The sequence below is a fragment of the Synchiropus splendidus genome, chromosome 13, assembly GCF_027744825.2.
Source record: "Synchiropus splendidus isolate RoL2022-P1 chromosome 13, RoL_Sspl_1.0, whole genome shotgun sequence".
NCBI classification, from domain to species: Eukaryota; Metazoa; Chordata; class Actinopteri; order Syngnathiformes; family Callionymidae; genus Synchiropus; species Synchiropus splendidus.
This window is the reverse complement of record NC_071346.1, coordinates 4,354,716-4,910,108: the sequence shown is the minus strand read 5'-3', so window position 1 is coordinate 4,910,108 and position 555,393 is coordinate 4,354,716. Positions and strand designations below refer to the sequence as shown.

At 45.7% G+C, this 555,393-nt stretch overlaps 34 protein-coding genes, 1 long non-coding RNA gene and 1 other non-coding gene across 72 annotated transcripts; 18 read left to right on the top strand and 18 right to left on the bottom strand.

The window, feature by feature from the left end:
• The first annotated feature begins 1,513 nt into the window (after positions 1-1,513).
• Positions 1,514-4,925, top strand: pex19 (peroxisomal biogenesis factor 19). Of its 2 annotated transcripts, none has more exons than XM_053883435.1 (7): positions 1,514-1,671; positions 2,411-2,499; positions 2,730-2,981; positions 3,042-3,215; positions 3,280-3,447; positions 3,628-3,672; positions 4,411-4,925. In XM_053883435.1, exons 1-7 carry the CDS (start codon positions 1,608-1,610, stop codon positions 4,423-4,425), a joined length of 807 nt encoding a protein of 268 aa, XP_053739410.1. In that variant the 5' UTR covers positions 1,514-1,607; the 3' UTR covers positions 4,426-4,925. The 2 variants fall into 2 exon arrangements, with proteins under 2 accessions (XP_053739410.1, XP_053739409.1); XM_053883434.1 differs by having other exon boundaries at positions 1,515-1,671; positions 3,911-4,924.
• A 618-nt stretch (positions 4,926-5,543) lies between these two features.
• On the top strand, positions 5,544-14,610 carry copa (COPI coat complex subunit alpha). Its single transcript, XM_053883582.1, has 30 exons — positions 5,544-5,746; positions 6,086-6,199; positions 6,276-6,349; positions 6,502-6,582; positions 6,660-6,736; positions 6,833-6,942; positions 8,506-8,615; positions 9,076-9,175; positions 9,258-9,476; positions 9,550-9,700; positions 9,844-9,910; positions 9,990-10,065; positions 10,141-10,223; positions 10,344-10,569; positions 10,815-10,953; positions 11,122-11,284; positions 11,357-11,503; positions 11,580-11,769; positions 11,841-11,936; positions 12,142-12,230; positions 12,332-12,455; positions 12,528-12,617; positions 12,689-12,792; positions 12,859-13,005; positions 13,075-13,215; positions 13,289-13,471; positions 13,598-13,708; positions 13,791-13,952; positions 14,021-14,215; positions 14,328-14,610. The coding sequence occupies exons 1-30, from the start codon at positions 5,707-5,709 to the stop codon at positions 14,385-14,387; spliced, it is 3,669 nt and encodes a 1,222-aa protein (XP_053739557.1). The 5' UTR covers positions 5,544-5,706; the 3' UTR covers positions 14,388-14,610.
• An 821-nt stretch (positions 14,611-15,431) lies between these two features.
• ncstn (nicastrin) lies at positions 15,432-22,100 on the top strand. The gene is made up of 17 exons (XM_053883583.1): positions 15,432-15,567; positions 16,582-16,683; positions 16,776-16,899; positions 17,169-17,290; positions 17,492-17,637; positions 17,752-17,896; positions 17,980-18,092; positions 18,153-18,305; positions 18,368-18,472; positions 18,661-18,738; positions 18,821-18,990; positions 19,050-19,152; positions 19,244-19,342; positions 19,507-19,594; positions 19,882-20,048; positions 20,116-20,331; positions 20,489-22,100. Exons 1-17 carry the CDS (start codon positions 15,510-15,512, stop codon positions 20,609-20,611), a joined length of 2,112 nt encoding a protein of 703 aa, XP_053739558.1. The 5' UTR covers positions 15,432-15,509; the 3' UTR covers positions 20,612-22,100.
• A 1,232-nt stretch (positions 22,101-23,332) lies between these two features.
• Positions 23,333-33,511, top strand: LOC128769992 (vang-like protein 2). Its single transcript, XM_053884182.1, has 8 exons — positions 23,333-23,441; positions 29,072-29,419; positions 30,260-30,383; positions 30,522-31,129; positions 31,247-31,380; positions 31,801-31,936; positions 32,013-32,256; positions 32,396-33,511. The coding sequence occupies exons 2-8, from the start codon at positions 29,349-29,351 to the stop codon at positions 32,654-32,656; spliced, it is 1,578 nt and encodes a 525-aa protein (XP_053740157.1). The 5' UTR covers positions 23,333-23,441; positions 29,072-29,348; the 3' UTR covers positions 32,657-33,511.
• Positions 33,512-37,658: 4,147 nt separating this feature from the next.
• On the top strand, positions 37,659-49,038 carry nectin4b (nectin cell adhesion molecule 4b). Of its 3 annotated transcripts, none has more exons than XM_053884010.1 (11): positions 37,659-37,875; positions 40,700-40,900; positions 40,988-41,155; positions 43,416-43,694; positions 43,756-43,873; positions 46,231-46,382; positions 47,013-47,175; positions 47,415-47,490; positions 47,615-47,674; positions 47,914-48,105; positions 48,227-49,038. In XM_053884010.1, exons 1-11 carry the CDS (start codon positions 37,833-37,835, stop codon positions 48,506-48,508), a joined length of 1,734 nt encoding a protein of 577 aa, XP_053739985.1. In that variant the 5' UTR covers positions 37,659-37,832; the 3' UTR covers positions 48,509-49,038. The 3 variants fall into 3 exon arrangements, with proteins under 3 accessions (XP_053739985.1, XP_053739986.1, XP_053739984.1); XM_053884011.1 differs by having other exon boundaries at positions 47,911-48,105; positions 48,263-49,038; XM_053884009.1 differs by having other exon boundaries at positions 47,911-48,105.
• A 118-nt stretch (positions 49,039-49,156) lies between these two features.
• LOC128769924 (putative zinc finger and SCAN domain-containing protein 5D) lies at positions 49,157-50,662 on the bottom strand. Its single transcript, XM_053884012.1, has 2 exons — positions 50,272-50,662; positions 49,157-49,958 (listed from the first exon to the last, which is right to left on the bottom strand). Exons 1-2 carry the CDS (start codon positions 50,516-50,518, stop codon positions 49,225-49,227), a joined length of 981 nt encoding a protein of 326 aa, XP_053739987.1. The 5' UTR covers positions 50,519-50,662; the 3' UTR covers positions 49,157-49,224.
• An 813-nt stretch (positions 50,663-51,475) lies between these two features.
• Positions 51,476-70,358, top strand: tesk2 (testis associated actin remodelling kinase 2). The gene is made up of 13 exons (XM_053883506.1): positions 51,476-51,819; positions 56,073-56,387; positions 56,468-56,587; positions 59,430-59,551; positions 62,020-62,068; positions 65,424-65,570; positions 66,390-66,472; positions 67,204-67,288; positions 67,362-67,445; positions 67,734-67,820; positions 68,049-68,178; positions 68,267-68,794; positions 68,863-70,358. The coding sequence occupies exons 2-13, from the start codon at positions 56,265-56,267 to the stop codon at positions 69,114-69,116; spliced, it is 1,812 nt and encodes a 603-aa protein (XP_053739481.1). The 5' UTR covers positions 51,476-51,819; positions 56,073-56,264; the 3' UTR covers positions 69,117-70,358.
• A 64-nt stretch (positions 70,359-70,422) lies between these two features.
• Positions 70,423-72,783, bottom strand: si:ch211-155e24.3 (uncharacterized protein LOC100150696 homolog). Its single transcript, XM_053883507.1, has 4 exons — positions 72,413-72,783; positions 72,141-72,211; positions 71,982-72,060; positions 70,423-71,917 (listed from the first exon to the last, which is right to left on the bottom strand). The coding sequence occupies exons 1-4, from the start codon at positions 72,624-72,626 to the stop codon at positions 71,271-71,273; spliced, it is 1,011 nt and encodes a 336-aa protein (XP_053739482.1). The 5' UTR covers positions 72,627-72,783; the 3' UTR covers positions 70,423-71,270.
• A 993-nt stretch (positions 72,784-73,776) lies between these two features.
• si:dkeyp-68b7.12 (rho GTPase-activating protein 30) lies at positions 73,777-83,513 on the top strand. 4 transcript variants are annotated; one of them, XM_053883330.1, is made up of 14 exons: positions 73,777-73,963; positions 76,583-76,795; positions 77,784-77,886; positions 77,960-78,104; positions 78,206-78,288; positions 78,364-78,471; positions 78,572-78,690; positions 78,990-79,164; positions 79,346-79,443; positions 79,507-79,578; positions 80,302-80,874; positions 80,951-81,141; positions 81,209-81,738; positions 82,424-83,513. In XM_053883330.1, the coding sequence occupies exons 2-14, from the start codon at positions 76,708-76,710 to the stop codon at positions 83,247-83,249; spliced, it is 3,111 nt and encodes a 1,036-aa protein (XP_053739305.1). In that variant the 5' UTR covers positions 73,777-73,963; positions 76,583-76,707; the 3' UTR covers positions 83,250-83,513. The 4 variants fall into 4 exon arrangements, with proteins under 4 accessions (XP_053739305.1, XP_053739304.1, XP_053739303.1 ...); XM_053883329.1 differs by lacking the exon at positions 73,777-73,963 and adding an exon at positions 76,091-76,190; XM_053883328.1 differs by lacking the exon at positions 73,777-73,963 and adding an exon at positions 76,121-76,294.
• A 690-nt stretch (positions 83,514-84,203) lies between these two features.
• On the top strand, positions 84,204-90,224 carry LOC128769434 (zinc finger protein ZFP2-like). Its single transcript, XM_053883146.1, has 4 exons — positions 84,204-84,572; positions 85,853-86,389; positions 86,452-87,171; positions 87,227-90,224. Exons 1-4 carry the CDS (start codon positions 84,332-84,334, stop codon positions 87,871-87,873), a joined length of 2,145 nt encoding a protein of 714 aa, XP_053739121.1. The 5' UTR covers positions 84,204-84,331; the 3' UTR covers positions 87,874-90,224.
• A 1,325-nt stretch (positions 90,225-91,549) lies between these two features.
• LOC128769879 (zinc finger and SCAN domain-containing protein 5A-like) lies at positions 91,550-93,444 on the top strand. The gene is made up of 4 exons (XM_053883931.1): positions 91,550-91,845; positions 91,984-92,045; positions 92,122-92,215; positions 92,346-93,444. Exons 1-4 carry the CDS (start codon positions 91,641-91,643, stop codon positions 93,245-93,247), a joined length of 1,263 nt encoding a protein of 420 aa, XP_053739906.1. The 5' UTR covers positions 91,550-91,640; the 3' UTR covers positions 93,248-93,444.
• Positions 93,445-94,747: 1,303 nt separating this feature from the next.
• pnp5b (purine nucleoside phosphorylase 5b) lies at positions 94,748-98,615 on the bottom strand. Its single transcript, XM_053883230.1, has 6 exons — positions 98,475-98,615; positions 96,878-97,047; positions 96,709-96,812; positions 95,458-95,633; positions 95,213-95,403; positions 94,748-95,150 (listed from the first exon to the last, which is right to left on the bottom strand). Exons 1-6 carry the CDS (start codon positions 98,492-98,494, stop codon positions 94,939-94,941), a joined length of 873 nt encoding a protein of 290 aa, XP_053739205.1. The 5' UTR covers positions 98,495-98,615; the 3' UTR covers positions 94,748-94,938.
• A 5,174-nt stretch (positions 98,616-103,789) lies between these two features.
• On the top strand, positions 103,790-115,321 carry LOC128769800 (ATP-sensitive inward rectifier potassium channel 10). Its single transcript, XM_053883783.1, has 6 exons — positions 103,790-104,189; positions 108,799-109,141; positions 109,203-109,414; positions 111,107-111,238; positions 111,295-111,472; positions 111,738-115,321. The coding sequence occupies exons 2-6, from the start codon at positions 108,799-108,801 to the stop codon at positions 112,124-112,126; spliced, it is 1,254 nt and encodes a 417-aa protein (XP_053739758.1). The 5' UTR covers positions 103,790-104,189; the 3' UTR covers positions 112,127-115,321.
• Positions 112,384-120,513, top strand: LOC128769801 (uncharacterized). Of its 2 annotated transcripts, none has more exons than XM_053883784.1 (6): positions 112,384-112,527; positions 115,331-115,636; positions 115,909-116,178; positions 116,541-116,639; positions 116,874-116,926; positions 118,717-120,513. In XM_053883784.1, exons 1-6 carry the CDS (start codon positions 112,482-112,484, stop codon positions 118,900-118,902), a joined length of 960 nt encoding a protein of 319 aa, XP_053739759.1. In that variant the 5' UTR covers positions 112,384-112,481; the 3' UTR covers positions 118,903-120,513. The 2 variants fall into 2 exon arrangements, with proteins under 2 accessions (XP_053739759.1, XP_053739760.1); XM_053883785.1 differs by lacking the exon at positions 118,717-120,513 and adding an exon at positions 117,429-118,664.
• Positions 120,514-120,869: 356 nt separating this feature from the next.
• Positions 120,870-124,152, bottom strand: LOC128769855 (uncharacterized). Its single transcript, XM_053883890.1, has 5 exons — positions 124,020-124,152; positions 123,097-123,402; positions 122,224-122,493; positions 121,639-121,737; positions 120,870-121,313 (listed from the first exon to the last, which is right to left on the bottom strand). Exons 1-5 carry the CDS (start codon positions 124,072-124,074, stop codon positions 121,219-121,221), a joined length of 825 nt encoding a protein of 274 aa, XP_053739865.1. The 5' UTR covers positions 124,075-124,152; the 3' UTR covers positions 120,870-121,218.
• A 2,671-nt stretch (positions 124,153-126,823) lies between these two features.
• kirrel1b (kirre like nephrin family adhesion molecule 1b) lies at positions 126,824-191,049 on the bottom strand. Of its 4 annotated transcripts, none has more exons than XM_053884310.1 (15): positions 190,815-191,049; positions 148,709-148,858; positions 145,015-145,167; positions 143,810-143,967; positions 142,645-142,795; positions 142,369-142,474; positions 140,960-141,108; positions 140,625-140,752; positions 139,904-140,030; positions 138,894-138,994; positions 135,503-135,719; positions 133,890-133,997; positions 132,917-133,044; positions 132,003-132,113; positions 126,824-131,630 (listed from the first exon to the last, which is right to left on the bottom strand). In XM_053884310.1, the coding sequence occupies exons 1-15, from the start codon at positions 190,861-190,863 to the stop codon at positions 131,019-131,021; spliced, it is 2,448 nt and encodes an 815-aa protein (XP_053740285.1). In that variant the 5' UTR covers positions 190,864-191,049; the 3' UTR covers positions 126,824-131,018. The 4 variants fall into 4 exon arrangements, with proteins under 4 accessions (XP_053740285.1, XP_053740288.1, XP_053740286.1 ...); XM_053884313.1 differs by having other exon boundaries at positions 132,003-132,077; XM_053884311.1 differs by having other exon boundaries at positions 145,015-145,164.
• Positions 128,371-146,168, top strand: LOC128770076 (uncharacterized). Its single transcript, XR_008416457.1, has 4 exons — positions 128,371-128,751; positions 130,951-131,024; positions 135,516-135,675; positions 140,962-146,168. It is a non-coding gene; the product is annotated as an uncharacterized LOC128770076 (long non-coding RNA).
• Positions 191,050-193,052: 2,003 nt separating the features above from the next.
• Positions 193,053-304,597, bottom strand: cadm3 (cell adhesion molecule 3). 5 transcript variants are annotated; one of them, XM_053882955.1, is made up of 13 exons: positions 304,512-304,597; positions 301,989-302,045; positions 295,963-296,108; positions 243,199-243,348; positions 221,025-221,177; positions 216,683-216,820; positions 209,906-210,076; positions 208,690-208,780; positions 202,107-202,279; positions 201,517-201,855; positions 200,756-200,776; positions 199,253-199,378; positions 193,053-197,905 (listed from the first exon to the last, which is right to left on the bottom strand). In XM_053882955.1, exons 3-13 carry the CDS (start codon positions 296,051-296,053, stop codon positions 197,787-197,789), a joined length of 1,572 nt encoding a protein of 523 aa, XP_053738930.1. In that variant the 5' UTR covers positions 296,054-296,108; positions 301,989-302,045; positions 304,512-304,597; the 3' UTR covers positions 193,053-197,786. The 5 variants fall into 5 exon arrangements, with proteins under 5 accessions (XP_053738930.1, XP_053738931.1, XP_053738929.1 ...); XM_053882956.1 differs by lacking the exons at positions 200,756-200,776; positions 304,512-304,597 and adding an exon at positions 298,890-299,078 and having other exon boundaries at positions 301,989-302,006; XM_053882954.1 differs by lacking the exons at positions 301,989-302,045; positions 304,512-304,597 and adding an exon at positions 298,890-299,078.
• A 2,007-nt stretch (positions 304,598-306,604) lies between these two features.
• Positions 306,605-306,678, bottom strand: trnar-ucu (transfer RNA arginine (anticodon UCU)). The gene has a single exon. It is a non-coding gene; the product is annotated as a tRNA-Arg (tRNA).
• Positions 306,679-309,414: 2,736 nt separating this feature from the next.
• sdhc (succinate dehydrogenase complex, subunit C, integral membrane protein) lies at positions 309,415-313,189 on the bottom strand. The gene is made up of 6 exons (XM_053882961.1): positions 313,146-313,189; positions 311,800-311,859; positions 311,096-311,197; positions 310,573-310,634; positions 309,679-309,842; positions 309,415-309,609 (listed from the first exon to the last, which is right to left on the bottom strand). The coding sequence occupies exons 1-6, from the start codon at positions 313,160-313,162 to the stop codon at positions 309,505-309,507; spliced, it is 510 nt and encodes a 169-aa protein (XP_053738936.1). The 5' UTR covers positions 313,163-313,189; the 3' UTR covers positions 309,415-309,504.
• Positions 313,190-313,573: 384 nt separating this feature from the next.
• On the bottom strand, positions 313,574-337,307 carry atp1a2a (ATPase Na+/K+ transporting subunit alpha 2a). Its single transcript, XM_053884266.1, has 25 exons — positions 336,497-337,307; positions 336,114-336,399; positions 335,485-335,559; positions 334,207-334,266; positions 332,833-333,036; positions 331,648-331,761; positions 330,903-331,037; positions 330,432-330,549; positions 329,266-329,534; positions 327,411-327,609; positions 326,599-326,708; positions 325,088-325,222; positions 324,449-324,528; positions 322,219-322,328; positions 321,562-321,737; positions 321,339-321,475; positions 321,118-321,268; positions 320,176-320,344; positions 319,669-319,823; positions 318,317-318,440; positions 316,948-317,093; positions 316,736-316,866; positions 316,562-316,663; positions 316,271-316,362; positions 313,574-314,378 (listed from the first exon to the last, which is right to left on the bottom strand). Exons 2-25 carry the CDS (start codon positions 336,123-336,125, stop codon positions 314,350-314,352), a joined length of 3,033 nt encoding a protein of 1,010 aa, XP_053740241.1. The 5' UTR covers positions 336,126-336,399; positions 336,497-337,307; the 3' UTR covers positions 313,574-314,349.
• Positions 337,308-337,400: 93 nt separating this feature from the next.
• Positions 337,401-351,842, bottom strand: mpz (myelin protein zero). 3 transcript variants are annotated; one of them, XM_053884267.1, is made up of 6 exons: positions 351,649-351,842; positions 350,900-351,066; positions 349,384-349,597; positions 347,951-348,080; positions 347,539-347,581; positions 337,401-341,315 (listed from the first exon to the last, which is right to left on the bottom strand). In XM_053884267.1, exons 1-6 carry the CDS (start codon positions 351,692-351,694, stop codon positions 341,229-341,231), a joined length of 687 nt encoding a protein of 228 aa, XP_053740242.1. In that variant the 5' UTR covers positions 351,695-351,842; the 3' UTR covers positions 337,401-341,228. The 3 variants fall into 3 exon arrangements, with proteins under 3 accessions (XP_053740242.1, XP_053740244.1, XP_053740243.1); XM_053884269.1 differs by having other exon boundaries at positions 337,401-340,458; positions 351,649-351,833; XM_053884268.1 differs by lacking the exon at positions 337,401-341,315 and adding an exon at positions 341,334-341,578 and having other exon boundaries at positions 351,649-351,841.
• Positions 351,843-358,079: 6,237 nt separating this feature from the next.
• Positions 358,080-401,993, bottom strand: lig1 (ligase I, DNA, ATP-dependent). The gene is made up of 27 exons (XM_053883819.1): positions 401,845-401,993; positions 401,366-401,434; positions 399,278-399,458; positions 398,484-398,646; positions 394,922-395,059; positions 391,578-391,853; positions 391,403-391,499; positions 390,950-391,036; positions 388,705-388,761; positions 387,245-387,303; positions 386,756-386,869; positions 385,271-385,437; positions 384,951-385,027; positions 384,735-384,826; positions 382,390-382,489; positions 382,138-382,223; positions 380,454-380,569; positions 378,828-378,923; positions 374,314-374,424; positions 373,003-373,074; positions 371,124-371,268; positions 370,809-370,891; positions 369,640-369,792; positions 365,460-365,513; positions 361,762-361,905; positions 360,703-360,795; positions 358,080-359,102 (listed from the first exon to the last, which is right to left on the bottom strand). Exons 1-27 carry the CDS (start codon positions 401,859-401,861, stop codon positions 359,028-359,030), a joined length of 2,922 nt encoding a protein of 973 aa, XP_053739794.1. The 5' UTR covers positions 401,862-401,993; the 3' UTR covers positions 358,080-359,027.
• A 576-nt stretch (positions 401,994-402,569) lies between these two features.
• On the bottom strand, positions 402,570-406,234 carry LOC128769727 (ETS domain-containing transcription factor ERF-like). Its single transcript, XM_053883682.1, has 6 exons — positions 406,226-406,234; positions 406,127-406,184; positions 405,611-405,842; positions 404,041-404,155; positions 403,623-403,704; positions 402,570-402,912 (listed from the first exon to the last, which is right to left on the bottom strand). The coding sequence occupies exons 1-6, from the start codon at positions 406,232-406,234 to the stop codon at positions 402,674-402,676; spliced, it is 735 nt and encodes a 244-aa protein (XP_053739657.1). The 3' UTR covers positions 402,570-402,673.
• Positions 406,235-413,157: 6,923 nt separating this feature from the next.
• pip4p1a (phosphatidylinositol-4,5-bisphosphate 4-phosphatase 1a) lies at positions 413,158-434,599 on the bottom strand. The gene is made up of 7 exons (XM_053883883.1): positions 434,379-434,599; positions 432,737-432,930; positions 429,764-429,870; positions 426,458-426,563; positions 423,276-423,328; positions 421,891-421,981; positions 413,158-415,828 (listed from the first exon to the last, which is right to left on the bottom strand). Exons 1-7 carry the CDS (start codon positions 434,494-434,496, stop codon positions 415,685-415,687), a joined length of 813 nt encoding a protein of 270 aa, XP_053739858.1. The 5' UTR covers positions 434,497-434,599; the 3' UTR covers positions 413,158-415,684.
• Positions 434,600-434,845: 246 nt separating this feature from the next.
• On the bottom strand, positions 434,846-437,110 carry dnaaf6 (dynein axonemal assembly factor 6). Its single transcript, XM_053883937.1, has 6 exons — positions 436,772-437,110; positions 436,337-436,397; positions 436,186-436,276; positions 436,015-436,111; positions 435,608-435,693; positions 434,846-435,546 (listed from the first exon to the last, which is right to left on the bottom strand). Exons 1-6 carry the CDS (start codon positions 436,865-436,867, stop codon positions 435,417-435,419), a joined length of 561 nt encoding a protein of 186 aa, XP_053739912.1. The 5' UTR covers positions 436,868-437,110; the 3' UTR covers positions 434,846-435,416.
• Positions 437,111-437,290: 180 nt separating this feature from the next.
• Positions 437,291-438,218, top strand: LOC128769866 (MICOS complex subunit MIC26-like). The gene has a single exon (XM_053883910.1). It carries the CDS (start codon positions 437,480-437,482, stop codon positions 438,050-438,052), a length of 573 nt encoding a protein of 190 aa, XP_053739885.1. The 5' UTR covers positions 437,291-437,479; the 3' UTR covers positions 438,053-438,218.
• A 221-nt stretch (positions 438,219-438,439) lies between these two features.
• eif3f (eukaryotic translation initiation factor 3, subunit F) lies at positions 438,440-440,671 on the bottom strand. The gene is made up of 8 exons (XM_053883033.1): positions 440,503-440,671; positions 440,114-440,184; positions 439,692-439,771; positions 439,494-439,631; positions 439,298-439,389; positions 439,001-439,137; positions 438,715-438,828; positions 438,440-438,581 (listed from the first exon to the last, which is right to left on the bottom strand). Exons 1-8 carry the CDS (start codon positions 440,612-440,614, stop codon positions 438,504-438,506), a joined length of 822 nt encoding a protein of 273 aa, XP_053739008.1. The 5' UTR covers positions 440,615-440,671; the 3' UTR covers positions 438,440-438,503.
• A 684-nt stretch (positions 440,672-441,355) lies between these two features.
• Positions 441,356-452,712, top strand: kcnj9 (potassium inwardly rectifying channel subfamily J member 9). Its single transcript, XM_053883032.1, has 8 exons — positions 441,356-441,745; positions 442,255-442,648; positions 443,452-443,665; positions 444,184-444,385; positions 445,814-446,006; positions 447,553-447,750; positions 449,293-449,423; positions 450,465-452,712. The coding sequence occupies exons 2-8, from the start codon at positions 442,357-442,359 to the stop codon at positions 450,726-450,728; spliced, it is 1,494 nt and encodes a 497-aa protein (XP_053739007.1). The 5' UTR covers positions 441,356-441,745; positions 442,255-442,356; the 3' UTR covers positions 450,729-452,712.
• A 4,754-nt stretch (positions 452,713-457,466) lies between these two features.
• LOC128770142 (junctional cadherin 5-associated protein) lies at positions 457,467-473,175 on the top strand. Its single transcript, XM_053884442.1, has 5 exons — positions 457,467-457,568; positions 464,609-465,031; positions 465,639-465,698; positions 467,408-471,246; positions 471,674-473,175. Exons 2-5 carry the CDS (start codon positions 464,709-464,711, stop codon positions 471,706-471,708), a joined length of 4,257 nt encoding a protein of 1,418 aa, XP_053740417.1. The 5' UTR covers positions 457,467-457,568; positions 464,609-464,708; the 3' UTR covers positions 471,709-473,175.
• A 5,040-nt stretch (positions 473,176-478,215) lies between these two features.
• LOC128769333 (supervillin-like) lies at positions 478,216-508,383 on the top strand. 9 transcript variants are annotated; one of them, XM_053882972.1, is made up of 40 exons: positions 482,933-483,158; positions 484,621-484,684; positions 485,475-485,566; positions 485,625-485,682; positions 485,745-485,893; positions 485,954-486,728; positions 488,908-490,095; positions 490,351-490,521; positions 490,595-490,632; positions 491,739-491,803; positions 491,881-492,017; positions 492,101-492,196; positions 492,355-492,643; positions 492,755-492,793; positions 493,660-494,233; positions 496,029-496,545; positions 497,872-498,010; positions 499,822-499,872; positions 500,640-500,717; positions 500,886-501,033; positions 501,096-501,188; positions 501,490-501,570; positions 501,633-501,810; positions 501,873-502,045; positions 502,110-502,265; positions 502,332-502,468; positions 502,768-502,915; positions 502,979-503,124; positions 503,190-503,365; positions 503,864-504,014; positions 504,074-504,535; positions 504,601-504,706; positions 504,775-504,982; positions 505,043-505,176; positions 505,238-505,393; positions 505,453-505,596; positions 505,661-505,782; positions 506,428-506,583; positions 506,685-506,706; positions 507,874-508,383. In XM_053882972.1, exons 1-39 carry the CDS (start codon positions 483,104-483,106, stop codon positions 506,694-506,696), a joined length of 7,662 nt encoding a protein of 2,553 aa, XP_053738947.1. In that variant the 5' UTR covers positions 482,933-483,103; the 3' UTR covers positions 506,697-506,706; positions 507,874-508,383. The 9 variants fall into 9 exon arrangements, with proteins under 9 accessions (XP_053738951.1, XP_053738949.1, XP_053738947.1 ...); XM_053882974.1 differs by lacking the exons at positions 482,933-483,158; positions 506,685-506,706 and adding an exon at positions 478,244-478,362; XM_053882969.1 differs by lacking the exon at positions 506,685-506,706.
• Positions 508,384-509,090: 707 nt separating this feature from the next.
• Positions 509,091-513,113, top strand: LOC128769737 (eukaryotic translation initiation factor 4 gamma 3-like). Of its 5 annotated transcripts, XM_053883710.1 has the most exons (16): positions 509,091-509,212; positions 509,432-509,737; positions 509,852-509,971; positions 510,040-510,273; positions 510,392-510,499; positions 510,564-510,845; positions 510,929-511,036; positions 511,142-511,279; positions 511,342-511,440; positions 511,644-511,760; positions 511,829-511,924; positions 512,071-512,139; positions 512,225-512,356; positions 512,420-512,501; positions 512,565-512,705; positions 512,764-513,092. In XM_053883710.1, the coding sequence occupies exons 2-16, from the start codon at positions 509,450-509,452 to the stop codon at positions 512,943-512,945; spliced, it is 2,196 nt and encodes a 731-aa protein (XP_053739685.1). In that variant the 5' UTR covers positions 509,091-509,212; positions 509,432-509,449; the 3' UTR covers positions 512,946-513,092. The 5 variants fall into 5 exon arrangements, with proteins under 5 accessions (XP_053739685.1, XP_053739686.1, XP_053739687.1 ...); XM_053883711.1 differs by lacking the exon at positions 509,091-509,212 and having other exon boundaries at positions 509,219-509,737; positions 512,565-512,683; positions 512,831-513,113; XM_053883712.1 differs by lacking the exon at positions 509,091-509,212 and having other exon boundaries at positions 509,219-509,737; positions 512,071-512,085; positions 512,231-512,356.
• Positions 513,114-513,350: 237 nt separating this feature from the next.
• LOC128769689 (heterogeneous nuclear ribonucleoprotein C) lies at positions 513,351-518,487 on the top strand. 2 transcript variants are annotated; one of them, XM_053883618.1, is made up of 9 exons: positions 513,351-513,479; positions 515,567-515,673; positions 516,326-516,591; positions 516,671-516,743; positions 516,817-516,870; positions 516,932-517,101; positions 517,175-517,288; positions 517,487-517,656; positions 518,061-518,487. In XM_053883618.1, exons 2-9 carry the CDS (start codon positions 515,669-515,671, stop codon positions 518,145-518,147), a joined length of 939 nt encoding a protein of 312 aa, XP_053739593.1. In that variant the 5' UTR covers positions 513,351-513,479; positions 515,567-515,668; the 3' UTR covers positions 518,148-518,487. The 2 variants fall into 2 exon arrangements, with proteins under 2 accessions (XP_053739593.1, XP_053739592.1); XM_053883617.1 differs by having other exon boundaries at positions 513,355-513,996.
• A 4,252-nt stretch (positions 518,488-522,739) lies between these two features.
• On the bottom strand, positions 522,740-538,316 carry LOC128770016 (titin-like). Of its 6 annotated transcripts, none has more exons than XM_053884220.1 (55): positions 538,280-538,312; positions 537,660-537,772; positions 536,794-536,843; positions 536,692-536,718; positions 536,553-536,591; positions 536,415-536,468; positions 535,615-535,695; positions 535,436-535,495; positions 535,305-535,361; positions 535,172-535,237; positions 534,687-534,761; positions 534,566-534,613; positions 533,109-533,207; positions 532,898-532,960; positions 532,762-532,827; positions 532,637-532,705; positions 532,517-532,573; positions 532,385-532,444; positions 532,236-532,298; positions 532,103-532,168; positions 531,985-532,035; positions 531,870-531,923; positions 531,597-531,653; positions 531,435-531,485; positions 531,230-531,286; positions 530,617-530,667; positions 530,481-530,543; positions 530,351-530,410; positions 530,210-530,281; positions 529,929-529,994; positions 529,787-529,855; positions 529,660-529,725; positions 529,530-529,589; positions 529,402-529,470; positions 529,275-529,343; positions 528,922-528,984; positions 528,791-528,859; positions 528,653-528,709; positions 528,524-528,589; positions 528,382-528,453; positions 528,253-528,312; positions 528,044-528,109; positions 527,911-527,979; positions 527,776-527,847; positions 527,495-527,557; positions 527,334-527,396; positions 527,200-527,259; positions 526,881-526,952; positions 526,686-526,742; positions 526,557-526,619; positions 526,050-526,124; positions 525,677-525,716; positions 524,997-525,048; positions 524,507-524,921; positions 522,740-524,431 (listed from the first exon to the last, which is right to left on the bottom strand). In XM_053884220.1, the coding sequence occupies exons 3-55, from the start codon at positions 536,839-536,841 to the stop codon at positions 523,136-523,138; spliced, it is 4,863 nt and encodes a 1,620-aa protein (XP_053740195.1). In that variant the 5' UTR covers positions 536,842-536,843; positions 537,660-537,772; positions 538,280-538,312; the 3' UTR covers positions 522,740-523,135. The 6 variants fall into 6 exon arrangements, with proteins under 6 accessions (XP_053740195.1, XP_053740198.1, XP_053740199.1 ...); XM_053884223.1 differs by having other exon boundaries at positions 532,103-532,165; XM_053884226.1 differs by having other exon boundaries at positions 524,205-524,427; positions 538,280-538,316.
• A 351-nt stretch (positions 538,317-538,667) lies between these two features.
• On the bottom strand, positions 538,668-551,944 carry LOC128770043 (titin homolog). Of its 3 annotated transcripts, none has more exons than XM_053884263.1 (38): positions 551,800-551,944; positions 551,657-551,710; positions 551,092-551,157; positions 550,931-550,993; positions 550,537-550,602; positions 549,916-549,978; positions 549,723-549,782; positions 549,518-549,568; positions 549,396-549,455; positions 549,268-549,318; positions 549,129-549,200; positions 548,992-549,060; positions 548,813-548,884; positions 548,676-548,738; positions 548,559-548,618; positions 548,429-548,494; positions 548,164-548,226; positions 548,010-548,075; positions 547,900-547,944; positions 547,747-547,821; positions 547,571-547,618; positions 546,720-546,788; positions 546,590-546,640; positions 546,476-546,526; positions 546,006-546,056; positions 545,579-545,656; positions 545,456-545,515; positions 545,325-545,390; positions 545,218-545,256; positions 545,060-545,116; positions 543,574-543,627; positions 543,370-543,480; positions 543,254-543,304; positions 542,706-542,759; positions 540,977-541,051; positions 540,866-540,905; positions 540,633-540,684; positions 538,668-540,517 (listed from the first exon to the last, which is right to left on the bottom strand). In XM_053884263.1, the coding sequence occupies exons 1-38, from the start codon at positions 551,800-551,802 to the stop codon at positions 539,575-539,577; spliced, it is 3,138 nt and encodes a 1,045-aa protein (XP_053740238.1). In that variant the 5' UTR covers positions 551,803-551,944; the 3' UTR covers positions 538,668-539,574. The 3 variants fall into 3 exon arrangements, with proteins under 3 accessions (XP_053740238.1, XP_053740239.1, XP_053740240.1); XM_053884264.1 differs by having other exon boundaries at positions 545,456-545,512; XM_053884265.1 differs by having other exon boundaries at positions 550,931-550,990.
• A 334-nt stretch (positions 551,945-552,278) lies between these two features.
• LOC128769724 (acyl-coenzyme A thioesterase 5-like) lies at positions 552,279-553,716 on the bottom strand. The gene is made up of 3 exons (XM_053883672.1): positions 553,260-553,716; positions 552,993-553,186; positions 552,279-552,887 (listed from the first exon to the last, which is right to left on the bottom strand). Exons 1-3 carry the CDS (start codon positions 553,714-553,716, stop codon positions 552,279-552,281), a joined length of 1,260 nt encoding a protein of 419 aa, XP_053739647.1.
• Between the last annotated feature and the right edge of the window lie 1,677 nt (positions 553,717-555,393).

Sequence of the window (555,393 nt, the reverse complement as noted above, 5' to 3'; positions counted from 1 at the left end):
CACTGGGAGTAACATTTTTGCCATGAATAGTGCTGTTCACTGGTATGGAAAAGATAGAAATCAAGTCACAAAAACAGAATAAAATAAAATGATTATTCACAAATTAAAAACACAAAGTTTTTTTTTTACTTTTACAAGTATTATTGCAGTTGTTTTTTCATGCCTTAAGTCTCCATCCTTCCAACTATTTTCATCTAATGTCGGTCAGATGTCCCTTTCCCAGAACCTCCTTCAGTTCTTGAAGAATACTGTGGCGTTCTAGTGCCACCTGAACCTGTCATGGGTCTGACCTCCTACCAGCATCTCTTCTACCGGCACTGGTTCTATTCTAAGTCTCCAGATGGTGACTGAACTTCTATCTCTAAAACTGAGAACTTGTTCTCACAGGTGAGAGTAAAGATCCACGGCTCAATCCCTCATTCGTGAAGAGCCCAAGATATTGAACTCTTCCACCTAGGGAGGACCTCATCTCCGACCTGAGACTCCGTGTAACCGAGTACAGTGACTTCACCATCTGCTGCATGCTGATCAGTTAAGTAACTTAAAATTTCAATAATATCTATTAGATATATTAAAGTAATACATGAATTACCAAAGGTGGCATTCTTTCCTTGTAGTTCAGATTAGTATTTATGGTAGTATTTGGTAATCCCCTCCAGGTGAGGTCACTTAAAAGTGATGTAATTGTCGTTGGAACTTCCCTTCATCGGTCGAGTATCTCTGTTTCCTGACTCACGTCTCTCTCCGCTTGTGTTGCTCTGTGTTGCCCAGCAACCAAGTAGCTCTTTCCCCTAGGCAACTGTTCTTGTTTAGCTGCGGACAGTCGAAGGTTTCCTGATCATGTGAGAGTGAGAATAAACTAACTCCAGCATTCTCCCTAGATTCAGTTAGCTGCTTTAAATGACCCTAACGTGATTCTGTTGTTCTACAGGCGGAGAATGTTGAACCAGATTGTGTGTTTTGTCCACCCTGCTCTCTTATTCAGGAGCATGGTGGATGGGGTGGCATGTTTTTTGCGATGGTTGTATGTTTTTTGAAGAAGTGATGGTTGCATATGGAAGGAATCCCGAGGGACTCAGTCCAGTTGTGGTCACTGACTTTATTATCTCTGGAGGGTCAGATGACAGGAGGGTAAGATAAGTGGGATGATGCACATGAAGATTCTGAGATAGACGGAAGGGTGGGTCGATGGATGAGTAATCGGTTGTGTAAATGGATAGAATGTAAATGGATAGAAGAATGGCTTAATGGGTGTGTGGATCGATGGCGAAATAAATTCATGGTTGATTAATTTGAAATGGCTAGATGAAGGGTTGTTTTGAATGAAAATGGTGACTCGAGGGAAATGCAAAAATAAACAGATGCTAGAGATTGATGAATAGATGAGGATAAATAGGACTGATTTTGATAAGTGGAGGTGAGCAGTTGCTTTTGTCTGATATTTATATTAAAGGTGGATTGAGAGTTCACCTCAGGATCTCACCATTTCCGAGTTTTGTCACTAGATGGCGCCGCGCAAGCTGTGTCGCCGCGTGACGCAAACATTGCGCGACTTTACTGGACGTCCACGTTAGTCACGTGACGCTGCTGTTTGGAAGAGAAGCAACATGGCGTCAGAGTCCGGAGAGTCTCCCGCCGGGCATGATGCCGAACTGGACGAGTTGTTGAACGGTAAGCGCGAATGAAAGCTTCATTCTTAACGTTTTTTGCAGCCCGTTCAGATTCAGGTGCGTGGCTTGACAGTGCGACACGTTCCCTCGTCTTGTGTCGCTGTTGTCGTCACGGAGTCGATGCATGTCCAAGTTACTTGACTGAGCCTGGGACTTCACTTCGGAGAAGTCATCTGAAGTTGAACTCCAGTGACTTATTTACTTCTGTCGACTTACTAATGTGGTCACTGTTGCACGTCGTTTGTTGTCATTCAGCTATGTGGGTCAGTAACCACACATTTGCCCTTGAACGAACCGACTAATCTCTATACAATTGCATCAATTGAGCGACGATGCAGTGTGTCACTCTGTATTGGTAATTGTTCTAAAGCGACACGTCATCATACCACGTCGATTCCTTCTTCCAGGTTACCAATTATTTACATCTTTGTATGACTGCATTATTGTGTTTACCAGTATGTCTAACAGTCATCCCAGTCTTTGGACCGTTGAGACTTGTTTACCTGAAATGCAAATGTGTGTTGACTTTATTTAATGACTATTGTACTAACTGCAATTCAACCACTGGATTAAAACTATAACCGATAATGAGAATATAATATAAATGTTCGTCAATTTAACCAAATATTGAAATAAAAAAAAATATGGCCCAATGTTTTGTCACTAACTTGCCAGTTAATTCAAACGTTCCTTGGTCTGCCTGCACAGATGTATCTTATCTCCTTGTTCTTAAACTTCAGATGCACTGGATGACTTTGACAAACAGCCCATACCTCCGGTCCCTGACCAGGCTGCGGCCCCGTCCTCCACCAGCAAGGGACCAGAGAAGGTTTGTGTTCAAGTAGCTGCTAGCTTTTTGTCCAAATCATCACGTTTCCCGGTGTTGAAGCTGTGATTTGGTTCAAAACCTGTCAAATCGTTTCAGATTGGCCCTTGCTAGTTCTTGCATGTTGGTTTATTAGCTAGCGATCAGATTAATTTTCCACACTGTGCTCAATAAACACATTCACTGCTCAGATCCAAAAGTTACTAAACTTGTGCTTGCTTTTGTGTGTATAGCCGCCGCCGCTGCTGGAGGACTGTAAGCTGTTTGAGACCCTGTTTGAGGGCGAGATGGCCGCCCAGGCCAGAGAGGAGTGGGAGAAAGCCATGAACGAGCTCGCCCAGGAGGAACCAGACCTGCTGCAGCATTTTAATAAACTGTCCGAAGCGGCGGGGAAAGTTGGCACAGACACTGCCTCTCAACAAGAATTCACCTCTTGTCTCAAAGACACGCTTAAAGGACTGGCCAAGAATGCTGACAACCTGCAGGTGAGCCACTTGGACAGCAGCGTGAGACAAGAGTGGAGCGTGTCTGACCGCTAACTTCAGTCCTCAGGTCTGGCCGGGGATGATCTTGTTAAAGCTCTGGAAGGTTTAGGACTGGAAGGTGATGGAGAAGGCGAAGGTGACGAAGCAAACATCCTTCCCATCATGCAGTCCATCATGCAGAACATCCTCTCAAAGGACGTGCTCTACCCATCCCTCAAAGAGATTACTACCAAGGTTTGTGTTCGATCTCTCTTTGTCCAGACGCCAGTATGCTAAATATCTTCCTCCACTTGAGCAGTACCCTGAGTGGCTGGAGGCCAACAAGTCCAGCCTCAGCCCAGAGGACTACCAACGCTACGAGCAGCAGGCCAAAGTCATGGGGGAAATCTGTGAGCATTTTGAGAAGGAAGAAGGAGAAGAAGACAAGGACATTATGTTTGAGCAAACCATGGACCTGATGCAAAAGGTTTGTCTCATTTAGCCTTAGACTTACCTTAAACTTTTGAGGTTATATTGCTAAATTCTGGCCTCCATTATTGAGTTGTGGACATGAACGTTGAGGCTTCCTTTTGAAGCTTTGTAAAGAAAATCCTGGAAAGGTCGTGTTGTTTTGTCATGTTACAGAACTGTTTCTTTTTTATGGCAGTTACAAGAACTTGGCCAGCCACCTAAGGAGCTTGCAGGATCTGCAGTAAGTTCCTCAATTTGAATGTTAAATTTGTTGCCTCAGTTTACGGTTTTAGGGGTGTCACAGTTCAGAAACTATGAGGGAGATTTAAGAGTGGTTATGAAAAAGTAAACCGGTAGATAGACATGGAAGGACACAAGCTGTGCAAGGTAACTTGCCTAAAACGGGAACATGAACTCCCGCTATGAACCAGAGCAAAAATGTGAGTAACCAAAAACGTATCTGGACTTCTCCCCTGCAGCCTCCAGGCTTCAACTTTGATATGGACTCCCTGAATCTTCCGGGTGGTGCTGAGGGGGGGGCGGCAGATCAGTGTTCCATCATGTGACGGGCCTGCCTTTCGGAGCGTCACGGTCCACCGAGCCTTCACCTGTTCGTGTCAGCAATGAGGAGGCGGCGATGTGAACGAACCCCCAGACTGTCAGGAGACTTTGTGGTGGCAGGAAACCACCAACCAGCAGGGAACACACACTTATTGCCAACTTTTAACTCAGTAGTCTCTGGTCTGATTTTTAACCAGTCCCTGTCAATGCGCCCGACCACTGCCGTCGATTTTATAAACCTAAAGGAAACTTGTAACTGCTGCTGCTGCTGCACCGTGTGAGCTGGCCCGACCGGGTCGCGGTGATGTGCAGGTTTAGGGCATCTATAGTTTCTGTTCATTTCATTAACTATTAACGTATTTAATTGAATTAATTAATTAATGGTTGAATATTTGTCATCCTTTTTAATATTTTCCAGCCAAACCTACAATGATCCTCCTGTTGTGACTGAGAGGATGATTTCCTGATGCCTTCTGCTCCAGTGAATTTAGTGTGAACTCCCTGTGCAGAGTGCTTCCCATAGATCTGGGTTGTTTTAAAGTGCTGAAGCGTTGAGTGGCGTGTAATGGATTGTTTACATCACAGCATGTGTCTTCAGTTATCAGTTTAAAATCACATTAAGTGTCATTCCAATAGATTCTATTGCACAGAGGGTGGAGCCTGGAAAGTGCACTCGATCGCCTGAGAGGATGGATTGTTTGCATTATTCCTCAGCTGATGATGCAGCAGAGATGAGTCGAGAAATTGCTGTGTGTATGGGGTGACAAAAGAACTGGCTGGAGATCAGATTCACTTCCGTCATGACGCCTTCATCAATCAACTGTCAGTGGCACAAAGAAGTTCAGCATCCAGTGCAGAATTTTCTTTGTACTTGTAAATAAAAAACAAGTTAAGGAAATTGTACTCATTTGTTGTGCTTATGTTCCCATGTGATCTGTTTCATCATAATGTCAGGTATTCGGTCCTTTTGAATAGTTAAAAATTGAATCTATTATTTGAGTGTAATCTCATACTGAATGTAAAATATAACAACCATGAGTCGTACTTAATAATGATAAAAAATATTGTTTTCATTAAGATACACAGAATATTGGCTGTATTTTTATTATAGTATATGTAATTTCCCCATCGTGTTATGCTATCTTTCAATCTTTCTAAATGTACCTTCTTTAATTGCATATTTTTAACATAAGTATATGTTAAAGATAAATCTGTTATCGCATTTTTACACGTAAAACACACCCCTCAATGGTCAATGTGATTTAATTTGAAATATTGTAACAGATTTTGTGAGCAAAATATATTCTCAAATATATTATTTCTGCACAGTCTCCCAAACCATAATATCATCATTCGACCGACTGCAACTCTTATTTAAAAAATCTCAACACAAACAAGACTGATGTGGCAAAGTAAATCAGACTGTATAGAACTAGATCGCATAGATCCGCTCTATTGAAGTGGTGCCTGTTGCAGTTCATTGCGTTGCAGCTCTGTATGGTATATGTCTATAGTCCGCCGCCGTGGAGCTTTCTGCGTCATTGAAAAACTTTATTGTTCAAAACCGGAAGACAAAACTGGATACGTGTCAGGAAGCGGAGCTCGAGCCGAAGGCCACTGGACTCTGCTTCCTTGCAGCCTTTAACATTTTTATATCTCTGCGTCTGCTGGGATATAACTTGCAAAAGGGGTAGACAAGTCCTCGCTGGTGATCATGTTGACCAAATTTGAGACCAAGTCGGCGCGCGTTAAAGGTAACGTATCGTGTAGCACGGAAGCTAAATCCGGGGGCTAACGCTAGCTGGACCTGCCTGTCATACAAAACGGTGTCATTCTACCGCCGTCTTCATATGATATGATATGATATGATATGATATGATATGATATGATTCTTAAATGCATGTTGACGTAAATGTTATAGTTATATATTTTTGTTTCTGTATTTCTACAATGTGCTTCGCTGTATCACCCGGCTAGCAGCATTAGTTAGCAGCGCTGTCTCCCCGTTATCATTCATTCAGCTCTGAAGCAGTGTATCACTAGTTGTTGTAAAGTTCAAATGTGACAGTTGCTCTTCATTGTCTCTGTTCCAGGCCTGAGTTTCCATCCTAAAAGGCCATGGGTTCTTGCCAGTTTGCACAACGGAGTGATCCAGCTGTGGGATTATCGAATGTGCACATTGATAGACAAGTTTGATGAGCATGACGGTGAGTCAGGAAAATAGTTTTGCTTGCTTTTAAATCTGATCGGTCTCCATAACATTTTTTTTTTTTTTATCGGCAGGCCCTGTCAGAGGCATTGATTTTCATAAACAGCAGCCGCTCTTTGTGTCTGGAGGAGATGACTACAAAATAAAGGTTTCTTTTGAGTCATGAAACTTTTTCTGTAAAAGTGATGCTGTTTCTTTTGCAATAAGAACCTTGTTTAATGTGATAATCGAGTTTCCTATCAGAAAAAAAATTTTGAAATTGAGCACTTTTCATTTTTTTTTTTTCACTTTTTCATTCAGGTGTGGAACTACAAACTGAGGCGTTGCCTCTTCACACTCCTTGGTCACCTGGATTATATCAGAACCACCTTCTTTCATCATGTGAGATATTTTACTTCTATTTTATTTCGTGTTTTCAACTACTGTTGTATAATGTTTTATTTGTTTTATCTATGCAGGAGTACCCATGGATCCTGAGTGCCTCAGATGACCAGACTATTCGTATTTGGAACTGGCAATCCAGGACTTGTGTCTGGTAAGATCTCTATTTGTCCTCATTAATATCCACTGTGCTTAATGTGAATTGCTCTAACAGCTAATCTGGTTATAAAATCTCTCTGTTCTTCCGCAGCGTTCTGACCGGCCACAATCACTACGTCATGTGTGCTCAGTTCCACCCCTCGGAGGATCTAGTGGTGTCTGCCAGTCTGGATCAAACTGTGCGGGTGTGGGATATCTCTGGTGAGAGCTCGGAGAAGGCAGTGTAGAGGGTTCCCGGTCCTATGATGGGGAGAACGGGGGTAGTGGTATTTACAGTGAGGAAGAAGAGGGTGAGATGTGTGTCTTAACCCTCTCCTTCCTCCCCAAAATGTACTATGGGCTGCTTGATGGAACACCTCTTCTCTCAAAAACAACCTGAATTATTCATTTACATTTCAGTATTCTGACAAACTGAGTGTGAATAATTCAGATTTCAACCGAAAGTGTGTTCTCACTGAGATGAAGGTGTTTGTGTCTGAGCATGCTCTGAGTGTTTGCCTGGTGTTTTTCTTGCTCTCTTCTAACCCTGATACTCACTGAACCACCTATTACTTCCAGTCTTTCACTTTTATCTTCTAATAGCCACATTCATATCTCTGTGGTTCGTCCTCATGTTGTAACCTCATTGTTTTATCCTCTCTACACATTAGTTATTAATGCACATTATTTTCCTGCTCGTATTAACACATCTGAAACTGAACATGCATCTACATTCAACATCTTTTTCTGAAATATTTCATAACAATGGGGAAACAAACTTTGTGTTTTCATAATGTTTGTTTCTCATAATACAATTGTGCAAAATGCATCTGACGCATCTCTATAGACACATTTTACTGACTTTGCATTCTACTCTCAGTCATTTTTTTTCATTCAAATATTTTCACAACACAAACCCTTGCTGCCCCTCAGTCAAGATCCTCCCACTCATTCCGAAATGTACCGTCGCTTCACACTGTTTAGCACAGCTGTTGTAATCCCATACATCTAACTTGCTTAACCGTAAAGTATTGTAGTTAAATGCTTTGTCACAGACTCAGCATGACTCTTGCATGTTCTTAACTGAAGTTTGACATGAAGACACATCTTCATGTGTGTGAGCTGGTTCTGTTTGTCGCCTACCAGCCAGTCTTACAATATTGCATGCAACTGACTTGTATGCATGAACAGCTGTAACATTAACCTGAGTCCCTCTTATGCCTCAGTTCCAAAGCCCATCTTCACAGTGCCAACCACCCACCCACCTTCCCGCCCACATTAGCCCGGTCCACTCACTCCACCAGTCCTCATCCATCGCTCCTCCCAGAAACATCTGCCCCTGCACTCAGTGCCCTGTGTCCCTTCCCTCCATGTTGCTGCTGCTGGACTGACTGTTCACCTAGTCTGTTCAGCAGGCTGATGTCAAGAACGCAAAATTTGTTTTCTCACCTTCTTTTACCATCCCAGCCTTTGAGTCTGAGAATCATCTGATCATGCTGTACTTTTGATTCATTAACCTGAACAATCAACCTGCTCCTGCTACCTTTTGATTATTCCCAGACTTAATATGGAGGGGACTGAGTCAACAAATGTTGCGTTTGGGTTTCACTCCTGTGTGTGTGTGTGTTCAGCAGTCCAACAGCACCACAGCTGTAGCAGAAATGTCTCCCTTTATTATTACCAACAGTGTTGTTAACTAATTTCTTCTGGTGTTTCTGTTCCCTTTGTGTCGTGTGACTCCAAATGCCTCCTCCTCCCGCACGGTGCTTTTACTGTCGGTTCCAGGTCTGAGGAAGAAGAACTTGTCTCCTGGTGCCGTCGAGACAGAGGTTCGAGGAATCTCTGGTGTCGACTTGTTTGGGGCCTCAGATGCTGTGGTCAAACACGTGCTGGAGGTATATCTTGTTTCTTATCCAACATTGGTTCTAAATCATATGGTGCCCGAATTTTCTGGAGCAGTGAGTCTTGTTCCAGAAAGAACCTCTTATAGAAATGTGAAATGCTTAGTCCAGTGACTCACCTTGACAAGTCGAACCCTGCAGCCTGTGACTGACTAATTGAGGGATTAATAAGTCAAGAGATTTAGTATGCTAATAGATTAACAGGAACGATGAAACCAAGGACGTTGACACCAAAACGCAGAGCGAGGAAAACACACAGGGACATGGAAAAACCTGAAACAGAAAACAGCCGAATCAAAACTCATGCCTGACTAAGAGGGACTACGAAACTGGAAACAGAAACACACAAAAAAACAGAAATGGCAAAATAAAAGCACGAAAACCCAACAGAAGACCTAGTTTTCTCTTCTGAAATATGCTACAGTTTTAACCACAGGATGCGTTTCTGTGTCAGGGTCATGACCGTGGGGTCAACTGGGCATCATTCCATCCCAGCATGCCCCTCATAGTGTCTGGCGCTGACGACAGGCAGGTCAAGATCTGGAGGATGAACGGTAGGAAGACTCGGGTTGTTTTGTCCATGTCGGTGTCTATGTAATCGAAATGTAATCCTCTTGTGGGTTCCTCTCCCTATAGAGTCCAAGGCATGGGAGCTGGACACGTGCCGTGGCCACTACAACAACGTGTCCTGCGCTGTTTTCCACCCGCGCCAGGAGCTCATCCTGTCCAACTCCGAGGACAAGAGCATTCGGGTTTGGGACATGTCCAAGAGGACCGGAGTGCAGACCTTCCGTCGAGATCACGACCGGTTCTGGGTCCTCGGGGCTCACCCCAACCTTAACCTGTTTGCTGCTGGTATGATTCGCTCAGCTTATGGTGTCTCAGCACTGACTTCCAAGATTAACTGTAACTTGGATCATCTCTTCAGGTCATGACAGTGGCATGATCGTATTCAAGCTGGAGCGTGAGCGGCCAGCGTATGCTGTTCATGGCAACATGCTCTACTACGTAAAGGACCGCTTCCTCCGTCAACTGGACTTCAACAGCAGCAAGGACACAGCTGTCATGCAGCTCCGCAGGTACTGCTCAAGACAATGATTCTATGTAACATTAGTCATTCTTTGTCTGCCTAAATATGTAGTTGATCATTGAGGGGCTTACGCAGCATTTTGTCAAAAAAAAAAGTCACACTAATGAATTCATGTTTATATTTCTTCTCCAGTGGCTCCAAATTTCCAGTGTTCAGTATGTCGTACAACCCAGCTGAAAACTCTGTACTGCTCTGCACGGTGAGTGACAGAAGACAACCAACCTGTTTGTCTCCACATTCCTAGTTGTTTATCTAGTTGTTCCCCCTATCTCCTACAGAGGGCGACCAACCTGGAGAACAGCACCTATGACCTCTATTCCATCCCCAAAGAGAGTGACTCCCAGAACCCTGATGGTACCGACTGTTGCCACATTTAGGAATGATCTTGTTTCGCTGTCGGCACAGTTGCTGATGTTTCTCTCCTAACAGCACCAGAAGGGAAACGTTCCTCTGGTCTGACTGCAGTCTGGGTGGCCAGGAACAGATTTGCTGTCTTGGATCGAATGCACTCGGTACGTCCACTGTCATGTCCTGCTACGAGAGTGTCATCAAAATGTTATCATTACTAGAAGAGTCAAATTAAATGTGATTTTTCTTCGTGCTCAGAAACCAAGACTGTTTTCATTTCACAGCTGTTGATCAAGAATCTGAAGAACGAAATCGTCAAGAAGGTTCAGGTGCCGAGCTGTGAGGAGATCTTCTACGCCGGCACTGGCTCACTGCTGCTCCGAGACGCAGACGGGGTCACGCTGTTCGATGTGCAGCAGAAGCGCTCGCTGGCCACTGTCAAGATCGCCAAGGTCAAGTACGTGGTGTGGAGCGCAGACACCAGCCACGTGGCACTACTGGCCAAGCACGGTGAGTAGAAGAACTCCTGCCCTCTTAAGTGAGTCGCATGCTGTAAAAATGTTTTTCCTGTTGGGATGATTAGATTTAGCCCTCACTGACAGTGTTAGGAGGAAGTAAGATGATATTCTAGGGAAAAGCTTGCTGTGGGTTCTAAATTCCCTTTATGTAATTATACGTTGACATTTGTGGATGAGTCAAGGCAGAAGTCTTGCAGTGATCCAGGTGTCCTGACTCGATCTGGTGTTGTCCTGCAGCCATCATGATTTGCAACCGTAAGCTGGAGAGTCTGTGCAACATCCACGAGAACATCCGGGTGAAGAGCGGAGCGTGGGACGAGAGTGGCGTCTTCATCTACACCACGTCCAACCACATCAAATACGCCCTCACCTCTGGGTATGAGCTCAAACACAAACTCACCAGCTGAAGTTGATCTATAGATGATGTTATTTTTTAGTGAAATTATATTTTTCAGTCGTTGTGCAACTTATGTCCAGCAGGTGGCAGAGACGTACCGTGATTGAGATTGTGTGAACTGAGCATTCTTCTGTCCTCTGTGTGCAGGGATCATGGCATCATCCGGACCCTGGATCTGCCCATCTATGTGACCCGTGTCAGAGGGAACAGCGTCTACTGCCTGGACCGGGAGTGCAGACCACGTGTCCTCACTATCGACCCGACAGAGTACCGCTTCAAACTTGCCCTGGTCAACCGCAAATACGATGAGGTCAGTCCCAGATCAGGTCAACGAGAGTCCTGTTGGTTTCTCCTGCTTGATCTGAGCTTCTCTCGCTGCAAGGTGCTCCACATGGTGCGTAACGCCAAGCTTGTGGGTCAGTCCATCATCGCCTACCTGCAGAAAAAGGGTTACCCAGAGGTGGCGCTGCACTTTGTTAAAGATGAGAAAACCCGCTTCAGTCTGGCTCTGGAGTGCGGCAACATTGAGGTACACTTCAGGTTCAGCTTGCCAAAATGGCTGCTGGTGATCCGTGTTGTATTGAAGTCTCCAATCAAACCACCAGGTGGCGCTGGAGGCAGCCAAGGCTCTGGACGAGCGTAGCTGCTGGGAGCGTCTGGGCGAGGCAGCGCTGCTGCAGGGTCATCACCAGGTGGTGGAGATGTGCTACCAGAGGACAAAGAACTTTGACAAGCTCACCTTCCTCTACCTCATCACCGGAAACCTGGCAAAGCTGCGCAAGATGATGAAGATCGGTACGTGGTGTCAGGATGTCATGTGTGTCGTGCTCAGGCCAGAAGCTGAAGCCTGTTCTCTCCTCCGGCAGCTGAGATCAGGAAGGACATGAGCGGGCACTACCAGGCCGCCCTGTACCTGGGAGATGTCAGCGAGAGGGTTCGCATCCTGAAGAACTGTGGCCAGAGTGAGTTCTGTTTATTGTTTCATTTAGTTCTTCCAATCATCTTTCTTTTGAATATTAATATGGTGTTCGGTAATGGAATACAAAACTACACTTTTAATCACTGCAGAATTCTCTATTAACATAGTATATGTAAATATAAAAACAAATGAGTCATGTGTATATTGTGCCAGGCATTGTTGCTCAGCGTAACATTTCGGTCTCCTAGAGTCCCTGGCGTACCTCACTGCTGCCACTCATGGACTGGATGAGGAAGCTGAGGCTCTGAAGGAGACCTTTGATCCTGAAAAGGAAACGGTACGTTTAAAAAGTGCTGTTTTCCTAGAGTCGTTCAAGGTTGGATCAGTACAAGTTAAGTGGAATAGCCTGAATAAAATTGTCAATCGTTCCCGTAACAGCTCCCAGAGATTGATCCAAATGCACAGCTGCTGCAGCCGCCGCCTCCCATCAACCCCCTGGACACCAACTGGCCTCTCCTCACAGTGTCCAAGGGCTTCTTCGAGGGTGCCATCGCTGCCAAGGGTGAGTTTACTGAAGTAAACAGCTGGTGTATCTTGGTCAGGCATCAGCTCATCTAATAACTCAAACCTCTAGGTAAAGCCGGTCAGATGGCTGCTGACCTGGACATGGATGCTTCTGGAGGAGAAGGATGGGGTGATGATGCCGAGCTAGTGCTTGATGAAGGTAGGTTCAGGACACGGCCGGTTGAGTGGTTGGACAAAGTCAATCCTTTTAAATTGTCTTTTGCCTCTCAGACGGCTTCATGGATGCTCAGGAAGGTTTGGGAGATGATGGACTCGGCAAAGAGGAAGGTGGTGGTTGGGAGGTGGAGGAGGACCTGGACCTTCCTCCTGAGCTGGTGAGGGAACATAGAACTGGAGCATCTTTGAGAGGAACGTCGTGTGAAAATGCTTTTCCCCTCCAGGACTTGCCATCTGGTGCAGGAGCAGGTGGGGACGAGGGCTTCTTTGTCCCACCCACCAAGGGCATCAGTCCCACCCAGATGTGGTGCAACAACTCTCAGCTGCCGGTGGATCACATGCTGGCTGGCTCCTTTGAAACTGCTATGAGAGTGAGTTGGCTATGAGTGGTTCAACACTGTTGTCAGTTGGTAACCTAAAATATCTGCCCCCCCTCACAGCTGCTCCACGACCAAGTCGGAGTGGTCAACTTTGGACCCTACAAGTCTCTGTTCATGCAGACTCTGTCCAGAGGCCGGACCTGCTACCTGGGCCTGCCCTCGCTGCCGTGCCTGAGGGGGAACCCCCAGAGGAACTGGAAGGTGAGACCAAGTTCGCAGCTCCTGATTTTGATCCAGCCGAGTCAAAACTGAGTCGCCTTTTGACTTTGCTCAGGACTGCGGGGCAAAGCAGGGTCTGCCCGCTGTAGGACTTCGCCTGGCCGACCTTATTGCCCGCCTTCAGCAGTGCTACCAGCTGACCACTGCAGGGCGCTTTGAGGAGGCTGTGGAGCGCTTCAGAGCCATCCTGCTGTCAGTGCCACTGCTGGTGGTTGATAACAAGCAGGAGATTGCTGAGGTGAGAATCTGCCTTCTTCACCGTCAGCCTGGGCTCCCTAACCGTCTCCATACATGAGCTCTTGTCCTCCTGAATGATGACTTACTAGTTGTTACTGACATAATTTGTTTCTTTTTTGTTCTTTAGGCTCAGCAGCTGATAACAATCTGCAAAGAGTACATCGTAGGTCTGACCATGGAGACTGAGAGGAAGAAGCTTCCTAAAGACACTCTGGATCAGCAGAAGAGGCTGTGTGAGGCAAGTTTAAGTCAAGTTTATAGCCTTTGTTTAAATCACAGCCTCCTCCTCAAACATCAACTTTCTCCGTCCGCATCCACAGATGGCCGCCTACTTCACCCACTGTAACCTGCAGCCGGTCCACATGGTGCTGGTTCTGCGAACGGCTCTCAACCTCTTCTTCAAACTGCGCAACTTCAAGACAGCGGCAGGGTTTGCTCGCCGCCTGCTGGAGCTGGGGCCCAAACCTGACGTTGCTCAGCAGGTGAGTCGACCGTGGCGACGGCTTACGTCTGTGATCTTTTGGGGTCACACTTCTGTTTGTCTCCTCAGACCCGCAAGATCCTGGCAGCATGTGAGAAGACTTTGACCGATGGACACCAGCTGAACTACGACCCTCACAATCCATTTGACCTGTGCGCCGCCTCCTTCATCCCCCTGTACCGCGGACGTCCTGTCGAGAAGTGTCCTCTGTCTGGAGCCTGTTACTGTCCCACGTACAAAGGCCAGATCTGCAGGGTGACTCAGGTGAGTACCTTTAAATCACCAGTTTTTTCAGGCCAATACTATTGTTCATTTTTAGTTGTTGCTGAAACAGGTATGAGTAACTTCCTCGTGCCCATCTTTTATTGTTTTTCAGGTGACAGAGATCGGCAAGGACGTGATCGGCCTGCGCGTGAGTCCACTTCAGTTCCGCTGAGCGTGAAGACGGAAAGAAGAATCTGTTCAACAAGTCCACAATATAGATTTAACTATGTGAGAATGTATGCCTTCACAGTGATAAGAGTTTTAATTCCTTCTGCTCCTCTGTGCTCTTCTCTGCATTGGCTTTATCTTAACAACTGCTGCACAATTCTGCTTCTGTCTTGAGATAAAACAATCCCAACTTCTATGTATGAAAGAAATAAAACAATGCCACAAGATGGACTGTTTCTGTGCGCAGTGATTCAGATTCTGCATTCAGCTTCCTGTTAATGGTAACCATGTGTTGCGACACTCAGTCTGCACATTTGTTCCTTTTCTGCCCTCTGATGAAGGAGCTAACCTCTGCAATCGGGACCCAAATGTCATATACATACCCATATGTGTATATGTCTAGTTGCAAGGAGACTTCAAAGATTGTTTGGTTTGCTGAAGCAGGTACATCGCTGTGTGTGAAGAGTCAGGATTGACTTGAAAAATTTTATTAGCAAAGAGTCTTAATGTAAGTTATGTTTCTGTAGTGTAGTGCACCTGTTACGCCTTTGGGTGGTGGCAACCTCATGAGAATGTTTATTTCGTGTTCGTTTGAGTTGCTTCTCATGTTTGTTCAATGTGACTTGCCGTAGAGGTGGGCAAGACGAGTCACTGAAAGTAGGACACGTTTAGAAACTGAGATCATATTGAGTGTTTTGTGGTCTGTTTAGAGTTGGTTAATTGGAAAATGTAATATATTTCGTATTCACTTAATATCTGTGTGTTTGGCAGCATGTGAAGTATGCTATTTTGTTAAATTTATTGGGAATGTGAGTGTTCGCTGTCTGCTCTGCAGACAGAAATAAAAGACACCGAATCTTCTCAACACTATCTACGACCGCCTCCCTGACCCGCTCACCCCATCCACTACAGAAAGAACACAACGCAGAGTCAAGGAGGGCTACATTTCCATTCGAAAGTACACTTTCCACGTATCAACTGTGTCTTAAGAATGCAGACATGTTATTTTCAGAAGTGGAGCGGATCTATTTTAGGGGCGTGACCAGAAGCGGAACTGAAGAGGCGAAACCCGGACGATTTCCATGTCAACACTTCCTGTTGTGTTGTTCCTGTGTGAACCAGGAAGATGGACTTTCTCACAATCAAGTGCATCGTTAACTTATTATTATGTGGGTTTTTAATTGGTAAGTGACCAGCCTGACCCTTCGGCGATATATTCTCTCTTTGCTATATGAACGTGGAGTGTTTCCCGTGTCCGGAACTGTATCCGTTTCGCTTCTTTTGTGTTCGGAGTTAGCCGGATGCTAAGCTAACGACATAGCTGTCTCTTTAGCCAAATGATAGTTTGAACTACTGCCGTCAAATGGATTAGTGTTGTTTCACATTCGACTTCTTTACAGTGCCCCAAATTATTGAAGCGCCAGGTTTCACTACTTGAAGAGCCGGGTCTGAGCTCCTGACTAGAGCGTGACTGCTCGTGATTCCGCGCAGAGCTCCGGGATTACAACCCACGACGTCATTCGTAGTTTTACGATTCATTCCAACCCAATGTCGAGAATATCAACGGTTATTTCAGTAAACTGGTATGTTGCCACAAGGAGCCACAATGTATTCGCTTCAACTCCATGAAGTTGGACGAATTTAAACCTTGAAAGCGTCATTTATACCACTTAAACATCCTTATTGTGCCAGCACGCCTTCTCAAAATTGAGAAAAGGGTGTCGGAAAACGAACATACGGCCCAAACTTTAATATGGTTAGTCAGATTACAGAAACTTAATAAATAAATAAAGTAAAAAGAGAAGTCAGAAGTCCATTCCAATAGCCATCTTAGTTCACCACAGTAATACCATGAACATGTCGAGTTGACAAAAGTACAATCAGATATATATCAGAGTTTGAAGAAACTAAAACATTCAGTTTTAAAAGTAGTGTAAAAGAAACTTGATGAAAGTCAATTGACCAAGTTCATGTTCAAAACTTAAGATGCAATCAGAAAACGCAAACATTTCCTGAAGATGTTTGAAGCAGGGTAGATTAGAAGTGTTAAATTGAATATGAAGACTCCAACTGATGTGAGGCCACGTTAAACCTACTGACGCCTGGAGTATGAAAGCTTTGATTCAAATTCAGAAGTATTTAGCAATGACTGACGGCGATATCCGTCCACGGTTCAACGGATGTTTGTTCTCTCTCAGGCGTCAGCAGCACCGCAGTGGAGGACAAGATTTACGTGGCGCTCAATACGTCCGTCTCATGTGTACGATTGCTGAATGCAACTCATCAGATCGGCTGCCAGTGTGAGTATAGAGCCACTGCAGACTCCCAACTTCCCCCATCCTGCAGCTGCATGGTTTTGGAGAGATTGACTTTGTTTCTCTCCCATATTCAGCATCATTGTCGGGGAATGTCGGCATTCTTCACGTGCTGGAGTCGGAGGAGAACCTGGAGTTTGTCCTGAGTACTGGACGCACCCCTCCCTACTTGGTCATCATTGAGTCACACCTCTTCACCAGGTACTAGTTGCTGCAAATGGGAACCTGTGGGGGTGCCACTGGGACTCTGGAATCGGTGACTCATGCACACGCACAGGAAGAGGAAATGCTCCCGCACGCTCTGACACTATATTAATGGAAGCTCTGGCAAATGCACAGTCTGCAGACGCAGACAGAAAACCAAGCATAACAAAGGGCACGTTCATGTATTATGACAGACACGCAACTGAAGTAAGAAACACGTTATACACTCATGGTGGAACTGATCTCCTTGTGTTTGTGTCCGACAGGTCCGTCATGCTGAAACTCAAGAACAGTACAGACAGGGTGGCGGGTGTCGCGTTGGTAGCCCCCAGTGAGAATCCAGCCACTAACTTCTCCCCACATGTGACCTGCCCCAATGAGAACACGGGTGGGTTCCGTGTGAGGCTTAGTTACTCATATATTACGTCCCTTATTGACGGCTACATTCTTTTGTACTTGTGTGCTTTCATACATTAATGTTTGAAGTGCTGAAACTGTTTTTATCTTCTAAAAGTTCACCTTTGTGATTGAAACTGATGCACCAGTAACTTGAGGTGATGTGTGGGTTGACCTTTGCCCCCTCCCTCAGGTGTGTATTCAGAGACCTACGGCCCAGAATTGGCTCACTGCAACGTGACGGTGTGGAACCCTGAAGGAAACGGACTTTCCTACGAGGATTTCAGATTCCCCATCTTCTTGCTGAAAGACGACAATGACACCACCAGGATTCGACAGGTAAAGTCTGCTAGTTTAAAAGATGTGATGAGTTTGTGTATTTGTTCCGTCAGTTTGCTCTCAAGCCCGGCAAACTATTATTCATTTGAGGTAAAAGGTGTCTGTACTCCTCAGTGCTACATGGACCACAACATGCCGGTGAACGGCAGTGAGCCGCAGTACCCGCTGTGTGCCATGGAGCTCCGCTCCCACATGTCCGCTGTCATCGACACGCCCACCTGCATGAGGAGGAGCGCCGACACCTTCAGCCTCAGTTCTGGTATTTCCCCATCAGACTCACTTCAGAACTGTCGTCGATAGAGAAGAGAATGTTGAAGATGGTGGTGTCTTTGGCCTCCACAGATAAGGTCTGCGATCCGCTGGGCAACTACAACGTCTGGGCCTCCACCAGACCCATCAACAACACGGCCAAAGGTCACAAGATTGGCGAGAGTGTGGTCATCGCAGCTGCCAGAGTGAGTGTGTGAGACTCGGAGCTCTTGTAGCAAAACCTTCTGACTCCATTTCCTCTGAAGATCGACAGCCACTCCTTCTTCTTCGGCATCGCGCCCGGAGCTCAGAGCGCAGCCTCTGGCTTCATCACCCTGTTGGCCGCCGCTCACGCGCTACGTAATGCCACGCAGACGTCTCAGCCCAACCGCACCATCCTCTACACCTTCTTCAATGGGGTCAGTTCTTCACGGAGCACCTCCGCTGACCTCACCACGCTCACTGGCTTCTCTTCCTCCAGGAAACATTCGACTACATCGGCAGCTCCAGGATGGTGTACGACATGGAGAACCAGCAGTTCCCGGTGGACCTGGACAACATTCACTCGGTGCTGGAGGTGGGACAGGTGAGTGTCGGGGGGGCTGGCGTCTGAAAGCAGCTTCCAGTTTGTCTCATCTTAACTCGGTCCTCGTGTGACTTCAGTTATTTCTTTTTCTTTTTTATAATCTTCATGTCTTTAAAATATTTCTTGAATTGACATCATCTGAGGAGTCATGTGACATGGGGGTGATTCAAGAGGTGATCTTCCTGCAGGTGGGTCTCCAGACTGAGCCCAGACTATGGCTCCACTCAGATCCAGTTTCCAGGAGGAACAGCACCGTCAACGATGAGGTTTGTTCTCTGCCGTGTCCAAGCTCACTCATTTCCTTTCCATTTCTTCTGAACCTCTTCTTTCCTCTGCTCATGCTTCCAGGTGACAAATCTGATGGCCAACCTTCGCTCCTCGGCCGCAGCCCTGGGCGTCACGGTGGGTGAGCCGCCCGTCTCCCAGCCTCTCCCGCCCGCCTCCCTGCAGCGCTTCCTTCTGGCCCGGCCAATCCCGGGGGTCGTGATCGAGGACCACCAGTCAACCTACGCCAATCGGTGAGAAGCCCGTGACGCTCCCCGCAGACGTGCAAGACGCCTCACTGTCGTGTCCGCAGGTTCTACCAGAGCATGTACGACAATGCCCAGTATGTGAACGTCTCTTATCCGGCCAACCTGACGGCCGAGCAGCAGCTGCAGTTCGTCACTGACACGGCCAAGGTGCTTCCCGACAGTCACTCATGAGATTTTTGGAATTATTAAATTAATCTTGTGACATTAACACACTTGTGTGTGCGTCCTCTCCTTGCAGTCTCTCGCTGACGTCGCCACCATGATCGCCCGGTCTTTATACAAGCAGGCCGGAGGCTCAGACACAGTGGCCAGTGGCATCAACGCTGACCCTCAGATGGTCAGTATTACAGGCGAAGAACTTCAGCAGTCGTTGTGTGACTCCTTCAATTCAAGTGACCTCTCAGCACCTGGCTGTGTTAGAGCCTTGTCTGGCTGTTTCACTGCTGTGTCACAGTGGTGTGTGGCTGACTGACAGCATGAACTTCTGTGTTTGTTGCTCAGGTGACCCGGATCTTGTTCAGCTTCCTGGTGAGCTCCAACAACAGCTGGCTGCAGGAGATCATCCCGGCCGACTTCAGTGGCCACCTGAGTGAGTTTCGACTAACTCTGGCTTCAGCTGTGGCTCGTAAACCAAGTCATCCAGTCCCTTCATGTCTCATTGTTGGAATTAAACTGTAATTTTGATGTAAAAGAAAATATTGACGTTACAGACGAGTCTGCAAAGAATACACAGATTTACTTAATCTGTCTATCAAGTAGCTATTACTGGTCGGTTACTACTCACGTTGTTTGACCTCCTATCATGTGGTAGCAGTTTAATGGCGAACCCTTGAGAGTGAAGTTGTTAGCTTGACCTTGCGCTCTCCCTCCTCTCAGAAAACGAACCCGCCGACCTCTACGTGGGAGCGTTCCAGCAGTCCATCCACGACAGCGTCGTCATGCTGCAGCACATGCTCGCCAACCTTACGGGCAGCACCGTCAACGTCACGCAGGAGGACTGTCAGAACCAGCGGGAAGCTAAAGAGGATAAAGACAACAAACATGTATGTGTTGATACGCCCCCTGCTGGTGGAACGAGAGTCTAAGAGTCTGTAACTATTCCGTTTCCAGCTTTACTACTACATGTGGGTTCAAGGGGCCGCCCCCACAAACAGCACCACCAGAGAGGGGTTCTGTGTTCGGTCCACTGCCCGGACCTCCAAAGCTGTGTCTCCCGCCATGGAGCTGCTGGGACAGTACAACTCCAGAAACTACTCTACGTGGACTGAGTCCCGGTGGAAGGAAATCAAAGGGCGCATCTTCCTGGTGGCCAGTCACGACCTGGAGGTGAGTGGCACTCGTGGGGGAGGAGAGGTGGGTGACCCTGCGGAGCTTCACCATGAAGAGCCAGCAGACCCATGGATCATCCGACTTGCTGGGGGGAGACCTATGGGCAGACCCAGGATGCTGCTCAGCCTGACCGTCTGTCTGCTCTCTCCCTCAGATGCTGACTCTCGGCGTAGGTGTGGGCGTCCTACTCACCTCCCTGCTGCTGACATACTTCCTCAGCTCCAAGGCTGAGGTCCTCTTCAGCGCGGGACGAGAACCCACCAACGCCACCTACTGACGGAGGACTTCTACAACCACTGCTCCTTCATGACTACTGGATCAAGTGTTTGGCTTCACGACACATGCCGGCACACGGAGCTGCCGCCTGTTTTTGGACTCACTCGGGAGGTGGACCAGGATTTGAACCCATAAGGGTCAGAAGACTGTAGTCGGTCATTGGTGTAAAGTTGTTCATAGCTCTCTGTGTGGAAGAATGTTGGGGTGTATTACTGGATTGTGTGTGTGTGTGTGTGTGTGTGTGTGTGTGTGTGTGTGTGTGTGTGTGTGTGTGTGTGTGTGTGTGTGTGTGTGTGTGTGTGTGTGTGTGTGTGTGTGTGTGTGTGTGTGTGTGTGTGTGTGTGTGTGTGTGTGTGTGTGTGTGTGTGTGTGTGTGTGTGTGTAAGAGATTTTTTTTTTTTCCCCTTTGTGTGTTGCAAGGTGCAATACTGTGGCTATTTTCTTCTGTGTCTAACTTATCGAACCACTCTTTAATGAACAAGCATCACATGACTCACTACCGCGAGACGTCTCCTTGTCTCAAGAACTAATTTACAGTGGAACCTCGGTTTTTGAACGTCCCCGACTTTGAACAAATTGGAGTTCGAACGAAAATTTCAAGTTTTTTTTTTTTTTTGGGGGGGGGGGATTTCAAACAAAAATCCAGAATTCAAGCGACCCTGAAAAAAGCAGGAAAAAACATTACGTGCACGGACCTGGAGCACGCATTACAGGGTTTGATGTCCTGTTGTGGGCTGGAGCTGGGACAGGGATGAGGCGAGTCTGGGACAGAGCCTGACTTGGTTTATGACTTTGTCACAGCCAAACTGCACAGAAGCGCACATTCAGAGCTGGACACGCACCGGGCACCTCTTCACTTCTGGAGAGACGTCACTCACTCGGCAACCCCTCCCACATGCAGCGGCCACACACATAGAGGACTTGGAACGCATTGTTTCTTTTTCCATTCATTGTAATGGGAAGAATCGATTCAGATTTCAAACAATTCGCTTCTGGAACGGCCTTCTGGAACGGATTGCGGTCGAGAACCAAGGTTCCACTGTATTTCAGTCCAAGCTCTCTGCTAGTCAGGAACAAGTGAATGAACGTTGACCTCATAGCTTCCTGGCTCTTGACTTGGGTATGGTGAGCATGCTCCAGATGAAGCTGCTCTTTTTGGCTTGTAATTGTAAATTAAGTGACTTTTTACTGAGATTTGTAGCCGACATGATTACGAGTCTAGGATACAATGGACACAAATAGCCTTGAGGAAGAAATTAAACTTTTTTTTCTAAAGTTTCTTTTTTTATTTACATTTGTGTGGGATGCAGCGACGCCTAGTGGAGCTGTGAAGGAGCTTGTAGAACAACCAATAACAGGGAAACAAAATAAAAGTATTAAATACAAAACCTTTAAAATAATTCATAAAAACGGATGTTATTAACAATTAAAATAGAGGGTTTATACTTAACATTAATTATGAAATTGAAATTTCAGTTTTAAGATGTAATTTAAAAGGTCAAACCACAAACACACAAGTTAATAAAATAAATAAATATAAAAAAGTGGTAAATTAATAGATTTAATAGTTGATTAATTCATGAGATGTACACAATAATTGTGTCTTTAAATGATAATATTTTAATCCTGATTTTTTTTTTTTTACTTTATCAAAATATTTCAAATGTTCCTTTGGTAAGACGAAAAAAATGTATACTGTATATTTAACAGTATGGTAAAAGAAAGGAGTAAATTTAGGAAAATGTCTCGCTGATGGCATTAATTTGAATTGCATTTGAAATGTACTTAAAACAAAGACGCCCCTCTCATGTCTGTGGAGTGTGACGACCCCCGCTGTGAGGAGATCTTCATCACCAGTTGTGACCTCACACTTTTGTTGTGTTTATTTGTCTGTGGAATTGAGGTCAAGGGGGGAGGGTGGATGAGTTGGGGGAGGTTAAAGTGGGAGACGGTTTGTGAACAAAATGGGGGTCAATGTGTTGCATATTCATCCCTTTCTGGATTGAAATGACCTCTAATCAACATCCGGACCATGAATGCCTCAAGAGCTGACCCAGTCCTGGGTTCTGGTGCAAGGGTTAGGGGGCTTGGTTCTGGTGGTCTGAAGGGTCTCTGGGGAGGATCGGGATCCAACATGGAGGCAGTAAGTGGTCGCCATTTATCTTGTTCTTCAGTCATTCTGGTTGCAGCAGAGTGCCAGGCGGGGATTAACCAAATGGTGGCGCCTGTCGGGAGCTTGACTTTTGAGCACTGAAAATATTTCAACCACCGAAGAAGAAAGCAGCAATAAATCGACCTTAAAGTTTAGACGTCAATGTCAAGGTGGAAGAGCGGAATTGAGTGAAAATAATAATTTGTGGAATTCACCTGGTATTCAAGGTGAGGTTTTATTGGATTTTATTTATTGTTTACGTCAAGTTTGAACATCACATTCAAACTTCAAAAGCCGAAATGGGGGGAGGAGTTGAACCTGAAAAAGTAACATGAAAAAAATGGACATTTTCTGTACTGACTGAAAACTGTCACTCAAAAAGTAGCTCTTAAAATAAAAAGAAAATGACCTTAGATTAGAATAAATCCGAGCAGTCAATCAAATATCATTTTTAGTTTATTTATCAGCTACAATACAACAAAATTGTAATATTTAACAGACGACATTTTGCATTTTGTCCCTCCCATGCTCCCGTACATTCACACCCCAGCCCAGACCCCCCGGGGCGGGGAAGCAGAGGCGGGGTCAGCGCGGAGCAGAGGCGGGGCGCACGGACCAGAGGCTGGGTGGAAAGAAAGTGGAAAGTGAGAGAAATACCTCAATGGACCTTCAGAACTAAGTAAGTGCTCTTTTATCCGACTTAAATGTGCTCTAAAGCTGCGCTGGTTGTGTGTTGGACGCCGGGGGGAAGCGGCGCGGCTGCGGCTTCTGCGGTTCGCTGGAACAATGGAGGGAGGACGGTGGTGGTGGTGGTCGTCCTTTCTCCGAGCGAACTTGCAGAGCCGCTATTGTCGCCGAGCCACGTCGCTCTCGGGTCCGCCGTGGCCGCCGAAGCGCCGTGTTCGTCCGCAAACAAAGACCAGACGGAGGAGTAGTGGAGCCGCTCTGAGCATCCGCGGCTCCGCGACCCTCCTCCGGGCTTCTCCATTCATTTTCTGGTTCGGAGGGGGTCGGAGTCATCCTGGTTCCGGACCACCAGCAGCGGCCGGGGAGTCTCCATTGTCCCCGGAGAGCTCGTCCTTGTTTACCTTCCAGAAGTGGATCTTGAATTTCTTCCTCCAGATCCAGTGTGGACGCTGAAACCGAGCCAGACTGAAGCGAAACCTTCTTTAAATCGTTAAAAATCTGTCCAAAAACGTTTAAATTCGACTGAAAAAATACTTTAAAACTCGTAACATTAGCATACAGAAGTCATTTACATTCACAGGAAAAGTGTGTGTCTGTGGTTTAACTCGTTATTTGAATTTCAAAGTGCTTTCTATTTCCTCCAATTTTAAGTCGAAAAGTAAATACATCAACAAGTAACATTGCTGTCGTAGAATTCTGTAAAAATACCGACAATAATGTTTCCAGAAAATGGCCGCCTTTCCACACTGAAGCAACGTAGACATTAGCAAATGTAATAAGTAGACTTGTTTAACACTACAGTGTTTTTATTTTGTACATGAGTCTCTTAAAATGTATATGTTCAAAATTAAAATTACAGCACACGTTAGCTTTTTGTGCCAACAGGTAGCGTCGAACTACAATGCGTTTTCTCTAAATGATCAACTGAAAAAAAGCCAACTGAAAATGTTTTTCTGAAAATATGAGCCTATATACACGAGCACGTCCAGCTTCTTCAGTGCATTACAAGTTAAATTTGTGTGTCCAAATAATTGTATCCCATTTTCAACCAGGAAAATTCCCATTAATATATGACATTTTAAATAAAATGGTCTCTGAATATCATCTAATTGAGCTCATTTAGCAAAAGACGAAAACTAGTTTTGTTGCTATAGCAACACCAGGCTTGTATAATAATTGAAAAATACATTTGAAATAAACATTGTGAGTTTTAAGCACCTAATGTTTGTGAGACGTATAGATGCCGTTAGTGTAAAACAAACAGGAGGGAAACAAAGACGCTCATAAAAAGCCACCAGGTCTATAAAAGCTCCGCAGCAGAAGGACCCAGGTCTCCTCGGGCTGCTCCTTTTAAAAACCACAGCCATCTACTCCTCACTTTGAAATACAAGAACCTGAAAAGGCCTGAAAGCACGGGAGGCTTTTACTTTGCTAATATTTTGGCAACATATAAATCACCTGACGCTTCGGTCGTTTGTTGTGGAAGTCGCGCAGACGGTTAAGGAGTTTAAACCGCGAGCTTCTCGCCGCGGTTATCACATGACGTGTCTTAAATGGCGGTGGATAATAACTCAGTTTTTTTGCCTTGAAAAGTGACTTAGAGATGTTACCCTGGTTAGAGATGTTTCCATCCATTATGAGAGCTGAGCCAAAAGACAGTTCTGTGGTTACCAGCTTTATAGTGAGACGTACATGCGAAACTCATTCATGCAGAAGAGACTGGGACTAGAACCGCTGCTCCACCAGGAGAAGACAGTTGAGGTAGCGTCTCATTGTTAATCTATGACTTCCTGAGACTTTTCAGAAGATCTGAGACGTAGAATAAATCTTTGTCTGGGTTCCCTGGACCCTGCCAGAAACCCCAGTTGTCCTCCCCCTCCACCGCTCCTCTCAACTCCAGCGGACGTGTTTAAAAGGTTCTGATTTAGCTCCACTGGACGTAAACAAAGACCCGGTCCAGTGCAGTTAGATTCAGAGGTGGAGATGAGCTTTTGATGTGGGCTTTTAAGGTCCTCCTGAACCAAGTCGGCATAGATCAGCTGGAGCGCTTAAGAGTGACGGGTCGGAACCACCTGCTCATGTGGGTCCAGTTGTTGCCTCTGCTGTCACAGTGTGTGTGTGGCCTGATGAGTGTGTGCGGACTTATTTTCACAGTTGGTCCTCAAATGGCTTCCGAGGGCTCAGAGATGTTCCAGATTGCTCTTCCGGGCGACAGCTGCTGTCATGCTGCCGGCAGCGGAGAAATGTTTGACAGGTCCACCCGCCGCTGAGACAACAGTTTAAGGTCACATGACTTTAATTTAGTTTGTGGAGCTCCACTTCCTGTCAGTGGATTTGTCTGAGACTGACACTGCTCTGGTTCGGAGCTGATGGTTCAGGATGGCTTCAGTTAGCAACAGTCAAAACAAACACACAAGTGGACCGACACAGCAGTGCGTTAGTACCTCTGTTAAATTCAGTTTCCTCTGAAGTTAGCATAATGCTAGTGACAACAACTTGTATCACAATGTTTCTTAAAATATTCAGCTGGAAAATGGAAAAATAAACAATTAATATAAAGAAAACAAAAAAGTATTAAAAAAATAAATCATCAGGGCTAAAAATAAATCTTGTGAGGAACAGTAAAGAATTCTTGGAAACATTATGGCGACCTAAACCCCGCGTGATGTGACATTTAAACAATGACTTGAATGTAGCCATGAGTGAGGTGATGCTACCTAGCTAAATGTGAGTTGCAGCACTCAACTAGACTGCAGCCTATTGGAGGGAGGTGGTTACTTCACACATCACTTCATGGACTTGTGCTGTTGGAGCATTTTTTGCTAGTTCTGTTTTGGAATTTCAAGTTCAGAGTTGCGTGAATCCAAGTGGCAGCTGTCGTTTTTCAGGTTCTACTTTTTGATCCTGATTCTTCAAACCGAGGCTGCACTTTTCACCACTTTCTGATCTGTCGCTGCACAACTAAGTCGCCGGCTGCTGCAGGACTTGTGAGCTCAGTCTGTCTTCTGAAGAACCCAAATTAAAATGTCTTTAACGACGCCCAGCCGTAGCTGGCTTCGCCCCGGGGCCGCGAGTTTGACACATAAAAACCAACCATTAGTGAGTGAGCAGGTTCAAAAGCACTGCAGGAATATTTGGCTTGGGTCTGTGATGGAGACAACCTCACCATTAATGGAGTCAGTCCAAGGGTTTCATCTGAGACCACACACACACACACACACACACACACACGGATGATTCACCCTCCGTCACACACAAGAATGTGCAGTGCAGAGTGAGTCGTCTTCTGACTCCACTTATGAGCTCACCTCATGAGTGTTTGGCTCTTAAGTGACCACTCGGGAACATTTGCTTGTCAGCAGCTTTGTTTTCAAGTCAGCCCAAGTGTTGGCACGACCAAGAAGGCTGTCACTGAAAACTTGATCCCCGAAGTGTCAGAATGACCTCACGCAACTCAGTTGTAGGTAAAAAAAATAAATAAACAAAAAATGAAAAATTAAAGATAGAGTCAGAAAAAATACATAACTCACCAAGAAAAAGAAGAAAAATTATCTTAGTGCATAGTAAATGAAGACTTGAAGACATTTCTAATAGAATGTAAAAATGTGAAAGGAAAAGAAGAAAATGGAAAAAAGATTTGAATGAAGCTTTTAGGAAATAATTGATGGGCAAAAATGAAAAAATGGTGGCCGTTTTGGGTGTCTAACAAGGTCTTCGGACACATTCCTGAACATTGCATGGACTTCCTGAAAATGTTGTCATGCGACTAGAAAACAGTGGAGCGCAGTGTCGTCCTCATTCTCTTTTTAATAACAGTCTCCGGCAGCGGAGCGTGAATCAGTTGACATGAATTTAACATAAGTGGTTGTTGTGAGGCGGCTGGTGAAGCGGGACGCGGGTGAATAGAAACTAGATCCCTGCTGGACCACACCTTCAGTAGATCCTCTGTTTCTCCATCTCCTCGCCGTCATGCTGTCACTCACACTCGTGTGTCGTCGTCCTGTCTCACGACAGACGTCCATGGCTGCTACCTTTTTTTTGGGAGAAGGGTCTAAAATCCCTGATATTCTCTATGTGATTGACGGCGTCATCCTGCACCTCGTTCCGGTCCCCACCCTTGTCTTTGACACCGTTCATCCCTTCATTGTGTTCAAACCTGAAGTTCAACTCCAGCAGTCCCTCAAGTGCGGATACGTTTACACATTGTCCAAGTGGTCATAATGATACAGCTGACTGGAGGAGTTTGAAAGGTGAAGAAGGATTCAGTGAATTTAACTAGAACGGCTTTTGGGCTGTGCAAGTTTGAGTCCTGAATGTGCCGCCGTTCACGAGTTAGACGGGATTAGTTGGGAATAATGGATGAATTAGCGTCATGTTTTCAAGCTACAGGGCTGTCAACAATGCTCTTTGACTTTAAAGTCCGGATCAAAATGTAGCCTGGCTTCTTCTGCCTTACAAAATGACTGTTTTTCTGGCCTGGAAATTCAGTCCTCAGAAATAAAATTGTTATACAAAAACGAATTTTCTTAGTTTCAAGTAGCTATTAGCATTTTTAGCTGTATGCTAACAGTGATATAGCACCTGTGCTCTTTTTTTTGTAATTTTAACTTGTTAACTGGTGTAAGACACCAGTTTTGTTAAGGAACAAGACAGAAACAAGTCCAATGCCATGGTGTTTTTACGCTATTTTTTCTTTGTTGATGACTTACTGATCTATTTAGTGGAAGAAAAATGAGTCCATCTCTCTGTGGCGCTGTTTCCCCTCCTCAACACCACATCAGTTAATCTCAGAAAGTCAAATATAGAATCAGATTTAAGATGAAATTCCCGCCACTCCAGTTGAGGCAGCGATGGCAGCGGCCATCCCTCTTCATTTTGCTCTTGTCCCGCCGAGCCCCGCCCCCTTTTATCAATTAACCAGCGTGTGACAGGCCGACATCCGTCATGTCGCCACCTCTCTTCGGCCGATTCTCCAGCATGGAGATCTCTGTCAGCGAGGGCAGCGCAGGGTCGTGTTTCCACGACGACTGTCAACCTCTTACCCCCCCTCTGACTGAACGCCCTCTTTCATCGCCATGGCAGCGGCGAGGTTCAGTTACCAAGGTGACGGGGAGAGTGCAGCGGGGAATGTGAGACGGTGAGAGAGGAGGAGGAGGCCAAACAAGTTTAGTGAAAACACTGTAATCCAATATGGCTGCCTTTGTGCGCAAGCTATCGGCGGCTAAAGATCACTTCTGGTGCGGCGTGATGATTAACCTCGGCCGAGATGTAAACACACACACTCACACACACCTTCAGATCAGAGTTAATGTGTGTCAGTGGGTGGAGTCTGATCTTTGTGTCATTCACTTTCTGGGAGGGAGGAACACAAATGAACGAAAAGCATTTTTCAGCTGGGAAATGACTATAATAATATAATAGCATTTATGATGAGTCAGCAAGAAGTGGAGTCTCTCAGGCTCCTCACCACGTTTAACTTCTTAACTTCCTCCACCACTATTAAAGTCTTCGTAATATAAATGCTGCTTGCTCCATTTGTGAAACAGAAAGTGATGTCATCTTGACGTCGCTTGATGCGTTCTTCGGTGCCACATGACTTATTGTGACGTGTTTCTCTTCCAGATCCTGGCGTCCTGGTCACTCTCCTGTCTCCCTCTCCTCTTCCTGCTCCTCTCTTCGGCCTCCCCCGCTCTCCCCCTTCTCTCCCTCCCCCTCCGCGTCGGCCTCCAAGATAGATTCCCTCAGGAGCAAAGTTGACCTGCTCAAGCTGCCGCTGCCGCTCTCGGGGAAGTCCATCTCCGAGCGCAAGAGTCAGCTGGGAGGCGTCGGGCGGCAGTGCGGCCCGGGCGGAGGAGGCGGAGGCGGGGCTCGTAAAGCCCGCTCACCCCCGACCCGAGACATGGACAACGAGTCGCAGTACTCGGGCTACTCCTACAAGTCGTCCCACTCCAGGAGTTCGCGCAAACACAGGTAAACCCCGCGACCTGTCTGTCTCCGCTTGAACTTCTGACTGGCTAGGATGTTAACTAGCAGACCACCCAAAGCTGCGAAACTCCTGTAGACTCCAGTGTCAACTTGTCGACGTGACGTGTTGCTGCCTGTCGCTGTGTTTGATGGAGCTTCCTCTCAGACTGGATTATCTTATGTCAGCGCCTCATCTCTTGTCGGGAAAAGGTTTCAAACAGACTGTAACGTTTTCTACGGCAGAACCAGGAGGTTCTGCAGCAGATGCCTGCATGATATTTGTGTTGAACGTTGGCAAGGCAGACTGACTCTCTGACACACTCACACACACACACAATTATCTGCTCGCAGACACACACATAATTATCTGCTCTCACACACACACACACACACACACACACACACACACACACACACACACTCTCTCTCTCTCTCTCTCTCTCATGGTGGAGGTGCAGAGCTCGCTCAGACAAACACACAGACGTCTGGAAGTAATCATTGTGCTCTCAGTGGAGCAGTGACACAAACACACACTACCAGACTGATACACATGTATGACTACACATCAATGCAAAGCACCACTTCCCTTTGCCCCGGTTCGACGTTCACACACACACACACACACACACACACACACAACACGCACGGAGGCACGTAAACTGGAAGTAATTACAAACATACAGAGCGTTGCTGCAACACACACATGATCTCACACACCCTTCCCCTCTCCGCCTGCATACAAATTAAAATGAGACAACAAGGGTCCCGACTCCGGCAGACATGAAAGGTTTTTGATCCGAGAGACACAACGCTGTGGCGTGACGACGGTGCCTGTGTGTCTTACAGGGAGCGGCGGGATCGGCATCGCTCGAAAAGCCGAGATGGAAGCAGCCGCGGAGACAAGTCGGTGACCATCCAGACCCCAGGAGAGCCGCTGCTGGACGCCGAGTCCACCCGAGGAGAGGAACGGGTCAGTTAACTGCATCTGTCCTGCAGGGGGCGCTCTAATGGATCGCTTTTGTTAATAGAAAAGCTATTGAACCATTTTAGTTTGGCTTGAGAATGTCTTGGCTGGAGCTTTGTACGGTAACTCGTCCGTCTGCAACAGGATGACAACTGGGGCGAGACCACCACCGTGGTCACGGGCACCTCGGAACACAGCATCTCCAACGAAGACCTGACCCGCCTCACCAAAGACCTGGAGGAGTCCACGCCGCTGGAGTGCAAGCGCTTCATCGGGCCGGCGTTGGGAGGCATCCTGAGCTTCTTTGCTCTGGTGACGCCGCTGGCCTTCCTCATCCTGCCGCAGGTCCTGTGGCGAGACTCCCTGGAGGCCTGTGGGACCCCCTGCGAGGGTCTGTACGTCTCTCTGGCCTTCAAGCTGCTGGTACTGCTCATCTCCTCTTGGGCTCTGTTCCTGCGGCCACCACGGGCCACCCTGCCCCGCTTCTTCGTCTTCCGCTGCCTGCTGATGGTTCTGGTCTTCCTCTTCGTGGCCTCGTACTGGCTCTTCTACGGGGTCCGGGTGCTAGAGCCCCGCGAGCGAGACTACAGGGGCATCGTAGAGTATGCTGCGTCGCTGGTGGACGCACTGCTGTTCATCCAGTACCTGGCCCTGGTGCTGCTGGAGGTCCGACACCTGCAGCCCGCCTTCTGCCTCAAAGTGGTCCGGAGTACAGACGGAGCCAGCCGGTTCTACAACGTGGGTCATCTCAGGTGAGTTCCCCACATCTGTCAGTGCTGTTGAGGTCACAGGCTGACCTCTATACATGGGTCATCGCTTTCTCTCCAGATATGAGGGTCATAACGCAAAGCTTTTTATTTGTATTCCAGTGTCCAGCGAGCTGCCGTCTGGGTTTTGGACCGATACTATAATGACTTTCCTGTGTACAACCCAGCGCTGGTCAACCTGCCCAAGTCCATCCTGTCCAAGAAGATGACGGGGTTCAAAGTTTACTCTCTGGATGGTAAGAAAACTGGTGATCATAATGACATAACTGTGAAAGTGTGATGTCAGAAAGCGTCATGGCGGACCGACTCTGAGAAGTAGAACATCGACCCAAACTGATTTAAATATTGTTTAAAAAAATCATGAAATGGGAACTTTTAAAATGAGTGCAGGAGCAAATAAACTGAAACTGAAACTAATTTAGGTCGTGGCAACTTTTGAAAACAAACCGTCCGTCTTCCCCTTTGCCAACAGCGCCTCTTTGTGGTTTAGAAATATATTACAGCATCATCTACGAGTCCTTTCGAGTATACAGGTATATATTTATTCCCTTCAGTTAGTTCAACAACAAAGGCTTGCTGTGATTATCTTCGTTTTTAAAGATCAAGCTTTAAATCTAACTGGAGTCCTCACAAACCCTTCTGTTCTCTTTGCGCAGAAAACACCACCAACAACTCCACGGGTCAGTCTCGGGCCATGATCGCCGCTGCTGCTCGCCGGAGAGACAACTCCCACAACGAGTTCTACTACGAGGAGGCTGAGATGGACCGCAGAGTCCGCAAGCGCAAGGCTAGGTACGCTTGGCTAACACGTTAGCGTCTTGGTGCCGCTCGGCTGCCCGATGACGGTGTGCCTGCTGTTGCTCTCCAGGCTGGTGGTGGCGGTGGAAGAAGCCTTCACGCACATCAAGCGTCTGCAGGAAGAAGAGATGACGTCGTCCCCCAAACACCCCAGAGAGGTGATGGATCCCCGAGAGGCAGCTCAGGCCATCTTCGCCCCGATGGCACGGGCCATGCAGAAGTACCTGAGGACCACCCGGCAGCAGGCCTTCCACAGCATGGAGAGCATCCTGACGCACCTCCAGTTCTGCATCACCCACAACATGACGCCCAAGGTACGTTTGGCCTCCTGAAGGAACTGATGTCATCGTTTAGAAAAGTGAGAAATGTCTGTTATTCAGGGTTAATGGTCACAGATAGAGTAGCGTTGGAGGAAATGGAACAAGGTTGCTGTAACAGTTCTGGTGTTCGCAGGCCTTCCTGGAGCGCTACCTCACGCCGGGTCCTACCATGCAGTACCAGCAGCAGAACGGCAGGGGGCGCCAGTGGACGCTGGTGAGCGAGGAGCCGGTGACGTCAGCGCTGCGCCAGGGCCTTGTCTTCTCTATGCGGCGCCTGGACTTCTCCCTGGTCGTCACGGTGACGCCGCTGCCCTTCCTGCGTCTGAGCGAGGAGTTCGTGGACCCCAAGAGCCACAAGTTCGTGATGCGGCTTCAGTCCGAGACGTCAGTCTGATGCGCCGGGAGCCCACCCGCCACGAGGCTTCCTCAAACGTCTCAAGACTTTTTTTTCAGCCATGTGACCACTGGACTATTTTAAAGCGCTGACTCAACATCAGCGCGACGTCATCACTTCCTGTGAAGCAGAACGCAGACTTCCTGTTTATAAACTCGTCTTCTAACTGAGAATGTAGCGCTGGATTGACACCTTCTTCTTTGAATCTCTTTTGGAGGGACATTCCGGAGTGGGCGTGGCCGATGCTCCACTGACTCTTGTGTCCAAATATGCAGCTTTTGTTAATCCACCAGTCGTGTGTTGACATTTTATAACTCAAGTAACCGACTAAAACTTTCACCAGACTCACGCACCGCTCATCCATCAACCCTTGTTCTGCTGCCTTAAAGTCATTTTCCCATTTCAGTTCACGCCTCTGCCTTCAGGGAAAAGCAAGATTTATTAGGAAACGGTTCCACTTTTAACGGTTGTTCACACCGGTCGGCCTTAAAACGCTGTGGAACGCTCAACAGAAAAGAAGAAGAAATGTTGCTTTTTTACTATTTTTTTACATCATTGTCGCCATTCTTTGCTCACCCAACCTGGGCCGCGTCCACACGACTACATTTTAAAGACACTTGAACACTAAACGCTCATCATCTGCCTTAAAACATAAAAACGGCCATCATTTTTTTTTAATTTCTTAATATCACCAGTCATCACCCAAAAATATATGGAAGAATAATCCATTGATTTACTGACTGCTGCTAAACATGGACGCGTCCACACCATTGCATTTTTCACTTTTGTACTAAACATTTTTGACGCCTTACTTTGACACAAACGTGAATGGAATGTAAAGTGGTCAATGATCAATGACTGATTTTTTTATTTCTCATTTTATATATTTGGAAACAGATCAGTCGCTCCCTGAGAACCAAGTAGTTACACACAAAATGGTGAAATAAGGTACTTCTGCTGCGTCAGCCTTGTTTTTTCAGGTGTCATAAACTAATTCCAGTCCTGCTCTCGCTTGGACGTGTCCACACGACAGGGGTTTTAGTCACTGAATGTGAAAGTTAACTGCCTCGCTTGAGTCACACATTTCTGATCTTCTCTAAGAAGAAACAAAGACCCTCAGTTGCTTTGGGCCTTGTGTGGTCACTGCGACCACATGTCAATTGTCACATGACAGGACATTTTAACTCCCGAGAGATGTTCTTTTATCGTTGGTCAGATTTTTGAAGAGATCTGTTTTAAAGGAACTGTCATTAAAAGCAATCAAAAATGTTTCAGTTTGACACTAAAGCCGACACAAATTCCACGAGAAAAGAGACTCTGAAAAATAAGAAAGTAAACTGAACATGTCAGAAACGCACAACTGTGTCCACACTGCTAGTTTTAAAGCCTCAAAAAAAAGCTGTAAATATCACTGTCACATATTTCACGTGAGTTATGAGCCATTTACGTTGTTTCTGTCCACCTATTTGACAGAAAATACTGTCAAAAACAGCCTTTATTTACGTCTATAACTCTCGGCTACGTTCACATGACGATATTTTTTATGCTTTTGAGAGGGTTTGTTCCCGGCCTTCTCATGTCTCCATTGTAAAACACTCCACACACAGACTGAGCAGATGTCGCCGAGCCTTAAAGAACAAGCAGAATGATTGTAATTGTTCATCTCCTCATGTCAAGAAGCTGAAAGATCTGAACGTTAACAACATATTTGTCAACTCCACTCATGGAATCAGAAGACAGACGTGCAGTCGGTGATGTTAGTTTTGGGTCCAGATGTACCTCCTCCTGGACCATGCATGTTATCAACTGTGTTCACATGTTTAACTCAGGAGTTGAAAAATGTGTCGACACATTTCAATTTATCCCGCTTCACTCGTGTGTCTGTGGTGCAGCTGAAGCTTCTGAACTGCCAGCAGAAAGGCTGAGATGTGACTGTACCGTGTGGCGACGGCCTTAATCCCCACTCGCTCGAACACATCACAGAAAGGACCGGACTGGCTCCTGGAGTTTGCGGTGCCTCAGTTGCGACTGAGGTCGAAGCTGTTTTGATAACTGTAGCTGTGAAGAGCTTTTTTTCTTTTTTCATGATTAAACTGTTTTTACTTTCTACCAGTTTGACGTCTTCATTTCCTGCCGAGAAGCGGCGGTGGGAGGTGGTGCGAGGGGGGGTGCAGTGGTTTGACGCTCGTCAGATGGACAGAGAGTTGTGGACTTCCTGATCTTGTCACGCAGAGCTTCAGTGGAGCTCAGGTCTCGGAGGTGAAACTTGACTGCCTGTGATTCCATTTTGCCACAGCGTGTGATCAGGTCTGGGCTCGGACATGATCTGCCTGATAATGGACGGGCTGCTGCTGCTGTACGGCATCTTTCTGACCGTGCTGTACTGCAGGCTGAGGGTGAGTGTCCTGTGCTCGTGGCTTCTGACTCACTGGTGTTATTGAGCTTGTTACAGGCGAAGGAAAATGACTTGACCTTCAAGAGGTTCCGAAAATGTGATGCTAGTTTGAAAAAGAACAATAACAACATAAGAAAAAGGACCAATAATGAGAATCAAAATACAAAAATACGCGTTTTCAAATGATTTTTAAACATAAATGAGGAATTCAAAAGAGTTATCGGTATCGGTGCTCAGTTGGAAAGGGGCGGAGGCCTGGAGAGAGTCGGACAAGAATCACAGTTCAGCAGAAAAGTCAGAGGTGTCGGGACAACTCGGACAACTAGTGAGGTGTTTCATTGGGAGGAGGTCCCAGGGCAGACCTGGGATACGCTAGAGAAACCTGTGTTCGCTCAGCTGTGAAAAAAACCTAGAGTGAATACCAATAAAAAAGTGCACACACAAGTGTAAACACACCGTCTCATTCTTCCTCTCTTGTTTCAGAGGTCTTGTCAGAGGACCCACCTGAAGCATCTGGAGGTAACTTGAATTTAGTGTCATCCTTCTCACCAAGAAGTTCTTCGGCAGCTCCGTTTGGCTTCCTGCTCGCCGACCACAGTCCTCTTTTTTAATAGTTTCCACCACCGCAGCTCAGCACACTCACTTCCTGTTGAGTTTGCCGCACGGCAGAGAAACACCAAATATTTCTCAAAACCCGATGGCAGAGATGAAGAACATGATCAATAGTGAAACAGTTTTGTCAGATTCTGGAGTAATATCCAAAATATATATATATAGTAAAATGTCTTTTTCTTTTATTAATATGTATTTTGTTGCATTCATTTTGTAATTATTTAGGATTAGATTAGATTAAATTGCCTTTAATCTTGCCACAAGTGGGACATTCTTGCTTGTTATGGCAACATAAAAGGCATCTTACTAACATTAAAGGCATTAAAGACAAAGCCAACTCTGTAGATAAGACACCAAAAATAACGAAAATAAAATAAACTGTCCACAATAATGTGCAGAAGGGTCCAAAATGTAGACTTGAATGATGAAAAAGTAGTCTGATTTCATCCTTGTGCTCAGACATGCTAATGTGGCCGATATGCTAATGTAAGAGTTTCGTTCTGGTCAACAAAGTTTCCTCATGAAAGTCGAAATTATGACTCATATTTTAATGATTTCCTCTATTGACGCATGCCTTTGTTGCTTTATTGAAGACATTTCATGAGTGTTTTAGTGTGTTGATTCATGAGTTGTAGTGTCATTGTGTGTGTCATGTTGGTTTTATAAAATATTTTAAAGGGAATATGTTTTTGGTCCCAACAAAATATAAAGTTTTTGAAATGAACCGTAACAGGGTATGGCATGCGATAAGTGGTGGTGATGTGACCTGCGACCGCTTGCTAGTAGTGCTAGTCAGTTATCAGTCAGTTAAATCTAGGGACGTAAAATACTAGTTAGTTTTTGTCCATCGCAGTTTCAGTACTTACTTGTTTATATATATATATATATATATATATATATATATATATATATATATATATATATATATATATATATATAAAGTGAAACATGCTTACAAGACTGAAAATGAAATTTACTATTTTTTTTATTATTGAATAATAATTACATATTAAACGAACAGATGTTTTTTAATAACATTTTTTCCCCATAGAAACGTCCCCCAGAACCAGCCATCTACACGGTGAGACTTCAATATTCCATATTTTATCTTCCACACTGTGATTCCGTTTATTGAACTGTAACCTAAACTGATCCATGTGTTTTCAGGGGTTGTCCTTCCAGACCAGCGACACCTACGAGACGATCCACGACAAGAAGAGACCCATCGCCTGAGCAAACTAAAAACGTGCGGTGTTGGCTCTGAATTAAACATATAATAAAGTAATATATCGACCTCATTTTGACCTTGAGACAGTTGTGAGGTGGGTTGATCACAGTGGTCACAGTAACTTACCCACCTGCGACACCACAGGAAGGAGCGACTCTTTAAAGAAAGACCACAAACGAGCCGATGTGACGTCACAAGCTACAACACGTCCCAAACACAAACTACTGTCATCACCTCGGCACAAAAAAAACAAACAAAAAAAAAACATCTACCGCCCCCAGGTGGCCGAAATAAAACGTGTCACTTGAATTACTGTGGCTCTTGCTTTTGTCATGTCATCGATATTACGGTTTAAAACCACCGATTTGAAGACATTTTAATACTACCGGAAACACAGTTTGCCAGAATGAGGTTTATTGCCAAGGTCGGTGAGGAAAGTGCTGTGGTAGAACGCGCAATAATGAACAAAACATCATCATAATCATAATCATAATCAATAAACCCAAAATAAAAGGAAAGATAAAATAAAAATAATTGAAATTTAAGAACATTTAAGACGATCATAACAAGTAAAGAACGTTCAAAGCGGCTGAATGACCAAGCAAAAATACAAAGGAAATAATGATCAATGTCATAGAATTTAGTGTGACAGCAACTCATCAAAGGACGTTCGAAGAAAGGAAGAGCAAAGGTTCGATTTCAGATGATGACACAAAGAGCTGGTGCTATAAAGGCGAGCGACCTGCGGGACCGCCGCAGTCCAGCAGGTAGCGGTGAAGTTACCGGTTCACTCCTCCGGCGCGAGCTCGTTCCTGCTGCTCCGACACCAGTGACATTTGTGGAAACACCTGTCTCACCTGTCGCCTCTGTCCGCGCCGCGACTCACAAGCGGAAATAAGGTCGAATCCTGATTCACGTCTGGGCCACTTTGGACTTGGAAGATGTTGAACGGACGCTGGGACGTGGTGCGCCTGGTCGTGTTCGGTGAGTTGTGCACTGTGCAGTTCCACGAGTTCAGACTTTTAGTTTATGAGCGTTCAAATACAATGTAGCGTGAAAACCGGCGTCGGTCAGATGTTGTCATATCTCAGTCCTCCGCAAATACATACTGCTTATGATTGACGTATGTTGTATGTATGTATAAACGTTCATAAAATATTAAATCCTCTCGTCCTGAATATTTATTAATCCAGCCAAAACGGAGCTAAAACCTTTGCAAACTTTGTATTTTGTCAGCTAAATGTACGCACTAGGGTTTGCATTCTAATAATATTGACACTTTATTATTCATCATTACTCAGTCAATATATGTTAAAATATTTCAGTTCTGTTTAAGCACCCCGCGTGTAGCTTCTTTCCTCGTGTTGTGTCTTGTTGTTCCGCCTTGCCGGGTTCAGACTGTAAACAATATTCCCTGCTGAAAATAGTGTTTAAAATAATCACCGCTGTAACTCCACGAGTCTTTCCAGTCCCTTAATGCCCCCAATTCTTATTTCTATTCTTTGGAGCCTTCATTTTTAAACCGCCTTTATTCTCTTTTTCTCTTTGCTCTTTCTGGAATTTTAATTTTGGTTTAGAGACGTGAGAAAGTACTGCTTTGTCTGGGTGGAAGATGAGTAAAATGTCTATTTTTTTCTTTTAGTAATATGTAGTTCGTTGCATTCGTTTTGTAATTATTTAGATGAGATTTGATTAAATTGCCTTTAATCTTGCCACAAGTGGGACATTCTTGCTTGTCATGGCAACATAAAAGGCACCTTACTAACATAAAAGGCATTAAAGAACAACGCCAACATTGTAGATAAGACACCAAAAATAACGAAAATAAAACAAACTGTCCACAATAATGTGCAGAAGGGTCCAAAATGTAGACTTGAATGATGAAAAAGTAGTGAGTTTTCATCCTTGTGCTCAGACATGCTAATGTGGCCGATATGCTAATGTGAGAGTTTCGTTCTGGTCAACAAAGTTTCCTCATGAAAGTCGAAATTATGACTCATATTTGAATGATTTCCTCTATTGACGCATGCCTTTGCTGAAGACATTGCATGGGTGTTTTAGTGTGTTGATGCATGGGTTGTAGTGTCAGTGTGTGTGTGTGTGTCACTGAAGGCTGATGCAGGATTCTTCAGGAGACTTTCGTGTCCTCGTGCAAGTTTGTATTGTGTTGAGGACTGTGTGTCTTGGTGGTGTTGTCGGTCATGTTGTTTCTATGAAATATTTTAAAGGGAATATGTTTTTGGTCCCAACAAAATATAAAGTTTTAATCTTGAAATGAACCATAACATGACATGCGATGTGGTGTGGTCATGTGACCTGCATCAAGCTCTAGTGGTGCTAGGACGTAAAACATTTTCGGTACTTGCTTGTTAATAACCACGAAAGCTGTGGTTGTGATGTGTATTGAAATAAGGAAATCCCATCTGAAAACAGCTCTTTGTCACAGATGGATAATTTTGGGGTGAGTTGCGCGACACGTGGGCGTGAGCGTCAGGATGTCAACATACTTCTGCGACATGTTTGTCCCTGCAGGAGTGGAGGCCGACACGGCGCGGACAGAATGTGGCTCCGGCACATTCTTCCTCTCCACAGATCAGAACGTTCTCAGTGATTTCCTTCTGATGAGTCCCACAGACGTGAACGGCAGACTCCAGTTTCACGCCATGCTTTAGCTGTGGTTCTACTTCCTGTGTGTCTCTGAGTGAAAGGAAAAGGAGGAGCTGAACCTCATCCCTGTAGAAGTCAGTGTTTTGGCCATTTGGACCACACTTGACTCGACGGATGACCCAGTGTTGGCCCACTCACTTTCCCGCTGCGATTAATAACTCGGCTGTAAAACAAGTCGCCCCGTCTCCTGGACAGAATCGGGTCGCAGGGGATTCACTTTGTCTCCCAGATGAAGGTGAAGTGTGACAGCTGGGGTCGGGGACTCGTCCCCTCTGTGAGGCTCTTTTGTCCTGCTCTATCAGCCGGAGTCCCACGTGAGCCTGTGACTTGGACTTGGTGGATCAGTAACCACCAATTGATTTAGTCCACAAACCAAAGTGCAAGTGTGGGAAAGTGTTTGTCTGAATTTCTTTCCCTCTTTTGGGGACACTTTTTCCTTCTTGTCTTTCTTCCCTTTATACATCATCTTTTTCTACTTGACTGTTTCTCTCCTTATTTCTGCTCCTTTCTCTTTCTTCTTTCATCTAAAGTCTTTTCTTTTTCTCCTCAATCCTTTGTCTTTATTACTTCCCGTCTTTCTTACCTTATTTCTTGTTTCACTTCTGCCTCTTTTGTGCTTTTGAAGCTTTATTCTGACATTGTCCACCTCCTTGTTGCTTCACCTTCTTTGTGTCTTTCTATTTCAGCATTCTTTTCTTCATCCCTTCTAAATGTGATTCTTTTTTCTGACTCATTTCCTCTATTGATGTTCATCATCCTGTCTTTCCTCATCCTCCAGTCTATGTATTGTCTTCATTTCATCCTCTTTTCTCCATTTGTTTTTCTTGACAACCTTCTTTCCTTTCATCTTTTTTCTCCATCCTTTGTTACCTATGATTCTTCAAACCTTATCGAGCTTTATTACCTAATTTGCTCGCTTTTCTCTCCACTTTTTCATTGACACTTTCTTGTTTTGCTCTGCGTCATTCTTCTTTCTCCTCCTTCCTCCTTCTGCTGTCTTTCCTGGTTTAGATCTGTCCTTTTCCCCCCTCCTGCTTCTTCCTTTTCCTCTCCTCTCCATTCCTCGTCTTCTTTTCCTCACTTTCTTCTCGCTCCCTCTGTCTTAACACCAAACGTAATACATTTTATGTCTCCCGCGCAGCCGTAAGCGTGACGGCCAAGTTCATCGAACCTTCCGGACCCCGCTCGTCGCTGCTCTCCATGGCCGACGCTCCCACCCGACTGCCCTGCTACTACCAGGCGGAGAGCCATGAGAAGGTGGTGCAGGTCACCTGGTCAAAACTGCTCAAGAACGGAACCAAAGATCATATCATTACGGTGCACTTCGTAGATGGCCACACAGGTGAGACTCTTCGACAGGACTCATGATGGACTCAGAAGACCTGTTCAGTGACGCATCTTTGTGACACCCGACTGCTTGTGTCTACAGCGTTTGGGCAGTACTCCAACCGAGTGAAGATGGAGTCCAAGGACCCCATGGACAACTCAGCCCTGCTCATTCCCATCACCAGGCAGTCCGACGAGGGCGTCTACACCTGCCACATTGCCACCTACCCCTTGGGAAACTTCGAGAGGAAAATCACTCTGACCGTCTGGAGTAAGTCTCCTTGCTTCCTGCTTGGGTCGCCGGGTGAAGTGACGGCGCCTCATGAAGAACATCGGGTGGTGCTGAGTTGTGTTGAAAGAAGCCAAGAGTTATGGCCATTCACCTGTTTTAATAGCCACTTAAGCTGGGAAATGAGCCAACAGAGATAAGAAGGGTGGAGCACACGCTTGCTTCACTTTCACATATACTTCAGCCGGCTCAAACGCAGACTCAAAAGTTATGTATAGCAGTTTTATGTCAGAAAAATATATTTAGCTGAGAAGTCGACTGTAGTCCAAAAACAATGTGCGGGGGAAAAAAAGGTGTTGTTGAAAATAATTACCATAATTTCCGGACTATAAGCGGCTACTTTCTCTCGAGGCCTGAACCCCGTGGCTACGATGACGCAGCTAATATATGGATTTTTACAGACTGGAGAGCGTCATGCTGGCAAAATATGAAATCACAGGCGTTTTATTGACCTTAAAGTGCTCAAAATGTACTGTTTTAGCCCGCGTGTCCGCAACTCCGCCCACAGAGCCGATCTCCTGGAGGAGCGAAGAGGAGAAGCAGCAGCTGAGACCTGCTGTGGTGTCTGAACTCGGGACACAGGCAAAAACAGCGCATTTTGAGCGCTATAATGTCAATAAAAGATGTGAGGAGTTGGTGGTTCAAGTTCAGAACGTTGCCTAGTTTGCTTCATGAGTCTCTATGCTGGAGCCCGTTTTCAAAACTCGTTCAGCAGTGATCCTCATGCATTTTTACTGACCTTTCTACAGGGCAGACAGCACCCGCGGCTTATAGACTAGCGCGGCTTATGGATGAATAATATACAATTTTCCTTCTTAAATTTAGTGGGTGGGGCTTATATTTCAGTGCGCTGTACAGTATAATATATGCAATATGTACATATGAATATAAGCAATTCTCCAATCCTAAAATGCGAAATATTCACAGACATCATGACAAAATAAAAAAAAATGGCAGAAAACGTTAATGTAAGCAGTTGAATGAAGCTTGAATAAATTGAAATATTACTTATAAGTCCTCTATTAGTAATAAAAAATCGACTAAGACTTTTTTTAAGCAAAGCTTATTGACAATCAAAAAGTCCCTCCGCCCCAGGATTTGAATTTTGGTTGCCTCTTGGCTCAGCTCTGGAGACGAGAGAGCAGCACAGATGACTCACTGAAGCTTCAGATGCTTCCAGACCTAAACACACTTCTCCGGCTGTCACTCTCTCTCGTCAGCTGACAGTGTTTCGTGTCCCGACACGCTGGCGAAGCCGAGCCGGCCTGAACATCAGAGCCAGTAACAGAACCCCTCCGGGGCAGAAACTATTGCCCATCAATTCACCTGAGCTCGTGTGAAAATGGTTTTCTGCCCATATTTCTTTTGATTCAGACATGTTTGCAGGGTTGTTGTTTTTTCCTGCTGAACTTTAGTTCCTGCTGCTTCTGCTCTGCTCTTTGTCCCTTAATCCAGCCGGGGTTATCCCCGCTAATGCTAACTACCTGTTTACGCCACCGTCATTAATACTAGAAACACTGGCAGGGAGTCTCGACGCCGCCTGTGTGTTTATATGTGTGTGAGTGCCGGCTGGTCGTGACCCGTGACTCAGGATCAAGTCCAACCAGTCGCCGAAGAAAAACCATACACAAATGTATTTATGTAGAAATACAGCGCGTGACGTTTCCGCTGCTCTCACCTTGACACGGCTAGCACTTTAGCCCGTCTTGAACGACTCACGTTCAGCATGGTCTATCGTAGCTTCGATCGCCATTCCACTTCTGACACCACTGGGAATATGAGTGTAGGTGTGGTGCTTGCGCCTCCTCATGGTGGCATGTGTAACGCCCAAGACAAGCTAGTGGTTTAATGTGGGCCGGAGTTGAAGGCTTAATGGACCTAAATGGCCCTCGGGCCATTAGTGTTTCCTGCCTGCTTATTATGTAGTTCAAAGGAGCCAATTGAATATTCCATCACGTCAACACTGCTCTAAAAACAGACTCCTCCTGACTGGATGTTCTGGTTCTGAGCTCCACAGTCATTGGAGTTCAAATTTGGCAGATGAACTCTCACTTGTTTTGTATTATGAAATGTGGTTTTACCCGGACGTCTGAAGATGCTCTCAGTCATGATGGAAGTGAGCGTGAGTCACGTCATGGCAGGCACCTCTCTGACATGACGGGTGACTTGTCGCGCCTCAGTGATCGATTCCTTCTGAGGAGGCGTGTTCAGGTGCAGGAAGATAAGTTTCCTCTCCCCGCAGAGCTGCCGCTCTCCTCCGTGTATCCCGAAGTTATGGTGGAGGGGCAGTCGTTCCGGCTGGCCGCAGCCTGTCGGGCCGCCGGCCACCCTCGGCCCCGCCTTACCTGGGACACGGACCTCACGGGTCGGGTGGATGAGCGCGAGGGCGACGAGGGCTCGGCGTCCACCTACTTCCTGCTGCACCCGCTGAGGAGCATGAACGGGAAGCGGCTGGACTGTCTGGTGTGGCACCCCGGCCTGGAGCAGCCCATGCGGCTCAAGAACACTCTGGAGGTTCACTGTGAGTTGAGCTGAGGGTTTCTGGGGTGACGCCCCGTGACTCACCTGTGTTCCCCGCTCAGACCCTCCTGACGCCAGCATCACCTCTAAGTTCGACGACCTCTACGTGGGGCTGCAGGACCTGGAGCTGACCTGCGTCGGCGGAGGAAACCCTGCTGCTGACAACATCACCTGGACCTGGTACGTTCCCCTGTGGCTCCTCCGTCAGAGTGTGAAGATGAAAACAGTAACAGTATCAGACTTATTCATATACTACTCGCTCACCCTGTAATACTACAATAACTACTGTGCTAGTACTAAAAGTACACAAAAGTAATATTTCTGCAAGTATTACGGCCAGTACTACTGCTACTACACTGGTTGCTTTCTGCAAAAGTAATATTTCTACAAATACTACGTCCAGTACTACTGCGACTACTAGACTTGTTTTAAATAACAACTATAACTTGTAAAAGTACACTGTATTTTGTCTTCTACTGCAGATACTACTAATCTTCTTTAGTCCTGTCCGTACTATTTGTACTACTACTAGTCCCAGTACTACTGCTATACTCGATTCTCTAACTAGCAACGACTCCTGTACTTCTTTTGCCTCCAACTACTCTTACTCCTTTAGCACTACTAGTTCTACTGTTTGTTCTGCAACTACTGCAAATTCTACAATTTAGCCACACAAACTACTGTGGAAAATACTGCTTCTCTTACTGTGGCTACTGCTTCCAACTTAGTGTAGTTAATTTTACCTACTAGATGCACTACAGAGACTACTACTTTAGCTTTCTTGACTCCTCACTGTACATTCTTCTAGTTCAAGCACTGCTTTAACTATACTTCTCCTCCCGACTTGCTACTGCTACTGTTTTTTGCTACAACTATTGCCTCCTACAGGAGGAGCATATTGTCACAAACACAAGTACTACTACTACTTCACTCCCAGCCAGTGATGCAGAATGCATATGCTGCGTCGATGGTTAGGTCAGAGAAGCGTGGGAGGGAGGGAGGGAGGGTGAGGAGGAAGAGCGGGAGACCAGCGCTGATCTCTTAATGACAGCGGGCGACTCTAAGTATCAGTGTGAAGCTGTGAAATCACCGAGTCTGAACTCTAATGAGAGACGAGACTCCGTGCTGAACGTCGACTGCTGAGAGAGAAATATTTGATTTGGAGTCGATCTGGATTCAATCTCGGCAGTGTAAACACAATCAGGAGAGGAAACCAGCTCAGTGAGTCACAAGTGCGTTATGTATTATGGCAGAAAAAAGGTGACTCTTCTCCATGTTTTTAAATACCTGGATACAAGGGAAGAATACAAATTCAAAGAATATAAAACTGAATAATGAATAGCACGAACATATTTCATAATAACCAAACCACAAAATTACAGATCATTTTCCATTGTTTTGTGTCACAGTGGAAAGAAATGGAATGAAATATAAATAAAAGAAAATATAAATACAAGAATTTTAAATTAGTAAGATGCACTTACCTGACTGAATTTAATTTTAATATATAAAAAAATTTAATTAGATTTAATATAAAATAATTTGGGTTAGTTAACTCTATTTATTAAAATAAATAATAAAAACAAAAAATAAAATACTAAAAATAAAACAAACTACACACTGAAAATACTGAATACTCTTTAAAAAAGATATATTGCATTTTTTATGGAAAAACTCAACCTAAAGAAAAAGAAATAGATGAGAAAAACATCTTTTCAATCAGTACTTTGTGAATCCTTTCAGTTTAATTGAATAATCTGTATTTGCATGCAACACCTTGTTTCTGATGCAAATGTTGATAGACCAGGTGAGATGCTAATCTGGGCCACTGGGTTTCTCGTCTGCGTGGAGCTCCTCCTCATGTCAGATTGCGATCTGTGATACTAAAGAGCCGGCGAGCGGAGCTAGGTGGGGTCCTGGGACGGGGAACCTGACCCAGCCTCACTTTTTTGGGGGGGAGAAGCAGTCTGGAGCAACATGACTCCTCTCTGAGGACGCAGCAGAAACTCTGGTGAGCTCTGGTGAGGAACTGGAGGTTTGTGTTGAGGCCGGACTGAGGCCCGACTGGTTCTGTTCAGGTGCTAATGAACGCTTGAGTTCCTCTATTGAGTCTGAGGGCGTCGCAATGAGTTTCAGCGGTGAGTGTCGGTTTTCACAAAACGATGTTGTGTGTCCGGCTCACACATGCAAACGCACAAACCTCCTGCCAGTGCAGACGTTTAGGTTTCACTGTTACTGTAAATGAGGTAATGACTGGGTCAATACATTTTAAGTGAAGATTTTAACAATAATTACAAGTAAACAACTTCATAAACAGGAAATAAAAAGAGAAATGGAACACAGTTTCTTTCACTCTTTAAAAGAAAACAAAGTCAAATGTGTTAAATAGATTCCAACCGAAGTCTCCTGCACAAGACAAACTTCCAGGCGTCTGTTGATGTTTGACGTTTATGTTTGGTGTGAGATGAGTCAACAGCCAGTCGCACGCCAGCTCCTCTGTGATGTCACTGGTGATGTGGTCACGTGATCCCATGCAGGAGCGGGGGAGACCTGCCTGAGGGGGTGACGGCATCTGGGGGGAGGCTGAAGTTTGGGCGAGGCCTGTACCTCAACGACAGCGGCGTCTACCAGTGTGTGGCCGTGAACGCAGTGGGAGTCAGCAAGACGGAGTTCCTCCTGACCGTGGCGGGTGAGTCCAGGGTTTCAGCTTCTCTCGAAACTATCGCTGACGTAAAAGACATCATCAGCCGCTGAATGATGAGATTATATTCATGATGAGATTATCTGCTTCACACGTCCAGAATAATCGAGTTTTATTGTGAATTGCTAGATGCTGGTTTGTCATTCGTAATCTATGCAACAAACTAGAATTAATCTGTCATTTTCACTGTTGGAAATAAAAAAAATCGGAGTTGTAAACAAGCCTTAATCTCCCAAACAAACACGGAATCTAATCCCAAAAACGTCATAAACATATGTGTCACTGGTAAGATAATGTTTATCTGTGTTGCAATAATTCATGTGAAGTTTTAATCCAGCCTTTTTAGGCGAACATTAACCCACAATTTATAGTGCCAAAATTAACATCTGATTTTGGTGCCCTTCATTCGTGAACCCATCGCAAGCAATCTGTGTCAGACTTTAATGCATATTGCAAGGGTTGCTCTGTCATGAAAGAGTCAGTCGGCTCCAAAAATGCTACTGGAATTAATGTATAATCAGTTATTACAGTTGTTATGATCAGACTGAGAGTTAGACTCGGCTGCCCCCTCGTGGCGAAACAAACACCGACTGAAGTTGCATCTCCTCTTGTCTCCAGCTAAGTCTCGGGGGATTTTGATCTCAGCGGAGAATCTGTACCTGATCGTCTTCGGATCGCTGGCCGGAGCCGCGGTCATGGTCCTGATCATGATCCTGCTGCTGGTCAACCGACACCACCGACGCAAGAACAAGCGGCTGGAGCAGGAGCTCAACGAGAAGACGTGAGCAGAGAACCTTCTCCGGAGGATTGTTGTCAATAATATACTGTAGTTGGTCACCGTCATGCTGCAGTAGTTGGTGTTTTGTTGGCTTTTATATAAGAGACTTATAATCCAAGTAAAGAATGAAATTATTTAGTGAGTTTGTTGTTCATATATATTTTTAAAATGTACTTTAAAATGTGGAAACAACAACAAAGATCCTCCAGCGATGCGTCACTCTGCTCTTTCTTCCCTCCCAGGATTGAAATTAACAGTTTCTCCCGACAAGCTTCGCTGCGGAGACTCAACTCTGTGAGCTCCGATCCCAGATCAGAGGTACACACACACACACACACACACACACACACAGTCTTGTCTGCGGACAATGGTCAGCTGCTGCTGAGTGCCAGTCACACAGCTGGTTTGCTCCAACTTTCCCTCACTGCTGACTCTCCTGCAGGCGGAGGACTATGGCATGCTGCGGGTCGACAGCCGGATCAAGAATAGCCAGATATCTATGGTCAGTTAATATTTATACTTTAAACTGCTCTGACTGAGTTAGGAGATTTTACCAGGAAGAAGAAAAGCTACATTAAATTTATGAGTGACTGAGTGATACTTTATGATCATAAAAGTATTTAAAAATGCCCAAACTGTATGCAGCATTTCCACCCTCTGTTCAATAAGAGTGTTGCGTTCACATTCGTAGGAATATTTGAAGTCTGTGCGAGGCTGTTCTCATTCCCGTTGTCGCAGCAGGAGCGGCCCATCTACAAGGGCAGCCAGTCCACCCTGGGCGGGAGGTGGGGCCACGCAGACGTGGTGGATGTGGACGAGCTGGGCCGCCCGGTGGTCTGGGGCAACGGCAGGGAGTCGCTGAGGGTCGCCGACTTGGACGCGGAACGCAGGAGAAGGGTGGAGTCGTACGTGAAGAGCAGCAACATGTCGCTGGTGAGCAGCACGCGGTGCAAATGTGTGTCAGCGACTCGGACTGAGAGGATGTTTCTCTGGTGGATGGAGAGAGTCTGACTGGTGGAGAGCTGAGTGAAACGTGTCTCTTGTTGTCCACCAGGACTCAGGTCTCCCTTCATCCCTGGTTCCCCTCAAGGTCCAGCCTGACAACAGCATCGGTGCCCGAAACCCGAAGCAGGAGCTAGTCGGAGGCGGAGACTCCCCATCTGAAGGGGACTGGGTCCTCCCGGCGCCCCCTCCTCCCGAGGGACCGGACGACAGCAACAGCGTCTACCAGCTCTCCGAGGCGCTGACCAACCACTTCTACTACAGCAACGGCCTCCTGCGGCCGCTGCCTCACTCCAAAGCCATCCTGCTGCAGCCCCAGAGCCAGGTCATCTGACCTGGAGCGCGTCCACTGGCGGGCAGCACCCTCTTTGTTTCTGTGTTGTCACGTCTGTTCGGCTGATCCACTCGCCGGTGAAAGCTGAAGACCCAGTTAGTCCACCACCAGGACTGGACACCAAAGAGCTGGCTCGTTGGTATGGCAACCGAGACTGGGATGGTGACCCGACCAAACTTGTTTGCACAGGACAGGGTGGTGAGCGCCACCTGCTGCTGAGGAGCGGGCCCCTGCCAGGTCAGAACCATGAAGTCCATGAAGCTGGTTCCTTTTGTTGATGCTCTGATGGAACCTGCAGGAAGCTATTACAAATTTTATATTTCATTGATCATAAGCAACTTGATTTTTGTACAGCAAAAGTAATACCTAATAACTCTTATGAAACATACTTTTTGTCCAAAGAAGCTTGAGTCATGAAATGTTTTTGTGTTGTTGTATGATAAGCGATTCACTTTTCTGTTACAAATATTATCACTTTTCTAAGTGTTTCTGTTAATAAAATGTTTTTCACCAGAGACCTTAAATCTCAACCTTGACTGAGCCATGGTTCCATTTCGAGTCTCAGAAAATGAAATTGAGGAAACGCTTTGGTTTGAATCTCAGGGAGGAACCAAACATTCCACTTTTGAGGAAACGTTTCAGGAGTAGTTTTCATTGATAAAGGCTTTATTCTAGAAGGACGAGCTAGCGACAGGTGTACAGGGGTTGCTCAGCCATCAGGTGGTCTGGGAGTTGTGCACGTAGAGCGCCTTGTGAATCCGCTGGTGCGTGCGCAGGTTGCTCCTCTGAGAGAAGCACTTCCCGCACACGTTGCAGGAGTAGGGCTTCTCGCCGGTGTGGATGCGGTGGTGGATCTCCAGGTGGCTGAAGCGGTCGAAGCTCTTGCCACAGATGGGACAGATGAACCACTTCTCCCTGACCCGGGCGCTGGCCACACTCGGGTCAAACTCTGGGCAGTTCCGGAGCAGCACGACTCCCAGTGGGTCGTGGAGCTGGTTTGGTGGACTGTTGATGCGTTGTCGTGGCGACGGCGGGGAGCATCCGTGTTTGCCTTCCTTATTGAGCCGGTCCGGCGACGACCTCTCTACCGAGCCGCTAACAAGATTCAAGGCATTTTGGATGAGACTGATTTGCGAGTCAATATTTTGAGACATCTGCTTCGGTTCGAACAAGTCGTCATTGTCTGTCGCTGATCGGGGCCACACGCGTCGCTGCGGCTCCTCTGTCGTTCCAACGGGCTGCACGATCTCCACCGTCTCCATGATCTGGACGTCGTCGTCGTCGTCGTCATCCTCCAGCTTCAAGATCAACTCTTCCTCATCCGTTTCACACTGATCTGCTAGGAGATGCTCCTTCTCTGCTGTAGGGGGCGCTGGTGGCGAAGATGGCTGCTGCCGCTGCAGATCTACCGCACACTGGGCTGGACCCAGGACTTCCTCCCTATCGATTCCTGATTGACAGAAGCAGGTTTTTTTAATCGGCAATGCATCATATAAAGGCCATCTAATCGAATCACGATGACGTCACACGTCATACCAGCCAATCGAGTTATTAGTTCAGTCATTCAAAACAAAAAGTTTTTAAAAGTTTTTGTCTGATCCCACACAAGTGAAATCGTCCATCATAAGCCAGAGTTTTGAAGTGGTTTCTTTCACTAAATTCGTTTTAAGTTCAGGTTTGGCAAACCACTATTGCGATATTTCATCCGCTCCACGTGTAAAAAAAAAACAGAAGTTGAAACCAGCAGCCCGATCGCTCCTCACCTGGGCGCAGAACTGATGCGGAGCTCGGTCGAGTCCTCCTCGGCGGACTCGCTCTCGAGGTCCTCTCGATCTCCAGCAGCCGGAGCTTCACATGCAGGGCTTCGACCTCCCCGTCCCTCCGCCTCAGCTCAGCCTGCAGGACGGCGAGCTCGTCCTGCCACAGCTTACTGACTTCCATCACGGCTGTCTTCGCCAGCATCTCCATGATGGAGGTTAACTGGCTGTGGAAGGCCACGCAGCTGGACATGGTGGGCACCAGACAACACCCAAGAGCCAGGTCCACCAGGTCTTACGTGAAGTTCCGACGCGCCGATTATGATTTACTTGTCGTTATTTGTGTTTGAAAACAACAACATAGCAGCGGACAACAACCGGATACACTACAAGTCACGTGACGGAGCGACTACAGCAGGCGAGAAGGGACAAAATAAAAGTGAACACAAACTATACGTGCGAATGAACTCACCTTGCGTTAACATAGCAACTCCAACACAATTCAAACATTAATCGATCATGAGATTTTATTTATTCCTGTAACATGAGTGGGCACCTCCATTTTGCATATATATTTTTTAGAATTTTGTTTTTGTTTAACCGACCTTGATGCTATTAACTAGCCCAGTGGCAATAAGGATACAATTATTTGGATCAGCTTTATATATCTTGGAAAGTTGTGGTAGATTCCGATTTCTGAAACTAAAATGGTGACCGTGTTCTGAGTTCCATCATCCACATTTGTGGTCCTGTGACGTGTCCATAACAGTAAAGACATTAAAGACGCCAATGACATTAAAGACACGCACTAAACAACAAAGATGTAAACAGATCAACAGTATAAAAAACCCACAAAGCTGTACCACACTGCATATTTAAACAAATTAAAGGAATGAGTAAATACATGTTTCACTATGAGCAATGAGTCCCATCAGAGTTTAGATAAATGAAGATAAATGATTATTCAAAAGTATTTAGCGAATACACATAGAGCCGATTTCATCGGTGCACGTTGTAAGAACGTTTTGAGGCTCCGTGAGTGCAGTAGTTGATTCAAACGTTAGGGTAAATTAAAATGTGTATTTTTTTCGCTGGAGTCTGGTGTGATCACTGCGCAGCGGTCAACGACCTTTGACTCGCGGCTCATACCTCCGTCCTTTGATACGTCACAGTGACTGTCAGTCACAGATGGGCGGGGCTAGCGCGAGCCTGGTCAGCGCAGTAGGCGAGCTGTCAAACACAACAACCGTCGGAGATGTGAAGAGACGCGGAGTATCGCTCGGCTGCGGGACCTCACGCACACTTGGGCTGTACATGCGTGCAGAGTGGACACATTCAGCGGAAGGTTGTTGTTCGAGGGAGTTTCTGCACCGGAATCTAATGCCTCACAGCTCTGCGGGAGTTTTGTTGACAAAGTAGCAAGTCGGCTAGCAGCTCGGCTAGCGCTCTACGAACTTTTCAGTTCCTGGTTTTGCTAAAAATTAAAGTTCCTCCTGAAGGGAATGGAATCCTCCTCTACGGTTCTTGTCAACTGTCACAACAGGATGCCGAAAGGTAACTTTAAACTACTTACTGACTGAGGTGGTGAGTCATCTAATCCGCTGTTATTAATATTTCCACTTCCGACTACACCTCGAAGTAATTATTTTATTTTTTCTCAGTTGGTTTCGAGCAACCCAAAGGCAACAATGCACGTACATTTTTTTCCACATTTGACGGAGCGTACTATACTGAAACGGGATGATGTCATTTCTATATAAAGTATTGCATTAGCGATGACCTTCTGACCATATGAGTGTTCCTGGTCTGCAGTGGTCAGTACTAGTTCTGAGGGGGGTCACACCATCGTAATAGTGTTGGCCTTCACAGCATGTGCTTTGTTTTATGAAGGTTGTAAGGTTTTTATTTGAATGTCCGCAAACGGTTTATTTTATTGTTTGGATGATGTTTATTTTGGTGTGTTCTTTCCAAGTTATGGAACTGAGTACTGAACCCTAAAATCTAATGCTATCATTTAAAATTCATTTGAAGCAAAGTCTAGTACTTTTCTAGTTTTTATTTCATACCACTGTCTTCATAAACTGCTTCTAACATTCCTACATTTTAAGTACAGTGAAAAAACATGTCTATTTCACATCTAGTTTGGAGTTCTAGTGTTCAACTGCAAAGTGTGTTGGACAAAAGTTCATAGTTGGAGTCTTCTGTTGGAGTGTGAATCGATGTGCTACTATGATATTCATAAGACCAGACTTTATGGCATCAGAGCGGCAAAAGTGGGTTGATGCAAATCGTGTTTGTTGGTGGTATTTTTCCTCAGCCTTGAAAATCTGGCTAGTCATTCTCTATTAATTATCCCAAACCCTACTGGAATGACAGGTATGCAACGGCTCACATAACACAGCAGTCTACCTCCATAGATCGTCGCCAGATAAGAGGCTCCGACTCACCTGTAGAACGTGATCTTTGTCTAATACTGACTGATTTATCACTGCTTGGATCCTATTTGGAAGCAGAACAAAAACATTCACAACCGAGCAGGAATTTGTTTGGTGAGCAACAGGTCTGAGCATGTTATTTTTACATTTCCAAGATTGGTTTTGAGGGCACAGTTGATGAACGTAACCACACTCATAAGACACCACGGTATTCCCTCTCACTTCTCATTATAGGATCCCTCCTGATTTACTGTGGACTTTTTCTATCAGTCTGTAATTCACTGGGGCACCAGTGTCGTGCTCTGGCCCCCTAAACTACCGTTTAGACATGTGGCCCCGGGCTTTTCAGAGATGTTCCATCTGTTTCAGCGTAACAACAAACCACACTTTACAGGCCGAAAATAAAGTCAGCCGTTTTAAATCCACCCTTCACGTGGTGGAGTCTTTGCTGTGGTGCGTTGAAAGGAGTGATCGGCCAATATGTGCACAGGGTGTAGTTGTGGTCCAAATGTAGGAAAGGCATGTTTGCTGAGAAGGATTTGTCAATGATTGGCAGTTTGTGTGTTATAGTAGTTTGTCCGTATTCGTACCCTGAATGTACGTCTGTTATTATTCTTGAACTAGTACCTATAAACCCATTCCTTCAGTGTATAGTGTTTAATTATTTTTTATTGAAATGTTTTTAAACTAGTATGATGGAAGTAATGTTCACATTAAAAAAGCAGCTTGGGACCAAAGACTTACATGTGACATACTTATTTGTTTACAAACCAATTCCTAACCAGATTTATCTACTTGAGTGAATCTCTGTGACAGTTCTGAGGATTTCTCTTGTACTCCAATCTCACATACTCAGAATAGATTCACATTAAAATTAAGATGTAGATGTTTTTACTTTCCAAATTCACCGTCTGACTCAAAACAATGGTCATGGTCATGGTAGCATGGTAAAGGACTACAAAAATAGCTGACAACATTGGTCCATAATCCATCACTGCACCTAGTACTGTTGATGCAATGAATATCTGTAAATGAAACCTGCTGAATCTAAGGTACCACATGAGCTTATTTTAACAACTTCAGCACTTAAAAATGGATCAAAACCTTTGATCCTCTTAACGTTGTTGTTTAGTCTCAGGGATATCCGTTAATTTCTCCCTTGTTTTGACATTTTATCATATTGCCAGTGCGGTTGTGGCTCATGATCCGTTCCTGGAAAGGCCAGATCCTATTGAAGGTCGCTAGGTCTATCGACTTCATGGCCTTTGGTATAAAGCTGCCTAGCATCCATTCGCCTGTGCTCTAGTTCCTCATGGTGCGGTTCCTGTACACCTTGTCTCCCACTGTACATCCTCTTATTGATAGTTGTGCAGTTGCCTATCGCCCATGGACCAGTAGCAAGTCAGGCAGTCATCGCTCCATCTATCCAGCCTGTATGGAGAAGAGGAGTGCCACAGTAAAAGAGCAAGAGTTAAAAACAAGAGACAAAGAGATGACTGGGATGGTGCTTCTGCAAGGGTCAGATTGTCTTATAGGGTGGCTCCAGGTTTGGATAGAAATTGTGGCGGAATTGTCTAAATAACTGGCAAGATTTATCCTTCTGGAGTGATGGATGTGAGCAGTAAAAGCCTGGAAACTGGTCACCTTAAATGTGGGGTGGATGAGGGCCACTGCAAATAGAAATTATGCTCACTGTTATGTTTGTCCACCAAGTTGTGCATTTGCTGCGGCAACTCTGTCCTCCACAGATGCACAGCAGTGTTTACCCAAATATCTGCGGCTGTTAATCATCCTCACGCTGACCTTTTTAAATATTTAATATGAGCAACAGAACCGCTCACCCACACACAAGTGTGTGTGTTTGGTCAGCGATGCCTCACATGTGGGCGTGCGGACCCAGACGGCCACAGAGAGGAGCGAGTAGATGACTGCCAGCTGTCTCCAATCCAGAGTTCAAGATCTCAGCTTCTCCTCTTGATCTATTCACGATGCCACCACGTTGATTAACCGTGTTGCTCTTGGATTCGAACCTCCCTCCAGAAATACAGCGCTCTGCCTGCGGTGGCCATATTTTTCGACACAGATGCTTGTTATTTCAGCGTTGCTGCTCAAGCGCAGGCACAAAATGAGGCGTCCCCCGAGAGAGGAGAGAGAGGAGGATGGAAAAGCCTTTTAAGGACGCGACTGGGGCAGAAAATGATCTCAGAAGTTGTTCAGTAGGTCAGCAGAACTTTCACGGAGTCTGATATGGTGATGTAATGCAGCCGAGGAGGGATCTTTTTAAGAGCCTGTCAGGACCTCAGTGAGAGTCACCATTGTTGTTGCCCTCTGTTCTGCACTTCTTCTCTGACTTTTTAACATCCTGTTGCGGAAACGTTTTACTATGTGTGTGAGGAGATGGGTATCCTCCTCTTTTGGGGGTGTACCGCCAGAGTATGTGTTGAGATATTGCTATTACTGTACAGCTTTTTTCCCTCAGGCAACCTCAGGCCCAACAAAGGTAAAACAGTAGAAGAGATGGGGCACAGCATTGAGTAAGCAACTTGGCTGCCTTACCATTGAGCTTAGAGTGTCTTCAGGCAGGTGAGGGTTCTAAACCAGGCCGTGTTTGTCCACTCTGCATGTCAGGCATTGAGTTAGTAACAGTTACGTTGCCACGCTGTATTCTCATTTCCGTCTTTGTTGTGTAGCTGTCATGGCCACGTTCTGAAGCTGCCCAGTTTAAAGCTTCTTGTTCAAGTGAAGTTTGATCCTGAGCTGCTGCCAAGTTAGTGTTTGGCTGATGGGTTCCTTCAGAGGTCCAGTCCAGCCTTGGTCAGTTTGTTTTTCAACTCCTGCTCATCTGTGAGTTGGAAGAGGCTGGTTTCGAAGACAGATGGAAACCTTGAAGCTCGACCCAAAATGCAACCGGAGTCAACCGGGGACTCTTGGTATTTCTTTTCCGAGCCTATGAGCTCATTGAACTTCACCTGGGAATTGTAAGTTTTACTTCCTGACATCATCTGGAAGAGTTTAGTCCCGGTTCTGGCTGATCAACAAGCAGCTCCCGAAGTGAAACATATGCATCTGTGAAGTCTCCTTGAGTGTCAGCTCTTGTTAGCTGCGAGAAATAAAAATGAGCCTGATCATTTAAAGACCTATCAGACGAGGTGTCTGTAATGCTGCTGCTCCTGGACGCCGGCTGTGAAAGCTGTGTTAAGTCAGTGTTGACTGGTCGGAACTCAATCTTTTCTGAGTCAATCTCTTATTATGGAACAAACTTTTTATTGTCGGCATTCGATTCTTCATCCTTTAAAGCTCCTCTTCATTTTTACACTGACAAAAGGAATAAAAATGTGAATAACATAATGAATCATGATTCATTATTCTCAGGTTGCCAGAGGCTCCAGTCATCGGTCAACCATGTGATGTCCCCTTCAGCCTCCTGGACACTTTTATGAGCGACAGGCCGAATCGTCTGGTCGCCGTGGAAGTGCCCTCACATCAATCCAGCTTTCTTGTCATGTGGGTGCACAGCGGAAAAACGTCCCCTACACTGGCATCATCATCATCTACAACGTCGCCATGGAACGGAACAAACGCAACTCCATCGCTGGATTTCCAACACGACCCGAGCGCTTCACAGAGGACAAGGACGGCGTTAGTGGCGTAGGGGTGTTTGAGATGGGCATGGGCCCGCCCTCGCAGGTCGGCCTCACCTCGCTCTTTATCTGTGTTCGCCCCTGCTGGAGCTGAGATTGAGATGGCTCCGCCCTTGATGTTTCCAGGTGGGCCGGGTGTGGCCGTCGTCCTATAGAGCTCTCATCAGTGCCTTCACCTGCCTGACACGCCTGGATGACTTCAGCTGCGAGTGGATCGGCTCTGGATTCTTCTCTGACGTCTATAAGGTGTGTGTGCAAAATGGATCTGCTGGTGTTCCCACTGACATGGACGAGCAGCAGAATGTATTTCAAGTAGAATTAGTCACTCAGTCTGATCTGTACAGAGGTTGCTGTCACACTTTCATTCTGACATTAACAGGTGGAATTAGACATCTGTTAATATGGCGTCATCCTCCTACTCAGTTGCACTTGTAATTTGAAGGTCGAATGACATGATCAGCCTTTGAAACCGAAAGTAGGAGGTGCTTTCTTTGGTCACACCATGTTTCTTTTAGGGGAAGCCCACATTTGTCAGTCATATTTGAAGCGACATGTGGGTTGTGGTCAGTCTGGTTTTCACATTCAGCTGAAGTTAGCGAGAATTTCAGCACTCATTTCATTGATAGCGAGAACAAGATAAGATAAGATAAGATAAGATAGACTTTATTGATCACACAAAGAAGAAATTCACAGTTACAGGAGCTCTTAGGTTGTTAGTGCAAAGACAGAAACAAGTGAAAATGATAAGGGCAAGCAGGTATTCATCATAACATATTTACAAACATACAAATGTGCAATATCGTGTTGCATCATGGGGTGGGGTGTTATGTACATTGTACAACATCAGGCGGGGTGTATATAGGCTGATGGTTGACTGGAAACTACACAGTGTTAACTACACAGCCATAATACAAATACAGCCATTTGATCGTCTTAACAAATAAGAATGTTGTAGTGGAATGAACTGCTTGTTCAAGTTCAGCAGTATGGTCAAGGATTGAGCAGGAAGCAATGTGACTCCAAATATAGAGACCCTTAACAAGGGGGTCTGGTTCACCAGTAATAACACAACTGCCTGGTTTGTGTGTGACAGTGCTGCTCGGCCATGAGCTGCGTATAGCTGGTCCTAAGCTTCAACGTGTTTTTGGTTATTTGAACTGGGCTTTATTCAGCTCTGTTGTCTTGTGGCTGTCGTCTGAAAAACACCCCATCGCTGTAGGCCATGTGAACACTGCAGAGCGTTGTTTTGTTGCGGCTGTGTGAACTGCAGTGCGGCGTGGGTAAACAGTAACACCAGTGTTGGGGTCAGAGAGGAAAACCAGAGTGACTGTCATCAATTTTTAAATGCTGAGATGTTTTTTTTTGATGATTGCCATCTCTAAACTATGCTTGCATGAGTGAACACACTTTGGTTCAGAAAATTATACTGTTATAATTGTAGCAATAGCTGGTATACTGTTCTATCATGTGGTCGACGTACTGCTAGTAATACTACTACACCATAGTGCTACAGAGACTTCCATCCTGAGAAACTTCCTCCATCCTGGAGCAGTCATGAGGTCGACTGAGAGGCATGATCTCTCCTGCATGTATGAGGTCTGACCTCTGAGTTGGTCACATCCTGACAAGATATCTGAGCAGTTGTTCTACTGCCCTGGATATCTCAGCGCAGTGAGGACTCTTGTGTTTAGGATCTTGTTGTAGTGAGCAAATGGAGGAGCTTCTGCTGGTTAGAAAGGTGACGACGGACCTGAGCTTGGGTTCGGTTGAAGTTAAAAAAAGAAATCCACCAGTCTGAACCTGGAGATGATTGGAAGAGTGATTGAGATGTTTTGTCAGTAGAGAGTGAAGGAGGAGGAAAACAAGGACGCATACTTGGACGCGAGGGAGTTTCTGCTGCGTGTCGAGACACGAGCATCAAGCTGAAGGAATCTAGAAGAAAAAGATGTCTTCGAAAGACGAGGGTTTGCTTTGCAGTTTGGAGGCGAGTGAGGGGGATGAGGACAAATGCAGGTGGGGGTATGTGAGGAGTGAGAGATGGGGGGCTCGGAGGAAGGGTAGACCAAGGTGGGGGAGGAGTGGCCATCTGTTGTTTCTGCTCTCCTGTGGTGGAGACGGTGTGCTTCCAATGTCTCGCCTCCTTTTGAACTTGATCTGAGGAGCAGAGGGAAACAGGAAGTTGATAACAGGGGGAAAATGGAAAAAAATGAACTTGGATGGCTTGAAATATCTATTTTTAATTAAATATTTTTGCTTTTTGCCTGTGAAACGAAATCCTGGCAAAAACATTTGTCAATGCAAGGATGTATTTTAACCTCACATTATCTTCATGTTTTTCTATGAAAATATTGTTAAAGCTTTAACTTTTTCTTTCCATAATTTCATAATCTTGCTTGTGCTTCTTTTGATTTATACCTACAACATTTGTGTATTGTGTATTTTCATCCTGTCCATTTGTAATTCAACTTTCAATTTGTAGTTTTTTGAGTGTATTATTTTGTATCATTGTTAGATGTTATTACTGCAGGCTTGTCTATTGTGTAAAGAGACTTTTCGATTTCTAACATTTTGGAAAAACTGCCAAAGTGTTGTCGTTGATCTCCCTGCGCCCGTTTGCTTTGTGTTTGTGTTAAGAGGAACTCAGAAACCTCAGCCTCGATTTAACAATCATCAGGAAGCGTGCACACAATTCAAGTCGGTCCATTAGAGGTCATGTGCACACAAACATCTCTCAGGAGTGATAAACGATCTCAGCTGTCCTGGACTGGATCTCACAAAGTCTGTTCCAGGACAACCACCAAATATAACAACTCACACGCACTCACGCCAGTACACAATTGATTTTGCCTCTCTGACTCGAAGTATTTATTGGTCATGGCTGGTCAGCAGCGGGAGCTGACCTCTTTTCACTTTTCTGCTTCCTCTATTTTTCTTCAGCCTCAGCATGAATTGAGAGAAACAACAATGGCTGAGTCATAAACTTGCGCTTTTGTTAAAGTCAACATCAGGTGTTTGTTTGTGGCTAGTTCGTGGTTTACTCAGTCGGCAGGCCGAAATAAAATGGGGCCACTTCATGTTTGTTTTGCAGGTGTGTCATCGAGCTTCGGACCAAGTCATGGCTCTGAAGATGAACAAGCTCAGCAGCAACCGTGCCAACATGCTGAGGGAGGTCCAGCTCATGAACCGACTCTCCCACCCGCACATCCTCAGGTCAGTGTGCTGCTAACACAATAGAACTGCAAGATGTTACACCGGTGTCCCAATTGGGTTATCTCACTGAGGTCACTGGACAAGGAACTCAAGCTTCCAAGTCACCCTCAAGAAAATGTCAGGGGGAAAAGACAGTGCTTGTTTTGGACTCCATCAGGCAGATGCCAAAAAGGTTGACCGGTGTGAGCATCATGTTCCATCAGTGCGGCTGGACTGAATGGTTGCCATTGAGAAGGGGCACAGTTGTTGGCACAGTCTGCAACCAGACCCTCCTCCATTGAGGAGAGACCACAGCCATCTTGAGTGAATATTACTGTGCCTTCGTTTTTATTCTGAAGAGTCTGCTCTAGTAATAAAGAACTTGACAGTCGAAACAAAGTTGTCCATTGGAAAAAAATAACTTACCTGACTATGAAAAAGCCGTCAAAAACTGAGAAAAAAAGTCAGGCGTTTTAACATCGAAAGAAAGAAAAATGTCGGCGATTGACCGGTTGCTAATAGAAAAAATAAAATATCCCAAAATATTAACAAAAATCCTTGCCATTATTGTACAAAGGTAAAATAATTATCAATAAAAATATTTATGAAAAAAAAAAACAATAAAAACTGACTGCCAAAGACAAAGTTGGTGAACTCAACTGTCTCAAAGACAGTAATACATAATGAATCATAGAGTCGTGGTGAGTTTGTCCTTATAACAACAACATAACTACAGTCTTTGTCATGCTGGCTGATCATTGTGAAATCACAAAATAGAGCCTTGGTAAACAGGATTAATCTGCTACAACCAACCCATTAGAGGTAATTACTCACTCCCAGAACCAGTGAGTCACTAATCCTGAGGGCTTATTAAAGACTTGTTACAGCTCTCATTCATGCACTCGCGGGCTTTAGAGAGTTTATTTAGAAACCTCCTGGGGAAACAAAGGTTGATTTGTTTTTTATAGCTCCCCGAATAGAATGACAACATTGTCTTTGCCGGCTTGGGCTCTTCTGTCAGGGGGTTTGGTGAGTCTGCGGTGGGTCGGAACCGGCGTCGGTGGGTTTAGAACCAGGTTCATAATCTGGCCGTCCGAGTGGAGCATCAGATATTAACATGTCACCTGAACAAGGAGCCCAGTTGTGGCCTTTCTGTTGAACAATAGAAGTGGAGTGCAGAGTCACATTGGTTGATATGTGTCATTCACTTACTTTCAGTGCGTATTTATGAAGAGTGTCTTGTAAAAGCCACCGATGCTAAATTCAGTCTAACACGACAACTTTCCTCTGAAAGTGCTACTGATTGGTCAAGATAAAATTCTTAACATCATGACTTCTCCAGGAAACTGTGGCTGAGCTATGAGTCATCAGTCATGACTTCTAAACACGGTGTGTTTAATGTTCCTTTTCTTGTTTATGATAGAAATCCGATACCGAAATATGAATATGATTTCAGCTACACGGACAGAGCTGCCTTCGTGTTCATCCCAGCCCATCTGAGTTCTGAACACGCGTGTGTAAATGTGTGTTCCTGCATGCACAAACACGCACAGTGTCTTCCACAATGCAGTCTCTGTTGGGAGCAACATGTGGGCCGCGTTATGTATTTCTGCATGTTAACACACCGACACTGAAGGGCCGCATTGTTAGCTGCAGTCCATGTGTGGGGTTATTCGGGTTTGAGGCGGACTGGGAGTGTTTGGTTGTGTTATTGAACACACACGTGCTGATAGTGGAGGGAGTGTAGCCGCATGATATCAGGAGAATGTGAGATAAGACGGGATTTAGTGACAAGAATTGAGAAATGAGGGTTATTTGTCAATTTCACCACTTTGAATTCATTTTTGTTACCACTTATCTGCTGCCAGTTACCTGCCCGGCAGTTATGTAAGGGATTTCCACACATCCTCTCAACTTTAAGCCTGAGGTCTGCTATTCTTGTGGCCCTTTTCAGAGTTTAAAGTCTTTGTCATGAATGGTTCTGGAGCTTTATAAGTTTTAATCTGGACCGAGTCCTTGAATTTAGCCCCAAAAGCAGAGATGGAGTTCATCAAGTTACCATAAACATCTTGACTCACATTCTTCTTCTCAGTGTGACAGCTTACATCTTCACCCACAAAGGTCAAGTAGCTAAAACACCTGGACCTTGAACCCTTGACTGTTAAACATGACTTTGTCTGACACCTGCAGTAGTGATCCTGGATCCCATCTCCGACCCAGACTGAACAATGTTGACTTCTCCATTTGTGTAGTTTGAAGGAGAATGGGGCGAATAATGTCAGGAATGCCATGGAAACACTTATTATGCTGTTTTAACACCAGTCACTTGTCTGGTCATGTCCGCTGAGATGTTAAGTTCTGCTGCTTTCTGCTGCTGTCATGCCATACGTTATCGGCAGCACAACCACAAATCATGACACGCGCTTCCAAAAACAGTGTTCTATGACATATTGGCTTTTTTTTAACAACTTTCCTCTTATCTTTCGTAGGTTCAAAGGTGTTTGCGTTCATGAGGGTCAACTTCATGCTCTGACAGAGGTAAGAGGTCACTCACTCTCTGTTTGTTTTTGACTCAGTCTTGACTGTTAAAAAATCTCGAGTCTTAGTTTTGATGCCCTATAGATCTCCACTGTTAAGTTAAAACTTAAGTTTTACTATTACTATTACAGTTTTGTATTTCCTCCAGATTTTATCTTTAAGTATACATTTTGTCTATAGATTTAATGTTGGAATATAATGTGGTGGAGAATATTTGTTACATAAGCTGCATGTTGGTGTATGTGTATGTTTATGCCAGAGAGGCAGAGGAGGAGGCAGAACCTGATCCGAACAGCTAATGAAATCCTCCCAAGATGCTAAATGTTGGTGCGTTAGGGTTTCAGAGAGCAGCATTTAGGCTGCCCTAAACCTATATTTAACTTGTGTGTGTGGGGGAGTGTGTTTGTGAAAGGAAAAACGTTAGGGCGCAAAGAATATATGAGTCACGGAGGATGCTTTCCAGTGGCTGCTAAATTTAGCAGCATACTTCGTAATTGTCAGTGATACTGAAGTGGAGGAGGTCACATGTAGGAGGTCCACAATGAGAGAGAAAACTCCCTGAAAATCCCTGAATTGTGTTTTTGTAGCTACCATTTTTCCTTTCAGTTTTATTTGCTATCTTTGTCTCTTTCCAAAATGTTTAAATTCCCTTTTTAAGACGCCACTTGTGGATGCCCTCCGCAGCAGCTCTCAGTTCCTTGTCGATCGGCCCTGTCCTCTCCCGTCATCGTGACTGTAACGTACAAACAGGTCGTCTGTTGAACCAGTTGTTTGTGTGGTTTCATACAGATCTTGAATGCAGCTCTGTACACGACATGCAACTTTAGATAAACACACATTCAACTGTTATTAGAGGACATCGTCTGTTTACGACGCTTTCAGGCGCACTTTAAATATCCGTGTTTTCCCTGTGAGAAAGACTGAGTGTCAGCAGGGGTCATAATAATCCTGGTATTGTAACGTTACAGAGGGGAGCAGACGCACTGCGGCGGGTCTTGTTTTCTTGTGGCAGTGTAAACATATCCTGTTGTGTCCAGACCAAACTGAGTGTTCAGATTCAGGTGGCAGGTTCACGCTGTTTGGTTATCTGACTCCCACGACGAGGCCCTGCTCCCGGAGAGTGGAGAGTGAAGTCTCACTGCTGACGACTTCACTCTCCACTTGACTGAACCGTTGAGGTCAATGACGGGAAAACAGTCCGGTAACAAACTGGCGGGAGCCAGTTGGAGGGGTCACTGAAGGTGTCATGTGAGCGTCAGAGGTGCAGCGTGTTCAGAGGCATGATGTGAGTTGTGGAAGGAAAACACTGGCTCCGGGAAGCTGAACATGCGCGTCCATCAGCGTTACATTGGGATTGATAGGCACAAGATGAACGTATGCAGATGGAACTTGAGCTGATGTACAGGAGGTGCAATGTGAGTGCTCTGTGGCGTAACAACATAACTTGGTGCAATATGAAGCCGAATCTAATCTAATCTAAATGTTCCGTGCTCACAGTTCAAGTTTTCACTGCCTTCGGTTTGTCCAGTGGCATCAAGTGAGCATTCAGAGATGTGAAGTGAGCGTTATGTGGCGTTAAGTGGGATTTTGGAGGGGTAAAGTGGGATTTCGGAGGCATGCAGTTAGTGCTCAGGAGCTTAAAGTCAGGTTTAAAGTCACAGTTAGGAGCATCCCAGGGTAGAGCGTGAGCACTTGAGTTGTGACTTGAGCGCCCGGTGGCATAACTTGAGTGCTTGAAGATACGACTTGACTCCTCTGAATCCTGATCTGACGGGAAATCTGAGGTGTAACGTGAACGACATATCACGAGCTCTCTAGGTATAACATTGATAGGTAATGTGAGATAACATGAGGTTCCACAAAGTTCCATCCATGCTTGGAAACGTTGATGACCTGTTAGTACAGTGAACTTCTTATGTGTTGGAGCAATTTCTAATGGCCGAACTGTGCACTCGCAGTTTTCTGACAAACCTTTCCATTTCCTTTTCAAAAGAAAGCACTGTCTCCGGCACCATTCATAGGTTTCTTCTGAAGATTGGGGAGATTATCCCCTGTCATGTGATATCCTCGTCCCTATCCCCTTGTTGAAACAGCCGTTGTAATTACAGTCTGGGCTTGAAAGAAAGTCGTGACCCGTGGCGGGATTGTACGGTGGTTAGCGCTGCTTCCACTCGTCAACAAGGATCCTTTGTTCGAGTCTAGCCCAAATCAGAGACACTGTCCGCACACATGTTTCCCATTTCCATGTTACTCATTTCCTAAACACAGATGTACGCTTGTATGCTGATGATATGCCATGCTATCTAAACGTCTGCTGTGATCCGATGGGTATGGTTGAGGCCTAGTAGATCCAGCAGAGCCGAGCACATTTGTACAGAGGCTTTGCTGAATGCTAACTAACAGTTTCCAGGTATCAAAAGTTGACCTAGCAGGTTTGACCTTTCAAGAAACTCTCATTTGCACCATGGAAATATTCTCCTTCTTAATCTCCAAGGATGATAGGGTGGATGGCTATGGACAGATATCTTCAGAACCACGTGGTGGGAACGAACATTTTATCGGAGTCTTGACCAGATTTGCTGTGAGAAACGACTCATTTCCAAATTTCATTTCTGCGCATCTCCATTTCCAGCCTTGTTTATGTTGAGTGCTTAGACTTCCTGTGAATTCTATATTTAAATGGGAGTCCAGTTAAAGATGTTTAATAAAATCTATTTAGAGCCGGTGGTCGTGAAAGACGATCTCCGTGTGGAAGATACTGGACTGAGGGTTCTGGGGTAGTGAAGATGATTCATGACTCCTCCCCACTCTCCCTCCAACATCAGCCCAACATGGCCTAGTTTCCTTGCTCCTCTCAAACTCCTCATCTCCTCACAGCTCAGGCTAGTTCGTCACTCATGATTCGTGACATGGGATTAGCGCGTCTGTGTCTTTGCATGCATGCAACAAGGTCAGACGAGTTCCTCTGGATCAGAGCTGACAGCCGAGCCGGAGACCACGGACACTTTAACCCCACTCGGCTAATTTGTCCTCTTGGCTGCCCCCTCGTCTGACTGCATGTTTGGTTGTCAGACAGAGAACTGGCGCTTCTGCCGCTCATTCCAGCCAGATTTCTACCCAGCCAGCGCATCAATACACCAGCGGGCAGACTGTCTGTAACCCAGAAACGGCAGCGGCAGTCTAGAGCTGGGCTGTGGGACATGGACTGGAGTGTGTCCTTGTGCTTTGGTGTCTAATGTGAAGTACGGTTTTCAGTCTATCTGAACGCCACACAGTCCTCTTAAGTGAAAACATGTAGCATTTTGGCATCTATAGATGGAGATTGTATTTACGCACAGCGCTCTGTTTCCTCCAGTACATCAATGGTGGCAACCTGGAGCAGCTCCTGGACAGCGACAAACACCTCAGCTGGCCAGTGCGGGTCAAACTGGGCCAGGATATCGCCAGCGGGTTGGCCTACTTGCACTCCAAAGGCATTTTCCACCGGGACCTCACTTCCAAGGTGAGTGACAGTGGAAATGGACTGGTGGATATATATGTTTGCACCAGACACGATGTCAAGTCTCTGTAGAGCTGTGATCAGGTGTGTCTGGGGTGGTACATGTCAGGATGCAGCTTCAGTGTTTCTAGCTTAAAGTCAAAAATCTTAACACCGATAGCAAGTCTCAGCATGTTAACCAACCAATCCCAGATTTTATGATGCTGATGGGTCCTCTGAAAGACCCAGAGATGGCGGTGCCTAAATATTTTTATGTTTAATATACTTCCATATTCGATAAAGAACTGCAATTCTGCCCCCCCCCATCCACCATATTGATGCTCACCTAACTTCAGACCTGCCACCAGCAGACCAGCCTATTTTTTGAGAGGTGGGGTGAAGTTGAACAGAAAACCTGTGACAACTCAGGTGCAAGGAGTGTTAGGTTTGGTGTGAAGGTGCAGCTATGCAGTATTCTCCTAATACTCCAAACACTTGGTCAAAATTCATCCATTTGTTTTAATAAATGTTCATCATGGTTGTGTTATATACATGTTAATACAGTAATGTTCACTTTCCGCTGGTGTTTTCCTGCTTTAATTGTCAAATGAAATCACATTTTCTCAAACATTCCTCCTCTTCTGCGTCCGTTCGACCTTCAAGGTCTGGTGGACTTGTGAATGTATTCAGAGCCTGCCTTCTAGTAACTTGTCAGAGGGGCTGAAGCGCGGTCAGGAAGGGGACGTTGATGAAGATGTTTCTCAACGACAAAATATATATTTTTGAATTTCCTGAGTGCTGCAACTTCCTGAAACTGCCACCGTTTTTCCTCTGCCCGCACAGAACTGCCTGATCAAGTGTGATGACACCAGCTACACGGCCGTGGTGGGAGACTTCGGCCTGGCTGAGAAGATCCCCACCAATCCGTAAGAACATTTTCATCTGGAAATGTGTTTAAAGTTGCAGGGAATTGAGCCAATAAACGTCCAGGATGCTGAGCAGTGTGTCGGCCAGTGGTGTGCCACAACTTAAAAATGAAAACTCCTAGTCCTGTCACGGTAGATTTGTTCTGCAGCACTAGTGAGAGTTTACTCATCACTGCAGACTTGACCTTCTTGTTAATTCCAGATTATCAGATGACGCCGTTTCATCTCTGGAATTCAGGGAATGCACGTTTTCCCGCAGGAGAGAAGTCTAATCTTGTGTTTTTGTCCTTTAATTCCATATTTACACACAACATGAGCCAGGTCAGGTCAGACTGCACCGCTGGGATTATTTCACTCCCATGTCACCAGTGATTTCTTCTTCTTCTTCTGCTGCTCTCCTGGATTATCCAGCAGCGTTTTAGTAATTCAAGCTTGTTTTCTTGGATTTAAACAAGCTGCTGCAATATTTCCCTTCATTCCAAACCACCACTGTTCCTGCACATAAAAATGTTTAATGAACGAAACAGAGCCACCCGGCTAATCCAAGATAATCCATGGGATGTTTTACTGTCCCGCAGCACATGACGGCGCCAGCAAGTTTTAAAAGGTTGTTTTGGATCAGACTTTTAACCTTCACAAGCTTTGCCTCTCAAGATTGGTCAGATACAAGATTATGACCATGGTTTTCTGTTGGATGAAGTGTCTTAAATTCTCAATGTTGCGATTTGAAGTGCGGAAGCGGAGAAGTTGTCTGTGGTTGGCTCCCCCTTCTGGATGGCTCCGGAAGTTCTGAGAGACGAGCCGTACAGCGAGAAGGTAGAGACGTCATTGTTACATATGTTTCAGGGAAGGACAGTAGTGTTGAGACGGGCTCGTGTTTTGTCTTCAGGCCGACGTGTTCTCCTACGGAATCATCCTGTGTGAGATCATCGCCCGCGTCCAGGCCGACCCTGACTTCCTCCCGCGCACAGAGGTCAGTGACACCGTGTGTGGTATCAGTGGGATTAAAAATCTGGCTCAATATCATTCTTTATGAATAACTGGGAGGCCGTTCAAGCTTCTTTGGTCACTTGTTTTTGTAGTTAGACCTTATGTGTGTATTTATTATTTGTTCAGATAACCAGACAACTCGATTAACTATTGAATTATTAATGTTTTACTGTCTGATGTAATGAGTCTTATCAGGCGCGATGTCGTCATGACTCGTTTTAATGTGGTTTTTATTAGATCATTTATTGTCTTCTGGCCGTCTCACCTGCAGAACTTTGGTCTGGACTATCACATGTTCCAGCACATGGTGGGGGACTGTCCGGCTGACTTCCTCCAGCTGGCTTTCAACTGCTGCAACGTGAGTCCGTGTCAGGAACCTGGATCACTCGCTCGCGTCTCTTTCGTTTGTCCATCTCACAGTCTGGTTTCCTTAACGTTGCTCTGGTTTGTCACTGAATTCATGTCTCAACACCGCCCCCTGCTGGTTAGTTTAAGGGCTTCCAAACGGAGGATCTGCTGGAGCGTGGGACTTCCTTATGTGAAATTACTGGGGATTCTGGGCATTTAAAACCATCTCCTCCCTCAGATGGACCCGTCACTCCGACCGTCCTTCACAGACATTGTGCGTCACCTGGAGGAAATCCTCGCTCGCCTCAAAATCCAGGAGATGCAGTGTGAGAGCGAGCGGGACATCGACAAGAAGATCACGTCCAAAGGTGACGCAGTATATTCACACACCGCTCAAATGAGTGTGGTCGATTCAGGACTAACCGAACCGATGATCGGGCGGTGTGTGTTCTCCAGGTGAGAAGATCCAGGGCGTCAAGCGTCTGAACCCGCTGGGCTTCCAGGACGACAAGATCCCTCCCAAGTCTCCTCGACCGCGACGCAACATCTGGCTCAGCCGCAGCCAGTCGGACTTTTTCGTCTGCAAGTCTGGAAGAAAGATCAACGTCCAGGACCCCTACTACAACCCCTCCGTGGCCCTGAGGGCACCCAGGCCTCGCAAAATCAACCCCTTCACGGCCCGGGAGGACCTGTGCGGCGGCAAGATCAAGTTCTTCGACGTACCCAGCAAGTCGGTGTTCTCGCTGGTGTTCGACCTCCACTCGCCGCCGGGCAGCGTCTTCAGTGACATGCAGTCGAGCCAGGGGCCCGTGGGGCCGCAGCAGGAGGGCTCCTACTACTGGCAGCAGCTGCCGGGCCGACAGTGTCACTCCCTGCCCGTGTCCCCACAGCTGCCCCGCTCCCAGTTCTTCCACCTGGCCTCCGCTGCCGGCTCCAACGCTCCTGCTCCTGCTAACTGCAGCCAGAGCAGCGCGGCAGCACCAGGTGAGTCACAAGCAGCCGCTCGTGTGTCCTCAAGCCTTGAGTTGAGAACCGTCTCTGGTATCCTCCAGGGACCAACTCCTGGTCCGAGTCCGGCCCCATGGGGAACGACGTCCGGCAAAGGGCGGCACCGGGAAGCTGGGCGAAGAAGTACGTGGTCGTGGAGATCCCACCTTACTGCAGGCAGAGAGGAGGGGCTGAGGACGTGCGGAGCGGCAGCGAGGACGACGTGTTCGAGGAGAGCTGGTCTCCCACCGTCCCGGGCAGCGAGTCCATGGACTGCTGCAGCAGCCTGGAGGAGGACGATGCCACACCCAGGATGTAACACACACACACACACCGACACACACACAAACAAAAGCACTTGTCTTTGGAGTATTTTCGTGACTGGTCAAGCGCCATCTTCGACACCGGCGGCAGCAGAGAGATTATTTTTTTGAGAACGATTGTTTATATTAATGTTTGAGACGATGTACATTTTTGCTCTTAAATATTTTATTACTGTAAACGTCTTTAAAGGGGGCGGGGCTTAGGGATTCATAATCACATGGGTTCTGTCGCGAGATGTTGTTGCGGTCGCCGACATTTCAACGTGACCTGAAACTACGCGTCCTAACTACTTGTGAGGACAGCAGGTGTGTGTTAGGGACTCGGAAGTGGGTCCCCTACATACCACCCATCTGGACCTGGTGACAGCAGAGCCCGAGTCCTCGGACACCTCTCCAGACTAGCACCTTATTTTTCATACTCTGAAAGATGAACGCAAAATTTCCGGTGATGATGTTTTGGCACCATCTTTCCCCATAAGATTTCATCGACTCTTACTACTTAACCTTGTGTTTTATTTACCTGACTGTCAGGTCTGATGCTAACAGGGACGCTAGCTCTGTTTGCTTGCACCAGCTGCGACGTGTGGATCGAGTGCACACAAACAAACGTCCTCATTATATAATACAAAATATATACAAACACAGGAATGCAGGATTAGCATTCAGTTGCTAACCTTTAATGGAGATGCTAGTGGTTAGCATCACACGCTACAGGCTAGAGGTGAACAAATCTACAGAAGACTGAAGAGTGAATGTGTCGAAAATACGTAAGATTGTGACCAAAGTTCGTACAAGTTACAAATCTGAGCTGCTGTCATGGTGGAGACATAAGGTGGCTGCTTGTTGACTTCCTTATATGGTCGTGTCCACCTTCACCAGCAGCTCAAGTCCACTCACCTGACGTAGACCATCACAACATTCTCTATTGCCCCCAACATTTGACCAAACCAGGTCCATTCATGGCTGGCTTGTCCAGTTCCAGTGGGCTCAGATGCTGACCCCAAATCTGCAACGTTTTTCACTCACATTTCAACATTTCTCCGCCTTGTTTCGACCACTAGGGTCGTCCACGAACCCGTCCTCTTGATCACAGCCTTTTCTATGCAAACAGGTTTTAAGGTTGAAATGGTTTGATTCCTGATGTCTTACATTTGTATATTTGTGTAAAGAGTTCTCTGCTTTCCTGGATGTATTTGCTGATGAAATAACAAAACCCGTTCTCTTCTACTGTTTGCCTCTTTTCTTGACTGTGTCATTCTAGAAACTTATTTTGGTTTAAATAAACCTCTTTGTAGTAGTATATTAATAGTTTATTGTATAACAGCTGCAGACGCAGTTCCATATCAGACTTTGCTCAGGTTTAATCCTTTGTCCAGAAAGAAAAATTCACAGTGAGATCAAGTCCGCACCCAAAATCCCACTCACTTGTGTTCACGTCGGACTTATTGAGCCGAACGCACTTTGTCTGCAGACCGAGTGCGCAGCATGAAACCCCACAAAGAGTTAGACTGAAGTAGATTTCACTTTAGTTCTGCTCCAGATCAAATTATCCACTGTAGTTTTATTTAAGTGACACATCTGTGCAGTGCGAATGACTTTCCCCACGTTTCCCACCAGACATTTTTAACATCTGAACCAGTCGCTTGATAAATGTTTTTGTAAATAACTTGATAACAACACTGGTACTTTTCAAAGGGTCGACACACAAATATATTCACGCTAAACTCCATGTTTTTTATTTTAACATTGAAAATGCTAGATCTATTTTATATCTCAGGGAAACTCTCAGCTGCATTCCTGCAGTCGACTGTTGACATCCGGCTTTCTATACATTTATTGCAAGAGCTTATTACTTGTGAAACTGAGTGATAAATTATAGCGAAAAAGAAAAATAGCTGTGGTCTTCTCACTCACTTGGTGTGAAGCACATCTCCTTTTTATATCAGCCACAAGAGAAGTATTTAAATTCAAACTTTACTCATGTCAACAAATAAGTCAGAACAGGTGTTTTAAATCAAACTCTACAGACCTTAGTTCTAAGAACATTTCTCCATCGTCTCCAGCTTGAGACCCTGTGGGTTGGTCTCACCTTCCGCAGCCTCCCTGCTTGAATCAGACTCCAGCTCCAAGTCTCCCACTCCCCACTACAGTCAGTGAGCGTTCTTCTGATGCGACTTGAGGCCGGAGCGCTGCGTGAAGCACTTGCCGCACAGCGAGCACTGGAAGGGCTTCTCTCCGCTGTGCACCACGGCGTGTCGCATCAGGTTGAACTGTTTGGTGAACCTGCGCCCGCACTGCTGGCAGCTGTACGGCTTCTCGCCCGTGTGACTTCGCACGTGCTCCTTCAGGTGGTTGAACCACAGGAAGCTTTTGTCGCAGTAGGTGCAGCCGTACCGTCTCTCGCCGGGGCAGGATCTCCACGGGGTCCTCGTCCTCCTGCTGCGACAGTAGCCACCAAACGCTGGCAGGTTGGCGGACGGATTCCGACTCATGTGTCCGGAGTGGCTGAGCTGCCGCTGATCCCTCGATGAAGCCGCGCCTCCTTGGTCCTGCTGAGTCCAAGTTTGTGTCACCAGTGGTCTCTCGTCTCTGTGAGGGACCTGCTGCGAGACGTCCGGCTCAACATTCTGCTCCGACAACCACAGTGGGGCGAGCACCTCGGCGTCGTCGGGAGCTTCCACCAACTCCCTTTTCACCAATGGCTCCTGTTCACTCTGCAACTCTGCGGGGGAAACCATGGAGCTGGGCTCAAAGGGGACTTCATGAGAGGCATCCTCGGGCGCTGAAGATCCAAAATCTGAGGGGGAAACAGCAGCGTGGTCTGTGACGTGGCCAGTCACCAAACATTCCCATGTTCTCACCCAACTTCTCTGGAGGGTTTTCAAACTGCCACTCCACTTCCTCCTTGACCTGGACCCCAGCAGGGAGCTGGACTCCACACTGAGACAGAACCACGTCTTTACTTCAGGTGCCTCATCGCAACAGACGAGGATGAAACTCATTTATCTTTCTGTACAAACCGGCTCTGGTTCGTGGACGCAGGGCTGGTCTTGGGTCTCCAGGCTCAGGGTGACGGCAGGAGGAGAAAACCCTACAATAAGAACAATATATTCAGCAAACCCTTGATGGAGTGCACGTCACGGACATCATTTCTAACATTGTGACCAGTACATTGATCATTTAAGACATGTGCCGAACCTGATATCAACCACGCATATTGACCGCCTTCATGGTCACGACAGAAGTTTGCTTGTTCAGCGTCGCCATCTTCTCCTCACCGTCCGTCACTCACCTTTCCTCCGGACGCGCAGGCGTCTCCGCCTCAGCTCGGCCTCCATCAGCTCGCACTTCCTCTTCAGGGAGTCGATGTCCCGGCGGCTCTGGCTCACCTCCAGCCGCAGAACCGCGCAGCAGTCGTCCACCCGCCGGTTGATCTCCGCCACCGCCGCCTGCGCGAAAACCTCCATGATGGACAACATCTGAGTCTGGAAGCTGCTGCCTTCCATCGCGCTCTGAGGACGGACTACAGCCCCAAATGGAAATGGCAAAAACTCTTGAGCGTTAAGAGTTGAAATAAATCGTGGGCCAGAAATGAAATGATCGTCCGTGTTTGTTTTGCTCGACCAGCTAGCAGTGTGCGTCGCGAAAATGCTTCCGCCACTGTTTCCCATCGGACCTTATTAACAGACGGACCGGCTCGTCCTTTTAAAGAGCTGTGGCTTTAATTTTTTTTTTAATTATATTTTTGCATTTATTTTTGACAAAAATTTGGACGATCACTACATCCACAAAAATAAATTATATATAATTTATTTTTTAAGTGAAAACGAACACATAAACGAATAAAAATATATTTTTCACGGATACAATCGGTCTTTAAACGCAAATGCGCCCCCTCTCATTGTCATTTAATCTTTTTTTTCAAAATACATATTTTATTACTTATATTTAAAAATCACTCGAAACCTGGCTACGTCACGTACATTGATCGTCTCCGTTTTATAAACGAGTTTTAACACCGGATTTGAATTGAAAACATACTGTTTCAATTAAAAACAAAGAGAATATATTGGTTTACAAAGCCAAAATTATTAATCCTTTTTTTTGTCTTGTCTATCTAATGTGTGTCAAAAATGTAGTTTTAACCATATGAAACACAATACATACATTACAACAATGCACATACAATTTCACGTGTCGCATGACACAAAGCTTTATATAAACTTCTGTCAGGACATTTGGGCTGCATCTCCTGGAGTTTGTGCTGCACTAGACACAAGAAGAACTTAAAGAGAGTTGACTGACTGATCTGGGGAGCAGGTCAGGGGACCATGACTTGGGTCACAATAATCCTGGGGTCACCAGCAAACCACAACCTTCTCACTGCAGAGGAGCACCGCCAGTGGCAGAGCAGAGTACTGTGTACTATATTGTGACATAGTAAACCTAGTGTGGATGGGAAATTTACCTTCTTCAACGTTTCCTTCAATCCACAAAATCTTTTTCAACTAGGTTTTAGTTGTGAAGCCCCTTGCTGTTGTTGTGGAATTCCTTGACTTCAATAAAGAGAGCAGTGTCTTTTAAGAATATTTATTGAAGAATCTTTGCAAAGAGAGTGAGAAGACAAGTTGACAGTATGAAGTTGAAACTCTCACTGAGGAATTCTCAGCGAGCGTACACTTTATTCGCTGGACAGGAGGGATTCACAATAACATTGGAGATAACAAGCAAGAATGCAGCAACAACCCTGCGCATCTGTGAGAAGCTCAGTCTGCACTCGGAGTTCTGATAACAAGGAGGAATGGAAAAACAACAACAATGAGGCAGCCTTCACCAGTCACCAGTAAGTGTGGAGAATGAAGAGTGGTGTGTACTGGGTCAGACAAAACAGTTAAGGACGGACCTACACGTACCAGTGACCTGATGCCACTCCGTCTGTGGGGAAGAACCTGATATAAGCTCCTCCCACAGATCCAAAGAGCATCATGGGCCGACCCGAATCCAGCATCACTTGACCATAGCAGATAGTCACTTTTGTCGTACACTGAGGAGTTGGCCGAAAACAAACATGTAGCAGCGACCCATTCAACATAAGCTTCCATGAGGCAGGCAGAAGAGGTGTTTGGAAATTTACCACAAGTGTTATCGACAAGTTTGTTGCATTTGGCATTCTGACCTCAAAAGAGTCGGTTACATTGCTGTGTATTGTACTTGTATTTGGAGTGATTTGGTTCTTAAAAGTCAGTCTGGTACTGTCAGGTACAGAAGTCACGTGTGCAGCACAGTGCAGTCTGTCAGGAGTCATCACATCTGAGTCGAGTCAGTCTGTCAGGAGTCATCACATCTGAGTCACTCTGTCAGGAGTCCTCACATCTGAGTCAAGTCAGTCTGTCAGGAGTCATCACATCTGAGTCAGTCTGTCAGGAGTCCTCACATCTGAGTCGAGTCAGTCTGTCAGGAGTCCTCACATCTGAGTCAGTCTGTCAGGAGTCATCACATCTTAGTCACTCTGTCAGGAGTCCTCACATCTGAGTCGAGTCAGTCTGTCAGGAGTCCTCACATCTGAGTCGAGTCAGTCTGTCAGGAGTCCTCACATCTGAGTCGAGTCAGTCTGTCAGGAGTCATCACATCTGAGTCAGTCTGTCAGGAGTCCTCACATCTGAGTCAGTCTGTCAGGAGTCATCACATCTTAGTCACTCTGTCAGGAGTCCTCACATCTGAGTCGAGTCAGTCTGTCAGGAGTCATCACATCTGAGTCAGTCTGTCAGGAGTCCTCACATCTAGTCGAGTCAGTCTGTCAGGAGTCATCACATCTGAGTCAGTCTGTCAGGAGTCCTCACATCTGAGTCGAGTCAGTCTGTCAGGAGTCCTCACATCTGAGTCACTCTGTCAGGAGTCCTCACATCTGAGTCAGTCTGTCAGGAGTCATCACATCTGAGTCAGTCTGTCAGGAGTCCTCACATCTGAGTCACTCTGTCAGGAGTCCTCACATCTGAGTCAGTCTGTCAGGAGTCCTCACATCTTAGTCACTCTGTCAGGAGTCCTCACATCTGAGTCACTCTGTCAGGAATCATCACATCTGAGTCCAGTCAGTCTGTCAGGAGTCATCACATCTGAGTCAGTCTGTCAGGAGTCATCACATCTGAGTCAGTCTGTCAGGAGTCATCACATCTGAGTCAGTCTGTCAGATATGGTTGTGCTGTTTTCAAAATGTGGGCGGCCAGTTGTACCCACCAGTTGTACACATACACCAGAGGTCTACATTGAAATTGAAGACAATTTAAATTCCCATCTGAATTTTGATGGGTTACTGACAACCCAGTTGGTGTTGATGTTATAAAGAGGAAGCATGTCTTTGTAATCCTGGGCGGTCTACCCACGTCTGCCACTGGTCCAACGATCGTCCTGGGATCCCACTTCTGACACCAAGTTTGTTGTGGAATTTGGAAGTTCACAGTATGAAGTTGAAACTCTCACTGAGGAATTCTCAGCGAGCGTACACTTTGATCACTGGACAGGAGGGGTACACAGTAACATTGGAGATAACAAGCAAGAATGCAGCAACAACCTTGAGCATCCGTGAGACGCTCAGTCTGCACTCGGAGTTCAGACTCAGAATCCGATTTATTGCCATTGTCAGTGGGGATCGCACCAACTAGGAAAGTGCTTTGGAATAAAATAAAATAAAATAAAATAAAATAAAATAAAATAAAATAAAAAGGCTGATCTCGAATTCAACAGTCAGGAGGAATGGTTTAACAAAAAACAACGAGGCAGCCTTCACCAGTAACTTTCCATCAGTCTGAGCAATGTCAAAACTTCCCATTAATCTGAACAGTAATAATAATGTTTCCATCACGCAGTGCTGCAACCCACCCAGATGAGGTCAGTCTGATTGACAGCAGCACTGACAGATGCAACATGCGGGTGCAGCGAAGTGATTTCTCTGTTAAGCGCGGAACAGAGAAAGCGCAAGAGAAGCAGACACACGCAGGAAGTCAACAGGGGAAGTTTGGTGGTTTCTTGCATCATCATTTATGCTGCTGTTTGTTCGCCATTACAGAGAGAAGGTAGAAACCTTTTGACTAACTTGTCAGTTTGTTAGCTCAGAAATCTAGAAGTAGGGAGGAGAGCAACGCTGGCTGGAGCAGGTGGCGTGGGAAAAGTGCGGAAGGTATGATTTCTGGTCTTAGCACTTCCGCTTTAGTGTCAGCGACTGCCGCACAAGCTGAGAGAGTGGACCTCACATGCGCTGGTCTGGATCCAGTTCGAGGTGGGTCCAAGAGTGTAGGGGAGATGATCAGGATTTGTAAGGGCACCGCTCTCAGGGGCCATTAAAGAGAAGGAGCAGAGGACTAGGGTGTGGCCTCTCATTCGAAAACTGCCTCACGAGGAAGTGGACTGCCACATCTGCCTGTGAGAAGCGGCTGGACTCTCACCTGCCATTTTCTCTCTGCTGCAGGGTGGAAGATGACCCGCGGGTTTCATTTAGAGAGGGAAGACTTTCTGGCTAAATGAAGCAGCTTCGGCTCTGAAGCGACCGTGTGACGACAGGCCTGAATGTGAGCGAAGCAGCAACAGGAAGCCATGAGGAGAGTCCGGAGAAAAGTGGCGAACAAAGACAAGGTGTTCGGATGTGACCTGCTGGAGCATCTGAGCGCCTCTGCACAAGAAGGTGAGTTTGAAGGACAGATGGCATAAGCACATCGTCCCAACACAACTTGGCTTGTCTTTGGTAGTCTGTGGGTCGGGTCTCTTATTTAAGCCACCCCGACAGGAAACACTTGGATGACACTGATTGACCTGCTCCCCTCTCTCATGTATGTCTCGCCTCGGGACACTCTACTAGGAGTTTGGAGGTACACCCCAGGCAACCATGCTCTTTAACCTTGTGTTGATCCTTGGGCTCAGGGTCATCTTTTGGGTGCCACCCGAAGACTTCCCTACTGGTGCCTCTTTAACCGCAGCTCATAGTTTTCTTCCTTCTTTCCTTGAGGTCTCATACCAGGTAGAACCTTGCTTTTTCACCCTTTTCCTCCCAATCCAAGTACCTTTTCAGTGACCCATCAATGTTCCCTGGGTCAACCTGTTGGACCAACTTAACTGACCTTGCCCCAGACGGTAGCTTCCCTAGGATCAGCAGGAAACAAACCATTACCACTCTTGTGCTTCATCCAAGGGCTATACAAATCCATGGCGTCACCCCAAGTACTAAACACATATCATCCAATGCCCTTCGATCCAGGGAACCTTTAACCCCTGAAACTCAGATTCCAGATTCCAGCACCTTCATCAGGGCATCAAAAGCTTGCGCTGGAATTGTGGCATTCCCACACACACCAGGTCATCCATATGCCTGTTTTCCGGTCAATCCCTTCTTCCAGTCAAAAGGTGTTCCTCACCAAGACAGGGGACAACTCTCCTCCCTCAAACCCCAAGGGTAGCTAGCAAGAAGTCAAAGATGAAGCTGTCTTGCTTGAAGGAACCCTACAAACCTCCCCCAGTGGCCAGCCCCATACCAAGGCAGATGTTCCCCTACCTCCCCTACTCTTCTGCTGACACAGAAGTAGCTGGGGAAATCGAAGCAGCCCCTTCCACCATGGTTTTTTTTAATCGTCCAGAAAGTTTATATACTCAGTAACCCAGCCTTTGGTTGTTCTTAGTTCCTCTGGTGCTTCGCTGCTGCAGTGAGTTCGTTGAGCAACATGGGATTGTCGACGGAATTTACCGTTTGTCTGGAGTCTCGTCCAACATCCAGAAGCTCAGGTATGTCCCGAGGAACTAAGAGGTGTTCACTGCAGCTCTATCATGTCTGTGATGTCTTTTTGTGTTTGGGCAGGAGCGAGTTTGAGAGCGACGGCACTCTGGATCTCAACAAGGATCTGTACTTGCAGGACATCCACTGCGTCAGCTCGCTGTGTAAGGCCTACTTCAGAGAGCTCCCCAACCCTCTGCTCACCTACGAGCTCTACGACAAGTTTGCGGTAAGTGATGTCCAGAGGAGCAAGGATGGGATCAGACATGCGAGAGGGTGTCTCTTTATCTAGACTTTGTCGTGTCCTTCTGAGACGAGCCTTTGTTGCAGGAGGCCGTGGCCATCCATCTGGAGGAGGAGCGCCTGGTGAAGATCAGGGACGTCTTGAAAGAACTCCCCCTGCCACATTACAGGTCCAAATCTGAAACACATCTGTCCGACCATACTGTCGTTTCCACTGGCGTCAAATCTCGGTATTTTCCCTGCAGGACTTTGGAGTTCCTGATGCGTCATCTGGTCAAAATGGCATCGTACTCCTCTGAGACCAACATGCATGCCAGGAACCTCGCCATTGTCTGGGCACCAAACTTGCTCAGGTCAGACTACAAGATGTGGGATCATTTCTGGGCCATACCACTTTTCTAGCTTGGTGAGGAGCACAGTTAGGCACTGTATGAATTGACCTTGTTTTTCCAGGTCCAAGGACATCGAGACGTCAGGATTCAACGGCACAGCAGCATTCATGGAAGTCCGAGTTCAGTCCATCGTGGTGGAGTTCATCCTCTCACATGTTGCTCAGCTGTTCCCTGATGCAGGTACGTCACACACACACAGACATGGTTACATTTCTATCTTTGTGGGGAGGTTTCTCATTGACATAACCCTTTCCCCAGCCTCTCACCCTAAACCTAACCAGCCAAAGCAAATGGCTAACCTTAACCATGACGCTGAACCGAACTGAAACCCAATTGTAATGACCCTAGCTTAACCTCGTGGGTCCAGCCAAAGTTACCCATAGTTTAGAATAGTGTTTTGTCAAGAACTGGTCCCCACATAGTAGGATAAACAAGCACATGCACATACCACACACACTTACACATCTGTCTCTTCCCAGGGGAATCAGCTGAGTGGAGCAAGTCCCTCCCCTCGCCGTCAGCGACGACGAATCAGGAGGAGGGATTCTTCAAACCCTTCTCCTCACACATGCTGAGGAACATCGGAAACATTGGTCCAGGTGACGGACCTTTGCCCATGCAGCCGTACCACGCCATCATCGAAGGCACCGACAAGTGAGTTGCTGGTTCAATTCCAGGATCGACCGAATACAGGTCATTGAGAGCCTGAGACACCGGTGGTGAACTGCCGTCACTGTCCCTGTCAGATGTTTCAGGAACTTGGTCTTGTGGTCTCACAGGAGGAGCAGAGCCATGATCTGCAGGTCTGAAATATGTTTTGTTGTTGTCCTTCTAGGAGGAAAGGATCTCTTAAAGGACGTAAGTGGATGTCCATCTTCAACATCGGAGGACGGTTCCAGGACCAGAAGAAACGACACAAACACTCGGCCAAAGGTGCAGCAGGAGACAACAACACTGCCGTGAGATGCTGACACTGACCGAACGTCTCTCCTGCAGAGAAGGACCGATCGACTCTGAGGCCGGCCAGGAGCATGGACTCACTCAGCTCGCAGCTGCACTCTACAGACGGTGAGGAGAACCATGTGGATTCATGGCAAAAACAATATAAATGATGAAGATTTTTAAGTATACATTAAAAAATAGTTTCAGACATTGATTGAGGAAAAAAATGTTTTCAGTAAGTACTCTTTAATGTTAAAAGGGAAATGTGAAGTTTTAAAACCGAAATATTGCTGCTTCTTTTTAAATTTTAAATCTGATCTGTCAAAACACAAATTGAGAAATTATATTCAAAATTATTGAAAATGATTTAAGCTTTTATACAGAAAGACGGAATGTAAAATTATAATGACATATATGTTTTTCTTAACAAAAACCTTTCAAGATGAAATGACAAACTGCAAATAGATTTATTAGGTCCAAAACACATGAATAAGAATGATGAAATTATTAATATTTGGAAGTACTATGACATTTTGTGATTAGTTAGTTTTGTTATTAAACTTATACTCAAAAATTTGGGTCAGATTTTTTCTTCTTTTCTTCTTTTTCTTCTTTTACCAAATTTCTGTGTAAAACAATATTTTAATATTCTATATTTTCTATATATATGATATAATGCTATATCAAAATGGCTACATTCGTTGTGTAACACGAGCAGTTTAAAACACCAAATTTGTGTTTGAGATTTACACTATAAAAGCCACTTTACAAGTTTTAATTGTATTTTTCAATCAAACCTCAGTCAGGATTGTTTAAGGTTTTGGACTCACAACAGTTCTGGTCTCTCAGGGCCCAGAGGTTCCGCCTCGGCGACTCCCTCCAACAACAACTTTGTCGTTCCGGCTCAATCTTCTCCGGCAGGAGGCGGCAGTGAGTACGCCATCACCTTCCGGCGGGGAACCGGACTGGTGGTCGGGGGTACTCAGGGCACCTACACCGCTCTGGACCCTGATGCTCCCGGGGCTCAGGATTCAGACGGGATCCAGTCCAGGTCCCCGGGACTCACCACGAAAGCTGGACGGAGGGCGGCGATGCACATCACGGGACCCACCCTGGTCACCGTGCCGCTCCACATCACCTCCAACCTGGCCCAGGGTCTGCTGCAGGGCGGCGGGGCGGACCGGGTCGTCCACCGCAGCAGGCAGAAGGGGCGAGGAGAGGAGGAGGTAGGAGACAAGGAGAGGAAGAAGGACAGCAGCGTGGCTGAGGAGAAGGTGGCAGTGAAGGAGGATGGAGAAGGTGTGGAGGAGAAGATGGGAGGACAGGAGGAGGAGGAGCAAGGAGAGCAGACTCCTGCCAGAGGCAGTGTCAGGTCCAGCTCTCATCAGGACCAGGAGACTCCAGATGCCGGAGAATACGTCGGTGAGTTCCCGACTTCTCCCACAGATTCTCGTGGATGAAGTTTTTCATTCTTTGTTTCTCATGACTTGTGTGTCAGATATGAATCCTGTCTTTCCTGAGGACACCCAGCAGGGGGCAGCAGAGGAGGACAGCGCGTGTGACGACGTTCTAAACTCCACTGAAATAGTTGAGGAGGAACTTTCCGGCTACGTCCAAGACAACTTTGAGTTCCTGGACCAAATGGACTGCAGCGTTCTGGACCACATGGATCACGGCGCCCCCTATCAGGTGAACATACCTCTCCTATTGCGAGAAATAATTACGACCCCATGTGACCTCGCTGTTCCCTCCCCAGGTCCGGGAGTTCTCCGTGGAGCCTCCAGGTCACACTGACAATGAGTATGAGCTCATGGAGCAGACCTCCCATGATGCACCAGTGCTGCGCTCCCACCTGGACCCGGGTCACGACCCGCACCGGCGCCTCAGCGTCAGCACACACCGACACACTAAGTCTCTCAGTCTCCCGTACATGACGTCACCGGTGTGTCCGCCTGAGCAGTCCAGCTCCGACGAAGACGACAATGAAGATGATGATGATGATGACGATGAAGATGAATACAGCAGTGGTGACGACAACCTGCTGATGAAAAGTCTCCCCCCGGATTTTTTATTCAACCTGTGCGACCGTCAGGATGGAGAACTCCAGCAGAGACGGGTCTCTGGAGGAGGTGGGGAGGGAGGAGAGGATGATGATGGAGAGGAGGAAGGTGAGGAGGAGGAGATGGAGGAGAAGGCGGGAGGGGAGCATGATCTGACACACCTGGGTGAGGAAGAGCAGGTCGGTGAAGGCGAGGAAGAGGAGCAGAGAAGAAAGCAAAGCCACAGGTGAGAAGATTTCTCAAGACGAAAAGGTTTATTTGAAATACACTTCCACGTCACTTCAAATACTTGATTTTTGAATCTCTTATTCAAACATTTTGAATAATAATCTGAGCTCATACAATACAATACAATACAATACAATAGAAATGATATTAGAAAATATTTTTGCAAAGTTTATCAGTGTGAAATAATAAAACAAAAAATGTGCATATTATTACAGACAACAAAATATAAGATTTATATAACAAAATGTCATTTTCCACAGCAAAGGAAGATAGTATTTCAGCGAGATGAGTGCAAAACTATTATAAATGAATGAGAATTTGTGATGAAGATGACAAATCAGCAACATTATTTGCAACACTAGAAGTACATTTTTGTATGAAATTTTAGCATGGAAGCTAATTCATCCATCAGTTCAAAGGAAGAATGATTGAAAAATAACATTTAAAAAAAACATAAAAAATTTTTGTATACGTCAGATAACAAGAGACTTGTCAGGGGGAATGTAATACATTTGTAATGATTTAAAAAAAAAAAACATCATCACAAATATATTATTTAAATGATCAAATAAATACATCAGTTGAAAATCTGAAATGTTGAACATGCCGACAAGCATAGTGAACTCTGGTTTCCTCCCTCCCAGTGTCACCACAGATGAATCAAAAGTGTTTCTTCTCTGCAGGGTGATGGATCTCCACCAGGTTCTGGGCGACAGTGACGATGATGAAAACGATTTTCCTCCTCCACCGCCCGACTGTTTGGACTTTCCCATCCTGACGGCTGAAGACGAGGAGAACTTTCTGGCGGCTGCAGGGAGTGAAGAAGAGCCGAGGGACGCAGAGGACATTCCGCCACATTATGAGGAAGCGGATGGGTTTAGCGGTGAGATGTTAGCTGATGGTCCTCCTCAGGAGGAGTCAGGTTCCTGTGAAGGAGAGGAGACGGTTGGAGGAAGGAGTCTGGTGACAGATGAGGAGGAACCGATGGAGGAACCAGAGGAACTCTGTAGTGGCAACATTTGGGAGGAACTGGAGGATGTGATCTGTGAAGTGATAGAGGATGAGGAGAGAAGTCGGACAAAGGAGGAGACTCTGGATCATGTGACCGACATGAAGGGGTCAAAGCAGGTCACTGAAAAAGTGAGAGATGAGGAACGCTCAGGAAGCGACGTCCAACTTCCCGCACCGACTCCAGAAGTCCTCACTGATGGACGAGAAGGTTGGGCGCCTGAAGCAGTCGCTCGGACGCTGGTCGTCTCCAAAACCCCTTGGGTGAAGGTCTACCAGGCCAAGGCCGTCCCAGTGGTGCCGCCCAAACCTCAGCACTGCAAGATTGCCGCCATGACGCTGCGACAGCGGCTGAGCGAGCAGGTGGACGAGGAGAGGGAGAGCAAGGCCGCCGACCGCAACAGTCCCGTCAGCATGTGTTTCGATGAAGCTGTCGCCATAGCAACCATGAGGCGGGAGAAGAAGGAGCGTCAGTGGGAGTGGGGCGGCGACTCGCAGTAGACAGGGAGGACAGTGGACTCCTCCTGTGCGTGAGGAGTCCACATGAAAACATGGAAGACGAATACGACACAATTTTTTAACAAAGTACTTTTGAATAATATAGAGATATAAATAAATTTTGACACATAACTTTCTGTATTTTTATTCTTAACTTGGACTTAACTTCTTAAAATTATTTTCTGTTTTTCTTTTTGTTTTAGCGAAGAATTTTACTACAGTATTTAATTTTTATTAGCATTGATTTAATAATGTGTATACAGTAAACAAGGCCTGAAAATTACACAATGGTATTGAATTCTCTTATAAAATATGTTGATATATAATATAAAAAAATGTTTTTGAGTAATTTGTATTTATTTGAATGTTGTGTTTTTCAAGAATTTTCAGAATAATTTCTTTTTTGTTTATGATGTGTGAGACAGGAGCTGCAAGTTGGAGGTTCTTGTGGGAGTTTGAAGTATCGGCTTAATTCAGGAGAAATATATACTGAAAAACTGGACGAAAAAATAGACAAAAAACAAATGTCCAAAGAAAAAGAAAGAAAAAGAAAAAATACACTAATAAATAAACAAAATTCCTTAGATTTAAACTGTAAGAAATAGCAATAATAAACATATTACTCAGAAAAACAAAACGCATTCTTTCGGATAAATCATCTCACATTATTTAAAATAATGGCGAGGCATTGCTGGACCATGAATAATGATCACAAAAAGAAAAATAAAGTGTCTCCAGACGCTTCAATTTTTTGCGTTTTTTTTCAAACCAAAAATAGTGGTGCACTTAATAGTGGACAAAATATACAGTCAAAACACTGCTGCACGTTTTAGATCACGAATGAATTTCATGGACTATAGTTGTTTGCAGGGATGCGCGTGCTGCCCTCTCCAGGTTCCGGTGCGCCGCTCCTCCAGTGTTTACGGGAGCTGCGCTTTAACATCCGCCGTGCTGTTAGCTAGTCAACACAGCTAACCAGCTCTAGCCGGGCAGGAGAGCAGCGGCTGCGGGCTTCGGAACCTCGCCATCTCCAATCCTCGGCCGCGTGTTTTCGGCTCGGTTCGCAGTCGAGGCTCGCCGGAATCATGTCGAGCAGCGGCGTGACTCTGCGGACTCAGATCGCCTCCATCATCGACGTCCTCTCCAAAGCGGCCGTGTCTCAGATCGCCAAAGTTGTGGAGGATGGCATGGTGGTGCTGCGGCTGGAGATGTGTCAGCGAGAGAACGAGATCAAGATCCTCAAGAGCAACATCGAGGTGCTGCACCGGGAGCTGAAGGTGGCGCGGCAGAGGGGGGCGCCGAGAGCCGAGCTGCGGGGGAAGGACGGTGAGCGCCGCGGAGCCAAACACGCCCTTTCACAGCCCCGCGTCCACCGAGCCACCCTCGTCCTCCCTGGAGCCGAGCCCTCCACGGGCACCTTTGTTACGAGCGGGGGATCAAACGCACTTCCCGGATCCCCTCTGGACGAGTATCATGTTTCCAGAAAACACCTCCTTCACCCATCATGAGGTGGACGCGAGCTTCCATTGCTGCTCTCTGTCTGCGACTACATGTAATCTTGAACCTCTCCGGCCACTGGATGAGGATCAAAGCAGCCAAAATACATTCCCAGCCCTCTGACTTGAGGTTTCCACAGTGATCCCGACGAGCTTCCCACCCGAGCTATGGAGCCTAGCTGCATTCTACTCCCCCTTTTTCCTACTGTACTGGCTGCTGCCCTGTAATTTGGCTGCTCCCAAGTGAAATCCATTGTTTTGATGGCTTCATTTTTGTTTGACTCATTGACTCAGACTCAGCTTAGGGAGTGATTTCTCAACACTTCCTCCCTCCAGAAAGCTTTGTGACTGCGCTCTGGCTGGAGAACGACTCGTGTGCCCTCGGTCAGAGCTGAAGTGGCTGGATCGGTCACAGGAGCTTTTCAGGAACTGTTTTTCAGTCTTGAAGAATCTCAGTATAAAATAACATTTAGGAACCTGTGAAATTATATATTCTAATTCGTACAAGTTGCACCCGAGTGTAAGTCGCAGGACTGGTGAAGAAAAACTGTGACTAATCAGTCTGGGAAATACGGTAGATCCAGACATAGCTCCTGCTCTGTAGGAAGATCTGCTCTCCAGACATAGCTCCTGCTCTGTAGGAAGATCTGCTCTCCAGACATAGCTCCTGCTCTGTAGGAAGATCTGGTCTCCACACATAGCTCCTGCTCCGTAGGAAGATCTGGTCTCCAGACATAGCTCCTGCTCCGTAGGAAGATCTGCTCTCCAGACATAGCTCCTGCTCTGTAGGAAGATCTGCTCTCCAGACATAGCTCCTGCTCTGTAGGAAGATCTGGTCTCCAGACATAGCTCCTGCTCTGTAGGAAGATCTGGTCTCCAGACATGGCTCCTGCTCTGTAGGAAGATCTGGTCTCCAGACATGGCTCCTGCTCTGTAGGAAGATCTGGTCTCAGCGCCATGAAGCTTGATGGTCCACACTGAAACTCTGTTGGGGGTGAGGGAAAGATGTAGGAGTTTCTCAGCTGTTCTGCTCCAGGTCTCCAGTAGATGACGGTGCTGCTAAGTCTCTCACCATCTCACCTGTTCTTACACCAGAACTGTCCTCCACAGATGCACCAGGTGGCAGCCAGAATCTCCGGGCCGCACCTGACTCCACGCCCATCCATCCAGACCAAATGATTCCGCCCAAATGTGACGTCCAGGTGAAAACCGAACCAGCAGAAGAGGCAGTGGGTGAGAAGTCTGGACCGTCCAGAGAAGACCAGAAGACACAGGAGCTTCCTCAGTGGAGGCCCACGACACAAGAAGATCCCGCATCCAAACACTTCCTTCATTTAGGACCCGGCGCCCTGCAAAGTCTTCCCGTCCAGGAGTCCCGGCTGATCTGCGGCTCCCCCTTCCAGGGCGGTCTGTCCATGGGTCAGCACCGGAACCTGTACAACGCGGTGCGGCGGAGGACGGTGAAGAGGCTGATGTTCAAGAAGGGCTTCCTGTGTCCGTACTGTAACAAGTACTTTGAGCGCTCCGGGCACCTGGAGCGGCACAAGAGGATCCACACCGGAGAGAAACCGTACCGCTGCGACATCTGCGGGAAGCGCTTCAACCAGAACTGCAGCCTGAAGGAGCATCTGAAGATTCACCGCAGATGTAAGTGGCCATCCTCTCACAGAAGACGTCTCCTTCCGTGAAGCTAAACTGTCATGTTTCAGCTCTTCAGACCCAACCAGTCGAAATGGAGACGACTCAGGAGGAGAAGTCCAGTACCAATCCCGCTCCTCCAGAGGTCCAAGTCTCCGCCATGGCTGAACCCACTCACCCGAACCAAGAGGAAACGCCGGTGAAGGTGAAGTCAGAACCAGTGGAAGAGAAGATTCCGACACCAAAGCCAACGGAGGAGGCAAAAGAAGCCGAGCCAGAAAACGCTGATGAGAAACTGAAAAAAGAGGACCAGAAGTCCAGTTCTCAAAGACCGAACGGGACGGAGGCCAGGACCACAGATGGGTCTGGAGGTCCGGGCCAGAGCTCCGACGGTTCTGCCGGTCAGAGCTCCATGTCTCTCCCGGGAACGTTGCAGTTGATGCCGCCACATGTGGAAGCTTCTGCCAGCACCTTCAGCTTCTCAGGGAAGCAGTTCAGAGAACTCAACAACAACAGCATGACCCAGACCTTCTACGGACCCGTGGAGCCGCACGACGTGTGGATGGACCCGCTGTCGCACCACCAGCACCAGAGATTCAACTCCTTCCAAATGGTCAAACCCAAAAAGTGCTTCAACTGCACGTACTGCGGGAAGATCTTCGAGCGCTCGGGTCACCTGGAGCGCCACCTCCGGATCCACACGGGAGAGAAACCGTACGGCTGCCACATCTGCGGCCGGTGCTTCAACCAGAAGTGCAGCCTGAAGGGCCACATGAAGACGCACCGTAACGGTAAGGGATCACAAACTCTGCTTTGGTCCCATCTAACCGCTTGTTTGGATCGCAGGTGAGAACTCAGAGCTGCAGGGGGCCATGTTCGGCATGCTTGCCGATCGACCCGTGGAGAACCACGGTGATTCCAAGAGGGCTCTGTTGGACGGGCCGTTCATCAGCTCGTCGTACAGCGAGTCGACCTCGGACCACATCGTGATGGTGAAGCTGGACGGGGACGGCGGCGAGTATTCCACTCCGACCAGGACCCAGGACGGCGCCGCGCCTCCCGAGCACGCTTTCCTCCTCAACGCCAAGAAGGCCGACGGCCCGGCCGACCGCTCCGTCCGGGTCTTTCTGAACGACATGAACTTCCAACTGGTTCCGTCCTCGGCCTCCGGCGACTGGAGGGATTACTCGGCACAAATCAGGGATCTGCCTTTTCTAAACGACAAAATGAAGATGGAGATGCTTCCCGGCGAGCGCTACTCGCTGATGGCGGTGCCGTCCGGGGGTTCGGAGCCCGGCGACCCGCACGTGGCGCACGAGCTCGACTCGCGGCACCAAGACGTCTTTGACTTCAACGTGAGCGGCGCGGGGAGCTACGACGACAACAGCGGCGGCGAGTCCAGCCGCCAGAACTGCTTCATCTGCTCCACCTGCGGTCAGAGTTTTGATACCTTCGATCTGTTCGAGCGACACAGCTGTAAAGACTTCCTCTGAGCTTCCCGCCCGGCTGCATGCGCCACCTTCTGTCATCCTGTCCCTCCATAGTTAAACTCGAGCTCTCTTCCACGTTCAAGCCACAAAACCGCACCACGTTCTCCCTTCATTTATCTTAGTTATGAGTGCTATAACACACAAATCAATGTTCACCGTGACGACCAAACAGCCACGTCGGTTATCATTGTTCAACCTAAATATGATAATGTCACCCACCGGAGCTCTTTTTGTCTGTTCAACAGCTTTTATTTTGAAAGGCTGGATTCGTTTTAATTTATGCCATTTTCATTTTTTGGTGCCTTATTTATGATGCTGTGTCAGTGATTTTTTTTTTGTTGTCGTTTGTTTTCAATCCGTGGGGTCTTCATATAGCGCCCCCTTGGGTTGAACTTCAGGCACTGCGGGTGGCTGAAGCCATCACTCTATACGTGTTCAGGTTAGTTTCATCATTGAGATGCCGTTGAGCTGTTGGCAACCAATTTACACTGAAGCTTAAAGCTGGACTTCACCAAAATTTCAAGTGGCTTTCCCTGAAAAGTGTGTTGTGGAGAAAAGCTAACAGCCCCTGTAGTAGTAATATTTGATTGTCGCCAAAATGTGTGTCATTTCAACCTCATATCGGGCAGATACTCACTTTAATTCTCACACAAAAGCGTTTATTTTGGCAGACACGACAGGAAGAACAATCAAGATGCTGCTAATGCTAACTTTTCTTTGACAAACTTCAGCAGTATTGTGAACAAATGTGAATAATATCAAGATAAAAAAAATCTGAATTAGTAATATCCTGATTTATTTTCCAATTGCAAATATAAAAAATATATATATTGACACAAAAGCTCCTAAGCTCATAACTCAGATGTGCGTACACAGAGTGGGCAGCGTTTTTCAATCCCTTTTCTTTATTTGAAAATCGCTAAATAATAAGTACAAGTACGGTATAATTTCCCGGCTACGTGAGAAGGTGCTGTTGGGTTTGTTGAGACTGAAACCTCACTGTAACTGGGAAGCAGTGTTGTTGTTATTATTGCCTTGTAGTTTCATCTAAACCACGAGTTTTAAAATGAAATTAAGGATCAATGAAGCAGAAATTGATGGAAGCCAACGGACGTTAACTTGCTGATGTCTTGTTTCATGGTACGCAGCTGTGAAGTGTGTAGCTGGCGTTTGATCCCACGTCCTATAATCTCCATTCACTGTTCACGTCACTTGGGCATTTACTTTTGCTTTCTTCACACTCTTTAATTCAATCCTTACAATCAGATTTGTGTGAAACAAGCCCTTGAATGTTCAGCTTTTCTTTGCCTTTTTTAATCATCTTGTCATGACTGAATGAATGTGAATCTGGATATTATATATACAATAAAAAAAACTTGAGTTCCTGGGGCCGACTCAGTATACAGTAGTAACATGTATGTATGTCCACAAGGGGGCAGCATTTCGAGAGGCGCGGCCATTGTCTTGTGTTGCAGTATGTTGGAATCGGTTTTAAAGTTCAAGTCAGAAGCTGGAAACCTGCCGTTCACCGTTTTTATTGCCAAATGGAAGATTAAGAAAAAAAAAACTTGTCTTGTTAGCTGATAGCGATAGAGGCTGTTTCCGCCGTCTGTTTTGATTTGTTGGTACTGTTTTTTTCGCGACGTCTTGTGACCAATGGGAGCAGTTCCTGGCTGAAAGTGTAACTGTTTATCACGTTGCTGCTGCTGATTCATCACTTCAGTCAATTCCAGAAATCACTGAGGAATGTTTAGCGACTATTCTGCAAGGAATATTTCAAAATCCCCAAATAGAATCGGGAATTTTCCCATGTGTCACGTCAACTGAATGTCATCATTTTGCCTTTGTTTTTGTTTGAAGTTTGTTGAGCTGTGACTTTTCATGTGGAGAGGTTTGTGATGTCCTTTGATGAACGGGTGAACGCATGAAGGAGGAACCCGAAAATATCACAGAACCAACAAGAGCCCGACTCTTGTGTCTGGCAGCGGAACAAAAGTCGGCACGTGCTGATCACTCCATCTCCACTAGGGGCGCAACAGAATCAACAAACAGAATCCCCAGAGGGCTTTATTTTTTACAAACCTGATGGTCATTTGGAAAACAGTTTGATATACTTCCGTGTTTCGTAGCCGTGTGTGTTTGAATTATTTGGCGACTAAACGAGTGGGGGCTGTTTCCTCTGGGTCCTAGTGCCTGTCTCTCTTCTTCTCGGTTTCATTGTTAAAAAAAAAAAAGTGGATCTGGTCCAACTGCCTTCCATAAATTATGATCCTGACACCGGCTGGAAAAGTGGTGTCGTCGTGGCCAACAGTTGACTGAAGTGTTTGTCTACAGAGGAAATTTCTGTGTTGAAATTAAACGGTTTATTCTCATCAAGAACTTTGCTTCATCATTTCAAAACAATAGAAAGAGGAACTTTCACTTACAACCCTTTTACAGTGCTTTTTTTTATTGCGGAGAGGGAAACTTCCACACATCGACCACTAGGAGGAGCTGTGACGGAGACTCTCAGCTCGTGCTGTGCTTGATCCCACTGACATTTATGTGTGACATGGACCATGTGCTGTGGATGTTCTTCCTCAAACGCCTGACAATGTGCTGCGCTGGTTTGTGGAACTGTGACCTCGTTTGTCAGACTTTATTTACTGAGTCTATTTCCGACATACGAGTTTACCCAAGTCTATTTTTGACCGGGTGGTGTTCTGACTCTTTCAAACACAGAGTTTATATCCTGAAGCTCCAGTGAAGTCTATTTTTTTTTACTGCGTAAAATACTTTCAAAAGTTTGTCTTTGTGATTGAGGAACTTGAGGTGGTCATTTTAGCCCTTCACCAAGTTCAACATTTCTCACTTGTTTCTAGAACAATCTGACAGATTTTTGACTTTAAACATTTTGAAATGTTTGGAATGAGTCGCCTTTTATCTCCACTCAGTCTTGGGGCCTCCAAGTCTTGGTCTAAGGCTTGGACCTCTGCACACTCTGGTCTTGGACAGGTCTTGGGTAAAGTGGTCTCGATTACAAGGAGAATGCAGGCAGTGAAGTCTGGACCTCTATACCTAAGCTGCTGCCCCCGCGACCTGACCTCCGATCAAGACTGTGGGTGGATGGGTTATTTTCAGACTCTTCTAGAGAAAAACAGACTGTTTGGCCCTTATCTTCTCTCCACTAACATATGGTGAATTCCTAGGGGCCACATCATGAAAGGGCCTCAATAAGAGGGGCTGTCAAACCTGAAGACAGAAAGAATTAGTGTGACTTGAAAACGTTATAACATTTAAACAAGAATAAAAAAGCTGGAATTAGAAATCATTTGTAGTGCTTCTTAGTTGTAAATGGCTGTAGAAAATTATGATAAAGAGATATTTTTAAATGTAATTATTTTTTTGTTAGGGCAATACATTACTTATAATTCAATTCTAATATGAAAAAAAAAGTTTCTAGATGATCAGTTTCGCTCTGACTCCATCAAGGCCACATCAAGGCAGGCGAAGGGCCGAGTGTGGCCCCTTGTCTGATTTATGGTCCGCGTTTTCCGTCCGTGGAGTTCACTTAATTGCGTTTTCATAATTTGAGTTGTTTTTTAAATGGGTTCAATCCCGCTGCGCCTCTGGACTAGTATTTACGGTAGATGTCACCTTCACACGGAAGCGCTTCCTGCTCGCCAGCGGTGGTAAAATGTCCTAGTGCTTCGCCGAGCGCTGTTTTTTAAAGCCACTCCTGCGTTTAACCCCCGTCGTTATTGGCTCGGCGTCCCCCTGGATGGGTCAGCATGGCGTGCATCCCGTTCCAGACCCAGCTCTCGTCCATCATGGAGGTCCTGGTGAAGGCGGCGGTGGCGGAGATCTCCAAACTGGTCGATGACAAATGTGCCTTCCTGCATCTGGAGATCTCCAGGAAGCAGAGTGAGAACGAGCAGCTCAAGAGGAAACTGCAGATGATGGAGGAGAGAAACGCGCAACAGCAGCGGAGCTTCGGTGAGTCACGCGGTATTTTCTCCACGGTGTATCGCACGAGCTAGCCGAGCTTCCAGTTATACCGTTTGTGTGCAATAGATGATGCAGAAATCCGCTTCTGTTTCGGTTTGTTTTCAAAATAAAAGCTTCTGCTTCTAGAAAACTATGCTGAAGGAGGAAGTGATGGTGGGACCTGCCTGGACCCCACTGGAGAGGTCAAGGTGAGGTTCTGAGGAAGGTCTTCAAAACTGTTGTTTTTTTTTTGAGGTTGTGGTGTTTCACCATAGTCTTTGCCAGTTCCCAGAGCTGGAGGACGCCACAGTTTCCTTCACCATCAAAGAGGAGAGTCCAGACGAGGCGCTGTGGATCAGTGACTCAGCAGAACCTGGAGGTCAGTACATGGTCCGCTACATCCTCTCAGTGAAACCTGTGGCCTCCTAGTGGTGGGAAGTGATATGAGCATGAGTCCTTCATAAGCGGTGGAAACAAGGCGTCAGCGAGTGTTGCTCTCTCACCTGCAGCGCTGCAGCTCCGCCCTCCAGCGGGCGCAGAGGGGAGCGGACCGTACCAGCCGGAGCACCGGCTCAGCGTTCCTGAGCTGCCGCAGCAGAAGGCACCCGGCTTCAGCGACCCGTTCCACGCCACTGTGGAGGCCGGCAGCCTGCGACTGACCGTCAAGACCGAGAAGGACGTGGAGCGGTCGGGACTCAGTCAGGAGGGCTGCCCGCATTCCACCACGAAAGCCTCCAGCGCTCTCCCCGATTTCTCCCTGGACGATCGCGAGAACCAGCTGTGGTCGTCCATCATCGAAGGCAGCGAGCTGGATGCGGGTTACCCGGACTTCTCCAGTGTGGTGGACGAGTACTCTGCGACCTTCCCCGACCAAGCTGGTGTGGCCTCCGACACGGTGAAGAGTAACGGAGGGTACAGCAGCGAGTACCTGAAGGACATGCAGCCGTCCAGCTTCCCACCCAGACCTCCGGCGGAGCCTTGTGAGCCTGACAGGGGGAGGACGGCGTACGCGGAGCAGCGTGTGGACGGTGAGGCGACCGCTCGAGAGCAGGTGTTCAAGCCACCGCCGCCCCGCGGCTACATGTGCTCACACTGTGGGAAGGCCTTCGCCCGGGTGACCCAGTTCAAGATGCACCAGCAAACCCACAAGAGGAAGCGGGCCTTCTGGTGCACCGTGTGCGGCAAGAACTTCCAGTGCCTGTCCCACCTGAGCATCCACCACCGGACACACACAGGCGAGAAGCCGTACGTCTGCGGCGAGTGTGGCAAGCGCTTCACGCAGCAGAGCAGCCTGCGGGTCCACCAGCGCACGCACAGCGGCGAGCGGCCCTACAGCTGCGGCCAGTGCGGCAAGACCTTCATCCTCATGCACCACCTGAAGAGACACCGCATCATCCACAGCTACAGCTGAGCGCTGCCCCTACAGTGGCTAAACGTTGAGACCTCCGCCGACTCTTCATCCAAGTATTTATTTGCTCTTGATTCGTTTTTCACTCAGACAGCAACCTTAGGTGACCCGCTCCTCTTCAGGTGGTCGTAATGTTTATTTAACAAGGGACTTTATGCAGCGACGCCCAGCTGACAACTTCTGCGTCTTCAAGCTGAACTGTGAAAAAGCTTTTCTATGAAGTTGTGATGACTTTATTTGTAATAAAATCCAAATCCAAACTGTTTTTTTTCACCGATGTTCTGAAACAACAGTCCGACATAAACAGGGCTCACTTTAGTTCAGGTTTGTCATGTCAGAATTGTTTTACATCCAATTGCATTTTTTGGAAGTCCTTCATTTGTTTTTCCATAATTGGAATTTATTTATTGTTATAGTATTTTAATTATTTTTTTAAAATAATTCTACTTTTTAAATTCATAACAGTGGTATTCATTTATTATTCTTACAAGCAAAACGCCTAGTCAGCTCCAAACTCTAAATTTGACCTTCATAAAATTAAAAAAACATTTTTCCTCTTTTTTTACGTTTTTTTTCCCCGTTAATTTATTATTAAAAATGCTACTTCTAAATGCTTCTTTTCTAATGTGTCACAATGGCGAACGTTTATCGCTCATCCACGACTGGAGATGGCTACAAAGGCTGCCACACGATGGCGCCAGAGGAGACTTGTTACTGACGTCACGAAATGTTTCCCAGCTGACTCACGAACTTCACAATGTTGTTGTTCATATATAGAATTTCCAAATATGGACGTTACTGTCAGAGAAGCGATCAAAGCGTAAATATTTTCAGTAGATACTAAGGAATAATTTTATCTCTGGATGTGACGTCAGAGCTGTCCAGTGTGCCATGTTTGTGGAAGCTTTGTAAGTGATGTAGCAGGTCGTGTGGAGTCACGTGACGGTGAGTGAAACCAGGGCAGAGTCCCGCCACTTCCTCTTCTGAGGAGGATCGAGCCGCCGCCGCAGGCAAACAATAAAATCCTCACCTCTGTGTGAGGCGTTCGAACGTCATGGAAACTTTTTATGAGAAGAGCGAGACGGTTGCGGCGGAGGAGGGAGTCCAGGGACAAGCAAGGAAAGTTTGGGTGAGAGAGAGCAGCGCGAGCCGTGAAGACTGTGGCGTGGCGGCTGCGAGAAAGAGTTCTGATTCACAGACAACACCTGAACGCACCACGGAGGGCGCTCGCGAGTCGATGAGCGGACATTTATTTTGTTATTATTTAGTTTTGACACGTTTATTTTATATTCATAAACTTATAAATTTAAATTTATAAAATTTAATTTTGTGTTCTACTATCTGAATAAGTGAGATTTTACAAAACATGTCGCTTCAATATTTGAAAAAAACCCAACGTTTTTTATATGTAATATTTGTTGCTAGTTATTTGAATGAAAACTGCAGAGAACATGATGGTGCATAGGTGCATAAATGACAAACACATGTGAAGTGAACTGCAGATTCTTTATTTGAGGCCAAGCTTCTCAGTGTGACACGATCGTATAAATAAATCCAGACTTGGTGACGACGGCCCGATGCGCTGGTCGTCTGAGGATCTTGGAATGTAGACGAGCAATAAATAATCTATAAGTTAGCAATTAAAATTTCTTAAAAGTAGAAACCAGGTGGCCCTGAAGGGGGCGCTGTTTGACTCAGGAGCTGTTGTGTTCCAGTCGCCCGATCATGGTGGACACCAGCCGCTCCAGCTGCTCGGCCCTGAGCCGGCCGGTCTCCAGAACCTCCTCGTGGTTCGCCTTCTCGCGGCTGTCGTAGTCCATCACGGCTCGGTTGGAGATGAGCGACATGGCGAAGCAGCGCATCCCGGCGTGGCGGGCGACGATGACCTCGTGAGACGTGCTCATGCCTGAGGGGACGACACACACAGGTCAGACGAGCTGGTGAGCTCTGTCTGGACGGCGAACCCACCAACAGCGTCGGCGCCGAGGATGTGCATCATGCGACACTCGGCGATGGTCTCGAAGGACGGCCCCCCCAGGACACAGTACACGCCCTCCTTCAGGAACGGACCAAAGCCCAGCTCCGCGCCGACGTCTAGAGCCAGCTGCCGCAGCTCGCGGTCGTACGCGTCCGACATGCACGGGAATCGAACCCCGAACCTGAGGGTGACAGTGCGTTACGGACACGGTTCACACAGTGACCTCCTCACCCACCGGTCATCGTTGGGTCCGGCCAGCGGGTTGACGCCGGCGAAGCCTGGCATGTTGATGTGGTCCTTGATGATCATCACGTCTCCGACCTTGTAGTCCTGGTTGAGGCCTCCGGCAGCGTTGGTGAGGAAGACCGTCTTGACCCCCATCAGCTTGAAGACCCTCATGGGCAGCGTGATCTGGACACACAGCTGAGGTCAGGAATCGCACCAGCAACTCAAACACATCCTCCAGATTCTAGATTACAGTTGAAATATTAATGTTTCCACAACAATCTGCTGTGAATGACCACAAGATTATGACCACCTTCATGTCGCGCCTCGGTAGATTTGACACATGCAACTGTCTAGGATCTAATGATGGAAAAAGAAATCATTTGACAAATAACATACTTGAATAAGTGTTAATAAATTTAATTCAATATATGTTTATGAAGGATAACACCATATTAATAAATCAGAAATTTATTATGGATATAATAATATATTAAAATCACAATACTCCAACATAGTTCATACTTTATCTGTTAATATTGAAAATGTATGCATATATTTTAAAAATATTGAAAAACTTTTTTACTTGATAACATGAAAATAACGGTCTATGTAGGAGAAAAATTAATAATTTTGGAAATATATATTTCTTTAATTTGATAATAAAATGAAATTAAAATGGGAAATGAGTGCTTCATATATATAAAAATAGTATTTCACAGGAAACCAAAAATTGAAAGGTGTAGAAAAAATGTATCATTAAAGTTGCCACAAAACTTTGATGATATTTTGAAAAATGAACAATATAATGAAATAATAAAGGATGTCCAGGATTCATTTGATTCAAGTATCAGCTAAAGTCATTGGAAGCTAGTAAAACAGAGGCCGCCATCTTTGTTATGCTGCAGTTGCACAATATGTGTCAGAAACAGAGAGCAATGGAAGAAATCAGTGAGTGAATCTCAGTCTTTACTGGTCATAATGTTTCGGCTGTGTTGGACCAGATGAGGTCTCTCTCACACACACACACAAACACGCACACACACACACACCCACACGTTTGTATTGCTATCCCTGTGGGGATATTGGGAGGTTTCCCATTGACACAGTTATATTGACAGCTATTTTGAAGTTTTCGTCCTCAAATTGGGGTTTGGACCCGTGGGGACCGGCAAAAGGTCCTCACGAGGATAGTGTGTTGTCAGGAATTGGTCCCCACGAGGCAGTATAAACAAGCCCGTGTTCATAGGGCTGCACTCACCTTCTGCACCGGGTAGCCTTCATACAGGTGGAACCTGCCCTGCATGCACACGCAGGGTTTCCCCTGCAGCGTCCCGAACACCAGGCGGCCGGCGTGGCCGTGCACTGCAACACACACACACGCAAGTGTCAGGGGTCAGAGCGGCGCTCAAGCCGGTCCTCGCTCTCACCTGTGCTCTGAGGGAAGTTGGGAATGTCGGAGTATTCAAAGACCTGCGGGTCCTCGAGCATCTGAGCCAGACCCCCGAGGCCCGAGCCACAGACGATCCCCACCTGGGGGCGCACTTGCGTGTTGTCCAGCAGCCAGTCCGCCGTGGCGCGGCACTCCTCGTAGCTGTCGCTGTCGGGAGAAAGACGGAGTCAACGCCAGCGCTTCTCACTTCTCCTGGGAAGAGGCTCATTTCATCAGACAGGAAGTGACTCGTGTCACATCAGACGTGGCGACACTGTCATGTGCAAATGTTTGATAAGAGATGCGTGACACGAATTGGAAGACACGTTATCCTGTCGACCCTCAAGGGCCAGCGATCGAGGCTCGTATGACTGGCGTTTAGAGCGAGAAGAGACTTGTCAGGATTCCCTCCCAGGAGGAACTGGAGAGCCGGTTCAGAGGCGTGAGCCGGACTCAAATGGCTGATCCAAGAACACGGTGTCGTAAAGCCTTATATTGAAGTCAGAGTGCGTTTATTGTGCACTAAAATGGCACGAGGGTGACCTGAAATTTAAGACTCAGCAACAAAACCATTTTCAAACCTGCTGATGTGTTGTGAAGTGAGAACTGAAAATGAAGCAGCGGCTACAAGACTTTGAGACTCGTACCGAAGCCAACACCCTCACACATTGCAGACAGTCTTTACAGCACAAAATGACTAGCGCCGTGTTTTGGTATCTCACGATACGATACGTATCCTGATCCAGACGTGGTGATACGAAGCATATCCAGGTATTTATCTACTAAATATCAACACTATATATTTGACAGTATACAGATATTTTCTTGCACCCCTCAACATGACACAGTACCAGGGACGTACGACGTGCATCTTAATGTCAAACAGGTCGTCTACGAACTCAATTTCTTTCAGGGAAAATGTTCTATAGATGTTTCCCTCATGAAACTAAGTTTTTGCCAGCACTTGAAGCAGGCCACTCTCACGCAGGCTGTAGCGCTGTTTTTGCTTATAAGTAAATAGATAATACAAAGATAATAATAAATTAAATAAACTTGAATAAATTACATTATGTAGATTACGACCAATACCTTTTTGTTGAAAGAATGGGCATTGGAAGAAGTATTTTGTGTCTTTAACACAATTATTTATGCATAAAAACCTTCCTTCCTTTTTGATGCTGACTTTCTAAACATTATCAAACAACCTCGTTTCTTCATTCAATGTCAGTAAAGGAAGATAAGTCGCTGAATATATTCTGTTTGTCGTTTAAAGATCGACGTTTCTGTTGATGAATAGTCCACCTGTGTGATTTACAGCAAATGACGTCACGGAGGATGTGCGTGCGTGCGTGTGAGTACAGAATACGTCGCAAGTGTAAACTGTCGCCACTAAACTTCCATTGCGTCTAAAGGCGTAATAACGGGTTATGAGCGCTCAGGAAAGTTGTAGCCATGGTAATAATAATAATAACAATAATAATGTGACGCGCGAAGCCGGACCTCCATCTCTCCCACGTGTGATGCTGCTTCAGGAGAACAACCAGCGAGGAGGAAGTGGAGATACGTGGACAGAGGACAAGATATGAGGCGCTCACCTTGACTCGGACTCGGACATGATGCAACCGGGATGGAGCCGCAGGGAAGTGTCGGCGTGTGAAGCGGGTTTCCGGATGGCAGGACCTGCTTTTCACTCGACCTCCCCTCCTCCACAGCCCCCGTTTTCCCCTCCTCCCGGGCCACATCCACCAAGCGACGCGTCTGCTAGCGCGCATGCGTGGTGCGGCACTCGCGCTGCGGACTGGCGCGGAGGGAGCAACAAATTTAAAGCGGCAATGATGTTGAAAATGGAGCGGAAGGTGTCCACACTGGGACTGCAATGAGAGGAAGCATAGACATTTGAGACCAAGTTTCCTGGACACGAAACCAGCTCTGAATTCTTTAAGAACTCGCAGCTGCTCGGTTAGAAACGATGACAGTTTAAAAGTAGTAATAATAAACTTCATGTCATCAGTTGTTATAAGATTATGAGACATGCAACTGCTGAAGAACGAGGATTCAATTCGAAAATGGTCCCACTCACTAAAATATTTTTTATATAACGACGTCAGCGAGGGTAAATATTACAGAAAGGAGCGACAAAAATAAAACTGTTGAAGAAAAATGAATTGGAATACCGTAAAAAAAGTAGCTGTGAACTTCGGAAAAAGTTGGGATTAAAATAATGTGTCATTAAAAGGAAAAATTAAAAATAAAAATGAAGAAATATAAAATGAAAAGGTCACAATTAAAGGTAGTCAATTTATCAATCAAATAAATTGAGATGGAGCAATAAAAAAGAAAATATAATGGAACATAAAATCAGCAAAATAAATAAATAAAAGGTTTAACTCAATAGCCTCCGCCACAAGGTGAAGTCCTCCATAACTAACTCAGCAGAGCAAAAGTCTTGGGTTGGATGGTGAGTTGTGTTGCATTCACTGTCTGCACGAGCGCAGACCAGATTTTTGATGGTCCAAACCTTTCCATGAGTCTGGTTTGTCTGTGTCGCGTCCTGTTCCAGGTGCACAGAAAAAGGCTGTGAGTCATTCATATTTTCACTCAGTCACGAACAGAACTGTCAGTGTTCTTAGTTTGGAGTTTCTGGTCTTAACTCGCCGTGAGCTGAGAGTGTTTCTTTATGGACCGTCATTTGGACCACGTTATTTCCGCTCCGGTTCCTCTGCCAGGCCGTGCTGACCTCAGCGAGCTGAGTCGGGGGTCTGCAGCGAGCGGGGGAGGGTCGGTAGCCCCGCACTAACCAGCACTACTGTCTGTTTACACGTGGAAAATGTTTTTTACGTGGATGTTTTGATGGGAGTCCGACGGCGGTGGGTCTCAGTGATTACAGGGTGTGGAGCCAGACAGTCTGCTGCACATCTGTGGCCAGGAACTGGCTCTTTTCCAAAGAGAGTGACTTGGAGTCAGAGATCTGAGTCAAATGATTCGAATCTTAGACAAAGGAAAGCCACTGGTCATGGTTTCCAAATTACTGTGGTAGTGTACGATGAACTGCTTCCGAAATAGGTAGTGTGAGCTAAAGGCTACACTTTAAAAACTGAAGTGTGACAGTAGCAGCCGTTACAGTGATGACTTGTCAACTTCCTGTCGCACCTGCCTCCATGTGCAGGCTCGAAAACGGTCGTAACGAAACGTCGTGCACCACAGACGAACTAAAACTGTTATACGATCAGAAGTTTTCGGAATGCAGCTCGTATTGAACGTACATGCTTTCTGCCCTGGGAAGATGCCAACACGTCTTTGGCCATAGGGGGCGCCCAAATACCCCGTCCTGAATCACCTTTGATTCTGGATCCAAGCAAAAAACAGCTCCTCGCAGTTGCTAATGTTAGCAACTGCTAGGTTGCTAGGTAGGAACCTCTTTTTTTCTAGCAGTTGCTAGAATCCAGTTTCAGGTGAGGCACAGATGAGATGCTGGCGAGTCCCGAACAAGGGAGCGCTGCTGTGGTCACGACCGCCATGTGACGGTGGCGCCTCACATGACCACCGTGGCCAGATGAAAGGATCACAAGACAGCCTTTTGAAGGTATTAGAGATAAACCAGGAGATGCTTCTCATAAGCCTTTCTAATGAGAGGCCACGCTCAGGCTCTCGCCTCCTTGTGCAGTTGACTGGACTCCTCCAGTGGAGACCTCACATGCCCCGGCTGGCAGGTTATGAGTCAGTGGTGAAACTAGTTGGCAGAGGCGGCGAGCCCTAAATGAATAAGCATCCAGGAAGAAGTGATCCGTGCGCGTGAGCGAGTGTGTGTCGGCCGCACAGAGCGGCCACTGTTGTGGGCCGCCATGTTATGCAACAGCTGTTTTGTATTCACACACTCGTCTGGCCTTTTGTGTCACGCAGGGGAAAAGGAGCCGCCAGCGTGAGCTGCTCGGCGGCTTCAAACTGGAGAGCCAAACTTTATTGATGATGAGATGAATACAGAAACACAGCAAAAGAATGGATGTGCCAGGAGTAGAGTCACCACTCCTCCATTCACACCTTCATTCCCTCAGTCAAAGCAGGTGTTTCTTTCTCAGCAGAAGTTGAATTAAATTCACAAAACTTAAAAAAACTGAGGAACAAAAACACGCTGGACATTGTCGTAAGGTGAAATTAAAAAGCAAACTCAGCGTGTGTTTTAGAGCCGTACTTTCGGCTCTCTACTCCCGCCTGCTGGATTAAAATGGAACTGCAAAAAGTATTCTACGGAAGACTTGCCGTCTAATGTGTATTTTCTTTGTGACGTGCGCAGTCTTCTCTGACGTGTCCAGCTGTAGCGAATAGAGAGGAAACGCCAGAGTGAAGCGCGTGCGTGTGTCCGCGTGCTCTGTTTAAAAAGTACTGAAGGCTCCCACTCTGGTCCGAGCAGGCAGCTCCCTCTAGCGGCCGTAAACGCAAAGAACAAATACTCAGTGACGTTAATCTGAAGCGGATTAAAATAAAACTACAATATTGTGATCAACTCTACGGACCCCTGGTACTTCGTTTCGTTTTAATCTATTTTCACACACAATTTAGTACTTCGTTTCCACGAATTCCTCGCGTTTTATTTATTTCTTGGCCACGATTACATTTTGTCACGTCCGGGACTCCGTAGAAATCAGAACGAAACGGACAATTATTGCAGCGTTTAAAGAAACGTTGAAAGCAGCTTAGGGAAAAACACAATTATTAAAGAAATAAAACATAATAAAATGAATGTACCCTTCACATTTTAACCTGCATAAATAGCCAACAATTATGGGGTAAAACTAGAAATGAAAATTTGAAAATGATGAAAATGAGTTTCTATTACAAAATAAAACACATTTTTTTCATTAAAAAGAAAAAGTTTACTAATAAAAAATGTGAAATATAGTGAAAAGGGAAGAAAAAAGGGTCTTAATGTGATTTATGTTTGTTCGCTTTCATGATGTCACTGAGCAGGTGGAGGTCACTGAGAACAGCTGCGTGGCCTTCACTGCTTCTCCAAGTGTAGCAGTCTTCTGAGGCGGTCAAAATATCTTTGATCCACGAACATGAGGAAACAAAACTCTCATCTGACCGAGGAGAGGGCGAGAAGAAGACAGATGGAAGGAAGGAAGGAAGGGAAACAAAGATGCACGTGAGCGTCGCAGAGGTGAGTCCAGCATCACCAGAGGCAGCCAACAGCACCCGCTGACCCCTGGACACACACTCACACTCAGCAGAGGAAGTAGGGAGCAGCTGATTCTCCATCCTCATCACCATGTTGGTCGCATGCCGGCGACAGTGACAAAGCAAACACTAAAACCCATGACGGAGATGCATGACGACACGTGACGACACTCCAGCCCCGACTGCAAAACAAACTCACTTGCTTTTCACCAAAACAAAACACAAACTCTTCTGTTCTTACGACGTGTTTTCTGGACTTATTTTTTTGGAGGGCGGGCTTTTGTGCATGTGTTTCTGCTGAGTTTATTTTCACTTGCCTGGGGAGTGTTTAACCATTGTGTTTCACTGTGTTTTTATAATTTTTTATTTTGCGTTTTTTGTCCACATCCTTTTTAACACAACCCATACAGAAGTACACCTCGGTTCTTCGACCCCAATCCGTTCCAGACGGCCGTTCGAGAAGTGATTTGTTCGAAATCTGAATCGATTTTTCCCATTACAATGTATGGAAAAAGAAATAATGCGTTCCAAGCCTTAAAATAGTCTTTTGTAGGAGTGAATGTAGAGTGTGTGCTCCAGGTGGCTGTTCCTCTATGTGTGTGGCCGCTGCATGTGGGAGGGGTTGCCGAGTGAGTGACGTCTCTCCAGAAGTGAAGAGGTGCCCGGTGCGTGTCCAGCTCTGAATGTGCGCTTCTGTGCAGTTTGGCTGTGACAAAGTCATAAACCAAGTCACGCTCTGTCCCAGACTCGCCTCATCCCTGTCCCAGCACCAGCCCACAACAGGACATCAAACACTGAAGTGGAGGTGTGGAGAGCGAGCACCTCCCCTGTGACACTCTACCACGGTCCAGTGCGGAGACAGGAAAGGTTTTACACCTCAATGTGAAGAAAAAACAGTCAGTAAATGTAGCTAACGGGACACGTCTGCATACAGAGGCAGACAATAACAAAGCACGTCATGGGTCAGCTGATCGGTCCACGCACGCTTTTTTCAGGGGCGTTCGAGTTCTGGATTTTTGTTCGAAATCCAAAACAAAAAAAATCTCTAAATTTTTGTTCAAACTCCAATTTGTTCGAAGTCCGGGAAGTTCGAAAACCGAGGTACCACTGCATTGTGTACTTTGCTTTTTCACTCTTTAAAGCAGCCTCATTGGAATTGGTAAGACGCAAAACAGCCTCATAAAATACGTAAATAGATTAGTATTTGAAAGTTATGTGCTCATGTGTCTTACATCTCTCCATGATGTGTTGAGGTGAAGAGGTTGAGACACGTACACACATGTTAACACCTTTTCACACAAAAAAAACAAAAAAAAAAGAAACTTTTTTGTGAGAGTTTTGGTATATTTTTAATATATGTGTAATGTTCTTTTGTCTCTTTATCTTGTGTGCTTTCAGTCTTGAACAAGCGATTCAGATGTATGTTGGCGCATGTGTTTTTCAGTCTCAGTTCCTGTTTCACAGTGGCTGTTAAACACAAATAAACTTCCTGTTTGCATGAATATATCACAGAGGTGAAGCACACGATGTGACCGGACTCACAACTTCTCCTTTGCTGCAGGTGAAGCAGTGAAGACTCTCAGGGAAATAACGCTTGGTCACTTCCCACAGGCTCAAATTCACCTCACGAATGTTCCGCTCTGTGTTTCAGGACGCTGCGTTCAGCCGCTCTTGGACAAACGCGGGGTGCCCAGCTCATGAATAGGGGGCTCTGTGGGACCCCCCGAAAGTGTGTGTGTGTGTGTGTGGAGTGAGAGCTGTTTTGGGGCGAGAACGTGCACGTTAGGCCCCAAACATGTGCATGTGCACGTGTGACTAGTGGAGCCCCGATCAAAATGTAAAAACCTCCTTTAATTGAGGTGGCGTTGCGATCGCTGACCATGGTTTGAGTCGTGGCCAGAAAAAAACGTGAGCCGGACGCCACCGGGGAGCAGGCGGGAGAGGGACGCAGGGAATGAGTGGGAGAGAGAGACGCGCTTATAAAGCCAAGTCCTGGCACTTTGGGGGGAATCTGTGAGGCGGCCCCTCTCCCGACTCGTGTCCCGCTCTCCTGCAGGAGCCCTCCATCGATAACACGAGTGACATGTGGAGGAAACGCTGAAGCTTCTCTTGGGTCACTCAGGTTCAGCTGGAAGGTAAGAGAACGACTCCCGGCTCCACTAAACTCCAGACTTCAGATGAACCCACAAAACCACCTGAAACCTCGAGAGAGTCAAGACCTCAGCCCAGTCCTTGGGTTTGAACACATCGGCCGCTTTAGCATCTATAGGTTAGCCGCAGCAAATATGTAGCGGAATAGCAACTCTGCACTAATGGCTACATTCAAAAGGGCTTTGTCTCTCCACCATAATATAAAATTATTTTTTTCTGTCAAAGCAAACAAGAACACGAGTTGTATTTTTTTCTTAAGTCTATGTGAATCTTCTTCTTTTTGCCACTTTCTTTTAATATTTCTGTGTCTTTAGTGAATAAGTTTTTACGGAGTTTATGTCCATTGTGATTTGAAGTGTGTGACTGAGTGAAACTGAGTATGATTTCATTTGTTTTGGGGATTTACAGTGTTTTTTTTGTGTTGTATTGACACAGATTTTTTATATTTATGTTTTAGTAACATTTGTCCTTAAATGAAAGGCTTTTGATAATTTTTGTTTTGTTTCCGATTGTTGTGATGCTTGTGATCACTGTAAATATGTGTCCATCGTTCGGTTTTGTTTCCAAAAAAAAAAAAAATTGCTGGTTTTGGAATCCCAAAGTCGACCTCAATATATTTGTGCTTCTCTATTTTTGCATTTATCAAGAAATGTCTGTCTAGTTTCGACCAAAAAAAAAACCCTTCAGTGGAATCTTCAGTGGCCAAACTTGAACATACTTCTTGGTTAGCAGCTTCCCCCATGTGCTAAATTAAGAACGTCGCATGAGAGATAAATGTCTTAGCGTGAGCGTGGATCATGGTGTGACTGTGATCACACTACAAAAGGTCAGGAAATGGAAGAGCGTCGTGGGTGATGACTAGTTAAAACCTAACAATAAAAGGTGATGATGACACATCATCACATGGAATTCACGGTTGGAGTTTATTTTTTTGTTTATTGTTTCCACTGAGGGAACTCAGCACACAGGAAGATGACAGTATGCTTGTCCAGAAAGTTCTCGTGCCTTCTTGCTTATCTTGCTCTCAAGGCCTTGATCACCACAGGAAATCAGCCTTCTATTGCTTTCCGCTGTGCGGCATCAGTTTCAACAAGTACTTGTTGAATACTGCCGAGTGTTGACTGAATATCCTGCCCACTCAGACTAGGGATGCACTCATCCAACTTTTATGGTTTCAACGCTTTGGGTATCAACCAAGGCGATGCCAGTGTATAAACCTTCTCCCCATCCTGTTGGATAACACTTGTCATGCTTTCAGTATAAGGTAAAAATGACTTAATGTCGAATTACCAACTTGGTATTTATTTAAACAAAATTCTTACCAAACGTTACCGTGTGCTTCAAATCGGAAAGGATTCTATTTCTCGCGGAGCGATGCACAGCACCGCTTCAAGTTGGAGTGGAGAGGAACCTACAGGCAAGAAATCAACCTGTGAAAAAGACGCAAATCTGGGAAAATGTCATAATACAACGCGATGTGTTGATGTTATTCGCATTTTACTGAGAGCGAGACGTAAAATCCCTGCATGGGCTGCAGCTCCGCGCTGTATGAAACTGAAACCAAAGCACAGCACTTGGCCATTCAAGTGTGGATGCCTACAGTATAGTCCATGATCGTAGTTTTAATTGCACATTTGCCTCAAGAACTCTCAACAGTGGAGCTTTTATTAGGTCCACCTGTGTGTCTGTCCGACCAGACAGTCATGGGATCAGCCGATTTCTGACCTGCTCCACCTCTGCTGCGAGGGAAGCACAGACCAAGCAACAAAGCAACATGAAGACATTCAGAAGGATTTTAAGGTTCATCATAGTTTTACGCAAATGTTTAATTCAAGAAAATGTTTGGGTATCGGTGCGTCCCTAATCAAGACCACTTTGAGTACCCGGCATGCGTCCACCGTTTTCCCATCTCTCGCCTGAGATGGGAGGATGGCTTGCTATGCCAGTGGCACTTGCCACCAAACCAATATTGCCCCTTCATCTGCAAGTCCAGTACCTCGTCCATTGATTCTCCTCAGCACTGACTAGTATATTGGGCCATTGGGAAAAATCCCTATCCAATACCTCGCCCACTTCCCCAGCCTTGTGGAAGCCAGAGAGACCGACAGAACCTACAGGAGTTCAGGCAGAACTTGGTTCACCAATGCAGTCCTGGATCCCCACCTATCCCGGCTCAATCCTGGGCCACAGACTCTTTTGTCCAATGGTTCCAGGCGGTGGAACCTTCCCGTGTCTATCCCTTGGATCCCCCCACAGCCAATGCCCACTGGCCTTACTCACCTAATCTAGCCATCAAGATGTGAAGCAAGGGTTTGCTGTCAAAACTGGTCTCCTGCGGGGAATTTTCCAGAAGAGACCCAGACTATATGCCCTTTCACAAATGGCTCTTTGGTGAGTCTAAGTCTGCACCCAGGTGTTTGTCTGATACCCTTCATCTAGGACGGTGGGACAGACCTATGGTTTGGAAGGGATCATATTTGAACCCTGGTCCACGAGCAAACCTGACCTGCACCTGATACCCCTTCGTTGGCTGCAAGGCCATTCCATCGAGGGAGGTGCGACCTGGATGGACAAACCAGTCACATGGTAACAGCAAGACCTCAGCACGTCCATGGCTTCCAAGCCAACGATTGACCAGACATTCGCCTGCTGACTCGTTTGTCCCTTGATTCCCAGTTGGGAGAAAACCTCCATTTTCATTTCACCCCCCAGAGTCAGACCAAAAGAAACAGAAGGGGACGGATCTTAAAGTCTTGTGGAACTCTGACTTTTGAAAACCAGCAACAGATAATAACTTTACTGTCCACTGGTGATGAGTCTCTTCAACTTTGGAGTGCATTTCCGAAAAGATTCAAAAAGGTGGTAAAGTTAGAGGGGGAGTGAAGTAATAATGGGGGTCAGGAGCCAGGTGTGTGTGCGAGTGTGTGTGTGTGTGTGAAGGAAGGGATTACGCTTCACTCTGGAATACTAACTAGGTCTTTTGTCACAGATCTCCTTCCTCTCTGCTGTTCTCTCTGTTTCCTTTTCTCTCGTCTCTCTGTCAAACCGACAGATGTATAGCTGTCCACTCATTCTTGAATAATTGCACACACACATACTCAAATATGGCCACAGAAATACACATGAAATTGCACGCACACATTCACACACACCGACGAGCACAGTCGTTTTTGTCAATGGCATCTTTTGTTTCTTTTATCTGCCACACTAACAAAGCATTCCTGTGTACACACAGCGAGCGAAGGAAGGAAGGAGGGAGGAAAAGGAGAGCGGAAAGAAAGAGACGGACAGGATCTTTCAGCTTTTACTTTGTGTGGAGGGAAAAGTTTGATGTTTAAAAAAATGGATTACTTAGGCAAATTCCAAAAGTTGTGGCGTCACAATTAGGATGGATGAGTCGTGCTTGGGAGGTCGGTCCGAAGTGTGTGTTTGTGCGTGTGTGTGTGTGTGTGAGCGGCGGGCAAACATCAGCCAACTGTGAAGTCCTGAATGGTGTTTTGTAATTACAAGGCATTTCAGGGGCTCACCCTTGCATAATCCCAAAACAAAGGCGCAATTAAAGCAGATTTCGTTACGCAACAATGCAACACTATTTTGAGTCGTAGGGACAAACGTGAAAGACCCCGAACTTTGTCTGTAAAAAAGCCCCAACGCCTCCAACTTTCCCTGATCATATGTGTATGATAGAATTGTGTGACTGTGACTCACACGTAAATATACAGAGTGAATCAGTTGTTCTTGACCGATGAAGTTGAATATAGGGGAAGTGTATTTGTGACTCGCTGTGGTAGCAGGGTGGAGATGAGATACTCCCAGCTGGAGGAGTGCAAGTGTCTTGGGGTCTGTTCCGTAATGAGTTTTATCTGCCTTCTCAGCTTGTTCCCAAATCTTCTCAAGACTCCACCTCAAAGGTGAAGCGATTCAAAGAGAGACAAGATCATCTTGTTCCTGCTGAACTTTCTCATCCGTCTCTGGTTTCCAAGAATCGATTTTATCTCCTTAAGGGACAAGGTTTCTTAATTGACCCATTCAAGCTTCAGTCTTGTCAGACATCTTCCCCCGAATGAAGTCTGTTTTTTGGTCTCTTCTCGGAGGAGAATGTTATGGGGCTTAAGTGAGCGTGACAAATACAGTACCATGCAGTAAAGGTCCGCGAGTGGACACTCAAGAGACACCTTCAAACCTTCTCACTCGTCTCCTTCTTCACATAGGAAGTGGTGAGTCAAAACTGTGGGAGGAAGTGTGGCTCTTACTGAGTAACTTCCTGCACGTCTGAGAAGTGTAGTCTCACTTCTGTTCTTCAAATGACAACACAAATCGAGCACATATTATGCACATGTGTGTTTTGAAGCAAAAAAGGTGCTCAAGTGTGTGTGTGTTATGTATAGAGTGAGTTTTGGTGTATCTTTACCTAAGTGCTCTGAAGTGTCAGTGCATTAGGATGTATGTTTTGTCATATAGTGTTTGTAAATAGTTTGAAGTGTGTTTTTGTGTACCTCTGTGAAAGCATGTGTGTCGTCGTGTCGGCTGCTCCAGGTCAGAGTAAACAGGAAGTGACCCAAATAACAGAGCAAACCTGGTCTTCTTTCGCAGATGACGCCTGCCACACCTCCGTCGTCCCGTAGCTCCTCTCCCCAGAAGGTTTGCCATTCCCAGACCCAGACGGATGTTTTGAAGCCGCTGCTGGGCGGAGCAACTAGCGGCGGGGCGGCGCTCAGGAAGAGGAGGCGTGTCCTGTCCAAAGATGGCCGCAGCAACATTCGTATTGAACACGTCAGCGGCCGTGGCGCCCTGTACATGCGAGACCTCTGGACGACGTTCGTGGACATGCAGTGGCGCTACAAGTTCTTCCTCTTCACCGCCACGTTCGCCGGGACCTGGTTCCTGTTCGGGGTGCTGTGGTACCTGGTGGCGCTGGTGCACGGAGACCTGCTGGGTGAGGTTTGAAGACTGAGACCCTGGAGCTGCTTGACCTGTTCTGAATTCATGCCTTCCAGAGTTCGACCCGCCGTCCAATCACACGCCGTGTGTGATGCAGATGCAGTCGCTAACAGGGGCCTTCCTCTTCTCGCTGGAGTCCCAGACCACCATTGGTTACGGGTTCCGCTGCATCACAGAGGAATGTCCGGCGGCCATCGTACTGCTCATCATCCAGCTGGTCATCACCATGCTGATGGAGATCTTCATCACCGGAACCTTCTTGGCCAAGGTACTGACCACTGCGGTGCAGTCTGTCCTCTGTACATGTCCAAACCATCTCCATCGAGCCTCTCTGACTTGGTCTCCTAAACACCTGAGCACATGTGCTGTCCCTCTGATCCTATCCATCCTGCTCCCAGAGAGAAGCTCAGCATCTTCATCTCTGCTACCTCCAGCTCTGCCTCCTGTCTTTTCCTCAGTGCCACTGTTTCCAAACCATACAACGTTGCTGGCCTCACCACCCTTTTGGACACTTTCCCTTTCATCCTTGCCGACACCCTTTTGTCACACATCACACCTGACACTTTTCTCCAATGATTCCATCCTGCCTGCACCCGCTTCTTCACCTCTTTCTATGAAAATATTAATATTAACGTTACCACTTTTCTTGAAGGCGTGGGAGCCAGCCAGACCTTCTCTGCTGGCCAACATAACCAGGAATTAGGAGCATACTTATGACACACGTGAATTTCATTTTCAATGCATTTTCCCAAAAGATCTTTCATGTATCGTATATATAATAATCATACTCATGTCAAAGTATATCCCAGTGTTGTTTTTCTAGGTTTCTAGGTGATTGTTTTTATCTAGAGTTTTTATCCAATCAGAATTCAGCTTAGCTTGTGCCATCATGACCTTCAGCAGCAAGAGTGCAGGCGCAGGTGCACTCAGACCTCAAACCTCTGACATGTTTCTTCTGCCGCTTGTGCCGGCAAACTGTGCCTATCTACGAAACTGAAACTTAGCAAATGAGCGCGCTACAGGGCTTCTGCCTCGTATGAACGAGGCTGGAGGTGTAGCACGGCTTACATGAGACTTGACTTGAGACTTCAACTTTTTATGTTTCCTATTTTACTGATTTTGCAATTGCTTTCAGTTATTGTGTTTCTCTCTCAATAATTTTATTGTGTCAATGCATTTATTTTGTTTTGCTCAAGTAAACCTTTTTGTGAACATCCAGTATTAACTTTTTGTTTCTTTTGATGTTATTTCTTCATGTAATTTTGTTTTTCATTTGTTATTCAACAACAAAAAATGTAATCAGTTGGTGACTTATGGTGACTTATATTTTCTTTTATTTGTGAGTCAAGTGAGTATTTTTCTTTTTTTTAAACTTTCACTTTTCATACCATTTTTAAAAAAAGTTAATAAAAAATAATTTTAGAAGAAGTTTGATGATGTTCTTTGCCAATTGAGCGTTCAGTTTATTGGTCTGGCTGATTCTATTTAATACATCACATTTTTAAAAATCCTAATTAATCACACTAAAGCAGAGTTAACTTGCGATTTATGGGAAATGAATCATGCATTTTATGCCTGTTCTAAATGTAATGGCCACTCTGGTGTTGATAACATCGTACTTTAAGCTACATTTAGATACAGACTGTGTGATTCATTGGCCAATGAGTTCAGCTTTAGCGTGATAAAAAATGATTTATATTTATATAACACTTTTCATCCAGATGTTGGGAATGAATCAGCTTTCACCAGATTTTTCAACGTTATCCAAGTCAAGTGACTTGGTGTAAGATGTACTCGATGAAGAAGGCTTGGCTTTGCTAGCATGTTTTGCTGGCGTTTACGCGAGTGCGTTCTGTAAGAATCAACTATCAGATGATTGATATTCATTACTTCTCAGTAGTTTAGTTATGTTCACAGTAGTAAAGTTCTCAAAGCCAAAAAAACGGATGCTGTCGTTCAGGTTGCTCGGCCAAAGAAGCGTGGCGAGACGGTGAAGTTCAGTCAGCACGCTGTGGTGTCCACCCACGAGGGCAGACCCTGTCTGATGATCCGAGTGGCGAACATGCGCAAGAGTCTCCTCATTGGCTGCCAGGTAATCTCAACCACGGGCGTCTCCTCTTGAGCAGCGCTGAACTCTGGCTCCTCCAGGTCACGGGGAAGTTGCTCCAGTCCTCTCTGACCAAGGAGGGCGAGACGGTTCGCCTTGACCAGAGGAACGTGCCTTTCCAAGTGGACACGTCGAGTGACAGCCCCTTCCTCATCCTCCCCCTCACGTTCTACCACGTCATCGACGACACCAGCCCTCTGAGAGCTTGGGCCGCCAAGGGTGAGTGTGACGGACCGTCGACTGGCTAGGCACCTGACCGAACCTGAGCCTTGCCTAAAGAGACTTGTGTGGACTCTAGATCCAATGTGGACTTTGGATCTAGCAGTAAGTGGTCAGGGAAAGGAAAACCTTGTCTTCCTTTAAAACCGAGGCGAAGACACATCATCTGGTTGAGCTCAGTCCCAAATTCAACTCACCAAAGACCAATAATCATGTTTAGGTTTGTTCATAAACCGCTAGTGACCCTCTCTCTCTCCTGGACTAGGTGGAGGTTGGTCCGACCCAGAGCTGGCCGACTTCGAGCTGCTCATCATCATGAGCGCTACAATAGAGCCGACGTCCGCCACCTGCCAGGTTCGCACCTCCTACCTTCCAGATGAGATCCTGTGGGGCTACGAGTTCCCCCCGGTCGTCTCCCTCTCGCCCTCCGGAAAGTACGTGGCGGACTTTGCCTTTTTTGACAAGGTGGCCAAGACAAAGACCATGCCCATATTTAAACCGGAGGGTCCCAAACATGCGTATCAGAGCAACGGAGGGGCAACTGTCCAAGAGACTTCAAACCCAGAGAAAATTCGCCTGGAGCAGAGCTACAGGGAGGATGAACGGGGGCGGGGCCGCGATGCCCCTCTGAGTGTCCGCATCAGCAATGTGTGACATACACAGGGCATCGGGTGCAGAGTGGAACCGGCGTCTGGAACTGTAGTAGGCGCACTAATCACGGCACTAACCATCGAGGAAGCCGCTACACCAACGCGAGGATGGAAACCTATGGTCGCGTGAGTTGATGGAAACAGGAACTGACAGAAAAAGCATCGCACGTAACCTGCAATTGTAACTCAGTTGTTCCATCTACCTTTCATAGCTCAGGATTCTGGACACTTTTGGAAGAGAGTTGGTTTTCCATATTTGGCAGAATATTTTCATCTCATGGTGACTTATGCAGTTTGAATGTGTGGGTGGGGGGATACACTGAATGTAACCTCCCCTCAGATACCGGAAGAATTCAGTCATGTCTCTGGTTCTACTCCTTCTCTGTGTGTTTCTGGCCCCACAAGGTAAATATTTTCATTTTCATTCATCCACGCTTGTTGCAGACTTTGTTTTGAAGCTGCAGCACTTGTCCAGTGATGTACTTTTGCTAACAAGTAGCTGTACTTGTGGAATAACAAATAAACCAGGTATCGTTCTTGTACGACTTGTCTGATGTTTTCAGTGTATGCTGTTTACATCTGGTCTCCCTGCTGGATGTTTTTCACCACAGCTACAAGGCACAGTAGTCGTAGTAATAGTGGACATTTTACAAGAGCTGTAGAGAAGCGACGGAGAACAAAAGAGGAAATGTGCAATGCTGCTTGCAGAGGAAATAGATGCTCGACAAAGTAGATAGAATTCCACTAAACACTCTTTACTCGTGTGGTTTGTTTGCCTGCTTCACTCAAAACCCTCCACCTCTGATCTGTGAAACTTTTCAAAACTTGAAAGTCATCCACTGAAGCGCGCGTCTTCGTCTATATCTGTAGAGGGAGATAAAGCTGCTATCTCCACACACCAGTCGTTTTTTTATTGAATTTATTTTAGTATATTTTCCAACACCACATCTCTCCTAATTTTCCAGAGGTTATGTTATATTCATTATTTTTCTTTCTATCTTTTTATCTGTGATCAGGCTTTGTAGATGTGTTTCATTCAGTTGTTTCCCTTAATAAACTACGTATTCACATATGCACTCATTGAATTAGTAATTAATAATTATCAAGTATCAACCAGTGTCTTGTTAAGACTGAATAGTTTTTACCCTGGAAAAGACACAGAAAGTTCCCTGTAATCATCACCATCGTTGCAGAGTGCTGACCGTAAGTAAGCCAGTACTTAGTTTATTAATACTTTATATGTCTTCCCCAATCAGATGTGTTGCAGAGAATTTATAAATAACACAAGCCAATGTCAATATTTGGTGCAAAAAAACACCATAGTGGCGTGTGATTTGTGATCATAAACCTGTGCGTTCATGGAGCCGCATCACCGTATCATGTATTATGTGACCACACATACATTTTGTTCGCTCATATTAGTATTTTACATGCACGTTTCACTTGGTTTGTGGCCACAATTTTATTTATTTTGCCATCTCAGGTGTGGGGCTCTGTAATGTGCTCTGCGACGCCGCTAAATTCTGGCAACCCACGTCCCCATTCTCGAAGTGCAATGAAAAATCTGGCAACACAATCCTCTGCTTCAGCGGTGACAGCACCGACTCCCCACGCCATGCACTTTTTTTTTGTCATTTTCTACCTTATTATTATTATTTAAAAAGAAAAGTCTGAGACATAACAAATCAAAACAATAACTGTCTTTGACAACCGTACGCTAATGTTTTCTCAACTATTTATGCATTGCTTTCAAAAAATAAAAAATAAAAACCCTTTGGATATTCTGTATTCAGTATTATTTGGTTTACAGCCAAGCATTTTAAATTTGATTCAGCCTTTTCAATTAGGTCCATCTCTATTTTTATTTTTTTTTTATGTGAAAGAAATTGACTTAGAGAATTAGACTTTGACTTGAATTAGAGATTTCTACAGACATGAATCAGCTTAAGATGTATTAGGTATATTACATTTTGAGCCATTTTAACTTTTCTATTTTTATTTCTTTACAGTATTTATTTTTTTAATGTTGGTCAAATGTTTCAAGAACCTGAAGGTCACACATCAGGAACACAAGCACGTGTGAGTTCCTGACACCAGACTGAAGTAGTTAACAAAAATTTTTACTCAGAGTCGTTCACACATGAATCTACTGCCAGAAAAACAAACCAACGCACACTAAATGACCAAAGACCGTATTAAATTAAATGTTTGATCAACAATTTTCTGACCACTGTCACAATACCTCAATTCTTAAAAAGTTGTTTCCATGTGAACGCATGCGGCGTGTCTCCTCACATATTGAGTACTAAAAAACATAAGTCACACAGTCACTTATTTGTGCGTGAGAAGTATTAAAGTATAATACAGCAGTTCTGTATAAAGACTGGAAAACAAAGGTGCATGAATTTCTTCCATCTTGAAATTTGGATAAACTCATCCAGCATTTTGAACAATCAAAACCAGGTCCCTTCATGGCTATAATGCCGCATTGCTGTATCCAGCCGGGCGATACGGATTGGGTCCCTTTCACCGAGTCCAATGCAAAATGAAAAAAAAAAAAAAAACCGAATACACTGGTACCTCAGTTCTCAACCACAATCCGTTCCAGACCGCCGTTAGAGAAGTGATTTGTTCGAAATCTGAATCGTTTTTTCCCATTACAATGAATGGGATGGGTCAGCTGAGCACGTTATGGTTTTTCCAGCTTTTTTTGGGGGGCGTTCGAGTTCTGGATTTTCGTTGGAAATCGTTGGAAAGCAAAAAAATCTCAAAATTTTTGTTCGAATTCTGGGACGTTTGAAAACTGAGGTCTGAACATGACTGTCAGGGCTGGGATTTTTATTTTATTTTTGCAACATGTACAGTCCAGAGTTTTGGGTCTATTTTTGCCTGTTAGTTTCAGCACACGTGACAGTGCACCTCAGTCTCAGACTTTTATTTCTCTTTCATGGGCAAATCTAGTCGGATTAGGAGGCAGAGATGAGGATCAGAGCTTCTTAGTGTGGAACCAAGGTTCTCAAAAGAAAACAAAGTGGAGAAATGTTAGGATCAGTAACCTGTAGACCAGGGTGAAAGTGCCGAGCGGCACGAGTGACCTGTGACTGAAAAACTAGTGAGGCGATGGACCTGGTTGAGGGAAGAACCCATGTTGTCGTGCTGCACCTGTCTGGGCCGGACATAAGGAGTAACTGTGTCTCTTGTTTTGTAGCCTCTGAAGCTGAGACTGTGTTTGTGAAGACGGGAGAAGATCTACGTCTGGCTGGTCCTGGACCTGTGGACCTGAGCAAGTTGGAACTGTTTTTCTGGCGATACAACAGAACAACCAGCATTGTGAGGTTATCTCCAGGAGGAGAACCTGCGATATTTCCTGCTTATGAAGGCAGAGCTGAATTTGTTAAAGAAACTCATTCATTACTGGTGAAGAGGGTGAACCATAGTGACAGTGGTGACTACACAGCTGTGATAGCTGAAAGTAAAGAGAGAGAAGTAGCAAGATACAGAGTCCAAGTCCTGGGTGAGTGTCTCAGTATTCTCTCTCTTTTGATGTGTCCTGCATTAAAGATGAAGCCAAACGTTTCCACCAGTTTCCTGTTGACCCATGAGTCCTCTTCAGGACTGTATCTGTGGTGGAGACAGAGCTGTGCCAGCAGACAAAGCTCTTCAGTAGAGTCAGGTTCTGCTGGTGAACAGCTGCACTCTTGTTGTGAAACAACAGCAGAGTCATGTGACATCACCAGGTTGCAGCGCTACAGGCTTCACAGCTCATGGTTTGCTCTTCTGTTCCAGATCCAGTGAGTCCAGTGAGAATTCAGCTGAGGGTGGTTAGCATCTCTCAGAGTGAGGACACTTGTGTCCTCAACGTGACTTGTGGTCCCATCACTAGCTCCTTCACCAACAATTGTAAAACCTTCAGCCAAGACGGAGGTCAGCAGGAGGTCAACCTTTCTGGATCCACTTACCGAATCTACCATCAGAACAGCAACATCATCTGTAACCAGAGCAACCAGGTCAGCTGGACCAATGACACACAGGCTGTCAGGGATCACTGTACACTGGGTGAGGAGAATCACTTCCAACCATCAGTCTCGTTCCTCAGAAACATGCAGCTCCATCGTCCACTGACTGGAGGAGGTGGACATCTGGGTTCTGCGAGGTTACTTTGCTCCTGTGCTGGTATAAGAGTGTTTAACCATGATCTGGGTTTGAAGAAATGAAAATACACCGAAAGATCTGGAACAATTCTGAACAAAAACCTCAAAAGCTTGAATAAAATAAAAGTCGAAGTTCAACAGAAATTCATAAATAATGATTTTCCCTTCTCAGTGATTGAACTGAAAAAGCAAAATGAATGTTGAACATTGTTGTGTTTTGTTCAGTGAGTTCTGATCGCAGCACTTTTTTTTTCTTAATCTTTACAGTCTGTCCTCGGTCTTTCCCCTTTTGGCTCGTGATCCTCATCGCTGTTCTTCTTGTTGTTGGTGGTTTAACGTGTGGAATTGTCTGTTACAAAAAACGACGTAAGTCCTGACCTGACCTTCCATCTCTCCTCACCATTCACAGCTCATCCTAGCTTGATCCTTCTTCTGAGTCATGAATCCAAAGATCTCACTCACCTGTGTCATGACCATGACAACACGTCAATACATGTGATAGTGATGAAGCCAGTGTCCTCACCTGCCTCCGAGTGAGACCCATGCAAGAGAGAGAGAGAGCGCCCACTGAACTGAATCTGATTTCTCAAACGTCCACAGATAACAAAAAGACCAGCGAAGAACAGAGCGAGCAAGTCTATGACCAACCAGAGGTGAGTGCTTCGTGAAGATCGATCGGACAGTAACAGTCCAGCCATTCGAGCCTCTTTAACCCACTGTCCGTCATAAAACATTGTCTGAAACCAGTCTGTTACTCAAGTAGCACACTTTTGAAACATCATCGCAACATCCTGCCACAATGCTAAGCTACTCTCTGCTGATGCTAATGCTAACAATGCTTCCATTTCCTGTTAAACCAAGAAGGTACTTGCTTTTTCTGTTTTTAAATCCTGACTTATCTATAGTCTTCTGTAATTTACTAAGAATTGTTCTTGTTAGGGTTACATTATAACTATATGTACAACATTCTAACAACACATTCAGTGAAAAGCGCAACTCTGCAACATTATGTCTCTGAATTTCGTCATACATTTCTGGCCCTCTGGGGCCACAGAGCCCTCGGCTTCATAAGCAGTAGAGATGGTCGTACAAATCCAGTGCCCTTCAGATTTCCTCCGTAACAGACAAACTGTCATGGCTCTGCTTTTATTTTAGGGAGTCCTGGTTTTGCTTTTCTCCCTCTGTTCCTTTGGCACACGGCTGGAGCCGATTAACCCCTGATGAACTGATTACAAAAACACCTGGACTCCAGCAACGTTTGCCAGATCATCACCTTCTCATTGCTCCCTGTGATCGTCTCTCCTAGTTCCTGCGTTTCTCTCATTGTTCCCTTCCCCGTGGTAACTCCTGATTCTCGTGGCTCTCCTGTGTTCGGTTTCTCGTTCTGTTTGCTAACTAGCTTATTTTGCATTTTTCTGTGTTTAACCCTGGTGCCTGAGTTAGTGTTTTGTTTCTTCCTGTTTCCGTGTGCTTCCTGGTTTCATTTGTGATTGTAGTATATTCTCGGTTCCTTGTACATTCATCTTAGTTTCTCCCGGTTCGGTGACGCTTTCTGTTGAGTTTCTGTTTGTTTAATTATTAAATATTTTTAACTCGCTCCTGCCTCACTGTAACCTTCACCACTTGCACTTGGGTCCAGCTCCACGTACTTCTACATATGACAGTCACTCCACGTTCCCCGAAACGTGACACAAACAGCCTGTCAGTCAGACGGAAACTTCTCGTCCCACTGATGTCACAAGCTAGAGGCCATAACAGGTGCATCCCAGCTTCATGGTCAGTCTGATGAGGCGGGGAATAGAACGCCCTCAGCATCGATACTTGCCACCGACAGGAGGCAGTAAGGACCCTCGGTCTAAACACTGGGTTCGGATGAAGCGTGTGGAGGTGTTTTATACGTGGTGGGAGGTGCCTTCATGGGTGGAGAGCTATTCAAGTCTCAGAGCCGAGGCCGGTGCCTCGAGGTGGTTTAACCAATAGCGAAAGCCGTTAGAGGGCGGAGCACATATGACATAGAACTCCCTCCTCTCACCTGCCTCCTATTACCTGCTTCTTCTAGCGTATTGTAATTATATCGTCATAAATATGATTTTTTTTAGGTGAAAACACACTGATTCAAAGGACAAAAATAGATCCATTTTATTAAAATAAATGTTACGCTTCTTTAGATTTCTGATCTAAGAAAGAAATAGACGATACAAAGCACGGATGTAATGGCATTCATTCCTCGATATTCCTCTTTTTGTTTCACTTGAGTTGCTTGAAGGAAATGATGGCAGACAGAAGTGGAGGTCTGGAGATACACGAGTGGTGCGACGGTGATAATGTTCAGTGTCATGAGGTTCCTTCTTTGCTTGTTTAACTCCGCGGGACCAAAGGTTGAGCCCTGTGCAACTCCATGCTTCTCTGAGGAGACAACTGATCTGAGTTTCCTTCGCTGCAGGACTCGAACCCGAGCAACCGCACAGAACCTGAATCTGGACCTTCGCCGAACTCCACTTACGCCTTGGTGGAATTCCACACAGGACCCTCCAGACCGGCCCCTGAACAAAAGGCCGCCTTGCCTGAGACGACGTACGCTCAAGTGGACAAGCGCAGAACAGGAGACAGCGCCCTCCACAGGCTGTAATTCCCTTCACACCTGCCCAGAACTCTTCTGGTGCAGCCCAGTATATTTGAAACAAGGGAGAGGGGATCGTGGCAGGGCAGGTTTCCGAGACCACACGCTAGTCAGGTCAAGGCATTATCTAACTGTGTAGTCAGTGAAAGGAACGTACTCCTGAACCATTTGAGCTCGATCCACACTAGCTCACTCTCCCGTGAACACCGGCCATTGAATACAGTGGCCTCAGGTGGACAAAATTAGGTCTTAACAATTGACAGATTAATAGACCTTGTCAGTTTGAGAAAAGAGAGATGTTTGTAAAAATTGATTTCCAGCACCTTCAATCGTGTCATGTGACTCCAATGATAAAGGTTACATTACTTATTATATTCAAAAATTCTAAACGTATGTTATGAATGAATTCCAATGAACAAGTATCAATAATATAAATATAAATAGTGATCAATGCAATTCAAAGACTTGCTAGAAATCCTCAACGTCACGACAGTGATGCTAGTGAGACTGGAGGTCTGTTGTCACTTACGCTATTTTGGCTTTTTTTTGTTTCGCCACACACAGCATCCTGCTTCCTCTGTCACTGTTTTGAGACAGTCAAGCTTGCTCTCTTGCTCTCTGTTATGCTATTATAAAACTATAGCCTCCTTTCAATCTCTGTTTACTCCAAACTTCGATAGCCTTTTCACTTTTTTATTGTTCTAGTCTGCTTTTCATTGTTTTCAGGTTTGTACAGTCGCCTTGAGCATTTCCAATGTTAAATATTTATTTTATTTTATCATTTATTAATTATTATTATTACTCTATGACTAACTATATATATATATATATATATATATATATATATATATATATATATATATATATATATACACAAAAAAACAAAAACAAAAAAAAAACAAACATGTTCCTTGATTTATTTCAAGAACCCGGTCTCTAAACCCAAATGTCCTCACTTTCACTCGATGCCTTTTTGATTTGACAATGGTGCGTCAAACATGATGTACAGCCTTGTATTTGTGTATGAACGATGTCAATGTTTGTGTTATCTTGCACTTTTATTCATGCCGTTACATCTTTAAGTTCCCATGGAACTAAAGAATTGCTTGAAACAACTTTCAACCAGGACGTAGTGGGTCGGCTGAACCTCAAGGCAGCCGGGTCCAAATGAGTGAGAGGTAGTGAACCATTCCTGACTAGCTTTGCACTGAACTGTTCATTGTCTGTGCGTGTCTTATGAGTCGATGTACATAGATGAACATGGTTACAGAATTATTTTTCTACTTTCTATTTGATTATAATAAGAATCTCTGCCACTGTGATGAAGATGAAAGTATTGCTATATGTATGAATGTCATTTTAGTGAGTTCGTCCATGAAGTCTGGAGCTTGTGTTTTTTTGTACGGACAAGTTTACATGTTTATGAGCCACAGACTGTTCAGGAAACGCTTGAGTTTATGTTACCCCTGTGCTTGTAGCGCTACATGCAAATGTGTTAACTGCTAGCTGTTGAATTACTTGTGTGTATAATGTTTGGGAAAGACTTTGAGTGTTTTTAACATTTTGTTCAATGAAAAATAAAAATGGCGATGGTTTGTGTGTTTTACTGAGTAGAACTTTTGCTTCCATGTGGGCCAGAAGAGCACCCACTTTCCTGAGGCAACAATGAAGCTGCGAAGTGGCGGCTGCAGTGTTTTCATCCCGTACTTCACGACTGCTGACCTCACTTGCCTCTCAGCAACCAAAAACAGACTGGACTTATAAACACAGCGATCAGACTTGCTGTAATTTGTGGACTTTTAAATGCGCCTGAATACTAGCCACGCCCACTAAATTCATTTTCATAGAGGGCAGTGAAAAATGTCTGAGGAAACTGACCATTTCTGATTGAGTTATTTGAAATTAACCACAGAAAAAAAAGCACACAAACAGGCCCGGTTCGCAACAAATGCTCTTTATACATGTCGCAGCTCCAAGTTGTTTTTAAAGCGACACCCACAAAGAAGTGAGTGGTCAGAAGGAAATGAAAGTTAGTCAATGAATATATGGACCAGATGTTCTTTGCCATGAGAAGAACCATAACACCGAAGATAGTCACCAGAGCCCAAGCTAGTTCTTCACCAGTAGATGATCACCGTCACGCTTCAAACACTGTCATCGGCGGGAAGTGTCTATCACACCTCCATCTGGGTCAGAGTTCAGCGGCCAGGCTTCTAACCGGCTCTGGAAGGCAACAGCCGACGTAGCAACAGAAACGTCATTGGTGTATTCTATGTGAGTGAATTAGGATTTTGCCTGTGGGATCTCCATGACGACAGCTGCGGGTCAGTCGTCCAGTTCGTACACCGTCTCTTCTGCAGGAGGTGGCTGTGTCTGGTCTGGTGTGGAGTCTGGTGAAAGTCCAGCTGCAGTCTTGAGTCCTAGAAATGAGTTCCAGTCATCAGTGGTTCATCTACGTCATGTGACACATTGCTCTCGTCAGTTCTTAAAACTGATCAATGCCATTAAAAATGACATTTTTCCTTCTAAAGTCTTTTCACGTCTTTTTCTGTTTAATCTTTCTCTGTATTAATCATAATATTCAAAATGTCTTTCGAAAATACCAGATTCATGATCTTCTCACTTTTGCAGCTCAAGATTTGAAACATAATTCAACATTCTATTGAATATTTATATTTTCAGCAGACGTAAATTAACTTAGCAAATGTTGCAACTGTGTCCAAGTGTATCTTTGTGTTGACTCACGGCGCCCCCTGCAGGAGACTCCCGTCACCAAACAAACACCGACAAACACGAAGAGGAGCTGGAGCCACAGCAACACGACTGTCCACCTGATGGGAGCAGCTGTGAAGAAACGCAGGCAGAGATCAGCGTTTCCACTCTCATCCATCCTAGAAGACAATATTGTCACGACACAGAGGTCATGGATGAACTCTGTCTGAAGTCCTCAGTGACTGATGTAAGAGAAGAAGAGAGTGCAGGAGAGAGTCTGGACGTCCTTCAGCAAGTGTGTGATGAAGGCCTCAGACTGACGGGAAGACTGTGGAAGACAGACTGTGGCGTGTCTCTGACTGAAGCAGCAGAGGAAGAGCTGCAGTGTGAGGACGGTGACCACTTCCTTATGAAGTTCAGTCCATCATTCAGTGATGTTTCGGTTCCCACCACACTAACTTGCAGCCTCTCACAGTGTTTGTGGTCAACTGAGGCGTCACAGCAGCAGCAAGAGGGAGAGAGAGAGATGAGCTTGGTAGGAGAGTACAGGTCACTGACCTGACTCAGGAGTCAGAGGAGTCAGAGATGAAGAGCATTGATTGATGTCAAACATCTCACCCGCTGTTGCACTGCAGAAATCCAGGATTTGCATCGTGTCATTGGTCCAGCTGACCTGGTTGCTATGGTTACAGATGATGTTGCTGTTCTGATGGTAGATTCGGTAAGTGGATCCAGAAAGGTAGACCTCCTGCTGACCTCCATCCAGTCTGAAGGTTTTACAATAGCAGGTGAAGGAGCTAGTGATGGGACCCCAAGTCACATTGAGGACATAAGTGTCCTCACTCAAAGAGAAGCTAACCACCTTCAGCTGAACTGGACTCACTGGATCTGGAACAGAAGAGCAAACCATGAGCTGTGAAGCCTGTAGAGCTGCAACCTGGTGATGTCACATGACTCTGCTGTTGTTTCACAACAAGAGTGCAGCTATTCACCAGCAGAACCTGACTCTACTGAAGCCCCTCTGGCTCTGACTCAAGACTCAACAGTGATGGTTCCACACTGGAACTGAGCAGGAGCTGAGCTGCAGAAGAGGGCGGAGACAACAGAGAAGCGAGGCTCTGCACCTCAAGTTCTCTGGTCTCCTGTTGGTGGCTTGATGGTGTTTGAAGGAGTTGAGCTCACATCTCTCACTGTGAAGGAGCTGAGGTTCTACTCTGACTCTCTCCTGGATGGCTGAGCTTCTCTCTCTGAGAGAGAGTCCAGAAAACTCCTGCATCATTGACCTTGTTCTCTCAGTGGCTCCAAGGCTGGAGACCACAGGTGAGAGGAGGAATCCACAGGAGAGCTCTGTCTTCTGGCTCAGCTCTGTCTCCACCACAGATACAGTCCTGAAGAGGACTTCAGTGAGGGTCAACAGGAAACTGGTGGAAACGTTTCACTTCATCTTTAATACAGGACACATCAAAAGAGAGAGAATACTGAGACACTCACCCAGGACTTGGACTCTGTATCTTGCTACGACTCTCTCTTCACTTTCAGCTATCACAGCTGTGTAGTCACCACTGTCACCATGGTTCACCCTCCTCACCAATAATGAATGAGTTTCTTTAACAAACTCAGCTCTGCCTTCATAAGCAGGAAATATCACAGGTTCTCCTCCTGCAGATAATCTCACAATTCTGGTTGATCTGTTGTATCGCCAGAAAAACAGTTCCAACTTGCTCAGGTCCACAGGTCCAGGACCAGCCAGACGTAGATCTTCTCCCGTCTTCACAAACACAGTCTCAGCTTCAGAGGCTACAAAACAAGAGGCACAGTTACTCCAGCAGGTGCAGCATGGCAACACACTGGGCTCCTCAGAAGAGGATCTGGGGCTTCTCTGGGGTCTGCGAGCCTGAGGTTGAGCTTCAATCAATGAACTTCATCAAGGGACAACAACTAATGACACGATCAGGGTGTCTGTCTGGAGCCTGAGCAGAATCTGAGCAAGAATGAGGAACAATGACTGAGAGGAGAAACGCTCGATCATCTGCCCTCTGAAGCACCAAAACATGGAATATGAAACCATTAAAATTCCCACTCATTAAACAGTCTTCTTCACTTCCTACTGAATCTTTCATGCAGTTAGTTCTTGAGCTCATGTTTTCAGACTTGGTTCAAGCTCAAGTGAACTTTGGAAAAGAGAAGATACGGAGAAGAGCAGCATCCAGAGTCGACCATCTGGGAGAAGAAATGACAGTAAGAGAAAAGATATCTTCACTCCACACACCACAGACACTGGAACAGCCGTTTGTTTATCGTGACCGCGATGCTAAAGGTTTTAAACTGAAGCAGTGGAGATGAAAATCAGACGAAAGGATCCAGACGGGAGGAGAGACCAGAGGAGTTAAACCAAGAGAAAGAGAAGTTGTTACCTGGCACAGTGAGGCTGAGGAACAAACAGAGCGCGAGGTGAACCTTGAGAGCCATGTCTGACACTGAACCAGGAAGCTCTGCTGCTCAGCAGGAAGACCTCATTCACACTTCTGGTTTACAAAAGAACAAACAAAGAAGTGGCCTCTGCTGAGAGAGAGAAGCAGTTTCATCTGCGTGAGATGGAACTCAACACGTCACTTCTCTCTGCACACACAAACTTGTTTGGGACTTGTTTGAAAAGTCTCCTCGCTGATCGGACCATCAGCAGATGACTCCGTTTTATGCATTTATGCATCTTTCCACCACAAAGGACATCATTAATTGGAGCTGTTTAAGAGTTTTGGCATTTCCTGATGGTGTGTTTGGCCTTTAAACGTCCGTTTATAGGAAGCAAATGCTTGTTGAACTAGTCTGAACCGTGGGGAGAGATGGGCATGTCAGTAACCAGTACGCACCAGGAGGAGAAACGTAGATCAGGTGATGTTTCTGCTTTATAAATGGCCTCAAGCCGGTATTGAATTAAATTAAAAACAGACTTAAGTCCTTTGTTATTTTATTTTATTTTATTTTATTTTATTTCGAAGCACTTCCCTAGTTGGTGGAACCCCCACTGACCATGGCAATAAATTCTACTCTGATTCTGAAAAGAGTATATCGACTCGTCATTGCTGCAGCTCCTCCGCGGAGCCACCGCCAGATGGCGACCTCTCCACAGACTCCGCTGACACGGACTGCAGAGGAACAGAGGGGAAGCGAAGGACAAACGTCTCGGAGCGCATGACATCACTCTCGGCTAATATGATCATATATCTCCGGCAGTGCCAAGCTTGAGAGGGGCCATAATCCCGGCTGCTGCCGCTTCCAATGAAACGAGGGGATGAGACGAGGAGAGGAGGCTGTGAAGGTTATATCCAGACGCTGAGCTCTGGAGGAGGAAAATGACACAAGAGTTAAAAACCGGGCTCGTTCTCCCCTCTGTCCTCCAGGTTCCCTCCCTCCTGTCTGAAGGCCAGGAGTATAGTGGGACCCCTGACCAGGACACCAGCAACCACCGGCGAGCACACGGCAGTCTGCAGGGGTCAGTGTCACAAACTGAGTCAGTAGCGAGACAAAGTTCGCAAATCTTATTTCCAATTATTGCCAAGGTCAGTGAGGCTCCAGGAAACTAAGAAAGTGCTTTGGAACAACGTAAAGTAATAAACAAAACATAATACTACTACAGTGGAACCTCGGTTCTCGACCACAATCCGTTCCAGACGGCCGTTCGAGAAGCGATTTGTTCGAAATCTGAATGGATTTTTCCCATTACAGTGAATGGAAAAAGAAATAATGCGTTCCAAGCCTTAAAATAGTCTTTTGTAGGAGTGAATGTAGAGTGTCTGCTGCAGGTGGCTGTTCCTCTATGTGTGTGGCCGCTGCATGTGGGAGGGGTTGCCGAGTGAGTGAGGTCTCTCCAGAAGTGAAGAGGTGCCCGGTGCGTGTCCAGCTCTGAATGTGCGCTTCTGTGCAGTTTGGCTGTGACAAAGTCATAAACCAAGTCACGCTCTGTCCCAGACTGGCCTCATCCCTGTCCCAGCTCCAGCCCACAACAGGACATCAAACCCTGGAGTGAGCGCTCCAGCACCTCCCCTGTGACACTCTACCACGGTCCAGTGCGGAGACAGGAAAGGTTTTACACCTCAATATGAAGAAAAAACAGTCAGTAAATGTAGCTAACGGGACACGTCTGCATACAGAGGCTGCGTTATACACAATAACAAAGGGCGTCGTGGCTCAACTGATCGGTCTGTGCACGTGATGTTTTTTTTGGGGGCGTTCGAGTTCTGGATTTTCGTTCGAAATCCGAAGCAAAAAATCTCGAAATTTTTGTTCGAACTCCCATTTCTCCGAGACGTTCAAGGTACCACTATACTACTGCTAATACTACTACTACTACTACTACTACTAATAATAATACAATACATTGGAATAAAATGAAACAATAATAGAAATGATAAGTCTGATGCTCTTTCTGCGTCAGATGTTTACGATTTCCTCTCATTTTTGCGTCGACCTCTTGCTCATACTGCACGGTTCTCATCACACAAGCTGGCAACTGTTTAAAAAAATATATTTAGTGTGATAAAAACGAAATGACGATGGATAGCTAGATGATAAAAAGACATCAGGAAAAAAACATATAATCCCATGTGAGCTCAGTACTGTGAGTAGACGATTCAGCACGCACTGTTGGAGTTCAGCCTTCTGCGACATTTTTTTTTTTACGTTTATTTGAACACTGAAGCATCACTTCTGATTGAATGAAGGTCAAATGTAATATAAAAAAATGTATTAATATAATGTATTAATATAAATAATATAGAACTCACATCCTGATGGCTTTTTTGGCGATATGTTTCAATATTTAAATTTAAAAATAGCCGAAGAATAAATACATAAAGTTTGACAGAAGCCAAACTACCTCAGATCAACACAGAGTCGCTCGTTCACCTCATCGACTAGCTAACGTCTTCAGCTAGCTAACGTCACAAACTAGCTAACCCCATCAACTAACTAGTGTTATCAGCTAGCTAATGTCACAAGCTAGCTAACGTCATTAGCCATGTAATGTCACCGGCTAACATCTTGCGCTAGTCAATATCAAAAGCCAGCTAGTGTCATTGGCTAGCTAACGTCTCAAGCTAGTTAACATCAACGCGACAAGCAAGCTAGCATCATGAGCTAGCTAACGTCAACATCGCAAACTATCGAATGTCGCCTCACACACAACACCTCATGAAAGAGCCAGAGAGCGTTTTATGAAAGATGTATTTTATTTTCTTTTTCGTTATTGTGTGAAAAAATATTACATACATTTTGGGAAAACAAAGAGACAGACGAGGCAGAAAATCCAGTAATATCTCGGACGTTTTGTACAGTTCTTTTGGTCGATCCGGCGGCGCGACACCGAACCACAACACACAGGAACACGAGTCAGAAAGCAACGTACCGGACTATAAGGAATATATTCACGACTCCACACACACCGAAACACACACACACGCACCGTCCGTCTCATCCGCGACACCTCAGTTTGTTTATAGTTTGGCACGTTGGCTTCACCGGCTGAACAGAGGGGGCGCTCAGCTGCATTTAGGAAGGTTTGTGAGAGAAAAGTCTTGAAACAACTGACCTAATAATTCAAGAGGACCCTCCTTCCCCATTGGTTACAAGCAGCGAACACACACAGATGCAACACAGGAAGCTGTCATTTACGCACATATTCAACACAACTGCACTAGCTCTTTTTTAAAAAAAACAACTCTTGTCTTAACTTGCGTCTTGTGACTCCAAAAAAAGTCTGAACGGACGTCGAGAGTCTCAGCACAGCGTGGAGTTTCTGGCCTGTTTCCTGCTCCAGTTAGCAGAAGTGGAGCGCCGCAGTTTTACTGGCTTCATTTCACACACGCACAAAAGTATTTTTGAGTTTTGCACTTGAGAAGAATTTAGAAGGAATGTTCACATGACTTGAAGGGCGAGAATGGTTTTCATGATGATAGAAAAATGAAATAAAAAGTCTTTTCAACGGAACCGTCCACCGCACCAGTCGCGTCAGAAGAGAGAAAGGAGACGTTTTTTTCTGATTGCCTTCCGCAAGCGCCGACCGACTGACAGTTTCTGCGAATGATAATAGCAAATAGCTAACGCTGAATTGCTAATGTTGATTGTAAGCGTTTCCCTTCGAAGACGTGGAGAGATAAACGGAAATAGAACACAGAATGGATGAAAGTATGGAAGGCTCAACGTGAAAGAGAAAGTGATGAAGGAAAGAAGTGGACAGCAATATAGATAAGAATGAAAGAAAAGAGATATCATTTCTGAAAGGGTAAAAAAGAAATGAAAGATTCCTCCAACAATTCCAGAAAATAGTGGTTAAAATTGATTTAATTCAAAAGAAAATATTAATGTTTAGGTCATAATGAAAAATCTGTGAACTACAATTGAATTGTTTAGTATTTTTTAAGTTGAATAAATATTTCGATATTAAAAAAATAGACAATTAAAGAAATAATAGATGAATAATCATATTACTGAATGAATGATGAAGTAAAAATATGAATAGTAAAATTCAAAAGCATTTAAATAATAATAATTAAAATGAAAATAAAACATAAAAAAGGGAGATCCTACTGATTTACATATTCTATATAATTGTTACATTTTGAAAATGTTGATTTCACAATAGTGTACTTGATAGTCGTTTTTTTTATACTAAGAGGAAAAAATATATTTCATATATCAATATCTGTAATATTAAACAGAAAAAAATGACAAAAATATTCCAGAAACACACACTAAAAAATCAGACAAATTTACTAATATTTTGTAAAACAAAATAAAAAAGAATAATGACTAAAAGCAGTTTTTAAATTGGACACATTGTACGAGATAAATAATAATGTTAATAAATGTTAATAAATTACGCCAAATGAAAGTCTACTAGACACTTTCATCAGATTAAAATACCGTGGAAAAACTGGATCTGAAAGTCTAATGCTCAAGCTTCAAAGGCAAACATCTGCCTTTTTGCAGCATCGGCGTGTTTGTTCTTTTAAACGCCTTTGAAGGGTGCGCGAGTTGGCGAAGGCCTGGATGCGTCTCTGTGCAGTCGGTCGCTCTCCCTCCGACAGAAGGTCACAACAGCAAGTCAGATGCAAAACACGGCGCCGCTGTAAAAGAGCTTGTAAAGAGGTAATCGTATTCAGTAGCAAGGCTGAGATCTCAATAGAAAAGCTCCTCCGTCTGTTTCTCGTTCTAGTGGTTCACAGGGTGACCTTGGAGCGCCGCCTTTGTTTGAGGGAGGAAAGTTGTGGCTGTTTTTGTGAGGAGGAATGTCGCTATCATAGACAAGGTTTTCAAGCGGCGCTGGATTGCGACTTGGCCGCTACGAAAGCCGCTTTATGAATCGTGGAGCAAAAATCGATAAAAAGATAAAGCCAAGGAATGATCCTAAAAAAGGGTTGGATCGGACCATTTTTACTCCGTGACTCGCTTTTGAGAAAACTGCTGATTCAGCTTTCAAAATCCCCTCTAGTCTCTGGTTTCACTGCCAAACTTTGCTTCTTCTCATCTCAGGTGTTGACAGACACTCTGAGACCTTTGACCCCGCGGAGTTTCAGATCTCAACATCACGATCAGATGTGGACGACAGATTGACTTTAGGATTAAACTGCCAGGCTCGGCGCTTTGATAGCATCACGTATGTTCTGCTGCGGCGGTTTTTTGATGATAAAAGTCCAAAGAAGCAACATTTAGAACACTGATATCAAAAGCCAGTATTACACACCAAAGAACGCAAAGGGGCTCACACTTCATTATACAAGGTTCCATTTGAGTCCAAAGAAATACCTTCCATACCGACATTCTGATATGTTAGCGTGGGCTACGTTTACTAGTCGGATGTTTGACATTTTAACAGGAAGAAGAGGCACAGCTACACTTCCTTTCTTCAACTTTTAAAGTCACTTTATTGCTGATTAAAATGGGGGCTTTGAAGGGGGGTTTTGACCAGGTTTCGGGTTTGTCCAAAACATTTGGTCGTCTTCCTAAAGATGTAGGAGGAAAACCCACTGTAAAGTGAAAAACGTTTTAATGGACTGTGGGACACAAAGGAAAAGTGCTTTGTTTATAAGGTAGATTTTTAAGACGTTTGTTTTTCAGAGCTAGAAGAGCTGCCGCAAAGCACTGGACACAAGTCATGGCAATCGAGTTATTTCAATAGCAACAGCGAGCATGGCATTGTAGACAGTTGCACCTCTGTTTGCAAACAGTTAGTTCCGATTCCGAGAAAACCCAAATCCAAAAATATCCTGTATACCCCTGATTATCCTGGGTTTTTGTTTCAGAACTTCACTCCAGAACACACACCCCTAAAACCCTTGAAGGGCATCGATGCATCAGGCGATAAAGACAGCGGCAGGCGCCCTGAAACATGTTGATTCTAACCGGGTAAAGCTGGGAACTGAGCCAACCAAGGACTTGGAAAACCAGGTACCACTGTCCATAAAGGAAAATAGCTTCCAGAAGTTAACGTAGCCGCACGTCCTTCCCAAAAAGGCGGTTGAGTCGGGAGACTAGTCTCAACTTGGAACGCTGGCGTCATCGTTTTTGGGTTAAAACCGACATACTTCCAATTCCAGGGATCAACATCCGCATCGATTAACACCATCCAGTCCTCGTACACGTTTAAAAAAGTCAACGTCGCCCCAACCTTTATAAAAATACTATAAAATGCCTTTGAATGCCATTTTTTTCATACATTTCCGTATAAATATGAAAAAGATCTACTCTACTGTGCAAGCCAGAGAAACAGATACAGCTCGACACTCGGGGGCAGGGGAGGTATTTTTTGTACAAATTTCATTGGATGAAAAAAGAAACACGTCACAAAGACTCTGAGTGAAATGTTAAATATAGCGCAAAGCGATGATACAAAACGAAGCGTCTTTCGCTCAGATACAAAACCACGCAGTTCGCTCTTTACAAAAGAGAGTTCATCGTCCCGTGACGCTCACTCAGGCAGCGCCGTCCTGAACTGGCTGGATTCCGCAGAAGAAGAAAGGATTGGAAAAAGTGCCGGGTATATATTTCTTGTTAAAGCTGCCCAAATGCTGCGATAGATGCGTTACGTTGAGGTTTCCTGCAGGTTGCGGTTTCACATCTTCAATGCTGAGAAGGTCGGAGTCTCTTCCGAATCGTATTTACAGCGACTGGATGTGAAGCAGGCAGATGGTTGGAGAGCGTGAAGAGGACTGCAGAAGCTCTTCTCTTTGATTGTACCGCTCGCGTTTGCTTTCTTTGCAACTACAACCGAATGAGGTCATGAATGAATTTTGCACTACATTGCTGCTGACTATTTAAAGATGCTGTTCTTTTCTCTGTGGCGTTCAGGACCTGATACTGGGTCATGATCTGAACAGGAGCAGTGGACGTCCGTCTGGCCTGTCGTGAGCTCTTCTTTACACGTGAGTCTGCATCCGTTGTGTGTGTCTCTGGGAATGTTCAGAAGGTGGCGATGAGTAGGAGAAGCGAGTGGACGTTCCGTACTTCCCGAGGCCTGACTCCGGGCTCTGCTGTCCAGGCCCAGGTCCTTGTACAGTACCCTGTCCTGTGGGGTACATCTCATAGGCTGGTCCTTCTTCTATTGGTGGGGCAAAGCCAATGCGGTAGCTGGCGTACTGAGCTGGGTATCCATAGTTGTCGTAAGCCAGCTGGGTGGTGCTGTCCATAAGGCCACAGTCTCCAGGATAATCTCCAGGTGAAGGAAGCGCTGGATTCGGAGCCACTTGTTGGCTCTGCATCGCTCGGGAGAAGGTGTTGAACTGGGCGTAAGTTGAGTGTGATATCCTTGAGGGCGGACGCGGGTCATAACACCCTGCCCTGGACCCCGGCACTGCACTGGGTGGAACTGCACCTCCGGGGGCCGCAGAGGGTCCACTGGATGTGGCGCCGGCTGGTCCTGTGTTTGGATTTGGGGGGCGGAACTCCCCTTGGTAGTGGATGGCACGAGACTGGGGTCGCGCCTCTTCGTGGGTCGTGGCCCGGACGTTGTAGTATCCGTTCGTTGGATCCTGCGATCAAAAATGGTCCGAGATGTTACTTGATTGTGACACGTTTGTTGGTCTACTGAACGTGATTATTACATCCGTATCACAAACGTCTTTATGAGATTGCCAGCCAAAACTCGGGATTAACTTCAGACACCCTGCAGAGAAAACTCCGATCTTCGAACCATGCTTCTTACTGAGGAGAGCTGATCCTCATGCTCACTGTAGGGAAAGGGGTACTAGACAACATGCAAGGATCAGTGGTCATAAAGCTCCATGGAGGTGCCGTTCATGCAGCGTCCCATCATGCGTTCGTGACACCAGACAGGTCCGTGCTCCAGTATGTATCACAGCAGTTCGAGGGGCGTGGAGACATGCACGAGTCCGAACTCTCACCTTCAGCTCGTACTCCTCCCGGGTGTCGCTCTCGCTCCTGATCTCCTGCTTCAGGTCCATGTCGTCTTTGAACGGCTGAGTGGAGGGAGAGAGGGAAACAGAGGGCAGAAACTAAACCATCAAACAACAAAACACACAGACGGAAAGAGGGAGGGTGAGAAAGCAACGGAGGAGGAAGAGAGGGAGGAGAGAGGAGAAGAGAGATTCAGGTTTTTCATCCCCAAGAGGTGGACGATGGAGAGATGGTATGTGGATGAGGTAAGTAGTAGCCTCGCGGCTTGAGCTCCTTTTGGGATCCCGGCAGATGATGTCAGACCAGGAAACAACTCTTGTTGCTCCAACAGGCTTCAGACATGCCCTGTGATATCTGGCGATAGCTCGGGGGGAGGAGAGGTTCTCATGAGTTGGAACCTTCACTTGAAAGGGTTCAGGAGGCTCTGCTGTCCATAGGTCTCTCGAGTCCATCGAACCATGACACAGACATCCTTCAGTGTGTCAGGAAAACTGCAAGGCTTTTCGGTGTCGATGTTTGTGCCAGGGTTTTCTAGAGACCACGAGGAGCTCTGTCCCATGGTAACTGGGACGCAAGCTTGTGATTACCTCTGAATTTAGTGCCTAGATCTTTCATGCAAGTCGACCAGGGGCAGCAGATCCCAGGGGCCACAATCACAGAGGGTGCAATCATTTTGGGGAAACCCAGCCCAAAAACTCTAAACGGCCGTCGCCCAGCTACAGTCTGTTGGGTTTTCCTGGTATGGTTCAGAAAATGACGGACACAGAGACGGATGTGTGGAGGATGTTGGTGAAGAAAAGCAGGAAGAGCTTTTTGAATGGAGACAAGATCAGCGTGTTGATGAGTGAGCGCAGTCTTGAATGCCTCCAGGTCTCGGTGCAGATTCACGGCTCCTACTTACGGAGTACATGGCCTTGACCATTCGCGTTGCCGTGGACACGTTGGTGGTTTCCTCCTCAAGGCCCGTCGTCTCCTTGTTCACCGTCTCCACCTTGATGTCTGGCTTGCCGAGAGTGACGCCTCGACGACCTGCGAGAAGACCAGAAACACGGTCATCGAAAGGACGACCCGAAGCTTCCCTTCAAATTCTGACAAAATATACCAACAAGACGCCACCTTTAAACCGCTACACTCCTCAGCGATGGCCTTTTACTTATCAGCAGGAGAAAAATGATTCCCTGGACAGAGTGTCCTGCCTTGGGATGCCATCCTAGATCACTGAGCTACCGCCACTGTTTTTGCTTGGGGAGCAGTGGTTCTACTCTGAGTCTCTCCTGGATGACACCTTACAGTGAAAACCTTCCTCCGCTCCAAACTGGAGTAGTGGTCAGTGATGCAACCGTGCAGTAAAAAGGTTGCACGTTCAACTCCAGCCTGAGGCAACCCTTAGGTTGAACCTGGGTCCGGTCAGTCTGGACTTCACACGGTCTCCCTGAGCTAGCAAGGGTTTCCTCTGGGCCCTTCGGGGGCACATATTCCCAGGTGGGAATGAACGCTGCTCCGGATTTACACACGGAGCTGGATTCCTCTTCCGCGCTCCTTGACTTCTTCAGACCCACATGTGTTTTACAAACACTGATTTATGTTCATTTATGCAAATTGCCTTTCCGCAGGCTGTTTACACAATATATATGAATCTATAATTCAAACGCCATTTCAATATTTGCTTTCAGTTATTTATCAGTGTTTGACTTAAAAACATATATTTGACAAGTAAAAGGCGGAATGTTGCGGGGCGTCCCGCAGCATGAATATTCATGCGTCTCATTTGGATTACACAGCTGGCGCATGACGTTTCTATCAGAGGTGACAGATGAAAGACTCGTGGAGGAGCCGGAGTCGCCTTGCTCCCGCAGCCAAAACGCTGCACTTACTGCCTTTGCGTTGGCGGTAGAGGAAGAAGGCGAGCGCCAGCAGGATCATCAGCAGCAGGATGGAGGAGCCCACCGTTCCACCGGCGATAATTCCCACCGGAACAATATCTGAAACGCACACAACGGGGATGAAGGACGGCTGCTGCCGCATTGTGGAGCAAACCTACACGCTTGAGTCACAAATCCTGCTGTGAATTTGATATTAAATCTGTGAAAGGCTGCTGGTGTTGATAAGGATGAAAATACTGTTCACGTTAACACGTCTGTTGTTTCTCACTCGCGGGATCCGACAGCTGAAAGAATGAGACGCAGCGCTGACTGACGGAGCGTGAAGGAATCATTTTTCCAATGGAATGTGACACAACAAGCGCTGGAAATAAATTGCACCCAGTGTTCTGAATGGACTCTGGACGGTCCGTCGGGTCGATCGCAGCCCCCCCGCTGCTGCTTCAGACGCACGTTCAACACAACAAATACAGTCGAGAATAGATGTGCGGGGGATTTATACACAGCTGGTGTCAGTAGTAGGATGCTCATAGTGCAGTTCAGTATGACATTAATATTGTAGTACTCGGTTTGGTCAACAATACACAAAATGAAACTCAACACAAAATCCAATGCTATGCACATGCTAACACAATGCAAGCGCAACACAAAAGCAAAGAAAACACGAACACTGTACTCTCACAACGCCATGCACATGCTAAGCACACACAATACAAACACAGCACGGCATGTACACAACCACACAATTTGCAAACACGATGTAAACACTACATAAACGCAACACAAGTACAACACAACACAAAATAAATTCAAACAATTGGTCCATACAACGCAAAAATAAAGTAAAGCAGACAGTACAGTAGCTAAATGCTAATATAAACTCACAAGTGCAATTCAACAGAAGCACAACACAACATAAACACAACTGAGCGAATGCAGGTCAAATCACGACGCTAACACGACACAGATTCAAAGGCAAAGTGCACAAATCCAACGTGGATGCAACGCGAAGGCAAACACAATGCTAATGCGCTAGCCTTGCTAGCCAGGATCATTCCAGCAACACCGGCTAATATTCCCTGCATGTTCTATCTATGATTTCAAGCAAACATTTTCACTTAGTGCTACAAAAACATTTTTAGAACAGAGTTCAGCATTTACTAAAATGTTCCTGTACAACTGTTAGAGATCATTTGAAGTTCAACATAAGGAGGATGTTTTGAGGACATCTTTTTGAAAACATTACGGTATGTGGAAGTGGAAAACGTTGGGAAAAAAAACTGTTGAGGATGAAATTTAGGCATCAAATAACTCCACACAAAGTTGTGTGATATCAAAGGCAGAAGAGAAGAAAACTTCCTGCTGGGAACATTTTGTGCAACACGCTCAGAGTGTTTTCTGAACGGTGTTGTAACAAGTGAAAAAAATCTTTTGAGGATGAAATTTAGGCTTCAAATAGCACATTTCAATGAAAGGCTCCCACAATGTTGTGTGATATCAAAGGCAGAAGGGAATAAAACTTCCTGATGGGAACATTTTGGGCAACACACTTTTAGAAAGAGACATTTCTCTGTGGTTGTTTGCTAAAACCAACATCATCTTCTTACCCGTCTCTTCCAGGGTGATGATCATGGTCCCCGGGCCGAAGGAGTTCCAGGCCGTGCAGTTGTACGGCGAGTGGAAGTCAGACTCCATGACGTTGTTGATCGTGAGCGTGGAGAGGACGGCGCCACCTTGGGACGGCGGCTTGCTCTGCTCCACGGTGTACCTCTCCATCAAGGTGCCCTTCTCCTTCTCCCAAACGTTCTCCTTCCAAGCCCAGACCTGCAAGTCAGTCAAAAGTCACTGTAGCGCCCCCTACTGAAGCGCCACGACTCAAACAGCTCCACGGCTGAACCTACAGAGGACAAACTGTCCACACAAAAGTTGGGGCTAAAAATACACTAGTAATCTGGCAAGAGTCGTGGTGGAAACAATCCACTGAAATATGCAGAATCCTGAGAAAGAAATGAGTCACATAAATCAGCACAGACGCACAAACAAAAGCCTTCTGCGAGTGTTCGCCAGCGATAAACACTGGAGCCGCTGCTTAAAATCTGCTGAGGGAGAAATTTGAGGATATTAAATATGAAAGACGCTGATATCAAAAATACATCGCCGCCCGTGTCGGACTAATGCATCCTTTAACCCGGCGCTCTGAGATGTGGCGATGGGTCAAGTGGAAATGAGCGAATTAACAATGAAGCTGAGCTTTTGTTTTTGGACTCCAGTGGGGGGTGCTGCAGGGTGCGACCCTCGTACTTAGACTTTTGGCAGACACACCATCATGTTTGGAGTTTTGGTCTGAGGGCAACGGATTGGAAACTTGAAGAGGAATTCACAACCTGAGAAGACGCTCACAAAATGAAGTTTTGATTCTAGATTTGAGAGCTGGATCGAACTCAATTTAATTTAGAAAAATTGGCCAAAATGTGTATTAATAACTACTGTAGATACATTTACCAACAACTGTGAATACATATCAGTCACAAAAATTAAAATAGGAAATTGAAATATTGAGAAATATTATATAGTACATAAAACAGTAGCATACAACAAAAAATTCTTAATTATGAACTAAAAAAATTGTTTTACAGTAAAACAATCCAAAAAATTAATTGAAAAATAGCAATTAAATGACGTCATAACGCCCGAAAAAATAAATGAATAAATTGAACAACTAAGAATAAATATCAGTCACAAAAATTAAAATAGAAAACATAATATATATGGTAGATAAAAACAGTAGCATATAAAAAATGCATTTATAAAGTAAAATGTCTTACAGAAAAAAACCCCCATAAATAAATAAATAAAAAAATGTGGAGAAAAATAGCAATTAAATAATACGATATCCCCCTATAAATAAATGAAAATATAAATTTCTAACAGAATAAACATCAGTTACAAAAAACAATAGATTGAAATATACACAAATATATAGTAGTATCTTCCAAAAATTACATTGACAAAATAAATTAAATATACCACAATTAAATGCAGTAAATCTATCAAAAAATAATTGGTAAAAAATAACCAATGAAATAACAGTATAACCTCCTAAAAATAAAGGTCATAAGTTGAGCTTCAGAGGCAGAGATGGGGATGACCTTTGACCTCAGGCTCAGTCACAGCTTCCAGTGTTCATCATCAGCGTAACAACTAGAAAATAAAGGCATAGTCCTCCCGTAAAAACGTCCCCCAACTAACCACCGGTGAGATTCCCCGAGTCGGAGGCCCTGAATATCTTCCAGAGAACTGTTTTTTCCATCCAGTCATTTAATCTTTAATGACGTTTGGAGCTGAAAATGAGCGACTTGCATTAGGAGCGTTTGCTTTTTGTTCCCGAGCCCCAACCTGACTGTGTAAAGTGATTTACACATGGAGATGAGCGCACTCACACACACTCCAGCACTCCATATTTCATAAGTCCTTGTGTCTCTGCATTAAGCTGAGACTATGATGTCGTATCACATTATACGCTCCGCGCTCCCTGCCAGCGCCGCCGCGGCCTGCAGCCTCCTAAAAGCTCTGATTTCTGTCATGTCGGCGCCGCACAATTGGATAATTGACGCTGAGAGCTACAGATCTCTACTCTCACTCCATTTTCCCTTCATTTCATTCACCCTGGCGCAGGATCTGGCCGTCACACCCTTCCTCTGATTTGGTTTCAGTTTGGTGAGAGTTTCAGCAGCAGAGAGGATCAGATGGTGGTGATCACACTTTCAATTTGAGTCCCGTCATCTTCCGCCGCTCTGAAAGAGGGAAAGCGATGAAAGCCAGTCGAGGTCGGGCGCTGCTGCCGCGCCGACCCGCCAGTCTGTTCAAGAGCTCGCTCTTCAGTAGCGAAGGCTTGGGCCCCTTGAATCGACAGAAGATTAGAAATAATATAGAAACAGAACCATGTGTTTTCTATGTCTGTTCAGTCCTGGTTAATTCTATTTCAAGTGATCATATATATATATATATATATATATATATATATATATATATATATATATATATATATATATATACATAATTTCATTTTTTGTATGATGAAATAAACAACAACAAATTTTCTTCAGGCAGAAGCCAGGGCACCAAAAATAAATGAATGAATGAATGAATAAGCTAAATTTATCATATAAAAATGAAATAAAATGAAAGTTATAAAAAATGTACTTCCTATAGTATAGTATAGTACTTTATAGTTATTGATTTGACAATAAAATAAAATAATAATATATTTTATATTATTTATATTATCATTTATGACAGTAAATATGTGATTTGTAATTGTAAAAAAAAAAAAAAAAAAAATACAGAATACAAAAAAAATCATGGAATTACAAAAAAAAATACAAATAAAATAAAGGGTCAGGGTTTAACCCTAAACAAAAAAAATATATAAAAAAATAAAATAAAATAAATGTAATTAAACAATGCTACAGATGAAAAAAAGCAAGACAGAAGAAAAAAAATACATGTAAAGAAGAAAGAAAATTAAGATTAAAATTAAGAATAAAAATGTAAAAATAAAATATAAACAACATAAATAGCAATTCGGACAACAAAACAGAATTGAAAAAGTTAAATGGCATGAGACAAAAATGAATAAATAATAGATAGATATGAAATGAATCTCTGTTAAATTTGTTTGATTTAGGTGCTGCAAACCAGTTGAAGGTGATTTGGTCGCCTCACTCTGAAACCCTGAAACAGAACGTAAATATTGTCCTCAGCTTCCAAGATCATTGGCACGACTCGCTTCTCAGCCAAACTGCGATATCAAACATCCAGACGTCTCTCCAGGGCTTCTTGTGTTTCTCTTTGATTTCCACCAACAGCAGCTGTTTCTGATGACTCACATCTCGCACCAGAGGAACAGACCATTCACACAATCTCATGAAAGCGTGACAAAGCTTGGCTCCCGCCAGAGACTCCACTGGTCTGAGAGTAGAGAGGTGGTGGACTCACGATCTTGTCGGGCGGAGGAGTGCTGGCGATGTAGCATTTGATCTCGCCGCGCTCTCCACGGACAGCAAACTGGACTGGGTCGCTGGAGATGATGGGAGGACCTGGAAGAGTCAGAGGAGGGAAGAGACCACCATCAAAGTTCAGTCGGACTCTGAGGTCGGAATTTAAAAGTCCGACTTTCTCTGTGTAAAAGCAATGTGAAAAAAATATATAAATTAAAAATACATAAGAATGTACACTACAATAAATAACTATTATATAACAAAAACCGAAAGAAAATATATGTACACAAAATCGACCAATAAAATAATATAAACAAAAAAAAAAACAGTCAATCTAAGCGTTATGAAATAATACAACCATTTAAAAATTATATTTAAAATATAAATAGAAAAAAATGAACAAAAAATATACAAAAACAGTAAAATGAAATATAAATAAAAAATAAAATAAAAATAAATAAATCAACAAATAATAATTTAGCCTCATCCAAAGACAAAATGGAAGACAAAAAAAAACTATTATAGTTAACAAGGAATAATAGAAATAAAAGTGCAATTTCAAATTGTATAAATACGCAATAACAATATTAATAAATAGTAACATATTTAAATAAAAGTAAAAATAAAATACAAAAATATTGGAGTAGGTTATTTAAAGTATTAGAGAAAACAGCAACAACAACATTGATAATACATGAATGAAATAATTTAAAATAAGAGCATTTTAAATATGTCTTTAAAATAAAAAGACAACTGAAAGTTGTGAAGTGAAATTAAAAATGCCAAAACCTAAATAAAATAGTAATTAAAAATATTGTATCAAAATCCAAAAATATATATTAAGATGTGTCCTAAAATAATGCCTTAAATAAAAAAAAAAGTTTTGAAATAAAAAGAAAAATGAAACAGGATAAATGATATGAATAAACTATAGAAAAAAACAGACAAAAAGTCTGGGGAATAACAAAGTCATCTTAAAGTAAAATGAAAACACATTAAGAAAGGCACCGTTGACGGTGAGCATGACTTCCGTCTCGCCGACTCCGATCCGAGGCACGATGGCTTTGCACACGTACTGTCCCGCGTCAGCCTGACTCACTGACTTCAGGTAGAGCTGGTTGTTGTTGCTGAGCACCTGTGACACAGAGGAGCAGGTGAGCGCCGCCAGAGCCGTGAGAGCGGAGCCAGCCGCAGCGTCGGGAGGATCCATATTTCATTCATAAAACATGTTGATTCAGCCGCCAGGCTGCATTAGTTTTTCCTGGAGCCCTTCTTAACTTGTCGGCCATGAATTAAAGATGGAGGATACGGAGACGAAGGCCGGCTGCTAACCGACAGCTTTACACCTGAGCAAACATTTATGAGGTCGGGCTTCCGTCTCCTTCATATGGAAGAGCTCCGGAGGAGGACAACATCTCCGTTTCGTATCGACAATACAGTGTCAGGCCGCTCCGTCCTCTGTCTGAGACTCAAAGCAGAGCTGTTGAAAACCTTCAGTTGGGTTCTCACTGGGAGGTCAAACCAAAACAAACAAAGGCTTCAGTCCCTCTCCGCCCGGGCGACAAAATATGTGAAACACAAACCTTGAATTTTTAAATTTCAATGAATAATTGAGCCTCCTCCAAAAGCAAAATCTCTCCACTGAGAGGGAAACGTGAGCAAAGGAGGAAAATAAAGCAACGGCAGGACAAACTTCGGATGAAGACGAGCAAATGTTTGGAGAGCTCACCATGCTGGAGCCTTTCTTGGTCCAGGTGAGGGTCAAGGGCGGGTTCCCGGACCACTTACAGTTGAGGGTCACGTCGGAGTCTACGTCGACGGTGACTGGACGAGGCTCCACCACCAGGATGGGACCGACTGAGACACAAACAGAGTCATGCGACGAGGCATTTCATGGAGATGAAAACTCCACACTAACTCCAACTTTTTTACTTTGAAAAATGGTGCAAAATACAATACAATTAAAAAAAACATATATGCTGATCCAAAGGCAAAATGTAAGACAAAAAAAACACACTGAAAAAAAACCAAAACATGACCTCCACCAACACTCTCTCTACTCACAGTGGACGTCCACCAGGATGCTGACGTTGGTGCTGCCGACGGCGTTGAAGACCTGGCAGGAGACGGGCTCGGTGAAGAAGGAGTGGTCGGCCGTGGTGACGAAGAGGCTCTCGCGGGCGCCCTCCAGCAGCACGCCGCCCTTTGCCCACCTGACGCAGAGCAGAGGAGACACTTCATCTCCCGCCCAGCGCGGCTCCTCTGCCCCACACCCTCCAAGACAAATGGCTTTTTGATGGCTGACACTCAGGAGTCAATTGAAGCCGATTAAACTTTTGTGTTTCCCAACCCGAGGGGAGCTTCCGCGTCCTGCCAGAGACGGCGGCCATAAAGGTGAATCTCACGTTTGATGACATTTTAATCGAGAGTCAATACGCCGAGCGTCGGAGGACCTGGCCCAGTTCCCAAACCCAGACCCTCCAGTGGAGATGGAGAGCGTTAAAGCGGAGCAGCGGTTTCCTTCCGTCGAGCTAAAACGCCGTTTGATCGTTCAAACGTCGATTCCTTCTGATTCAGTCCCACCAGCTGCAGCCGTTCCCCTCCGGAGCAGAGCGCCGGGACCGCGGAAGGAAAACCGTTTTTGCAATTAAGAGATCGGTTCTGCATCTTTACTGCTGCAGGAGGAACAAACAGTGCAGCTCAGAGAGTCTTATTGGGTCTTATTGGATCACAGCAGAAGCCCATATTGGACCGGGACAAATGAAGCAACACATTTCACTTTCATAGAACATTATGACAAAAAAACCTCTAACCACAGCAACAAGTGCACTGAAGAATCACCAGACAGATCAACACAAAGTATCCACCAGAAAAACCCCCAAACTAAATACAAATAACAACCAACACGACAAATTCTTAAACATGGCTAAATTAAAAATAATGACAAAAGTACAATACAACAAATCTCTATACACAAAAGCAAATAGCTAAACACAACATGTCACCACACACAAAAAGACAATGATCTAACGCTGTAAACACGACAAATTATGGAGATAGAGGTGATGAAATGGCAACCTATAATGTTAGTTCCTGGAACTGGCTTCACCCTTTCTTCCTGTTGCTACGGTTAGCGTCAGTGCTAACTTGGCTAGCTCCGGCTTGCGTGGCCTCCCTCACCCTCACCTTCCTCCTGCTATTAATATCCTTATCCATTTTCACTACCACTGTGTTTCCTTGTCGTTTATACACCTCACACTCTCTGCTGTAGTGACACTGACAGCTTATAAAATTACACCAATATCCAAATACGTTATTAAAAACGACAACTGCATCGTGAACAAATCAAATATCAAATAATATAACAGTCGCTAATGAGTCATGAATCATTTTGTAAAAATAATGAAGCAAAAAACCTCAAAACGGAAGTATTAAAAACTAGCAGTTTTGTGTTGAGAGAATTAGCTTCTCACCTGTAGCCCATGATGGGCGGGTTAGCAGTCGCCTGGCAGGTGAAGGTGACTCTCTCGCCCTCCAGAACTGAGCGAGGCTCGATGGACAAGGTGACGGTCGGTGGATCTGGAGAGGGAATGCGACACATTTCGGAAACAAGTCAGTAACAGATCCCTATCGTTGGCGATAAGGTCATAAAATAAGGACTTCAAATGGAAATGTTAGCAATATCGGCAGCAGCCAGGCCTGAATGAGTGTTGTAAAGTCTAACTGTGATGGAGTAAAGGTTTTCGTACGGTGAACGTTGAGCGTTACTGTCGATCGCTTTCCCATGGGAACCGCCGGGTTGGTTGCCACGCAGCTGAAGTTGCTGTTGCTGTCGGTGTCAGCCGGCGTGATGGGCAGGTAGCTCCTGGTGGTGACTCGCTTCCTGTCTGGCAGCACTTCCTGTTGGTCAGGAAATGGCAGGATTATTCAATGATTCCAGAGAGTCGGTGTGTTCACAGGCATCAATATCGTCGGCAACACCACAAGCGTGCGCAAGCTCTGAAGTGAAAAAGTCTTGCATGACTCTGCATGAGTGAGAGAGTGAGTGTCAGCTGGCGGTGTCTGACACGTAGGTGTGATCAGAAGGCAGCGAAGTGCGAAGGTGTCGCCTGTACCTGCAACTTTATTTATGTTCCTGATTTCTCTCATTACAATATACATTTAAACCCACACACCACGAACTGGAGCTTGCTAGTTAAAATTCCAGGCGTGTTCCTGGGTAGTCACGACACATCAAGACAAGCTTGTGATGTGTTCCACCGGCTTGTATCAGAACTCAGACTTCACAGGTGCCTGTGAGAGAGAATGTACGACACCAACACGTTCATCCAGCGCCTTTTTGTCTGTCATTGTTAATAACGCAGGCTTTTGTGCGGCAGAATCCAACAATCGCTGAAAAATGCTCTCGTTTTGATTCCGAGACAATCAGACTCTTCCTCTATTGTGAGTCAGTTAGCGTGCTGGTGTGTGAATCTATCCTCTTCAAGATGAGAAAAAGCAGGCTTCATAGACAAGCAACATCTGTCAACAGGGAGGAGGACGCGTCATGACTGAAAGCGTCCGTGTTCAGGTGCCGCAATCGCTCCAAACAGGCCGCGTGCTGGCACCATTTGTCTTTCATCCGCGCTGCGCTGTGAAATGTAAATCTGTAATGCAGGAATCCTGCGGTGTTTACTGTAATTCCTCTGGCAAATATCATCCCAACAGCCCGACAAACACACGGAGGCTTTCAGGTTTCTTCAGAGGAACAGCCTGCGCAGCTATTGTACTTGAATTTGGAGATAAGCCCTTCAAATCCAGCAGTAGGCAGCCAGATTATGCAGATCTCCTGTAAGTGCGATAAACTCTTCATGCTTTAATGTGCATTTTGTGTTCTGTGCAGAGTGTGTGTGTCTGTGGGAGTGTGTGAGTCACCGTGGCATGGTAGGCTCCATCCACGGGGACTCCGTCCTTGGTCCACTGAATGTGGGCTGCAGGCTTGGCTCCGCGGGTCACACAGCTCAGGTTGTATGGCGTTCCAGCCATCAGCAGCAGCTCCGGGGTTCCCTCCACCACCGGGTCCTCGGGAGGAACTGGACAAGACACACCGTGAACGACACAAGAGATGAAGGAGAGTGAGGTGTTTAGGAGGTCAGAAGGTATAAGGTATGTAAAAGCTGGATGGTGTTTTTAATGAGAAGGGATGAGGTCAAACTGAGTGTTAGAAGCAAGATAAAATGAAAGAGATGTGAGGAATATAGGTAGGTTAGTGTCTCGGTAGGTAGGTGGGTCGGTATGTAGGAGGGTAGGACAGGATGCAGATAGGTCAGGAGACAGGTACATAGGCAGTCATATAGGCAGGACAGGTCATAGGTAGATGGGTAGGTATTGAGATAGTTGGATAGACAGATGGGTATGTACTGTAAGTAGGTACAGGAGGTAGATAGGCAAGGAGAAAGGGGGATAGGCAGTAGGTATGGAGCTAGGTTGGTAGGACACACACAGGATAGGTTAGTCGGTAGGGAGATGAATAGATGAGAAGGTAGGTAAGTTGAACGATCGGTAAGGCAGACAGGCAGGTCGGTAAGGCGGTATGGAGATATGTTGGTGGGTGGGTGGTAACTCAGGATAGGTAAGTCGGTAGAGAGATGAGTATGTAGAAAGGTAGGTAAGTAGAACGATCAACAAGGAGATAAGGGAAGCAGACAGGCAGGTAGATAGGTTAGTAAGACAATAGGTAGGTATGGAAATTGGTTGGTGCACAGTCGGCATATGAATCGTAGGTACTGAAGGTGGGAAAGGAGCTCGATCAATTAGGTACGTATGGTTGGAGGTGGGAGGTAGGCAGGTAGAAGGGGCTGATAGTTGATGAATAGCTGATGAAGTATGAAGAGTATGAATGAAAACAAGATGGAAAATAGTAAGGTAGCTATTCATCATTGCAAAGATTGTGGGTAGAACTCTCCAGGGAGATATGCTGTTGATGAGGAAGACATGTTTTTTGTTGAGTATGTATGGACATAAGACAGAGGCTTGTTGGTTAGCAGAAGTGTGGCGTCACATTCTGCAGGACAAACATCTTTGTTCTCCGAGTTTCCTCTGTGTGGCTGTGATGACTGGAGAAGCTGTGATCCACTTACTGAGCACGTTGAGTTTGGCTCTCCTGGAGCGCAGCGCCGCCTCGGTGGCCTGACACTCGAACAGAGAGTCATCAGAAAGCTCCGAGTGGGAGATCTCCAAGTTGTACTGGCCCGTATCCAGGGCTCGCAGGATTCGATATCTGGGCCAGGCTGCTTGAGAGGAGCACAGCATGGTTACAGTTAGCGAGGTACGTGAGGTTGAGAGCCACAGACATCTTTTCATCATCACGGTAAATATTATGGGATGCGATTATGAGTCTCAGCTGGGAAACTGACCCAGTTTAGAAGCTGGACTACCATCAAAATATTAAACACGTTGATGCCCAGACAGGTTTGAAAATGAGCGACTAAATCGAAACAGAAGACAGAGGAGCACAGCGTCCGCCGCACCGCCGTGCTTTTTATCGAAACAAACACGCCATGAATGGAGAAACCTTTAAAAGCAATCTCTTCTGTTTTCCCCCGTCCTGAGCTTCTGCTCGCAGCACTGCGCTCCACAGACCCGCTCTGTTTACCCGACACAGCAAACACGAAGGAGCGGTTATGAAATGCTGAATCACAATTGTTCTACATTAATGAGAGACGACGCTCAGCAAACAGGACATGTTTTATATGAAAATGTCAAGAGCGATGAATTAATATCCAAACTTTGAAGACCTTTACAGAGAACTCATTTCCTCAGCAGTCGTACGCGGGAATACAAATAAACACATTATCTAGCAGAAGACGAAGGTTACCTTTATGTTCTAAACAAAACTTTTCCGACACAAAGAAAGACGCCGTCTAAACATTGCAATAGAAAGAAAGGTTTTTAAAAATAAGGTTAGATATTCAACCCTTTAAGGTACTATCTTTGGTTTTCCAAAAAAAAGTTAACTAGAATAAGCCCTTTATTAAAAAATCATTTCTTTGCCTGGCCAGATGGGGGCAGTACGTGCAGGATTGTTTCGATCGAAAACATTCTTGGCAAAAAACATTTTTGACACTAGAAACATTTTTTTCAGAGTGGATTCGCCATGTTACTTTTAGCATCTAGCTCACGCCTTGACAATGCTATTGCTGGACGACATCGCCATCTTCGTCCGAGTATTTGGAAAAATGATACAAAACACTGCGAACTGAACGGGGCGGAGTCGAGAGTCCTGAACCAGACGGTTTACAACGTAATGACATCGGATGGCAGTCGTTTTTGGCGAGTGAAAAGGTCTGCGTACAGTTCCCCTTTCATGTCGCACAAACCTGTGTTACATAAACGTTTTGGTTTGAGAAGTTTTGGCTGGAATTTACCCGTTTTCTTTTGGAAGAAAAACATAATTGGGTGTGACGTCCCACTAGGGGGCACCCTGTGATCCTTGTGCCCGTCTGTACCATTATGATTCAGATGGCACAGCAGGCAGTTGGGGTGCAGAGAGGTAGGTGGAGGGGGGCAGGGGTACAGAAGTATTAGTGGAGATTACATCATCCACTCCAGCACCTTGCAGCATAGCAACCACAGAGGTGACAGCCCCCCGGGGAGATGGAGACGGAGAAGAAGGCGGAGGATGAACAATAAACTTGCACACTGATGCCTGCAGGTGGTGAATAGATTAGTGAGGGAATGTAGCAAGTAAACATGAGCGCGGCTCTCATTAATAAATATATTCTTAAATGATAAACAAGAGTCTGCTCTCCACCGTGTCACGATCCCAACACCTACGCTCTTGTTAGCGCCGCAGCAATAACCTTTTACATGTCACATCTCATCGCGGCAGGTCGTGTTCCGTCTCCACAGAAGTCAAAATGAAGCCGAGGAGCGGAGTGATGAATGAGGAGTGTCGCGAGTGACGGAGCGACTGGCAGCACAAACAATTTAAAGATAAAAACATAAGGTGGGTGGCGGCTGATGGATGGAGGAAAAGGAAAACGTGTTGATCAAAAGCTGCCGTCACGTCGGCGGCTTGGAAAGTAGCTGCAAGGACAAAGGGAGCATTACCGACAGAGGAGGTGGGGGGAGCGAGGGGTGGGGGTAAGCAGTGAAGGTGATCCAGGGGAAGACGCATCTGATGATGGAGGTGTGTTTGGGAAGACAGAAGTGTGTTTGTGTGCGCTGACCTTTACGGAACATGCAAATGAGATGGAGTCTGATTCACACGGCATGTCAGATTATCGCTGCTGTTTGTGTGTCTGTGTGGTGATATTTCACCGTGTGTTCTTTGTGGACGCGAGCATGTGCCGGTGTGCAGGGAAAAGGTCAGCATTTGTGAGCGATGATGTTGCCGTTGTTGGGATTGTTAGCGGCGCCGCTGCTGAGGCTGCGGCTCGGACCGCTGTTATTCATGTCGTATTCCGACGACCGCGAGTGGCCCTGTGACCGCGCGGCTTCTATTGTCGCACTGTGGTCGTTAGCGGTGTTTGGAACATAATGGCGGCTGTCGTAGATTCCGCTGCTGATTATATTAGGGCTATAATCGCCCGCTAATGATACGGTAATGGGACTGTAGCGGTTTACTTTGGATTGGATTTGTACAGCAGCTTAAGTCGGGTGGTTGATGGTTTTAGGTGTGTTCTGGTTGGCTGTAAGTAACTAGTGGTGGCAGCATTACATTGTGGTTGCGGACTAGTTTTGGTTGTCGTCAGCCGATTGGCTGAACCCGGCTCGCGGAATCTGGGCCTGAGCATTAGACTTGCTCCGGACAGACGACATAAGGGAGGACGATGATGTTACTGGATGATATAGTGACTTGATGAAAGGGGAAATGGAAGACAAGGGGAGGTGGGACCCAAATATTTGGTCAATCATCTGGCGTGATGGACAGAAAGGAGGTGAAGAAGAGAGTGCAGGCAGGGGGGTCACCACTGTGATGTCAGCGTGAGAGAACGGAAACGTTACTGGACTCAGTTTGGATGGTTTGGACACAAGGAGGTCGTGTTGGACATAGAATGTGGGGATAAGAAGGTGGAGCAGGAGGGTAAGAACCAGAGAAGAAGACAATGGTCAGGTGCGACAAGAGGAGAATCCCCAGAGAGGTTCTAGATCCGTTGATGTTCTGGCTGAAGAGTGCCACCACCGGCCCCGATCTAACGCTGCTGTTTGCAAATTAAATTCCAAGACCATCCCAATGAATGGTTGAATTACAGAAGAATATGATCAACATCTCGTCGATGCAGGATTAATCATTTTCTGAATACAGACGAGAAATTAACGCGTCTCTTTCAACAAGCTCGACGGAGGAATTAAACATGTAGAGCTGATCGCGACACCAGTGGAGAGCTAGTGATGTCAACCTCCTCAAAGTCTTGTTTCCAAACATCTCTCTCTGTGTTCCACCCTCCAGAGTCCGAGGAGAGCAGTGCACGTCCCGGTGCCGGCTGACCCTTTGACTCCCGGCTTGTGGTTGCACGTGACGCTGAGACGTCTCAGGAAATGAAGCGTAGCCGCACTTGCACTCTCCCTCGGTAATTCTGGATGTGTGTGTCGGCTTAAGATGTAAATGCCAGTGTGCGTCTGCTTTTGTCAGCAGTGTGAGGGATTTCCTCTAATTCGGGATGATATACAGGGCTCATTTCTGCTCAGATTGTCACTCACATGCCTCGCGGCTCTCCACCGCCGCAGCCTTCCTCCCCTTAATGTTGAAAAAGAGCCTCATACTTTTCAGCGCTAATGGCTTTTGTCACAGCGTGGCCGAGCGATTTGAATCGGCGACCCGCGCCTCACCTCTCAGACCTTCCCCGATGCCCAGAGCCAATCCGTCCTTTGTCCACTGGACGATGCCGCTGTAGTTGAAGACCACGCAGGAGAGCACCACCTTCTCTCCCAGTATGACCGATTGGTCCGAGGGCTCCTGGGAGAAGCGCACGCAGCTCACTGCAACAGAAGAAGAAAGAAAATCAATTTTACGTTCCTCTGGCTGGGACTCGGCCGCGAGCTGCCGCTTTTATTGCCTTCTATCGAGCTGCCCACTCGCTTCCTGCGCTTATCGACTAATGTTTGTCCGTGTGACGGCTCATGGGGGGATCCGTTATGTCTTTTATCGTGTGTATGCCGCTTTTATTGCACCTTTAGATCTTTGGCGTTGAGAGTGTGCTTTAATATAGACCTGTGATATGAAGAGCGCCGCCACCAGACAAGAGAGGAAGAGCGTTCTGATGCTTCAACCACACATTGACTGGCGGATCGTCCTCAGAGGTCTACGTTCATGGCACCAGTCCTTCAAACATCAACTTCCTTTCATGACCAGCGGAGGCCGGCGCCAGAGAGCCTCCTCACACCTCGCTCTCTCACACGTCCGCTTCATTGCTTAGAGGCGCTCCTGGTGTTGCTCTTTCTCACACACTCTTGCGCTCATATTCTCGCTCTCTCTTGTGTTGTAACCTCAACACTCTTTCTTGAGCACTTGCTGTGTCACCAGGCTCTTGCTCTCCCTCTATATCGACACGCTCTCTTGCAGTATGTCTCACATGCTGTCGCTCTCTGACCTTGACTTGACCTCCTCTGCTCACTCTCCACTGCCATCACTCCTGCTCGTCCTCCTCTGTGCTCTCTCTCATGCTCTCGGTCCTGCCCTCTGAGGCCCTCATTTTCCCTTCATATCTCACCCCCCCTCGTAGGGCGATTCCATGCGCTCTCTTCCATCTTCTTTTCACGCTCTCTTTTCTGTCCCTCACTCAACTGTATTTTGCTCTCTCCCTTAAGCACCCGCTCTTCGGCTCCCTGTCTTCCATTCTAAACATTGCTATTTTTTCCCACTCCACACTCTCATGCGCTCTACAGTGAATTAGCTCTCTTACAGTTGCGCTCTCTAATCTAGCGTATGTTGGCTCGCTCGCTCCACTGCAGCTCTCTCGCGCTCTCATGCTCCAGCCATCACTCTCCCTCAGGCCCACGCTCTATGGCTCTCTGTCTCTCTCTCCTGCACACTCTCTTGCACTTACAGCCGTGCTCTCTCTATCTTACGCTCTTCCACCGCTCACTCTCTGTATTGTGTGATTTTTCATTCCATTTTCTCTCCGTCGCTTAAACGCCTACTTTATTTGACTTTCTCCAGCTCTCTCATTTCCTTATTTTTCTTTCTCTCTTTCTGTCGATCTCTGCACCCCAGCAGATGAAACACCTCTTTCTCTAGGTCTTGCACTCGACCCTCATCAGCGCTGCAGACGTGATCACGACTCAAATGAGGACCGTACTCAGGCAGGAAACAGATCAGTCCCTGGGTTGTTTCTCCAGTGAGGAGCCACAAATCAAACGGCTGCTTCACCTTGTTTGGTTCTGAAAACACAAAGTCAGCATCGTCTCTACGCTTCCATCATTGTTCTTCCAGAGTCACTGAGTAAGTCTGGAGAGAGCCGGTTGCTCCCGGCACTGACGTGACTCGGGCACTAGGGGCGCCGCTCCAGGTCTGAGCTGCGGCTTCCTTCGCGCACACAAACTCCCTCCAGCAAACAAACCCTTCGGCTGTTATACCGCCGCTAAAGTGGGCTTGTACAAATACTTGAACACCGCGTGTCAGGTGAGGAGGGGGAGGCGGGAGTGATGGAGGTGGGGAGGGGGGCTGCGGCGCCTCTGTTTTCAGCTGTTTGCATCATCACTTATAATTGTTTCATATTCCACAGAAAGTCTTGCGTGGATTAATTAAGGCAGAGCAGACGACCTCGGGGCTTTGCAGATGACACGTGCACCAGAGCCTTAAACACACACACGCGCACGCACACACACACACACTTCGCCAAAGTGTTTGTCTTCCTGTGGGCTCCTCTGTTCTTGGTTAAAACTGTCGTCTTCGCTAATTAAGACGGGAGCTGGTTAATAAAGCAGGACGTGGCTCTGAGGGACGCGGCGTCACGGCGGGGCGCGGCCACAGACAGACGGGTGTCGGGACCGTCACCAGCCACAGCTGGTCATCGGAATCCAGCTCTTGAAAACACTGAGGGGCATCGAGGATCCTACTCCTGACACCACAGTCCGAGCTTCTCACAGACCAACGGCCGGTGAAATATCAGGGTTTGGAGCGTTGATAGCGCGTGACTGACAAATGCTAACCAGATTTGCATTTCAAAAAAGGGCTACACAATTGATAGTGAAAACAAACAGGAAGAAGAAGGAGATCTCACGCTGACATGAGTGATTTACATGTGGGTCATGTTCTGCATGATTTATGCAAAATTAGCAGCTATTTCCACCGAGGGGCCTGGTCTTTGTGTCGATCTCTGCGCTGCACGTGTGTGTGTGTGTGTGTGTGTGTGTGTGTGTGTGTGTGTTCAGATAGTGACAGCTGGACAAAGAGGAGGAGACAGGCAACATTTTGGTTTGAGATACTAGTTGTCCATGTTTGAGTGTGTGTTTAGTCCGCATATTTCCGAGTGTGTGTGTGTGTACATGCATTAATACTCTTGTGTGGACCAATCTTTGACAAGACACTGATCTCATGAAGACATTTTGGCATTTTTTAGGGTGAAAATGTGAAAATAACTGGGTCATTGCAGTTGGGGTTAAGATGGTTCAGAGTCAGGTTAAAGTTAGCCATTTGTTTTGGATGGTTAAGTTTAGGAGGAGAGGCTGGGGAAAGGGTTATGGTACTGAGTGTTCCTCATAAGGACAGAGATACAGTATGTGTGTGTGTGTGTGTGTGTGTGTGTGTGTGCTGTCAGCCTGCAGCAGAGACCGATCAGAAAGAAGAGCTGCACTGACAGAAAACAGGGATGTAATTAACCCTGGAGGATACCCTGCTTACCAAACACACTCACACACACACACACACACACACACACACTCAGGAGCTATTCCCTTTTATATAACACACTTTATTATAATTGTTGTTGAAATAAGAGAAAAACAAAAAGCAAGCTCAGCAGATGCACACAGCGGCGACGCACAGAAGCGTGACTCACACTCGCATGGAAAACTGCGAGTCCAACCAACGCATCACTTCAGACTCACAACTCCAGCATGCTACTCTGCTGAGGACCTGCTCCGAATTCAGCACCGAACCAGAGGTTCTACTCTGAGGCTCCCCTGGATGACTGAGCTGGTGGCCACAGGTGAGAGGAGAAGACCACTGGTCAATAGGGAGCTTTGTATCTCTTCATCTGCCTGAGTGAAGTACTTCAGATAAAAAAGTACTCCCTTTTTTTACTTTTTCTGTCCCTCATCTGAACACATCCCTGTATAGACAAGTGCCATCCAACCACCTCCTGTCAATGGTCTGAAGGAATGGTTCTTCACGACCACTGCTGCTGAAGTGGACAATGTGCAAAGACAAAACAAAGACGTGTGCGCCAAACACTTGAGAGGATGAACGAAGGGTTAATCGGTTCAGGAGCCGAGGAGTCGTGTCCAACAAAGACTCTCTTGTGTTGCCAAGAGGCAGGAATGTTGGGTGGAGGAGCAAAGGAGGAGACGAAGGCACAAACGCCACCACATTGTGCGAAGACTTCCGGAGCTCAGGACAATGTACACAAATCAAGAATAAACGTAAAAAAAAAACACAATGTGAAGACATAAATGTTGGACGAATTTGGCAACAACTTCCTGTTTATGGACGTAAATGAAAAAAAGTCATATACTCAGATGAAAATGCACTATCCATTTAATGTGCGAGTATAAATGTCAAGGTAAAGAGCTCGACTCTAGTTTAAAAAACAAATACTAACAAATCTTCCAATAAACTGGGCGAAAGTGCCGAGTCACCCTTCTCAAGAGAAGAGCAACGGAAGATCAAAATTTGATACATAGAGGACAATAATCTACTAACATATTAGGTGTGTAACGATTCACCTAGTGCGTTCATGCATCGATTACTATTCCTGTGATCCAACTACACTGATCTGTGCTCGGCAGGTTGACCTTGTCAACGGCATATATCAATTTAAAATTATTTTAAAATGTAATCGATCATAGCAGACTTTATATAAAAGTGTTTTTCTGCTTTTTGACAACGATAAGGACGTCAAACATCACTTGCCCTGGTGCCCTTGGTTATAGAACTGAATTGCTATTTTGGACTTCTGTATTAGATTGTTAAACCTGGTGTCGCCTGGTCCGGGAACCCTCACTGTTAGACCCCATTTATTGAACTCTACATTGAACACCAGCTGCAATGTGGCAGGGAGATGGGAGGAGAGTTTGTGAAAGCAGGATCTGACTTGGGCTACTTTTCTTCAACACATTCCATTTTCCTGAACTGGACGCAACAGATTTGTGGCCGCAGGGTTTTGGGTTTCAAGCTAGCTTTGCTCACGGGAAGCAAAACAGAGCTGAGCTGTGAGAAGCATCAATAACCTGATTATAAAACGGGTTTAAGAGGAAGAAAATGAAACTCTCCGACGCAGCTCCCGCATCGATCTCTGGCTCCGCAGGTTGCGGGTCACTTGAAGAATTCCTGCGACGTTATGAAATCGCACCCGCAGGCGGATCATAAATTCCAGCAATCTCTTGAGTGGAAAAGAAAAGAAAGGTTTGTAACCCTAAACTGGAGTCTTGTGTACCCTGAAGCCCTCGCCAACCCCCTCGCCCCTCCGCCCCCCTGAAACTGCCTGGCTGACCCTCTCTGTGTATTCATGTCCGACGTCTGGCCCGGGGCTATAGCCTGCTCTCATTTCGGGTACCACACACCGCTGCATCTGTGTGAGTGTTAATGTGTGTTGGGGTTGTCTGCGCACACGCCGGCGCCGGCGCTGCTGTCCTGACTGGCAGCAGAGGAGGTGTGAGGGATGGCTTCCGCGAGGTTATTTCCTTGCTTCAGTGCCTGGAAAAGAAGCTGAGCCAGAGGGCAGGACACCACTCTGCGCTGATCGATATTCATTCCAACGCTCAGCCTCGGTCATGAACTCTGGGCCGTGACTGACACCACATCACAGATATGGTCTTGAATATGTTAGGAACAAATGCTAGCTAGTTTAACTCACGACCAAAGAGTGAGTCACACACATTGCATCACCAAAGCTCTTCATGTGAGCAAACGCTGCCGGTGGAAATCCTTCACTCGGTCATACAAGGAATCCTGGAGCATTTCTACACTGTAACTTCCTGATTTCAGTCTCAGAACAAGTGTCCTTATTTGTAGTTTAACTACCGGAACTGATGCGAACATAGCAGAACAGGCTTCTCACGCTAATGGCAACACCACCAGTTTGATTTGCTTCACCCGTAAAAATAAAAGATAGTAGCATTTTATTTCATGCTGTTGTGGTACTGCTGCGCTGCGGTGGAATGACGACAATAAACAACACAACGGAACAAAATTTTGTGAGTGCCACACTGGTGCAGTTGCGTTGCAGTTCATTGCGTAAGAGATAAGTCATTGTCGTGTGTGGGTAGCTAGGCAGGTGGCGAAATGTGCAGGACATAAACACGGCAACCACTGGGGGAAAGACTTTCTCAGTGGTGTCAGAGGTGGGATCGAGGGGTGGGACTGTGAGGGATGGAGAACAGGGTTGTCTCCGATCGGGGTGGGAGGGGCAGCGATGTGTTTAATTTTGACAACAGGGAACGCAAAGGCTGAGTCTAAAAAGGTGGAGTCCTACTGAACTGACTGAAGTTGGAGTTACAGTCCACCATATTTGGACGAAGTTGGTTGAGCATGAGCCAAGCGTTCGAGGCGAGGTTAAGACTAGAGTCAACCTAGACATAAAGATAGACCTAAACAAGACGCGTAACCTTCATCTATGGTCTTAAAGGTAGCACTGTTTCCTGTCCAGACCAGGTTCAAGTCCAAAAACCGTGTTAAAAATGAGGCGTGGATTACATAATATGAACCAGTTAGCATGCTAACTTGGTTTGCTATCCGTTTAGAATTTCTTAAAGACTAGACTGTCACTTGCCTCGCCGACTCCCGGACCACAACTTGAACACTCGACTCAATCGACAGATTCCCAAGGCTGAGCGTGTAATCCACAGAGGGCAGAGGCTTAAAACCGAAACAAGTTTCCTCTCTCAGATGAAAAAGCTCCCATGAATTTACCAATTGTCTAAAAATAAAGAGATGTGCGTCAGTGTGGGGACTCGGGGAACAGAGGTGGATTATTCTGCGACAGACAAAAGCTCTGTGTGGGAGAATGAAGCTCATTAAACCGGCGAGGCCACCGCGCTGGCACAGCCGCCGCAGCGCCACAAACAAGAGACAAACTCACCAGCAAGGAAGCAGACGGATGCGCTGCAGGTCAATCAATACGCCATTTTTAATTGAATCTGTGGTGAGGTTACACACACTGGAGATGAGTATTGGAAACAGACCACGGCTGGAGTCAGTGGGGGGGGTGAGGATGATGATGATGATGATGGTGATTCAGAAGATGATTTTTACTTTTTATTCTACCATGTACATTTAGCATATATTTATGTTTTTATATATGTTTTAAATATATTTATATTTATTGTAGTTAATCTTGTTTGTGAAATAAAAAGTGATATTTTCTTAAAACAAAAGAGGCTAAAAGCTCCACTATCTAGAGAAAAAAAGAGATTTAATTCTGATTTAAAAACAAATAAATCAATTTAAAAATAAATAAAAGTACACTAAACACTTATATCTAGAATGCAAGCCTTAAGAAAACAGATATAAGTAGTAAGGTAAATATTTGAAAAGCAGAGGAAAATAAAAATTTTAAATAATAATAATAATAATACAGAAGTGAGTAAAAAGAAAAAAATGAAACAAATTTAAATTAAATAGAAACAACAACCCCAAAATAATTCACATAAAAATGGAACATTAAAACGAAATAATGAATAATAAAAAATAATAATAAAACAATAAATGAATTAAAAAATATATAAGCAACACTAAACAACAAAAAAAATATCATTGAACTAAAAATATAAAAAGATTCAAATAAAAGTGAAGAAAAAAATGCTTTAAGAACAGTAAAACAATACACTTCAAATAAAGGGACTAACTGAAACGTGTTGAAAAATAATGACAAATATTCGTCCACAGTTCTTGGATCGGTGCCTGTGATGTAGAGAGACTGCTGCCTCGCCATGTTTGATCACGCAGCTGAAAACCCAGACCCAGTGCATCCGACTTCCGCTCACGTCACGAACACCAGCAGAGACACAACAACCTGTTTCTGCCCGTCGTGAAGAGCGCTCCTCGCTCCTCCACTGGGACGCCGCGGCGCGTTTATCGCCATCTTGTTTATTTTGACGTCTCTGGAAACCTTTCATGTAACATTCATGCCCCGAAAAAAAAGGCATTAAAGTGACAGAGACGCAAACGCGGGCCGACAGGGAGCCGGCGAGGCTTCCAGGGGCCGAGACCAAGCGCAGGGGGACGACCGCAGAGTTCAGAACTTTGTGCTGGCACGCTCCGCTCCCTCACGCACACATCAAGCAGAGCGGGAGCAGACCTCAGAGGAAACGCTAAACCCACCAGTTGTCTGGAATCATATGCTAGTGAAGTCTGCGCCGAGTCACTCAGCCAAGCGGCGTGTGAACCAGCTAGCTTCAGCGCTTATACTTGTCGGTAGCTTCAGTCACACTATTATCCACAATTGGTCTTGATAAAAAGTCTCACACACACACGAAACCTTCGACACACAGATCCAAAACCTCAGTCGTACTCAGTGACAAACATTGATAGCCTATGAACAAGAAATCTCATGGACACACGTGTTTTTACAGTCATAACTAACACATCTCACACACAAATATGGACCTGTGTGTGCTAAGTCTGAATCATTTTCAAAACGATTGTGCACATGTCTGCGTCCATACACATGTCCATACACTCTGCAAAGATGTTAGATTAATGACTCTCCTTCAAAAGTCCTCATATGGAACCCTTGCACCCACATGTGTGAAGCCTTTTTGGAAAAACAAAGGTTGTTGAAACGCAAATGGATAATTGCACATGGATACACACACCTTAAATATACACATCAGAACTCTCACGCACACTTCCAAATGATCACACGCACACTTATTGTAAGTCACATGTGAAACATCTTGTACACACAGATCTGAAAACCTTCACACATGCAGGAAAACTCTCCCACACACATATCAAATCTCTCAAAGATACAAACGTGCTTGTACACAATCTCTTGCACACACACGTATGAAACCCCTTGTATGTATGCACAAAGTATATATATATCTCACTCCAGGAAAACCGTGTTCACACACGTATGAAACCCCTTGTACGTATGCACGAAGTATATATAGATCCCACACCAGGAAAAACCTCGCACACACAGGTATGAAACTTTTGCTGACACAGCATGATGAAACCTCTCGACAACTCTTGCACACACACGTTTGAAACCTTTGTCACACAAGACACCGATAACAATGGCCATCGAGTCGTGAATTATGAGAGGAGTCACCACCAGATCACGTCAAACATCGCAGAGCGTATGTCGAAGACAGACAGACACGCAAACTAGTATCAGAGAAATCCAAACTCTCAAGCGTTTCAGTCAATTATTTTGACGTTATGGGTGTGTGCGTGCGCGCGTGTGTGTCTGCTGTGAACTAATGACGTTGAGGAAGTAAGGAGAGCGAGTCAAGTAGAATCCCGCCGCACCCGGTCTCCGCTTCTCATGTGTCCCCTTTAGTCAAAATAATTGCCTGCCGCTGCTGCTACACGCACACACGCGCGCACTCACACACTCCGGTGCTGAAGTCATTATAAAGTTCAGAACCGTTAAGACAAGCACTTCCTAATCATCAGCGAGCGCCAACCAACCTGATGACGCCGCTGAAGGCTTCAAACATGGAGGTTGTGTTTCGCTCCGACTCTGCCACGCGCGCGCGCGCAGACTGGCGGCGAGCCTCTTCCTATCTGCCTCTGCCTGCAGCTCCCTCTAATTGACTTCTGCCTTCCTTCACTTCATTTCATCTCTTATTTCGGTTTTATTTCCTCTTTTTTTATGATCCCCCCGTCTTCAATTATTCATCCCTCTCTCTTTCTCCCTCTGATTTCCCTCCATCTGGTGCTGGTGATGTTTAATTCACCTCTTCATTTGGAGGAGAGGGCCGTGGTGGGGGGGGGGAGGTTGGGGGGGGGGGGTGATGCTGCTGCTGCTGCACACTGTTAATTGGTTTTTAAGAGCGGTAAGTACACGCACACGCACGCACACACGCCGCCCCACATACGCGGAGGAGCGTGCGCGCGCACACAGGCCGCCGCCGCCGCCGTCGGAGCACACTGTACACGTCTGGCTGCATTAGCGTCACCCAATGAGCAGCGAGTGAAAACGCGTGTGAGGAGAGCCAGTGCGCGCGCGCCGCCTCTGGTCGCGTGTTTGTGTGTTTGGGTGCGTGTCGCAGGGAGTGAAGGATGAGGAAGCGGGTCAATGCTGTAAATGTTGCATTCGATGGAAATGAGAGGCCACCGAGTTTTGGTGAATGTTGGTGTGAGGCTCTGCTGCTGAGCTAGTTTGAGTTCCGACTTTGTTTTGACTCTCTGACTCTCTCTATTATGGGATTTACACGCTCTCTTTTTTATTGTGTGTCTTTTGTTTTGGGGATCATATGATGCCTCTCATGTTACATATCTATATTTTGCCATTCTCAATATCTGTTCTAGGATTCTTATTGTGAGAGTCACATTTTTGGTTTGTTACTGGGCGATTCGCGTTTAGCGATTCCCCCGATTCATTTAGCAATTGTCGTTTCGTATTCATAAATTCTTTTTTAAAAGTTCGATTTTTGTTACGTCATTATTGTGTGATTCATGTTTAGCGATTCTCGGGTTCCGATGAAAAACTCTGATTCTAATTGTACGATTAATGTGTCATAGTTGTTGCTGTGCCATATTTGTTTAATGATTCTTATTGTGCGTTAACTTTCGTGATTCCCATGTTGCGATTCTCATTCTCATATTGTGCAATTCTTGCTACACAATCGTGACTGTACGGTTCTAGTTTCATGATTGCTACAGTGCGATTCGTGCTTCGCAATTCTCGTAAAATAATCACTACCGTACGATTTTTGAGTCATGATTCTTAAGTTGTGATTTCCACATCATTCTCATTTTGTATTCTCATTTTATTATTCCAATTTTGTTTTTTTTTTAATATTTTCATGGTTTTTATTGTAAGATTATCTACTTTATTTTCTTTCTCTTGTTCTTTGAGTCTCACTGTGCGACTCTTGTTTTGTGGTTATTTTTATGTGACTTTGCTTTGAAGGTTCCTATTGCGCAATTTTCCTTTCATATTGGACAAATCTCATTTTGTATCCTAATGTGAAATTCGCGTTTAGCGATTCTCATACTGTCATTCTTGTTGCGTCATTCTTGTTTACTTATTTGTGTTTACTACGGTGCGATTCTCGCTTCGGAACTGTCTCAGTATCACTTCCTGATGATCTTCATTTCCGTTTCTCCGTTTTTGTTCGTGTTTCTCTTCCTACATGTGTTGCACCAAGGATCAAAGGCAGCAGACAAACAGGCCTCTAAAATAAGAGTCTCCGAACGAACCTTGTAAAATTAACCTTAAACACAAGTGTTTTCACTTGCAGCAGAGGAAAGACTGAACATCAAGGAAAAGAGGTGAATTGGGTCACAGGAGACGTGAAAAGCAGAAGCGAACAGGAGAGATTTTTGAGTCAAATGCTGGATGAAATGAAGAAGTCATCGAACTAAACTCAGTGAAGCAGCGAGCTCTACTACTGAAAGGAACTGTAAAAGGCAAAGCTGAAGTTAAATGGAACCTGCAGAGCTGTTTGTTTGCAGTAAAGCTGGCTTGAACAAAATATATATTTACGCCACAGTGTTTCTGAAAGTCTTGGTTTGAGGTTCATGTCGTCTCCTGAACCATCAGAGTTGCTTCTGGCTGGTGTTGCTGCCTCAGCTGTCAATAAAACATCTAAATTAGCGCGCTAGCTCGACTGCCCTACTTTCACTTCTGAGCGCGCTCCTCCAGAACCAGCTGAGAGGAACTGTGATCTGAACCGCGGCGTACAAGCCACGTCACCGGCGTGGTTGTTGTTCGTCGGGAAGCGTGACCCGCTGGAGGAAATGACATTGTCACTCCAGCGTGGACGGTGCGAGCGCCGCTCTAGTCAGCGCCTTCGTATGCAAAACCTGATCCGTGATTTCCATCTGGAGGGCGAAGGCATGAAATATCACTTACATTATCTGACATGAAAGCGCGATAACAACTTGCAAAGTAGGAATCAGTTCTTGGAAATTCAATCTATTTCCTTCAACGTTGCTGATGGGGAAGCGGCCTCATTTGCATGCCGCCTCCTCCCAGCATGAAAAAAACGTCTCCTGGCTTCCAGCTAGCTTGACATTTCTTGCACACACTTCCTGATGCATAGATTTAATAGAGCCGTGCGGAGAGAGTGTGAAAACTGCATTTTTGTCAAGACTTCACAGCGCAGCAACATTCAACATTCATCACCCCTCTGATGTCGGAGCACTGTACCTCGCCGGCGCCGCACTTTGAAGATATCGCTCCCGCTATGGCGAAGAATGTAAAATATGGAAAAAGTCCTTTCAGGTTTGTATGTACTAATTTGGACTCCTGACATGTCGACGGGAGCCGGGTTTGATCCGCAAGTGCAGGAACCGCTGTACTTTCCGCTGCTTTGGAGCGACGTCAAGTATATGAAAGTTTGAATGGTCAAAACAAGTCACGTTTTGAGTCCAGATCAGAAAACCAGCTCTCAGATAGAGAGCGAAGTGGAAACTGCAGACGGAGACGACGGGCTCATGTTTGAACTCGATACGGGAAACTTGAATCACTAGTTCAGTTCAGCTCCTGAGTCAACAGGCTATTATGATTCAGGTTGAAGGTTTGTGTCGAGAACCATCACCAGCTCTCATCCAACCAGAGACCAGCATCTTCTTCATGAAAGATTCACATTTCCACTCGGAAATTGATATCTGATCATAAGGTTTGGGCATCTCCAAAGGCATGGAGCCACAGTTACCATGATGTCACTGTAGTTCTATGAGTGTGTGTAAGTTTGCATGTATTTTTAATTTTTAAACTGATTTTTTTTCCGTCTGAAAATTGCACCCCCCCCCCCCCCCCCCATCTCACACCCCATGGAGCTGGGATCCATACAATTTCAAATCTCACATGACTTTGATGCCTGTATATCAGAGGGACAGCACATGGGCTCAGGTGTTCAGGAGACCAAGTCAGAGAGGCTCGATGGAGACGGTTTGGACATGTACAGAGGAGAGAGAGCCAGTACATTGGTAGATGAAGATGTTGAGGTTGGAACTGACAGGTAGAAGGTGGAGAGGAAGGCCAAAGAGGAGATTGATGGAGGTGGTGAAGGAGGACATGAGGTTTGCAGGTTTGAGAGAAGAGGAAGCAGAGGACAGGGTGAGATGGAGGAAGATGATCCACTGAAGGGAGAAGCCGAAAGGAAAAGAAGAAGACATGACCTTGATCCCTCCGCTGTCTACCTCTTATCTAAGCTCATGGGGGAAACCAGCTGAGGTCCACACGCTCTCTTCCTTGAGAGCCATCATCTCCTCAGCGTGACCCGGGTCCGCCTCCTCCCAGTTGGACACCTCAGTAGGGAGACGACAGGACACGACCTGAGCCTCTTGTATTTCATGAATTCTCTGCATTGTAAATGGTAAGGAATGAACACTGCACCGCGTGTCATCGACAAACGTCCTCCCGTATGCACTGACTCCCCCGCGGTGAACATCAACCAGATTCAGCAGTCAGCGTTTGTTGATGTGGGCTGAGGCTCTGATTCAGTGATGCGCCGCTCTGATCTGGTCTTCCCCTGTCAATTACAGTGGCTCTGTGGGGTGTCCAGGTTCTACTGAGGCGCCGGCAGACGCTTGGATCGCACCTCTAAATCGAGGATTAAGAAGCGTTTTAAAAACATGACCCGATGTCTTCACAGGAGGGTTTACGCTAATGGGTGGGATTAGCTTGCGCCTCACCTGTGAGCTCAGTGTCGGTAAGTGACATGAATCATCAGGAGTTTAGCTTCAGTTGAAACAACTGGGTTTGGAACCGTGGTGTTCCTCAGGGAGCAGGTGTAGGTCCTCCCTCACACCTTTAAAACCAAGCACGATGCTTGAATCTTGGTTTTGATATTGTGTAGTATTAAGAGTTGTATGTTGAAGAAGCGCAGGGCTCCATCAGTCCCCACTCTGTAGCAACTGTTTTCAGAGACTCTTCAGGAGTCAGAGCGCTGGTGAGCAACATGACACTCGAGTGTCTGTCGCGCAGAGAACTACACTCCAGAAATGTGGTTGACCTGGATTTTGGCTGATGCTCATGTGTCGGACTCGGAGTGAAAGTCACTCCATCATCTAAAAGGCTTGAAAACCATTACTGGTTTCTCGTGTGCTGAGTGCCACCGAGGTCACTGGGAAGGGATTTTGCGACATTGTCCCCGAAGTCGCTCCAGCTACTTTCAAGACCCCATGTGGATGAAAGGATCGGAGCCTCTCGTGTGCATCAACTTCTCTATTATTGATGTCTTCTGTGGTTGATCACGTTGATTTTTTTTTATATACGGTTCACCACTTTTTATTTTCTCAAGTTCACTTCATCTGCGGTTGCCCTTTATTTCTATCGACCACTTTTATTTCCTCCCTTTATCTGTTCTCTGTGTTATTATTGGTCTCCTGCAAGACAGCTGTGACCCACAGGTATTTCAGGGTGCATCAGCTCTCAAGACTTTCACCGAGCCTGGAAACGGCTCGACTGCATCTCCGAACCCTAAATAGAACCCAAACTTTCCAGGCTTCATTTGGGAGTAAACAAGTTTGATTTTAGCAACGTGGGCGAAGCCTTAAAAATACTGTATTTGACTTCAGTTGTCAGCTGAAGAAGCTCCATCTCAGGAGGAGCAGCGGAGCGTCGGATCGTAAAAATAAACCACCTCAGCGCTGAGATGGAGAAACCAAAGAGAAGACGACACGCCTCCGACTCGCACTTGGATATTTCTGACTCGCAGGTTGTTGTTATTTGGCGCAGCGGCGTCACAAGTCGGACAGGAGACGAACGGGCCCGGCTGATATCTGGTGAGTCAGAACACACTGCTCCTGGGGACCGCAGCGACTCCACAAGTACAGTGTGCAGTCACAGATAAAACAAAAAGCCAGAAATATCACTGTGGGTTTATTATCCGCTCCCGCCTGCTCGCTCCGAGAGAAGAAAGGCTCCGAGTTGAGAGCCTCCAGTCGCAAACTCATTAGAGCAAGTTGCTGGGCTGAGTCAGCGCTTCCTCAGTGATCCATCTCCTTCAGCTGGAATCATGTAAACGGAGAACACAAGGAGGACCGACACTGAACCTTGAGGCACGCCACTGCGCCAGTGCACTTTCTTAAAAGTCAAACGAGTCTTCTGCGTCGCACAGCATTTACGATTCATCTGCTAGTTTGAAGGATCAAACCAACCAATCCGCATCAACAGAAAAGATTCCTGGCTCATGGGTTAACTACGGGAGTCAGTGACTCCAAAGCAACTGTGACCTCTTCACTTCCTGTCACGCTGGAGTTCAAATGAGTCAAACCTGGTCAACAGTCCGTGTTTTCGCTTGTGCTGATGTATGGCTCATGGGTTAAGTTGAGTCCAAGTGAGCATGATTTAGGTACGCACACTGTTGAGGAAAAGAGGAGGACTCACAAAGACTGTCAATGACTCATTACTCTGACTCAATTCTGTATTGATTCCCAGAAGAGGGAACCACAATCTACACAAATTTTAGTAGTGCAGTTGTTGAGTCAACTTCTTGATGACTCTGAATCAAATGCGTCACTGTGACTCATGGGTTAACTAACCGAGTCACACACAATATGGCTGTAACTGGATGGCTGAAATTGAGAGTGACTCAACAGGACTGATGAGACTCAGTGAGACTCTCTTGTAAATGTGTATTGGATGTGGTGTCCCTACAATGATGCTAGCGCCCCCTGTTGAGGAAATTTGACCTAGTCAATAGGCACCACAACGCGCTGAGTCAGGGTGAGTTAGTGAGTTAAAAAGAGTGTGACTCATGGGACTAATGTCTGAGACTGAGTGAGACTCACTTTTAAACATCGGCTGTGGTGTCCCTGCACTGATGCTAGCGCCCCCTGTTGAGGAAGCTCGACCTGGTCAATAGGCACCACAACGCGCTGAGTCAAGGTGAGTGAGTCAGTTATAAGGGATGAGTGTGACTCATGAAGTGCGTTCTTCAATGTTGTCAATCATCTTGGTTCATTGGAACGATTCGGATTCTTGGCAGATTCCTCAAGAGTCGGTTGAACAATTGAGTCACATGAGTCAAGAGATCTGTGAGTCACCAGTTGAAAAGATCTGCTACTCAGACGATTCAGATCCTAGCAGTTCACAGATCGACTCACCAGTTCAAAAGATCTGTTACTTGGATGATTCAGATCCTAGCAGTTCACAGACGAGTCAGTTTGAGTCAGAGATGAGACTCATCCAGTTCACGGGTCTTTGCTCAGGAGACTGAAGGCAAGTTGCCCGTCGTTGAACTGTGATTTTGGGTCGCAGATGGAAGATTGTCCGATGAACACGAAAAGCCCACGGAGGCCAGGGCGAGTCTTGAGTCAGAGTTCGGGAGCGAGACCGCGGGCCGACGTGACGCAACAGCGACCCGAGCGGAACGTTCCGTGTCATCACTTGAACCGGGCCGGTCACAAGTCGCAGCGCGGAGCACGGGAGGACACAAACAGACAAAAACATCAAGTGACTGTCGCTCCGTCGGTCGTCTCCGTCCATCTCCATGTTTGTCGCTCGGCTGTCCGATCCCATTTGGATCCTTCCCTGGATCACTGAGTCGCGTTTTTTTCCCCTTTCCCCCCGTCACACTCTTTCTGCTCATCCTTTTTTCAGTCTGTAGGCGGGTCTGTCGGTCGCCGTCACTCACTCAAACTAAACTCAGCAGTGTGTGTGTGTGTGTTTGAGAGATTTTTCTAGCATCTTGGAGTCTCTCATCTTTGCCGTCTCGCTGTCAGTCTGTCTATTTCAATCCGCCTGTTTATCTGTTTATCTTGATCTGTTTTGGCTCATTTCCTCTCTTTGAGGCTGCCGTGTCGAATTCCCACTCACACACACACACACACACACACGTACACACACACACACGTACACACACCGACAGCTTCTGGTGCTCCGTGGGGACATGTAAGTGGGACAACAGGAGAGTCAACAAACAAATCCAAACCCCAAACTCAAATCTCTCCCCTCCTTCCTCGACCCTCACCAACTCTTCTTCTCGCCCCCCGAACCCTCCGACGTGACCCAGAATCCTCTTTGGCACTTCCAACTGGCACAGCCACACGCTCCTCAACGTGTTTGGCTTCGTCTGATCCGCCTCAGGACAAAGAGGTCTTGTTCACGAGTGAGGGGGCAGAACACACCACTGACCAGGAATACTACCCCTGAGTTTAAATCTTCTAGTACCCGCCGAAGTTAGAGAGAGCTTTGTCGTAGTTACACCACTTGAACTGAGGTAGTATTGGTGTAACAGTTTTAGTACTGCGACAGAGAGTAGTAGTCATGGCAGGATTGGAACAATTTCAAACCTCTGTAATTGTCAAAGTATAACATAAGAATATAAGTAGTGGTGGCTGAAATAATATAGATTTTTTGTGTGGTAACTGGCCATTGATGACGTACCCAGTAACCATTGCCAAGGGTAGTAGAAAAAACTTTATGTAGTAGCTCCTAAAACTAGAAAGAAGATCAGTTTAGTTGAGACAAAAGTACTAGTATCAATAGTAGTAATCGTTGAAATAGTATTAGTACAAGTTACTTAAGAAGTATTAGTGGAAGAAGTGCTCGTAACGCAAGTCATAGGAGCAGTAGTACAATAGTATGCAATAGCTCTAACAGAAGTACAACAACAAGCAGTAATTTCAGAAGTTGATAACTGGGAAAGAAAATTGATCTCAAGTTTAAAATCTGGCATTGAATTGGGCATAAGTACTACTTGCTGTCGAAGAAGTTGTAGCATACAGTGTTGTCACTAGTCATACTGCAGTACTGACAGAAGTAGCAGTGAGCAGTAGTTCTACTGTAAAACCCAGGGGAAGAGAAAACTAAAGGACGGTGTCCCTGGACAGTTGGGAGATCCCTCAGTCAGACGGGAGAATGGCAAACACGCGCGCGCGCAGACACACACACACGCACACACACACACACACGCACACACACACACACACACACACACACACACACACAGACACCCACACACGCACACACACACACACGCACACACACACACACGCACACACACACACGCACACACACACACACACGCACACACACACACAGACACCCACACACGCACACACACACACACGCACACACACACACACGCACACACACACACGCACACACACACACACACACACACACGCACACACACAGACACACACACACGCACACAGACACCCACACATGCACACACACACATGCACACACACACAGACACACACACGCACACACACACGCACACAGACACACACACACACACACATGCACACACACACACACACACACACACATGCACACACACACCCGCACACACACACCCGCACACACACACACACACACACAGACACACACACATGCACACACACACCCGCACACACACAGACACACAGACACACACACACGCGCACACACACACGCGCACACACACAGACACACACACACACACACACAGACACCCACACACATGCACACACACACACACACGCACACACACAGACACCCACACACGCAAACTTCCAAAATCCCTAATTGGCGTGTCGACAGTGAAATATTTAAAGTCCGCCATGAATTATAGAGAGAGACATCGATTGTATATTTGCTGTTTGAATTAAACATGAACGTCTTGTGTTCCTGGTCCCCGCTGTCTCTCTCTCTCACTCACACACACCCTCTCATTTAAATCCAGCAGGGCCCCAACAAATGAATCATGGCGTGAGGCTCCCAGCTAACCAGGGTCAGGCCTGCCGCCGCCTCTTCACACATTCTCACCGTCACTCTCCACATCCCTCAACAGAGTGGCTCCCCATCATCGGCTGCCATTTTGTACTCAAGTGTTGTTGCCATGGCAACCACTCAACGAGAAATAAATACAAAATAGTCCCATGTAAATGACTTCATAATTGTAAAGATTAGTAAAAACATTTCGTTACAGTTCAATTTTTCATGATTATATTTGTAGACATTTACAACACACGCTTTTATTGAGCAATGAATTATTGAATTCAATTTTTATGGTAAATATATTTTATTTTATTTAAATTTTTCACAAATAATCCAATTCAGTAAACACAAATATGAAATCAAACATGAAAATGTACTCCACAAGTATCAACATTTAAATTTAAATAAAAATTTTATGTATATAATTTGAGGTGAAAAACGCTAGTTTTACACATTATTGTTTTCTCGATTTATTTATTTTATTTTATTGTTTTCATCACTGTAACTAAACACATTATTTATTTACGATATATTTATTTTCGAGATATATATATATATAGATTTTTTTTTTAAATAAATAAATGTATACTAAAGTTATTAACTCGCACATTAATTTTATTTAAGACATAAAGAGGGAACATCATTTCAAGTGAGTAGTACTTCTGAAAGGGGGGTACACGAGAGCTGGGGGTGTCACTGGCGGTTGTTTCCACGCCACTCGCCGCCGCCCTGGTGCAACGAAGATGAATTAATGATCCTAATTCATTAAAACGGCGGTTAAGTTGGAAACTCTTTTCTGTGTTTTTCCTCCATTTTCTCTGGTCCTGCTTCTTCTGCCTGTCTTCCCCGCCTCCCCCTCAGTCTCCCCCTCATCTCCTCCCTCATTTCTCTGGAACAGTTTTTAATTAGCTGCTCGCCTGAGGTCAACCTCTGCTCCTCTGCATTATCACACACACACACACACACACAAACACACACACACCATATCTGTGTGTTTGTCCTCATTCCTCATTTCCACTGCAGATACATTTACACACTCGTGCTCTTCTGGAATCATACCACATCCATTTACGAGGCTTTCTTCGGTTTGCAGCACTTCAGTACTGTCGTACTTTAAACGTCTCAATGCATAGCTTTGCAGTATTACTGTAGTATTACCAGTTAATTACCGTATTATCTGTCTCCAGATACTATTTGTTGTTGTACCAGAATCACTACTACCAGTAGTATATGCAGTTATACTAGTACAAGTGCTACACTACTCATACGTGTTTCTTTTATGAAAGTTTTAATGTAAGCAGAGATGCACCACGGTGAGCAGCAGAAGTGTTGGGAGTAGTAGTAGACATGCAGTAATACAAGTAAATGTACTGCCAATACAATACATTTTACTGCTGAGACTAGTAAAGGTATAACATTATTAGTTGGTAATCAGAAGTAGAACTACTCGTAAAAGAGAAAGAGAGTATAAACAGTAGAGGGTGTTGCAGTAGTGTGGTACTGTAGTAGTCACACTGCAGTGTAGTTGGTGTAGTAATAGTTTTAGAACCAGTATTTTCACCTTATTTTGAAGTACAAATAGAAGTAGCAGAAACAGCATTGGGAATAGTCAAAGCAGTACTTGCAGTAGTGGAGTAGTTTTACTGATATTGCGAGGATGAAGGTTTGAATTCTTTAGTTTGTCGTGTCTCTCCCATGATGCATCACTAAAACATGTGTCTGTGTTGCACCAGGGTGTGTGTTTAAAAACTCGTAGTACAACGTGTGAAGAGCACGGACGAGCCTTTACAGCGTACACTCCTGAGCGTGAGTGTGTGCACGTGCGCGCGAGCGTGAACCCCCCGGAGGTTTGCGCGACATGCGACATTAGCAGTGACACAGAAAAGATGCATCAGTTCCATTTCTCCTGCTCTCCAACACACGTGTGCGCCCGGCGGAGCGGCGCCGTCCCACCAGCTCTCGCTCCGAAACACCAAGTGCTCCAATTTGATGAATTTTTCATTTTCAAAATCATCAGTGAGAAAAATGCTGTTTTTGTGAGCGACTGCTGCGAGAGCGGGGAAATGAAAGTGATCTCTGTGGAGTTGGAGCCGAGGACTCGCTTTTGAGAGGCGGCTCTTTGCTCCCACATGAGGAGCCCAGGGACGCGCGCGCACCCGTGCGTGTGTGAGCGTGTGAGCGTGCATGTGTGTGTGTGCGCCAGCACTTTGTTGTTTTGCACCATAATCCAGCTAACCTTGATTTGCTGTCTTGTGTCAGTAAACAGATCTGTGTCTGTGTGTGTGTGTGTGTGTGTGCAAACTTGTACAGCTACACTTGTGGAGACCAATTCTTGGAAACACACCTCCTCGTGGGGACCAGCAAAAGCCTCATTTTGAGGATGAAGGCTTCAAAATAACTGGGTCACGAGAACTGGGTGTGAGTTTGGTTTCGCTCCTGGTTAAGGTTGGCCACGTGTTTTGGATGGTTCGGTTCAGGGTGAGAGGCTGGGAAATGTCCCCACAAAACATGCAAACATAACATGTTTACGTGCGTACAGGTGCATGAGTGATTGCCAGTCGTAAAAAAAACATCGTAGTGTTCATATAGTCATTAGAAGCAGCAGTGAGAGAAGGACTTAAGTAGTAGTATCAGTAGCAGTAGTATCTGTAAAGCAGTTTAGAAGTATTAAGTATGTTGTTGTCGAAATAGGCTCTGTAGCAAAAGCATTGTAAGACATTGTAAGATATGATAAGAAAGTGTTGTAGGAAGGTATTTGCATTAGTAGTTGTAGTAGAAGGAGGACAAGGAGAAGAAGTTGAAGTAGTAGCCTTTGAGACTGTGAACTAAGAAGTAATGCGTGAAAGTGGTAGTCGTAGAAATGTTATTTTTGATAGGTAGTAGTAGTAGTTGTAGAATATTGGTAGTCAAAGTACTTGTTGTAAATCAGTACTGGTAGTGGCCGTAGTATCATATGTAGTACTTGCACTTGATATAGCAGCACTGGGGATCAAAAGATGAAATAGTAGTGTTGCGACTAGTACCAGTTGAGTAGTACTATCAATTGAAGCTGTATTTGTAGTCACTGAAGTAAAAGTGATCTTAGTGCACAAGCAGTTTTACTAAAATGGAGCGACAGGAAATAGTAGTTGTAGCTATAGGTTGCACAGGAAGTACAATTTAATGAAGTACAATAACAGAATGAATAGCGTTTGTAATGGTATTGGAATAATAGTGGTAGCAGTAGACGTCCTATAAATATTGATTGTAATAGTACTGGTTATTACAATGATCCAACAAGTAATTGTAGTGTAAGTAATTGTACCAATGATGATAGTACTCAGTGAAGTAATGGCGTGGTGATCATAGTTGTCAGTGATTGCAGTAGTTTCTGAGATATTGGTGGATGAAGTACTGATGTACAACGTGTGGTTGAGTTGCTAAAGAAAAGTAGATGGAAGTTTGTCGTCGAGTGGCGTTTCTGTTTCCCTGTCTGAGCAGACTGGAATGTTCGGGGACGAAATTGAGTTAAAGATTTTATCGAGTTAAGTCGCCTAATGTCTGAGTTGTGAGACTGAGGATCTCATCACAAGTGCGTTACTAGTGTGAGTGCGAGAGTGATGGAGTGTGACGCAGCGGCAGAAGGTTCTTCATTAAACAAGGACGAGGCGGAGGAGTTCAGAGGGAGGAGAGTCAGTCACAGGACCGTCCACACACACCATCAAACACACATGGTGTGTGTGAGACGACTGAGAGTGTGAGGAAGAACCGGCTCTCTGCGGAAGTTTGGTGCAATAAGCTCAAAAGTATGAGGAGCAGTCGCAGTAGAAGCGAACTACTAACTCACTGGAGTAATGCGTGAGTGATGGGTGAAGTATTTTGAGAGCAATAGCAGTATAAATGGTGGTAGTGGACACAGACCCGCATCAGTTCTTTGGTATTTCAGTCTCCTCTCTGCACACGTGTGTTTGGTTTGTCTCCACCAGGTGGACCTTGTGGGCCCACGTTCTTCCTGTGCGTGGACCCTTGTACCAGCACAGGGGGGTCCGGGCCCCCGGGCACACTGGGCCGGGGTCTCAGTTTCCCCCTGCGGAGCCAGTTCTCCGGACTCTTCAGATCACTTCCACCCGCTGTGCCGTGTTTCTGATCTGCTCCCTCGGCTGCCGCTCGCCACCGTCACCTTCCTTTGAGTTCGCAGCGGCGCACGATCAATATTATGGTCGTCCCACGGCGACGGCGATGTAAAGTGCTGTAATTTCGCCGGCAGACGGACATCACAAAGCACCTTGTCAACTTAAGAGCAAACACGGAGGCCGTCAGAATGTTAAACGCCGCCTCGTCTCACATTTTCAAAGGTCAGGACGACAGTTGAGGCGCTGATGGATTGAACCCTTCATTCTTTATGTCTCCCCCGTTGGCCGCGCTAATCCTCCCCCCCTCCTGCTTCCTGTATTCCTCCTCATTCCCATCATTTCCTCTTCTCTGTGGTTTTCTCTGGCCACTTAATGGAATGCATGGTATTTCCTCCCTCCATCCTTCCCTCCTTCATCCTCCCTTTATCCAGTCCTCTGTAATGAAACGTAAACTTTGACATTTGTCAACTTCTCATCAACAATTGGCTCGTCCGGGGGTGGAGGGTTTACTGTAGCGTGGCTGAAGCGTCTCTCTCTCTCCCGGCGAGTCTTGACCTCTCACCCTCTCCTCGCGCTCTGTTTTCTTCGACTTTTAAAGTCATATTTTACTAGATTTTTGAGACGGCCAAATCAGACACCATGGTAACCCGTTCACTCACCGAGCAAAGGAAAGCTGATGACTGGAGGTGTCTGTGAGGCACCTCAGAATCCGACAGTAAAAGAGAGAATGCTCAAGAAGCAACTGGACAAGCCGGCCCACCGAAGCCCCCAAAAACCGAGGCCTTTCCCCCTAAAAACAAAAAAGTTTTCTCACAAAAAAATAAAAAGTTCTACAATCAGGTTTGTTTTCCGCGGTGTTCCAATCGCACGGATGTTTTTGCTACGGTACATCTCTGACGGGTTTGTTGACGTTGTTGTTGCTCGGTACTTTAGACCCGAATCGGATCACATTTGAAAAAAAAAAAACGGTTGTGCACATTGAGAGTCTTGTTATGCGACACACTTCCCGACTTGTCATTTGTCATTCTCGACCTTCATCGACAACCTGACGAAAAGACGTCATTCGAAAAAGTCCCGGGAGCTCATCCGCTAGCTGTCGCCATGGAGATCTCGAACGCTCAAACCATCGTGGAGATGTGGAAGCAGATCCGAATCTTGAGAGATTGTCATGACTGAGTGAAAAGGCATAGCTGAGTCATAGCAGCTGCCTGGTGAGGCAGGCAGTTTGCCTCCTTCTTCTCTGTACAAACGATGGCAACTGTGACAGCAAGTGCAGAATCCATCGCAAAATGAAACACTGGAACTCTTTACTTGGTAAATCGTAAACGTTAGTGATGGGTAGATGAGGTGTCATGAAACAGTGCCCTAATATTCAGGTGCCACGAGACGGTGGTTGTTTAAGTCCAAACATTTTACAGTGCCATCTGGTGGCCTCTGAAACTCATCTGTCCATCACTAGCTAACGCTAATCCCGAACATCAAGACCATGTAATCTGACCAAGCTATTGGTTTATAGAGCCCAAAAAAAAAGCCCAGACTATTTGATGTTGCAAGTATTTATGGACCTAAAACAAGGTTCACTTTCACTTTCTAAAGCTTCACTTCTTAGATTAGAGTGGTGAGTAGAGTCCGAATCATTGGAGCCTAGACAGAAAGTTTAAACCACAAAACCGGACTGATCTTCTTTTAACCGCAGAGTGAAAACATTCACAAGGCGAGACGAGGTCGGCGGTTGAGGAATGAACTTCCCGCTCGATGTTGTTCCCCCAAATCCTTTCCTTTAATTCAATTCTCTTCCGACTGATAATCAGTTTCTCTTTTCTTTCGTCCGCTGATCTCTCCTCCATTCTCTCCCCCAGGTTCATTGATAAGACTCTTTTCCGCTGCCCTGCTCGCGCTTCACACTCCAGCCCTCGTCGCTCGAATCAATAGCTCTCTCGCGGCTAATTCGCCGGCTCCACATTAATACCCGCCGACCCAGCCGCCCGCTGATCATGAATATTCAAACGCTCATTATAATAAAGTGGTTTTTCTAAATGCATTAGCACGCCGAGCGCAGAGCGAAGGGTTTGTTCACCAAATGAGATTTTCAGGGTTTGGAAGAAGCCCCTTTGGAATTGGGACTGACAGGAACAAAGGAGGTGGATTATGTGGGAGGAGGAATTAACAGTGTTTGGGTTAGATCCTCGACATGATAGACTCCAGATGAGGTTCCACGCCTTTGTGCTGTTGACAATAGTCAAAGAACGTCATTGACGTCAGCTGACAATCGCGAAACAAACACAGCTCCTTCAGAGCAAACCTGACTTCGTCTGAGGTTTGCTCCTTTCAGAACAAGGACACTTGTCTCATTACTTAGCCGCCCGATTATCCGCTAAACAACGACAAACTGGAGGCAATATCCCTTGGTTGACCTCCAGGAGCCCGCAGGGTATTGGAGGCAGCAGACAAGGATTAGAGGATCTGAACTGAGCCCCTGCACGAGTTCAAGGAAACTGAGGTTTTTGGATCAGAGGCATCTGCCTGGTGTAATGGGGACCTCATTTGGATGTGATGAGCAAGGGCAGAAAAGTCCAGATGCAGGCATGTTTACGAGCTTGAGCGGCAGGTACCTGCTTGGGATCCCACTTTATGATATGCTCGGGTGCTACTACCCCTTCCACACAACATGTGTAGGTACCTAATTTGACATGGACTACTACAGTCAACCAACTCTGTGGGGAAGCTGGGAGCTTTGAGGCGTGAAGTCGCAAAAGTGGAAACCTGAAGGAGCCCAAAGGTCTTGGGTATTCCCGAGTGTGTGCCTATTCCCATGGCCTCGGGTATTCCCAATTAAATAGGGGTGGTTTTAAGGTGGAACTGAGGGCCTTGCGAAGAGATCTTTGTGCGGTGGTAAACTATAGGGACACACAAGGTTGCTAGTCGATTCGCCCTGGTCTAGTAGAGTCTGGGGGGAATTGGTGGCTTCCCTTTATTTGAGCTTGTCTTGAGCATTGGCAGTATGGCAGGTTCTGGGTCCCAGACTACCATAGTGGAACACCCATCTTTAAAAAGGAAGCAGGTCCACTTTCACTTTCCTCTGCTTCCTTCCTGCTCTGCTCACTAAAAGGTACCAGTGGACAGCTGCTCCATTTCTTCTCTGCTAATTAGCTGCTAGTCAGAGTCTTAACTCTGTGTTGTCCTGTTTCCGTTTGATAGTAGCAGCCAGTATTTTAGGGTCGGGACCTGAGAAATGATCGTTTATTATGAGACTGGTTTGACAGGCTTGTCCTTTTAAGCCGCTCTCTGATGCCCAACTCGGGGGCGCACACACCACAGACTCTTCTCTTCCTTCCCCCCTTCTCATATCCTCACACTCTCCATCACTCCATCCCTCTATTCATCCCCAGCAAATCCTAAAAGTTGCGTTGCCATAGCAACAGCTGCCATCTGCAAAAATTACCTAAATCCTTCTTTTTATTTTGAATGGTGTGTTCCCTGTGACATTCAGTGGGTGTCGTTTTGACGCGGGAACAAATAAACGAGTCAGGGGGTGAGATGATGAAGAAAGAAGGGAGAGAGGGTGGTGTTTTGGGGGGGAAGCAGCAGAGCAGAAAGAGGAGAAGAGGGATTAGAGGTGGAAAAGCCTGGTGGCCAAACAGACAGCCAGTCGGTCGTGAAAGAAAAAATGAGCGAGAGAGAGACGGTGAGACGGACGACAGGTAAACAAACAAAATAAAGCAAGGGAAGGAGAGGAAGACGACAAACTGATAAATGGCCAAAGTCGACGCCGAGGTGGTCGAGTGCGAGAGGGCAGCGTATGAAACAGGTAGCACGCAGGAGAGGAGAGAGACGTGTATCGCCATGGTAACACCGAAAACCAGAGAGACGAGTGCTGGTGGTGGTGATGGTGGTGGAGGTAGTGGAGGGGGGGGTGGAGCGGGAGGACTATAGGAAGCATGCCGTCCCCATGGTAACAACGGGATCCTGGGAGACGGATGGCTGATGGACACACACGCAGACAAAGAAATGGAGGTATGATTTGATTGTTATTACTCCAGCTCCCTGCCACGTTTGCAGTTGGAATAAGTGGATGAGGCTTTAAAAATCAAGTCAATAAACTCAGATTGGATCCCAGAGTAGTGGGCTCAGTAAACCAAAAAAGAACACACACTTTCCTTTTTTTGTGGAGGGTCCATAGTTGTAATAATTTTATAATAATATAATTATAATAATATAATAATAATAATTTTGCAGTGGGACCATGAACTCTAACTAACTGGTCCCTGGTTTCTGAGGTACAGCAAGGCAACTGGCTGTGAGTAGTTCACTCCACTCCTTCACGTATCAACACCGAAATATACTTTTTTCCTGGTAAAATATTTGCAGGTAAAATGAGGGCTGCTCCTCTGGTCAATTCCTGTCTTTACTTTACGTGTTCCTTTTTATCTAAAGTCAGCATGTAGCGATAAAGACCTTGGCAAAGGTGCTTCCCCACAGGGATTTGAACCTTCCTCCTCCACAGGTATTGTCACTAAAAATCCTTCATTTTTCGGATCTCAGAGGAAACACAACGTTAAGGCTTCAAACGTCAAAACAATCTTTTAAGTGCCGCAACATGGTCTTTAAAAAGATCGACTCAGACGTCGTGATGGTTCCTGGATGTGCTCCGTCTGTGGCTCCCCGCCAGCAGTGCTTCCCCGTCTGAGAAGTCGGGGCCCTCATGGATGGAGTGAATTATTACAGCTTGCAGCATTATTCTGCGTTTGGACGACGGACAAAGCAATCTGTTGTCTTATCGTGTGTGCGAGACACGGCCGGTTTCCAGGATCATGGCTGAGCCAACTCAGCAAAAGACAATCACATTCAATAGAGATAAAGCCTCGGTGGAAATCTCGTCGCAGGAAAACTTGCCCACAACGCTTATCAGACGCTGGTAATTACTCTTGAGCAAACATGCCAGCAGATTTGCAACTATTGTACGGCTTAATCAGAGCATTGTGAGAGCAAAAGCGCTGGTGGCAGAATGCGACGAAATGAGTCAAGTTGCTTGACCTGAATGTGCTGCTGACTCCCGCTACTGTCATCGCCAGGAAAGAGTCAGTGAGCAGCCGCAGCAGCGGCGGCGAGATCGCGGCGAGCCAGCTGTCACCGGGCCAAAGGCGGAACATGGGAAGCGGCACAGACAGCGACCAGAAGCTCGATTCTCCGAGAGGCGAGTGCAGATGATGATCTGAAGTTTGGTCGCTGAGCTCATTAACTTCTTTTGTTGCTGCATTACAAACCGCCTTTCACAGGAATCGGTGCCCGGAACTGAGGCAAAAGCCGAATTAACCCTGAAAACAGGTTTTGCTTTTGAGGAGCTAAAGCCGTTGTAGTCGGGGTCAGGTGGCGGTTTTAGTCTACCGGGCCAAAGCGCCTATTTAACATCGGCGCTTCCCTGTGACTTGGGCGGCGACTCAAACATCTGAGACAAAAGTTCCCAAAATGTCCCTCAGAAAGAAAGACTTTCTCCAAAGTTCCCTTCAGCAGCCTTGGTGGAACCATAGCGCCGCCTGGTTGACTGGCATTGGCGGGCAATTCTTGACCTTTTTTTGAGTCACGTCAGCACTGGTTTTGAGGGTGACTTGGACTGGCTGACCACCTACTCGGAGCACCTGTGGAGACCCGTTCATGTCAACAGATCATCAGTTCTGAAGTGGTCTCCTTCAGGAAGAGAGTGTATTGTGGGGTACTTCGGGGCTGGGGGTGGCTTATCTGCCGACCTGACACACTTGTGATGGCTCTGGTTCGGTCACTACCTTTGGTCACAGCACATTTAACATGGATCCTCCGGGACGGAATGTTCCACCTTTTCAACGGGTGGAATATGTGTCAGTGAGGGAATGCAAGTCCGAGAAGGGCCACATGAACCGCGGCGTCCCTCGGGGGTAATCGGCCCCGTCTTATTCATCAACTGCATGCCCCCCCCTTGGGATGCCCTTCGAGCGCTACGTCGATGACACACTGCTCTACATCACAACCAGCACAAACCAGCTTGTTTCAAGGAGAAAAAGGCAAGTGCATGGAGTGGCTTCTTCCTGTTCTCAGAGCGTGTTTGAGGCAACTCTCCTCCCCAAAATAATGAAGTCAAATCTCAAAGTTCTAATGACTCTCAACAGCACGGCCTCAGCTGAGCCTCGGTTCCCGCCGCAGGTATCATGGAGTATTCTTCAGTTTTGGTGGTATTTACCGTGGTGCGGAGTCATTAATGCACGCTCGCCTCATAATTACTATATTTCCAACAGCACTTTAAGGCAAGATAATTGCAGAGCGCGGCAGATGGCCGCGGGCTAACTGGCTCGCAGTTACGCCTAATGGCTGTTTGCTATCGGTGTAAAACAGGCAAACGCTTGAGTGGCCAGCAGCGCCCGCCTAAAATAGACAGCTGTCCTGTGTGGGCCCGGGGTCGCCGCCGCCGCCGCCGCGCGCGCCTCATTATCCGGAAACCACGTACGTGATAAACATGTCGAGCCGCGGCGAGGTCTGCGTGCGCCGGAGCGGAATACAAAAGGTTAATTTGGACGGTGGAACTGGACCATTGTTGTGTGTAATTATAATCATCAATCCTTTTGGAAATAATGATCCTTCAGAGCTACTAATAAGATCCTTAATGACCGCAGAGCCACGCCACCACAAAACAGTCGGAGAGTTGGTTTCCAAGTCCGACAGTGAGTGAGTGTTGTTTGGCGCTGCAGAGGAGTGAGCCGCGGCTATAGGTGGATAACACACACCGACCACGTGACCACAGTCAGAGGCCAGTTACGTGTCCGACATTAAATATAGGAGTCATCTCAACTTTTGATACCGTTTTGCAATGTGTTGCTCCATGAACTACTCTGTTATTGTTGCTGTTCTGGCAATATTTCACTGTTGTGTTCAGCGAGACACTGTGTTAAGTGAGTCATTGTTGTGCTCAGTGATTCACTGTTGTGTTTAGAGAGTCACTGTTGTGTTCAGCAAGTCACAATTGTGTTTAGTGAGACACTCTTATGTTTAGCGATTCACTATTGTGTACAGTTTAAACACTGTTGTGTTTAGAGAGTCACTGTTGTGTTTAGCGAGTCATTGTTGTGTTTAGAGAGTCACTGTTGTGTTTAGCAAGTCACTGTTGTGTTTAGCGAGTCACTGTTGTGTTTAGCGATTCACTGTTGTGTTTAGTGAGTCACTGTTGTGTTTAGTGAGTCACTGTTGTGTTTAGCGAGTCACTGTTGTGTTTAGCAAGTCACTGTTGTGTTTAGCGAGTCACTGTTGTGTTTAGCGAGTCACTGTTGTGTTTAGCGATTCACTGTTGTGTTTAGTGAGTCACTGTTGTGTTTAGTGAGTCACTGTTGTGTTTAGCGAGTCACTGTTGTGTTTAGCAAGTCACTGTTGTGTTTAGCGAGTCACTGTTGTGTTTAGCGATTCACTGTTGTGTTTAGTGAGTCACTGTTGTGTTTAGTGAGTCACTGTTGTGTTTAGCGATTCACTGTTGTGTTTAGCAATTCACTGTTGTGTTTAGTGAATCACTGTTGTGTTTAGTGAGTCACTGTTGTGTTCAGTGATTCACTGTTATGTTTAGCGGGTCACTGTTGTGTTTAGCGAGTCGCTATTGTGTTTAGGGAGTCACTGTTGTGTTTAGTGAGTCACTGTTGTGTTTAACTGGTCACTCTTGTGTTTAGCGAGTCACTTTTGTGTGTAGCGAGTTGCTGTTGTGTTTAGTGACTTCCTGTTTTGCTTTGTCCTTTGTTAAGTCGTTCATTGTCGTGTCTTTCCTATCTTGTTCGTGGGTTTTGTGAGTTGATTCTCAAGCTAATAAGCTGTTGTGTTAGCGACTTCTTAGCACGTTGCTACATCCAGAGACTGATGGCTGTGTCCTCTGATGAAGTTGAGATGTTCGCCTGATACCAAGTGTAGCGACGACTTGATGAGACGCGAAGTTGCCCCCCCCCCCCACTTCGTAACGACCGAGTCAGGTTCCCTACCAACCATCAACTTGTTGGAGTCCTGCTGTTCGCTGATGTTGAAGCGCTGGAGATGATTCACGTCAGCAGAGTGGGAACCGTTGAAAGGCTCCGACTCATCTGAGGATCAAAAGTCATCGCACCCACACAAACTTCAGAGTCGGAGGAGAAAAGATTGATCAAGTAAAAGCTGCTCTTTGAAGCGGCGGTTCTCTTCTGTGACGTGTGTCGGAGTCAGACGGAAAACTTCTCATCCACTGTCGTCTCAGAGTCAGACTCTCCTGAAACTCCCCTTCCCCCGGCCTCCTCACTTCTCTCTGTCAGTCTGCTACTATTTCAACTTTTCCTCACTGTATCATTCCCGACGATTCCCTCACCACACACTTCTGTCAATAAAAACCCATTTATTTTTGTTTAGATTTCAGTATATTTGTAAGCTTTTTTCTTTGTTTCTTTATATACATTTTATATGTTCTCACCAAATCGATCTGGTTTCGATATTGGATTCAACTTAAAGGCACACACTACTTTTGACAGACAGTACTTTCCATGATAAATGGCAAACTTTCATGACTATATTTCACACATGATATTTGAAACATTGGGGGTTATTTTTTTTTTGAAATAATTCAATTTCTTTCCTCTTTTTTTAAAATGTTGCTATATTAAAAAAAAAAATTCAATGAGCTAATTCAAAATTACATTACTTATTACTCATTTATTATTGTGACAATGTTGTTTACATAATAGTTCATTAATAAATATGAAATTAGTTCCAGGTTTTTGGCTGTATATCGATACACACTCATTTTGTTATTCAATTTTGCATTGCGTTTTCAGTTGTATTTTTTCCAACTCATTTTGTAGCTCCATGAATATCTCTTTATTCATGTTAGATATAGAGCTGAATCATTCCTGGGCTCGTGAGTTAGCGGCTCTGTGTTAGCATTGGGCTGCATGTTAGCAAAGCTAGCTTGAGAGCAACAACTCTGAGCTGCGACTTTTCCTCCCGCAGTGACATTTCTTCTTTCTCCGGACCACAAATACTCGGCGAGAGTTCGGACACTGAATCTGACCCTTGACTGCTCTTCTTCCCGATCCCTGCGGCGCCGGGGGCCGATGGAGTCGGCGGCAGCGGCTCTGTCTGAACTCTGTGGCTTCCAATCAATCGCCTCTCTCCGGGAAGTCGGTCTCCCACTTTCTCACCGCCGACTCGCCCTCAGTGATGGAGGTCATGTGTGGTCAAGAGCTGCGAATGGACAATCAGGCGGCCGCCGCTATCATCTCGGCAGCTCATATCTCCACTTCTGGAGTTCAGCGGTATCACCTCGCCGCCCGCCGCTTATCTCCCCGCCTCAGTGTTTGGCAGTGTGATTACTTTTTTTTTTTTTCCGACCCAAACTTCCGATGCGACTGGGGCCTGCATTTAAAGGGCAGTTTTTTTTAAAGCTCGCAGGGCTGACGGGGGAAACTGTTATCAGCGGTGCTAGCGGGAGACGATAACATGCTAGCATGTTGACTCACACCGGCTTTTAAACGCCTGACACGTCGGAGAAACACCCCCGATCATAGTGTGGGGAAGGAAATCATTTCTTTATGGTTCATATTCACGTAAGTCATGTAGTAGTAAATATGTAAATAAGACAATGAAAATACCTCAGAAGAACTGTATTTTTTAAATATTGTATATGATATCACTATACACTACTTTATATTTAATATTTCACATTAATTTTTACACATATTTTATCAGTTTTTTATTTTTAAATATTAGATTAAGGATATAAGATTTTGCTGTACAGTGGATTTTTTTATTAATCACTTTATTGGCATCTATTGTACTGAGAAGATGGACATTTTATATTATTTATTGGACAAAATTAGGACTATGGTTTTATTCCACAAAGCATAGCAGATGGTCTTTTATGTTTCATCTGCTTGAGGGGGACGTTATCATCCGAGGATCGATGTTGCATGCATCAATGTAACGTTCACGTTTTTTTTTTTCAAAATAGTTGTTTATTCTGTTAATATTTCATGTAGATTCAGCTCAAACTGCAAATATTGAATTCGAATGAAAGGAATTAATCATTTGGCTTTTTAAAAATACGATATCAAACCAGTGAATTTTCTCCTTTGACTTTATTAGAATTAAATTGCCATATTCTGCATTTATGAATGTATTGTTTCTAAAACCTTCACAAATAATTTCTATCAAAACAGTATTTATTTATTTACATTTTTCTATTATATCATATTTTAGTTCAATTATTACTTTATCAAGTTCATTTATTATAAAGACTGTAATATATTTATTGTCTATATGGGATATGAGTTATATTTTATTGTTTTACAAAAGTCTCTGAGTTAAATTTGGCGATGAGAATAATGAAAATGTAATAATTTTCCTGCCGCTGAGCCTTCCTCATGAGGAGGCAGAAACCTGATCAAACCCAGACTCCTCAGCTTTCAACAGACCTAAAGACCGAGCCGAGTCACTCGAGCGGCCGGGGCTCCCCAACAGGTCGACAGGCGAGTCGCTCCATTCACCAGGAGTGAGTCGCTGGAAGAAACCCATTCACCGTCTGAATAAATCTCTTCAAATTCCGCCGTCCTTCCTTAATCTTTTTTAAGTTTCTCCATTTTCTCCCTCCTCGGCCGTTGCTATGGCGACTCCCCAGCTCCAGCATCATCACCACGGCGCCCCGCTCTCCTCCCCCATTCCTCTGGTGCACCCCTACTTCCCCCGCCCGCTCCTCCTCCAGCGGCCGGTTGCTATAGCAACAGACTTATTTAAAAAGAAGAGCAGAGAAATTATCTGTTTCTCTCGCCGCTCTCCCCAATAAGCTCGCTGGTGCTCCCTCGCTCGCCCCCCCCACACCCCCCTCCTCCATCACTAGTGAGCGAGCAGCAGACCTTTTCTTTTATTTTCCTTTCACTCCTCTCAATATAGTGTGTGATTGGCACACACACCCTCGCGCACACAGTTTGAATGGTCCTACTGTTCAAAGGAAATCACTCACACACACACACACGCGCACTTGCAGGCCATTTCATCACAACACCCAGGTCTTTCTCAGCGGCTGCGTTTCTCCAGGACACGTTTGGCTCCCAAGCCATGAAAACACAATGGTTCTGAAACACATTCCAGCGCCTCAGAACTGGGCAGCGAGATGCTCCGGAACCAGAGTGGAGACTGAGCAGTGACAAGGACCCTTCTGTCTGAGTCACAGGAAAGGTGCTACCCAAAAGCACTCAGAGAGTGCAAACCTCCACCAACCTAAACCTAACTGACCGGGACTCGAGCACTGAATCACTCCTAAAATAGAACCATTTTCTCTTTTCATCCCTCTTCACATTCGGTCCTGAAATCTCATCCAAATCGGTCCATAACTTTTCACCTTCTTTTGAACGCTGTCAAACAAACGAAGCCATCGAAAGCGTCGCCTTCTTTGTGGCGGTAAAGATGGAGACGCTTCTCGACATGACGGAAGAGAGAGCGTGGGCGGAGTTTAGAACAGTCTGGGGGATGGGTTTTATAAAACGGCCCCTATTTTTGCCAACATTTCCTCAAACCCTGCAGATAATCGGGGATAACTGGGTTTCAAGATGGCGTCTAACAGACACCTTCTAGTTCCAGCTGCCCTCTGACCTGGGAAATTCTTAGCTCCGCCTGCTATGACGCCACACAATCCAAGATGGCTGCTCGGAACGTCACCAGCTCCATTAATATAGGGTTTATTCCACGTCTAACTTCACTAAAGGTCCAATGCATAGCATTGTTCGACGCACATATATTGAAATGATTGTATCGAAAGTATTTATATGTATTTAGTATTTTTTATTTATTTCATCAGATGTGAACTACAACCCGGACCATGCTAACAATGGCTAGCCTTCCCACTTAGGCCACTGGAACAGCAGCGATGTCACATCCCAGCACCACGGTAACTGGAGCACACCGTAGGTACGGGTCCAGGAAGCTTCTGAAAATATGACCACCCGGAGAAGCTCCAGGTTCCTCATCGCGTTCCTCATCACCCTCTGGAACTCTGCTGCAGAGAGAAGGTGAGGCGCAGCTCGATTCCTCCCAAGCTTACAGGGAGTGCTTCTCAGCGATGACGCGCCTGGCCGCAGATGTTACTAGCTCATGATAGTTTGCCTATTCTGAGGGCCGCCCTCCTCTACCTGTCTTGCTTAATAAACCAAAGCCCTCTTTGCTACCTGATGTCATAACTTCCTCTGCTGTCATGGCGACCGCAGACCTGCCGTCCAGCACCACGGAGAGCGGCGCTCTTATCTGGCCTGCGCCCGGGCGAGCCAGGCTTCACTGAGATAGCGCGCGCCTGTGTGTCCTCTCATCACCAGCGGCGCCTCCTCCTCCTCTCCTCCTCGCCTCATCACACACCGACACCCGGCTTTTTTTTTTTTTTTTTTTTGTCAGTGGCTGATAGTTATCGACTGGAATTAAAACGGAGACGGACCGACGGATGGAGACGGAAACACCAAGGCGCCGAGCGGCGATGGAGACGCGCTTTCATCAGCAGCAATCATCTTGTCCATCTCCATCATCAAATGGCTGCGCCGGCTTTTATCAGCGGATCCAGCGGAGGAGAAGAATCCCGCTGATAAAGGGCTGAATGAAGATTTCAAAGTCAGTCGTTCAGTGACACAGTTCAGATAAAGTTGGGGGGATCCTCCTCTGCAGGGAGAGTTAAACTAGGATTAGGATTGTTACGCAGTCGACTCAAAGAAGCGAAACAAACTTCAGCAGAGGAAGTTTCCCTCTAATAGAATTAGAAACATCAGGAGACTTGAATTGACTCTTTTCAGCCTCATCTGTTGCCAGGTTCACAGCCACTGTAGGAGTCATTCCACACTCAAATCACTTTTGAGTCAGGACGAGTCAGATGTTTATAGGTGAGAGTGTGGCGAACACTCTTTCACATCACCGAAGTGAGTCTCTTTGACTCAACTTTGACTCAGGTCAGAGCGACTCGTCCGGACCTGAGTCTCTCACAATGTTAACCAGGTTTGATTCCTTGACTAATGAAGTCTCTTCTGTTTCTCAGGACTACAGTCTAACAACTACACACAATAAAGTAAAATAAAATAAAATAAAATAAAATATTAATTTACTTCAGGACATTAAACAGCAAATAGCATTATTAAAAATATATCAGGCAGAAAAAGGTTCATATCATAAAATTAAACACAAAAGAGAAGAAAAAACTATAAATAAATAAAATAAAAAAATAAAATAAAATCACAGCAAAAATTTGGACAAAAAGATTAATTTTGCATTTCTTAGTACAAGTGAAACTGTAATAATGAGAGATAAAATAATACAAATACTGAAGTAAATAATAATATATGATATGATATTATATTATTCTAAAATTTTTAAAGAGAACTTAAAATATATATTAGAAAAAAGTCATTCGCAAAATGAAGATTTATAACTCTTAATATGACAGAAGGTGTCATACAAATTAGAAACAAAATACAAATATTGAATTTGACTGAACAGGATGATGAAAATTTGGTATAAATGCTACTCAAAAAAATGAAGGTGCATCAATTTTAGAAGAAAATACCATGAGAACTGGGCGTAATAGACATCAAAATTAAATAGAAAAACTGCAAAAAAAAAAAAAAAAAGAAATATTTAATTCAACAATGTGATGCAATGAGAGGTAAAATAATGGATTCCAAAAAGACATTAAAAAATTATGAGTAAGAAGTGGAATAAAAAATGTGTTGATACACACACACACACACACACACACGTAACACTATCTTTGTGGGGTCCGCTCAGTGCCATAACCCTTCTCACCCAAGACCAGAACAAATGGCTACAGTTAAACAGGACTGAAACCAAAGTTCAAATTTCAACACGGTTATTTTGAAGCTTTCATCCTGAAATTGAGGCTGAACCTTTCTTGTTTCCAAGAATCGGTCCCCACAAGTCCAGCCAAACCAGGCACCCACACACACACGCGCACTAATCCCGGGCAAAGACCGAAGGAAAAGCTTGTGATGGCGACCTTGTAATGGATCAGACTGATTGAATTCAGCGCGCTCAACAATTTCTCATTCTTATTCCTTGGGACGTCTCTGAATGGATTTCACGTGGGAGGCCCACTCCACCCTCCCTCGCCCCCGCGCACACGACTCCGACACGCCGAGACGCGCAAACTTGTGCGTATTGATCCGCCGGCCCTTTCCACTGACATCTTTTCTTCATACAAAGAAGCAGCTCTTTGCAGCGTTTCCACTTGATGTCTGTGTTTCTTTGAGAGCGACTCCGTGGAGAGAAAAGGCCAGTTCTCGCTTTCTCCCAAAAAGAAGAAGAAAAAAAAGGCAGGAGAAGGGTTACTTCCAGCCTTTTATCACTTTTATTGAGCGCTGGTGGAGAGGAGAGCCCAGGCTTCTGGAGGGCGGCGCTTCTTTGTGCACTGCAGTGGCGGCGCTGAAATATGCTGGAAAAGCCTGGAAAACTCGGGGCCTGCTCTCCCAGGAGAGTCCCATCTATTATAGGCCGGTCGTTTGCCTCGGCTCCGTCTCTGCAGCCGCCGCCACCGCCGCTGCACATAAATCTGGGCTCCCCGACTCCTCCTCCTCCTCTCATCCTGAAGCCTCATCTGGCTTCCGTCTCTTCGCTCTTCCGGCTCCCGTCCGTCACTTTGAGCGCTTCAAGCTCTTGTCTCGCTTGGAAAAGCTTTGGTTTACCAGAACCTTGAGGTCTTGTTCACCGGTGAAGGAAGGATGCTGACTCAGCCTGAGCTGAGCCAAGAGACAAAACTCTCCATGGAGTGCTACTCTTCACTGGGGTCACCCGTTTGATCCAAATTTTCCTGGACTCTCTTGGACATCTAGTCAGGATATGTGCTGGACTAGTGCGGTCTTCACTGGGAGGAGGCCCCGTGACTTGCACTCAGAAGATGGATGTGCACACCTGCATTTCTTGCTGACTGCTAGTGCGACAGACACCAGTAGGGGGCAGTAAGACATGTGTCCTCCATCAAGTGAAAAGTGAAAACAATAGTCACGAGAGACCAAATTTGTGTCGTCAGTGCCGCCCGCTGCAGGTATTTACAAGTCAGGCAGGGAAGGATGTGAGCGAGTCCCTCTGACTTGAATCCTCTTGCTCTGTTGAGCCAATAAAAACACCTCCGTGACTCCTACCCTACCCTCCTCCCTTACTTGTTAGCGAAAGACAGCGCGACTAATTTTATAACACGAATCCCACACGTCCAAGTGAGTCCTTCAAATGGGAATCTCTGATTTAAATTTGAAAACAAGAGTGATTCCTCCTGTTGTTTGGCTGCTTGACCAGCAGGGGGCAGTCTCACCCAAAGCAGGAAATAAAACAATGTTTCTGAACGTAGCCGCACTTGAATCGCCGGCCGATAAAAGCGACGTTGTCTTGTCGTACTTGAGAATGACTCATCAAGCCACTCAGCAAGTCAGATCTTGGACACCGAAGTGAGTCCCTGTGACTCACCGACAGTAACTTCCTGCCTGGCCAGTAGGGGGCAGAAACATCTGCGTCGTCCGTGCAACAGAGGCAGGACCAACTGAAGTTACACAACCCTCCTCCTCTTCTCTGTCCAGTCCATTTCCTTCCGAGCCAAACTCGTACGGTATTCGCTGACTTGTCAGTAAAAGCAAACTCCTCCTCGGCCTTTCACCTGCTGCCGCTTCTCTTTTCCATCCTCCTCTTCCTAATTACGGCCTCTAAAGGAGTTCCTCTCTCTCTCTCCTCTGGTCTTCTGTTTACCTTCCTCCCCCTCCATCCCCCCCACACCTTCCCTCCCTCCAGCCATCTCCCGCTTCATCCGTGCTGACATGCGGCTCAGATTGAAGCTTGTCAGTGGTAATATCGGCCGACGCAGAGTTCCCGCGCACGTGAGGCGGCCGGGGCTCACGAGCGCATCAGACGTCACATCAATCCATCGCCCACTTCACTGTCCCTTGCTTTCACTCCTCATTTCTGACTCGGTGAGGGACTCGGACTCGGACCTCGAGTCCCCCGCGCGCCGTGCCACTTCCCATCATCTTCATTAGACTTTTCCATTCAAGTGGATTTCATTTCACCGGCCAATTAAAAGCGGCCGAGTCAGTGGAGCTCTCATATCGGCTTTTACGGCTGAGCCGGCCGCCGAGCCGGATTGATCCTGGGGCCACTCATGGAAGAAATATTCATCAGTGCCGCTCCAGCGGCTCCCAAACTGTACGCAGGGTCATTAAAGATACAAAATCAATCAACGCTGGCGGCGGCACAAGCAGCGCCGCCATCATCGGCTTGTTTCCCTCCGTTGTGAAATCGGACGGCGCTTTATACGAGCGCCTTTATCGGCCGCTCGTGACTCTTCGGCTAAAGAGCCGCCAGGGCTGGTGACCTGGACTCGACTCGGCCGCGTCTCGACGACACGCTGGGATGAGAGAGCGCCACCAGCGTAGCTTATTGAGGTGACTCGCTGTCAACCGTAGGTATAGACCGAAACAGCAAGTCTGACATGTTCACTCGTCTGCTTTGGTCAGTTACCAAGTCAATGTCAGACTTCGCACTTGCTTCACCGAGTCTGTGTCAGTAGTTTCCCATTTACCAAGTCAATTTTGTACTTCCTTGTTTACCACGTCATTATCTGACTTCCTGACTTGCAAGTCAAAAATGGACTCGCCCCCTTTACCAAGCATGTAACCTACATGGAAGTATGCCAAGTCGATTTTGGGCGTCCTAATTTGCCAGGAACATTTTGTACTGTCTTGTTTGCCAAGTCTATTCCAGGCCTCCTATTTTAACAAGTGTTTTCCTGTTTGTTTGGGGCTCCCTTGCTTACCAAGTATATTTTCCATCTCCCAATACAGACAACCTTTGTTCACCAAGTCACTTCTGGACATTTCAGCTCGCCAAGTCTATTTCTGACTTCATGGTTTAAATAATCTGTGACATTCTTTTCAGCTCAGTCATGGTCTTCCGAGTATGCCAAGTCTATTTTGGACACCTTAATTTCCCAGGTCTCTTTTGCACTTGTCAGTTCACCAAGTCAATTCAACAACCCAAGACTTGGACATAATTTAGCAAGTCAATTGAGTACTGCCTGGTTTACAAGGTAATTTCCTGAATTCCTCGTCAATACTGGACTTCCCAGTTTACCAAGTCAGTTACAGACTTCCATGTATACCAAGTCTTACTTGGCTCTCCTAATTTACCAAGTCGCTCTCTGATTTCCAGTGTATCATGCAGACTTAAGACTCTCTAGTTTAGCAGGTAAATTTACGACTTGTCATTAAAGACTAGATGTCTCAGACTGGGAGGTTTGACGTGTCAGTTTGATCAGTGTCTCAACTAGAACTGTGGTCTGACAACAGAGACTGAGACTCATCCAGTGTTGCACACTTGGCAACATGGAGCCCACTTCAGGTGTGAGTTCTAGTCGATGTGGAGCATCACAGAGTCTCAGTGTGGCCCCGGTTTTCCTCCCTCAGCCGGCTCATCCCTCAGCTCTCTCCAGTCACCAGACTGCTGCCTCCTCCGCTCCTGGTCTCAGGCGACCTCCGTCTCTCCACCGTCTCTCCACCGTCTCTCCAGGAAAGAGCAGAGGAGAAAGCCAGCGTGTGCATGTGTGCGGGTGGGACCGGTGCTGGCGGTGCAGGAAGGCTGTGCTGCGCCGGCACCAGGAGGTTCAGCTGCCTTCAGAGGCCTGCGGTCAACTTCCACACATGCGGGGAGGAATAGTAATTACACCAGCCTCACGCGTGCGGTGCACCACACTGACACGCTGGGCCGCCGCCGCCACACTGACAGGGAGGGAAGGGACTTGGCTCTGTGAGGGGCTCACTGCAGCCAGACTCATCACCGCCTCCCAGATCTCATGGACCTGCTCACTCTGCTTACTCTGGTGTTTCATCACCCAGTAACGCTCAGTAGAAGTCGTACAACCGGACAAGACTCAGATGAACTCCAGTAGGAAAACTAAGCGGACTAAACAGAGGAGTCCTACAGAGGAGTCCTACACATGTGAGTGAGTCCCCTGCTGTATGAATCCTGATGACTCAGCGAGAGCTGTTCTTTCTTTGGGAAATCAGAAACCACTTGCGGCTGAGTCAAACAAACCCGCGTGAGTCCCTTCAAAAGTGAGTCCGTTTCATTCTCACGTCTAAAGAACGAGTCCTACACATCTGAGGGAATGTGGGTCATTTTCATGGGGCACCAACTGTGAGAGAGGAGAGTGGAGAATGAGTGGAGACTCTGTAAAGACTCGAGGATCATCTGAGTCACAGCAGCAGCTCTGGAGTCAAGTCGTGGTCATGTGTGGCTCCCACACGTATAGTGTTGACAGTGGCTCACCTCTTGCAAACTGCCGACTCAAATGTCACGGAGAACACACTGCGTTCCAAAATGGCTCCTCTGAGGACCGAAAATTGGCGTCTATATTCTACCTCGCTATTCTGTGCCTGGAGATCAACGCAGCGTCGCTCCACTGCCACTGGAATCGCACCGGCGACCTTGCTCTGGCAAGTGTTCCGACAGCCCGAGAGCTCTTCTGACGGTCTGTCTGACAGGATCAGCGTCTCTGGTTCACCACACCGGCAGCCAGAGGCACCAGGGACCCAGGTGCCCGGGCAGGTACACGCACACACGCACGCACGCACGCGCTCACACACAGAGCCGCGGACCACCTCAGTTAATCACCTCTGTATTTTCTGCTCTCACACACTCGCTCCTCTCGCCCCGCCACTCTGTCATGCTCAAGTGCGTGTGCGCGCGCGTGCGCGCGCGCAGAGGCGCCATCTATCAGAAGTGATCGATTCACGGGGGCATTAATAATCGTGATGGCCGCTCTCCGGCGCGTCACAGCGCAGCTCTCCATCTGGCTGGGAAACGGCAACAACGTTTGCACGTGCACGTCTCACGGTCGCGCCGTGCACGCAGGCGGGAGGGCGCGCCAGCGAGTGAGGAGTCAAGGTGTCTGCTGCGCATGCGTGTTGCGACCGAGGTGACCGAACCAGACGAGGCTCATCAATCATGGGAGCTTTTTACACAGCCCCGGAGTGCGTGTGCGCGCGCGCCTGCCACACACCATCCATTCATGTAATCCGGAGCTCGTGACAAGACAACGGGCGATAAAAGAAACAGAACACTTGGGTCACCGATGCTCAATTAAAACAAGCACCTGAACGCACCACCAGCATGAGTCAGTCTATTTTGTCCACATATGAAGGAGTTTTCCTAGAGAACCAATAGAAGCTCCTGAACGCCTCATGACTGATCCAATGTCCTTACAATCCTGATGCTTTTCTTTTTTTAAAAAATATTTTATAATAAGTACAAGTCATTGTGAAAGGTGAAATTAAACACTCCAAAGAAGCGCCTGAACGCACCATGGTTGGTCACACCAACGCTTCATTTTCGTGACTAATATGAATAGGAAGAAAATAAAATGTCACACACACACACGCACACACGCGCGCGCACCTGGCCGCTTCCAGCATACTAATGGCACCATTGTCCGCGAGTGAGTGTGTGTGTGTGTGTGTGTGTGTCAAACACAATGGGCATCAGTCGTGTGATTTTAAAATTATGAATATGACGCGTGTTGTGAGCGCGCGTGTGTGGTCGTTTATCAAAAACCTCATGTTACCCAGGAACAAAAAACAAAGAACTTAAGGCACCATCCTTATTCAAAAGGGTCATTAGTGTGTGCGTGTGCGCGCGCGTGTCTACACATTCATGCCCCCCCCGAACAGGAGCACCTGAACGCAGCGCGACTCCCCGCCGAACCTCCGCACACGCGCGCGGCTCGTGCGAGGCTGAAAGTGGAGGAAAGTTTGGCGGAGGAGAGGAAGAACCAAAACGTACCTCGGCTCAAAGTCACCGCCAAAGTTAGGATGCTCAGCGCCGCTGCCATGGTTCACCTCGCGCCTCAGAGACCATCAACTCCGGCCCGGGTCCCTGCGGAGTCATGGAAGTCCCGGATGGAGGAGCGGAGTCAGAGAGAAAAATCCATCCAGTTGTTGTCGAGTCTGGACTTTGTCAGGCTGCGTCCGTCTCCGCGCGCGGGATTCATTGAAACAGGACAGACTCTCCTCCCTCTCTCTCCCCTCTCTCTCTCTCTCTCCATCCTTCCATCCCACCTCCTCGCCGTTACGATCAGGACCCCCCCCGCCCCCCACTCCCTCCTCCTCGCTCAGCTCCAAAACCATCTTTTCGTCTGATCCACAAGAGGCCGCGCGCCCTCTGCCGGCCGCTACCAGAACTACACCAGTGCCCGCGCATCACATCGCAGTTGTTCTAATGTAAAAAGCGTTTTTTTTTAACGAACTCTCTTGATGACGTGCATCGACCTACCGTAACAAAATCACCACTCTCATCCAAAACTGTGACGTAATGGCCTTAACAGCGCGGCAGGAGCCCCTCATCCTTCGTTCCTTCTTGCTGGGGAGACATAGCAATACAACGGGAAAAAAGTTAATAGTTATTAATCATTCATTTGGGGTTGGTATTTACCATGTAAAAATGATAATACAAAAGATATCCACGATGGCAATATCGATAAATAATAACAGGGATCAAAAGAACATTTTTCATGTCAAGAAAAAACAAATAAACAGATAAATATACAAGAATATAAGTCGATAGGATTTGAAAATTAGAGTTTTTAAAGCAAGACAAGAAAACAAAACAAGACCTAAAGGAGTTGAAAGCCGGCTGGGAAGGTATTAAAACGGAGACCAACTTGAATAACGTAAGGTCACGGACGTTGGCGTCAGCATTTTGTTTCAACATTCGTATCACGCAGCGAGAGCGTTCCAGTCACTCACCTGCTTCCCGTCACGGAAGGACGGTGAAATGGTTCCCCCTGCTGGACAACACGTGTGTCGTTCCTGCAGGAAGCAATTGTTTCCTAAAATGATTGTGACACTTCCTACGTTTATTCTGTCTCAGACAAAGAAGAAAAAAAGGTAAATAAATAAATGACAAGAAAATATATCCATCACTTGCTTATTTTGGTTGATAATCCTGAACGCTTTTTATCACTGAAAACATGTGCATTTATATTGCATGTGGATTATTGAAGATTAATTACTAATAATTTCAGGTTAAAGAAAAACCTTTTTTCGTTTGTAGCGCCTGATTTGTGCGATATTTGCGTCTGCTGCCCTCTGGTGCAGATGAAAAGAACCGCATGGAAAGGTCGTCCCTCGAGTACTTGGATTTAGATGAGAACATTTCCCTTCAGTCTCAGTAGCTTCATTTGTAATCGGCCGATAAATCAACATTATTCGTGATGTTAATGAATAATGAGTAATTGAAAACAATTATTGTTTTTCCCAGCTATTTAACTTGGGATTCATTTTTGTTTGTCTCTAAAGCCATTTTTAAACTGAACAGCTACAGAGCGCTGACTCGGTCAGAAATGAACGCGGCAAACACACGAACAAAGAAACGTTTTCTTTTCTAAGATAAAAAAGGGATCAATATTAATATGGCAGGGAGGCGGTTATCGACAGACGTTCCAGAGGCGCATGCAGAGATGATCGTCGCTCTTAGATCTGTGGAAAGTTTGGTGGAGTCTGAAGTGAAAGGCTGTGTTCACACCCCAGCATGAGGCTCTTATTGTGCACTCGCTTGGTGTTGTCGAACTCTTCACGCTCACCGATCAGACTAAACGGCCTAATAAGAAATGTGTTTTCCCTGCTGTGAAGCAGCTGCTATTGCTGCTACCTGAAATCTTTAAATACCGAAAGAAAACTGTGGCAGAAATGTCTTTTATCTTTATCTTTTAATTTGTGCGACTTAGTTCCCATCTGGTATGATCATCAACAAGTCCTCCACCCTCACCTTTCCTCTCCTCGCACCTTCATCATGTAACTCATTGGGTGTCTTCCTCTTCTTCATCTCCAACATTCCAACACTGTCTCTCGCCTCCTTCATCTCTGAGTTATTGAGCCCAAACACTTGGACTGTTTTCATCCCTGCTGAGCCAACACATGCGCTGTCACCAACCAGGTCCACTTTAAGTGCAACCACTCCGGCGGCAGTCACAAGTCCCGCCAGACACGCAAAAGCTCTGCTGCAAAGACAAAAGCAACTAAATGAACCCAAATGCATGTTTATTGAAGTCAACAACTCAACTGGTATTTTAACAAAACAAAATAAAGAGAAGAAACAAAATACTGTTTAAACACCCGACAGGGGTGAACCTTCCACAGCATGCGGTCAGGTCGCACCCTCATGACATCATCATCATCGTCCGCCATCGCACAAATCAACATACATGACAGCATCGTCGTGATATGGACTCTTGTTGAAAAAAGTTCTCAAAAAAATCATGAACGTTTCACACAGAGTGTCGGGTTTTTTGGGGTCACACGCTCGGACACACATACGGATTATGAATGTATATGTACTTGTGTCGCGGTGTGTGTCCACAGAAGTTGTAAGAGAATCCAGCAAAGGCAACACTATTTACAAGAACATTTTACTTAAAAAAGAAAAAAAAAAAAACAAAGTCTACCTTCAAGTTTCGGAGTTTCTAATTACAAAATAAGAGTTGAACGTTTGCACAGCCGTGAAAACAAAACTCAAATCTACACAAAGGAAAACAGGATGAAGAGTGCAGCACAGAATAGAGGTGGGAGAGTGGAGGGGCTGGGGTTCAAGCGTTGACTGAGAAATGCTGCCACCTCATGGCAGCTCTCAGTCAGAGACAGAGGAACCTAATAATGACGCAGCTGAAGCCCGGAAGAAAGAGTCCCTGGTGAGACAGAAGTGCTGAGTGTCCTGCTGGATGGGAGAGAATTGCTGCCGCAAGCAGTGACTTGCCTCGGCCAGTTGGCAGGGCTACAGGGCTGGGGTCGTCCGAGGGCCCAGGAAAGGTAATGAAGAGGTTGGGATGTGCCAGCGAGGCGCAAAAAAAACAGGCATGATAGATGCCCGCGGGATTTAGTGAAGTGAAGAACAACCTTGGGATTTTGGACGCTACATCGCGAGACCAAGCCAAGATCCAAGCAGCAAATGCCAGGGAAGTACTGGGGTTTGGGGTCTGGTGGGGGCTTGGCAACCGTCGCAAGGGTCTTCCTAAGCCAGGGGTTCTTTCGCCTGAGACTTCAACGGGACTCAGCAGACTCACTTAATCGGATCCTATGGGGGCACAACAGATGTTTGCAGATCAGAGAACAGTCGCCGCTCAGTGTCCCACCAGAGAAGCACTTGTCGTCTCCGCTGCTATCTACATTACCAACCGTTAGTCATGCAAGCTACATGCTAGCACATAAACTAAGACGATGAGGACAGGACGATTCATTACAGGCAAATACAGGTCCATTAGTTTTCTGTAAAGACACTACACTTTCCGAGTATTAGGCAGGTGAGACTTGTCGGCGTAAAACACGGGTCGGTGAGAGGGAGCCGTCCTCTGGTCTGCAGACTGAGGGAGGGGAAGGTGAGGCCAACATGGGTCTAAGCAAGGTCCTGAATTATTTACAGAATCGCTTGAAGGTTACATTTTGAGGCGCGACAGGTCCCTGCGAAGCCCAGTTTCATGGCGTAGCTTGCTCCAAATTAAAGTGAGTATTCGTGTCCCGGGTGGGTCAGGAATCATCCGAAACAGGGAGGGGAACTGGTGTTTCAGTCGAGTATGGGGCGACTCTGCGCAAGGCAGACAGGGAAGGTACCATTAGCCAAACAAACACCAGGAAGCAAGGCATTGCCTCAACACTAGAGGTGAGTTGGCCGAGTCTGACTTGTCAGGGCAAAGCCAGACTACAGTTCAGACCCATTAGGGGGCTTCTTTTTAAGGGGAAAAAGGGTGGGGTTCTGGTTAAGGGCACAATGGAGAGCTAGCCAAATTAATCCAGTTGCCAATTGGCCCAGTTTGCCCCGACATTCCACCCCAAAATGTAACCAGCAGCTCTGTGACTGAAAACAAATGTAACGCTGCTTTAGCTTATACACACACACCAGCCAGAGTGTGTTAGCCACTAGCTAGTTTGCAAGTCATCAACAGTGGCAGGGGTTAAAGCGCAGTCCCTGATTCCCTGCAGGAAAAAAAAACAAAAACAAACGGTGCCAGTTGGGGGCGACAGCGAATGGATTCCAAAAATATATATAAACTGAGAGAGCCGTCAGCACAAGATAAAACCTACCGAGACTATTTCTATTGTACGTCTACTGAATGAAAAGAGAGCGAGTCGGCCATCAATCAGCGATGGAGGGAAGGAGAGACGAGGACGGGGTGAAGGTGGATCGGGACGCAGACAGGATGATTGATTAAAGAGTGAAAAGAAACGGATGAAAGGAGACGAAAAAAAAAAAAGGGTAACATTTAAGATCTTAAATGACTTTCTTCAGAGTTAGAGGAGCCCGGGCTCAGAACCAAAACCTTGGCTCCGGTTCTGCCTCTTAGTGAGATTACAATCAATTCCACTGGAGCGCGACAGTGCCAACCCTGGACCTCAATAAAAACACTGTCGTCAATGGGAAGCTGGCGAGAGATAACACACACAGCAAGAGTTCCGACAGGAGCGAAAGAGACCTGGAACAAAGATGACCAGTGAAGGTAAATCAAAGAACCCCACGAACGCCGCCGGGTTTGCTACAGTTTTTCTGCCAGAAAAGGGAACTAAGCGGTGTCTGTGTCAAAAACGCACACGTGAACATTATCACAAATTTCAACGCAAATTTTTAGAAAACTAAACAGACGCGCTCCTCAAGACTGTAAACATAGACGGTAACACACGGATGACGTCCACACCACTACGCCTTTGTGTCGTCCTTGAACTTTGCATCAGAAGGATCAGTGAGGAGAAAGATGGCAGAGAATCCTTGGCCAGGATTGGCGACCATGCTAGCTAGAACCACCACCGATGACTATGGTAGTTTAGATGTCTTTTTTGGGAGCAGGATTTCGGGATTTGTGTTTGACTATGAGTCGGGATGGAGTGAGCCCAGTGGCAGGAAGTAGTGATTCATTCAAGAGGTGGAGGCGTAAGAGAGTAAAGCCGATTTGTCAACTGTCTGGGCGCCAAAAAAGGCTAGCATGGTGGCAATGTGAAGGGGACATGGTCGAAGAAAGTATTGCGATTACCAATCGGCCGTTACAGGTTCGTAAACAGTGGTGATGGCTGCGCGCACTTTTGGCAACAGTATGGTATGGCAGAGTACCGTTTGTCAAGCTACGTGAGGTTGCTAGCTACAAAAAAATGTGATGACAAAAAGTAAGCCCTGTATAACGTACAGTTGGAATTGGAACATTATGGTTACCAGAACACCGGTTCTGGAACCAACCATGCAACAGCCAGATATATTTAGCAATGAAATTGTGGTTAGTTTTAAAAGGCATTGCTGTTGCCGAAATGCGTGCGCATTTTTTTCGATTATGTTGACCACAAATGGGTGTATAGGCTCCTAGAGCAGGGCGAGTATTCGTACCTGACATGAGATGAACCGCCACTGATAGCGATATTTTAGGTAGTTTGGTGTTGTTTTTGCATTAGCTTCCGACTTGGATGGTAGTGGAAGACCTGGATATTCAGAAACTACAGTGGGTATGAGGCAGGATGGCGAGTGACGGGTCACAGGCAAAGCAACGGGAGGCTGCCTAGCTTCGGAGGGGAAACACGGTAGGACCTGCTTGTAGCCACAGTTGCAGCCTGTTGAGCCACCGATGGCGATAATTTGGGGGGTCTGGAGGGAAGTGAGGTGTAGAGTCGATCAGTATTCTTGAGGCCATCGTTCAAGGCCTTGGCTCCAATCTGGGCCACTGCATGGGAAAGCCGCCCAGGGACGTCTCTAGTCGGCTACCTTTGGAGTATTGTGTATGGCATACACAGGAAGTCTTTTTAAAAGGGACAAGCGGTCGCCGCCCGGTGGCTTCTTGTCGGTGGCTTCGGGACGCTCTGTGGCCAAAAAACAAACCCAATACAGTCTTGAGTACTGACAAAACCGTAGCCGTGCGGACGTCACCTCGTACACAGATGACAACAAATCGCTCATAAATCCTTGGAACCAAAATAAACAAATTTTCTCGTACAAATATTTGCAGTTAGTTAAGTTTCATCGCCGTTGATGTTACAATTATTAGTATTTTTTTGTCCCAGATATTTAATATTGAAACGCTGCATATCCACACGTAAGAAAAACAGGCAGGCTATTTTGAACGACTATATAAGTCACCGTGTCGCAGCGACTGATGGACTGTGTGAGATAGAGAGAGGAGGGAGATGTCGACAGTGTATTTACAGCACACCAAACACTTCTGGCAAGTAAAAAGAATGCTATATAATTCTATATATATATTTATAGATATTTATATATGTATAGTGGAGACCCTCAGTAGGTGGCTATTTCAGGGTGAGCTTGTGGAACGAGCGTTGGATGTCGCCGGGTTAGATGTCGTGTCAATATCAGAGGGATTCTGGGAAAAAGATGACATGAAATATCAGCGGAGGATGTTGGAATGTGAGTTACAATTTTGCCAAGGCGCCGATAGTTTTTAAAGTGTGTTAGTGTGTCATTCAGAAACCAAAAGGTTAGTAGGAGGCTTGTTAATCCGAAAGTCGGCGTGGGAGGACTTTTATTTACCGCCCCGCCGGGTGTGGTGTGTGTGGTTCAGTTCGTCCATACGTCAGTGCAAAATCTCACTTCCCCGTACCAATGCCAGAGCAGGACGTCGACTTTGAATCGCAGTTCTTCCCCTCCCGATCCCTCCCGGTGAAGAACTGAAGTGCCGTGAAAACAAATGGAAGTTTTTTAATCCGCACACCCCCCCTTTTACTTCCACTCCTCCTCCTCCTCCTCCTCGTCATCTTCCTCCACGTCTTGTCCTGTCTAGATGAAGTACTCCTTCTTGTCCTCTGAGCCGGACTGGCCTCCCTCTGCGTTGATGATGGCTGTGTCTGCGTCAGGGGCGTCGTCCGAGCCCTTTGCCTCGTGGGTCAGGTATGTTCCTGGGTGGGAAAACAACAAAACAATAGATATCGCGAAATGACTTTTCCTTCATAGATCTATGGTTGATATTCATCAGGAGAGTCTATTGTCTTTGTACTACAAGAATGACTGATGTCCAGTGACTAGTACAGAGTAGCACTTCACCAACGCTAACCCTAACCCGACTAGCTTAGCAACCATGCTAACGCCCTGCGTGAATGCGGCTGAAGAAAGATCCACACATCTGCAGACCAGCGTCCAAGTAAGGGGAATTCCAATTTCTCCCCAGTAGTTGCTAAACTAAAGCAAAAAATTGTTTTACTGAGCCGTCAGAAGCCCCGCCCCCTGTCTGAAGAAGGCGTTACGACACAAACATGGCAAGAGGCTGCTGCTTAGATGCAAATCACGACTAACTCGAGGGCCAAACCCACCGCTACTTCTGTCGCTACACGTTATTAGCCACATTTACTGTACGCTATTCACGGGCTAGGTGACCACGCTATCGTGGCTAACTGAGTGATAAAACTTTGCTGCTCATCGACCTATTCGTACTGAAATCTGAGTAAGTCATCTGTGTTGAAACTACAAAGCAGACTAGACTTTGAAGGTCTCAAAGCACTGAAGGATGCTCCTTAAATGTGTCAGGTCCTGAGAAACACAACGGCTTAGGGCTCCGATTGTTTGGATACGTGCGCATGCACAGTGGCGTGCAGAGATTTGCGTAAAGCTTCGGTTCCTTCTAACCACATTTAACTGCATGGGTCGGCACTTTTCAGGTGTTTCCAAGGCAAGAAGGGGCAGAAACACCGGACCCAGACCATTTTTTTTGGTGCGGCTCACTCGCGAAACAATAAGGGGCATGGCCACGGCGCCACTGACTGGACGGGAAAACTTTGAGATGAAGATTGAGCCATTGTTGTCAGCCATAAAAATCAGTAAGAAAAAGAATGGTATCCCGCTTAACTGTCATGTGACTGATAAGCGAACAGATGAAGGAACTGTCTGCTTCTCATTGAGCTGGACTGTTAATATTCACTATTGTTCTGAAGCAAGGATCCAGAACATTCCTCAGCTGGCTGCTTTTCATAAATCCAGACCATAATTCAAATCAAGGCCAAGAAGACATTAATTCAAAGGCAGGGTTGGACAGATACAACAGTCTGGAGACAAACCTTACATCATCGAAGTGCTTTAAATAGCTATGAATAAACATCAACTCATTGTCCTTCGCTGCGCTGAGACCCCGGCGTCAGCTCATCTATATGGATGACATTTTTTTGGGGGGTGCTTCCATATTAATGCAGGTGTGTGCTGGTTTTCCTTCACACACTCACTCACGCACGCATGTTCACGTGTGAGCAAGTGACCTTTGTGTCTGATGAGATATCTGCCCAGGACGATGAGGAGGCAGAGCAGGATGAAGACGATCACGGCCACCACGCCTCCGATCACGGCGTGGTCCACCCCGGAACCTGTCGACATCGCCGTGGGATCTTCCGTGGCGGGAGACAGAGAGAGAGAGAGACAGGTGGAGGGGGAGAGTGAGGAGCATGAGAGAGAGAGAATGATGAGCAGAGAGAAAAAAGGAAGACTTGTTAATATGCAACAACCTGACAGACGCTAAAGATACATCATCCGGGGCAATCGCATGTGACGCAACAGTGTGGTGGGACTCTATTTTAAAGCTTTTCTAAAAAAAACTTGAATGTAAAAAAAACATCAATAATGACATGTTAGCTAACAGTTTTTTGGCTGCTACGTAGCTGAAATCGCAACAGTGAGACCCTTGTCCACACAAAGACGCATCCCTTTCCGATCCCACCTTTCTCCCCGCTGTTTCAAACAAAGCCTCCTAAAATCAGAGCGATGTAGTACTCATGCTAGACGTGTAAAAAAATACACATGGAATTTTACCATGAAAGAAAAAGCCCCTCAGGCGTGTTTCACAATGAAAAACATTGTATTTACGTCAATGATGGTGTTGCCAGGAGCAAATAAAGATGCAGACTACATACTAAATCCCGCTGTATTACCCCTCGGAATCTGACTGGATTCTTTACTTTTACCAAGGTCCAGTAGGAGGCGCCGTGTGTTGCAGAACAAGTACTACTGTGAAGCCAGTAGAGGTTAAAGAGACTGGGATAAGATATCATAGTTCGTGCGGACAGAGAGGAGAAACCACCTAGCATCAATAAGTTGCGGTTTCTGCGAGGGACTGTGGTGGAAAGGCCAATCCCACTCAAAACCTGTGTAGACATGACCGACTCGCCTTTGTGAGGACCGCCTGAGCAAACACCCAAGCGCTGGAGAAAAGATCAGGAAGGAAAAGAGACACCAACAGCTGAAGACAGAAGATTAGCTCTGAAGAAGTGAAAGGAGCAGTTGGGGGGTGTTGAGGTGGTGGTTCAGAGAGCCATGTCAGTGACACACACAGGAGCGCACACACACAACACACACACACACCAGAGTGGGACAGCGTGGAGGTGAGAGGGGCGTGCTGACGAGGCGAGACTGAGAATGAGGCCATAAATCCTGCTGTCACAGGGAGCCAGACAAGAGTGGACCTCCACCGGCAACACACAGTTTGACTAACACACACACCGGGAACAACACACCTTTAGACACACATTTACAGAGACACAAGAAGGTGGAACAGAGTGTAAATGACTTGCAGCACTTAGAGGGGTCGCATCGGTGCGTAAGATGGATGTGAGTACACGACTGAGCGTGTGCGTACGAGGGAACAACAAAGTGCGTGGACGATGAAATATTCATCCGTCCTCTCCAACGTGTCCCCGCTAGATTTTCCCACAGTGACAGACAGAACCATAAAAGAAGACAGAACTCAGAGTGACTGGTGGAAGTTGTACCTGCATTGTTGTCTGCAGCGTCTTCTCAAGAGAATGAGGAAATGGATTTTGGGGGGATGGAAGACGAGAATGGTATTTGGTGGATGAGTGGAGCGGTGTGTGTTTGGAGTCGGGAATATTAGCAGGATGGAGGAGGGAAACAAGAAAAACAATAATGAGACAGCTGTGAAACCGCCATTTTTCATTGGTTTTGTCTGTGGAGCAAATGTTGAAGCTTGGCCAGCGCCCGCCAAATTATGATCCTGAGGCACTCATTTTAGGCGACGTGACATTCAGAGTACAAATATTGGCAAACCAAGTCGTCAGGGACTTGCTGCCTCTGTGACTAGTACTTCACTGGAAGCTCCTGGAGGCCAGACTGGGGCGCCCAGCTGGGCGGAAGACTTACCCAGGTTTCCAGGTGATCAGTTAGCATGGCACACTGTTTTGCTCTGTCTCTTTTGGGCAACGTCCGGAAGCTACCCACTCAGTTGCTGGTTCTGATGGAAGGCCTCTCTCCTAGCAAGGCGGGTATAGGATTTTTGGAATTAAGAAATCGAAACACACTCTCCAAACCCCTTGGAAAGAGAGTATAAAATCGGAAAGAAACCTTTAGCTATTCTAAGCTCAGAAAGGAATAAGTGATGCCCTCCATTCTCGTAAAGATGGGTGACCTTGGGGGAAACCGGTTTCTTTCTGGACACTGGACTCTGGTCAAGCTTCTTTTGTGAGTGTGAATGAATTAATTCAGAGAAAAATGGCAACAGTGAAGACAACTTTACCTGTGACAGTGTGAACTCCGTTCAGCCCGACGGTTACTGAGGGAGTCAGAGTGGAGGCGGGGCGTGAGGGCGCAAATGAGGTGGCGGCAATTGAGGGAGCAAAAGACGAGGCAGGGTGGGCGGTGCCAACGCTTGCAGTCAAGGGTGGGGGAGTCGGGGAAGAGGTGGCGGAGGAGTCAGGTGCAAATGACAAGTCGGGGAAGAGCTCGTTGGAGAGCGTGGTGGTGGCGGGAGCGTCCGAGGAGGAGGCCGGGGAAGGGGACGAGTCAGAGACGTCAGGAGTGGGGGTGGAGGTAGAGGTCGGGGGGGACGCGAGGAGTGAGTCTGGGTCAGCAGGATCTTCAGAGGCAAACGAGGAAGCAGAGCGCAAAAAACAGCGAAACCGGACATGAGAATACGAAAGGGAAAGAAGCGCGAGAGTTGGATGGCAGCGGCAAGAAAACACAAGCGGGTGGAAAGAAAATCAGAAGAGAAAAAAAGATGGAAGTAAAAGCAAATAAACAACAGAAGTAATAAGGGACGACAAAAGAAGACAAAACTTCTCTGTCTATTCCAAACAACCTGCTTTTGCTTTTAGGCGCGCTCTTTACCTTGAACCAGCAGTGTGTACTCCGCCATGCTGTCGCCGATACCGTTGTCGGCATGACACAAGTAAACGCCGTTGTCCGATTTGTTGAGCATCTCGAAGCGCAAGTAGGCGTCATCGATTTTGGCCAGAGGGGGGAGCTCTCCATCCTTCTTCTGCCAGATATAGGTGGAGGGTCTGAAAAACAGAGTGGGGGGGTTGGTGAGAGCACGTCTCTGGCAAAGTACAAATCTGAGGACGCTGGAGATAGAATCTCAAAAGAGACACTGAAAAGAGCAGACGGGAGAATCAGCATTTTAAATCAGACTTTGTTAAAAAATCCATTCTCCACGGCCGATCGTGTCTCGGGCAGATAGTGAGATGTTCCATGATAGAAGAATCAATTATGTAAATGTTCCAGTCCTTAAGCGCTGTACAGTAATTACAATGAATCTGAATCGGGGACAGACCAGAATATGCCCGACTGATTAATCACACGTCTAAATGAGGTCAGAAAAAAAAAAAAAAAAAATCATAGAGGTGCACGCTGCTGATTTATAGCGGCGGCCTCAAGGATGTTCGAGGTTGAGGGAGAGATTCTGCCGCAGATCTACGGCGAACCAGGAATCACCATAATCAAATTAAACGCTCGCAAACCACGACACGCTGCACCATGATAGATGACTACAAAAAGTGGAAGACGCTGCAGTTCTGTCAAAAAAATTACAAGGTTTCAGTCTTGAGGTCTTGTTGAAACAGATACACCTGCCGACTAACACCGGAACCAGAGCTTGGCCTGGTTAACGCCAGTGACACCATCTTACAGCGGATGTGCTTCTGATCCTTGGCGACCATCCGGAACCCTCAGCAGTATTCACAGGTCACCACATTCTCACTCCCAAGGCATCAAATAGTAACCGGATCACAGGTATCGTCTTCCGTTGTGTTTCCTGGCGGCATGGGTAGGGCATCACGTGATAGAAAGAAAGGTTAGGGTTACACCATGGGGTGCCGCTGGTTTCGTTCTCAATAATTGTATGTGTCACATGGAAAATATAGCACCTCAAAAGATCATGAGTTTCACTCAAGGTGGAGGCAACGTGAGTAGAGCCAATCGGTACATAAGATGCCACATGAGATGTCACATAAGGTGCCACATGAGTTGCCATTTAAGGTGCCACAAGAGATGACACATAAGGTGCCTCATCAGGTGCCACATGAGATTCCATTTAATATGCCACATAAGGTGCTACATATGACACATAAGGTGCCACAGGAGTTGCCACAAGAGATGCCACATAAGGTGCCACATGAGTCGCCACATGAGTTGCCATTTAAGATGCCACATAAGGTGCTACATATGACACATAAGGTGCCACATGAGTTGCCGCAAGAGATGCCACATCAGGTGCCACAAGAGTTGCCATTTAATATGCCACATGAAGTGCTACATATGACACATAAGGTGCCACAGGAGTTGCCACAAGAGATGCCACATAAGGTGCCACATGAGTTGCCACAAGAGATGCCACATAAGGTGCCACATGAGTTGCCACAAGAGATGCCGCATAAGGTGCCACATGAGTTGCCACATAAGGTGCCACATGAGTTGCCATTTAAGATGCCACATAAGGTGCTACATATGACACATAAGGTGCCACATGAGTTGCCACAAGAGATGCCACATCAGGTGCCACAAGAGATGCCATTTAATATGCCACATAAGGTGCTACATATGACACATAAGGTGCCACAGAAGTTGCCACAAGAGATGCCACATAATGTGCCACATGAGTTGCCACAAGAGATGCCACATAAGGTGCCACAGGAGTTGCCATTTAAGATGCCACATAAGGTGCTACATATGACACATAAGGTGCCACATGAGTTGCCACAAGAGATGCCACATCAGGTGTCATAAGAGATGGCATTTAATATGCCACATAAGGTGCTACATATGACCCATTGGGTGCCACATGAGTTGCCACAAGAGATGCCACATGAGTTGCCACAAGAGATGCCATTTAATATGCCACATAAGGTGCTACATATGACACATAAGGTGCCACAGGAGTTGCCACAAGAGATGCCACATAAGGTGCCACATGAGTTGCCACAAGAGATGCCACATCAGGTGCCTCATCAGGTGCCACAAGGGATGCCATTTAAGATGCCACATAAGGTGCTACATATGACACATAAGGTGCCACATGAGTTGCCATTTTAGATGCCATATAAGGTGCTACATACAAAAACAGTGGGAAACTCCCCAAAAGTTTCCCGTGGAAAACCTGAGGGGGTTTTAATGCCAGTGTAGGGGCCCCTAACACTGCTGAAGCATTGGTAAATCAAGTGGACTGGGACACGTTCCACACTATTGGAACACCAGTGCCTCAACTTGCAACGTGGAGGGCAGGCAATGCCATCATTGGGCTCAAAACTCAACTTGGAAATAGGTATTTCACGCCATTTGGTAGAGAATCTGATGCCAAGGTTGTTGTCCGGCCATGGCGCTCCAGGGAGCCCTCTGGTGGACACTGGCTAAAACTAATCGTTGCCAACTCACAGCTGTCAATCTGAGTCAGCAGCATCTCAAGGGTTAACATACAGATTTGAGCAAAACAGCACTCAGCCCCATAAAAACCCATTAAGTATTTAAATCCTGTGACGTTGCCGGATTGTCCGCCGTAAAACAGCCCGCTCCTCCTGCACGATAGATAATGTTCAATTAGCCAAGCACTTAACTACCCGGAGCAGTGCGGATTAACTATCGTAGAAGTCAGACGTGCTAACACACAAGGAGGTAATGGTACGCAGCGGATCGGTCACATGACCCCGTCCTCACCGATCATTACGTCCTTCACTCCTGAAAGCAGCATGTGGGTCGGCTGTAGGTGGAAACGCGGCTCATGAATTAGCAAGCAGCGGCGAGAGAGAGGCTGGGAGACATCTTTTATTGTCATTACGGTACTTGGGAGTCGACCAGCCACCGTAAAGGAGCCGTGTTTGGGTGCTCTTTCCTCTGCTAAATTATTCAGAGCAGATTATCGGAACTATGCTAATGTCTGGACGTATTTTCATTAAAAGTATCCCTGGCTTGATCTGATATTTTGTCAGTAATTGATAATTAAAGCACAAGAGGGGGAGAGAGGAGCGTGCGCCTTCTTTATCTCGCTTCTGTGTCAATTCCGGAGTTATATTGTTCAGAGCAAAATACAGCCGAGTCATTTCAGAAAACTGATTTGTAGATTAGGGGTCTTGAGTGGGTTATCTGGAGCGGCTTATCGTGCCGGGTTTCATTACTTCCAAACTTTGCCTTCCGCTCTAGTCCTTCTTCAAGTCTCACTGTAGTGACTCACTGGAGGGTCCAGAGCCGCGGAGAGCTGCTAACACGTTGGTCTCTCACTCTGTGGAGACGCCATGTGTTGGTTCTTTGAGTCGTTTTCAACCCGATTCACTAGACGCAGTTATTCACACAAGCTTCACACCCCAACGCTGCCGTCTCCGCCTGAATACACTCAACCATCTACACTATAAAGCATCAACTTAGCGAGTCTCTTTGATCCCTGGCAACCAACCTTGTCTTCCGTTACCCTCACTGTGATCCCTAGCTCGGTCCATTCTGCCTGAGGATCCACCACCCCAGCTCAGCAACTCCTCCACAGACCATGCAAGTTTCAAGACTTCATTTTCTGCCTGCCTCTCAGTGACATTAAATCTGGGAAGACGTCCAAGAAAATGTCCTCCACTTCTCAAGGCTTGTGGGCAGAGTGTTGGATAGCATTTAGCATCTTTGCTTTCTCACACTGTTGGATACAAAAGTTAAAAATATTTAGTGCTTTGGGTTAATTTGTGGTTCATAATTTCACAAACCATTTATTAAAACGTATTCATTTGGTGTTCGGATGAATGATGAAACAGTAGCGGTATGTTTGACTTGAGCATTGAGGCTAATAACAATAGCAGTTAGCATGACATTGTCCTCTTATGTAGCAGTCAGTCTTCAAGAAGGCGGACACAGATTCACAACAAAGTAAATTCAAACAACGCTCCTGTCGCAGTTGTAATCCAATCTTCACTATCGATTCCCTCCAAGTCGTTTCTTCGAGTCACTGAAAACCATTGTTGAAAAAAAAAAAAAACTAGGAGCGTTGCTATGAAGAAAGACTGTGGCCAGTAAACACTTCCAGTTGCAGTTATAAATTTAGATTTGAAAAGCAATGACGTAACTCCGGGAGCGCTTCCCCGCTCGGCCACTAGAGGGCTCTGGTCGAGCAGCGAAGAACATTGGGTCACTGTCCAAACATGACTGGCTGTGACCAAAGACAGAGAAGTGTGTCGTGACATTTATTGAGTGTGATTGGACGTAGCGGTGGCGGCTCAGTGGTCAGCGCTCGCGCGCGTGTGAGTGTGTGTGTGCTCAGACTGGTGGCGGTGCAGCAGGCGACCTATGTGTGAATGTGATTAGACACTTGCTCATCCTCCAGCGACGGTGCACATTACCGAGCAGATTCACGCCCTCACACACACACATTGGTATTCTCTTGTTTTCGCTCGCTCTTTCAGGCTTAGTCATTCACCGCTTGTCACCAAACACCCCCCCCCCACCCTCCTCTGCCTACACTTCCCTCTGCTTCTCCTGTCAGTTTGTTTTCATTCCCACTCCGCCGCTTCGTCTCTTCTTCTTTTCTTGAGTTTTTTTCTCCCGCGCAATATTCCGCTTGTTTTGCGACACGACGGCGCTCTGCAGTCAGGTTGCTATATTGTGGCTGTGATCGCTGCTAAATACCTTTTCGGGAAGGTTCACCCCCCCCGAGCTCTTTAGAGCCAAGGAGCAAGATGTGAATTTGACGTTGTGTTCAACACAAACCACTGCTGAAGATTAAACACCTCCACTGAACCGGAATGTATGGCAACAGTGCCACTCAAAAAAACCCTCACAGAGTCACCGCCACCGAGGCTGCACTCTCTTCTTCACCGCCCTTCATCTGTCCATCACTCCGGATGACTGACACCTTCGTTCACACACTTGTACTCCGCCTCTGCTACTCATTCACCGGCGCAGCGTTAGCGCCGAAAGCACTGCGTCTAATGTTATGGCTAAAATTGAAAAACAAAGCCAGCGTAGCGTTAATAGAATCTTCAGAGATGAGGGGAGGAGGAGGGTGACAGGAGAGCAGTGCCGGAGGATGAAGACGAGGGGGAGGGGCAGCAGGGTGGAGGGAGTGAGTGACGAGGTGTGAGGGGAGAGTTAAAGAAAATGATGGGGAGAGAGGTGTGAGAAGATGAGGAGGAGGGGACGGTGTGAGTGACACAGTGGAGCACAGATACGCAGTGATGGAGAGAGGACGGCGGGGTGGGGGCGAGGGGAGGCGGCGGATCGATAATGCTGGTTGGCTGGAGGTTCATCTATAATTCAGAAAGGCCAGAGGAAAGAGTGTGTTTGTGTGGCCAAGTTTGAAGACGCTGCTGCGCGTGTGTGTGATGAGGTTGCAACACTTTGTTAACTGATGTGCGATTGCACGCTCGTGTCATGTTGGAGCCAACTACATGTGAAGCTGCGATGGCTGACAAGTGTGTGTGAGAGGGAGTGTGTGTCACGGCAGCAGCTGCTCGCCTCCTGAGCTGCAGCCGCTGCTCCAGAGAACAAAGAGAGAACGTGATGCTTAATGATAATAAAATCATCCCACGTGTTTGGGGCCCAAACAAAGTATTCACCCCCGCACCTCTGACAGTCAGTAGCTGCCCCCGCGACACCAGAACACTGCCACCATGTCAGAAATAGAATCAGCTCCAGTGCCAATGTCAGCGCTTTGGTACATTGTGCAATAATGAACAAAACAAAAATAAATGAAGAAAAAATAAAATATGAAAGTAAATGAATGAAAATAAACAATATTAATAGAAGTAACTAATAAATACACAAACAATGGCTGCACACATGGCAATAATAATAACAATAATTATAATAATTATAATAAATGAAATAAAACAATATGAATAGAAGTAACAAATAAATAAACAAGGACTGTTCACTCATAATAATAATAATAATATGTTCACAAAACAACTGCTCAAAAAACAAAATCCATTTCACTCATGTATTTGTTTTTTGGTACCTAATTATTAATATTTATTGTTATTTTCTTATCCATTCAGTAGTTTATGAATTCATCTCAATTCATCAACAAAAACGAGTAATTGAAAACATATTTTGAACGACACATCCATATTATGATGACTTGATGTTGTTTATCCATGAGTAATGCTTGTAATGGTATTTCATATCTGTGTATTTGCCATACTAATCACCCTCATGGCAACAATATGTCGCTTCATTATGCCACAGTGGGGTTTGTTTATTGTGGTTTATTTGTTGTGATGCTGTTTCATGAATTTTTTTGCTTCATATTTTCAGGTTTTTATTGACAATGTGTACTCAGCTACTTGACTGGAGCTCGGGTGTATGACATCATCATTATTATGACAATTATTAACCCAGCTAAAGAGCATCTGATCATGTGTAACTGAGACCATGAAGCGGTGTGACCATGAGTTGCGGGCGTGTGTGTTGTGGGGGGTAGAGCCGGTCAGTGTGTGTGTCTTACTCTGGGTTGCTGTTTCCTGAGCAGCGCAGGTAGAACTTCTCTCCCTCTCTGGGCAGGTCGCTCTCCGGTTTGATCTCAGCGTTTGGAGAATCTGGGTGAAAAGAGCGACGAGCGTTATGACATAACTCATTCACTCTCATCTCCCTCACGCTCCATCTGCCTCCCGACTCCGCCTCTCTCTGTGACATAAGTGGCTTACACAACCGCCCGACGCTGCCCGTCCCTGCAGCTGCGCACTCTCGCCCACAGGGGGCACCGGCGGCCCAGCGTCTGAGTCGCTTCCGCTCCTCATTTTGGATGATAACCCGCTCTTGTTATCTACAGCGACTGCAACACTGGGCCGGCGGCAGAAGGTTAAATTCCCACGCGCTCATTACGACAGGTAATGTGAGCGCGCCGGAGCGCGGCTCAAACCCAGCAGGATTTTGTCTGAAACATTCCTGGAGTCGTCCGACTGTTGTTCCGTGTCAGGAGCATCTGCGCGGCCAAAGAACAACAGCCATTCAAATGGGACATTCGCTTCCCTTCCAAAGACGTACCCAGCTCGGAGCAAGCCACAGTCTGGGTGGGGCTTGTACTTCTCGGCTTTCCTTCACGCTCTCTGGTTTCCTCCCACAGTCCAGAACACGCAGGCTAATTGATCAACAGTCTGTAGGTGTGTGTGAGAGGACGTCTGAAAGTGATGGACTGGAGCCCGACCAGGGTGTTTATCCACGTCACCTTCACCTACACACTCTGGAACTCGCTGTAGAACTACCACACCTGATGCTAACAGTTGATGTCCCTCCTTGGCATGGGATACAGATACCACTCAGCAGTAGCAGTAGAACTGACGCTGAGTCTTTTGGACGCTCCTAGCACTAATGCTACAGGCTAAAACTAACGCTAGGGATAGGTACAGAACCATGTTTGCTATAGCTAATGCCGATTTGTGGTAGAACTGTTGCAAATACTTCTCGGTAAACTTGAACTGAGGGTAGAACCGATGCTAACACTCGTACCAGACCACTTGTAGTAGAACTAGTGCCTTTGCGAGTTTGTAGCCAAACTAAAGCTAATGCTTCTAGTAAAACATTTGTGGTACTAGCTAGAGTGCGGCGCGAAACGTACTTATTCATTAAAAAACACGGATGCACGTGACGTCATGGCCCGCACATTCGGAACCTACACCGCAGAAGTCACCCATGACCCAGCAGCCCCTCCCCCGCCGACTCACACAGCACACGCAGGGCCTGGTCGGTCCTCTTGTCCTGGGGTTTCAGCGAGTCGTGGTTGACGGCGCAGGTGATGAGAGCGTCGTTGTCGTCGCGGCTCAATTTCAGGGTCAGTTCGCTGCTCACGTTGTAGGTGGGGCTGTCGGGGACCGACTCCACCACATCCGGACCTCCTGAGTCAGAAGAGAGACAGACGGTTGAGACAAGGATGGATCATGAGGTGCACATTCAAAGGTGGCGCAAGAGTGCTGTGACAGGCGCTAGCGTATTCCACACCAACCAGGCAGCTGAAAGTACGCTACAACGACAAACTCTGACTGAAAACAGCCGAACACAGCTCCTGTGGGATGAGCCAAACTATTCTCCAACATAGACGACGGTTCATGAGGAACACAGAGTCGACCTACAGGGCAGCAACGCTGCTGCCAAGTCCCGACGCTCCAATTAGAACGTTGCAGCTTTATGAAGTCGGCGCAGTGCTAACACCCGCGTGCCCTCATGAAGCAAACATGCCTTTAATGTGCCGTTGTTTTCAGCCCTCGGTGTTATTATCGGACACTGAGCCTCATTAACTCCTGAGTCACCACTGATCTACACTTGAGGAGTCTTGAAGAATCCTCCACAACATGAGCGGGGACATCACGGTCATACAAACATGTCGACTGTCCGGAACAAGTCAAGCCGGAAATGAAGCCGCAATTCTATGATAAAAAAAACCTTCTTGTTTGATACTGTGTATTTGAGCTTGGGTTTCTCAGTATAATTTATTTACATTTAAATATATACATTTGCACAAAATGTAAAGTTACAATGAAAACTTGTCATAATTTATTTTCTTAAGTTTTAAAGTCAATTTACCAGGAAAATAGGTTTAAAATGAATGAAACACCATAATAAACAATATTTATTTTAATAAATATATGAAGATGTTACATATTTAAATCATGTATATTTACACTAAGAAAATTCATTATAAAAAAATAAACAAAAAATTACACTACAATATTTAAAAAGTGAAAAAATTATTATTTACCAGAACATCAGATAAATAAATCATCACAATCTTATGGACAAAATAAAGGCAGACATAAATTATTTATTATTATTATTATGAGTGGAACACTGCTGAGGTGAGTTCAGTCAGTGTTAAAACAAAATGGAAACACTGTTAGTGCTCATATCATTGACAAATTTCACAGCTTGTCAGTGGAATTGCCCCCAAAGACAGAACCAAAACAAAAGAAGTGGAGGCCATGAGAGTGTGGATTTTGGAAAGCAGACCGAGACAAATGTAGGTCACAGTCATGAATAACGTAGACGGCGGCAGGAAGACACATTTGAAATTTCAGCCTCTTCCCTCCAGGTTGCAGAACCATCTAGAAAGTGTCTCAGCGTAAACAATCGGAGGCTCGACAGACGAGCGACCTTCGGTTCCAGACTCTGGAAATGAGTCAGCCATTGTTTACCTGCTGTGTTTGTGCTTTATTATCATTCTCAAGTCCACTGGGTCGGACACAAGCACGACTCAGCAACACAGATGCCGAGCGTCTCCCACTGGTTTGCCAAGCACTCGGTTGCTAGCTGTGACTGGATGAAGCTGGGGGCGATTCCACTCTGGGGTGACAGGGGGCCACTTTCCCACCCTAGTTAAACCTGGTCAGCAGTCGAGCGACTCACACTGGACTTTTGTCTGAATCATAGGGACCCACACAGATGTGTGTGACATCACTTCCTGTGAATGTGGGAATACCAGTGTCCACAGGTAAAATGAGAGCTGTCTTTTGGCTCAGCTCTTTTTTTCTCCACAGTCTTAACAACTGATGCCGCTGCACTCATCCGTCTGTCAACAAGGGGAAAGACTTAGAGGAGCTGATCCTCATCCCGGCTGCAAACCATTCCAGTTCGAGAGAGTCGTGACTCATGGGTTAATATTACTGAGCCAAATCTCTGATCCATTTATCCACTCGATTCATTGACTCAAGAACGAACACAACTGGTCATGCGACTTCATGTCTGTCTGAAGAAAACGTGCTTCCGACACGCTAACATTCAACATCGCTAACAACCCAGCCTTCATTAATGACCGGTTAATTATTCACCGAGGTCACCGGGTTCGTCAAAATACAGAATCATTAGAGAATCATCAAAGATGCATTTTAATGAGCGTTTAATTATTCAAAGGCTAAATTAGTTATATTTTACAACAACGGTTCACTGTTCGTAAATATTTCATCTCACCTGCTGAAAACTTAATTAGGCGGCTGTTTTTCGCGGACCAAACTGGAGTTCCCGCCGCGGCGCGGACAAGCCTGCTGAGCCTCCAGAGGAGCATTAAGCAGAATTAGACTACGAGATTCAGCAATCGCCGTCACCAGCGTGTGACCCTCGGGGGCCACGGAGAGGAGGGACAAATGTGTGAGATTAGGAACCGGATTAATGGGTCGATGAACCGAATACATTTCTGGCACAGACGTTCAACTGAAGTATAGATGTGCTGCTCCAAAACAAAACATGGATAAATGGCCCTCCAGGACTGTGGGTGGCGCTGTGACAAGGTATAAGCGAAAACCACAACTTCCAGAGGTCAATTTTGCTTAATAATAAATGATCGATTTTCATCACAGCGCCACCCGCTGTCTAATACTGAGGGGTTCTGTGTGACCAAATGGAGGGAAGCCTGCCACCTGGTGGACAGCAACAACACTGCGATAATCTCAGTGTTCGCCAAGTCTGATTTCACATCCTGATTCGGGTTTGATATGTGAGTCGAACAACACCGGCTAAATTCAACGTGTTCAGGCGCCCCCTGGTGGGGACATAAGAAGTCTCTCAGTTCCCTTAATGGCAATGGCAGTAGTGTCAGACAAATCCATAAACAGAAGACGCCACAATGAGTTGAGGTTCAACCTCATGACTCATGAAACATTTTACGAATATGACCATGTGTACGAATAAGAGTCCGACTGATTCCCAGTAAACATACTGACTCACCTAAAGTCGAGGGCTTCCTACGGATCTTAGTTCATAAAATTCACTGAGATGAAGTGACAAATTCTGTGACTTCGAATTTTTGTCACCAGGGGGCGCTAATGTTCTCCCCGTAGCAAGATTTATAAACAGCTAGAAAGACTCACGGGTTAATGCTCAGGAGCAGATTTGATTCAACATGGAAAGTTGCCTCTTTTGCGGTGGTCATTGCACAGATGGCACCACAGCACCACCCACAGGCCTGGAGGTGGGAGTGCCCAACTCTGATTCAGAGGCTCTGAAGCCTTGAAAAGTCAGCAGCACTGAAAACTGGACCTGGAAACCGTGTTAGTTCTGAAGAGCCAGGCGGCCTCAATAGCCAGAAGCAGAACTTCAGAGAGCGAGAAGAAAAGGTTGAGGCTTGAAAGGCTGGTGGACACGTGGAAGAATGAGCCGGCAGGTCAGGTGATTATTCCTTCTCCCTGCTTTTACAAATGAGGTCCTCCAGAAGAATGGAGGACTCGCCGCCGTGGCACAAAAGAACCAGATTTAGAGTCAGTGTTAATACAATCCAGGAGCCGCTGTTATGGATGGATTATGCATTCATGAGGTCATTTTTAACTCTCGCCGGATCATCTGAGCTCCGGAATATTGCTCGGCTTCACCCACACGGATTCCTAAAGTGATTCTTGTTTCATAAAAACGTCTCAGTTGTGATTCTTTTTCAATCCTCCCGGTGAAGTCGCGGTGCTCCAGGACTTTTTTCTCTCGAAACATTTCGGCATCTCATCAAACCGAGGATCAAATGTAAGAGGCTTCTTCATGAATTCTGTGAGATCATTGAGTCACAGAGGTCCGGAGGATCAGGAGATGGTGAGGGTTCAACTCCAAATGACTCTGGTTTGATCATTATGTTTGGAGAGAACAATCTTCCCCGCGAAATACAACTATCATTATTCTCACATTTCTGTACGATATTTAGCGGCTTTATCAAATAATGCTGGCAGCGTGTAGCCACCGCCATGTTTATGAGGCAATATGGCAACAAGCTAGCTGATGTCCGTAAGTGACAAACATAATTGTTGGAATTTTTCTCTTGTAATTGTGTTGTTTCTACATTTTCATCTCCCTCCACTCGCAGCTGTGCGCTGGCTTTATGAATCAGCATCCACTTGCCGTCATGAATCAGAGCCGTCCCGCGGTGCCGTGACCGCGGCGGCGCTCGGATACAAACAAGCCGTGCCGCTTATGAGTCTGTGGTCTGTGGCTTCGACTGGTCTGCATCCGTCTTTTCCTTTTCATTACTCCGGTCCTGAAGGACGTGAACCCGTGTAGCCTTCAACACGTCCCGCATTATGACAATTTGGGCCACTGTTGAGCCCGTCTGCTGTAGAGCGCTGTCATAAATCCACATTATCCAGGATCCAATAGTTGGTTGTCATTAAATGATCCATGGGCCCTTCACTCAGAACAACTAACACAGTCCTCAAAGCTCTCAGCCTTCATTCTTCTCAATTACACTCTAGCCTGGCTCTCCATCTCACCTCGCTCTCCTTCTCTCCTATCTAAATCCGCTTTCCTCATTCCTCTCCCCGTTTCATCAGCCTCCCCCCGTCTGGTTGTGCTCTGGGGTCCCCCTCCTCTTGAAGACACAGTCCCCCCCTCAACTCATCGACTCCACTTCAGTCTGTGATTCTTCTTCTCTGCTTTAAAAAAAAAAAAAAAAAAAAAAAAGATTCTTCTGGGAGCTGCACTTCCTGTCCTGCTGCTGCTGCTGGAGCTATTTTAAGCACCCACACTTTTGTGTATATATTCACCCAGAAAACACACACTGTTAAATGAGAACAGAACACACTCCCACATCTGAACATTTGCAAAGCTAACACACTCAAAGAAAGACAACAGCAGGAATGAGACACATGCGGCGGCGTCGCACAGCACGGACATGTGTTGATCAGCAACACAGCATGTGGTGGGTCATCATCAGGATAAAAACAGGAAGAGTATGACCGACAACGTCGCTCTGGCTCCGGAACCTCTCCGAGTCTGACTCCCTCTGCCAGTTAAAAAAAACGGACACCAGGTTTGTCGGTTAGTAAGCAGCACTCCACCGAAGCGTTCAATGAGATCATTGAATGAGCGGCGTCTCCTGAGGTGGAGGACTCTGCCAAACTATCTCGCCCGCGCTGCCAGACTGAAACCTCAGGAGGAGCGAGGAAGACTCTGGTGCTCACCCTTTAACAGAAATCCAATTTCTGGAGGAACAAAAAAAGCAGCGATCTGCCTGCCTCTCTCCGCACCAGCAGAAAAGAGCAGATAATCCGTCCTCTGCGGCGCCATTCATCCTCGCCGTTTGTGTCCTCGTCTCATTGGCGTGATTCATAATTATCATTCGAATGTCTTCACGTCGACACTCTGCCGCCATTGTTGTTTTCTTTTTTAGCCACATTGTTGCGCTCTAAACAGATTAGCTCTGGGCGGGAAGTGCCTCCCGACACAGATCATGCTAATCCTGCGCTGCAAACAGGGATTAAAGCAAATAGATGCCGATGATAACAGATGGAGCAACAGGAACATCATCTCAGCAGCAGCAACAAGTCGCAGAGGATTTATTTCAAATTCATAGCTGAAGATGGAGAGACGGATGGCTAAAGGTCGTGACGAGATTTGACGAGACGATTAGCATTAGCATCAGTGCTAGGCTGAAGATAACTCAATACCTTCATGTCTTCATCCAGTGAGTTGCAAGTGTCTGCCTCTAGTCTTCCCTCCATCTCCGACACAAAGCAGGCGTGAGTCTCTCAGACTGTTGACCAGGTTTAACTCCCTCCACACAGTCAGCAACAAAACTTCCTTCTTATCACTGTGATTCACTTTATCTGAAGCGCTCAGCGAGCTCAACAACATTCCTTGTCAGCGACACTCTGACTGATGAAGCTTCGAGTCACCTAGCGGCTTTGCACGAAGCAGCTTCGTCTATCACCTCGGAGTTTCACCCTATCTCCTACACAAACCCCTTCATTTGTCCCGTGATGACATCGACTCGCTGCCGCGCCCGCGGCTTCCTCCCATTCTTTATCAGCGACAGCAGTGCGACCTCGTGCAAAGCTCCCGCTGTCGCCTTCTCCCTGTTCCGCCTCATCCTTTCATCCTCTCCTCCGCCCTGACTTTTATTGCTGGATTGTGCTGTTATCCCCCGGTTAGGTACGGCCCACACTGTCGCTGCGTCGCGGCTCAGCAGACGCACACAAACGCAATGTAGACGGGCAAGTGAACAGGCGCTTCCTTGCTGTGATATCAAGGGCACAAGAGAAGTTTAAAGGAGGGCTCCGTAGTTGTTCCTCTATGGTTGGGACGCACACACAGATAGACGGTGTAGTGAAGGAAATCACAGAGCAGGATTTCATGAAGGGAAACAGAAGGATTCCAAATGTAAACAAATGGCCTCATAAATATTTGCGCTAACAGTCTCAGCCTCTGAATTTAGTGGCACTACAGCAGCGCTAGATAGAAAAGAATTGGGTCAAGAGGGTGAATATGTGTGCAAGTTTGATTTTAGTTGGAGTTGGAGTTGGACATGTTGTTTTGCAGTGGCGCCCAACAGAGGCCTCACTGCAAGAGAGCGCAGCAGCGGTGAACACTTCTGTGACCTGGAAAAGTTTCTGACTTCCTAGAACTCAGGACTTTGTTGGCCCCTCCCAGCCCTCCACCACCTGCGGATCATCAGGCCTGACCTTCACGACAACATCACAACACACTTGCCAAAGACACACACACACACAAATAAACTGGTTCCAGCTGGTCCCACTCACCTTCCAGCTCCACGTCTCCGCGGTACCAGCGCAGGCTAGCAGGGGGTTTGCTGCCAGTGCTGGTGCAGGTCAGGGTGACTGTCTCACCCTCCCGCACCGGGTCCTCAAAGCCGGAGATCTGAGGTTTGCTGGGAACTCCTGCGGAGACGAACAGAGGGCGAGAGAGTGTTACCGCAGTGGTCTCTCACCAAACCGGGCCGATATTCTGCTCATCTTCCCCTCGTCCTTGAATGGTTCGATTCTATTTCAGCCAAATAAAGTGCAATGAGCTTTGGATCAGAGAATACATAAACGTGGTCAATTTTTAATGGAGCAGCATGTGAGTGCGGAAGCTCTGTCAGAGAAGCGGCATGGAATATTAATGAGGGAATAATCCTGCAGGTCCAGGACGGGCCGGAGGAGCCCTGTCGAGACCTTCTTCTGCGCCAGGAAGAGAAGCGAATCAAGCACCTATGAATTATTCGCCGCTCAGGCAACAGAGAGCCGCTGTCTGATGCTAACAGCGGTTTAAAAGCTCGGCAGTGAGGACGCCGCGGTTTCTGACGCGTCCGTCAAAACCTGTCAAAAGTGAAAGTGAAACACTGGGGCCGGTCCTCGACTCGCCCGCTTCCCCCCACCAGCGTCGGTGTGTTCCCCACATACATTTTTAATCGCCCTGCTGCCTCCCCGGGGTCATGAAATATTAAAACACAGTGTCACAGCTGTCAATGGTTGCGGATCAAAAATAACGATAGATGTAGGATTACTGGAGAAACGGCTAGCTTCCACACGCACGCCCGCTCGTGATCGTCCGTCAACACAGACCGGTACATCACCACATCACCGTACAAAAATACACATCAATGAAACAGTGAATAAGAAGGGGGGCAAAATGTATGTGAATTAAATAAATAAACAGCAACAATTATGGGGATAAAATCTTTTAAGACAGTATTTAAAAAAATACATTGTGGAAAAAAAAGGCAATAAAAAAAGCAGGATGCCGAAAAACAAAGCTTAAAAAAATACTGAAAACAAAAAAACAGGAAATCATTTAAATGCTAGATAAATTCCAAAAAATAAATAATAATAATAATTAATAAATGAATGTAACTACCGCAAAGAATAAGAAATATTTAATAAAAAATATATCATATTTGAAAAAAGGGATATATAATAAAATACTTAGATAATTAAATAGTACTGATGCATACATACAGCCAAAGCACAACATGGTCATTTATGAAGAAATATACATAGTTAAGCACTAATAATAATAATAATTGTATAGTAATAAAACAAAAAACATAATTTCATTTAAAAGAAAAGTAAAAGTCTGAGGTATAGCAAAAGGGGGTGGGAAAACAGGGCTTTATATACAATACTATGTTTGAACATCAATAGTAAATGTTCATTATCATCGAAAAAAGAAATCATGAAACAAAATATGAAAGCATATTTGAAGGATATTAAAATTTTGAAACGAAAAAAACAAACACATTTTTAGTTGGCATTTTTGTAGCAGTATATTTTTTTTTTAAGGTGAAGCAATCCGGGGGTCTGGCACACGCTCCGTTCAGACACATTTGAATGTCAAGTGTTGCTGAAATGTGGAGGACGAGGAGTCTGATTTCAATATCGTGAACCGCAGGCCCTGATGTTGTTGTGCAGCACTTTTAGGAAACAATTTAGAGGAACACTGAGAGCTGAGAGACACGAGTGGCTGCACCACAAGCTCCCACGAGCCCCGGTCCAGCTGACACACACGCACGCACACAGACACACATGCACGTACGCACGCACGCACAGCCATTAGTTTGATGCATTACCGTAATACCTGGTGTTTTGGCTCCGCAGATGAGAACTGGGGTTCACAATAACAACATCTGAGTGGATCGATATGTGAACGACGGCTCGTCGCCTCAGCACCGATCAATGAGGGAGCCCACGCACCGCTCACCGCAATTTATTGGCCGAGCAAGAATGCCTCCAGAGGTCAAACATCCACCGGCTTGTTATCACCGGGAGCAGGTCGCGACCTTTCATTTGTCAGCACTCCCTCACACACTCGATCCAGGATGTTTTGAGGTCTCACTCGTGAGGTACGACAGGAAGATAAGAGAGAATATAAGCACTGGTGCTTGAGGTGGTGGAAGTAAACCTGGTACCGGAAGTAGATGAGGTAGCAAAACGCAGTTAAAGTGGTAGAAGTACTACAGTAACTGGTGAAAGCTGATAAAAAGCAGTACAATTTATGAAGTAGTATCTGAGGAAAACATTGTAGTAGCTTTGGTGAAATAGCAGTAGAAGATCTATCTATAGAGTACAAGTTGTGTGGAAATAACAGTGAATGTAGAAGTGGGTAAATAATAGCTATATTCGAGCAAAAGTTGCAGTATTGGCATATTAATACAATTACAGGAGCAGCAATACTTTGAGAAATTGAAGTTGTAATATTAGTCGAATACTGAACCAAAGTGGGTGGAAGCGCTAGAGGTACTGGTGTACGTGGTAATACCAGCAGTATTTGTGGTAGTAGAAGTCAACATGTATTTGTATGAACAGTAGTTAAAGCTGTTTTGGTCATAAGAGTAGAAGCATTAGTAGTGTAATAGTAGTGGAGTGGATGAAGTCAAATAGTGTTGTTGTGCTTGCAGTAATAATACAAATATTAGTACAAGCAGTAGTGTAGTATTACAAGAAGAGGTCAGTGGTGGTAGTAGTTCTTCTTATGTACTGATGGGGTGCAATAAAAGTGGAAGCAGTACTACTATTAGCACCACGATTCGAAGTCGTAGTAGTAAGCATGATAGTCGGCGCTGACAATATAAACTTGAAGAGGAGGTAACAAAAACTTGTGCTCAACAGTTGTCTGCTCCTGTGGCACCAGTTCTGTCACCCGTTCTCCAGTCCAGGCCGTGTGCAGTCAGGTTCCTCTGGACCACATGGAGTCAACTTGGTGAGGAACCTTGTCTGCACAACAAAGCCAGGACACCAAGTCAGGGTGCAGCACCGGTCGAGCCAGCTCTTCAACCCTGTCAGATTCTGGGCCGCGCTTGTTCCGTGAGCTGCCAGCGACAGTCAGAGTCGACGTTTCGGGGGAGAGCGAGGCGCGAGGTGACAGCTGAGGAGGAAGTATAAATAAAAAGATGCAGAAAGCTTCAAATGATCCATTTAAGTTTGTCACATCCTGCAGGCGTGAGAGGGAATTAGAGCGCTCTGCAGCCAGCCTGATTTGTACAGCCGTCAGTCAGTCGCCACGGAGACGCAAACACAAGAGGCTGAGGTGACGTGTCGCACCTCCGCACCGACCTGAGGGGGGGAGAGAGGGGGGGGAGCGAAGGGCGGAGGAGTGACCGAGACATCAACCTGACGGAGGAGAAGGGAAGACTGACCTCCAGCTTTTGAGGTTGTTTGAGCGCGACAGAAACAACTCAGGGAAAAGCAGCAGCAGAAGCAGTAGACATAGTTGCAGTAGTGGAGAAAGTACTTCAGTACAATTGGCTAATTTATAACTTTAATAGCAGTGTAGGAGTACCACTTTTATTAAAGGCCCTACTTCCACCAGTACTACTACCTCTCATTGACACTACAGCATCTCATCAATCCACTACACCTAGTAGTACTTTAATGAATACTACTTTCACATCTAATACCAGTGCTACTTTTACTACAACCACAGCAAATAACGCTGCCTTTCGTGACTACATTACTTGAACAACTACACATATTTCAATAGTTGTTTACGTCATGGAGTTAGTACCAAATGCTGAAGTTACAGTGGTACTAGCAGTAGTTGCAGTACTGGTGGTCAGTAAATAAATAAAAGTTGAAGTCCCGGCAGTTGTTAAGAGTCAGCGTCGTAGTATCCAGTAGTACTAGCAATAAAACACTTCAATGTAACAGTTATAGGATGCATTTATTGGTGGTAAATGACTTATAAAGTTGGCAATTGGTAGTTGAGAGTAGGGAGTATTCGTAGTATGTCTTGCAGTATTGCTGTGTTATAAAAAATAGTCAGAAAGGTGAAAGTAGCAGAAAAGGAGTGATGGAGTGAAAGTCAAGCCACTATTAGTAAAGAAGATATAGATGAAGAAAGCACATCTGCAGGTCACACTAGTACAGTATAATGACAGGTATTTGCAGTTGAAGATGAGGTAATCATTCTATACTAAGTAGAAGCAAAGTATCAGCAGAAATACTATTACTGTGAGCAGAAATGGTTGTGGTAATATGCACGGTACAAAAACGGGGAACAGAAGAAAGTAGGGGCCCAGAGGAGGACGCTGAGGAACAGACTTGACGCGCGCCCTCCTCGCCTGCAGGGGGAGCCCTTGAGGAGCGCATAGCGCACAGGACTCACCCAGAACAGTGACGGTGGCGCGGGCCATGCGCACAGGCATGGTGAAGATGGAGCAGGTGTACTCGCCCTCGTCGGAGAGCTGCACCTCGGCGATGGTGATGGAGAGCTCGGTGGGAGTGGAGCGGTGCAGCTGGATCCGGTTGTCTCTCAGAGCTGAGGAGAGACGCACATGGGTTATTGATCAGTGTGACCTTTGAACCCGAAGCCATGAAGCAGAGAACCTAAAGAGAAGAGATGAAAACGACAAAGAATAAAAAGCTAAAAATAAGTGATAAAGTACAGATCTGTTTTGGAGGTTCGAAGAAGATAAAGTTGCCACGGAAACAATGATCTGCACTTGATGAAGAAGAAAGAGGTGAAGCAGGAAGGAGGGCTGAGTGGAGAGTTCAGAGAGAAGATGATGTAAGAGGAGGCGAGGAAGAGGAGGAGTGATGAAGGAGCGCTGAGATCATGGGCAGAAAATAGCCGCGACGCCAGCGAGGAAGACGAGACGGAGGTGAAGAGCGTGCGCGAGCCAGTGACAAGACACATAAGAGCAGTCAACATGGAGGGAGACGGAAGAGAGAGGATCACAGCAGAGACGTAAACGTCTTTGTCATCAAACCAGCAGAAGAGAGGGAGGAAGCCGCGGCGACCCAGAGAGGATGGAGATGCAGATGACGAAATGATGCGAAACCAGCGCCTCTTTCCGTGTTGACCTCTATGGTGTTTGTTGTCTGTCTGTCTGTCTGCGCTGACATTGTCGTCACTACTACCACCAGCTCGACTGCAACTATACCGTCACAGTGTGTACTTTTACTGCGTCCATCTGTCTACTTCAACGACTTTGTCACTTCTACAGCTAGTACTACTGCAACCACTCCAGACATTGTGCTACCATTACCATAACTACCACCCTTATTACAATGGCCACAAGTACCTCAACACATGCAACACTACTGATACTATTGCCTCTTTAACCCCTATATGAAATACAGAATATATCACTATTACACTATTATACACTATTACTACTCTTCTTTCTCCACTTTAAATACAACTGTTCTATTTCTAAGGCTACTCCTTCTACAGTTACTACAACTACTTCTTCACTGTTATTAGTAATGTAACTACCTCACATTCAATACTCGTTCTTGTACTACTTCTACAACTCAGAGTTTTACATCATAAGCAACATCACTAGTAGTATTTTACATTTACTGCCCATATATCACCACAACTACTACTACTCATCAACACATTAACAGATCTTGTTATTGATACCTCAACTTCTATTCCTGCTACTAATTTAAGGTTGAACTTTCACTCTATCAAGATGATTCAACTAAGTTTACATTTATATTTACATTATGCATTAAAAAGCAGAGCGTATCACATCAAGAAAACAGAGTGTACCTGTGTATATCTTACATTGTAGTGGCAAGACAAGGACACCAGACTGTTTTGAGGCCGAACCTACTCCATGTACAAAAACTGCCACGCGAACTAGCAGCATATGTGACAACAAATATAGTTTTCCTTGTGGCCTTTGTGAGTCCACTTGACTTCTGGTCACTATTGAAGAGTGCACGAGACAAAAGATGAGCTAGCATCTGTGTTTATAAAGGTGCCTGAGTGCTAGCTAACAGAACATTGTAAAACCGTTGAGGAAGCTAAACCTGATTAGCATCTGAGCGGCTAATGTTTGCATTGTATAGCAGGAGGTTTACGCTGAACTGGAATAGCAAACAGCTACGTGAGTGACAATGAAACACAGCAAGTGGATTCTTTAGCGCTACAACAAGCTAAATTACATCACTGATAACGTTCTCAAATTTTTACACTTTTGTTTCTCCGTTTTGTTTTTTGTTGAGCAGCAATATTAGTTTGCCTTGACAAGACCCAAACCCCGCCGTTTAAATCAATCCGCGGCTAACAAAGGAGACGTTCTGCTGGAATTCATAAGCGCTGCTTTCTTTTGAAGAAGCTGGAGGACGTTTGTACGGCGCGAGGCAGGGAAGTGACAAATTACAGCGGTGGGTCGTTTCCTCGTTCTTCACAGATGAAAGTGAACTCGTTTTGAAGGAGATTTACGGGAGGACGGCGGTTATTAATGAGACTGAACATAAAAGGGTTTGAGTAAAGCCCATATTAAACACCATCAGAGTCAGGAGTCCGACGCACGGTAAACCATTTTTACAGCAATTTAATCTGTTTATATTGAAGTGCCTCATTGTGCCGTGGAGTTGAGCGCAGACAGATTTCATCAGGATGGGAAGCAGAGTAGGTTAGCGCTCGGAAGAATAAAAAACTCTTGCTGCTAGCTGAAGAGGAGAGAGCTAAACAAAAAGACAAAGCTCTCTATTGTGTTCTACAGGGAGAGGGAAGTCTGGGCCTCTTTATTTCACCGGCTGCCTCCACGACCCAACTAACTGAGCTGGCGCTAACGCTAGCTTCGGCTCAGCGACTGTTTCAACAGTCTAGCTAAAACCTTTCCAGGGTCACCAGACTGTCTTTCATCCCTCAGTTTTGCTTTGAAAGAACGGAAGCTTCTCTCCGTTGATCGGTGTTTTGATGATTCATCCGACGCACGTTCCTGCGCGCTGATCTCTTCACCTGTTTGGAATGTGAAAAAAAAAAGTTTCTGCCGTTTCATCTCCGCGAATGAAGGAGGTAAATTAGAATCTCTACAGCATCATTGATCTGTTACTCTTCCGGCAGCTTCACAGAGAGACGGGTGACTCGTCCTTTAATGCATTTTAATCACAGTAGGGGCAAGTGTATTGCGGTAACGCGAGTCAAACGGCTGCGGCGCTACTATTGGCAGGCGTGTTACGGCGCACGCGGCGCATGCTAACCAGCGGCTGACCCCATTTTTCTGCAGTCGTTTTGGATCGATGCGCGTCCGTAACGAGACGTCGTCCCGGAGCATCCATCAGGAAAGGAGGATGAGTGAAGGAGGGAGTCTGGGACGGAGGCAACTCACTGTATTGTTTATCTTCTTTAGCTAGTTTGTAAAGGAACCGCCACTGGGCCCACGTCCCCGGGCTCTGAGAGGACCCTGATACTAGGTGGTCTTGTGGTCATAAAGTTGGACTGGGATCCCCAAACATGGTTCAAGAGCTGTGCTACGCTAACTACTAGAGAGAAAGACTTGTCTGTCACAGTCATAACTGAGCGTCGAGGTGCTAGAAATATAGCATCATCTAAAAATTATATTCAATGCATTATCTATTTATGTAACCTTTTTATTATTGAAAAATGTTCTTTTTTAGGGCGAGGGAGGGGCGGAGCTTGCAGATTAAACTAGCCGGGATATAGAGTGAGTGTTTTACACTCAAGTTTTGACTTGACTCACCCAATTGTTAGGGCAAATGTCCGAGTCAGCGTGACTCGAATACTCAGTTTTCAGGTGGATATGAGTTCACAGAAACTCTTATTTTGTAATGGACTTAACACAGGAAGTGATGACGCTTCTATGCAGCAAAAATGTTCAGTTCTCAACAGCTCAATGTCACGCTCAATGAACGACCAATCACAACACACTCATGTAAGTTATTCAGAGGCCAGTCACTAGACAGGAAGTCACCATGACTCATTTCAGCCCATTTGAATCCAGCTGTGTCTCCTGTAGAGTGGGGGTGAGTTGCTCTCACTTTTGACAGGGTTTAACTCAAAGAGTATCCATCAGGAAAGGAGGAGGAGTGAAGTAGTGAGTCTGGGCTGGAGGCCACTCACTGTACTGTTGGGGGGACCCTGATACCAAGCAATCTTATGGACTTGAAGTTGAACTGGGCCCCCGATCGAAGCTCAAGAGGTGCGCTACGCTAACAATAAGAAAGAAACACTTGTCTTTCACAGTCATAACTGAGCGCCGAGCTGCTGGAATATGACTCTTAATTACAAAACAAGCACTTGTTGGGGAACAAAAGGTGTTCAGATTTGGACTCAGGCAGGCTGTCAGCCGGGGCTCATGGGTATTGTAGTAATTCCAGCCATCTGCCAATCACGCGCACACACTTGCCAACTTAAGAAACGAATGTCAGGCTGGAGTGTAATAAACAATTTCTGCTTGTCAAAGGAGGTTAAAGCCTGCGAGTGAATCACCGCCTCTGCCAGTCGTCCTCCAGCGAGTGAATAAACGTCACTTTTGACAAATCCAACCACAAATTTAGAAAAGGTGCTCTTGAATTTAAGTCGGCACAGCTGCGTTTCCAGACATGAGCAAGACGACTAGTGAAGTTCATCCCTCCATCTTGCTGTCGCCAGAGTCGCGGGGGCAGCAGGGGGAGCCAGAGTGCCAGGGATTCTTGTGGTGAAATGGGGTTAAAAACTAGACAACTAAAATCCTTGTACGAATCATCTTTAAATGTTGGAAGTATTGATTGCTGCGAGAATCACAGGACCGAAGAATCAATGTCTTCACAGCGCGCGAGTCATTGGAAAACAACCCGGCAGAAGAATGTTCCCTCTCTTGATAGTGTCGCAGCGTATTATTTGAAAACAGAATCTTCAGTGGACTCTCTTTCACAAAAGTCGATGTCTCTTAAATCTCCTGAAGAGCGCGAAGCCCAGGAGGATGCGAAGGAACTCGGCGGCGCATCAGAGGCAGACGGGAGGTGAGGAGAGGAGGATCTCCGCGCAACAGAGGAAACGTGTTGTTAAATATCATTGTCAAGTTGACTCTTAGCAAATATGAGCAATTATACATAGCCGCGGGCTAATTTCACACCGCGGCGCTGCGTGTGTTGATGCCACGGAAATAGACTTCGGAGTTCAACCTGCATGTCGTGTCTCTGAGGAGGTGAGCATGTCACGTTCAGATCCAAGCTTCCCCCACGACTTGAGTTGAACATGACCTGCAGACTTCCTCAGACAACCACATCCAGTAGGAACAAATACCACAACATGGCAACAGTCCTCCGTCGACTACCGAATGACTTTGTGTATTATTTGTCACTTATAGTTTGACAGTGACTGAATCGCCACATTGAGTCCTACACATCCAAGTGAGCCATTGAGAGTCTCTGTCCTAGAATCCTAAACACATCACATTGAGTCTGAACGGAAGAGGGACACAAGTTGACTCCTTGGAGGAGGTGAGGAGGCGCTGAATTCCACAAACCCGAGTGAGTCACACAAGCAGCCATTCATTTATTCCAATGAGAAGTGCCAGCAAGTCAGCGTTGCTCTTTTAAAATCAAACACTTGAGTCACAAATACTTTTTCCCATTGAGTGCCTGTCTCTGAGTCCTACAGCAACCAAACAACTGAAACAACAGAGAGAGAAGTGGTTGTTGAGTTGAGTTGTTGTATTTGAGTCCTACAACTCCAGGTCAAATCAACCATTGGGGTAGTGACAAAGTCTTATGGTTGTCTGCCACATGTTTAGCAAGAATCCTCCATTGATGCACTAATCACTTGCTGCCCACGAGTTTTCAATGACTCTGTAATTGAAAGTCAGAAGTAGCTGCATCTGCTCAATGAGTCCTATACAGCCAAGGGAGCCCAAGAGAGCTGAAACAGAGTGAAATCGGGCCGTCCAATGGCTTATGTAGATCTCTATGTAGATAACATGAATCCCACAAATCCAAGAGAGTCAAACAAGGGTCTTCATTCGCCATTCATTCCACTGAGAAGCTGGGACTCAGCTTTGATCCGATGAAATCTAGGTAATGCTTGAGTCATGAGTCATTGTTCCCATTGAGTGGCTGTCTTTGAGTCCTACAGCAGAAGGGCACATAAACCACATTTGGCAACAATCCTCTATTGAAACTGACAAATCCCTTCAATGACTCAGCAGTAAAGAGTCATTCTCACGATAAGCGTTAGCAGAGTCTCAAAACTGCTAGTTGAGTCCCACACATCCAGGTGAGACCACAAGAAACTAAAACATCATGATGAGTGCCAGGAGGAAGAAGGTTGTAGGAGGACCACACACATCTTTGAAACTTTGTAGTCAGACAGGAGTAGATGAATCCAACAAATCTGAGTTTGAGTGAGTCATATGAGTCAAACGAGTGTTCTCAAACATCATTCATTCCACCGGGAACAAGAGTGTGTGGGAGTCAGTCATGATCTCAGTGTTGAACCTGATTTCCCACTGAACTTGTTGACTGGTCGGAAGCGTCGTCCTTCAACAGCGAGACTCGGGGCCAGATCTGACTTTTCCAAAAACACTTCTCCCTGCTCGAGTGACGTCTGGGGCCACACTGCAGGACTCTCGCTGCAGCTCCATTTCCAGACTCCCTGAAGGTCCGAGTGCTGATGCGGTGGCGGCGGCTCGTCTTCCTCCTTCAATCTCCCTCACGCTCTTTCAACTTCAAACGTCCAGACCGGGATTCACACTGGCGCACACACATACATCGCTTCCTTTTTTCTTCCGAACCGAGCTTCAGCTCCTGTCAGTGCGCTGCCCAAATTCAAATTTGCTTTATCAGCATGACGGGAGAGAAACCTGTGTTGCAGAGGCAAAGTACATCAGTTACCGACCAAAATATTCCGGCGCTCCGGCTGGATTTCGTCAGCTTTCACTTCCTTCTGGATATTTCCACTCCAAAACACTTTCATGAGATATTTTCACATGTTTCTGCATGAATTAGGGCTGAATTCATTCACGCCACACAGACGGAAAAATATACCTGCTATTTTATGCATCCATGCAGATGAATCACACGACACTTTGTTTCACTGGCTTCTAAAATAAAATGAAGAACAAGAAATATCTGCTGTTTCCCTATTACAAAATGAAGCAAATGATTTTTTACTTTCATCCAATTGAAAATGCTCTTTGTACTTGAGTCACTAGAGATGAAAGGAAACTGAGACCAATTGTCAAACTTTAAAATAGAAATGAATAATAATAATAAGGATTATTACTATAGTTAACATTTAATTTATTATTAACTGATAATGCTAATGTTATTATTACTAATATTATTCTCACCATATTATTATTATTATTGTTGTTGTTGTTATTATTATTATAATTATTATTATTATAAATAATTAAAAAATCAAATCAAAAGAAAAAATAATGTTTTGAATAAGAAAAAAAATCTGAGCAAGAAAGCTTCGAAGTAGTAAAAAAGTTTTGATAATCAAAAAAATATATTCAATACATTAGAGTTATATCTATTTATATAACTTTTATATCATTAAAAACCTTTTTCCCCATTTATATTTTTTAAAACTCAACTTAGAATATTTTTTCTCGAGGGGGCGGTGGCTCCGACTCTGTAACTCGAATGCTAAGTTACCAGATGGATATGAGTTGACAAAAAACTCTTATTTTGAAATGGCCTAAACACAGGAAGTGCTGAGTGATCCTCCCTTCAGTTCTCAACGGGAAGTGTGAGGCATTCATCCCAACACACTCATGCGACTCCTTCAGAGGTCATTCGCCAGACAGGAAGTCAGCGTGACTCATGGTGTTGTTGAAATGTTTGAGTCTCATGTGAATTGTGACTCGTGCAGAGTGGAGCTGAGTAGCTCTCAACTTCCTTTGACCATGACACACATCCAGATCCTTGGGTCCTCCAAAGAACAGCGGGGCACAAACAGCTCTGTGGTCAGGTGACAGCATGGTGGTCACGTGACCAGGAAGGAGCGCTCAGAAGCAACAAGTGCCTTGTAAGGTTCAGGCTCAGATGTCCGACATGGACTTGAGGACACGAGCGAGTGAGGACGTCTGCCTCTCTGTTGCCCCGTTCAGACCTCACTTGTCTCGTGCTCGTCCTGCCACCGCCCACATCCGTGTTTGGAATTCTCGCTCCCCAATTATCCGTCACCGCCGACACAATCTGACTCGGCGTTGGCGGGATTCCTTGATGGCGCCGTCGCCTCTGATCCGAGCTGGTTCTGGATCAGTGTGTCGTCTCGGAATCACTTAGCCGACACACACCTCTGCGAGATTTATCTCCTTCCACCGACACACACGTTCACACGCGTGAGAATCGCACTTCCTCCGCTGCTAATGAGAATGACATGTGGATAACAGACTCACTTTAGCAGAGTGGAAAACTGATACTTCAGGAAGTGGGTTCATTAAAGGTTGTGAAGAGATGGTCCACATCCGAAACTGTGGAGAACTGATTGTTTCTTTTATTCACCTTTTATCTTATGAAGGAATAGAACAACTTCAGTGAGGAAATAAAACTACTGTGATCTTAATTTCCATCATGACTTTTAACGTTTATTACTGTATATTATGCTGTATTAAAGTTTTAAAACATCAGATCACAAAGTGGCCTTCACAGCGGTCGGCTCCTCGATGAGGAACTCTTCTGGGGACGTCTTTCATCAGCAGACAGAGATGAAGAAACTTTGGCCCTCAGTGGTGCTAATTCAAGCGAGAAGCGTTTAGTTCAAGTCTGGACTGGAAAGAGAGATGTGTTCTCGCCTGGGGTGGGAAATCTCACCACATTGTAGATACTCAAACATCCGGCGGGGTTCACTGACCGACACACATCAGCTCGCTCCGACTAACAGGAGGAATCAAGGGTGACCGACACGCGACCTGGACGAGTTTACACTTCCTGAAACCAAGCGGCAGGTCAGTAGCAGGTGTGTACTACTGAAGTATTAACTGTATTACATCTGATCTGCTGTAGGTATGTGGAGCAACAACCTTTCCACTCATTGGTTTCACTTAACTATCTGTTATTTTCGTTAAAACTTTATTTTTAATAAAATACTCTTTTTTTTATTATACTTTAAACATTTCCAAAAAAATCAAAATATTTTTACATTATCAAAAAATAATGTAATCGCAATACTTTTTACTTGTAAATAAACTTAAAAAATTAATAACAATATTTTCAAAGATTTTAAATGAAACAAACAATTTGTACGAATAAAAAAAAAAATGAAAATAGTCATGTCCAATCACTGATCCCTGAGGAACTGGTAATCTCGACATTTGCCACCACTCGGTTTATTTATTTATTTATTTATTTTGCCTTAAAAGAAAGGAAGGGAAAAAAAAAATGCATGAAAATGTTTGGACCTATCACTGATCCCTGAGGAACTTATTTTTCCTCAACCACAACCAGGTGGTCAATCTCTATTTATTTATGTAATTGTATTATTATTATTATTATTATATTGGAAGTAAATCTTAATAAGAGGGTTGCTGCCCCAGGAGAGTAAATGAATAAATAAACTCGGAACGATAACCGACCCCTGAGGAACTCCACATTTCAAGAGCGCAGCCCTATGACACCGGAACGGTTCTCTGTTTCTTTATCCTTCCCACAGCTCAGTTTGCACCTCTCTACTTCACCGAGTGAATTTTTGTCTTGGACTCAGTTTGTGAGTTGGTTGTCATGTGACCGCTCCGCTGCACACTGTAAATTAAGCTAGCTTCCGAAACGACAAAAAGCAGTGTGAGCGCGGGCTGTGTGTTCTGGTCCTCGAACACATCTGATTTGTTCTCCATGTTTCATTTCTTTCCCATCAAAGCTCGGCAGGACGCCGGCGTCTTCCTTTGCAGCGTTTAACGTGATAATCGCTCTCTCGTGAGACCAAATCAGTGACTGTTAAACACGGCCGGCCGAATCAAAACAGCAGCCCCCACAAAATAATCTCGCACATTTATTTCTGTCGTCCGTCTCTGTCATTGTTTTTCATCCCGCCGGCCTCTGAATATTGAAGAAAATATTTATGCTTGACAGACATATATGATCATGTGACCAAGACCTCCTCAAACTCACTGCCTGGACAAGGAATAGTTTTCAATACATAAATAAAACTACATCTGGACACTGTTTATTATTATTTATTATGTTATTATTATTATTATTATTATTAATAATTTGAATTGAATTTTAAAAGAAAAAATTCTGCACTTCCTATTTTAAAGTGTAATATTTGTCCTATTTTAATTTTGTTATTTCAAAATAGAAATATTAATAATTACATTACAATTATACATTGTACCATTCAGTCATAGCATTTTTTTAAATATATTTTTACTTTATTATGTCAATAAAATAATTTAGAACTGCTCTGTTATTTAGTTTCATCCTTTTTCCTAAGAAATCTATGACAATAAACTGTCCACATATTTCCAATATTTTGTTTAAGTTGTTGCAATTTTTCATGACATTATTCAGCATTTTTTAATGATTCACATTGAAGCAGTTGTTGCGTACATGTTTGGACACCATTTAACCCTTTTATTTGGGAAATGACTTTATTTCATTCATTCTCAATTACTTTGTTTATAAAACTATGAATATTCATTGCGTAAAATGATTCATTCACTTCCATTTAACATTTCAGGGGTCAAACATTTGAATGTGAATTGACTTCATTTTGTTGTTGGCCTCATCCGAATCGCTTGAGTTGTTTCCCGACGGTCGTGGATCTAATTTATTTGCGGAGCCATAAATGTAAATGAAAAAGGAAGAGCAGACGCAGCAGTTGTTAGCGTGGCAGAAACACCAAACTAACCCATTTAGCAACCAAGGAAACACAGGAGAGACCCACATGCCACAGTCCTGCGGGAGCTAATAAATGAATTCCACTCCTGTGTCACCATGATGCAACCTGAGAAACAGCAGACTTTATGATGATTTGACTTTTCCATGTTGATTTCGTGGAGTTTCATTCTTTTGCCAGATTCCATTTTAACTTCAGGGCAAGTTTCCCCCGCAACGGCAGTCTTATCACCACGTGGGACTTGCACCAGCGTCCGTGGGGACGCCTGCAGACGCTATTTATTATTCATAACAGAGGCTGAAACAATTACAGCTCGCAACACCAGAACCTCAATATGTCTTTTCAAAATATCTATAAAACCGCTGTCTGCCCGAGCAGTGGCGAAAAATGTGTCGATATGTGGAGGCGCTTTGCTCGGAGTATGGAGGTGGCGGCTCTTCTGAGGTCAGCAGGGAGACATCTCTGTGTCAGAGTGTCCTGGCTGAGCCACAGGGCCTTCACCGAGTCCTCACAAGGAAGACATCTTGTCTAGATGAGCCACCTCAACTGTGTTTCTCGTGTGAGGCTCTCATGGTTGGTTGGTTGACCACAGGAGAGAATTGACAAGGACCAGTAAACAAAGAGCTTCGTCTTTTTCCCAAGACAGTTGACCTCTCCACCTGGGGAAAGATCTCATCTCCAACCTGCACAACCCTTTTCTGCCTGAGATCATCACGCAAAACCCCCTGGACCCCAAGACATTCCGTCCATAAAGGTTATGGCCCGAACAGCAGTCCATAAAAGCATGAAAGGGAAAGTGTCCAAAAGGGTGGTGAGGGCAGCAATGTTGTATGGTTTGGAAACAGTGGCACAGAGGAAAAGACAGGAGGCAGAGCTGGAGGTAGCAGAGATGAAGACGCTGAGCTTCTCTCTGGGAGAGAGCAGGATGGATAGGATCAGAGGGACAGCACATGTGCTCAGGTGTTTAGGAGACCAAGTCAGAGAGGCTGGATGGAGATGGTTTGGACATGTACAGAGGAGAGAGAGAGAGCCAGTACATTGGTAGATGAAGATGTTGAGGTTGGAACTGACAGGTAGAAGGTGGAGAGGAAGGTCAAAGAGGAGATTGATGGAGGTGGTGAAGGAGGACATGAGGTTTGTCGGTTTGAGTTGGAGGAAGATGATCTTCTGTGGCCACCACTGAAGGGAGAACCCGAAAGGAAAAGAAGAGCAGTCCCCAACCTCACACCCTATGTAGCCACACCCCTTAAGTGGCTCTTCACTTCCTCACCTCACCTCCTCCTCGGAGTCTCTCGCACTGGAAAATAAATTATCCAGCATTAAAACCCTGTAATCCGTCAAGTCTTCCCAGCAGACTGCAGCTACTCCATTATTTATTTGTCCCCTCGCCGTGTTTGTGCTCGACTTCAGATAGTTGGAGGTGAGAGCGAATGCCTCTCCCTCCTCTCCGTCTTCTCTCAGCCCCCCCCCGAACAATTAATTTCCTCTTTTGCGTGTACAGTGGTGGGGAAGGTTAGAGTTGCGGAACTTTCATTAGATCCACTCGGCTGGAGAAAGATAGTGTTGCACTACAGTTCCAAATACAAACAGAAGGTTCCGCGTTCGCCGTAATTTATATTTGACGATAAGTACGTAGCGCAGATGCAGATTGGTGCGGGTCATTAACTTCTATTACACTTTGTAAATGTTCAATCACATTTGTACAAAACACAGTTGAATTAATATTTCATCCCTGTTCTTGTACAATAGCACAGCGGGGTGACGGCATCCGCGGTTGTAATGCTGGTAAAAGCCGAGGAAAGGAGGCAAAGTCATTTAATGTCGCGGAAGAAGTGACAAACCTTGGTTTGAGCTATTGCTGAGCAATAAAAATTTCATACCTCAATGCCATATACCGATGTTGATACTGTATGACTATGGGTTTTGTGAAAAACGCTTTTTTTTTTTGAGAAAAAACACGATGACACGGAGGAATGTAGGAAGTCAGATGTTGGTTGGCTTCAGCTGAACGGCTAAAACTGGTGTAGGCCACAGCTTTACATGAAGGCTGAGTTTGGGGAAATTGAGATTGTTGAGTTTGTGATATTAACATCATGAATGTTGATATCTCCATCTAGACATGACTTGATACGAAGGTTTATACGTCAATATTGATGCAATAATGACACATCTTTGAGCCCTAGTTTAAGCAGCGTGCTGCGCACGGATTTAAAGGTTTGCATTGCGACCAAAGTCCTTACAACTGTGCGGCACACGCAACACACGGAGACCAGCACATCCTCACTCCCATGGTGTTATATATTTACGTTGCGAAAGTCGACTTTTGCGTCCTATACTGACGCCGAAGGCAGTTGCACGTTGATGCATAGGTTTTTAATGGCGTTCGTAGCACAAGGCGGACCATGTTCTTCAATTGAAAATCTAACATGCAACGCTAAAGGCCACCTTTGGCGTCAGTATAGGACACAAAAGTCAGCTTTCCCAAAGTCAATATATTACGCCACAGGAGTGAGGATGTGCCAGGACATAACGTGAAACGTGAAGCCTTGACATCTCAGGAATGCGGTTCCGATCAACATCACGGTTGGTCTTCCAGATTCAACCATGGATGAGGGTTCAATTCCGGGTCAGGGGACTCCCCATTTCTGCCTACAAGATAAATTCTGTTGCACTGTCTGTTCTCAAAATGTGCAAGTGTTGATGGTAAAAAAGGGAACAGACACTAGTCCAGAATAAAACCAGTAAAAAAAAAAAACCCACCATTCACCATTTCTCAGGGACTTCAAAACAGTGCGGTGAAAGTGTGCGGCTTTCACGCCTCCCACTAGGTGATGGCACTTGGAATGACACTGGAGAAACTTCGTGGAGTAGATAATTGGAATCTGGCACAGCCTGAATCTCCCAACAAGCTCAGCTATCATTTGGGCATCGGTCTGTGGAATACTCTGGGAGAACCCAGCCAGTCTGGGGGAGAAAATGCTGACACCACAGAAAGCGTTTGAAATAATGTCTGTGTCTGTGCGTCTATTTCTTTAAGTGGAAAACAGTCATCAATAGCTAGTTGAACATACACTTTCCACTGCATATTGGGTGTCATAAAGAGGCAACAAGCGATGAATCTTTCGGTGAAGAAATGGGGTCGCGCTAGTTCAGGGTGTCGAACTCCAGCGCCGATAACACAACTCAGTCATCACAGCGTGAGGTATGCAAATCCAATTGACTATTGTAGCACATGCAAATAACATAACTGCAATAATGTGTGACATCACCGCGCCGCTGATCTTAAAGTGAATGTGGCGCGTTTGTAGCGTCTCATTAGCTCTGTGTTCTCACCTCCATCTCCACATGCATCACTTCCCATCAATCTAGCCAGAACGCAGCCATGCCTGGATATATTGATATAAACAGCTCGCCTCATGCCGAAGCAGCGGACGGATCGCTGTGACCCTGCGAAGTCGACGCTCTATATTTCACTTTGTTATTCGCATCATCGGTGAACACACATCGGCACGGACGTCCAAGGTCTCCGCGTCTGTTTATTAATGCATCATTTTTACGATCTCATTCCCCTCTCACAACATAATATGCATCCGTCCTCCTTTTTCATCCCTTTTCCTCACAACATCTTTTTCATCTTTCTTCCCGATTTACTTCAATTTAATGACAGCCCGGCTTTTACGGAACACAACAAATGCCTCTACTCGCCGTCGCGCCTGCCTTTTTAGATTAGCTTCAAATGAACAGCAGAGGAAAATTCTTCGGTTGCCAGGATACGACAACAAATCGCACACTTTTTAGCAAACTGACCTGTAGCCAAAATAATATTGTTCACATCTCGGCATCTTTGATACTTTCTCAGTCTCTCAAAGAGATGATAGTCTTAAAAGAAGAGAGGAAGAAGTGACCACGGGGGGATGACCGGCGGCGAACTGAAGAAAAGAACATCTACCACCAGCGGTGCCGAGCAAGTGTGAGCAAAGAGAACTGTAAGAGTGACTCGAGCCCTTGCTCTTTCTGAGCAGGAAGTCCTGAGTTATGTTCGCCCCGTTCCTGCGCAGGGCCCCACTGTGCGCCAAAGCAAATGAGGAGCCCTTTGTCATCGCAAACTTCTCTGGAAACTGGAGGAATATTACGGGCGGTAGAGCTGAAGCTGCTCGGGAGGACTGCCTTAATGAGCCCAGTCCTCCACGTTGCCACCCACAGCTCAATTGAGCGGGGAGGACTGTAATTGCGAATACGGATGGTCAGGAGCTTGCAGAGCAGACCAGGATGGAGAATGAAGCCGGCAGTCGGGTGTGTACCTGACTTGGTAACCAGTGGCACAGGAGGCGACAGCCAGGGACACATAATGACGGGGCGCCTCAGGGCTGGACTTATGTCTCCAGCCACGCAAGACTTGCAAAGGTGACGTCACCTTCAACTGCAACAGCAGATCAGGGAAGAGTTCTTCCTGGATTCTTTGGGATACTGTGTGTGCACTCTCTGAAACTCAAAGCTGGTGGACATCCACGGGAACACAGCCCTACAACCACTGCCTGAGGTGGTTCTGGGGTAGGATTGACCGAAGTTGGGTCAAGGGGAAGTAGGTTACACCAGACTCGGATGTCTGACAGGAGCATATCAGAACATATTCCAAAGGTGTATGAGGGCTTTAGGACAATGGGTATGTGTGCAGAGGAATGAACCCTATTAGCCTAGTAGCTCCTAGCTACTCTGTACTGGGGCTGTCCAAAGCAAGACCAGATGCATCAAGAGTCACGCAGGACTGTCAGTACAGAATGATGGGGGCAAATATAAAAATTCAGTTTCTGAAAGCAGCGTCAAATGACGGATGGTAAAGGGCAAACTGACGCTAAATGCTAAAAATTCTGCAGACAGAGAACCATGTTGGACATTAGATCGAAGTGTTGAGTGTGAGTTAGAAAGTGAGTCTGAAAGTGATTTTATTTTAGTTAGAAGTCTACTAGGGCACTGATGTATCACATTCAGGTCCACTCTGAACTACTCATATGACGGAACTATCTTCAGTATTGGTACAGAACTGCAGCAGCTAAAAACAGCTGGACATGCAAAAACACAGTCAAGATTCCGAGCTGCCTGTATTTACTTGTCATCATAAAAGGATAGAGAAGCGTGGAAAGAGGACTTCTCTCTCTGTGACTCTGGAATCCTGGCCGATCTGAGAGGAATAAGGAAGGAAGAATTGTCCTCCACCGCCGTTTACTTACAAGACAGTAAAACTCTCCACTCAAGTTAGCACCTTGTCCCTTACTTGCAGTCAGTGCCCGTTTCCTGCTTGAGAGTCAGAACAGCTTTAAAGAGGCAATTGTGTGGTCTCTAATAGCTTTTCAGCCAGGTAGAGGGCGCATGACCTGGGCTCCTAAAACCTTCTCTTTCAGAAGAACATTGTTATTCTGAGATATATTTCAAGGTCGACCTCCGGCGGCTCTTAAACCTCACTCATGATTCAAGAGAGCTGACGTTGTTTCGCATGAGTACAGCGCAGTATAGATATTATTTATCTTGAATTAACTTGTTCCGGAGACGCAATTACAATATTTGAACAAGATATTTGTCTTCAGCGCACGCGATAATGGCCCTTTTCTCTTTTGCGCACAAAACTAATATCTCACTGGAATAAAATAATAAGCGCATGTTCCTACAATATAATTAACCTGAGCATACACGATAAATAATAGATTTAGGATGCTAGTATATCAGCAAAAATGAGGATTAAACAGCGGCTCTTCATGCAGGCCGTGAGTGTGATATCCTCTGACGTTTACAACCGACTCATTCGCAGCACCGTAGAAATCGCTCTGGTGTGGTTTTCCAACTTTTGGGGAAGGCATGAGCTCTGTCAATCTTAATATTGTGGTTCTCGATCATCCAACAGCTGCTCGCCGCACCCATCAATTTGCACTCACTTAAATTTCTCCGAAGTCCAGGGCATGCTCCGCGCAGCTGTGAGGAATCCAGTTGTCTCTTCTATACTCCCCTCTGCTTCTCCGCTCTTTGATCAACTCCAACCTCCATTGCTTCCACAATTCCCAACCGCCGTTGAAAATAAATCTTTTTGCTCTGACGCAACTACCTCGGTCTGAACACAAGTTCTGCAGCTGTGAGAAGAATAGCTTCACAGAAAGCAAATGTCGACTCTGTTTGACTGATATTAATCGAGAAAAAGAAATATTCCTTCTTTGACGAAAGCAGACAAAAACCTTTTGACATTTCTCACCACTTTTTATGCCAATCTCTTGATCTCAGCTCAATTTCCACTTTAACATGCGGAGCAATGACTCGTCAAAAAGACCCTATCGCTGGTGGTCATTAAATGGTTCCTTAATTCTACGGGTCAAAAAATGTCAAAATAACTTGTGACTGAGAAGGATTTGAAGAAGACATTGGAATGTTCTGTGATAGGTTACTGTTTCCTTGAGGGAGTTGGCCTCGACTACAAGAACTCGTTCATCTTCTACTGCTTATTCGCTTATGGGAGTCATGGGGGGTTTGGGTAAGAGGCAGGGGGACACCCTGAACAGGTCACCAGCCATTCACAGTCAAGGCTGCTGGATGCTGTGAGGTGGTACCACTAACCACCACAGCACCACGCAGCCACCACAGTAGCTCATTTTGGAACTACAGAACTCACTAGTGCTAGATGTAGAGAGGAGAGAGGAGTCTGAAAAGAAGACTAGAGTTCAGGGGTGACGCACCACTGGTGGCTTAGCTGAGTGAGGGATCTGGACTGTCCCGATGTGCCCTTAGATGAAGTCAGCAAACTGGCCTGAGTGTTGTCGTACCAGACACCACTAGGGTCATCTGTCACAGGAGCATCAATGAAGGACAAGAACTGGGTGGTGGACCAGACCAGACAAACATCTTCAGGATCCCTTCAGGTATCTCTATCATGTGTAAGAGAGGCAAGCGAAAGGTCACCTTGATACGAAGACTGCGTCTCCCTCCTGGAAATGGCATTCAAACCCTTTAGATATAAAAAAGACTTGTCTTTCAAGATGAGTTGCTACAGTCAAGTGTTTCAGACGCCGCAGTCAGGGAGACACAGGTGTGTCTTCCTCAAAGATGGGTTGTTCCTTTGATTCTGGGAGACTCACTCTTGTACGAGTCTAAAATTAATGGGGTAGCTTGTTTGGGACTGTTGCTCTATTTGACATGCAGCGTCTAGTCTCTTTAAGATGTGACTGAAACGAGGCGGTTTGGAAGGGAAGCAGTCAGCAAGAACATCGGAGGTGAGCCGTTGGTTCGCCACCATGATCGTTTTATTCCACAGACAACACCAGAGTCCGCAACACGCAGTCCACCAGCTGTGCCATTTCCTTAACTTCAAAGCAGCAGAACAGAACCGCAGAATCCTGCTAATCTGCAGCAAACAAACTGCTAACACACATTTGCCGTGGAAGACCCCGATAATAACCTGCAGGCATAATAACAATTATAGCCACTCGCCTGCTCGTAGACTCTCCGCAGCACTTTAATAACACGGCAGGTTTGCAGCTTGTAAAAGAGTCTCTGAAGGGTCTCTATAAAAAAAAAACCTTGCAACGTTTAAACACAAAACGTTTTGAACCTTGGCAAAATTTGCATTGACCTGAATTAGCTAAAACCGCTTCTATTCAGTGTCTTTCTCACGGCTTCTAGAGCGTAGACAAAAAAGCCCAGTCGAGGTCATCGCCCATGAGTTTGGACAGTAAATATAAAGGTGCTATTAAGCACTAGATCAAACCGTGGGAGTTCAGCACAGAAGGTCTAAAAACAACAGAGGTTCTGTGTCAACTAGCGGGCGGTGGACCTTTAGTGTCAGATTTTTAACAGGCCATTTGTGATTTCCCACAGACTGCAGATTGGTCAGTAGACTATGTGTAAGATCGTGTGACAGCACCTTAAAAGCTGACATAAAACACAAAAAGAGTTCACTCCTTACCAATGGTACAATTGGAATGTGCTAAATAAAGACAAAAAATCCTCACGCCAAGGTTGGATTGCTCAGACAGCAGCATCTAGATTCATCGCAGCAATCGCACTGATTTTAGCCCTTTGAAACTCGAGGTGAGGACCAGCTGGGAGGGCTTTCAGGGCAGATCGTGAATCAGGCGCTGAGATGACACCAGCGCTCCGGGGCGTCACAGTAAAAGGCTTCTGATGCCACCCCTGTTCCCAAAGGTCTGACGGACGCTCTGACCAAAACACGGTGGTTTTACTTAAGGAAACAATGGCAACGGGCAGGATCCAGTTTAACACTTCAGGGTAGAGCGACCACACCTGGGTGCCGTGGAGGAGGACAGTGACAACCGAAGAGTGACTGAGGAGGGCCAACTAGACCAGGTCTTTTACACATATAAACATGTTTCACCACAAACAAAACATATAGATCCACAAGTAAAGTCAGGGAACATCTGCTCCACTTTCTGCTGCTCGAAATATTGAATAGTAGAGAACCCAATCTCTCCTCCGGTTGACTTCAAACACCACAACTTAAATGTATGATTTCACAATGCCTGTTATGTTTAAGAAGGAATTTGCGACTGCAATTCCCTCCTAACTTAAAGTTTTGACCTGTGAAATGATTGAAATGAATCTTCGTTTTGGGCAGCTTAATGTCAATTCTTAGTTCTCGGAAAATGATTCATCTTAAGGCTGAAAGCGGGTTTAGCATCTGTTCGCCGCCAGGAATCGGCTTGTTCCCCCTCCACCTTTAATTTCCTCCATCTGTTATTCCATCTCTGGAACGCCGTAACAACATCTCGTCCTGTCTCCTCGCTTTCGTCTCTTCATCCTCTTTTCAAACACTTTCCCTCAGCTTCCTTCCATCTGCCTCTTCGCCTCGACACCTTCCTCTGCTTCTTGCTGCATCTCAACTCGCGACTGTACGGCAGCTGCCAGGTTCGGTGGTCCCCCCCCCCCCGCCGCTCTTCTCCCTCCTGAACGAGCGCTCCACTATTATTTCAGGTGAGAGCCTCAATTTGGTCCAGAGCTAACATTTCTCCACTTGGCCTCTGCCTCCCATCTCCTCTCTTTCGCCCAGATTGCTGCCGAACTGCCGGCCTTCTGTGATGAGAACTTTGGAGGACGGGCGTTGACTCACGCCATTGTTATCTCTATCTCTTCTGTTAAGTGTTTGACTAGTCCACATGGGACTCTTGTTATCTCCTCCACTAGATTCCCAGTCTTCTGTCCATCTGCGCAGCCTCCTCTCGCTCCCAAGTCTGTTGTGCGATGTCAAGTTTTGGAATCTTTCTCGTTGATTTGCCGCCACGCCTGCCACATGGGTCTAATTATCATGCAGACCGCCAGAAAGTTGGAGGAAACGCTTGGCCGTACATTCCATCACACCGAGTCTGTATTTGTTAGATGTTGCACAAACTCACGCAAAAGGACTCGCCATCAGTAATAGTCAGATTAAGAATCAACCAAGACATTCCTATCCTATTGTCATTGAGCTTAAGAACCATCTGCTCCATTCTGTGGCTCCTAAAAGTGGGACCCGTGGATCCAACTGCCACTGAACTCAAAGCACATCTTGCCGTTGGGTGGAGAAAAGCAAATGTTCTTTCGTTATATACTTTGAAAAGTTGCCAGCAACACGCCATTCAACAGACAAGTGGTGATAAAGTTCCGCTTTTCTCAGAATTGTATCGGCAGAGAATAGTTCACCTTCGAAGGGAAAATCTTGTTCACAAAGTTTGAGTGTGAAATCCTTTGGAAGGATTTTGAGAGGTCAAGGTTCAGCCCATTAAGAACAAGCTACAACACGAATATGAATTTTGACACCTGCGACTCAAGAAATTGGCGCCCAATGTGGGGCGCCAATACAGTTGGTCGGACTGTGAATGGTTGGAGGGTGGTGTTGAGTTTCTAACACGGACCACACGACATGCATCTCTGTACCATCCGCATGACAGTAATGGAAATATGTGTCAACGTGGCAGCAGCAGTTGGACCAACGAAGAGGTTGAGGAGTTGAACAACACCGTTGTAGATGTTGTGAAACAGGTTTCAAAAAGCTTCCGACTCCGCTGCCTCTCACATTGTTACCAATATACTACACCAATACAAGTACCACCTGAACCCAACACATAGTAATAACAAGTGTAGTGTTACGAGACCGTCCAGAATAACAAGTAAATCTCAGCTCAAGTGAAGTTCGGACCTGTAAATCCATGTTTTCAGCTACCTGCTCTGCGGCATAAGCCCAGCGTTCGCACGTCGAATTGTTTGCTGTTAAAAGTCTTAAATAAATCACGACGAGTCTCTTTGGCTTGCTCAGAAGGCAACAGAAGCAGCACACAGAGTCGGACCATAAACTTGTTCAGCATTGATTACTCGCCCAGCAGAAGCGCCCGGAACGCTATTGTCCAGATTGGAGTCATTGATCGAAGATTTCACGCCGTCATCTGGCCGCTCGTCTATTCTTTCCCGGCTTCTCATTTAAAACGCACTCTGCAGCCGATTTGACAATAACGTCTCTCTCGCCGGCCCCGCGCTGCCTTCCCTCTGCAGACGACCTTTTACAGCGGCGAGTGATTACAGCAATTACAGCCGCTCTCTTCCCGCGAAGGTTCAGGTGCGAGCCTCCTTACTTAAAAAGATAAGAGCGATAAACAACAGTTGGACGGCAGAATGGCAGCAGAGAATGGTGCACATGTGGAAAGCAGTCGTGGGACTGAATTAGCAATTGCTAACTAGTATATGAAACATCTTTTGTGCGTCAGGTTTGAGCGCCACGGGCTTGAGGACCAGACATGTCAAGTCAATATAGCCGCGACACTGTGGGCGATAAACTGAGGTGGTACAACCTGGGAGCAGGGGTCACATTTGGGGCGTGTCTGACTATTTTAACGGGAGTTAGTCACATGATCACGTGCAGCAGTGTGTGATTGGCTGAGGTAATAAAGTGCTCAGCCTTATCCTGGTGTCATGGTTTGTGCTTTTACTCTGTCACTTCCTGTGTTCCGGTTCCTTGTTTTCCTGTTTGCTTTCTCACCCCCTCCAGCTTCATGGCAGCGCAGCTGGTTCTCATTCCACTGATTGCCTTATACACCTGGAGAACCAGCATGTGCTGCCAGATGATCGTCCTTTGTTCTTATGGTACGTTCTCTCTCGATTGCTCTGTTCGCTTGTGACCCTGTTTATCTCTCTGTTTTGCTCCGCGTTCATCTCCTCGTTCTGTCACCTTTGTCTCTCTTCTCGCTCTATCTAGCTCTCCTATCGCTTGCTCCCTGTCATTAGCTCCGTGTTAGCCTCCTCGAGTGTTTGTGTTACTCGCTACTTTAGTTCAGCCTTTGTGCTAGTTAGTTCCTCGGTTAGAGTGTTTGTTTTCACCTCTACTGAGCCTCTTTAGTTTTGTATTAGCCTCGTCAGAGTCATATCTGAGTGCATAGTTTTCTGTTGTCCCTGTTTGCAGTGCTGTGTATCTCACGTCTGTTTTAGGTTTTTTGCCTCTCCCTTCGTGTGTTGTCCTCCGTGCTCCACTTTGGTGTCGTCGCCCTCAGTTGACATTATTGTCTGTGTATTGTTTACTTGCTCATTGTAATAAATAGTCTGCAAACAGAACTCTCGCTCATCCGAGTCCTTTGAGTTTGGAGTCATCTGCTCTTGGGTCACCTTAGCTTAGCAGTCATGACACCTGGTAAGTTTTAGTCCCTCGGTGATTGAACAAATGGCTCCGTTATTGCCGCAACACGGATTAAACAAAGAACCTGCAGTGACTACAGACACAATAACTTCAGCTCACCTCGCTTCTCCCCGAAATACAGAGTCTGCTGCGCCGTGTTAGACCACTGCAGCGAGGAGTTGTCGGTCTCCGCCACCTGGCAGGTCAGCGTCACCGTGCCGCCCACCGCCACCGTCTCGTCTTTGGTGGTGGGCTGCAGGGGGTCGTCGTCTGAGAGAGAGAGAGAGGGAGAGGAAGGTTAGCATCCGAGCTCAACGCCTGTCACATCTAACATCAGTCATTCAATTATTCGCACAATCCCAGCTAGCTGGGGCCGCAGATCAACAGGCCAGGTTTACATTCACAATACAACCCGGCTCTCGCCATGTTCCTGCATTGTTACAGTACTTCTGACAGAATTTTGACACCGTTCGTCATGATCGATTCATGAAACTCACTGTTTAATATTCTCGCACCAAACTGAAGGAGACAGAATCACATTCTCACTTTCGCCGCTTCTTGAATTTTGTTGATTTTTAAAATGTAAACTACATTTATACACTCTGGGGAAAAAATACATTAAAAATTCTATTTTTCATTTTTAAACCAAAACAATAGCCAGAAGCTGTTTTCATTCCTTCTTTAGACTACAACATAATTACTAGCTCTGAATATTGATAAAGTTAGATGGAACATCACTGATCCCATGGGAAGACTTCCACCAGGAAATTACAATTCCAGCAGCATGGAATAGATAAGCAGCAAAGCATCAAAGATGTAGAAAAAAAATCTGGAAAAACATGAACATAAAAAAAACAATTGCAATATGAATGTGAAATATGCAGGCTACAAATAAGAACCATTTCAATAGACCTTAATCCTGTAAATGGCTTTGCACTGAATTAATTGTGAAAATATTAAATATAATCTTTTTGTTTATTGTAATACTTCATTGTTTAATCAGTAGGTCAAATTAATATATGTCAAATAATTCATTCAATTCACTTGTGATTTTGGTCACATTCAAAAAATGTTTCGCCTAATACATATATACATAAATATAAAATTATTTAAAAAATGACTAACTCAAGTAGTCAAATCTATTTGAAAAATGAAAGTCGGCATGATAACAAAGGCATAATGCAGTTCAACAGTTACATTCAGACGTCTGATCTTTGTGGGGTACAGGTGGAGGAGCGCGTCAGCCTCGCGCTGGCAGCAGCATAAATCACCCGCGATGGAAAACAGACCAAAAGAAACCGCAAATCAGATAAACCCACAAAAAAAAGGCTCGAGTCGCCGCCTGGCTGGGCCCCGCCCCTCTCTTTCTCCCTCAGCTTGTCAGATCATCTATACATCTCTATCTGTCTCTGCGGACACACACGCACACACTCGCACACACTCTGACAGCTTGTCAAAGAAAAACACAGACAAATAGCGTCGTGGTGTTGCTCGTCTGCGAGGTTTATATAGGAGTGATGAGTCAGAACTGCCCGAGGGACCGGCTCTGACGAGGGGTCTGGAGTGGACAGCGGCTCCCGGGAAGGTCAAAGCTGCAGACGGCGGCGGCGGCTCGGAATCACTTATGGGCTGACACCAGGACCATCATGTTGACACCATCATTTATAAAGCTAAAAGGATCTTCAAGCTAAAGGCTAGCAACCTAGCGCCAACGTGACGTTGAAGTCTAATGGTTTCTAAGCTGCTGTGTCACATTATTGCTCATCTGTTCGACCTCACGTGGCCCTCGAGCCAGCAGTTGATGAACCCATGTGACAGTTCTCTCCCTCTGTTATCTAGCGACGGCTGAAGCTCAAGTTCTGAACGCACAATAACCCGCTCTCGTTGAGCAAATATGAGTTTCCGCCGCTTCATTCACCCGCTTTACCCCCTCCCTCCACTCTTTCACTCATGTGCTCCAGCAGATGTTCGTCCTGTTTAAAATAAAAAAATCACTTCCAGCGCCGGTGCAGGAATGCGATAACGCTCTGAATGTAAACCTGCCACCGCTTGACAATTTGCTTCCAATTAAACTATTAGTACACGTCGCGTTCTCACGGCTGGCGCCGCCACTGAGGCTCCCCCTCGTTCCTCGACAGAAGACGAGACAGCGGTGACAGACGTAGGTTCAAGCCGTGGTGTGTGAGGAACATGACACGTGGCTCTGAAAAGATGGCGGACCGAAACATCACGTCTCAGTTGGCGGCAGACAAAAATGTCTTGCAGCCACAGCCACGTAAACATTGATAAATGACTTATAATATATTTATTTTGTTTTGTTTTTAACTCCCAAAATGCCACCTTTATTTTCATGAAGTATATTTTAGAAAATTATAATTAATTTAATTACTATAATATACTACACTTATACCGTATTATTTTAGATCATTTAAACACCCATTTTTCAACAGTTGTTTTCTTTGATGTATTTTTGTTTTTTTAACTGAAAATGTCTTTTTATTGAAGTACAAAATGATTTTTCATTTTAAAAAAAGTGCGGCAGAGTTTAGACCAGAAATGTGTTCCATGTTGTTGACTGGGCTCACAATGGCTCTCAGTGAAGTCCAAACCATGCAGGACAAAGCAGCTGCTCTGTAATATATTTGTATCCTGCGGGAATGAATTTGGGGTGAAGAAAGGTCGAGTCGATCGTGACGTCATCGCCCAGCTCTGATGAGTCGGGACGGTTTCGAAACCGCGTCTCTTTCCGCGTCTTGAATTAAAGCTGAGGAACTGCAGAACCATGCCGCGTCGAACAAATCGTCTTTGTTAATAAATTTAAAAAATTTACGTGGAAGGTTTACGTGGAAATAATTGAATTATTTTTTTTATTTAATGTTTATTATTTTTTTGTATTTATTTTTCATGTATTCTGACTTGTTTTTATTATTATTGTTATTGGTAGTACTAGTAGTAGTAGTGGTGGTAGAGGTAGTAGTAGTAGTCCATCCTCCCCAGATCCTCCCTTGACTGACTTTTTATGACAGCAGATTATTTTATTTCATTTTACGTGGCAGGACAATAATAATTATTGTCTTTAAATTGAATTAAATTTAACTATGAATATTTTTAATGGACCTGCTTGATACTATATTTGGCCAGGAAATATCCAACTATTTTGGAGGGAAATATCAGTCGATCCAGGTGAAGCTAAAAGAACTGACGGAGAGTTTCCTCACGTTCAAGTTCTCAGCAGCTGTGACCTTCTGTTGGTTTATTGAGGGAGTTCTGGATGTGTGGTCAAGTCCATGGCGGATTAGTGTCTCTTTTAATAGCATCTCCGGCTAATTCCCGCAGCAGCTCCTCGCTCAGCGCGGCTGTCCCAAAGAATCTCTCGTCAAGCCGAGCGAGACGTCAAGGCTGAATCGGGTCGTGCGCTCGGCGGCCGCGGAGGTCCGCCGGCGCTGACCTCTGCCCCCTGGGGCTGGAGAAATGGCGCGGCAGCTTTGTGGTTTGTCCAGGTCAAGTGCTGCTCGCCTGCGGTTGGGATTGTTCAGAAACTGGGTTTGAAAACCCACGACACAGCTGGACTCTCTTGTTCAAAAGAAACGGACTCTTATTTGAACTGACACCTTGGTTTACTTCAGGTCTGTCATTTTGTATTTCTTTTTTTTTTCCCTCTGCTTTTTCTTTCCTGATCCGTTGTGTCTTGATCTTGTTTTTTGTGAAATTATTTGTTGAAACAGGCATGTTTAGTTCATTTATTAGTTAAATTATAATTTTATAAAGGACATTTTAAAGTGTTTTTATTTATATTAAAATAGAAATTAACTTACTAAAAAGTGATATAAGGAAAGGAAAATATTTTAAGTTAATAATAATAATACAAGAAAAAATAGAATCTGTAATATAAAATTCAATATTATAAAATATGTAAAAAATATGTAAATATGTAAATATTTAAAAATATTTTTTGAAAAATTATTAAATAAATAATAAAATATGATGCAAATATAGAAGGTATACATATATAATTATTGAGCATACACATACATATATAAGGAAAATAAAAGGACAAATAATTAATTAATCACACGGTCAGTTTATAGATTGATTGTGTTATTTAAGGGCAAAAATAAAAAAAATCTTGATATTACAATAAGTTATAGCTCAATAAATGTAAAAAAAATATATATATATATTTTTACTTTACACAATTTTGTGGGAAAAGGGCAGAAAAAAGAAAAATATAAATAAAAAAAGATTAAAAAAACATAAAAAATAAAAAATATATTTAAAAAAAGTATAATAATAATAATAGTAATTCTAAAGTGCCTGACAGAGCTGGAGTTTCTTCCCAGAGCACACATCCGCAGCCATTCAGCGGTCAGGTGTGAGAGTCGGCGCGTGACGAACAGAGATTAGACCGTCGAAGGTAAAGAGGTTCACGTTGCATTGTTTCCGTGGATCACAAAAACACTGTGGCCTGATAAGCTGCAAACACACCGCCGCCGCTCTTAAAGCTTAGCGCGGCGCTCGCGGGATGGAGGTTGAAATGGTTAAGAACGGATCAGAAATGGGAAAGAAAAGGAAGGTGAGATCCTTCACACGTCGATGCAGGAGAGAGACAGCGAGGTGAGGAGCTGGCAGAGCTCACACCAGCAGGAAGCAGGTGGACGTTGAGGTGGAGAAGAAGGTAACAAAGGGAGTTTTTATAAGTTACTGTAACTCTTCCACGACTCCAGCTTCGCTGAGGAAGACAAACGTTGACAGCTTTGGAAAGCAGTCGATCTGCTCACTTGTAGAGAGTGAGACGGGTTGGTCAGTATCCCAGTATACAGCTAGCTATAGCGTCATGGAGCTCCTTTAGCTAGCCGCCTCAACTCGCCGAGGTCTAATGCGCCGATCATTGCCAGACTGATAGCAAGCTGTTAGCAAAGTAGCATCATCATTGGAAACCACGTCACACGCTGCGGTGGTTATCGACACGGACTAACCGTCCAGAGACTTCTCTGCACAGGTCTGAGCACGCGGGACTTCGGCGCTCAGAAATCTGAAATTGTAATTTGCGCCGGCGCAGCTGCTTGTTAATTAGCGGTGAACTCTGCTCCAGCCAGGGTCGGCGCTCTCTCCTGTTTGGGTCCAACTGCATTTTGGATGAAGTTGAATTATCCTCCGGTCTGTTTGGAGTGGATCTGACAGGCCCCATTTAGGACGCCGTCTCCTCCGGGGGTCGCACATTAGAGGCGGAGGCGGGGAGGGGCACGTGTGAGCAGAAACATCGTCGGGATGGAAACCACAACAACACTGGCCACTTCCACGTTTCGCCCCCTCATCTCCATCTTGCTCCATCTGTTCGCCGGCAGCCCCGCCACAACCCCCTCCTCTCCATCTGCCCTCATGCTTCCTCGTCCTCCCTCACCTTCGGCCTTCTGCTGAGTCCTAACTGGCGGCGTCTCATCTGGTTACTGAGCTTATCAGGTTTTCTGTTGCCTGCTTTTGTGCATGCTTTCTTCCGAGTTCTCCAGATGAATCCAAGAGAAGTGAAATCTCTGAAATCCTCAAGCGAAGCAAGAAACATAAACCAGGCTTCAGTCGCAAGTCGCCCGCGGATGTTTCCTCTTGAGCCGAAATTACTTTCACAAGTTGTTCGCCAAAACCTTCAGCAGCAATGTTGACAGCAGGTTGAGCAGAAGGGAGGACGATGTGGGCAAGTGAAACCATTTGGGCCAGAAGATGAAGGAGGTGAAGAAGAGAGTGCGGGCAGGGTGGAGGCGACTGCGACTTCTGAGCTAGAAGAGTCACAGATGAAGCTACTGAGGCCGTATTTGGGAGTGAAATGAGAGTGAATGGAGACGAAGGTGGCAGATGGTTTGGTCCCCTGGAGAAGAGAGTTGGACCAAGGATGTTGGAGACGCTTGGGAGGATGGCCACCAAAGTATAACCTCAAACGTTTAAGCGTCGCACAAAGGTTGGATGACATCATCAGCACGACTGGAAAGCACCGGTGCTGTCAATCATGTGATTCTAAATATCAGCTAATCTCTATGCTAGCATTAGCGACAGCTGCATCGCACGAGCGCCGCCGCAGTGGTTCCTCCGTGGATTCATCAGAGCCGGCGCCGATACGGATCTCAGCCTGACTCACTTACAAGCAGCGGCGTGTTTGCGCTCGGCTCATCTGCCCGTGAAATGGACGTATATCTGCGTGATTTACGAGACGCCACTTATCAGCGCGTGGCGCCGCGGGTGTGTCGCACGTGAGTCGAGGCCCGCGGTCACGGCGGGGAAGTCTGCCGGCGCTGTGATGGGTTTGATATCGCCCAGCAGGACACGGATCATTACACACACACACACAGGTGTTCCTCTGACACGAATATAGAAATATAGAAAACAAAGATTTGAAGCGAAACGTGGAAACAAAAATCATGTTCACACAAGGCACAGAGGGCGCATTCATCAGCACACACACACACACACACAGGGCAACCCCCCTGCCACACTGCATCCATGCCCAGCTGTCCCCTGCTTACTCCCATCCCCCTGGGTAAGCCTGCGTGCGTGTCCTCCACCCTCGCCCTGCTCCCGCCGCCGCTCCTCTCTCGCGACTCCTCGTACACTATTCCCAGCCTCCGACCTCATTTCCCGCCTATTGTGCGCGACGCTCGGATTCAAACCCAGACATGAGAAATGTTGGCCGACACACAGACACGGAGCTAAACATCACGCGGCAGAACAAAGACGATTTGTTCGACGCGGCTTGGTTCTGCAATTCCTCAGCTTTAATTCAAGACGCGGAAAAACACGCGGTTTCGAAACCGTCCCGACTCATCAGAGCTGGGCGATGACGTCACGACTCGACCTTTCTTCACCCAAAATTGATTCCTGCAGGATACAAACAGATTACAGAGCAGCTGCTTTGTCCTACATGGTTTGGACTTCACTGAGAGCCATTGTGAGCCCAGTCAACAACATGGAACACATTTCTGGTCTAAACTCTGCCGCACATTTTGAGTTTAAACTTCAGTGATTCAGCCATTTGTTTATCCATTTATGAAGAAATCTTTACATTCTTGCTTCAATTTATTAATGAATCTATTGAGTATTTTAGTGTTTACTACTTCATTTCTGCACCTTCGAGTCCTCTGTCTTGTCAGATATCCACATTTTATGCAGATATAAATCAAAACCATACGACCTTCACCCTGTGATAATGTGTCCCCCATTAAATGCCATTATGAATATCACACAATAATCTTGATATCACTTCACAAAAAAGGTTATTTTTAACCTCAGGTGGCTCTTAAGCATCGCTCTTCGCATACTCAGCACCCAGAAGATAATCTGAGGCCAGGTCGTGGGGGCAGCAGCTGGAGCCAAGAGGCCCAGACTTTCCTCTTCAAATCTAACACTTCTGGGGTAAAACTACAAGAGTCTTGCTCAGAGACACATCAGCACTAACACATCTGGAGCAGGGTTCGTACCGACAACCTTCCAGTCACAAATGGGCCACACATTTCCTGCTTTCTGATTTAGCGGCTTCTAAAACATCCAGAAATATCACGCACAAGAAACTAACGCCAGTAGTCAGTAGGGCTGCGATACGTATTCCGATATATGAGTCGCGATACAATTGTGTACAATTAAGTGCGATACTGTAAGTAAGTAAGTAAGTCAGCAATATATTGTAATAAGAATCATCATTTTAAGGGGAAAAACCTGCTAATGCAGTACAATATCCTGTGCTGACGTCAGTCCAGCTACACCTTCAGTTAAATTTCACAGTCCGACAGAGGAATGAATCGCGAATCAATAAAATAATTATACAGAAAGAAAACGTATTAAACAGGTCACATACGCAGCGAGTATCTGTGTATTAACTATTGATATAGCAACATAAAACACCCAGACAATACCACACCACGAAGCATTGTGCAAAAATATCAATACAAGTATCGCAATGTTTCAGCGGATTTATATTTTCTTACACTCCTATAGTTGCATAATCCCATATTCATGTGCAGGTTATTTACATGCTAAACTACGTTTACTGTGTCGTACAAGTTCAATTAAACTCCAGAGTAATTTCTGGTGGATTGTTGTCTGGTTTCAGACAAACACATTAATCCTGAGGGTTTGGATTTAAGCCTGGGATTTGGGGAACCCCCCTTCTGTCTCCATCAAGCAAACAAGCTATGAGCACACCGTTTAGCCACCAGCCCGCCTTTTTTTACGCCCAATAACAGCCCTCCCCCCGGCAGCAGCAGCACCCCCCACCACCACCCTCCTCTGTTGCCTGTCAAACACAGTTAGCTTCCTCCAGTAGCTCACGGATCACAGCAGTGTGTCTGCAGCATCAGCTGCCCCGCCCTGCCACGGAGGGAGAGGGGAGGCAGCGTCGCCGGTGACAAAAGATTCATAGTTTTCAGGAAGCAAAGAGTGAGAGGAGAGAAAGAGAGGGAGGTGAGCGAAGGACGAGCAGAAATAAGCATATACAGACGGATGAGGGCGACGCACAGAGATGACAGGGTGACTCGCCCAGAGGAAAGAGGCAACCAGGGAAGTGGAGCAGAGAGGAAATGTGGAAAGTCAAAGAGTTTGAAAGACAAACAAGCTGCGAGGAGAGGCGCCGCACATCCACTCCTCCGTCACGGATGGGTCTCAGAAACCGCCTTTCTGTATCGACTCCTCCAACTTTGACGAGTGTCAGGGTTTGACGGTTGTTCTGCTTGACTTCCTGATTGAGGTCGCGTCCACAAGCAGAGGCCCGAGCCTTTTCAAGAACCAATTTACACAAAGAAAAGAGCAGGCGGCGTCTGTTAGGGGCCCAGATGAAGACGTGCTCAGAGCAGTCCGGACAGTCTTGGAAAACAGCTTAAGAGTCAGACTCAGACGTAACAAAGACTTGCATTTCACTCATTCACACATGCAGGATTTTCACTGCATTTTATTTCATTTATTACATTGTTTTTTAATTTTCTGGAAATGACAACAAACACAAATAATTTTGAGTCATTATCCAAAATATTTGGGCCTTTATTTATTACATTATTCAGCTTTATGACTTAATAATTATTTTATTATTTCATTTCAATTAATGACAATGCTACGTTTTATATATATATATATATAATGAAATAAAAATAATATATACATTTTATTTTATTTTTTTTATTTATCTCTATATTTCCACATGCAAACTGACGATAATTTTAATCATGTCTTAGTTATGTATTTTCTTTTCTCTGGGCCAACAGTGATTTCTTCATCGTCCGACTTGTGACGGGCACTGACCACCGCGGACCAAATTAGAGCTCCACAATGTGAAGCAGCTGGTCGTAATGCTTTGGCTGACTGGGGTGTGTTCCAATTGTGCTGTGAGAGCGGCTCAAAAGTGGATCACATGAGGGAGCAATAGAGTCCTAAAAGCTTCACAGTACTTCACCCTCAAGATCGTCATCGTGAGATAAATTGAACAAACTAGCCCGTGCGTGCACACACGCACACACACACACACACACGCAAAGATAAAGAGGGTGAAATCTTTAATGGCCTGGCAGACGCAGGGGCCGCTCCTGCCAACAGGCCACTTAAAGAAATGAGGAGTCAATTACCAGAAGTCTGCCCTTTTGATGAAGATCAGTGGACCGGGGATGAGAACCGCCGACCCTCTGGTCCGGCTCCCCGGGTCCCACCATCACAGAACACTCCGAGTTCCAACGAAATACAATAAAGAAAGGCGGACGTCTCTTATCTTCCGCAGGAGCTCGCATGCAGCGTTAAATCGTCAGGGAGAAGATTCGCTCACCAGGAGAGTCGCCGCCAACAGGAAAGGTAAACCTTGACTCAGCGCCGAGGTCAAAGCCTCCTGGATCCCATCGCAGCGTTTTAAATGAATGAAGTGACATAATAATAGTCATACTTTTATCTTTTTTTAGTCTGTTTTCACCAGCAACTTGAAATATTTAGAACATCCATACATATTCTCTGCTTCATTATGTTTTTAATAAGTCAACACAAAAACATCCCTTTCCTTTCTTTCTTTTTGACTTTCTTTCTTCAAATAATTATTATAATAATTATTAAGTCTTTTCTCATTTTACTTTTTTCATTAGAATTTTAGTTTATGCTTCCAGAAAAAAAACATTTGGCGCAATTATTTTTTTTATGATTTTTTAAAAGGCATTTATTAACTACCAGCACCTGAGTTTCATTTTTGTATTGTTGTTCTAGTAGTATAATATATATATAAGAATAATATATATTCTCAAAAATCTTGTTTTTTTCCCTCTTTATTAGTAATCCATGAAAATGCAAATAAAAATAAAAATTGAAGGACAGTCACACATTTATTTGAATAACTTTTTCAAAAGTTATTTATAAAAAATATTTATTTCAAAAGCTCTATTTTTATTTTTTTTATTTTTCTTTGTATTTATTTCTTACATTTTATTTTATTTACTCTTTTAAAAATATATTTGACTTTATTTATTTTAATTATTTTATTTTATAAATCAACTCACAGGTCAGGAGTGGATTCTATACCAGACCAATAGGGCATTGACTTATCGCTCAGGAGAAGCTGTGGTGGAGGTGGGTTGTGGGTCGCGTGCTGGCTCACAGATATCCTCACCAGAAAGACGTCCAGGCGTCCAGTGAGGCAGAACTTGAGCTCCAACATTGACATATTTGCATCACCGTGAGGTAAATCGGAGTTTCAGAACAGACACCTGGCCGCGGGTCTCCAGGGAGCCGCCGAGGCAGCGGCAGACAGGAGAGAGGCGGCGGTCACTGGAGGATGTCTGGCAGGCCTTTTTATTTTTAGGAAACAGATACAGCCAGTCCCGGCGCTAAACAAACAAGCTCATTGAAAAAACAGAGTGAATCAGTTGCTGGCATGTGAGGATGAAGAGCAGCATTGACACCCAGCCGCCAGTTAAAACAAATCTGGAAGACAAAAAAAAACCCTGCTCGGTCCGTTTGTGTATCGATTAGCTCATCTGTTTGTGTTGCGCGGTCGCGGCGAAGCGCCGGGTCAGAGACGATGGATTTCTCACTCTGGAGAGGCGGACCGGGCCGACCCCGGGGTGAGTTCAAACGCTGGGCCTGGACCGTGCGCTGAATTCCACCACAGGAAGCAGGTTGAAACAAAACGCTTTCGACAGCGGACGTGACTCCACGCTGACTGTATATTCGGTCCAACACTTTGAATGTACCGTCACGTGTCGCGGACGACGCTCTCAGCATCAACACACCACTGACGCGGCAGGGGAGTGAAATAGACCTAATTGAATCACAATTTTGAAATCATGTGAGCGACTCGGGTTAATGAGGGGATCCATATATTAATACTAATAAAACAATTACCATGACTTTGTTATCGTCATCAGCATCTTAGAGTCTGATTGTTACTGAACTTTTGTTTACTTCCTCACGTCACTCAAGCTGCACACAAGCAGCACTTCCTGTTTCAAAATAAGAGTATGGTTTCAGTGCCCTGATGTAAAAAAAAAGAGCAGCTTCATGTGACCTTCTAGCTTCGAGACCTGGATGCTAGCAAGAGCTCATGCCAATCTTCATATTGCTAATGTCTACGTTGAACAAATACCTGCTATAGCAAGTCAATTCTTGCTGCGTAACTTCGGTCACAGCATGTCACCCTGATATTTATAGTGGTGATATTGGCACTTCAAAACGGAAATTGCGCCTCTAGTGTTGGTACTCGGTAGTGCACATACAGTTGGACTCCATGTGCGCGACTCATCACTATGTTGAAACCACTCATGAGTAAATCCACGATTTTTCAGTGTCCCCTCCGGAGGCTTTCTTTCTTTTTGACTGTCTCTTTTGAAATAATGATTTATTCTTATGTATTTTTTCATTTTTTCATTAGAATTTAGTAAAATAGTTTTATGATTTTTAATCCATTTATTATCTACCAGCACCTAACTTTCATTTTTGCATTGTTTAATTATATTATATATTTTAAAAATTAATAATTTTTTCCCTCTTTATTAGTAATCCATGAAAATTCAAATAAAAATAAAAATTGAAGGTTTGAATAACTAAATAATAAATAATAATAAAAGTTTTAGGACTTGGCACTGGGCACCTCAAAACGGAAATTGCGCCTCTAGTGTTGGTACTTGGTAGCGCACAATACAGTTGGACTCCACGTGTGCGACTCATCACTATGTTGACGTCGCTCATGATTTTTCAGTGTCCACTCCGGAGGCGGTATGAACGACACTGTTAACTGGTGTAAAGAACTAGCTCAGTTGTTCGACAAAAAACATTTTATATCAAGCGCTGTTGACGCAGCTGAAAACCTCCTCCTCTTAAATAACACATTCACTCAGTAAAGAGGTCGCGGTTCAGGCCAAATGGACTTGGGTCCATCGTGTGAGAACAGCCTCTAAATATCAACCAGCAGCTCAACAATCCAGAAGCTACATTTGTCCACTGGAGAGCCACCTAGCGGACACCATCATGGCCACACTAGGCTACAGCAATGACTCAAGCCTCACAGGTTCAGATAGAGTCCTTGCTCACATGACTCTATTCAACATGGTATCTCAGGTTCAGTCGGCGCTGTGATGCCGTCGTATTGACCTGGAAGAGTAACAGGCTGCACACACACTGAAGCCACTCAGATAGAGCTAAGTTGCCACTTTAGAGCGGCACAACGCACTCACACACCTCCCCTTGAACTCTCCTGATAAGAGCCGACTTATACGCCGGGCCACAAGAAGGATCTAGCTCTCGGGCAGAGATTAGAAAGGCAGGGAATCGTCCTCGGGCTTCGGCAAAAAGGCTGCGAAGCAGATTTGAGAGAGGCGCAGAAATGTCGGCCGGAGGGGGAAAAAGTGGGGTTGAGCCACCGAGCCAGAGGTGACGAGGAACGATACGCTGCAAATTAAATCATTTGGAACAAAAGGCGATTGTTGCCAAGCAACCCAGCCGGAACAGGGTTCCCGGGGCAACAGAGATGACCCCGAGTGCGACCGGAGAAATGGAGTCGCCCCCTTGCGCTCCACGGACACGTGCAGTCACTAATGACACAGACCGCTATCTCTCCGGCTCTCAAGGTTTTCGTCTGACAAACCCAGACGGCGCTGAAAAATGGCCGACGCATGCTGCGCCTCGGGAGAGCAACGGCGCTTCCAATCAAAACACTTTTTAAGTTGAGACAAGGTTAGACTGCTAATGGACTACGCGGGCAAAGAATGACGTTCAGCGATGTCGACTATTCTTGCTACAGAAGAACAATTTGTACACAAACAGCTCTGACGTTACACGCCTGGTTGGATAACACCAAAATAACACGACAACAAACATGTTTTTATCTCCCTCTGGGTTGAGACTCAGTCACTCGGGAGCAGCTCTGACTCCGCTCCTCTTCCTCAGAAGTCAGTGCAGGTGTCTAGTTGCACTTTTAGAAACGCTGCGACGAGTATCTGCACTCGCAGGTTCCCCAGAGGTGCCACGTTTATCGGAAAAGAAGCTAAAGAAAGAGCCGGTTTTGTCTCCACAAGAAGGTAAAAGGCTTTAAAAATGGTATCTATATCTATATGTTCAGAAGCCTCAGCTGATCCAGACCCAGGACAAGCTGGAGGGACCCTATCGCCAGGTCAGCCGGTCAGTAGAGTCCGTGACTGAGCCTCACAGCAACGATTGGAGGGAAGAACTTCACAATGTGGGTACTATTTAGTTGGAGATAGTTTCATGTCTAAAGACTGTGGAGACACTTCTGTAGGGTGGGTTAACCAGAACGAGTGAGTGTGGTCCATGGTCAGTGGGCGACGGCCCCATGGGAGTCTCCAATAACCAGCACCTGTTAAGAAGGTGAGGTCCAACAGTCAGTCGCCCCGAAGTCCTTGATTGTGGTAGCCTCAGAGGACTGTTCTCTTATGACATCAAAGGACCAGCAACTTCACTTGGCATCTACCTCACAAGAAGGTTCCCCTGAATCAGACCAAAAGTCAGTTGCCCCAAGACCATGAATGCATTCATCTGGTGATGGCTACATCAGCAAGCGTCTCACAAGGACTCCCTCTGGAGGAACTACCTCTTTCAGGGACGTACCCCACAGGAACCATTGCCGGGGACCATGACAACACGCGTCCCCACGAGGACTTCCTGAAAAGCAGCGCCAACCCACCAGGGTTTTGTCATTGTCTCCAGTGATCCTTTGATCTTTCAGCAATATTTGCAACCAATCCAAACCGATTAAAACAAGCTCCACTTCCTCCAACCTGCAGCTCATTCACTTCCAGAGCAGGACATCTCGCCGCCTCAGGTCCCCAGCACAACAACAACCTTGTTTGTATTAGCAGGAGCGTCTGGGAATATTTACATGCCCTCAGCATGCATCATTACTCAGCAGCGACAAGACAACCGGTCACGTGACAGGCGCACGTTTGAGAGAGAAGTACAGACACTGACATACATCTGAGAGCTTTTAGTGTCGATTCTATAAGAACCTTCACCTGAGAGCGACGACAAGCACTTTGGTTCCATTAGCTTGTGCTACGCCGACACTCACACCAGCGACAGGTCGAGTGTGGAAGATGGAGAATGATGAATCTCAAGACGCTAGCGTTTTGTAAATAAAAAAAATCAACTGGAGACTGATCTGCTCACAAAGGGTGAGTTGTTCTCATGGGAAAATAAAAATGAAATACCATTTTTTTACCCATAAAAATCGACATGGAAAAACTTTTTTTTTTTTTTAATCGCTTTTAAATTTTGTTTTTTACAGACATTGTTGTTTCCAACAGTGAGTGTAGACTTTATTTCTGTGCCTTTTTTCCTCTTACTTCAGTTTTTAATTTCATTCTATAGTTTTTGTTTTTCATCAATATTCATTGTTTTCCAATTTTCCAACGTGGACGACTTTTTTAAGTGTTCCTGGAGATTGCACGACATCAACCATTTGTTCAAGCTCGACTTGAATGTTGACAATTCATTTTCAACTGGCTCTTGAGATCCGTGGTATTTGAATAGCTGGGACGGTCTCTTGCAATCCATGGACTGGATTCACCATCAGGACCTCTGAACTGCCGATAAAAACTGCTCTCGGAGTCCCCAAGGATCTCCTCCACAGTTCCACTCCACTTCTGCCATGATAGACCTATGTTTGACATGCCAGCAGGCGCTTGCCCACAAGCAGGAGCGACTGACTCCCAGCGAGACGACGGCGATCCATTGCTGTCTATGAGAAACTTTAGTTATCCATAGAAGAAAGCCAATCCGTGCGTCACCAGCACAGCCGCTGTTGAGTGCAGGCTCCGAACAACACAGGTCAGGCTTCATATTGTGGTGACACGGATACGACCGCTGGCGTCGCCTAGCAACGGCCCACAACTGTCTCCTCAAGATTCTGAATAAATTGCTGTGAAATTGTTTGAAATTCCGATTGAAAGGGTTTGTTTTAGAAAGAGAGCAGCGGAGCGCGGCGTCATTTGTCGTGGAGATGAAAGAAGACAGACACAACAGATTCGCTTTAGAAGATAAGGACGAGATCAAAGAGTGAGCGCCACAGGGACCATTTTCGGACCTCTGCGTGTGCTTCATGGGGACGGAGCGGGATGCGCTTACATCAGCCGTGTTTTGGGAGCAGCATGACAAACGACTGGTCGGTTTCAATCGCACGTCTGTAGGCGGCTCACTTCCGAGCGGCGGTTTATCTAGAATGGAGGATTGTTGACACAAATTCCACTGGAGGAATCGGACTGCAGCCTCAGGCATAATATTGACGAAAACAAATCCAGTAAATGCAGTGATTTTGAAAGAAAACAACGGTACAAACAGCCACAAAATGGAAAAGGAAAAACAATACTATACAGGGTGGTTGCGCTGCACACAACCGCAACTTTTGTTGGTTTATTTGTGTCAACCGACGCAGTCAATGTCTCCTGTCACGTTCCACTCTAAATCAGGATGTTGCTCAAGTGGGACCCTCCTCTCCCCCGACTTGGCAAGCCAGGATCACAAAGGAGGCCACATGAGTGTGTGTAGTGAGAGGCGCAGAAATGTAAATGTGGCGGCGACTGTGAGAAAGTGTGAGGACTGTTCTCCGCCGCCATTGGTGGGATTCCTCAGGAGACCACTTTGCTGGATGTGTGTCTGTGTGCGAGTGTGTCCTCTGGTGGGAGCGAGACCTCCCCCCACCCCTCCCATCATCTGTGCAGGAATGTCTCTTGTATGTCTCCTAACGGGGAACGGCGACTAACGAACGCAACCTTTCAGAAGCCCAGCGGTTTGTCACTCCCAATCAGGACGAGGGAGATCAATGGAGGAGCAAGACGAGGCCGGTGGGGGTGGGGGGGGCGCGTGGTGCGCCCAACAATGGCAGACGTAACATGGTGAAACAATAGCGGCGGACAGTTGGCGGGTTTTTTTTTATCTATGTCTGACATTTATGAGGCCACAGGAGAGAGTGTGCACGTCCCACTCGTCTTCACCGCCATCTCACATCAGGAAGTAAAACTGAATATGAAATATTAATGAGTGCAAATACGAGGACGTGAGAAAATATTAGTATATTCGAGCAGAAATAAGAGGGAGGAAAAAAGCCCTTTCATAATCTAATTTATTTAGAAAAAATATGAAGATGTTTTTTTAAGGAAGTACTGTAGCGGGTGCTTGGGGGTGTGGTCTCTCACCCAGTGGGGTGATGGGGAGGGACCTGCGTGTCCTTATAAATAGAGGCTGTATGGGACGCACGTGTGTGAAGAATGAATAAACCACACAGAACTTGACCTGCAACTCCTACTCCTTTGTCTTGCCACAGTATATGCTTATAAATACACAAATATACAGTAGCTGTATATAAAATTGGTCTATAGACAGATGAAATATTCATGCAAAAATAATTCCTGAAAAACAGAGTAAATCCTCCACTTTTTTGGGACCGTGAGTCCAGGGCCTCCTCCCAGTCAGGACCGGAGCCACCGAAACTGTCGTCTCACGGATCTGTGACCTTTCAGTGAGCAGATACTTTTTGAAAAATACAGCCGGTCACTGTCGCCCTCTTCACCCTCACGCTGATAACCAGCCTCGCCGCGGCCCCACCTGGACTTAATCGGGTGATAAATGACACATAAACGCCAGCTCCAGCAGCAATTTGCTGGTTTTATTAAGTTCCCACTCTGAACCTCCGTCCAAATTGACTGAGGTTGGAGCGCAGCGCAGGAACGACCTCCACGCTCTCCAGGCAGAGATTAGCCAGACGTTAAGTAAATACGGCGAATCAGAAGGTGAGCTATGAGCACAATAATAATAATAATAATAAACTCCCATCGGTGTCAGTCAGGAGACGAAGCACCACTTATGTGAATCATTATCCGTCTGCGAGCGCCGGATCCCTTTCAGAACAGTCGACTGACACTCGCCGAGAAAAGCTTTCAGCAGCTTCAGCCATCAGTCTTTTAATGAACGATGAATCAAAGCAGCCGGAATGATCCGACACAAATACGTGCAACAGGTATTTAGTCAGAGTGAGACATACGACGACAAGCCTGTCGCTTTGCAACTTTCTCCCCCGGACCTCACAACCCGCCTCCTCCTCGACTCCACTTGCTCCCCAATGAGGAGTTCAACTGGCACAAGGCTCCAGGTTTTCTGTCTCTCAGTTGACCCGGGCATGATGTTATAACTATGTAATAACAGGTAGTAACAAAATTGTAGCAATGCTTTAAGCTAACATTGATAATAAACAAGAGATTTTTATTAGAGTATTACTTTTATTTTAGTCCTCCAACTTTCCTATGCTCTTTTCTATCATCACTTTTTGCTCTGAGCTTATGAAATCTCCCTCTTGCAATCTTCTTTAAGCTGTCAGAACAACAGGTGACGCTCATCACAGATGACGCATCAAAGTATCACAGAAATGATGGAGCATGTTAGCATAAGGAGGTGTTTCGCCTCTTTCCTTCGACTTTCTCACATTCCACCACAGTGGATATTATTGTATCGACGACTGAAAAACGCAGCTCCGTGAGTGTGGCGTGAAAATGTTTGCAGCATGAACGGAGATTTACGTGCGCTCCAGACTTCGCCTGAAGACATGCGTCCTGCATTCATATTCAGCTAAGTTTCCTGGCTGAAGGCCATGGCACTCAGTTTCATCTGCCTTCCGCCAATTAAACGGTTAAAAGATGCGCCCTCAAGAACAGGAAGAGAAGCATTTGTTATCGACTGCTGTTTCTTTTTAATGTCATTTAATGTAATTTAGCCGCCTGCGGCGTTGGGGTGCGCCACGCCAATCACGGGGAGATTAGGATTCATTCCGGCTCCTTGTTTCCATTTCTTGGTTGCTCTTTGTCCTCTGGAGGGTTCACGGGTGAGCTAGTCGCTTTGTGGGTGAGGAATTGAAATGTGCGATTCTAATCTTCTAATACGAGTTTGGTTCCTACTGAGGTGTTCACAGTGGTAGAACACTCCACAGGGAGGAAGATCTCACATGCTTTGCTGCTCCGACGTTCACCTCCTCATCGCGGAAAAAGAGCGGGACATGCTGGGCTTAACCTGGTTTAACAACAGCTAGCATTTCGCTAAAAGCATTGTTGTGCTAAAGTCAAGAAACATCCATTCATTTTAGACCCCATGTTATCAGGTTCTAAGTTTTGAACTTGTCTGATTTGGGGTCACGGGGGCAGCAATATAAGCAGCGGCCCAGTCTACCCCGTCAGCCCCGGGGCCTCATGCGACTGAAGGTGAAAGTGGTTCTACTCTGAGTCTCTCCTGGATGACCACACAGATAGTAACAACGGGTATCTTTTATCTTCCTTCTTCCATGTCCATCCTTCCCTCACTCGTGAACAAGACTCCCAGATACTGGTCACAACTAGATTAAACTGAGGATTGGTTCGGAGCTTGGAGTAGAGCTTCTGCCTCTTCACAATGCTGAGACAGTTTGTCAGGCAGAAGGCTATACATCTCTGTTCTGGCTCTTGAACACCACATTATTTCACTGGAAATATCGTCCAGGGAAAGAAGTCAGTTGACCTCGACAGATGGTTGGAAGGACTTCCATTACTTTCTGGATTCATTCTGGCTGCTGTGAAACTTCCATCGACCCACGTGGAGGACTTTTCCTCCTCTCAAACCAAAAAGTCGGAGCAACCCGAGCATGTGTCGGCTCGAGCGGGACAAAGGAGCGTTTTCTCACCCTCTGCCTTCGGTCCGGAGCCACGGAGGAGTGTTGCTCTTGTGCTTCTGGCTCGGTTCTCCTCGCTAATAAGATTCAAATGAATCAGTAAAGCAGTTCGGGGTCAGTTTCCTGGAAAATCCTCCGAATCAGTTTAGTGGCGTCACAGTTTATGACGTGTTCACTTCACGCCGCATTAATGTGATAATAGAATCGTTGGAAATGTTTTGTGGTCGTGAGGGCGTATTAATACATGAATTACAGCCAAGAGAAAACAGCAATTTACGCTTTAATTCGAACCTGCTGCGCCATTTAATGACGGATTATGTGCGTGAAATGTAAATCCTGATAGAGAAGAGAAATGTCCCCGAATACCAAGCTAATGATTAAATGTTAATGATTTAAGCAAATCTAATTTTAATCTCCCGTTGGGGCGGCTTCGCTTCAAAGCAAATTCAAAACCCTCACAAGAGCGGATGATTCTTCATGAAGTTGATGAAGGAGATTTTCGCTTTCCTCCTCGGGCACTCAGGTTTCCTCCCACAGCCTAAAAACACTGAAGTTATGAGAGGACTTGTTCATATGTGTGTGTGTGTCTGTCATGGACTGGAGATCTGTCCAGGGTGTCCCCCACCTCTCACCCCGAGAAGCTGTTCTTGACTCCTCCCCCCTGCAAGCCAATAAGTGTCTTTAAGACTGGCCTCCCCACTTCAGGACACATTGAACTGTTGCACCAACACTCTTTTGTCCCAGCATCATGTGCGTACCATCAACCGACAGAAGGGTTTAGATACGAGTCACCAATGACAGTGGAATGACATCAACAGCTGCAGCAACTGACTATTAACCTTTACTCACAACGAACACAAGTGAAAAGAGACGGCAAAGTGATGGTCAGACTTCCTTCTAGTCAAGCAGGCAACGCCTTCTTCCACCGGCCGCCTCTTTTCAACCAGACTTCCAAATGAACAAGCTGGGCTGCCTTCAAGCCCACATGTGTAACGTTCTACTTCCTGCCTGCTCTGTTTTGTGAGGACACTTCCTGTTGTGCCTCTCATCTAGTCTCACTGTAGCTGTAGCTTTTTCCTGTCTAAAAGTCGGAGCAGACGCGAGACCATGGATCTCAGAATCAGCAGTCGCCTTGTCATGAGAGTTCACGAGCACAGGCTGCGACTCTGTCGCCCGAAATGTGTCACATCCCCGTCTCCAATATTGTAGCGTGAAAGATTGTAACCCATGAAGGCACCAGAGCATTGACTTTACAAGTAAATCCATCACTTTTGCGGCTTAAATTGGTCACCACACACTTCAGCCTTGTATTTAAGGAACCCCTTTTTGCCAGTTTTGATGGTTTCTGTTTAGTTACGCTTGGACTTCTATAAACTGTGGACCTATTCTGCAGTTGGTGATCCTTCTCTGAGGTGCATACCATTCGTCTCCACCTGACTTTTGGTTAAATTGCTCCATTTTTCTGTCTCTCCCTTCCCTCCGCACCTGGGACTCCTCACAGAAGCATCTTCAACCCGCATCGGACGGAAGTGTTCGTCCAATCCCATCGATCTACACACGGCAGAACTCACTGAATAATAAATGCGATGTAAATAGGTCAGAGGCGAGAAACGCGAGTGGTGTCGGACGGCGAGCTCCGACATTTAACCTGGATTTGCGCTGGCAGGCCCAGAGGTCCCCGCAGGACCTGCCCCCACACACACCTCCACTTTGAGCTCCATCTCTCACGCCTTCGACCTTGACTGGGCTAATCCCGGAGCCACTGAGCCCTGAAGCCCTGGACCACCGACAGCCCGCTCCGGTCCCCAGACCCCCGAACACGTCTCCCGTCTCGGTGGAATCAATCTCCACGCTGACGTGAGTGATGGTGTTCTCGAAGCACATGCGTGAGGAGGGTCGTTCCTTTTCTGCTAACCAGCTCTTTACCGTGATGAACCCATTCCCAGCGTCATCACTCTGGATCCAGCCGGAGTGGAGCGCTCTGGAAGAGAGACCATCTCTCCTGATGTCTCAGGAATCTCTCTTCCCATCTCCACCTCTTCCCCTCACCCCCCCGTTCTCTCTCTTCTTCACTGCAGTCGGTGAATTCCCCAGAGCTGGACAGCGGGAGACTATTGCACTCACAGACGGATTCGCTCTCCTCCAATTTCTAGCTCCCCTCTTTCGTCACCCTCGTCTCTGCTGATCTTCCACTCATTCATTCTCCTCTTAATATATTTGTGAGCTTGCACACAGGTTCTCCACCTCCCCCCTCCTTCTACGCCGCCACTACTTCCGTCAATATAATTGGCATGTAGCGTGGCTCCCCACAGAGTATGTTAAAACAGAGCGCAGGAAAACACGGGGAGAGACAGGGAGAGAGCTACATAAAGGCAGGTGACGTCGGAGGTGAGAGAGATGAAGAACACCAGAAAGGATCAGAGGGGGAGGACGTGTAAGCGATGAGAGGGGAGGACGGATAAATATAGTGGTGATAGGAAGGTGATATATTGAAATCAGGGTGGAAGGAAGAGAACGCGGAGTAAATGGAAGGAAAGCGAGTCGCTGCGCTCTGCCATCCATCAGCAGTTTACTTTGCATTAATATGCTCTTTGAAAATCACGACCTGGAAATGAGACAAATATGAGAAAGCTCTACTCTTAGATCACGTCTCCGGTGAGAGCGTCTTCACCTCCTGATACACAACACAACAACATCAAGAGAAGCGCAAGTCATCGTGCTACAATGACGGTTGTATTAAAGGTAACAACGATAGCTACAGCGGCACTCGATCTTCTAGTTGTAGTTCTTTTGTCAGAGTTGACGTTGCTGTGTTCAAGCATCAGCAGCTGTTGTGTATTTATTAGCACATTTTAAAGTATATTAGGAGTGAAAACTTTATATTTGATTAATTAGCATTAGCAAAATGACTTCAGAAAATAACTTTTTTGTTGCTGTAATGACTTCTGTTGTCGTAAAATGCAGTTGAAATGGCAGGTTGTTTATGAAATACAAGCTGTCAAAATAGTTTTACACTATTGCTGATGTTACAGTTCTACAAGTTCTTACAGTAATAAAGTTTTTCTGTCGAAGTTAAAATCAAAGTGGCTGTTAAAGCTGGGCATCTAATAGCAGTGGCTGTTGTGGTTGTTGCTGTGAAAGTTGGTGGTCAAATGTCATTGTTGATGGTTGGCAAGAAATATTAGTTGCTGTAAAAAAGTGATCGTGTTGCTGGTTGCTATGATGGTGGAAGTCGTCCCAAGCTGCCTATGTTTGGATGGTTGCCGAGCTTTCGTTGCAGTGGTGGGGCCAGCTGTGAAGTGATTTATTCGGCAGTTATTGTTGCTTGCTGATGATCTGTTGTTCATAAGAGCTCGTAGTTCTGTTGCTTGATGCAGCCAGAGAAGTATAATTTTCCAAAGTATTAGTCCTGTTTACATGTTTCATTACCAGAGGCGGACTAGTGTCATGAGTCACATTCACCCAGACGGTTGCAGCCACCAAATTTGTGGAGTATTTGTGTGTTGTATTGTTGCAGTTTTTATCCCTCTAGGTTCTTCTGTGATTTCCAGCCGCCATCCTTCACCAACAAACACAATGATCCGGTGCACAGACGCGCAACACATCCACGCAGGTTGTCCTTGTTTGTTTATTTATCTGCTCGTGGACTCATCCCTCTCCTTCCTCACCTCTCTGGCGCACGCACACTTGGCTTGAATAAATCATAAAAACAGAGCGAAAGTTAGCTGAAGAAAACTTGCTCGGTAAATACGGCGTGGGCGGACTGGAGGGACAATAACAGCAATTAAAGGCAGATTTGCATTTGATGAGAAAAGAGACGGAGAGGAAACACCCACAATTAGACAGAAGACGCGGGGAGAGGGAGCGGAAACGTTTGGTCACGGCAATCAGGAGGAAGCCGGCGCATCAGATTCAGTCGTACATCTTTTCCTCTCCTGTGCCAGAGCGCATTAGTGCTGCGAGGAGAACTGCGCCGAAGAAACACAGACCTCCACTCTTCTGTCTCGGCCTCAACAAGATCTCCGCAGGGCGCGTCAGCCCGGATTTATCCGTCTGCCTGCTGCTTCTTATTTACTACAAAGACCCGCGCGAGGAAACACCTAGCATTTCTGGCTGCACGTCAGACTCATTATTTACCCAGATATCTAGATAATACCAAGACGCCGATGCTAATCCGCAAACAGCTCCTCAAAATGAGGATGAAGACGTCAACTCGGAAGCAAGCCGTCTTCCTTGTGCCTTGGCTAGCAGGATGCAAGAACGGAGGAACACAACTTATCACTATAAGCCACAGTTGCTCTCTTCAGCAACTCATAAATGTATCCATTTTTGTTTTTTTAATAGCAACAAGATACTTCAAAACTTGTATGGAGAGCACAGGAGAGTGTTGATGTTGTGCGCTTTGTCATCATTGCAGCAGAAACACTAGTTTTCACATTGGAAGCCGCTGTAGTAGCTGCACTTGCTAGACTCAAGATGTTAGTTGAAGTTGTCATGGTCATTGCAAGTTGATCGCAGATGTAAGTTCTTCAATAACTAGGCCAAGTTGAGATGCGGCGCTGTGGGGACCAACTGAAAACATCCCATCTGTTTTACGGAAAACGTTGGAAATATAACGTAGCAATCTTTAAGTGAAAAAAAGGAATCAACACACGTGCTTGTCTTTTATCGCCGCTTGCCCCCGCACCGCTAACTGTGCAACAATTATTACCGACAATCAGCTCAGCACAGCAACACACGCAGCTCAATACCGAGACACGTGTTACACACTTGCAGTGTTCAGAGCTCACTGGCGTGCAACCTGTCAGTGGCTCAGTGCTATGGCCAGGTATGGCCGTGAGGCAAAAGGTTGCCAGCTAAGGCTTTGATGTTTAATGCAAGGAACTGATGAGAGAGTAACTTTTTCTTTCCTCAAGAATCTAAGAACGAGGGGGGAAAATGGGGCACTTTCATCAAGCCAGGAAAGAGGCGCTCAGACTCTCTCTGAGAACCCTCCATTTTTTAATGATAAAATAACAAAAACAAAAATTGACCATCCTCCTGTGTTTTCATTGCACCTCTAGTTGCTTCAATTGTGTACACCAGACCTGGCCAAAGTGCGGTCCGGGGGCCATAAGCGGCCCGATGCCTTTTGACATCAGACTAAAAGTATAACTGATATGTTGTAATTTTTTTTTTGTTCTCTCTTTTAGTCACCACTGCCACCACTTCAGCAGTAAATATATAAATATAAATATATATTCTTTTCATTGGCCGTTTTTCTTATTCCTCTAAATAAATTGAAGGAATATAAAAAATATATTTTGAAATTAATTGCTTTTTTATCCGTAGTTATGTTGATTTATATTCCTTTATATTCCTTCCTTCCTACATTCCTTAAATTCTTTCCTTCCACATGTTCTGGTTCATAGTTGCTTCAATGAAGTTGTTTGAGTTAAGCAACAACTGATGCAAAAACAATGGCATGCTGCTCTTTACGTAGTGGGAGTTCGGGTTTGTGCTACATTCATGTTACTGCAGTTGCTACACTCAGAGAAGTTGTTCACTAGTCAGAGCCAATGCAGTTTGTCTTCACAGTTCTCTGTGCAGTAGACTGGGTTTTCGCACTCGCAATATTTGCATTGATAAAAGTTTCGTCCGAGTTGCCCGAGTTGTAGTTGCAGGCTGGATGTTGCCACTGCAGTTCAGCGAGTTGTTGCCGTGCGATTCTGAAGAGGAAGTTCCTCCTTCAACAAAGGAAGTTCCTCCTTCAAACAAAGAGCGCGAGTCTTGCGACCACCGAATCCATCTGAGGCAACCGGAGGGCTTCAAAGGCAACCGACATCCAGCGCGAACATTAGCCAAGATTAGAGAATCACATGACTTCTGCCTAACAACTAATGAGCTAATGAATCTCCTACCGCCGCGCCATCGACGTGACGTGCCGCGCTGCAACCCTGTCGTGTTTTGATTATCAGCCGCTCATCAATTATTGTGGGGAGTAAACAGAGAGAGGAAATAAGAGTCAAGTCACCTGGATTAGCCACAAACAATCATCACAGGCGGAAGACACTGCAGATTATGTACATATATATTGCTGCATTACAGTGCCATACATAACACATCGCCATGGCAACCGTGGGAAAATGAACAGTGGACATTGTGCTTAGTCGGAATACATTATACTGTAATGGTGTTGTTGCAGAATAAACAAGTGCTGTATTCATGTGGGGCGCTTGAAATCCAAACAAAGATTGCTTATGGGGAAATATGCTCTTGTCTATATTGCATCTGAAGCTGTGTCCATATGAAGATCAGAGAAATGAAGAGGCGCAACGCAGTCATGGTCATGGGGGAGGAGGTCAGCCACAAGGATTGTGAGATACTTTTTTGTGATCAAATAAATAAATATCTCGTGTGAGGAAGCTATTACTTTTATTGTAAAGCATTTAACTCTTTTCAAGTCACATTCTTTTAATTGGTTTGCAGTCAACTCTGTCCATGTCACTCAAGCTTTGTTGTCTTCAGACGATCTTTTGTCACAGCATTTAACATAGTTTCTTTGTCTTGTGTCCAATATTTCATTTTTTAGATGATGACATGATGAAGTATAGATTTTTTTAGGCACATCATGTTTCTTTGTGGGTTTTTTGTTCTCATGTCACCCATGTTCGATTTTTAGATGGAATATCTCTCTCTCTTTATTTTTTTCTTCTACAGTACACTGTTTTTCAAAATACTTGAAAACACAGAAGTCTAAGGAGAAACAAATTCAATCTAGCAGACTTTTGACTGGTGTTTTCTTTGTTTAGCTTCATTCTTTCCAATGTTAAAGTAGTGATGGATATGTTATCTTATGACCAAGAGTCCACCTTTTTGATGGAACAATATCGATGATTCCTATGAGAGTGGTATTATTAAGTATTACTTGGGTCAACCATCAGCATGATGGACAGAGATGAAGGAGGCGAAGAAGAGAGTGCAGGCAGGGTGGATTCAGAGCACCAGCAAGAGTGACAGGGACATCATGGAGGACAGCAGTGGACACTATTAAGATGCAGGTTAAGAGACTCAAGTTAGAGATGAAGATGCTGAGGTTGTCATTGGGAGAGAAAAGAGAACATGAAGGGGACACGAGGAGAAGCTTGGAGACGAAGGGTTTGGACAGGTGTAGAGGAGAGACACAAGAGATGAAGGGGAGAAAAAAGAGAACTTGAAGGGGACACGAGGAGAAGCTTGGAGACGAAGGGTTTGGACAGGTGTAGAGGAGAGACACAAGAGATGAAGGGGAGAACTTGAAGGGGACACGAGGAGAAGCTTGGAGACGAAGGGTTTGGACAGGTGTAGAGGAGAGACAGAAGAGATGAAGGGGAGAACTTGAAGGGGACACGAGGAGAAGCTTGGAGACGAAGGGTTTGGACAGGTGTAAAGGAGAGACAGAAGCGATGAAGGGGAGAAAAAAGAGAACATGAAGGGGACACGAGGAGAAGCTTGGAGACGAAGGGTTTGGACAGGTGTAGAGGAGAGACAGAAGAGATGAAGGGGAGAAAAAAGAGAACATGAAGGGGACACGAGGAGAAGCTTGGAGACGAAGGGTTTGGACAGGTGTAGAGGAGAGACAGAAGAGATGAAGGGGAGAAAAAAGAGAACATGAAGGGGACACGAGGAGAAGCTTGGAGACGAAAGGTTTGGACAGGTGTGGAGGAGAGACAGAAGAGATGAAGGGGAGAACTTGAAGGGGACACGAGGAGAAGCTTGGAGACGAAGGGTTTGGACAGGTGTAGAGGAGAGACAGAAGAGATGAAGGGGAGAACTTGAAGGGGACACGAGGAGAAGCTTGGAGACGAAGGGTTTGGACAGGTGTAGAGGAGAGACAGAAGAGATGAAGGAGAGAACTTGAAGGGGACACAAGGAGAAGCTTGGAGACAAAGGGTTTGGACAGGTGTAGATCAGAGACAGAAGCGATGAAGGAGCTTGAGGATGGATGAGCACATGAAGGAGGGTCTCCAGGATAATGAGCTGAAGGAGGAGGCCTCAGCGCATCAGCTCCAGAGGAAGTCTTGAGCGGAAACACTTGGAAGGAAGCGCAAACACCAGCGAGGCAACGTCTGACGTTTCCCGGCGGTGGTGTCACTTATTGGGGTTAATTAATCGTCACAATGAGTTGTTTACATTTCTGGTAATCCGGCTAATAGAAGCGCTGTTGTCGCCACCAGCAACACATTTGCAATTCAGTCCCACTAATAATAAATTCACAAATGGAGAATGGACCCGTGTGTTTAGTGGGACACCATTTTTTTCCCCAATGAACACGAAGTCCTAGTGTGTTTACTAAAGCGGCGAGAATGAATAAAACATCACGCAGCCCATTGTGCTGTGAGTCCTGCAATAATCCCAAGGAAACACGCGGGACAAAGCGGCGAATCGCAGCGTGGTGGCTGAATAAGACCTGTAATACAGACTTGTCACACATTTCCCCTTAAATTTAGATTCTTTTTTTTTTGCATTTTAAAAGAGCCGCGGATGTTGTTCCTTCTATTTTCCCTCCGCCGCTATCTAATGTGGCTCTCAGGAGCCACAGAGGCAAAAATAAAGAAGAGGACGGACTCTATTCTATTCAAATCCAAAGCCAGGAGAGAGAAACTCCAATCCCTTTTGGAACAGTGTTCCGCTCCAAATGCTAATCTGTCCAGTGTCTGTTTGCTCGACACGGTGGCTCCTGTGATCGATATTGGGAGGGAGTCAGAGCAGAGCCGCCGGGATAATATTACTCCTCCCCATTGATTTTTGTTAATTATTTCTAATTTTGCAGTTGTGCGACTCACAGATCTGCTGCTCCCCGGTATTTATAGATCACACTCTGCAGCTACGGTAAAGTCAGGCTTGGCTGCTAAGTGAGAATAAGCGATGTCAGGAGAGTTGCGGGGAGATTACCGCCTCTCTCTGCAAGGAGACATGAAGCCTTCAGGTGTGAGGAAGTCAGGACTTATCCCTGACTTTTCAAAGTGACATTCACTTAACGGCTAAGAAACGTGACTGTTATTACACCTGTTATTACTGTCGCAAACCCCTGTGGGGCGTGTTCACAGCACGCAGTGTAGCGTCGCCTCGTAATGAGGCATTTGAACGCACAGCTGCGACCCACAACACTGTTGTTTAACAAGCCAGACTCTTATCCGTGCCAGCTCTCTCCACTTAGCTGAGGTTGGGTCGCAGTGGCAGCAGCTGGAGCTAAGAGGCCCAGACTTTAAGAGGCCCAGACCCAGAGGTGTAAAACAAAAAAAATTATAGTGGCCCTCTAGGAGGCGCTTGCGGCCTAACCATGGGCCTCTGCCCTATGGTTAAGAATCACTGGTTTAAATCCACAAAATTGCTGTGGTTATTATCTAAATACTGTTACAAAATAATGTATTAAACACAAAAAAGTTATGATTCATTTGTTTAATATTATAGACACAATGAAAGTTTATAAAATTCCACATCATTTTATCACACCCCATGACATAAAATTATTACTTTTCATACGTTTTGATAAACACAGTACTTACAGGGTGTAGTTACACAGAACTATTACTTAGCCTTGCTACTACATAATGCTGTGTTATCACTTCATCTGGTATCAGCCAGAGACTCAGAGTAGAGCATGAGTAACGGGGCGATTCTGTTGGTCCAGTAAGGACATTTAAAGGGGTGGAGGACCCAGAGCAGACAGAAGGAAACCATCATTGGCACAGGAACTATTTGAAATACCTCACACCAAGGAAGTGCAACAACATGCAGCAAGAACTTGATGAAGGTGACCGCAACTGTGCAACCAAATTAAAAGCTCCACACAAAGCTGAACGAGATCCCGATCTCGCCGACTTAAATAATAGCTAGTTGAATGAAAACGGCTGAGGTGGGCCACTGCGGGTCACCACCATGACTGTGTGGAGCAGCGCTGAGAAAGAGCGGAGCAGGAACCACCTAAGCCCTTCACTCAAATCCCCGCAGCAACCCTGTTAGCTCGTTCGCCGTGAGCATGTAAGCAGGTTAACTTTAGCATCTGGGTCAAACATGCAAAGCCGCGCAAAGCTGCTAGCATGACTGCAGAGTTCTGCGTGCGCCGTGAACCCGTGGAGGCTCTTCTAGTGGTCGAACACATTTCTCCCAGCAGACACGGACACAGTGACAGAAACCAGAAATGAGTCAGGTCACTTCATTTATACCGAACTGTTATCTGGTAAGCCAGAAGAGGACATCAGGACCTCTTCGCTTCAACAGCTGCCCCCGCAACCTAAAACCGGATTAAATCCATGGATGTTTTCTCAGGAGTTATACATTTAAAAACTGGGCATTTCTGAACGTCATGTTGGTTTTTCTGCAGGGGTCAAGTAGAGGCCACTACTGTTTATTGTTTAAACAAATAAACAAGTCCCAAAATGGTGAATTATTCATCCACCTAAAATAATTCACCACCGAAACCCTCATTAAAAAATATATACTTAGAAAAGACACATAAAATACAAATGTTATACTTAGTAATAAATAAATACAAATTATTTGCATTTATAGTTTGCTTTTTGTTTGTTAAAAAATATTTTTAAAACAATAATTATGTCTGTAATCATAACAGGGATATAAAGTACTTTTTTATTAATGTGTTTTTAAAGGGGTATTTCTTTTTGGATAACAAAATGGAGTTATAAAATATTCATATTGTGTTAGCATCTCCACAGACGTCCCCACGGAGACATTGCGGCTACAACAGGAAGGAAAGCGTCTGGACGTGACGGACGGCGTGATGAAACGGCGTACGTGAAGCAGTTTCAAAGCAACGCCGCCGTCAAAATGAACCCATTTAAAAGAAACACAGACGGAAGAGTGACGCAACACCTGCCATTTGTCGGATGAGTTTTCCCGCAGCGGCGGCTTTGCTGCATATATTTGCGAGCGCCGGTGGCCTGAGGGAGAATCCCGCACCATGACAGAGCCGGAGCTGAGATTTATCCACAGTCAGCCAGCGGAATTTAGGGAAGAAATGACTTGGAAAAGGCAATGGACGATGTCAGGACTGCAGAGGGACTTCTGGGCTCGGAGCTGCAGGTCAACAGCAGCCTCGGATGTTTAGCCGGAGAGGTCAACCTCAGCTCATGTCCTTGAGGTGCAAGACCACGGACTGGACGGTCATAATGGAAGGGTGACCTTGTCATGGGTGCGGACAACGTTACATGCATACAATGTCATGAGGCACCCAGTCACCTGCAAGATGCACACCTAAGAGAGACGGAAAGTTACATTTAGGGCAGCGCTTGGTTCGCCTCGTGGTGGGCCCGCTCTGATTCGTAAACCAGTTTGTTTCCTTTTATTTTACATTTTCATTCATTCATTTACTTAAAATTAACATATGAAATAAGAAGGACATTTAATGATTCATCTGACAATGATGCAGTCTGATGACTTCCTGTTTATTATCAAACTGACCTCCATTTGTCTTAAGACTAAACGCAGTGTTTAGGGTTAAACCTAGTCATCGGCCAGAGAGACTCATATCTGGAGAGAAGTCTGAATCACTGGGACTCATTCAGATGTGTGGGACTCAATATTGCAGTACAGGTTGATGCTTCTTGGAATCAGATTATCGGTGAGTGAAGAGGCACTTAATCCAGCCAGTAGTCAGAAAGACTCACTGAGTCAAGCTGTACCACGAGTCAGAGCAACTTCCGGTGCAGCAGCTTGAGTCGTTTTTCAAGTTTGTGACGACCTCTGGGGGACATCAGCGACACCACTTTTGTAAAACTATATGAAAAACACGGTGTTCAACTTTGTAGGCAGCTGAAGGACTCGCTCGCATTAGACTCTGATTCGTGACTCACGGGTTAGCAGGTTGAATATATCTATCGTACTTTAAAAAAAAGAGCGCGAGGGGCGATTTTGAACTCCAGTCTCCTCTCGCATAAACAGGCGAACAGCAGGATGGGAAGGCAGGCGGATGTTTTCCAATTACAGTGGGGCTCTTCATCAGCAGAGATGTTTCTCTTGAACACGCCAGCTCATTTGCCTTTATTGACTATCGGTGTGCGAGCGTCTCATCCGTATACAGTCAGGAGCTAATGAGATAATTAATGAGGGCTTTATGAATAGTTGATGTCATTCTGGCGTGCTGGAGCCGGGAGACGCCCGGCTATGAATATTCCGCGGCTTTCATCGCAAACCGCCGTGACGGAGATGTGGGTTCGGATTGTGGCGGCTTTTCCCGTTCCACCCCAGGATCCAACCCTGCCAGACGACTTCACGGCAGGAATTGGTGCAGGATGAACCAATTGAAGGTGGACAATACGGAACAACCCCCCTGCGCCCCGCCCTCCTCCCGCCGTCACTCCTCCATCTAAATGTGCTTTGATAGACATCTTTGTCCGGGGAAAGAGTGCCGGCCCATTTATGACACGCTGGCAGGAGTTAAAATGAAAGTGCCAGTAAAAGAGATTGGATTTTTAAGGATGGAATTACTGTGCATCCTAACGTGATGGCCATTAGCTGATGCTGTAAACCGGAGCCAAACACAATGACTGAGCAGATCCTGCCGGGGTCTCATTTCTCAGCCCAGAACACACTCGCTGCCACGCTGCGGCGGCGCCGGCATCCATTCTGCCGCCGCGATCTCACGCAGGACTCTTAATGTGATTTAGAGTTAATCACAGCCAACCTGTCCGGGCGGGTTCGCAAACCTTCTGCTTCACAAAGCTGAGCGAGTCGCTCCAGTCAGTTAAACAAGTTAAACCCGGTCAATAGCGGGAGCAACATGCCCGGTTATTATTTATACAGTACTGTTTCTTTCTTTACTTTTTTTTCTTTCTGTCATCTTTGTTGAAAAATTAAACAAAAAGTTTACTTCATTGATTTATGATATATTTTTTAGATTTACTATTTGTGATTTTGTATTTTCCCATTTATAACAAAAGACAAATTTATATTTCTTGTGCTTACTTTTCCATTGAAAAAATAGTGCTAATTTTATTATTTTCTTACCTATTTTTGTCCAATTGTTTACCTTTTTTATGATATGCATATTTATTGTGATGGTAAAATGAAATTAACATTGAAGCCATGTTTACTAATACGTATTATGTATGTATACCATTCTGTATTTACCTCTTTTATGCACTTATTTGGCAGAGACATTCAAACATTGATACAATATTATTCCCCAGTACTGGCTTGTTATGGAGGATTTTCAATTCTTGAGCACCAGTCACGCGTTCACCACATCAGTGTTACATCAAAGACGAAAGAAGAAATGTCATTCATCTGCCAAACACACTCAAAACTTGAATCCAACTCTTCGGTTCCTTCACGAGGACGAGTCACTTCCATTCGTCCTCGAGATTTAAAGACTTAAGACTTCTTAGTCTGGCAACATTCGGCCTTGACCTTTCGGCTGATGATTAAATCCTAAAAAAGAAAGTCCTACTAGGCGGAGCGGTTAATTTAAACGTCAGTTTCTCCGATGACAACGGCTTGGAGCGAAAACATCCGACAATCCACGAACAAACCTGTACGACTTTGTTTTATTATTCATCAGACGTTTTGTTTAATTTCAAGATGAATTTTTAATCATTTAAGTTCTGACTTCAAACAGTTCAACCCTTTTCCTCATCCAACCTCTTGCTTAGTATAATAAAACTCTGAACTATAGGTATATAATAATATAAAACCATTGCTATTAAAATCTTGCTATTCACAAATGTTTGTGTTAAATAAATCCACAAGAAGAACAAGGTCAAAGCGGAGTAGATCCAGACCAGAGAAGACAGTTTGGGGGGGCTTTCATTGTGAAGACGGAGGAGACCCTGGTTTATCACGCTTCCAAAAAATATTCTATGGTACAACTACTTTTATGAGTATGACTTTTAAAAATGAGAAAAATGTTCAGACAGAAACTGGTTTTTAGTGATCCACAGCGGCGCATCAGCCCTCTGGCTACCAGCAACCATCCTTTTGCCGTGCATGTATGTCTCCTTTCACGCCGTCCATCCAAACAAAGACGGCGGCTTATGGCAGGAGGTTGATGAAACCAGGTCATCCTTCAACTCCTCCAACCCCGCAAGGCAGACGAGGCAGGAAATGTCAACCAACCCAATGTTCAGTGGGGCTCTCGCAAAGTCGAGCGTGACACCTCCCATGTCGGCGTCCCCTCCCGCTTATGAAGACGTCAACCTGAAAATAGCTCGGCGGCGCTGAACACTGAGCCGCGATGAATAAATCACCGCCGCGTTTAAATATTCATTGTTGAGTAAGGGAACGAAAAAAAAAATAACACAAACGGATAAAATCTGCACACGTCAAAGCGCCGCGCCTCCAAGACGTTGGTTATCAATTTCTCCCTTGGAGCGACTCATCAAACATGGAGGAGCATGCGGGAGGATGAGCGTCGTCACGCCTCGGGTCGTCCGTATGAATGAGCGGCAGATAAGTGCGTGTAGCTCATTAGCTCAATTATATCGTTGGTGTGCCTTCTGTCGACGGGTTACATAAACCGGATCACATTTGCGTGGAGATATGAGCTCATCATGCAGTCTGGCACTGTAACTGTAGACACTAGATAATCATTTGGGTTTCGTTGGCTTGTGAGTAAGGCGGGAGGAGACATCGCAGGCGTTTACCGCCTTCCTTTTGCCAGCTTCAGTATGGAACACTGTGGCGGAGACTGAAGGTCCAAAACAGATGCCCCCTAGATGACATCAACCCTGACTCTGCTCCTGTCTCACGCACAGCCGGTCCAGCTAAGGGCAGAAGCCACTGGCATCACCTACATGGAAGCATTTCCAGGCAGACCAGACCCATTTGGTTCCTCCCCGTACAACTCACAGCAATGTTTTTTTTCCCTTGTTTGCTCCTCTAATACCCTGCAACTGACCTCACCTTCTGTATAAACAGTGGTTCTGTAACACCAATGGAGCCCCTTCAAGTTAACCAATTTTCAAGAGTCAAAACACATGGCCTAACCATCTGAATATGACCGTCATCTGTCCTCACCCTCAAATCGTCCCGGTGCTGAACACTTCACCCACTCATGGCTCTCTGGCCCTTCACCTAAAGGGTTCAATTCCCGCCCAGTACAAGCCTCCTCCGAAGGGGTTCCATCTCCACCCAGCTTATTCTTGACCAATCTGTTACCAAAGGCTGCTAACATTACAAAAGGTAGAAATTTGAATCATCAAAACATTCAGTTTGTCTTATGAATCTCACCCACTGAGGTGCTCTGGCTGGGAGAGGCACTGCAGGGTTCCCCCACAGTGCTTTAGCAGCGTACCGGACCCCCAAGCTGGGCTTCCCGAGAGAGCAGTTTTCTGCTGTTTTGGATATGTAGTCAAGAAAAAAATACAGTTTACAGTAGGGGGTGTCCCCACCGGGAGAGGGGTGAGGTGAAGAAGAGAGTTTGTCGGAGAAGGCGGAGTGCTCCTCAATCGGCTGACAGTGAGGGAGCATTTCATTACATGTTGAAAAAAAAAAACTCCTACTATGCTGGGAAAATCAAAGGGCAGGCGCTCAGCGTACGGGGCCCCTACACTGCTAAAGCACTCGGGGGGACCTCACTGAACTTTTGTACCGCCCATCGCTGACAAAAAGGTTCACCATGCCAGGGGTCATTTTGGCACTAGCTATTGCTGCCCGTGAAATGCTCCAAGGGTATGGCGCAATCTGGGAGGGCACGGTACGAAAGAGAGTCAGGTTTAAGTGTGGATGAGACGGCGATGGAGGTCGAGGGCAATCTGCGCTCCAATCCCTCAACTCCCCGGCAGCTGATTGTGACTCGCTCTGTCATCAATCATCAATCGACGCCACCCCAAGATGGCCGACTGGATTCTTTCCTTTGCCTCGCAGCCGTGTCGATAACACCCCGCCCCTCCCCCCCCTTCGGCCTCAACACCCGAACGATCCAAACCTCGCCCTGCGTGAGAGCCAGCCCATCGCTCTTGTTAAAACTCCTCAATCCTGCTCGACGTCGGCTCCTGATTGAAAACGTCCTAATTATACCGGCGGCTCTGGGCGGGCGCGGAAAAGAAGCAGTAATATGAGGAGAGGAGATGAAAATGAAGTGTCTGAGAGCGTCGGGGTGAGAGAAGCATCTATTTTAAGAGCTTCATCTCCAACGATTTCAATAAATATCTCGCACTTACATCATCTGCGCCTGTTTAGGCAGTCAACATTCCTCTAGCAATATCCAGCATTCAAGTGTACAGTAGACCTCCAGTTGGGTGGGGGATTGTTCGGAGAGATAAAGAGAGAATCCAGCCTTTTTTTCCTCATAATTTTCCAGACTTTCACTCTCATTAAAGCTACCTTCCACTATTTCACTTGCATCTCACCATCCCTGCATTGCAGCGGACTAATAATGTGGATCACGGAAAGGAAAGTGAACTGTCTCTTCGTGTGTGTGCTGGGAGCCAACGGGGTCATGGTCCTTATAGATGACCACCTAAACACCTCCCCACGCTCTTTTGAAACACGTTTTACCACTAAAAAACACAGCTATCCACCAGTAAAAACAGGAAGCCATACCTTCTGTCAACAAACCAAGTAACTCATTTGACAACCTTTTTTTCAAAACATTTTCAGTCATTCAGAGTTTGTTCATCTTGATCACATAATTTTAAGTTACTGTGGGGTTAGTTTTGATGAAGGAGGTGAAGAAGAGAGTGCAGGCAGGGTGGATGTCAGAGTACTAGCACGTACGTTAGTGACAAAGGAAGTAGAAGAACAGACCCAAAACTAACATTTCGACTTATAATTAAGACCCATCTTTCTGTAACCACGATAGTCACTCGCCACTCAAAGGATCCATTTTTATTATTAAGAATATTTAAGTGTATAAAGAACAAAATAATATAGAATCAGATGAGGAATTTGAAGAATACAATATCATTGTGTAATTACATTTCTTTCTTACTCTGTAAGAAGTAACATTCTTCTTTTGTCTTTTGGGTTTTGGCTTGTCGGCGCCTCCCATTGGCCACAGTACATTAGTACATGAGGTCAAATGATTGGCCAGCGCTGGTTTGGAGAGTCAGGAAGGTAGAAGGGTCCAGGATGAGGATGCTGAGGTTGTTGTTGGGAAGAAGGACAAGTGAATGTGAGGAGAAGTTTGGAGCTGTGCTGGAGGTGGAAGGAGAGGAAGATGAGGTTGAGGATGAATAAAGACATGATGACTCGTTCTGTTTGCAACAAACATGTTCAGCCACCACGGTGTGTTTCAGGACGTCTCTTTATTACCTGGCAGGACGTTTCTTGATTTCCGTCATTTGTTTCACCGACAACCAGTTTGATGCGACTGTCTGGAGCTCCTTTTGTTTAATATAATGCAACGTTATTTTTAAACATCTAACAGCACGGAGAGTTTCTATTCATCCTCCTGTCACTGACATTTTATTGTCTTTTATTCGCTTGACCTCCGCGACAGACAGAGTCTGATGGAGGGAAGCTGACAGGAGACGATGAGACGGATGCTGAATGCCTGCGCGGCGGGTTTTAAGCAGCCGGCTAAGCAGCGTCTGACAAAGCAGAATGAAGGAGAGAGGGGCCTGAGCAGAGCGGCGCTGGCAGAGGTGCGTGTCTGTGTCACCGGGTCGACCGAAGATTCTGGTTGGAGGTTAATCAGCTTTTCTGCGTAAATCTCATTGGTTTTAATGAGCGGTATATTTAGCCGGTACACCTGGACGAAGCGTGATTGGGTTGGGGCGGCGACATCGGCGGATTATGCTGCTGTCGTCGCCTCACGTTTGCGTAATGTCCTGTCGAATCCCAGCAGATCACAGGTGCAACTCCAACTTGAGATCTCGCCATATAGACCTGTGAGCTCAATTAGCCTCTTGTGACTGGTTCATTAATGAACCGCACGTAGAATTAAAGCATCAACATTTGTACTTCCCACCTTAACATTTGGACTCTATGCTTCATATTTCCATCCACTTTTCTGTCGTCCTCAGTTTAGTTAGCAGAACTAGAAGTGGCAAAAATAGGGATAAATATTCTAAGTGTTTGACAACTCAGGAACAGGAAGTTGAAAATAGGGAGAAGAAGAAGTTTCGTCAGAAGCGAAAGATTTTATCAAATCAGAATTAAACTAAACGTTGAGTCGCAAACTCATATGCTTATTTAAACTCTCTTTTGATTGAAATCATTCTTGTCTATTTGATATGATAATTGACTATTACATTATCTTAAAAAATTTGCTCTGAACGTCAACTTTATATCTTTAAAACGGCACCGAATGATTCATTTCCTTTCATAACGTCTCCTTTTACCGACTCATAACCTCTTTTCATGATTCAGGGAATTAGGCTCATAATTTCCAATTCATCCATTAGAATTGAATACATTTGAACTTTCGAACGCCAAATATTTACACTACAATTTGGACTTGCAATCTTATAATTCTTATCCTCAGTCCTAACATTGACAGCTTGGCTCCAAATTTCATTTTTATATCTCATAATTTTGACTTTCTGACTCCTTATTAAAACAAAATTCCACCTGTTTGGACGTCAGTTACCTTGTAATTCTCTCTTGGTGTCTAAAAATTTAAGATTTTTCTCTCTCAATGTGCTAAAAACCATGTATTTTTTTAGGACTATTAAAGTTATACATCTCTAAATTCTCACTTGCTATCTTGTAATATTGATGACTTGACTTGGCTTGTACTTCTGTATTTCGACCAGTGCCATGATAATATTTTCTTCTCAGAATTACCATCGTCCGTAATGATCTCAACCCTCATAACTGTGTCAAGAATGTTGGCGTCATGAGCGGGATCACTGCAGACTATTTTCCCGTCGCGGGTCACATTTGCGTAACATGGCGTTTTTGAGTGTCGCGAGGAGGCGATCACAGAAAACGACGTGCTCCTCCGCTCCCTCTCTCGGTTCCGCCGCCGTCCTCCTGAACCTCTCCCGTGTTTTCTCCTCCTGTTCCGTGCCCCCCCTCACTACTGAGCCACCTCTCCTCCAACTCCTCCACCGTACGGCTCCCTCTCCTTCACGTGCTACCGTCTGCCTCCCTCCCTCCCTCCCTCTTCCTCGGCTAATCAGCTTATCCTATGTGTGTCCAAGCCTCAGTGTCTGCGTTCGTCCTCTCTTTGTCTCTGGATTCATTCAGCAGGGAGATTAGAAATGCCTATTTGCTGCTTTGTCTTCAGGCCGGCGCGGCAACGGCCTCCACGTCACAAGCCTGATCCACTCACTCCACGTCGAGAGGCCCCCGGTTTGATGGTTTAAGACTGAATCTAGAGATGGAAGTCACTTCTCATTTCATATAGTCACACAACTAGAACCCAACATTTCTCACAATGCCGACATCTTCTTTGGTGGAAGACCTCAGGTCATAATGCGATGTGTGTAGACATCATTTTTAAAGTCTTCATCCATACTTGTACTTGAGTATCTCAGTCTCCCATTTATGCTCCCTTTCCATACGAAAATGTACCTGTCCGTTTCAAACAATGTTACAGTCACTGAGCACGTGCTTCCATGCATTGTTTATGTTGGTATTGATGTTCACCAATATATCCACCAGGGGGAGCAGCCCACAGTCAAACGTTTATGACAACAGCAAACTCTGATACCAACATGGCGACTGTGAAAGAAGTATTGACACTTTACTCAAGGCACTTGTGAAGCCAAAACAAAAAACAAAACAAATACTGCAACGTTTTTCACCTTTAAAACAGAGAACTAGTCAATTTGATATCAATGTTTCCTGCAGTAGTGTGTTAAGGGGGCCACCATGACAGGAAAAAAAAGCATCACTTCACAACAACAGCAACTAATAGGTAATACTAACATTTCTAACTTTTGTTAGCCAACAAGAAACTGCAAACATCTCTCTGAGAACTCACACTCTCTGGTTCCCACTCGCCATCACTGCAGCCACAATTAAACCCCAGAATGAAACTGACAGAACTGATATCAACAGCAAAGGTGATGATATTGTTTATTAACAGACGTTTATGGGCCAGATTTGGCCCCCAGGCCGTGAGTTTGACACGTGAACTTTGTCAACAGATGATCATCTATCCACTGTGGTTTTCCGTAACAAGCAGCTTTGCAAAGAAAATCCAGAAGCCGTAAACAACATGAGGATTATCTGCTAAGACCCTTCGGACTCGGTTTCCACATGTTTAGAGCATTACAGTCAACAGCGGTTTTGCAGCTCTGAAAGCAAACACCATCGATCGCCAGCCGCTCGACTCCGAGCTGTCTTGACACGTTAACAAAAACGGAGCAGGGCGTGGCAGCCACTCGTACCACGCCGTCATAATGGAGACGTGTATGCTAAAAGCTCCAGGAGCTAAAGGCTTCTTAGCATAAATAATTCAATGTTATGTATCAGGGAGGGAAAAAAACGATTAGCTCAGCAAATCAATGGCTGAGCAGATGAGCCGAACTGGCCACCAGCACTCCAGACTCCACTGCCGATTCAAACCTTCTGAGGAGAAACCGTGAAAGACAAAGACGTCCTTCAACAACTTCAATATCAGACGAGAAACCACATGTCGCGACCGCTTAGCTTCCAGATCAGCCCTCCACTCCCTCGCCATTCATCTCTGTGATTCCACGAGCGGCAAAGTCAGAGAGAGGACGGTTCGTCTTCATGTTTCCTTTCTTCTGCAGCAGCTTTGAGTGGGGAAAACAAAGAAATATAGTGATCAAGGTGTTTCTCAGAAGTGTGAGGTTCACTCCGGAAAGTTCATTCAGAAGTCGTGACTATATTCTCGGAACTAACATACAGTATGTATGGTTTCTCTGGCTGTGGAGAGAATCACTGCTGTTGTCCAGTTGTTGTTTGTGTTATTACTGATGTGGTCATTGATGTTTTCCTCATACTTACTTGTTGTGAGTGTTGTTTTTGTTGACACAGTACATTGATACAAGGTTTCAGTATCTATACAAGGTTCGGTGTGCAGCATAGTTATTGCTGACATTGTTGTTGGTACGACTGAAGTTGTTGCACTGTTGTTGCTGATACTGATGCTACTGTCGTATAAGTATCTTTCTTTAAAGGCGGTTCTACTGTTATTTATCACTGTTGTCACTACTGTTGGTCACAAAATTATGGTTGTCTTTTTTTATTGCTGTTGTCCGTACTTGTGTTGTCATCTCTGTCGCTGTAGTTAGTTCTACTGTTGTCATCTCTGTCGCTGTTGTTGGTTCTGATGTTGCCATCACATCCTTGTCATTGCTGCCCTTCAAGTCTGATCGACTGTTGTCACCATTAGCGTCGCTGTGGTACCTCTAACCGATACAGTTCTCTCACTGTTATTGCTGTAAGAAACTTCACATCCTGAGTGACGATGAATCAGAAGGACACCTACGTTTGGGATTTCTGTCTGTCCCTCCGCTGCTGGAGACAACGGAATAATTCATTATTTGATCCGAGCGTGTGAATAATTCATCCCTTCGACTGGAGAAAGAGGGAACTCTATTTATCCACGTTCTTCTTTCACACATATTAAACACAGATCTACTGTGAAACCTTATTAAATGACGGCGAGAGCGACGTCTGTTCCGACCACCCAGCACTTCTATTTGACATATCACTACCCGCAGCTGGACGGGCAGCCGGCCACCGAGTTCAGAGATGTCTCGCAGAAGGACGCAGCTTAGACGTGCACTTGGCCCGGCAGGTTCCGCGCGGCTCGTTCGGTTACCCCGGGGCTGCGGTCGGCAAGGTTCAGCGGACTGGCGGCACGCAGTGGCCTCTCATCCTTTACTGGCTTTTGGCATCTTGGCAGCCTCACCGCGCTTCCGAAGAGAATGTTTGCATTCTTGATGAGAGACACGCCTCGCAGCTTATCCGCCGCTGAGTTCTGATGCCGAACTCTCCGAATGATGCTTCCGGCGTGGCCGGTAATGAATGAAGATTAAAGGACACTGGTGGTGTGCGCCGATCATGTCTGTGGCAAGGCTTACTGGCAGGAGAGATCTTCATGCGGTTCACTCTACCCTGCCACAAAATGGGCACCCGCCACCCACCCCCCCGCCTTCCTGGACGGGCTCTTTACTGCTGGCCTCCGGCCCACTTCCTGTGTGTGCTGCTGTTGTTGTTTGCTGTTGACTTCCGCCGTGCCAAGACGGGGGGACATTTGGTGGGTACACATTGCAGCTAACGCACAATAGCAGGAGGCGATTTGGAGAGGAGGACTCTGCCTGTTAACAAGGCTGACTGATAAGCAGTGGCTCATTAACAAGTGGAGGTACACAGAGCCCGGGGGAATTAGCGCCTAGCCACCGCGACATTAATAAGCAGCCCCAGCCATTTTTCCATTTCGGCTCCACTGGCACAAGACTAAACCAGTTGATCTCGGACGGCGGCTTCCTTCTTCTGGGCGGCAGGCACTTGTCACCTGGCCTGACGGAGGGGAGACACGTGTACGGCCATGACATCTGCTGCCGGGACGGCGAACATGAGCCCGCGTATTAGCCGCATCCTCCACATCTGGGACAGCGGGTCAATCATCCCCCCTCACCATCACGCTTCTTCATTACCGGTGCGTGTGTCAGACATTGACCCGCAGCCACGGCCCAGATTGCAGTCGATGTCTTGCAGACTCATTAAACTCAAAGTGCGAAGAGCTCTCATCAAGCGCCGATTGTTGCAGAATCTTGTGAGCCTTCGATTTTCGGCCTTAGCCACAAGGAACACGCCGGAATAGATCAGTTTCAATCACAAGGCGACATATAATCAACTTCTACTGCATCCTGGAGAGAAGTTGAGATGTGAGGCACAAAGCCATGGATGTGACTCACTAAAAAGCTCGAGTCAAGGCGAACATCCATTCCTGTTTCGGGAGACAAACAGGCAGGAATCACAGCGCCAGGAAAGAGCTGTTTAAGGAGCGCAGGTTCAGCTGTCTGTTCACACCTCAAATATTTCGGCACGTCTGCTCTTGTAAAGACCCGCGTTGCGCCTCGCATACCTGTATATTCTCCTCTCAGACCCAGGCTGCAAGGACGCCCGTCTCCGGGAGGGAGACCGGCGCCTGAGCACGGGCAGATCCTCGATTTCAATCCATGATATCGGAGCAGCGATACCGCAGGGATCAAACAGAACGTCCAACAAGCCTCTCTCTTCCACAACCATATTCCTGTCATTGTTGCGCTCCCTGCTTCTCAGATCTTTGGAGTGCGCTGTTGACAGGATCAGTTTTATGATCATAAATTGGAGCCTGATTGGTTTGTATTCGTTTGCAACAGATTCACATCTGGCAGAAAAGCAATTATTTCTCCTGTTCATCATTCTGATGAATTAAGGCGCCGTGGCTGATTGATTAAACTCCCGGTGAAGCTCCGACCGTGAGCACCAGCGCCCTGGGGATGATTTGCATCGCACATCATGCACATCTTTCACACTGTTTGTGTAGCTCATCCGGACAGGCCCGGAACATTGCTAGTGCCAGAGTGACAAGTTGGGAGCGGGTGAGGCCACAACCTTGTGTCTATTACACATGGTAAACGGGTGGGAGGTGCCCTGAAGGCAAATCCGCCAGTCAATCCTCCGCAGTTTAGGCGTACAAGGAGACGCGCACATGCCTGTCTCTTCTACTGAAGTAGGTCAGTAGGGTTATATGCTTTCACCACTATCTACGAGACACCTTCAAGGACGACCTGGGTCCGAAGGTGCTTCCCTTTGATGACCTCCAAGTGTGCAGAAGATAAGATCTAAGATTGCTACTGATCTGCCTGGTCAGAACTGAGCACCATGAAGGAGTGACATCTCCAGTTCACCCTCCACAAGCTAATATTTGTTCTCAGCACAGCAAACTTCGGACTGATCTCAAGACGCCCCCCCACCAAAAAAAAAATGGAATCCCACGACGCCATGAAGGCTGCACATTTCCAAAAAGGTCCGACTGCTCCACCTAGCTAATTTGACCGTGACATGAGCAATACTCTTTGCTCATGCTTCCATTCATTTAGGTGTTCAGGTGTATCTGAGGTAAGTATCTCGCTGTACAATAAAGTTAATCGGGGAACAAACTTGTGGACTACTGTCATGACTCTCCATCGGTCAGCTTCACCTTCCTGCTCCACCTGCCAGTCCTCTCCAGTCCCTGCCTGGGGAGCACGACCTTGCCGGCAACGCTGACCCACAAAACCTCCAGCACCTGGCCCAGCAGGACACCACCTTAACTGAGCACCTCTTCATTCACCGTACCTGCTGCCCTCTAGTGCCCCTTACAAGTGACAGTTCCAAAGACACACAGCGAACTTGATTCTGTCTAAAAGACAGCACGCGCTCAGAAGAGCAACCAAACAGCTGAGTCTGTATTATTATATTTATGACATTGCTTCCCACATATCTGTCCTGCTTTACACTGGCAGCAGAAATGTTCACCGCGCTGGTTCTTATAGCCGACTGATTTGAAAAGCCGTGTGAGTCCAGCAGGATTCTGAACCGAGCTCCAACAGGTTCAATGGCCTGCTCAGCAGAATGCCTGGAGGGGGAATCTAGTTTGGCAGCCAGCGCTCGCCCTCCACCACAGAGAAGGTTCAGGACTTTGAATATTCCACAAGAGCTGAATCACAGCGCCGATAGTAGGAAAGTGATCTGCACCTGGATGAAGGAGAATTAAAACAGTCATGGACCGGAATTATCAGATCTTTGAGGTGTCAGGTGCAACGCGACTCCATTAGAGGCCATCAATCTGAGGAAGATCTCGTTGGCCCGGACCCACTCAGGCGTCCCCAGATTACATCAGAGCAGATCAATCTTGCTCGCCAGCCTCATCATAACAGCAAATGCCATTTAGAGTTGGAAAGAGCCAAGGGCCTATGGGATGCTTCTCTTCCAGCAGAGCACTAACCGTTTCCTCTCAGGTGCTTTTAGAAGACACATCCCCGTGAAACAACTCCAGAAAATGAGGGGTCCCGTATTAGCTGCGCCGCTTGCTTCAATACGCCACTTCACAGAGACATTGCAGATTAGACAAACAACAACAGCCGGAGAATAAATTAATTCACCTCCGTTTTCCAACAACACACGTCCTTATTACTGTGCTCCGCTCTCTTCCTGCCTCCCTTTGATCAGGTCTTCCCTTCACTCTACCCCCCGTTTCACTCGACATCTACTGGAATTCACCAATGCTTGTTTTAATTGACTGCTGCTGCAGAGGAGGAGGAATCCATCGCGCGGTCACCGGCGCCGTCTTGGAGAGGTGCGTCTCTTTGAGGAGGCTTGTCATGACGGGTGCTGGCGAGGACGAAAGTGTGCGGCAGTAAAGCTTTGGTATCGATTCAGTCTGAGTGCCGAGCTCACCGCAAGAGAGAGACTCGAGGCTTTGCGCTTGTTTATAGTCCCCTTTCGATGATGCCATCACTTCAGTCGCAAAAGTGTCCGGAGCTAACCTCTCCGCGCTGCTGCCACCACACTCCACCGACTCTCAGAAGCGTTTCTGGGGGACCAGTCTGGTCTTTTGTTGCCAACCAGACCTGGACTGACACTTGCAGTGACGTAACAATGACTAAGAGTAAAGGAAGTTACAGTACCTCTCTCATGCTAACATGCTAAACAGGAACAGGGAGAGCTTATAGCCTGCCACCAAGCTAATGCAAATAACATGCAAAACACTCTTCATCCATCTATCAATGGACACAGCACGTTCAAAGAACTCATCCCTGCTGCGCAGTCTCAACATTCACACAGAGACTCATATTTCTGCTCTTAGCAAGGCACAGAGACAGTTGAACTAACTTGTAATATTCACATAAATGAGAAAATTGCTTCACAAACGTTTAGATTTATGGACCAGAACCAATCAAGCTCGTAAACAGTGGTTAGCCGGCAGCCATTTTGTGGAAAAATTCCACCAGATTTTCTTTTGTATTGTTGCTTTGTCTGTCTATGTTCGAAATAACTTGAAAAGTTCAGGAAGAATTCAAGAGAAATTTTCAGGAAATATGTGAAATGGGACAAGGAACAAATGATTCTATTTTGGGAGAGATTTGGATCACCGTCTCGATCCAGGAATTTCGTTAGGGATTCGCTAACCTTGGGCGATAGGACCACTGATCCGTAAAATTGAATAATTCCAGATGTTATGATCCAGAATAGGAAGACAACAGATTACAGTAAAGACCCGATGACAAACACCATGATCTCGCCAGAACACTGGACTCTGAAGGGTTTAAAGGATCTGTTTTGGGGGCAGAGTGAAGTTGCATGGCAGAGGTCCGTGCTCTCTGAGTGCTTTTCTTTTGTTTGTTTTCTGCTCTGTTGAATTAAATCAATATAATGTTGCGTATTACAGTTGTAAACCACCTGAGGAACGCATCTTCAGGGGTTTTCGTCACAGCCATGTTTAGTCTGTCTCACCTTTGACCGTTTACGCTAAAGTTTGACAAGTCTCTGTAAGTCTGGCCTGTCTTGACCCCTCTTCACGATCCTCCGCTTGAGTCCTGATCTTATGCACTGAATAAACTGTGACTTCTCGACTGCTCTCTGAGTGGCCCGGAGCCTCTTCACACCGAATTACCATGTCTAGCCGGTGTGTTGCTAAAGTCTCGCGTGCATAATAATTGCATAATAATAAAAAAACCGTGACGGGATGAGGCTAAACGCAGGAAGAGAAGCTGTCACTCACCAAAATGCGTCTGTGATCTTTTAGCTGTCGAGGTGGGATTAGCGTTTACACACAGGATTATTATCAAAGACGTTCTCAGCAATGATTACAAACAACCATTGATGAGTGTAATCCAACAGGGTGAACGACATTTAACACGGCAGATCTGCGATGGGATTATGACGGAAGATTATTTGTACAGAAGACTGGGGTGATGCTTTCGTGAGAACAGATGTTGTTTATCGCGTGTGAATGAGCTGAATGAAACGCATTCTGGAGTCAGCAACACGACACTCGGAAGGCCAGTTAGGACCCCAGTCTCCGATGGTCAAAACTAAGGAGAGAACCAGAGGAGTGTCTTCGGACCCTCGCTACTCTTCCCATGAAGCTCCATATTATCACGCGACGGTGGCTCCAGGTCACGGCAGGAGAGCCCCATCTTGGCTCCTCTCGTGAGCATCAGCAAACGCCCTTTGCATTAACAAAGCCGCTGGCATTTAAAGTCTGAGTTTTCCTCATCATTTGTGGCAGCATTATAATTGGCTCACAATGCCAAGGCAGGAGCACGCTGAGGGAGGGTGGCGCTGTATTGTCAACAAGGAACAAGCCTGACAGGTGTAGGATCATTAGACGTGGCGCTATAGAAGCGCGGTGTGCTTTCCATTGGAGTGGAAAAGGTCGTCTTTTATGAGTCTCTCCTGGAAGGCATCGAAAGTGATGATGCCGGGGCTTTCTGCGGCGGCTGGCTGCCAGAGAGGAAGAGGAAGGTGCCGTCTTCAGAGGAGCGGGTTTTGGGAGGGAGAGGACTTTTCTGCCTTGTTTGCAAAATAAAGAGTTCACGCTGTGTGGTGCACAATCGCCCGTGGCACGCTTCAGATCCGCACCGTCGGTGTTAGCATGATCCGCGTCCACCTTTATTTGATAAACCCAGTCATGAACTAAAGGTAACATCGCAGAGGTTACATCAGATATTCAAGGATGCTAAGCGATTCAGTAGGTGTTTTAGTCGGATGAGTGGCCCCACAAAAGTACTCTTAGGCTCAAAATATTCAATCTTTACAGCTAAAAATACAGACCAAGTTTTTACAACCCTTCCTCACTCCCATGGGCTTATATTTTGATGTTAGCAAGTGGACTTCTGCGTATCACACTGACGCGTTGCGTGTTGACGTACAGGTATGTTCAAGGAATAAACATGACTGTGGAATGGAAGGAGTGCCACCTCATGGCTAAGCCTAACATCAGTCTTTCTTTTGAATCCAGAGCATCTGGATGTGCCGCAGATGGCGGAACAAGTAACCCCAGTTTAAGCCTAATGCATCAACATGGGACACAAAAGTCCACTTCCCAACGCCAATACATGGGAGTGAGGATGTTCATCTTACCTTGAAGATGTTCAGGAGAGAGGAAGGGACTTCGGGGGCACCTTACCATCAGATGGTGACCAGGATTTTTTGGCTATTTTAATGTCTAACTCTAACCATGCAAGTGAAGACGATGAAGGTGCCAGCTGTATTCTCTCATACAGTATTCATATTTCACATTTATGGACAAAGGAAAAGACAAAAGCAGCCAGCCATGAATGTTTAAAGGGTTGAAGGATTTGGTATGCTTGCTTGGTCTTTAGGAGTGGATTCCCCTGATAGGCCTCGACATACAAAACCCCCCCAAAAAGGACAGTGAGCGCCTCAAATCAGAGCCACAGTTCAATGCCGAGATCCCGGTCTATTCAGACAGAGAAGCGACTGAGATAAAAGTCTTCTCTCTGGAGGCCTCGCACCCGTTCACGTCCAAGCCATTTCGGAGAGTGCAGCCGGGATCAAGTGCTGAAGACCTGGCGCAGGTAGTTACCGCCAGCCCTCATGAAATCTGCTTTCTGAAGTCAGCAGCGTTCTGTGGGCGACATCACGTCGTTTCCACTTTAGGATATTTGCTTTGTGGCAGCGCGGCGAGCAGAGTGCCGTCGCTGCGAGCAGAAAACTGCGGCAGCGCCAAAGCAGCCCGGCTTGTTAGGACGACAGTCAGAGCACTCGCTCAGCCATAGTGACAGCACTCCGTCACACTTCCCTTCGCTATCAAGAAGTGTGCCCAAGCGAGTCACACACACGTATAAACACACTCACACACGCGCGCTCTGCCGTCCCAGGGGGGCACCCACTCACTGGTGCTTCACCCATCTGCGGGCTCGTCGCACCGATATCACCTCCGTATTGCTCACACTTGTGGAAGAGAAACATATTGATGCAGCAGTGACTCTCAGTCGTTCCTGCTGCTGCTGGGAAATATGTTCCTCCACAAGAGCTCCCCTGCCAATCACACCAGGTGTGGTTGGAGTCATAAGACATTTTATTTACCGCCACAGTCATTTTAAAAAGTTTCTGTACTCCGCTTGGGGTTTGGAGTCTGCACTCCGTCCCTCCAGGCACTCTAATTTCTTCCCGCCCCCGCACGACCTCGTAAAGGAATCGGGAATTAAACAGGAAGGAAAGACTGTCACTACACATGTCAGAAGACCTGAATAAACATGTCTTCTGTTGCCTTCAGATTTCATCAGGAGTGAGACCTCTCACTGTATCGCTTCCATAACTAGTTCCAGGATATCTGTTCGCATTGATCAATAAATGATGCAGCTTTTGAAGCGTTATACACACGCAGATCTGTCGATAACAACGGTGACATCTTTCGCCTTATCGGCCGTTATTGCATCTAAATTACCTCCCGGTTGATCATTAATAAAGGTCAGCTGATCGATCGGGCCGTCCATCAATCTCACCGCTGGGAAATAAAAACTCCCAGAAGCCTTCCGTGCTGCTTTTTTTATGATGCTCCATGCAACATACAGCGGTGAGTCAAGGCTGAAAGAATTCTCGACACATAAAAGTGCAGTTGAAAGAATGACATCACAGTGAGTCGTCGGCACTGGAGGCCACCTTGAAGTAACTTTGAGAAGCTTCTCGTGTTATCAGGGAGAAGAGGTATAGCTGCTTGTTTGCTTTCTTTTTAAGCAATGGTGTCCTCTTTCTAACAAACTGGAGAGGAAGAGGGAGGATTTTACGGCTTGGCGTGTTCGTGGAACACATGGCAAATGTTCCTGTGTCGTGGGGATTTTTATTCTGCGCTGACTTCATTTAGAACTGTGTTTCTACGCTCAACAATGTGGGAGATAAATCCATCCAAAATGTGGTCCAAGTCCTGCAGCTCCACACCCAACAGGCTCCGTCTCTCTGTAAACAACCTTCAAACACAAACCCGTTAATCTGGGCTCTTCTCCACCCCCCTCACCACATCCTCCCCTCAGGTCCGATCTTCGCCGTGTTTTCTCCTAAACGCTGTCACTCGTCCCGGGCTTAATTACTCTCCTTGACTGACATGATAATGTAAAACAGCGCTTGGGTGAAACCAAAGCAGGGATTGGTCGCGCACGGCTGGACCTCCCCGCCGGGCGCACCTTAATCAAATGTGACGTGCCGCTGAACGCCAGCCAAAGCCATTTGCGTCGCCCAAATAATGAAGGGGGTTCAATGACGCGCTGCGCGGCGCAGGTCAGGACGCTGACTGATACTTCATCACCAGGCCGCCGGTCGTCACCGGCGTCTCGCCCGCGAGGCGTTGGCGGACTCGCTTATTTACACATGCTTGGCCGTGACCTCATCAGCGGCGAGGTCGAAAGTTGCGTCACCGAGGTATAAATCGCAGACTCACATTAGACGGATGGAAGCCACCGCCATATTGACGTGTTCAAGCCTAAGATCCAACAAGTCGGACCGTCATCGTAGTCAATAAATGCAGGGTCATCAATTACTTATCAATTCCTGTCTGGCTGCGGTCAGACAGGAAGTGGGCAGCTTCCTCTTTGGTAAAAACAGAGTGCAGACTCAGCAAAAAGACAGTAAACCACAAGTCTTGATTTTCTGCCAGTAGGTTTAGGGATGACAACAAGAGTTTCCTGTTCGCCAAAGGGAGTTTTTTAAAGTGACTCCTAAAGCGGGTTTGAGGATCGCAGCCTCGAAGAGCAGGTGAGGGACGCTTCTCTATGTCAAACATCAAATTTGATGATGAAATTAGACTAGATTTATTAGCCTAGCGCCCAGACAGTCTTGCGACTGGTCCAAACTTTTTCAGATGTTCAGACTTTGGCTTCTCCTCAGAAGGAACAAGACCATGAGGGTGTCTGCTTTAAAGTAGGCGCCAAATGAACTGAGCTACAGAAGTGCTTCCACTTTCCCAGATCAGGCTCTCGAGACAGGAAGGACCACAAACAATGTCCTGGACGCTAGACGCCATCCAGGTTTTCCTCCAGTTATGAAGGCGCCTCTTAATGGATAACGCATCTCTGGTCATGAATTACTCTCGGATTGTTTAGGTTTAAGACAGTTGAGTGGACGACTTCCTCTTTGGTAAAACCCACAGCAAGTGCCACAAGTCCACATAAGACCACAGAACTTTCTCAAGTCACACATCAGATTCTCCATTTTTGGACTGTGCAAAACAGAAGAGTGGTTTCCTCTTTGCGTGCAGACAGCTTGTGTGCAACTCTCTCCACGACAGCGATCGACATTGAAAAGCGGAGGTGACCTTCCTCTGCCACTTGAATTAGCTTAACAAAACCTCAAACTCATCTCCACACTGAAGCACGAACACCGTGGATCTACACACGACAACAATGAAAACACAGCTCATTATTAGGCGGCCATACTGACTCGAGCCAAGATCACAAATCGGAGTCCTCCAACTCTCACAGATGCTTAACTGGTGTTTACGTCGCGGAGATTTACAGCTCTGACCAGAAGGAGCCTCTGCCACTGGACGCCACTTAGTTGCATTGTACACACAGAAACATGCATTATTCAAACGCCGAGTTTAGAAAACAGGCTGATGCAGACAAATAAAAGAGAAGAAAAGTCAGAGTGTGTGTGTGTGTGTGTGTGTGTGAAAACAGTGTGGGTGTGTACGGGAAGAAAAGATATATTACAAATGCAAATCAGGAAAAGCAGATCTTCTGTTTCACCAACTCGTGTAATTAAAGCCGTACAGTAATGAGGAAATGCCGACGGGCCTCTGCTGGCTACAGTCAGTGGATGGAGGCGCCATGGTGGCACTTCATCCTGCCGTTTGCCCTGTGAAGGTTGCATTAGCGGCAGTCACTCACTTGGCGTTATGTCATTGGAATAGAAAGAAGCAGGTGGCACGGTGGATTCCTGCTCCGCCGGCTGCACGCAGCGGGGGACGCCATCATTACAAAGTGCTTCTCTCATCAAATATGCCGCGCCCAGCTCATCGCGGGTTGAGCGTTCGCCAGCTGAAGAGTGTCATGTGTCTGCAGTGTGTTAAGTGCGCGCGCTCCCGTGCTGCTATTTGAGAAGGCAGGCGGTGATTATCTGCCGGTCGGCTGAGCGATCCATCACGATGGAAAGCAGGTGGACCTGCGCGGGAGCGAGACGTCTCCTCCAGGTCTGGAGTGTTTGAACTTCAACATCCTCTCCAGACACAAGTAGAACTGCACCAGAGGGTCGCTTCAGTAATGACGCAGTAATTACTCCGTCGGCTTCTATAAATAGACAGGAGCATTGTTCGCTAACACGCGATGTGTTGCTCTCCACATCCGTGTTTGCTTACACAGCACTTCTCCATTACCTGCTCTTCATCATGCTTGTCCCATCTCTGCAGGAGGGGGGCGCTCTTTTCTCAGGTGAGAATATGTGATCCACCAGGAGAGAGTTGGGTTTGAGTGTCCCAATTGTTCGAGGAGCCACGGGGCGAATAATGAGCAGGAAACTGTGCAGGGCATAGACGGAAGCCAATTCCCTGATCTCCCGGATTGACAGAGAAACTTTCGTCATTAAACTCTTCTTCTTTCTCTTTCGGCTTCTCCCTTCAGCGGATCATCTTCCTCCATCTCTCCCCCTGTCCTCTGCTTCCTCTTCTCTCAAACCTACAAACCTCATGTCCTCCTTCACCACCTCCATCAGTCTCCTCTTTGGCCTTCCTCTCCACCTTCTGCCTGGCAGTTCCAACCTCAACATCTTCATCTACCAATGTACTGGCTCTCTCTCTCCTCTGTACATGTCCAAACCATCTCCATCTAGCCTCTCTGACTTGGTCTCCTAAACACCTGACATGTGCTGTCCCTCTGATCTACAGCTTCCTGAGCCTATCCATCCTAACAGAGAGTGTTATTCAAGTCCAACAGTCTGAACTATTGTCAGTTGTGGCTCCCACTGCGCCGACTTTAAATTGCACATAAACATAGAGCTCAGATAGCGCCACAACTGTCGAGATTCATCTCCCGAAGTGTGTCTTTTGTCGTGATTTAAGATGGAACGTGAGGCAGGAAATTGCTTTTACACACCTTGAAAATCACATTGTTTACCACGCTGACGTATGGAACTATTTATTGTCTTACAGAATTTGTTATCTGGCCTAGGGCAGGCGTAACAACTTCACCTCGGCCTCTGTGGTCGTGCTTCTTACTCAGCGGTTCGGAGAACAGAAACACAAATACAACCTGAACGTGCCGGGAACACAAACGCTCTGACTGGACCGGAGACAGACGGCGGCGTCCCGGAGGAACGCGACTGGGCTACAGAAGATATAGAATTAGCATTTCCGGGACACAAGCTCAATTTTGAGCCTTGTGAAACCCAGACAGAAAAATGGATTTAACAAGACACTTTGGATCATCTAATCTGGGGTGGCAAACCTGGGTGCAGCAAGATGGAACCAGCTAGTCGGGCAAATAATAAAGAGGCAAGAATGTGTACACACTAGCTCGTGACACAGTAGCTGCCAGTCGGTATCTTCCCAGAGAGAACAACATCATCACAACAAGGCTTATGCTCTGAGGAGAGCAAATACATGGGAGCATGTGACCCACCACGGCAAGCGTGCGGCACTCCATCCCCACGTGTAAGTCACACACATTCCTCAAAAACAACAGCAGAAATTCCACTGGGGTCCCGCGAGGTGGGAGTGTCCCATGTGCTTATTCACGGCTCTCTGATTCCCTTGTCATAACACGGGAAACCACAAAAACCGCTTCGAATCAACAGATAAGGCCCCCCCCCCGGAAACAGAAAGGACTGGGTCTGGGAGGTCAGAGGCCCCCGCAGGGAGACAGTGAATGGGAGAGAGCGGGGCGGGGGTCCCGCTGATAAAGAGAGTTGCTTACAGTAGACAACGTTGCTGTGAACCGCCGCTCCGAGCAGAACTGTCAATAAGCCGACGATCCATAATGCTGAGGGGGCTGATGGGAAGGCCATGGTTGGGCGCGCAGGTCTGAATCCTCAGGAAGGCGGAGGAGCTCCGGACAGTGGCCTGCAGGGAGAACAGAGCACAGATAAAGAAAACAAGCCAGGCCGACCCTCCGGACACTAATTGCATCCCCTGCCGTTGGTCCACCGCACCCGTGAAGAACCCATCGATCCGCGTATGTGGAACCGGAGTGGGAGGCGATGGGCGGCGCAGGGGAGACACGGACTGCTCTCTCTTTTGGTTTGGGAATCGTTGCACCCTTGATATTCCTGAAGTATCTCGATGGTGTCATGCCACTGTGCGCCGCTGATCCCCAACTCTTTCTCTTGTATGTAGCCATTAGTGCGACGGTGACTGTTCCACCGTTCCCTTGCACGTCAGCTGCACTCTCCTCACAATCTAATTTTAGAGTGTATCTAGTGCATATCACTCTTTTTTTCCACCACTGACTCCACAAGGCTTGAATGGCAACACTTAAACTTCATGCTCATGTGAAGGAGGCTAACATGACTCCAGTAACTCCAACCAGAAAAGTAGGTCATGTCCACCTAGCCTGTTTTACTCGCAAAATGTGGACGCCCTTCAGGTCTTGCTGAAGATCAGTCATTCTCCAAAAACCAGGGCTAAAGCCTCTTCTTTACACTCAGCAGCTCTGTTCTAGAATGGAAACATCATGGTGGGGTACAGAAAATGGAGTTTGAGAACCCCAAAGACACGAATACGCAGACAACTGAGTCTTCCAGAGCTTGTTTGTTCGGTTAGCTTTCAGCTAAAGGTAGGTCTGATAACTTATTTATAAAGAAGAGGTTTGTTTGTTGGCCTGGGGGAGTGAAGCAGAAAATAAAACACACGAATATGACATTAAACAAAGCAGAAAATAAGCCGAAAACAACACCAAAAGACACTAATCCCAAACTGCTAGCCATGTTTTTGATGCACAGTACTTTAGCATGTTTACTACTAGTTAGTTAAGACAAAAGCTGAAGCGTATTACTGTATTGCTGTGTATGGACATGCTGTATTTTGTTTACTGTTGGGTTTGAGCATCATCTTCAGTAAAGTGTAGTCAGTCATCCAGTGGAGACGTTGGCTGTTATAGTGTTATAGACATGTGGTTACTAAATTGCTCCTGTGTTTATGCCTGTGCGGTGACCAGTCATTTGTTGTGGCTGTTGTGCTAGCTACTGTGGTAACAGATGTTTCAGCAAGTCATGCCGGTGCTGTGTTCAGTGGCAGGTTGTAGTTGGTTATTTGTTCGTGTCATGTTGAAGTTATTCATAATAGTGATGTGTCTTTGTGTGCAGACATTAGTCGCTTTGTTGGGGATAGTTGTGTATTGTTGTTGTGTTAAGCAATTTGTCGCGATTAATCGCATGTTAAACTCATGCTAGATAAAATCTTCCATTTAAGTTACAATAAGAACAGAATAGGTGCGATTAATCGCAGATTAAGTTAACACTGCTATGCGATTAAACAAGATTCAAATATCTCACGGATTGACAGCCCTAGTAATTTGGAATGTTTACAAACTCGTGTTTGGTTATTTGTCATGTTGAGTAACTTGCTAGCTGCCGTCGTTGTTTATGTGTTGTTGCATTTAATAGTTTGACGTTGTGTTGTTACAGACAGTTATGGTTGTTTTTGCTGGATATGAGTTGTTGTAAGTGGCTATTTATCATCTAGTAGTTTATAGTGTTGAGTCATTGTTAGTTGAAGAAATGATAAATGTGTTTTACATTCACAATACTGTTTAGTAGTTTGGTGTGTTGTTCTGGAATTTGTTATCATGATTAATTTAGTGTTTTTTAAACTACTTTTGTCCTGTCTGTTTTTTTTTTTTTTTTTTTGAGCTGAAAAATCACTTCTGTCTCACATGAATGGCCAACATGACTCCCCTCACTCGCAAACATGACGCGGGCAGCGATAACGAAAGCCCGCCGCGGCCCGGACCTGCGGTCACCAGTGACAGCCCAGTACCATCGGTTCGGCTGTTGGGTGACGAGTCCATCGATCTGGTGGTGTCAGGGCTGCGCAGGCGAGGGGTGAGGAAGAGGAGCAGGAGGAAGAGGAGCGGGAGGTAATGAGGTGAGGTGACTGTGAATTTATTTATCCACAGTAACAAGCTGCGCGGAAGCGCGTGAAGGAAAATCGGCGTTTTTGCGGACACTCGCAGAAACTATTTAGAAAAAGAAGGAAAGAAATAACGTGCCGGAGAGGAGGAAGAGGAGGAGGAGGAGGGGATGCACCTGCCTCCTGCTGAGAAAAGAAGAGTCCGGGATGAACATGCCTGCATCACACACGCACTCCACCGCTCTTAAAATAGCAGTATCTGCGCTGAGGAGACGCGCCACTTGATCATCCGTCAGCGCGGAGACGCAGCCGGCGATGGAGCGCTGCCGCCTGCGGGACGGGCGGGCGGCTTTGGGCGGGGACGGAGGGCGGGCAGGAGTGGGGGGCGGGGGGGATACGACGGGATGGGTGCGAGAGAGGGCGCGATGTTGATGCTCGTCGCAACCGCGCGGAAGAAGACGCGCTCGTGTCTCTGTTTTTGGAGAAGTTGCGCGTAAAGTCGCTGAACAACAGCAGCCGACAGGCGCTGCGGCGCTGCGGCGGGCGAATTCCGAACCACATTTGTGTTGTTTTTGAATCTTTCCAGAGCGCGAAACACAAGCGGAGGTCTGGGATGGAAGGCGCTCATCGCTTCCACTCGTCTCTCTCCTCCGGACTGAGTGCGCACACGCATTCCGGGACACGGAGAGCCGCGGTGACAGGTGTCTCCCGGACAATCGCACTAACTGCTGAGGCTATTCAGAGCAACACGCACACACACGCACACGCACACACCGTGATATTTCGCCTCCGGAGAGCTGATTCCAGTGAGACTCCCAGTAACGTCCCCTCGGAAAAAAAACAGCGCAGTAGAATCTCCGATCCGCTTTTCGGGACTTTTATTTCCTCTTTGGTGCGAGATGTATATTCCTCAGCGATGTCTCTCAATCCAGGGCTGCCGCTCACTGCAGCAAAACAGTCTGTCTGAGAGACGAGCGAGGGGAGGGGACACGGGAGGGGGAGGATGGAGAGAGGAGCGGAGAGAGAGAGAGAGAGAGATGGAGGGGGTGGGGGGAGATTTTAATACGATTTGGCCGGTAGCACCGGGATAACAGAGGCAGCGTCAACCACATGAGGGAAGATGGAGCTGAGAGACAAGGCTGATCCCGCCAGCACCGGGACATCGGCATCGTGGGCTTTGAGACCGGATCTGGACACGGTGTGACCCCAGTCCCACAACTGACCCGGGTCCTCCCCCACTGAGCTCAACGTCGCAGGAGAAATAAGAGGATAAATGACTCGGGTTTTCAGCAGAACTTATCTGACTCAAACCTCCACTCGTGTTCTTCTCACTATATTGAACATTTTTATATCAAAAGCATTTTTCTTTTCAATACATATAGATGCGTATCATCAAACACCAAACCAGCAGGAATAAGAACCTCAATAAAAACTGCGCAAAACCTGGACCCTGATGCGACACATGGGTTTTAGTATGACATGTATCTCGACACATGTCATGGTACGACACGGATCTCAGTTCATGGGTTCAGACTTTTGGTTGTGTAGCCATGAAGGTGCGAGTCACAGTACGCCATGAATGTCAACACCTGGGTTACAGAATGACATTTATCTCGAAACACAACTCATAATATGACACGTATCTCGACACATGGGTCACAATACGACATATATCCCAACACTTGGTTTAAAGACCGACAAGTATCTCAACATTTGACTCATGAGATGACATGTATCTCGACACATGGGTCACAGTACAACACGCATCTCGACATGTGAATCACAATACGAGACTGAGGTACAATATCTATCTGGAGCCTTGGCTCACATTTAGACACGTCTCTCCACATGGATCACAGTGCGACAAATATCTTCACCCCTGACCAATGGGATGACATGTATCGCGACACATGGGTCACAATTCAACATATATATAGAATGATATGTATCTCGACATCTCACTCATGAAATGACATGTATCTCGACACATGGGTCACAATTCAATATATATATAAAGAATGATGTGTATCTCGACATCTCACTCATGAGATGACATGTATCTCGACACATGGGTCACAATTCGACATATATAAAGAATGATATGTATCTCGACATCTCACTCATGAGATGACATGTATCTCAACAAATGGGTCACAGAACAACATGTGACTCGACATGCGAATCACAATAGGAGACTTGAGTTAAAGAATGACATGCACCTCGACAATTGATCCATGAAATAACATATATCTTGACTCGTGACATGACATGTATCTCAACAGGGTCACAGTGCATATGAATCTTGACGCTTGGGTTATAGACTGACATGTATCTCGCCATAGGTCACAATACAAAAAGTATCTCGACACATGGGTGGCAGTGTGACATGTCACCCATATCTTGCGCACATCGTGGTCCAAGAGCGAGATACACACATGCATTTGTTAGAATGCAAGGTGGACTATAACACAACACTCATCTCCACAAATCATCCAGAGGAAATGCCATCCATGTCTGGGGTCACATTACATCATGTGTCAAATATGTGTCACACAACACCTGGGTTCCAGGTTCAGTGGAGGTGCGTGAGTCAGGACACCATATGTGGCGCGGTGCATGGGTCGTGATAGCACAGCTCATGAGGGATCCAGGTCAAGATTTTAGGTCAGGAGGCCGTCACTTGTGGCCGTGAACCCACCATCAGAGAGGAAGCGTGTGCCGGGTCTGGACTGAAAACATCGCCTCTGATACCAAACTCTCTCTCTCAAGTCCAGCATCGCCGCATCACACCCCACATTTATTAAATCCACCCGCTTACATCTCACTGAACTCTCCAAACGCCATTTCATCAGATCTGATTTTGGACGGTTGGAGATTCAGGAGGAGGGAGGATTGTTCAACTTGTCAGGGAGGATTAAGGATTACTGCTAGATTAAATCTGCGAGCGGAGCCATGACGGGGTTAAACACGGCGCGTGTATCGGGAAACTGTAGCGGAGGGAGGTTGTTAGGCCACACAAATAGGAACTCAGACGAGGGGTGACCACATGGTTCGCTCCCTGGAGTCCATGCTGAAGGCTACTGACCACTGCGGGGAGAGAGAAGCTACTCAGCTGTACACTGGGGAACACTGCATCTGCTGCGTGAGCTCCACAGGTTTTCACCTCAATGATCCAAACTATGGGACAAGTCTTGTTTTAATTCGAGGGAAGATGTTTTTGCACTGCTCTCCCATAATATTATTATTTCTAATAAATTCTAATCATGATTATTACACCTGAATTGCCCAGAATACCATTTTTGAATTATCCTATTTTGGTTTTAAAAGCTCCAAATATTAACTCAAAATTTTATTTAAACTAAAGCATTTACTAAATATAAAATAAGCACAGAAACAAAAAAAACCCAAATAATATTATTTATTTAAAAAATGAATTATTTCAACATGAAATTGCTGTTTTTAGCCTTGTAATAATCTTTTCCTCGTTCACTCTGTCTCTCCGCACCATGTGACCAAGCTCACCGAGCCTAACTTCCCCTGGTGAGCCGCCCATCCACCATCATCTCTGAACCTGAACCAGCTCCCAGACCGCCACACGAGACGGATGCCGTTAGAATCAGTCACTTTCAGCGCCATCTGCGAAAGCGAGGCGATCCATGAGTGAATTTTGGGGGCGACTTTAATGGCCTTGGCTTTAGTATTCCACAGAAAAGATGCTAAACGTTCTGACAGTCGATATTTATGTCCGGTCTTTATCTCGGGCTGCGAGACCCGAAGGAAACAGAGCATCTGGCGCCATCAAACACTTGTAACAACCAGGATGGAGGAAGAATGAATAAAGAGGCTCCGACCGTTGTTTGTAGCCAAACTCACCCTGAAGGACGACGGCAATCTCCCGAGTCCAGGTTCATCAAAGTCCAAATACAAGGGCTGCGGGACACAGCGGGTTCAGAATGAATTCATGTTCACAAAGTGCTCAGAGGAAAATAATAATATTTTTATAACACACTTTTCATTTTGTTTCAACTCGGTTTTCAGTCGTAAATATCGACAAGCTTTGTAAGTCGTGAAAAACATTTGACCAGTTTATGAGGTGATGAGAGCATTAGCATGAATAAACTGGCTTTGTTTGAAGAAAATATTTGCTTTGAATCATTCTGGCTTCACTAAATTTCTCTTTTTAAATGCGACGGTTTGTCTAGAAAACTTGTTCAATAAAACAAAAAGCTGTACACTGGGGAATACTACATCTGCTGCGTGACCTCCACAGGTTTTCACCTCAATGATCCAAACTATGGGACAAGTCTTGTTTTAATTCGAGGGAAGATGTTTTTGCCCTGCTCTCCCATAATATTATTATTTCTAATAAATTATAATCATGATTATTACACCTGAATTGCCCAGAATACCATTTTTGAATTATCCTATTTTGGTTTTAAAAGCTCCAAATATTAACTCAAAATTTTATTTAAACTAAAGCATTTACTAAACATAAAATAAGCACAGAAATTTAAAAAAACTTCAATGAATCATTTCAACATGAAATTGCTGTTTTTAGCCTTGTAATAATCTTTTCTTCGTTCACTCTTAAATGCGACGGTTTGTCTAGAAAACTTGTTCAATAAAACAAAAAGTCAATTTCCTCCATGTCGGTCTTACGTAATGCTGGGCACGGGGGCCACATTCGACTCTTCGACAGCCGCTATCCAGACGCCACGGGCACGGTGTCAGCGTACAGGTGACATAGCAATGTTCTCCATTCATTTGAGTGGGGACCACAATCCGTTCCAGACGGCCGTTCAAGAAGCGAGTTGTTTGAAATCTGAATCGATTTTTCCCATTACAATGAATGGAAAAAGAAATAATTCGTTCCAAGCCTTAAAATAGTCTTTTGTAGGAGTGAATGTAGAGTGTCTGCTGCAGGTGGCTGTTCCTCTATGTGTGTGGCCGCTGCATGTGGGAGGGGTTGCCGAGTGAGTGAGTGACGTCTCTCCAGAAGTGAAGAGGTGCCCGGTGCGTGTCCAGCTCTGAATGTGCGCTTCTGTGCAGTTTGGCTGTGACAAAGTCATAAACCAAGTCACGCTCTGTCCCAGACTCGCCTCATCCCTGTCCCAGCTCCAGCCCACAACAGGACATCAAACCCTGGAGTGAGCGCTCCAGCACCTCCCCTGTGACACTCTACCACGGTCCAGTGTGGAGACAGGAAAGGTTTTACACCTCAATATGAAGAAAAAACTGTCAGTAAATGGAGCTAACGGGACACGTCTGCATACAGAGGCTGCGTTATACACAATAACAAAGCGCGTCGTGGGTCAGCTGACCGGTCCGTGCACGTTCTGGATTTTCGTGCGAAATCAGAAGCAAAAAAATCTCAGAATTTTTGTTCCGGGACGTTCGAAAACCGAGGTACCACTGTATATATATATATATATATATATATATATATATATATATATATATATAAATAATTTTATTTTTGGACAAGAGCGATTTCTTTTCTTAAAAAATAAAAAATATTTAATTCATTCATCCAATAATAGAAAATATATTTGAAATAAAATACTGCTTCTCCCTTTTGATTTTCTTTAAACTATAATAATATTTAGTCATATATTTTCATTTATGCATTATATCCATTAGAAGAATAACGCAGTCGGCTTTAATAATTTAAATAAAATAAAAAAAATCTTGCTATAACTCCACAACTGCAACTTTCAGAACTAACCTTTACCTTTACTTTATTGCACCTTTTTTTCCAAATTAAAGAAGATAAAATTTAAAACTTGTAGTTCACAGAAGGAGTATTTTACTTGGAATTACATGTTTTATTAGGACCCTGGAAATGAACTTTTGTGCTTGTGTGGGCTCCTCCTCCAGGCACTCTGGTTTCCTCCCACAAAAGGGCAGCTGATGCCTCTAAATTGCCCTTAAATTGTGAGCAGTGGAGAACGAAAAAAGTGGAAGAAAATGAAGGACTGAATGTGTCACGAAACGAGTTTTGATCTTTAGAATTTCTTTTTATTTCCATTCATGTTCGTTAGACTTGACCTTGACTTTCACCATTTACCAGTCAACAACGTTTTGTCGTTCGATCAAACAGAGCCATGGAGTGAGGTCATTTAAGTGGGACGTTCCAAAGAGAAGCGGATTCCAGCGGTATCTTCCAAAAACCACGCCTCACTCAGAGAAGCGGACTTTACCGGAACAAACCTGCGTTCAGGTGAACTAAACCCGTGATGTTCAAGAAGAGGAGCAGCTGCGTGTGTGTTGCTCTCAGTCGGACTCAACAAAAAAAAAACGACCAAACCGAAGACGAACGACCAAAGTCGCGCCACTGGAGGAAAATTCCGCTCAGAATGACGACACACGACAGAAGAGGTGGCAGAGAAAACTCACCTGCTCCTCTCAGGTGAACGGGAACACGCTCCTCAGCCGCTCTGACTGGTGTTTGCTTGACGCTTCAGCACTTTCCAACAGGACGCTCACCTCGCAGGAACTCAACCGTGCCAACCGACTGTCCTTCAAAATAAAACCACCTGCTATGAAACCACCTCTCAGAAAGAATTACATTATAAAACGTTTCTCAAACGTAAAACTATCGGTTTGCCACAGAAAAAAACTGTGCTATAGTTTGTGCGGTTAAAAATAAAAGTCAAACTACATTTTAAATGTCAATCCCAAACAATCAACACCAGATTCAGACTACTGCAATACAAATGGCTTCATAGAATTTATATTGCACCGGCAAAGTTGCACCATTTTAATCCAAATATACCAGATGTCTGTGTTAAATGTAACAAGGAGAAGGGAACCTTGTTCCACTGTATGTGGGAGTGTGAAGAAATACTAAAATTCTGGAAGGACGTAATGGACTTGATCTCAAAAATAAAGATTCCTTTGGATCCTCAATTGGCTATTCTACAGAAGTTTCCTATAAATCTTTCTATTAATGCACATAAGAAAAAGTTGATAGTTTTCTGTTTGCTACAGGCCAAACATGTTGTTGCATTGAATTGGAAAAATGTTTCAGCTCCTACAGTTGGTCAATGGATCAGGGAAATGTCCAGCAATCTGGCTCTCGAAAAACTGACCTATTTATCAAAAAGGAAAGTGCATGTCTTCTATGATATCTGGACACCTTTTATGCAATTTCTGCAAGAGAAACCGTTGTTTTCTTTGCTGTGATCGTGACTGGATTTTGTACACTCAAAGTAGATTTTGTACACTGAGAGTGAGTTGGTGTTGAGGGCGGGGGGTGGGTGGGTAAATATGTATTGGTTGTTTATTTTTTTGTCTTTGTTTGTCATTTGTAATTGTGAAAAAACTAATAAATATATATATATGAAAAAAAAAAGTCAAACTACACGCTTCCTGATTCACACTATTTATTTGTATCATTTTGTTATTATTATTATTATTATTATTATTATTATTATTAATAATAAATTAAATGGTAGTTAAAGACACAATAATAATAATAAACCGAACACAGTTCAAATAACAATTTTGATGATACAGAAAAGTAGTTGTGTGAGGAAACAATAAATAAAATGGAATAATTTCAGAATAAAATTAAGTGTAACTTTAACTTCTGTGTTGTTCCAATAAGCACATGACAAAGACCAGAGTTTTGGATGCGTTTCATCCTCAAACATCTTCAGGTGGTGGAAAGAGGAGAATCAGAATAGAATTTATTGCCATGGTCAGTGGGGGTTCCATCAACTAGGAAAGTGCTTAGAAATAAATAAAATAAAATAAAATAAAATAACAAACAGAACTCAACTGAGCCGAAACTCAGCCTGTGGAGAGACAGTTCTTCACATGAAGGTGCTTCAGTGTGAGCAGTGGATGGCTCCAGACACCTTCACTCCAGAGTGATGGAGAGGAGGACCAGGAGGAGCAACGTCTGGATGAGGAAGAGCTGGACCTTCTCCTTGGATCAGGACGCTCCTGTGAGAGTCTAAAGCGGCGTGGAACCTTCAGGAGTTGACAGCAGCTTCTCAGACTGATACCATCTGCAGCATCCTCCACATCACCTGACGCTCCTCTGACTGGATCAGCAGAGGCTCATCTTGTGTTTACTGATGCGGAGAAATGCTCCCTTTCATGAGAGGAGTCCTGACTATGAACCCCAGATAACACTGTTTCTCATGAACACTGGTGATGCCTCCGTATTCAGATCTGAAGGTCTGACGGAATAAATCAGGGTTTTGTTTGGCAGCAGCCTCAGGTGCAGCGAGCCGAGCAGCTTCAGGGTCCGCTGAGCCCCCCCCCCCCATCGGGGCTGATGCTGACCTGAGATCTGCCTCGGACAAAGGTTCCGCTGTGCCGCCGCAGATCTGCATATTAAAGCTGCGACTGACCTTTCCCTGGATGAAAAGCCTCCACAAACACACACCATCAGCCGCGGAAGACGCGCTCTACACGCACAAAAGACTGGGCCGCCGCTTTGTTTTCTCCTCCTCCAAAAATCCACCATCCTTCCATCACATCTCTGCCGGGACTCGAACCCGGAGCCTCTGGATTAGAAGTCCAGCGCGCTATTCCATTGCGCCACAGAGACGAAGGCACGTCCGCTGATATCGAATGCAGTTTTATAGTCCCTTCCCCCCGCATCCCGGCGAGCGAGCAGCATCCTGCCTCAGCATCAGGACCGCGGCGATATACGGCCGGCCGGCAGGGGGTGCTGCAGGCGCGCTTCCACGGGTGACGTCACGCGCCGCTTCACAATGTGCCGCCTGCTCTGAAGTGAACTTTAGCATCGATTCAAACTTAGAACAGTGACGTCAGGCTTCTCTTCATGCCAAAATTATAAACTAATTCTCGTATCGCACTATTGGTTCAAGCTTATACTTGAATACCTTTAAACTTTCAGAGTTTTTGAAATGTAAAAACATGTTTAGAGACTGTTTTGTTGAACTGTGCAAAACTTTCTTTATTTAACCAGAAGTTTTTTTACTTTTATTATTGTTGTTGTTGCTTTGGGAAGGTTAAGAATAACCAATACTCCTTTATGAATAAACAGACTATATTGACGTGGACGGCTTCCTCTGTCCTTTGTGGTTTGGCGTGTTTCAGGGGACCAACTTCAGGCTCGATATTTTTTTGCAGTTGTTTCTATTTCTATTTCTATTTGGTGTTTTTGCACCTCTGTTTTTTATTTATTAGGGTTTTTTTTCATTCTCTTAATACATTTTTAGAGTTTTTGCAGTGATATTTCTGGCTGGCTGTTTCCATCTCTTATTTTAATTCTCATTAAATTGTTATCATAATTTCATGTACTCATATTTTAGTGCGCTTCTGTCCTGCAGCCTTTTTCCATAAAAGTGTTAAGTTGGTGTTATTGATAGCCGGAACAGTTGCTGGAGTTTTCTATTCTTCTTTTGTATTTTCTTCTTTCATTTTTCTCAGGGGAACAGTGGAGAGGCCAGTTATTTACTGTTTGAGTCATATCCCAAATTTATTATTATATTATTTTTATTAAACTTTTTACTTTTTGTCTTTCATACGGCCATTTTCCCAGCACTGCTGAGGTGTTGTGACAGCTTTTACTGCGCAGTTTACGGTCAGTTTGGATGAACCTTTTGGTCTTTTCCCCTCCACCATCGACCTTCAGATGGCGATGACCTGAGCGTGTCATTTCAAAGCCGTCAAAGTCGACGGAGCCCTGGACTCTGCAGCAAGACTTGCTTGGGTGAATCGGCCCTTTGAAAAGAAGTCCAACCATTGTTGTCACTTTCCTGCAGCATCACTCACAGAAGTTTGCTGGAACCTTGAAGACGCTGCGACAGTAGAAAAGCCACTGTCAGAGGCCCACAACATCATTCCTCAACAACAGATCTGAGCTGACAAGCCCCCGCCCTCGGCCACCGCTAACAAAATGATAAAGCAATTTCGCTGAAGCTAACTAGCTTGAGTGTGCAATTTCCCAGAAAGCCAGCGTGGCGGGGGGAGGGAGGGGAGGGGCTGCCTCCCGCCCGGAACATTTAGCTGCTTGTTTTCTCCTCGACTTGTTCATGTTGCTGACAGGAACCGAGCCTGACAGGAGCAGGACAAAAGCTCAGGTGTGGCGCGCGGCGTCGGCGCGGCGGGAGGCCACAACTGCCGGCGTGGAGCTCCTTCAGACTCACAGCTTCCACCAGCCGACCCCTTTCTTCTCATCCAGGGTTTGAAAAATGCATCAGGGTGGCCGCAGTGCGGCGCGGGGAGGTTAAATATGAAGAGTAGCCGGCGGTAAATAGCCGCCGCGGACAGCAGCGGCAATTAATGAGGCAGAATCGCAGCGGGAGGCAAAGAGGAGCTTGTTGTAGCGGACGCAGGCGGGAAAGTGGGTCAACGTCGCGTTTGTTTCGTTTAGGAATTCAACAGGAAGTAACCGCTGTCGTGATTTCCAAGTCCATCGTTGTGGAAAATTCCCAAAATTTCCTCAACTTTTGACCAGAAAAATCTGCAGCATATGAAAAGGAAGGCCTCGTGTTTTGATGACTTTTTTTCCTGGATTCTAATCCAATTCATTTTCATTGCTTCGGGGTATTTTTGTTTTGTTAGAGCAATCTCTGGTTGTTGGTGGAGGTAATGGTTATATTTTTCCAACTGACTGGCAGATCCTTTTTTCATGGTTGACATTTAAAAACAAAATATTTTTTTCAGGTAGTTTTTCTGTGTGCTCTAAGGGGTGAATTTTAATAATGTTTCTGTTGATTATTCACTTGCATTTTCTTATTGTTTGATCCTATGATTGACTTTGGTTCCATATCTGTTTAAATAGATATAAAATTATCATTTTTAATAGGTTATTTCTCGTGTCTTTTCGTTTCAAAACTTATTTTTTTCAGGAAAATGTTTCAGTTACAGAGTTGTGGCACTTTTTCATGGTATTTAAACATCTAGTTATTAGTTTTTTATTTAAAAAAAAACATTTTTGGAGAATATTTCCTGAGCGACTTTGTCAGTTTTTTTCAACAGATTGTAAACTGAATACACAGCAGGATTTTGAATTAACTTCTCAGTCATGCTAAAGTTTGGTTTTCTCCAAGGACGTTGTAGTTTTTGGATCCGGGCGTCAGTGGATCCAGAGGGGAGCAGTCGCTCTGAAACTTTTTTAATTATCGCTCATTGTTAAGAAGCTGAATCAGAGCGAAGCAGCAACTTTCACTTTCTTTCTCAATAAAGGTCCAAACAGTCCTTCGAAGTCCATGTGAGTCAACTCCTCCCTCATGTCGGGGGAGTACAATAGGAAGGACGTGTCCTTGGATGATAATGAAAACAAGTGTAACAGTACAGAGACCGCGCAGCACGGTAAGTTATAATATAATCTTTATTTACTGCGTTGGTGAGAGACAGAACATGTACACGAAACCTTCAATAGCGATGCGCCGCCGGCGTCCGCTCAGAGCATCATCAAGGCCATGGAGGTGATGATGGACAGGCCGATCACGGTGTAGCCGGTGCGGTAGACCTCAGGGATTCGGAAGCCTTTCCCGATGTCCCAATACTGGTTTTGGAGATTTTGGTTACAACAATGGCGAGTGGTTCAGAGTCGGCAGCAATGCGAGTGTTTTACCAAGTGACGGACGCCGTTGAGAGTGTGGTACGAGGCAGGAAACGCGATGCCGAACTTGGCCAACCCGATGAGGAGCGGGCCGAAGGAAAGCGAGTGGATCAAGTCCAGGTAGTGGGGGTAGTTTCCCGGCAGCACCAGGGCAGCCAGGGCGAAGGCGGAGATGGCTGCACACACACACAGAGTCACGAGTCAGTGAAACGACAGGAAGCACTTGCACTTGAGACTCAGCTAAGGATTTTCATGTTGGCTCTCACATACGCAAACAAGGTTCAGTTCTTTACGATAAGTTGCAGTAAACTTCCACCTCAAAAATGATTTCAGCAACAACTCAAACTAGTGAACTCTTTCAGAGTCCGACGAGTCAGAGGTGAGGATTCTGAGGTCATCAGTACCTCAGTGACTCGGATGTAAGGTCAGAAATGAGTCAGTCAGAGTGACGTGGAGAAGACTGGAGCCAAAGTTAGGACAGACTGTCATTCTCCAAGGTCAAACAAGACACAGCCAACATTCTGTGGCCGGGACAGAGGCGACTTGGACGGGCGGTTCAGGACCGGGTGGAGCTTGGCAACGGACCTCTCATGAACTCATTAACGTCTGAGCCGATCGATCCCTCCTCGTGTTCCATCGAGGTCACCCAAGTGACGAGGACGACCGGGAGCTTTTAGCTGCGTTGCCTTTGATTTCCAACATCTACAGGGCTGAACAGTATCGAACAAAATTTTGTAATTCCAGTAAACAGCAGGAATCGATGGCCACGGGGACATCAACGCCCTGTGGTCCTATTCAGGAGGGGGGCGGGGCTTCATCAAGCAGCTGAGGGCAGCGACAAAGTTTCAGATGACGACGCAGCAGCACCGTCTAGACAGTTAGGACAGAGCGAAAAGAGCCTGTTACCTCCACTGAGTCCAACTCCGGTTCCTCTGTGTGTGATGGACATCATCATGGGGACGGACCATCTGCAACAATCCGTCAATAGAGTCAATACGGAGAAACACGCTGGATAACTGTCAGCATTGATTTGTTTTCACTGGTTTAGCACGCAGATGAGGCCTGCACAACCTTTACAGGCAAGGTCAACACTTTCACAGGACAAAAGGACACATGAATAAAATAAGTTGGGAGAGAAATGAAATGTGGGAATAAAAAGACGATGAGGAACGGAGGGATGAAAGTGCAAACAACAGAAGAAGAAGAAGAAAACAGTTTGGAAAAAAGAGTGGTGGAAATTTAGATCATAGGGAGGGAATACCAAAACAGAATCCAAAGAAAAACTCCAAGATTAGAAAGAAGAGAAGTAAGAGTCAGATGGTGGGTGAGGGTGAAGAAATTGGAGAAAAACAAAGAGATGAATGCATTTATGAAAGAAATGAAATGAGAAGTATTTATTCAAAATAAATGAAGGACCAAAGGGGCGCACTTGTAGATGGTGATGTGAGGAGACATGGGTCGGTTTAGCCGGGCGTTCTTCACCCAAAACTTGTTCATCTCCTCCTTCGCTGTGGTTCCCATCGGAGCAGCACTGGAAAGATGAGGGGGTGAGAAGGTGAGAGGGTGAAGAGGACTGGGTCAACTAGGAGCTTAAAACAAGATCAGAAACAGACACGGAGGTCTGATGAAAACACAGTGAACGAGGCCGCTCACAGCAGACTTGGAAAGCTAAGACGTCTGAAAGAGACTAGAGTCAATATGCCAATCTGATCACAGACTTGGTAAACGCGGAAGTCTGACGGAGCCTTGGTGAACTCAAACACAACAAGAAAAGGTCACAGTCACGAAGACAGAGTGATGCAAAACCTTCAACAGTTTACAATATTCAGTGTTTGTTTTGTGGCATGATGAATTTTTAAATAAAATCCTTTTTAACATCCAGATCAGCTGTTTTAATCCTCACACCTCTCTCAGCTATGTGACTCTCCCCTGCCATCACACTCATGAATTCAAACCCCGCAGCATCAATAAAGTACCTGCTCAAAGCCCCGCCCCTCCCACACGGCACTGAACGTGCAGCTTCTCATGCGCTGTTGCCAACATGACACTGCTAAAACGCTTGTTTGGGTGAGGATCGGTGGTGATTAAATATTAAACTGTGGTGATGCGGATGTTACATAAAACAGCACTTACTGTCTGTAGAGGAAACTGTACTGCGGTCTGGAGAGACACACACCCTGGCGGGCGAACGTCCTGGAACAAGAGACGAGCAATGAGGAAAGACGGAGAGCCCCCAGGAGTTCACAGAGGAACTTCATAACATCATACTCGCTGGCAAAACATTCCACTTTTGAGTAATATTTACTGAGGAACTCAATTATTCACATCGAATTTACAAACATAAGCACAAACTGTGTTGTGTCACTTCATGTGTGTTTAGCTGGAGAAAACACCTTGGAGCAAAAACAAACCTTTAAAAAAGTCAAACAACATCTCAGTGGAAACGTTCATATAACCATAATATCTGCATATGTCACTGTCAGTACCATTACGTTTAATAGTGTGATGCTGGATTAAATTAGGTCATACAGCAGATTTATTTGGCAATTCCACATTAAAATGATGAATTTGTGAAGATCTCTATTTATTTATTACTCCTACTATTATTGTTTATTTTATTTATATTTTGTTTATTTATTTTTTGTTCACTACTGCGTAAGTGGATTCTGACATATTCCCCACAGCAGTTTCACTGTAAAGTACATTAATGGGTCATTTGAGTTCAACTTTCTCCTGCTGCATCAGTTATTCTAGAAGAGCACAATAACATTGTTATAATTTGCTTAACTAGGAAACCAGCCTTTAAAAATACTCCATTACCACTTACTCTAGAGACCCTTATCTAAAAGTGATTAGAACATTTGTGAAAATAAGTTCTTATGACCGTGATCATGTAAAAACGTCATCCATTCATGAAAAAAACATAAAATCCAGCAGAGCATTAAAGTATATTAACGGCGGCATTTGTCTTTTACGAAACATTAGCACCAAACGCAGCCAGTATAATGGTTCCTGTGATCCATTGTGTTACAAGTAAACATTATTCCGCTGATATGAGCAGCTTCAGTTCGACCTTGTTGGTAATAAACTGGACAAAGTTCGACCCTCGCAACAGCATGGTAGCGGTGCACGTTTACAGAGAACGCGCTTTACAAACAACGGTGTGATTTAAGAACTAAGGAACACAGCGGATGGAAGCATAGCTGAGGAACAAGCAAATGTCAAGGGAAAAAAATCACAATATTCAGTTTGATTGTCGATAGTGCTTTACATGACAGCTGACGTTAGCATGCTAGCGCTAACTCACAACAACTGCAGGCTAATGCCCACAAAATACGACAGTACGATGTTAAATGCAGTCTCAGTAGAGTTGTACGACACCTTTCCAGCTATGCAAACACTGGTGTCGCGTGTTAATGACAAAAAATACCCTAAATAAAGGCGTAGCAAAGCTCCGTTACGAGCCCAGATGTACTGACCTTAACAGCAGCGCCATGTTTGTGGAGTGGGGAGAGGAAGTGACGTCAGATGACGAGGTTCGTTTTGGAGTCGGCGCGAGGTTACAGGAGGTCGAAGTGAAGTTCTCGCATGAATGAACGGACTTTTCTGTTTTTAAATGAATCAGTTATAGCTAAAACATAACAATGCAGTAGCTGTACATGAAGCTCACTCATTCAGTTGGTAAATTAATGCAGTATTTCTGTATTATTTTTCAGGCCACATCTCAGTCCGATGAATGACCTGGTCGACAATTAAATAATGAGTAAAAAGTAAACAAAAATAAATAAAATAAAATAAAAAAACCTTTTAACTTGGAACATTCCTGATGTGGACATGTTCACATGCTCAACGTATGCAATTCTGAAATGATTGAGTGAGAAACTAAATGTTTATTAGTATCATACTTTGTCTATAATTCCTCCTCTTTTCGGGGGTTTCTCTTCAATGACATATACATTTGAAAATTTCTTCAGGGACGAACTCGAGGCAGGAAAAAATGATGAATGATGTCGAGTGAAGGTATGGTGGTAAAGAAAAAAAAATATTAAAACAAAAAAATGGAGGTGAAAAACAGAGGAAGGAGTGAATGGGCAGAAAGAGAACGGGATGGATAGAAAGAGGCTTGAGAGGAAAGAATGGAGAAGATGATGGAAGGATGAAGGAGGAAAAATGATGGACAGACAAAAGGGTGAAAGAGAGAAAGGAAAGATAGGAGAGTGGACAATGGAACCAAATGCTTATTGATGGATGAAAGACAGAAATAAAGAAAAACAAAAAGAGAAAATAATGGGATGCATGAAAAATAGGTACATGGGTGGATGAGAACAGATGGATGAAGGAAGGACTGACTGAAGGACAATCTAATGGAGGAATGATGCATGGATTCCCAGAGGACATGCGGGACAGAAGACAGATCTAAAAGAGGGAACAGATGAAAGTGGATAGTTTAAGATGAATAAATTCACAATAATGCAGCTATAACCAGGGGATGGATGGATGGATGGATGGATGGAGATATGAATCAACAGAAGAGAGAGGTGGGGAAGACAGGATGAACGGCTGACTCCAGATTTCACATTTTTATTCAACAGCGTTTGCAGATTCAGCAGGTGAAGCTACAGCATCACACAAACCACTGGGCAGAGTGGCCTCCGAGAGAAGGGACGCACCAACACGGGAGCCTCAGTAATACGTCTCCTGTTCCACCCAACCTGAAGGAGAGATCAGAGAGTCAAGATTCTTCATCTGCATTCATCTGCTGGCTTTTGTCTAGGATTGTGTAACGCAGCTCGCCGGCCCGAGTCGCGCGCATTAACCTAAATGATTAACTGTCACGATAAATTGTTTTGTCTCCTCGTCACTTCGCCGCCGTCATGCGAGCCATTGTTGTGGTCGGTATCACACGCCTGATCTTCGGGTCGTATCTCACGACTCTTCATCAGTGCGCTGTAATTTCCTTTCTCGCCATTCGTGGCCGCGGCTGCCAGACGAGTATAATCTGTTTCCTGGAGCAGATTTAACAAGCGATCATTGGCGGGATAAATACGGCGACGTCGGCGTGGGATTCTATTCACCCATGATGCAACAGCTGGCTTCAACATCCAATCTCTCGCCCATGAAAGAGGTTTGGAAGGCTGGTCTGCGTTTGTGACTGCAGCCGTGGGTTCGCAGATCTAAACAAAGTCACATGACGTAACCGAGTCTCAGCTCGAACCTCGCTGTTGTCTCAGAAAACCAAGGTTGGAACTTGTTCCCCAATATGTCTTGATGGAGAGAAGAGAAGGGCAGAGGAATGAATGGACCGGTCAGATGACGGCTGGATGGAAGGATTGATGTTGATGGACTGACAAAAAATGGATGGATGATAGAAGGAAGGATAAGTGGAAGTTTACCAGGTACAGTGCAGGGTAGTGATGATGACAGAATGACGGAAATTTTTTTGGATTAAAATGTACATACATGTGAGGAAGGTAGTAGGAAGGAAGAAAGGAACTAAGGGAGGGGAGGGATGAAAGAAAGAACTAAGGGTAGAGGGAAGGAGGGTGGGAAGAAGGAAGGAAAGAATTATGGGTCGACAAAGGAGGGGAGGAAGGAAGAAGGGAGGGAAGAAGAAATGAAAGAACAAAGGAAGGAAGAAAGGAGGAATGGTGGAAGGAAAAAAATAAGGCAGGAATGGAGGATGGATGGCAAACATGTTTTCTGTGTCATGACCTTGGCTGAGCGTGATCCGGAGGAGACAGCTTCACCTACTGACTCAACCTTCCTCTGCAGGTCCTGTCTCTCTCTCACCTCACGTCTGTCGGCGTGGCTCAGCCAGACTTGGTCTGTCTCTCTGTGGGAGACAACAATGGCCTCCACGACACTGAAATCTCGCCAGCGATGGCGGCGCCGCGACGCAGATGATGGGATTTGCATCATCGCAGTGAGAGGAAATGAAACCGATCTCAGTGTGACGGCCGACAGCCATGTTGAAATCTTGTTTACATGTGTGATCTTGCCTTTGGTGTCATCATCATCACCATCATCATCATCATTACCGCGGCGGCGTCGAGCACTTGCTGTTGCTTTGACGTGATCCCGGGTCAAACCCGCTCAAGTCTGCTTTCATCCTTTATTCCCAGATTCAGCTGTTTACATCAGACTCTTCCTTGGCAGCGCAGAGAAATGAAGTTCTCTGTTATTTACACAAAAATATTCCGAGGTGTCCCACAAGGCTCCACCTTTGCTACTCAGTGCTTCTGTCTTGGATGTGGTTTAATCTGCGCCGCAGCTTCACTCACAAACACCAGCTTTGTTTAGAGCGAGAAGAGGGAGGCTAGCCTTCTACAAGGTTCACTTTCACTTTCTCTCCCTCCACATCCCTTAGCTTCAGGAATCTCGACACCCGACGTTCCCATCTGCGTCACCGCGCTTTGTCAGACCTGTCTTTATTCCCTTTAGAAGGACGTGACCTCCGCCACGCGCTACATAAGACAAACATGGCGAACCTGGATCTTCTTCACAGAAAAATGAAAACAAAGACGTGCGGCTCTTGAGAGCGTCTCCTCCTCACCATCCCGACAATGAGGCGGAAACGGATTAATCTCTCTTAATAGGCGCTTACCTCCTGGGTTCCTCCTCAGAATTAATTTACGGATCTCATCATAAACGAAGATGAGCAGACTGTAGGGGAAGGCGCAGAACCACCACAGGACCCTGATGAGTGGAAGGACAGAAGGGGGGAGTCAGGGGGAGGACAGGACGACGATGAGTCACAGAACAGCTCACTGCGGCGCCGTTCAGGACGGCCAAAGAGATCAGGCATTCATTGCTGAGCGACAAGCTAATAGCGGCCTATTACGGCTTAAAGAGGTTATTTTTCGGTTCAGTGCAGATATGCAAATGCGGAGCGTACTTCAGGGGGTACATGCGCAGAGCCACGTCCATTCCTGGGCAGTAGGAGAGGAAGGCGGCCAGAGCGGTTTCGACGAACAAGCCGAAGATCAGGATGCGGTTCCTGGTGGAGACAGGAAACAGGAAGTGTTGAGAAGACGGAAGTCCGGACCTCTGCTGAGTGTTCAGCGCTCACTTCATGCCCTGCTGGAACAGAGAGTTCCGTCTGGTCTTGCAGATGATCAGATCGGCCCACTGGACCACCACGATGCTCACGAAGAAGGAGGTGTGACAGGTGAACTCGATGATCTTCCTCTGCTCGTAGGTCTGTCAGGAGGGGTGTGAAAAAAGGGACGTTTGAGGACCACCAGGGGCTGGATCTTGTCCTGGACTGTGCTGCAGACTCACCCACTGCTGCCCGTAACTGTCCTCCAGCTCGTTGAAGTCACGGTCGTCCCAGCTGATGCGAAGGCCGACCAGGTCGGACGGTCGGAACCCGTTTTCAGCCAGGATGACGAAGTAGGTGAAGAAGCCACCGAGAGCTTGGATCATACCTGGAGGAGGGGACAGCACCACACTTGTCATTAGACGGGCGACCTCTCTCTGAACAGGTGGACGACAGAGGGAGGGAAACGAGGCGGATGCATGGGAACAGATGATTGACAGCATGGGGGTAATGGTTTGAAGGACGGATAGAAATCTCAACTAGTGGAATGGTGAAGTGGAGAACAGAAAGGAAGGAGAAAAGATGGAGGGAGGGAAGGATGGATGATTGATGGGCCAGGAAAGGATGGATCAGGGGGAAATGGAAGAGACAGAGGAGCCTGGCTTCTGAGGGAAGGGATGGAGAAGGAAGAATGAAGGATGGTCTTTGATGGAGAGATGACAAATGGATGGATGGATGGATGGATGGATGCATGCATGCATGGATGGATGACTGATGCATGGATGGATGCATGCATGCATGGATGGATGACTGATGGATGGATGAATGAATGAATGAATGAATGATGGATGGACACAACAACTTTCTTTTTCTTTCTTCTGACATTGGAGAGCGACTGGACTTCTGAAGCTCAACAGAGCAACTGAAGGTCATCTCACTTCTCTGAACATGACCTAGTTCCACTTCATTCAGCAAAGCTGGTTAGACAACTAGGAGTCCAGAGCTCCTCGGCTCTGCTGCAACATCTTTCTGCAGATTTAAACCGTCACCTCTCATCTGAGCTCAGCGTGTGGAGCGCGGCTGTAACGTCTGAGAGAGTCTTGTAAACCTGGTTTGATGCGTCCTGCTGGAAACGCCGTGCTCCGTCCTGTCACGCTCCTGATTTATGATCCAGGTGGCCCGTGGGTCAACTCCTCAAATTGCTTGTCAGCCGCCGTATTTGACCTATTTTGAAGCTTGAGGACTCGGATCCAGGCAAAGACGAGGACCACGAACGCGTCACGGAGGCATGAAATGCAGATTTACCTCCAGGTTCACAGCGGATTCTAACTACACAACGCTTTTTTACGATCAACCTAGGAGGGAATATCATCATCTATTGCAGCAGGTTTTGTATTTATGATCAGGAGTGTTTTGTGTCTCTACTGCATTCATAAGTTTGTTGTTTTGTTCAGCAATTCACTGTTGTGAATTGTGAATCTATGAATGCTGGAGTTTTGTCATTTGCTGTGGTGTTAGGTGTTTACAAATCTTACTGAATACTTGTTGAGTCAGATTCATGTTGGGTGACGTCGGTGACACCATCACCAGAGCGTGGAGGGAAGCACTCACCGATCTGCCCGTAGGCCATGCTGATGAGCCGCTCGTTCACCAGCTTGTCCGTCTTGGGGTTCCTGGGCTGTCGCTTCATGATGTCGCTCTCCGCCGTCTCGTACGCCAGAGAGATGGCCGGCACCTGCGGAGGGTCGGAGCGTTATCTCACCGACGGCAGGCAACAGATCAGAGCCACGCTGAAGGTCCGCAGATCTCCAGGCTCAGACTGAGGGCTGTTTTGAAGACCCTCATAAAGACGGAGGTCAGGGGGTCAATGTAATAAAGGCCTTTCATATCGGGAGCTCACCGACCAGCGCGAAGAGAGTGAGGACGGAAATCTCCCGACTTAGAGGGATGGAGGAGGGCGGGAGGAGGGGGACACGCTTGGTGGTCCACAAATCCACTTTGTTTCCCGCCACTCTGCTCTGACCTGCATCTGACCCGGCAGGATGAAAACACCCCGGCTGACAAGTTCATATGTTTGGAAATGAGACCCAAGTTCTTGTACTTTAAAACAGTTAAAAACAAACATCTAGACAAAACTCATATAAAAATATGTAAGGCTCAAGAATTATTATGATTATTATTTGGGATTTTTTTTTTTGCCATTTTTCTTTGGAAGAAAAAGTCAAACTTGAATAAATAAATCAAATAAAGAAGAATAAAGCATGACATTGTAAACATACAAAAAATATTAAAGCAAAATGTAAATAATTTAAAAGTATATATTAGCATTTATTTTGGTATTTTTTATGATGAATGAAAACCATTGAAGTGAAAATGACTTCATTTTAACCAGAAAAATCTGGGACTGTTTCTTCGCCAGACTGAAGCAGTAAAGAACTCGTCTTATTTTCAAAAGTCCATTACGGCGTCTCTTCTCTCTTGCTCCGCTCTGAAGGTGAAACATCAGGAGAAGAAATGAAAGCGTAATGAAAACAAGTGAACGAGCGCGGAGCTTCCTCTCTGATGATGAATTACCGCCCTCGGGGTCGACCCGCCTGCCAACATGTCTGCCAGGGGAAGCGGCGACGGCACGTGGAAACGTTGGAGGTGTAAATGCAAATGTGCCGCGGCGAGTCTCTCTTGGATCCAGAGAGGCAGAAGAAGAAATAGAACTTGACGCCGGCTCCTTTTCACCTTCAGGCTCTTCACATGTGACAATGAAAACCTGTTAACGTCTCTGAGCCGCCTGAAGCGCCTCAACGCTTAAAATAGAAGTGTGGAATCACCAGAATGAGCCGGTTAATTCTGGAGGAGACGATGAACCGCTCCATCAATCACAGGATTTGAGGATCGAGCTGCAGTGTGATGACATCATCGTGCACCTAGCTGGGGTTTGCTCATGCTAACGTAGCTAAGGTGCTCACCATGTCGGTGCCCAGGTCGATGCAGAGGATAGTGACGGTGCCCAGAGGAAGAGGAACGCTGGCTATGATGAAGAGCAGGAAGGGCGAGATCTCGGGGATGTTGCTGGTCAGCGTGTACGCGATGGACTTCTTCAAGTTGTCGAAGATCAGCCGACCTGCGGGAGGAAAACAGAGTGATTGGAAACCCGGTCAAAAGACTGAGCTAGCTTTGAAAGCTTGACTCTGCTTCAGTCAAAGGGACTTGCTGAATTCAGCGATTCCATGTGTCGCTACGAAATGGTACCACCCGCAGCTAGGGGGCAGGCTAGAGTCTCAGCTGAGCTGTTTGTTTTACTCCGGCATCATGAACACAGCAACAAATGTCTCTCCATGTAATAGAACCGACAAACAGTATTAAAACTGTCGTGAACAGGAAGTGATGTCATCGTCTGAACGTGACGTCAGCAGACAAGCTACACTGATGGACGCTTGAGTTTAGGCCACGCCCGCCCACTTCCTGCCGCTCACCTTCCTCCACGCCGGTGACGATGGAGGCGAAGTTGTCGTCCAGCAGGATCATGTCGGCCGCCTGCTTGGACACGTCGGAGCCGGCGATCCCCATGGCAACGCCGATGTCGGCTTTCTTCAGCGCAGGAGAGTCGTTGACTCCGTCGCCTGTCACCGCCACAATGGCGCCCTGCAGAGCCAGAGCGAAGCGTCAGTAGGAGGAAGACAAGTGCAGGGATTCGAGTTTCAGCTGGAGATTAAAAGAATAAATAAAAGCTGAAATCGTCTGATCACACGGAGAGGGACGATCTCAGTTCTTCTTTTTTCAGTCTTGACATTACAAACAAGAACACAGGAGCTGCGACGGCTCTGTCAACTGAAGCTAGAACCAGCAGATTTATTCATGGTTTGTCTGGCGTAGCTTCAGGAAACAATAATGCAGAAGTGTACGCAGCGTGCTTTAATTATTTTTGCATAATTTTGTTTACATTAAAGTGAGTTTTTCTCACTCAATTACATTATTCATTTTTTTATTTATCACCATATTTATTTTTACAGCACATTCGATTATGTACTTATTGTTTTAAAACAATATAATCATTACATAATAATTAACAAAATGATTTTAAAGACCTGCAAATGTATCTTTATTTTCAGTTAACTAGAAATATTTTTTTAATTTAAATCCTACACAATATTATTATTATATTGCATTACTTTTAACGTTTTTTATGCAGTGTAACTTCATTAAAAAAATTAGATCTACTATTTGTATTTAAATTTGACACAATAATAGTTGATAATTCTTGAAAGAGCAATTATGGAAAGCAAAAGCATTTGTGCGATGAATTAAACTCAATGGCGTGAAATTATTCACTGGCTCGACTGAGTCACTGGAGAATTTCTGAAAGAATTTCACAAGTTTGTTGAGTGACATGAGACCGACACTGGAGACGAGGTGACCTGTCGCTGGCAGCCCTCCACGATGATGAGCTTCTGCTGTGGAGACGTGCGCGCGAACACTATCTCAGTGTGGTTCCTCAGCAGGTCGTCCAGGTACTCTGAGCTCATGTGCTTCAGGTCAGACCCGTGCACCACACAAGCCTTGGCATCCCTGTGAGAGGAAAGCCAGCTTGGTAAGACTTATTTCCTGAGTGACAGTGGGGAGAGTCACCGGGTCTGACCTGGGGTTGACTTGGCTGAGCGGGATGTTGAGTCTCTCTGCGATGTCCTCCACGGTCTCGTTGCCCTCGGAGATGATGCCCACTCCTTTGGCGATGGCCTTGGCTGTGATTGGATGATCCCCGGTCACCATGATCACCTGACCACAACAACTTAAATGATGAGTCTGGACCACTTGGGCGCCCCCTGGTGGGTCATCGCAATTCAACATGAAGCTACTGATACCTTGATGCCGGCGGAGCGGCATTTCCCGACGGCGTCCGGCACGGCGGCGCGCGGAGGGTCGATCATGGAGATGAGGCCCAGGAAGCACAGCTGCTCGGTGGGGAAGTTGGGGTCGTCGCAGTCAAAGGTGAAGCCACGAGGGAAGTGAGAGGACGACAGGCTCAGGTGGCAGAAGCCTGCGAGGAGGGACGACGACAAACCAGTCATACTTAAGATCGAAAAAAGGAAGTCACATTGGCGGGAGAAGGGAAGAAAGAAAGAGACTAGACTGACATTTTTATGACCACTGACACTTGTTATTGAATGTTAAGAATAAATTTGGGCTAGAAAGAAATAATCGAAACCTTTGACATAGCTGTTACAAAACACACTGAAATTAACTTCACAGTAATTCAAGGGCTCAATAAGAGCGAGTTAAAAGCAGTGCTTAAGACCGCGGCGCTGCGAATTAGAACCTTCACTCCTCGCCGACCTGTCAAGTCGCTACCGTCGTCAGCCGAGACTAGAAATAGATCCTCACGCTCAGCTTCATAAGTTGTCAAGTGGCAGCGCCACAGGCCAACAAAAACACTCCCTTCATTCTAATGCTTTATACGGTGTGTCTTTATATAAACAGGAAGTGAACAGAATTCAGCAGCTCCTGTGGCGCAGGCTCACCCAGCACCCTCTCCCCGAGTCCCCCCAGCTCCACATAGGCGTTTTGAAAAGCTTCTTTCCAGCTGTCGTCCAGCGCTTGCTCCTGGCCGTGGATCATGATGGTGCTGCATCTGTGAGACGGAGACCATGGTTCAAGCTGAGAAACATCGCAGCGCCGCTTCTCTCCTGCCAGTAACTTTCCCGCCAAATATAGAGCAGAAGAATATTACACATGCAACAGATACCGGGGGTATCATGATGAGCCTCCGAAATAAGACGACAGATTCTTTTCAACATGAGATAAAACTCGCAGCCTTTAATTGCTCTGCCTTTGATATAATTAAGTCACGCTGAGTGAAAACGACTTGCAGGCGGAACCGGGAAGATAATTGGGAGTCTATTTTTAAAGTGATTCTTTCGGCTGCTGCTTTCAACATGTGCGCATTCACTACTTTTCTGTCAGCGTCCAAGCCAAGAGTCACTGAAGCTGACTGTCGGAGGGACTCACCTCGGTGGGAGTGTGCCCCCCCCTCCCACCAGATAAGAGTTGGACTCATCATGTCTGACGCGTTAAAGTTATAAAGGAATTGGTCACCAAGTCCTACACATCGGGATGAGCCAATGAGTCTCAACTACTCAGCAAGTCTTTCTGTCATTTGAATCTGGAAGAAAGTCTCTTCCAACTCATATTATGAAGGAGTCCCACAAATCTGAGTGAATCCCAGGAACTCAAGGAGCAGCCCCGGAAGTGGGTCCAAGTCAAGAGTGACTCACCATTGGCTTGATTTTACTGACAAGATTTATAAGACCGCTACAGTACAACACATGTAAGTACCGAGTCCCACACACACAGTGAGTCCCACAGTGACACCAGTTGCACAATCTTAACAGGGTCAACTTCGCAACAGCACTGAATACCAAGGTTGCATTGGAATTAGGTGTCACACCAGTTGCAACTCAGGATCTGAGTCTGACTCACAGGAGTCCAAGACATCGGTGAGACTCCTTCACGTGAAGGTTAACCTGGGTCTGACTGACACACAGTGTCTTGGCTTGGCAGAAAAGAACGCAGGTCTGACACCTGGGACTCCTGAATCCCACATATCTGGGAGAGGTCTTTCACCTTGAAGAGCCTGAGTCCAAGTTCCAAACCAGGACCACCTGGATCGGAGCGGTTTGTTAGTCTCGTCCAGGAAAAAGAGGAGTAAAATATCCTTCTTGAAATATAGAATATTAGCGGAAAGCTTTTGAGAAACGGAACATTGACCTATGAAGGTTGCGGATTTGTGTAACCCGGATCTGTCGTGAGTATAAAGCAGACATGAAAACGCTCATTAGCACCGCAGCGTGTCACTCGAGTCAGGAGGACGGTCACCCCATGTTCTTCTGCGTGGACTCTACCAAAAAGGAGTCACCACACGGAGTCTAGCTAATGATTTTATCTGCATATCTGGGAGATAATTAAGGACTCAATCCCTCCATGAAGTTTCAGTCAGGATAACACTGAGAACATCTTTGAGGATAATTTATTCAGCGCTGATATTTACGCTTTGGGTCGGTAAGAGGGATTAAGGGAACTGATCTCCTCTAAAAGGCCTATTTAAAGGTTACACCGGAGGATCACATCAGCCAATTAGACTCCAGCGATTCCAAAACTCCGATAGGTAAATAGGATCGCGGTCCGTCCTACAGACCCGCGGCGCCTCTGAGCAGAGAGTGAGTGTGTTTACTGGTGCAGCGTACGAATCACGGCGCGGGAAACTCATTAGAGTCCCAGCTGCACCGTAATTCCGCTACATAAAAAGAGGTTGTTAGCCGCAAATGGAAGCAAATTCTTTTATTGGTCTAATCAGAGCAGGACTGAACAACACAATTAGGTGGAGGCGCCGTTTAATTAGCTGTTCTTTTCATTTTGGGAGCTGCCGAGACTGAAGGAAAAGACGGGTCGACGCAGTTAAGCCGGACATCTGGGGATCAAGCACCCGATGTACCTGACACCTCAAGTCCTTGGCTACAGAAACCACAGTGTTTAGCCAAGGTAGGACCCACCAACACCCACATTGGGGGCCCTTGATACCAGACTGGAGGAGCATGATAGCGCCCCCATATCTTTGAGACGCCTAAAGACACGCAAGCATCCATCAGCGCGCCTTAAACAAGAGTGTTGACCAACCACAGAAGGACTGACAAACAGCCTGATGTGCAACCAAAAAGCTCAGCATGAAGACACGTCCCACTTGAGCAAACCGACCTGTCCAGGATTCTCTCCGGCGCCCCCTTCATGACCAGGATGTGTCCAGACGGATTCTCTTCTGCTTCGTGGACGGACAGCTATCAGGGAGGAAAAACAACCAATTCAACAATTCAGGTTTATTTTTCATGAGATGCAGCAGGAATGAGTTTTGGCAGAACCAAAGACGAATCAACTCAAGTGCACACTAGGCGCCGTATGGATTGACTTTCATTCACAGAGAATTAATTCTCGCTCCAGTATTTTCCTCCGGTGTTCAGCTCAATTTACATCCTCCACACACACAACATCTGGGTCTGACTCACAGCGGATCTAATCGGCGAGAACCTGAGCAGAATTGCTTGAACCACCGACACAGATGTTTCTATTTTAAGTCAAACAGATTCATGCTGCAAGTTCAAATCCCCAGACGGCGACCTGAGCGGACTACAGGTGTTCCAACACAACCCAGAGAGGAGATTTAATTGCTGCAATGCCCTCCGGCAGTACTGTATACTCGGGCACTTGGGTTTCAAGTGGATGATGAAATGGAGAGGTTTGTTAACTCAATTGGCGCCCAACGTTGGGCTCACTAGTAGCAAGGGGAAAGTGCCCCGCCACTCTCTCACAGCAGAGATGAGACCTCACCCTTGATCCTACCTGGTACTTGTTGGTGGAGTTGAAGGGAATCTCAGCCACTTTGCGGTTGCGGCTCCTCATCTCTCGAACGCTCCCGCAACACAACTCAATGCACTTGAGCAGCGCGGACTCCGACGCGTCTCCCGCCGTCTCCCTCTGTAGGAGAGAGGCAGGCACACAAAGGAGTTCATCTCACAGCAGAGGAAAATGTTATACTGGTAAATATTCTGCCGGAGTATCTGGTGACCTGCCCTCACCAGTCGGCCCAAGTAAGGAGGACAGGTTCCCCATTTTGAATAATAACTCGTGAACAAGATCTCACTTGAAATCCTCCATTCAGGGAAGGTCTCCTGTCTAACCGGAGGGAACATTGAGAACCACAGTCACAGATTTAAGGGGGCCCTAACTTCTATTCGATGGTTAAAAAACAAATTATTCGTCGTCGTGAACCATCCAGGGAAAATGTTTCAGCTGCGGTGTGGCGTCAGAGGGAGGATGATTTGCGATGATTGTGCTGCGGTTCTTTAGCGCCCATGATGTGCTTCAATGATCTCTCCTCCTCCAAAAACGCAGCATTATCGCTCTTCACTGTAAAACTGTAGCATCGTTCCCTGAGAGCCAATTTATTATAATCCGCCGACGACTTTCCTGACACCAGATAGGACGGCAGCCACGACAAGAGATCCCTCTTTGTTCCTGTTTATTCATTCATGAAGCGCCGCGGAAACAAGGACACACACGAGCCGCCAGATTTGTCCTTGTTTGTGCCTTTTCATGAATGAATAAACGGATCAGGACCACTTTTCTTGAGCTGTGATGGAGTCGGGGAAACTTGGAGAGAAGCCCGGAGGTTCGTAAGCCGCGCCACAATTTCTCACGGGTCAGCGACCCACAGTTCGGAGGTGATGGTGGATATTATTGACCCACTCGTGCATCCAGTGGTGTTTGTGTGCGCAAAGCCAGGAGGGGGAGTTTCTTCCTACGGCGCCTCCAAATCCTCCGCGGAGTGAGTGTTCTTGTTCGAGAGGAAGTGAGTTATGTGAGAGGTGACGGATCTCATTTTCATTCCTGGTGATGGAGAGTCTCCCTGAGTGGAGGAGATTGTTTACTTCGATGTAGCCCATGAGCAATAACATTATGACCAGCTGTCTAATAAAGCGTACACTAGTGATGGAGGGGTGAAACTTCTGCTGAGCCGGATCTTTGAATCACCAGAATGAACAAATCAATCTCAAAGACCCACATTTAAGCTGGACTTTTACTGAACGTGAAATAAGGAGGGGATTTTTTTTATGACTCTGTAATACAAAAAAACGTGGTGATTCCATTCTTGGACTCCCAGAATTCTGAAGTGAATCCCTGTTATCGGACTTTTCCTTGGCTGTAAAGCAGACATGAGTCGCTCAGAGTTTTACCCAGGTTTGACCTCAATATAAAATGGAACTGCGCTGTTTTATTTTGGAATAGCTGCTGCTGAAAGAGGAATGTCATTTGCCCCAGTCAACTGAGGTTTAACTGAAATGTTTCCTCACCATGAGGATGGGCAGGTGATCCTGTCCGGCTCTGAAGTCGGCTCGGTTGCAGAGTCCGGCCACTCGGGACAAGGCAGACCAGGTAAGAGAACTCTTGTCAAAGCCAGAACCTGGGAAGGAAGGAAGGAAAGACAGAGGGTTTTTCTCTCTGTGTGACTCTCTTGAGTCTGATTCTTTATCTCGCACTTCAACCTGAAGCTCTCAGAGATTCTTCAAACAAATATCTAGGTGTGATTCCACCTGCCTCTCCTGACTTACCGTAACCACTCAGCTCTACAGTGCTTGAGCCTTAACTGTGGACGTGGGAGTCAAGTGGGCAGGAAGTGAGGCATCTTGAGAACGCTGCTATCATTACCTTTGTTTTCCTCACAGACTCATTGACTTTCAGGATTTAAGTCATTATTTCATTTCCAGTATGGAAATTATATTTCCAAAATTATTTTTTTTAAGATTATAAATAATGATATTATGAATGAAATATTATGCATTTGTTACAGAACCATAAGTCCAAAACAGACCTCAGTCAAAACTCACGCCTGAAATATAAAATTTGGAATTGGAATATAAAAACTAACTGCAGCAATTTCAGTCCGAGTCGACTGGAAAAGACGGTCTGGATTGGAGGCAGTTTTATGGTGGCAGGGAAAGCGATTGGTTCTGCTGCAGCCGCGGAGCTCTGGATCGACATGTTTGCTGCCGAGGGGCCGCGCCGCCCCCCAACACCGCTGCTCAATTAATCCGAGTGTCAGGACTCTGCAGCGTGAAAACGGAGCAGATGAATTTCAGCAGGAGGTCTGACGCCTCTCTCTCACCGGTCTGGTCCTCGGAGGTGTCCGCCTCGTGGATCTGGTTGTCGAACCACATGTGGGCCACCGTCATCCTGTTCTGGGTCAGCGTGCCCGTCTTGTCCGAGCAGATGGTGGAGGTGGAGCCCAGAGTCTCCACGGCCTCCAGGTTCTTCACCAGGCAGTTCTTCTTGGCCATTCGCTTGGCAGTGAGAGTCAGACACACCTGGGTGGACATGAGGGGGGACGAGAGGAGGGAGGGCACGGGTGTGGGGGGGGCCCAGAATGAAGGATTGTTAGTGGAATGCAACGGTGCATTCAAGTGTTTATGCAGGTGAAAGCATGCGTGGCTCAAACGTGATTGTGTGTGTGTGTGTGTGTGTGTGTGTGTGTGTGTGTGTGTGTGTAGAGCAGGTGCACTGGGACACCAGAATACGATGAATGTGCACATTCATGAGGCAAGATACGACGACCTGAACCCACATTAATTCATGTGAGAAACCCGACAAACACACACATGGCCCCAACGAAACACACATTCACGGGGACGCACAGATGTAGAAACAAATACACACGTCTGCCGCAGGACAAATGGCACACACATGCAGGCATATACACACACACACACACACACACTCACACATGAATGATCGCACCAAAACATATGCGCAAAACAAGGTCACACTCAGGTCGGAACACCGGAGACTACACAAAGCAAAACACACACCCATAAATGCATATAAACAAACACACAAACGTACATCTCCAGTCACCCGAAAACACAGCTTCAGACACTTACACTATAACCACACACAGAATGAAACACAAAGATGGGAAGAACCCAGGTCGCACTACCCTTTATGGCCACTAGTGGGACAGCGATGCGTCTCAGCAGTACGAAACTCAGACTTCAAACCATTAACTGCCAATTTTGACCCTCAAAGGTGTGAAACCCCCAGGAGAACATGGATATCAAGTGTGTCCCAGACGGAATAAGGAGCTGCTGCAGGCTGATGCCTCTTCACTGTGGGTACTCAGCACACACACACGTCTATACAGATCTAAGATTTCAAATGAACGGTTCCAGATTTTATCTCTCAACAACACGACCGATTTTCTGGTCCAGGCTCCCGCGGACCGCAGCAGCATCAGAACTCCTCTCAGAAAGTTCACTCTCTTTCTCTCTCTCTCTCCGGCTGCCGAAATGTCGGCTAGTGGCATTTGACTCGCACTTTTGTTTATTGTCCCGAGGGGGCAGAAGTTTTTGGATCTTTAATAAAGCGGCTGAAATTGACTCCAGGGGAAGGGAGTGTGACGGCGAGCACGTGTGTAACTAATGACAGTGACGAACGCCCGCCGCCGTCTGGAAGTGTTGGCGGGACGAGCCAGGCGTGGAAGGAGATGCTCAATATTCCTCATATTAGCAGTTAATCAAATGAGGCTGTGGAATGAAGCTAAATGCTTCAGCGGACTTGAATATTTATTCCTGTTTAACGGCTGGTCGACCGCCGCCACCGCGTCTCTGGCTGTTCGGCTGAACAGAGAGCAGACCAAGGACACTTCAAGAGGCTGTCGGGGAGTCCGAAAATACAGCCTTGTAAAACATCGGCTTCAGAAATCTGCATCCAGTTGTAAATACATGCAGCGATGAGGAGGCAGCTGGTGCCGCGCGAGACCTTTCCCTGACCTGCCAGGTTAGGTCACGGGGGCAGCAGCTGCAGCAAAGAGGCCCAAAGAGGCTTCTGTTCACTACAAAGCTGGTGACCACAGGAACATTTTACAAGAAAGATGGAGTGAAACCATCATGTTTTAGGGTGAAATTTGAAGTAAACGAATGGTGTGCAAGTGTGTGTGTGTGGACCAGGTGTGGGATGGGACTCACGGTGACGGTCGCCAGCAGGCCCTCGGGCACGTTGGCCACGATGATGCCGATGAGGAAGATGACGGCCTCCAGCCAGGTGTAGCCCAGGATGAGCGACAGGATGAAGAAGGAGACCCCCAGGAACACGGCCACGCCCGTGATCAGGTGAATGAAGTGCTCGATCTCGATGTTGATGGGCGTCCGGCGAACCTCCAGCTCCGACGCCAGAGTGGCGATGCGACCCATCACGGTCCGGTCCCCCGTGGCAATCACGATGCCTCGAGCGGTGCCTGCGGCAGGAGGCCAGATTGTTAGAGCCAATGTTTTCAGCTTCCTCCATGTGCAGCAGAGGCTTTGCTTAGAACAACAGCATTCACACCTCAGGACAGAAATACGAGATGGAATGGGCGGTCATAATGTTTTGGCTGATTGGGAGCGATCTGAGCCTCAGATATATGTGTAGTACAGAAGCAGCACGACAACAAATTTAGCTACGAACAAATCAAAAATAAGCACACACAACACAACACAACACAACACAACACAACACAACACAACACGACTCAGCAAAATGGTTGAGCAGCACAGCAAGAAATAAACACAACATATGACTGAAAACATGATCACAAAAACAATAGACAGCACTGAAAACACAACACCACAAACACCAAAACAATACAACTGATGGCAAAACACAACTGCAAAGTGATCAACAGGAGAACAAACTGCTTCATGTCAGAACAAATTCAACACTAAACTGTTAACAAGACACTGAAGTGATCAACAGCTAAGCTTTGCCTTTAAAAAAATTACACGACAACAAATGGGGAAACAAAACAATTCATCATGTTTGCAAGCAACTGATCAGTAAACACAACAGCCAACAATACAACAAATCACAAAAGATGAAACAATGAGTGCACAATCTTCCACATGGACGTTCGAAGGTTGTAAACACAACAAGTACAGAACACTGACTTACTGCACCAGGAAACACATTAACCAATCGCTGGACAGATGAACATTTAGAATGAAACAACTCATTTCAGCGCATCTTCACTCACTGCACCAACAGCCACTGACAGACACAGACAGACAGAAGCACCAAAGTCTCCCAAACTCCCTCGTCTCCAGATGGTTGGCGACACACGACACTCGACGAGAGAAACCAGATGTGACCTACTGACCCTCGACACAGTTGGTGGAGAAGAAGCAGATGTTGCGGGTCTCCAGCGGATTGTCGTGCGTGAACTCTGGCGAGCGCGTCTGAGGCTCCGACTCTCCGGTCAGAGACGAGTTGTCCACCTGGAGAGCAGAGTCGAGTTTATCTTTCTCATCCACAAAAACATTTCATCACGCAAACCCAACACTGAGCAAATATATATATATATATATCTATGGTCAACACAACAATAAATGACTACTAGTAAACACAAAACTATTGCTGAACACACACACACACAGCTCATGAAACACAATCTTTCACACTTACTTCTCAGTGCAACAGAACAAATGCCTGAGCAGTGCTACACTGTTGAAACTGAGGTGACAAACTAAAAAGCTGTTGTGAATTTAATACTTAAAAAACAAAAGTAGCAGCATAGCTAGTGTGGCAGGGCTCCAAGCTGAAGTGCAGCAGCAGAGTTCAGAGCGCCGACCTTGCAGCCGCTGGAGGAGATGACTCGGAGGTCGGCCGGGATGCGATCTCCTCCCTTGATCTCCACCAAATCTCCCAGCACCACCATCTCAGCCTCGATCTGGAGCTTCTCTCCCTCGCGGATCACGATGGCTTGCTGGGAGACGCCAGAGTCAAAGATGTTGTCAGCAGAAACACGGTCACATGGTTCCATATGCTTCATATTTAGTCGTTCAATTCAATTTATTGTCGAGTTTACACATTTGTTTTGTGTTGTTTTAGCACATAGCATTAGTGTTTTGTGTCATGTTCACTTAATTTTACCATTAAATGTTGTGTCTCAATATATGTATGCATTTTCAGGGAACCATTTTGCTTTGTATTTAGATGTGGTTTCTTGTGTTTGGTGATCAGAGTTGTGTTTATTGTTCTGCTATTGAGTGAAGAGTTTCTTTAAGCATTTGCTTACAAGTCAAGTCTTTATTTTTTTACTGGTATTTGGTAATATATGTGATACGATGCGTGTCCTCTTGTGTAGCTGATCGGGTGTTGTGTGATTTGTTTGTTGTGTTTGGGTCATGCTGATGTTTTTTTATGAATATTTGTCAGATTAAATTATGAATTGTTGGTTTGGAGATAGACTTTGGTTCACATGAAGTGATTTGTTGTGTCTGCAGTTGTGGTTTGTGCTGAGTTTAACTTCCGGATATCAACAGACAGGAAGGTGACGTTTCCAAACCATGGGGTCAGGTGACCCGGTCGCTCACCTGCGGCACCATCTTCTTGAAGGAGTCCATGATTCTGGAGCTTTTGGCCTCCTGGAAGTAGGAGAAGCACCCGGTGATGATGACCACGGCGGCGAGCACCACGCCCAGGTACAGCTGCGGACACAGGGAATAGCCAGATGTGAACCACCAATCGGAGTTCATAGTCAGCTCCTCAGTTCCCCGAGGACTCTGGGAGCTCCTGCAGCTGCGGCTCACATCTGTCCCGCCAGGTGACACACCAGAGGCTGAGTGGATAACCGCCAACACTCCACACCTCCATGATGTCATCCGGGTCGCGGCGCTCAGCTGGAGACGGTTATCTCAGCTAGCGACCGTCGACGTCTTAATTCCGGGTTTGTGGAGTCTCTCTAATCTGGGGAACATTATGCAGATGAGGCGCCGCCGGCGCTTTGAAGTCGCGCAGCATCCAGCCGCAAGGCCCCGGCGGCCCAGATTAAATTGTCGGAGATTAAATTGTCACATGTTCATGAGCGTTACGTAAGGCTTTACGTCGCCGGTGGTTGCGTAATGACTCGGAGCCACAGAGAACAGTGTGTCGGTGGGGGGTCGGTGCCGATGCCGGCGGGGACGCCAGAGTCAGCACCCAGTCAACTGCGGGTTCCATCAGTTCCCGCTGGACTGGGGTTACTACTGCGTGACCCGCTTGTTTTGGCACGGTTCTCGGAAAGCAGCCTCACAGAGGAGAGGTCGCCGTTCTCTGTGTGCAGTGTTTGTTTGTTTGATTTTTCATGATGATAAGATTGTGTCAAATTTTAACAGTGTCTGAAAACATATTTTTTATACAAATATAACTTTTAAAGTTTATTCAGTTGGAATAAAAACAAAAATTCCATAACTAAAATAAAGAAAAAAAATTAGTTAAAAGGGCAAAAAATATATTACTTAAAAAGCAAAAATATTCTACTGCTGGAAAAGGAATTCATAAATATATTAATTATTTAGAAAAAAATATATTTCATACAAAAATAAGGGGATAGAGGCATCTAAGTGAAATAAAAATGAACAGTAAAAAGTCCCATCTAATAAGAACAACCCACCTCCGCCTCAACTCCTCCTCAGCAAGGTGAGGTGAAAGCCACAGGTGGGCAGGAAGTGAGTGGCGAGTATTGGTCGTACACCAACATGCTAACGCTAATGTCGCTCAACAAAGCCGCGATGTCTCACATTGTCGTTGACCGGCTCGTCCTCGGTGGCCACCTGGATGCTGTACGCCAGGAAACACAAGATGGCGCCGATCCACAGCAGGATGGAGAATCCTCCGAAAAGCTGACGACAGAACTTGATCCACTCGGGGGTGGTGGGGGGAGGGGTGAGGGAGTTGGGGCCATCGCGGGCCAGAATCTCAGCAGCTCGAGCTGTTGTCAGACCCTGTGGAGGAGGCACGCTTGAGAACATGTCACTGAACACTTTCAGACCAGAATACGGCGGGCGAAAATGCTGGGAAAAAATTAGGAGAAAATTATTGTTAAAAAAAAGAAGAAAAAAAGGAATATAAATAAGAGTCATGTGATGAGTACACTTTACCTACTGATGGAAACCAATTGTAACTACTGCAATGAAAATCTGTTTATTTTTATATTTAAATCAGTAAAACAATGAGAATATTTACTTAAAAATAAAAATGAGAGAAAACATCTTTTCAGAAACTTTTTGACGAACAATATTACATATAAAAAGAGTAAATATTGAAACAATTATTAGGCAAATATAAAAATTGTAACCTCATAAAAAAAAAAAAAGATTTTAATCTGAATTCTAAGTTTTATGTCATCATAAGTGAGCTAAACAAAACAGAACAACAGAACTTATTATTATCACTATTATTATTCAAATTCAAATGATAAAGTAATGTTTATGTTTCCAAAAATAAAAATGTAATTTAGAACAAAAGTCAGTTTCTTTTCTTTACTATTATTGCAGTCAATAATTTGAATAATTGAAAAACCTACCATCTATTCAAAATATACAATAATAATACATCAATCAATAATACTGGATGCAGTTCTTAAAACCTGAAAGGAATCTGAAATAATAATTTAGAATATAATAATAATAATAACAATATAATATAAACTAAATCAAAAGTGACATTGCAATATACAGTACTAAATATAACAGAAGTATATATATATATATATATATATATATATATATTCCATCCCACTTTTCAAGTCAAGGTTTCCACGTCACTCATGTTGACATTTCAATTCTTTCTTCAGAAATATTTCTGTAGACGTGGCCTTTCAAAGATCCGACACCGAACAGCAACTTAACTGAGGCACCACTGGCCCGTGTTTGAGAGGAACATGTTGCAGTTGTCTCGAAGCAGACGTGTCACTCTGCAAATACGAGTGACATTTTCACAGCAGGAGAAATCCACGTCTGAGATTCCAGCTGCATTCTGCCCACTTAAAAGAGGCTCTGCGTGTGAGCCAGCGTTTATGTGAGTGAGAGAGTTTGATGTGTCTGTGCAGGAGAGATCAGATCTGTGAAGCATCACGGAGGTGTGTGTGTGTGTGTGTGAGAGGGGGGGGGCACCTGTGAGGTGTCCAGGCCGTAGCGCTTGCCCAGGTCCTCCACAGAAATCTTGTGGTCGTCCTGCAGGAAGGAATCATGAATCAGTACACGGCACCATGAACTAGTTTGAGTGGAGCTACACTCTATTGCATCTTCTTCACAACTGTAGAGTCACATGTGAAGTGGAGAACCCGGCCGACACCAGACCTCCTGCCGGGGAATGGCAGGCAGCAGCGTCGGGAAGAGAGACGTGGAGCGCAGCAGCTGTCAGCCAGGTGTCGCCGCCTCACTCTGGCGCAGGCATCACCGCTGCTGTCCTCAATTAACAACATGGCAGCTCAGTCTCACTGCAGTTTAACCACTTTAGCTTTATTTATGACCACATGTTGGGTTTTCTGTGTTCCCAGGCAGCTACGGCTGGGACGGGCTGCTTCCTCATCGGCCCAGCATCGTCATCATCATCTTCATCACTGAAGACGCTTCACTGAGCGCCACAAAAAAATGGAGGAATTTCTGGTCATAAATATTGAATTATTACAATTATGAGTATTTTGTCCAAAAAAAAAAAAAAAGTTATATATTTTTAGGTTCATATATTTAGTTCTTAAAAAATGAAAAAAAAAAAAAAATGTATAACTTTTCTGGAAAAAGTCAACTGAAATAAAACTGAAATAGTAAATTATTTTTCATTCTGAAAAAATGCTTTCATAACATAAATAATAATACAAATATAAAATGAACCTTATTCATCTAACAGAACAGAAAAAGACCATTCCTCTAAAGAAAATTATTATTCAGTGATTCAAAAAATACATTTTTTGAATCACTTTTTTTTTCTTTGATGATTTGATCAATTAAAAAAAGGCAACAAACATTTTCATTTAAGTAGAATAAATAGAGATGCATGCACAATATATGTATTTTCCCTATTAAAAAGGTCCATGAAAATGAGGTTTTGAATCATTAAAAAAAATAAACTAAAAAATAATAATTGAAATTTAAAAAAGAGAATTAATCGATTATAGAAAATAGAATTCAGATGCATAAAAAGGAGACAATATAATTTAAAAAAATAACTTTCTACTCAATGTAAAAATATGTATCTAATGTATGTTATTTTTACAGAATATGTACAGAATTAAAATCCTGTTGAAATGATTCAAACATTTGAATTAAAAATAGTAAATAATAATAAGTGTGCACGTGTCCCTGGTGTGAGGTGCGCTCCTGCTCCGGTGCAGACTCTAAAGGCTCCTCTCTTCAGAAGTATATGACCATCAATATTCAGTGTTTCCTCACCAGAGCCACTTCTTTCTTCAGCTCATCCAAATCTTTGTCCTTCTTCCTCCTCTTCCCTCCATTTTCACTTCCCCACTGTGAAGACAGAGAAGCTGTGAAAGCTTTGGTGCCGAACCCATCCTCGGGCTGACGGTCACGTGACGCGGCGACATTGTGTCGGCGCATTTACATTCATAACTGTGTCACAGGCTCAATGGAGTCTGTGTTCGCCGGTTCATTTTAATCTCCAGCTGCAGCCGCCAAGCTGAACACACGTGAGCGACAAGTGTGTTTGAAATCATCTGCTGCTGTCAGTCGCCCCTCAGCACCACACGTGTGTGTGTGTGTGTGTGTGTGTGTGTGTGTGTGTGTGTGTGTGTCTTAGCAAACAAGATTGAAAGAAAGTCATAAGGAAAGCGGAGGGAAGCACGAGCCGTGAGGATCGGAAATGTGTCTGGAATAGCAGGCGGGAGCCAGATTATCAGTCTGCCCGACAATAAAAGCTAAATGGACCGGGCGCGAGGGAGGGACCATAAACAAAATGACAAGATTATCACAAAAATTCTGGAGCTGGCGACGGCAGCGAATAGAGCCGGGGACAACATCAGGAGCATCTTAGCCTGTAAATATATTGACTCATCTGGACTTACCCCTCGACCCATGTTGAAGGTCCGGACGTCAGCGGGTTATAATGTGAAGGACAGAACTCAGGCCGGCGGTCACCGCTGAGACCGCCCTCGTCCACGTGTGCAGGCTTTTTTGGGCCTTGCACCCATGACCCCCTCTTCTGTTTGCAACCGTACACCAGCCCAAAGGAACCCATGACAGGCCCCCCTTCTCCGGCACCTGCTCCCTCTCCATCAAGCTCAGCGCCACTTCCTTGGTCGGACAAGACTCCGTCCCTGTACGAATGGAACGCACCTTCCTTCCAAGATCCTAGGATTGGAACACATTTGACCGGCATTAGTGTCCGTAATAAGCCTGAAGCTACAAGCTAATTCCGAAATATGAGGCTAAAATAATGCATGCTTACCTCAACAGCAACACAAGGATTCTTCCAACTGTATTTGAAACTGACTCGAAGGACTTCAAAAGCTGGAGTATTCTTCAGTAGCCTGAAGGTACGTTCCTGAGTTTCTCCCATCCAAGTGGTTGTGGGTTTCCGACTTGACTCTTAAGTTGCGCTAAAAAAAAAAGTAATCGGAATTGGCGGATCGGCTTGTAGCCCTTGATCTACGGCATCTTTGGGTCCATCAGATCCTTCAGAAACGATTCGAGATTTGAAGGGCCTGAGACCATGTTGAGATCAAACTGAATACAGAAACGTAAGTCCAACAGTCCTATAGACACATTCGTTTCAGAAGCCGATGTCATTTCTTCAAAATAAAAAAAAATTTAAAAAGAAGAACATTGTCACCATTGGAACAAACTAGCCGCTCTATTCAGTTTGGTTTCAACTACAACACTATTTGAGCGAATGATGCGGCAAATGTCGCCCAGAAAACTGGTTGAAGCTAGGACGCATGCATGCGGAACAGACTCAAGAAGTGTGGTGGACATCAGCAAGAAGTGCACTCCAGTTTCTTCCCATGGCGTGGAAAACTAAACCAAGGTGAAGCAACAGCTTAGCACCAGCAGGCCTACAAATTCAGACCTAACATTTCACTTCATCCAGATCCCATTCCACATTTATAGGAGGACCCTGTCTTCAAGTATTAACGTTGGCATTTAATCCGTTAGCATCAACGCTGTTTAACACAACTGTAGTTAAATTCACGGCAGAGCGTTTCCCAGAATGCCTCTCTTGTTTATGTTGGTAAACATCGGAGGAGCAATAAAACAAAACGATCCACTTAAAATGACTCACAGGTCCGATGATGTTTTCGCACATTTTTCGTGGGAAACAAACACATACTCAGCGTTGACCTGACGCCAGCTTGGAGCTTGAATCAATTTTATTTCTCTTTACAACAGATTATATTACAATCCACAAATGTAGTTGGCGCTGGAGGGATTACAAGCATTAAATCAAGTACAAAATAAGCTCCTCTGTTTAACATAAAGGAGGTTAATGTGCAGGAATACAGTTCACGAAACGTGGTTTAGTGTCTTGTCTCAGGTCTGCGTGGCTTAATCTCGCAGACGACTTCAAACAGCGAGGGGAGGACGTCCAGTCGGGATTATTTGAGCACCTCCACTCCGGTTATCAATTTAAAGGAACATTCAAGTCGACCGTCAACTTTGCACATCAAGCGCTTGGATCTGGATCCATCTTTGGCCGAGGAAGGAGCAGGAAAGCTCGGGGGAGAAGACCGAGCCGCACCGGCGCTGATACATATGGATTTTTCCACTTTACACACCAGAAGATTCCGATCCTTGGCAGGCTTTCTCACACCCCACACCCCTCCTTTCCACCGGCACCTTAATCTGCCGGTAATCATTCCAGAATCTTTGCTACGTTACAGAAGCAGCACAGAACCTTCCGGAAGATCGGAGTCTCACACGCCACCATATTCCTTATTTACACAAAAACGTGTTTCGTCAGAACTCGTAAGACATTCAGAAAAATTCTAGACTTTCAGTGTAGAAAGCCTTTGGTGTTAATTCGAGACATTGCCACTAAAATGTCACAAATATCGCAAGCCATGGTTATCGGAAGTAACCACCAGAGGGAGCACCACTTGCGCCGACGCTTTTAAAAACACAGTTTTGGTGGATGCTAGTTTGTGGAAGTATGTACATGTCGGTAATTACCATTTAAGCATGCTAACATTGTAACATTTGTGTCAATGTCTGACTTTTGATAGTTGACTTTGGTCTGATCTAGTGAGAGAAACCTGAAGCGAGGAAGTAATGTCTGCTAGCCAGGGGCGTTTGATTTTCATGAAAGCGGCGTTTGAAAGTGTATGTTGTCGATAAAGAACAGAAGCGAAATATGACAGATGGTAACTACGCTGAAAAGCTCTTAATAGAAGCAAATATTACACAACTGAAACTACGCTAGCTAGATTACTTAGTCTGCAGAAACGTGGGTGTGTTTGTGAAGAAAGCAAGCTGAGTTTTTGAAGGACACGGTTCGTGATGAAGGGGCAGACTGTCCATCAGAGAGAAATCGAGGCGCGATGAGGTAGAGGAGAGGTGGCGCATTGAGCTATCAGCGTGTGGGGCCTGATAAGCAAAGAGTTATTGATCGGATTGTGTCTAAGGAATCACGCATAAGTTGATAACCAGACGGAAAGTTTCGGCAGAGGAAGGTGCCGATAGCTGGATTGCTAATTTCTCAATTTATTTTAAGGCGATGAAGAAGCGACGGAGGCGGGTACAACGCTGGGGGTCATTGGTTTAAAAGAGAGGGACGCGGGGGGAGGGGGCGGGGTCAGTGGGAAATCTACGAAGAGGAGGCGGAGGAGAGGGAGCTGTCTGATAAGAAGAGGCTTAGAGACCGGAGTGGATTGTGTTTGGGAATAATGCAGCCGGCGGCAAGATAACGGAGCTAAAGGGACATAAAGAACAGGGGGAGGAGGAGGGAGAGCGAACAGAAAAGCGGAGAAGGATGATAAAGATATTTCTGGTGGCGGTAAAAATAATTAGCATTGTGTTGAAGAGGAGGATTAACCGGACCTCCAGTGACTTCGGAGCTCTTCCTGGCAAAGCTCTCCAGAGTGAATCTGCCGGCCCCCAGCAGGCCCGTGACGTCATCGCAGGTCATCAGTCGCCACCCCGCCAGCCTCCCAGCACCTGCCCCCTTCCACCCGCTGGTGAAAAATGTGCAGCTGTTACAGTAAGCCGCGAGCTGGACCGGTCCGGAAATATCCGCCTTCCGGCGGCAGAGGACGCCGCAACTACCTCCATTAGCTCCGATCTGAGAGGATTGAATCAGCCGCAGCTGCGGGGCTCGAACCACCATCCACACCGGCCGAAAGCTGGAGTCATATTTCTCTCGCATTCTCTTTTATCTCGAGTCTTCGCTCCGTCAGGCAGAATAAGCCGTAAACATTAAAGGGAGACGATTCGGGAGGCTCTAAACCCGGAGGGGGACGACTTCCAGACGGCTCTTTAGGAAGTTATGGTGTCATTAGGTGCCGAACGACAGAGCAAGAGAAGCACTGATGCTCCGGTTCAGAAGGCGCTTGCTTCACCAATGTAAAAACATGGAATAGTCATAATTATATCGCTATTATGATGCTGCTTTTATGGGACCCCGACTCCAAGGCAGTTTGGAACACTTGAGACATGTCAAGGAATTAAAGAAGCTCACGATTGAACAGGAAATAGGAGTGGGACTGGGCTGGCTCAGCCACTGTGTTAGCACGTGGGCACCATAGGCATCAGTTATGGGTGTGAACTGTTCCGCACATACTGAACGGTTCGAACGCGAACATCGTCACAATCCAATCCTTTTTCTCCACTAGAGCACCGAAACACAGCCATTGAATCGTACACAAACAACTCAGTTCGCTTCGAATGCAAATTTTGGTTTATCTCGAACGTCCTTGTACAGGACAAACCAGAGTGTGTCTTGAACGGGCAAGAGTGAACTGGGCACTTTTTGAGGTTAGAAAAGCTCCGACATTATTCCGAGTTTGGAACAAAACTGTTTTAGCACCGTCTGAAAGCTAGCTACACTAGAATACGTCATGATAAGTTCCGCCACGGGAATATCGGTTTGGGAGTCAACCGTCTTTTAAGATTGGCAATAATCGTTACGCAGCTAGCGTGTAGAAGCATGTGACCAGATTCTTTACAAACTGCCCAAATAACGGAATAACTGCAATATTCATGTCTTTTTGTGAAAATCAAGCCGATCGATATGGACACCCGCGTAGCTACACCTTCAAGACTTCTGACCACCGATCAGCTGCTCTAAGAATTATTCTATCTGTCCTACGGTCGAGAAAGAGTGAAGATAACTGGGAATAATGGCATCAGGCTGGGCAGAAAAGGAGGGAGCAGACTAGAGGAGTGGAGGCAGTCATGGAGGAGTCAGACCTTTATCTACAGGAGAGAAAGAAGAAGAGAGGGAAAGGGAAGTGACAGGAGAGAGAGGATAGCGCCGTTAGCAAACAGTTTCCAAGTCATCAGAAAAGTCACAGAGGAGAAAGTGGAGGAGAGGAAGGGAAGAGGGAGGAGAGAAAAAACTCGACACAAAGCCGTCGACCTAGTTGTCTTGCTGATGAGTGGAGATGCGTCTCACTGGGGCGGGAAGGAGGGTAAAAAGATAGCGTTCCAGTCGCGGCTTAGCATGAGCCGGCAAAAGTGCGGATTCACAAGGTTTAAGGTCTCAGGGACGAGAGGAGCCCGCCAGCACTTCACAAATGCCGAAATTAAGAGGTTTTTTTATGATCATTTCTAGCTTGCTTTCTTGGGGTGTTTTCCAATTTTTTCATATTGTGGTTATTTGTGAAATCTTGGAGGGACAGTTGAGTGGATCTTCTCACAAGTTGGGGCTCAGTGTCGGCCCCCTCTGGTCTCCCCGCCTCGTGACTGGACAGTTATCTGAAGGTGAGTTGGTCGGCGAGGTCAGTGAGGAAGCCCAGTGGTCTGGAGCGGCGCACGCCTCCCACGCCGCTGGACGCTTCCTCCCCGTTCTTGCGGGTCAGCTCCAGCTCGATGGTCATCAACACCCGGCCGGCCCCTTCCTCCGCCCCTCCCGCCGACAGCTCCGTCTTCTTAATAACTGTTTTCTGCTGCTTGGACTTGGGTGCCCCCTGATGGACGGGCTGGAAGAGCCGGCCGGCGAGCCAACCCCAGCCCCGCCCCGAATCCTATTTCTTATCCTTGCGTGACTCCTGCTTCTTCTTTTCCGAGGCAGCGGCCTTCACCTTGGAGGAGTCAGTGGAAGGTGCGGGGCCCTGTGGGGGAGCACGGGAGACGGGGGTCGGGGAGAACAGGGGAGGAGAGTCACTTCAGGAGGAAAGGAGCGTGAGGGAGACAGAAGGGGCGAGGACGGAGCGTTAGAGAGAGACAGGCGGAGCTGCGTGAACTGTCGAGAAAACCACATTTAGGAGAGACGCGGACAGACGGACGGACGGACGGACGGAGGGGGTGAGGAGGTAGAGAACCATGGACTCTTTTAGGGGAGAGGATAGCACGTGAGGGGGGGCGGAGTCCAGAGCTGTAGGGAGGTGACAAAACAGGTAACCGTGCGTTAGGACGGGACACGCTGACAGGTCCCCACCCGCCTGTAACAACCCACACACACAGTCAAACACACTGAAGTTCCTGCCGGCTCATCCATCTTAATATCTGCATTCACCATCATTTAAAAAGTTTTTTTTGTCTCAGAAAAATGTGAGAAAATATGTTTTCCCTGACAGGAGATGCTGAATCCAGAAGGTCTGTCTTTAATATTTTTTTTTAATATTTGTTCATAGGAACAAAATATGATGGAAATAGAAGTCTGCAGGTAAATGAAAAAAATATTGAGTAGTTTTAAAATAATATTGTTGGATATGGAAAAAAATACATATTTTTAAACCATGCACACATAAAAAATAATACAAACTCAGATTTTAAAATCTATGATGGAGGAAATTACTTTTTAATCTAAGTAACTATCTTATAAAACAAGATTATAAAACCAAGTTAGTAATAGAAGCCTCTAAAGGATGAAAGTGAGAAATGACAAAAGAAGAAGAAAAGAAGAAGAAGCAGCACAGGACACACCCATATTTGGTTCAACCAGCACGCAAGTCACTTGACGCTCCGTCATTGAATAATAAATCCTAAGACACAAACTTGTAATGATTATTTGGCTTATCTATGATAAACTTTTCTACAGCCGCAGACCACTGCAGAACAGTGGTCATAACGTTTCCACACGGCTGTACAAGCCAGCTCCATACCACGGAACTGAAGACCACTGACGTTCACCACGAGCTGCCCCGGCACTGAACCGGCCGGTGAAAGACTCACCGGAGAAGCCCCACATTCCCTCGATAACCCCACTGATGAGGACATGCATCATCTCTAATATGTCTGGCAGTGAAACCATCCTTCACCGTGATGAGGCAGAGATTGAGGGGAAAATATGCCGCTCAAATCTGGCGGAGACGCCCGAGAGCAAGCTGTCAAATTCTTTTACCTTCAGCAGCCGTCTTCTGGACGGAATTGAAATAATCTACTGTTCTGAAAAACAGATTATGAAGATCCAAATTCCACTTCTGATCCACGGCTACCAACAGTAATCTGTGTTTGCCTTGTTGAATTTCACGTCACCTGTTTTCAATGGGTTTAAAATTTAGGAACTTTATGATGCAGATTTAAGCCATCTGTAATCCCGAACATATTTTTGTTTTCTGTATCTCCTACTCTTTGTATAAGTATTAGTACTTTTTTATTGTGTAATCTTTGAATTCCTTTTTTTTAACTTGCAATCCCTGAATGGTTTATGACAGGGAACAAAAATCCATCTCAATTTTTATTTTATTTGAAACATACTTTAAGATTTCTGGTGTACAGGACACTAGCAAATATGAATTATTAGACTTCCAAACTTCTAGTTTATATTTGATTTATATTCTAGATTTTTCAAGGCCGTATCTCTGTGCTTGAGCTTCGTAATCTGTGACCATTTCGCTCAGAGATAATTGAACATTCACGCAGTATTAATTGCCGTCGAAGTGAAGTGCATGATGGGACATTTTGTGGAAAATAAATCTCTGTAAAAGCCCAGAAGACCCAGTGGACCGGCACCACAGACAGCCTGGTTTCTCACGTGTTCTAATCCACACGTGAAGCTCTTGGCTTGAGAGTTCAGACAGGTGGTGGAGCGGCGATGTGCCCCCTGCTGGCTGTTATTTCAAATGATTGAAGTCCAGAGAGAGAAAGAGAGAGAGGAAGTGATTTCCCGTCCAGATCCAGAGAACGACTAGGAGGCAAGGAGACGAGGAGACGGAGAGATAAGGGATTACAGACGGAGAGACGGTGAGAGAGGAGGTCAGAGGAGACGAGGGAGAGATGGAGAGAAGGCAACATGGGAGCAGATGAAAGTAGAAGGGAGAATGAGGGAGGGAGGGGTGAGTGGGTGTGTGGGAGAGAGAGTGTGTGTTCGATCGATTGAAAATGAACTCAATTATCATTCCAGGGAAGAGAGTGTTCAATCCTGTGAGCCCTCGTCCGTGTGTGTGTTTGAATCTCCTCCAAGAGCGAACGGGGAGCAGCACTTTTCCCAGTTTTGTTTTGATGGAGAGAAATGAGAGGGGAGGGGAGAGGGGTAGGCTGTGAGAGAGTGTGTGTGTGAGCTAAAAAAAACGATGGTGAGGAGGAAACAAAATTGTGCCATGTCAGCAGAAGCGCTTAATAAGGCCGATTTGATCAAACAACCACTTATGAACAAAGTGCAGAGTCCCCGCGGGCGAGCGTGTGCGCTGCAAGGTGCGAGGAGGAAGACGAGAGTCTGGGACGCTCAAACATTTCCTACGTTTCTGTGACTCCAGCGACACGATTGATGTTTACTCATGCCGTGAGATATTGAGCCTTGTGCGCATCAGCAGGGTGAAAGGATTCATTGGATGATGTGATTCAGCCACTAGCTGTCAGCAGAGAGCAGCTCAACAGCTGCTCCTGCAACGTAACAAAGATGGACACCACAGCGAGGAGGTTCAGAAACCCGAATCGCCACGCTTCACCAAGGAGGAGCTCAGAGTATAACCACGATGGAGTTTGCTGGCAAACCATAACTGGGCAGGTGGTGTCTGACACCTGCCCCTCACTCACAGCAGCGAGTCATCCATATGGAATACAGGGACGATGGCAGGAGACTTACAAAATCCAGAACACCCGACTGGGAGGGTCAAACAGTCAAGGCTTTCTTGTTACTGGGAAAACAGAACGAAACAATTTTGAGCTGTTCTTACGGAGAACATTGGCCATTCCAAACTGGAGGACACTTTAAGATCCTTCCTGTTGACGGGATCCTAGCGTAACTGGGCGAGGTGCAGTGAGGAGCCATACCACGTCACATCAAGAGAAGCTCGGTCACGGCCAGAGGGAGGACCTCCAAAGGCCTTGGGAGTCAAGGGTGGGTTCTGAGGTGCCACTTAGGGCAGCATAAGTCCACACTCTAGAGGTGTTGAAATCAGGAGGTACACCGAGAGTAGACTGGGGATAGTCCAATATCAGTCTAAACCAGTGGCTGATAGAGTATGTCCACTGTTTCCAAGAGTCCAAAACATAGGTACTAAGAAGTAAGAGCAAGCAGGATCTCACTATGGCCAGCACAAAGTCATAACATCTTGCCCAGGCTTCAATGACCAAGCTCCAGATTTCCCAGACGTAGGCACCACTCAGGCGACCCGAGCACCATGTTTCAACTGAAGCAACTTTGAGGAGGAGAACTAATGTTGAACTGGCCGCACCACGAGCTCGAATGCTGACAACGGCATATTGACCACAGACGCTACCTTGCAGAACATAGTCGAAATGTTATTCACAAACGCATCACAAAATGTCTGTAAATAAAAGTATTACTGTGATACGCAAGAACGTTCCAGCTCGCTCTCTTGACACTCTGCAAATAAAAAAGGCGTCTTTGTTTTCCCTGACTGTATTTTCTTTCTTGCATGAGAGTCGCTCTGACAATGTTGTCAAATCTCTCAGTGTCCTTTTGGCGGCGACTTATTTATTCATATATTCACACTGTCACCCGCCGCCGGCACTTCAGAGCAGCTCAAGAGGAACCTGACAATCAAGTGACAGCGAGGAGAAAAGACGACGATGGGAAGGAAGCCGGGCTCCGGGGAGATGGCAGTCGGTTTGTTTGAGGTGGAAGGAAAGGGTTTGCTAGCGCCCCCTAGCTCTGTGCCACCAGGGCAGATGATGCTGCTCCCTCTGAGCTGTCACAAATCATCTGTGATCCTCAACAGTGGAGCTTATTCTCATTTTACGAGAAGCCAGACCGTTTATTGGGATGAGCGGCACTGGCCTGTGACAACAGCAAGTGCAGGGTGAGAGTTAATTCGACGGATTGGTTGGTGATCGGTACCAAAGATCATGGAAGAACCTTGTGGCAGGTGCACGGAGGGTTAAAACGCTGAGTTCTGACTGGGTAATGGATCATTCCAGAGATTACTACAGCCACATATCTGAGGTTATAGGAGAAAGATGAGGGTCAGAATGCCCGCAACCCAGTTCCAGGGCTAACCAAGAGACATAATCCTTCCACTGCACCCTGAGTCTGGCCAACTGATTCCAGCCGTGGATCATGGTTTGGCCCACACCAAGGAAAGTAGGGGTCGACAGGGTCAAGGTTGGAGGGGTCGACAGTCAGATGCCCGGATCTCTGTTGAAACCAAACCTAATGTTTGGACAATGCTGTGCATTTGAGACCCGCTGTGCGCGGTGAAATCGACCGGTGGTTGTGATCTCGCTCTGAGGAGCTCAAGGACTGAGGAGAACACAACAGTAATCACAATCTTTTCTCCCCAGATGACAAGCCAACACGTCTTTGATTAATCCAAGCTCGCTGCCATCACCAAGAGAACTGTAAAGCGGCATGGGGGGGTGAAAGACAGAAAAAGCAGGGACAATAATAGAAGAGTGATTTTCATCCAACTCCCGCGGAGGGAAATCAGCCGCCCGTTTCACCCACCGCGAGCAAATCACTTGAGCAGAGAGGCCCCGGCCTGACCTCCAGAGGCTTATTTGATTTTTGGCCCTCGGCTATTTACCTGCTCTCACGCGGTGCGGCCTCCCTCGGGGTACCTGGAGGAGAGGGCAGCCCCACGAGACCAGAAGGTGAAGCCAAGCTTTCCAACATCATGGCTGCTGCTGGCTAAATGCGACAGCTGTGTTGCCAGACCTCTGTTTTGTTCTTGCAAAAAAACTAAAAATAATCCACACGACAAAGAAACACATTCACCCAATAGAGAACCTGAGCGGGGATCGCTACTGTTAAGGCGCTTGGACAAAAGAGAAGATACTTCCTTGCAGTTAACATCTAGAAATGTCAGTGTTGCCTCTAACAGTCGATTCTACGACCTCCAACACAATTTCGAAGGTCAAATTATTAAGTTCAATTTCTATGGACGCCATTTTTGTGGCAGATTGTTCTTTGGGTTTCACGTTCAAGATGGAGAGCAGAATAGGTAGTTTGCACTCATAGCAAGAGGTATCAGGATCCTGTTCATGTTCCCTGTGTCTGTGTCACTAAACCCAGGGTTCTCCCTGGGATGTTCCTTCAGCGTAGGGGGTTTCTCGATCCCCATTTGGGAGCAGGTTAAGAGAAAGGCAGATTGCATTGTATGACCTCAACGGTCCCCCTTAAAAGTCTTCCTTAAAGGGAGAAGTCCGCCTCAAAGGACAAGAAGGAAGTGCTGTCACTGCCCCCAAAAAAGGGGCGAACATACAAGTGGAAATCCAAGATTTAGGGGGTGCAATGGTGCTAAGGCACATGGGAGAACTATGCTGAAAACACTTAATGATATACCCAAGAGAAGACATGGAGGAAGCATGAAGATATGGAAGTGTTGCCTGAAGGATGTCCATTTGCAAGAGGTTCCAGGAGGGCAAAAAAAATAAACATGGTTCTAGACCAGGTTGGAACTTCAGTTCTGGTCGACACACAGCCTAAAACTGATTATTTGTTCAATGGCTTTGGACATGCCAAAACCAAAAAAAACGGCCATTACAGCTGCATCATTACATGCGGCAGGTGGTCGTAGTATCATGTGTGGTGTGTATTCTGACGCTGACGTTCCACAGCAGCCTTCAGTTCCAGCTGGCGAGGCGGACTTTGATTTACAAGTTATTGCAGTGTGGTTGTCTCGCCGTTGAAAGGAGATGGAAGTGTGCGGATGCATTTGGAGATGGGAGGGCGAGGGGTGAGAGAAAGGGGGAGGAGGGTGATGGAATTGTGTCGTTACGAGGTGTCAGCTCTGATGTGTGCTATTGTGTTTCCACACCGCAGCAGGAAAAATAAATATTCCAAACAACACCATGTTTTAGCGCCGGACTGATAAGTAGCTTCATTCAGGCCTAAGGTGACGCCAACTGTTGCGTTCCGATGTGTGTGAGGAGGAAGAGGAGGGGGAGGAAGAATGATTAGAGGAGGAGGAGGAGGAGAGGGAGACTTGCCTGTCTCTGCTGTGATCCCTCTTTCTTTTTCTTGCCATGTTTGCTGGAGGGAACAAAAGAAAGACAATGTCAGGATGTCGAATCATCTCTCCCTCCGGTGGTCACGGCACAGAACTGCGTGCGAGTGACCAGAACTTAATTCGCCGGCGCTGCCTCTGGCGGATTCTCAACGCGTTAATATCTCATGAAAACAAAGCAGGATGATGGATCTGTTGGATCTCGCCGCCGCCGCAGCACTTTTAATCACTTTTCTCCAGATCGCATCTAAATGAGAGATTAATATCTCCGCGGCGGCAGCAGCTAGCGCCGCGGCGCTGGCTCGGCCAGGCAGGTGTCAGTGCCAGGGAGGGGCTCGGGCTTCTGCTCCACAGCCCAGTGGCAGAGCGCTGCTGGCCAGGGTCCGGACACTGACCTGACGCTGAGGCTGAAGACACGGCGCGCCACCAGGAACCTCATCAGGTAGTAGATGACCACGATGAGAACCAGCAGGCCCAGAACCGCGCCAATGATGGAGCCGGTGATCACGCCAGCCTGGATCGGCACTGCAGCGGAGAGCGAGCGGGATTTAGAAGACAGGAGGAACTCGCCGGGTCAAACACGGACACGGCGAGAGCTTATCTGAGCTCAATAATCGATAACAGCCATCAGAGGTCATTCCACGCCCAGGCGACTCATCCCTCACAGCAGCAGAGGGAGGAAACCGGAGTGTTAGGTGACCCTTACATTTATGACACAGCGTTGTGCATCAAGATTTAGATAGAATTTTTCAGAATGGCAGCGTCAGGAAACTAGACACCAGTACCAGAGGATAAAAACGTAACCCTGGGGCAGAAGTTAAAACTGAGAAGTTGGTGGCTGATAAATATGTGCGCAGATGTTCTGTATGAATATGTCAGGAAAAATGTTTCAAAGAAACATAACTGGAGAAAAAGCAACTTCACAGTTAATAAAAAATAAATAAATAAATAAAACAATAGAAAAATGCAAATAAATAAAACCTAAATATTAAAATAATATAATATAAAAACCTTTTTTAATTAAAAAAAAGTAAATAAAATTACGAGAAAGAGTATTTAATACTATTTAATATAATTTCAAAAATATTAAAATAAATATATAAAAATGAAAGTATAGTCAAAACCAGATAAAACAGAAGGTAAAAACAATAACTAAGAAGGGAAAAAGCATAACCAAAAAAAAAGAAAGGGCTGCATAATGCAGAAAAAAATACTCAAAAAATGCCTCGGAAAAAAATAAAAAAATAAAGTATGACTACATGAAAAAAATGAAACAGGTCTACTGCACTGTGTTGAGCCTAAAATATAATATAACTAATATTAATAACTAATATAATTAACTGTGAATGTAGGAAGGTGAAAACAAGTGTAGAAATACAACATAAATACAAGGGGAAAACAGGAAAAACCACTCCATTAACTGGAGTTGAACAAATGAGAGAACAGGAGAAGAAGTGTGGAAAATAGAAAAGAAAGAGGTCTGAAAGCTGCTGCCTCATGTTCCTGCACTCTCAGAGTGATGGAGGGATGACGGAGGAGAGCTAAGATGACAGGAAGGGAGAGCGATGGGAGGAGAGGACGAGGAGGACAGGGAGTCGCAGCGATCGCAATCTTCAAATGAGAAATTGATTTCATTTAAGTGGAATTGTGACGATGGCACCAATTCCTCCGGCACCTGAACGCATCATCGGTGCTCAGCTCTGATTGGCTGGTGAAACAAGAGGGGAGACGTTGAGGTGGAGACGACTTCCTATGCCTCGCGGCACCCTTGACCTCTGCTGGGGACCAAGGTCGGGCAGAGCTGACCTGCGGCGCTCAGGTGCCTCACCTTTCTCAAACACCAGCAGGCGGACGCTGGAGGGCCGGCCCACGATGTCAGGGGGGTTCTTGGCGTCGCAGGTGAAGGTGCCGTTGTCGCTGAAATCCAGGTTCTTCAGCAGTATAGAGCCGTCACGGCGACTTGGGTTCCCCACGAACTCCAGACGGTCCCTGAAGGGGCCTTTGTTGTCCACGTACGGCATGCCACCCGTGTAGTGGAAGATCTAGACGGGAGAGGACGGGAACTTCAGCATCAGATGCACATGACTCAACTCTGGCTAATGGATCACGAGGAGTTCCCCAGTCAGAGTGCAGGCTCGTCCCACCTGCCTGCAGACCCCTGAAATCCAGCCCATACCTGATCCACTCACCCTCTCTGAGTTAAGAAGGTTAGGCTCTACACCGAGTCTCAGATGACCGAGCTGCTACGATTTTTAAAAATGAAGTTGAACATGGTGAATTTCAACTAAATTCTGAAACTGTCCTGGTGCAGTTACTGTTACTGACAATATTCAGATGAATTTCTGATATCAAAAACAAAAGTTGTCTGCAGGAAGAGGAGTGATAATATCGAATTTTAAAGATAATACATTCAGATTATACAAAAACATATTTCAATATTATTTAAAATATTAGACATAAATATCCAAGATTGCCAAAAAATACAAGGAAGTCAGGAGAAGTAAAAAGCCTGCAATAAAAAATGGGGGACCAAATGTGTGGGAAGCAGCGAGGGAGAGGAAGAGGAGGAGGAAGAGGGAAGAAGAGCAGACAGCCAGGACGCCGCAGGAGACAGTTGATGGAGGCGGAGAGGAGGAGATGATGAGGAAGGAGGCCGGGATGAAGTGCAGAGATTAGAGAGGGAGGAGGACAGAGGGAGGCACCGTCAGGACGGAGAGATGAGACGGGTGAGAGAAACAGAGAGTGAAATGAAAACACAGGAGGCAGCGACATCAGAGGAAGGTGTGGGGCCTGTGACTGCTGGACATGTGAAGAGGAAAGAGTCGAGCCCAAACATGCTCTTACACTTTGGCTCAAATAAAAACGAAAAATGAAACAAAATAAAAATTAAATATGAATATCTCAGATTCTGTTAGCTTCTGACGTTAGCATGAGTCGCTAAAGTGTTTACTGTTACAGCTGTGATTTGTTTGAGCATCAGGTAGCCTTGATGCTAATATTGAATTTATAAGCATCCGTGGCTAACATGGCTTTAAACACACAGTAGGCCATTTTCTGTTGCTATTGCAGCTTGTTAATTTGGAAATTCTGTGGATTTATTGTTGTCTAGCTGCTGTTATTCACTAGCTAGGTGAAGTAGCATTAATGCTAACAAAACTCAGAAGCTTCTGTAGGTTTGTCAGAAATTTCAGGCTAAAATATTGATATTTATTATCAGATAATTCAGCATGTTTCTGTTAGCCACAGCTGGAACCAAGAGTAGCGCACATGCTAACATTGCTAAAACACTTGACATTGGAAATGAATGCAGCAATGAGTGAGGCTGTGTTTGTGTGCGTCCTCACAGAGATGCTGTCCCGCGAGCCGTCGGGTCTGTAGGTCCAGGAGAAGGTGACGTCCTCGGAGGTCCAGCGCCACGAGAAGAAGGAGCAGGACAGTCGGATGTCGGAGCCCACCAGAGCATGTCGTTCCCAGCCGGTGTAGATGACGATGGCCCGGGACGGCTCGGGAGCTGCAGGACACCGGAGACGGAGGAAGGGGTTTCAGCATGAAACATGATCACGCAAAAGTGACAAAAGTGTGTCATAATTCTTGATTATTTCTTGAAATGAAAAAGACAAAGAGCATGCAATATTCTCAACAATAATGATAGAGAATTAAAGCTACAGAGTTTGAAGAAAGATTTCTAAAAATGAGCATTAGATTAGAAAAGATTAAATAAAAAGATGCTGAGCATATTCTAGAAAGTATATTCTAAAAGAAATAACATGAATAAGTACATTTTTAGTGGAGAAAACATTTTCATTTGATAATATAAAATAAGTGTTTTTGTTTAAACTTTATTAAATGGAGACTTGTGAACCTTTAGCTAAAATATATATACAAACATCTATTTTAATATTCAGATGTGACTCTCTAAACATGACTCAAAATTGATTTATTTTCTTTTTGAAGGAGAAAATCTTGTTTTCAGTCCAGAACATTTTCAGAAACAATTCAAGATTTCAGATGTTTCTTCCGACGTTCAGGTTTGACTGAAGCGGCTGTGAAGCGTTCAGAGCCTCAACACGTTTGAGATAAAAGTTGGCGTTACCTATTCCCAGGAGGACCACGGACGCGAGCGCCAGAACCGTCAGCATGACTTGTGTGAGCTCCGGCTGGACCAGAACCAAAAGTGGACCAAGACTCTGCAGCAGAGGGAGACGGGGACGCCGGGCGACGACGTTAACCAGGGACAACAACAGAAAAGCCAGCGAGCCTTCGGTTTATACCGGACCCCCACCACTCGGGCAGACGGGCGGTCCGGTTGGGGTCGGCCCATTTATCCCTCCCCCCATCCTCCTTCCATGACATTTCATCTTATCACGGACCCAAGTGACACAAGCCTGGACCAGAGGAGTCAAAGTCCAAGATCTGAACTGAAACTTTAAAAACTAGGTCAAGAGAAGGACCCCCAGGTGTGAAAGGTGAACGGGTGTTGTCACTGTCACGCAAACGTGGTGTAGCAAGGTCACGGTCCGCAACAAAGCCGACACTTTACTCGATGTCGGATTCCTGACGTCGGCCACTCCAGGACAATGGGGGACGGGGGGGACGGGGCAGTTCAGCTAAATAGCGCTTTCTTCCTCAAAAGGCCTCCCCCCCCACCCGCTCCATGACCCTGACAAAGCTACGCATTCACAACGGCGGCGCCCACTCCTGGCTGCTCCAGAGCGATGGCCCGCTGACTGTGGGGAGGCTGATGCTATAGATAGATGACAGTTGAGAACAGAACCGGAGTGGCATCATTTTGACCATCAAATGAAAAGTCTGCATGGTGAGGAAAATCATCGCAATGAGAAAAGAAAAAGTACAAATTAATTTAAATCAGCAAAATTGTAGTGATTTAAAGTAAATACATGAACTATTATAATACATATTGTAAGTTCACACACAAAATATCCAGTACACTCCCTTTAAAATCCTGAGTAAACAGTAAATTCTCTTCGGACAATATGTGAAACTTTATTATCTCCTTTGCATCACAACAAGCCCAGAAAAAATGTCTCTAAACTTCCCGTGTTTTCTCTGCACCACAAACTAAACGTCACTTTCCGAAAGCGAGGCTCAGACACGCTCAGTTTGGCGACACAGTTTCATAATTCATCAGATTATTTCAGTCCAGCGGACGTTGAGATGCTTCCAGGAATCTGTTCGCTGCAGCAGGTGAAGCTGCTGAATTAAAGAGGAGCTGCCGTCTCACAGCCATTTTGGGGTCTTCAATGAAATTATACATGACATCTGAGCGATGCTGGAGCGAGTCGAGGTCAGAGAACGAAACCTCCTCGTCGTGGTCCAGCGATTTTTATTATTTATTTACTGGTCTCAAACCTGAGAGAATAAACATAAAAAAGTGTATCATATTTTTTTTAATCATATGTTGCATTTTCACTCAACTTTTCCACCATTAAATAATTCTTATTCACATTTTACTTTTACTTCTTTTGTGATATATTTTTATTATTACTCAGTACGCCAACTCCCCATAATTTTCTGATTTTTTTCCCAAAATTTTAAAATTCCTTTTTCTGTTGAAAGGCCTCGAAAAATATCTGTGTACTTCTAATTACTTAGTTTATTTTGCTCTATTTTTGGGCAATTTATTCATGATTTTTTAATTTTTATTTATTTATTATAATTTGGTTTGTCGCATATCTTTACTGTATTTGTGTAATAATTTATTTGTTCAATTTCTCATTATTTATCAAACTATTTATTTTCATGATCAGCTGCCTCATATTCATGCTAATATTTCTGCTGTATTTGAACGAAGAGTTGCTCTTCAGTGAGTCTGAGTCAGGGGCTATGTTGAGGTCTACAGTGACTCGGGAGGATGATGAGACAGGTGGAGGAGGAACACAACTTTTCGAGGAACCTTCTGTATGTTCAGTCCGCGCGATACTTCGCCTGGTTTGCGTGATTTCCCGGGTTCGACTCGACAACGGCAGCTACATGAAGCTCAGACAGCTGAACTCCTGCTGCGACCGGAAGCCTCAGACGAGTCTCAGCCACAAGAGACGTGAACGACGAGAGCCGTTCCCCAGGAAGGCCAGAAGAGTAATGAGTCAGCGCAGCGTGGGCCGGAGTGAAGCGGGGACAACAGCTCCAGACTCGTAAACCAATCATAAAGCCTCCTCGATAAGGTCGGCTTGGCATTTTGCCGCGGGGGTCGGATAATCGGCCGAAACATTTCCATAACCAAATAAGGCGAATGAGCCGTGGCGAGCAATTGGCCAGAAAAAAATGTCAAAAGTGAGGGCTGGAGGGCGCGATTAAATATCAATTTCATGTGGGCTACTAATGAAGCCGAGGTTAAACGCCTGCCAACTGCAGGGGAAGCACTGGAGGGGAGTCGACATCAAACCCACCAGATCCTTACCAGCTGTAAAAGCTGTGCACGGCGTCCTGTCGAGCGACTTCCGTGCGAAAGTTACGAGTGGTTCCGACTGGGACACTCCTCAGGAGCAGAAACTACAGGGGAGTCTGGAGACCGTGGGGCCGATCGTGGACCTCCACAGACGTCCCGCTTCAATACCAAGAAAGGCTATCACCTCTTCCATCACTGTGTGGTAGTCTGCTGCAACAGCCACAGACGCGGAAAGGTGACAGCGAGAAGAGAAGGCTGGCCTCTTCGTTCCCTTCATGACCCCTCAAGAACTCCAGAACTTCACCTCGAAAACTTTTGAACTCATCCAGAGTCTCAGTGAGGACCAGAAATCCTGCTTCAAAAACACTTTCCCACTGGCTTTGTCCCTTGGCTCAGCTCTTTCCTCCCCACATCAGTCTTCACACTCCATCGTGACATAAAGGGCCGACCTTGATATGAATATCTCTCCACTTTATTCAAAGCCACTTTGCACTTGAGTTTCTGGTCAACCAGTTCAAGTTGCCCTTGACCCGGTGTGCCGCGGTAAACCGTGCAGGAGCGGCAGTCGTGGCTGACTAATGAATATGAAGAGGGTTGAGTTCATCTAATTGAAGACATAGATCATGGTGATGCGGCGAGCTGAGCACCTGACGGAGAGATAATTAGAACAGAAGCAAAGTTTTGGGGAGATAAACGAACTTGTGTCGGGGGAAGGTTTCAGCTCGTCGGCACCGGCGGCATTAAAACCGAGCTGATGGAGAGCCACGGCGAGTCACGCGGCGCTCACAAGCCCGCTCTGTCTCTCGCCGCTCGGCTCTCCAGTGCAGAGCTGGTGGAGAGGAATCATATAAAGGGCCCCCCAAAAAAAAGGGATGGCGGCCTGACATCATCAAATCTGAAAGGTTACTGGCCAACGCTTGGTTCTGAAGGACAACACTGTTGAGATGCCGTGGGTCGCCCGGCGGACAATGGCCCGGCTTGTCCCTCCCCCTCTAGTGTCTCTCCCTCTCGGCCTGGAATGGCAGAGATGTCACAGAGAGCGCCGAACAAACGGATGGAGGGATGGAGAGGCCAGGAGAAGGAGGTGGAGGAGAACAAACGCATTGTTCTCGGGGCGGAGAAAAGAGCTATTGTGAGCAAGACAGATAGCTGATGTGGGAGAGGAGGGTGGGAGCAGAGGACAAGGAGAGGTGAATCTAATAGACGTCCTGGTTGGAGGAAGTCCAAGAACCTGCCGGAGGAGAACTTCCTGAACTTGGAGGGAGGCGGCGGCTGGGCTTTCATCAGGGCAGAGATGATGCTCCACTTCTGACAGAGATGCGAGGAGGGCTGGCGGAGGGGCCCCTCCCGGCGGGACGCAGGTGGAGCGGATGACTTGATGTGAACTAACAGCACAGATGTTTGAACACGGCAGAGGACCTCGGCTCAGTGTGCGGGTGCTAGAATGAAACGCCCCGCAGGTACCAGGTGTGAGCCCCCCCCCCTCTGTCCACATGACACTGAAGTTCTACCAGCTAAGGAGGCTCCCTCTCACATGTTAACAGAACCTGACATAATAGATTAGAAGAGAAAGACCAGTCAGCTGCTCACGGACCAAACACCTTCAGTGACCTCAAACGCATGTGTACAAGTTATCTCATATTCCCAAAGTCTATTTCTTTTTTTATTTACCGCGGCCATCTGTCATCTTCAGAAGAGTTTAGAGTTGTTGTTTTGCCCTGAGGTCTATATTTTCAAAAGACTTGCTAGTGACGTTAAAGGTTTTCTGACTCGATGTCTGATACATTTGTTGAACACAATTGTGTTCTAGGGGGATGAGGACCAGCTTCTCCAGGCCTCAGATCGTAGCTGCAGGGTGGACGAATTCAAATATCTCTGGGTCTTGTTCTCGATTCAGGAGATGGACAGATGGCTCTTCAGTCATGAGGGAAGAATGAGCCGAGATGAAAGACAAAGCTCTTCAGTGACTGGTGGATTCCAACTCTCTCAGCCTTGTAGTGACAGAAAGAACAAGATCACTGACACAAGAATGTCTGGAATCTCCTCAAGGGGTAGAGGCCCAGTCATCCAGGAGAGACTCAGAGTGGAACCATTGCTTCTGAGAGGTTTAAGTGTTCAACTGGGTGGAAGCCCTGAGGCAGATCCCGGGACACGGGGGAGATGACGACACGCAGTTAACCAAGGGAGATCTGGGTCGCCCTGATCTGGCTGCTGCCTTACTGAGCTCAGATTTGAGGAAGAAGATGGACGTTTGGCTGCTGGTGGGCTTCAACATGACCCGCTGGATCGTAAAACCGAGAGCTGTTATCTCAAATAAGAGCACGATCAGACCCGGAGGTCCAGTCGCTTCTCTGTTGTCTGTAGCCGAGACAGCACTCCCAGTTCCTCCAGCAGAAACCAGCGGGGACATCAATTAAGCGAGCGACAGTCCAAGTGACTCGCAACAAAAGCCCCGATCACAGGAAACGCAGCAAAAAGAATGGAGCTCATTATATATTTGCATTTTCAATATTTCACGCTCTGTTGTGCGTTTGATTTCCATTAGGGCTCGTCTTCAATCTTTGGCTCGCCGTTTCGAGAGAGCGAGAGCGGCGAGAGATTTGAAATGCAGATCTGATGTAACACCAGCGAGTCTTTTGTTTACCTCCCAAACAAAGAGGAGATGTGACACTGATATTCCAGAGCGAGTCGCAGCGGCGGAGACGGAACCAGAGAGGAGGGATGAGTTTCTTAAAAACATGCTTGTTTACTGCTGGTCGCAGCTCACATTTACAGCTCTGCAGCACCACCACTTAAAAACAGCCCAGAGCTTCACCACTGCACAGACATCATCTCTCACTCGCCCGTGAACAAGACCCTGAGATATGGACCAACACTTCAACGTAGTTTACAAGACTTGGGGGGACGGGAAAATACGGTGAATAAAGAAAAGAAAAATGGAGGGAACAGTGTCCTACAGGATAATAATGGAAAAAAGAAACGTACACGATTGATAAAAACAGGCCAAAAATTTAAAAAGGATTGCATTATATATAATATTATTTTGCATCCATTTGGGAGAAGGATGGAAGATGTAGAAAAGTACTTTAAACATAAATAAATAATTCAAAACAATATGAAATAGTATTCATCAAACAACAACCTTTGATGTGGACAAAAATGTAAATAATTGAATAAAAAGAAAAAATAAATGACATTATTTGGAAAATAAAATCCAAGTAAATAAATGAAAATATAAAGAAAGATAATTCTAAGATTTAATGTACGAAAGGGCCCACAAATAAGAGGCTAACAAAATAATTCCAGAAAAATGCACAAAAAAAATAAAAATAAAACAAATAAATACAGGAGGGGAAAATGGAAAAAAAGAAAAAATATTCAGAAAAGCGAAAGAAAATTAATAAAGTGAGATATAAAACAAAGTTGAAAATATAAATAAAACAAGACATTTTATGTAAAGACTATACTAAAATATAGAAATAGCAAAAAAAAAAAAAATACACAACATGGTAGTTAAAAAAAAAACAAAAAAAACCATATATATATATATATATATATATATATATATATATATATATATATATATACACAGTAGGGCATGGCGGAGAGACTACCTGACTCATCAACATCAGACATCAGGTCCACCCCTCTACATTGACATTGACAAGTTAACAGGCTCACGGAGCACATGGGACAACACGTCGGTCTGGAACCAGAACCAAACCTCAACAGCAATGGAGGCTACCGAGTCCAAGTTTGACCACTCTAGTTTGTGATTCCACTCCAAGTTCAAGTCGGGATTGTATTGTTTGTGAGTTAATTTTGAATCTCTGTGTTTCGGAGGGAAATCTCTGGTATGCTTGAGTTCCAACAACAATCGAGTCCTTCAGCAGTCGGCCCACACATGAACAGCTGGGAGCCTTGTTGCCGCAGAGACAAGCCCTCATGAGAACCCTCAGTCTTCAGGAGTAGTCTTGATCTTGTGACTGAAGTTTAGGACGTAAACATCCGACGGACAACGAGGTTGCTTGTTCGGGACTCCAAACTCTTCGCAGATCAAGTCATCCTGAATAAAGCCCCAACAGCGGCAAGCTGTCCCCAGTACTTTTCCCATCAGTGTCACCGTGCGTCTTGCAGCTCGATGGTTAAACCCGGTTAAAATCCTGAGCGACACTGGCAGGAGAAAAAAATGAGGAAAAAAAAGAGACCTTTTTACACAAAACTAAAAAAACAGTATGAAAAGACTATTAAAACGTACAAAATAAAAGCAATAAATAGAAAATGATTGTGAAAAAAGTGTGTCCACATGTAAAAGACAAAAATAAAAAACGAAAAAATATTTCTAGAAAAAAAAAAAAACAAATTGTCAAGAAAATTTTGAAAACCCAAAAACAATTAGAAAGAATACACAACATAGAATTAAAGAAAAGAAATGAACGGCAAGACTAAAGGCTGGGTAATGAAGAGGACGAGGATCAACAGTAGGAAAGGAATAAAAAGGAATGTTAAAGAAGCATGAAAGGAAACATATATACAGTATATACAAGGATAGCAGGAAAAGAAAACAACATCAATGCAGTGTATTATAGTTTCAGAACAGCTTCTTGTGGATTCTAGTCTGCCAGTGGCAAACAAGGGAGCGGCAAATGAAAACTCTCACACGACTCCTCAGTGCTGAAACACACACAACACACACAAATGTCACGAGCTGATCTGTGCCTGTCTGCAGCAGTCGACTCGGGCAGTTGGTGGATTTTCATAATCTCACGCCGAGCTCTGCTCTTTTGTCCGCCTCTCCTTCCTAGGGCTGATCTGAATTCAGCGCCGACCGCCCGTCAGCTTGTTACGCACAAACACTGCCGCTTCTTAACAGAGAGAGCAGATGATTGGTATTCTCTCCCGCGTCCGAGGCGCCGGGGCTGAGCGTTTGATAGTCGCGGTAACCGCTGAGACGGAGAGCGAGCGCCTTTGAACGGGTCGATGAAGACAGTTTAGCACAACACTTGAAAAGGTTTTATTTCAATGCAGAAATTATTTACAATGACAGTTCTGAATGTTCCTGGACCTCAGTAGTAGTCCTCCGGCTCAGCCTTCTCCCCCTGGTTCTGGATCTGCTGCTGCTTCTTGTACAAGTCGGCAATCTGTAGAGCGGGTGAGGAGGGGCGGGGGAGACAGCCAAGTCAGGTGAGCTCAAAGAAGGAGATTCAGCACGAGGAGGCGCCGACAAAACCACCATCAAATGTGCCGGAAAAAGTTGTTGAAGAATAATTTTGGGCCGAAAATAAAATTTGCATCTGACCAACAAAAATGGGCCAGAAAAACTACCAGACCATGGAATGAATGAATACATAAACCTGACTGGGAAACATTCAAATAAAAAGATAAAAGTGCAAAAAAAATCTCTGTAGCCAGTAAAAAAAAAAAAAAAAACAGGAAACTAGTTCACGTAAATACTAAGGTCGCAAACAGCAGACATGTTCACAAACTTGAATGTTGTCCTCAAGTTTAGAACTAATCAACAGCAGAGAGTTCTTTATCCAGCATTGCTAGCTAGCTTATCAGCTAGCATGGATGTGTGGCCCCGCCCTCATCAGAAGGCGGACGCAAGTATGATGCAAATGTGTCCAGAGGTGGTTGTTAGAGACAACGCTGGCCGAGAGAAAATACATACAGGACCCACCTGTCGCTACACGTTATTAGCCATGTTTATGCGACACGCTAGTACTCACCCTGTTTTGTTTTTCCTTTAATCATTGAAATGATCTCAGGGTCCAAATATTAATAATAACTTCATTAATTAATAGAATAATAAACTGGAGAACAAAATCGTATTTCTGGACTGCAAATATTGGACTCATAAATTATTTCGCGCATATACTGATGATATTTAAAGGTCATGTCAGGGAGAATGTCGGATTCCACGATTTAAAGACGTAAAAGTCAAATTGAACTACGAGTCATTTTGTTAAGGAAGACTCTCAGGGACCCCCCAGCGAGTCCTTGGACCCCCGCGTCCCTGAGTCAGGTGCGTGTGAGGTGACATTTAATAATTGAGGGGGCCGCGGCTTCCATCCTGACAGAGACTTGAGCGCTCGTCCCGGCGGGACGCGGCCTGTCACGGGAGCACGCTTGGGTCGGACTGTTAACAGATGGCTGTTAATTCCAGCCAGAAAAATCTCATTTGCATCAGACTTGGGTTCAACACTGGAGGACGACCCACAAGCTGCAACAACGCACTGGTCTCACTCATGCTCTGCTCCATGCTGTGGCCACAGAAACACTGACTGTAACTGACAAGCGCATATGTAGAGAATGCAACCCGCAGCTGTGTTGGTGTGGATGCTCCGGTCGCGCTGGGTCATTAAAAATGATGTGAGTGTGGGTCAGCCAATGGGTCACACCACAACAAATGTCGGAGTAAATACAGCAGGAAGAAACAGGGTGATAAATTGCAGCAGGGAGTCACAAGTGTGTCATCATTTCATTATTTTGGGGAGATAAAGGGGCAGGGTTCAGACGGAACTGCTGCCACTGCACTGGAGGATTCACCCGTCAAGTTTTACAGGAAGAGCGTCGCTTCAGATAACAGCGCTCAAACAGCCGGTGATTGACGTCTTAGTGCTCGATATTATCTGGCTGCTCGCCCTCAGACTTCAAGCTGCAGACCCGGCACCCAAACTTGTTTCACCCAGCTGCTCACTCGCCTCCAGACGATTCCTCTTAGCGTGGGATTTGATGTACCTGAGATCCAGAGGTGGCGTCCTCGGGCTTCTTGTCGTCTCTGATCCGCAGGAAACGTGGGAACCGGAGCGAGATGCCCTTTTCGGGATCCACCTGAGGAGCACAGAGCAAACGTCTACTTCAAACACTCTTGAAGATGAAATTTACAATCAATATGGATGATAAACAGACAGGAGAGATCAGAGGGAGCAGACTGGAGTGTTTGGGTGAGAGCAGATTATTCATCACCTTCAGAAGCTCATTTTAGGACGTCAATCACCCGATAATGAGCACAACAAGAGGTGTGATGAGCTCACGTCTCTCCGTTCATAGTTATGAATTGTGCAACCAAGGCTTTTCATTTCCTCCGGACTCCTCTTCTATGTCCTCTGGACTCTTCCTCTCTTTCCTCCGGACTCTTCCTCCCTTTCCTCTGGACTCTTCCTCTCTCTTATCAAGACTCCTCTTTCCTCCAGACTCTTCCTCCCTTTCATCCGGACTGTTCTCCTGTTTTCACTTGACTATTCTCCCGTATCTTACTGATCCTTTTTTTCTCCACTGCAAATCTGTTTTCCACTTTTCTTGTGGACCCTTCGTCCACTTTTCTTGCAACATTTCACCCGTTCATATTGGCCTATACATTCTTTCCCCGCACCCTCTCCTTCTTGTATATGTTTTTTTCTTCCTCCATTTATTCATGCTTAAGTCAAGCCTTTTTTTTTCTTTGCGAGTACCATTTCTGAAGATTGACCTCTTGGCATTCCCATTTCATTTCATACCATTCTTGACCACCATTTCTTCCCTAGTTTTATGAGCCATATCCCCTACCAACCCCAGGCGGGTCATGAAAACATGAGATCCTGTCAGGCATGTCAAGTGCAGCGTTAACAAGATGTGGAGCTGCAAAGAAAACGGCACATGCAGGCATGCGGGAGGCTCACGTCGCTTCCTTGATTAGACATATGAAGGTGACTCCATTAGCGCGTCATCTCTGCTGGTGATTATGACTCATCAAGTGGCGCACCAGACCAGAACCGGGAGAGTTTATCAGCAGGAACACGACGCAGTGGCTGCACTCACCAGTCCCATGGCGGCCTTGTAGACGGGTGACAGCGACAGGTCAGCGCACTTCACCTCCCAGACCTGCACAGCGTCGACCCACACGTCTGGCTCTGCTGACGGGTCGAAGCGGAAGTAGGCGCGAGGTTTGGGAAGAATGTGCTCCTGCGGAAAGAGAAGTGATGTAATGAACAAGGAGACTGAATCCTCACTCATGTTCATCAAAGAGACGACCGATGGAGGAACAGTTTCTTCTGCTCATCAGAAGAAGACAGTTGAAGTGGCTCAGGCATCTCGTCTCAATAGTGAGGTGATCGGAGGAAGCCCCAGGGCAAACCCACGATAGCTGGAGAATCTCTCAGGTAACTGCAGTTGTCTGGATCTCTTCATGTCAGCTGCTGCCCCCACAACCTTGTTTATAAAAACGGATGGTTGTAGACGCTTCTCCACCAAAAGTACCTCTTTAAACAAGTCAATTTTTGGGGTGCACCCACAACGTTCACCTGCAGCACTTAAATTTCCAATCAATAAGCCCATCTCATGCATAACTAACAAATCTGGATCGATTCCGGCTCCATACGAAAGACATCGGTTTTCACTTCTACATGTGGAAGAAAGAAACTCTGGCCTCCGCCTCCACACTCCTACTCCGTTCCCATCGACTTCACTGACGTTAAACTGTGTCTTGTAAACTCTGACACAGGCATTTAATTTGCCAGCGTAGGTGTCACCAGTGTTTTGTCAAAACACAACAAGAGCGATGGCGGCTCGTGGACGGCGACGCAGTTGTGTGGACACTGGGAAATGCTGCGGCACAGATTTTGTATTTTCTTATTATTCCTCGGTCAAGTGACGCTTGTGCACAGGCAGAACAGCCAAAACTTGTGGGTGGTACATATAAAAAATAAAAAATAAATTAAAAAAAAACACATCTGGATCAACACTTTCAAAAGATCACAGACATCCTCACTCGACTATATGACCATGAAGGACCAGAAATTGGGCAAAAAAACGATTCCAGTGTAGAAACTTAAAAGCTTGAGTGATACACTTATGATAGAGTCCACATAACAGCATACTGAGGTCAAAGTGGTCGCTAGGCAACAGAGATTAGGAAGCCTTTGGGAGACTTTTTAGCATAAAAGCAGCTGGAACAGAACCACACACAGACTCCAGAACAGGTCCAAACACTGATTGTCACTTCACTTCTACAGGAACTCCGATGCCAGTTCCAAGAATGAAAAGTCAGGCAGTTTTTTTTAAGGCATCCATCTTCTTCCGATACAGGATCATATCGTGGGGGCAGCAGCTGCTGTAAAGAGGCCAATGTTGTCCTCACCCTGGAAACGAAATCTCCTGTGGTTCTTCCAAGGTGAACCAGAGGAGGTCCAGGTCAACTCAGACACATTATGTTACAGACTGACCAAGGCTTGCCCCAGGGCCTCCTCCAAGTTGAACACCTCACTCGTCCAGGTGACACAAGGCTTTGCCTTTGGCTCCTCAAGACTGGACACACATGACCGCATCACATCCATCTGTCCATCTCCATGAAAAAGACCTCAAAAGACATGAGCTCCCTCCCGTGGAACCTGGGCAGGACCTCTGCAAGGGAGAACCATGGTCTTGAACTGAGAGGAGCTTTGCCGCTCCTCTAAGCAATTGAGCCCCTTCAATGAGTGTGTCCCCAGAAATTGTCAACAGGAATGACTCCAGTCACATGATACAGTTAACTGGTTCAGTATGAACGGGTCGGTTCAGTTTGAAATATGGTTTCCTCTCAGCTTCCTAATCATCCTCCCCAGCAGCTGGACATGCTCTCAGACTCTCGGAGCAGGTCTGTGAAGCTCCCAGCTCAGCACTGAGACACAAGTCAGCGTCGTATAACACGATTTATACGTCTGCAGCAGAATATGCCGGAATCCTGCGTCTGATTACAACACACCACCCAGAAGAGTGTTTCCAGAGCCGATTGTTCCCGCCTGGATCCCCTTCAGCCGGCAGCTCTGCAAGCAAAGCAACTTAGCTCCACCAGCCGCGCGGCCTAATTCACCATCCATCACTTTCAGGTGGAGGGCTTCATTACGTTGCACTACAGAGCCCGGCCCGATTGGACTGGGGAATAAAGGTTACAAGGTATTTTCAATCACAGTTAAGACTGCGATCCTGCAGCAGGCAGCAGTTTGTGCCGTTGGGAATCAAAGTCCAACATCAGCCGGCTCCACAGATTCTTATGAAACGGCGCATATTCACAAGCCTCCACTTAAAGCGGTTCTGAATAGCCCGATAAGGCTGTCCCACTTCGGTCCCGGCTCTCGTTCCTGGGCTGTTGAGAGGCAGCTGCTCAGAAACAAACCTCTTCAAGAGTGAACTGGGAAAACTCTGCTTCGGAATTTCATTACGGGAGGAAAATGAAGTGGTTTCACAGCCTCGGCTCATATTTACTTCCCAGAGAAACCTGTTCCTGCCGACTGTCATCACGACACTCATCGATGAGAAGGACAGTGACGGAGGACAGGCGGGGAGTTATTGATCTTCAGTGTCAGAACAGCCCACGAAAACACCAAGTGATGAGTGTAATGAGTAAACTGTTGATGGCGGGACAATAATAACAGTAATATCAATAGCGGTGATGGTGGATAATAACCAGGATCATAAAGAACCTGGAAAGAGATGACCAATAAAGAGGCAGTGCAGGACTCGACATAATGACAAAAATAACAATGACTATTGTGACAACAATACTGTAGAGAAAAAACAAGGAGGAAACAACGACACAGATAAGTAACACCCTGCGTGATGACACGGGTGACAACAACATGTTAACATTTGACTGCAATAGCAAAATAAGACCAGGTAAATGATAACCATCACAGCTGATGGCAACAGCAACTATCAGTGACAAATCCATCAAACATAAAAGACTGACCCGCTTCAATCCCAGACCTCATCCTCAGCGCATGAGGTCAGGTGGGATGGGTTCCTCGTGGGGACACAGTTCTGAGTCCCAGCTGGGAGGAAACTCATCCCTAAAGCCTTCGCTTAGGTTATAGACCTAATAGTGAAGTCCGTTAGAGGGCGGAGCATAGAGCGAAATAGAAATAATAGTTACCTGGAGGTTACTCCAGTTCTACGATTACATGCGAAGCAATCTAACTGTTCGCTGAGCTGGGCCTTCTGTCTATTGTTGAGTTTCTAAAATGACAATGTGCAGTAGTAGAGGGCTTATATAGGGGGCTGAGAATGGCAATATGCGGCAAAAAATGTTGCAAAAAATAAGTGGCGAAGACAACAACACCAGACTTGGCAATGGCAATGGCAATAGCTTTAGGAGCCAACAAAAACAACTATTAGAGGCCAACCATGACAGCAGTAATATGCGACAATGTCTGGCGACGTTAGGTAAGGATGATAGTCATTTAAGGCGACGATAATGGCGATAACAACAGTGATAATTGCCGACAACAACAACGATAATAGATGACAGAAATGAGTTGCTCATCGCCGTTAGAAGATCTGAGTGAATATTTGAGTCATGGTCTTGGTTCTCTTGGAAGTCTGAAGCTATGAGACGACAGAGAGTAAATGATGTCTAAAAATGGATTCAGCTTTCACCTGCGAATATTCACTTCCTGAGTCTGTGGACCGTGAACAGCTCAGGAGAAGCCAGAGGAAGGGGGGACAAGTGTTGGGGTCTTCAACTCACACTTGTCACGTCCTACCTTTAAGAACTTGTAATGCTGCTCCAGATCTTCATCCTTGAAGCCGGTTCCGATCTGAAAGACACAAAAGCAGATGAGACAGATACACACTCACATATTCCCGGAGGTGAGAAAGCACACATTTGGCAGCAGAACGGCAAAGCAAAGCTGCCTCCCACAGCACCCCCCTCACCCCACAATTCTTGTCTGCCTTCTTCGCCTGCAGCGTCATGTCAGCTCTCAAAAGGCCTGAACCCGCCGAGACAGAGAGATCACCTAACAGGTTGACAAGCCCAGAAAAGGAAAATGTAAAAATGCCGGTGTCTCATGCAAATGCGGTGTGTTCGCAGAGACGCCAGTCAGGGGATTCTGCAGCAGGCTTTCTTCGCTTTCACCACAGGGATGTTAAACTTCAAACTGTGACACATTTTTAGATTCGTTTCATCCATTCGGCCAAAAAGAGACTCCCTTGGTGCCAATTTGGCCGAGAGAAATCCTAATCGCAGGAGCCGCAGAGATCCAGCAGCCTACAAACATATTCTCCAAACATGACAGAAGGCGTCTCTGAATAAACATCCGAGGAAAATACTGAAGGTTTTCATTTCTGCTCCTGCAGTGACGTGGGAAACATTCTTTATTTTGACCTGCGGTATGAAACAAATCCATCCCAATTATCTCCTCTTATTTCTTCTACACATTCTGAGCAACTCTTCTTATCATATTTAACAGCAAGTTATTCCATCACATTGTTGACATCGCTCAGTAGCGGGTGCACTTTTTAAGGTCAGTGCAGATCCAGTCCCAGGACTAGCTGCTGTGTACTGGTGTGGTGTAAAGCGCGACCTCAACCACTGCACAGTGAGGCACAGGAGCTGCGATCAGACTGTCAGGAGAGTCAGCTCAGAGCACAACAGGAGTAAGACTCACCAGGGTTTCCACCATGGTGGCACCCCGCCATGGCTTGAATGAGAGCCCCCACGCCTTCAAACGTATTAAAGAGCAGTGGAAACATCAAAACTAACAGATGACACATAACAGCATCATGGAGGTGAACTTGAACATGACGGTTTTCTGCGTTTGAGGAAAAATCCCAAAAGAAACTTCATAATAAATGAAGAAAAAATAAAAAAGTCCGTTGCTCAAGGACCTGAAGTCGCGCATTCCGACCAGACATATGAAGAACAAACACGGCAATGTCCTGAACTTGAATCATGAACTCCTCATATCATTTATTGACCTTAATGTGCTCAAAATGTGCTGTTTTCGTCCGCGTGTTGCAAGTTCCGACACCGGAGCTGATCTTAGCTGCTGCAGCTCGTCTCCTATCCTCCAGGAGATCAGCTCTGTTGGCAGCACATTCAGCGCTTTAAGGTCAATAAAACACCTGTGATTTCATCAGTTTGATGTGACACGGCTCAATATTTTGGCAGTATGACGCACTTTAGCCAGTAAAAATCCATATATTAGCCACGACGTTGTATAAGCTGCAGGAATCACACAGCAAGAAAAAAAGTATCAGCTTACAGTACAGAAATTACAGTAAGTAAACGTCAAAACTTAGCCTTCTGCTTCATTTTTTCAAACATCGAGTCTTGGTTGCCTGTGTTCTGTTGTCTTTTTCACAGTTTGATTTCAACATTTTAATTTTGCTGACAGATTATTCACACTCACTTCTCTCCAACAAATGTTGAGAGAACACAGTCGTACATTTGTCTAGAGTGTGATGAACAGCCGTGTTCATTAGAAGAACATGGAGGTAAAATAGTGAGCGTGGAATCATGCTGAATGACTGAATCCATCTTATTGAACTGCAGCAGAATCTAGAGAAGTGACATTTCCCTCCGCAGTCTTTTCAGAAAAGTCCTCGCGAATGTTCCGGTAATGTTTTTTATTTATGTACGTCCGTCCCCCGTGGATTTGAAAAGCAATTTTAGATGACACAAACACAATTTGGCTACCGTACACGGAGGACCGCGCTGCTGCAGGAAATATTAGCACATGAATTACGCCGCAATCATGTGTCAATCTTACAGCACAAACGTTCAATTATTCATGTCTGTTCGTGGCGGGTGTCAGCGCCGCGCCTCAGTAGCCCAGTCATCTGCACACCCCTAACGCTCCCTGTTACATTGAAAAACCAGGATCATCATATCAGTTCTGAGGCCCTTTTGTCTCCAAATCAGGAGTTTAACCCACATTTGGGTTTTACCTCAAACATCCTGGAGCGACGTGTCAGACGAATGAGGGGGGGAAAGAAGAGAAATATTTTGTCAGAGTCTGTGTTGACTCAAACTTCATCTTCGAAAGAAGAAAAAAAAAAAAAAGCATTCTCCCCTCTCACTGCGAGCACTCTAATGAGACTCTGTAATTACACGTGTCGTTAACTGACGCTTCAAATGGATTCTTTCTTTCAACAACCCTCTTCCTAAAAGCTTTTTTGCTGTCCCCCGTGTGACCTGAAAGATCGCGGCTCTGCAGGAATCGTCCCTAAATGTCTCACTGAGTGATTTTGTTGGAAGGCGGCCTTGGTCAGTGCAGGAGTGAGTCAGAGCAACAGGCTAATGCAGGAGAGACACTACTCTTAAGGACGTGTCTTTTCCGAGCTTTCACTCTTCCGTGACAGCAGAAGTTGAAACAGAACTATAGCAAGTACTTCACATGCAGTTGGTCTTGAATATTAAAACAAAAGAAGGTAAATAGATGAGCACAATTTGCATACCTCTGTGTAATTGTGTGCTTGTTTATCTGTCCTTGTGGGGACCTATTTTTGACAAAACACCTCCCTGTGGGGGCGTTTTTGCCGGTCTCCACAAAGTTAAGCTTTAATTTGAGGGTAAAAAGGGTCATATTTGGGTTTCAGTTTGGTTCAGAGGCCTGGTCAAGGTCAGTCATTTGTTTTGGATTAGGTTTAGGGTGAGAGGCTGGGGAGGCAATGAGCGGTCCCTACAAGGATAGACAGAGAAACGTGTGTATTAATTAAATGCCAAGAATATATACTTGGGATAAGTAGTAAATTATGAATATAAATATGTTGTTCTGAATTCATAACAAGAATAATAGCAAAATAAAATAAAAACATGGTTATATAATTAAGACAAAATTTTTGTTTAGTTCTATTTATAAAGTGTAAAATATAAATACAGAAAAACAAAAATGAGAAATTCAAGTGAATAAGTTAAAAAAAGAAAAACCTTAAACAAAAAAACTGACAAAAAAAAGTCTACCATACATAAAAAAAAAGTGACTGATAAATAATTTCATTTAAAGAAACAAAAATACAATGATTTTCACTGGCAATAATGCACAAAAGTAACTTGTTTCTACTTAAGCAAATCTAGATAAATTAAAAAATACATACATATAAAGTGGGGGGTAAAAAAGGGGGGGTGTTAAAATGGAAGGTGAGAGGAAAAAGTCAAAAACGAAAAAAATCCAGCCAACAACAAACAGATCTCAAACCACATGAAATATCATCTCTCACCTCAAATTTTTACTTCACGACTGTCCATATACACACACAGAGATTTGTACACACCTTCAAACTGTATTTAAAGATTGCGAAACTGACTGTTTATGTTTTCTGTCACGCTGATGAGACGTCGCACATATTCCCTCAGATCCATACAACCTTGATTCTCTCCTTTGCACACAGGAGCAGTGACAGCTCGTACACACACGGCGCACAATAAGACGATGTGGTTGCACACACCTAAAACAGTCAGCAGTGTATTGCTGCTGATCACAGCTCTGCAGGAGAAGAAAGCCGACAGCGAGACATCGGGGCTCGGCGTAACATCAGAAGCTAAATATGGCGAGTGTTTGACACGACTTAAGACGACAACTGAGAAAAGCTCAGACTCGCACTGAAGTGACTAAAAGCTATTTTAGAATTGAGCCTTACAGAGTGAACGCTGCTGCACGTCAGTGTCGAGACTTTCGAGTGTGAGTCACCTGCGTTCAGCGGCTCATAATCAGTAAATCATGAGTGTAATTGCATCGCCGGTTCATAGCAGAACATTCCATCGACAGATATAACACCCAGGACCTCGCAGGGCACTCGGCTTAAAGTCTTTTTATATTTCGGCGTATTTCATCAAGCTCAGCAAGCACTCAACTCCAGAAGTGGAATGAAGGGTAAGACACAGCAGCTTAAAGGACCAGCACGTGCTCGTATCTTTAGAACACTGACTTGAAGACTAACCTTGCAGACGGACTGGAACTCCTCATTCTCCTCGTCGTAGCAGGCCAGCAGGAAGCCTCCGTAGGTTCCCGTCCTCTTGCCTTTGCCCAGGTAGGCTCCGATCACGCACAGGTCCACGGTGTCGCCCACGCCCTCCAGGTAGTCCTTCTTCAGCTGGATGGTCCACAGAAGAACATCTCAGCAAACAAACAAAACGAAAACACTGGTATCTGACCACATGGTGTCAACACAGAGGGGATGTCGCACTAAGGTAGGCACAGCAACGCGTCAGCCCACAGCGAGCGCATCATGGCTGATCCCCAACTGATAGCTTGAGCAAGCTAAAGGGAAAGAATATGTATTGTATGTTGCATGTATTTTAGAATATATAGATTTTGAGAAGAAAAAAAATTCAAATGATACTTATTAATCATGACAATTTGTCAGTTTACAAACTCAAAAGTTTTAATATTTAATTTCAAAATATTCCTTTGACAAGACAAAAATATAACTAAAAAAATAAAAAGGGGGGAATAAAAGAGACACCTTTTTCATACACAAGATCCTAAATGTTGACAAATGTGACATTCAAGCATGAAATGATATCTACTTTATGTAGTGATAGGACCTCAAAAAGTCAGTCAAATCCAATATGTTATTATTATTATTATTATTATTATTATTGTATGTATCACACCCAAGTAGATGGGATAGGCTTCAAGATAACATTTGCAAAGCGATCAGACTGTAAAGTATCAATGTATCAATTATGAACTGCCAAAATTTCCTGACTTTGACAGCACTTGAACGCAACTTTGTTGATCTCTAATCATTTTTAGGAACATTACGAGCGAAAACAAAATTAATATAGAAATAAGATTGAATTGAGGCTAAAAAGCTGATGAAGATTGTAATAAAAATGTTTGCGTTTTCATCACAAACTATGTCACGTTGAAGGCCTAGTTGAGATCCTGTTGTCAGCCATCTCTCCACTGCAGCACAAATGATTAGATAAACCAGGCAGTGTGTCGCTTCTGTGGGAAGTGATGAACCTGTCAAGACTCAGAAGGTCACTGCGCACTGAGGTTCACGTGTTTGTCACAGAAGACGGACTGATGTCGCCGATTTACGATGCGAGTGTCCAGCTGGTGAGTTAGTGCCAGGCCCTGGAGTGAGACACACACACTCACCTTGAGCCAGTTGTGAGAGCGTTTGGCGATTTCATACGTGGCGTCCTTCTCTAGTGTCTTCACCATCAAGCCCTCGCACGAGTCTGTGCAGACCGGAGGAGCGTTTCATATGAATAACTCGGAAACAGATGGAGCTAATGGGCTAACAGTCAGCATCACATACACATTTAAAAAAAAAAAAAAAGCCTGCAGTCAAACACAAATCATTCAGCACAACAGACACATGTTGGGGTGGAACAAGGACAAGCACACAAACGCATCCAAACTGAGACACTGTCAGTCCAGTTTCAGTGTAAGATTGAGTGCGTGTCGCACCTCGGACCGACTGCTCCAGGAACTCTGCGATGGTGTCAGTGTTGTCGGAGTCGATGGATCGTGCGAACACAAACTCCCCCTCCACCTCGGTGAAGCTCTCCTTCAGAAGCTCGCGGCGGCGACTCAGCGGCTGCCGCACCAAAGACTGCACACACACAAACACAAGATGAAAACATGGTTGCAGCTACATTTTCTGGAATCCACCAGTCTCAAGTGGAAACTCACACCGACGGCACTTTTGGATGGAACGCACACACGTGAGCTTCAACGTGTTATTTTGCCAACTCTGGAGATAAACCCTGCGGGGAGCCGACCAGGACGAGGCGAGAACACTGTGCTAATCTCACTTAATGGACAATTATTTAATAACACATTCTTGTTCAATCCTGCTAAAAAGCTACAGAGAAAACCCTCGACACAATTTGCTTTGAGCGACGTACTTTGTAATACCACCATGTAGTGCAATAATCTGCAGCCCTACTTCCTGCAACTCAGACCCAGCACATGACTTTGGTTGCAATACACTGAGATTTTAAGTCAAAAACTGAGCACAGCACTGTTTTGTTGAACCCACTATTATTGCTCTACATTTATTTTATCGATATAATTACTATAAGCCCCTACTTGAACCTTGCAGCTTGTTCAAAGAAGGGGCTAATAAATGGATTTTTACAGGCTAAAGAGTGTCATGCTGCCACAGGCGTTTTATTGACCTTAAAACACTCAAAATGATCTCCTCGACAACCGGAGACAAGAAGTAGCAGCTGAGACCTGCTGTGGTGTTGGAACTTCGGACACACGGGCGAAAAACAACGCATTTTAAGCACTTAAATGTCAATAAAAGAAGTGGGGAGTTCATGATTCAAGTTCAGAACGTTGCCCAGTTTGAGTCAGTCTCCATGCCGGACCCCATTTGCAAAACTAGTTTAGAAGTGATCCTCATGCATTTTTAGCACCACTGAACTTTCTACAGAGCTGACAACACCACTGCACCCACGGCTTATAGACCGGGGCGGCCTACGGATGAACAAAATCTTACTTTCCTTCTTAAATTTAGTGGGTGGGGCTTATATTCTGGTGCGCTCTATAGTCGGGAATTTATGGTAGATACCTTTTAAAGCATCTAAAACATCATCATCAATGGTCAGATGACGAACCAACAGGAGCACTCAGAACCGGCGGAGGAGGGGCTCCTCATTAGAGAGAACTGTGGTTGTGCTCCACTTGTCCAGGTAACAATTGAAATTAGAATTAACCTGAATTCATGCTCATATTTCTGAAACACACGGAGCGTTGCACGCAACAGATGGAAGTGAGAACATGACACATGGAGAAGGGCGACGCCCCTAAGTAAACAAGGCGACGACATAATTACACAAGTGAAGAAAGCAAACGCAGAAAGGGACAAACATCCACGCAGAGACGTTTTCGGTGCATTTGCATAAACGCCACATTAGCTTGAAAGCTGCTCTGGAATGGCAACTTAAGCTGCTGCTGCGTTTAATTATGCAACTTTTGGCTCCACTTGGGAAACAAGGCTCATTTGCATTTTCTTCAGACGGATTTTTAGGGAATGTGCTTGAAGAGTCCTCACTTCTTACGAGACAGGACAGCGGGGGCGCTCTTCATCCCCGACACACTCAAACACTTGTCTTTATCATGCTCAGAGGTCAAGTGGAGAAGGCACCACAGAAAGACACACAGAAACAACCAGTACACCAGACGATGAGGACAATAAACACACAAATATACACAAATAGACAAAATTTAAAACAGACAAGAATGTTATGAAGTGGGACTCAAAGAAGGAACATGCACACATACACACATTCAGACACACAGGTCCATCTGAAGACAGCACATCAGCCATGGGTCTCACCTCTCCGTTGAGATAGAGCAGGTCGAACGCATACACGCACACTTGAACTTTGATCTCCGAGGCATCCACATCCTGCAGGAAGGTAGACACACCACTTTAACACACACACACACACAAGTCAATCAAATCTTGAAACTAGCAGGAGGTTTTCGTCTGGCTTTGATGACATCACTACCATCCCTATCCACGACCTTCACAGGAGTCTTGATCTCGACTCTGCTCTTGACTATTTCTTTCTTTTATTCCTCGCAGCAAATGCTGCACCATCTGTCCGCGCATGAAATCCCAAATTTTAAATCCTCAGATGAAAGTTTCACAAGAAAAAAATCAGGTAGTGGTGTTAAAACGTGAGGTTTACAAGACGCCGCCTGATGTTGCAGCTGTACGCTGGCGGGTGTACAAGCAGGGAACAACAATGTGACAAACACAAAACCAGTCCTACACACAAGCATGACGCACGGGTGAATATGGAAACACAAGACACATGAAAACTGAGACGACTAAAATACATGCACAAACACATGTACAAAAATAAGACGCGAAACAGAAATTAAAACTGATGTAGAAACAAGCAATACACAATAGAAAAGTATCATGAGATATCAGTATAGCCTCATTTTCAGAGGCCACCATATGGAGTTCTTGGTTAAGAAATGATGTGAGATTTCATTGAAATAGTTGTTCAAGTCCAAACATTTTACAGCAGACAGTGGCATCTGGTGGGATCTCAAAATCAGGCCACTGTTTCATGAAGCCTCATCTACCATCACTAGATACAAACACAATTCATAGAAAAGAAATGCACATGCAAACCAAATGCTAAAGAAAAATACAGACACTAAACAATACACAAACATTCAAAAGGGAACACAAAACACAAGATGCAAAAAACAGAAAATTATTCCAAAACAGACCCACAAGCACAGAATCACAAAGACGAAACTCTAACACTTCTCGACAACAACGTTGTGTTGCTGTGTGTTTGAGTGAGTTGAGTGCGGGCATCAGCACCAGCGTGGAGAGAGAGCGACACGTCTCATCAGTGAAGACCACCTTGTTGACATTAGCAATCTCACACTCTCCTCCACCCCACTGCTTCTCTTCTGTCCATTTGTCTCTCAGGTATCCATCTCTCTCCTCCTCCGTCCATCAGCTGGATCATTTCACTCCATTATCGACCTCTCCTCCACCTTCGACTCTTCATCTCACTCTCATTTTCTCTCTTGAAACTCTTTTTCCACCTGACACTCTTAATTCATCCCTCCCCTCTCCCATATGAAGCCGGTCTCTCCTCCACCACTTTGTGCGTACCTTTCTCTTGCGCGTGGTGAGGACCTGGAAGGGCTGGATCTGTTTCTTCTCCCGATCCCAGGCGACGGCCTCCGAGTCCAGGACGCAGGACACTACCGAGTCCTTCTTCACCTGGAAGAGATAAAGAGTTTAAAAAGAGAAAGAGTCGTTTGAAAGAGGGTTCAGAGGGAGACGAGGCCTCTTGCCAAGTTGCAGATAAGCAACATCTGCTGCAGAGACTAAGATGTCGCTACACGGAATCTTATCTGAGGCAGTCGGACAGGCTGCTCAGATTCGATGAGAAAGTTTGCTTGGCTAATTAGCTGTTTTACAAAGTTGGAGGGGAAGATAAAAACAGAGCAAACCAGACGAGGCATGTGCATCAATGAATGACTGAGGAGGGATGATTTGCACCAATGCAAGTAAGGAGTGTCCACTATCTGAAGGACTCACAGGTGATGTGAAGCTCATGAGGAGGAGGGGCCATGTGGGTGATCACATGACCTCACAACTTGAGTCAGAAAAATCATCTGTTGATCTGACTAATCTCCTTAGATCAGGGGTCCCAAACAGGTCCTCAAAGGGCTCCAAAATGTTTTTGGTGTCTGAAGACTGTAATCAGTTCATTGACAGTCTGGTGGAGCTTGTTTCTACTGACATATGATTGGTTACCCAATCTGTGCTTGTTTGGTTGGACCAAAAACCTGCACTGCCGCTGCACTTTTTGTGGAGTTCAAGAGCCTTGCTTCAGACATCGGTCCAGCTTCTCCCTCTCATGAGGTCACATGTGAAGAAGACGTCAAGATACTTGACGCTGGCGGAGAAGAAGGCAGAAGAGCCAACAATGAACATGAATGTAAAGAAGGATGGAACAGAGAAAAATAATGGGAAGGAAGGAAGGAAGAAAAAATATTGAGAAAAAGGTGCCGAAAAAGACAAAGGAAGGAAGGTCGGACGGACAGATAACTGTACAGTTCAAAGACAGGAGGAAGGGAGAGAGGAAGGGAGAGAGGGAAAAAAGAGAAAATGGAAAGGAAGAGAGGGGAAGGATGAATGGAAGCAAGAAATGTGAAGTGGAAAGGAAGGATGAAGCAAAGAAAAAAGATGAAATGGAGGAAACGAGGATGGAAGAAAAGAAAACGAAAGGGGGAGGAAGAAAGAACGTAAAAAGAAGGGTCGAAAGAAAGAAAGAAAGACAGAGAAAATGATGGAAGTCACAGAGTGATTTGTTTGACAACAGCCTGATGAGCTGAAGCAGGCAGGTGATCATGAGCAGAACAACATCCAGATAGATAATGTGTTGATATGAATTCACCAGTTAAGCGCACGGACGTGTTGTCTTTCATTAGCAGGCTTACTCATGCAGGCGAGAATCTAATCAGATCTGTTGTTGAGCCGCCGACGTTTAATAACGTGAAGTTTGACGGGGCTATTGTTCCCTCGCTCTGGTCAATAGAAGCCACCGACACTGTAACCATGGCGACTGTGCTGTGGGACAAGGGACGCAAATTGAGCAATTTCTTAAAGCCATTGAATGTTTGGTGATCGACAATCGATTTCCTCGATGAAAGAGCCGCTCCAACTGCAGCTGTGACTCACGAGAGAACGGAGTGGAATAATTTAAACCGTCCGCAGAATGAATTTAATAAAAATCAAATCAGGAAGTCGCTGCGTGTCTGCGAATCAGCCCAAATGTCAAACATGTTTTTAATAAGGAAGCATCTCTTTATCCAAATCTCTGGTATTTACGGTTCATAAACTCAAGTCCTCTGGTATAAACACGAGTCAGCGCCTCATCTCATCTACACTCCGATTTAGACCCAGAATAATTTGCCTGGTTCCCAGTGAAGACATGCCCACTTTTTGGGGAACATACAGCAATAATACGTAAGACACAAATACAATTTGAAATGAAAAAGTGAATTCATGATCAACAACATAAATCTATATTTCTTACAGTCACCATTGATTTTGTTGGGTGTTCAATGGAATCAAGAGAGTCACTTGGGTCGATGAATCAGGAAAACACCAACAACAGCTTCCTCATTCATGTTGTTCCACTGGTCCCTCACAGGAAATAACTGCAGGGGCTCAGGCGACTGAGTCACAGGCCCTTTGTGTCAGCGCAAACCATTATAAATGCTCAACTCCTCTCAGACGATTAATAACCCACAACAATAAATATGATTAAACGAGTCCAGCTGGGTAATTCACGAAATGTGCCTCACACGTCACCGAGTCATTGTTCCGTTCCGACTCTTGTCCACATCATCATGAGCATCCTGCTAAATAAAAGCAGCACTGGTTCAGAGAGCAGTCTTTATGATTTTTAACGTCATCAGAATCAGTTTTATTGCCATGGTCAGTGAGGATCCAACCAACTGGGAAAGTGCTCTGGTATAAAATAAAATGAAATAAAATAAAATAACAAGGACTATTCACAAATTCATCTAGTATCTCTGACTGTACAACTATTGGCTGTCAAATATCATAAGCTATGGCTTATGTGATGGATTCCCACTGCCAACTAAAGCTCCCACTTACACCTCTGTTTGAAAGTAATTCCTGATGTCAGTCGGACCGGTGGCCTGCATTAATGTTGTTTTGTTATTAGTTGCAGCTAGCACGCTACTTTAGTCCACACTAGCCAAGTTTAGGTTACAGCTTAATAAATGCCTTTTCATTAGCCGTTGGTAGCTTGCAGGCCTTAGCTTGCTCACAGAAGACATCAACCTGCAATCTCTTTATAATTGCTTTTTTTCTGGATAATTTCTAGATTTATTTTAATTGGTTATCAGTGGTTGTGTTTTTCATATTGATAAACAGTTTTTAATGTATTTTTATTTGTTTATTTATTTTATCCCTGTGATATCGAAACTGGTTTTGCTACACAATGATTCGGATACATTGTATTTGAAGATTTCCCATCTTGCAACTCAAGGCAGTGCCAATGAATGAGTCTGGACCTCTTCCTGTTTAGCAAAGGGAATTCACTAGTGTGACCGATTTGTGATTCAACGAGTCATTGTCATTTCCGGTCAAGTTTACAACCGCATTCTGTGAAGTCGCATGTTTCTGCAAAAAATAATGAGGAGTAATTTACAGTCAACAAAGGTCATAGCTTAGTTGTTCTCTATCGCCCTCCTCGAGGTAGAGACAAACCTCACCACACACAAAGCGTCATCAGCAGTTTGATCGGGTTTGAGAACTGTGCACAAACCTTATGATGACAAGGTTTGACAACTTGTCAACGTTAACTTGCGGTGAAAATAAAAAGATAATTCAGATGTTCTTTCTCTGACACGTTAAAGAATAATGAGGCGATTACGGAGTGATGGACACAATAAAACAGCAGAGAAAAAGGTGGAATGAAGGTGAAATAGGCGGTTTTGAGAGGCAGACGTGTCGAGAGAAAAGGCACTTGGCGCAGATAAATGGGATCTGACAGCGGAGACAGACAAACGGCAAGGAGACAGGAGCAAGTGGAAGAACTCTGGCAAATACCAGACAGCGTGGTGGGAGGAGGGGCGAGGGTGGGGGGGCTTGAATAGCGAAGGTAAAAAGGAGAAATTACTCAGATAGGACGGGGGCGAGCCAAAATGAATAAGACACGAGCGAGAAGAAAGGTGAGCGGAGATCAGGGAGTAGAGAGAAGTCTAACAAGGATCATTAAAAAGTCATGAAGGTGAGGAGAGGTGATTAAACACACAGACACGAGGAGAAGACAGGTGGCCGCCGAGCAATGAGGCGGACGTGGAAGCCATGTCGCTTTTAAAAAGACCAGTCGGATTAAAGAAGCTTAATCTCTGGACGCAGAAATGTGAAGTGGCAAGGTCGAAGGAACGAAGGGCCAAGGCACGAGTCGGCGGAAGCCGCTCAGAGCCAGGGCTGGCTGTGATAGGCTGGACATGGCGGAAGTTTTCATAGGGAAAGATAAGAGGAAGACTGTTCTGAACTGGCCTCCGCAGAGCACCTGAATATAAATGTCTGCATGTTGACAGGCTGGCTTTCAGCTCCAACACACAGTAACTGCTCTTCATTCTGCTCTTCTATAGAGGATCGAAAAAAGGTTACTTTCATTTCCATCATTTTTTTTAAACATCATATATATTTTTCTTTGAAAGTAACAAAAAGGAGGACGAAAAAAGGAAATGTGAAAAAAGTAATTCTGACAATGTTAAGAAGGGAAAATGAAATTAAAAAAATGAATCTGAAACTGAAATGGCTCCATAGCCACTCAAAATCATGAGCATAATTTCATAAATTAAACCGTGATCACTTCTTAATCTCTATCAATCAAAGGGTAATATCGCTTTCACCAACTGTATGAAGACTCTGATTAGAGGTTTGGGCGTGGTGTAATCACAGAGCTGCTCTCAAAACTCGGAGAAGACAGTGATGATGCAAGCAGGAGAAAAGAGCCAAATGCAAACCGAACAGAGACAGTAATGGCTGCCAGCCACCGTTTCAAACGCTCTTAGAATCACTCGTCTGAGAAACTCCAGCGACTTCACTGGGGTGTTAAAGTGAGCTACCTGGGGAATGCGGGAGATGATGTCGGGGTATTTGCTGGTGTTGTCTTCCTGGTTTCGGCTGAACACTTTCACCTCGCCGCTCTCCAGGATGTGGATCTGTTGGGAGACCGAAACATTATTACGACCCGACAAACAGAATAAAGAAGCAGCAACAACACGCCGACTGAGATATTGGCTGAATTAAATCAAGAATTCTATTAGATTTTTACGTGGGAGCGAATGACTGTGTCGCACAGGAGGAGAGCAGCAATGGAAGCTTAAACTGCCTTGAATTGAGGACCACGTTTTGTTTGTCACATTGACTCAAGAAATTCCCCAGCGTTACTTTTCCTCTTTTTATAAAATTAAAAGCTATTAAAGCTACATATTTCAACATAAAATATATATTAACGATTAACAAAATGATATTAACTATATATTTATAAACTATATAAACAATATAATATAAATTTACATTATATTTTTGGCTTTTTCGGGCGCAGTTTATTATTTATTTTCCTGTTTGGTATACATTTTTATTAAATCAGATAGACCATTTTAAAAACTTCTTCATATTACAGGAATTATCTAATGTAATGTTTATGATATTTCTTAAAACATTTCTTCACCAACTTTGCACCCCTGCAAAAAAATGACATTTTGAAAATGAAATTTGGCCTCTTTTTCTTGTACTGTTGAGAGTAGATTGAGAAAATCTATTCCACCAAAAATATGCCAAATGAATCTCACAGAGTGGAACTCTGGTCAAATAGTAAAGTCAAGTGAGCCAGTGAAGGGGCAGACAAATATTGATAAAATTAGCACATTGATTTATAAAAAATGATCGTGTATATCAGATTATGTTTGATAACAAAAACAACAGATTGTTGTTAATAATCTGCACCAACAGATTAGTCAATTCAGCACTTCCTACTCCGCCTTGACAGCTTACTCTACATCCATATTTCACACACAAACACACTTCCAGGACTGTCGAGTTTTGATCAACAACGTGTCCTCCAACGACAACAGCATGAGTGATGTGCCAAGAGTCCCTCTGCTGGACGCGTGAGGAAACGCCCACTGCAGTGAGCGTAAAAAAAAAGATCATCTTCATCCCTCCCCTCTTACAGCCCGCTCAATTTAACAATCTACCTCAGTTCAAAGCCACTTTATTGGCATAACTGTTCAGAATGAACAACACAGCTAGAGGGGCTTTTTCTATCCTCTCTGCTTCTCGAGCCTACCTCGCCGTTGTCTCCTACTGAGTCCCATTCTCCTTCCTATTCTGTCTCCTACCTACCCCTTTGCTCTCGCTCTCTCCCTCGCCCTCCCACCTTCCTTTTTTTGGCCCACAGTGGCGGGAGTCGCTTGTTTAGCCTTCAGGCTCGGGCAGAAAGAAAACAGCAGCAGTGTTTATCTCGGAAGAAAAGGCACAGCTGTATGTTAGCGCACGGTGTGACCAAACAGTGAGCATGTGGAGGGTCTGGCAGGAAGACTAACGGCATATTTACTGTGCGATCAAGATGACAAAAGGCGCTACCATTGGTTGGTGTCAGTTAAACCACACGATCGTGGAACTGAACCAGTAACCTCTGTCATGACTCTGATGATAGGGAAGGGAGACAGAAGAAAGCAGCCACTCACCTGTGCACGCTCTCCATCATATTTGTACTCGCAGGTGAAAGCTGCTTCGTCAAACTTTTTCATCACCTCCCCGACTCCCTTAGTGGGGTGAGCCAGCATGGGTCTGAGGGGCACACCTGACGAAGAGATTTAGAGTCGCATCAGCATAGTCTGACTCCACCACTGACACTGATCCATTATAGAGCCCAATCTTATGGGGAAACACAAAGGGATAGTTGGGTGTGATGGTTAAGATGAGGGAGTGGAAGCAAAGCTGCAGCCGGTTTGTTACTGACTGGTCTACGGAGTGAAAATCTGTGACTCACAAATGACACACAATCACCCCACAGCTCTTCCTGTGACACAGTTGAAATTTGTTTGTTTGTCGACTAATTTGGGTGGTTTGTGAGTCACACTCCCTCTGGCACTCCTGCTAAGCCGCGATCCAAAGCAGCCGGGGAGAGACGGGATGAAATACGGCAGAGCGGTTCCTTTAATTTGAGCATATGGAGCTAAATTTGTCAGGACGAAGAGGCTCTGTCCTTAAGTGGAAATATTGACTTTGTATAATTGTCTGGCATTCTGGGAAAGAACAGATCAACAGATCGCGTTTGGACCAAAATAGCTGGTCCAATACTGGGTCGTGTGCCTATTTAGTCCCATTAAGACGGTGGCCAATGTCATGTAGCACTGGTGCCAGACTTTATCACTGACAGCTTGACAGTGTAATTGGAAGCTAATGCTGTAGCAGAATCTTATCTTTGCGTGATTAACGTCTCCACAGACGACACCACGCTGGGTCGATGAACACAAAAAAGGGGTGATAGGGCGAGTGCCAGAAGGCACAGATTGTTTGACGCCAACATTTGTTAAATATATTTTTTTAAAGTGAACTTCATGCAAAAAAAACATATGCGATATCGAACACATAGAGTGGTTTAACATGAAGTGACAATACCAGACAGTGATTCACTTGCGTGAGGCTGAGCAACAATCTGCAAGAACAACACTCATCACTCATGTCAGAACCAGTGATGTGGCATTAGAGTGATGGGTGTATGGCATGAGTGATATGTGGCATGAGAGTGAGTGGTATGTGTCAAAAGACTGTGTGGTATGTGGCATGGGGGGTGTCAAAAGATTGTGTGGTATGTGTCAAAAGATTGTGTGGTATTTGGCATGAGAGTGAGAGGCATGTGTCAAATGATTGTGTGGTCTATGGCACGGGAGTGAGTGGTATGTGGCACAAGAGGCATGTCAAGATATTGTGCGGAATGGGAGTGAGAGGCGTGTGGCACGAGAGTGTGCAACATGTGGCATGAAAGCGTGTGACATCTGGCATCAGAGTGGGCAACAAGTGGCATGAGAGCAAACAACATTTGCTATGCAGTATTGTGGCACAAGAGTGAGTGGTATGTGGCATGAAATTGAGTGACATATGGCATCAGAGTGAGCCACAGTGTGAGTTAAGAGTGTGTGGGCGACAGAGGGAGACCAACAGTGAGTGTGAGACTGTTTCAGAGAGTGAGGAGCAACACTCGTGGTTGGTGCATTTGGCTGCAGTCAAATGCTTGATATTATGAGGCAAGGCAAATCTGATGCCTCCAGGCTAAACTAATGATGCAGTAATGAGACTAAAAATAAAAGAACTCACATGGAGAGGATGAGAGGGAATTTAGGACATGCAAGGCTGGCAGCAGTTTACCTGGAGTGAGCTTGCAGTGGACGGGCAGCTGGTCGATGCCTTCTTTAAGGAGAACTGGGATCAGGATGTCAAAATTGGGCATTTCACTGGAGAGGCCGCGGCGTTGATGGAGCACAGGGGAAGCCGAAAGGAAAAAAAGTAATCAATGTCCATGGTAATGAAATGAAGAAGAACAAGAGACGGGGGGCAATAATGAACCCGCAGAGGCTCCAGAGGAAACACTGAAGTGAAGTTTATTTAATTTGAACATACCAGTAAGTCTGTTTGAGAATGAGACTCTTCTCTTCGATCCACGTTCGCTTGCTCTCAGCGCTCATCCCCTTCCCTGCGTCGATCACAGCAGGAGAGGATCCTATAAGGAAGAAAGAAAATGTATTTCAAAGAAGCGCATGTAGTGGAGCCACATCTAGAGCATAGAAATCCACACCAGGAACAAAGCAGAACTCAGTGTTTTCTAGCACAGCCGAGTTAATATTAAAGTTTCAGTCTGCGGCATCATTTTCAGTCCGATAGTGTTCAGTACTTGGGGAGATTTACAGGCAACGAAGAGGAAAGGTTCCTCCGGATTAGGATCAGACACAGGGGCTGTAAACGTCGTCGAGTGTATCAAGAGTTTGCGCTGAAAATCTCATTCTCCGGCATCTGAAATCTCCATCTTCCTTTCTGAGAATCGCAATCATGAACAATAACTTCAGTCAGTAAATATTTGTCTTCACTAACAAGAAAGTTTGTGCCTCCACAGCACCTGAGAGATCAGTGTGCGCAAACATTTTTGCATGAGTGCATCTAAAAATAACCAGGAGTCCTGTGTGAGTCTGGGTTAAGCACACAGGTAATCAATTTTGATCCTCATTAGTTCATGTTATTTTGCAAAGAACAGTTCACACCACACTTGTTCTTCGGCGTGTGTGTGTGTGTGTGTGTGTGTGTGTGTGTTTGGGAGTTGCAATTCTCCAGCATGTGTGAGCACTGATGCAATATGGATGGTGTGATGACTGCATGGCTGGGGAGGCTGCATTGTTTGACATTGAGTTCAATCGTGCGAGTGTGAGACGGCGTAAGAATGACACTTTGCTGTGGGAGACAGACAGTGAGAGCGAAACTGAGTGAGACAGTGCCACAGATCAAATTTTCAGGAGTGTGAACGTGTGAGACTGTGACAGATATGAGTGTGAGGATGAAACTGAGCGTGTTACAGTGAGCATGAAACATCACAACATCAGGTGTGAGAGTGAACCAGAGAGTGACACAGCGTGAGAGTAAAATCAAGACTCTATAAGAGTGAGACATTGCCCCTATGTCAAAATTGAGCATCAGCCACTGCAGTCGACACCCATAAGCAATATGGGCGACAGAGGAGAACATTTTCCGCCAATTCTGGCAGAAACTAGTACCAATTATTGGGACAAACAGCTTTCAAAATGTAAAGAAAAGCTGTTTTTTATTGATTTATTTTGTGTCCATACATTGACAAAGACTATGTATAGAACCTGGTCTATTCACCATCATGCACCTCCACGTGTTAGGAAAACATCCCAGAGCAACATCAATAACAGATCCACAAGCTAATTAGCAACAGACTCTGGAGATTTCACATCAACAGTTGAGGTAAAGACTCCAGACTGGAGTGACAGCTGACCATCTAGATAAACAAAAACACTTCCACAGCAGATCACAGATCCATCGGCGATCTCCTACAGAGCCTCCAGACTAATTGACACTTATTAAACTCTACCTCGGGTGGAGGGTGAGCTCTGAATGCTAATGAGCGCAGTGCATTGACTGTTAGTGCTGACGGAGCCAGTGGGAGCACGGTGTCGAGGGCACGGCGGAAGAGACTGTTTTGATTCCGCATGCTGACTTTCAACCCCACCATCGGTTTTGTTAGGCATTTGTAAACACTGCTTACTTTCTACACTTGGAATTCCCTATATACTCCAGCTAGCGCTCGAGAACACACCGTTTTGAGCGTTTACAACAAAACAAAATGGTGTATTGATATTTTAGTTGTGTGTGTGAGAGAATGAGAAAGGAAGAGGGGTGAAAGGGCGAGAGCATGGGCGAGCAGCTGAGTGTAAGGGAGAGTGTGAGAGCCAGCGAGAGAGCACGAGAGCGAGACCCAATTCTCTCAGCAGGCTTTTGGACTCTGTTAGTAGCCCTCAATCTCCATCTACACTCTGTCTGGAAAGAGAGCGCGAGGACCAAGGATAGAGCGCTGGGGCCAGGGAAAAAGAGTGAGGGCCTGCAAGACAGCCAAGATGAAAATGCAAGGGCCAGCGAGCAAGCAGAAGGGCCAGGGAGAGAGCGTGAGGGCATGACTCAGGTCTACCTGCTGGCTCTCGCACTCTGCTGCCATTCATCCCTTCAAATTCAGGCTGCAGCACAACACAGCTGGAGGGACTGAGAAAGCAAGTGCAAAGCTGCGGCAGTGTGTGAATACGACATCATGGCGAGCGCGATCACAACGCCACTGGCGGTGCGCTGGTGTGATTGTTCCCGACAGTCTGGACATGTCACAGGCCACAATTCATCTTCACTACTCTCAGTCAGGACACATTAAAGGAGCTCTAAAAGAGCTTTTAGCGCTAATGGGTTACCTTGTTTGGGAGGCGTCAGACACACAGCTTGGCTCAACGCGGACAGGACACTCTGCTCAGCCAGACCAATCCTCAATTTACCAGCCAGGGACCTGCCAATCAAAATTAAAACGCCAAGAGCAGTCAGTCTAGCGACAGAGACAGAGAAAGATGCGCCGCTATCTGTCTCTGTCAGTGTCGAGGTTCGAGAGGAGAAAGCAAAGTGTGTGTTTTTACCTGACGATATAGCGGGCCTCAGAGAAGCGGCACGCCACAAAGAGGCCTTTGATGATGTCGATTTTCTTATTCATGGCCTGAGGCGGGCGGAGGGTAAATGAGATTCGCCAAAGACCGAGAGGAGACAAAAAAAAACCCCAAAGAGATGGAGGTCAAATTTTCTCTCCGTCAGAAGGAAACACACATCTTCCTCTAATTAAAAATTTACTCCTTGTTTGTTACACAATCACAGTCTCATTTCCCTTCTACCTGTTGACCTCAATTTCGCGGTGTGAAGTGGAGTGAAAACAACGTAATGAAAACGTTATTCCGCGGCTCACCGAGTTCCCGCTCATGCTGGCGATCTCCTTCAATTTCTTGAACACGCCCCCCGCTGTCAGGCTGGCCGGCTGGAACATCATGCGCTGGTTGCTACGGGAGCTCTCCGCCACCAGACCCAAATCCCCTTTCTCCTGAGCCTCCGCCTTGATTTTGTCCAGCTGTCGCCCTGGAAACCACAGAGAGTCAGAAAACGGCAGCCAGCGGTCAATTAGACGCCTGGGAGCGAACGTTAAAGCGAATGGGTTGACAACAAGGCGAGACGTGTGTGTGTGTGTGTGTGTGTGTGTGTGTGTGTGTGTGTGTGTGTGTGTGTGTGTTCTTGTACTTCTATCTTTGTGAGAATCTGTATGCGTTTTTAATCAACAGAGTGAGGACATTTTATCAGGTCCTCACTTTGTCAAGTCTCATTCTGAGGGTTGAAACTGCAAAATACCTAAGTCATTATAATTGGGTTGTAGTTTGGTTAAGAATGAAGGTTAAGATGTTTTAGATGGTTAGGTTTAGGGGGAGAGGCTGGGGAAAGCATGATATCAATGTATGTCAATGACGGTCCTCACTAAGATAGGAAGGCGTGCGTACGTGCGCGCGTGTACATTAACAAGCAAGTGAAAACAGTTTTTGAGCACAAAACCAATCATAGCGTGTCACTCCCTGTCGTCTGGTACACACTTTCATTTCTTTGCCTTCAGTCATCTCTTCTCAGTTGATCAACTCACTCACCCTCAGCTCACCCCGACTTCAAGTTGAGTTGAAGAAATTCTAGGGGCGGGACTAAAGACGAGCTTCGATTAATAACAATAAAAGGCAGAAATAAGAGAGTAATTGCCTTTGAAGTTTCTTTCACAGAGAACCATTTTCCATGCACCACATTACACATGATGTCACAACCAAGAAGAGAGCATTTTTTTCCTTACACAGCAAAAGAGCTCACTTATCACTGGAGCCCTTCCACCCAGATGTTTATGCTAATGTGCACATATTTTCCTTAAATTTGACCCTTCTGCTGTCAATATTAAAGAGGCGATTAATCGCGATTAATTAATTAGAAACTAAATTATACCCCAGAGTGTGCTACAATTGCTAAACGCAAGTGAACACTCTCTTATCGGCAACTCTGATTTGTTCCAACCAGGCTTTTGGTGTCTCAGACCCAAGTGTTCACTGGCCTATGTTGTGACTAGTACAAGAGTAGGGTACCATTGTGTTAGCAGTGTAAGCTAACAACAGGATGAAATAAAACCCAAAAGTGCCATGTCCTGCGCTCCCAAACTGCCACAGTTTTTTTGTGTCAATCGTGGCCCAACAAGCAAATCACTCGCCCACTATGTGCGGCCTTCTATTAAGATTAATCTCCATCTCAGAAGTGTTTAAAAGACTCCCCAGAAAGTCAAACTTTGTGGCTGCAATGTGCAACACAATCCATCTAAATCAGAACCAATGAGTCCAAATAGCAGCTGCAGGTGCGCGACGTGTGCGTTCATTACCGGTGGCTTGTGCTACAGCCTTCATCAGCACAGTCTCGCCGACGCCAAGCTCCATCCCCAGGTAGGCGGGACCCAGCTGGTTCAAACACAGGTAGACGCAGCACAGCAGGTCGTCTGCAGAGAGGCGCGCACATTTATTTCATCAATCAGCCTTCAGAGGGCAGGAGGAATGGTCTGAACATGAAAACCGCCGTCATAAAACACAACAAAAGCACTTGAAGATGGCGGTGATCGCACACAAACTCAAGGACGGCAGTGGAGCACACACACCTGCGGGCAAGGACGCGTTCACACAGAGGGAGAGGATCACAAACACACACTGAATATCAGCAGACGGCACACACACACACAGATACACAAATAAAGTGAGTCATCCCTCCTCTCTGTACAAACTGGCTTCATCATCACTCGGATGATGGAGTGTCTGGCAGCCAGATGCCTGCGCAGCTCCATCAGTGAGCATTATTGCACAGATAAAACACCATTTACCTGGAGAGAGCAGCAGCACCGAGCGGAACAGGTTGGACAGCGTCTCAATGTTCCTCAGTCTGGGAATGACAACGGGATGAATTTTAAAGCTCCTTGTTTGAAAGCACAGACGTAATAAGGACTTTGATGGAAACATATGTAGGAAACATGGGGTCAGGGGGCCACCTGGGGCCCATTAAATCCCACTGTCTGGCCCTCATGACATCAATGACAACCACAATTACGACTGCTGGGAAGCAAAGTTAGGACTCAAAATTCACTTAAATTCATCTCCAGCTTTTGTTTATTCTAGATGCTTTTTTGATCTAGGTAAGCCACTTCCACACCTGGAAATATTATCAACAAATTCAAACAAAAATAAGAGACAAAAAAGAACAAGAATGATCCGGATTATGGTTTAGAAAAATAAAAACAGTATTAAAATTCTAACTTAAATGTATAAATTTATTAAATGTACAAATATATAAAGGCACTAAAAATGTGACGATTTAGCTCTCATATAAACATTTTTAGAATCCATTAGCAATGACTACACACTTAAAAAAAGCCAATTACAAAAGACAAAAATATAAACCTATTAAAATATATAAAAAATAAAATGTGGCAAAAGATGCAAAATAGCAGAAAAATACATATGATATGAATGATGATGAAACTATAATATAATATTGAAATAAAATAGAGTGATAATGGTCATTTAAAAATTTGTTAATAAACACATTAAAGTTCGTCCAATCAATTGGAACTCTGAAGAGGATGAAAAATGAAAAATAAAAAATAACAGAAAAACAGTAAAAAATATATCATTCAATATAAAAGTAAAATGGTCCTCTGTGTAAGTAAACTAAATATTTGAAAAGTAAACAAGCAGGACTAATTAATATAAAGTGCTGATTGAAAATGAAGAAATAAAAGAGAAACCTATATTTGAGATTTGTGACGGTGAATTCCTGAACACCATTTCTCCACATTTTACCGTTTCTCTCTCCCCTCACAGCATCAAGGCACACTCAGGCAGAGTGAGATTTGGTCGATCAGGCTTTAAAGCCTCTATCAAAGTTATGGTGGCTGTATTTACGGCTCCTATTTTCACTCTTCACTCAAATATTTTCCATCTAATCAGTCCGAGTAGCACTGTGCCACAACATGAGTCGATAAAAGCCCAATTTGGCTTCTTCCAGCTCAACAAACTGAAAACATTAGGAGCCATCATCTCATAGTTCTGGGAGAGGTTTGATCAAAAGACAGATGTTTAGCAGAGAATCTTAAAACAGCGACTGAATGACTCGCGTTGACCTGCTAGTAAAAAAAAAAAAAACAAAACTTCCATTTCCGCTCCACATTATCTCTTGCAGACGCCACTCTTAGAGCAGTGGTTTAGTGAAAGTGCACTTTCAAGCCGAGACCAATTTATTCTGAGCCGTAATTACGTCAGTCTGGGATTTAAACGTCGTCCTTACCTGCCAGAGTCTTCCTCGATCTTCTCAAAGGTTCGGGCCACCGCCAAGTACGGCACTCTGGGGGATGAACAGAGTTAGTTAGTGGATCCACCACTCATCCTTCGCACGACGACGGCTTTTAGCCGAGTTTGCAGTTTTTGCTTACGAGCAATTATAGCCACAACTTCGAGCTGAGGAAAAAAAAAATCTTTCACTGAAGCAGCGGAAGACATGTTGTTGTAAGTACTCTCCTGCCTCCTTTCCATGACAGTCTCCATTCAAGTCACAAAATCCACCTCCATGCGAGCCGTCTGTCTCATCTCCAAGCAAGACATCTGACTCGTCTCTAATCGAGTAACCTGTCTCGTCTTCAATTGATTCACCTAACTCCTCCTCATGTGAGTCATGTGACTCGTATCCATTCTAGTCACTTGTCTCAACCTCATGCAAGTTGTCTGACTTGTCTCTAATCAAGTGGCCCGTCTCTTCCTCATGCGAGTCATCTGACTCATCTATAATCAAGTCGCACATTTCATTCATCTGTAATCTGCAATTTCAATAATCTGCAATTGAGACTCCAGTCTCACCTTCATTCGAGTCACCCGAATAGTCTCCAATCGAGTCGCCAGTCTCATCTTCATTCAAGTCACCTGAATCGTCCACAATCGAGTCGCCCTTCTCTTCCTCATGCAAGTCATCTGACTCATCTACAATCGAGTCACGTTGCGAAGTCATCTGAATGATCTGCAGTTGAGACACCAGCTCCGTCCTCATGCAAGTCATCTGACTTGTCTCCAACAGAGTCGTCCATCTTGCCTTAGTGTGAGTCATCTGACTCATCTACAATTGAGTAAGGTGTCTCATCTTCAAGTGAGTCATCTGAATCGTCTCCAGTCGTTCAAGTGTTGAAGAGACCAGTGGTGTGCATGTGTTGTTCATGTTCATGGTCTGACTTCCTGCTCAAAGAAAAACAAACACCTGCTTCTACAAACTCTTCTCACACCCAACTTCCTAAATTCCCGCACAGACATTCGAGGCATGAAGTTTTCAACAGCACGTCCTCAAATATCCTAAAAAGAGTCTCAAACCTTCAATAATGCAGCGAGGATCTGATCGCAGTCAAGTTATCACAGTCGAGGTTGCGTCACGCCTTTGATATTAAATTCTGTCTGTTTCAGAGATCCTTTCTGCTGCACAGGCTCCTCTCAGAATTCACTTCCCTTCCACGTGTTTGTGTTTCAAGTGGAGGATGTAGCCAACAACAACACACGCTCGTCACTGTTACACTTTAAAAGAAACAAAGGAGCTCAATAAAACTACTGTCCTGTGGACGGCAAACTTGAAGAGCGGCGGCAGTCTGCAGTTTTTAATTAACAGTTGTCAACAGTTGTGTTTGCAAGGAGAGCGCCTGGCAGCGTCGTGTTGACGGATCATAGAGCTGTCATCCCAGCAGAGTATTAGTCTGCACTCCAGGATCATGTTAATTTGCAGCAGAGATTTGAGAAGTAATTACAACCAACATGGAGACTGACGACACCCGGGTTCACTGATGTTTGTTTGCGCTATTTTAAGTGGAAATGGAGTAAAACATTGTGCGGTCTGAAGACATGTTATTCTCACACAGAGCATCTCCACGCACAAAATATGTGAAAACATATTTTTAATTCAATTATTAAATTCAAGGAAAACGTATTACATTTAAATAATAAATTACTAACATAAGGGTGGGATTATAAAAAAGAAACTAAAAACAAAAGAAATTCAAACAAAAATGTATTGAAAATTATGCAAAAAGTTGAGAAACTAGTGAAAAATGTACCATAAACAAAATAGAAATTATATGGATTATACAAAGTAAAACAAAATATCTGAAACGTATATCTTAAATTTGGAAATAAAATATTGATTGAAATAAAAGCAAAATTAAATGAACGTTTCACGTAGAATGATCTAAAAAAAAAAAAAAAAAAAGTTAATTTCAACAAACTATCAAACAAACATTGAGATAAAAAATCTCCTTTTTTCAAAAAGTAGAAGGAAAAAAAAGGAAAAATAAAAAGTTCAGCCATTTAAAAAATATTGTATATAAGCAATTAAAGTGAGATAATAGTATTTTGAATTTTATCACAAATTTATATTCTAGAAAAATATGTTAAATTCATTAAACCAAGGAACAAAATGAATGCAATTAATTAAAAAAAAGGAAAAAATAAAATCATCCATTGAAGCGAAGAATTAATTCATAACACTCTAATGAGCGACTCACTTCTGTCCTTCCTTCCAGCAGGCGTGATCCACCGGGTGATAGTTGGGCCTGGACGGGTTGTACTCCGTCTGTCCTGACGTCGACTCACTGTGGACAAATGAGGTCAACGTCTTATTTATGGTATTATGGTGTGTGTCTAGAAACAAAACTAGGACGATTAAAACTTGACTGTCACACAGTCTCGACGATGACATCACAGTCGAGGAGCCACATTTAAACACTGGCACAGCTTTGTGATGAAAAATGCATCGAGTCTCGTCTCTAGCTAAAAATAGACAGCGACAGTGAGCGTGACCCCGAGACGTCGCTACAAACAGACATCTGAGTTTGCTTTAGTTCACTGAAACGTTGAAGTTAGAAGCTAAACACCAGACTGTTTGATCACAAGGAGCAGGAGAGGAGGTGAGTTGTGAGTTGTGAGTTGTTGGAAGCAGTTCTCTGACTCGATCTCACCCTCTGGAGCTTTTATCGTCCTCGGTCGACGACTTCCTCTTTTTGTCTGCTTCACCTGCGTCGGGTTTCTCCGTCTTCACCGCCGCTTTTCTGGGGGCTGTGTCGGCACAAACGTGATCAACAAACACATGTGGAACTGTGGCCCATGAACGTGCATTTTGCCATTTAAACTGACCAAAGAAAGAGCTGAGAGCAGCTTTCTTCTCTTTGGCTTCACTTTGCTTGTCTGGCGTTTGACTTTTGGGACTCCGTCGGCGCTCGTCACCCTCTTTCTCTTCATCTGTCTCGTCTTTTGGTGCCTTTCTAGTTCCAGCCTCCTCAGCTTTCTTTGGGCTTTCATCAGGGCTCTTGCTCTCCGCCCGCTGCTCCTCCTCTTTGTTCTCCATCTCCTCATCTGGACCGGTGGTCTCGGTCAAAGGCTTTTCGCTGCTTTCTTCTTTCACTTGTTTGGCTACACGGTGCGAGAGAAGAGAGAGAGAGAGAGACGCTCATGGAGGAGATGAATGTCAGCAGGTTTGCAGAGGGCGGCCCATTTTTCGGAAGCAATTTGAAAGTGTTTACTAAATAACGGCTCCCCGCAAGACACTCAGCAGGATTGAGGTTACAGTTGGGACAGAAAAAATAATTTACTCTCATGATGAGCATTTTGATCATATTTGTTGGATTTGGTTTCAGTTCTTTTTCCTTAATCCAAACAAAATATTTTAAGTCCATATTTTCGTTTTCATTTGTTCCCCTTTTCACTTGTAGCCCATAAATTTATCAACATTCTCCCATATTATTAGGGAGCTAAGAAAATACCGATAATGTCTTCATTGTGCAATATTGTCTATGTAACTCAAATTGAGGACATAAAATTCGGTTATTTCTTTTTATTGCTGTTTATTTCTTTTGTTTTAATGAATGTAGCATAATTTTCAAGATATTAAAATTCTGATAAAATTCAAAATACTATTATTGAACAACTCCTTTTAATTTCTTTACATACAATTTTTAAATGGCTGAACTTCACATTTTTTCAATTTCTTCCTCTACTTTTTCATTAAAGGAGATTTTGTTTCTTAATTGCATGTACGTTCATCTTTTCCTACACATAACTTTCAAATTTAGTGTGACAAAATCTATTTCTAAAAATGTTTATTTTGATATTAATATTTTTCTGTGGTGTCTCTTCACATTTCATTTTTTGTGATTTTATTTTTTAGAAGATTTCTGTAAACCAACGGTTTATAGCATCGATAACTACTGTACTATATTTTTTTATTCATTTTTCTTCTTGGATATTTTGCTCTTCTTTTTAATTTACTGGGTTTTTTTTTAATTTTCTACATATGAATTACTATGTCTCATTGGGAAATTGTTCCAGCTATTTTTTTTCCTCCATGATTACATTTCTGTTAATATCCAGCCAAACATTCTTTGTTTTTATTACATATAATTTTTTCTGGATAAACCATCTTGCTTATGTTGTTTCATCTTTTTGTCATGAACCAAAAACCATGTGTGTTTTATGGCATAATTGTAGACTTCTCATTTCTACTTTTCAATTTCACAGATGACTTGTCATTACTTTGTTTTTCAAGCGGGATTCGAACCAGCAACCATCCTAGTCGGTCGATGAGAAGGAAGTTTACCAAAACAGCTTTTTAAAAACGAACAGAAACATTTGTCTCACAGCTAAGAGAAATAAATCATATTTATTCTGCGGCTGAGGAAGATAAATTTGCTCCTGACACACAAAGTGATCTGGTATCGAATATCCAGACTGCTGGGAAATAACAGTTGCCATCTGCCGCTGCTCAACGCCATTACTTTTAATAATTTCACGACAAATCAGACCAAGTGTCAAAGTGAGGAGGAAAGAATAAAGACAAAGAAGCTTCAGGGGAGAAACCTGCTCTTAGGAGGAGAGCTGTGATTGGTCTGATGCCGCGACGCAGTTCTCTATTTTGGGAAGCCGATGGAGTGCGCGCTGGAGTGCACGCTGGAGTGCTCTCAGAGCACGAAGACGGTGGCACGTTCTTTTGATCACACAGGATAATCAACAACTTTGCAGGGTCTGTAAGAGTTTTCCAGGACTTTTTCCACCACCTTTTACTGTTGCATGATCATAACTCATGGAAAAATAAACAAGGAAATAATGGTTGAATAGGTTGCAGAAGGAAGTCAGATTGTTTTTGAGACGAACATGGAAAGTAATCACTCGATAATCCAGAGATTTCTGTAAAGTCAGGGTGTGAGGACTATGAGAATGATATATGGTATTTCTATTTTAAGTCTCAATGGAAGAATTCGATATGTGCCCCTTTGTGTAGGATGAAAACACATGTGTGACCCACATAGAAACACACAGAAACCAAGCATATATGATGCTCGCTAGTTTCATATTGGATATTCCATCTCATTCCAGTGCAGTTTTCATCTTACAGTGAGGACTCTGCCTTTTAGGGTAGGACCTTAAACTCTTGACCTTGACTCGGCTTTTGTGTCCTCCGTCATCAAAAAAGACCACCCACCACAGATCGGAGACACCCCCGATGCTGGGAAAAAATCCTGGAAAGAACCCTGAAACGTTTGAATAAGATCCAGACCTTTTTTTCCCCCCCAACGATTTTTTGTAAAAAAAAATTTTCTTGCTCCCACTAACCTTCCCTCTTGGCTTCCTTTTCATCTTATTTTTCCACAAAGTCAAACAGGCGACCTGTTTTTATTTACTTTAACTTTAGTTTTAATAAAACCACCAAAATAAAACTGACAAAACATGTCAGATAAACTGGGAAAGGAGTTGGCTTGATGATCCACCCACACGCTCTGTTCAACTAACCAACACAACTGTGGTTCCTGAAAGCAAGTCTAAAAGTTTCCCCCAAAAATCCACTCACACACTTTTGTGATTCTTATAAACAACATATAGCACACACACACTCAAGCTACACACACTTTAATGAACTTCACTTTGCCATCAAAACCACTAGAAAATGACCAACTCTCAAAATTGCAGACTTTAAGAGAGCAGCTCGTGTCCGCCCCGTTATTCGCTGTCACTCGGTTGATAAAGAAATTACACGACTTGATAATTGAATAAAATATTGGGACATTAATGAGACAAACTGCTGACACACGCAGCACTCCAGTCTAACGAGCCTCAGTTAATGTGAACATCAGCCGTGGCTGTCAAGTCAGATGAATGAACGATGAGGCTTTTTTTTTGTCTTCACAGAAAAGTGGAGGAGAACGATGATTGCGGCTCAGCGGCAATTAAAACAATAAGGTACGAGATCGTGCTAATGATGAGAGCGGCGCGCTGAGTGGCTTTTGTCTGGCGGTGATGAATACGGCGGAGATTATAGCGGCGAGGGATGTCTGACAGGAAGATGAGTCAGGTCATGTTCACAAGAGTCTCTCCACATCGAAGGATCATTCCGGGGTTTAACCTGATTTAACACTGGCATTCGTAATGTTTCTGCAACACCAACTTTTAAGTTGGTGAATCAGATGTCACGACAGGCGGAAACTCACCTGGACTCTTGCCGCCACTCTCCACGCGCGCCCGCTTGCTTTGCCGAGTCGGCACAGGTGTGGTGTTGGACTCTTCCTTCTGGACCTCACTGTCACTCCGGCTCTCATCCAGCTTCCTCTTCGGAAACATCTTTCTAGCTGCAAAAAAGAAGAAACCAAGAACATAGTTTGAGACAGGTCAAGTACTTTTTTCTCAATTTATTGTCGAAACAGAAGAAAAAACTTGCGGAGTTCAAACATGTTGGATTTTTTTTAGGCAAGTGAAACAGCTAGCATTTAGCAACACAGCATTTCATCACAGCTTCACTCCAGAAACATGAAGTTAAGTGAGGTCTGGTGGTTAAAACAGACAAATACCTAGACACATTTTAGGCGTTTTTAGTTTATTTAAATCATTTGTTTCATTCAATCGGACTGCAGGTGGCAGCAGCGTCACAGAGCTCCTGAACACACACAGAACACATGAAGAAGAGGCCAGCAGAGGAACTGAAACTGTTGAAAACAGGAGCAAACAAATAACTTACCAAAGTCACACAATAAGTGTTTAATAAAGCTATCTGAACCACAGCTGGTCAAATGATCCAACACCCTGGTCAGCACTATTGTCCGTTTTAATTTTAGTTTGTCTATTCATTGGTTTCATTTCATTTTAATTTTTATTACTATTAGTCAGGTCTAGATTTACTTTACTAAAGGTCCGCGCATTTTTTATTTTAGTCTGCGAGTCATCCATAATTATTTTGGTCCAGTTTTAGTCAACAAAAAAATGACATTTTAGCACAGTTTTAAAACATAAGACAAGGATAAAATGTAAAATGCTATTGAATTCATTCAGTTTTATGTTATCGAGCTGCTGTTGACACATTTCCAGTTGTATTCTTTATTTTGAAAGAGAAATAGCTTTTTCTGTGACAATCTGTCATCTCTATTCAACTTAGCTATTAAGCATTGCAGCACTATGTGCGGCTACATGCACTAGCAGTTGAGTACTGTTGTCTTCTTTTAGAGCAATGGTTAATAAACAAATTCATAGATAATTATTAAACATGAAAAACATAATGTCTAAAACTACAGTTTTTTTGAGAGACTGACTTATTTTGGAGCAGAACCAGCAGTGATTTATCAGAAATAGATTTGGTGTCAAATAAAATAATGAAATTAATGCTCAGTGTTGTCTGTCACTTACTATGAGACCAACAAATAGTTGGCTGTTTTACCAGGGTGTCAGCGACTCTCTGTATAAATTAAATTTTAATGACAACAGCATTACTGTAGTTTGACTATTGAAGAGGGTTTTGCTGAACTAAAATTGAAATGACATGAGAGAAGATTTATCGGATGTTTTCTGGCAAAGTTTTTGATTCTACAAATTAAATTCCAAGTTTACAATCCGAGTCCAAGCTACACATTAGACAGAATCTTCATATATAATTAATTATGGCACTGAAAATAAACAAAAATAACAAGCGTTCTAAAGCACTGGTTTAAATCAGACTCTAAAATGCGGTCGGATCAACGCTCTAATCACCAGTGAGCCGCTGTCTACCTTTTATTTGGAAAACAAGTCTTAAGTTTGATGAATAATGAATGAAATCAAATAATTCAATTGGCATTTGAGGAGAGAACATTTCCTCACATGCTGATTAAAAGTGTAATGGTTGTAATCAAGGGAACAAAGTGTCGACCGAAGCACGTTTCCTGAACAACTTCACTAAGTCTCCATTTTAGCTCACGTTGCCAGATCAAACCACCGGGTGAAGAAACAAGGACGCAGCTGAAGCTCTCAGACGACGGTCTTCGCGCGATGCTAATGGAAACATTAAACTCCACTTGAAACAGTTTCCAGCGGCAGCTTAGAATTCTGCTCCCATTTCCGCCCTAATTTAATACAGCACAAGTGCTGGAGGGCAAATTGCTCTTGGTACCACATCAAACTCTGCTTCAGTCCCTGTTAAGGTTCTCGAGCAGGTAGCGCCGCCGATGCGTCTCTTCTGTTTATCATAATGAAAGCATTAACCCGGGACATTAAAAAGTCAATTTCTGGTCAATTTGCTGCGTCGCTCTAATGTGCGGCTCTCCGGGGCCGATGGTGGCGGCGTTTGTTATTCTCCAGCACGTAAACAACAACACAAGTTGGATGAGAATCTTTCAGAAGGAATTAAGAGGAGAAGCCGCAGCTACAACGTTTTGAGTCCCACAGTTTCAGACGTGAAGAAAACAGCACCGCTTACTATCTTTTTCATGTTGAAGGCGGACGGTTAAAGCAGCTCTTACGTTTGAAAGGACTATTAAACATGTATGGCCTCGCTGGCGTCTGTTCTCACTGTGCTGGAAGCTGCAATTTACAGATCACAGCTATAAAAGGCGTAATCGCCCAAGCGCTCAAGAGACACAATCTACGAAAACACAGGCCATACTGCGACACTTCAGAATCAGGGGTTGGGGAAATTTAAAGAAGCACTTTTCTATTTTGTTTTCCTCCCAATACAGATGCGTCCGATTCAAGGTCGGAGAAACTAATCCAAGTCTACCTTCTGAAACAATTTGAAAATGCTTTAAAAAATTCTTAATAACATAGTCTATATGTGAGGCAAAGAAAGAGCTGAGCCAAAAGACTGCTCCCCAGGGACTCTCAGCTATGTTCACCATCTTAGTAGTGACCCAAAGAACAAGACTTTTTTTTTTTTTTCAACTCTGTGTTGGAGATGGAACCTCAGTCATGCAGGAGAGACTCAGAGTAGAACCTCTGCTCCACCAAAAGATGATGGTTCAGGTCTCTCAAGATGCCCTTGAGGTGCCTCACTGGTGGAGTCCTACAGGTAGATCCACCTTGGAGGAGGTCCCGGGGCAGACCCAGAGGTGATATATCACTCATTTGACTGTATTCCCCAGGAAGAGGAGAGGGAAGTACAGGCCACTCTATATCAGCTGCTGCCCCTGCGACCCACCGACGGAAATGGATGGACAAATAGCAAACACGCATGCAGATTGACTGAAACAGACGGACAGATGAGCCAACAGACTCACACCTGAAAATGAAGGCAGGTGGACAGACCTGCAGACAGATGGACACTGAAGGAGGCAGATGGCTGAACAGACACTCGAGCCAAACGTACCGACCTGACGTTGGACAGACCGTTGGACGGGCGTGTGGTCCAACAGAGACAGCGCGACAGGCATAAGGGAAGACGTGACAGGCAGACAGACAGATGGACTGAAAGGCACGCAAGTGTAGAGAGCTAAAACGCCTCTGCATTAGCATCACTCTGAGAATCACTCCGGATCACAGCCTGCAGCACTCAGAAGCTATTTCAGTAAAAGTGTTAACAAAATGTTTAACCTCGTCACGTTCCCCCGAACCTTCACTATCACTTCGCTCCCCTCGCCTCATGAATTCATTACGACATTTGTTTAAAATAGATCTCGTCGCTCCAGGCTGAGAAATTTAAGTTCAATCTGCAGCAACTTTCCCGAAAAGGTTGAGATCTAAACCGGCGGAGAAAGCCAGTCGTCCGTGTCGAGCAGAGCAGAGATCACAGAGAATAGCAAATCCAACACTGACCCGTCTTGCGTTTGACGATTCCGGAGGGGGAGATGGAGCTGGGCGTGCTCGGAGTTCCTGGAGAGGCGGAGGAGGCCGGCGTGGCCGGAGTAGCCGGGGTGACGGGCGTGGCCGGGGCGGGTGGAGGAGAGAGCGGGGTGGGGACGGCCTTGAACGCATCGTCCTGTTGGAAAATAAAGTTAGGATTTATTTAGAAGAACACAAGTTAAATGACTGTGAGCTGTTACTGTACTTAAAAACAGACGTCAGTTCAGCAGGAACCAAAGAAAGTCCTTTCACTCAGAGTAACTGAAGAGGTCTTCTTGTCTCAGTGTAGCTTCCCTGTCTTTCTTCAGCTCCACTTGCCTGCCTGGTTTTGTACTCACCTCCCAGGCTAGCTTCCTGTCCACCTCCCTGACCATCTTCAGGGTCCGACTCTATGACCAGGTCTGTCTCCAAGTCAGCCTTTCTGCCCATGTTGGTGCCCACGTCTCAGCACTGCTTTCTCCCTTCAGGACCTCCTCTCTCCCTGGTTTCGCTCCCACCACCACCACTTCCTTGAGGACCACCTCCCTGCCTTTGAGTATGCCTGTCTTCCTTGATGTCCAGCCAGTAAATTTATAACACACGACCAGAAAAACATTCCTTCAGCCAGGCGCAGAGTGAACTCAAGAGAATAATAGATGAGGTCAGGATTTATTCATTCGGAGGACAAAACAAAGGTCTGTGCAGAACCATAACTCAGTCATGAGGCTCTTTCATTATTAGCACAGCAACGCCACATGACTCATCTGAACATGAAATGAATGATTTACCTTCACTTTCTTATCGCTGACCTCGTCGATCTCTTTGCTCTTGGTGGTCACCTGCTCCTTCACGGCCGGAGCTTCCTCTTCATCACTGTCCAGGATCTGCCGGCTGCGCTTGGGCACCTTCTTGATGGGCGAGTCCACTTCCTGGACGCCGTTCTGAACCTTCAGAGGACTCTTCGCCGGCCTGGAGTCGCAGCACACCAAACACAGTTACGACAGCAAATAAACAGAAGACATAATCTGGATTTATACGGCTATTACAGAACCAACTCTGTATTAACTGTTGGATTAAAACAAAAGCAATAAAACCTTGGCAGAAATAAAATAAAAACCCCGCAGGAGCGGTGATGAAAAGATTTCCACATGAAGCCCATAAAGGAAAGCAGTCAGAATTCATCTTCAAAGCCAGTGACGGATAAGAAAGGGAATATTTTCTCCATTTGTGTCATGACGAACCACAGAGACTTCACAGATAATTGCATCCCCACACGGTCAACAGGTCTAACGACTAATCAGGCCAATAATTAGCACCAATGTGACTATTTTACTAATTACAATGCTTCAAATATCAATCTGAATATCCCTCCGACACCAAATGTTTAATCTTCAGATCACTTTAAGCTTCATGGTGATGATGGTTTCAACACAAAATATTCCAATTATATGAAGTCTTCTCTTTTTAAACAGCTTTAAAAACATAATATGCATATTTCCTCCCTTTTTAACTTATTTTGCATAGATTTGAAAGGTTTTTAATGCAAATTTGTTCAAGTCTCGTTTATTAATAATTAACTGCTTTAATAATTTGATAACAATGTCAGCATTTGTGGAGGGGTTTTGCATCAATCAACATCCATAGATTGATTTATTGAGTATATACATATATATATATATACAGAGAGAGAGATATCTAGATGGATGGATGTATGAATAGATAGATATAGACAGCTGTCTTTTATTTTCAATGTATTATGTTCTTATTTAAACAACTACATAATTGTGTTTAAATTCAGCGTTTAAAAAAAAAAAAAATTTGATGACGGCTACAATATCGTTTTTTTCTGCTACATTTTCTTTTAAATCCAATCATAACTACCGTAATTTCCGGACGATAGAGCGCCCCGGAATATTAGCCACACCGACTAAATTTAAGATGGAAAATAGATCTTGTTCAAGCATGAGCCGCACCGGTCTATAAGCCGCAGGTTCAGTGGTGCTGTCTGCGCTTTTCAAAACTAGTGTCCAGCATCGACAGTGAGGAAAATAAGTATGAAATATAATAAGTATAAAATGCACTATTGTCGCCCGCGTGCCCAAAGTTCCCGACACCACTGCCGGTCTCAGCGGCGGCTTCTCAATTCCTTGACCTCCATAAGATCAACTCTGTTGACGGAGCTGTGGACACGTGGGTGAAAACAACGCATTTTGAGCGTGTTAAGTGTAAATAAAAAGCCTCGGATTTCATCAGATTTCATCGCCTCTGATTTAATCTGATTTCAGCCTGTAAAAATCCATATGTTAGCCGCGCTGTTGTATAAGCCCCAGAGCTCAGACCGCAAGAAACAAAGTAGTGGCTTGTAGTATGGAACTTCTGTTAAGTAATTTAAATTACAGTTTTGTAGGTGCTCGCTGAGTAAATACATTTCAGGGCAGGTGGGCGGAGACGATTCTATCAGATCTGTCAGGTCAGGACTATGTAGCAAGAAGCAGCCTTTAGCTCCTAAGTTGATGGACATACAAACAGATGAGGTGACGATAACGATGTTTGCTGAAGACATAGTGAATTTAAGAGAGAAAGGAATAGCTGGAGAAGCTAGAGAGAAGAAGAATGACGAAAGAAGAAAGACGTTCTTGCAGCAGAAGAGTCAGAGATGAAGACACCAAGGTTGTCAGTAGGAGAGTGTAGAAAGGACGACAACAACAGTATATCAGAGGGACACGTGGAACAGCAAAGGCTGAAACAGTTCAGGAAGACCGAGTCGGATCATGAGATGAAGACAACCAATGAGGTTTATGTGAAGGACATGAAGAGGACTCTCATTGACAGCCACACACCCTCAGAATAAAGAAAACAAGACATTGGGAACTTACTTCTTAATGGGCTCATCGCTGACTTTCTTGGGAGTAGCCTTGTCCTTGGTTTTGGGCTGGAAAAATGAACTGACGAGGAGAACAGCCATTAGAAACGCTGGACATGACGTCACAGAAACAACCAGCAGGCGCTCCAGCATAAGGCTTTTAATGGAACCCCACTTTAATTACGCACGTTGAAGCTGCACAGACGCGGTTTTATGCTTTTAATATGCTTCTCAACCTTACATTTACAAGTTATAATTGCTTTTATGACCCCTAGTGAACGAGGAAGTGCTAACGTGGCTTCGCAGAATAAGTAAACTTTAAAGGTCTGCAAGACAGCAGATACACTCGGCAAACATCCCCGCGTATCACACACAACTTTACCATGAAATGAATGTTTGTGAAAACATATGAAATTATGTATATTCCAGTTAAACGTCAGAGTCACCTAGCTAATGTCAAGCGCCGCCTCGCTAGCATAACATGCTACTTACGCGATGCTGCGCTGCATGTTCCCTCAAGACCGACGTTCACCTTTAAAACGTTTTTTAAAAATGACAATTAATGCAAAACAGCACCAACATCCACTCGGACGAGAGACGGAAACTCCCGCGCTGCACTCGCCGCGACAAAACTCTCGGACTATTACGCGCCAAAGTGACGTTTCATACAAAGATCGTTTATGGATACAAATGGCCTCTCTGCTTCTGAGCAAACCTGAACATAAACGTCGAAATGTTCGACTTACAGGATAATAGACGAACGAATTTAGTTTTATGTTTTCATTAAAATGCTTGTGGTTTATAAAATATACACGTTCAACGTATATATTCCGGACAATGAGCTCAATTTTGTAATTGAAGAGGTAGCGGTATAAATACACACCAACTGCTTCATTTAAAATGACATCATATTTACGTATTCGCATTCAATCTTGTGAACAAATACAGAAAACTGTCGTGAATGAAGCAAGACAAAATGTGCTTGTACAGTACACACTAAAATTAGACAGGAGTGACACATCCTGATGGCCATCGGATCAGTTTTACTCTATCCTGGGAAAAAGGAAGTGGAGGTAGGAGGTGAGGGCGCTACTGCCCCTGCTGTCCAGGAGTGGAAGGTGAAAACACCGCTTTAAAATCTACTAAGAAAAAAGGTGTCTGATTTAACTTCTTTATTTTTACAAGTGCCATTTTGTTACTGACAAGACAGTGCCACGCAGCTGAATTAAAAAAATAACTTTGTTCAAAAATAACACGTTCATCGAACCAAAATGCGTTCAGATTATCCAAGTGGCGTGCGACTGTCCTCGTCGGTTGCTCTTCACTGTCGCCTCCTCCTCATCTGCGCGTCGCCGTGTCCGGGGAGCTGAGGCGTCTTCATCCCCTCAAACACACCTCCATTCACCTCCCAGTCCGTGAGGGTTCTGCACAGAGGAGGGAGGCTGGGGTCACCGTGCGGAGCAGGGCCACACATCAGGGGCCCCTGCAGCAGCCAGGGAGGATGGAGGGGCTTGGGGAGGCAGCAGGGGAGCAGCAGAGGGTGATGGTAGGGAGGGAGGACTGAGAAGAGACAGAGAAGTTCATCAGGTTGGCAGAAAAACTACATCATTTTGTGGCTCACAAAAGCAGTGGTGGTACTAGTAGAGGCTTCACTCCTGTATTTTTATACCTACATATAAATAGTGAGTGATACATGTAGTTGCATTTGAGGCAATAACAACTGACTAACTGAAGACTATTACAGATTGTAGACGTGGAATAAAGAGTAGATAGAAGTCTGAATTGTGGCACTAGGAATGTTAAAATCAGTGTTGGTGCTTGAAGAAGCAGTTGCATTGGTAGAATGGAAGTACCAGCTAAAGCAGTAGAAGTAGTTGTAGTAAAGGTAAAGAGTAAAATTTGAAGTATAAGACGTAGCAGAAACGGTTGTAGAGCTGCTGTAAGAAGCGCTAAAGGTAAAGGAAGTAGTAGACATCAGGACTGAGGTAGTCATTCAGGAAGTAGTAGTAGTTCAGACGTTGTAGTCGAAGTAACTGTACTGGTAAAAGTAGTAATAACAGTAATGAAAGGTAGTAGAATAAATAGGATGTGGGAGGAGTAATTGGAGTTGTAGAAGTTGTACTTTACTTAGAGTAAAGTAACTGTGGTAGTAGAAGAAAAGGTACTGTATTAACTGTCATAAAAGAAGTAGCAGTGGCAGTAGGCGTACTAGTGGGAGCAGTAGTAGTACACATGCAATACGGCTTGTCATCGGTGGAGGTCTGCCTCACCTCCGGCCATCACTGACCCAGGTCCGGCAGGCAGAGGGAGTCCAGAGTCAGGGGGCAACTGGAGCGGGCTGCCCGGGACCAGCTGGAGAAGAGAGCACTTTAAAGCCTCACAAACCAGGAGGAGAAATGAAAGACTTAAGAAGCAGAAATGATGTTCACCCTGCGGAAAGAATGTTTCCGTGACAACAGAACGGTGACGTGGCGATGACTCGTGTTCAGACGGAAATAAATCTCAGTTCTGAAACTCTGGAGGAATATGTTTCATTCATTTAGCCGCAATTGATTTTCCTCTGGGTTCAAATCGGTGGTTTAGACCGGTTGTCATGGCGACGACTGTCTGGACGCGTAAATCATGATTGGAGCGGAATCGCTTTGTTGTGGGCTGAATGAGAAGATGAGGAGGTGAGGTGGTGATGACCTGATGGCTGGATGGGAAGCCGGGGTAGTTGACCAGGATGAGTTTGGTGAAGTTGAACTTGTAGGTGAAGCGTTTCCCTTTGGTCTTGTGCAGGATTCGTTTGTTGTAGTAGTATCTGCAAGTACAGCCCAGCGCAGGCGGTCAGAGGAGTCACTCCCATCCACTGACTCACTAACCTTCTACTGACTCACCAACCTTCCACTGACTCACCAACCTTCTTCTAACTCACTAACCTTCCACTGACTCACCAACTTCCCACTGACCCACTAACCTTCTACTGACTCAGTAACCTTTTACTGACTCACCAACCTTCCACTGACTCACCAACCTTTGACTGACTCACCAACCTTCCACTGACTCACCAACCTTCCACTGACTCACCAACCTTCTCGTAACTCACTAACTTTCCACTGACCCACCAACCTTCAACTGACTCACCAACCTTCCACTGACTCACCAACTTCCCACTGACCCACAAACCTTCTACTGACTCAGTAACCTTTTGCTGACTCACCAACCTTCCACTGACTCACCAACCTTCTTCTAACTCACTAACTTTCCACTGACTCACCAACCTTCTACTGACTCACCAACCTTCCACTGACTCACCAACTTCCCACTGACCCACTAACCTTCTACTGATTCAGTAACCTTTTACTGACTCACCAAGCTTCTACTGACTCACTAAACTTCCACTGTCTCACCAACATTCCACTGACCCACTAACCTTCTACTGACTCACCAGCCTTCCACTGACTCACCAACCTTCCACTGACTCACCAACTTCCCACTGACTTGTCAACCTTCCACTGACTCACCAACCTTTGACTGACTCACTAACCTTTTACTGACTCACCAACCTTTGACTGACTTAGTAACTTTTACTGACTCACCAAGCTTCTACTGACTCACTAAACTTCCACTGTCTCACCAACATTCCACTGACTCACCAACCTTCCACTGACCCACTACTACTGACTTACTAACCTTCTTTCACTGACTTGTTTTCTTAAAGAACCCACAAGTCATTCACTCAATTCTTAACCCATTATTCTCTACTCATTGATGGACTCTGTCACCATCTGTTTACAGAGTCATTCTCACTCACTTGTTTGCTGACTCAGTCACAATCTAGTGAACCAGATTATCTTGTGACTCATACACTGAATCGCCATGTGCATGTTAGTTAAGACACTTAACACTCACACATACTTTTTTCCCATTTAATAACCTTCTTAATCAGTTGGTACTGTGACTCAGTTAGTTAGGGACTGTCCTGACCTGTTACTCAGCCATTCACCCACTTGTTTACTGAACTATTTATGTCTTATGTACTCAGTTGTTTATTCACTAATTTACAGGCTGTTTTCCTGCTGTTTATCGTATCATTTACTGACTCAAGTGTTTACTCACCTATTTACCAAGTTGCTAAATGACTTTGATGATAAAGAAGTGAGTTATGACTCACTCATTCAGGGACAGGTTCATTATACACTTTGTCTCTAGTGTTTCAGGTGAGTGGTTTCCCCGGATGGGAGGTGGAACATGGGTCCGGTGGGCGCGGACTCACCTGAGCGCCCGGCTGAGTTTGTCGTAGTTCATGTGAGGCTTGCCCTTCCTCTCCCCCCAGAGCCTGGCCAGCCTCTCGGGGTCCCGGATGACGAACTCGCCCCACTCGTGTCCCCAGCCGATGGCGCCGACCTCGCCGCCGCCCAGCAGCTCCAGCAGGAAGTGCCAGAGCTGCACCTGCCTGGAGCCCGGGGACCAGGCCGGCTTGTAGGCCCAGTCCGGGTACAGCAGGGCTGAGAGACAGAGAGGGACATTCAGGTGTTCATCCAAGACCAATGGGTTCAGATGGGTTCTAGTCAAAGATATTTCAACGTTGTCTGAAAACAGTTCTGAAATACATTTATTTAAAAACGAAAGCTTCAATTCTTGATAGTTAGCTTCTAGGTTCCCTTTACATTTCTGATCTTTTCATTTTGGATAAAAGCCATGACTATGGTTGGGTGGATCACATGACCTCCCTCTCAGGTCTCTTCATTGTTCCCTGGACATCGCGTCATACAGAGAAACGGAAACCAACCTCTGCTCCAGTACGGTGACGTCAGACGCCCGAAGGAGGAGCTGCAGCTGCACTGCATCTGAGGAGGGACAGACTTCAGTCTCACGACTCCCGACTGACTGGATCCATGTGATTTCCCTGCTAAATTGTGAGTTGTTTGACTCAATAATTCAGAATAATTCAACTACCTGCAGTTTCTGGAGAAAACAGACACAAAAATGAAAAACTAAACTGAATAAATGACAATATAAAATATCCTGAAGAGGAAAACATTTTCAAAAAAACTAAAATTAAATTAAATAAAAAGGACTTTCAGAGAATAAAATAGTCTCCGCATGCTCTTATTCTGAAATGCGTAAAGAGAAACAGGAAGCTAGCTGACTCTGATGTAGCTTGATGCTAATAAGGAGTTGAATATCATCAAATGCGACCACTGTTCTCCACTAGTTTCAAACGGCAGCCCTCCCATTAGGCGAAACAAGCAGCTCCATCGTTGCAGGAACAACAGCAGGCTCACGCTGAGGGGCCCGACCCTGCTGACTCAGCAGAAGGATGCTACTCACACACGCGTTGTTTCACACCGGCCCCTTAGACTACGACAAAGATTCAGGCTCACAGACTTGGTCCTGCCGCGGTGCCGTCGAGCAAGTCAGATGATCCCATGTGGCCTACTAAAGCAGCCACCTCTCTGAAGCCAGAAAGTGAAGCAAACACCAGCTGACAATTAAAAACGCCAAGACGTTTCCTCCTCTTTTTTCTCCGGAGTCGGTAACCACGGCAACACAGACACAGAAAGTGGTGGACGTGCAAGTGACGGAGACGTTACCTCGGTTGGAGCCGACCAGCTGCAGAATGACAATGAAGAGTGTGAGAGGACCATGGGACCAAATCTTAAATCCTCCATCCCATCACCCTCGCACCCGCCCCACCGACCACAGACCCCCCCGCCCCACCTCTCCCTGCAGCTCCACACTCAGCAGGTCAGCAGATTCACCTTCAAATGGAATCAAGACAAGACACGCTTCTCATCAGACAATAGATCTGAGGAGTGACGGCAAAACAAAAGACTAGAATGACTGGAAAGATGCATTTAAAAATGGAGAATTAAATTAGATTTTAAAATAATAATGTTAAAAAAATAACACCTTAAAGTGAATACAATTAAGAATAAAATGCAATGAAAAATGATCATGGGAAAAAAGATGTATTTGACTTTTCTGAATGTTTATTTTTCAAAGGATCTGAACAAGAAGCTATAGAAAATCCAAAATTAAAATAAGAACAATATAGAATATAAAATTATTTTATAAGATACAGTAAATAAAAAAAAACAAAATAAACAAAGGTTTAAAAAATGATCAAGAGGAGGTGGAACATTGGAAAGAAAATAAAATAATCAATATGATTCTGGTTGACAAAATAATAGACAAGTAAATAACCAATTTTTTTCTGTGATAAAAATAATTGGGAAAAAAATAAGTAAAAGATAGAAGTTTTTTTTAAATTATAGAGTTAGAAAATGGAAGGAACTTACTTTTTGCTTGTAAATATCTAACAAAAAATTGTACAAAACTCACTGTACTGTAAATTCACTGTATAAATATTTAAAATAACTAAAATAAATTACATTTAAAAAACAAAATAGGAGAAAAAGAAAGGACAAAATTCATGTGAGGTTGGTGGATTAGCCAGCAACATCTAACAACAGAAGCCTGAAGCCGTGGCCACTGACCACTGCGTGACTCTTCAGTCTGAGCTGCAGAGAAGCACATGTCGACACCTGAGCGGCTGCTGAGAGGAAAACTGGAGCGAGGCGAGTCTCTGGGTCTCAGAGGACCTTCTGAAGGTCGAGCTCAGGTAAAAGCTCTCTGACCTTGAGCAGGAAAACAGAGTATTGAGTTCATCACTGGCTTCAGGGAAGAAGAACCTTCAGCTTCACGCTGCAGCCCCGGCCTGCTGGGACCCGCTTCACCTCAACAAACCAGTCTCTCTTTCACTGCTGGGCTTCTCTCTGGTTCACCTGGTCCAGTCTCTGACGTCAGTCGGCTGCGGCGCCTGTTTCCTTCAGGTCACGTTGCTGAGCTGGGAAAAAGCTGGTTTCTCAGAGACCAAACCGGAGTTCCTGCTCAGACATTCAGCTGAGTCATCTTTACTGTCTGCCAAAAATTAATCAGGAAAAAAAGCTGAATAAAACTTCTAAATAATAAGGGGGAATATATCAAGGAATATTGCAAGGAAAAATGTTGAAAATGAAAATCAATTTCAAGACAAACTACTGAAGTTTTGGCTCTTTGTTTGCCACTCCAGCGGCTGACTGGAGTGATGCGTTCAGGTGCAGTCAGAACCGCAGGGAAAATGCCTTCGAGCTGTAGAATAATGGCGTTTTTGTCATGGACCAAAAGATTTCTGTGGAAGATGAAGCTGTGACGTCAGGTTGATGACGTGTCTGTGTGTGTGTGTGTGTGTGTGTGTGGTTTCAGGTGTGACCCCGAGTCCCAGAGCAGCTAAAAGCTCGACGTTCAACTCAATTAGCAGCATGAATAATTGATGTCTGTCTGGAAGAGTGTTTGTATTTACACTGGAATTAAAAGCCTCCGGTGTCGTCTGTCACATCTCCGACGTGCGTGCGCGTGTCATCTCTCAGGCCTCTTCACTGACGCTTGCTGCTTCGCTGCGGCTTTCATTGGACTCTTCTGACGCGTCCGAACTTCTCTTCAGTTTTGACTCACTGTTCCAGTGACCGGCCGGAAGATGAGTCTGGACTGAGGTCAACGTGAACATTTATTGGACGTTCAGTTTTTTTTAAATATGTAGTTCAACAGAATTTTTTTTTTTTTTAGGATGAGCTTAATCTGTTTGGCAAAGTGGAGAAACACTAGTTATTATTGCAACACGTGATGAAAAGGATGGTGGTTTCTGTTTGTCACACAGATTAAAGATGGAAAATGTGTGAATCTTTTTCAGTTATTTAAAGGAAACTAAACATGATTAAATATTCAAAATGTTAAAACAGAAAAAAATAATAAAGAGTGAAGGATAATAGCAAAAGATATGAGAATATTAGGTGCAAAAATACCTATTTAAATAGTAATATTTATCATCAACGTCATAAATAAAAGAGATAAACTGAAAGGAATTTTTTATGAAGCAATCTTGGCCATCAAAAACAAGGCCCAGCAGAACATAGAAAATAATTGTCCGCATTTTTTATTACTATTATTTTCCTCTGCTATGTTTTATATGGCTGTTTTTAATGTTTCGCAGTTATTTAAACTGCATTTCAGATTAGGAGAAAAAGGTAATGTGTCAAAAAATGACTGAATTAATTCATATTAAAATATAATTAGTTTGATTTAAATGAGCTGGTTGTTTATCTCGCGGCATAATTTGACGTTAAAAAAAAGTAAAAAAAAAGTAAATAAAAATCACATGAAAAATAACGTGTGACTCAAGTTTGTAAATGAAATAAAAGATAAAATATTTTTTTTAAAATATCTGTGAAACTCATCAATATTGTATATAAAAATATTTTAGCCAGGGAGAAGATCAAGAACAAAATGAACAAAAAAGACACAAACAAAATAATCTCAAGATCAAGTTACAAAAACAGATTAGTCAAAAGTTGGTGGAGAAAATTTTAATTTAAGTTCTCAGCTTTTTTAACATCCTTGCTAAGGGAAAAATTTGGACCCAAAATTCTGCTCTGTCGTCCGTCCTTCCGTCCCCCACACCTCCACTATAAGCCCCCGCGTCCAACCCTCCTACACACGTAGCTCTGCTCCTCCTTCCTTATAAACTAGCTGCCAGTAAGTCAATGAACGCACAGGTATGGATGCTATATTCCCAGCTGTGTCCGGGCTAAGGTTGCATAAGAGCCCAACCGTTGTCCGACTCAATCTCTTCTTTTTAACTGCTGATGGAAAATCTGCATCCCAGTCGTCTCCCGAGACCCCGGGCGGCGGTCCCCACACATGCGGCAGTGCTCGGGCGGAGACAATAAAGGAGTGAATTTACACACACGCCAGAGAAGAGTCCTCTCGGCGAGTATATAAAAGCCGACAGTCTGGTAATTGAGGCCGGCCTGCGTCCAGGAACGATGACGGGAGTGAGATTTAAAGCGAGTGTGTGGATATTGGAGCCAGCGTTGGCGGCGTCGGGGGAATATTACCGCAAAGATACAATATAAACACCAAAATAGAAGAGAGATATCCGTCCTGGCTTCCCTCGCCGCGCTGGCAGCAGATGGAAGTTCTCAAAGACACGGGTTCTTGGAGGGGTAATTTAGGAGAGGGCCGGGAATTTGCTTGGGCTCCCTCGGCATTATCTCCTCGGTGACACGCCGAGGATGGATAGAGGACGAGCGCGGCGGCGGAGGGGGGTTAAGTCTGGATTTGATCCCTTCTAAAAGGACTGTTTGTTTTACAGCTGACGACGGCGCTGTCTAATCTGCTGCTTAGCTCAATCTCTCCTTCCCTCCTTCATCCCTCCCTCCATCGCCGCCGCACAGCGAGAGAAACCCGCCGCCTCTTTCTGGAATGAGAAGCAGCCATCAGGGTACCACCGTGTGGAGGAAGCTAGTGCGAGCGAGCTCGACGGGGCGATGGCGGTGCAGAGATGAGGGTCATGCTCGGGGTCTCAGGGGTCAAATCCTGTTACCAGTAAGAAGGATGAAGGTTTTAGCGAACCCCCGCCTGGTGAAACCTCTGAAGAGAGGCAGGCGATGAACGCTTGATAGCTTCTGCTGAGGGAGGAACAGATGGCAGAAACCAAAATAACAGTCGACATATGCTTTTCACAACGAACAAACGCCTAAAAATATCTTGAATTTCTTTTGGATTTTATCACAAGCGACGGTGAGGCTTTCCTCCGCACAGAAACCTCCTCCAGCTCTTCCACTTCCACACATCTGCTTCCCAGTTGACCACCTCAGCGGTCCAGCAAACACCTGGACGCTCCCCAACTCAACTCCGTAAGAACGCAAGGTTCGGTAACTGACAGCTAGTACCCAAACAGAGGCAGGTTTCCAGTCCCCCAAGCAGCTACACCCCCTCCCTCAAGTGGCATTCAAAAGACAGGTCAATCTGCTACATGGCGGATCGGACTGTTGCCCTTTAGCAAGTGTGGAAGTGTATTAAAGCAATAAAAGATTTGGACGCTGCCATCTTTGAGTAGATCAGATGCGTCTAGGTCGCCACCGCCACTCGCGTCTCTTCCCCTTCGACTCAAGCTCCGTATACGTCGCTGTAAACTCTGGGTCTGACTAGAGCCGTGACTTGTTGCTGGGGTTCAACTACAGTATTTGACCTTCACGCCTCCATACGTCTAAAGGACTCGCTTCAATCGCGTTTGGGGTGAGAGACGAAGATGAGGCACAGAGAAGGAGCGCCATGCTAACTGCGGGAGGGTAGCACGCACCTGCGGGTGGACCAACCTGAATTTGAGTGGTGTCGCAGTGGCAAGTCTGAGTCGACCTGTGAAGGTTTTGGGAGCACAGTTGTCGAGCACAACTAAGTGGAAGGAGGTGTTTGCCACAGTTCTGAAGTCCTCCTGGACTTGCCAAGTTCTTATGAGACCTGGATGTTGAAGGACACACACTGGTCCCATCACAATGCGGGTGTCAACTGTCGGAATTGTTCGACTACAAGGGAGAAGGAGGACAAAACAAGTTAGGGACTTGGCAGCTCAACAAATCCAGTCCACTGGACTTCCTCCACTGAAAGCTGAGCTACCCAAACAGGCCTGTCGAGGACAGCGTGGTTCACTGAAATCTGGTTCTAAACATTCTCGATATTTCGGCCAAAAACTCGACATTGTTTTCTTTCTAAAGTCTCAGAGCTGCAGGGACGTCAGCAAAGTCGCTCACCAGGGGAAAGAAACATCAAACGAGAGAACACAAGATGAGCGGGACGCTCCCCCGGGGGGCCTTTCGGGAGGGCTGATGAAATAAAAGAAAATTTAAGTCAATAAAATGGACTGGCGGCGCGGGAATGAAGTGTTTTCTGGTTTCTTCACAGCCGCCATGATGGAAGCGACTGATGCTCTTTTCTCTGCCTCCTCTCCGCGAGGCTCTCCGGTGTCTCTCCAGGGGTCTGCGGTCTCTTAAAGGTTTCTCAGTGTCCCTTAATCCGTCCATCTCTTCGTGTCCAGGCAAAAATATATCCGCGTGAAACTGGAGAGGCCGACAGAGAGGTGCGAGGCAAGACGCAAGGGTGTGTGCTGAAAGTCAGCAGAGATAGAAATGAGCTCATGGAACAAGACTCAGCAGCAAATTAAAGAAGCTGGTTCCATTCTGCAGAAGAGGAGAGTGTAATTTAGGAACACCAGTTGGTGATTTATCGACCGGAAACTAACCATTCAACGTAAAAGAGCAGCTAAAACCAGCCGCAAGCTAAAAGGAAGATCAGCTCAGGAAAACCTGCAAGTTTTGGGGTTCAACCAAAGGGAGGTTGAGAAAAACAACCAAATAAAAAATAAAATTAAAAAGACAATACTATTTACGCAGAAATGAAATTCTAAAGTATTAGTTGATTAAAACGTTGCAGAAAAAAAAACTAGTATGCAAATGAACCGTCAATAAAATGAAACTATGAAAGAAAAATAAGTTTAATATACAAATACATTACAACAAACATTAAAATTTCTCACAGAATGTAAAAGAAAATTCTAAACATGGATTTTTTAAAAACTTTAGATTTAGGATTTTAAAAAGATAAATATATTTATGAAAAATAGAGTGCTAAATCTAAAATAAAAATATATAAACAGTATTTTGAGAAAAAAACAAGCAAAAAGCAAGCAAAAATAGACCAAAAAACAGATAAAAAAGCAAAAGAAACAAAATAAAATTATTTGCCCAGTTTAAAGGCAAAACATAAGAAAATTCAAGGGTGAAACTAATCTTGGGGAAAAGGCAAATGCGTGTCTGCTAGGGTGATCTGCATCTTGTGTAAGTTTTTGATACAAACTGTTGTCCCAATTACTGTGTGTGTGAACGAAGAGCGCTGAAGACTAGCAGATGATGCCAAGTGAAGAAGTAAAGAAGGAGCGGAGCGTCGGATACATCATCATGTCTTTATTTGTGTGTAAACAAACTCTGAAAGAGCATCAGCCAGGATCTCCGAATAACATGACTTCTATAGGGGTCTGTTCCATCACGCTCCACGAGTCGTCGGCCCAAGTCTTCACGACAACACGGCGGCGGTGACTCGGACCAGATGTGGAAGCAGTGAATGTAGGAATGGAGCTAAATGCCCTCTGATCTGTGCGGAGGTGCAAACATGGCGACTGCCGGCGTGCTCAATTCAGCAAGGGGCCGTCACCTGACCTGCGGTATCCCATCGGTGTGTGTGTGCGTGTGTGTGTACTGGAATGTGTTGGCTGTCCATGTGATGGTTTCAGACGGTGTCCAGAGGCCCATTCGGTTAGTAGCTTGTCAAACAGAAAGAGCGCGATTGTAGCGACAAAAACTAACCATCAGACGACAAATAAAACTTTGATCACAGCCGTAGTGTTAAAACCTGGGAGTGCAACATCGTTTGCTTAGTCACTTCTATTTACAAACAACAAACATATTTACAACAGAAAAAAATACAGTCTTATAAAAGCAGCATTCAGAACCGAGGAGGGGCGAGACACGTGTGTGTGTGGGTCACTGGCCTAGAAGTTTGAGCTGCATCTAAAACGGACCTCTCAGGAGCAGCCTCTGTCTCTATTGACGACACGGACGTCAGCTTGAGTCAGAAAACCTCCGTCAGAACAGCGCCACCGTTGGGACGCCCACTGATCTGCACTCAGCCATGCTCCGGCGGTAAACTGAACCTTTAACCACCAATAGTTTCCAGTCAAAGATATCAGTAGATTGAGATTCATTTTGGGACAGATAAGGTCTAAATGGTCAGAATTTGGAACCAATCTCTCTCCATGTTTAGGAACCGGTGATGTTTTAAATGAACATTTTCCGATATGTTTATGGGAGGAGAGGCAGGTGAAGTCAAGGTGAGTTGCCTGAACAGTGGTGGCTTGCGCTTCATTGTATACTTCAGATAGAGCCACAAGAAATTTCACTCGTGTCCCCTGATGTTCCTCATGAGGCCAAGAGTCGCCACTAGATTCTGGTGTGAACACATTCCAACGGACATGCGGTCCCTTTGTGGACACTAGAAGACGGCCATCTTGAGTCATTCATGTGGCCGTGTGTGACACAGAATCTCTGTCGGCATAATGATGTGGCTCAAATCTCAAACATCGACTGTCGACCAACTAGCTGACCATCTGCATGAGATACTTGCCGTCAAGGCTTTCATTTTAAATCAGTAGATTTTGGGTAGGTAAACCACTATTGGGTGAGGGGGAGACGTTCCCGGCTATAAAGGATGTTTCGGTTTGGAAAGTTTTACGTCCGGGTTGCTAATCTGTGCTTTTATTTATTTACGTTTGTTTCCAACATGTCTGATGACGGAAAGTTGAGCGTAGCCGCGAGGCACTATCATTAGCCACCGTGCTTATCCGAACAGGATTGTGGGGGATGCGTGATCCGACGCGGTGAGCAAGATGGGGTGAGTCGCAGTACGGCGCTGACAGACAGACACAATTTACCGTGTTCAATTATCCTAAGCCGTGTGTTTCTGATCTGTGGGAGGAAGTTGGAGCGCCTGGTGTGAACCCGCCCTCCTCCTCAACTGGCAGCGAGTTCAAACGCGGTTGCTAAGAGGCGAGCGGGCGAGCCACCGCCGCCGCCGCCGCCGCTCCTCTCCGAGTTGGAGAAAGTTCTGAATGTGGAAGATTTGCTTTTGCTGAAATAACAACAATGATGTTCGCAGGTCTGTCCTTGGAGACAGAGGCTGGGAAGTCTCAACAGATGTTTTCAAAAAGCGTCCTCCATTGTGCTGATAGGCATTCGTACGGCTGCGTATGAAAGTGTGTGTGTGTGTGTGTTCAATCCTGCTATCGCAACTTCTTCTTAAGGCTTTCAAGCTGCTTTGGATGAAAGCAAGTCCCGGGGGACTGCACAGAATCGTGCACAGTTCAGAAGCATCCTTGTCAAACCTCCGCAAACTCGGCGTTTCCACAACAACGCGAGCGACAAAGAGAAGCCGACGTCACCGACAGACGTTACTTCAAGATTCCTCGGACTTCATCGCTCCATTCACGTAAGAAAAGAAAAAAAAAAACGCTAGAGAGACTAAAGATTCAAGAGTGATCATTGAAACAATGTCTAGGATCTGAGTTGTGGCGGTGAAACGGAGGCGGCGGGATTTTTAGAGAAATTTAAAAAGCGGCAAAAAGGCGGAGACAGACAAAACAGGTGTTAAAAAAAAAAAAAAACCCACACTGGCCACGAGATTAGGATAGATAAGGTACATTAGGCTATACGCATCATCAGCACTGACAGGTATATTGCAGCGACCGCCATCCAGTTTTAGAAACACAAGTAGGCTAAAAGTAAAAGGAGGACGACGGCTTTCCGGAATTTAATAAATAATCAGTATTCTTCTGTTTTAAAGCCGTCCATCCTCCTGCTTGACGCGTTGGGGGTTTTTGGAAAGACACCGAGGTGTGGGGGGGGGGGGGGGGGGGGCTTCATGTGAAGTTCTGGAGCGGCTGGCTGACCCTCATGCAGGCCCAGTAGAACGCCCGGGCTAAGGTGAGGAGCACCAGGAGCAGCAGCACGGCCCACGAGGCGTAGATCCCCTGATAGGTCTGAGCCTTCATCCATGTTCCAGCCTGCGGAGACAGAGAGAAGGAGATGATTGCCGGGGCCTCCTGGGTCGGCCACGACCAGAAACAAATAGGTTTGATGTTTTGGAAGCCGGGGGGGAAAAAGGCAAATGGAAGCAGCTGTTTATCGGATCCCCTTCCATCCACTTTTATGCAAATTGCACTTTTCTAAATTTCTGTACGCCCCTTTGGGCGAGGCTGCTGGAAATGTGATTGTATTTTTTAAAAAGTGCTTGCGTGCCGTCTTTGCTTTCTTCTCTGTAACCCAGTTAAGGAGTCGTGGCTTCCTGTGACTCCGCTAGGCCTATTCTCAACCACTGGCCCGGGGCTCATGCTTGGTCCGCGAGTGGCTTCATCTGGACCAGAAAACATTTGAGACTCATGTCGCCATGAGAAGAGAACGCTGGACATCAAAGGCCTGAAGCAAAACCTTGGCACACTCTGAACAAAACCACTGTGATTCCACTGAGCTGAAAAGGCCACTGCCCATCTTGGTACTGCGCCAAAACGCCCACAAATACCTCGTGCAAACTCCTCACAGAAAAGACCATGGTTCATCCACAAACTGAGGCTCACTGACACAGCAGAACCAACAATAGAAGATCATTTTTTTATTCCCATTGAAGGTGTTAAAATCACCCTTTAGAGGCCAGCGTCTTGCCCGTGTTCAAATTGCCATGGTCTAAGAGACACTTCAAATGAGTGGGAGTCCTTCAGGGAAGACTCTGAAATCATCAGACGTTCCGAGCTCAAACCCACACCAATGTGGTGCAGCAAAGGAAGGAAGACTTCCTGCAGCCATAAATCTCTATTAAATTCAGTTCAGGAACTCTCACCTGTAGAGAGGGTGAGACTTTCCCGCGACGGAAAAATAAGACTTGATAATGGCTAAAATTTCCCAGCTCCTCTTTACTGTACGAAAAGCCTGGCCTTGCGGAGGAAGGGGTTGAGCATCAAAGGTTTCTGGCCTCAGGAGGGAGTAGCTTCCACTGTAGTGCCGTTTACAACCTGGCAAGGTGAGCGAAGTCAGGACCGCCATGAGGAGGAAGACATACGGGAGGAAAACGTGTTGCCAATGAGGATGAAAAGAGGGTTATCTCATCTTAAAAAACATAAGAGCTGAACCCGAACAAAACCTTGTCATTATTCAATATCCCCATGACAAAACTTTGCCAGGAAATTACATCTCAGAAGGTCATTTGTTTTTCACGAGCACTCGCACCCTATTATCGGCATCACGAAATGCTCGTATTTGTGTTACTATTTACTGGCACGTCAAAGAATATTATGAATTGCAACATGCAACTTAACGCAGAACTCAATTCCACACACGAATGGTTGTTCAGCATTTTGACAAAGGTATTACAGAAGTTTTAATCCAAAGCCAATCCGCTTGCGGAATCTTTTTAATCCCCAGGTTAAACAAAGACGGACAAACAGAAGCAACATTTAGTTCATGTAATCTATCGCCAGCTTAATCCACCGGCAGAGAATTCCGCCACGGCGGCTTCGATCGGCTCAGAGGAGATGATAGTCAACACTTCAGAGTGAGTGAGGGGTGAAGCAGGGGAACCAGAGACCCCATCAAGTATGAAGAGCGCAGCTGCTCGCAGGAAGGCTCCTTGATGAAGGTGGCAGGCGTGACTTTGGAAGAGGGATGCAGGGATTTGGAGGGAGGAAATCACCAAAACATGAATTTGCTTCACATAAGCAGCCAATTTATGATGTGTGTTTTTGATGCGGTGATCATTAACTGGGAGGCCAGCACCATCTGATGGGCCGAGGAGAGTGGTTGGGATAATCCAACACAAGTGGCCCAGCCCATTTTGGTCGCTTTGACTCCAGCCATCCATTTTCCGCTGCTAATCCGGGGTCACTCAGCAGGGGTGAGTCCACCGGCTCCTACCACCAGTGCCTCCTGGAGGATTCCGAGGCGTTCCCTTGCCATCAGGGAGACATAGGCTGTGTCCCATTTCTCACCCTAACACTCGTTTTTGACCTTAACACTGGGTTTTGCGCGTTCACGTCTAAGTGTAGTGTGTTCCAACACTCCTAAAACCGAGGGCACCACTTGAAATGATGCCTTCAAACCGAGGGAGCTCCGGAGCTGACTTGAAACCAAGGATACCAAAGTACTTCTTCTACTTCTGACATTTCTTCTGCGTTGGTTCACCAAACCAAGTGAGATGATCAGTGCCGATGCAAGAGGTTGCAGGAGGAGCTGACATTTCCAAAGAGTGTCTCCAACACTCGATATGCAGGATATAAAACACAGCACGGCAGCCAATGACACGTTGTCTTTGCACGTGACGTCTTAGGGAAGTCGCTCACTTCACTTCGTCGTCTGAGGGCACTTCATAGTGGAGGGCACTCAAAACCAAGTGCTTGTGTTAGGGTAAGAAATGGGACACAGCCACACTCCAGCGTGTCCTCAGCCTTCCCCCTTGGCTCCTCCCAGACAGACATGCCCGAAACACCTTCCATTAAGAGCCATCCAAAGCAGATGCCCAAACCCTTAATCTGGCTCCTCTTCATGCTGATGAGCAACAGTTGGACTTTGAGCCTCTCTCAGATGTCCACACGCCACACTCCGATCTTGACCTTTCGGTCACACTATATAGCTCGCCTCACAATATCAAACCGCTACGGTATGCGCATCACTGCAACACCGCCCTGTTTGTCACACTCAACCCCCTTCCCTCTGACTCGTGAACAAGACCCTGGGATACTCAAACTAGAGAGGTCTAAATCATCTTTAGACTGGGAAAAGTGAATACACCAGACTGCAAAGCTCTCTCTCTCCGAGTACAGACCCCCGCCCCAAAAAAAGAGACGTCGTCGTCTGAAAGTAGCATCTTCCGGGGTATGCCGTGGGCCATTCAAGCAATGGAAGGAGGCTTAGCCAGGCCTTCCAGTTAGAACAACCTCAACACCAGGGTAAATCGGCAGATTCTGCAGCATGTGATTTGTCACATTTCCCAAAACCTGCGCACAGACTTCAGCACCAAACAGCCGGTTTGTTGACATGGGGTGATTTGGAAACATGTGACCAGTCTGTCACTAGGTCAGAGTACAACTGCTGCTTCTCAATATCGAGAGCCGCGAGCAGAAGTACTTGGGCAGCCTGTCAAGAAGCTTTCCAGTGCCTCTCTGATGATCTTGGCTTGGCAGACTGGAAGCAGGCCCCGGGGCAGACTGAGGATATGCTGGAAAGATTGCATCGCCCTGCTCGCCGGGGAGAGGGAAGCCTTCTTGCTTCGTCTGCTGTGGCACAGGACACAATTGAAAATGTGTCGTCAGCTCTTCTGCATATGCTGCCAGCCGGGTTTGGACAAGAAAACCAAAACGGATCAGCAGCTGTTCATCAGCGATGACGTCAAACTACAGACTCAAACTAGTTTAAATGAAAAGTTTGAAATCGTTTGGACTGCCATCTGTAATTGTGACTGGCAGCTCGTCGCTATTGTTAATCTGCTGTGCCAGACGATGCAGCTGTTACCAGTATTTATTTCTTTAAAAAACATGATTCATCTCAATCATGAAATCATAATATCTATTTAGAGTATTAATGTGTATTGATGAAGCGACTCTGAGGCTAAATGAATGGTTAAACATCACCATCTAATGTGTTTTTAATCAATAAATAAGTGATGAAGTGAGGCGTTGTCTCACGATATGATATAATATTCCAGGATTTCTAGTGACTGCAGTTATTTTTCTTCATGCCAGGAGAGACAGGAACAACCTGTCAGCAGTGGTTCGTGCTGATCTTGCGCCATCTTCTGTTCACTGAGGAGAATGTGCAGTGGGTTGAAGTCTGTTTTCATATTTGATCCTGACAGTCTAAACGGGCACAAGGTGGAGATGCTTATTGAAAAATATTTTCAGGGGAAAAGCGACTGCTAAATGGGGCATGGCCTTCTTTCCTGTGAGGTTTTCTGCTGCATCGTAATAAAAAAGCAGCCAAGCGTCCATGGAGAAATGCCATTTACAAGCGATGCGGTAAGCTTTTTGGATTTGGACATCAGACCTTTCAGTGCGAGCTCGTAAATGAAAAGTGAAGCTGCAGTGTTAGGTGAAACCATTGTGTCATTTCCTCGTGCTGGATGAAACAGTGCAGAGCCAAGTCTCCTGCTGCAGACTGCTGCTACCAATCTGCCGGAGAGGTGCTCCCCACTTCCACCACCCGCTGCTCCCCCACACTTCTGTCAATTTCTGTTGTGTGCCGAGCTCAGACTGAAAACGCTCGAGTCGAGCTGCATCTATTAACACCCTCCGCTCAGAGTACCATTGCAGCTACCATAACATGACTTGTAGCCAACTTCGACACCGGATTGACTTTTATTTTACATACAGAGTGAAAACCCCAAACAGGTTTGTGACTCCTGCAGATGGTGCTTTCCATGACAGACAAGCAGTGAGTACCTCACAGGTGACTCTGACTGAGAGCCCAAACGGGGGAAAATCGTCATCATGACAGAAATATCAAGTGAGCTTTTCACTTTTGACCAACAAACAGTCACCAGTCACAGTAGTGCTAAAGAAACAAGAGCTGCATTCCATTCAACTAAAGTCCAACAAAAGAACCTGAGTCAGCCTTTTTAAAGGGATCCATCCTATCATACGACCACAAACAAATAGGACAAAAACAATAGAACACACACATTTTGAGCAGCTTTGATCAGGACACTCTTTGTCCATTTCTAAGACCCAAATCCGCAGCAATTGTCCACGTTGTGACACAGAATTCTGACCAACGCATCTGCCTCCAGTGACGGGATTTGATGGGCAAATGAACATGGTGCAACTGAAGTCACCGATAGAAGTTGGAGAAACCTTCTTAAACATCGTGTTCAGCCAAGATAGTGTGGAAAAGAGAGGAGAAATACAGGGTGTCTTGCTTAAATATAGGGCATCCCTGAGACACCCTGTTCAATGAAAGCCAGTCTTCAATGGCTAACTCCAGCACCTGGACCTGAAAGATCCCAGGACATGCCTCTATGTTGCCATAACACCTGGTGTCCAGGACCTCACTAACCACCTTAAAGTGCTCATGATATGCACCACCTGTTGCTCACATTCTTCCTCCAAGCATTCAAGCTTCATCATCAGGCTAAATTTTCTGTGCCCACAATCGATGCCACTGAGAGCTAAAGCCACACCTCCATTGGCTTTACAGCAGTTTCTTGTTTTTCTATTTAAGGGAGAGGCTGCTATTCACTTGAGGGAAGCTATCTCTTGGCTATGGACCCTGTGGAGGACGTGACGTGCAAGAAGAAATGAGAAACTGTTGCTCCTTGGCAGCCGCTAGAAACTGTGCCCACAAAGGTTAGAAAGAGATCTGGTGACGGAGGGCAGTCCTGCTGGAGTCCAACTCCCACTGGGCGGAGGGGGAAGTTACTCCCAGCAATCCAGGCCAAACTCAGCCATCCATATGGACTTGAAAATCACTACTCAAGCTCTCTCCCGCATACAAATCTTCAGTGTCATTTTCAAATCTGAAAACATGGAACCAGACTAACTGGCACATCATCAATAACGTTTGAATTATATGGGTGCGTTTAAATATATGAAGTGAGTGAACGGTGCCCTGGAGGAACATGTGCAGCTGCCACATCTGTCAAGTGTTTCCATCAACAGGTTTCTCACACTGGAATGGCTTGACATCGTTTAACGTCTGCAGGGTTTTCACACAGAACCGAGATGGTGACAGCTGAGACACCAGCAGATCTGTATTTCCTGGCGATGTCATGAGGCGGTAATGCTTTATTTACATTGTATTTCACCGTTTGTATGGTGAATTTTAGGGTGTGACAACAAGGATAGCTAGCACCACGACAAACATGTCGGTGTGACAGGAGGACGTCAGCTTTTCCAGGCAACGGATGACACATTTTAAGTTACTTGTAATACGACGGCAAAGCTCGTCATGTAATGGACCATAGTGGACAATAACGACTGGGTCACAGCGATGACATGTGGACCAGACCTTTAAATATGGCATCACATCAACACACTGACAGCAAACTGAGGTTAAGCGTAAATGGCGTAATGGGCGGTTGACTTACAATCAGACCAGCGGTGGAGATGCTGAACAGCAAGCAGAGTAGAAAACACCACAAGCTCCGCCTCCTGGGATACCGCTGACCGATCGAGGAGCTGGAGGAAGAAGAGATGTTTGGAAATAAGCAGGGATAAACAACAATACACCACGACAACATCAACCTCTGAGTTTTAGAAGTCGGAACTGTGACCAAATTATCTGCAAACGTTTTTGAGAAAAAGCCTCGCACGACTGACTGAAAGCTCGAGCCATTAATACGAAGACTGGAACAGCTCCATGATCAGCCCCAGCACGAGGAGAAGTTCACGCCGCTTAAGTTGCTGTTTACTCGAGGAGAACAAATTTAAGAGGCTTTCGGATCCTTGCGATGAAGGGGAGGAAGTTCAAAGGGAACACGGTTAAGTTGTACAAATCCCACACCTCGCGTCACACTGCTACCACGGCTGCGGGAAACCAGAGCTGACATTTTAAATTCCAGCCGGCGAAGCCTGTGCTTTACGGTGTTTACTCCCCGTAACGTTCATTGACGTTGGAGCCGGTCGTAAACAGAGGCAATGCGCGATTCTAACTTGAAACGTTAAAATAAATCGTCCTCAATATCTCTGCTTTTACTTAAGGGTTTGTTTGGAGAGTGACGCCGCTATAAAGGTCATTGTGAGTGGCTGGAATATTTTTGTACGGGTGTAAACACATTTTTTTTTTTTCTTCCTCTGATTTAGACTTTGTGTGCATTTCATGTTTCATTCATACGGCCACTTCAGATGGTGTTGTACAATCCAGAGGAGAGGGGATTCTACACATAACACCTCAATGAAGTCCCCTACTCTACAACCAAGGGCGACACCCTGAGGAGGAAAACACTCCACTGCTGTGACCAAATGTGACCCACAGAAAAACAGGCTCGCAGCCTCTATTTTGGAGACAAGGTGTCCCAATTTTGTATCTGGAGACAAAATATGGCGCGGCTACCGCGCGCCAAAGGCATAAGACCTCTTGCGAGTTCCGTGGGTATGGGCCCCTCAGGGCACCTTTTGAAGTTTGAAGCTCCCTGCAACTCTAGTTCCTGTATTTTGAGGGGCAAATCCCCCGACATCTCTCCAGCTACAAGCCTGATACCAACCCAGTGTGAGTGAACACAACCCTGTGGTCGCCCCTCAGCACACTGCTGCTGCTGCTTGTCACATCAATGCTGCACATTAACCCACATAATCCTATGCATTCACTTGAATTATGAGTTTACAAAACGTTTTTCTTGAACGAGGCAAAACAGAGATTGAGCTTGAACTGTAAACTCAGCTAAAGTTGATTCAATTTGGACTATATAGCCAGTGGAAACCGGTCCAAAATAATAAACCAGGGCACAAAGACAAGGTGCCAGGAGCTACTTACACTTTCCTGCAGTGCGGGCATCTGGCCAGCGTCCGGTCTGTGAACTCTGTCCACTGAAATCAGGAAACAAATCATTAGACGAAGGCACTTTCAGAACACAAGAAGACAAACGGGCAGATTAACAGAGTCATCTTTTACCTGAACGCCTGGAGAACTATTTTTCCTGTGTTGGAATTGTTCTCTGAGGTCTGCGTGGTGAGTGTAAAGTTGTTCAAAGACAAAAATACCCAGAGCACCGAGCGCAGCTTTGCAAGATTTATTACTTCTGAATGCAGAGGCCTGCCCTGGACTCCATCATACTAAGTGTGTTTGTATAGTGGACGCCACATGCACACACAACAATAAGGGGAGTGTGCAGAGAAACAAAGTAATGGAGACTGAACTTTCTCTTCTTTATATCGGGGTTACTACCTCCAGCTCGCTCACACCACTCCTATATATATATATATATATATATATATATATATATATATATATAAAAACATGAATATTGTTACTTAATACCAGTTGACGAAATGTATTCACACTGCAGATTTTTATGAAGCAATGACGTGTTATTACAAGATTGACAGATGTCAAGGAAGTTTGGAATATAAACTAGAATTCAGCCAAAGCGTGATCACGCTAATGCAGACCTGGGCAAAGTGCGGCCCGGGGGCCAAATGCGGCCCTTTGACTGTATTTATGTGGCCCTCCTGGAGTCAGAGCAAAACTATAAAACTGACATTGTTGTTGTCTCTGACATTTTGTCTTATGGATTGTTTTTTGTTTATTATGAAGTAACTGAAACATAACTTTCTTGTTTAATTATTTTTCTAAATCTTTTCCGTTGGCTATTTTAGGAGTATTTCTTGTCCCTTAAAATACATCAGAATTGAAAGTAAATTTTGAAATGTATGAGCCACATTGACAATCTTTAAATGGAATGTGGTTTAAATTAAATAAAACACAACAAACCAACAGTTTCTATTCATTTTTACAGTGTAGATTCATAATCACACATGATTTTTATTTTCAATTTTCTCTTGTCCTCTCTTTGTGTTTGACGGCCCTTCTCAACGGTCACAATATATAACCCGGCCCCTTGGGAAATTTAATTGCCCACCTCTGCGCTAATGGCTACTTGACAAACACCTTTCAGCTTTAACAGAAGTACACTGATACACATAAATATGCCAAACTTTGACATCATTGATAAAGGAGTATTCAGTTACCTTTGTTTATCTATCCCTTCATCAATAATATCTTAAACAGATACATGAGCACCGCTACTCTTCCACTGATGAATGGACTCTTAATTACTCGGGCATTTCAACTCTGTTCAGCGCAAGAGTCGACCAGAGAGAATATCTCTGCAATAAATTAGGGCGTTAAACGTCCCCATCGCTCAGATCAATGAGAGTCGCTCCGAGATTTTAAACGCAACCATCACATACGGCTCGCTCGACAAACGAGGAATAAAAATAGTTGCCTTCTGCTTGCAGATATTTATTTGCTTCTCTGCTCTGGTGGGGTGATGCATTTGGACGGCTCACGGAGGGAAACGCTGCACATTCGTCTTTCACCCAAAGCATTATTCTGCTGCTAGGATCACGGCGAATATTATCAGCCGATCTGTGACGAAAGATCAAGGCGCTGTCGCCCGGGCAGAGACTTCCAGTCAGCGGCTCTTTCTTTATGCAGGTAGGAAAAGTCTGAATGAATACAGAGCACCCTCCATCATCTTTTTACAGCTCTGGTTGTCTCTCTCTTCACAGGCTGCCACCTTCTCTTCCATCATATATCCAGGACTGCGCCTTTACCTGGCCAGCACATTGTTAAAAAGGGCAGTAATTTAAAATTCCACTCCCCCCAGAGCAAAGAAGCGGCAGAATATATGAGCAAAGGGTTGATAGGGTTACGCATCTGCAGCTATAACTCAGCGTTAACTTGGCCCGCCGCTATGCTGTTTTGACTTTTCGATAAGTCATTTTTCAGGCCCGGTCGTCGTAAATTTGCCTACAAAAACCTCTCGGGCACAAAGTCACTGGCAGAGAATGTGTAGGTTCAGGTGACGGATGCTGGTGTGGAAGAGGCTAATTTGTAACATTCTGCTGCTTTGCATGGGCTTCTAAAGCTCCTGCTGAGGGGAGATGGACACGCTTGGAGTCAACTCGGTTAGTGTGTCAATGCACACTGCAGATCGCCATGAAGCAGGTTCTTTCTACTCTCTGATTTTTACACTTCATTTTCTAAAGATTTTTACATGCAACATAAAATCATGACAATCATCAGAAGCTTTAACACCTTACATGTGTAGCAGTTGGCATAAACATTCATTTCATTCCATTATACAAAGTATCTCACAATGAATAGCATAAGAAAAAGCGAGTAAATATATATTTCTAATGTTACACTTTAATCGATTATTTATTGAATATTAAGACTTAATCTTTGCACTTAGTAAATAAAATGCTTGGAATTTTTATGTAACTTTTTGGGTAATATTTGTGCCTAGTATTTTTCTTTGATTTTTTTTTTACATTACATGAACTAAATTATAAGTTAATATTTCACTTAAAGGAGAATATATTACAAATGCTAAATAGAAATATAAAACAAATTATTAATTTCCTTTTTTCTTCATACTTTTCTAACTATTAGGACATATTGCATTACTTATACGTAATATTATTTATTGAATATTAAGTAAGCCTTAGTGTTAGAACAAATTAAATGAAAGAATATTTCCTCAATTTTCTGAAGATGTATTTTTATTTTCCCCATCACATTGTTTTTCATAATCAAATTCTAAACAGCCATTTTACCGCCATTGGGTTTTTTGTGATGTTATTTCTAAAAATGTAAAACTTCCAAATAAAAAAAAAAATGTTCCAAATTACTATTTATTTTGGATTCGCCTTTATTCAGTAATGCACCAATAATAAATCATATATTTTTTATGCAATTCATGTACATTTCAATTTTTTATTACTTTTTTTTCTTTTGCTTTGCTTCATAATTTTCCAATTATAAGGAAATATTGTATTACTCATATTTTACACTTTAAAAGGTATTAAATATTTATTGAATATAACTGAATATAAAAGACTTATTGGGAAATATTGTATAACTTGGAATGATTCCCTAAAGTCAGTTTTCGGAGTGAAGCATGCGAGCAGAACAAAAGAGTCGGTCAGTACCAGGAACGTGCTGCTGCAGTGTCCACATGAGACCCGGGCTCCGGCCGGCTGGGGGTCCGGGCTGGCCGGCCCTGGGTGAACCGGGCCAAGGTTGATTATCCTCTTACTGGAATCAGATGAGACAGAGAGACAACGTCAGCGTTAACGCCTCGACATTTCATTATTAAGCTGCTTCTTCCTTGGCTGGACTCGTAAATCGCTCGTCTCACTCTGCTGGCGGAGAAACGCTGACGCTAATTTTAGCCGCCAATCATTTTATTACCGCGACTTCTTTCCCCCCCACATCACACTTCGACAGATTACAAACACTGAATCCCTTATGAGACGCCGCTGCTCTACTGTGTTGGTTTAGTCAGCATGTCTGGGTGGAATGCAAAACAGAGAGCCAGAGAACTCATCTGCTAACAGTCACCAACCACGGAGGTGAAAAGCACCAGCTTCTGGATCTTGGTGCCAATCCTTTAACATCTAACATAAGACTCAAATCTTAACTCTTAAACTCAACTGGACTGATGACGACACATCCAAAGGAGCATTATTTAAATGTGACCGCATGCTGCCATTTTCCCTCCTGAATGCTCTCAGGCAGTAGTATAGAGACACAGGTTTGTAGCTCAGATCAAAATATGGGAATCTGAACTTCTGCTCTACTAAAAGCAGATGAGCAGCACAATCCAAATCTGGTCAGCTATAATCTCACAGCACAAGTTGGCAACAGTTTCAGCTGGAAAGAGCAGCGACTGAGCTGCTGTGGACGAGCCGCTGGCAGCTCAAACGTGGCTAGATGAGAAACAAAAAAAAGAGTCAAGGCGACTGATTATTTCAGTGTTGAATGACTCGTCAAATGCATTCTTTCATCACCACAAACCACTGCGGCAGAGCTGCATGAATCAACGTCCATCCTTCGCCATGAGCTGCTGAATGAGGCAACAGATTTGTTGATGAGCCACGTTGATGATTGATGGCAGCCGCGCGACAAAAACAAAGAGAAATCATTGGAGACAGTTTTGCCTCAAGGCATTGCGAGGACGTTTATCTTTTCAGATGATTACACCGGGAGTCAAACAGCTGGCATGACGGACTGTTTCTTTTAATACGGCCTTAAAATGGTCGATGCTTTTTAAGTTCTGGTGCAAACACTATTGAAACTGGCTCTGCGAGTTCTGGAACCAACCTGGAATGCAGTGTTAAATTCATTGTCAAGAACTTTTGCGCATCAACCTTCATCACAACACCTTGACTTGAGAACTTCCTGTAGAAGGTTGTGATGTTGTACAGGAGCAGTGAAGCTCCTGATTCAACCCATGGGCGCATCACTGGGATACTTCATTTTACATTTTTTAAATAGCTTCAGTTAACCATGGGGAAGTTCCAGGGCAAAAAGACCTGTGGGCCCGTTCAGCCTGCGAGTAATGAGCCCTTCTCCAGCTTCATCAGGAGCAGTTATGAGCCAGCTTTGACTCCTGCTCCAAGTACACACACATACTGAATGTGTAGTTTTAACAATGGACCCACTTCAGATCGTTCTGTTCTTGCTGAACAAGGAGATTAAAACTATAACGTCAATCAACACACTGTATGCTACAACAAAATGGGAACAGGAGTTGAAAAGTACAATATCTGAAAGAGAATGGCGTTTAATGTGCAACACACAACAGTACTCCAGCTTCAAGAAAATGGAGGGATTTGAGAGGTAAACAACAACAATGCTGGAGAAAACGTGGACACATGAATGCTTCTCGTTCTCATATATTTTGGACCTGTATTAGAATACAAATATTCTGGGACAATGTTATAAATATTCTTGAGGAGATATTTGAATATAACATTCTTAAGGACACACATGTATGTTTGCTGGGACTCTTGCCCTCACAGGTGCAACAAAGTGATCAATATTTATTTAAAATCTTGAAGCTTGCTACTAAAAAAGCTATTACAAGGAACTGGTTGAAGGCTGATGGACCTGATGTACGAATTTGGACTGACATTATTGAAGAAATACGGCAGATGGAGCATTTGACCTCTCTGGTGAGACTGAAAACTGGGTTGTACACAAAAAGATGGACAAAATGAAACATTTTTCCAACAATCCAACATTATCACAAACTTATTGTAATATCCCCATTGTCTTTCTGGGGATGTATTTAATTTAATTGTTTTTTATTGTTATCTATGTATTTTCCTACAAAAGTTCTAAACCATTGCATGTATCATTTTCAAAATTTTGTCAGTACTTTGTAAAATTTGATAAATAAACAGTAAAAAAACTATGTTGTCAATCTATTTCATCGGTTACAAACAACAGGGTTTCTGCTACATGTAAACGATCAAAAATGAAAGGCGACATGCCTTCACTATTATGACCTCTTTTTAAGATGAAGTCTCACATGATCACACCAAGTGGAAAATCAAAACAAACGCACACACAACACGCATCATGAAGGTGGACATAATCAAGGTGGTTATCTGTGAGTTTTTAACAGAGAAATCTTTTTTTTCCATGGTGGAAAACAAGCGTTTTTACTGTCATCAATAAATGTCAGAACTCCATTTCCACTACTTTGCTTCTCTGTCGCATTCTGCCTTGATCACTCAGATACTTTCCAGCCACCAGAGTCATATACCAGCGCAACATCTCAACTGACAGCTGATTCTATAAACCTAGATACGAGGAAACGTTTCCAAGTGACCTGACCTCAGATATGCAGATAGAAATGAATCATTCTTCTCCCACATTGCAGATATCTCTGAATACTTTCTCAAAACCAAGCTTTGTAGCCTGTAAGGAAACGTGTTGGGAGCAATGCTGTGAAAGTTTTGTCCATGCAGGAACTTCCCAATAGTGGCACCAGTGCACCCCTCGTGCCTTACAAAGCGAGTAACTGGTGCAAAAACACACAAGCTGCTTCCACTGGTGCATGAAATGACACGATGTAACCCACAAAGGATGACACGCAGAAGTGAAATAGATGATGTGGCTGTTATAATGAGGCTGTTATTTCCTCATCTGGCTCGCTGAGCAGCCAGACGACACCGACTGGGACCGCGGCTTTAATTGGGGGGCTGATTTTCCCACAGCACCTTGTTTCCTCAACCTCACCTCTTTCTCGCCGATGTGTTTCCGCGCACACACACACACACACACACACACACACACACACACACACACACACACACACACACACACACACACACACACACACACACACACACACACACACACACACACACACACACACACACACACACACACACACACACACACACACACACACACACACACACACACACTTTCTAATGTCTCACCAATATGGCCGAGGACAGGCAATCCTCTGGGAGGTGACTTTGCAGATGAGCAGACAGTTGCAGGGGCAGCGGACGTACTTCTTCCCTGCTGGGGCATTTTTAATAGGCTGTGGTGGGAGACAAGACACAGAGGAGGAATAAAATATTAAAATGGAAAGCCAAAGAGTTGGAATAAATCACTACAGTTCCAGGTGAGAAGGCAACCACTCACTTTAAAACCCCCAAATAACCTCATTAGAGAGGCGAGTACAGGCTCATGTTGCCTGCGTTTCTGAAGGTTACCTGTGAATACATGTGGGTCTGCATCACACTATATACTTGAGTAAAGGAGGACGCCTCTCTAGAATCCGGCGTCATCCATTATATGGAAGACCGGAGGGTGGTTTTAATAGGGCAAATGAAGCCTCCCACATCCCTCCAGCTCCCTGCTGCACCAAACGGATTCATTCATTGGTGATCTCTGGTGACATCTTGTGTCTAAAGGATGCATAGCAGCGATCATGATTTTTTTTTTTTTACTCTATGACAGTGATTCTTAACCATAGGGCCGGGGCCCATGGTTGGGCCCCGAGCGCCTCCCTGAGGGCCGCTATAATTTTTTTGTTTTACACCTTTGGGCAGTAGTGTGTCACTGCATTGACTTGACAGCTGCAAATCTGTGATAGTCACCAACTATGGAGAAGTTCTTGAAAAGAAAAACTGATAAAGAAAGTGATGCCGCAGCCCCCAACAGTAAAAACTTCTCATGAAAGCACCTGTTGAAGCAGTTTTGAAAATTAATTTTATGGAGATACTTTCATTTACACTTTACTAATATCTTCTTTGGAGTTTAAATAAGATATATTGTTTTTTATTTTATTATATTTAGACATGGTTATATTATATTTACTTTATACCTAATTTTATCCAGTTTTTCCAATTTTCTCAAGTGTATTTCCCCTCCTTTTTTTCTTTAGTCAATTTGATGAACATGACTTGCACCTGATTCTGCTGCTGGTTTGGCTTTTCGATGACAAATATCTTGGCGATGATCACATGGTTTCATGTCATTTCAAAAGATTTGTCTATGTTTAAGTAGATTAAATATGGTTGATCACAGTTCTATGACTTGAATTGAAACTTGATATGGGAAGAGACATCTAAAAGGTGAAGATCCCTTGCTCTGAGATACACCACAATAGCCTCATTTCAAAACTGAAACCACATTACATCATCCAATGAGATCATCTAAAGGTTATAGGCAATAACCCCTCACCACTGTCTGGACCAAATAATCTGTATATCGGCTGCAACAGAAAAAAAAAAACTTCCATCTGCAGTGTAATTAAGACCATGAGGAAAGCAGTGAATGTGAATCAGTGGACGTAACACAAGCAACATCTAACAAGCTAGTCAGCGGTTGTCCTTATAGCTGGGGTTCTTGTCTGTGTTCTCCTGTCTGCAGAGCCACCATTGAAGAGTCAGCCGGCTCATTAGCTGCTGCTGAGATTTGCACAGGATTTCAAAAGTATAAAGAATCAAAGGGAGGCTTGCTGGGGCGCCTGTGCCAGCTGTAGTATCATTTTATTGGAACAGAAGATGGGCACCTCACAGTCTACCTTTCACAACGCTGAATGCTGCATATGTCAGAGGAAGAGTTCATGTCCTATAGTTCAAAGAGAAAGCTTAGGAGGCCAGGTTTGGATGGTTTGACCATGTGGAGAAGAGAGACGGAACAGGTTAGATGAAGAATGCCAGAAGTAGTAGGTAAAAAAAAGAGATTTGTGGATGTGGTAAAAGAAGGCATGAACATAGGTGTGACCAGGGCAGATGATCCAGACAGGTTAACATGTAGGAGGAAGACTTTCTGAGGCAATTCAATTAAAACCACAGAAAACGGTCAAAAGTCAAACCATTTTGCAGTTATATCATGTCTTCAGTGGCAATAAACTCCACTTCAAAAGGCTGACCCACATGGTAGCCAAGGATTTATCATGGGAACCTCTTGCTTGTGAAAGAAAAATGGGTTGCGTCGACATCGTTATTCGAGCGTCCAAAAGAGGCATTTGGACTAAGTCGAATCATGAATCTCTTTGTGATTTCACTCAGGAGATAACTGAAGTTTTTTTTATGGGAGAAAGGAGGGAAGAGAGGAAGCTAATACTTTTCATTCATCACTCTCAGCCTCTCATGGTCAGAATTAACATTGCAGACTTGAGCAAGAATTCAAGATTCAAGTCAGTACCTAATCCACTCACTCTAATTAGAATTGGATTCTGCTGCACCTTTCAGCTGCTATAAAATTGTTCCCGAATTGACAAAAAAGTTTCAACATCAATGCATAATATTAAATTTCTCCAGCTACTACTCTTGCTACTAACTATATTGTACTTATTAGTAGAAAACCATCACAATTTCAAACACGATTCAAAGTTCATATTTCTCTTCTACAATATGATTAACTGATGAAGATTTTAAAAAGCTAAAATTTGGCTCTAAAACAAGTGAACAACCACCTCTAAAACCTTACATACATACAGTACTCGAGAGCAGCTTCAACTGCACATCTCAACCATAAGTTAGTCACTATTAAGGTGTCTCTCAGAAAACATTACGTCTGACAGGGAAAGTGAATCAGCTTGTCAACTGTAAAAAATTTTTTTTTTTTTTTTTATTGAAGATGGGTCGACTACGAAAAGAACAGTCTCTGAAGTGGAACCAATATCTCTCACCAGTCGGATACGATCAAACATTTATACAATAACAAGAAGCAAAATTTGATAAGGCAGGACGGTACTGCCGGTCAACTCCTACACGTCTGAGCTAGTAATAACAATGCTCACATCAAAACACATTTACAGTCAAAACACTGAAATTTAGGTCATCTGCATGAGCTCACTTGATCATATCAGGTCAAATTCTTGACATTTCCAAGACATTTTAACATGAACTAAGTGTTAGTACTTTTGTGAAAGAGTTTCTCGCACAACTCACCGTAGCTTCATTGCATACGCCACACTTCACTACATGCTGGTGGATTTTACCCTCCACCGAAATCAGACTCTGGCAAACCCTGCAACTGATGACAGGGGCGCTGCCACTCTCTGGCGAGGTGAGGGGCGAGTACGGTGGAGGGTCTTCGCCCAGGAGCACCGAAGGCTGGGTGGGGCTGGGGAAAGGCGGAAAGCCTACACAAAAGAGAAAAGGAGACTCTTAATCATGAAATTATCTGGACATGCAGCAAATCAGCAATTCAACAGAAACACCATCCTCAATAAATCAAATTCCTCCCTCCACACTTAAGATTAACAAGGTAATCGGATTTTCCTGAGAGGGGCTTTTGCAGAGAAACTCCCCTGGAATGTCGAGTAGGACTAGTTCCAACAAATAGGTTTTTGTCAGAAAGGAAAAAAAACCATTTCTGGAAATGTGATGCAACACACAGCTCTGGTAAGAAGAGAGTTCTTACATCAGAAATCAGTTTGGTTGTTGGTCGAACACAGTCAATATGAATGAGACTTGACAGCAAGAGTAATACAGAATTATTCTATTTTAATAGTCGACCAGTCATCGCCTATCTTGACGAATAGTAAACATGTTGGTGTATGACGTGAAGCACTGTTGACTCGTGTGATTACAAAGTTGTAAATAGTCACTAGAAAACGGAAGAGTGTTTGTAAACACTAGATGAGTTTTCAATTACAGCCATACTGAGAACTCACACGTCACAACTATTTGAACAAGTCAACTTGTGGGCATATGATGTGTACGGGTTGAAAAACAAGCAACGCGTCTTATTGCAAGGGTGTAAATAGTCAACGTGTGAATTGTGTTTTGTTTTGAAACTTGCACAAAATGTGGTTGGGATACTTAGTAGACTGACTACCACTGAATATCACAAAGAAAACACCAATAAGATTAGGAGGACAGGTTCGTATATTTACACAGATTACCATCTGAAGATGACATATTGGCTTTGTTTAGTGCAAACAGATGACTCGACAACAAAATATAAAAGGCTGTTCTGCACATTCAATAAAACCTAAAATCATCAGTGTTTCAATAGTTGAATCTCGATTTCCATATCCTAAAATTCAAAACTAGTTCCAAGAATAATGAACTGTAATAGAGAGGCGTACGCGCATGCATAACATGGCCTCTTATTGGCTGATATGACGTGGAGTGCCCCGGTGCTGCTTCCTTATTGGTTCATTGACTTATCAATCAAGTCAGGTGCTTTTGTGCTGCCAGCCAGCAGATACGTGCGATTGTTTAAAACACAACGGTGCTGAGAAACCATAACGTGTGGATGCGCAAGACTTGTATTAAAACAAAATTCCCCAACAACAACTTCAGATATGACTTGGCGTCGCGAGCCTCCTGGTGCTGAATTCAGCTACAGCTAACAGAACGGCGGCTACATTAGCCAGCTAGCACGCACTGGCTACTTCCAGACTGTGCAGGGCGCGTGTGAGGAAAAAGCGACATTTAAGTCATGATAGAAATGTCGTTTCACTTGTGCATGGCGTCCTTGCAGAACAAAGCAGCACCGCTCAACGCGCTCCGCCAGCTGGTGACTGAACGCCCAGCCAGCCGACGCTAACCGCCGGGGCGAACCTGGGAGCGGGATACTCACTCTGGGGCTTGTTGGGAGCTCCGTACGGCGCCGAACCAGGAGAAACGCCGCCGTTCCCGCTGCCGAGAGCGCCGTCTCCGAGGTCGGATAGTAGCGGGGACCTCTCGCCGTCCGCCATACTGAGAGCCAGGCGAGGGGGGGGAAAGCGACTGCTGACCGATCCGGTGGTGAGTTGTTGTGTGTCGGAAACGCAGGCGTCACGTGACCAGCGCGGCGCTGCTGCGGTACCGTCGACTCACCGGGGGTGCGGCAGCCGCCAGACACTTCCGTGTATCAATCGTCATTTAAAATAACACACTATCATCATATCAACCTTAGATTTCAGTAGCAGTTTCGTTCCTGGTGCTGTCAGGTTGCTGAACGCTGGACAACAGCTGCAATACTGTTTATTTGTTTATATTTAGTATATGTTAGTATTTATCTGATATTTATTTATTTTGGACATATAGTTTTGGTTTTGGAAACCGGAGGCCTCAGACCGACATTTCTTTGCCATAATACAGTGATATGTTTTGTGCAATGACAATAAAGAAAGTCTAAGATTTCTACGCAAATTATTTCAACAATTCATCTCCCTCTGGCCTCATTGGAAAGTCGATTGAGAGGCGGAGACGCATACACACACTCCCACTCACGGACGATTTGGAGTCACGCTGTTTTGTTTTGGGGGTTTTTTTCACTGTAAGAGGAGTTCAGAAGGTCAGAACATAAAGTGCGTGTATTTTAAACTGGTTTGGGATAATGCAAACTAAAGATAGTCACTGACTGGCTTCACTGGTTCCTTCGAAAAACAAGCTGATGTGACATTTAAAACACATTGACATGAGCTAAGCAGTTTCTGTCTTGTGTTTCTGGGCTAAGAAAAGTATTTATATCCTGATCCAGTTCCCAGACACATTAAGCAACTAAGACTACACACATTCTTAACAAACAAATCAAGATATTAGACTGGACATCTGTTGACGACAAAAACACCTATGTGTTTAAAAAAAAAACAGCGGTGATGTGTGTTGTAGCGATGTCTAGATGAAGCTTCTCTCATGGCAGGTTGATTGCATCCATGGGTCGGTTCATCAGCAGAGTCACCTCCAGTTCCTCTCTTTCACTGAAGAACTGGGCTTTTCCGTCCCGATGGTGGATGGGATGTGGGAGATGGAGGCCCAGTTTACTGGGGAGATGACAAGCCGTCAAACGGGGACCTGATCGCAGAGGTTCAAGCTAATCCTTACTAGTTCGGCGTCTGGAGGTCCAGGAACTTTTCTTTCACGTCCAAAACCACCTCTGACGCCTTCGTATCCGGGAGTTTGACTTTGATCTGCGATCGAACAGATAGAGCTCAGGATTTGAGATACCAGTCATTCTTGTTTTTCTGAACCGAGGGAGGGACTGGTGTTTGTTTGTCGAAAATGCTGATGAAGCCGTCACTTTGAGGAAGGAAGGAGAGGTCATGGTCCAGTGAGGAAGTCATTATCTCTTCTTCAGATAAAATTGTAGCTGAAACCGTCAACTACAGTAATATAGTTCGACAATATATAGTAAAGTGGTTGTTCCAGATTGGTGTGTGGTTTGATATGGAATAGTACGGGTTTCACCACACACACACACACACACACAGATATATATCCTCAGACATTACCAGCAGGGCTTCACAGCACATGGAGGAAGGATCCTTCCTGCTCAGGCCCAAGAACAGATCCTCTGTCCCAACACTCTGTTTCAGGATGATTTCATACCTGTGAGCCACACAACGCTGTGTCAGTACCGTGCACCACACAAATAAACACTGAGATAATTTATTGAGTCTCACTCAGGTTTAGGGCGAGGGTCATCATCGTCCTCAGCAACTTCGTTTCCCCCCCAAATATCTTTCAAAGTCTTGGTTACTTCCTCTTTTGGAGCTGAAATGCAAAGCACATAGTTTGTATTTTTACAGACCTTTAGGAGGACCTGTGCTTTACCTTCTGTTCTGGACTGTGGGCCGATGTGTCCTGGACCCAGCTGAGCACTTGAGCGAACATTCTGTTGAAGGAAAACAGTTTGTGTTCATGGGGTGAACATTTATTTAAACATGGCAACTAATGTTTAAATAAATGAGAATTATTATAGCAGATGATTTATAATTGCCTAATAATATATGTTGGAATTATTCTTGAGTTGACTAATGCAAAAAAAAACTATTTGAAAAGGAAAAAAAGTATTTGCACAAAATACTAATTTAATTCGAAATGCAATACAAGGAGTTCCTCGGTTAAAAAATACATGAAGCTATAATAAATTAAAATCATCCAACTCACAATACTAAAGCAACAAAGTTTTCAGATGTTGTCTGACAAACTATGAAGAGAACTTTCATGCTTGGAGTTCAAAAATAAGTCGGAGGATCATCTACTTACGTTACAGTCATCATCGTCATCCTCGTCCAGTTTGGGGTTCAACAAGTCAGAAAGAGCTTGTAACGTCTGAGCGGTGGAAAATCCAAAAGAATCCATTGATAACGAGTAAATCCGATTTATTAAACGCTAAAAAGCAACGCTGTTAAATCAAGTTTTGATGTACCGCTTTTGTTGCTTCCGGTTACCTTGGAGACCTCTACGTCACGTGAATTTCGCTGACGTCACCGACAGGCGAGAAAAGGATTCAAGGTGGCGAATAAACTGAAAAACAAATGGACGTTCAAATCACGTACGGGAAAAATAGTTTTAATGTTGGTGAGCAACCTGACGGTCCACGGTAAATGTCGAGACTTAATTATTACTTAAAATAAAATAAAATAAAAATCCTGATTCATAAAGAATTTAAAGGTAAAATAAACATTAATGTAATATTAAACGTGTATTACAGCCGTGTAAAATGCTATAAAAAATTTATGGTGAAAAAAGTAAATATGAAAGGTCTGGTTACAGCAGAAAAAAACAAATGTATTCTAGATACAAATTACGCCAAATTAACAGCGCAATATATGTGGATTCATCTTGTTCTGAAAAAGTTTAACAACATGTTTAACAAGATGTTAAAAGTTTAAGTGCGACGATCTATTTTAGTTCAGCACCTGCCGATGTCCCTCCTCGGCCACCGTACAGAACGCATGGCTGGCCGGGATCATGCTGAAGGTGACAGGGAGCATCATGACCGGATCGCTGGCTCTTTTACCGCTGACAGTCTATGCGATGTCTGAGGAGGGGAAAAAGGACATGCCACCCCCGCTGGCCCTGGAGGAACTGTCCCTGTACACCGCCTCCCGGCGGCACGAGCCGCCGCTGCAGCTGGAGCGCGAAGCGGGTCAGCTGGAGGAAAGTGTCGCTTCGCTGCGGAAGTTAGCGGCTCCGTACACCGGCTGGTGTCGCGACACTTACGGCCTAATTAAACCCAAAGTTCAGCGAGTCGTCCAGGTCGGAGACTCCACCGTGGAGTACTTGAACAACGCACCGAAGGATTTCTACCCGCGGGCAGCCATCATCGGCTTCACCGGTGTCATCGGTCTCTTCCTGGCGAGAGGATCCCGAGTGAAGAAGCTCCTGTACCCGGCCGCCCTGGTGACCCTCAGCGCTTCCCTGTATTACCCGGAGCAGGCGGCCGCGATCGCCAAGTCCACCGGGGAGTCAGTGTACGACGGAGCGGTGCAGAGTTACGCTGCTGCGGAGAAGCTATGGAAGCCCGTGAGCAAACCCAAGTGAGGAATCCACTGGGAACCGTGACGGTCCATGACACCAGCTTCTGCTTTTTGCCTTCCGTTTTGCACAAAGCTTTACTTCAAATATCACTCAGGCCAGCAAGAACGTGCTGAATGAAGGTTCCTGCTGCCCCTGTGAATGTATATTTATGTAGAAAATAAAGCATTTTTAAATTATCCAAACATTTTCTCCCTTATCTGATGTTTATGGTAACCGGGTGGTGTTTTTCAGTAGTAGTCTGAGTCTGGTATTCCTGAAATGTAAACACGTTTTGGAGTTTTCTAGCGTGAAATAACTTTGAGGCATCAGTGTGGAAATTGTTTTTATGGGTTCATTTGTTTTAACCCATTGCAGATTTTAAGACTCTTTTAAAACACAAAAGACTCAAAGAACGGTTTGCCCTCTTTATTCATGTCAGCTGAAAACTACAAAATTAAATATGGATGGGGGAACTTCACAGCAGCACCAGCTTCTCGTTGAGCGCAATCTGTGCTTGCGTGAGGTTGGACAGGTACGTCACCATCAACAGGTCCTGCAACAGATCAAAGGCAGCGATTTCACACAACGCCTTGTCTACGGTCAAATGGAACTTTTATCCATCAATGGAGCCTGACAACACATTGGGATTTTCGGATCACAATATGGAAAGTCACAGGCAGCCTTACGTTGATGTTGGAGTTGAGCATGTTCTCGAAGTCCTCTGCGGAGATGGTGGGCACCTTGTTGACCAGGTCCATCAGGAAGCGACCCACGCTGTTGTCTGCTTGCACCTTTCCAGACTGACACATGTGGATTGACTGAATTAGTTTGGCGACAGGTTATGGCGACTCATCCATTCAGTTAAACGTTAACATCATAACCCCATCATTTGCCCGACTTATTGATCGCAGGCGTGAAAGGGAACTGGACAAGCCAGCTGTAACATGGGCAGACATGGAGTGCTCCACTCACCAGCACGTCCTCGATGTAGGCGAGCACCGTGGTCATCATGTCCTGCACCCGGGCTGCAGAGCCAGCCACCTGAGACAGGTCAGAGGTCAGGCCCTTGGTGCGACTCGGGGCCAGGCGTGTTCGCTGAAGAAGATCCACTGAGGACAGAAAGTTCATCGCTATAACATCTGGAGACACATGTAGCCCTCAGATCTAGATCAATCCCAGACCCACTCTAGATCCTCGGAAGTGAAAATCCTAGGTTTTTTTAAAAGAACGTACAAAGCACATGTGCTGCAGATCATTGTAGCCTCTTACCTCCTATCCTCTCTGTATCGTAGTAGACATACTTGACAGTGAGCGGTGTGAACATCACTCCAACTGTCTTGCCTGGAACACCCATCTGTGCACTGTGGGGAGGAACACACATTTTACCTATGAGCCACAGGTTTTAGTAGACTGCTACACCAAAGAAACATCTGTAGGTCAACAACATCCGTCACAGTCAACAGACCTGACGTAGGCGCGGATGTTCATCTTGCCACTCTGCAGGGCTGTGTCCACGGTGAGGTGAATGGGGTTGGTGGCCTCGCGGCTGTAGTACTCGTGGATGAGAACGGAATGTTCTGTGATGTCAAATCCAGTGGCGTACCTGTGACGAGTAAGTGTCAGGGTGCGTCCAAACTAAAACATAGATCCCAGCTCCACTCACCAGCCGATGATCACCTCGGTGGGCGACACCCTCTTGTGGAGCTCGTACATGTTCTTGGCAAACTCCATGTCCACAGCGACCTGGTGGAAAAGAGGGAGACCAAGTTTTAAATACTGCAACTCCTTTTTTTCCGTTTCAATATTCTACATTTTAGCAGGGAATAACACAGTCGCAATATCTGATATCAAACCCGGCTCATAATGATATGGCTTCAGTACCAACTAAGTCCTCCATGTGTGACAAAAACCTGATTTTATCATCATCAACCTTCTAAAATCAGATTCAAACTGGGTTGATACGCTGCCTGGAGCGAACACGTTTGATTTGGTCAAACGTTTTCAATAACAATCTCTGCTAGATGCTGACTCAAAACAACATATGCCTTGTTCCATTCTCACACACACAAAAAAAATCACGCTCACCTCATCTTCTGATTCATTGTGAGGAACAGAGAAGCAGTTGGTCACCTCGATCGAGTGTTTATCGATCGTGCCTGGGGAGAAAAACAGGAAAACAATGAAGCCCAACAAGCGCCATTCCACAATATGGTAATAGGACGCCTAACGACTAGCTTCGCACAAGAAACACCACACACACACGGCAGATAACAATGACACGGCTCTTGTTTAAATCACCGAGTTCTAACAGAGAGTTCGAGATGAGAGCGACATTTGCAGTATGATCGAGTCCGTTAGCAACTGTATCGTTCATCAACACGCGTTAGCACAAAAGCTAACACCAGACAGCGTCTCGGTATATCAAGAGCTACAAAAATACTAGAAAAAAAAAAATCACTTTTCTTTCTTCTTACCCAGCAAGGTTCCAATCACGCGACTCGCTCCCTCATTTCGTCGCTCATAAGAGTCGCAAATAGATGCGAGAACGACGGGATGGATTTTCACCACCGGCCCGAACACCGACATGTTGGAAAAGGAGGGCTTCTTCTTCTACTGGAGGAAGTTCTGGTTTAGACGACTGTGTTTCCTTACTGCCACCTGCTGTAGAAGAGCGGTACGTAGATAACTGAACACTAGTCAATACGTAGAGCGCCACCAAGTGGCTGGAGGTGGAATAACTTGCACTAAAACGAAACGTGCAGTCAACATAATTTGTCACGAATTACCGAAACGACATAATTTACATCTATTTAACGCAGATTTAGAAAAGCGAAGGTATATTAGTTTGCATAATCTGGCCACTTTAAAAAAAGCATTTTCCGTACCACAAAAAGAACATTTGATTTCCATATTTACGTCAAAATATTTGAATTATATTCAGACGAAAAATTAGATTAATTAGAGAATTATTGTTAAACACCGTGAGTTACCTGCAGGCCGCATGTTTGAGATCCCAAGCAGTAACATAATACACGTAATAAAGCACCATACTATTATTGTTATTCCGATGTTGTTTAAGTATATGCAGCGAACAAACTTAACCGAGAGGCAAATGTTTCTGAGTGAATTTAATCTGTTACACGATAAAAAATCACGTTTTTTTAATCATCAATTCTTATTATTATACTTATTTATGTAATGTATTATATATGTAATATAATGCATTCATAATGATCAGTTTTTTTCATAAATGAATGGATTTCGTGGTCAGAATTGCGTAACTAAACTGCAGCCAAGGTGACGGCGGAGTGGGGGTCTGTGGCGCTCGTCTCTCCGGTGGAAAGCAGAGTCGTGAGGCGGGCCAGGGTGGATGTGGGCCGGGCATGATGACAGCATCCTCCGCTGCTCCTCCACACCTGACCGACTCGCGGACGATGGAGCTCCGGCGCCTTGTCGTCACCCTCTCCCCGAAACAACAGCCATGATTCGCCCCGGAATCCTGTGCGTTTAGTGGATCTGGACGCTGATCTCGGCGCTCTTTTGTTGTTTTCCTGGAGGAAGCGGCGAGCGGGACCGAAGCTGCTGCGTCGCTGTGAAGCGCCACCAATGGAAGTGAGCGTCGCCCCAGAATCCCCCTCGAGCTCCGGACCCGGCTCCAGATTCTCTTTGAAATGAACCGTTGGAGACTTCACATCCACAAGTGGCAACGCTGAGCAGGTGAGGCTTTTTCATTCTATCGCGATTCTCTCCGCCGCTGCTCTTGATTGGCCAACACAAACAGTTCCATTCATGTAGTGCGTCATCCTGACGGTCACCGGCCGCTGTGTCCGACACAGTGAGTGGACCAGGACTCCATTTTACTGGGCCAATAAATCAGAGACACGCCATGATGCTGTCCTGATCAACATCTCGGCTCAGTTTCTCACACTTCCACAGGGTTTATGTAAGAAACCTCGGCGGGCCTGGGAGGTAAATCCATATTTAACAACGCAGAAGTGCTCTCACTCTGCCGAGACCACACACACCCCAGGCGCCGACATGCAGATGAGTGCTTTTAGATCCACCAACAAAGACATGTGGACCGTCCAACTATCAGAGTCTATTTTGGGAAACCCTTCCTGGTCCTAATGATTTCAATAAACACCACATTACTCCTCACTTGGCAGAGAGATTTATGATGATGTTCCGGCAGATCAATCGGCTTCCATTCTTCTCTTGTATTTCAGGTTGTATTGCAGCAAACAAATGGTCCGATCAATAGCTTCAGACCAGAGTCGACCATAGGGACGCAATCAGTTACACACTTACCCAGCTAACGCACACATATCATGGCTCTGGAGAACTCCGTCCTCCCCTCCCGCCCGGACTCCCTCTCGCTTCCCGTGGACGAGAAGGCAGACGGCGGCGAGGTGCCCGCCGACACCACGGCCTCCACCGGGGTCTTCAACGTGTCCGAGGAGCTGGGCCACGTCGTCACCACTGACTCTGCGTCGTTTCCTCCGGTGCCGGCGAAGATCAGTCGCTCGTTTCAGGCCAAGCTGGCGGAGCGTGAAGCCAACGCCAACCTGACCAGGAAGAAGACCCAGGGAGCGGAGAAGGAGCGGGGGCGCTTTGGATGGGGTGAGTGGCTTTCGTTCCACACCCATTTTCTTCAAACCACTTGGCCTTTCTAAATCACTTCATACATGCTTCACTGGTCATTAAAATGTTTACATGTCGATAGTGATCAGTGAAGGCACCAAGCCAGGATGTCATTTCACTAATCGTGTAGAAGGACATCATTGCAGACATAAACAAGTTAGATGTTAAGGGACACAGCAGGCGGTTCAGAGACGAGGCCTCCGTAGGCATCGAGTTCCAACTGAATGAAGATGAACCATGAAAGTTCTCACTGTTACGTGGTAGAGTTTTGGACATTCCACTCAAGAAAGGTACAAATTTTGGAGAGGACTCCTTGTGGTGACCACTGATGGGAAGCAGCCCTATAAAGAAGGGAATGGAAAGGCAACTTCCTTGATGCTATCTTGGCAGCAGCATGAGTGTGATTGATGGAGAGGATGGAGCACAGCTTCAAAGATAGAAGAGGCTTGCCTTAAGAAAAAAACCTTCTCTCAGGTGTGTGAATAGCTTTGCCCAAAATGATTTTTGAAGCGGTGTTTCTTCTATTTTCCACTATAAAGCCCACGTTTGATCAACATGTCCTGCCACAGTATCACTCCTTCATTGTTGCCTTTCATTACATGCCTTTGCTGCCTGGGAATCCGCAGGTGTCCTTTGATGTAATCTGAGTTTGTCTTTCTACACCGTCGCATCTATGAAACAGGTTTTCAAAGGCAGTTTCTTCTCATGGGATGCCAAGATGCATGTCTCCATCTGACCCTTGTCCTCCTGTCATGCTGCCACCCTCTTTGTCCCATCCGCAGCTCGTGCTCGGCGTAAGAGGCAGCGATATGTGGAGAAGAACGGACGCTGCAACGTGCAGCACGGCAACATGCGGGAGACGTACCGCTACCTGACCGACATCTTTACAACGCTGGTGGACCTGAATTGGCGCTGCTCGCTTTTTGTTTTCGTCATGGCTTATGCTGTCACATGGCTGTTCTTCGGCGCCATCTGGTACCTCATAGCTTACTGCAGGTCAGTAGATTTTCACCTGATACCCAACAAGAGTGCAAGCCTCTCGATGTCCAGGGCCAACTTGTTGTCTCAGAACACTCCACACGCATAAAAGACTAGAGGCGAGTGACCTGCTTGCAGGACGATTCTGCAGCAGTGGCCGAAAACGCCTCATAATTCTGCCATTACAACGAAACCGACAACTAAGCAGTATTAACATGGCGGCATATTTCATGGTGCCATGTATTTAGCTGACATGGGACGTGTCTCGGTAACCGACAGCTGTTGCTGCGGTCACCAACGCCGGTCAGCAGACGACGTGCATTAACACCACTTTCATTAATTAGATCTCTCACTCTGGTGTTAATCGCACACATTAAGTCGTGTAGTTTATCGCCAGGAAGTAAATCTGTCCGAAGACAAAGAGCCGACGCAGCAAAAATCTGAAGATGGCGCCAGAGAAAGCAGACACTTTCTATTTTTGTCAAATCACCTCCGCTCCTTTGTCTCCCCACCACTCCTCTTTTGTCCACCCCCAGGGGTGATCTGGACCATCTGGAGGACCCGGACTGGACACCGTGTGTCAGCAATGTCAACGGCTTCATCTCGGCCTTCCTGTTCTCCATTGAGACGGAGACGACGATTGGCTACGGCCACCGAGTCATCACCGATCAGTGTCCAGTCGGCACCATGCTGCTGCTGCTGCAGGCGATACTGGGGTCGATGGTCAATGCCTTCATGGTGAGAACTGCCAGAGGAGGAGCAAGGGAGAGGTCACGTCTGTTGTCATGGCAACTGCTAAGAAATGCTTGCGGCACACTTTGTTAAATAATAAAAAAAATAGTTTAAATGGTTAGACAAGACAAATCGTGATTAATCTAATTGGTGCGGAAAGTTATGGATGAATATGTCAAATATATCTCAAGAGTGGCCAATGTCTGGCCCAAGGGCTGTTTGTGTCTCTAGATGAAACGGCCGTATTTGTGTCACACAAATACCGCTAGCTAGGAAGGGTTTCCAAGCTAGCTTCACTTTACCCATTGCAAAAACAAAAACAATTGGAATCGATAGGAAGAAGTTTAACTCCCTAAGCTTAATGGCGGCATTTTACAAGGAAGGACAAGTGTAGCTAGACAAATACGCCAGAGTCACTTTTTCTCAAACATTTTGAATCACAGATTTCAACAGGGCAAATTCAGGTTTCAGAAATCTTGAAAAATATTTTAAAAAAGGAATGATGAGTGACTTCTGGTGAGCTTTCCTGGGTGTCCACATATGTCCTTATCCCACGATAAAAGGAAGAGGGTGCATAGCAGAGGTGGACAATTAAATTTCCAAAGGGGCCAGGTTACGCATTGTGACCGTTGAGAGGGGCCGTCAAACCCAAAGAAAGGAGGGTGAGAGGAAATAGAAAATAAGAATCACCTGATGTGTGATTCTGAAATTGCACTTAAAAATGCACAGATAATGTTGGTTTGTTGTGTTTTATTTAACTTAAACCACATTTCATTTAAAGATTCTCGATGTGCCTCATAGATTTTAAAATCTACTTTCAATTCCAACATATTTCAAGGGACAAGAAATACTCCTAAAATACCCAACGGAAAAGATGAACGATTAAGATAAATAATAAAACGTTGCATCCAAATTAACAAAAAAACAATGCACAAAACAATGTCAGTTTTATACTCTGACTCCAGGAGGGCCACATAAATACAGTCAAAGGGCCACATTTGGCCCCCGGGCCGTACTCTTCCCAGGTCTGGTGTATAGTGTCCATGCAAACTGCACCTGGCTCGAACTGAAGTTTCCAAGTGAGTGCGACTACACATCATCTTAAATGGGCCTCACTCTTTCTCCTGAAGACGGAGACTGTCCTGTCAAAAAGAATCTTGATTGATCTCTCCACATGGCCGAGCTGTTGATGGGCAGAAGACCTGCGGCGAGGACGGGTTAGTCAATTAATGAAAGTGGCTGAGATAAGAATAAATATCAGGGGGGATAAATCACTGCAAATGAGCGCAGATGCGCCACTTAAAAATGATGGCTCTCTTAGGAAAGTGCTGATGGAGCGACGGGATGAATCACTTTGATGCGTGTTCGCGCCGGAGATCCGGCCGCACTCATGAATAACCAGCGGGTTGTTGACGTCCTGTCGTCCTGGTCCAGGTCGGCTGCATGTTCGTGAAGATATCGCAGCCCAACAAGCGGGCCGAGACGCTGGTCTTCTCCAAACACGCCGTCATCTCTCTGAGGGACGACAAGCTGTGTCTGATGTTCCGGGTGGGTGACCTGCGGAGCTCCCATATAGTCGGGGCCAACATGAGGGCCAAACTCATCAAGTCCAAACAGACGCAGGAAGGTAAGAACTCTGGCTTTTGGAGAGGTTCCTGGACCAGACAGCGGCGTATAGTTTTTCAGAGATTCCATCCTTGTGGCCTTTCATTGAACATTAGGGACAGGCGATATGGACAAAAAAAAAAAAATCACTATTCCATGTGTTGGACACTACAGTCTCTCTTGAAACTGTTTTATGATGAAACTTATTAGTGGAGTTTGTCTCCAACACCATTTGTTTATGTTTAAATATAATAGTGAACTCAGTGCAGAGATGAGAAACTCAGTGTTTCAGGTCTCTGGTAGAAGCCGCTGGTGTCTGACAGGCTGCTCTGCCAGCTTTATTTAGGGGTTAAATGGAGCCTGTCTGCTGTATCTCATGTCTCTGAACAGTTGACTTGAACTATGGAGCAGTCTGGACACATTTCCTCGATGCTATTGAAGAAACATTAGAAATAATGTGAATAAAGGATCATGCAGTCATATTCTATTCTCCAAATCATGATACAAACTGTCAGTCCTTTGTCTTGTGCGATGAAAAACCTTGTCACAATTCTCTCTCCTAAAATGCTTGTTTTCCATGGCCTTATTGAAGATTTCACTAATACTTGAATGCTGTACAATTTGTTGATGGTCCCTAACTGATGGCGGCTCGTAGCATTAGCGCTGCCTGTGAGAGTGTGTCCACGATCAGTGAATCCTAATGGAGACGCGGAAGAGGACGCCTCCGCCAATACCGGAGCGGAGCTACGTCCAATATCCACCTGTTTTCACCTAGGCAGCGGGAGACCTGCATGTGTTGATGTGAACCAAGGCAGACGAGCGCGTCAGAGAACCTATGAGGACCACTCCATCTAATAAAATAAACACAGATCCAAAGACTACTTCAGAGTTGACCAGTGTCATGATCAAAGGTTCCCTGGATTAAAAAAAAGTTTAAAACTACGATAGCCAACCAAAGTCCACCACACGCTCCACAACTGCGGCATATCGTGTACGATACGTTGTCGCCCATCCATACTGAACATGCTGCAGTTTTAGAAGGACCTCAGCGACTGGCTGCACACTCCGTTAGAAATTGCAATTTGTGTTGACAGAGAGGACTCTGCTCTCAGAGGTCCATATACTTCCCTCATTTAAATAACCCAGTGGGAGTCGGCCTAATTCATTGGGACGTTACGGATCATTTAGTGACAAACAGACGCTGATGCCGCAGATCAAAAACACCGTTTTGGATCCACATGGGCCTTGACGGAGGCCCGTGCCCCGTGAGTGAAGCTTTTAGTCGAAGCCATGAAACAGTTCATAATGCGTAATGAGGCATGCTGCAGCTCCCGCCTTCCCGTTTATGATTTTATAGACCTCGATTTTAGACGGCGGCTTGAATCAGTGGATTCCTGCATAAAGCAGTTCAGCGTCGAATCAAACATTGTGTGCTTTCGACGCACTCACATTTTGAGGACTGGTCGTAAACCAGTTGGTTCTTGGTGACCTTTCAATCCAGCTTTCAGGTTGTTTTAATTCTGGTTCTGCCCAGCAAGGCTCACTTTCACTTTCCTGTTGTTCCCCAGGCGAGTTCATCCCACTGGACCAGACTGACATCAGTGTGGGCTTCGAGACGGGCGACGACCGCCTCTTCCTGGTCTCGCCGCTGGTGATCTCCCATGAGATCGACGCGGGCTCGCCTTTCTGGGACATGTCGCAGTCCCAACTGGAGAAGGAGGACTTTGAGATCGTGGTCATCTTGGAGGGAATGGTGGAGGCCACTGGTGAGCAAGAAACACAACTCCAGTGTTGAGATAAACATTCCCAGCACCTTTTTGGACTGACAATAATCCAGGGTTGCCCTGCGTTGTCCCGGTAGTCCAGGCAGCATCTGAGCGACCTTGTACTGCAGGACAGCTACTTTGTTGGCTGCCCAGAGCGAAGCGCCTGACATCTGTTAGAACTAGAACTAGAAAGCCGACTGCGCTACCATTGGTTGGACTCACAAAGACTATATATGTTTTGTTTTCTGAACTGGGAAACTTAAATGGAACCCAAATTAGTCAGAGGCTAAGAGCCACGTTGTTTTATTGTGCCACATCTTACAAATAAGTAAGCCTGAGAGGCTTCACCTGAGCAGCTGGTCACGTGACTTAGCGGCAGTATAGCGGTTAAAGCACATCCCTGTGTGCCACAATTTTGCTGGTTTGCGTCCGGCTTATGTTTTTTGTGCCTGTATTTTGAAAATTCATACATTTTACTGTGATCCTCCTGGAAATAACAAGCAGCGTAGTCCAAGTCCATATTGGAAAGCTATTGCAGTTGCATTTAAACCACCTGAGATGCATTGGAAGAGTTGGTTCCCAAAACTTCCTTGAGCTGTTGCTGCTGCCTATCATTTTTGATGAATCATATTTTTCCTACACACAAAGAAGCTGCATTCTAAAAGTGCAGATTCGGCACCACTCTTGGAGCAACACCAGTCGATACCCAATTCTTGCTATTGATCAACTCTGTGCTGAGATTTGCAAAAAGCCTCCCAGCGTGAGCCGACCGCTACGATCGGCTTTTTCCGTGTCAGTAAAACTGGAAGGGAAACGTAACGCACAAATCCCCGCTGTCGAAAGTGCTTTGTTGGGAAAACAACCCTTATTGTCTCACTCAGCGGCGACGCTGTGACAGCCACTTGGAAATGATGTCGAGCGAAAGCAAATGATCGTGACAACGTTAATCTTGGAGATGCTCATGATATTACAGTTCTGCCATCAGTGTTTAACAGAAAGCTTCGGCGCTTAAGCCGTCCATTAGAAGATGAAATTCTGCTTTTAAGACGTCCGGCAGGATCTTTCTTTATTGTTTGAGAGCGGCCGCCGCGCTTTTAGTGAAAGACTGTCTTGATGGCACAGTAAATATTAACATTTTTAAAAGATTACAAGGCGAAACGCAGGCGGAGAGTTGGACTTATTACCTCTCCGGTTTGCATGTTTTTCTCAGGCTACCTTTAGCTTTAGTGCCGCTTACTTTCTTATGGAAGTGCCAATATTTATCATATTGTTGAAAGTACTGGCTCCTGGCTTTGTGCTGTTGAAGAGGGTTCACCCCCAACTGAGGTTCTACTGTGGAGAAAACAATGGAGAACCTGGAGAGATACCAGCCATCTCTGCTACCTGGTTGCACCAGAACACAATAACTGTGTTCTGAAATGGGGCGTCAGGGTCAATTGGAAGCCTCTGAACGGGACCCCCTTAGGGTTGCCCACATCCTCCCTGGCCATTGCTCCTGGTTCTTGTTTGTGGTTTGAACCCTATTCTTGTATTTGTGTGCAGGAATGACTTGTCAAGCCAGGAGCTCCTACCTGGCTGAGGAAGTGATGTGGGGTCACAGGTTCAGCCCGATGATGTCACTGGCCGAGGGTTTTTTCGACGTCGACTATGGAGCCTTCCATCACACATTTGAGGTAACGTGTCTCTCACACATGATGGATTGACTGGGAAACTAACCAAAAGTGATGGGTGGGTGAGGTGTCATGGATCAGTGCCCTAATTTTCAGGGGCGACTAGATGGCGCCTTGGTTCAGAAATGATGTGAGGTTTCATTGAACTGGTTGTCCAAGTCCAACTGTTTCGCAGCAGGCAGCGCCATCTGGTGGCCTCTGAATATCAGGACACTGTTTCATGAAACCTCATCCACCCATCGCTACCATCCAGTGTCTCACACCTCCCTGGAGATGTTGGCAGGAGAGTTAAGTTGCACTCCTCCAGGAGAGGCCTCTTATGGCTTGGCATCTTATCAGGATGTGTCCTGGATACCTTCCAAATGAGAGATTCTGCAGCAACAAAAGTGTTTAAACATAATCCATCTCAGGGAAATGCACTTTTTTTGTTGTGAATTCTTTAAGTCTCAAAAACACTGCCGAAGCTCCCGTGTACCAACCTCTATGTTCTTGCATCCACCTACATGTCGGCCGAGTTCTCACTTGTTGCTGGTCTCACCGGGCTGCCTAAGTGCATGCTGGGTAACGTCGAAGTATTGATTTGGCGTTTATATCGGAGGAAGACATAAATAGCTCGGAGCGTTGACACAAACTGGAGCTTTTAGCTGAAGAGCTTAGCAGAAGATGGAGGGAAACTGTATACTTGAGGCGACACTACCGCGTGGTGAAAATAGTCTGCAGACATGATAGTAAACTCTGTGCGCCACAATAAATTAGAGGACTTCAATTAAAGTATTGATTGATGATGAGGTTAAGCGCTTTGTCGGCATGTTTTTCTGGCGGCTGGCCATCTCAAAGTTGTGTGGGAAACCCAGCGCGGCGCAGAGTTCACTTCTACAGTGTAATGATGAAGGCTGCCAAACCAAAGAGCGGCGGAAACATCCTGTTCGGAGAGGCTGCTGATTTAATGACTTCGTCCTCTGATTCATTTGCTTATTAATGCTCTCCAGCGAGTGCTTTCAGAAGATTGTGCAGAATTTTAACGCTGACTTCGTGCCCTGGAAGGTGGACACGCCGTCCTGCTCGGCGCGAGAGCTCTCGCTGGCGGCGGCGAGGCTAGACGCGCACCTCTACTGGTCCATCTCCAGCCGGCTGGACGAGGAGCCCACGCTGACCAACCCGCCGGCCAAGCAGCTGGACAGCAGCTCCACCAACAGCACCAGGGAACCCACCTTCATCCTGGGAGAGATGACGGACATCCAGGAACAATCAGGACTCGGCGAGCTGAACGGCAGCGTCGCCACCGACCAATCAGAAACAGAGGCCTAGAACCAAGAATGTTTACAAAGACCTTCAGTGTATCCCGATGTGTAGAGTTTATTTTCCAGCGTAGTTTGAGTTCGACCGTAAAAGCCATATCTTGTGTTGCCATTTCAGGAATGTTCTTGTCGGGGAGGAATTCTCGCCTGGGAAAAGTGGGCGATCCCCCACATGTCTGGTTTGGTTCAGAGGGTTTCGATCGCAGTGGCGGCGAGCCTACCTCAACCTCAATCTCATTGGAGGATCATGGAATGCCCATGTACCTGACAGGCTGAGCAGTTTCTCAAGAATCAGACCAGGATGCCCCACACTCCTCCTCCCACAGTGCTGCCTCGGAACCCCAGATCCCAACCAACCCTTCTCTCTGGCTGCTGAGCCTTTTCATCCTGGACAGACGTCTCTCCTTGGTCCACCCCTCTCTCTTTCTCTGTCAGAGCTAATATCCCTGCCGCTCTATGCCTCCGCTATGTTCCTGAAAACCTCCAAATCCAAAGCAGAGGTGGAAGCCAAGGGGCGTATCTGAAGGGGCTCTGAGGTGAGAGTAGTGGCAATACAGTTGGTAGCTTTGTACTGAAGTTGAGAGCAACAGAAGTAGCCTTGACCAGTTTCATAACTTGTTTTCTCAGCTTGATCGTACTTCAGGCTTCATTGTAACCTCTTCCACAACTCGCTGCAATAAACATGTTGAGCGACTAGCTAGCCGCGCATGTAGTCGCCGTTCATGTTTTGGCAATGTGACAGAAGACTGCGGAAGTCACTGGGAGAACGGTCTCCGTAGTGGTCAAAGTATACGAACAGGAAGCCATTTTCTTGTTTATCTCAAGAGAGGAACACTGGCTTTGGCGAGGTGAAACCCCCCCAAATCGCCCCAAAACCATGTGTGAAATGAGGCCCTTGTGTGGGAAGGCGGAGCTAAGAGATACAGGAAAGACTTAAAGCTTAGAAATGGACTGGAAACAACAGCTGCTTTAGTAAGGCTTTTATTTTGGGGGGTGAGGGGAAGATGGTTGACACCTCACGATCCATCACATGATGATATATTCCGTTCATGTCTGGTGTTTGTTAACTCTCTCACCCTCTGCCTATATCAACATTGAAATAGAACTATGCTTTAGCTGAGTCAACCACGCCCAGTTGACCAATACTCGCGGATCAGACGATTGTGTTGGAGACCCGACCATGTATTTTGCGCATGAATATCACGAGATAACTTGAATAGTCGGAGCCTTATGTTTATTCGAGGATTGTTGTACGACTTTAATTTCTCAGGGGTGAATTTGGGGCGACCTGAAATGTCAATGTGGAAATGTTATTCACTCCCGGGGTCACTCTGCTGCAGCAGTTTATTTCTCCCTTGCAATGCATTTGTAAAGAAAAGCTCCTCTCAAATGTCGGACTGAAAAATGTCTTCTCAAATATGTTTCTTGTTCAGCGCTTGCATAAAAGATCTGAAAATGTCGACTAGAATTGTCCTTTCTATAGCCTTAAATCTGCACCCCCTATTTTTGCTAAATAAGTTTCTTAATAACTGAAACACATACCTTAATACTTCGATCAAAACAAGCATTTCAGCAGCACATTCCTCCACAAATGTGCGTCTTCAGATGTTATACAACAATATAATTATCTCTATAACTTCCATTCATTCTGTTTGCTTTTCCTCTTCTTTGCTTGTCATCGTGTACTTGACAGAAAAAAGGTTACAATCCCGCTGAAACACCGTGCTGCTGATGTGAAGCAATACACCGTACTGGCCACAGGGGGAGCACTGCAGCAACACCGAGTCAGCGCACTCGCCTGAAGTTTGCTGAGGGACACACACACACACACCGCGGTCATCCAACGAAGAGTGTAGCGCAGGGATTTGTCGTGTGTTTCGTCTCCGCCGAGTAGAAATTAAAAGCACAACAATGTCGTTCCAGTCCAAACTCCTGCTTCTGCTGCTTTGTAGAGACGTTTTCATTTTTACTTGATGTTTTTAATATTTAATAGTCAACTAGAATTAATAAACAATATATTCCACTCTGTTGTCGAGTCTTTATTTAATTTGTAAAGGGCGACATTCGAAATTCAGATATCGAAATTTGCTGACTTAAGTCAAAATCATCTTTTGTGTATTTGCAAAATCATTCCATTCGATTCCTTTTACATATTAATTACACTTTAATATACAATTTAATCTGGACACATTTAAATTGAGATATTATTGTTATTATTAGGCGTCATCAGACAGTGCAGTCAAGTGTTTAATACGTTCATAATATTGCAAAAAAAAATTTTTTTTCACCATCTAAATGTAATGTTCTTCAGAAGAATACATTTATAACGTTTTGTGAGTTATTATTTTACGAATATCATTTGCTATTTATATGCTTGCTATTTATATGTATTTCTTTATTAGAAGATGGGAATTTTATAACCGAGATAAGATTTTTATTTTATTTAGTGCATTTTTTAAAAACATACAAACTCTCATACAAACACACACACACACACACACACACACACACACACACACACACACACACACACATATATATATATATATATGGCCATCTCTTGTAATTGATTTTGACTTCGGTTCTAATGTTAATATTGGCCTTACGGGATTCATTTATATATTTTTTTTAATTCAATGAAGCTCCGATTCTGAAAGTCGTTTCGCGCTCTTCTGTGTCACTGTTACACTCGCTCATGCAAATTCCGGGCTGCTGCGGAAAAGTCAGCAAATTGTGTTACCAGGCAGAAAACCCTTGGAAGGAAAAAAAGAACCTGTCATTCTGTGTTCTACTGATAGATGGCAGCAGAGAGACGTCCCGGCTCAGCTGTCTCCTTGGCAACCGCGGTCGGGGACAGAGTGTGCGTGCTTGGGCGCGCGCGTCTTGTTTGGACAGCAGTAAATAAATATGGAGGTTAAATGGCAGTGATTTGAGCTGCGTGTGGATTTATGGCGACATGATAGCAGAATGACAAGTCCTTCTCACACCAGTGTTCTCTCACCTGAGGCATATTTTTATTCCTTTGTACAAACAGTGTCGCGGTATTTTCATCCTGTAGACGCCAAACTTCACTGAAAACTCCTTTTCCTTGTCTTAAATCCTAGACTTCCAAATATGAATTTGCTTGAAACCGACACCTCACATCAGATTCTATCTCTCTAAAGCTGCCTCTATTTCCTGACTGGTCCTTCATCCTTAAACTCATGAGACCTGATCCAGGGAGTTCATTCGAGGCTCACCAGTCACCTGAAGTGCACCTTGCTCCTGGAGCATGGAACGGAAGGCTTTGCCTCATCTGCAACAAATACACACGTGCATCTGACAATTGACGTTCCTTAAAGGAACATGGAGCTCCTCAAATCCAAGTCTTCATCCTCACATTCTTCAATTTATTCCTCTCTGTACCTTCTGAACTCTTGCCAACCTCAGATTCTACCTTTCACATTTTGCTCCTAAATTACATTTTCATCCTTCTTAAGATGCACATCTTTTTTTCATCGTATAATTCTCAAAATCATGTGTGTATTCTTCACATTAAAAGTATAGTAAGATCCTCAAATCCTCAAAAGCATAACAGAAACACGTTCTCTGTTTTGCCTCTGAAAAGCATAACTTAAGAGCCACATGCCTGCGTTTATGGGGCCCTCAGGAGGTAAAACCAATTCAAAATTTGAATGCTTATTATGATTATTATTATTGATAATATTAATAATAATAATGATAGATTTATTTATTTTCATTTATTTAAAAAATCGAATTCTTTAATGCTGATTTTAACACATTTTCTTTTCCCTCAACATAAATCAATATATACATATATACATATATACATGTGTATATATAAATATATATACACATGTATATATACATATACAGTTGTTTGTTTCTAAAGCCACTTCCCCGTCTCTAACATCAACCTCAAGTGTCTGTATTTCTTATCTGAAGTGTCTCAAATCTCAAATCTTCTTCATAATTTTAATCAGTTTCTGGAGCTTCAAATGAATAACTGGAACGTCAAACACATTCCTCAGATGCATAGCTGGATCCCCAAATGCCCCCACAAAGACAAGGTGTAGGTGTTCTTGTTCTGCCTAACGAAAAGTGTCTCCTGTCGCGGCTGCAGAATTGTCTCCTGAGGCTGCTCAAGTCTTCAGCTCACTTTCACTTTCTGGCTGGAGCACGGCAGCCACAGAGTTGAGGAAGGCCTCACCAGGACGTCCAACTCACTGCGCGCACATCAAGAATCACTTTTGGGCGACAAAGAGACAGAATGATTTTTCAGGTCCAATTTCCATTTTAATGAGCGGCAGTTTTTAATGAACCCTGCCGAGCTGAAATCTTCTCTTCCAGCTGGACTGAAAGTGTTTCAGGAGACGGGCTGAAGAGACAGTCACAGCGATGTCACCAAGTCCATCAGTCGGCTTCAACGAAGCACTCCTATTTCCTCCCACAGGCCCCAAAACATGCGGCGAGAGAGTGAGTGAGTGTGCGTGACGGACCGTCTGTTTCTGCTCTCTGATGGACCGCTGACCTTTTCCGAGTCAGAAGAATCTCTGCTGAATACTGAGGAACGTTATTACAGACGCAGACATGGGATGGATGAGTATCTGCAACAGAAATAACTATCAGCTTCCTGTATATTACTGACTTGCTTGTGGAGAAAAACAAAGCTTTTTTTATTTGATGAGAATTTTGAAAACTATATGTGAAATATTAAAGGAATTATAACAAAATAAAATAATGCATTTATTCAAAACCTACATGAGGAATTCCTCTGCTTGAATCTGACTTTATATAGTGTTCAACTGGGAGGAGGCCCCGGGTCAAACCCAGGTCCCTCTGGAGAGATGTTGTCACCAGGTTGTAGTATTTCCCCAGAAGGTCCGGGCCTCTTTACTTCTGCAGCTGCCCCCACGACCTGATCTCAGACAAGAGATTAACACGTCTTGTATTTTGGAAACGGAATATTTCAGGGATAAAGACTTCGTCCTGGATCAGTTTGGAAAGCATCCACCAAGGCGTGAGATGATGAGAACGTCTCCGCCATGTCACGACATCACTGCAATCATCTCGTCTCACATGTCAGAGACGCACGTCTGTGATGGCGCCGGCGCCGGCATCACCTTCATATGTGCAATTTAAAGTGAGATGTTGGCCTGAAGATAACAGCTGCACTCAGAGTGATGACATGGAGGAGCTCGCTCTGGAGCATCTGCTTCACCAGGGCTGCACAGAGAGGCAGGTTCTTGCCTTCAAACTGATTCTCAAATCTTTATCATCTTTATATCAACCCACAAATACTGATGCAGCTTTCACCCCTCAGGAGTGTCTCATAACTCAGCGAGTTTTAATCCTCATGCTTCAGACATTTTGTATTCCATACTCCTCATAAGAGTCCAGTACTAGTGTTCAGACACATTTGAAGATTAATATTTTCACCTCTTTCTAGCACAAGTCTTAAACCATTGAAGCGCCAGTTTTTCCAATGAAGTCCACTTTCATGTCACAGTTTTAAAAGAAAACTGCTAGTAAAACAGAAGAATCTTCAGAGTGACCCAAAGTTTGGGATGGAAGTCTACTCGCAATCTACTCGCGTAATAAAAATTGTGGCAACCTGAGTGAATCACACAACTTTTACAGAAGTTTATCTGATCCACTGGAGATACTCTTCTTCATCTCTAAAGCAACAATGGCGACAGCTATAACCTCCTTCGTCACCTCGACTGGGGGTCACTTTTCAATCTCTATATCCTCCAAACTTCAACAGAAACACACCCACAAATGTTGTTCAGGTTACCGGTGTCCGCCATTTGCTTGTGTAAAGTAGCAACTACATCAGGCCTCATGTTTGCAGCTGAGCTTGCTTAAATGCTGCAATGCTTTACTGCTTTCAAGCCAAAAAGCTTTAAGATAGTTCAGTGTTTTGTGATCATATTTAGAGGAGGATGCAAGCAGGTTTCTCACATACAGTAGACAGAATGGTCAGCTTGAAAAGGCTCAGAGAGAAGAACAAGTCATATCATTTCGGACCCTCTTTTGGATTTTCTCTTTCCCAGACATTTGACTGTCTTCCATTGTGACACGTCTTTGTCCTTTATTATTTGACGACACCGGGATCTTACTGACCGTGCAACTCTGTCATTATTCCTCAACCAATTTTTCAATCTTAAACAGCCTCGAAATTCAAATTTAAATCCGGAATATTCTCATTTGGATCCTCAGTGGGCTCAAGTCATACGTGTTCAGGAGCTGTTTGCTCCTTAACGTGCCGATCAAATGCATGAACGGGGCGAGCCAAGACCAGGGCGTCCTGTCGGGTCCGACCTTTGCCCCGCTGCCCCCTCACCCCTCCGAGGAATCCCTTCACGGTGCAGTTGGCACTAAAAACCCTGAGCCCAGCACATTTAATTATCCAAGCTGTCTTGGCATTGGATGGGAGGGGGGACACACTCAGTGACGAGTCATCAACATCACCAAGGGCGCGGCGCCGCTGGAGCCCAGCTCCCGAATGAAGAGAAGCCCCAAACGGGCTGTTAATTCAGACGGATTTGGATGGTGGATGGGGGGAAGAGGGGTGGCCCGTTGGGGCCCCACATGTCCGCACTCATCCTTCATGACACACTGTTGCTATGAAAAGAGCTGAAGTTGTGAGAGAGAGACTTTGGGAGAAACCATTCCGCCACCCCTGTCTGTAGCTGCATGCGTGTGAGCAGCCCACCCCACCTCAGCTGTAGTGAGGAGCGCCCATCCAGGCGGCAGCCAGCAACCAGCGCGTCTCTACCTACCAATCGGCATGCTCGGCTCTGTGCAGCAGCTCCAGCTGGGCGCAGGGGAACAAGCCTCCTCCCAGGTACGCGCTTCTCACGCCCTTTTTAGCGCGGCCGCCCTGCATGATGTTTCCACTCGGGATGACTCCCAGGGTGCGGCTGCTGTGCGGTTCCCAGTGGCGTAGGTGAGACGCATGTCTTTGGTAAACACTCGCGGATCGCGCGTGTCGCGGCTCGCCGCTCGTCCGCCGCGCGCTCCAACGTGTTCGCCCTTCGAGCGAGCCGCGCCGCCGCCGCCGCCGCCGCCGCCGCTCCTCTGCTGCATGGTAGATGTGCAACCAGGACGAGGCTGTGTTTTCGCAAGTTCCCGGCCGTGCATGTGCAGGTTTTTTTTTTTTTTTCGCGGCGCGGAGCGACGCAGATCAGAAATCATTTTCACTCAATTTCATGTGGCTGTGCCATATTGCAGCAGCGGGGCTCCACACTAGGTCACAGTGTATCCTTCAACTGTGATGTATTATTGATACAGACATTTGTTATGATCCCTCGGATCTATTTCACGTCATGATTCATTCATTCACCGGCGGACGCGCGTGGATTTCTCTGGGATCGTCCTCAGTTTCTGGCTCAGTCCTGACAGAATGGGATTGAAATGCAGTTAGTGGTGTTGAGGCTGAGGCTGAGGCGAGGCGTCCTGCTTCCACTGTCACTAGGTAAGATGTAGGTGCACTCCCTCAGCAGAGGGGTGGTGCTGAGTGATGGAGCAGCGCTCCACCTGTGCCGGGCCCTGGACCCACATCCAGGCCCTCGCGCCGGACACCGTTTTTAGTCAGGGAGGAAACGGTGTTTTGGGATGACCTTAGCCGGATTAAGGTCGAATTGTGGCGCCTGAGGTCGAGTCATGTGACGTAAACAGGTCTTGAAGTTGGAGGCTCTGTGTGTTGTCGGTCAGCACCAGGGAAGATAATCTGAGCAATCGCCAGGTCAGGGTGCAACATTGGCCCCTGGATTAGTGCTTCACCTTTATACATGAAGCGCAGATGAGAATTAAACCTCATCTCCAGTTTTGTCTTTGTTCCAACCCACATTTTGTTCATTATTAGTTGAACACTCCAGATTAATCTCTCATCTACAATGCAGTATTAGAGCATTCATAAGACATGGAACATGTTATGAATGCTCATAACCATATAGGGAAACTTATCACAAGGTTTATAAAGTATACATTGTGATCCTAACTTATTATTATATCCTAACTTATATATTATTACTTACACTTATATCCAAACTTATGATATACTTATAGCCATTATAATAGTCAAGAAACATTTTATAAGTTGTCATACGATTGTGAACATCTTCTATGAAGCCTGATAGATGCATTATCATGTCTTATGAATGTACTAATACTGCATTATAGATGAGACCTGAATATCGCCAATGTTTTCTCAAGTGAGTTTCAGCAAAAATAGGTTTGTGGAGTCCTATTCTGAAACATCTAGGAGCTGAGCTTTGAAAGAGCGATGTTTATTCAACAGTCTGAAGTGCATCTTAACTGAATGGTGACTGACTTCCTTTCAAATTTGGAGGCTAACTTTTGCGTAAGTCGCCTTTTGTTTTGGTTTTTTTTTGGAACCACCACTGAATAGAAAACAGCCTGTTCACATGTTATATCGGCACACAATATCGGCAGCAGAATTATGATCTAATTTTGAATCTGCTTTTAAGAGCCACATAAAAGTGCTTCCGTATTTGGCTGTGATTCACATGAAACCTCACAACAAACGATGTGTTCGCCACACGACTGACCTTTGCGTTGCGTTTGTTAGCATAATGTTCTGTTGAAGTGTTGCGCGAGGACCACAAGTGCATGACTGGATTCTCAAACGTCCAACTCCTTGAAGTTGAGCTGAACGGCAGTGTGGGATGTTGAATTCTCAATGCTGACAGGTGTGCGGTCGCATTATCAAGGAGCTCTGACACAGACCACGACTTCCTTAACCTATAGTAGAGGAAGTAGTTAAGATAAGATGTTTTGCTTTGATAAAGCAGAAATATGTTTTCAGACAATCATAATAACAGACAAAACAGAGAGGAAAATCATTTTTTAGTATTTTAGTATTTTAGTATACGCAGGTGCAGAAAGGATTCCATTCGGTGCTAGCTAGCTTGGGAGCTAGTTCAGCTATACAGATTCTGATCATCTTCAGATTTAAAGGCACCATTCTATATGAGTCACATCGATGGACCGGTTTTTAGGTGATTGACCGAGTCAAAAAAACTTGAATTGAATGAGCTAAGGTTATAGGATTCTCAATATTTCCCCCGTCAGTCTCGCTCTTTTCCCTCCATTTTCCCTCCAGCGCCTGAAGTCAGGTGTCTAGAATTTAGCATTGACGCACGTGCAGGTTGTTTCACGCATGTTTCTGCTGATATGGTGAAGTGCCTGGGTTTTGAATTTTGGCCACTGTTGACTGCAGTGTTACACTGAGTTTGTGTCACATGATGAAGGTAAAAGCCGATGAGCTACGACCACTATGATCAAAGTGACCAAACATGATTCGATTTTACAGTAAAATAACAGCTGTTTTATGTGGTTATTAGCACATTTATGCAACATTTATAGCCATGGATGACGTATCTGACAGATGTAACTTGATAAATATGCAGCTTTAGTCTTAAAAATACAATTATACACGTGTATCTGAGCTCCTCAGCTTCTTCCTCCGGTGCTGCTGGCAAGTCCAGCGTCTGGCTCAGGGGCAATTTTTGGCCCGTAGTGATCTCACATGCGGCCCTCTGTCTGGGGCCCTATAGGACCATAATGTGCAGGTCACTCCGAGATGTTTCCTTGGAGTGGTTGTAACTTTACGCTGCTGAAACTGATCCAATATGGCCGTCTGTGGTAGTTTTTATTTTGTGTGTGCAAGAGAAGGCCTGGTTCACTGAGCTGCTTGGGGGAGGTCTGAGCTCTGCCTTCACAAAACACCCTGACAGAAGGAGCACAAACGCTTGAGTGGATTCTCAAATTGAATCTTCAAAAGCACCTGTGCGAACGTGTCGCGTCGTAACAGACAGAGGCCATTCGTCCAACACCTCCGTCACTCGAACCAGAGTCATAAATCACTGGAACTACCTGAACTGCTGGACACATCTGTAGCTAATGTGCCGCTCAACTGTTTTTCACAAACGTCCAATAATATATAACAAAATATATAATAACAAAAGCCGTTACTGAGACGAATATTATGGAGCAAAGATGCTCAGCATATAATGGATAAGTTAGTAAAACGTCCAGGAAAATTGCGAGTTTGAACAAAAACAAAAAAACAGCTTCCACCTTCATTTTTAGGCCCCATATACTACTGCAGTATATTCAATTTATCTGCACGATTTGGTACCTTTTTGAGCGTTTGACATGTTAAATATATTAGTGACATCAACAGTCAAATTCACATGTGGACAGCAGGGAGCAGTAGCGTTCCCAAACTCCACCTAAATGAAAATCTTTTTTGTGATGTTTTGTAACAAATGAACGAAGATCAATTATGTCAAACAATACAAACTAATAAGTGAATAGAGGTAAAAAAATTACAGAATGGTTTCATTTAATATTGATCACAAAGTGCATAAGAATTGTGTTGTCAATATTTCACTTGTGTCCATCTTGTTGTACAGCAGCAGTGTTTTTTACTGACAAAACTGCACCTTGAAACCGTGAACATCAACCCTGACAGTGGCATGACACCGTCACCTCAGCTGAATTATGAAGTTTAAAAATGCCACCGCGTTGATTTCCAGTCAAGGTTCGGTTGTTGCTATGCAAAGGAAGGCGTCACATGACCTGACGGTGGCAGAGCATCCGGCTGCTTGGTGTCTCACCTTCTCTGCTCCGAGTGGATTCTGCCAACCCTCCAGTAGATCCGCTCCTCGTCGCCTCCACTTGACGGGCCAGGAATAGTTGGAGGACGTATGGATCATAAGCGCCGGATGCTTTTTGGTTATTTTGGGACGGGACATGTGATGTTTCATTTGCTTTCATCACACGGGGATTATTTTAAAACCTTGACAAGAGCCGAGTGGTTTTCACCACGAGTCGGCTCCAGTGAGCAAAGAACCAAGGCTTGTATGAGGAAGCACCTTTCTCATGTGTGATTCAGTGGCTCAGCAACTTGAAAAACACCCGTCGTACATGTACGACAAACTGTTATTTAGCAACATTATCATGAAGATTTTTTCTGGCGGTTGGTTTCATTGTGAGACTTTCTTTTCATCATTAGAGACTGAATTGAATCGAGTGGATTTTGGCGACCGTTTTTTTTTTTTTATACCTGTCGTAATTTCTGTGGTCAAGTTTTCGGTGTCTGCTTTCCAAGCAACTCTAAAAAGTTCAGAATGTATTTAGATAAAAATTGATGCTATGCAAAGTCTACAACTTTAATGGCTCGTACTTCTTCTTCACGTTTATTCAGAACTAGCAAAAAAACATGACTTTTTAAACCTCAACATGCCGTCGAGTTGCGCTGGTGAATAGTGAGTCTGGGGTCATACATGCTCCGCCTTCTAACAGGCTTCGGAATTGACCCTCGGAGCGGATGACCAATCGTGAAGTCCGTATTCATAGAACTCCAGTTACATCCATCATTGTTTGCCGTGGGTCGGATGTGGGTCACCCCTAATTTTTGACTCCATATTCGCCACGAGCTGCAGAAGCTTGAGCACTATGACCATGTGATCCTTCAATCATGGAAATTGTTTGACGCTCTCGAGTGCCTGACAAGTTTAGCTTTCTTGGAGCGTCCACAGATTTGATGATGCGAAGATGAGAACTGTTACCGGACATTCTTTGTTTTGGTGTTAGCGTTGCTACTTGGTAGCTCAACTTAGTGCAACTTTATCCTGACTGACAGGATCAGTGTCAAGAAGAGCTGATGTGACGTGAGCCTATCGGCGATATCCTCTAGTTTCCTGAGGCGAGGGGTCGTGTGAGATCACATCAAAGACCACAATTGGCCCTCAGGCCTGGCTTTGGACACCACAACACTATTATTATTATTAATATTTACTCATTTTTATTTATTTGGTTTTGTGAAGCTACATTCTTAGGTGATTCTTGTTTCACATTTTCATCTGAGATCTCCTTGAATTATTATTATTGTTATTACTATGCAAACAGTGGATCGAGTCAAGAGTCACTCGCTGACTGACTGGTCATAATGTTTTGACTGCTATGCTGGCGGAAATACGTTTTTAAATTGCATAGCAATGAAGGTCGTGTAAAGGTCAACACAGACACAGAGGACTCGACTGGATTTCAGACATTCTAAACTCAGTAGATTAAATGCGTAATTTCAAATAACAGCTCTCATCTGAGCAACTATCCAGAATCGCTGTTTCTTTTCTTCCAAAATAAAGAGAGTCATAATTGAACTTATTACACTAATATGAACGCAGACAACAGCTCACAGGTGGATTAAAACGGATCAGTTCATCAGAATCGGGCTTCTCTCAGACGTGGTGCAGTGACTTCTCAGCTTTTTCCTAAAAACAGATTATTGACGGAGAAGAGCCGTCGGACGGAGACAAAGAAAGTCTGGAGTCAGCTTGTGTGTGGAGTCAGTCCCGCTGTCGCTGGTGGACAATAATCATCGACAGAAACAGGGAAATCTAGACGCAACATACTGTGTTCTGTAGAGTCAAAGACGCGGTGGAAAGATGGAGGTCAGAGTTTGGGGTTGCACTTCTGACAGGGTGTAAGGTCGTGGCATCTCGAGGTCTGAAGCCATGGTTCACCTTTTATAACAGTTGCCTAGAGTCCCTGATCTGGTGAAAGGTTTCTGCCGGACTTGTTCTCGCTATCCTGGTTGGTTTCCCTGTAGTCCATCTTGATGTCCAACTCGAGGCCTGGGGGCCAAAGGCAGGCCGCCAAAATCATTTTACGAGGCCTGTGAGAGCTTGGAAAAATTTTTTCGGGGAACCAGAGAGCTTAAATTGAACTTATAAGGAGGGTGAAGTTTGTTACTGTATCTATCTATCTATCTATCTATCTATCTATCTATCTATCCATCCATCTATCTGTCTATCTGTCTGTCTGTCTATCTATCTATCTATCTATCTATCCATCGATCTGTCTATCTGTCTGTCTATCTATCTCTATCTACCTATCTATCTATCTATCTATATATATTGGTATATATGGTTTCCCTGTAGTCCATCTGTTGCCCAACTCCAGGCCCGGGGGCAAAATGCAGGCCGCCAAAATCATTTTACGAGACCTGTTTGAGCTGGTTGGTTGAAAGTTGAACTTATAAGGGGGGAAAGTTTGTTACAGTAGGTGGCGACGGAGGATAACTTGTTTTGAGGCAAGTTAGCCTCCAGGAGATAATAGATTCTATTTTGACTTTAAAAAAAAAGTGTTGTTGAAACTGTTGAAATATCTACCTATATCTATCTATATCTATCTATCTATCTATATCTATCTATCTATCTATCTGTCTATCTATCTATCTATCTATCTATCTATCTATCTATCTATCTATCTATATATACATATAAATATTGTGTTATGTGTTTTGGCTTTTGACACTCCTGACGTGGAATAGGAATATGGAAGACCAAGTCCCAGTCAGTCCCTTCATATCTGCCAGCCAACGGTGGGTGTAAAAAGCGAGGAGTTCTCTTCTATAACAAAGACTTGTTGAGACACAAAGACGGTCTATGATCTGGTGAGGGGCGGGTGAGCCTGCGAGTCGGACGTTGGGTCGGACTTGGACGGACGACTGCTCGGAAACATGTCGGACATGAATCAACATCAACGTAATTGAATCCGGAAAATAAATAAAAGTCTGTTCCTGAATCCGATCCAGAGGCGTTAAACAGCCTTAACGTCCAGCGCGACACGCTCTGAACAAGATATGAATCATGAGTCGCCGTCGTGCAAGTCAGGAACCTGATCAGTGAAAATGCTTGAGTCTGCAAAAAGCCGCCGACGTTTTACAAGCGGCGCTGCCGTGTCTTCCAGACTTTCATGAAGAAGTGAGGCTGTCAGTGCTGGGGGAGGGACAGGAAGTGGTGTCTGGTTTGGCTCAGCTCAGGTGTGACCTTGCCTTCTCTCTCCTCGCAGTGATGGCCTCTGCTGAGCCGCCGAGCTCCAGCGTCCACCAGCGTCACAGCGCATAAGGCAACACTCCCACCTTCGCCCTCGCGCCCAGCCACAGACCGCCATGTACAGCGTGGAGGACCTCCTCATCTCGCATGGATACAAACTGCCCAAGAGCGCCCCTCCCTCCGCCACGCCTTACGACAAACGTCCCGCCGACTGCCAGCGTGAACTGGTGGACAACCGGGGTCCCGCCCGAGGGACCCTGAACGGGTACGAGGCCGAGCGCGGGGCCTCCATCGGAGGGATCTACGGCAACAGGCCGGCCCTGTTGAAGGCTTACCCCGCCATCGACAACGAGAGCGGCGAACGGAACCAGAGGAAAGTTGGCATGGGCATCCTAGGAGACGGTCAGACTTTAGGAGACTCTCTGGCGACCGACAGCGGGTGAGTCTTCCTCCACAGTCACTCCGGGGCCCTTCGGCATTGCATGCAAGTCTGCAGTGCGCAGGTTTCTCATCCTCACTTCCCCTCCTTCCCGAGCTGCAGCAGCTTTGGCAGACAAACACGAGTCTTGAGTGTGTGAAGCCCACCCGAGCCAGCGCCTCAAGACGGGCGCGTAATCACTCCACTGTAAACACTGGCATCACACCGAATCACGCCCAGCACGTGCTCTGTGATGTCAGCATGTTGCTGGGCAAGTGTGCTGCTCCCGCTACAGTAGCTGCTGCTGCTGCTGCCGCTGCCGCTGCTGACGCTGATCCATTGACTCAGATGAGGAGCAGAGCGGATCTGCAGAGCAACAGTCCTCCTTCCTTTATTCACATTTTCCCCTCACCTTTACTGCTCCGCAGGGAAAATTCAACATGAAGTCATTTGCATTACGACCATCATCACGCTATTTGCTTTGCATTTTGAGTGAAACAGTTACAGTTTTGGTTATTGCTTTGTTAGCAGACGGCAACAAAGTCATCACGTGACACCCCCTCGCCCCCCACGACATCACCCCCCTCCCCCTCCAGCTGACAAATAATCATTATCATTCTCTATTCAGGAACTGGAGTCTGTCCCAGCTACTCAGGGACACCCTGGACAGTTCTCCAGTCCACCACAGGCACGTACATGCCGGCGAAGAATTATTTAGCCTGTTGAAAGGCAGCTCTGCTCCGAGTCTCAAGCTGAGGCTAGGCCCACCCTGCACGACGACGATTTAGCTCCTGATTAGCATGCTAACACAATGCATGCTGACTCACTGGCTTCACTGTCCGAACTACACAAGTAAAAAACATGAATGGACCCTTGGGCCGCGTCTTTCTGAACCCTTTAGGTCATGAGTTTGTTTTTATTTATATTTTGGGCCTTTTAACCATGGGGAAGTATTTGACTTTCTTGAGATATAGACTAAATTTGTATCCATAAAACACACAACAAGGTTTACTTTCACTTTCTGCTCGGTCAATCCTCAGTATGCGAATCATTCGAGTGAAGATTTTTCAAACAGAAACATAGATGGCGCTGTGTGAGCGGCGTATGTGTGACCCTAAAAAAGTCGCCGGCAGGAAGTGTCAGCAAACCTGGATGAAAAAAGTTGTTTGCTATGTCAGTTTTGTGTGCTGAAAATGTGTTATTTTAGTGTAATTTCTTTTGACTTCAAGCATAAAAACTAGGTCATAATTACGATTGTTTTTTATCTAGACTCAATAAAATTGCCAAAACTGAATCAAAAATCCCCAAATATATGAAGTCACACACAATCTTTATGATGTCCACTTAAAACACCTGTAAAGAAGCATCACTGTGCTAATGGCTACATTCAGAAAATGAGGTTGAATTTTTTTTAAATAATATTGTAAATTCAATGAAAACATTATTGTTTAACAGTAATAGTATGTTTACTTCTTGTCATAGATGGTCCCCATTATATCGCTATAGATACATAAACACCAGAGACGTAAGGATATAACATTTGATTTGTGTATGAAATGTAACTGATCAGAATTATATTTATTGCTATATTTGGAGAAATTAGAATATTATGAGATTAATACATTGACATCTTATTGAGAGGGGGAAATGGTTTAACAAAAAATAAAATAAAATTCACGCTTTTTAAATAAAACACTTTTAGAGAATCAACAATGACCAAACAAAGGAGCCATCATAAATGATTATAAAAACGTATATAGGCAGTCGCTCTTGAACAGACGTGTTTATGCAACATTTAACGGTCCGTTGATTCCAAAATAGCTTCATTTGATGGTTGAAGAAATTGGCAGATGAAATCGACGCCTGCACGAAAGCCATTCTGATGTTGCGGCTCTGGTGATGTACCTTTCCTGTGGCAGTTGTGTTTTTGGCAGAGCGGACAGATCTCGCACCTACGAGATAAAAATAAGAGTGTAACTAAATCCTGCTGGAGGAAGAATTTATGGCTACAGGGGAGGAAAGCAGGAGACGTGATGGCTCACATCTCATGCTCCTCAACTCTGATTTATCTTCTCAAATTAAAAGCCTCTGATCTTGATATTTACCGTTGCAGCCGCCAAACAGCCCCAGACTGAGACGGTTTCCAAGAGCACGCACGTCTGAGTTTTACACACACAACACCAGCATCAAGACCCAACACTGTGGATTGCCTCTTAACAATGCTGTGCTTTTATTAACTGCTTCATAAATGCAAGTTTGCACTCCATGCCTGCGCAGTCTGACCCCAAATATCTTCTTTTTATTGACCTCCAGAACATAGCACGGTGTATGAAGTGTGAAATTGTTCGCAGAAGTGCTGCGTCTTCTTCTCTAACTCGGCACTCTTTGTCTTTTCAGGTTCTACGACGTTCCTAGTTTGACATATTCCGAGCCACTGAGTCACGACGAAAGGGACATTTCCTACTGGCGAAGGCGAGGACAGGACTTTAGTATCCTTCTGGACTATGCTGACGGCAGGGAACTGAGGGCCTCCGCCGGTGCATGGAGACCACAGGCCCTGATAGCGGCGGAGGAACTCCGTGCCGAGAGGCAAGCGCAGCAGCTATGGGAGGAAATTTCCTGGCTGAGGGACCCAGATGCCCCCGGACACCTCAGGGTGACGGGAGAGCGGAAGTGCCAAAGCCTCGGCACCGAGGAATGGAGGCCTGCTGTAGGCCTGGGAGATGGGGATCGGTGGACACAGGACCCGTATCGCCTGAGAACGCCTGAAGGTTTTTTTCACCCAAGAACTAAAGCAAAGTCTCAATCGCTCCCAAGAGTTCTGTCGCCTGACGGAACCGAAGGCAGGGAGCTCATTCCATCCAGGCCAAGCCTGCCGGACAGACAGCAGCGGATGAACAGTACGGTGTATTCTGGGCCTTACAGCCGGTATGTCTACAGCAGTGCTTATGGCAGGGACCGTTGGGGTAGGAACGCCGGGCCAAGCAGCCAAGTTGCACTTTTACCAAAGCCCAGGTTTAGCAGGCCTTTAAAGCCACCGTCATACGAGATTCACCAGCAGACTAGGGGTAGCGCAGAAATGCTCGCCATAGACCAGGGTTTTAAACAAAAAGACAGGTCTCTGTACTATCACAGGGGTGGAGAGCTGAGGCACGACTATTTTGCACAACAGTCCCTGACAGGTATGGAGCCACCGGGCTACATCCCTCCCCCATCATACAGAAGGGTCCCGCCGCCCAGAGCAGTTTCAATCAATCGCAATGAAGTGGTGAACCTGCGGTGGAGGTCGGAATCCATGCATATGCCAAGTTCCGATCCGGGGAGGTGGCTTTCCCGACAGGCGAGTAGTTCATGGGTGGGACATTACGGAGATCGCGGATCGACTTATCGGAGGCAGGTCCATTCTGGGTATGACGACGTACCAAGTCAGCCTCGGTCTTTACCCATCGAGGACATACGAGCGAAACAAATCTCAGGTGGTCCCAGCGGAATTTCTCTCACTGACTCAGACAAAATCCGGAACATCAACAAAGAGATTCCGTCCGCTAAAAATTTAGGACAATCTACCCATGACAGTGCCTTTCCTCCCCAGCAGGGTCCTGCTCCCGTGACAGACGCTCGCAAAACAGCTGCTAGTGAAGCGGAAAATAACCTCCGATGGTGCAACAGGGGTTTAACCAAGAAGAGTGACAATGTAGCGTTGGAACAAAGCCGGAGCCAGTTTTTCCCTTCGTCGATCCTGGGTAAACCACCGCCTCCCCCGTGCAAGCCAGCTGAGCAGGTCGCCTCCGAAACAGCGCCGGAAGTCACGAAAGTGGAACCACTGGAAGTTCAGGAGAAAGAGCGGGAGAAAGAGAAAGAAAGAGAGAAGGAGAAAGAGAAAGAAAAGGAGAAGGAGAAAGAAAAGGAGAAATCCAAGAATCTGAAAAAGAGACTGAGCGAGACGATATTTTGTCTGGTGTCGGTGCCTGTAACTCCGCAGCCCACCGGAACAATAATACGTGATCAAAACAACAACAACGAGAAGTCACCGGACCCCGCAGACAGTCCTTGTGACAACAAGACCGGCCACTTGACAAACCAAAGTCTCCAAAGCACATCTTCAGCTGAGGCCGAGCTGCAGGCACTAACGGGAAGCTTTGCCAGCAGTAAGACGAGCAGCAGGGCGAGCAGTAAAATGTTTAAAAAACTTCCCTGCAGACCCCCCAAAATCAATCACTACAAAGAGTTAAAACTTTCAGGGTCGTGGCCTGCCAACCAGTATCGAGACCAGGAGACTCAAACTAGCCCCGAGGCTCAAGATCCCGCCTCTCAAAACAAGGAAGCACAAGAAGAACCTCTTCCTGCCGGCACTGACGTTCCACCTGATCCTACTGCTGTGGGCTCTGCCTTCACGTTTCCCATAAAGGGAGTGAAGAGTCTAAAACTCTCCAGCAACAGCGCCTTCTCTCTGACCGCCACCTTCTCCAGCCAGCTGAATAAGAGCACAGCTCAGCAACCAGCAGTGACGCCCTCAGGAAACGTGGATGAGATCCAACCAGCGGCCATCAGCGGGCAGGAAGCCATCGAAGTCCCGGAGTTTCTGCTGAAGCCGGTGAGTCAACGACCATGGGACGCCGTCAAGGAGCTGGAGACGATAAAGAAGGAAGTCCAAGAGCAACAGCAGAAACAGTGCAACAAGCAACCCAGTGTTGACAAGTGCATTGAGGATCTCAACGAAGCCTACAAAGACATCCTGGAGCTCGGCACTGCCAGCAATAAAGTTCCCAGTGGCTCTGTTCAAATTCCAGAGCGTATCAAAATCCGACTGACGTCAGAACCACTCAACAAGCCCAGCAGCCTTAGACGCAGCGCAGTAAGCTGGTCTGTCGACCCGGAATACAGGGAGGTCAAAAGCGCCTTTTCCAGACCGGCCACGAAGTCTGTTACCTTCAGCAAGCAGCTCAGAGAGGAGCTTCCTGTGCCACCTCGGGAAACAGGCTTCAGAGAATACAGGGTCATGTCGCATCTCTCACGCAGGCGCAGCAATGACGGCAGGACGGTGAAACTGGACCTGTCGGACGAACCCATTGAGACGCCACTCAGCGACTTCAGTCCGACAACAAACACCGCTGCAGCAGAGGTTCCCTGGGCGGACAGACAGCCCATGCAGGACGCGTCAACATTAACCAGCCCTCCAGACTACGAGGACATATGCCAGACCTTGCGAAGAGATCCCGCTGACCCTAATAAAGCGTCCACCGGGAGCGACGGCGAGCTTCTGCAAGACCTGGGTGCGGATTTAGAGGAGGAATGTCCAATTTGTAAGAGAGAAATGGAGAATCAGATGCGACAGGGCCCGCTGCCGCCGCTACATGAGGAAAACAGCTCAGATAGTTCAGTCAATCAAAATGGCAGTCCTCCTCAGTGCGGGGCGATAGACACTCCAACAGAGGATGAGAAGGCTCAGGAGCTGCGTGACTTGAGCTTGAATCAGTCCGGGCCAGAGTCACGTTCTGAGCCGCCTTCATTAGCTGTCGGGGAGGGTGAAGCCTCAAACACTGAGAACCCAAGACTGGCCAACCCCGCTGACGGTGAAGCTGCCAATCAGATTCCAGGATCCACAGGACAAGATGTTCCTGTCGAACCAGCAGGCACAGTAGAACATTGTGAAACAGCAACTAAGGAGGAGCGAGGAGGGGGCACAGGAGAAACAGAGCGTAGTGGGGACACACAGGAAGCTAGAGGGGAACTTCTGGACAGAACAAGGTCAGAGGAAGTCATAAGAGTGCCAGAGAAGAAGCCATTTTTAACGCCTGAGCACCGGGTAGGTGTACGAACCTCACTGGGTCGGGACCATCCTGGCTTACCAGAGTTTCCCCCGGACAGACTGCCACTCTCAGTGCCTCCCACACTCGACCGAAGGCTGTCTCTCAGTTTGGAAGGGGAAAGGAGGAGCAGAGGCGCCGCTCACCGGATGGAAGCGCTGCAGAACAAGCTGGCCATCTCCCCGGGCCGGGTGGCCATCGAGAACCTGGCCAGGATGAGGGAGGTGGATTTCATGTACCGCATGAGGCGTCTCAGCATCAGGAGTACGGACTCTGGGGAGGGAGAGGTCGAGGGGGAGGGCAAGGACAATGGAAAAGAGGACTCGCCCTCTGCCTCTCAGAGAGACACGGAGAATGTCGAAGAGGTCACCCGTCCACAGCTGGTCTCCCCGGAGACAATGTTGCAGTATAAGGAGCCATTTTTCTCAGGTAAGTCGATGAGACTGCAATTTCAGATGAAGTCACCAAAATCAGTCCTTGCAGACAGCGATTTTTGGGGGTGGTTTTGGGCTGACTTTCAAGGGAGACTATCTATTATCAAACGGAGACTTTTAGTAGAAGTAGAAGAGGGATAATATTCCAGTCAGGATGCTCCATGCTAGTTGGGTCTAGATTTGGTCTACTCTCTTGGTATATTCCAGGAGGAGCCAGTAGAGGTCTCTCGGGAGCGGAAACTTAAGGGGTCTTTCCCAAAACTGCCGCTCCTGCCACCTCAAAAGAACCAATCATGAATAATGTAACTGCGACGAGGACGTGACTGGACTTCCGATCACCAGCCCGCCATTGTGTTTTCGTGTTCTTCTGTCTGCAGCCAGGGCTTTTGTCTGAATGATCCGTTCTCTTCTCTGCACCCCAGAACCCCACGATCCCAGTCGAGTGAAGACACTGTAGAGAGAGACTGCGTCCACCTTCCCCCTCTGAGGTTTTTAGCTCCAACACTGTGACCCGGCTGCCTACTAGAATGCCTTCATCTCATCTTGACACTGAAATGGCCTTCTTGTCCGACAAGAGCATTGTGTAGAACCCTCACCCTCTCTGCGCTGACTTCTGAGAGTGCTGTTCCACTGCCAAGGGAGGCGCCCCTTTAAACCCGGCGGGCAACTTCCACCCTGAACCCCCACACACGCAGACCCTTGCCCCGCCCACGGTTTCTACTAGCTAGTCTATTTTGTAGCAGCGCCCCCGCCCCCTGCTTATCCCCCCAAACTTCTCATTGGCAGACATTATGCAATTGATTTGCGCATACTGGAACTTCTGAAGTGTCGGTGAGCAGAGCAGATGTTTTCTTTTCGGAATGAATCTGTCTGCGAGGTAGAGTTGAATGTAAGCATTTATAGATTACAGTCTGACGGAGAGGGTTCGGCTCTTTATCATCGACTGCAGAATTGGATGGTTGCAATGAAGCACACACAGAAGACGCTTTACTGAGACCCAAACTGAGTCCTCAACACCAAAAGTTTGACTCTAAAATCAAAGATGGCCGCTTTAGAATATTTGAAATCCTAACATACATTTTTCCTTTTTTCTTTTGGATGTCACAATTTAATTTAGGTAACTTCAGTTTCATTAAAAAAATATATAATCTCTAATTATAATTGTAATTATTTATTTATTTTTGGTGTTTTAATCAGGCTTTCTTTCTTATAAAATATATGGAATTTATAATATTCATTGATCAAATGTTAAAAAACATTTTTCATTTTTGAACCGCCATCATTTCAAGAAGTAGAGTTTTGGCATTTAAGCCTATTTAAAAGAGACTTATTTATTGATAAATTATATATGAAAACAATGTAGAAATTAATATATACAAGATATATATAGCGATAAAGATGAATTTATTTGACTTGCGGACCACCAGAGGGCGAAACTCAGGCGGCTTATTGCGAGGCTATTCATGTCGTGTGGGTGATAAAGAGCTTCTCTCCATAAGCTGCAGAGTTGTTGTCATTAAGCTATTTCTTCTGTTACACCAAAAATAAAGTGATCTTGAGGCGAGGCTGTTTTAGAACTGGACTTCACTGTACCTGGCTCCAGAACTGTTTTCATTTGTAGATCCGCCTTTCAATGTCGTGCCCTTCTCCTCATCGCTTTTTCTACACGCGGCTGAGCTCTTCGGGGAAAATCGCTCCTGCTATCCGTCACCAACGAACGAACTGCCTTCTCCAACCAGACGGGTGTTTCCTGGTTAGATCAGGAGGGTTCCTCCTCCTGGTCGGATTTGATGAAGCTAAAACCTCCAGGTCATTTCAGGAAGCAATAAAGGGTTCAGTGACAGAGAGACCAACAGGAACACAAAAGAGCAATATCGTTGTACAGCCCATCGACGTGGCGGAGCTACCTAAGTCATGTGACAGGTGGAGGTGTCAGGGCAGGGGAGGGGGGGGGCTTCTCTCCATATATAGCTATATCTATATCGACGTTCACGCATCTGCAAAGAGACATCTCGCTCAAGTATTTATTTTCTTATCATCCTTCTGTTGGCAAAACAAAGTATATTTTAAGATATATTTTTATCAGTAGAAGAGTCATATTAGGACCGAGGGGTCGTGAACTCACCGTCCATCTCTGCAGCTTTGTCTTTTGTTCGTCTTCCAGTCCAGTCCTGTGTTTAGTCCTGTGTTTTAGACAGAAACCTGAGGCGCTATTTGCATCCTCCTACTGCCGCCTTTACTCCGGCAAACTGGAGCCACATTTATTGGAGAAATATTTTCAAGAGTATTGTGCGGTTTTGATCAGAAAAAGGCAGGATGCAGATGGATAGATAGAAGACATAGAAGCTCAGCGGTCTGGGAGAGACTCAGAGTAGAACCCTCGCTCCAGCTGAGGTGTCCCTTGGCTAGTGAGGTATTGAAGTGGGAGGAGGAACGTTTGTCTAAAATGAATAATTTAATTGAATAAAATCTTATTAACAAGGGAAATAAATGCAAAAATTACAAACACGAGGATGAAATAAAGTGTTGAATTAAGTGCTATAACAATAGTCATTTTAAAAGTTAGTCACAGAGAAGATATATTATCAGAAGAATTTATTGAAATTAATAAAACAGTGAAAACATATTCTCAAAAATGGATAAAGGTGCTTGGGTATTTATTTATTTTCAGGACATAAAATGCAAATTTTAAGACGAAAGAAATATTGAAAAAATGAAATTCCATGGTTACGTAAAATATGCCGCTTCAAAATATGGCGAAAGTAGTGATGAATATATTGAGTTGATGAAACTATTTGTATTAACTTGTATTTCTTCGTAAATGTGGCTCTTGTTTCATACAATTTTTACGACTTCAGACACTGCCCCCTTGTGGTGAAGAACTCCAGTGTTAGCGATCTGTGTTTGACACCTTGTTCCTGTTGTTTCTGATTCTGGATTTGCGAAACATGAAACGCTGCTTCGCATTTTCCCGTAATCAAATGGTCGGTGAAGTGCTACCATGCTAGCTAGCCTCACGACGGTTGATGAAAAAAAAAGCAGTGCTATTTTCCCGCATTTTTCTAAATCAATATCACTGTTACATTGACAATATCGGTCTTAAATGTGGCCGTCGCCAAAAGTGGTTTTGCTCACTGGCCTTGCGTGAACACCACCCCCTTATGGTGATGTACTTCTTATGTAAAAAACGGAAAAGTTGTTACCATTTATCGCAAAAAACAGTGTTGTTGATTCATTCGTGGTTTAACTGGAGTAAGTGATATAAGCTTTACGACAAAATGGAACCCTTCGGGATTTCCAGTCACGAAATGCGACAATCATTCGGGGAAATATTCCTGAAAGTAAAACATTTAGTTTGTCTCGAAATCGCATAACCAGAATCAGAAAACTGAAAAACGTCTTGGAAAAAAAGAAACAATGAAATTTCGCGCCCGCATTTCTTCATCTTCATGTTTCGGAAAACGTGGACCTATTAGATGGACTCCTTAAAAATGTTTCGTACGTGTTTTCGCAGCTCATTGTTGTTATGACGTCGACGTCCGTGCCACTTCCTTGTAACGTAGCATCTCACAGTTATTGTAGCATTTAGCTCTACGAACATTGTCCTGTAAATCGTCGCCTTAGAAATACGTTTTTACTTCAGGCCAAATATTCAAAGCACTGTTTCGTACCTCGAAGGGTTTCGTAGCATCACCACTCATTTCCGTACTGCAGGAACTGACCGAAGTCAGTGCAAGGAATCGGACAGCGAATACGCGCTGGGTGATGATTTGTTTCGGAGAACTGCCCCGCCCACCTTAAATTCTGAACATCAACCCCTCCCCCCCCCCGATTTAAGAATTGGCATGTCAGGTACACGCGGAGTGTCATTTGACTTTTTTACTGCAGGTGATGTGCAACACGAAGTATTATGCACACTTGTAATATTTTCTATTTTCATACAAGATTTAAGTGCTTTTTGTACTCACCGACATCTTTTTTTCTCCTAGCATGAAATGCGACGCGACGGGAGGAAAAAAAATGTTTTTCATAAAGTATATTTGCATTTGGTACTGCAACAGTTGGACAAAAGACAAAAAAAAAAAGAGCAGCGAAGCGTTTTGTTTCATGAGTTCATTTACAAATCTATGCCAAGTACTTAAAAGCTATTTTTAGAGTAAATAAAAACGCATTCATTTCCTTCCGTTCAGACATTGCCTTTATCTTTGTATCTATAAATATGAGCATAATCCATAGTCACATGATTGTGCTACTGTTGTATGATACTGCAGTCAGATTCATAAATAAACTCTTTGCATGAACTTTGTGTTGCGCTTTTGTTGACTAACACCTCGGTTTGGAACTCACCGCTCCAAAATAAAGTTGGACCCAGTGAGAAGTCTGCGGCCATGGTTCCCTGGCGTACGCTGGAGATGAGATCTTCCCCACGTGGAGGAGTTGGCTCTTGTTCATGAGTAAGGGAAGGATGGAGAAGGACAGTCATGAGGACACTGAGGAGAAGAAAGAGCTGAGCAAAGAGACACACGATTTTCTGCACTGTGTCTTGGAGATAGAAACTCAGTCATCCAGGAGAGACCCGGAGTAGAACCAGGGCTCCTTCGGGTGGTTCAGCTCGGTGGACTCCTCCCCCAGAAGAGCTTGATGGGGCTTCTCAGGAGAGAGGAACATCCGGGCCTCTTCACTTTGACGGCTGCCCCTGCGACCCGACTTTGGATCAGAGAAGCGGAGCAACGGAATTTGGAAGCTCCCAGTGTTAAAACAAATGCTCAAGCATTTTCAAGTTTCCCTTCAGAGATGGTTTTTTGGTTTTACTGCTTCACATGTCTCTGTGACTCCAACAATCATGGCTTGGAAACACACCTCCTTGTGGGGATCCTTTGCTCTTTGTTTAACCCTCAATTTTAGGATTAAAACTTCAAAATAACTGAGTTAAATTAATTGAATTTGAGTTGAGGTTTAGGCCCGGGTTCAGGTTAGCCATCTGTTTTGGATGGTTAGGTTTCGGGTGAGAGGCTGGGGAAAGCATGAGAGTCAATGAAATGTCTCCACAAAACATAAAAACATAGAGTGCGCCAGAGTGTGTGTGTGGGCTCCACTTGCTGGATCAGAGCTCTGGCAGCCAGAGCGTTCCAGCAGAACCTTGTGAAGGTTTGGAGGGCGTCCATCCGTCCTCGGTGAGGCGCTGAGATGTCATTAATTTCCTCTAATGTGACACTTTTTGATCGCAGGGAAGCTTTCGCTAATGTTCTGCTCTCTGGAGCCTTTTGGCAGCTTCTCCAGACGACACCGAGGAAGAAAGAGTTTGTGTTCCGCCGAGACAGCGGAGGCGGGAGACCTGAACAAAGGGGCTTTAAAAAATCGGAGAAATGAGACAGACTTCTAAATAATAACAACAGCAGTGTCTATATATTTACAATATTTCATGCTAAAATATTTCTTGTTTACAAAATAAAAACAAAATAAAAAAGATTATATAAAAAAAAGATTATAAATGCTCACGAGAATATTATTTTTAAATAGTTTTCTTCATGAAAAATACAGTTTTTCATTGTAATTTTTTTATTATTAATATGAATATAACACACTAGACTATAGAGTTGGATGTTAGGAGTGAGCGACTGTTTCTCCCCAGAACCAGGCAACCATCCGTGGGGCCCCACAGTTGTGGCCCCAGCTGTCTCTCCATCACAGCTGTCCTCCCTCTGTCACCACACTTGCCACTATTCCACAGTGGCAAATTAAAAGTGGGGCGTGTCTCAGTCTGTGATATACGAACATTCTGTCCTCTGTCGAGAAGCAGAGAAGTGATGGACAGTGAGAGATGAGTCAGAGAAGTGCAACAAAAATGTTGGCCTCGACCTCATGGCTGCAACAGACGCGTGCATCAAAACATGCTGCAGCTCGACCAGTTACAAAAATCAATAAATAATGGACAAAATTCGCCGTTTTGTCTTGCTCATAGTTTCATATTTTTGCAGGTCAGATGCGCTACTGTTTAGCTGGACATCCTGCTGTGACACCTGCTCACCACTAGGGAGTGACAGAATACAGTCGAATAAGACGGAATTACACACATGCATTTTTTTAGTAAAAACGTATTTGTATTGTGATAATCGTACTGGTTATTGTGGTATTTTATAGTACTGCATTTTTATGAAATATGACAATTGAACATATATAAAAATAAACAAAGCTTTATCCTTGCATTTATTTGATTTTCTTTCACGAGATTCAAATTTCTAAAAAAATAAATACAAAAATAATAACGATAATATGGAAGAGTAAGTCCCTTTTTTCTTTATACAAACTCACCATCTACACACCATATATGGAATCCCAGCTGCATATTAACAGCTAACTCACTAGTCCAAAGGCACTTCTCAGTCACCTGCTCACACACACTCACAGTCGCTTCTGCTCACGCTCAGAACTTCAGCATCTCCAGCTGATGCATTCAGTCCCAGTTTCTCTCATGTTTGTTACACCGAAGCAGGGTTCGATATATCGGCCAGCTGAGGCAGTGGCAGTGAGAAATGCCTTGTCGGTCTTCGGTCTCCCTGTTGCGTGTCTCAGTGATCCGGACGTCTCAGCTCATTGTGCTGCAGGTCTGAAGTCTAAACAGCTGATTCGATCTCTGCGCTTGGACTCGCTGCGTCCCGGCTATTTATGGCAGATGCCGGCGTATCCAGGCCGCGGTCTCCGGCCCATACATGGTCGCTGCCGGATAAGGTTACCGGCCGATCCTGGGCCTCCAAATCTGCACTGGCCTCAACAGCAACCTGCTCTCAAGAATGCACGATTGAACTCTGTTTTTCTGTGGTGGTGTGTTTTCTTCATCGCCCCCCCACCTCCCCCCGACACACACGGCTCCCTCCTGCTCCCTTGTTCGTGCCCCTCCTCTCCTTCTGCACCGAGCTGTTGCTGGATTGTTATATTTGGCCCGGCGCAGCGGTGGGGAAAGCACCTCGCTATATTTGTCTGTCGCTGCTGAACCTGCTGCACGGTACCTGGTTCTGGATCCTCTGTTTGGCTTTACCTGCTCACACCTGGGCCAAGGAACTGCTCACTCCCCCGACGCCTTTGGACATCAATGGACGGTCGTGCCACCTCTGTGAGTTTTCGTCTATGGTTTGACAAAAGCCTTTCTTTGCTCCAGATGTCCTGGTTTAAATAACTTTTGTGGTGTTGTGTAATGAACAAGTGGGGAGTCAGAGCTGCTAGACTCCCTGCTGAGTCAAAGTCTGTTGACCAATATTTAATGACTGAGGTCATAAATCACAGAACGTTTATGTCAATACATCTAATGTTTATGACTTGAAAGTGGCAGGAAAACAGTTATTAAAGTTTGAAAACCTTTTATTTCAAATTAGAATTAGTTGTTGAATCATTTTTATGATTTTATTTCCAAGTTCAACTAGTGAATGCTACTTTTCTGTCGGACATTTTTCTTGTTTGTCTCGACAAATATGGGTGTTAGCGAGGCAGCAGCTCATATTTAGCTAGCTAGCGCTAATGGCTACATTCAATAAACACACCATATTCATCGTTCAATGTGAGGTCATGACCTTTTCAGGTAGAGCTGAGTACTCCAGTTTCCTCCCAAATGTTTCAGTGAGTAGGTGTGTGAGTGTGATGGACTGAACGTGTCTTGCGATTGACTGGAGAGCTGTCCAGGGTGTCCCTGGCCTTTTGCCCTGAGTAGCTAGGACAGTCCTCTCCACACCACAGGGCTTCTCCATCAGGTGTTGACCTCCATCTTCTTCGATCTCCATCATCTAGTCTTCATGACCACCTTCATCATGACCCTCTTCTTCCTCCAACATTCTTGGTCCGACCTTCTGACCTCCCAGAGTTTGTCCCTCTGATAGACTCATTTCTGACATCCTCAGTGTCTTCATCTCTGACTCCTCCAACTCTGACTCTGGAGTCTCACTGCAGGATTACTCTCCGGTCATGTGGATTTGATTATGATGTTTGGATTAGTCACCAACAGTTCGGCCTTTTGTGTTCCAGTTTCAGACGTCAGAATGTTGCTTGTTCTTCGTCCAGTCTCAAGTAACCTCCGGGGTATTTACATTCCAGCTCCAGATTATGTCTGTCGTGAGGCATGTGCACGCAGCTGATGTCCGCTGTTGTTCCAGCGAGCAGCCGCCGTTGTTCCGCCGCGCTCCATGTTTTCTCAGCCTGCGTGTGCGCGACACCTGCTGCAAGGGCTCACGGTCAGTGACAGGTTTACTGAGCTGAGCTCGCCGCCAGTAGGGTTTCACTGCGATAGAAAGTTCTTGCCTGAAGGTTCATGAGTGAGGGGACTGCTCCTGAGGTGAAGCAGCTTTAGCTGAGTCAGCAAACGTCTCCCATGAAGTCTCCCTGGATCAAGTTATGAAACCTGCGCCATAATACATTGAACATATTCAATTAAACGTGAATTGTTTAAACAGGAACTTCTGCATGAAACAGTGAATATGATACCAAAAAAAATTTAAAAAAATACTTGAATATATAATTTATTTCAAATAGCAGTACATCTTTTGCCTAACTTAAACTTTAAAATTGATTTTTCTGAATTAAACACAACCAATGGGATCTGAAAAAATGTGTTTAAATGTGTGTTTTGTTGGCTCAATTTAATTAAAAGTCATTATTAAAGTTACAATGAATAAACTTGAAAACAACAATAAAATAAAAAAGATAAACACAACATTAAAAACATCTACTGTCTTATTTTTAACATCTTTAATTTAGTTTTTTTATCATAAAATAAAGCCTCAATAAGTATGTGGATACATTTGTATGAAATACATAATTATTAATAAATTAAATATACAATAAAAACTGTGATGCAAAATAAAATGGAAAAGGTCAGACATTTAACTTATGTTAAATAACTTAAAAATACAGGGTCATTTTAAAATGCTTGCAACAAATCAAATTAAAGCTAAAATGTTTTTTTAAAAATGAAGATAATTTTTCACTCACTCAATACAGAGCAAGATGGAGCTGAATTATTTTGTCGTGAACATTAATAAAGGCATCAGTTATGAGAGTGTGGCATCATAATTAGCAACTGGAGGTGCCTTTAGTAAACTCATATCATTCTTCATATCTTAAATAAAATAAAACAGCTATAATTTTAGGTGACGGTTTGGTCTGTTCAACAGAGAGAAGCTCAGTCATCCAGAGACTCAGAGTAGAACCTCTGCTGGGAGGAGGCAGGAAGGCAGGTCCAAAGCGGGACACGCCTCCTCGTGACAATATATGACTCGAGTCACATCTGCAGTGAGTGAATCATCTCAACAGCGAGCGGCTCCTCACACAGCTGGACGGCCTTATAAGAGCAGGAGAGGACGGTTCCTGTCAGCCGGGCTTGACGCTGGGCAGCAGGCGGGATCTGGGCCTAAAGTAAATGTTTGAGGGAGAAGCGCTGTTTATGTTGGGTGTTCGACTCACTTCACAGATTCTGCAAATAACTGTGAGCGGCTGACGCATTTCCAGCTGAGACACTCAGGAGTTTGGCTCCGTGTCAGAGAACAACAAGGGTTCCAGTCCATCCAGAGGTGGGCGAGTGCATGTGGAGGAAACATCCCCTGGATACGTGCTTCACTGAGGGACAGCCACTTTAATGGATCATGATAATGGCAGCAGGGTAGGCGAGGTATCTGGAGGAGACTTGGAGTAGAGCCTCTCATGGTTGGAACTGATGTTCCTCAAGAAAACACTCTGATGGTTGTCACCTCACCTCCCAAACCTCAGTGGTTGGTGATGACTCTCCGAGCTCCTGAATGTTTGAGCATCGCAATTTTGCTTTCCTCATGGAACAAGTGAGGAGTCAAAGCTGCAAGACTCCCTGCTGAGTCAAAGTCTGTTGACCAATATTTAATGACTGAGGTCATAAATCACAAAGTTCATGTCAGTAAATTGCATGTTTATGACTTGAAACTTGCAGGAAAATATTCATCAAGTTTGAAAACCTATTATTTCAAATCAGAATTATTTGTCGCATCATTTTTATGATTTCATTTCCAAGTTAAACTAGTGAATGTTACTTTTCTGTCGGCCATTTTTCTTGTTTGTCTCAACAAAACTGGGTGTTAGTGAGCAGCAGCTAACATTTAGCTGGCTAGCGCTAATGGCTACATTCAATAAACACACCACACTTTTCAGGTAGAACCGAGTACTCCAGTTTCCTCCCAAATGTTTCAGTCAGTAGGTGTGTGAGTGTGATGGTCATCTGTCTGAACGTGTCTTGCGACTGACTGGAGAGCTGTCCAGGGTGTCCTCATGGGGGATTTGGGAAGAGCAGGACTTGGGAAGAATGCGAGGCAGAGGGGAAGCGGCAGATGAGGAATGAGAGGGATTCAGGCAGGAATGAGAGGGCGGCCTCGGAGGCAAGCATGCCGCCAGGAAGCCAAGTCTGGGGAGGAAAACCAGCGTGAGCAGGCGTGGAGACAGCGCACTGGTAAACACGGCCGCCCGGCCGACAGGGTGACCACTCGCCAAGGCAGCCATTCACAACACATGTTGCCTTATTAGGGGTGTCCAGGCAGCGGGTGGAGGGCGAGGGGTGGGGGGGGGGGTTTGTGTTTGAGAGGGTGAGGAGAGAAACACCACTGAAAGCTGCAGAAGTCACACGTCATGTTTGGGTTTGAGCCGCTGAAATGAGGAAGCAACCCTGGCTCTCCTGGCTTCTCCACCGCACCGTCTCGCTCCTGCTCTGGTGACTCCAGTCTTCCAGACCATAGAGAGTATTTGACCTGCAGAGCTCACTGCAGCAGAAGATCAGAGGTCAGTGTCCTGCTGAAGCAGGAGTTTACCTGCAAGTGCTCCCCCTACCTGCTCACCCCAACACTACATTCAGTTTGCTGGTTCTCCCCTGTGCTTGTTTCCTCCAGGCACTCCGGTTTCCTCCCAAAAAACATGCAGATGTTCACTGACTGACCCAATCTAAATTCTCCTGAGATGCATGTGGCAGTAAAGTCACTGTCTAATTTGCATATTATGACGTCACCTGGTGGCAGCCATAGTGCAGTCGATAACATTTACAGATCTTTATCTGTTGACTCTTCCTGCCGCAGTTTTTTCAAGTTCCCACTAAGCAAAGTTTTGCTTTGACAAAGCCTCCAGTAAAGTAGTGTCAGGCACCATGTTTGCAGCTTGCCTTGTTTAAATGCGGCGATGCCGCCTGTTGCGATATGGTGACTGAAGAGTCTCCACCTTCAGCCTCCTGCAGTCGCTCCTTCATGTCCTCTTCACCATGAACCTCACTGGTTCCACAGGTCCAAACCGTCTGACCTCCCTAACTTTGCCTCCAAACTTCTCCTCGTGTCCCTCTGAGACTCTGATCTTGTTCTTCTGACTCTTTTACTCTGCTGAGATGGAACATCATCTCCCTGCTGATGTGTTTTCATGTTCAGATTCCGATGCTTCTGGGGTCACCGAAATGACCCGAACCTGCACTCTCCGCGTCGGCATTTGTGCGGTGAGGTCAGGATACCATCTGACTTCCCGTGGCTCTGCTCCCCAAACCACCCTCTGCACCCTCCACCAATCCTGTCCTGGAGTTTTGATCATCAAGGCTAATTTCTGCCTGTAATCTGATTACAGCTCTGAGCTGCTTTAGCTCCCTGCTGCGCCGCCTGAGTGCACACACACATACAGACTTCAGGTACAGACGGCTTGAATGACAGCCAGTCTGTGTAGCCAGCTGAGTGCGTGTGTGTGTGTGTGTGTGTTGGCGCTTCCATCCCTGACCCGTCTGCTGCCACCAACTCCACCGACTGCTCTCCGCGCACGTCTCCACCGCCGCTCCTCCTGTTTAACCCGGGGAGAGTCACAACCTTCTGCTCGCCCCAAACATGTTTCGAAACCCATGGATCTCTAGCTTCCATGTGGACCAGCCCAATGGCCAAGGTAAGGTGGCTCAAGCTGAGTCTTTCACTTGTTCAGGACATGAAGGAACAGCACCTGAAATGGACCATTCTACATGCGAGAGTCGAGCATGGAATCCTTGTCTCGGCTGGGATGTCTTTTTGAGACAGCAGCGGAGCTTTTCTAAGGTCTACATAAGGTCAAGGATGCTATCGCTAACAACAGCTTCCTGACAGTTGAGGTGACAGTTTGTTGTCCGTGAGATCTGCCATTGCTTCTTGCATCTCTCAGTTGACTGGATGAAAGCAAACTTCACCCTCTTTTCAAGCAACGTGGCGTCTTGACATCCGCTCGAGGTGCTCCATCCTCACTTAAAGTTGCCTTCTTGCATTGAAATCACGCTTGTCAGAAGCTAAGTTGCCGTCCCCAGACTCATCACCTGCTTAAGCAGGCCGGCGCTCTTCACGCTACGCCGCCAACATTTCCTCTCAGGTTGTGTGTTCACGTCTATTTTCCACCTCTGAATTATATTTATAGAAAGTCCCTCTCTTTCAGCGTGATCACTGCTGGGACCGTCAACAGTCTTAGCTGCTCCCTTGTTGACAACTTCGTGGGCGTTTCTGAGGACTCACATTCGTGGAAGGGGGGTTTCCAAACAGCGCTTTTAAATAAGCTAAAACTGCGGCTCATGGAGCATCGCTTTCACGATGACCCCACCACTCATGCACGGTTTATGACTTGTGAAATCTTCATGCTTTTGGCTCCAAAACTCCTCCTGGAGCCACACGGTCGTATGAGTGGCAACCTGGAGGAGAAACCTGAGCTGCTTCCTATCCTGGGAGCCAAGTTTACAACAGGTCAGCGACACTTGCGAGAATAAATGAGCTGGGAGGGAGTCAGTCTGAACCAGCCTTGGGTTTTCATATGATATCAGATGAGTGGTGGGTCATGTGACGCGTGACCCGCAGCAGTGAGGTGATGCTTCGGTTGGCGATGCTCTTCCAACGTGACTCGATCATTCCGTTTGTTTGCAGGTGGACAGCTTGAAATGCATCAGTTTTGAAAGGCAGAAATCTGATCTTTTGGACCTGGATTTACATTGTGTCTATTTATTATTATCCCTTACCTGGAACAAATGGGCAAAAATTGTTGGACTCGAGGCAGAGTGAGACTCATCGTGGAGCCATCACCCCTCCAGCAGGTGTTTCAGGTGACTAGGAGGAGGCCGGGGGGCGGACCTGGAGCAGCCTCTCCCCCCACAGCTTCTGCAGTGAGGGAAGGCTGGGACTTTGCTACCTTGGCTTCAGCCCTCGTGACCAGACTTAACTCTATACATTGCCAAGCATGATTTGTTTGTTTACCCTCCTAGTTGGTCCCAAGCAGATTAAATATTAAATAAGGTATTGGAATACTTATTATGGCACCCATTTCATTCTATCTTCAGTATCCACCTTTCGCGTTTAGAGGACTTTAACCTCAAAGGTTGTGTCTGATTTCTCCTCAGGATTTGGATCCCAAGCTCCCAGCAAACTTTCAAATTCAACGTCGCTGCCAACAGAAGCCTTGAGGTATTTTATCCGCTCCCACGTGTCACTCATGTTTGGATTAGGAGGATATGTAAGGGTATACATGCAGATCTTGGGGGACTTTGGCTTCGAGTGTGTTGCAAGAATTAAGTGCTGGAAGCGTTAAGAGCAGATTATATTGGCCCTGGAGCTGAAACAGGGATCAGTCCGCACAAAGACTTATTTTTCCTGAGGGATTGTTGGGCGTTGCGTTCGGCCAGAAAACCTAGAGGCATTTGCCCTTGGCACCATTGTAATCCTTATTGAGCTTTTACTGTTGCCAATTTCACCAAAAGTCGAGGTCGTGGTTCTCGTCCGGAGGCAGCAGGAAGTGACGCCCCGGAGCGGCTGAGCCCTGCTGCCTCGCTGTCAGTGATAGGAAAAGCAAGAGCAAAAACGAGTTTGGGCTTTTGGAGCTGAGCCAGAAGATAAAGCCCTTCATTCCCCTCAGTGGAGAATGAGCCTCCTCGGGCAGATGGTGGGCATCACCCAGCAATATGGTTTGGAGGCTTGTTATTGTCGAAGACATCGCTTTGCAGTTTAGCATAAGAGACGTTTCGGCATCTCCTGAGGCACCGGCCTTTGACGGGTTTCCGGCGAGATCCAGTGAGCACGTCCACGGTCTTCTCTCGGGGTTGGATGTAGTGGCTATAGCATAAAAAAATTTCTGATGAAGCTTGGTGAAAAGGCGTGGAACGTAAACCTGCTCCCACTGCGGCCCTTTCTTTGCCCACCCCTGCTATGGAACATCCTCCAGACCTTTAACTTTCTCATTTCTTTTTTTTGGCATCAGTTTTGATAGTGACGTCTCCTTGGGCGAAAAGGCCGCTCTGGTCAAGAGTGTCTCGGACACTGATGCCAAACTTCTCTACGTCCTTCCTAAAGGTAAAGACTTTTCCTTACGTTTCGCATACACAGTATCTCTAACGTTTCACTGCGTCAGTTTCAGAGTTGAAGAAATACTTTGAAGGGTCTGTGGAGGCAGAGTTAGAGATGAACAGGTGAGTCATGGCTTACAGTTAGAAGGAAAATCACCTGCTTCTTTCACTTTCATCTGAGACAGGAAGGAAAGAATAGCTCGCCGCCTGGAAGGCATTGAGAACGATGCCCCGCCAGCTCTGCTACCCGGTGGTTTGGTAGCTAACCGAATGCTTGAAGAGGATCCCCCCAGGTACACGCGTGCCACGGACCCCTGCGAGCCATGTGTGATGGGTAAGGGTTTGGTTTTACCTCTGTCAGTTTCCAGCCTCTAAAGTTAGTTCTGATCCACAGTGAGGCGCTACAGTCGAGAGGAGCTGGAGGGCCCCCAAAAACAAGTGTCATCGCCCCAAAGATCGTCACATATGAAAGGCGGTGTTGCAAGGCCTGATCCAATGTTGGTGCATGTGGACCCTGTGACCTTGTCCACCTCCTCAACACCGACGTCCGGTGCTGCAGACCCGGCAAGTCTCAGCTCCAAAGCTGAGCGTATCGCTCGCTACAAAGCAGAGCGTCGACGCCAGCTTTCAGAGCGATACGGCATCCTCTTAGACCAGGAACCGGATGTTGATTTTACGCCACGGCATCGGTCACGACGGGACCGCGAGGCTTCCGAGCGGCAACCACCCAGCCGGCAAGAGCCTGCAGAAGCGGAGGAGGCGGGCAAGGACCAAAGAGTGCCGTATCGATCTGGGATAGGGAGGGTTTACATGAGGACTCAGCAAGACCCTGCAGACACCTCTAGCCCAACCCGCACAACCCAAGCGCCACCACCAGTTCAAGAACGGTCAAGTAGGTTTTCCGACCGGGAGAGAGCGATGAACATGGAGAACTTTCGACGTGGTGGAGCTCCAGAGCGCCAAAGCCGATCCCAGCCACCACCTAAACAGCAGGCAGAGGTCGCCCACCAGGAGCTGAGTCCAACCTCCACGAGGGACAACAGAGTCGTGGCAGTGCCAAGCTCCCCACGCACCGCTCGACGGGCCTCCCTGCCTTCCACCCGCTATGGCCTCTCACCTGGGGATTTGTTTATCGAGCAGCAGGCGCAGAGCATCCTCAACAGGCAGGGGTGAGTCCAAGTCAATGCTGCCACACCTTCCATGCTTAAACACCTTGGTACATGTTGCCACAAAAACAGTGAACTAAAGATTTTTACTGTGTTGAGTTCACATTCTTCCAAATCGTGACAAAACTTGTCGCCGTCTTTTAGCCTTGCCAGCCTGTCAAAGAGTGACTGGTGTCTCTACAAAGATTCAGAGAGCAGCACTCGAGCATCAAGGTACCAGACGTGTGCAGACCTTCCCTTTAGCAAACGTCTCTGATCAACTAATATAGCAGAGCCTCCTGTAACAAGCCTTCCCTGGTCCTCAGGCATCGTTGGTTTCCAACTGACAGAAATAAAAGACATTCCTAACATACTGGTGACTCCAACAACTTCTGAAACTATGTTGAAAAATATTTCCTGTTTTGGGTGCCTCATTCCAAGTGGAGTGAGCATATGCTCAGCAGAATCATCCTAGGGGGCGCTTGTTTGAATATTTGGCCTCGCATCATGGAACATTTAATGAGCTGCTCACATTTGCCAAACCATCATCTCATGAAGCATCAGCCGCGCACGCGCCCGAGTCGGGGAGTAGCTTTTGGAGGGGTGTTAGTGAGGGAGAGCTGATGGAGTGACAACAGTCGTCGACTCCAGGCTCTGACCCGAGCAGTCACACGTCCGCTGACGCGGGACGTCAGCTGAGGCCCCCCTCCATCCCCCCGACTCTCAACCAAGACTCTGACATTACATCTGACTCATGCAGCCTGGCAGCAACTTGACAATGCAGTTCTCAAAAGAGCATGTCACTGTAGGTCATGTGCGTACTCTTGTTTTAGCCCTGGTCATGACTTGTATGGATTTAAAAGCTGGTAGCTAGTTTAAATTTGAGACAAAACAAAAAAGGATTTTTCTGCTGACAGAAAAGCCACTGTAGCTGGTATCAGACCTACAATGAGTTACAGCACATGAGGGTCAGTAGCCACTGACCGGTCTGGACTGCTGTCTTGATCCCTGCGTAAAGAACCAGGCCATTAAGATTAATGATGGGGGCTAGAACCGATTGTACCCATTGTTGGGCTTTCATCGGAGGATAGGATTGAGTCTGGTCTGTTCTATTTCAGCTGACCCTATACACCTACCTACCCTAAGTCGTGGACAGTTATTCACCTCTGTCACACAAGAAAAAAAGGACGACAGTAGTTTTCAGTCACACCATTTATGCTAAACTTACCTTGCGTATCCGGACGGAATCTTCCGCATATTTCTGCACATTTCCACAAAGCTTACGGATACGGGCAAAATGAAGCAGTACCACCGGACCTGATACCTGATATGTAGCTCTGATGAGACACGAAGAAGACATAACAATGGCAGATACTCTCCGTCCTCCAGTGGCGATATATTTATCGGCCTCAGCGACCACCACCTCCTACAACGCTGCTTCCTCTTATGTGCAAGAGGTACATGATCAATACACCTTCCACTGTCACCATGTTGGTTTTGGAGTTTGACTCTGGGCTGCTCCCCCTGGTGTATATATTGGTGAATAGCAATATCAACGTATAGCATGCATGGTAGCATGCGATCAGTGACGTACGTAAAGGGAGCATAAATAAGTAAAGTGAGTTGGCAGCGAACACCTGAACCCAGTCAGCCTTCCATTCTCTCACCAAAACATTTTACATTTCAAACTCAGCAGACACTAGTTCTGTGGCCGCTGTCCAGTTTTTATGCTTAACGTCCGCCATGACACTGTCTGCGGCCTTATTCCGTGCTTGTGTTAGGAAGTGTGACTGCGTCCTAATTTAGCTTGAGTGCCGGTTAAATCCCTCGTGCCATGTCAGATAAGTCAGAGACCTATCAATTATGTCTGGCTTAGTCGTCCACAATGAGATTAGAGCTGGTCTTTGCTACTAGAGGTTACAGATGAAAATAGTTTCGCTTACTTTTTGGCACCAGAGAGAATGTTTCACTTTGGCGCCACTTGACCTTGTGTCTAGCTGAGGATTTGGGAGTTGATGCCCTCAGGGAGTGACTTCACGATTCCACAGTCTGAGATTTGAATCCATTTATTCACGAAAGATTCAGACGTTGGGGTCAATTCTTCAACATTTGGACTGTCTTTGAGTGACTGTCAAGATTTTCTGCAGGACATTGATGAGGAGATTCTTAATGTCAGTCTTTTTTATCCCTCCTTTCTCTCAAGAATCAGGGTAAGGGAACGATTATCCAGAGATGAAACTGAGTGGAGTCCAGACAGAAACCAGGCTATCAGAAACCAAGCACCTGTGAACACCTTGCACTACACACCACAGGGTTCAGAACCCACCGGGCAAAGGCTGGTGTCCCACGTTCAATACAGCCAAGCTCCACAAGTACGGGGACAGATGACCTTCCCGCCCGTCGCCCCTGTGTACCATCAAGGCAGTCCCGCCCTGGATGACTCCCACTTAGCCATGCCCGGACCAGGATCCGCCAGGAGATTGCCTGGGCCTCCTGAGGTGCCTCGAAGAAGGGTGAGCGCTGATCAAATCTACGCCGCCCATAGAGAGGCGAGGTTGGAAGCCAGGCAAGCTCTGAGAGACGAAGCACACACAGAGGGCTTGCTCAAGAGCAGGAAGGCAGTGCTGCCCTCGGAAATCCGCCGCACGGAAAAGAGTGTGGATGATCCACCCAGGGGGCAGAATGAGGCTACGGAGGTCCAACCCTACAGCCCAGAACGGAGAAGAATGACTCAAGAGGAGGAAGACTGGCAACGTCTGAGAGAGAGGGGAAGGGAGCGTAATGTTGAAAGAATCATAGAGAGGGGAAGAGAAGGACAAACCCAAGCAGAGAGAGTGTTCAGAGCTACGCAATCCTCACATGTAGCTGAGGCTCAGAGGCCCAGACAGCAGCAAGCATCAGAACCTGTACAACCCCACGATGTACAGCAACAAGAACCCAGAAGCAGGCTAGCTTCACATGCACGACAGGAGCAGCAGAGACAGTCGCACATCTCCATGAGGCAACCCCAACAACCCCAGAGACCACAGCCGACTCGGCAGAGGGAAACGGAAGACCTTCAAAGGCTCTACATGGAGCGGCACGGACAATCGGAACAGCAGGTGCCAGACTACCAGCAGAAGAGCGCCTCCTTGCCTCAGGCCAAACCAAGAACTCAGGAGATGAGTGAAGGTCCGAAACCCAAGATGAGAAACCGCTCCATGTCTGACATTGGCATCAGCCAGCATTCAACCATGTACCGCATGGAGCGGGCAGCGGCGAGGCGAGAGGCTGCGAGGGCCGCCGCTTCATCTGGGATGGCTAATGGCGATATGGGCACCCTGGACACCAGAGTATCTGTCGCTCAACTTCGACACTCCTATTTAGAGAATGCCAACCGGAAGCCTGAGTTGTAGGTTCAACCGCATGGGCTTTGTGTTGCGTATTTAACTCCCACGTTGCTGTTGAGACATTGTTTCCTGTCGCATGACCAGTCTGTTGGTGCCGTTTCCTGTCAGCCCGACGCTGCATGTCCGAATAGTTAAACAACTATTTGTCGCTTTGCTATGCAGTGAATTTGTCAGGCATCACGAGCTTACTTTACTCTAAAAGAGCAATACTAATTCTCACTTCTTTCTCATTGCTCCATCACTCATAACCCGAAAAGCGAGACAACAAAAGTAGATCTGGCAGCCATGGGAGTAGAGCCGGCGAGCGGCAGCGACCGGGACTCCGGTCCTCGAAGACCTCGCCGGTATATAACCCCAGGAGAGAGTCGCATGGCGGAGAGGTTCAGGACTCAGCCCATCACCTCTGCAGAACGTTTGGAGACCGACAGGTGACGCCTACAGTTGCTCTTCAAAGGCCTACTTTGCTATGAGGATTTACCGTCTGTAAATTTGTCTTTCTAGATCTCGCCTCAGCCCCTCCCAGCTACAGGACACTGAAGGTAACAGCCATCTTTCCATGTTACTCATTTGGTTCGCTGTATCGACGTATCTAAAGTCAGCTTTGAAACGTTGTGATTTGTGTGCACCTGTGCTCAAGACTCCAGGATGAAAGTTATCAGCGATCAAGATAAAAATAGATAGAAGCCCCCTCACCCCACCATATGCTGCTCTAATCCTCCCCGCTCCAACAGCATTAAATATAATCAGGTTGTTAAATGACTTGTGTGAAGACCACCACTTTGATGGAAGTTATTTTAAGGATGTTGAGAAAGCAAACAGGTCAGCGGAGGCGAGCCGGGAACCCAACCCTGACTTGACCAAGCAGCAGCCGCTGTCACGTTTTGCGTCCGAATTTGAATCACTGGCGCCAACAAACCTCAACGTTCTGGGTCAAACCAAGTCGCTGTTTGGTCCACCAATCAGAAGAGCTCTCTCACTAGAGACCTTGTCCCGCGTCGAAGTCTGTTTCACTCAAAAAATCTGAGATTTGAGCACAAACCCTGGAGGCGGAGTTTGTTTTGGACAACTCTACCAGATGTACTGTGTGATACTTTCCCTCAGACGTCTCTGCACAACAAATGATGCAACTAGTGCAAACAGTTCGCGGCAAGTAAACAGGGTGTCCACTCGGTTTGACACAAAAAGGTTTCAACCAAACAACCGACGCTGCGTTCTTCATTGGAGAATTCGTGAATCACTAACAACTCAAGCTTGTCACAAGCAAACCGCCCCCTGCTGGCAGTGGTGTGGCATGGTACAGTGGATGGTGAAATGGACTTGAGTGAAGGCCCCTAAGTGGCTTGCATGAAGAAGACAGTGAGAATATCCATCAAGTACACTTTGGACTGAATTTTTTCAATGAGAGAAAATGGTCCTTCTTGTCTCCTGCCTTTAGGCTCCTCCTGCCATTTCAGTTGTTTATTCCATCCTATTTGTGCCACCACTGTTGGGGCCATCAATTGCTCTTGGGTCGCGATAAGATTCCTACCAAACCAGCTGGGTACTTACTGTAGGTACTGGGTTCAAGACCCAGTCAGGTCCGGTGTATGATGTCAGAGATGAATATATTCGACAAGCTGACCAACTTTCTTGCTGTTCTTTACAGGGGATGAAGAGAAACTAGACGAGAGAGCGAAGATGAGTGTAGCAGCCAAGCGGTCTCTCTTCAGGGTAAATCTTCTCCACATCTGTTTCACGCTTCCAAATGAAAACTTGTCAAGCGAGTGATTTAACAATCATTGTTCCAGGAGCTGGAAAGAACCTCGGATGGAAGCGTTCCCAAGCCACGCTCACGGAACGCTGCGGTGGAACGACGCCTCCGGAGAGTCCAGGACCGCTCTCACACTCAACCTGTCACCAGCAAGGAGGTGGACAGTGCTAACAGGTGGGTCATTTCGGCCGCTCAGACAGTGTCATCTTCTGCCTCTGTCTCACTCACATCACGTCCTTCTCTTTCTGGCCTTTAAGTGACGCTGCCTCGGCGTCGTGTCTCACCGGCAGCCAGGACGCTGCGGCCCGCGTCCCCAGCCCAACTGCTGTTAGCACTAGCGTGACCAGCATCAGGTAGAGGAGAGCTACTAAACAATCACCTGATCATATATTGGTGCCCCCTGGTGGCTTGGATGACTGGCTCAGTTCGCCTATTGAGATCAGAACTTTTCCTTTTGAGATAAGTTTCCTCTCACCACACTCAGAAGCGCATCTTTGCTTCTCCCATGCAGTGTCCAGGATCCGTCCCAGCCCGGCTCAGCTGCCCAGGAGCAGGAAGTCCCGGAGAATCAGAAGCTCCAACAACCGGTTCCCGTGTCCCAGGTGGAAGGAGAGAGTCAGGCGGCCGTCCCGGACGAACCGGACTTGTCCTCTCTCAGCTTGAGCGAGAAGATGGCGCTGTTCAACCGCCTCGCCCATCTGCCTGACAAAGCCTCCGAACAGACGCGAGGGGACAGTCGCCAGCGGAGGGCCAACGCCCGCTTCCAGACCCAGCCCATCACCCAGGGAGAAGTGGAGCAGGTACAGATGCTGGAATCTTTTTTGAGTTTGTCCGCGTCAATGTCACGCGGCCTCTTTGAGATCATGAGTGTGTGATGAGCTCTGCATGGTGGCTCCATGCTCTCCACACAGGAGCCGTTTAGTCAGACCCAGTCCAGACAAGACGACCATGTAAGCACCAGATACTCCAGAGTGTGCTGCACCAGATGATGTGGTTTGAGCTGAGCTATCTGGAGTCACTGTAGCGCTGCGACGGTCTTGAACTTAAGAGTGTTAGTGTCATAAAATAGAGCATGGCCGCTAGAGGGCAGCAGAACGCCAGAATAATAACTTTTAATACATCGTATGTGACTCATCTGCGACGTTGTTGACTGATGAATGGGTAGAAATACGCTACACATTTGTGAGTCCTCCCAGGCTGATCGGAGCATGAATGCTTCTGCTGAATATGTTATATGTTTTTATATATATATATATATATATATATATCTGTGTGTGTGTGTGTGTGTGTGTATATATATTATATTTATATTTATTGATATATTTTTATTTAAATATTTCAAATAAACACATTTCTTTTTGTTTTAGTTTTTTTCTTTATAGTTAAGTACCAGAATTTTTAATGAGAAAAATGCACTTAATTTCAATGATATATATGTGTGTATGCACTGTAAAATCTTAGTAATATTTAGTTTATAACAATAACGCAAGAATACATGTATATTGTTTATCATAAGTGATGGGTTTATTTTTTCTGCTGCTTCTTTTTTTAATGTATTTCAAAAAATAATATATAATAATAATAATATAATATTTTGTAGGTCTTTTTTTTAGCTTTTTGGTAGTTTGATGGTCTGAGATAATAACACAAGGGATTGAATACCAGTGTGTACAATAATATTTCTGATATGCCTGTGACTTGTCTTGTGTGTTTGACGCTCTCTGGGTTAGATGTTCACGTACAACAGAATATGACTTTTGATTGATATACAAGATTCAAATCCTATTTATAAAGAAGGGTCCTGCTTCTTCGTCAGCTGAAAAATGGTGTGGAGATCAAGCTGGAGCCGCTGTCTGCCTCCCTGATGCGCTCCGTCGCCGCCGTCCCCTCCCAGGCTTCTGTCACATCTGTTGCCATGACAACCGGCGTGACTGACGACGCCGGTCGCCATCCAGAGAAACTCACCGCCGTCCCCCGCCTCCCCGTCCAGCAGCCGCCCCACACAGACCACCAGGAGAGGACGCTGCGGTACTTCTCCATGACCCAGAGCGGGGACCCCATCAGGCCTCCACCCAACCCCACGCTCCTCCCTGAGAGCAGAGAGAGACCGGGGGCTTCTACTACTACGGCCGTCAGGAGGCGGGGGGAGGAGAGCTGGCGAGAGCAGCCGGAGGAGGAGGTGAGGGGGAGACGGCAGGGAGGAGCCAGAGAGACTGAGAGAGACCGGGTCGGACGGCAGCAGCATCACCAGCCCTTGCCGTGGAGGGAGCAGCCGGAGCCAAGAGCAGCAGGGCGAGACCCCCAGGACGTCAGGGGGGAGCGAGGACAGGGAGGACACCTGAGAGAGGCGGCGCACACCTCATCGCAGGGGCTCGGCCAGAGCGTCCCAGGTAACCATGTGGAGGAGTGGATGTGGAGGAGATGCGAGCCCCGCTCGCACGCTTGCCTGCTCCAGCTCCGGGGGCTGTTTGCTCTGTGTCTGTGTGTGTGTCTGAGGCGTCTGAGGCTGATTAGCATTTCTCTGCGTTCAGTCGCCTCCCAGGTCCCTTTGTCTGCACCGGCGCCTGTCAGCGACTGCATGTCATGTTTGTGTTGGATTCACGCCTCCCTCTGCCACAGCCCCACACCCGAGCCCAAAACACGGAACAGTTTTGACGTGCTGCGCCGCACAACCCACCTCCACACCGGCCCCCTGCGCTGACAGTTTGGCTTTGCTTGGCTCTTAAGAGCCGCCGGACCCACATTCAGACGGCCCTGACCTCCTTTCTCACGGGCTAATGGTGAAAGTGACCTGGGGCTCTTTCCTCTTTCGTGAACACGGGTGAAACAATCCAGCGATGCAGGGTTTGGCACTTAGACCAGGCAGGTGGTGGAGACTGAGTGTTTGTCCCGGAGTGTTTACTCAGTCTTATACTCATCGTCCATCAGATGGTCACGACAGAAGGGACTTTTCTGATGTTGGGATCTAGAGCAGACCTGAGGAAAGTGCGGCCCGAGGGCCATATGTGGCCGATCCTTTGTATTTTCGTGGCCCTTTTGACGTCAGACTGAAACTATATATAACCATCTTTTTTTTTGTTCTTTCTTTTTTAGCCACCACCACAACCACTTCAGCAGTAAATATATATATATATATATATATATATATATATATATATATATATTCCTTTTATTGGCCGTTTTTGTGTGTTTTTCTTGTTACTCAAAATACACTGAAGGAATATTAAAAATATATTTTGAAATTAATTGCCTTTTTATCTTGAACGTCTGGTCCATAGTTATATAGATTTATATTCAAATTAAATGTCTGTAAAACGGAATATTTCAATATGCTTCGTGGCATATTTACATGTCTTAATATCCTTACTTACATTTAATCTTTTTAGGTTCATTTTGTCCTTGTTACACGAGTATATATTTTGGATATTTTGCCGTCATGTTTTGCAGTCAAGGCTGTCTTTCTTTTGATGATGGCCCCTCACAACAGTTACAGTTTCTAATGTGGCCCTTTGGAAATTGAATTGCCCACCTCTGATCTAGACCGTCGTTGAGGCCACATTCCTCACATCCATCTCCAGACCAAGTAGAGAGCAGACAGTGTGAAGTTGGTGTCGAACACTGCTTCTGGAAATGTGTGGGCCAAATGGACAGACAGGAATCAATGTCGCAAACGGTTAAAAATGGCTACCGAGCTTTGTACAGTCCTCATGCATTTGGCTGTCAATTCGTAAACATTTGGAAGTTGGCAACTGGGGCTAGAACCAGGCAGATGTGGATGCTAGTCATGGTGCGGCTACATTTGGTGCGGCTCAGTCGGGGGTCCACCTGACCATCATTTTGATTTTGGAAAAGGTAATGGAGCCGTGCTAGAAAGGTTTTTGAACACCTTAGGAATCTACCAAAATGCTGTGCCATGGTGGCAAAACATTGCCTGCAGTTAAAGGTCGGGGGCTGCCGAAAACACAGCTCAGTTCATAGGTCTTTTTGTGAGGGGACGGATGTTTGGGACGCACCAATGAAGGAGGTTGATGAGTCAAAGCTTTGTGTTGTCTTCATGTGACCAGCGTCTTGAGAGAACCTGAATGGAGCTGAGGTGGTTTGGGTGGCATTGTTGTTGCCATCAAAGCCATGTGTTGAGTCCAGTTGGAGTCCTCTGATGCTTAACTGTGATGTTCCCCTCTCCAGAGTCTAAGGAGCAGCCTGCACCTGTGAAGCCTCTCATCGCCAAGGTATCTTCCAGGACGGTGTCTCACGTGCCAAGCAGCCCCCAGCAACAGGCGCCCGTCATCCCGCCTCCTCAAACACTTCCGAAAACGTTCACGCAGCAGCCGCCTCCCACTCAGCCGAAGCCTCCCTCGCACATCCAGCCCCCGCCGACGTTTCCCAAACCGCAAGGGTTCGTCCAGCCTCTGCCCAAGCCGTACACCTACGCCCCGCCGCCGGCCGCGCCCCAGGCCCTGCCCCAGGCCCTGCCCCAGGCCCTGCCCCAGGCCCTGCCCCAGGCCCCGCTCCAGGCGCCTCCACAGACGCCACCCAAGCCTCAGTCCTTCCCACAGCCACTGGTCAAGTCCCAGTCCCTGCCCCTGGAGCAGAGCGAGGACTTCAGCCGACAGAGCGTCCTTTCCAGCGAGCTGCTGTCCCCCACTGAGTCCGGGGAGCGATCGCTCAGCATGTCCGGCAAGCAGATGTCCATCAGGGAGAGGTGAGATGTTTGAGTCAGTTACACTCTCACTCGACTTGATGTTTGGCATGATTTTTTCAAAATGAAAAATAACAATAAGCCAATTATTAGCTTGAAAATTGTTGGGATAATAACCTAGTAAAATAAATAAATATTACGTTGGTCAAAAAAATATTATGATTTTTATGGACAAAATATGATAAATAAAAACAATAACAGAGTAGTGTATAAGTACAATACATTTATTTGTTATTATTTGTTTGTATGTATTTGGTTTTGGGAGGAAACTGGAGAGTACTTTCATTTCATTTGTGTCACAAGAAAGTCAAACAACAAAGCACACAGCTCAGGTTGAAGACTTCCTGCCTGAATGGCCTCATTTCAGCGCCGTCCACTCCCTGAGAGGGGCTGACACACTTTCTGCAGCCCAGCAGCCTCATCGTGTCCCTCTCCAGCTGTGGAGAAATGACCCGGTTTCTGCTGAGCGCTATGTCCTCCACGTGACCTTGATGGAAAACAACAATGTCATCTACCGACCTGGACAAGCGTTTTACTATTTTGACTTGACTTTTTGAAGTCGTGTCAAACTCATGGCCTGGGGGCCAAATCTCGGCCGCAATCTCTTTCCAAGTAGCCTATAAGATTAAGGAGCGTCGTGCTGCCAAAATATTGAGCCTCGTCACATCAAATGATGACATCACAGGCGTTTTATTAACCTTAAAGCGCGCACAATGCGCTATTTTCACCCGCGTGTCTGCAGCTCCAAACCACAGAGCCGATCTCCTGGAGGAGCAGAGACGAGAAGCAGCAGCTGAGACCAGCTGTGGTGTCTGAACTTTAGACACACCGGCAAAAACAGCACATTTTGAGTAGTTTAATGTCAATAAAAGATGGTTCAAGTTTAGAACATTGCCTAGTTTGTTTCAAGAGTTACTCCCCAAGCTGGACCCTGTTTTCAAGACTTGTTTAGAAGTGATCCTCATGCATTTTTACTGGGCTTTCTACAGCGCAAACAGCACCACTGCACCCGCCTGTTACAGACCGCTGTGACTTATGTACGAACAAGATATAGTGGGTGGTGCTAATGTTCCGGGGTGCTCAATAGTCCTGAATTTACGATCATTTAAAATTCACCATAATCTAGTTTACAAATAATGAAAGCAAATGTTGTGGCTTTTGAAGATTACAGCCAAATTCTATGATGAAAAAAGGGGTTGGAAGACTCCAATGGGGAATAAAAACTGGAGTCCAATAAACTGGAGCAAACTGGGTCGAATCCTTCAAAAAAAAACAAGAAACAAAGTCACACTTGTGAGTCATCACTCACATAAAGATCTTCTCTCTCAGAGTGGCCCTGCTGAAGAAGAGCGGCGAGGAGGACTGGAAGAACAGGATCAATAAGAAACAAGAGGTGGTGAAAGCAGCGTCCACTGAGCAGCCGCCGCCACCGCCGCAGCCGTGGGAGGCGGAGCCAACCCAACAGAAGGTGAGTGCTCACCAGCATCCAACATGAAGGTTGAGGCTCAGACCTTGGGTTTCTATCATCAGTATTTTGTCTCAGTCAGCTCACGTCAAGTGCGAATGGATTTTAGACACCACGTCCATCTGATAATCCAGATTACACTCCTGTAGTTCCACCTAGAAACTAGCGGCTGGTGACTCCGGCTCTTGAGGTATTTCACGTCTCATCCTGACCCAGAAACGGCTTTGTCAGTAACTGTGTCAGACCCTGGTTTCCTAATGGAGCCGGATGCCTTTCACTCCACTTCACACATCAACGCCCAGATGCAGATTAACAAGCCTCTAATCTCAGCTCAAATGTCCTGCAGAGGTTTTAATGTGAATTTCAGTCGACAAAATTCTCATGGAGGCTTGTTAATCCTCCGAGTTTACACCAGCTGGACCAGAGAGTCAGTTGCACCCAACAACGCAGTCCCCTGTAAAATCATTTCAAAGATCAGATTATAATCTGTAAATTTAGATACCTTTCTACCGCCGTCAGTTAAGTGAGGAACCCTCCATTATTCCCGGCCGACCGGTCTCCACCATCTGCCGTTTAATTCCTGCGGAGCAGATTAGCGGATCACAGGAAGTCGCCCTGTAATCGAAGGGGACAGTCTGCTGCAGGGATTAACAACATGATCAGGTTTCACTTCAACACGGAGATATAATAAGATAAAGATGCTTAAGAGGGAAAACAAGGTTCAGACCTCTTTGTTTGCTCTGTCACAGCACTAAGTAACACTGAAGCCCAGCTCAGTCACTGACCGACGGCCTCCGATCTCCACCCAAAAAAATTCAAACATCGACGTTGATGGCAGAATTCATAACAAATAATCCCATGAAGCACGTGAGTTCAAACACTTACTTCAATTGTCAGAGGTCCTCAGTGACCCCTGTTATCCAGCACCTCCAGAGGTGGACACGGCTCCTATTTTTAACTCACTTGAAGAAGCGCTGGATATTTATTTTAAGGACGATGCTTTGTAATGTGGGTACACACACACACACACACACACACACACACACACTTCTGGTTCTCTCATTTTCAATGTGTTTCACTGGTTCATGATGTGTTCAGGTACGTCGACTCATCTTCACTGAGGCGGTGCTTTTTTACGACTGAAGACAAGATATTTTGTTTCACAATACAAACTCTGTAATCCATTGAAATATTTTATCATAGTCTTTATCAAACTCAGTTTGTCCTAATATTTTCCACTAATTTAATGAAATGAAAATATATATATATATATATAAAGAGAAATAGATTTTTGTGTAAATATGAATGAAATTGTTTATTTGTATTCTGAATTTAAATTAAATTTAAAAAAATACCTATTATTTTTACATGGATATTTATTGTTATTTTTATTTTTAATATGTTTTGCATTTGATTTGATCAATACTGAAAATGTTCCAGCATCAGTCAATGAATCATTTTAGGATTAATATACTTGGGCCCCTGCTGTAGTCAACACAAGTCTCTGTAAACATTCTGTATAAGACACAATAAATCAAGATTTCAGGTTTGAACTGCACAATTATTTTTTGTTGAGTGTCGCTGAGGGCTAAAGATGATACATGACATCTGAAAGTGATCAACAGAGGTGGTATTTGGGTGGAATGTTCTGGTTCCTCGGGGTCTGCCGTGTTGATCAGTGTTTTCATTGCGACATTAGTATTCAGCAGGGTGGGTCGCCTGCCTGAAGCTTGCATGGTAATCCTCCAGCCGGTCCCATTAGAGCCCCCGCCTCTCCCCCCTGACAAGTCCGTCCCCTGTGCTTATCCCCCCAGGACGAAGGGGTGTCGGTTCCAGACCAGTCTGCTGTGTCTGAGCACTTGTGGGTAAGAACGTCCCGCAGCCTATCGGCTTCCGGCTGCGCTCTTCTGGTCCAATCGCGGTGTTTGTGTGAGGCTGGCTGCCCCGCCCTGAATGGCCCCGGAGAGTGGCGTCTTTTCTCTCCGGGGCCGCCGGGTGGTTGGGAAGAGGCCAGGGCTGGAACTCTGCAAGGCTTTCTGGCTGCCGCTTTCCCCAGTGACGTGGGTTTAGCGCCGCTGCTCCTGTCTCCGAATACACAGTAGAGCACAGTCACACGTTCAGGATGAGAGGGTGAGGAGGTCAAGAGGTCAGTGCAGGTCGTGTATGAGGTCAGATGCCAGGTGTGTCGGAGGAAAGACAGGTCAGATCATGGTGATGGATGGACCCACAGGCGAGGTCACTGAGGAGTCTCCAGGGACCATGATGTTGGCTGATGATACAGTGATTTGGAATGAGGGTTAGGGAAGGAGGAGAAGATGCAGGGATGTGATGATCAAGAAGAAGATGGAAGAGGTGTCTATCTCTATGGAGAAGTTTTGGGAGGATAAATGGTTTGAGAAGAGGGGAGGCAGTGTTGGACCAGGAAAGATGGAGGAGAAGAAGAGGAGCTAATGAGGTTCATGAAGGAGGAAGGCATGAAGATGTGACTGGATGGAGACAGGAGTGACTGAATCCCGACATCACTGTAGCACGATGCTTGCTGGCTCTTTGGCCCCTCCCCCTGCTTATCTGTGCATGACCTGCTCTCCTTCTTTCCCCTTTCCTCATTTCCCATCCACCTTCACCTCCTCAGGAGCCTGTCTTCTCCTCCACTTTCACTCCTTCCATCTCACTGGGCCTCAAGTGTCAGTATGTGGACCACCACAGCCAGGTAAGGCTCCAGACCCCGGGTCTGCATGGCTACTTGGTGACCACTTCTGGGTTCTGTTTCCGTCTTCAGTGTAGCAACATCTCATGCAGGATGGAGGCTTGTGAAGAGCCATCACGCTTCACCCTCAACCTGAGCTCCAACTCTTGGTGTGTCGTTTCTTGTTCCCAGAAAGCGGACGATGAAAGTGAGGCGCAGATGACCATCGAGGAGAGGAAGCAGCTGATCTCCGCTCGGGAGGAGGCCTGGAAGACAAAGGGCAAAGGAGCCGCCAACGACTCCACGCAGTACACGGTGGCCGCGCGGATGGTCAAGAAAGGTCAGAGGTCAAGCCACCAACTCCAAGATTCCTTATGTCATGTGATGCCTTTGTGCCTTCAGGCCTGGCAGCATCCTCCTCCGTCATCAGTCCCATCCTGTCGCCGGTGTCCACTAAAGCCAAGAGCACGCCGGCCGTCACCAAACCACAAGAAGGTCAGTCACTCAGCCTTTTCTAAAACATACGTATTTTTTTATTTATAAATTTAAATAATAATATATTAAAGAGTGAGTAACAAGCTGTTTTAAAGAGTTGTTCACTATTTTCTTAATTATTATAAACTAAAAAAAAACAAAAAATGTATATAATAACAATAATAATAATATATATTTAAATGTTTATGTAGAAAAATGTATATTATATAATAAACATCTCACAAAAACAGTAAAATAAAAAATAATTATCTGACCGAATTATCAATGCCATTTCATGCACTTTTTTATTTTATTGTTCCAGAAATCGAAGCCAGACCTGACATGGAGTCTGACAAGAAGCTGGACAAGTTGGAGAACTTCTTGGGACGAATCAATAGCAAAGGTGGGGTTGAGAATCTCGGTGTGGAGTGTGAAGGTTTCACTCACCTCCAGTGTGTGTCTCAGTTGCTGGTCTGCAGGAAACCACCCTCACGGTGACGGAGAAGGCGGTGAAGGAAGTGATGAAGCTGGACGACGAGATCTTCTCCAAGTTCTACCGACGGGTGGCGGAGTTCCCGCGCCTGCCCACCAGGATCGAGATCAGCGAGGACTTCGATGCCATCTTCGGTTCTCAGAGTCCCATGTGAGCGTGAAGGTCTCAGTTTGGATCCCCAGCAGCCATGAACGCGTCGTCCCTCCCTCCAGGTTGGCCTCGGCCATGGTGCGGCACAAGCGCTCGGTGCGTCCGTCCAGGAACGTCCAGGCGTCCAGGAACCCTCTGAAGATGCTGGCGGCCAGAGAGGACCTGCGGCAGGAGTACACCGAGCAGAGGCTGAACGTGGCGCAGCTGGAGAGCAAGAGGATGAGGAGCGAGAAGAGTGAGTGGCTTCCGTGTCCACGGCTCGTGACAACCAAAGAGGTCTCACCGTCTCTCCTGCTCAGTGAACAAAACCTCGGAGTATTCAGAGGCGGCTCTGGCTGGACTCGCCAGTAAAGAGAACTTCAGCAGCGTGAGTCTGCGCAGCGTCAACATGGCGGAGCAGGCGTCCAACAACAGCGCCGTGCCGTACAAGAGCCTCATGCTGATGCAGGTCAAAGGTGAGAGTGTTTTCACGTGAAGGGATTGTCGCAAGAGAAGTCTAAACTGAGCTACATGTGCTTCAGGTCGGCGACACGTTCAGACTCGGCTAGTCGAGCCAAGAGCGTCTTCGCTCAACAGCGGCGACTGCTTCCTGCTGGTGACTCCGGAGAACTGCTTCGCCTGGATCGGGGAGTTCGCCAACGTCATTGAGAAGGCGAAGGTGAACATCTCCCATCCTTCTAAATGACCGCTGACATTTGCAGCCTCTCTTCCTGCTGCTGGTCGCAGCAAACCAACTCTCACTCGCTCCCTGTGTTCGGCCGTGATTCTCTTCCCACACAGACTGTCATGTTCGCTGACACACTTGTGTGCTTCCTCCTCACGAGCCCACAGCCTGGTTTCTTCCCCCCACAGGAGTTGTGCTGACAAATATTGGTTTTCCTGCTCGGCCTCCGCTTACAGCACCGTCTGCTGCCGTGACTCGCCGGTGGTGTTATCTAACCAGCTTCCTGTCTCCAGGCGATGGACCTGGCCACGTTCATCCAGTCGCAGAAGGACATGGGCTGCAGGGCGAGCAGAGTCCAGACCATTGAGGAAGCGGTCGGCAGCCAGGGCCCGGACGCGCAGGAGTTCTGGACGGTCCTGGGAGGACAGTCTTCTTACCAGCGTGAGGATGAAGGAGCGTCTAACCCGAGGTTTGAGGGTGTGGTCTGAGCTCTGTGTGCCACAGCCGCAGGCCCGCCGGAGGACGACGAGCAGTTCGAGAGCGCCATCGTGGAGACCAACTGCATCTTCCGCCTCCTGGACGACAAGCTGGTCCCGGACGACGACGAGTGGGGGAAAGTTCCTCGCTGCTCGCTCCTGGCACCGAAAGAGGTCCGCGGCTTCTGAGTTAGAGACGAGCGTGGACTGGTGGGGCTTCAGTGGTGTTTCTGCTCCAGGTGCTGGTGTTCGACTTCGGCAGCGAGGTCTACGTGTGGCACGGGAAAGAGGTGACGCTGGCCCAGCGGAAGGTCGCCTTCCAGCTCGCCAAGCACCTGTGGAACGGCACGTTTGACTACACCTGCTGTGACATCAACCCGCTGGATCCTGGGAGCTGCAACCCGCTCATACCCAGGTGGCAGGCTCTTCCTGACTCTCACTGTCGCTGGCTAGGGATGGGGGGCTTCGGAATTTCAGGAACTTAAGTATATATTCAGCTTGATGAATAATAACAAAAGGTGATGTTTTTCTGACAAAGAAGTTTGTTTTACAGAAAGGCAAGAAAGTGACTGACTACTTGCATCTTGGGTTTTTACAGCTCTATACAGAGAATTATTATCCCAAAAATAACAAAAACATCATGGAAACTGTTATAAATCCAAATTTAAAAACATATAAATGCACATCAAGCTGCACATGGAGGGATTTCCTACACTTCTGACTGCACCTGAATGCATCTTACCTGTGTTAGAGGCCTCTACGCCGGTGAGAAGACGAGACATCAATGATCAATTCATCATGTGATTGTTGGAAACAAGGCTGAGCAACAGTTGGCGCCACAGTTAGGCTTCAGTCAGTTGGGTGTATTCTAGCTGAAATGAAACTTGATTCTGGCTCTCTGTTTGTCCATCAGAAAAGGTCAAGGTCGACCCGACTGGGCCGTTTTCGGGAGGCTGACCGAGCACAACGAGACGGCGCTGTTCAAAGAAAAGTTCGCCGACTGGACTGAGGCGAAGACGCCGCCTCCGCCAAAGGAAGCCGCGGAGCCGGTGCCAGAGCAGAAGGTGCAGCCTCTCATCCTCAGTCGGCTCATGGCTCCAAATTCAAACGTCTCGTCCCTCAGAGTCAGGCTCAGGCGGCGGCAGGAAGAGAGTGTCGGCCGTACGACGCCTCGCTGATGCTGCCCGTCCTGCAGACCTGCATCTCCACCATCCTGGACGGGCTCAACGTCGGCAGAGGCCACGGCCCCGTGGAGAGCGAGGACCACATGAGGATTCAGGAGATCAACACCGTCTCTGTGGACGTCTGGCACATCCTGGAGTTCGACTACAGTCGTCTTCCTCGGCAGAGCATCGGCCAGTTCCACGAGGGCGACGCCTACGTGGTGAAGTGGAAGTACACGGTCAGCACCTCAGGTCGGTCCACCAGCGAGTCACCTGCCACATGTCACCGCTGGCCTCTCACCTTCGGGCCCGGGAAGGAGAAGTGCTGCTACTTCTTCTGGCAAGGACGACACTCCACCGTCAGCGAGAAGGGCACGTCGGCGCTGATGACGGTGGAGCTGGATGAGGAGCGAGGAGCGCAGGTGCCGGGATACTTGAGACGTTCCTCGGGTGGATGGCGCTGCTGAACTCATGGCTTGTGTTGCAGGTGCAAGTCCAGCAGGGGAAGGAGCCTCCGTGTTTCCTGCAGTGCTTCAGCGGCGGTATGATCGTGCACGCGGGCAAGAGGGAGGAGGAGGAGGAGAACACGCAGAGTGAGTCCAGAACCCTTCACTTGTGAGAGAGAGCCAGTCCAAGTCAGCGGGGCCCTGTCTGTGCTCAGGCGAGTGGCGGCTGTACTGCGTGAGAGGCGAGGTGACGGCGGAGGGACACCTGCTGGAGGTGGCGTGTCACTGCAGCAGCCTGCGCTCCCGGGCCTCCATGATCCTGCTGAACATCAACAAGGCCGTCATGTTCCTGTGGCACGGCTGCAAGACCCAGCTGCACACCCGCAGCGTCGGCCACACGGCGGCGCACAAGATCAAAGAGCTGTCCGTCTCCAGAAGGTCCCAGCCTCCGCCGGACTCGTGGTTGACGTGTGTGTTTCGCAGGTGTCCCCTGGAGGCCGGGCTCCACAGCAGCAGCAAGGTGACCATCCACGAGTGTGACGAAGGGATGGAGCCGCCCGGGTTCTGGGAGGCTCTGGGGAGGAAAGACAGGAAGGCGTACGACTGCATGCTGCAAGGTGAGGCCACGCTCCCCAGCCTTTCATTCTCAACATCAGTTCACCTGTCTTTTCTTTTCAGATCCAGGCAAATTTAACTTCACCCCGAGGCTCTTCCAGCTGAGCAGCACTTCCGGGGAGTTTGTGGCGACCGAGTTCTTCAACCCGTCGCGAGCTCCCGAGCTGGTCTGCTCTCTGCCCTTCCTGCAGGAGGAGCTTTACAACGCAGCACAACCAGGTGAGCGCCACTCTCAAACCTCCCTCAAACTCAAGTCCAAATCCCTGTCCTTCCTTCAGCCTTGTTCCTGGTGGACAACTTCCACGAGGTCTACCTGTGGCAGGGCTGGTGGCCTCAGGACAGCGAGAGCACGGGCTCCGCAAGAATCCGCTGGGACGTCGACAGGAAGTGTGCGATGGAGACGGTGCTGCAGTACTGCAAAGGTGCCGCCAACCGGCCGAGCCTGCGCTGCAGACTGATATTAAAAAACTCTTTTCACCTTTTTAGAAAAGGGCGACAAAAAGACCCAGAAGTCGTATCTGATCCACGCGGGACTGGAACCTCTGACCTTCACCAACATGTTCCCCAGCTGGGAGCACCGGGAGGACGTGGCCGAGATCACAGAGAAGGTCAGACTTTCACCACTTTACGCTTTGTAGTAGGTGTAATAATCAGGGGTGGGATTCCATTTAAAACAAATCTTGTTCATTGGAGAGTTTGTGATGAACTAATCTCAATTCATCGCAGTTTAATGGTATCAGAATACTTGCCACGAGAAGCCACATTTTTCAATTTGAGTGAATTTGGTTATATTACTGAATCAAATGATGGACCCACACATACATTTAAACCACAGAATATTGTTTATTTTCTATCAGTTTAGCACAATAAATCACGATGGTGGCTGTACTCAAGTTTTTATATCACCTTATTTTAACTAAAGCTCTTCTAATGTCTTGAAATATTTGTATAAGAATTTCAAGTCCATTCAGAGTGGTGGAAACCCTGGTCAATGTATAGTGAAAAACCTCCCTGAACCAAAGCAAACAGATGCTTTTGTTTGCTTTTGTTCAGGGATTCCTCCATGTTTGTTGTTGTTGTTCTCATCCTTGCTGCCACGTGTCTTGTGCATCAGTGTGATCAGGGGACCAGGAACTCCTGCACTGACAAAGGTTCCCTGTTGTTAAATTAAAATAAATATTTTTGTTGTAATTCATTGATCGTAATGAGCTTGTAAAAGTCCCATCCCTAGTAATAATACTCGCATTGTGCAGGAGGCTGAAGTGTGTAACCAGATCATCCTGGTGGAGGACGTGTTGGCCCGGCTCAGTCAGAACATCTACCCTCTGGCCCAGCTGCAGAGCCGGCCCCTGCCGGAGGGAGTGGACCCGCTCCGCCTGGAGATCTACTTGTCCGACCAGGACTTTGAGGTCAGTCTAGTCAACAGCTGAGCGCGTTTGTCGCCGACATCATCGCCGTCAACAGAGCTTTAAAGACTCACTCATTCATCCATCTCACCCTCGTTTCACAGAGCAAGTCTTAGACGGATGCAGGTAAGAGCAGTCGCTCACGTTTGCACGAGCAGTCTGTCCTCTTTTCACTCACTCTTTTCTCTGGCGCGACGAGACACGATTCCGTCTCCTCCGCTCAGTCGCTCGTGTCACGCCTCACCGAAATGGATGAGCGGAGAAGGAAGAGGAGAGGGAGCAGGTTAGTGGGCAGGAGAGAGGCTGAGTAGGAGGACAATGAGGGAGGGGGTGGACAGAGCAGTAGTGTGGAGAGACGGATGAAGAGTGAAAGTGAGTGGGTAGGAGAAAATAAGAGGCCATGGATGGAGAGAAGATATAGAGGAGTGAAGGATGGCAGCAAAGGAAGGAGCAGAGTGGGAGAAGCGAGGGTAGTAGAGCAAGACAAATGTAGGAGAGGGGTCATGGAATGTGGATGACATGTCAAAGCCAACTCCCATGATGCCTCAGTAAAGCTTCAGAAGTTGCTATGGTAACAGGCAACGACAGAGTCACTACCAGGAGGTTGTTGTCACGTGATCGTCCACCTCTATTTCACTCTGCCGCCGCAACACTGACCTTTCACCTTTCACCCTGAGTCTAGCTGTGATTTTGCTGAGTCACTGTCTGTGTGGAGCACGACCCCTTTCACCTGAGTGTCTATCACAACTTTGAGGTCGCCCAAAATGTCCTCAAAAAATTTAAACTCACAACAGGAAGTTAATTCTTACTGGCGTAGCAACATGCACCCACACATTTTCTGAGCTTTCCCCCAAAATGTGGCACATTAAAGAACATTACAACGGCACTTAATGCAGCACTGAGTGTGCGTGACATTTTTAACTTCACAATATTTTTGAAAAACTGACTCTAAAGTATATAAGAAAGGGCAAATCTGTAGGGTTACTTGTTCTGCCTTGTAAAATGACAATTAAAAAGGTGCACAGAAAGAGCTCTGGATTCTAGTGGCTGAGAAAATAGTCACAAATAAACATTTATTTATTATTTAAACATATATATTTATTTTAAGTCATTCTGGGTATAAAATCAAATGTGATCTTTCAAGTCCTGGTACTGTCTGTGAGAAAGTTTGATTTATACTGTCAAGGTACAGATGTTCACACGGTCGCACCGGAGGGTTCTCGAAACCTTTCCACAGACGCAGCGCCCCTCACACCTGACCCTAACTTAACCTTCTGTCCCGATCTGCTCCAGCTCGCTTTAGAAATGACAAGAGAAGAGTACGACCGCCTGCCGGCGTGGAAGCAAGTGAACCTGAAGAAGTCGAAAGGACTGTTTTAAGGAAGTTTTGAGGATATAATCCAACACTGTGACGACAACTGGAGAGGAGAAAGGACGACGAGGCTGGAGACCCCCGCTCATCTGTGCTGTTACGACGTAGAAACGAAAGCCATGTTCTGACCGTGTACCTGCCCCTGTGGAAGCCAGTGACTCCCCGCGTCCGAGTGCCAAGCTGTGTGACTGTATATATTGTGTTGTTTTTAATACATGTGCGCGTTTATAACTCTCCAGTGAAGGCCACAAAAGCCTGTCGTTCCTCAGCGTGACGGAGACGTGAGAGAGAAGCTGTATCTAAATATCGACGGGATGACGGATGGATCGATGAGTTGGATTGTATAGTGCCTTGCTTTTTGTGTACAGTTTATATACAGAAATTCTAGTCTGCATTTCTAAGAACTTTGTGATAAAAGAAATAGATGCTGATGCTCAAGTGGGTTTCTGTCGTTTCTTCGCCTCCCGCAGCTACGTCGCTACATGCTAATTCACGTTAACTAACCTGCTGTTTTGGTGGCATTTGCTTCACATATAGAAAAATAATGTGACTCTAAACTGATAAACATAAGTCGCACCTAGCGCTAATGGCTCGATAAAAGGCAACCTTGAGTCCCACTACGTACGTATGCTACGTACGTCCACATAAGCTAGTCTTGTCCAGTTATAAGCAACTTCTTGATAAACAAGCTCTTTTTGCAACTGGAAAACCGGACGAAGAGAAAACGTTTGTTTCTACTGCTGTATTTTATTTACTCAAAACGTCTTGTTTACATTTGGGGAAGCCATCTTGGATTGTGAACTCGGTGTGCAGTGGATTCGCCCACTTTCCGACTGGGAAATCCTCCATCACGCAACACCAGCTTCCTGTTTTTTCCATTAGCCCCATGATAATTCTTTAGCTCCTAAAAATCAACAAAGGTAACTTAAAGCTTTAATAAATCGAAACAATGAAACTAAGCTTTAGGTTTTCCGCTTCCACCTAGCATGATGCTAACGCCTCATAATAGATGTTGCTGCAGAGACAAGGAGACATTTGTTGGCAGCTCTTTAAGGAACATTAACTTGCCTTTAAGTCTTGGTGAGCTGTTGAAGCACAGAAGCCAAAACGTGTATATTTTTGCTTTGATCCTGTTCAGTTTAAAGACAGGCTTCACAGCAGTCGGAACAGCAGTGTCAGACAAGCTCCACGGCTGCTAGTTCTTTATTAGCAAAACTGTCTGGAAGAGATAAAAGTCGGGCGACTGTGACCTTAGTGTCCGTGAGTATAAGACCTTTGCTGTCCGCTAACATTTACTGGTTGAAAAAGAACCAGCACCATTGTAACTTGCTATAAAGGACGGTCAAAGTTTCCATAGAATGTACAATTTAGGATCCAGACTCTGTTCAAGTATTTAGGCCACGCAGCTTAGGTATAACTTGAGGCATCCACACGCTGAACTGAATCCTCACTTTCTCCCCAAAACACCTCCGTCCTCAGCCGAGACCTAGAACTTCAATGATGCAGCACCGTGACAAAGAGCCGAGGGAGGAAAATGGATGGGCGGCTCCGGAGAAGACTTTGGACAAGGAGCAGTTTAAGACCCAGGAACTGCTGAAGCAGTTTTTCCTGATCCTCAACGTCATGAGCTCCGAAACGCTGAAGCAGCTGGTGAAACGGGCCAAACGCCTGAGGGTTGACACAGAGGAAAGACTGAGGGGAGTCATCAACATCATTCAGGAGAAGGCCATGTCTGAGCCCAGCAGGTCGGAAGCTTATGCCAAGATGTGTTGCCACCTGATCGGGGTAAGTTGTGCCTCAGGTTTCCCTCTTCAGGATGAATGTCACGGATTGGTGGAGCGTCAGTGGTCGCTGAACTTGTGTCCTCTGACGGCTCAAATGTGGCGTGTTCCTCCTCAGATCAGTGTCCAAAGCTCCACTGAGCCAGGAGGGTTGGTGACCTTCCAGAAGCTGCTCTTGCACCAGTGTCTGACAGCGTTTGAGAATGTTCATGACAGGAACATGCAGACGGAGCGAGAGGTGAGGGTTCCAAAACTGCACCAAGAGAAGCAGTTTCGGAATAAGGTGTGGTTTTGAACCCTCTTCAGGAGGAGAAGTGGTGCGTTCCGGAAGAGCTGGAGGAAGCCCGGGCGGAGGCGAAGAAGCGATTTGAGGGGAATATCAAATTCGTGGGCGAGCTGTTCAAAGTCAAGCTCATCAAAGTCGCCATCATGCACGAGTACGTCTCAAGGCTTCTGAACCATTCGGATGAGGTGTCTCTGGAGGGCCTGTGCCAGCTGCTGCATGCCATCGGGAAGGACCTGGACTTGAGTCGGGAGAAGGTAAGGTCAGCACAAGGCCGGGATTTAAAGACGTGTGTCTTCACCCCGACTCCATACGGCCCATATTCACAGTGTAACATGGTGTTTTAAACGCAACATTATCTCCTGATCTGGTCAGCAAGTCCTCATGGACCAGCACTTCAGCAGGATGGACAGGATTGTTACAGAGGGGAGAAGCTCCCCCAGGATCAGCTACATGTTGCAGGATGTGATGAACCTTCGAAAGGTAGTCGTAAAGAAACGGCTCCTCGTCTGTAGAAGTGTCAGCCAAACCCTTCATGCTTCCCCAGAACCAATGGGTGACAGATGGAGCTGAGACCTCCACCCAGAACCACCGCAGTGCAGAGCAGGTGAAGCAGCAGCGGCAGGACGTCCCCTTCGGTGATTCCAGGTTTGGTCAAAGGAGCAGATGGAAAAGAGCCCAGAGACGGAGGGATCGCTTCAGACAGTCGTCCTCTGGAGAACAAGATGCCGTCGGTGAAATCCACTGCCAGAACAAGGCTGAGGAGCCGCGACATGCTGAAGAGCAGCTGAGGTCTGCAGGAGCCAAGAAAATCTCAGAGAATGTCGAGGTTTGTCAACACCATTAAATGAGCGTTTAATGCTTCAAAAATTCACCCGACACAAACCTGACGTGTCCTGTTTGTGTCTACAGACGGGTGAGTCAGAGTTTTCAGAAGAGCTGGAGGAAAGGAAGGACGGTTCCCCAGAAGTGATCTCTCAGGTGGACACGCAGATCCGGGACGAGTGTGACTCCAGCAAGGTCTGAGCTCCGCTGTGCTCCGACAGTTACTCTTATTTCACTTCAAAACCAAAAACCTCAGCTCAACAATGAAAGTCAGTTGATGGATCGTTTCCGCTCACACAGACGGTGGAGTCTGTGGAGTTTACAGAGGAGTCGGTGAAACACGAGGCGAGTCCTACAGAAGGGACCACTCAAGAGGAAACGGAGCTCCAGAATGATTCGGACCATCAGAATAGTTCTGATTCTTCTGATTCCCTAAAAGTAATACACGTCTTTCCAACATGTTTCTGATCTGACACTAAAATTCCTGTCTATGTCTCCAGGTTCCGACAGTGGAGTCAGGGAAAAGAGAGGTGAGACCCACAGAGGTGACCACTCAGGCGAAGATCCAGGATGACTCGGACCACCAGAATACTTCTCAGGTTTGTGGTCTTCTAGTTTGCACTTGAACATCAAAAGTAGCTCTGAGGGTGAATCAGTTGAGGGTAGCTGCAGTTCCTTCAGGTGCCACTAGACTTCAACTCTCTTGTCCACATACTTTATCTCCCTAAAAATCATTCCTTAAGTTTTCTTGTCCACATACTTTATCTGGGTCTGACCTGTCTGACCTCATCTCATCATTCAGAAGAAGACAGTGCTTGGTGAGGAACTTCAGGAAGATGTAAGTGCATTTAGTTCTGCAGGACAGACCCAAGAAGACTCCACAGTTCAGGACATACCTGGTGACCAACATACTGCTGAGGTCAGCAAGGTTTGCCCTCCTTTCTGTCTGTTTTCATTGTCAAAAACGTGTTTTGTCTCCAACTATAGTCAGAGTTTTTGGAAGAAGCCAAGGAGAAGAAGCACAGCTCTCCTGAGGACACCTCTGTGGAGGTCCTGGAGCAGGTGGACCACCAGAGCAGCAAGGTCTCAGCTCCTCTGTTCTCCAACAGTTCCACATTCAGCAGCTGTTATTCCTAAATCTGTCGCTGTTCCACCACGTGTCCTTGTCGTGCACTGACATTTGTTTATCTTAACTGAATCCAGACATTAGTTTGTGCCCCTTCCTGCAGACTGTGGAGTCAGAAGTGGGTCCTCAGGTACAGGTCCAAGACGATGAGCAGGATTCTGACAGTGCTGAGGTTTGTCATGTGCGACAAGCCACCATTAAAGCTCTTGCCAAATTTAGTGTTGATCCAAAACAAGTCGCTGATATTGAGTGTGTAGTTTCAGGCCTCTGCTGAGCAGAATGGGAAGCTGCGTGTAGAGACCAGGATGAGCTCAGAAGACCTGACCAGACACCTGGACAGCATGATCCAGAGGCAGGCCAGCAACAGGGAGATTTCTGACTGGATTGAGGTGGGCTTCACGATTTACCTTTGACCTCTGCTGTCATGAAACACCCTCCTTTTCTCTGTGAAGGAGAACCTGGACCCGCAGCAAACCTCCTCCTCCACGTTCGTGAGGAGCCTGATGACCTGCATCTGCCGCTCTGCCATCAGCTGTAAGTCCCACCGTGGGCTGCCCTCACACCAGTCCCTCCGCTGTGATGTCCCTCATCTCTCAGATCAGAAGATCTACAAGGTGGACATCAAGCTGATCTGCCTGAGGAGGAGGCTCCTGTGGAAGTACGTGGAGGGTGAAGAGAAGGAGCTGCAGGCTCTGTACGCCCTGCAGGCCCTGATGGTGAAGATGAAGCACCCGAACTGTGAGTGGCAAAAACCCACCCCGTGTGCCTGGCCTCACTCTTCCCCTCCTCTGAACAGATCTCATGCAAATGTTCTTTGACGAACTCTACGAGTGCGACGTGATCTCCAGAGGTGCCTTCTACAGGTGGGAGTCGAGCCGGGACCCCGGCGAGCAGGACGGCAAGGAGGCGGCGCTGCGCTCTGTCGCCTTCTTCTTCACCTGGCTCAGAGAGATCGTGGAGAAGTTGGACTCGTACTAGATTTTTATCCACATTTTCATCCAGCTGGAAGTCAGTTCTTAGCCCTAAAAATCATTCCTTAAGTTTTTTTTTTTTTTTTTATAAATCTATGTGTGCAAAAAAAAAATGCTTTCTATTGTTATAGTAAATGTTTATGAGACGTCAATGTTGTGTGTAAATAAAGCCAAACTCTCCCATTGTTTAAATGAAAATAACATCCAGAGGTTTCTTTATTAACATTTGTTTAAAACCACAATGAAGTGTCATTTAAAATCAGTCGTAAGATACAATCGCAACCTATTCTGAGCGAGGTTGAAGCTGGTTGGATTTACTCACTTGGGCGCCACTGGCGCGGCAGCCAACCAGCGAGCCGCGGTCACTGGGACGAGCCGGTGGGATAAAACAAGCGCCTGCGTGCTGCGCCACCGAGACCCCGCTTGCTGCTAGCGGAGTTAGCTCGGCGGCTAGGAGAGAAGGTAGCCCGCAGCGCCGTAAGGACGACCTAACTTACACAAATTTTACCCAAAGCAAGACATTTTACTCGTACAGGTCGTGGTGAGTATTTTGTTCCCAGCTATTTTTCATTTTTCCCTTTTTGTTTTGTTTTTGGATTTTTTTTCCACCGAGCCTTTTTCAAGCAGAGCGGGCTGTTGCTAGCTGCTTGCTAGCGAGTTAGCTGGCCAAGAGACGCTGCTTTTGGATGCACAGTAGCGCCATTTCCTTTCTTTTTCACGCAAATACGATTGTCTTATTTTTGCGATAAGTGCAGTGGAGACTTTTCGACACCGGAGCCCATTTGTTTGGCTGGATTTTTATCATGTTAGAGCTACGCATAGCCGTTAGAGCCATGAGTCATTCAAGATTGTCGACCCGACCGAGTTTTGCAGGGTTTTTTTCGAACTCTTGAACTGGTGCTGTTGAGATGTGAAGTGCACGGTTCTGTATTTTTCCATTGATGGTTGGATAACGTTAGCCAAGCTAGCTGGAGCCCTCCAGGGTGGCGCCGGGCCTGTGTTGCACACTCTCACCTCGGGGTGGCGCTGTCCTGGCGTGTGAGTTGAGGATGGTTTAGGTAAATCTTGAATTCACGAGTTTCTCGAACTGATCGGATGTTTGTCTGTGGATTTTTCAAACAAGAAGGAGCCTTCATTTTTCTTGTTGTACCACCTAAGTCACGTGTTTCACTTCAGCCCATTGAGAGCACACATCGACCCAGACACATTCACGTGAGATAAAGATAAATAAAGCTTTGCTGTTTAAGATTCAGCCTTTAGTTATGTTAACTGTATGATCCAATGAAAGAACAGAGCAATCATCAGCCCATAACTTCTCCTCTGTATTTATCCTCCCCCCCATTAAGTCAATGTACATGAAACTTTACACTTACACTTTCTTAATTGTCATTGCACAAAAACATATCACTATATTATGGCAACGAATTTTCGGTCTGAGTCCTCCGGTTTCCAAAAACGATATGTCCAAAAATAAATAAATATGAGACAAATACGTATCAGAAAGATGTACAAAAAATACTAAATATAAACGAATAAATACACAACGTAATACACAATATTCCTGCCAAAACTATCACTCAACAGGGATTTAAAGTCTCAAGCTAAAGCAATGTTCTCTTGCTTTCTGGCTCAACACCAATCAGTGTTCTCTTAGCAGATGATTGTATTTATGAGAATGTCTCTGCCTCCTAGCGACACATGTTGGTTTTACTGCTGGATCCGTGTTGTACTAGGGCTTCAGCTCTTACAGCTGAGCAGGTAAACAAGGGAGCTAAAGCAGACATGGCACACGTGTGACAGGATCCAATATTAGTCTGGCCTAGTTGAAAGATCAAGTCTGCTAGTGGGACAAAGTGGAGCCTCTTGAAACAGCAGGTTTTTATCAACCCCTTTATTATTTACATTATCATTTACTTTTTGTCTTTATCCAGTTTTGATGTTAGGGCTGCAACTGTCCTTCAAATATAAACGCATGTCTGCGCAGTTGTCTGACCTATTTAACTTGTTTTTACCAGTTGAAATGATGGTGTATGCCTGTGATGTGGCTCCTGCGTCGACTCTAAATCATGATGCTGGTGGACATTGATCAAATATGTGGATGGAACCTGGTGGTTTATGTCTTTATTTGATATGTAGTGACCAAAAGCGCGGCTGCAGATTTGGCTGGAGGCTAGTGGCCTGCATGTTATCAGGCTGGTGGCAATAAGCTAAAGCTAAAATGCTATATTATGTTTAAATGGAGATTCTTTTGGCAATGTCATATTAGATCTTGATTCATCATCATTTCTATTCAACCATGAAAAACAAGTTAAATAGGACAGAGATTGGAATGTAAACATGACCATATGGAAGTGTTGGAATCTGAAAAGGCAGCGAAACTTAAAAAAAAAAAAGCCATTAAAAATGACCACTTCCTACATCAATCTCCTGCTCACTCGAAGTGTAGTCCTGGAGTGGAGCCACCTTCATGTTATGATTATGAAAGCAGGGTTGATAGAAAAGCGCTCCCCTCTTCCATCGCTGTTTGTTTTCCTAACACCACTGTTCTTCCAATCGCGGCGCACAGGTAAGCCATGACTCATCGTAACCTGCTCAGCTTGACTGAGGTGTGTGTTTCTGTCGCCCCAGTCCCAAAATCACGAGGGGCGCAGGTGAAGGTCCAGACACCAGCCCAAACTGAAGCCCACAGTGTCACAGCTCAGACAGACGACAGCCCTGCACACAGACGCTATGGAGTGAGTGACGACCGTTCCAATCCCAGGCGCTTTCTCTTGCCGCCAATGTTTTCACCAATGTTCTGTGCTGCCACACCGCACGCTTCTGCCTGGGGCCGTAGAGAAGAGTCGGTTTAGGAAAACGTCTGCGCTTAATCAGCGGTTCCCTTCAGGATCCTGGTGTGGAAAACCAGACAACCTCAGCTGCTAGCATCAATACACTCACTGAGTGAGGCTGTTTCTTTGTGTAGCCCCCTGCTGGTCAACGTATAGAAGTTCGCCCCTGTTGTCTGCAGCGCTTCAGCCGCTCTATTCTGGACTGAAATATCAAACCTTTTCAAGGAGGAATCCTCTCTGTGAGGCAGCTGTCGACATGCACGGGAGCTTCAGTTAGTCACCGTTACTGGCCTTTATCTTCGACACCAGAGACTGTTCCACTGTCTCCCCAGCTCACCACCAGTCAGTCATCTACCGACAAGTTATCGATCCATATCCAATGAACATGTTGGAAGAACAGCAGCGACTTGGGCCACTGTTTCCGATATTGTCCTCGGTTGTTGTGCTCTAACTGCAAACTTCCCCTCCGACAGCAGGCCCGTCCAGTTCCGGCCTCCTCAGCCGCCCGGGTTCATAGCCGGCCGCTAACCTGGTGTCCGTGTGTCTCCCCCGCCAGTCGCTCGCAGACCTCCAGCCTGATGGCCAGCAGCAACATCACCAACAAGACCGACCCGCGCTCGCTCAACTCCCGGGTCTTCATCGGCAACCTGAACACCGTGCTGGTCACCAAGGGCGACGTGGAGGCCATCTTCTCCAAGTACGGCAAGATCGTGGGCTGCTCCGTCCACAAGGGCTACGCCTTCGTGCAGTACCTGAACGAGCGGAACGCCCGTGCCGCCGTCGCCGGGGAGGACGGTCGCATGATCGTGGGACAAGTGCTGGGTGAGGACGGTGCCTCTCTGGCTCGGGATCCAACCTCACCACTGGGTTGACTTCTACTTCTTCTTCTTCTTCTTCTCAGACATCAATCTGGCTGGAGAGCCCAAACCGCACCGGTCTAAAACCACCAAAAGGTCAGCCGGGGACATGTACAGGTGAGTCATGTGACCCCGACTGTGCTGGCGACAGATTCAGCTTCTCACTCTGCGTCTGTTGGCACGTCCACAGCAGCAGCTCCTCGTTTGACCTGGACTACGACTTCCAGAGAGACTACTACGACAGGTGAGTCTTCTGAGGAGCGTCGGCATCCTCCGGCACCGCTCACACTCTCTCCCCCCTGCAGAATGTATTCCTACCCCTCCCGCGTGCCGGCCCCCCCGCCCCCGCTGTCCCGGGCCGTGATCCCGTCCAAGCGCCCGCGGGTCAGCATCAGCGGCGGCGGGAGCAGCCGGAGAACCAAGAGCAGCTTCTCCTCCTCGTCCAAGAGCAGCCAGAGGACCTCGTCCAGAACCAGTGAGTGACCTCAGCCCAGCGTCGCCGTGAAACGCCGACGGAAATGAAGCTGTGAGATGAAATGTTTCCGCAGTGAAGATGGACGAGCTGCAGACCATCAAGCGCGAGCTGAGTCAGATCAAGAACAAGGTGGACGACCTGCTGCAGAGTCTGGAGCGGATGGAGAAGGACCACAGCAAGAAGTCTGGTGAGGAGGGAAGGGAAAATAAAGCCAGTCATGGAGCTACGTGATGGGTTGGAATGTAGCATGATGATGATGAAGATGAAGAAGGGGGGGTGGACTTGTTGAGAATTAAAGACAGAAGATGGAAAAGGAGCCGCAGTAGCTGTGGGCAGCAGGTCTGAACTGGAGCAGCCTGGTCTGAACTGCTGCTGTGGCCCACAGAGAGCAAGAGTATGAAGACGGAGCCTGGAGAAGTGACATCGCCGCCTCATTCAGGCAGCAAGGACGACGGCCTGAAGAGAGAGCGCAACAGTCAGGAGCTGAACGACTCCGAGGAAGGAGAGGAGATCGACGAGGAAGAGGAGGAGGGAGACCTGCTGGAGGAGGAAGAGGTGAGCGCATGTGTGGCTTTCTTCCTTCCTTTCTCTCTTCATTCCTTCCTTTCCCTTTCTTTCTCTCTTCCTTCCTTTCCCTCTTTATCATTCTTCCTTCCTGTCTTTCTTTCTCTCTTCATTCCTTCCTTTCCCTCTTCCTTTATATCATTCTTCCTTCCCGTCTTTCTTTCTTTTGCGCTTCCTTTTTCTTCCTCTCTCTACCTTTTTCTTTCTCTGTTCCTTCTTTCCTCCATCTTTCTTTCTCTCTTCCTATCTTTCTCTTTTTTCTTTGTCTCTTTCTTCCTTCCGCTCTCTTCTCTCTTTCTTTCTTGTCAAATTGGGAACACTGTACTCTCCTGCCCAGTCAGGGGAGTCATGTCCCCGCACTCTGACCCCAGGGTTGATGAGTCTCTGCTGTGCAGATAAAGGCGGACGATGACGACGAGGAGGAAGAGGAAGGTGAGCACGTGGACGGAGACGACAGCATCAACGGCGAGGACGACTCGTAATCCGGAAGGAGGCGTGCGGCGCCCTCTGGTCTCTCAGTAGGAACTGGCACTCCTGTTTTAATCTTTCCCGTCGACCCCACACGAGCATGACGCACCGACACGCACACTTCCTTCATCCCAAACCTCGAGGATGCCGTCGTTAGCTTCTCTTTTAACAAGCCGCTATTACCAAGTCAGCGTGTCGACGCTCTGTCGGCCATTTTGATTTTAGTCTGTTGGGTTTTCTCTCATGGAGTTTGTTTGTTGTGTGTCATTGTGTGTCTTTGTCGGTTTTTTATACTACACATCTCCGTTTAACTGTAAAGGAATAAATTGCAATAAAATAATTAAAATTCCAGAAGTTTCCGTGGTTGTTGACCTCGTAGATGTTTTATTCCTCAGTCCAGCTACTGGATGGGGCTCATCCCATCTCGTGCACCATCTTCCCCGGCTCGGAGGTCCAGTAGTAATGGTCGTGGTGAAAGGCCACGCGGACCAGCTGCCGGTCCAACCTCCCGCCCAGCAGGCGGGGTCTGTCCTCCAGCTCGTCCTCGTCCATCTGATGCAGGTTCCCGGACTTGCCGTCGTCGGTGGAGTCCCCTCGGGGCAGCAGGAGACTCTGCGGGAGCCGGTCTGAGATGATGACGTTTTCGATCTCGTCGTCCGCGTTGCCCACTTCCAGGGCGTCTCCCGCCGGGCAGCTGTTGAGCTCCTCCGGCCGCAGAGGCGCTCTGTTGTACATCAGGAAGAACGGCGTGCGTTTCCCGGGAGCCTGTGGGGAGGGAGAGATCAGAGCCTCAGGTTCCACTGAAAATCCCGTGTGCAAATTTGATGGGAATCTCTTGAGCTCACCGGCGGCGTGATGTTGATGTCGTAGACCACGCTGGGGAGCTGCAGGTCCCAGTCGTCGTGCTGGTTGTTGACGTATTGCCACAGGGCCTGCTTTATGGCTTTGGTTGTCCGAGCAACCTGAGCAAGTCAGAACAGTCAACGGCTTGTGAAACCTTTCCACCGCGCACGTTACCTTTCTGTTCTTCTGCGGCCGCAGCGACGTGGACACCGAGTGTCTGACGCTCAGAGCCGCGAAGATCTTCTCGTTGAGCTGCAGACAGAGCACAAACAAGGACTCAGCTCCGCATCGCTGAGTTCTGCTCCCGGTCAGAGTCACACCTGGTCCACGTAGCTCTTCTCCTGGTGCGTGAGGATTTTCCGGACCAGGCCGAAGGTCCGCAGCTTCTTCACAATGGCCACGCCCACTTCGCTCTCCGACGTGCTGCGCAGGGGCTCAGCGACGACCCACTTGGTGAAGAGGTCGGTCATGGCCACGATGTACTTGTTCTCCCGGGAGGTCTCGGGCAGCGGGCCGATCAGGTCCAGCCCCAGGACCTCCCAGGCCTGCTTGACCTGCACGAGTCCACACGGGTCGGAATGTTTGCCAGACTGAGGGAGAGGCCTCGGGGCTACCTTGATGGAGTGGACGGCTCGAGGAAGAGACCGGATGGTTTTGTTCAGCTGACAGTGCTCGCACGACGACACCTGCGACCAGACAGGACACGGTTGACTCTTCGCCCCAGGTGCGGACAACAAGCAGGTCAAAGAGTAAACATCACGCGACTAAACCAATAAACTACTACAAGGTTTTATTTAAAAAATGGCGAGTATAACACGAGACAAAAAGGTGAACACGCCGACTCACCCACTGGATGGCGTCCCTGTGCAGCGACGACCAATAATAGCCGGCGACCGCTTTGTCCTGGGTGCGTCTGACGCCGTAGTGCGTGCCGCTGGTGGGGCAGCTGTGACACTCGGAGAGGACGCGCTTGCGCTCCTCGTGCGACATGACCACCCGCCGCATGTAGACGCATTTGGGCCCCACATAGTACAAGAGTCCGTCTGCAGAGTTGGAAATCAAACACTTTGGCTGCAGGTATCAATTCTATCCTTCACTTTACAACATACTTTGGGGGGAAATCAATGAATATTGATTTCCCCCCAAACAACTATTCGCGCACGCCCAGAGATAAACGTGAACAAATACGTCAGTCTTAATTTTCTTTGTATTCGCGCAAAAACTAGAAAATATTTTCCACGAACATTTCAAGCAAAATAAATGTAACCTTGTGAAATAACTTGGCGTCGATTATCCATCATATATCGTAGTTCCATATCGTCCACATGAATTTGCCAAATTCGTGACTTTAAAGGACATAAACGGTTAAAATCAAGTGGTTTCGTTTGCTTCCAGTCCGAGCGCAGACTAGAAGTGAACTCACTTTTAATCATAAAGCTGGCGCAGAAGCGACGGATTTGCGCTCGCTCCATCTTCTTGACGCTCAGCGGGAACTGCCCCGTGATGAGATAATGCCTCAGATTGACGTAAAACTGAAAGTCCCTCATGTTGCTCGCGAGCAGCGACGGGATGTGTTGTCACTGCCCTATTTGCTTCTTCATCCCGTTTTGCTTCCAGGGCTCATGCTTATGACGCCATTTCCTGTCCGCATGCGCATATTGTATTTCAAGACGTCATTTCCTGTCCACATGCGCACATGGGTGTAGCTGCTTGACACATACATTAGAATAAAATTAGCTACGTCACTACGCCACGCCTCACTACACACTCGTATTTCATCAAGAGAAGCAAAATTTGAATGACTAAAGTACTACGCACTGTATTTTAACCTTATATATATATATATAAATGTATATATGTATATATATATATATATATCACTACATTTGACTTGTATTCAACAATTCGGATATTTTAACAAGATTTCAGATCAAATAATTGGATCTTCCTGTGCAGTTGCATGCAGTTTTCCATCTTGCCTCCGAGGTCTCAGTGGTTCATTTGGTTTATTGCAACCAAATAAACAATAAGACAAACGTCTTTTTCAGTGAATCACAACTTTTATGAGGATTACATTTTATTAACAAAACATGAAAACACACCAACATTATTTATAAACGACTAAACTTATTTTATATACAAAACATCAAAACACACCATGATTAACAAATGCCCAAACAGTTCACCAGACAAAACAGACCTTCATCTACTCACACCCATGTGCGCATGCGGACAAAAAATGACGTCATAAAACTGAGCCCTGGACGCAAAACGGGATGAGGAAGCAAATAGGGCAGTGACGCTGCTGTCATGCCCTAGTCACGTGTCCAACATGGCCGCACGCGTTCGCACAGGCGGGGTCACGGATCTTGCAGGCGCCGTTTCTCCGCTTCCCTCCACAACATCCGATCGGAATTCACCCGCGGGAAGTTCAAAGAAGCGCGTGTGCACCGTTAGGATACAGTTCCCACTCGACCTGAAAGAAATTCGGCGTTTACAATAAAAGCGATTTGGTCGAAGTTTGCCCCGGTTGAGTCGCCGTAGCGAGTTGTCTGAAGAGGTGGGAGACTGATCAACGGATGCAGCAGGAGACGAAATAAACCCTTCACGCACATTCAAGTACGCCGCAACAGCTCGCTTCACTGTCAACACAGTGGCTCCCAAATTTGAAGTAAATAAACCCCGGATAGTATCCAACTTTACCGTGACGTATTGCGAACTTAACTGCTTCATTGTAACGCACAAATACAGGTTATAAACCAACCTTTCACGATGTACTGTTTGGATGACTTCCGAATGGCGCACTTTCTGTTGTCAGGACGCTCGCAGCTCTTCGTCATGTGGTGATAAGTGCCGGTGGTGATGTAGTGTTGGATCTCCACGTAAAACTTATCCATCTTTGCCTTGCAAAATCTACGCGGGATGCCAGATCGACCCGGGTCCCCGAGCACTTCCTGGCGACCGATGATGACGTAGAGGTACGTCATTTGTTGTGCGACAGTGACGTCACGTTCAAGTCCAGTTGTTTTTCAGTCGCGACTTTTTCTTGTTTTAAGTATTTAGTTCTTTTTTATCATGGTTTTTTTTTTTTTATCACATATTTTTTATTTTATTTTTTATTTATTTTTCCCTTAGCTCATGTTTGTGCTTTTGTTATGTAGTGTGCGTGTTAAACCACCAACTGTGTAATACATATAGAAATAATAATCAATTTACCTTTAATATACATCGTTTTCCATCACTGTCTACATCAGCAATTACAGTTCCTAAAGGGCCACATTAGAAACTGTAACTGTTGTGAGGGGCCAGCATCAAAAGAAAGACAGCGATGACTGCAAAACATGACGGAAAATATCCCAAATATATTCTTCAGTGGCCCCAGACCGCGCGGGTTTGACACGTGTGGTGAGGAGGCGTTTGTCTAGTGTTGATGTGATCCACGCTGTGTGTATTACTGGACTTCAGAAGAGCGCTTGCTGCCGTAGCCACCAGTAGATGGCAGTAGCGCGACAAAAAAGTGACAACTGCAGTGTTTCTGGAGAAAGTTGAGTCGAATAGAATGTTATTATTGCGTTTAAACATCGAAAATAGAAGTGCAGTTTGGAGTGTTGAACCAAACTATCAGGAGCCTTCTGTTGACATTATCAAGACAATGGAAATGTTACGCTTTTAAACCATTATCATTCTAAAATGTGAAAAGATGGAGATGTTTGAACGACGTCCAGGAACATTTAAAAAGATTTTCCAAAACATGTCACTTAAATAATTTATTTGTTTCACAAGAACCCAGTGGAACAGACGCACCGGAAATCAGCAGCAATTATAAAAATATAGCCGAAATATTCAGTAAAATGTGGAAAGATAAAGCTCCACTCTGGCGTGAGGAATGTCTCATCAGAATGTTACAGAGCACAATTAAAATGGAAAACAAACATGTTTTCTTTTTTCTTCTAAAGTACATTTAAAATGATTTCACCTGGAAGTCGAGCAGTGGTGAGACGTACTCCACGCTCCATTTAAAGCATGAAACTGTGTAAAATTCAGAAGAACTGTTTTCGCTTGCAAGGAGGACAATAACTCCAGGACACATTTGCAATGTTTGGGAGTCGACGTGTGCAAACGTATGAAGGACAACACAGTGGTGCAGAATCCTCAGAGCTTAGATGTAGAGGCCGTCCTCCAGCAGCTTGCTGGACCGATGCCGCTCTCCTCTGCGAGGAGGGTCGCGCTCTCTGTCACTCTCTCGTCTGTGAACGTCCTCCTTCCTCCTCTTCCTCTCCTCACCCTGCTCCTCTCCTCTCTCAAAGTGCTTCCTGGTGCTCTCCACTCGGCTCTCTCTGGTCTCCTGGGAGCCTCTCCTGTAGTGACTCCTGGACGACTCCTCAGACTCCCTGTGACTCCGGTGAGAATCTTTCCTCCCGTGACTCCTTCCGTCTTCTCTGCTCTCCCTCGCGTCTGCCATCCAGTCTGCGTCCGTCCTTCTGGATCTCCTCTCGGCCTCCTTTGACTCGCTCCTGCTGCTGTGCCTCCTCTGGCTCTCTTCGTGCCTCTCACCCCAGACTCCTTCTTCTCTGCTGCTCCTGTGGCTTCCTCTCTCACTCCTGCTTCTCTCTGAAGTCCACTGGTTCGTCTCCTGCCCTCGCTCTTTCAGCCACTCGGCTCTGTCCTCCTCATCCTCCCGTTTACTCTCCTGTTTGTGTTTTTCCGCCATCACCCTGTTCTCCACCTCCTTGTCCTGCTTGCTGGCTCTCACACCTCCCTCTCTCAGAGTGTTTTCTTCATTTTGTTTGGCCTCCTCACCACCTTCACCCTCCTCCTCCTCCTCCTCCTCTGAATCATTTTCCGATTTCCCCTCATCTGATTTCTCCTCCTTCTCCTTCCTGCTCTTCTCCTCCTTCTCTCTCATCCTCTTCTCCTCCTCCACCTTGCGGTCCAGCTTCTCCTCCATCAGGTCCAGCTCATGCTCCAGCTCAGCCAGCTTCTTGGGATCCGACTCCAAATCCTCGTCCACCTCCTCCTCCACCTCTTCGATCTCCTCGTACTCCTCCACCTCGATGCCGTCCATGGTCTTCTGCAGCTGGGTCTTCACCTTGTTCAGCTCCAGGAGTCCATCCTGGAGGTCTTTGCACACGTCCCGGATTTTGGCGGCAAACTTTGTCTTGGCGCCTTTCCGGAGCTTGTGGGAGTCTTTGGCCAGGAAGAAGATGTCCAGCGCCAGGAAGAGCGCGGACATGACGCCGGTGGTGACGCTGATGGCCTGCGCGGCCTTGGCGGCGCCGCCGGCCACGCCCAGCACCTGCACGGTGCTGATGAGCTTGTCGGTGTTGACCATGAGGGCCTTGCCAGCGCGGCCGCCCTCCTTCATCACGTGCTTGATGTTGTGGTTCATGGCTTTCTTGGACGCGCTCTGGCTGTACTTGTCGAAGTCCCACTCCTGCAGGGTGTCCATGCCTTCCTGCGAGACACAGCGGGAGCATCACAGTCCAGACTCGGCTGAGCCCCGGGGGGTGGGGGGGAGAGGACGCCTCACCTGCACGAACTCCAGACACTCCCTGATGTCAGTGATCTCCTCCTGGTAGCCCTGGATCATCTTCTCCACCTTCTTCCGGTCCATGTTGGAGTGCACCGTGTCGGTGATGTTGGCGGTGGCCGAGGTGATGCTGCCTGCCGTGGCCACGCCGATGCCCACCGCGGTGACGATGATGGAGGCGCCGAACGTGAAGGGCGCCAGGATGAGGCCGGTGATGGTGGCCACGCTGCCGGCCACGCTGGCCACGCCCCCTCCCACGGCGGCCGAGACGGTCTTCTTGTGGAATTCGTCGGCGGCGTCGGCCACGGCCAGCAGCTCCAGGATGCGTTGCTGCAGCGACGCCCCCCGCTGGTTGAAAAGGCGGACGAAGAGCCGGGCCGCCATGTAGACACGGTCGGCCGCCTGCTCCAGAGCCCTGCCCCCCCGACACATCGCCACGATTAAAAACAACTTTTGGACAAATAAGAGTAAAAAGACTGGGCAACAGTACATTTGCTCTTCGTCTTCTTGGAAATTGGACGTCTCGTTCCACTCACTCCAGCCTGGAGACACCAGCAGAGGAGGAAGAGTTAGGAACAGAAACGTCTGCTTTTGTTTACCGTAATTTCCGGACCATGGAGCGCACAGGAATATTAGCCGCACCCGCTAAATTTAAGAAGGAAAATAGATCTTGTTCACACATCAGCCGCAGCAGTCTATAAGCCGTGGATGCAGAGGTGCTGTCTGCACCGTAGAAAGGTCAGTGGTGCACCCGGCTTAAAAACACTTCTCAAAACTAGTTTTGAAAACGGGCTCCGACATGGAGACTGACTCATGAAACTGTGCAATGTTCTGAACTTGAATCATGAACTCCTCACATCTTTTATTGACATTAAAGTGCTCAAAATGCGCTGTTTTCACCCGCGTGCCCGAAGTTCCGATACCACTACCGGTCTCAGCAGCTGCTTCTCGATTCCAGACCTCCAGGAAATCAACTCTGTTGCCAGAGCTGCGGACACGCAGCCGAAAACAGTGCGTTTTGAGCGCTTTAAGGGTAAATAAAAAGCCTTGGATTTCATCTGCTTTCAGCCTGTAAACATCCATATATATTAGCCGCGGCGTTGTATGAGAAAAAAGCGGCTTATAGTCCAGAAATTATGGTAGTTGGTCTGTTGTATGTTAGTTTAGTACCTTTGACTGAATTCCACCACTCCATCAGCTCGTCGCTTTCCTGGGAAAAAACAAGGTTAAGAGTGAACAGTTTTCATGGATCAGAGCTTCATATCAAGCTCTTTAGGAGGCGGAAAAGGGGCTTTGCTGAGAACGAGCTGAAGATCGAGTCCAACTGTTTCAGTTAATGGGGCTGTTCTGTAGGGTTCACAGCTCTCAGTGGCCTAGATCACCTTCCCTCCCACTGACAATTCACTCGCTCATTTTCTGTCAGTCCAGTTCGACATATATTCAGAAAACACGACGTGAAAATAGCCTCAACATCCTCGAGTCTTATTTCAGGTCGCATCAACACGGGTGGCGAGACATGGCAACCACTCCAGCGTGCTCGTACCTGCTCAGGCTCCAGAGGGCTGTTTTCAGTCGGGAACGCAGCCATTTCCACGGTCTCCACTTCCACAGCGCTTTCCTGAGCAACACAACACGTTGAGCACGTTTATACTGGACTTCCACTTGAGAGAGGACTCAACAGCACAGTAAGAACTTAGTGAGTCACCGGTTTAACTGTTTCGATCATATGTAGTGACTATGGTTTAAATGAAAGAACATTTTTAAAACAGTTTTACTCTTCGGTTTTTATACAGCCGCACAGCTGATCTTGTTAGTCAGTTTATCCGTTATTATATATCATGTATTACTTTATAACTTATAACTTCTCATCTTTTCACCCATGAAAGAAAAAATGTGCAAATTGAAAACCTTCCTCCTGTGCTTTAATTTCGCTGAATTTAAAGCTAAAATAACTTTAGCGACAGAAGAAGTGGAAGGGATTTTGTGATAGGACGACCGACATGCTCAACAAGGTTGCCATGTAAGACCACCAGTGTTTAGTGACACAAACCTGCGGTGGATTCAGATCCTGCAGCTCCATCGTCTCCTCGATCTCAGGCAGCTTTTCTGAAGACTGTGGAGAAATGATTCAGCATTGTCAATACTTCAGACCAAATAAAAAAATACCTTTTTTTGTTACCTGTAAGTTCAGCTTCGGCAGTCTGGGAAGAGTTTTCTTGACCCGGAATGACACAACCTGCAGCCAAACACAAGGGAACAAGGTGTTTTTCCAACAGATCTAAACACACTTGTCTTGAAGCTTCCAGAGGATGTGATGATGATGAATAGATGTTTCTCCTTCATGACTACGCTTCGGTGTGTGTTGAAAACTCACCCGCTTTTTCTTCTTGATGGTCCTCCGGCGCCTCAGGCCGCCTCCCTCTGGTGCCTCCATGTCTTCACTTTCCTGAAACAAAAATCAGAAAAGCAACTTCTGTGAGGTTTGAAAATGACTTATGAAGTAAAGTCAAATAATATAGACACATTTATGCACCAAGAGCCGGCAACTGTCTGTGCTGCTCCCTGACACCTGACATGACACGTATCTCAGTCAGAATGTGTTTCCCCACTTCACTTCAACAGGACGATGCCGTCAGGATTAAAACGTTTTAACCAGTGTTGCTGTTCAGATATGGTGAGTGAGCTACTGTTACCTGTTTCTCAAGGGTTTTGGGGGACCTCTTGAACATCCCAGCGAAGCCAGACTTCTTCTCCTGAACAGGCAATGAAGCGCTAGTCAAACATTTGCGCTGGATGTGGCAGCCAGGTCAATGTAAACTTAAGTCACCTTTGCTGTTCCTTCAGAGAGGTTGTCGTTGCTGCCGGTGAGTTCATCTCCCGACAGATCGGCCTGCGGAACACGAAACAGTCAGACCAGACAAAGCCGCAGTATTTCAGCTGAAATGCAGAGTTTCGGGTTAAAGTGGTTCCCAGTCAACGTGCACTCACATGGCTACTCTCAGCGAGGCTGTCACAACTGGCTGACAGTTCTCTGGAGTCGCTCAGCGGATCCTGCAGCAGAAATCAAGACGAATCTTTTTTAAAAAGTCAGATTTATTACAGAACTATCTAAGAACTCGGTTTGTACCGGCAGATTTGATCTACACGCCTGTGAGTTAGAGCTAGCAGTTGAGTTATTCGACAGTGCAGGTCAGCTCTTGTGCCTGAGACCAGTGTTCACTCGAACATCATAACTATGTTAAACTAACCAATGGCACAATTGTAGTCACCTTAGTAACTGCAGCTCTTGGAGATGGTTTGGGCGACCGTTTGAAGAGTCCTGCAAAACCGCCAGATTTTTCCTGAAAGATGAAAAAGGAGTTTAGCCGTCAGAGTGAGTGAGAGACTGTTCTTCTTGAACTAACCTTGGCAGAATTTTCATCCAACAAATTGTCCGTGCTAACTGACAGCCTATCTCCAGCGAGCTTGGGTTCCTGAAAATCACATCCGTCGACGGTCAACATGAAACATTAGATACATGGCTAGTTGGTTACGCACCTCCTCTGACGGCTCTTCTGCTGGTTTCGGAGACTTCTTGAAAATCCCGCTGAAAACGCTTTTCTCCTGGAGTTGAAAATGTAAACAGCTCATTTAACATTGCTTAGGAAGTCAGGAGACGAAAGCAAGTGAAGGAGAGGAGAGACGAGACAGGACAAGAGCAGAAAAGAGGTCATCTGGGGGAGAAGTTGGGAGACACAGTAACATACCTTGGAGCCTTCAAACAGATTTTCTGTGCTGGCTGATAAGTCTTCTTGGGAATCTCTCTCCTTCCAAGGTCAAACACAGTTCACAAGTCTGAATAAATGTGACAGAAGGTCTTGAGGAAACTCTCTCACCTCAGCAGCGCCCTCCTCCCCCGGTGCTTTAGGTGTTTTCTTACGAAGTCCGCTGAAAAGTCCTCCTTTCTCCTGATAAACCAAACAGGAAGTATTAGGGGAATTGTGCTTCTAATTGAAACTTTATAAATGCTTTACAAACCTCGTCAAACAAGTTCTCGATGCTGGCTGACCTTTTAAACAGCCCACCCAGGCCTCCTTTCTTCTCCTGAAACATTTACCGGTGTGAACTTTGATTCTTCAACTCGTCGTCATGTAAAGCAAACTTCACCTTCGGAGCTGATAAATTCTCTAAGCTCCCTGATCGCTCACTCTCTGCATCCACGTTCTGGAAACATGAATCACAGATGAGAAACCCAGATCACTGATTCATTCATTCATCAGCTGTGGCTCTATCACTTTGCAGTACCTTCTCCGCAGCAGCGCCATCTGCTGGCTTTTGCGGCTTCTTGAACTTGTGAGCGAAGCCTTTCTTTTCCTGAAACAAAAGCTCATTATTCAGTGAAGAGAAGAGCTAAATCAGGTCTTTAACCCACTTACCTTGGCTGTGTTGTCCGCCAGTTCCTCATTGCTGGCTGACAGTTCTTTCTGAGCTTCAAGGTCCTGAGAGGAACAGCATTAGTTCAACAGTAAGCAAGAGTTGCTCATAATAATAATCAAATATGATTTAACAACATGTTTCTGTTATCCCTGTCGGTGCAAATAGTGATGAGAAGATTTGATAGGGATTTATTTGGACATATGTGGGGACAATAAGACCTGCGATCGCGGGAGTGTTGGACAGAACATCGTGCTCAGTTGATTCTTAACAGACTACTGGAATTGTTTCTCTTCAGGAAAGCAGTTTATGTGCAGAAAAAGTCACCCATGAGGATCAAAAGAACTGAATATACCTTTTCTTCTGAAGGACCATCTGCTGGTTTCTGAGGTTTCTTGAACATATTGCTGAATATGTTTTTCTCCTAAAAATAAATTTGTGTGGTTAAGATCAGACAAAACAATGCAATTCCCATTTCTTACTTTTCCAGTGTTTTCTTTTGAAAGGTCTTCACTGCTTGCTGACAACAACTCTTTCTGTGTTTCTGGGTCCTAAAAAAAGACTTCATAAATATACCATAACAGAAATCTTGAGGCAACAAAAGGCTTACTGCAGCGCCCTCTGTTGGTTTCTGAGGTTTCTTGAACATGTTGCTGAATATATTCTTCTCCTGGAGGGGTTTTTCATCCGTTAGTACATGAGTATCAACAAGTGCGATGAGTAACAATCTGGCTCCTCACTTTAGCTGCCTTGTTTTCGGAAAGATCGTCCGTGCTCGTGGACAGTTCCTTCAGAGGTTCTTTGTCCTGAAATGAAACAACGAAACACTTGTTGTTAAAACACCAAACACCAACTAGTTAGGTTTACCTTCTCCGCTTTAGCGCCATCTGCTGGTTTCTGGGGCTTCTTGAACATGTTGCTGAAAACACTCCATTCCTGCAAAATCAAGTGAAACATCTTTAGTTATCTACAAGCCAACATATAAAACAAAATAAAGCAGTGAACTCACCTTGGCAGAGTTGTTCTCAGACAGGTCATCGGTGCTTGACGACAGTTCTTTCTGGGACTCCGGACCCTAAAACAAAAGGCCAAATCTTTATATGAGGCGCTGCATCTCAGTCCAGACAGCTTTCGTGTAGCCACCAACCACTTTCCCCCGACACGTCTGCAAACACCGCAGCAATAATATTTGCTTTCACTTTAGCATGAATATTCTGTGCATGTAAACAGAGTGAGGGTTTCCTTTAGACCGTTCTTTATTTAATGAAGCGTCGATGACTCGTCACTCACAGGTGATTCTGTTCCTTCCTCCAGTTTCCTGGTCGTCTTTTTGCGGAAGCCTGTGAACAAGCTGCCTTTCTCCTGAGGTGGATGAAATGGTGAAAATATTTTAGAGGCACAAAAGAAAATACAAAAGTGAGAGGGACCGACCTGCTTTTCCTGGGTCAGATTCTCGTTGCTGGCCGTGAGTTTTTCATCCGAGGACTCGTCCTGGAAGATGTGTAATTACTCTAATCGATTGCCATTGACAGGTTCTGCTGTATTACTTAACCATATTTACCTCGTCTTGGTCTGCTGCTTTGTGAGCTTTTCTGAACATTCCACTAAAAATGCCTCCTTTTTCCTGGAGAAACACAGCGTGAGAGCGAGTCTTTGAATTTGACTTGACTAAAGAAAGTTAAAGAAGCGACTCAGACCTTGGTGTTTTCCTCAGCCGGCTCCCCAGAGGGTTCTTTGTCCTCTTTTTCCTGTGCAAATATTTTAACCAAGTTTGACGTTCATCATTAATTTAGATGTTTAAACAGCAGCTGTATTTGATACAATATTTTAAGGCCAATAAGTTTTACTTCTTCAGTACTTGATCCATGTGCATGACTTTCCTCCCACCGCACAATCATTTCCCTAAAATCTAAATTCCAATTTTATTATTCCCATGTGAACATAGAGCCTGGATACGGACCAATTCAGCGCCTCCCCAATGAAGACAATACTGAAAATGGTAACATTTCTTGCTGTGAGAAAACAAATCTAATCTAATCTGTTACTGCCTTGAAATAGCTTTGATCCCTCTCCATCCCTCCTCCTAGCAAGCACAGGTTTTAGGCAGGTACTCAAGCTATTTATATGAGTGTTTTCTTTATGACGAGGTTGTCAGATTAGTCTAATTTGTAGGAAATGTTTTTTCTTTTTTGTGGGGGAAGCCATATTGATTTAGAGGTTTATTTTGAAAGGTAAAAGAAGAATGGCTGTAACATAAGACTGTGGTAACATGAGCCGTCTGCTCACAAAAATGTTTCTTAAATGATCTACCTTTGTCTTTGTGGTGTCAGACACGGTGTGTTCATCTTGGTGGGCCGACTGATCCCACTGAAATAAATGATAATAAAAGATAATAAATGATCACGACATGACTTGGAGTGATGCATTAATTAGAGTTCAAAAGACGAGACCAAACATTATCCACACAAAGGCTGATGGTAACTCATGTGTAAACAAAGCGTGGTTTCGGATGTACCTCTCCGGATGGTCTGGGCGTCTTTCTGAGGACCACACCGAATATCGCACCCTTCTCCGAAAGAAAAACAACAACATCACAGTCAGTGACAATCAACAGAAAGCTGGTGGTTTTCGTCAAAAAAACTGAGTCATGGTGAGTCACAGTGGTTGGACGCCTCACCTTGTTCTCCGACAGACTGTCGGTGCTGGCAGACAATTCGCTCTGTAACCCTGCACCCTGTCACACACAAAAATGTCACTGGACCTGTGTGAACATGCACACCAGCTGCACAAAACAGGTTTGGGCAGGAGTCACATGTTCAGGTTTAAATGTGGATCAAAAGTGGACTATATCAATGTTAGGTGAATGCTGTTGTTACAGCGGGTGATGGGTTCAATCGCGACAGCTTTCACTCCCTCGATAACACCTCCGACAACTGAGTAGTAGCATTACCTCCTCCAGTAGGGGCTGGTCTGGAGGTTTGGAAGACCTCATCGACTTTCCACCCTGGAATATAGAATACAGTAATATGAGATAGAAAAAAAGCAGATAGATAAAACAGTCTCACCTTCGGGGTTGGCTTCTCAGACAAGTTCTCATCACTGGACGACAGCTCATTCTGAAGGGCAGATTCAAATTTGAAAAAGCCATAGGGGATGATTGAAGAATCTTAAAACATGATTCACCTGTGAAAACGTCAATTCTCCAGGTAGCTTTTGTAAAAAGCCGCTAAAAAATCCTCCTTTTTGCTGCTGACACACACAAATGTCTAAGAGATGTCGTCACTATTGTTGACTTGGTTATTATCTGGTGACATACCTTCTGTCTTTCAGACAAATTATCACTGCTGTCAGATAAATTGCTGTGGACAGATGCTTGGTCCTGCAACACACAGCGAGATAAGGAGTCGCTCCTAAACCTCTCATTATTTGTTCTCAGCTACATGCCACCATCCACTATGAATTCACCTCCTCGATCTGGGCAGACGGTTTCTTCTTAAACATGGAGTTGAACTTTCCTCCTTTGTCCTGAAACCAGTGCTTAAACTCAGACAGTGACGCTAGGACAAACTGTTGCCATAACAACTGAAAGCAGCTCACCTTCCCGGACAGACTGTCACTGCTGGCTGACAGCTCTGCACTGGCACTCAAGCTCTCCTGAAACAACACAGAGGTGAACATTTTAGGGTGTGACAATCCACCGAAGACTTGCTTATTTACCTGGTCCGAAGCTTCCTCTGTTGGTCTGGGAGACTTTCTAAAGATGCCCGAGAAGAAGCTCCCCTTTTCCTGAGGAAACAGGAAGTTCAGAGCCCTGTGACAGATCTAATGCTCGCAATCCCCACCTGGGTGGGCTCAGACGTCTTCTCATCGTCCTCCTCCTCTTCAGCATCACTTTGTGATTTACTGGCCTGATCATGGAGACATTAGTTAGATACAGCTGGAATATAATCTAACATCTCAGACAGATTAGACCTTGACCTCCACAGATGGACTGTCCTTTGGTGCTTTCTTAAACATCCCAACAAGACGATCTCCAATGTCCTGCAGGGGCAAGGTTTGCTTCAGAACCACATTCATTGGACTTTGGAACAATGATCAACACATCTTTCACAATGCATCCCAACAATCTTGTGATTATCTTTAATCCACTGCTAAAGTTTAGATCTCCAGAGTAAACCTTCAGTCATACCTGCTTAGACTCTCTCTTCTTCTCCTGTTTCCTCTTTTCTGTCGACTCCTTCTCTGATGCTTCGTCCAGACTGGGATCTGGACTCGGGTCTCGGACCGACTTGAGAAAAGACAGACGTCAGTGCGAGCTTCGTGGTGGCAGCAACATGACAGTGGAAGAATTGTCACTTAAAAAAGCAGAACAACAAAGAAGAAAAGAAAGTCCCTGCTTAGAAAAGGAAATCTCGGCTTTGAGGTCCTGGTGAGAAGGAACTATCTGCACTCCCCCCAGGCCAGAGCTCCAAGTAGACGGTTTCAAACTAACTTAAAAATGCTAAATTAAAAAGCTGCATGTTTTCTGAGCCTCAAGGGTGAGTCTTGACAAGAGCTACACGATACGATATGGAGAACGATATCACAATATTGTGATATATTCCGATATTAACAAACAAAACTGCAATATGAGTGATTCGGTAGTCAATAGATACATTTTTTAAAATCTCAATGAATGAATCTACAGCCGAGTTTATTAATGGCAAACCACTGACACCTTTTGTATCTGCGCTCTATGTAACTTGAAGGAAGATGTGATCAACACCAGAGTGGTGTTGTTGCCTCTTCAGTGCCTCTGAGGTTATTCTAATGAAGGTTCTTGTCAGTATCTGTTCTAAAACAAATAAACAAAAATGCATGACGAAAGCATGATAAAATCTTCCTTTAAGCTACATTTAGAACAGATACAAAATGTGTGACTAATTTGCGAGTTAACTCAGCTTTGTTTCGATTAATTGAGATTAAAAATGTAATCCATTGACAGCCCTATTAATAGTCCAATATTGCTTAAATCAAATTAAAATAAAAGATTTTGCATTTTTTTTTAATAAACAAAGATAAACAAACAGCATGTTTGTCACTTAAACAACAAATTATTTTTGTTTAATCATTATCTTTTTGTTTATGTAGCATCCAGCGTCATTACAAACATGCGAAATATAGTGTTTTTAAGAACTGACAGAGTCACATTTGACTTCCAATTCAGATAAAATATAAATTCTTATTTCTACATAAATATATAGATAAAGTATGTATATTATATCAGAGATCCAAGCATCACAACACTCCGGATGCATTGATATGATATTTATAAAGCATTTTAAAGAGTGTTAGTTTGGAAAGACAGTGACCTGAGGGTGACCTGAAAGCAAAGCTTTGGTCCCATATGGTTTATCAACACCACACCACAGCACACCACAGTCAGGCAAAGCCTTTCTGTACAGATGCTAAACATAAACTTGCCCGAGTCAGTTTGAACAGCGCTGAAAGCTACAGCAGCGCACCGATGCCAGAGGTCACAGCAGCAACATTCTACTGAAGTGACTGGACCAGTTCAGAACCGCTAACCCAAACCAAAGAATTCCAGGTGAGCAGATTATAGAGAAGCTGCTTCCGTCACCACCAGCAGACGAGGAGAGCTCATACCTTTGCAGGTAGCTTCAGTAACCCTTTCTTTACTCCCTTCAGAACTCCCTGTCAGTCACAGCCGGGAGTCACAAACAAGAACTCTCTCGGAACATCCTCGCACACACACACACACACGTACCGGTTTGCTCCCAGGCGCCGGTTTGGCCGGCGTATCGTCGGCTAGTTCCTTCTCTTTGTCATCGACCATGTAACTCTGGAGGGCACAGGGAAAAGCTCCTTCATCAGCCGTCGGTATTGGAATCTAAAACACTCTGGCTATGTTTCTTGTTCGAGCGGCTGTTGCACAAATATTGATTTAGAACGCACAACATTTCGACGTTAGTGGAAGTTGTGCGCAGGCTCCGGCAACACACCTCTTTTGCTCAGAGAAACCTGTTCAGCTGGAGCGTTCATCCCAACACCTCACACCCTCACACAGATCCCCGCAAGGACACAGTTTTATGTTTTGTTAGTGAAATTCGACACTATAAAAAAAAACTGTGTTCTTGCGTTTTCCCGCACCAGACCTGTCCCAAAACTGTGAAGTGTGTCTCAGCATGAGGCTCAGCAGTCATGACAGTCGGGAACAGGTGACATTGATGTGAACTCAGCAGCAGTTCTTACAGTGAAAGTGGGTGACTTGTCTTTCTGACTGCGTCGAAAAACTCCAGACAAGGCAGACTGATTTGTCTACGATGAATCACACCAGTGTCAAAAATGATGAAAGTTAAAAAGTAACACAAATCAGTAGAAGTACCGGCTTGATGTCTGTCACTACTTTAGAGACCTCTGATACGTCCGCTACGCTCCAGCGCTAGTGAGGAAGAGTGAGGTAAGTGAGGAGATCAGTCTGAACCAGAGAAGCTGGAGTTCAATTCCCCAATGTACCTGCTTGATTTCCGGCTTTGCGTCGCTGTGATTCCTGCTTTTTATTGAATTTCTAATTTCCTGCACATGAAAACCAACAAGGGGACAATGTGTATAGTTCATCTGTCTAGCGAGATGCTGAGTCAGTCATGGTTTAAACGGATTCAAATGGCTAATAGCTACAGCTGAGCAGCCGTTACCTTCTGTGTTGGTCTGGGGGGAACTCTGGGGGTCGGTGTTGGTTTTTCTTTCATCTCCGTTTGTAATGAGCGTTCGCCGATCTGTGGGAGGAGCATGACAGATTCTATTTTAACATGCCACATTATGAGCATAATATTTATAGAAATCCACGCCAAATAATAACTTGAAACAAGCTAGAAACTCATGTCAAATATAGCAAGTCTCTAGGCAAGTGAGGTGTTTTATTATGGTTTGACAAAAAATATATACAAAATATTTTCATGCTACAAACAAATTTATAAACATTAACTAAACAAAACGTAAAATCTGTTTTTTTCAACTGGTGAAGAAGGAGATTCTTTCTGAATTATTTAAGAAAATGAATTCTTCATTAAAAGGAGAGAGATTGTTTTGAGCCATAGAGACAACTCTATTGTCCAAGCTGTTGAAAATGGATGGAGGGATGGCAAAAAATTAATTTGGTATCTGCAAAAAAAAATCTATTTGTGTCAAAAAGATCAATTCATTCAGCAACACATTCACACTTTTGCTTTACGACCCAAAACATGTAAAAAATATGGATATATATTGCAATTTTTGCGTATTAAACAATCTACCAGGGTTCATTTGTTTATGTATAATATTATTATTTTGCATTGTTTTTAATTCCTTTTTTGCTTCTTAACATTTATAGAGAAATATATATCGTCAGAGAATTAAAAAAAAAAAAACATAAATAAACATAAAATGTAATGTGTGTGATAATGTGTGAAATTGGATAAGTGAACAGTAAAAAAAAGACAGTTCAAAACATTCTCACTTCTTTTTGTGGTGTTTCTCGTCTTTTCGCTCCGTATTGTGTTCGGCTGAGTTCCTGGACAAAAGATAAAAAAGCAACAGGTGAGTGAAGAATCTCACTGGGTTATATTTTTATATGTAAAAAAAAAAACAAACTCACAGCATCTGTTGGTCGAGGTGGGATCACAGGTGTGGGGTTCTGTATTTCAGAAAGATTTCTTTTAGTGTGTGACTATTTAAACCTCAATATGCATGAACGTAAACACCGTAGGATAATTCAGGTTAGTGGTGTGTAATACCTCAATAGCCTTCGGAGGAGGTTTGGGCTGCAAATATGGGAAAGAAAGTACAATGAGTATCTTCTGTATCTTTGCTTCTGAACATGCGAGAGGGGCTCTTACTGGTTTGGGTTTCTTCTTCACTTCTGGTCTCATCATTAAAGGCTCCATGTCTGTTCCAGAGAGAAGCAGAACAACAGCAACAGATTTAACCGATCAGAAGTGAATGAACTGACCATAGTCATTCCATTGTTCTTTCAACACAACCACTTCATGCTTTCATGTAAATTAGTTCTCCAAAGACACTGGCAAAAACAATTCAGATTGGTTTGGGTACATCATTTTAGTTGTAAGAGTTTTCACTCTACTGCAACATACGTGAAAAAATCCCAGACAGTTTATGACAACTAAAACTTCATGTACAGTCTTTGTACTGACCTATTCTCCAAGTGAGCCACTTTTAAGCAACAATAACACACTTTGAAGCAACAAGACTATTCATTCAATATGATGGGTATTTTTAATAGACAGTCCAAGTTATTATTGTCCCAATGGATACAACACGACTACAGATTTCAAATGTATGAAACATTTTGATATCTACATTACACAAACTTTCGGCTCTTCTTCTTCTAAAAATGAATTCACTTTACGAAACCGAGGTTCGTTTAAATAAATGAAAATCACTATAGTTAGCAAATTGTTATTCTTGAGGATTTGCATCTATTATTAGTAATGTAAACGCAAAGAAGATCAATATTTGCAGGACAGTTTAAAGAACACAAACAAATACACGCTTGAATTGTGTCTAATTTGAGTTAAAAAGCTCCTAAATACATAAACTAGACGCTAGAAGCTGTGAGAACTTGAAGCTAGCACGAAACCTGGAGGAACTGGATGCGAGTGAAACGTTTCTTGGCCAATAACCCGCGTTTCTGTGCTGACAACAGATGAATAACTAAAACAGGGAGGTCGGGGATTGGACTCACCTTTAATTTGTGGCGCTGGTTAAGATTTATTTGATGTAAATCACTGACAGCTCCGAGGATTCTTTGCTCTGTGTTCGTCGCTGAAGTTTAAAAACTTCACCCCACCCGCACATCTGCAAGCATGATACGTTCATGGAGCCTCGGAAATCCTGGCGCTTCAATTACCGCGTTTTATATGGAGGATTCAAAAATAGTAGCTTTAGAAAAAATAAACGCACGAACGCTTTAAACAGTTTATCTAAACATCCTGGGCGTTTATTTTCCCTATAGCGTCTCCATTTAGCTACAAAAGATTTTCATTTATATTTTACAATTGGCTGAAAACGTTTGTTTAAATTAATTTTCGGCGCATATTAATACGATAGACTTTTCATTTCATCCTAGAAATCAGACTCTGGCCAGGGTCTCGATAGAATTTTAAACCTCTCCTTGGGAAAAACGCGCAATGTAAGAAACCCGACTCTTTCTGGCAACACCCAAATGCAACGTCAGGTATAAAAACAACAAAACATCCTTGGTGTCCAACACACCCTGCTTTTTTTCCCTCACCACAAAACATCTCGGTTTAAAAACGCACCCAGTCCAGTAAAAATGTTACGATGCTGGGAGCATTTGATTACCTTATCAGTGCAGATGAGGATGAAAGGGCCGCTGTTCTTTTGTTTGAGCTTGTGGGAGCTCAGAACTCACCTGGGAGTGGGAGGGGCCACCGTCCCTACCTGTGTTCGCATGACTCACAGTTTCACATCATCTTGCTTCAGGTAAAGACCAAAGTAGAGACATGACACAGGTACAGTTGCAGAACTGATCCATGAGCAACTCAGCAACAACAATATTTCACATGAAAAAAAAACAACAACAACAATGACTCGGAGACTTGTAGCAACTTGTTCTTCCACCACAGATCATTATGTCATCCAGGAATGCCAACGTGACCAGCAAGCGGCTTGAAAGAAATGTGAATCCAACTCGACATAAAGATGAAACTGACCATAGCAACATACAAATAAATTTTACATTTTATTAATAATAAAAAACACAGGAAAGACAAACAGTCCTTTTCCCACACACCCAGAAATAATATTATAGATTTATAAAAAGGCACCCGAAACAACCACGATACCCAGATCTGTGAAAATAAATAAAATCATAAATAAGCTTCAATATTAGTCCAGTTTCAAATAAAAGCAGCAAAGTCTACAATCAAATATGAACATGAGAAATATACACGATTAAAACAAACCCTGTGTGTGCATTAGTAACAGTACTGTTTTGACCTACAGTTAGAACTGAGCAAATTCAATATCTCACACACACACACACACACGAGTATTATAGTTCCTATTGCTGGCATTGATAACACTTGTAAACTAAAATCTAAATAGTTTCTCCTTTTAAAAGGTGTATAAAAGCAAGTATGATTATAATAATTTCACTTAAAAACAGGTTCTCAGGTGAGAGTAGACTGAAGTGTGGACCGGACCAGAGCCTCCCCGCACAGCAGCTTTGCACCAGGTGAGGGATTCTAGGCCCAGTTAAGAGCAGCTGAAGTCTTCCTGAACCAAGTGTGTCGTCACTTCCTTCAACTAAAGTCTTTGATGAGTCGACATCTTGGCGAGCTAAAGGGGATGAGCATCTGTGACAGGCCGGTGAGAGAAACAACTTCCCTCCAGTGACCTGGGAAAGCCTCATCACCTAAGATAAGAAGAGGAACAGAGGATGTTGGGAGCCCCAGTTTAAGAACCCAGGCACCCACAGAGTCCTGAGTGACCTGAAGGCACGGGTTTAGAAAACTGCTCAATAGCTTCAGTGGCACGACTATGAAGTGAAACTGTGCAAATTAAACACTTATACGAGTCCGGAACCCGAGTGAGCAGAAGAAGCGACACCAGTTTCCCCAGTGTACTGACTGGCTCTACACATATTCTCTGTTCTCAATGTCGTTCTTGATGGCTTTCTTAATGCGGTCGATTTCGTCCTCCGAACTGTCGTCGTACTCAAACTTTTTGACTTCCTTCTTCTCGTCTTTGGTGTCCTCCTCAGGCGTGGAGGTCGCCTGCAGCTCCTCTCTTATGGCGTTGAGCTCCACCAAGCCGTCGTGAAGCTGCTGCGCCACGTCTCTGATCTTAGCGGCAAACTCCGATTTGGCCCCTTTCTTCAGTTCTTTGGAGTCTTTGGCAACGAAGTAGATGTCCATGCCGACGAAGAGACCCGTGAGCACGCCGGTCGCCATGCTGGCGATCTGAACCGCCCTGGCTGCGGTGCTGCCGGCCACGTTGGCGATCTGCACCACGCGCATGATCTCGTTGGCGTTGATGAGGATGGCCTTCCCCGCCATGGCGCCATCCTCATAGAAGTTGCTGTTGAGGACGGGGAAGTCGCGGTTGTAGGCATCGTTCTTCATCCTGATCAAGTCGAACCGACGCAGGTTTTCGATTCCCTGCTTGATGAACTTGAGGCACTTGTTGAGGTCCACCATCTTCTCCTGGTAGTCCTCCACAATCTTCTCCACCTTCTTTCGATCCATTGAGTTGTTGACCTGGTTGGAGATGCCAGCACCCGCCGATGTCAGACCCCCGGCTGTAGCCACGCCCAGCCCGACCGCCGTCACAATCAGAGACGTTCCCATAGTGACGGGAGCCAGGGCCAGACCAGCGATGGTGGCCACCCCACCGATGGCGCTGGTGGAGCCGCCGGTGATCTGGGCGATCTTCGTCTTCTTGTTGAACTTGTCCAGCCCGTCGGCGATGCCGTTGAGGTCGATGACGTGCTGCCACAGGCTCTCGGCTCGCTCAGAGAAGAGCTTGTTGAAGACACGGATACCTTTCTGAACCTTATCCGCCGTCACAGCGAACGCCCTGTGGAGAGGAGAGCAATCACAAACCAAGAAACCCAATTCACAATTACCTGTTTAAACGCTGTTTTACTCCTCGTGGGAATGAAGCTAGCATGTGAAAAGTGAGTAACTCTTACTTGGCTTCTTCCTTTTCGGTCATGTCCTCATTATGAGGTACATCCTCCCAAGCTGCGGAAGATAAAAAAATACAGAAATTATACACAAAACCATGAGGTTTGAGGACAAGAAAACAGATATTTTTGAGTTCTGCTTTGCCTTTAGATCATGCTTAATGTGTCCCACAGTTTGGAAGTCTTATCCAAGCATTTCAAAGTCCTATTGACATGGATGTTTAAAAGGAGTCACTCACGCTCCACTGTGTTCCACCACTCCATGAGGTTGACATCATCCTGAAAGGAGGTGAAGTTCCTCTTAGTTTGAATCTCTCAAAAGAACAACACATTTGAGACCAGACACAAACCTCATTTTGGTCTGGGTCAGCCCCGTCGAGCCGGAAATCCTCCAGCTGGTCGAACAGAGTCCTGTTGCCCTCGTTCTGAGAAATTGAACAGAATTGCTCCATTTAAACCAAGTTCCATGTTGATTCCACTCTTTTATCTTACCACATCTTTTCTTGTACTTCTGTCTTGTGGTGTATATGAATCGTAAATGTATATATATATTTTTTTTTTTATTACAAGGGTGACAACCGAACTGTTGCAACTGATTCTTTTAATATATCTTGAGTTTTCTTGCAGTTATTGTGGCATTAATTATCACTTTATCAAGCTCTCAATAATCAAACGCAGCGGCAGTAGCTGTACTTGCTGTACTTGAAGTTTGATTTAAAAACTGAATTCACAGCACTTTATATACAGTGAAAGCTTTAGGCAAATCAATATCAGGTCAGCTTACAACCAGAGCCATGATACCCAGAATGCACCTGGGCAATCCATAAATTAGAGGCAGTAACCTAGCCCAACTTTTTATTCAATATTTTATAGATTTATATGAGTCGAGACAAAATGTAGTTTTCGTCTTCTGGTGTGTCACACAGTGGCCCCTGGGGCAGAGCCAAGACCAGACGGAAATACTGAATCAGACTCTGGTTTCAGGTTGTCATTCACTGGAGTTCTGGACCCTCCATTCTAAGAAACACTTACAACACCATTGACTGAGAGTTTGCATGACAGTGTGGTGAGGTGCCTGAGAAACAACAAGTCGAATCGTTTTGAAGGAGGAAGTGGCAGGAAAAGCCCTGCTTTGTGAATCAGCACTCTCGGTTTTCTTTGCAGAAGTAAAATAGGGCACAAGTTAAAAAGAGAAGCGGGCAAACCAGTTTGGACACGTCGCTGCCCTAATCTCATCTAACGTTCAGGACGTGCACAAACACAGCGCTGCGGTGCGGGGAGGGTCCTGTGTCAAGAATTCAGGTCAACAAAAAGCATAATAGTCTCAAGACGCCTGAGAAGATTGTGTTTAGGGAGGAGGAGCAGGACGTGGGGTGAGGTGACCGAAACACAGCTTCTGTAATCCAGGACTGGGATGAGTAAGACAACAGGAAGCAGAGCAGCCACGGGGGGGGAGGAGGCTCTGAACAGGATTACACGCTGTTGCCCAACTTTTTCAGAGTGACAATCCCAGCAGTGGTCAGTAGCACAAGTGTTGAATCCACCAGGACCTGGAGGATTTAATATCTACTGGAGCGTGTTTTGAGTCATATGACGGTGCTCCTCCCAAAACTGCATGACGTTCTGTTTAATATAAAAATTCTCAATGAATTAGCCGCCGACTCGGCAGCTAATTATTATGTAATAAAGGAAGCTTCTGTGGCTAGGTCGCTCTGTCTAGAGGATTTTAAAAACATAGTTTGTTTTTTCTTTCTTTAATCTCACATTACCGCAGCAATATATGTCAACATAAAGTCTAAACGGAGCAACGTGACTGACAAGCTACATAGGAGCAACGCCATGATTCCTCTTGCTGATTTACAAAGTAAATGAGCAGCGTTTTATGTATTTGTTTTTCTACTATATTGCTGTCTGTTATTCCTTCAGGAAAGAGAGTGTGACAGCATCGGCTGTGTGAGTGTGCGTGTAATGTTTACCCATATTAGAGTAATCCAGAACACATTCAAGTGAGTGACACACCATTTTAATTGACTTTTTTTTTAAAGAGTCAAATGTCACAGTTTGCGTGTGTGATTTTACCTCAGCTGCGTTGTCACCAGATCCACCCTGAACGTTCTTCTGAACCACCTTGGCCTGAAAAAGGTCACCATCTCAATGATGAAGTTGATACTTAATATACTTAACAGATACTTAATATACTTTATCTATTGATACTTTTATTGTCCCCTAAATTGGCACAGAGGAATAATTTATCCTTAAATTGAGTAGATTATTATACCGAATAATTGACAAAAAACATGTTTTTAATACATAATAAAATTCATTTTTCAGAATTCATTTCTGGCATCTGTCCCCACAATATTTCTCCCCGTCGTTGATGTTCATTCATAAACCTCTTGTGCCCCGTTGTCATATTTCTTCTTCTTAAATCCTCTATATTATTTCAGCGATCTGCCTTTGTTTGTATTTGTTGCAGTGAGTCCTCACTTATGGGGGAATCTTGCTGATGTAGTGAGAATCTTCACAAACATTAGGGCAAAAATGTGCCTCCAATAATATGTGCTGAACGTGTTTATCTACCCCCATGTTCCTCTACTACTCTACTCGTCTCCAGTGTTTCACAATACCTTGACTTGAGGCATGAAGGGGTTGAACCTCTTCGGCCTTTTGGCTTTGGCCTAAACAGAGTTATGACATTTGTTACTCACTTTGTCACGGTGAACAAAACACAACTGACTAAAACCTCTGTTTTGGGCTTGGCCTTGTCCTCCTTCTTCTCGTCTTTGTCCTCCTTCTTCTCATCTTTGGGCACACTTTCATCCTCCTCTTGGAGCCCCTCATCGTCGGACTGAGCCTGATCACCACACACATACACATACACACACGCACACGCACACACACGTTAGTGGTCAAATATGTGAAGGTTAAAGTCACAGGTGTCGTCTACCTTGGTGGCAACTCGCGACATGAACGGATTGTGATGCTTGTGTTTCTTCCTGGTCTGTGAAGAGAGACGCACAGGTCAGGTGACACAACAGACCACAACTGGAAGAACCACATCGCTGAAGAGCAGCTCATGATCACACATCATAAACCAGCCGTGTGCCTGCGTCCCGCCAGGGCTTTCACAAACCCACCGTTTACCAAATCCTGAATAATCACACTTGAACTTTAAAAACAAATAAAATGGATTTCCTAAGCTACTGGCTCGCTCATCTTATAGTTGGCTACTTAGTTATAGTTACAGCAGCTGAAATTCAAAAATAAATCCAACACACATGCACATGCATATCTTGACCTTCATCCATAACAATTCTTATTATATACTATGTATTTAGTTACTAGACGTCCAAAATGCTGGCACAACACAAGGACTGAAAATCGAATGATTGTCCACAAAACATTTAGTATCTTGATCTTGTATCTTTAGTATCTTGATCTATGAAAGTGTTCCAATGGCGTCCATTTATTAGTCAGCGTTCTACTCTGTGCTGCATATCTCAGCTTCATTTTGCAGAATTCAAACAGGCTTATCAAGGAATTTAAAGGTTCCTGAAGGACAAATATAGAAAAAGGGTTCAATAAGTAGAAGTAGAGATGGAAAGGGGAAATGTTAATATCATATGATTTGTAGTTTCAGAGAGACAGTGCTGCAACAACTAGTCAACTTGGTCCACAACAATCCACTATTGAATTAGTCACCGACAGGTGCATCAGTCGACGAGTCGTATTTCAGGGGTAAAAACGACGCTTTTAATAGTGTCTTCATCTCAGCTTTGCAAACTTGAGTCATACGAAGCCCAATGACTAGTGCAGGACCATGTGCTCCTTTCACACCAATAGAATTGACATATAGATATAGGAAGTTTCATGTGGTACTATACAGGTGTTAGCTATGATTTAACACACATTTTTTAAATGTATGTACAATTAGACACATTGGCGCGTTCATCAACCCGTACATATCATTGTCGACTTTTCATCGAGGTCTGTGACTGTTCGACTATCAAGCAGGTTGTGGGCCGTAAGACGTTTGAGTAGGCGGCACGAACTGATTCCCAAGCCAGACTTACACAGAACCACAAATCGAATCAGAACAATATGATGTCTGTTTTTGTAAGGAAAAGTACACACTACTCATGGAGTTAAGTTAACGGCTCCCGTTTTTTTTTTAATGTTGTCATTGGCGATTAGATCAGGAACCTGAAACTCATATCACTAATTTAACAGCCTTGAGGCTTCACGCAGCTGTTTTCTGGTTTCACATGGGAGAACAAACAGAAGGGACAGGAACTGAGAATAAAATATATATTTGGGGGAAAACCTGCCCTTACAAATGTACTGCTGTGGACCAACCACTTGCCAATATTGGGCTCAATTTAAGTCAACATTTACATTAATAATGAACCATATTAAAGCGTATTGCAACTTACCGTTTTAGTCTCAGTCCGATCGCCGTCTTCTTTCAGGGTCTCGTCATCAGACTGGCTCTGTAGGAACACCGTGTTTGGACTTACTCAAAAGCATCGTGGTTCTTCATAACAATTTAGAATGGTTGATTCATGTTCTATCCTTCAGTTACGACCAATACCTGATAGTCCTTTCTTGGTTTGGTTAATCTGCTCAGCTCCTGAAACGGCAGCAGCAGATTCTTCGTGAGAACAGCCCAGATTGATCAAAAGAAAAAATAAAAAGCACCTCCTCTGTGGGTCTGGCAGGAACCACAGGAGTCTCCCTTTTGGGTTGAGAAGCCATGTCTTTGTCCTGCAGCATATGTGACATCTCAAAATGTTTTCAAGAAGACACTATACAAACAAGTTCGACTGTACCAGGTGCTCCTCGGAATCGCTCCGTTTGCCGAACCACGTCGTCATGCCTCCTCTCTTCTGCTGAAAGTCCTCAGTTACTACGACTTGACTGCCACGTGATGGTAAAACTGATGTCTCACAAACCTCTCCAGCTGGTCTGTGGGGAAGTGGCGGGGTTTCACTTCTATCTTTCCTCTCTTTTTGGAGAGCGTTGCTGTTGACCTACGATGACACAAACACACAAACAGTCACACCCAGAACTGGAGCTGGAGGGAAATGAGTCGCAGAGGATGTGACGAAGAGCCATGTAAATTCAGGTAGGCTCAGTGAATGTGGGCGTTCTCTTTTTAACCTCAAATATTCCACTGCCATTTTCATACTATTGACCTCGTGACACAAACATCCTGGTGGATTTACTACTGATTTACAAACCAGCATTATGAATTGTCTTCTTTAATGACACATTTTGAAATTATTGCACCATTAAATAACTTCTATTTCTACCTTTTAAATTCATTCTGATGTATCATACTGTATATGCCTTTTCAAAATTCAGATGGAGAGCACAAACCGTTTTCGACTTCTTTCCAACATATTTGGCGTTTTGTTTCTCCTCTGCTTCCTGTAGAACAAAGTGAAATTATATTTCACACCACGGTCATGAAAACCCTTTTAGATCGCACTTAACAGTTGGTGTTTAATAACAAAATGCTGAGCAACCACATTTAGCTACAATGTGCTAAGGTAGGATGCTAACATGTTAGCACTGATCTAGCTTGATATATAGTAGATGTCAAATTACACATTTGAAGGCAAAGAATTTGAAGTAGCCTTTTAAATTATTTATTATTTTCTTCAACTGATGAGGTTCATGAATCCGTCGGAGGCTTGCTTTGTGACCTCTATAGGCCACTGTAGTCTGAGACCAGTGTGCGCTGAAGACTTTCTGCTTTGCTGTTCCACGTAAAATAAACAAAAACAAACCTCAAGACTTGACAGCGTATAGTGAATTCAATCTTTAAATCGGAAACCTATCAGCACCTGTTTGACGCCTGATGTCTTCTCCTCGTCCTCTGACTCCGACTGTTTGTCCTGCTCAAAAGAAATAACTCATATTATCACGTCTCTCTCAGATGAACATGTTTTGTTAAATACCTTGGCAGCTCGAAAGGGATTTAGCTTTGTGAACGCGTCGGAAAGTTTGCTCTGCATTGAGAAGAAACCCATGATGATATATTCCATAAAAGATAGCACCATGACGAAGGTCTTAAGAGCGTGGCCAAACCTGTTTGTGGCTGCCATGGTTTTCCTTGTTGTCGGAAAGTTCTTCGCCGTCGCTGTCGGACGTTTTGTCCTACAAAGCAAAATACATTGAACTGAATATTTACTCAAAAAAACTCTTTATTTCGGTAGCCTGGGTCAAACTTAGTGCACTTGCCAGGTCTTATGATGTGAAGTTTAAACTGGAATAAGTTTAAACTTCAATCATTATAATTTAAACATACATTTTATAAAAAATTATAATTCAGTCTGATATTAATGCATCTTTAAATATGCTATAAATGGAACAGCTAACATTACTGATCCATTTTAATATATTTAATTCATGGACAAAATATTCCCTTATTATTGCCACATATATTTTGGTTAATACTGAAGATATTTAAATGTAAAGTTTTTATTATTTACACTTATTTTCATAATTAAAAACACAAAAAACAAACTTAGAATTACATCATCTGATAAGTTGTTTGACCCACTTTGGTATTAAAAGATGCCCCATGTTATAAAACTACTATAAAATGAAAACAAGTAACAAAAGAAACAGCGCAAATACTGATACTAAACATAGTTCTGATTACCAACATGGGAGTAGGAGGGTTAGAGGTTTTAAAATGATTCCAAATATGCCTCTTAAACTAGCAAAAAATAGCAGCAAATACAAGAAAATACCAAAGAAAATGAATACAGTCCAAGGGAATGCTAGCTATCAATACAAGACCTTTTGTGGATAAAACAGATTGACATAAATACTGATTTAATTGTGATGATAATGATTTTATTTGCTTTTTAATGATTGATAAAGAGAGTTTGAGATGTTTAAATCATTAGAAGTGAGAGTGAAAATGAACATACTTGTTTGTCAGAGGAGAAAGTGTTCTTCATCATGGCACTGAAACCGTTCTAAAAACACCAAGAATATCGGTCATATTTTCTTCTCTATCACTGTCAAACTTAGAAAAGTGCTCGGCTCAGTCACCACATCAAAGCTCTACGACTTAATCACCCTAGGTCAATAGAAAAAGACACACCTGTTTGGTTTTGGGCTTTTCTCCAGAGGAGAGGTTTTCGCCGGAGTCTTCCCTCTCTTCCGGTTTGTTTTTTGGCTGATGGAACAAGATGCTTATTTAAGCTGCATGACTACTCACAAATCTATCAGAACCTTCTGAGGCCAGACGACTGACCTGAGAGGAAAACGGGTTCTTGAGTTTCTTGGTTGCGGCTCCTCCCTGCGATGGCGGACAGATCAGCCTTCATCCTTGAAATAATACTGGAGGTGAATGTCGATACTCACCTTCGCAGGCTTCTCCGCAAGACTGTCGCTGCTCGCTGAGAGCTCAACATCCCCCGATAGATCATCCTGATGACGCAGAATATCAGTTTTAATAATAGTCTGAAGATTTAACGGTTATTTCAGAGATTTATTTTCATCACACTGGCCTTTCTACCTGTGATTTGGCCCCATGCAGTTTGGGTTTCTTGAACACACCACTGAAGAGTCCTCCCTTCTCCTGTGGGAAGAAATGCAGGAAACAATATTCAATCACTTCAGACTTTCTTGTTCAGAGTCAAAAAAAGTTTAAAATAATGAATATTAAGAGGAAAAATAACATGGTATCACACATTATTACTTAGAACAGATGCAGATATTCTGAGTTGATTTAAAGGATGGATGAATATAGAAAGATATAAATCTAGATAGACAGATCTCACCTTGCCGTGTCCCTCCGACAGACTGTCGTTGCTGCGCGACTGCTCGCCACTTTCCAGTAAATCCTCCTGTACAGTCAGACCAGAAATAGCATCAAACAAGAGAGAATCTTCAAACACCCAAAGGTCGTACCGTGGACTTGGTTCGTGCGAAAGGTTTCTTAAACATTCCACCGAACATCCCGCCCGACTCCTGAAGGAGAATACATTTAAAAACGCGCCCTCCACGTCACACAGCCCAGACAACCACCTTGGTGTGGACGGAGAGGTTGTCCTGGCTGCCGGACTGCTCCTCGGGCGCCGACAGATCCTCCTGGGGAGATGAGACGCTTCAGTTTGTTTGAACAACCTCTCCATGTTGGGAAGGAGAATGTTCGGGACTCCCACCTGAGATTGCGTTCGAGCGCCGTGGGGTTTCGGAGATTTCTTAAAAATCCCTCCAAACATTCCACCCGACTCCTGCGCACAAGAAATAAACAGCCTATTACTCAGCAAAAAAAGACAACACAACACAAGTGACTTCTAAAAAAAAAAAAAAAAAAAAAACTTTAATTCACTTTAATGACCTTAGTGTTTTGATTGACAGCTAGATTGTCGGTGCTGCCTGTTGACTCTCCTGGTGCAGACAAGTCTTCCTGCAAAATACGTTTCAGTTTTAAACTTAAATAATCAACAGCATATGAATATAAAGATGAATCAAAACCTGAGACTCTGCCCGTGCTCCGTGAGGTTTGGGAGACCTTTTAAACATCCCAAACATTCCTCCTCCTGACTCCTGGACGGATTTAAAAACAGAAGAAATGAATATATTGTTTGAATTGTGACAGAACATGTTGAAGTACCTTGCTGCCTTCAGACGTCTGAGCGTCAGTCTTCGGGAGTTCCAGGAAATCCTGAGAGGATTGTTTTTTTCATCAGTCAAAGATTCATGGAATTTAAAAACACTTCTCAAAGGCGAGTGGAGAATCACCAGCGAGTGCTTGCGGGCATGCCGAGGTTTGGGGGTAGGTGTTGGTTTCACCTCTGCCACCTGCGAGTGAAATGCACAAAGTATCAAACTTCCTGTCACAGAATGCGGAACCCTGAACGCACCTTTGCCGAGTGACTGTTGTGCGACAGGTTTTCTTTGCTACCAGACGGATCCTGAAAAATAGGTATCGAACAATGATTGAAAAATGTTGAGCATATGAAGGTGATTTAGAGATAAAAGAGTGTGCAGCTCAGGATATTGACTTGATTTCCTCACAAAAGAAATGTTTTGAAGTGAAAGCTGAAGCCGAAAAGGGTCTCAACAAACCTCCTCTTTGCCAGATTTGGTCGCTTTCTTGAACATTCCTTTAAACACACCGCCTTTATCCTGCAACAGCAGCAATAAAACATGACAATACATTAAAGAGCTACTGGCAAAACAAGGAAATAATGTGAGGAGACAAACGTGTGACCACACACAGCAGTTTGTCGGTCTAGTTGTGCTGATGTTTCACACTCACCTTTGTGTTGTCACTCAGACTGTCGCTGCTTTTGGAAAGTTCACTGCTGACTGATAAACTGTCCTGCGATGAAAAATACAATTCAAAAGTATTGACTCATGATCTCACTATTTTCCATCCTCGTACTTCCGGGCAGGGTCACTGGGGTCAGAAGCCAATCCCAGGTGACATCATTCATTAAAAGAAAAACATTTTTTGAAGCAATTCCAACGGTTTCCATAGTGAAAGGGCTGTTTACAGACATTTTTTCTGCCTTAAAGATGAGTTCAAAATATTTGTTAATATTAAAGAGTTAAAAAGTTATTTTCCATCATTGTTAAGTATTAAACTAAATCTCAATAAGCCCTGAATTTCATTCTTATTCATACTATTATCATAATTATATGATTTTTCCCCCTATCTCAACACATCATTAAATGTCTTCAGAATTAATAGTAAAAAATGTACATACATATTTCTTCTGAAGATTTCTCACTCCATAATTCACTATTACATGAAAGATTATTCCAGTTTTTGCAAACTGCAACTACTTCTTGTTTTATTCATAATTTCACCTCAATCCACTTATTCTTCTTTGAGTAATAACAATTTTCCAAACACTTCATCGAATGTGAAACAAACCTGCTGTGAGTCTTCTTTAGATTTTGCAGATTTCTTGAACATTCCCTTGAACACACCACCAGTGTCCTGAAGCAAAAGAAAGCATTCCTTTATAAATATCCTGTGCAGAATGTGACGCGCAACATTTGCATTTCCATAACTTCTGTTCTATCAAAGCTGTTCATGTGACCGGACTGATTTAAGAGGTTAAAAAAGTGACTATGCAGGATTTGCAGAGTGGTGGAGGGAAGATGAGCAGAGCAGGAATGTGGCTGTAGAAAGTGAAAGTGTGCCTTGCTAAACAATAACCTTTTTGTGATGAATGAAAAAACAGTTTTATAGACTGACCTAAGCATATGAAATAATGGACATGCAATCGGTTTTGTTCTGATGAAGAGAAGCGGAACACACTTACTTTTGTGTCATTGAGACTGTCGTTGCTCTTTGAATGTTCACTGCTGACTGATAAACTGTCCTGCTGAGAACAGCGTCAGTAACGCTCGGTTACATGGCGCAGTTACATTGAAAACACATGTAAATGAACGCAGCTGGGAGTTTTTAAGCGGCAATATTCACCTGGGAGGACGGTTCCGCGGACTTGGATGATCTTTTGAACATCCCACCAAACAAGGCAGCTTTTTGCTGATGATAGTATGAAGACAGGTTTAGGAACAACACTTAAAACTTCCAGGTTTAATACGATAAGTTAAGTTACAGACGTCTGATGTCTAATCCATCGTTCCTGCTCCCTTAACATTGCGTGCAGTAGCTCAGTAACTTGCTTTTGTGACAAATTAAATCGCTGTTTGTGTTAAAAATATGCATGTATTGACGCAAACATTAGCAGATTTTGCCCCGCGGCCGCGGAGCAGGATGATCCGGCCCTGGCTCGCAATGTACTGGCATCGGTTTCTGCGCTGTACACAAAACAATAGAAGAGCTCGACCTTTCCACATTCGCTTCCAGTTCACTTTGGTAGTCAACAACAGAGGAGATTCAAGTACATAACTCTGGCAGAGCTCCACATTGGCTAGTTTCGGTCACTTCGGTTGACATTGAATCGTGTTGAAAAGGGTAGGAATTTCTACAGTCACGTCTCGAAATACGTAAATTAAAAAGAGAGAACTCAAAATCAACTCACCGCAACCCCGCCGCCTTCACATTCCAGCTCCAAATCCAGATTATCGTACCGATCCTATCAAAAAAGTAAGAGCACTCCGTTTAAACCCCATGAAGTAGCGCCAAAGCGGTGGTTTCCAACTCGCCAGCGGTCAGTAAACTCACCATTTGTCTTGAAAAGACCCCGTCTCAGGGCTTGGTCGGTTAGTGGAAATAGTTGTCGTATTACGTCCTTTTTGTGCGGTTCTGTGGGAACTGGATCCTCCCTGCTCGGATGCAACGCCGCAAGAGTCCCGGGGGTGTGTTCCAGTCGGCTCTGATAAACAACACCGAACACTCCCACACCCAGCCGGTTCCTGAACTCACCTGTGATGACGTTTACTGCCGTGGGCGGGGTCAATGTCACTGGGCTGCCGATGTGTTATGTTCAGGTGTAACTCGGATTTTGTCCAAGCGTTCGTTGTGTAAAAGTAATCAATGATGAAACGTTAACGATGTAAACGAAAACTGTGCTTGATTTAATTTTCACTTCTCCACCAATATCTTCCTAGTGAAATTTCATTGGGCTCAAAATTTTTTTTATTTGTAAATATGTATTTATTGATACATAATATCAAAATTGGGATGAATGTCTTGATGGACATCTACAATTTGCATGTCACAGGAGCAGCGTCACGGCTCAGGTGTTCTTTAAAAAAGTCCTGAATCTTCTTCCACAGGTGAACTTCCGCAGCCACGTGGAGCTTGGGCACACCGCCCCAAAGGACCGGCCTGGCGATGATCCCATGTGGGCAGGAGGCACAGAAGGGTCCATACGGTGGCTCCAGTATGTGTCCAGCTGATGGGTAACACACGCTTTCAAAGTTGCTTCTTCCATGCTGTGTCAGTCTGACAATCATCTGATCCATGAAAGCCTTGCTGTCCCAGTTCAGGTCGTCCTCTCCCACCGCAAAGAGAAACTGGGCCTCGGCTTTTTCAATGGGGATCAGAGTTCCCTTGTTGCTCTCACTGAGAGGATCATCAAGGCAGTTTTTGGTGCAACAGACCCCTGACTGAGTTTCTTTGATTCTGCTATGATCACTCAGCAGTGGCAGGAGGATCTGCTTCTTCTTGTAGTAGAGTGGAACAGCCACGTTGGCGTTGCAGCCATTGATCCACACCACTGCTTTAATGCCTTGCACGAAGGTAGCTAAGGAAAGGGCGATGTCCGACGCTTTGGACCTTGCTATCACACCAACACCGTCACCATCAACCTGTCAATAGAAGATCAACAAAAGAAGGTTTTAAAGGCCCACGCTGCCACCCAGGTTTGTCTTGTCATGTAGTCTCATTCTCTCTTGGTGAAGTAAAGCTGTCACCTTTGGATGCTGCAGGAGAAATTCTACTGCTTGCTCAAAGAAGTCCAGATGAAGCTCTTCAGGTGGTGCAATATTGCTTGGTTTCTCAAACACAGCTGCGGTCAGGACCACGTAACCTTTGTTGGCCAGCAGACACGCTCTTTTCTCATGCATGAAGGTGGATATGTCCAACACACCTGGGAATGGTCCTTCGCCTGGGTGGGCACCAAACAAACCGCAGTTGACCAGCTGTAACTATGGGCTGTTATGATAAGAAAAGGGCAAAACCTGGTGGCACGAAGAGGACCACTTCGATGTTCTGAAGTGTAACGGTGACCCGGCTGACACCGTCCGCCATCAGAACCCTCTCATGAGTCGCCTCTGCCAGCATCCCGACTGTCTCCTCTTCATGGTGCACAGAAATCCTCACCAAGTGAGGAAGTGCCACATTGCGTTTCACAAAGTTCCGATGTGGCGTGTCGGGCTGCATGGACCACAGCAGACCCATGGGCTCGACCCCCAGGTAGCTACCACCCAGAGATTCATCCTGGACCAGGTTGACCTCCCCGTGGCCATTGGCTCTGTATTTGGCCACGGAGCTGAAGTCCATCCCTCTGTCGTCGGTGGACCTGGCTCTCATGGTGACCACCTGCCCGGACGTCAAACCGGACACCCTCACCTGGATTGGTTCATCAAAGAGACACCTGGCACTCGGAAGCAACCTCAGTTGGACTTGGGCAGACATTCTCTTTCTTTCTGGAAGTGTTGGGAGTCAAGTTGTTTCATCAACGCAATAAACCCACTCATATTCATGGTGATACTGAACATGATGCTGCGCTCACTGAACTGTCATACATGCCACCAGGAACTTTCTAATATCTGGAAAGGAATATTTTTGTCCCCCTCTTTAATGCCCTGAAAATTTGAGTCCCCCACATATCCCATATATATATATATATATATATATATATATATATATATATATATATATATATATATATATATATATATATATATATATATATATATATAATTTGTTGGTGTTGTTTGTTAAAATATAGAGTCAATTCAACACTTGCTTAGTCTGAATCAACATGTGACAGGTAGTCCAGATCCAGATCTTCCTGCATTTCCAAGTGTAAAAACAGAAGGTTTGGTTATAGTCAACACTTTCAATGGTGTTGATCTCATTTGAACTCCAGTCAGTCTTAAAAAACGTGTAGTAGCACTTCTGAATTTACTGTGTACAAGACTAGATTATCCTTCTGTAGAAAAGGTACAGTACCGTATTTTCCGGACTATAAGCCGCTACTACCAGCACTTGACGGAGCACAGTGAGTTTTCTGGTGCTCATGGAAGTGGAACTGCAGGAACCAGCTGTCACTCGCGGACACTCGCCGGTCTGAGCGTGACGTTCAGAACGCGAAGCATATTGCCCAAGAAATAATCATTAATTTCACCGCGCCAGATGAGCAGCCTTTCTCAGGTGTCGTTTAAAGACGGAATCAATCCGCTGCTGTTTTGTGTGTGTCAGATGCAGCGTTCGCGGTCCACCACCTGAATCTGAAACGTTTGCAAACGAGTGAGAACTTTCATGAAAGAGATTGAAGACAGCTGCTTCATCTAAGTGCTCTCCCTGTCTTTCAGAGCATCCCTAGTTTTTACAGTCTAAAGAGCACGCACCGATGACATCACAGGCGTTTTATTTACCTTTAAAGCGCTCAAATTGTGCTGTTTTCGCCCGCGTGTCCGCAGCTCTGCTAACAGAGACGATCTACTGGAGGGTGGAAACAGCGCTTTTTGAACACTTTAAATGTAAATAAGATGTGAGGAGTTCATGACTGGAGTTCAAAACATTGGCAAGATTGTTTCATGAGTCAGTCTCGACGCTGGACCCCGTTTTCAAAACTAGTACTAGAGGATCGCTAGAAGTGATTCTCATGCATTTTCTGTGGCGCAGACAGCAACAGTGCACCCGCGGCTTATAGAGCGGTGCGGCTTATGTATGAACAAAATCCATTTTCCTTCTTAGATGGTGGGTGTGGCTAATATTCCTGTGCGCTCTGTAGTCCGGAAAATACGGTATTCATCAGAAGAAGCTGTTGTTTTGATTGTGAATCCTCCACCACATTACTGAGGAAGTGTAAAGAGGAATGCTCAATAAGGAGCAGGGTAAAGTCCAACAGATGATGTCCACAGAGATGTGGGCTGCTTGGGAAACCTATATGGAGCCTGGAGCCAGATGCAAACCACGGCTGTTTGTTTGCACATCATCGATCTATTACGCAGTGTTTCTAATACTACTTTCTACTACGACAATTGTAAGACATTGCACCAGTCGAACCAGGTTAAGACCATTTTTCCTGTTGGCAAATACAACCATGTCCATGCTAAATTGATCCATACTCATCAAAACACAAAG

What these genes read in the sequence shown, in the direction of transcription:
- LOC128769924 (XM_053884012.1), bottom strand. Translation starts at nt 50,518, where the DNA reads ATGTCCAGCTGCGTGGCCTTCCACAGCCAGTTAACCTCCATCATGGAG. An exon ending in CGCATCAGTTCTGCGCCCAG is followed by an intron (nt 49,959 to 50,271) that starts GTGAGGAGCGAT and finishes TCTGTCAATCAG; the next exon opens with GAATCGATAGGGAGGAAGTC.
- si:dkeyp-68b7.12 (XM_053883330.1), top strand. Translation starts at nt 76,708, where the DNA reads ATGAGGAGAGTCCGGAGAAAAGTGGCGAACAAAGACAAGGTGTTCGGA. An exon ending in TCAGCTGTTCCCTGATGCAG is followed by an intron (nt 78,691 to 78,989) that starts GTACGTCACACA and finishes GTCTCTTCCCAG; the next exon opens with GGGAATCAGCTGAGTGGAGC. An exon ending in GCAGCTGCACTCTACAGACG is followed by an intron (nt 79,579 to 80,301) that starts GTGAGGAGAACC and finishes CTGGTCTCTCAG; the next exon opens with GGCCCAGAGGTTCCGCCTCG.
- LOC128769434 (XM_053883146.1), top strand. Translation starts at nt 84,332, where the DNA reads ATGTCGAGCAGCGGCGTGACTCTGCGGACTCAGATCGCCTCCATCATC. An exon ending in CGAGCTGCGGGGGAAGGACG is followed by an intron (nt 84,573 to 85,852) that starts GTGAGCGCCGCG and finishes TGTCCTCCACAG; the next exon opens with ATGCACCAGGTGGCAGCCAG. An exon ending in TCTGAAGATTCACCGCAGAT is followed by an intron (nt 86,390 to 86,451) that starts GTAAGTGGCCAT and finishes GTCATGTTTCAG; the next exon opens with CTCTTCAGACCCAACCAGTC.
- ncstn (XM_053883583.1), top strand. Translation starts at nt 15,510, where the DNA reads ATGGACTTTCTCACAATCAAGTGCATCGTTAACTTATTATTATGTGGG. An exon ending in TCGTCACTGACACGGCCAAG is followed by an intron (nt 19,153 to 19,243) that starts GTGCTTCCCGAC and finishes CTCTCCTTGCAG; the next exon opens with TCTCTCGCTGACGTCGCCAC. An exon ending in TGGCCAGTCACGACCTGGAG is followed by an intron (nt 20,332 to 20,488) that starts GTGAGTGGCACT and finishes TCTCTCCCTCAG; the next exon opens with ATGCTGACTCTCGGCGTAGG.
- sdhc (XM_053882961.1), bottom strand. An exon ending in CCTCACATCACCATCTACAA is followed by an intron (nt 310,635 to 311,095) that starts GTGCGCCCCTTT and finishes GGATTGTTGCAG; the next exon opens with ATGGTCCGTCCCCATGATGA. An exon ending in TCAACGGCGTCCGTCACTTG is followed by an intron (nt 309,610 to 309,678) that starts GTAAAACACTCG and finishes CTCCAAAACCAG; the next exon opens with TATTGGGACATCGGGAAAGG.
- LOC128769333 (XM_053882969.1), top strand. Translation starts at nt 483,104, where the DNA reads ATGTTTCGAAACCCATGGATCTCTAGCTTCCATGTGGACCAGCCCAAT. An exon ending in CTGCGAGCCATGTGTGATGG is followed by an intron (nt 485,894 to 485,953) that starts GTAAGGGTTTGG and finishes TCTGATCCACAG; the next exon opens with TGAGGCGCTACAGTCGAGAG. An exon ending in CGTCACCAAACCACAAGAAG is followed by an intron (nt 501,189 to 501,489) that starts GTCAGTCACTCA and finishes TTATTGTTCCAG; the next exon opens with AAATCGAAGCCAGACCTGAC.
- atp1a2a (XM_053884266.1), bottom strand. An exon ending in CTGTTCCAGCAGGGCATGAA is followed by an intron (nt 316,664 to 316,735) that starts GTGAGCGCTGAA and finishes TGTCTCCACCAG; the next exon opens with GAACCGCATCCTGATCTTCG. An exon ending in CTGCGCATGTACCCCCTGAA is followed by an intron (nt 316,363 to 316,561) that starts GTACGCTCCGCA and finishes TCCACTCATCAG; the next exon opens with GGTCCTGTGGTGGTTCTGCG.
- LOC128770016 (XM_053884220.1), bottom strand. Translation starts at nt 536,841, where the DNA reads ATGGAGCCTTTAATGATGAGACCAGAAGTGAAGAAGAAACCCAAACCA. An exon ending in GTGACAGTCTGTCCGGGAAG is followed by an intron (nt 532,445 to 532,516) that starts GTGAGCTGCTTT and finishes CACTGGTTTCAG; the next exon opens with GACAAAGGAGGAAAGTTCAA. An exon ending in CTGAGAACAACTCTGCCAAG is followed by an intron (nt 529,856 to 529,928) that starts GTGAGTTCACTG and finishes TTGATTTTGCAG; the next exon opens with GAATGGAGTGTTTTCAGCAA.
- nectin4b (XM_053884009.1), top strand. Translation starts at nt 37,833, where the DNA reads ATGTTGAACGGACGCTGGGACGTGGTGCGCCTGGTCGTGTTCG. An exon ending in GACAACATCACCTGGACCTG is followed by an intron (nt 43,874 to 46,230) that starts GTACGTTCCCCT and finishes GATCCCATGCAG; the next exon opens with GAGCGGGGGAGACCTGCCTG. An exon ending in AGAGCAGCAACATGTCGCTG is followed by an intron (nt 48,106 to 48,226) that starts GTGAGCAGCACG and finishes GTTGTCCACCAG; the next exon opens with GACTCAGGTCTCCCTTCATC.
- LOC128769801 (XM_053883784.1), top strand. Translation starts at nt 112,482, where the DNA reads ATGTCTCTGGTTCTACTCCTTCTCTGTGTGTTTCTGGCCCCACAAG. An exon ending in CAGGGATCACTGTACACTGG is followed by an intron (nt 116,179 to 116,540) that starts GTGAGGAGAATC and finishes TAATCTTTACAG; the next exon opens with TCTGTCCTCGGTCTTTCCCC. An exon ending in TGTCTGTTACAAAAAACGAC is followed by an intron (nt 116,640 to 116,873) that starts GTAAGTCCTGAC and finishes AAACGTCCACAG; the next exon opens with ATAACAAAAAGACCAGCGAA.
- LOC128769727 (XM_053883682.1), bottom strand. An exon ending in AAACTCAGCCGGGCGCTCAG is followed by an intron (nt 404,156 to 405,610) that starts GTGAGTCCGCGC and finishes CTGTACTTGCAG; the next exon opens with ATACTACTACAACAAACGAA. An exon ending in TGGGTCAGTGATGGCCGGAG is followed by an intron (nt 402,913 to 403,622) that starts GTGAGGCAGACC and finishes GTCTCTTCTCAG; the next exon opens with TCCTCCCTCCCTACCATCAC.
- LOC128769737 (XM_053883710.1), top strand. Translation starts at nt 509,450, where the DNA reads ATGATGCAGCACCGTGACAAAGAGCCGAGGGAGGAAAATGGATGGGCG. An exon ending in AGGATTCTGACAGTGCTGAG is followed by an intron (nt 512,140 to 512,224) that starts GTTTGTCATGTG and finishes TTGAGTGTGTAG; the next exon opens with TTTCAGGCCTCTGCTGAGCA. An exon ending in GAAGATGAAGCACCCGAACT is followed by an intron (nt 512,706 to 512,763) that starts GTGAGTGGCAAA and finishes TCCTCTGAACAG; the next exon opens with ATCTCATGCAAATGTTCTTT.
- kirrel1b (XM_053884310.1), bottom strand. Translation starts at nt 190,863, where the DNA reads ATGGCAGCGGCGCTGAGCATCCTAACTTTGGCGGTGACTTTGAGCCGA. An exon ending in CTACCGCCAACGCAAAGGCA is followed by an intron (nt 133,045 to 133,889) that starts GTAAGTGCAGCG and finishes GTCTTCTCGCAG; the next exon opens with GTCGTCGAGGCGTCACTCTC. An exon ending in TGGTCAAGGCCATGTACTCC is followed by an intron (nt 132,114 to 132,916) that starts GTAAGTAGGAGC and finishes TTGATGGTTTAG; the next exon opens with TTTCTGCCCTCTGTTTCCCT.
- tesk2 (XM_053883506.1), top strand. Translation starts at nt 56,265, where the DNA reads ATGGAACGGAACAAACGCAACTCCATCGCTGGATTTCCAACACGACCC. An exon ending in TCTTCTCTGACGTCTATAAG is followed by an intron (nt 56,588 to 59,429) that starts GTGTGTGTGCAA and finishes TTTGTTTTGCAG; the next exon opens with GTGTGTCATCGAGCTTCGGA. An exon ending in TGGCTTTCAACTGCTGCAAC is followed by an intron (nt 67,821 to 68,048) that starts GTGAGTCCGTGT and finishes CTCCTCCCTCAG; the next exon opens with ATGGACCCGTCACTCCGACC.
- LOC128770043 (XM_053884263.1), bottom strand. An exon ending in ACAGTCTCAATGACACAAAA is followed by an intron (nt 550,603 to 550,930) that starts GTAAGTGTGTTC and finishes CTTTTGCTTCAG; the next exon opens with GACACTGGTGGTGTGTTCAA. An exon ending in ATGCCCGCAAGCACTCGCTG is followed by an intron (nt 549,319 to 549,395) that starts GTGATTCTCCAC and finishes CAATCCTCTCAG; the next exon opens with GATTTCCTGGAACTCCCGAA.
- si:ch211-155e24.3 (XM_053883507.1), bottom strand. Translation starts at nt 72,626, where the DNA reads ATGGAAGGCAGCAGCTTCCAGACTCAGATGTTGTCCATCATGGAGGTT. An exon ending in CCTGCGCGTCCGGAGGAAAG is followed by an intron (nt 72,212 to 72,412) that starts GTGAGTGACGGA and finishes TTCTTATTGTAG; the next exon opens with GGTTTTCTCCTCCTGCCGTC. An exon ending in AAACCCTCCAGAGAAGTTGG is followed by an intron (nt 71,918 to 71,981) that starts GTGAGAACATGG and finishes TTTCCCCCTCAG; the next exon opens with ATTTTGGATCTTCAGCGCCC.
- LOC128769800 (XM_053883783.1), top strand. Translation starts at nt 108,799, where the DNA reads ATGACGCCTGCCACACCTCCGTCGTCCCGTAGCTCCTCTCCCCAGAAG. An exon ending in CCGGAACCTTCTTGGCCAAG is followed by an intron (nt 109,415 to 111,106) that starts GTACTGACCACT and finishes GCTGTCGTTCAG; the next exon opens with GTTGCTCGGCCAAAGAAGCG. An exon ending in GTCTCCTCATTGGCTGCCAG is followed by an intron (nt 111,239 to 111,294) that starts GTAATCTCAACC and finishes TGGCTCCTCCAG; the next exon opens with GTCACGGGGAAGTTGCTCCA.
- LOC128769866 (XM_053883910.1), top strand. Translation starts at nt 437,480, where the DNA reads ATGCTGAAGGTGACAGGGAGCATCATGACCGGATCGCTGGCTCTTTTA.
- pnp5b (XM_053883230.1), bottom strand. Translation starts at nt 98,494, where the DNA reads ATGTCCGAGTCCGAGTCAAG. An exon ending in GCCGGACCCAACGATGACCG is followed by an intron (nt 95,404 to 95,457) that starts GTGGGTGAGGAG and finishes TGTCACCCTCAG; the next exon opens with GTTCGGGGTTCGATTCCCGT. An exon ending in CCTCGGCGCCGACGCTGTTG is followed by an intron (nt 95,151 to 95,212) that starts GTGGGTTCGCCG and finishes TCGTCCCCTCAG; the next exon opens with GCATGAGCACGTCTCACGAG.
- kcnj9 (XM_053883032.1), top strand. Translation starts at nt 442,357, where the DNA reads ATGGCTCTGGAGAACTCCGTCCTCCCCTCCCGCCCGGACTCCCTCTCG. An exon ending in TACCTCATAGCTTACTGCAG is followed by an intron (nt 443,666 to 444,183) that starts GTCAGTAGATTT and finishes GTCCACCCCCAG; the next exon opens with GGGTGATCTGGACCATCTGG. An exon ending in CCTTCCATCACACATTTGAG is followed by an intron (nt 449,424 to 450,464) that starts GTAACGTGTCTC and finishes GTGCCCTGGAAG; the next exon opens with GTGGACACGCCGTCCTGCTC.
- lig1 (XM_053883819.1), bottom strand. An exon ending in GAGTGGCGGCAAGAGTCCAG is followed by an intron (nt 391,854 to 394,921) that starts GTGAGTTTCCGC and finishes CGCACCGTGTAG; the next exon opens with CCAAACAAGTGAAAGAAGAA. An exon ending in TGCTCTATCTCAACGGAGAG is followed by an intron (nt 371,269 to 373,002) that starts GTGAGACCCATG and finishes GTGTGTGTGCAG; the next exon opens with TCTTTGGTGCGGCAGCCGCT.
- pex19 (XM_053883434.1), top strand. Translation starts at nt 1,608, where the DNA reads ATGGCGTCAGAGTCCGGAGAGTCTCCCGCCGGGCATGATGCCGAACTG. An exon ending in ACTGGACGAGTTGTTGAACG is followed by an intron (nt 1,672 to 2,410) that starts GTAAGCGCGAAT and finishes CTTAAACTTCAG; the next exon opens with ATGCACTGGATGACTTTGAC. An exon ending in CCAGCAAGGGACCAGAGAAG is followed by an intron (nt 2,500 to 2,729) that starts GTTTGTGTTCAA and finishes TTGTGTGTATAG; the next exon opens with CCGCCGCCGCTGCTGGAGGA.
- cadm3 (XM_053882955.1), bottom strand. Translation starts at nt 296,053, where the DNA reads ATGGCCTTCCCATCAGCCCCCTCAGCATTATGGATCGTCGGCTTATTG. An exon ending in GTACACACTGCTGGTTCAAG is followed by an intron (nt 201,856 to 202,106) that starts GTAAAGAGCGCG and finishes TTGCCTCTGAAG; the next exon opens with ATCCTGCTGACCCAGACTCA. An exon ending in ATATCTCATCAGACACAAAG is followed by an intron (nt 197,906 to 199,252) that starts GTCACTTGCTCA and finishes TTTCCCACCCAG; the next exon opens with GAACATACCTGACCCACGAG.
- LOC128770142 (XM_053884442.1), top strand. Translation starts at nt 464,709, where the DNA reads ATGTACAGCGTGGAGGACCTCCTCATCTCGCATGGATACAAACTGCCC. An exon ending in TCTCTGGCGACCGACAGCGG is followed by an intron (nt 465,032 to 465,638) that starts GTGAGTCTTCCT and finishes TTCTCTATTCAG; the next exon opens with GAACTGGAGTCTGTCCCAGC. An exon ending in TAAGGAGCCATTTTTCTCAG is followed by an intron (nt 471,247 to 471,673) that starts GTAAGTCGATGA and finishes TCTGCACCCCAG; the next exon opens with AACCCCACGATCCCAGTCGA.
- copa (XM_053883582.1), top strand. Translation starts at nt 5,707, where the DNA reads ATGTTGACCAAATTTGAGACCAAGTCGGCGCGCGTTAAAG. An exon ending in ACTCTGTACTGCTCTGCACG is followed by an intron (nt 9,911 to 9,989) that starts GTGAGTGACAGA and finishes TATCTCCTACAG; the next exon opens with AGGGCGACCAACCTGGAGAA. An exon ending in CCTTTGAAACTGCTATGAGA is followed by an intron (nt 13,006 to 13,074) that starts GTGAGTTGGCTA and finishes CCCCCCTCACAG; the next exon opens with CTGCTCCACGACCAAGTCGG.
- dnaaf6 (XM_053883937.1), bottom strand. Translation starts at nt 436,867, where the DNA reads ATGGATTCTTTTGGATTTTCCACCGCTCAGACGTTACAAGCTCTTTCT. An exon ending in CCCACAGTCCAGAACAGAAG is followed by an intron (nt 436,277 to 436,336) that starts GTAAAGCACAGG and finishes TTTGCATTTCAG; the next exon opens with CTCCAAAAGAGGAAGTAACC. An exon ending in GACCCTCGCCCTAAACCTGA is followed by an intron (nt 436,112 to 436,185) that starts GTGAGACTCAAT and finishes TGTGGCTCACAG; the next exon opens with GTATGAAATCATCCTGAAAC.
- eif3f (XM_053883033.1), bottom strand. Translation starts at nt 440,614, where the DNA reads ATGTCGGTGTTCGGGCCGGTGGTGAAAATCCATCCCGTCGTTCTCGCA. An exon ending in CGATACAGAGAGGATAGGAG is followed by an intron (nt 439,138 to 439,297) that starts GTAAGAGGCTAC and finishes TTCTGTCCTCAG; the next exon opens with TGGATCTTCTTCAGCGAACA. An exon ending in TGCTCAACTCCAACATCAAC is followed by an intron (nt 438,582 to 438,714) that starts GTAAGGCTGCCT and finishes GATCTGTTGCAG; the next exon opens with GACCTGTTGATGGTGACGTA.
- LOC128769689 (XM_053883618.1), top strand. An exon ending in TCAGCCGGGGACATGTACAG is followed by an intron (nt 516,744 to 516,816) that starts GTGAGTCATGTG and finishes GCACGTCCACAG; the next exon opens with CAGCAGCTCCTCGTTTGACC. An exon ending in GGACCACAGCAAGAAGTCTG is followed by an intron (nt 517,289 to 517,486) that starts GTGAGGAGGGAA and finishes TGTGGCCCACAG; the next exon opens with AGAGCAAGAGTATGAAGACG.
- mpz (XM_053884267.1), bottom strand. Translation starts at nt 351,694, where the DNA reads ATGCTGACGGTTCTGGCGCTCGCGTCCGTGGTCCTCCTGGGAATAG. An exon ending in CGTGGTCCTCCTGGGAATAG is followed by an intron (nt 351,067 to 351,648) that starts GTAACGCCAACT and finishes GGTGTCCTGCAG; the next exon opens with CTCCCGAGCCGTCCCGGGCC. An exon ending in CCTGCTGGTGTTTGAGAAAG is followed by an intron (nt 348,081 to 349,383) that starts GTGAGGCACCTG and finishes TCTCCGCTGCAG; the next exon opens with TGCCGATCCAGGCTGGCGTG.
- LOC128769879 (XM_053883931.1), top strand. Translation starts at nt 91,641, where the DNA reads ATGGCGTGCATCCCGTTCCAGACCCAGCTCTCGTCCATCATGGAGGTC. An exon ending in ACCCCACTGGAGAGGTCAAG is followed by an intron (nt 92,046 to 92,121) that starts GTGAGGTTCTGA and finishes AGTCTTTGCCAG; the next exon opens with TTCCCAGAGCTGGAGGACGC. An exon ending in TGACTCAGCAGAACCTGGAG is followed by an intron (nt 92,216 to 92,345) that starts GTCAGTACATGG and finishes TCTCACCTGCAG; the next exon opens with CGCTGCAGCTCCGCCCTCCA.
- LOC128769992 (XM_053884182.1), top strand. Translation starts at nt 29,349, where the DNA reads ATGGACAACGAGTCGCAGTACTCGGGCTACTCCTACAAGTCGTCCCAC. An exon ending in TACAACGTGGGTCATCTCAG is followed by an intron (nt 31,130 to 31,246) that starts GTGAGTTCCCCA and finishes TTTGTATTCCAG; the next exon opens with TGTCCAGCGAGCTGCCGTCT. An exon ending in CCCACAACATGACGCCCAAG is followed by an intron (nt 32,257 to 32,395) that starts GTACGTTTGGCC and finishes TGGTGTTCGCAG; the next exon opens with GCCTTCCTGGAGCGCTACCT.
- LOC128769724 (XM_053883672.1), bottom strand. Translation starts at nt 553,716, where the DNA reads ATGTCTGCCCAAGTCCAACTGAGGTTGCTTCCGAGTGCCAGGTGTCTC. An exon ending in GGTCCTCTTCGTGCCACCAG is followed by an intron (nt 553,187 to 553,259) that starts GTTTTGCCCTTT and finishes GTGCCCACCCAG; the next exon opens with GCGAAGGACCATTCCCAGGT. An exon ending in TTCTCCTGCAGCATCCAAAG is followed by an intron (nt 552,888 to 552,992) that starts GTGACAGCTTTA and finishes TTCTATTGACAG; the next exon opens with GTTGATGGTGACGGTGTTGG.
- pip4p1a (XM_053883883.1), bottom strand. Translation starts at nt 434,496, where the DNA reads ATGGCGGACGGCGAGAGGTCCCCGCTACTATCCGACCTCGGAGACGGC. An exon ending in AGCTCCCAACAAGCCCCAGA is followed by an intron (nt 432,931 to 434,378) that starts GTGAGTATCCCG and finishes TCTTTTGTGTAG; the next exon opens with GCTTTCCGCCTTTCCCCAGC. An exon ending in GCCTGTCCTCGGCCATATTG is followed by an intron (nt 426,564 to 429,763) that starts GTGAGACATTAG and finishes ATCTGATTCCAG; the next exon opens with TAAGAGGATAATCAACCTTG.
- LOC128769855 (XM_053883890.1), bottom strand. Translation starts at nt 124,074, where the DNA reads ATGGCTCTCAAGGTTCACCTCGCGCTCTGTTTGTTCCTCAGCCTCACT. An exon ending in ATACAGAGTCCAAGTCCTGG is followed by an intron (nt 122,494 to 123,096) that starts GTGAGTGTCTCA and finishes CTTCTGTTCCAG; the next exon opens with ATCCAGTGAGTCCAGTTCAG. An exon ending in AGTCTCCTGCAGGGGGCGCC is followed by an intron (nt 121,314 to 121,638) that starts GTGAGTCAACAC and finishes ACTCATTTCTAG; the next exon opens with GACTCAAGACTGCAGCTGGA.